The 435,000-nt window shown below is 36.5% G+C and overlaps 11 protein-coding genes and 1 long non-coding RNA gene across 21 annotated transcripts in view; 7 read left to right on the top strand and 5 right to left on the bottom strand.

The window, feature by feature from the left end:
• Positions 1-1,028: 1,028 nt before the first annotated feature.
• Positions 1,029-26,265, bottom strand: c1ql4a (complement component 1, q subcomponent-like 4). Its single transcript, XM_056449464.1, has 2 exons — positions 25,603-26,265; positions 1,029-1,390 (listed from the first exon to the last, which is right to left on the bottom strand). Exons 1-2 carry the CDS (start codon positions 26,143-26,145, stop codon positions 1,211-1,213), a joined length of 723 nt encoding a protein of 240 aa, XP_056305439.1. The 5' UTR covers positions 26,146-26,265; the 3' UTR covers positions 1,029-1,210.
• Positions 26,266-78,592: 52,327 nt separating this feature from the next.
• Positions 78,593-80,253, bottom strand: LOC130217633 (uncharacterized). Of its 2 annotated transcripts, XR_008835887.1 has the most exons (4): positions 80,085-80,253; positions 79,544-79,636; positions 79,343-79,437; positions 78,593-78,962 (listed from the first exon to the last, which is right to left on the bottom strand). It is a non-coding gene; the product is annotated as an uncharacterized LOC130217633 (long non-coding RNA). The 2 variants fall into 2 exon arrangements; XR_008835886.1 differs by having other exon boundaries at positions 79,544-80,227.
• Positions 80,254-83,388: 3,135 nt separating this feature from the next.
• tmem107l (transmembrane protein 107 like) lies at positions 83,389-88,676 on the bottom strand. Its single transcript, XM_056449615.1, has 6 exons — positions 88,521-88,676; positions 88,309-88,401; positions 88,149-88,216; positions 84,869-84,969; positions 83,797-83,893; positions 83,389-83,683 (listed from the first exon to the last, which is right to left on the bottom strand). The coding sequence occupies exons 2-6, from the start codon at positions 88,393-88,395 to the stop codon at positions 83,614-83,616; spliced, it is 423 nt and encodes a 140-aa protein (XP_056305590.1). The 5' UTR covers positions 88,396-88,401; positions 88,521-88,676; the 3' UTR covers positions 83,389-83,613.
• A 1,972-nt stretch (positions 88,677-90,648) lies between these two features.
• Positions 90,649-166,956, top strand: huwe1 (HECT, UBA and WWE domain containing E3 ubiquitin protein ligase 1). Of its 7 annotated transcripts, none has more exons than XM_056448907.1 (82): positions 90,649-90,692; positions 93,360-93,409; positions 94,166-94,235; positions 94,322-94,420; positions 94,500-94,706; positions 94,801-94,953; positions 95,323-95,385; positions 97,131-97,208; positions 97,363-97,410; positions 97,531-97,699; positions 97,821-97,921; positions 100,038-100,188; positions 100,264-100,391; positions 100,466-100,606; positions 100,709-100,814; positions 102,851-102,958; positions 103,055-103,156; positions 103,261-103,341; positions 103,894-104,000; positions 105,820-105,997; positions 106,097-106,188; positions 106,316-106,518; positions 106,903-106,960; positions 107,830-108,006; positions 108,144-108,389; positions 108,526-108,659; positions 108,866-108,966; positions 109,231-109,419; positions 109,524-109,740; positions 109,893-110,015; positions 110,800-111,037; positions 111,131-111,475; positions 111,717-111,839; positions 111,976-112,071; positions 112,224-112,493; positions 114,176-114,328; positions 114,424-114,551; positions 116,666-116,747; positions 116,847-117,023; positions 117,175-117,328; positions 117,562-117,959; positions 120,509-120,704; positions 120,796-120,963; positions 121,106-121,251; positions 123,260-123,326; positions 123,455-123,678; positions 123,764-123,975; positions 124,085-124,267; positions 125,549-125,721; positions 125,810-125,949; positions 126,044-126,119; positions 126,207-126,305; positions 128,252-128,379; positions 128,494-128,653; positions 128,764-128,992; positions 131,327-131,505; positions 131,579-131,668; positions 131,777-131,937; positions 134,290-134,335; positions 135,001-135,354; positions 135,619-135,829; positions 137,232-137,356; positions 138,149-138,372; positions 138,450-138,844; positions 141,765-142,419; positions 144,441-145,128; positions 148,136-148,227; positions 148,342-148,498; positions 150,314-150,446; positions 150,732-150,937; positions 151,095-151,345; positions 154,222-154,324; positions 156,147-156,296; positions 156,380-156,625; positions 156,738-156,855; positions 159,393-159,533; positions 159,654-159,941; positions 160,032-160,137; positions 160,999-161,116; positions 161,207-161,388; positions 162,868-163,058; positions 165,943-166,956. In XM_056448907.1, exons 2-82 carry the CDS (start codon positions 93,369-93,371, stop codon positions 166,043-166,045), a joined length of 13,749 nt encoding a protein of 4,582 aa, XP_056304882.1. In that variant the 5' UTR covers positions 90,649-90,692; positions 93,360-93,368; the 3' UTR covers positions 166,046-166,956. The 7 variants fall into 7 exon arrangements, with proteins under 7 accessions (XP_056304882.1, XP_056304883.1, XP_056304884.1 ...); XM_056448908.1 differs by having other exon boundaries at positions 121,103-121,251; positions 128,785-128,992; XM_056448909.1 differs by having other exon boundaries at positions 121,103-121,251; positions 135,001-135,315.
• Positions 166,957-180,455: 13,499 nt separating this feature from the next.
• l1cama (L1 cell adhesion molecule, paralog a) lies at positions 180,456-293,791 on the top strand. Of its 3 annotated transcripts, XM_056448648.1 has the most exons (29): positions 180,456-180,558; positions 255,530-255,790; positions 258,756-258,770; positions 262,230-262,332; positions 264,189-264,382; positions 266,681-266,803; positions 266,894-267,064; positions 268,693-268,807; positions 268,893-269,077; positions 269,292-269,423; positions 271,279-271,422; positions 274,137-274,248; positions 274,467-274,627; positions 275,553-275,712; positions 275,806-275,930; positions 276,152-276,253; positions 279,392-279,589; positions 279,792-279,862; positions 281,531-281,756; positions 282,135-282,250; positions 282,326-282,533; positions 282,610-282,732; positions 283,811-283,981; positions 286,023-286,136; positions 286,300-286,446; positions 287,221-287,352; positions 287,816-287,888; positions 287,993-288,004; positions 290,516-293,791. In XM_056448648.1, the coding sequence occupies exons 2-29, from the start codon at positions 255,664-255,666 to the stop codon at positions 290,769-290,771; spliced, it is 3,816 nt and encodes a 1,271-aa protein (XP_056304623.1). In that variant the 5' UTR covers positions 180,456-180,558; positions 255,530-255,663; the 3' UTR covers positions 290,772-293,791. The 3 variants fall into 3 exon arrangements, with proteins under 3 accessions (XP_056304623.1, XP_056304625.1, XP_056304624.1); XM_056448650.1 differs by lacking the exon at positions 258,756-258,770; XM_056448649.1 differs by lacking the exon at positions 287,993-288,004.
• A 136-nt stretch (positions 293,792-293,927) lies between these two features.
• Positions 293,928-300,886, bottom strand: ribc1 (RIB43A domain with coiled-coils 1). Its single transcript, XM_056449781.1, has 7 exons — positions 300,521-300,886; positions 300,172-300,395; positions 298,808-298,922; positions 298,557-298,675; positions 296,443-296,682; positions 296,185-296,351; positions 293,928-294,049 (listed from the first exon to the last, which is right to left on the bottom strand). Exons 1-7 carry the CDS (start codon positions 300,717-300,719, stop codon positions 293,968-293,970), a joined length of 1,146 nt encoding a protein of 381 aa, XP_056305756.1. The 5' UTR covers positions 300,720-300,886; the 3' UTR covers positions 293,928-293,967.
• Positions 300,887-301,660: 774 nt separating this feature from the next.
• Positions 301,661-323,640, top strand: smc1a (structural maintenance of chromosomes 1A). The gene is made up of 26 exons (XM_056449743.1): positions 301,661-301,894; positions 303,434-303,622; positions 303,774-303,886; positions 303,981-304,184; positions 304,257-304,495; positions 306,549-306,807; positions 306,886-307,026; positions 307,109-307,191; positions 309,163-309,262; positions 309,349-309,456; positions 311,041-311,226; positions 311,328-311,507; positions 311,590-311,736; positions 314,287-314,424; positions 314,515-314,631; positions 314,733-314,839; positions 314,911-315,052; positions 315,143-315,288; positions 316,417-316,570; positions 316,648-316,758; positions 316,845-317,001; positions 319,656-319,810; positions 319,912-320,063; positions 320,741-320,810; positions 320,911-321,021; positions 321,225-323,640. The coding sequence occupies exons 1-26, from the start codon at positions 301,786-301,788 to the stop codon at positions 321,303-321,305; spliced, it is 3,699 nt and encodes a 1,232-aa protein (XP_056305718.1). The 5' UTR covers positions 301,661-301,785; the 3' UTR covers positions 321,306-323,640.
• Positions 323,641-324,810: 1,170 nt separating this feature from the next.
• srm (spermidine synthase) lies at positions 324,811-333,932 on the top strand. The gene is made up of 8 exons (XM_056449229.1): positions 324,811-325,059; positions 329,050-329,170; positions 329,279-329,371; positions 330,705-330,858; positions 330,982-331,065; positions 331,172-331,317; positions 333,053-333,175; positions 333,262-333,932. The coding sequence occupies exons 1-8, from the start codon at positions 324,929-324,931 to the stop codon at positions 333,277-333,279; spliced, it is 870 nt and encodes a 289-aa protein (XP_056305204.1). The 5' UTR covers positions 324,811-324,928; the 3' UTR covers positions 333,280-333,932.
• A 6,541-nt stretch (positions 333,933-340,473) lies between these two features.
• On the top strand, positions 340,474-341,346 carry sst7 (somatostatin family member 7). The gene is made up of 2 exons (XM_056449741.1): positions 340,474-340,670; positions 340,797-341,346. Exons 1-2 carry the CDS (start codon positions 340,569-340,571, stop codon positions 341,028-341,030), a joined length of 336 nt encoding a protein of 111 aa, XP_056305716.1. The 5' UTR covers positions 340,474-340,568; the 3' UTR covers positions 341,031-341,346.
• Positions 341,347-371,513: 30,167 nt separating this feature from the next.
• Positions 371,514-395,933, top strand: masp2 (MBL associated serine protease 2). The gene is given in 12 exon segments (XM_056449918.1): positions 371,514-371,619; positions 371,701-371,917; positions 373,556-373,733; positions 375,746-375,877; positions 382,777-382,973; positions 387,446-387,593; positions 390,058-390,176; positions 390,255-390,333; positions 391,474-391,596; positions 391,692-391,766; positions 394,940-395,562; positions 395,564-395,933. Coding segments are annotated over 12 exon segments (2,061 nt in total). The 5' UTR covers positions 371,514-371,608; the 3' UTR covers positions 395,723-395,933.
• Positions 395,934-405,845: 9,912 nt separating this feature from the next.
• Positions 405,846-411,164, bottom strand: LOC130217121 (DNA fragmentation factor subunit alpha-like). The gene is made up of 6 exons (XM_056449155.1): positions 410,870-411,164; positions 410,448-410,606; positions 410,237-410,370; positions 408,722-408,911; positions 408,323-408,447; positions 405,846-406,352 (listed from the first exon to the last, which is right to left on the bottom strand). The coding sequence occupies exons 1-6, from the start codon at positions 410,961-410,963 to the stop codon at positions 406,143-406,145; spliced, it is 912 nt and encodes a 303-aa protein (XP_056305130.1). The 5' UTR covers positions 410,964-411,164; the 3' UTR covers positions 405,846-406,142.
• A 493-nt stretch (positions 411,165-411,657) lies between these two features.
• The window catches only part of pex14 (peroxisomal biogenesis factor 14), a 161,115-nt gene continuing 137,772 nt past the window's right edge, over positions 411,658-435,000 (top strand). The window contains exons 1-2 of the mRNA XM_056448788.1: positions 411,658-411,727; positions 415,566-415,610. Coding sequence (XP_056304763.1) covers positions 411,692-411,727; positions 415,566-415,610 — 81 coding nt within the window. The 5' untranslated portion in view covers positions 411,658-411,691. The remainder of the gene's footprint in view (positions 411,728-415,565; positions 415,611-435,000) is intronic.

The following is a 435,000-nucleotide window of genomic DNA, read 5'->3' as shown; positions in this document are numbered from 1 at the left end:
CACGTTTCTCACGGGGAAATGTTCCCGATGGAAAGTGAAAGTGCCAAGCTGCAGTTAAAGTCAACAAATTAAAAATGAAAGACCCAAAATTATATAAAACTCCGGAGGCAATGTGGATAGCGATGTGACACAATGGCATTAATTGATCTGTGCTATAACATGTAAAACGGGATCATGAAAGGAACTTTCAAAAAGCAACTCATGTAAACACCTTAATCATTTTATTGTCTTATTCAGATTAAGGCAAATAATTCAATTACTGATGTCCATGTAAACGTAGTCACTATTTAGATTAGGGCTGCACAATTTACAGTTTCAACATCGATATTGCAATGTGCACTTCGCAGGAATGTTTAGTTTATATGTTGGGATGATAGTTTACCAGGAGTTTACCACAGTTCAGAACACAGAGCGGAATGAAGAGCTTAATCATATTTACCATTTGCATGTGTGTTTAAGGCCTGTGACTGTGTAAGCATTCAGGCATGAGAGTTTAAAGTATTCAGGCACATGAAATTGTTTGTAACTCTAATGAAGATGTATTTGTTGAATGAAGACTATACAATGAAGACTATAAAGTGTTGTTTTACATTTGATTATTCAATTTCTATTCAATTTCATTCCTGTTTTCCCAATAATAATCCAGAATAACCTCCATAATCTTCCAGAATAATCAGTCTACATTAAACAATTCTTTCCAAATAGATGGTGAAGTTGTATTCATATCGCAATATAAAATTTCACAATGTCAAAATTTTCCAATATCGTGCAGCCCTAGTTTAGATGTCTATTAGATGTCTTCTTTTAAACACAAAATGGTTGCTGAGATCTGTCAAAAAAAAAATCTGATTTTGACCAATGTTCAGATTTTTTTTGCTAGAAATTTATGCAAATGAAAACAGACATTTGCATTTATATTTGCATATCTAAACAAGTTTATTTTAGAAAACTTCCTGATGCAATCAGTCTATTTGGAAAGTACTGTAAAGATAACTGTTCATTTTCCCACTCTGTTCAATCTGCAGTGTCTTGCCTCAATTTATGTCTGGGAGTAACAGCATGTCGGAAATCCAAAAGGAATTGGTTGCCATCGTGTCTGTAAAGCCCTTCTGCTCGGTATAAACCATGTCCGCTTCCTTCAAGCCTGTTGGGTGTGTGTGTAACTGTATGAACGTGTGTGTTTGTTCGTTCACAGTTCATCAGAGCAGCATCAGTCGGCGTAGATGAGGAAGCCGGAGAACGTGCTGTACTTGTTGGTGTTTCCTCCGTGGACTTTGCCTCCATCCAGCTGCACACAGACCTCGTCTCCCACGTCTAAATGCAGGATCACACTGTTGGAGGCGTAGTCGTAATTCTGGTCAGCATCCTGGGCGATAGCGCTGGCCCTCACCTGTCACACACACACAGGACAAATGAAGACACGCTTAGAGGAAGGACAAACAGAAGATTGCCACCATATTCCAGTAATCTGAAATGTAGGTAAAGAATGAAAACTATTGGTTATGATGTAGTGATAATCATTAGATCCAAGAGAAAATATATATTTTTTGATAGCATTTAGAGTGTGATTATGAAACAATGCAGGTTTTATTGAAATTGTTCAGTGTGTCATTGCAACTACAACTATATATATGTATACACATTAGATGTTGCCTACGCTATTGTTGTCTATTGGAAGGAATGTGTCAATAGGGCAGCCAATTTAGTATAGGGGTGCACTCCTTTGAAATGAATGTGAGACCAAGGTGGCCACTGGCCATCCAGAGCCAGAGAAATACCTATTATTATTTTTCAAAAATTATAATTTTTCATCACTTTTCTACATTGATGGATAAGTAATCATCCCTCCCTGTTAAATTTGATCTAATCCATGTCCTGAAACACACCCGCTCTCCTGCTTTCACTTCTAGTTCTAACGGAGGGAGCGAATCCCCTGTGAACGAACGACAACAATGTTCATTTAGCCAACAGTAATATGCTTTTCTAGCACCGCAGCATCTTGTTGTCATAATTCATTTACATTGTTAGCTGAGTTTATTCAACAAAACTAGCATAGGCCTAGTATTTATTGTGAGTTTGGTGCTGCTTTGCCTTATTGTCAGTGACTGTATTATGTAGAAAGAGACTGTATTATCATAAATACCTGTTTAGCACAAATGCACATATTGATCCGAATGCGATATCTATGTGTGTGTGTGTGTGTATATGTATGTATATGTATATGTATATATATATATTTATATATATATATATATATATATATATATATATATATATATATATATATATATATATATATATATATATATATATATATATATATATATATTTAATAGGTGGGCATAGATAATTATTCTTAATCTAGATTAATCTCTGAATTAATCTAGATTAAAATGGCTCATTTGAATTCTGCCTAAGGCATTCAGAATATGTGTGCTACCCAAATAATAAAGCTACGTTCACACTGCGAGGCTTAGTGTTTTTTTGCATGATTGTTCACACTGCTCTTATAAATGTGGCCAATGTCAAATTTTCAGTGTCAACAGATCTTGTTCCTAAACTGACCAGCATGCGCAAAAGTACAGATACGGACAGCATAAAATGTCTAATTATGCACACAATGTGTATCCTGTATGAAGTAAGCACGTTATCAGAACATGCTTATGATTATTACTCTTTTCACAGACAATCGTTGTGTATTTCACGAACTGTAAAGGGTTGTTCTGCTACTACTAATGTGTATTTCGGCATTTGAGACCTAAAATAAGTTTCTTGTGATTGAAAACACTGATCATTTGTGATTTATGACATCTGCGGTGTGTGGCGCTCTGACCAGCGCTGTAGTGAACTCATAAAGGGTTAATGAGCAGCATACTAAACTGTGAAGGCAGAGTTGGTTTATCGCCGTTTGCAGAGTTATTTAATTTCACTTTGTTATAAACAGCAGACATGTGCAGAAGGGAGGTTTGGGTGCTCGAGCACCTGCCTTTTTTCTCTCAGAGAGAAAGTTCTCCCTCCTTTGTACACGGTTCCCCTATCCGCAACACCCACAACACTCTTCAGCTTCGCGATCAACCCGTGCCTCAATCGTTAACCAGATTAGTTAACAAGCACCAGTTTTGCCTTCAAAATCTTTTTCAACATGAACAACCAACTTTCTGTGGTACAGTAATCGCCCTGTGTGCCATTCTACCATGCTGCTGAGAAGTAGATGATGTTTGCAGCACAGAATGATGACGCATGCCGCTCGAAGATTATGTAAAAGTCACATGAAATCCGACATAACCGTTCACACTGCGGTCACATTGCAAAACATCAAATCTGTGTCTGATTTAAGACTACATATGAAACTGGCACAGATCTGACCTGAAATGATCAGATTCCATGCGGTTTTGGCTGTTCACACTGTCATCACCTGAGTCGAAAAATGAAAATGAGGGGAAAAAAATCCGATTCGGGTCACATTTGCCCGCAGTGTGAACGTAGCCTTCAGAACGGGTTTCTCAAGACAGGTGGCGCATTAGACCAAGGGCTCATCTCCTGTTTCCAAAATGCATCACAAACTGCTTGAGAACCTGCTCTACTATGATAATTGGTGACGAAAATAAGTAATGTTCAATAAGCTGTACTTGTGTTTACTAACTGTTTATTCAGTTAAACATGAATTTTGAACTGTAGGCCTACATAAGATTGAAACAGTGATTTTTTTTTTTTTAATTTTTTTGATCACCCTAATCTGACTAAAGTCATAACTAAACTAAACAAAAATGGAATTAAGACGTGGATTATGCATATATTAGTGGCATTATTGAAGTAAACAAAGCAATCAAACTATTCCCATCATGTAGGACTTTTTTTTGTTGTTATTTAAACATAAATACAAAAGTTAGATGTGGAAATTGAAATGAGAAAAGATTGTAGTTTCCAAAATTAATATTTTTTTATGATGTGTATCAACATTATGCAATGAAATATGATGATCACCACCCTGAATTAATGCTTAAACATCATAGTTTGTGACGTTGCTTCTGGTTTGCTTATCAAGCCCGGAAGAATGAAATAGTTTAGAAAAATCTTCATAAAATTTATTAAAAATTCATTATTTTATAAATATAGATTTATAAAATATCCAAAAATGTTTTTGTTGTTTCATGTTCTTTAAGCACAGATTGCATTCAGCAGTATTTTATATTATTATCATGAAAGGTGATATTAATAAATTAATAAATTAAAAAGACATGAACAGATCCAGATATATATATATATATAACATAATAATATTATATAATAACATAATAATTATGAATATTATTTTCTCAATACACTGCAAAAAATGCTTTTCCTACTTGGATTTTTTGTGTTCTTTTGAGTCCAAATATCTAAACATTCTTATATCAAGAAGCATTTTTAGGCTATCAAAACTAATTGTCTTACTTTTCAGAAATAATATGCCAATATTAAGTGTCTGCCAAAATAATCTGCCAATGGGAAAAGCAAAATAATCTTGTTTTTCCCTTTGACATAAGATTATTTTGCTTACCCCATTGGCAGATTATTTTGCTAATTTTAAGGAAAAAATCACTTAATTTTGGCATATTATTTCTTAAAACAAGACAATATGTTTTGCTTGTCTAGAAAATTCTTGATTTAAGAATTTTTAGATATTTGGACAAGAAATGAGACAAAAAATCTAAGAAAATCATTTTTTTGTAGTGTAGCATAAATGTTAAAATAATTGTAATACAAATATGGTGAATAAATAAATAAATGTAGAACCCCTTTTATTAAAAGATATCCAGAAAAAAGATAAAGCTTAAAAGTATTACAATTTAAAATATATATATTATTCTTTAATTCTTCTTCTTTTTTAATATATATAATTACCCAACCTAAAATTGTTTCAGTTTATTATACCTATACAACTAAAAACATATAATGACAGATAAAGCTTTATATTCTAATAATAATAATAATAATTATAAATCACTTACATATTTTATAAATTGACAAAACATAATAAATTGTCATTTAACAATTTTCCTGTTAACAGAAATAAATATTATCCATAACATATATTATCCAAACTAATCCATTTTAATCATATTACTAAATGAACAACTGAAAGACATTAAGACTAAATGTTGCATAACAATAAAAACATGCTCAACATGCTCTCTTGACATAAAAGGCCCAGTCATTATTAAATGCGACTTCTTGTTTGACAAGAAGGACTGGTGGGGGTTAAAAAGATGAAGCTCCAGATAACCTGCTGACCTCCACCTCCATCAGAAAATACTTGCACCCTCTCGTATTTATCCAGGACCATCTCTACACCTATATGGATAATGCTAAATTTGTACCACATATCCCTTCTTCATATTGACCTGTTGCATTTGATCGCAAATGCACGTATCATGCAAAGCGCGATGAGACTGTTTACTGGAGACTTGCACTCATTTAAATTCAGCTTGAGAGATCAGCCGTATTGACTCTCAGCAGTGGATCTCAAACTTGTTTGTTAACATTTTAAATTAAGATTAGTCATGTGGTCGGACTGATGAACATTCCTGCATAGAGATGCAATTAAGAAGCAACAGGTCAAAAACAAATACTGTATTTAGGTACATATATCTATGTTAAGTATATCATTATTAGCCCCCCTTTAAATTTCTTTTCTTTTTTAACTATTTCCCAATGATGTTTAACAGAACAAGGAAATTTTCACAGTATTTCTGTGTGTTCTATTTCAAAACAACAAAATTAAAAATATAGATATTAAAAATTTTTGAATACAATTAATAATTGTTATTATTTGGTACTTTTGCTGGTATCAGTAGATAAGAATTTCATTGTGAGAAATCTGTCAGCAAAATAATAATAAAACAAACTCCATAAAATTAAGACTCTTAGTTTTGACAGATATTTTTGTCCTCTGTAGACCTATGTGTAAATAAAAAAGACAAACATGAGTTAAGCTATAACTCAAAAACACTCAAAATAACTTTTAGTTGTCATTATTTGGAAAAAGATATACAGTTGAAGTCAGAATGAACCCCCCTGAATTATTAGCCCCCCTGTTTGTTTTTCCCCCAATTTCTTTTTAACGGAGAGAAGATTTTTTTCAACACATTTCTAAACATAATAGTTTTAATAACTCATCTCTAATAGCTGATTTATTTTATCTTTGCCATGATGACAGTAAATAATATTTTACTAGATATTTTTCAAGACACTTCTATACAGCTTAAAGGGACATTTAAAGGCTTAACTACATTAATTAGGTTAACTGGGCAGGTTAGGGTAATTAGGCAAGTTATTGTATAATGATGGTTTGTTCTGTAGACAATTGAAAAAAATATAGCTTAAAGGTGCTAATAATTTTGATCTTAAAATGTTTTTTTTTTTTTAATTAAAAACTGCTTTTATTCTAGCCGAAATAAAAAAATAAGACTTTCTCCAGAAGAAAAAAATATTATCAGACATACTGTGAAAATGTCCTTGCTCTGTTAAACATCAGTTGCAAAATATATTAAAAAGAAAAAAAAATTCAAAGGGGGGCTAATAATTCTGACTTCAACTGTATATATATATATATATATATATATATATATATATATATATATATATATATATATATATATATATATATATATATATATGACTATGATCAGGGGGTTTTCCCGGTGGTCAGTATGCAAATTTTTTTTTAATTACGAAAATTATCATTTTACATCACTTTTCTATATCGATGGATAAGTGAGCACATGGGAATTGCCGACAAAGAGCAAGTGTTTGTGTGCATGGAAATGTATTATCCTCCCTCCCTGTTAAACTTAATCTCATCCATGTCCTGAAACACACACCCTCTCCTGCTTTCACTTCTAATGCTAATAGAGGGAGCGATTCATTAGTGAATGAATCTCTGTTATGCACAACTTGTGTTAACCATCGATGTCCCTGCGTCTCAGTGTGCACATCCACCTTTCTGATCTAAATGGTATATAACATTTGTAATATTCAATAATTTAGGGTGACGCAGACACTGTTATGTTATCAGGGATATCAGGTTATGTTGTCAGTCTATAGCGATCGGTGATTGGCTCCTATACTAGAAGGCGGGCTTTATTCACCATATAGTGATCAATGATTGGCTCCTGTACTAGTAGGCAGTGGGAGTGACATGTCTTATGTATTCTAGAGTCTTTGCCATTAAATCACTTAGCCGACAATAATAAATAAAGTTTCTAGCATCAGCGCCTTGTCATATTTCATTTACAGTGTTTGCTGATTTTATTCAACAAAACTTGCATAAGCCTAGAATTTAGTGCAAGTTGGTGCTACTTTGCTTTATGGTTAATGCAGTAAGTGACTGTATTATCATCAATAGCTTTACTTTTTTACAACAAAAGTTCGTAACATACAAAATCTAGAAACGAAATCTTACCTATGAAATGTTCTGTCTTTATGCATTGTTTTCTTTGTTTGCTCGTTACTACACTTGTACAGAGCGCAAGAGACCAGCATCTTCAGATTGGCTTTGGTCTTGACAAGTGCGGTTGAATGACTTTTGTCCTTGGAGCACTGTACAAATGTGACGGCGCTATTGGCGCATGCTCAGGGTCCATATGCGATATCTAGTGTATATATCTATGACAATATTATAGCAGACAATATACATTACATACCCCAAGCATCTGAACTTTTTTACCAGCCTAATTTCCAGAGCATCTTGAATAAAATACTGTAGCAAATATGCTTTTTTCACATCTCATTTTCAGAATAACAGTTTATTTATTATAACTGTAGACTGTAAGTATAAACTACAGTACTATAGTACTACTATAGTAACTACTGAACCCATCATAAAATATGTAATGATTTTATTAGTTCTAATGGAAGCTACATGGGTTTTGTTGGAAACTATAATGGTCTACTGGTCTCTTTTGGTCTATTTTTTTGTAGTCTGTTGGTGGTATGATGAAACCAATAAATCCTAATGGAATTTGTCCCAAACACACTAAAAACATTAAAATGTACTGGTATTAATGGTTAAAATGTTATGGTTTTAACAGTATTTGTAGTGCAAGCCAATAGACAGGCTTTATATTACTGTTCGAATCATCCATCAGGCCACATTGTGCACCTCCATGGAGCATTTGTTTGACAGCCCTGATTTAGACATTATCCCTGTGATATTCTGTCGTCATTTTTAGTATATTCTCCATTATTATAAATGCAAAATGCAGGCGCTCGTAGCAGACAGATGTCAGGTAACAGACAGTGATTGTCAGGCGTTTTGCTCGGCCGTGTTATAGCCACTCAATCTCTGTCAGGTTTCCTAAACATACGGAGCGAGTCTATCCAACAATAAAAACAACTAAGATATGCATAGTGTCAGTAAACATCCTCATACAACATGCCATCACTCACTCAAATGCCTCTTGTTTTATTAGGCATGTTATTCCCTTGAGAATCACCCACAACCACAGCCCGCATAAAACACAGACTGACCCCAGACAAAGATAAACTCCCTCCCATATCCATAATCTAATAACCCCACTCCATTACCATCACGATACTGTCAACATCCGCATCACGTCCTGACTGGAGACTGCAGCCATTTAGATGCGTTATTGAATAACAATCTGTATAATGATGTTAGGGAGGTTTACGACACAGTGCTGCAGGACAAATATATCAGTTTTAAATTGATTTTGGATAGCAGTGATAGATATTTGTCATTTGTAATTTGAGAAATATTCCTGTACATCGTCAGAATTTAAATAAGGGCATGCATGTCTGTATTTGCAACTAATAATTATGATTTTACCTAGTGATCAATTGATATATAGCATTTCAATCGAAATCTATTTTTTATTTTATGAGTTTAATAGTTTATATGTGCGTAAGTTAATTGTTTAACAATAAAAACAAATAATATTTAAAACAATTTACATTCATTAAAATAGTAGTAATGTTAATTAGGAAGGTTATGTTTTAAGGACAACTAAAATAATAGTAATTATTTATTATTTGTCAGAATTGTCACAGTACACTGTAGAAAATTCTATGACCAATAAATCATGACTCCTGACAACATACAATATAAAAATTGCTGGGTTCCACACAATCATTTCATCTTGTCTCAACACACATTGATTAAATAAACTGAATGGTTTTTACAATTTTATGTGGATTAAACATGAAACAATTAAGTTGGGTCTAAAAAAACCTCAAGAAAGTTGTTTCAGCTTATTTTAAATAAGTAGTTTGAACATGCAGCAAAAAATATTTTTGAGTGTATGTTCTAATGTAAGTTATATCTTATTTAACTAAATAAATCATGTTCCTAGATTAATTTAAGTTCTACAAGTTGTTTAAAGTCAATTTAATGTAATGTAAGTTGCAATAACTCTTAAGGTTAATTGAATTCAACTTAAAATTGTAAGGCAACCAGTAATGTTTATTCAGTTGTATATAACTGCAGACTATAAGTATAAACTACAGTACTATATTCACCTTATTCTCCGCGTACGAGCAGGCGCAGCCATTTGAATCATTTTGGCTCGAGACTTCCGGTCTCATTCACTTCCATTCATTTTTAGATGTTAACAAACAACTTGTTTTGCTGCTTGGTGTTGCAAACTGATATTTTCTTATTATTTTATTTTACTTAGTCTGTATTGTCATGCAAACACTTGTTTGTAGAGTAAGTAGTTTGACCGTTTTCTGCCGTTTATTATTCCTAGTCATTTCTCCCATAGGCAGCTGAATCGGACAATCTAAAACTCTGAATCTAAAACAATCGCAAAAACGAGCGCACTTCTGCATTGAAGAATAAGGTCAATAGTACTATAGTTACTACAGAACCCATAGAATATGTAATGCTTTAATAGTTATAATAGAAACTACATGGGTTTTGTTATAATTTAACTATGATATCATTTATTTAAGTATAGTGGGTCTAATTCTTTGTAGTTTATTGGTGGTGTGAGGACAGCAAAAAAATCCACTGGTGAAAAAAATGCACTGGTTTTAATGGTTAAAATGTGATGGCTTGTAATGGTTTTAAACGGTATTTGTAGTGTAAGCCATTGGAACTTATGTGATGGTTAATTGCTTTACTGCAGGCTTTATATTACTGTTCGAATCATCCATCAGGCCACATTGTACACTTCTGTGGAGCGTTTGTTAGCCTTGATTTAGACATTATCCGTGTAATATAATTTTTTTTAGTTATACAAGTTTTTTACCGTCAATTTAATGTAATTTAGGTTACAATGACTCAAAAGCACTCAACTTAAAAATGTTAGTCAACCAGTAATGTTTATTTAGTATAGTAGTATTAGTATACCTTTTTTAATTACAATATATTGAATATGAATATAAAAATTGAACTGGTATACTGATAAAGTAATGATATTCATGATGATGATGATGATGATGATGATAATAATAATAATAATAATAATGGTTATGATGGTAATAATACAAAAGCAATAAATAGATCAAAATTAATCAAGATCTTGGCCTGGGAAATAAGCTATTTTTAGTATTATAATTCTATTAAAAAACTCTAGTTCTAAGAGACTGAATAAATGCTGCCATTTACACTGTAAAAGATGCTGAGTTCCTTACAATTCCTCCATGTTGTCCCAGCACTAATTGATTAAGTTAATTTAATTGTTTTTTTATAAATTTAAGTGGATTGAACATAAAACAATTAAGTTGTCCCACCAAAAAATTAATGAATAGTGTTGATTCAGCTTACTTTAAACAAGTAGTTTGAACAAGCAGCAAAAAATCATTTCAAAAATCAACCTGAAGATTTTTGTTTAGTTTGGATGTGTTTGCCTCAGACAGTTGTGTTGGGTTACCAGTCCCTCGAGAACCCCCTTTTTCAACTATAACTCACACACTCGCAAAAACAAAAAAAAAACTGAGACAACAACACAATCTTTCACATCCAGATCTAGTGGCTACACACAGTTCTACAGCAGTCCACACAATAATCTATAGCCTATACAGACAGCATAAACCCTGTCATTAGCAGTGCATGTTACTAAATATGTTATTTAATTATAACATATAAACATAAACCACATTAATCATGTTCCTAGCTTAATTTTTCAAGTTATAAAAGCTGTTTAAAGTCAATTTAATGTAATTTAGGTTACAATAGCTTATAAGGTTAATTTAATTCAACTTAAAAATGTAAGGCAGCCAGTAATGTTTTTACAGTTTTTCTCAATCGCTTTGGCTTAACATTTTCTAAACTGTGAGTGCAAATGACAAAACAGTTTGCTGAAACTTTATTGCATGTCTGCAAAATGTAGTTACTCACCCATAACATTTCATTAGTGCTTTAAAGCCTAGTTATTATGTCAGTAATTTGGCCAAGGCCACCAAAACATAAAGTGTTTTTGTCATTGTGTGAGCTACACTGGTCAAAATGATTAGTTGTTTTTTCACCAAGATTAGATAAAAAAAATCTGATATGAAGTGAACGATGAGGTAATTGTTCAGAGATTTAAACTTATTGTTTTGAAAAATAAAAATTTAAATCTGAAATTGACCCAAAGCAATTAAGAAAAACTGTAAAGGATATAGTGCAATTATTTTTATTTCAGTTGCAATAAATTAAACATGAATATGAATATTAAATTGAACTGGTATAAGACAAATGATAGACATGATAAGAATAATATTAGTGGTTATGATGGAAATAATAAAAAGATCAAAGCTAATCAAGATGTTGGTCTGAGAAATAAGTTATTTTTAGTATTATAATTATATTTAATGATGACAATGATACATTTTATTAAAAAGATAAATAAATCTGAAATTCTAGTTTTAAGAGTGAATTGATGAATAATGATGAATAAATGTTGCCATTTACAGTATAAAACTGCTGGGTTCCTTCATGTTGTCCCAGCACTAATTGATTAAGTTAACTTAATTGTTTTTACAAATTTAAGTGGATTGAACATAAAACAATTAAGTTGTCCTCCCAAAAAACGAATGAATTGTGTTGATTCAGCTCATTTTAAATAAGTAATTTGAACAAACAGCAAAAATCTTTTTTCCAGTGTAGTCCATATTACAGATCTGCAGTTATATTTCTAAATGTGTAAATGTCTTTTGCCTCAGACAATTGTGTTGGGTTACCAGTCCCTCGAGAACCCCCTTTTCCAACTATAACTCACACACACACACCCAAAAACTGAAACAACTACACAATCTTTCACATCCAGATCTAGTGGCCACACAATTCTACACCCATCCACACAATAATCTATACTGAAAGCATAAACTCTGTCATCAGGAGTAAATGTTACTAAACAGCTATCAGTGCAACAATTATGTTTTCCTCACAGAAATATGTTACTGCAGTTTCAATGAAAATGATGTAAATAAAAAATGATGAAATGTAAATATCTGAGGTTATCGATAGCTACGACTCGCACTTCATTTCACATCTGACAGTGACGGCCTGCCCTCTTCTTCTTATCGACACCAAGCGTATGTCATTCTCCTCATTATTTTGGCTAAGTGAGCAAAGGGGCAACTTCTCCCTCCGGCAGACCCCAATGTTCAATACGACAACGTGAGCGGTCACTTTAATTAGCAGACATCCGGCGAAGACCGTTTAAGACCTTTCTACACTCCCATTGATTCTCGTCTTGTATTTTTTGGGATCGGTTTCACCGCATCGGAACACCCGGGGTTTAGACGTCTCCCGCAAAGTCTGCTTGTTAGATGCTTCCCGGCATTTATCAAATATAAGTGATATGAAAGCTTGTCTTGGAGGCAGAGGAAAAGAAGCATTTTAGGATTACCGCTGACTGCACTGGAGATGGATATTGACATGAGAGCCGACTACTTGTGAAACGCCACGCTGACTTGATCTCAGTGCCGGCAGCGAGCAGGGACCATCGGGCCTGTTGGGGGCTTGTTCTGCCAGGCCTTTTCATTACAGTGAGGGGAAGGATAAAGCGGGGGGCATTTTGTACATAAGCAGAAGCGAGCGCTGGGAGACAGTCAAGGGCTGAAGGAGAAAATCGGAGGGGGAGGTTAGGATAACAGACTGATCAAGCAAGGCTATTTTGTGAGAGCAGCGAGATGCAAGGGTATATGAAGTCTTGTTTTTATCAGTGGTGCTGTGCTCCGGTGGTAATAAAACTGACAGGATTCATTCTCGGTGATATACAGACCTCTTAGAGCGGAGACAATGGAAAACTAGCTCTTAAACTTACCTAAGGGACCGAACACACGGGAAGGGAGGGAAAAGACTAAAAAATGGAACATTTATTGAATCGCGCCATTTTTCCTCAAAGGGAGAATAAAATTTGTTTAGCTCCTTTTGAGAGTTGTGCTTAATTGGCATACTGTATGAGTGTGGCGTTGCATACTAATGGTCCAAGGATACACTTGATACAAGCTCAGTGACCAGACTGTAGGTTTCCTCACTGTATGAATACAGGCAGTCGGAGTTTAATGGTAAGAAAAATGACAGTAGAGTAGGGGCACGGATTGTGTGTATATAAAAAAATAAGTCTGTCAATGACTGCAACTGAAACTTAGGCAGCTCATGGGTTTCCTGTTCCCTACCTTATTAGACAATGACTTTGCAGGCACCATTTGTACATGAAGGCACCTCGTGGGACTGATTTTGGACAGAGTTCTGAGGCAGCATAATATTTGAATAATTTAAAACAAAATAAAGAATAGATGATTGCTAACATATAAATTTCTCAATAAATTGCATCACAAGTTGGTGAAAAATCACACATTTAGTAACAAACTGGACTATAATTGCAGCATAATAAAGAAAACGGTCCAATCCTGAGGGAAGTTCACACACACGTGAAGCTTTATAAACTAATTTCGAGAGGATCATGTGCTATGATTGACCACGGCTGGTCTCGCATCATCGATCACTAACCAACCAATCAGACGTATTCCAATGCATATAAATAGTCCACCTTCCTTACTGTTGTCATCCTCATTTTTTCGCCAAAACACCCTTCCAGCCTAGCTCCTTCCTAAATCCAATAGCAGGGGAGTTCTCAAAACCTACCAGAGCTCAGACTCCCCTCTCTCCCTCCAGTCTAAACGGGCTTGTAGATCCGGGCTCTCTCCTTGCAGCATGCCAAATACGCTTTTATTCATTCAAGCATTGGCTAAGTGTGAACTCTTGAAAGAGAAGTTCTGCACATGCAAAACAACATTGTGTTCATTTAACTTATCTGCATACCAAACCAAAAGACCTGTGCAAAACTTACTCATGTACCATTACACTCCTAACATTCACACATGACTTATCAAACAAGTATTAAAATAATAGGATATTTCAATGACAGCTGGGGTTCAAAAAAAAAACCTCTGGATTTCATTGATTATCACATGCCCACACATTTTAAAATATATTTCAAGAGTTCACACTTAGATATGCTTGGCATTTAAAGCAGGTTTGGCATGCTGTCTCGGGAGAGAACCCTGAGCTCGGAGATATTTGAGCCCAGGGCTCCCGCCCGGTCAATAATCATATCAGGAGATCTGAGATCAGGTAGGTCTCGAGACCTCCCCCTTAAAAAAAGGGAGGAAAAGGAGGGGATGAGGTGGAAGGGGGGATTCTTCCAAACGAAGATAGAGCAGTAGGAAGAAAATGATCCATTTATAGTAAACTAGGATCACTCTGATTGGATTATTATTTATTACAGATGAGTGGTCAGTCGTGCTCAATCATATCACGTGCTCCTCTCGAAATTAGTTTATGAAACTTCATATCTTCTGTCTGGTTTGTAATCACATGAGAGTAAATAAGTTTGGGTGTAATCTTAGAAAGTTTTATTAATCGAACTAAAATGAACTTTGGTGTCATTTGTGTAAAAAAATATAAAGAGCTGCACGATACTGGAATTTGGTACCAATTGGTACTGAATTTTTATGAATGTCCATTTCCTGTTAACATTTGAGCACTGTTGAACACTTTCTTAAACAGCACTGATTTGTCAATGTGTTCACATGCACAACAGAAATGACTGTGATTGGCTGTGAAGGTCATCAGTTCACCAAACTCTCCGCTGTTTACTGAGTGTAACCACAGGTACAGGGACACTGGAACGTTTTAAAGCAGCGATTCATCAGCGGATCACTCGTATGTCAGCTTACAGACAAACCAGCTGATCGACGTGACTTTAAAATGCTCCAGTGTCCCTGTATGTGTTGTTACAATCATCAAACAGTGGTGAGTTCGGTGAACTGATGACCTTCACAGCCAATCACAGTCATTTCGGTTGAGCATGTGAACACAATGACAAATCAACTGTGCTTAAGAACGTGCTCAACAGCGCTCAAATGTTAGCGGGATATGGCCGTTTATAAAACTTCAGTATCGATTGGTACCGAATTTCAGTATCGTGACAACACTGAGGGACTCAAGTCCAAATTGAACTCTAATGTGGTTTCACTAAAATATCATTGCAACATGGACCAAATATATCCAAGCAAACCAAAAACATGACATAATGTCACAATATGTGACCACAAAAGGCGAGAAAGCTCATGCATACCTGTTTTTCTTCATCAAAGTTTCAATTCTGCTCATTATAATTTAACCCATCAGCAAATCTTTGTTAGTGTTAATGACAGATTTCAGAATTCCTTCTGCTGTTTTGGCACCTTAACACATTCATTAGCACTTCACAACATCCTTTGATATTCTTCATCCCAAAATATACATTAAAATGCCAAATACATTTATTTGTATCGTTAGGTGCAGATTGAAAAATGACAGGGTGAACTGTAAGCAGGTCCAAATGTACCAATTAATAAATAAATTAGGAGAATCAAATCACAAGGGTGAACGCATCATAAATGATTTATCGTTTATTTTGGGAATAGTCTCCCTTAAGCTATTGACCGCCAATGAGATTTAATGAGTATGTCATATATGCATTCCACTTTACTAATTTTTTAATCAGATAATAATATCTCCCATAAAACTATTTGCCAATTACAGGCCGTGCTGCAATTAGAGATTACTACAATTAGAGACTACCAAAGACACTCATTATATTTCTACCGGACTATGTACATGTCACTGCACCGAGAGACATTTATTAGAGCAGGTACTGGTCATTAACAGACAGGCGATGGCATTTTTAACACTAGCGTGTGAAAGAGCTCGACCTTTTGGAGGTCTATTAAAAGAGCATGTGACAGGTGAAAAAGGGGGAAAAAAAGAAATGGTGGAACGATTAAGCAACAGAAAGGACGGAGTGTACATTAGTCTGCTTTGAACAGCTTCAGCTAAGATTTTGGGATCTGATGGGCCATAAATTTAAAGATTCACAGCACAAGGCGCATTAATGATGAGGAAGAAGACATGGAGCTGCTAAATCACAGATGATGTATGACCTTAGTGTCATATTTTAACTTGCATTAGCAAGGCAAACAACTCATTATTCAACAAGCACAATAAAAACGCCAGCAATAGCACTAGCAGCATCATATCCTTTTAACAAATCTCTTCGTATGTTTCTAGACCTACATGCAGTGATTCCATCAGACAGCAGAGGTTATCTGACTTATACAGCATAATAATTAGAAGTTATTATTAAATGATGTGCAATTTTTGACCCTGACGACTCTGAGCTTTTTTTTGAGGGTGGGATTTGACAGGTAAAAATCTCCTCTAAGAAATGTCTTAAGTTGTAGCAGGTGCTGTGATACAGTGGCTAAATGCACTGATGAAATTTCTGCCTGAATCTGATTCAGTGGGCAATATACCAAATTAATTACAAGAAAAATGAAGATGGCCTCATTAAATATTGAAGAGGGCACAATTATGATCACACCACTAATCTTTTCCATCTGTTACTGAACAAATGAATTATTACTGCATTCCTCAAAACTCCATCTAGGTTTACTGTAACATATCGGTGCCCTCAAAAGAGTGTAAATATAGGATTTGTATTCAAATAAACTTAAATGTACAAATCCTACATTAAAAGGCAGATCAAAATGCAGGTCTTTCTTTAATTATTGGCGTGTTTTAGTCCAAAATTTTATTTTTTTTCTAAAGTACTTGTTGTAGTTGTGATCTTTATGTAAACAGAATTTAAATATATACAGTCGCAGTCAGAATTAGCTCCCCTGAATTATTAGCCTCCCTGTTTATTTTTTCCCTGATTTCTGTTTAACGGAGAGAAGATTTTTTCAACACATTTCTAAATACAATAGTTTTAATAACTAATTTCTAACAACTGATTTATTTTATCGTTGCCATGATGACAATAAATAATATTTGACTAGATATATTTCAAGACACTTCTATACAGCTTAAAGTGACGTTTAAAGGCTTAACTAGGTTAATTAGGTTAACTAGGCAGGTTAGGGTAAATAGGCAAGTTATTGTATAATGATGGTTTGTTCTGTAGACTATCAAAATAAATATAGCTTAAAGGCGCTAATAATTTTGACCTTAAAATGGCTTTTAAAAAATGTAAAACTGCTTTTATTCTAGCCAAAATAAAACAAATCAGACTTTCTCCAGAATAAGAAAATATTATCAGACATACTTTGAAAATGTCCTTGCTCTGTTAAACACCATTTGGGAAATATTTAAAAAAGAAAAAAAATTCAAAAGAGGGGCTAATAATTCTGACTTGAACTCTATGTAAATATAAATGTTTTTTTATGTAAAATAGTATGTTGTAACTATTTTAATGTCCATTAAATATCAAATTTAAATTATAGATACACATTTAAATAGGTTTATGTATGTAAATGTAAATAAATAGATACATAAAAAAATAGACAGATTAAAAGCTGTCAGTTTCACTATATATTTACTGGATTTAATAAATGTGGGTGAGTGAAATGTATTTTTTTAATTCTATAAATTTCTGATAACATTTCTTCCAAAATTCCAATGTTTTTTGCAGAAAATGAATTTTAGTTCAAATATAACATAGAAAAAATAGAAAATTATTGCAAACCCCAAATATTGATTCCCAACATCATCTAAAGTTAAAACATTGGTGCTTTATGGTGTCTAAAAATACTTATTTTGTTTTAAAATAAATATAAAATATAATCATTAGCTACAATAAAATAAAAAAAATATATGTTTTCTCAAATGCATAACTATAAATAAAAAGAAAAAATATTTTTTTTCTATAGCTATTAGGGTTGCACAATATAACTTTTCAGCATCAATATTGTAATGTGCACATCCCCAATAGTCACAACGCAGGATCTGCCATGTTGAGTTGGGATTGTACAGTTTAGGATCATATATTATTATATTGGAATTATACAACCACATTTGTGGAGTTACTGTAGAGTTTAACCTAATTGGAGTAAAAGTTTATCATTTGTACATGTTTTAAGCGCTAAAACCATTCAGACACAATATTTAATAGAAAAAAAATTATTGAACTGTTTAAACAGTAAAGTCTTTGCGGTGTTATTTTATGTTTGGCTTTTTTTTTTTTTTTTTTTTTCAATTTCTATACATGAATACAATTTGACTACCTTGAAGACCATAAAACCCTGTTTATTTCACTCTTTACATTATTATATTATATTACCTCTTTTTACATTTTACTCTTTACAAATATTTACATTAGGGCTGCACAATATATTGTTTCAGCATCAATATCGCAATTGGATCATTCATAATAGTCATATCGCAGGATTTGCAATGTTGAGTTTGTATTATAATTTATCATTTGCATGTGTTTTTGATGCCTAGAATTGTATAATGACCTTAAAAGCAATCAGGCGTAAGAAATTGTACCATTAGTGACTTTAACAATGATTAATTTAATGGAATTTTATATTTATCATTCCGTTACTGTACTTGAATACTGTTAGACTTGGAAAACGATTAAACACTTTACTTTTTCTTGATTCTATTTATAGATTGTTATGCGTGAAAATACTCACAACACTTGCAATTACAGAAATGCACTGAAAATAGCACTGAACACAATGAAAATGTGTCAGGGGACCCCAAAAGGTTTATAGATTGTTTATTAAATTTCATGGCAATGCACACCCACTGCAGAATCATCCCAATCGATCTAACATTATAAATTCTTTATAAATAGAGATATTCATTTATCAGGTTTAATTGTATTCATATCGCAATATACAGTTGAAGTCAGAATCATTAGCCCCCCTGAATTATAAGCCGCCCTGTTTATTTTTTTTCCCCAATTTCTGTTTAGCGGAGAGCAGATTTCTTCAACACATTTCTAAACATAATAACATAATTTCTAATAACTGTTTTATTTTCTTCTTTGCCATGATGACAGTAAATAATATTTGACTAGATATTTTTCAAGACACTTCTTGTGACATTTAAAGGCTTAACTAGGTTAATTAGGTTAACTAGGCAGGTTACCTTAAAATAGGTGTTAAAAAAATAAAACTGCTTTTATTTTGAAATAAAAACAAATAAGATTTTCTCCAGAAGAAAAAATATTATCAGACATAATGTGAAAATTGTATTGCTCTGTTAAACACCATTTGCGAAATATAATTAAAAAAGAATAAAGAATTTAAAAGGGGGCTAATAATTCTGACTTCAACTGTATATCGCAAAATAAAAAAATGTCACAATGTTATATTTTTTTCAATATTGTGCAGCCCCATATTACATTTCATGCATGATCTGTTCCCCTACAAAATCATGCCAATCGATTGAAAATTAATACATTGTTTCCAAATGGGGCTGTTCAATTCTGGTGGAATTGTGGTTATATCGCAATATATATCACAGAAATGCTAAATATCGGATGTCAGATTTTTCTAATATCGTGCAGCCCTAATAGCTATATATAAAGTGACTTTCAAAAACTTTCAGAATCTTACAGTAATTGAAGAATAATCCATATACAGAATACTAAAATGTATAGTTCTACAGTAGGTCTTGCTGACTTGACTTCTCCATAAATTTCCACCTCCATCATTTCCATTTCAGACAAAACCAACGGATGCAAACTAACAGAGCATTCGACAGTGACAATCCCACTACACTCCTGGGACACTTTAGCCTCACATGTCTGAGGTCCGACAACAAGCCGACCATCACAACTTCACCAGCCGCTACCAAGAGACCAGCTTTCACTAGCTGTCAGAAGCAGCGCGCAGACAATGATCAGCCAGATGGTCACAGGTACGACAACATGCAAGCCACACTCTAGAGGATACCGCAGATACTTTTTTCCCTCTTAATTAGCACCCTAACATTCACAGAGAGTCATAATCAGCAAACAAATGCCAATGTCAGCATCCAGTGTTTTTACAAAAAAGACGGCTTGTTAACCCATCAATCCATGACACGTTTGGCGTTTCTCCATCTGTCCTTAGCTCTGTATTCATTTATGGGTCCATGTGTACAAGGCTCCCAGAAGTCTCGTGTCTCTGCCCACTGTCTGCAGCTTTCTATTAAGTCATCTGTCTTCCTTTCCTCCCCTGATCTTTCTGTCAAGCATCCTGGGTGATTCTACCAGACTCTTAACTGTCATGGCTGCCCTTGCGTCCTTCTCTCAGTCCATCTCACAATTCACTTGTGCACTTGAGCTTGTGGGACGCCCACTGGGGTGCCATATTGAACAAGGCCTCCAGAATGAAGATACAAGATGACGGTGTCAAGACTTATTTTCAAGATGGCGGATTAAAGCGGAGATATATTTTGCTTGCTTTTGTCATCTATCTGAGGATGTTCACACTTGTAGGTTGGTTCTTTTAGTACAAACTGAAGGTGAAAGGTAAGAAGGTGAACCATTTTTAGTATTCACTCAGCAGCAATCACACTTTCTGTAATATCTACAAACTATGCTGTTTGCTAAGTTAAACACTGATTGTTTGAGTACATTGTGGGACGGCATTTTTATCACTTGAGAACTTAAGAGCTTATAAAATGTGTTGAGTCATAACAACATCAGAATTCCTCTGCAGGATGTCAACATGACGTCAGATTGACGTTGTACCCCAATGTTGTGGGATGTTGCATTTTTGTTTGGAAATGAAAATCGAGTTGATGTCAGAACCCAACATAAGGTCAATGTCAATCGTCGGACAGATGTTGCATTTTGGTTACTTTCCAATGCAACTTATATATTACCTATCTATAAGTAGATATTACCAATATGACGTCTATCAGACGTTGGATTTTGGTTGCCAAACCTGATGAATAAATGTCAGTATTTGAGGTCAGTATGATGTTGGTTTAAGATGTTGGCTCGATGTTGGACATTGGCCACTTTCCAACACAACCTAAAACCAACAAAATACCAACGTCATTTCACGTCATAATTGGACATAAAAATAATATTGTCCTTAGATGCTGGCGACCTAAATCTAACCTAATATTAACGTCTTATGATGTTGTGTGTCTGCTGGGAACAAATGTGTTTCAGACATCTGCATTGAGTCTGCATTACACAATATTTGGCCAAACTGGTTAAAATATGATGGGTTAGTTTTTTTTCATTAAATGTATAGCCTAATTTTTACCCATATTTGGGTTGAAATAACTCAGCATTTTTATATTATAACTATGACCATAAAAACAGGTATGTTCAACATTTTTGTAAGGTTGCAGTTTGTGACATCTGCATATTTGTTTTTTGATTGGTTGATTTTGATGCATTTGGATTGTTGCATTCATATTTCAGTATATCATAACCCAACATGGATCAAATATGGACAAACTCAAAGTTGGGTTTATTTTTTTAAATAAATATAAATTAGATTTTATAACTCGTAATTCGTTCATTTCTGACTCAGCATTGGGTTAAAACAACCCAGCATTTTAGAGAGAAGGTTCGGATGGCAACTTGCTCCAGAGTTTGTTTTAATCAAACTAAACCTGTCAAGTGTGAACACACCCTTAGGGACTATGGACTTTTAGAAGTCAGTTCCCTTAAAACACTTTTCTTTGGGTACATAAAGTTTAATTAAAAGCAATATTAGCATTAAAATGATTTCTGACATTTTCAAGTTTTATTTAGGGTCATACTTTTCAACGTAATATTTTAAGATCTTTTTACATTAAAACACATTAAAAACACACACACACACACACATACAGTACACACACATGCTAAAGGGGGGAAAAGCACAAATTAAGAATAAATAAAGGAAAATGTTTATTCCTGTATTTCACAAAATCTAAAAAATTATGCTACTAAACAAAATGCCATTAAATTTAATAAATAAAATGATAGTATGTTCTTTGCTCAAATCTATTCACAAAAAGGACAATAAACAAATAGAGTAGTGTTTGTGATTCAAAATATGTATGCAAATTAAAATGTAAAGTATACAGAAACTACACTGTAAACAAAGTTAAAATGTAATAATTTTGATTGCAACTGTATATTTTTAGGTGTTTTTTTTTACATGCATTTTTTTATTTCTCTTTGCAATTTGGGCTTATTAGAACCTAATTAGAATAAAAACCCAAGCATCATCTTTTGATATGATGTACTTTTAGAGAAAAATTGTGTCCATATATGTGGACTTATGGTCCGAATTTACATAAAACTTTTTCCTGAAAATTTTTTAATGCATAATTAAACTTACTATCAGAGAGTAAAAACTAATTTTTCCCCATTTTGGACAGTTAAAAATAGTGTTTGGGACATTTCATATGCTGAAAAACAGTTGCAGGATGACACTATGTCTGTAACAAAATATAAAACATTCAAAGTATTTTAAATAGCCACTTAAGAGCTAAAATGTGCTGTCCACATTTGTGGACACTCAAGCCCTAGGAGGTTAAAATGAGTGATTCAATGCACCACTCATAGTGAGAGTCACTTGCAATGTTTATTGCCAGCTTGATAGCTGAATCTTTGTTTTTATAAATACGATTGGATGAAAGTTTGAACTGAAGTAACAATGAACCTTTTTAATAATTAATCATGCATCTCTATTTTATAACATTGGACAAAAAGAAGCTATAAAAATCTGTTATTAATAATCGGTAGCCTCTAAGTGCCATTGGATGAAGCAATGCCCTTTTACAGTGCTCAGCATATATAAGTACACCCCTCACAAATCTCTCATTTAAAATATTTTTTTAATAGGATGCGTTACAGTATTATATTTGTGCATATACAATAGATTAGTCAGTACTGAAGTCAAATCTGGAGCTAATCTAACAAAATAACTTACAATAATGGTTCAAAAATTAGTAGAATTTCTATATGAAAATTTATATGTTAGAGATATTTTTTTGCAAGATTTTGCAGGAATTTAAATGTATCATCTTTCCATTTCTAAAGATGCTCTGGAACTAAAATATTATTTTAATAAATATATCTGTTTAATAAATCTGTTTTGTTCAAATGCACCAATATATATTACCCATATTTACTGAGAAATGGATAAAAATATTCATTTTCAAAATGGGGTGTACTCATTTATGCTGAACACTTTACAGTATATTTAAGTCTTAAAACCTACATCCAGTCATAAATAAAGTTACACAATGTTGATTCTCCACTTCAAAGCCTTTGGGAAACTGCCCTATAATATTCAATAGGCTTAGCTGTTTGAACATCATTTTGTCAGCATTCAAAAATAACCTTTTACAAATTAACATAAACCTCCTAATCCCAACGGACCATTGTCTGCTTTCAGATGACACTTCTGAGAGTTCCAGTCTCTTAACATCTGTCAAAAAAAAATCTAGCATTCTTTTCACTTTTCCATGCTCTGTACTTTCTATTAGGCTGCAAAATCCTCATCCTATGAGCTCTTAAAATCTTATAGGCAATTGAGACTTGCTTTGCAAATGGACTGTTCACTGTGCGCTCAGGGAAGTATCAAACAATTCCATCTGCAGTTTATTTGGAGTAGTGAGCATTAACCCGCACACTTCTCCATTACATTTCAGACCCTACAGAAGAGTGAAGCAGGGCCACCTGATGTGTATGAAATGGACGTAATTGAGTGGACCGAAAAGATAATTAATGAGCAATCAACGGACATGCAATAGAAGGAGGGACACGTACAGCATGCAGGGGATTCAATCTAAGAGTTATGAATGATTTAGCAGAGGAAGCAGACTTGCATGACAATACAGATCTGTACAGGTCAGACCAATTTAATCTACTATCGCTCTAATCACATTTACAGGTGGTCTACTGTATTAAAGCAGAGTTTTTTTAACAGAATAACGATAGGCTTTCATTGCACAGTCAGATACAAATAAATATTTTATAGAGTGCTTGGGTGAAACTGTTTGTAAAAAAAAAAGTTACGATTTCCCCATCAAATAAAAAGGTGCAAGAATGCGTCTTGATCCACAAAGGTCATACAGTCACTTAAAACCACTACAGATAATTCCTTTTTTCCTGCTCATTTCCAGCCTTCAGAATTTAATTAACATCAAGGGAATGAATGACTGAGCATGGAAGCTGTCATTTTTTTTGTGCATTCATTATTTATCTGATGCACAAACTGGCACCAGACCACACCATGGCAGTATGACTGCTGAGTCGTGTGACACATGTTAGGTGATGAGTGAGATGTAAATGTGCTGTTTGTTTCAGTTATTAAATTGTCAAAACATATGGAGAGAATTTGATATTAATGTGGCCGTTTCTGATCCACCGTGCAAAACAACTGTGTCCAATTCGAGTTGATGTTATTTAATGTTGGTATTCAGTTGTATAAATTAAAAGTACAAAGCACATAACACAAGTATTCTGACTCATGTAGATGAATCCCAATGGGGTGAAGACAAACTAATTTAAGAAAGTACTTAATTTACTGCACACATAATGTCCAAATGAATGGGGCAAAATGTAGTTAAAGTGGCAATTCAACCAAAAATTAATTCTGTCGTCATTTACTTTTATGTTTTTACATGTGTAACAGAAATTTAGGAAATTATATCAGGTTTTTGGATTTACAATGAAAGTCAGTGAGGTTCATTGTTGCCTTGGACCCTATTTCCTTCCCCCACAAAAGAAATCCTAAAAATATCTCCTGTTTGTGCTGCAGAAGGAAGAAAGTTGTACATGTTTGGAATGGCATGAAGATGTTTAAATGCTTACAACATTTTTTTACTACTTTGGCCAATTAAGCCGAATATTTAAACTTTTAAAATTCATGGAAACTTTTAATTTCACAAAATTGTTTGTTAAAGAGAACAAAAAAATGCTCTTAAAACTGATAAAATGTCTTTGTGGAACCTAAAATGGTTCTTCTTTGGCATCACTATGAGAAACCTTTTTGGGACTTTTTTTAAGAGTGTGAACAGAAGACCCTACTCAGTGTTTGTACTGCAAAACTTCCCTTACGGTAAAATACATTTTACTGGACTGTCCTGCTTTTTATGATTCCAGAAGGCTTTTTATGAATTGAACTTTCTTAAGGACGTTTTTAACAGAGAGAATTTTAGAATTTGTATCATGTATTAACACCAAAAATCTTATTTATGTAAATATTTATGTGTTGTTTTTAATTGTATATTGACTTGGAAATGTTTTTGCCATAAAAATAACCTTGGTTGCTGACATGACATTAAATAAAAAATACATTACATTAAGAGTGTCAACAATGTCTTACCTGTCCGTTCTTCTTGAGGTCCGCCCACATACTGGTCCCATCTCCTCCTCTCATCAGGACATGGTATGTGAAGAAGTAGATACCAGGTAGAGGGCATGTGAATTTTCCAGTGCTGGGCTCATAGTAGTTGCCCACATTGGTCACCACATCATCAAACTTGAGCACATCAGTGCCTTCATGTTGCTTGCGCAGCCCTGCGTAAAAGGCAATTTTAGGACTGTAGAAGGACGGCACGTAACCACCAGGCCCAGGACCTGGGGGTCCTTGTGGACCTGGCTTCCCAGGCTCTCCTGGTGGTCCTCGTGGACCAGGTGGTCCTGGAATCCCCGGAGGTCCCCGATACCCAGATTTCCCTCTCCGGTTTGGAAAATCAGGAGGTGCGGGTGAAACAGCAGTTAGCTCCTGGCCCTGAGATGTGGTGTAGGGGTCACAAACCATCCGACAACTTCCTAGCATTTCATAATGGCTTCCAGAGGTGCCGGCTCCTCCTCCTTTTGTACTGTGCACCAGTAAAGGGATTGTGACCAGAAGGATCAGAACCATGGCCACACCCACAGCTGCTCCTATGACACGCTTGCGACGGCTGAGCCGGGAGGCAGCAAGCGTTAGAAAGTCCTCCTCTCCTTTGGGTGGAATGGTGCCCGCCAGTGTGAACAGAGTTTGAGAAAAACTCGCTAAAGTGTGAAAGCAAATATGTGTTTGGGTACAAAAGAATAGACACACCAGAGATATCTATAGAGGAATGAGGCCTTTGGGGAGAAGGATACGAGATGAATTTATGGATGAGACAAGGAAACCAAGAAGAGCGTTGAGCATACAGAAAGGAGAGGGTGCAATGGGACCTGTGGTAGGACAGAGTGAAGAGCGAAAAGAAGATCTACAAGAATGAAAAGGAACAGTGGCGGCTGCAACGGAAAGGTGTGGCACAGGAAAGAATAAAAGATGATAACAGGAACACAAGGTGCCTCTTGGCCACCTTTCTAAAATTTGGACACTTGGAACACAATGCAATACAGACTATTTAAAGTGTTGTCATTTCTTGAATAATAACTATACTGATCTCCTGATGTATCTCCTTGTTGTTTAACGTTAGATCTACAGTGAATTCTCCAATGCACAGAAGATGCATCAAGTTTCTGTTTTGCATAAATGACAACAACCCGTTTTTGTTTTTTCTACTTCAAATTCTCATCCACAAAACGTGCAATTGAATAACTCTGAAACCAGTTCATAAAGGGCTAAATATAAACAGAAATGTATGCTAAACAAATTTGAATATCCAGCTAAACATTGGACAGATATGTCAAAAAATAAATTGATGCACTAAAATGCTCCTTTCACAAATAAATTTGTCCAACACTTTGCACCGAAACCTGATGAGCTAAAATGTATCGATCCTTTGGATTATTATTATTATTCATTTATTATTTTAGGGACATATGAAAGACCCCTGTAGATGCTCTGATGGGACTGGGAAATTCCACAGAAACAGAACTGGGGGAGGAAAAACATGAAAAGACAATAAGGGAAATTTTATATCACGTCCACATTACAACTACATTTGTCACAAGCACATACACCGTGTGTATGCTGTTTTCTAAAGTTATATATGAAATTGAGCAAAATGAAAGTGTTTTTGCAATAGCCTACGTAAAGTGCATCTAAAACAGTCTGTTTTATTTTATATTATAATGACCCCTAAGTGCCATAGTTGCAGTTAACAGTTTTTTTATGCCTTAACAGATATATGTATACAAACACACACACACACAGACACGTAAATGGAATCCATAAAACAATTAATAAAACAATGCTTCAAATATTGTACAGTTGTTTAAAACAGCTAAATAACTGTGAAAGTGCACTAGAGACACTTACCCTCACTTCGGTGTCAATGGAGATATTTACGATAAAGAAAATTCTTCCTGTGTTGTCGGTCCTTACATTTGCTGAGTTCCGGAGCAAATTAGCGGTGAATGAGGTACATGTGCATCTTTAGCAGACGAAGACTCCAATATTTATTCCAACACAATGCCGTTATTTAGACGCTCTAACCAGACAAATAGGTAAGTTAACTTAAATAAGTTGCAACTATCTCTTCTGACGTTTATTCCAATTGACTGTTACTTGACTGAACGCGTGAGGGAAACTTCCGCTTTAATCGTTCGTTTTGTCGAGAGAAATAATGATACAGCAACAGCGCTGGACTTCTGACTCCGACACCTGTGAGATTTTCACACACACACTCACACTGTCCCCTCATTCCTCCATCCGGTCGACTCCTCCCTCCCTCCATCCCATCTCATCTCGTCTCATCCGCGCTCCCGCACTGGCTCCGTCTCAAACACCGCTGTGCTGCCTACCTAGAACACGCTGTAGACTGAGCTTTGAGACGCAGCCGCTGTTTTCCCCTTCCTTAATCATCATTTAATGAGGGAAAGTGGTGTAAATGTTAATCATTTATCATGTCAGCAGCCCAAGTGAAATAATGCTTATAAAAATAAGCAATTTTATTTACACACACACGCACACACAAAATTGCTGTGGACAGCACAGAAAAAAAATGACTCAGTAAAGCATCTCTATCTGTTTGGGTTAAAGGATGGAGCAGTGTGACTTTTCGAGGCCATTGTGTGTGTGTGTCTCAGTTTCTCTCTCTTTCAGAGCTCATTAGTGAAGGACACTGAGACCATTGTGCTCTCCCTCACTCTTTTTCTCCGTTTCTATCTTTATTCCTATCTATCTATCTATCTATCTATCTATCTATCTATCTATCTATCTATCTATCTATCTATCTATCTATCTATCTATCTATCTATCTATCTATCTATCTATCTATCTATCTATCTATCTATCTATCTATCTATCTATCTATCTGTCTGTCCATCCGTCCGTCTGTCCATCTATCTATCTTTCTGTCCATCCACCCATCTATCTATCTGTCCGTCCATCTGTCCATCTATCTATCTACATGTTTGCAGTTGATCTATTGACTAATAATTGGATACAAATCTATATCAACAATTTATTATTAGCATCTTCAACATATGAAATTACAATGGCCAACAGTACATTTCTAATACTGAAAAATCCCCCATATCTATAAATTGGTCTTATTTAGATCACATTCGTACAGAGCTCATCGCAGTCTGTTGAAGGCTAATGCTAGCAGTGTTTAAATATTAGGTCTGGTGGCCGATCCATTGAGAATTCAGAGTAACTCATGCCATCTTCCTTCCTGTCAGGCTTAATCACACATCTGCATTTTTAAAGTTTAATGGTGGAGGTGGTAGTGGGGGGAATACATATTGACAGCTCTCTTTTTTTCCAGCCACCCCTCTCCACACCTCTTTCTCCGATGTGACCAGTGTCAGGGGATAGAAGAACAAAAGAAGTGGACAGAGAAAAGGAATGAGCGGAGAGGAACGTGCAAAGCCCAAGTAAGGATTATGTGTGACTTATTACAGTGTTGAGTTAAACACTGTGTCATTTCCATTTTGTGTGTTAGTCAATGCCTTCTATTAGAAATACACACATGCAGACACACACACACATACAGAATGGGCTTAACCACAATGGGTGTATAATCATCGCCGCGAGACATAGGCAATATAGTGAGAATTGGATTTTTAGTGGCTGTTAAAATATTACTGAGATGATTAATATTGAAAAATGCACATGTCTCTGAGCTGTCTGTCTTTCATTGACTGTTCTTTTCTGGTCTCGACCCACCATTCTGTCTTTCTCATTCCTTTCTTTCTCTTCTCCCATCATGTTAGGGAGAGTTGGGTGAGTTGTTTGTGCTGGATTTTGATTTGTGAATATGTAACTCTGCTAACACCAAAGGATCTGACACAATTTACCCCATAGCAAGCATTTTGGTTAAAACAAATCTTCAAAGGGTTAGTTCAGCCCAAATATCTGGTTGTCATTTGCTTATCTATATGTGCTGTAAAAAATTACTTGCTAATTTAATAATTTTTAATTAATGATTGGTCTTTTTTTTTCCTAAACAGCATTATGTTTCAGTAGCAATGCCAAGGCCATGGGTTTGATTCTCATGGAATGCATGAATAATACAGTTATAACATGAATGCAATGCGATATGCTCTTTTACGATATGCAATATGGCTTTTTTCAAGTTTTTGTTGATAGGACAGTGGAGGAAGGTGGCTTTAGTAAACGAAAACTAAGACTAAATCTATTGGTCAAAAAATAATTAGTTTATTAACTGAAATAAAAAAAAATTCACAATGAAAGGAAGAATAAAACTAAATGAAATTAACAACAGTCACTGAAAAAGTAACTGAAATAATATAATAATTGGCAAAACAAAATAATTGTGTTCAACCACTAACCCAGCAGGCATAGGACGTCACCGTGACGTCATATTGATGTTGTACCCCAATGTCATGGGATGTTGCATTTTGTTTGTAAATTAAAATCAGGTTGACGTCAGTGTCCAACGTTAGACAGTCAATACATTTTGGTTATTTCCAACGCAACCTAAAAACAACAATATATCAACGTTTAATGATGTTACAACTTGACGTTGTGTGGACGTTACCAATATGATGTCTATTAGATGTTGGATTTTGGTTGCCATGCCTGACGAATAAATGTCAGTATTTGAGGTCAGTATGATGTTGGTTTAAGATGTTGGCTTGACGTTGGATTTTGGTTACTTTCCAACACAACCTAAAATCAACAAAATATCAAAGTCATTTTACATCGTTATTGGATGTCAAAATAACATTGTTCTTAGTTGCTGGCGACCTAAATCTAACATCTTATGACATTGTGTGTCTGCTGGGAAGCTACAGTATCCACACTGACTGCTTTACATTTTTAAGTTGAATCAAATTAACACATCAAGTTAAATCTTGTATAACTTAAAAGAAAGTTGAAACATAATTACCTTAATTTGATAAAGTAAGATAAACACTTATGTTGTTATGATTCAATGTCATTCTACTCCATTTAGAAATGAAGTCATCTTTGATCTCTAAGATAAAATTATTTTTCGTTTGATCTGAGAGATCTCTGTCCACTGATAATTTGTTCAAATATAGATTCCATATTAATTGAAGAGCTAAATACAATGGCTTTTGAAAATACACACTCTTTCCCCCTCCATTTGCACAAGACACCTTCTTATAATAACTGCATACATCTTAGAAAACATTGGACAATTCTGAGAGTGCACCACACAGGTGAGTGGGTGTGTCAAACCACCTGTAGGACACACTCTTTCTGCTTTTCTCTGCTAAATTGAAGTGCTTCTTTTATCCTAAATTGTAAGGCATCTGCTAAATGAATAATTGTAAATGTGGACGAATAGATTGATTTAAGGCTTTGATAATAGCTACAATGTTTGCAGCTTTCAAATTTAGGGCAACACTTTATTTAGATGGTCCATTTGAGTATTAGTAGACCGCCTGCTTAATATCTGTTGATACCGCTCCTTCAACAGACATTTAACTGGCTTTAAGTAACCTTGCAAGTACATGTCAACTTACACTAACCTTAACCCTAACCTCAACCTAACAGTCTACTTATAATCTAATGAGAATTAGTTGACATGTAGATGCTTTGTAAGAAACGGACCATCAAAATAAAGTGTGACCAAATTTAGTCATGGAAGTTCAAGTATGCTTGCTTGATGCATGAGAGCCAATGAGGTTCATTCTCAAGATTCTGATTGTGTCTTCTCAAAAGACTTGGATTGGTTCACTTGATACATTTTATTTTAGTTTTCTAAGGAACATATCACTTTGAGTAAGATCTATGTCAACAAGCTTTAGGTGGAATGCAGATATCTCTAAGATTTGATTGAAAATATCTTTCATTTGCAAAAGCCCTATTTGGTGAGACATTTTTCTAAACAATGTATGAGTTACAGTTCTTTTACCTGTAATTGCATGCATGGAAAGGCCTGTTATATTGCATTGCATATACAGCAGTGAAGTGAATCAAAACATTTAATCCAAGTAGTCCTAAAACTATTGAACAGTGACAATTCTTGTCCATACTTTATTTTAATAAGGATACACACACTCAAAATAATTTTATTTATTCATTTGTTCTAACTACTTATTTAAAATGGGCTGAAACAAACCTATTTTTAAGATTTGATTGGAACAACTTAATTTCTTATGTACAATCCACAAAAAAATTGTTAAAAGTGTTAAGTTAACTTAATCAATTTGTTTTGGGACAACATGAATGAATTGTGTGGAATCCTGCATTTTTTACAGTGCATGTAAGTAAAACATTATGTAATTTAGGCCAGAAATGAAAGTGTGTAATCTTACCTGATGCTAAAACTATATACATCCATTCATAATAGTTTATGCAGTCTAGGTATTTATTTTATATTTATTTAGAAATGTTGTTATCATTATTGGTTTTTTTTCTTCTTCTTCTTCTTCTTCTTTTTTTGCTGGGAGGAACACATAGACATCCATGATGAATGAATGAAAATGTGTGCCATAGTGAGAGCATCAAGAAGTAAGAAACAATATTGTCAGCATTCACATTCATGTTTCTCAGAGGATCACTTAGTTTGCCGAAATAACAGTAGGAAATTTGTCCTGTAATTAATACAGAGGTTGTGTGAGAAAAAGGCAGACTTTGCAGATTCAGGCAGGATTAAAACCCCCAACGATATCCGAAATACACAAATATCTCTAACGACCCCCTGAAATACTAGTCCCATCCTAATAGAGCTTAAAAACAAATGAATCTCTTATGGTTTTTAACATTCACACAGCTACTTCAGCTACTCTTTTTTTAAATCCTTATTTGTGTATTGTTGCATCTGACTCATTTAAGCCTTTAGGTGATGGCCTTTAGTCACCGATGATGACTCAAGCAAAGTGTCGATGGTTGTTTCAGTATAATGTGTCTGTAGATCTCTGTTCATTGACTGTTGCATGACACCCAGCTATCAGGATTTGTGTTGAATGACATTGGTGATCCGATCTCAGAACGGCTTTCTTAGAACAAACTGTTAGTCTTGTCTTAGCACAGTGTTGTGGAAATATTGTGTGCGTCAGATCAAACATGCTGGTATGGATTGAGCATGAGAATGAGACAGTGTGCTCCAGTGGATGTCGTACTTCAAGGTCTTTCTTGATTCTGCACAAGAAAGACGTCATGAGTTGACATTACCATTATGCAAAAATAAATGGTTTAAACTAAAATCTGACTTGTTGAAAGTGACTTAACTTCAAAATAATGACAAAGCATAGATGGTAATAAACCAAAGATTTTCTAGCAAATAGAAAATGTAATTGTGCAATAAAATATATTTATGAAATAATAGATCATATTTATAATAGGAAATATATTTCTAAAGGTCTCGATTTTTTAGGTGTCAATATAACTTCCAAAGCAACCATACATACAAAGCAAACAACACTAAGTAGTTCAGAAATTAAGTTATTATGTGTAATAAAATAAACTTATACAGGGAAAAAATATTGAACACATGAAGAATAGGAGGTGTAAAAGACATGGAAAGGCCAGACAGCAGCTGAAATCCTTGCCTCTTGGCAGTGTAAATTAACATTAGCTTCTTATGTCTCTACGCTTACTTTACCAGAATGATGAAGATGAAACCAGAACAAAACATTTCAGCAAGACAATAATCCCAAACACAGCAAAAAAAAACTCTCAATTGTTTCAGAAAAAGCAAATGAAGTTGCTAGAATAGTCCAGTCAATCACCTGACTATAATTCAATGGAAAATAAGAATGAAAGATTACAGTTCCAAGACGAGACCCACAGAACCGTCAAGATTTTTAGACTCTGTTGAAGTATGGGGGGGGGGGGAATCATACCTGAGCAATGCATGCGATTCAATCCTCTACAAGAGGACCAAAAAAGCTTTTTATACAAAGTATTAAATACATTTCAGTAGTTCAGTACTTTCTCCTTCGTCATTCCATTGTTACTATACATATACATAACAGATTTTTCCAATTTTTTTTGTTTGTTTTATTTGTAAGTTTGGATTGTTAGGCTTTTTACCAAAACCGGGTACAATTTCGTGTTAACTGCTCATTTAAAAAAAATAATTTACCAGGAAAAACTATAGAACTATATAAACTATATAATCAACTATATAAACTATAGAAAATATCGAAAATTAGATTGTGTATATGTTTTAAAGACAGAATTTAATTTCTGCTTCAAGTAACATTAACAAATAGTATTTGTATACATAAAGATGCAAAAGATGTAGCACGGTGCTACATAGATAAACAATCCTAAATATGTAAACAACACTCGACGTAAGAGTCCAGTAACATGCTGGAGCGGTAATCTATACAAACTATACATATACTATAAATACTTAAACTGTACACATAACCTAAGACAAACTATACATATGGAGAGAAGAGTGTTTCTGACCAATGCTTATTGAAATCCATAAAATAATGCAATAGTAAATCAATACAACCTAGTAGTTTAAATGATACCAGGAGAAAATTATAAATATTTAAACTGACAATTAAGTAATATTTTGGGATTGCACTCCCTAAACATAATCTAACATGTCATCATATGATACTTATTCTGAATATACATGAAGACTCTTTTTTTGTATGTAAACTATTGTTAGAAAATGATCAAATTTAAACGACATATTCTAATGCATGCAACATTTAAATCTGTATTACACTTTTATTGTTTTGATGCTTAAAAAACTATTTTCTTGTTTTAAATTGTATTAAATGGTAGCCAGAGAATTTTGGACAAGTTTAGAGTTTAAAATAAAGGTACAGGAGCTGTCACTGGGGCAGTGCCTTTTCAAAAAGTATACATTTGGAATCAAACAGTCCATATTGGTACCTCAAAGGTGCATTTTAGTACCCAAAATGTACCTTTGAGATACCATTATGGACATTTTAGGTGCAATTATGTACCATTGGAAAATGTACTGCCCAGTGACAGTTTCTGTACCTTTATTTCTGATAGTGTGCACAGTTAGGCAACAGGTAAAATATTTTGGCCATCAAACAGAAAAATCAACATTGAATGCAAGTACAGGCTATATACTACAGTCCTAGTACAAGGATTCTGATGGTTAGCCATTTAAAAGAAATCTGTCCACGATCTGCATTTTCACTAGGTCTCCAACACTAAATTAGTAGAAAATTACAAGAAAAAGGACACATGAACACAGACTCACTAATCATTAGCAGACACGAGATCCCACGAGACTTGCCGTGATACTTATTGAAACATGGATTCTGCGCATGGATCCGCTCGTGTCACTGAGTAGGAGAGAAGAATGATTTATACGCCATTATTTATGTTACATTTTGGATAATGAGATTACCACTGGGCAGTAAAAAGAAATTAGGACATGAATTAACACTCGGTTAAACAGGAAATATTGATGGAGTCTCCCAAACGGTCAAAGGAGCGCTGACCTGACCTCTGCCCCGGAGGAAAACAATGGATCTTGATCTGAAATATAACAGCCTATAGATCAGTGCCTTGGAGGGTTTTTGTGTTGGTGAAAGATTAATAAAACATGACCAAAGGCTGAAACAAAGGCCTATTGGACTCTCCGTCTGCTTCAGGAACAAGGTATAAGTGAGGAAATGGATTCATACAGTAGACTGAATGTGCTTCAGAGGGTGTAATTACCAGAGGCTGATTTATGTCATGAAGAGGCGCTTTGTGTATTCAGACGTCAGAAAAAAGATGACAAATAAATGTCAGGTAAATATCTGTGTTTCCTGAGTGAGGGAAAGAAAGAAGGTGTGAGACGTTAAAGGTCACAGACAGAGTCAGTATGTGTCCATATTTACAGTATTAAAAATGGATTCTTGTCTTTTAAAATGTTTATACAAGTGAAGTTTTACAAACTAATTTGGAGAAGAGCATGTGATATGATTAATCCCGGCTGGTCTCTCATCTGTAATCAGCAACAATCCAATCAGATTGATGCGAACCCACAATAAATAGAGCGATTTTGCTCTACCGCCTTATCTTCGTTTTGGAAGAATCCCCAAAACGATCTTTATATGTCTTTATATATGGCCTGTATAGATCGAGGGTCAGAAAGTTCTCAGAAGATAAGATAATCCTACATAATTTTTTATATGTACTTTTTTAAGGTTAATGAAGGTGTAGTACGGTGTAGTAGTGTGAAAATGCAGCGTGTTTTATTAGTTGTTTGTGTTGTGAGAAAATGCAGCGTGTTTTATTAATTGTTTGTGTTGTGTGAAAATGCAGCGTGTTTTATTCAACCCAGGCTCATTCTGAGAACGTAGTCTCGTGGACGTTTCTGGAGACCGCGAAATACGTAGCCGGGGGTACGTCCGGCTGCATTTCATTTTTTTAGGCAAACGCTGCGAGGCGGTGTGACGCCGTTCCTTTCGGCGCTTGCCGGCCGGCCGGCCGCTCGCCTCCGTGTGGAGGGCTTTCCCGCCGCAACCAGTTTGTCCAGTTAGCTCTTCGTGTACTTTGGCGGACTCGAGGCGCAGAAAGGGGCTGACCACGACGACGACCGGGTTCGAGTCCGGGGAAGAGCGGTTCCAGAAATCAGGTGAGAAAACAAAATCCAAAAAATGAAGCGAACCAGTTCGTCACAGGGTGAGAATGTGGTCAAAATCCGAAAACGTGGTAAAAATCAGACGAGGGCTTTTCTTTTTCTGGACGGCTTTTGTGAATAATCGTTGGTTAGGTTTAGGGACGCAGGGGGGTGGGTCAGCCGATTGGCCGGTCGCACGGTCAATCATTCTGTCATCCAGGTAGACAGGCGGAAAGTCGTTCGACAGCGGCCTCTAGCGGGTTTACGTGAGGACGGCGCAGGAGAAAGCGAGCACAGCGGCCTCTCGCGGATTCGCGAAAACAAAAACTGCAAAAATACGTACCTCCCGGGACGTATTTCGCGGTCTCCAGAAACGTCCTCGGGACTACGTTCTCAGAATGAGCCTGGGTTGGTTTTATTAATTGTTTGTGTTGTGTGAAAATGCAGCGTGTTTTATTAATTGTTTGTGTTGTGAGAAAATGCAGCATGTTTTATAAATTGTTTGTGTTGTGTGAAAATGCAGTGTGTTTTATTAATTGTTTGTGTTGTGAGAAAATGCAGCGCATTTTTTAAAAATGTGTTGGCATTGTGACGATTTGCAGCATGTGTGCTATTAAACTGATGAAGAGCTTTTCTCAATTTGCTGGCTTTTTTGAAATTGCACGCGTACAGCACGTTAAGCTCTCTCGGCCATCGTAGTATAGGCTATACGATGCATTGTTAATCGCAGAGCTCCTTTATTTATTAAAAATAAGAAAGAAAAAATCTTGCAAGTTATAAAAAAGATCAAGCCTCAGCCAGGTCAGAAAAAGTTAATGCAAAAGTACTCAAAAGTAAGGTAATGCATTACATACGATAAAAAGTAACTAAGTAATGCAACTAGTTACTTTTTAGGGAGTAACTTTAATGAATTATTGAAGAAAATGAACAAAAACATAACAGAAACATTCACTAAATGTTAAAACATCTTAGGATGAGATTCTTATACTTATGAGTTTATATTCTTTAAACATTCCGAAGATCTAATTGAAATGTAATACAATTTTGAGTTTAACGCCATTGTATTTCAATATAAATATTATTGCTTACGTTTTCTAAAGCTGTGTTTTAGTCATTTTTTATTTTAGTTTTAGATATTTTGAGTACATCAAGTTAAGCTAAATGAAAATGGGAAATCTAACTTTGGCAACTACACTGAAAAAAAATGATTCAAGGATGATTCCTTGGATTTACTCATTTTTTTTAAGTTAAGTGTTTGTAAACTACTTAATTGGGCTGAATTTAAACAAACAAATTAAGTTGAATATTACTTAATTTAATTTGTTTAAATTCAACACATAAATAATTTTTTCAGTGCAGTTAAAGTTTTTTTTATCAATTTTATTTCAGTTAACTTTTGTTTAAGCTAAAAAAATTGTAATTTATTACAAAACACTATAAAAAAATGTTTTTTATTTAAATCAGCACAGAATGACCTGTACATTTCTAGTTAACTTGACAGTCATTTCCTTAAATTTAAACCCAATAAATTCCAGAATTTAAAATACAGGTCAAACATCTGCAAAACAAATACAAACACACCAGACATATTTTACTGACTTTAGAGTGCAACTTAAAATCTAGTCATTGTGTTAGATATTTACTGAATGTTTACTATTTTCCTGAACTAAGATAAAAACACTGATTTAATAATATAAATAAAATGCATATGTTTTTGCAGTGCACGACAATATGTGTGTTTGGCAGAGAAGGTGAGATGTAACAAAGTAGGTGAGCCGGTGTATGTGTGTGTGTTTCTGTTGTGCTGTTTCATTAGACTCTGATCATGGTGCCTGATGCAGAGTGACAGTGTGTAGATTGAGTTGCACAGCCACTCTAATTCTCTCCATTAATAAGCATCGTTCCACACTGCCGTCCGGACCACATTTATTAATCACAATTTGTCATCTGTCTTGCGCTCCACCCCTTCTGTGTTTCTCTCTCTCTCTCTCTCTCTCTCTCTCTCTCTCTCTCTCTCTCTCTCTCTCTCTTTCTCTCTCTCTCTCTCTCTCTGTACACTTATCCCTTGCTTTCCCTCTATCAAACAGTGAGACATGGTCAAGCATGCTGAAAGTCTCTCGTTAAGTCCACATTCATCTTCTTAGAGGACTCAGGGACTAATCCAAAGCATTTCACACAAATGTTATTTATTTGCAAAAGTCATTATTGGAATCTGTATTCTAAAGGTGATGAGATTGATCTAAAAGCCATGAATATTCAAAAATCACTCGTTCGTTAAGCAAAAAGACCACCTTTTTCAGCACATGACCACTGATTTTTAAATTATAATAAGCACTTCTGGTTTGGTCACTTGCATTTAAAAGATCTTTAGCAAATCATTTTAAATAACAAGGTTATGTGTGATCTGACAAAAAAAATCTGATAAAATAATATAGACTGAAAATTGGGGGTTTTCCTCAGTGTGTCAGTGCAGTGTTTCCCAACCCTGTTCCTGGAGGCACACCAACTGTACATATTTTGAATGTCTCCCTTATCTGACCCATTAACTTCAGGTTTTGGAGTCTCTTCCAATCTTCTGATGAGTTGATTCAGGTGTGTTTGATTAGGGAGAGGTTGAAAATGTGTACTGTTGGTGTGCCTTCAGGAACAGGGTTGGGAAACACTGTATCAGTGTACTGATTTTTTTGGAAAGGAACTTTGCTAGGTCATTATTAATTAATGAGTTTTTTTAAATCGTTGTGTAAAATCAAATGTACAATGTTTTTTTTTTTCCAGTGCACATAGTTTTTCTAGTTGAATAAATAATTCATGCAAATTAATCCACTGTGAAAATAAATAAATATTTAAATAAAGGTTGTTTGGTAATCTTCAATCAAATCTGACCATTTGCTTCTGCGTTTGGAGTAGTGGTCATTTTCTCTTGACGTTGGTTTGATGGTTTCAGCCACAATATTATTAACTACATTCCTTTAACGTTTTACCTTTAAACTTTACCTTTTTAGTTTGCAACGAGGGAATGATGCACAAAATGAAACCCTGCCTCCACTCAATGTTCTGTTTCAGTTGGAAGTACATCATGAAATAAAATTCTCTGCAACTTCTGGTTAATACACACTTTCACTGAAGCAGTTTGTGGAATATTTTCATTTGATTATCCTGAATACCCTGAAAAGACAACGCATAAAAAGGCAAGCATTTTCTATGTTATCTTCTGCTAATTGTGTTTTTGAAAGACATTTGTCATTGTCACTGCCAGGGTCTTAAAATGTCTTAAATATAAAAATCTAAATTTTAGGCTTTAAAAAGTCTTAGATTTACTAAAGTATTGTGTTGTAGACCTTAAATCTGTTTTGAACAGGTCTTAATTTTCCTTGGTTCATATATTGCTACCCAATGGGGCCAAAACCCATACAATCACCAACAATCCATCTTAATAAAACTTTAAACGTTTTTATTTAAAAAAGAAGTTTTAACTATTTACCATAATGGTTTAATTATTTTCTTTACAATAACATTAGTTTAAAAGCATTCTATGTATTTACTGCTGAGGACACCGGCCTGCACAGATTGTTGTGCATAGATTTAGTTTATTATAGTTTTATAACTTTTAAAACATTTCTTTTTTTATTTTAAAGAAAGTTTTATGTTGGATACAAATAGAGCTTGCTTGGTTTTACACAATACTTCAAATATTTTGCTAAGAAATATCTAAAATGATTATTTTTTTATTCTTACATTTTTATTGTATTACTATAGCTTTTTGATTGGGCAAATAAAAGTATTTTCCCTATGGGCCATTTGAAAAATTCCTTAGCATTTAGCCCTGTATGAGTCTAAAATTTAATTCATAATGGTCTTAAAAATGTCTTAAAATGTTTTAAAAAGTCTTAAAACTTGGTGAAACCTGCAGAAACCCTGGTTTCTTATAGGCTGCGCTGTTAATAATACGAAATTATGAAATAACATTACGCAGTGTTTTAACATAACATTATCACAAGCAAATTTTCTGTGCACGGCTGCGTTTTGTACCTTCAGTTTTTTTGTTTTTTTTTTTGCATTTTGCTTCAGGACAGCAATGTTCAACATGTCCGTAATAAGGTATATGTAGAAGGACTACTTTTTAGTAACCCAGTTCAAGCTCTTCCGGTATGGCTTTACAAAATCATCATGATTAAGATCTTTTTTTCTTTAAAATCAATGATCTTCACTGCCTGATTTTTTTACGTTATAAAGTGGGTCTCAGAATGTACAAGAAGCACTGCATTCATTTTCATTTTTGTGTGTCATACTTTAAAATCGGAAAATTAATATTACCACAGTATTTTCAATGGAGTTTCGGCACTCGTCTGCTGCTTCTGATGGCGCTTGTGTTTAAATATCTTTTCATCTTGTTTTACGCTTGAACAATTAAATAAATGCATAAGTTTATTTTAATTACATTACAACATCAATGCTGTAAAAAGAGCCATATGACATTGACAATAGTCACTTTAACCTTTATCGGAAGTTTATCAGTAGGAGATAAAACACTAGCTGTGCATATACTCCTTACTGGCAAAATGACACTTGTTTTGAGCTTATAGGGTTATTCATGGTCTGCTGGAAGCAATTTGTTAATTTGTTCAAGTTGCCTTTTAATACTCAGTGGATGAACTCTGTAGTGAATAATGACAACATTGTACCCGTTTTTTGTTTAAAAAATGCTTCACTGATTGTTAACAGTTTAATGTAAGTTACTCTCATAATTCTCACAAAGCATCATGGGGCATAGGAAATAGGTGGATAGCAAGTGCAGCATCCTTCAAGTCCAGAATACAGGAGCTGAAACACAAATAACAGCATCTTAGTTACATTTCACCCTGTACAAACTGCCTATCGGTTTTATTGGCTCAGAGGATTAACTAATTGGACTTGGTCTCATTACCCTGACACTCTGGATTCGAAGACTTGTCTCAAAGGTAATCAATCCATACACAGGCAAATATCTGTCAGGCTGCATAAACCCCAGCCTAAAAGAGGAGGAAAATATCAGCTCAACACTAAAACTTGTAATAAAACAGCTGCAAATTATTGGAGCATTTAAGGGGGTTGTAGATCCCAAATCAAAGCTGTAACCCTAACACAAATGATGTTAAACAAACTGCTGAGGGATGCTGTGCTGTTAAAAGATTGATGGTACTTATTATATAACAAATGTTTCAAAAGATTTTATATAGTAATTATAATCATTTTTAAAAATTACATTTTCACCTTTTGCCAAACTGACCTTTACAAACCGAATTTGTGATTAAGGAGGTAACTATAGCAACAGTATATCACTTGAGGATTTTTCATAAGGGTCAGTATTACATTGGTAAAATAGTTCTAGAAGTCATTATCCATGGGTAAGTTAAAAAATCGTGTAAGTTAAAATCATCATGAGATCATTAATAATAATAATAAAAAAGAGTTATTTATTTTATCACATAAAGCTTAAAAAAAATCATGCTTTGCTATGCTGATTTTTATATTTAAAAATACCATTATTACATACAAACTAATTACTGTACTTAGAATGTACAATTACTTATAATGTACTTGTCTTAAATATTGTTCATAAATCCACAGGTCAGAGTAAGCTGCATTTACACTGCAGATCTTGATGGTCAATTCCGATTTTGTGACTATATCAAATTTTGTTGATGGCCAGCTTACATCATCTTTTAAAGGTGACTTAGGACTGCTGAAGTCTGTTCCAAAATGAAAGCGTCAGAGTTGACGTCATTCTCTACAGTTTTTAACCATGCGCGACTCCTACTACCTGCTTACATTGCAGACATGAGGGCACGGATCCGATTTATATCGATACATTTCTACATATGAACAAGACCTGAATCTGATTTGAGTAAATCGAAATCCATGTGATTTTTTTTCCTGCTTACACGTGGGCCATATCCGATCTGTGCCACATGGGAGAAAAAATCGAAATTGATTCACTTGAACCATGCATATTCATTCATTCATTCATTCATTCATTCATTCATTCATTCGTTCAGATATTTTGCATAACAACAAAAACTATTTACAAAAGGAAACATTAAACTTGGTCAGACATTTAAATTAAACATGTGGTCATTACTTTAAAAACATTTCATGTTTTGATCATTATTGTACTTGACTTTCTGTATTAGGTAAAAATAAAATAAAAAGTTAAAATAAAAAAAGTGAAATAAAGATAAAAGAGCCCATTTGACTAAAATTTAAAGAATTAGAAGTAATAATAATTATTATTAATAATTTATTCTTATATAGCGCCTTTAAAACTTAATTCTCAAAGCACTTTACACAAAAAAGACACAGATATAAAACAGTTTAGAATAACAGTAAAATTTAATCATTCAGGCTAAAACCTTAAAAATTGATAAAACATTCAAATATCTAGAAACATAAACCAAAATGCACACCTCATGAATAGGTGAGTGTAAAGTAGTGAGTTTTCAAGTATTATTTAAACAATTTAAAAGATTCAGCATGTCTAATGTCATGGGTTTAATTTCTATGTGTTTAAATTTAAAGGGATTTAGTGAGTCACGTAATTAAATTGTTTATTAAGTAATTAAAACACTTTCAGACAAAGTAATTAGAAAAATTATTTGAATACAATTTGAATAATGTAATTACTAATACTTTAATTGAAGTAATGTTACCCAACACTGACAAGAACTGTGTAATGAGTAGGGTTGCAACAGAGGTGAGGATCCAAATGCAGTTGATTAAGAGAATCGTCAGGCAGGAAAAGGTTAAAACAGGGACAGACAGGAGCATGCAGATAATCCTAAAGCATAGTCAGAGTACTGGCGAATGTTCGGGACAGGTGGCAAAACATCATAAGCAGTACAACAAAGCAAAGATAATAACACCACAAGGCAAGACAAGAAAAACACGGTGGAGTGCTCACTTACAGTTTATAAGACTCAGCCAAGAGTGTGTGAATGAGCTGTAGGGAATGATGGGATTTGTAGTTTGCTTTCCAGTGATCTGCAAGACCTAGATCGTTGGTGATTATGACAAACTGACTTTATTATGGCATTTGTAGTACTTTGTGAAAGTGGGTGGGGCTAAAGATCTTTGCTTCAATCACAAACATTTTCTGTAGTGCATTGTGTGTAATGTAGTTACTGTCTGCATGAATTAAATATAAAAAGAATAAGTTAAATCAATGCAAACAGCACATTAATGCAAATTAATGTTTGTTCAACATAAGCATATTCAATCGATTAATAAACAGAACGGTCTCTAAAGGTTCATCGCTTTTTGTTAAAAAATCAATTCTGCTTTGAATAAATTGAGAGTTCTTACGTCCCGACCCGATTGTTCCACTCCATTTACATCAATGGAAATCCTAACAGATCGCTTTTGCTAACAGTAGACTTTCTTGATGACCTGCAAATTTATGTATGCAGATGGAGATGTTTTACCAGAATGATCATTATTAAAATCTGCTATTTGCATGTTTAATACAGCTGTTCAGCAAAAGCCTTCAGATCCATATGAAAGATGCCTTTTAAAATCTCCCGAGGCCGCTCTCATTGGCAGGCCTTGTGCGGTGTGTTCGGCGGATTGGGGGTTCTGTCATTACAGTACCTTGCCCTCCATCTCCCCGCAGAGGCCTTGCACTGTTTTTCTTAAGCAGCGCCAGTGTTCGAAGGGGAAAACCAAGCCGATTTTCATGTGCAAATGTCAGTCAGTCAGCTCCCAGCAATCACAGCCTCGACTCCTCCCGAGGCCCGCGCGAGACGACGGCTGAATAATTTAGCAGCTCGGTGTCACTGCGCTCAGGGGTCACAACCTTCTAAAGTGATGACAGAAAGAGCTCCCCAAGTCCCTCCCATTCACTTCCATTACCACTTATTTACCACCCCTGAATCCTGGCAGACAAAGACCAAAGCCTCGTGAGGGATGGAAATCAGCCGCACAGCCCAAACAGTGTCATAACACATGAAAAAAATAAATACACAACAACATTTTCACAAAGAATCCCTCTGGAGGCTGCGTTTCTCTCTCACACACACACACATACGTAATAGCCGGACGGAGACCCAGACTCACCTCTTCATAGAACAAAGGGGGATTTTTTTCAGCTGAACTTTGGCTTAATTGTGGTAAAGTGCAGATAACATTTTTTTATTATTTAGTCAGGGTGAGGAGGATTCTGTGGATACGGGTTTGAGGGAGAAGGGAGGGAGATGGCGGATAGAGGGAAGGATTGATTTCTCCAGTGCCGCAGACACATTCTACCTTTCTATCAGTCACATTGAGACATTGTGTCATTCTGCGTGAGGACTCATCTTTCTTCTCAGCTCCAGATGTGACAGGAACATGACAAGGGTGCGTGGTCTGTGGGTGAAACAACCGCACACACACACACACACACACACGCACACACTGGCAAACCTTCTTTACAATAATATTGCATTTTTTGCTAGTAGGAGAAGTTATTTTGGCGCTGTCCATTAAACATTTTGAAACTAAATGAAATGATATGCAGAATAATACATATACCAATATTTGTAAATACAATTCAATTCAAGTATCAAGTAAATACAATTCAAATGCCATTTAATCACTGTTATTTTACATTTCACTATCATTTCTAAGCAGTTGTAATTATTATTAATATTTGTAATTTTTGAATTACACTAAAATATTAAAAACCACAGCAGATGCATAAATATAGCATAATATTCAAATATATAACTGGGCAATACGGTGGCTCACAGCAAGAAGGTTGCTGGTTCGAGCCTCAGCTGGGTCAGTTGGTATTTCTTTGTGGAGTTTGCATGTTCTCCCCATATTGGCGTGGGTTTCCTCTGGGTGCTCCGGTTTCTCCCACAGTCCAAAGACATGCACTATAGATGAATTAAATAAACTAAATAGGCATCCGCTGCGCAAAACATATGCTGGCATAATTGGCGGTTCATTCCACTGTGCTAACCCCTGATAAATAAGGGACTAAGCCGAAGGAAAACATATGAATGAATGTATTTTTGCATTATTCTGGCAACCACAGCTATTTTTTTTTTTGTTTGTTTAATTAAATTAAAAGTTTGTACTCATTGTAAACTAAATTTCTAAACTGAATAATTTCCAATTAGTTCTATAAATGATTTCACTAAAATTGTGTGGGTCCGGGTGCTCCGGTTCCCCCAACAGTCCAAAGACATGTGTTGTAGATGAATTGAATAAACTTAAATTGACCATAGTGTATGTGTGTGAATAATTGTGGGGCGACCCCTGATAAATAAAGGGACTAAGCCGAATGAAAATGAATTAATGAATATATATATATATATATATATATATATATATATATATATATATATATATATATATATATATATATATATATATATATATATATATATATATATATATATATATATATATATATAACTGATAACAAAAGCTTTTAAAGGGCACCTATTTTACTACCTTTTTAAGATTTAAGATAATTCTTTTGTTTCTTCAGAATGTGTCTGTAAAGTTTCAGCTCAAAACACCCATCAGATTATTTATTTTTCAGAATATTACATTTTCTGCTCTGAACACTATTAAGCTGTTTTTGTTGCCTGCGCCTTTAATGCTGGTTCTCCCCGCCCACCGTTCCCACGTGCCTGTCAGAGTGTACCTCAATCTCCACCTCAGCTGCCTCAGATAAATCTCACGTAACGTTTGTGAGAAATACTACAGTAAAAACTTAACCAATGAGTATTTGATGTATTTGTTGTGGAGTTAATTTAAGCCATTCTGCGATGAGTCACACACAAAGTCGTTACAAATTTCACCCAAACACACAGACACACACACAGCGGGGACACACACACATACAGCGCACACGTTTAACTTTGCACTGTATTTGTGCAGCAAATGTGACAGGATACACGTTAATATCCACTGCTGTATGGATATCCTTTATGTTAATGTACAAAATAAACCTGATACAATGTCCACAAACTGGGATTGAAGCGTCTTCTATTATAATTGTACTGACATGCGGCTGTGGTGATAAAGTAAAGCTAAAATAAATCACTGTAATTCATTACAAACATGCACTGCAAACATAATTCATTACAAACATGCACTGCAAACGTGTCAAACTTGTAAAACTTATTCTTGATCAGATTTGATGATGATTGATGATCACAGAGAGCTGAACAGATCTTTTAATCCCAGTTGCTTTGTGCACGTCCTGTCTTGTCGATATGATTATACGCATTACCACGGAGACATGTTAATTACGCGGCTGTCAATCAATTTGGTGGGCGGGGAAACCGCACTCCTACGTCATGTTTCGGTCAGCCTCAAAATGGTAGGGTTTTGGATCCTATTTTAGCGTTTGGAAATTTTTAAAAAAGCAACTTGTTGTCTTTAAATCCCCCCGATAAGACTGTGGACACACTATACCTGCATACAGTTCTGTTCAAACAGCTTACAAAAGATGATTTTCATCATATGTGCCCTTTAAGAAACATCAGTTAAACAAAATACAGCAGGGAAATAAGTGGCATGCAGGAAGTCATGGTAATGTCAGTTTACATTTGGTTTTTACTGTAATTTATAAGATGACTTTTGGCGACATGTAACGCAACTGCACTTCAAGCATTTCAAGTTCAAATCCCAGCTCACAGAATTTTCCCGATTCCCGAGAATTTTTACCTACCGTTTTATTTTACCTACCAACAGTCTTGGTTATTCAGAACGAATGGGTATTTACAAACCAAAACTCTGAGTATTTCATACAGACTGGGCCTGGGAGCATTAAAAAGCATGTTAAACTAAATTAACCTATTCTAGCACTCCCAATAGCGGCGCATTGGTGCAGTGGGTAGCACTGTCACCGCACAGCAAAAAGGTCGATGGTTTGAGTCTTGGCTGGGTCAGTTGGCATTTCTGTGTGGATTTTGCATGTTCTCCTCGTGTTCGTATGGGTTTCCTCCAGGTGCTCTGGTTTCCCCCACAAGTCCAAAGACATGCGCTATATATATATAAGCTAAATTGTCCGTAGTGTATGTGTGTGAATGAGTGTGTATGGATGTTTTCCAGTGTTTTCCAGTGGTGGGTTGCAGGTTTCCAACATTTTTCACATTATCTTCTTGTGTTTAACAGATTTGAAACAAGTAAAGGGTTAGTAAATGATGACAGAATTTTCATTTTTGTGTGAACTGTCCCTTTAAGTGTTTAAGAGAAGCAATTTTTAAAGCTAATATGAAACTATAGATTCAGCTTACAAATGTGATCTATAAATGCAATCAATCTACTCAAATATTTATATGAATGCTAATTCTTTACCTCCACCCTCAGCCACAATGCAATTATTTATTTGCCTCTATGTTTTTATACACATTAGATTCATTTTTCCCCACCGCAGTTAATTTGTACATTCAGACAAATGTTTCTAAACAGTGCAGTGTGGTTTGTTAGCTGTGTGCTGGGATGTTCCCATGGAGATATCAATACCACGCGCCCTCATTAGCACTCTTCCTGTAAATGCATGAGCATCGTGTTTTAGGCTGAAAAAATCCTTGCCTCGGTTTCACACCGATAGCCTCAATTTTCCAGCTTCTCTGTCATTCTGTGATTTTTACAAGTGCTTGTACAGTGTCTCTTTCTCTTGAAAATAGTACACCAATAAACAAGAACACAAATGAAAGGACACCAAACACAACTCAAGATATTTTGACAATCTAATCACTTTCCCTTGCTGATTTGATGTCAGTTCAGTGTTCAGCCTCTAAAATGTTTGTTAGATTGACATATATAGTGTATGGCTCTACTATATAGATTAATTTACATTCCGTTTATGTTTAAGACAAAAAGAAAAAGAGAGACATAAATGGAGAACAAAATGGACTAAGCCCTGAGTTTATGAATGAACTGCGTTTTGACTTCTATGCTGATATCTGAGCTAGATAAAGAGAACAAGGCACAGCAAGGTGAAGGGGACATGAGTGATCTTTTTAAATTACCGAGAGCGATTATTTGGTGACTTATGGTTGCTTGCTGTCAAGGATTTCAGGATAAATTGAGGCAAACAAGAATTACACTTTCTCCCATACCCTTCATCCATCTACCCCCACCCCCCCCCCCCCTCCCTTCTCTCCCTCTCCCTTTGCTCTTGCCTAGTTGCGTGATTCACTAGCTTGCGATTCACTTTTAATTCATAACCTCTTTCAATTCACACAGCCATAAATATATGTAGTTTTGTCTGTTGATTTGTTTGAGTTTGCTTGTCTTGGGGAGCTCTTATTTTCAGAAATATTCATTTAGAAATCAGGCTATTAGTACATTAAAATAAGGTTTATTTATTGTTGGATCAATTTTTTTTATCATTGTGTGTTCTTTAGAATAGAAATGTTCCCAATTTATAAACAACTACAATCTGTTACTTCCCCTCTTCACAAAATGTTTTAAGGAAAAGTGGGAGAAAGAATTAGGAGTGGTTTGGAGGATATTAATAAACACTAAATTAGTTCTAGACATTTATTCTGTTTAAAATAATTCATATGTTACATTATTCAAAGAAAAAATTAAATAGAATCTTCCATAATATCTTCCAAAGACGCAGATCTTTCTCAGTTTTATTTTGTGTTCTAAGATATAGAATTATTGGAATGGAATTTTTTGAAGTGCTTTCCGAGGTGTTGTGCATTTACAATCAGATCCAATGCTTTTAATTCTGGGTCAAATGCACAACATAAATTGCTGTCATATTGTTTAACTTCTGCCAAGACACTTCTCCTACTGTTTTGGAAAAAAATAGAATCCCCAACATGTAAACTGTGGCTTGGAGAATTACCTCTATTACATTTGGAGCGAATTAGATCCTATTTGAAAAGAAAACTTGAAAAATTTGACAAAATTTGGAATCCTTTTATCTGTTGCCTTGAAAAAGACCCTGTGGAATAATGCATCATTTCTGTAATGTTTTATTATGCTTTGTCATCATACTCTGTTGTTCAAACAGGTCTTTGTAATAAGTTGGCTTGTTATGTGGGTGAGTTTTATTTAATTTATTATCATGATTTTCAACCATGTGAACAGAATCCTTTTCTTTCTGAATCTGAGTCTTCAATAAAATTTATTTGACAAAAAAGAATAGAAATGCTCTTTAAAATGTTTTTGTAGAATATGATATGATAAATATTTAGTTTTTTAATGTAAAATAGTAAGCACAGCAGAAACATTTGTTGAATTATATAATTGATTAGTGAACTTTTTTCTCTTTAACGAGATTTACGCAGGTTGCGCCCATTTAATTAACATTCTTTGTTGCATAATTTTTTCTAATTCAGTAATCTGGCATTGGGATTGTGCTTGGTTTTGTGTAAATGGTGTGTGAATTATTCATCCTGTTCCGTCAGTATGAGAATGGTTGAAAGATGGGATGGCTAGGCCTCAGGCCATGAATAATTGATCATATCTGATTAAAGTTTGCCATTGATTAGTCCTTACCTCAGAGTTGATAAAAAGACACACCTGTGTTTGCTTTGCTTTAGCTGTCTCTGTTCTGCCTTTCCATCACCTCTGGAAATAACACTAAGCTTCTTTTATTTTAAGCAGTTTTCATTGTGTCAGTTTTAATGTTGACAACCATTTTTTATTTATTTAGCAAATTACAGATAATGTTAAAGAATTCGGCAAAGATTTACTCCTTTTCCTATACAAAATAAAAAGCATGACATTTGCAATCAATTCAAAATGACTGTTGTATTACTTCATAATAGGCTTTTTTCTCCTTGCAATTCATGCAATTCTTATACATGTGAACTTTTCACAACCAACAAATGTAAACTAACTATCTCTTGTTTTGCGTTGGAAAATTAAATGAATTAAATACATTTATCATCAAAACGGACCAGATTAAATGAGGAACTTACTGTTTCCTTCATTAATTCATTTTCCTTCAGCTTAGTCCCTTTATTCATCGCCACAAGTGAATAAACTGCCAAATTATTAAGCATATGTTTTACATAGCAGATACTCTTCCAGCTGCAATTCGGTACTGGGAAACACTCATACACTCTCACATTCACACACATACACTATGGCCAATTTAATTGATTTAATTCACCTATAGCGTATATCTTTGGACTGTGGGGGAAACCGGAGAACCCGGAAGAAACCTACACGAACACGGGAGAACATGCAAACTCCACGCAGAAATGCCAACTGGCCCAGCTGGGACTCGAACCAACGACCTTCTTGTGGGAAGATTGTTTAAAACTGACTTTTTGTGCTATGGTAAAAAATAAAATGAGATAATTTCGTTTTTATCATTAAATAAAACAAGCTTGAAGTGTGACTCACTGATTAAACTACATAAAATAGAATGAATTTAAGTATGATTTATTCACTGATTCAAATTACTTGATACAGTATCAGCCACTCTTTTTAGTCTTTTTTTGTGTTATGGCAAAAGCTAAAATGGGTTAATTACAGTTTTATTGATATATAGACCAAACTTTAATGACTCACTGATTCAACTACATTAAATAGAATAAGCTTAAAGTATGAGCTATGACTCACTGATTCAATTTATTTGTTGTGGAGTTGCAACGATGAGTCACACACAATGTAGTTACAAAATGCACACGCACACACACACAGACACACACACACACAGGACACACAAAGAGTATGCGTTTAACTTTGCACTGTTTTTGAACACAAATGTGACAGGATACACGTTAATATACACTTCTGTATGGATATTCATTATGTTAATGTACAAAATAAGCATGATTTAACGACCACAAACCGGGATTGAAGCGTCTTCTTTTATAATTGTACTGACATGCGGCTGTGGTGATAGTAAAGGCGGTAAAATCGCTGTGATTGATTACAGACATGCACTGTTTTAAAAACGTTTTACACTTGTAAAACTCATTCTTGATCACATTTGATGATGACTGATGATCACAGAGAACTGAACAGATCTTTTTTAATCCCAGTTGCTTTGCGCACGTCCTGTGTTGTCGATATGATTATATGCATTACTACGGAAACATGTTAATACACTGCTGTCAATCAAATTGGTGGGCGGGGAAACCACATTACTACGTCACGTTGCGGTGGGCCTCAAAATGGGAGGGATTTAGATCCTGTTTTTACGTCAGGAAAAAAAAAAAACTTGTTGTCTTTGTATCACCCCAATATGACTGTGGACACACAATACCTACGCACAGTTCTGTCCAAACAGCTTACAAAAGATGATTTTCATCATAGGTGCCCTTTAAAGTAATGGCTAAAACAAATTTATAAATATTTTGTAAAAATCTTATTTATTTCCCCATATAACACTAAAAGAAAATTAGCACTTTACAATAAGATTGTAATTGATTTTATTACAGTATTTATTCATCTTTGTTAATGTTAGTTAATGGAAATAAAGTTGTTCATGTTAACACAGTGTATTAACTAATGTTACAAGAATGAATTTGGATATTAATAATGCATTAGTAAATGCTGATCTATGATTGCTGTACTAGTTTTTTTTCATTATTAGTTCACGTTAGTAAATACATTAACTAAAATTAAATAATGAAACCTTATTGCAAAATGTGACCAAGAATTCTGTATATAATTGTCAGTGAGTTGAATCAGCAAGTATTTTAATATTAATAAAGATAAAAATGCAATTAGTATTTTTCTCATAACACAAAAAGAACAAAATTTAAGGTCTTTGTTTTAGTGAGTTAAATATAAAGAATCAGTGATTGGTAACTGCTTCAAGGGTAATTAATGTGTCTTTGAATAAGGGAATCATATGATTTCCTTGTACTTTAAGCGTATTCTGTTTAATGATAAAAATAAATTAACTAATCATATTTTCCATAACACACAAAGAAAGCTTTAAACAATCTTTCCCTCTAGTGAGTTCCTAAAAAAGAATCATTGTTACTGTATCAATAAGATGAATCAGTGAGTGAATCATACTTTTAGCTTATTCTATTTAATGTAGATGAATCAGTGAGTGAATCATACTTTAAGCTTATTCTATTTAATGTAGATGAATCAGTGAGTGAATCATAATTTAAGCTTATTCTTTTTAATGTAGATGAATCAGTGAGTGAATTGTACTTTAAGCTTATTCTATTTAATTAAATAATAATCATTGAGAAAATTCTTACTGTAGTATTTCTCACAAACGTTATGTGAGATCTGCTTCCTTCATGTCTGTCACTGTGCTGTTTATCTGACACAGCCGAGTCGGAGATTGAGGCACACTCTGACAGGCACGTGGGAGCAGTGGGTGGGGAGAACTAGCATTAAAATCACAGGCAACAAAACAGCTACATTGTGATCAGAGCAAAAAATGTAATATTCTGAAAGATATAATAAATAATCTGATGGGTGTTTTGAGCTGAAACTTTACAGACACATTCTGGAGACACAAAAGACTTATCTTAAAGGGCACCTACTCCTTTTTTAAGATTTAATATTAATGTTATGGTTTCTACTGAGTGTGCCAGTCTAGGTTCAGTTCAATACAAAATTCAGATTTTTTATTATAATATGTTAAAAAGTGTCATTTTCGGGGCATCTATACAGGTTGTTGTTTGGGGGGGGTGTTGCTTCACATGAAAATTAGCTTAGAAAAGGAGGCGGAGCCAAGAGCTCCCTCGATTTGTGTATGGCAACAGACAGGCAGACAGAGAGAAGCAACATGAGTGAGAGGATCAGCATTCAGCCGTACATGTACGACTCGGACACAGACCAAGCAGAGACTACCAAGTTGAGAAATCAATATTCCTAATGTGCCAGAATGTGTCAGAGTGGTAGTTACAAAATCATTTGTGTCTTTGTATAGTTTTACAGCCGCTATGTAACGATGCATGCGTCATCCGTATAGGGATGTAATGATTAACCGGTTTCACTATTAACAGCGCTTTAATTTGTCATGGTTAATTAATCATAAAGGCTTCTCAAGACCGTGTTTCTGCACGGAACAGACAGCCACACCTAGTTGAGATGACAGGGAGCTTCTGTGACAGCGTAAAATGTAAGCGGCTGAAGTTTAAGGAAGACGCAATGAAAAGTTTGCAAAGGTTTGCAAACCCACCTAAAGTTACAAACAATGGCGCTGATGAGAGCGATTATGTGGTGAATGTTGATCCGTCAGCCAAGATCAGTCGAGTGTTTTCGGAGAGAGTGCTCAAAGACTCTGTGAATCAGCTGTTTTAATGGCCCGAATCTCGATACGTTGCATTCACTGCGTGTTCAGCGCAAATGGCCGATAAATGTAAATCTCTGTTGCTCATTCGCAGACGATGAAGACGATGAAGGCTCTTGTGTTGAGCCCAATGAGCCTTACATCCAAAAATAGAGCAAGGGTGTTCCTTTGGTGACATCGCTTTGACTCACATGCTGAAAATGGCGGACGTGAAAACAACAAACTGAGGATATGGTATTGCATGCCTGTCAATCAATATTGGTGGGCGGGGGCACCGCACTCATTTTGTCAACCGTTTTTATGTTGTTAATTTAAAAAAAAAGGACTGGGTGTGTTTATATCACCCTAATATGACGGTCTATACGCTATACCTACACACATGTCTGACCAAACAGCTTGAAAAGTAGGGTTTTCACCATAGGTGCCCTTTAAATCTTGAAATAGGGGTAAAATAGGTGCCCTTTAAATGGTAAACTGCCCCTTTAAGGGCTTCACACACTCCCCACCTTGAGTTCATGCGACTATGTCAGAATGCATGAGAGAAAACTCAATTAAAGTTGACCACAGTAAGGTTCCCAACTAAGGACTCTACATGATTTCCATCATTACGAATGCTTGTTATAGAGATGTAAAAGCACAGGTACATCTTCCCCGCCGCTGCTGAGCTCCAGCTGGTTCTCCTACTGTCACTAACCTGTCAGCTCACCCTAAAATAGTGTCCTGGATGCAAATAGGAGCCTAATGTTAAGTGACACGCTGATGGATATCCACGTTAATTCGGAGCCACAGAATGACTGTCACTTACACCAGAACATTTAGCCACCTCCTGTTCCATCCAGTGTTTCCCTGTCTCTCATGCGACTCTGCTGTGAGATCACCCCTATCCGCTTGTAACCTTCAAAGCCCAACTAAGGATGGCACTTTGATCTGTCTTCCAGAGCTTAGGAATGAAATGCATGACAGAGGAGCGAGAGAACGAGGGAGGGAGTGAGAGTGACAGGTAATGACAGTGGCTACACGCGCTGACCTTTAGAGCGATCACAGAAGCATGACGGCGAGGCTCAAGGTGACAGGGAGAAGAGGGAATTTGGGGGTGGCCGAGAGTTTGGGGATGAGCTGTGGGACCGTATGGCTGGAATCGATGCGTTGCGAGTTGTTAAAGTGGAGTGGCTTTTGGTGCGGTGTGGAATATACAAACGTTTGCTGATGGAAATACTTGTGAGCTGCATTTTTGTGACTGCTCTAGATGTGTATTGACAACTCGAAGAACTATGTACATCAACAGCACTGACAGTAAGACATAAGCAGTGGTGGAAAGAGTACCTAAAAATGTAGTGCAAGTAGAGTAAAAGTATCTTTTGTAAATATTACTCAAAGTATGAGAAAAAAAGTAGACCTTTCAAAAGTACTCAAGAGTAGTGAGTATTACGTTGTTAAAAAGCTGGTGAATTTACATGTATTTTGTGGATGTGTGTAAACGTAACATTCTGTAGTGCATTTAGTTATTGCCCAGCAGGTGACCAAAATTCAATGTCTAGCCAGCGTCTAAGGACAACTTTATTTTGATGTCCAATAACAATGTCAGATGATTTTGATATTTGGTTGATTTTAGGTTGTTTAGAAAGTGACCAAAATCCAATGTCGAGCCAACATCTTAAACCAACGTCAAATTGACGTGTTGACGTCAAATACTGACATTTATTTGTGGAGTATGGCAATCAAATTCCAACATCTGATAGACGTCGTTGTGGTAATGTCCACACAGTATCAAGCTGTAACATCATTAGACATTGATATTTGGTTGAATTTAGGTTGGACGTTGACGCAACCCGATGTCCCCACGACATTTTAGTACAACATTAATCTAACGTCATGTTGACATCTTGTGCCTGCTGGGTGTTTAAGGCCATTTCAGTCAACACACAGTAAACATCCATCATCTTCTTATCAGTGATATGCATTTAAACAGTCTCTGGGTCAATGTGTGTAAAGATTTTGGACATCTATTTGGACACTTTTTTTATGCTTCCAAAGAGTTTGCTGCATGTATAAATCGCACATGTTTTGAGGTAGTTCATTATGATGCAATTTACCTTCTATTGGCGATTTGATTGGACAGGAATCACAGGACTGATTTTTCTAATCCACAAAGACAAAAAAAATAATGAAGTAGTGACTGCAGGTTGAAGGAAAGTAGTGGAGTAAAAATACCAATACTGCACTAAAGGTACTCAAGGGCAAGTAAAAGTACACATTTTTAAAACTACTTAGTAAATTACATTTTCTGAGAAAAACTACTCAATTACAGTAATTTGAATATTTGTAGTTTGTTACTTTACACCACTGGGCATAAATATACCTCTTTATCAACACTAGCAAACAAATGCAGGGTTCACACAAGGAGATTGAACATAAAACAATTAAGTTGTCCCAAAAAATAAGTAGTAAGTAGTACAAGAAAGTAGTTTCAACAAGCAGCAAAAAAATGTTTGAGTATGACAAATAAAAAAAAAAATTCACTGGATTTACAAATTAGTTTTAAAGGTAAGTGGTTGTTTAACTTAATTTGTTTGTTTAAACTCAGCTTATATAAATTGTTTGCAACCTCTTACCTTAAAAAATAGTAAATCCAATGAATCTTTTTTCCATGTACAAAAATAAAAACATCATAGAATTGATTATGCTTAGGTTAGGAATTGAATTGGTTATCAAATGGAACAGAAATTGTTACAATCTACTGGTAATATTTGGCCTTATATTGGTAATTGCTGTGAAAATGTTACTTAAGATGAAGATTCCTTAAAACACTTCTTATGATGGGGACAAAAACAGGGCCAGTCGACATTTCTGTGGGAGTTTGCATATTCTCCCCACTCTTGCATGTTCAACTCACTCTTTCTGTGATACTTTTTCTTTTAAATTGTCGTATTTTCGTGTTTTTCCATTTTTGTGTTATGAGAAAATAGGATTAGATCATTATATTTTTTCTTATTAAATAGAATAAACTTAAAGTATTCCAATTAAACTTATGAGTAATTCCAATTACTGATTAAACTCACTGTCTCAATACAGTTTGAGTGATTCTTTATAAAATAAACTCACCAGAAGTAGGGTTCTTTAAAACTCTTTTTGTTCAATTTAATTCAATTCAGGTTTATTTGTATAGCGCTTTATACAATAATTATTGTTTCAAAGCAGCTCTACAACAGGTGCACATTATTGCATTACAGTCAAATTAAGTCTGTGTGAGTCCTAATGCTCCAGTAAACATGAAGGGGACACCATACTGTCAGTGAGCACCATCTTTTGGATGAGACGTTAAACCAAGGTCCCGACTCTCTGTGGTCATTAAAATCGCCATCCACCGAATTGGCTCTATCACTGTCTCTTCACTCCACCTATAGCTAGTGTGTGGAGAGCGCACTGGCACCGTTGTCCTGTGGCTGCCATCACATCATCCAGGTGGATGCTGCACACTGGTGGTGGTGTGGAGAGACCACCCTCATGATTGTGAAGCACTTTGTGTGTATGGCCTTACACAATAAACGTGTTATATAAATACACACATTACATTACATTACATTACATTACAATGAGACCAGAAAATAAACCAAAAACATTGTCAAAACAGTCTACGTGATTCAGTGGTTTAACTATAATCATACAAAGCACCAAGAACACTTTTGTGTAGCAAAAAATAAAGTACTATCTTGGCCTGCCAGGTCAGGGCGCACGTTTACTATGAGCAAAACCTATTGCCAATAGTCAGCAGCACAACAGCCAAGTATTTTATTGTCTGCAGTAAATGCCCACCCTGATCTGATGCAGAAGACATAAGTGAACAAAGTTGGTTGCAACATAGGCTCATTCTGAAAATGTAGCCCTATATACATTACTGGACATCACAAATTATGTAGCCAGAGCTATGGCTGCATTTCATCGCTATGCTGACCAGCTGACCAAATACCTCCGTGTGGATGGCTTTTCTGCTGTTACCAGTTTGTCTGGTAGCTTGACCTGTACTTTGGTGAACTTGAGGTGCAGAGCAGAGTTGACCACTAAAACAAAAGTTAAAAAATAAAATAAACAAGTAAATAACAGTGTGAGAATGTGGTAAAATTTTAACACTGAGGTTGGGTTTGGAAGGGGGTGGGCAGGTCAACCGGTGCTTTTTAAAGCACTATTGGTTGGGTTTAGGGAAGGGGGAGGGTGGGAGGATTTGTGTTGGGACAACATAAAAGAATTGTGTGGAACCCAGCATTTTTTCGGTGCAAAGACAGCAAAACTGCCACATTTTTATAACAAACAGCACCATATTGTACTTTGGTGTGGACTTCGATAGTTCTTGTTATAGTTATCTTATGGTATGAACTGCCCTTAAAACATAAAAAATTCATAAATAAATATAATTTGTTCACCAATGAAAATTATGCTGAAAATATATGAACTGCTGATCATGGTTGGACCAAAGAGTGTAATAATCAGTGACAAGGCTCAAATTCACAGACATAAAGCACAACAGAGCTTGTCCAGCTGAAGTCCCCAGTGAGGTTTTAAGTCGCTTGGCCTCCTGTCACTTCTGACAGCCTCGAGCAAACACTCCCCTCCCTTTCCCCTCTCCCCAGCAAAAAGCCCACCGCCCCGCTGCTCTCCCGTTTGGCCCAGGCCTCAACAGCAGCCCAGTTGTCTGACCGAGCCTATAGAGGCTTCAGAGGAAGACGGCTGGAATACTAAGAGAGCGAGCATAGATTTTCTGCTGAAATGAGAGGGGGGTGAGGATGAGGGGGAGATTGAGCTCGGCTCCCCACATCAAACTCTTCTCTTCTTTTTACTCTCCTTCTTCCTCTGCCTGCACTCTAGAGGGACCCTCTGTTTGTCAGCCAACCAGTCGAGCGTCTCCCCCTAAACCCCCCTTTTTCTCCCTCTCTCTCTCTTTCTCTCTTCTTTAATCTGCCTTCACTCTTGTTACGGTTAACGGAGGAAACAGCCTGTTGATAAAAGCGGTAACAGAAAGGGAGTGAGAGACTCTGCTTTGTGAGACGTGATGGAAGCTAAAGGCTCCTTAACGGAGTGAGCGGCTCCACTGCTTTGCGGTGCAAAAGAGAAAGAGAAATGGGCACAACTAATTGCACCAAAGAGATGTTCCTAATAAGACAGACAAAGGGTGTGTAGAATTCCAATGAGAAGGCTGATGGAGAGTGTGTGAGTAAGGGGAGGAGGGTGTAACCTGTGACTTGGCCTGTTAAATAAATGCAAAGTAGTAGAATTTTGCTCTGAAGAAAAAAAGAGCATTTAATTTTTTTGTTAATTATTCAATGTCTTTTATAACTTGATGATATATTTCTGGGCAGCGCTGTGGCGCAATGGGTAGCACTGTTGCCTCACAGCAAGAAGGTCGCTGGTTGGAGCCTCGGCTGGGTCAGTTGGCATTTCTGTGTGGAGTTTGCATGTTCTCCCCGTGTTCGCGTGGGTTTCCTCCAGGTGCTCCGGTTTTCCTCACAGTACAAAAACATGGTATAGTTGAATTATCCGTAGTGTATGTATGTGAATGAGAGTGTATGGGTGTTTCTCAGTGTTGGGTTGCAGCTGGATGGCATCTGCTCCTTAAAACATATGCTGGATAAGTTGGCGGTTCATTTCGCTGTGGTGACCCCTGATTAATAAAGGGACTAAGCAGAAAAGAATGAATGAATGAGTGAATGATATATTTCTAATGCTAAAATCAAATTCTTTGTGCACTCATTGTTCATGAATTATAGCTTAAGATATTATGTTGTACAAATGTAAGATAAAAATCGGACATACAGAATAGATAGGACATTATACTAATAATAAATATAGTATAGGACATCACATAGCACATATTACAAAACATATTGAAATTTTAGGGGCCCTCAACTCAAGCGTGTAATTTTCTGGCATCATGTCAATCACCAACTGTATGAAGCTGAGATGACTGACATGTAGGGTTGGTAGCACGATATTGAAAAAAATGGCAATATTTAGTTTTTATGGGATATATACAAAAGCCTTGATCTCAGTTGAAAGAACAACAATTAATAACTTGACTTCAGGATAGCACTCCTTTTGATGTTTCAGCCTTCACATCAAAATTCCTGAAAGCAAAGCAGGTCAGGGTGCTCCAGGACTGGCCAGCCCAGTCACCAGTCATGAATATTATTAAGCTTGTCTATTATAAAGCTTGACTTTATTAATAAGTCATTGCAGAGATGTATAGATGCAGTTGTCCAGGCTCATGGGAGTCATACACAATATTAATTCTTTTCCCACTGCACCATGACTTTATATTCTATACTGTATATTTATTTCAGACCTACTGTCCTAATTAAATAATTAAAAATCAAGACATGATCATATTTTCTTTTGGTAAAATAAGTGTTATCTAGAGGCCTTTGCCTTTTTATATAAGCCACTTCTGATACCAAATGATGAACTCGAAGTCAGGTTATTATTTGTTGTTCCTGTAACTTGGATAGGCGACAAGACTTTTTTGAGGTAGTGTATTTTTATATGAATACTGTTTCCCCGATTGACTGGATTAGCTCTATTTGGAAATAATTCCTTATTTTAGTTTAATATGGGTACATTTTTAGGGTAGTAAATGCAAATGAAATATAACAAATTACAAGAAAAAATAAATACAAAAGAACAAAAGTACTGTACAAATGAATTGGTATAAATGAAATGGTTTTCCAGAGAGTTAAACGGTACAGAAATAAAATAAACAAATGTTTATTTTATATAAACAATTAATCTTTGTTAAAGCTATAAACATTAACACTTCTTGTGCACAAACTCTCTTAAAATGCTCACACAGTCACAGGTCTGAAAATACACATGTAAATGATAATATTTCACTCTTTTAGGGTTAAACTTATCACAAATCACAAATGTTCTGAACTGTGCTTCAGTAAACTATCATTCAACATTGCAGATATTGAGTTGTGTCTATTGCAGAAGTACACATTGCGATATTGATGCTGAAATGACATGAAGCCCTACTTACATGGGTCTGTGTGCGTGGCAGTTTTTTCACCCATAACTAATAAATGAAATAAACAATGTAATAGGATCATGGGTTATTTTGAATACAATTACATTTATTATGAAAGTAAATGGTCAGTTTTGATGTGTTAAATTGTTAACATTATTTTCCTGTTCAAACTCAAAGTATTTATACATTAAGAATCAGCACAGAGGAATTGTCCATTTTCACATGTTGATTTATCTCTGTTTATCTCTTCTTTGTTTCAGGCTCTTTCTGTGGTTTCCTGCACCTGTAGCTCTCTATGTTTCCTCCCTCTCGTGCACTGAAGTGAGCATAAACGTGAATACCAATGCATGAGTACATACACATGCGTAGTGAATTATGGATCCGCACGGCTGTAAGACTCTGAGGTAATGCTTCAATGCCACTCCTCATTTATCTCTAATCAATGTAATACATGCTCAGAATCAACAGAAAACCAAACCTTCTGTTTTGTTTTAAGCATTCAGAAGTTTAACGATTGATCTCCCTTTGTCTTAAATGTAAATGTTTAGTCCTGAGTTTTCATCATCCGAAACTAAAACCAAACTGAAATCAGACAATAAACGATTTGTTTTCAAAGCTTTCAAAAATATATATAACCAGGCATCTTATTAGGATGCAATGCTTGATAATGCAAATACCTAATCAGCCAATCCAAATGTAGCAGCAAGCAATTACATTTACTGCTTTAGCAGATGATTATATCCAAAGTGACTTACACGTGAGGATAAGGAAGCACTTCAAATCATCAGAGTTGTAGTATATAAATGCTATGACAATATATAATTTTTTAGCTTTTAAGAAGGTGTCTGGTGCCTATGGAGAGGAAAAGAGTGTCACCTATAAGTGGTTTGTCAAGCACACCTACATGTGTGAAGCAAACTATGATGATGTTTCCCAGAAACATAGAGTATAAGAAAGCATACGGAGAGGAGAGAGTATGCCACCTACGGGTTGTTTGTCAATTAGGAATATAGACATAAACTGGATGAAGTTCATATAATGCTTCAGAATGGGGAACAAATGTGATTTAAATTTCAAAATTTCATGGTTGTTGGTTTCAGATGGGCTAGTCAAAGTATTTCCGAAATTATTGATGTACTGGCATTTTCACATACAACCATCTTAAAGTTTTACAGAGAATGGACAGAAACTGTCTAGCAAAATGTCCAGTGAGCAGCAATTCTTTGAAAATTGACCAGCCTGATCTAGAATGACAGAAAGACAAAATTATCTCAAACAAACTCTCATTATAAGATTGAAATATTTCAAGGTCTGCAGAAGAAAATCTCTGACCGCTTGAAGCAGATGAGCTACTGTAGCAGAAGGAGAGCTTGCTGTTGCCACTGCTGTCAGTGAAGAACAGCAAACTGAGGCTACAGTTCACAGGACTTCACCAACATTGGACAAAAAAAATTGGATAACGATTGCCTAATCTGAATACTCTGTGTTTCTACATTTAGATGGTAGGGTTGGAATGTGGCATGAACAACATAAAATCATGGATAAAACCAAGCTTTCTAAAGTCTTGTTGAAAATCAGGAGATTAAACATTAGTTACATTACTTCGGTCTTTTTATGACACTAGTCATGTTTCCACCCACCTGTTTCTATGCTCATTTTTAAATATCGCAGAAAAAGCATTAAAAATGTAAATTTACATTTTAATAATGTGCATAAAAAATATAGGCACACAACTCTTTATCTGATGAGAAAAGATGTGCATGGACCACAATGGAAACACATTTACTGAATAAATTCCAGCATGCACATCAAAAAAACATCTAAAAAATGAGTGCGATAGACAGCATTAATGGACAAACTAGCAGACCAAACACATTGTAAAACATCTAAAATGTTGTTGGCGCCAATAGCTCAGTGGTTAAGTGTGCCGACATATAGCACCAAGGTGCTCACGGCAAACCGAGTTTGATTCCCAGCTCAAGGTCCTTTGCCGATCCTTCCTCTCTCTCTGCTCCCAATGATTTCCTGTCAATGATCAGGAAAGCTCTAACCCTGATCAAACACTCCTGAACCAATTAATTAGGACCTGAACAGCACTTGATAATTAGAGGGAGGTGGGTTTGATATGGGTTGCAACTGAAATCTGCAGGAAGTTTGAAGATTGGTCACCCCTGATCTACACTGTTCTGTCCAAAGGTTAAAACCCCCTAAAAAATAAGGATTAAAAATGAAAAAATCTAAAATGTTTTTTCTTTTTGTCACTCTAAAATCCCTTATCCACATTTTGTCATCAAAGTTTTCTGGTAATATTACCTCCCAGAACTGTCTGGAGCATCTATAAAAGCCACCGCACATTCAATGCATTTCATCTTCGTCTTCTGAGGTGCAAGTAATTAATTACAGTATTTAAGTAAAAAGGCCCACAGTGGCTTCTCCTACCGCAGCAAATTTCATTTCTCTTTTTGATATTAGCCGCCAGTTCATCAGGAATTAGCGATTTTGTTTTCTTTGATTCATTGGATTGAAATATTGGCTGCATTCGAAAATCGCATACTTCATTACTATATAGTACACTTAAAATAATTGAGTTGTATGTCCGAAATCATAGAATTCGAACAACACTACATGGGAAGTACCTGGATGATTTACTACACAGGTATCAAAGCCAGTTCCTAGAAGGCCACAGCCCTGCACAGTTTAGTTCCAACACATTTACCTGTAGGTTTCAAACAAGCCTGAAGGACTCAATCAATTTAATCAGGTGTATTTATTAGGGTTGGAACAAAACTGTGCAAAGCTCCGGCCCTCCAGGAACTGGCATTGATACCTGTGACTTATTACTTCAGGCAAGATTCTGAAGCGCTCATCTGATGGACGCTACACTAACCCATGAGTAAGCCCGAACGGAATCTGCGCGTGCAGATTTTTAGCCCATTAAGTCCATGTATTTACTTGTGTAAATGTGTATAAATTTGTATTTATTCAGTTTTTAAATTCATTTTCACTAATATTATTGTGGTATAATAATAGTAATATTAAAATGTTCACATGATTTATTTACAATACAGTTTGTAAAGTCATATTTTCAGTGCTATAGTAGATCTATATTATATGAGAGACTTGCTTTTTTTTTTTTACCAAATAAGTGGATCTCATTGGATTTGCATTGTAAACATTAAATTAATGTTAAAAAGGTATTATTTTTATTTCATATATTAAGTTTTTAGTTATGATACTCCCGAAATCATTCCACATGGATCCACAGATTTCTTTTACAAAATTCTCCGCAAAAATAGCAAAAAATGTCTGCAGATTCTGTCTGATCCTACCCATGAGGCACCATGAGGGAATTCATGAATTGGATTGAAGCGACACAACTGACGTGGGTAGGTCACGTGATCATGACAAAATGGCAGATGTACGTCCGAGTTTCATTCATACTGCTCACATTTATCCACTTTTATTTTTTTTAAATATATTTATTATCTGTTTTTTGTCCTGTCTCTGTTATCCTGTTGCACTGTAGAAGCTCTGTCACGAAAACAAATTCCTTTCATGTGTGAACATACCTGGCAATAAAGCGCTTTCTGATTCTGATTCTGATTTATACTGTATAGAACATATTCTGTATAGAACATATGTTCTGTATAGAACATATTCTAACAGCTGAGTAGTGCATTTAAATGCAAATGCAGTACCTACTGAGTAGTAAGCAATGTCAGACGCAGCCCTAGCTATATTCACAAATGTTTTATGCAATGTCCCAGTTTTGCGCATAAGTCTAATTTTAGTCTTTAGATGGAAACATAGCTACTGTCACTTTATTGCTGTTTCTTTCAACTCCAATTGTATATCTCTTCACAAACAGACTTTTATCAAGTTAGAAAATTTGACAGTTTGTGAACATCATTAAGAAGGCAACAAGGGATCGCTCATTCTTAAGGAGAAACCTCAGTAAGAGCAATCGAAGGCTGATATTAGACATGAATATCAAAATTGTGCAATTGGAATTCTGTCATGGTTTGACAATCCACAGAACTGGCTTACTTGACCCTGGCCCTCGAGGGCAGGAGTGCCTTAAGATTTTTTCCTCCGGCAAATCTGCGCACCACTGAGATCAATCGATAATAATTTGGATACAACTCATCTAGCTGAATCTCGTTTACGCGCAGTATTGACGTCCGGAAGCTGTGACATGGCGTTGTGGGAGTTGGAACGCAAGAGACGGCAACGAATGATCACGAAAGAGCTAAAACCTTCACTCTTTTCTGACTTTTCATAGCACATACGCTTGGATTTTTCTCACACACACTTTGCGTTTCAAAGATTTATATATTCAAATCTGCTCCTGTGGTCCCTCTCTCCCCATCAGCCTCAGAGTTTCTCTGACAGGTTCGGCTGAAATCCCATGCACATCCTGCCAACCTCCACCTTGCTTCCTCTCGCCTTCCTTCTCCAGCCCAGCAGCCCTCACGTCGATCTCTCTCTCTCTCTTTCTCTCTCTCTCTCTCGCTCTCTCTCTCCCTCTCTCTCTCCCTCTCTCAGAAGCTGTGGTCTGTGTCCAGCCGCCCACTGCTCGCTCCACGCGCGTGTGTGTGTGGGGGGGGATTAGAGGGGCGAGTGGGCCTCTATCGATTTCTGGAGCTGTTATATGACAAGTCAGGTCTCAGCTCTGCCTGTTTACAGCACATTCGCAGCAAGCCTTCCCACTTTGAGCAATATCAGACAAATTGTTTGTTGTGAGGGTGCGTACATGCTAGAGTGTTTGCTCTTGCTCCAAGGCATCCGAGTGTGTTTTCTCATTTAAAATCCGTCCGCTGTGCTTTAAGAATATGCTCCGGATTGGTTATTTTACCTCTAATTGTGCCCGGTAAAGGCCTTCTGTAGGGGTACCCGTGAGAAAACGCTTGAGTTTGTATCGTGGTTGCTTGCCCATGCATGATGCGGGGGGAGATTGTGCGCACGCAATTCTGCCGACAGATTGGACTGGGTGTCTAAACACGTTCTAAGGGTTATTTTAGTGAACGCAGTGCATCTGGAGGAAGGCGTCCACCAACTGTAGCAGGTGGATTGGTGACTGTGGGGCGGTGGGGGTCCAACGTGATTCATTCTCAAGCAAGCCACGCTTGCGACCTGCTTCCATACAACCCCCCCAAAATGCAAACACACACTCCATTGTTTGAAATGCCATGGCACTGAGACGTCACCCGGGCCCGTTTGGCAAAGATTGGAAGTGACAATGTAGCTTCCCCCTCTGCCTTGATCAATCAGCCAGTCACCAGATCAGATCTAATTCGAACTGAACAGTGTTGGCTAGAGTGAGTTGTTTGCACCCTTCGTTGAGGGACTTTGTTGTGAAAAAAAAAGAAGTAGGCAAGACGTTCCAGGTAAAAATAAATTAAAAAAACTGATTTTCCTATACCTTCCAAAAGGATTGATTGTATTAGTATTGATGGTGTATTATGAATTATGTAATTGGGAAACACTTTATTTTGATGGTTCATTTGAGTATTAGTAGACTGACTGCTTAATATCTGCTGATACTTCTCCTTCAACAGACATTTAACTGACTATAAGAAACTTTGCAAGTACATGTCAACTTACACTAACCCTAACCCCAACCCTAACCCCAACCTAACAGTCTACATATTATCTAATGAGAATTAGTTGGCATGTAGATGCAATGTAAGGTAAATTTAACAAACGGACCATCAAAATAAAGTGTGACCTACTGTATAATTGAGTTAGGATTGAAACATGTATTCAAGTGTTGATGTTTCCTCTCATTGCATATACAAAGTTATTATGCTTTTTAAATGTCTATTCTAGTACATATTTGTACAGTGGCCTACTCTTGTGTTTGACGTGTTTTTAAAAAGATATTAGATTTCCAGATGTAGCTATTGAAAACAGACACCTGAATACTGGATAACACCAGATTTAAAAAATGTGTTTCTTTTTGTTGACACATCAGAGTCAAAGATTTTTACTCTGGGAATTTTGGATATCTTTCTTTTTATAACTTTATAAATATGAAATTATTATCAGCAATCAGGAATATATATATATATTTTTTTTTGTTTAGGAATAAGATGTATGAAATTATTTAAAGGCTATATTAACAAACTCAAAATATAGATGGATAAACCTCTTAAGTTTGGTGCATGTATGAAATGAATTTGTCCACATGAGAAAGTAAATGAGTTACTGACCTTTAACCTCTGTGCACTGTTCAAATCGACTACGATTTTTTATGCTAGGGATGAAAACATTCACTGAATTAAATTGCTGTAAAAATGCATCATATATATATATATATATATATATAATTTTTTTTCCCATCATAAATCTGTTAATCAACCTCAGTCCTGATCAAAACTACTAAATGTTTTTAAAAATTACATTTTAACTCTTTAATTGCGAAGTTCACAAATGATGTCTCTGGTTTGGTGCAAAAAACACACACCAAATGACGTATTTTCAATATAAAAAGTAATTGTGGACTGGATTTGTTTTTACCTTTTATCACAGTCTTAGACATGTGAATGATTAGTAACAACACTGGTTTTAATGCATTTTTAGATGTAAATTTTTTTCTCCCTAATTTACTGTTGGTATGTTGGCTGTTTTTGCCACATTGACTTCCATTATAACAACATTTGATGGTGCATAAATACACAGTCTTGATTATATGTTGTCATGGTTTTGTAATAAAATGTTTTTTGTTTGTTTTGGTTACAATGGAAGTCAGTGAGGCAAAAATATCCAAAAACAGTAAATTAGGGAGAAAAAATAAATAAAATGAATCAAAAACAATGCATCAAAGACAATGTTATTTCAAATGTCCAAGACTGTGATAAAAGGTTAAAAAATTCTACAATTACTTTTTATATTGAAAATTTGTCATTTTGTGTGTTTCTTGTCACCAAATCAGTGACATCATTTATGAATTTGGCAATTAAAGAGATAAAACCCTGCAATTTTCTAAGCAATTCAGTAGTTTTGGTTAGGACTGAGGTTGATGAACAGATTTATGCTAAATAAATAAATAATAATAATAATATAATATTAATAATAATATATATATATATATATATATATATATATATATATATATATATATATATATATATATATATATATATATATATATATATATATATACTGATGCATTTTATAGCAGTTTAATTCAGTGGATGTTTTCATCCCTGACATAACAAAAGGGTAGTAAATTTGCCCAAAGTGTATTGTTGATTTTTTTTATTTTTATCAAAGCATTTTCTCAAAAATATGTGTCAAAATAAGATTTATCACCAAAAATCATTCTGCTAGCTGAAACACAGAAAAAGTTATGGCCAAATTAAGACACAAAATCATCCCGGAGTGGATGAAAACATCCCCAACAGCACATAAAGGTTAAATATATAATTAAAAACTACAGACAAAAATGAATAAACTACACAAAAGTTACTTTGTATTGAGGAAAATCAAGGTTTCAGTCAACACAGGGTTGATTAAACATGAACAAACTGGTTTCGTCTTTTTTGCGCACAATTTTGGTGTACACTATCTCTTTAATTTTCTTGGTTTGTTTTATAGTCCATCTTTTCCATTATTCATGGTGCCTCAGTAAACTTGTAATTAAAAAGCGGTGACAGATTAAAGGGAACCTTCGCATGAAGACCTTTTGGCATATATTCCTCCGCTCGTAGCTAATTTGTGTCTGAAAATTAGCTGGACCACAGGACACAAAGATCAGCCTTTTATTTCTTCTATAAAATCTCCTCAGCCCCTCAGGCAGTGTATTCAGATCTCCACACACATCACTGTTCTTGCGGCTCCTCCCTGGGGCTCACATGTGAAGTGCATTTGATTGCCAGGTGCTCTTATTCTCTTTATCAAAGATACCGTGATTTTAGAATTGCAATCTTACTTTTGATATAGAGTTATAGAGTAAATAGAATTAAGTCATTTACAAGAGATGCAAGTCTACAGTAGATACATACAGTTGAAGTCAAAATATTTATTCTTCCTATGAATCTTTTTCTTTTTAAATTATTTTCCAAATGATGTTTAACAGAGCAAGGAAATTTTCACAGGATTTCCTATATTATTTTTTTGTTCTGGAGAAAGTTTAAATAAAGTCTAAAATAAAAGCAGTTTTAAATTTTTTAAAAAACCATTTTGAGGTCAAAATGATTAGCCCCTTTAAGCTATATTGTTTTTTGTTTACAGAACAAACCATCATCATACTATGATTTGCCTAATTACCCTAACTTGCCTAATTAACCTTATTAACCTAGTTAAGCCATTAAATTGCACTTTAAACTCAATACTAGTATCTTGAAAATATCTAGTACAATATTTTGTACTGTCATCATGGCTAAGATAAAAGAAATCGGTTGTTAGAAATTAGTTATTTTTTAAACTATTATGTTTAGAAATGTGCTGAAAAAATATTTTTTCCGTCAAACAGAAATTGGGAATAAATATACAGGGAGAATAATAATTCAGGAGGTCTAATAATTCTGACTTCAACTGTACATGTGTTTATTATAATTTAAAAAAAGCTAAAGGAAGAACAAAAAAAGGAGAATTTGAGTTCAGTGGTGAAGTGGTTTGTCTTCAGCTGCTTCTTGAAAATGTGATCGATGGTTCCTGCAGTTTTGGGTGGAGGTTGGCATCTCTTTTCACCAGACAGGAACAGAGAAGTGAAACATTTTGGAAAGTGACTTTTTGCCTTGTTGTGCAAAAACAAGCCTTTGCTTGATTCCGTGGCCTGAGCTGGTGGGAGGGAGCACACATTTGTAGTAGCAAGTTGAGGTAGGAAAGAGATGTCCCAGCCGTAGTCCTCAAAGCCAGTGTGAAACAACAACCTGCAATTTCTTAAAATTCCTAAGTTAAACTTCTTAAGACCCTGGTGTACTTCAAATCAAATCTGGGCAAAAGTAAGTTCATTTTGAGTTCATTTTGGCAGTTCTAAACAGCTCACCAAAGTCAACTTTTGGAGGAGTTTGTTTTGGCTCCTAAACACCTTTAAGCTACACTGTGAAACAATCTGTACAATTTATGGCGAAAAAACTAATTTTTCATTCGTTTATAGTATTATTATACATATTTATGAAGTAAATGTGCTGGTAACCAGGTTACGGATTTTTACTGTAGCATTTTCACAGTTTTTTACCCTTAAAATTGCGGTCATCTTTTATAGTGTACCATTGGTCCATTATGGTGACTCTATCGGTGGGTGTGTTGTAGAACTCCACCTTCTTAGACGTATTATTGATTTATATCGAATATCCATAGAGGTCAGACGACAACACCAAATTAGCAACAGAATATCCACACCTTTATGATAGCTTGTGGAGAGATTCTGGCATTAAACAGGATGAATCACACCACATCTATACATTTCAGAGAATCTGGACTTAAGGCTTACTCTGCAGTGACCAAACTTTTTTATCAGCAGAAAGAACTAAGCATTAGGAGTAGGACTAACCTGTGCTACAGGAGCATGTTTTATGTGGACAGATAACTGGACCAAAGTTCACTTATGTGATGAAAGAAATGTAATTTATTTGGGTCTAATGGGAATCATTATGTATGTCAGTCAATGGTGGAGGAGGAAGTGTCATGTCATGATTTTTTTTGGGGGGGGGGGGGGGGGGGGGGGGGGTTATACAGTTAAATGCTACAAATGTTTATCAGAAGTTCCCTTTGCAATCAGCCAGCAGTTTTCGTGCAGAACAATGTGCCTTCTGTCACATTCTGTCACAGTTCCCTGAAGCTGAAAACACTGAAAAAAAATTAAATGACAGCCCAGAATCCTGATCTAAACCTGATAGAAAAGAGAGACTCGTGAGACAAATGATGTCTTGTGTGAGACAAATGATGTCCTGTGTGAGACTATTGATGTCCTGTGAGAGACTAATGATGTCCTCTTAGAGACTAGTGATGTGATGTGAGACTAATTATGTCCTGTGAGAGACTAATGATGACCTGTAAGAGACTAGTTATGTCCTAAGAGACAAGTGATGCCCTGTGAGAGACTAATTATGTCCTAAGAAACTAGTGATGTCCTGTAAGAGACTAGTTATGTCCTAAGAGACTAGTGATGTCCTGTAAGAGAATAATTATGTTCTAAGAGACTAGTGATGTCCTGTGAGAGACTAATGATGTCCTGTGAGAGACTAGTGATGTCCTGCGAGAGAATAATTATGTCCTAAGAGACTAGTGATGTCCTGTAAGAGAATAATTATGTTCTAAGAGACTAGTGATGTCCTGTGAGAGACTAATGATGTCCTGTGAGAGACTAGTGATGTCCTGTAAGAGAATAATTATGTCCTAAGAAACTAGTGATGTCCTGTGAGAGAATAATTATGTCCTAAGAAACTAGTGATGTCCTGTAAGAGACTAATTATGTCCCAAGACACTAGTGATGTCGTGTAAGAGAATAATTATGTCCTAAGAGACTAGTGATGTCCTGTAAGAGACTAGTGATGTGATGTGAGACTAGGAATGTCCTGTGAGAGATTATTGTGATGTGAGACTACTGATGTCCTCTGAGAGACTAATGATGTCCTCTGAGAGACTAGTGATGTCCTGTAAGTGACTAGTGATGTCCTGTAAGTGACTAGTGATGTCCTCTGAGAGACTAATGATGTCCTGTAAGTGACTAGTGATGTCCTCTGAGAGACTAATGATGTCCTGTAAGTGACTAGTGATGTCCTCTGAGAGACTAATGATGTCCTGTAAGTGACTAGTGATGTCCTCTGAGAGACTAATGATGTCCTGTAAGTGACTAGTGATGTCCTCTGAGAGACTAATGATTTCCTAATGATGTCATCACAAGAGCCTGTATAATTATTCCTTATTTTTTTACTTCAACCTTCAGAAATTTTAGTTGTAATCTTTCTTCGTGATACAATCATTGCTTTTCCCTAGTTTTGATGACTGTCTTTTGCACAGAAGAAAGGTTTTTGTTAAAGTGACTTGGTTATATAAAACACCATTCTGCTGTCATGAGAGAGCCACCGATAAAATTCAGCAAATTGTTTTTAACATTGAAGATTATATTCATTCATCATTTATTTTCTGCCGCTTTTCCGGGTTGCGGGGGAAGCAGTCTTAGGAGAGAACCCCAGACTTCCCTCTCCGCAGACACTTCCTCCAGCTCTTCCGGGGGGATCCCGAGGCATTTCCAGGCCAGCCGAGAGACATAGTCCCTCCAGCATGTCCTGGGTCTTTCCCGAGGCCTCCTCCCGGTGGGACATACCTGGAACACCTCCCTGGAGGCATCCGAAACAGATGCCCGAGCCACCTCAGATGACTTCTCTCGATGTGAAGGAGCAGCGGCTCTACTCCGAGCTCCTCCCAGGTGTCAGAGCTCCTCACCCTATCCATAAGAGTGCGCCCTGCTACCCTTCGAAGGAAACTCATTTTGGCCGCTTGTATCCGAGATCTTGCCCTTTCGGTCATGACCCAAAGCTCATGACCATAGGTGAGAGTAGGAACGTAGATTGACCGGTAAATCAAGAGCTTTGCCTTTCGGCTCAGCTCCTTCTTTACCACAACGGACCGGTACATCGACCGCATTACTGCTGCCACTGCACCAATCCGCCTGTCAATCTCACGTTCTATCCTTCCCTCACTCGTGAACAAAACCCCGAGATACTTAAACTCCTCCACCTGGGGTAAGCACTCTCCTCCAACCTGGAGATGGCAAACCACCTTTTTCCAGTGGAGCACCATGGCCTCGGACTTGGAGGTGCTGATTCTCATCCCAGCCACGTCACACTCGGCAGCGCATGAGTGCATGCTGAAGGTCCATGTTCGATAAAGCCAACAGAACAACATCGTCTGTGAATAACAGAGATGAAATCTTGTGGTCCCCGAACCGCACCCCCTCCAGCCCAAGGCTGCGCCTTGAAATTCTGTCCATAAAAATTGTGAATAGAATTGGTAACAAGGGGCAGCCCTGCTGGAGTCCAACATGCACTGGAAACAAATTTGACTTATTGCAGGCAATGCGAACCAGACTCCTACTCTGTTCATACAGGGACGAGACGGCCCGCAACAGATCGCCTCTGACCCCATACTCCCCGAGCACCCTCCACAGAATGCCACAAGGGACTCGATCGAATGTCGTCTCCAAGTCCACAAAACACATGTGAACTGGTTGAGCATACTCCCATGAATCCTCCAGCACCCTGGTGAGGGTATAGAGCTGGTCCAGTGTACCACGGCCCGGACGAAAACCGCATTGTTCCTCCAGAATCCTAGGTGTCACTTAATTGTTTTTTGTTCAATCCACTTATATTTGTCAACACAATTAAGTTGAATGAATCGAGTTGTGTTGGGACAACATAAAGGAATTGCCTGGATCTCTGCATTTTTTAAAGTGCACATTTTAAAATATTTGTATTTTTTATATAAAGTTCACAGAGTTATTTTTCTGACCAAACTTCCCATGTTCAACTTGTCTCGTCTCATCTCAGTCAGGAGAGGATCAGTGAAGCCTGGCTTTATGCAGCCTCAGTTCTGCGGCTACAACATCACTGGAGCTTCTGGAATGGCTTCTGTCCTTTGCTTTAAGATCCCCCAGCACAGGATTGGAATAGCTAATGCATTTGGGTGGAGTGGAAAAAAAACAAGCTCTCTCTGCCTCTTAGTGTCCATCATGTGTCATGGCTGCTCCTGGGTTTTGTGTTCTGTCTGGCTGAATCTCCTGCTCCAGCGATTGCTGTTGCCTCTCTGTCCCTCAGAGGCAGATGCTCCATAGCCTCCTCTCTCTCAGTCCAGTCCAGTTTAGACCTACTTTTCTCATGACACCTTACACACCTCTGTTTTGTTGTCTCTCCTCACTTTTTAATGCAGGGCTCAGGTGTGCTTGAATGACATCTGTCCAGATCAGAGGTGTCCTGAGGCGTTTGGACAAAAGCCAGACACCTGACCCGGCGAGCCCTTATTCTTTGTTTAGTTTGTTTTGAACTCAATTCTGTTGGTATAGAGAAATCTTTAGTATTTTAAACCCCAAATATTATCACAATATGTAATCAAAAATGTCATGTAAATATTTTATTATTACAATAAATGTAAATAAAACAATTCTAAATTTATATATCACAAATACAGCTTCTTTTTTTTTTACATATAAATTAGCTGACATATTCTCCAAGCCACTGGACAAACTGGTAACAGCCGGAAAGCCGTCCATAAGGAGGTAAGCTGTCAGCTGGTAAGCACGAAAAGGAACGGCATCATACTGCCCTGTATCGTTCATTTTAAAGATGGAATGCAGCCAGATGTACTTCTGGCTACATAATTCGTGATCTCCAGAAATGTATATAAGGCTACGTTTTCAGAATGAGCATGTGTTACAGCCAGCAATTACCTTTTTTGTATTTTTTAACCCAGTATTCTACAAATACTGATAGTAAATAATTAGCAGGAAATCTTAAATAGTTTGACAACATAGCTTATTGTCGTGAACTGTATGCTGAAAGTTAAATAGGTTTTCATTTATTATGTGGCTACATTTGCATAACAATGATCAAAACTTTTCTATGCTTTTTTTGCTTAAAGACAACATATTCTGTTGTTTTAGATTATGGGAAATATAACTTCACATGCTATATTATGTACACTCACACTTTATTTGGTACACCTTACTAGTACCCGGTTGGACCCGCTTTTGCCTTCAAATCTGCCTTAATCCTTCGTGGCATAGATTCAACAAAGTACTTGAAATATTCCTCAGAGTTTTGGTCCATATTGACATGATAGCATCACGCAGTAGCTGCAGATTTGCAGCAGTGGCTGCACAGCCATGATGCGAATCTCCTGTTCCACCACATCCCAAATGTGCTCTATTGGATTAAGCTCTGGTGACTGTGGAAGCCATTTGAGTACAGTGAACTCATTGTCATGTTCAAGAAACCAGCCTGAGATGATCCACACTTTATGACATGGCGCGTTATTCTGCTGGAAGTAGCCATCAGATGATGGGTACACTATGGTCATAAAGGGATGGACATGGTCAGCAACATTACTCAGGTACACTGTGGCATTGGCATGATGCTCAGTTGGTACACAGAACTGCCGCTCACTGGATATTTTCTCTTTTTCGGACCATTCTATGTAAACCCTAGAGATGGTTGTGTGTGGAAATCCCAGTAGATCAGCAGTTTCTGAAATACTCAGACCAGCCAGTCTTGCACCAACAACCATGCCACGTTTAAAGTCACTTAAATCACCTTTCTTTCCCATTCTGATGATCGGTTTGAACTGCAGCATATCGTCTTGACCATTGAATTGCTGCCATGTGATTGGCTGATTAGAAATTTGTGTTAACGAGCAGTAGGACAGATGTATTTAACAAAGTGGCCGGTCAGTGTTTGTCACATTTTAAAGAAATATACAGTTCTGAAGTCTGACATTGTTGTGGTTGTGTTGTAGAAACATATGCCTATTTATTTACGTAATACACTGGTATTCAAAACTTTTAGCATTTTTCCAGGCCCCAAAATGCTGTTATCATATAAATATTCAATCAAAATACATCTTTAGTTAAGAACAGTGACATGTATTTATGAAAACTGACATTTAAAAACTTGTTTGCCTACTTGCAACCAACTCTATCCACTCTTGAAAAAAAAGCATGCAGCCTTAAATTCAGTTTAATCTAGTTGACTCCAGTCTCCATAATTCAACATGCGGTTAGCTTGCAGGCTCGCCCTAAATGTTATGCCATTGCTGACATTAAAATGGACACATTTGATATCTCCAGCTTGTTTGATTACCATGGGAACCAGCAAATTCAGACCGGCCCCAAAACAACCAGAGGCTGATGAAGACAAATGTGCAAAGCCACGTTGGCAGAATTGCTTTCTCGGTGAGTGTGATCGGCCACGCTCGAGAAGGCGGAACCAGGAGTTGTGATTTATCGTTTCGTGTTGTCCCAAGACCACCACTGTCTGCTGCCTCTCCGTGCCTTAATTACCCCGACCGTGTTTATTAGAATAGTCACACTACCTATAATACATCATGGCTGCTGTGGGAAGCGAGATGGCACTTTTCTGTGTGAGCTTCTTACTTGAGCACAATAAATATTTCGACAACATTATATAACAAATATTAAAAGACCTCTTGCTATTTAACACATTAAGTGCACAAAGTTAGCAAGGTCATGACTTAATACAGGGAACACAAATATAGATGGAAAATTTATATTCATTCATTAAGCTGAAATGTTATGTTATTTAAATGTTATAAAATGATATGATGTTATATTTTATGTTTGTAGATGATTAAGTTGATATTTTTAGAAATATGTTCTTCATCGATCAAAACAATAATAAAAACATCTTTAAAGTATAAAACTAGTGATTAAATATAAAAGTAGCCTAAATAGCATAAATATTTTGTTTTGCACAATTTAACATTAGCAATAGTATGTTGCTAACTGTACAATCCACACATGAACACTAATGACTGTCCACTGATCTACTCAACTGACACAAATTATCTGCTTAATGTCACCATAATGATGAGAGGTGAACTTTATTAGCATGCAAGTATTAAAATCTATACTGCAGGGTTTTTTTAAGAAATGTTTTGTCACATTATGCAGTCAATATATGTCTACCATAAAGCTTATTAACATTTGGAAAGCAGGGTTCACAAAAACATCTATTTTCTCGCTAAATAAATGCTAATTGGCATCGCTAAGAAGCGAAGAAGTTGCATTAGCATACGTGCTAGCGCCCTCTACTGTTCATGTTTGGCTAGTGATATTAAAAAACAGTACTTTGGTGTGGTAAGGTGAATACACAAGAAAGTTAAACTACTAAACACTACAGTAGGCTACAATTCTGCTAACTTTTAGCATTTAGTATTATATGAGAAACCAGTCAGTCTGTCTATTTTCCCACCCAACGATGCTCTACGTGAATTATGGGAGTAGCTAACTTTCATTAAACAGTGAACAATTAGTCAGATGTCTTAAAATATTGGGTACAGTGAGTATAATATACCACTATAATATATATTATATTACAATTAATTATATTAGAATTGATAAATTGCTTTCCAGCAGACCATACTTGTAGCCCCAAAACTCAAACAAGCCTTTCTGCAGCAATATAATATTGACTGAGACAAAGATTAAAACACCTCACTCTCAGTTTTCATTACGGATATGGACTATTTGTAGCAGAACCTTATTATTTTAAATGATTTGTTTCAGTTCTTTTGAATGGAAGTTCCCCAAACTGGAAGTGCAACCCATCTACAGTTGTCACATGCGGAGAAAAGTGGAAGCTATCCCTAAAAATCTCATAAAATCCACAACAAAACTTCAGTTAATAATCGTCACCGTGTTTATTTGATGCTGTCATAAGACACTTCTACTTTTTTATAATACTGGAGAGTGAAGTATGGTGTGGACACTACCTAATAGCCCTGTAGAAGATGGCAGAAGGTCCCGGCACAATCGCCGGAAGTGGCGTTTTTTGTCAAGATGCACCTCCATTTAATTTTAATTATCTAGCCAGAGGTCAGTGATGTTGTTGGTGTCTAGTTGACACTAATTGGCCTAAGGTGAAGAGAGCTTTCAGTGTGCGACAGACAGCAGAGGGGTCAGCAATGAGGTGGGTCGCGGCAAACGGAGACAAGGACGAAAATAACGATGGGGAGCAAAGCGTGCCGATAATATGTGTGGAGACAGTTGCATGAGCTGCCGAGGAAATAGGGCTGTGTACACAGAGAGAGTGGAGCTCATTAAAGACAGGCCGATGCAGCGTCTTGGCTGAAGTTGCCTTATTGATTGCTATGGTTTATTTAAGTTAGGACGAGAGGTTGGATTATTTAGAGGATATGAGGGAAGTTTCTTGGAAATGGAGCTATTGATTTTGTCCAAGAAAATCAGGGTACATGAATAGGTGCCACCAGAGATGAAATGGAGAGCTGGGGTTTCACTTACAGACAGAGAGATGGTTTTCAGCACTGGCTTTAATTGCATTCCTTCTGTTCAGGAAAATAGGCCAAAAATAACTATTTCAACCATATTTTTATATAGATCAATTTACACAAAAAATTATATTACAAAAAGTGTAAATGTCTTTGTTAGTTTAAGCTGACTGGAAAAATTCATTTGATTTAAAAAAAAATAGACAAGATTTTTTAGTGTACATTAACCTATATTAGTTTTTGATCGTTGATCTTTTAGTTTTTTTTATTAATATTATTTTTATGTATTCTCTATTCACATAAAAAAAATATGTTGCTGCTTGTTCAAACTACCTCTTTAAAATATGCTGAAACAACACAAACATTGGGGATTTTTTGGAACAACTTAATTATTAATTATGTTCAATCCACTTAAATCTGTCAAGTTAGCTTAATAGATTTGTGGTGGGACAACATAAATTAATTGTATGAAACCCTGCTTTTTTATAGCGCATCCATCAATTTATTTATCTACTATCTATCTATCTATTAGGGGTGGAAAAATATGTTTTGTGCAATAAATATTGCGATACGTCTCACAAAAGGTCCTGAATACCTTTAACCACTTTCTGCGGAGAATAACAGTAATCAGGTACAGAAATGCAAGAATCACAATGCTTTTCTTACTTTCGTTTCTAGTTGAAATATCAAAAAATTCTTAGATCAAGTAAAAATATTGTTTTGTTTTCAAATTCAGCAGAAATAAGTGGAAATTAAGGTTTTCAATAAAACAAGCAAAAATATCTGACAAGGACTAGAAACACACTGTAAAAAATCTTATGTGCTATTTACAAAAAAAAATTGTGGTAACACTATTGCACGTATTATTTTTAAGTAAATTTCAAGACTTGATTTTTTTTAGCAAAAACCACTTGAATGAATCATGTGAAAATTACTAAATGTTTTGAGTGATAAATGAAGATTTTAATATTATTAGCGGAATGTGCTTTTATAATTTAAGCAAATCCACCACCATTTACTCATATTTATTTTTTTTAACAAAAACCACTTGAAAGAATCATGTGAAAATTACTAGTTTTTTTTAAGTGATAGATGATGATTTTAATATTATTAGTGGAATGTGCTTTTATAATATATGCAAATAAATCACCATTTACTCAAATTTATTACTGAAAATTACTCATTCATAAAATGTAAAATATATAATGTATAATGAAAAACATACACAATACATTTAGGCCAAATATCATTTTATTACATGTTACACTGATAACAAAATGGTACAATATGTTAAACAAATCTATATAAAATTTACAGCAATGCTAATCTCTGATAAAAATTCCTTTATCCATGTCATGGAAAAAACTGACCTGTCAACTTTCCTTTGTAGGAATAGTCACATTTTAGACAATATTTGACAGAATTTGTGTATTGCAAACTTAATATTCGTTTCTTTGTAAGTGATTTTAATTTGTGGAATATTTGTATAAATCCAGTTCAGCGATTCTAGATTTTCCAGGCTAGCCATAACTCACTTATCCTCCAAGACAATGCAGAAGTCCTCATGGTTGGTCATCCCTCTGACAGACAGCAATTCTCTGTGCATTCCCACACTGTAAAATAAACATTACGTTTATTATATTGAAATTATGCAGTTGTACATTTCAAATGTTTAAGGTTTACTAAAACACATTAAGGAAATATATTAATGAAATAAACCATTTCTTTTTATATCTGTGAACAGTAATTCTTTATAATGTTTGAGTAGATGTTGCTGACTGACACAAATACACAAGTATTTTGACTTATAATGGACAGGGTGTTTAAATGTATACTAGTGTACAGACATTTACAAAAACAAACCATGTTTATACAAGGAATAGTGCATTCAACAGTGTAATGCTTGAGCTATATATTTTTTTGTAAGCATGCAAAAATATAAAATGCAGTTTTCCGAAGATCATAAATATCTGAAACAGTTTGAGACACTTACATTGCACTCCTGGATGAGCTCTTCCTCTTATTCATACAGATAAACCAGCAACAGAGGACGACATCTCTCGTTTCATCCCTGATTTAATGTGAGGTCTGATGCAAAAAAGTGTAGAAATTAGTAATAATAATAATAATAATAATAATAATAATAATAATAATAATAATAATAATAATACACAATTAACATTCTTAAAAATACCTGATGTATGGCACCCATTCTCTTTATCAAAATCTGCCTCAATAAACTGCTCCTCTTTAGTGGGAAAACACTGCAAAAGTTTTCTTCATTAAACTGAAAAATGAAGCAAACAAATATTAGTATTTATGTACAGTATTATATATAAACAGTTCATTACATTACATCAGCAATGCTGTAAAAGGAACCTTATGAAATGGAAAAGCACTAGCTGTACATAAACCCCATTGAATAGCTAGCTAACTTAGCTTAGCTTAGATTTACCACTTAACAAGCTCACTGTTGTTCATCTGCTTAACTGTTGCCTGATCATTGCTGTTAAATATTACAATGCAAATAATTTGTTCAACTTCATTATATAATTCAGAATGAACATTGAAGCAAATCAATTTCAAATAGGAATGGGTGGTTAAAACTACCCGTGTATCCCTATATACATCATATGGCAAAAACTAAGCTCCTGAACAAGCTTGAACAGCATGTGTCTTTCCTGAAAGAGCTTAGGTTATTTAAGACAATAAAATGATAAACTGTTAATGCTTACCTCTTAACATGCTCGCTGTTGATCTGCTCCTTCAAAATGTCGTCTGATCACTGCCGTTGTTGAGATTCAAATGCAAACATCTCAATCAAATCCACATAATTGAGAGAATTTTCTTAAAATAAACGTGAAGCCATCTTTCCTCAATTTTATTAGCTTAACTGGTTTCTCAAATTAAGCTTAGTAATTGCACTAGTTTGCTTAAAAAAATAAGTAAAATTTAAATCTTAGTTATATTAGCGAAATCTCCTTAATATTTTATAATAAATCCAGAATATCAATTTTTTAAAGAAAATATGCTCATTATTTTTAATGACCTCATTAATTTTTTTAATGAAAATTACAAGCCTCAAGATTCATTTTTTACAGTGCAAGACAAAAATACTAAGTAAAGAAAAACATTTTTTTTTCAATAAATCTTTGACAACTCCAAACACAAGTTTTAAACTCTTTAGAAATGCTCAGTCACAGGCCTTAAAACAGGCCTTAGAGTGATAAATTTCACTCTATTATGGTTAAACTTTGCTGTGAACCACATGTGTTTTGTGGGTCCTGGTAAACTATAATCCAGACTCAACATTGCATATCTTGTGAAGTGACTTGCAGATTTGCACACTGTAATATCGATGCTGTAACAATATATTGTGCAGCTATCCATCTATCTATCTATCTATCTATCTATCTATCTATCTATCTATCTATCTATCTATCTATCTATCTATCTATCTATCTATCTATCTATCTATCTATCTATCTATCTATCTATCTATCTATCTATCTATCTATCTATCTATCTATCTATCTATCTATCTATCTATCTATCTATCTATCTATCTATCTATCTTTCTGTCTGTCTGTCTGTCTGTCTGTCTGTCTGTCTGTCTATGAACATTAAGCTAAAACAAAGGTTTCCCCATTTTCTTTGGTAGTGTGCTTATGTTGTGTTATTGTAGTACAGTGTCACTGTTCATTTGTTTGTTTTCACCCATCTTAATGAAAGAGTGTGTGTGGTCTAGCTGAAGTCAGCTATGCTCAGTTCAGCTTGTACCTTGCAGGCTCACACACTCATCACTCCTGTGAAGGACTAACTTCTCTTGGCAGTTCTACAGCATATCAACAAACACCTTGATGTTTGGCTAAGAACATAACATAAATATGAATGTATCGCTGTGAGCCGATGGAATACATCATGCAGGGAATGGGGTTCACTTGAACTTTTCTCTTCTTACTGATGTTTTTTTTGGCTCACAGGTTTTAACTTTTCAAAAGGATTATTTTAGACTTGAATGGCTATGGCTAATATAGGATCCAGGCAATTATGCTTAAATGATAGAAATAAAAATGAAAATGATAAATTAAAAGATAAAAAAATTATATCTTTTAAAAGTTGCAGTGTGTCATTGACCTACAGCTCCTGTAATGCATTAAAAAAGGTCATTTTTTGGTTTTGGGGGTTTCCAACAACAGGATGATATGCAGGTCAAAAACACTTTCATTGTCTTATAATATGCATTTACTTTTACCTAATTATCCCAAAAACTCCCATATGATTTGTTCAGCGATTTATTTGTTCCCAAACCCCTCCTTTGCCTGAGGCTAATCTGTGCTACTTTTTTCAATGACCCAGTCTGTTGCGATTGGTCACGTTCAGCGCAAGACCGAGAGAAACGCGGCCGCATTTTTAATGTGGTTTTAGACGCGTTATGTGAATATAAAGAGTTAACTAGATACAGTAATTAAATTAAATTAAATACATATTTTGCAAGTTAGAAAAAACACACTAATCACACTTACTTACACTTGTGAGCTGGAGGAAGAAACTGATCCATGAACTGTACTGATAAAGTTCCTGTCAAGCTCTGACAAAGTCCCATACATCAATAGTTTTTTCTGATCTTTACTTTAACAAACGGCCAACGAATGCCTCGTTGCAGGGTAGATTATTGCAATAATCACCAGAACATTCACTCATCTTGAGTCATGATCAGTCACACACACCCACAGCACTTGAAGGGAAAGGCGCGCTCACGTTTTACCGGAACCAGCACTTCATATTTGGTACTGTTTCGTGTCAACGTCGATACAGGCAAAACATCCGGACAAACTACGAATTATCTCTGACTCTAATTTTTTATTTTTAAAAAATCGATCTCTTTTTAAACAAGGTGCACTTTTAATTTTAAACAGCAGCTGGATGAAGGTCATTTTCAAAAATCCATAATAGGAGCTCTTTAAGCAGATGGTTGGCAAATCTTCTGGAAGTTACAAATCTTTCACTTCCAGATGACAGAATGGCAACAATTTAAACATGATATTAGTTGTTTACTCACAAACAATTCCAAATGTTTTTCCCTACAGTAAAATAAATACAATAAAATAAATACAATAAAATTTATTGTAGATTGAAGGTTCACTTAAAAATGAGGATGAGTCATTAATGATAAAATATGTTTTTTAAGGAGCTAATAAACGTATGTCCAGAAATTCACATTTTTTTCTGGTTCATTAGGTATGGGTTTGAGTTACGTTAATATTTATTTTATTAACAAGTAACGTTTAATGTTCATTCCATAAAATGTCTTATTGTTATTTAGAGCTTTTTCTTTTTTTGACAATTGGTCAGAATAACAAATATTTTAATGTTATTCCATCCAAATACTGATTTTCTAACTCTTAATTTCTTTCTTAAACTCTTGAAGTTACAACATCGGTATTGGGTTGTCCAAACTTTAATGTAAATGTCTGAAAAATTGCTTCTTGTTTTGATATTTTAAATCAAAAAGCTTAGTAGTTTACAGAATTGAAATATAACTGCTTATAGTTTATATACTGAAAGCATCATTTATATTGTCTTGCATATAATTTTCGTTGCCTTGTACTTGTACATGTGTGATGACAATAAATTGAATCTAATCGAATCTAATGTACGGGTTTTATGAGGACATAATAAATTGAAAAATGTGAAGCAAATAAAGGTATCGATTTTCTCTTCACTTTTATGAAAATAGAAAATGTTTTAATTCATCTCAAGGAATTCAACATATTTTCAACATTACTGTATTATTTTATTCATTAGTATTATTATTATTGTATTTAGAAAAGCACAATAGCTTTGCCTTTAAAGGGATAGTTCACCCAAAAATAAAAATTCTGCCATCATTTACACATCGAGTTTATTGTTCTGTTGAATACAGAAGAAGATATATCGAAGTATGCTGGTAACCTGTAACCACGATTTCCTATTATGTATGTCAATGATTACAGGTTTCCAAAATTCTTCAAAATATCTTCTTTTGTGTTCAAAAAAATAAAACTGGTTTATAACAAGACAAGGGTGAGTAAATGATGGCAGAATGTTCATTTTTGGGTGAAATATCCCTTTAAGCCCTCACCCATAACAATTCAGCAACTCTCCAGAGAAGCATTGTGGAAAAACAGGAGTTTATTGTGCCAGTGAGTGAATGTTATTCTGGTACATCGGTCATGGAAAGAAAACATCCAACTCTCCCAAAGCAAGAGGGCAGATATACACTCACAAAGGCTTTCTCTTACATCCAAACACCACGACAACAATGACCATTTCATATATTGCTGGAATCACACTGAAATAGAGAAAGAAAACATGTTTCAAATATGCCAAAATAAAAGTGAGTTCATTAATAAGAGCATTCACATTTAAAGTTTTGCTTTGACTGTTAATCATTAACCGACTGACCTGCAGAAGGCAAAGATCCACCAGTAAATGCTGCAGGTCCATTGCTCAAACATGAAGAAAAGCAAAGCCACAGAGCCACTGCTGTGACATCCAATAGCTGAAAAGTGACGGTTAAATAAAATTCTCTGCTAATATCATGATGGCCATATTGTTGACAAACCAGACTTTTGCTACCATTCTTCCACTGGGAGTGTCTATAATGTCTGTCTAATTGTATTGATTTTTACTGCGTTTAGTTTTGGAAAGTAATAGTAAACATATCTTTTGTTGTGTTTTATAATACGAGGCTATGTTGAATGCTTGATTCTGATTGGCTGGTGAACATTCAAAGTTATGGCAATATTTATTTTTCAAGGAAACCATATGGCTAAAGTTATGGAGTCAATCTAGGGCCATATATACTTGCAAAATAAAAGAAAGTTTTGCAAGCAAAAAATAAAGTATTAAGCAAAAAAATATGCAAAGAAAATAAAAATAAATTTTGCCAACAAAATTAAAATACTGCAAAGAGGAAATTAAGTTTTAAAAAATACAAAATACAAAAAAAAAAATAATTCGTAAAGGCAGTGTTATAAAAATGTTCTGCAAATACATAGTTTTTTTTTTTAATTACAAATATATATTTTTTGCACTGCTTGATTTTTATTTGCAGTTCTTTTTTTGTTTGCAAATTTCATTTTTATTTCTCAAAACTTAATTTTCCCCTTTGCAGTTCTTTATTTTTGTCAGCAAAATAAATGTTTATTTCTCAATTTGCATTTATTTTTTATTTTTTTGCTCAATACTTTATTTTTGTTTGCAAAACTTTTTTTTGCAAGCATATATGGCCCTAGATTGACTTTATATACCAGGCAGGTCTTGACCACATTACAGCTGCATATCACTGTGTACACCCCATGATTTCAGGTAATTCCCTGTCAAAAATCTGAACAAAACAGAAGGCTTTGGATGAGATGTGTAAGAAACTAGTACTACACACACACACACACACACAGGAAAATAGAAAACAATTTATATGCATTACCACCTATATAAATAACATATAGTGATGATGTGCTACTGGTAAGGATACACAGAAGAGCTTGATTGTTGTTGAACATAGAGATTCCACAGAGAAACCCAACCAGCTCGATGGCTAACAGGCCCAGAGTCACGGATAATGCCACCACAAGCCTGCACTCCAAAAACAGTAGTTAGGACAGATTCATGAACAGGACTTACTTTATCTGACTCCATACGGCCTTCTCATCTACATATAAATATTGTAGAATTTAACTTCAGTCAAACAATAATACTGTGTGCTGTTTATGGGTTAAAAAAGAAAAGTCATCAAAAAATTTTAAGTATTTTGTTTCATAAATTAAAATGTGTCCTGTTTTTTAATTTATATTCGAGGAGCAAAAAATAATATGAAAAAATTATATTATAAGCAAAAAATAATAACAAACGATATTGTACTTTACAGAAAACACACACTATAATGTCTATAATTGAGGCAACAATAGTTTATACCCTAAAATCTTTTATTTTATTTGCTGACATAATGACTTTAAGTATCACAACAAAAGACAGTAATTAATTGTCTATTTAAATCTTTATGCTTTGACACTACTTCCAATTACTAGGTTTTACCCATTTGTCAGCCAAAACTTTTTGTATCATTTAAAATATACTTTGAACTCCAGGTTTAGACTAATTCAGTTTAATTTCTTACACTTGCTTTATTACACTCCATCTAGTTTACACAAATTTAGTAACAGTATTTCTCCCCTCTGCTTTAGATGTGGTATAGAAGGGTTTTTTTTGCATTCTACGTGGCTGTACCCTAAAGTGAAAGTGTTATGGATGCAAGTATGCAATATCATATCACAGATTCATGGAATTGATTTTCCATTGGATCCAGAGATATGTTTATTGGGCAATTATACAAATTCCTACCTCCAGCATAATCATGCTATTAAGTTTACTGAAATGTTTTTGACAATAGCTAAAAAATGAAATGGAAAACAAACATTAATGTACCAATTGAACTATGGATCTCAGAAGTTTGCAACTGTATACCATTGGAGAAAATCAAATATTCTTTGAGAGGAAAGGGTGAATTATATAAAAACATTTGGAATCCATTTTTGAATTGAACTGAAAACTGTGCCACGTGATTTGATTTGGGGGCAACACGGTGGTGCAGTGGGTAGCATGATTGCCTCACAGCAAGAAGGTCGCTGGTTCGAGCCCCAGCTGTGTCAGTTGGCTATTCTACGTGGAGTTTGCATGTTGTCACCGTGTTCGTGTGGGTTTCCTCCAGGTGCTCTGGTTTCCCCCACAGTTCAAAGACATGCGCTATAGGTGAATTGAATAAACTAAATTGCCCGTAGTGTATAAGTGTGAATGCAAGAGTGTATGAGTGTTTCCCAGTGTTGGGTAACTGCTGAAAGGGCATCTGCTGTGTAAAACATATGCTGGATAAGTTGGCGGTTCATTCCACTGTGGCAACCCCTTACTAATAAAGGGACTAAGCCGAAAAGAAAATGAATGAATGGTTTGATTTGACAAAATAGTTTTCCCCTATTGGGTTATACTGTATCTCCTCCCTTTTTTAACTTATTATTATTATTTTATTTCATGTACTGTGAGTGTGTTTTACTTTAGTTTGTTTGTTGCTTAGTTTCTATGTTCTGTATTGTTCATTTATGAAAAAGCAAAAAAAAAAAAATAATATATATATATATATATATATATATATACACTGATATTTTGTATGATCATTTGTTTTTCAAATTCAGAATAAATATTTTGTTGAATTTTTACATAAATCTATCTGTTACACTTGTTATACATATTTTTGTCCACAAAATGTTTTGCTTTTTTAAATAACATATTTTATTATATTTCTATGTATATACAATTCCATTATGGAAATATGATTTGATGCAAACACCAAAATGGGATGTCTTATCTTTGGCCCATTTTAAAAGTTTGTTTTAGGAATTATTTTAATCCATTAATGCATGTATGCAGAACACATGCATTAATTAACAGTAAAGATTTTTATATCGCTACTAAAAATGTTTGATCTCAAATGAATACTGCTATTTTGAACTTCTATACATCAAATAATTCCTGAAAAATATATGATAGTTTCCACAACACAATTTTGTTTTCAAAACTGACAGTATTGAAAAGTGTTACTTGTGAAGCATATTAGAATGATTTCTGAAAGAACAATCCTTCAGTGTAACATAATCTTTCAGAAATCATTCTAATCCAATCCGATTGATCTGATGACTTCTACTGCATCATATGAACGTATGTTGGCAAGACTTATATCACCCATACTTTCAATCAGAAATGGGGTAGCTTTTTACAGTATTTGGAGAGCGTGTAAAGGAAAAAGTGAAGAGTTGTCATTTTGGCTCACTGTTTTATTATTTTTTATTTAATAGTTATGTTATAATTTTGGTTTTGTTATTATTTTCATTATGATTTGTTTACATTATTTTCCTGAATGTTGATTTTGTATTGTGAATTTTTATGTTGTGTGGGATATACAAGTTCTAAATAAAAAAAGTTCAGTGACTAATATAAAGATTATGTGACACTGAAGACTAGAGTAAAAGATGCTGAAATGATATGCAGTCTGTCCAAATTTTTTGGTTGTGTGTATTGTGTACATTATATTTATCTATTTGTAAATCCACGATTGTAATACATCGATCTGTAAATATTACCCGTAGCTTTCCATAAGCACACTTGTCCCTTGTACAGTGCTCAGCAAATATAAGTACACCCCTCACAGTTCTATCTTTTAAATTAATATTTCAATAGGGAGCTATACAATATTATATTTGTGCATATATATTATATAAGTTAGTATTGAAGCCGAATCTGGAGCTTATCTACCAAAATAACTTACGATAACAGTCAAAAACTAGTACACCCAAATTTATATGTTATAGAAAAATATTAAATACAAATTTAAAAAAGAGGAAAAATCAAGAGAAGCAAAAAAATTTAAAAAATTTGTTTTGTAGGAAATGTTTAATGTTTAATAAATCTGTTTTGTTTAAATGCACTAAAATACACTGCCTATATTCACTGAGAAATGGATAAAATATTCATTTTCAAAATGGGCTGGACTCAATCAAGCTGAGTGAGCACTGTACCACTATACCACACTTGATGCTATCATAATCCTGGTTATACCCAGACTGCATTTTGTTGCCTTGTATAAGTCTAATGACAATAAAGTTAAATCTAACAAATACTATACTGTCTCACTACATGACTGAAACAATTATATTGTCATTTGGCCATGTAAAACAATGCAGAACAGAGAAAGTGTGTTTCCTCACCGTGTGTCCTCTGCTGCGTACTCTTCATTAGTGTAGTCGATTGGTAGACAGGCTCGGACACTGTACTCCTATAGGTCATTTCCACATTTAAGCACACAGCTGGCTGCAGTGGTGTTGTGTGTTATAAAAAATAATAATTACACACAAGAGAAGTTCTTACCCGAGACCAGAATATAATTATCACTATTACAAGGTGCGCGATGAGAGTGAGGAAACGGGCAGGCACCAGACTGCTGACCGCCGACATTGAACACTAGACACAGAAGAAAGACATAAGAGATTTAACAGTGCAAGTGGACATATGACTAAAAGTTTAACGTGTTCATCGTCACAAAACATGTGGTGTCTCAAAAATGGTGTATATTTACGTACCCGCTTTCTTAGGTGTTGAAACCTGATATTTCAATTGGTGAGCAAATATATAGATATGTTTCTATTACTGTATAAGTTATAAGGTTGCTATGCGTATAAGTTTTATAAAGCTTGTAGACTGTTATCGCTCGATGTAAGCTTCGGGTTGCTAGACAACACTCTTCTTCTATTTGGCGAATGGGTTATGGTCAAAACAGACCAACAAGTAGCTCAATGCTGTCACCTGCTGGAAGGAGTGGCTTTCTGACTGGTCCTCAAGTTGGTTTTTACAGTGTCTCAAAATGTCCATCCATTTATTTTCCTTTGGTTTAGCCTCTTTATTCATCAGGGGTCGCCACATCGGAATGAACCGCCAACTTATCCAGCATATGTTTTACACAACGGGTGCCCTTCTAACTGCAACCCTCAACACCATACACTCTTGCATTCACACTCGTACATTACGGCCAATTTAGTTAATTCAATTCACCTATAGCACATGTCTTTGAACTGTGGGGAAAATCCATGTGAATATGCAAACTCCACACAGAAATGCTAACTGACCCAGTCGGGACTCGAATCAGTGATCTTCTTGCTGTGAGGCGACACTGCTTGTCTCAAAATGTAATGCATTCAAATAAATTAGGTTGCATTTTATTTTACAGTGTCCTTGTTACAGTGTAACTATACCATAAAGTACTGAGTAGCAATTAACTACGTACTATTCAGGCCTACTATGATCAGGGGTTATTGCATGTGATTATGCATAATTTATTGGAATTATAGTGCATAGAACATTTGTAACAAGGGCACCTTAAAATAAAGTGTCACTATAAGTAAAAGGATACTTCACCCAAATATGAAAATGTGCTCGCTGTTTACTCACCCTAAAGTAGTTATGAGTTTCTTTGTTCTGCTAAAAACAAAATAAGGTAAGAAAGCTGGAAACCTAACCATTTGTTTTTCCTACTATGGGTGTCAATGGTTAAAGGTTTTCAGCATTCACGAACGAACAAATAAATGAATGAATGAATGAATCATTAGTTTTTACTGTAACCTACAGCCAGGCATAGTTGGTCTAGTAAATAATAAATAAATACTAACTCATTGGTTTGCTATCAAGGGAATACATTGTTCTGAAATTTAGTAAAATATTAACCTTAGACTTATGAAATTGAGAATAGACAGTTTTAGGAAGACTTTTAACTTATGGTGACAAGATTTGCCATTTTTATATTCAGGTTGTGACATATTTTTAATAAATCTGAAACCAGGAAAACAAAGCTGGCACACCATAGATACAAAAGCATGAAGAAAGAAGTTTTTAACATGTTCTTACCTAAAGCATTGGTGCGCAAATGTTTTCTTACGAAGGGCCAAAAACCCTAGGCTAGTGGGCCGAAGGTAAATACAGTTGCCATCGGTCATTTCCTAGTTTATTTAATACTATTAAACATTATCTTATATTAAATAGTACAGCATACTTTTAAACATTTTATAATGAACTTTTTAGTAAAAACAAAAACAATCTTATTTATAACAAAATGGAGTTACACTAGTTTTTGCTGGGATTTGCTCACCGATGTCTTCTGCGTAGTCCTCTCTCCATCAAGTGACAGTACTTACATTTTTAAAAAATCTGATTCAATTCCAACATTTAATTGAAACATTTTCTTTCCATTTTCCTTTTTTGTAGCTCAGCAATAAAACAAACAATTAATGAAAAGGTCAAGTTAGAAATAATGTTAATGTTGTTAATGATGTTAATGAAGTAATGTTTTGAACTAGTGGCTCTTGATCAGACTTGTTTTTTTTTTTTAATTGGGCAGTCTCATGGATATTTTTAATGTAATACGTTTATTATTATACTTATACTATTAAGTATTCAGTGCAAACATCTCAAATGTAATCCCTTGTATAATGCTTGTTGCTCCTGTTTTCCTTTTTTGACACTGTTTTGGGATCACAACTGGAGCTGTGAATTATTTATTATACATAAATACACATTATTACACCAAATACGAGTCATATTTTGTAGGATTATGCTTTTTCTAAGAGGATATCACTGTAGGGTTGGCCTGTGTGTCCACAGCAGGTTACTATTGGAGCAGAAGAAGCCAACTGAAATATCGCGAGACTTACATCCCCACTCGCTGCTGTAAGATGGAGAAGTTATGTTGAGGCGCAACCGAGGTAAGAGCTTAAATTAGTCTTTGTCTGTTAGATGGAGACGTTTGTTGCTCATTCTACGTGATCTTTAACAGTATAAGATGGGATTGCTTGCGAATTGTACGTGTATGATGTTATTAAAATGTGTGTTTTGGATGCAAAGACCGGACACTTTGCTAATATAAACCGCCATTTTTAATTTGCGGTCGGACTGACGAGCATTGTGGTGTGTTGAATGCATGCGCGATGTGCGCGCGCATAGAAAGACAAATTATTTACATTCCGTGAGCTGAATATTTCAAATGAAATAGAATTTATTGTGCAAATATCGGGGAATTGGAGGGTAACACTGAATCACGGCTGAAAAAAGGACGTGTATGTGATATCGCGAGTTTATGTGATGAATGAGATGCATAATTTGTGATTTTGCAGAATTTATGTAAAGTTTTGTGTATTTACAGTCCTCACGAGCGCAGAATTGGGCGTTAAACATTGTGTGTTGTGTATAGATGCTCATGTTCTACATGGGTATGCTGAGTCGTCAAGTTCAGCTACAGTCTTGACACCTAAATTCCTCTTATCTGGTCTTTAGGGGGTTGCATTTTCCATCTTCATTTTTAAGCCATGTGGCCCACTTGTAATATCACAGAATAATTCACTGTTATATTAACAAATACACCCCCAGAAAAATCTATCTAGGATGATTTACTGTAGAGATCACTGCTGTTAGATAATATCTGACTCGATTTCTATGAAAAGTATCTATTTGTGAACTTTTGACTCAATCTGCGTTGTTTTACATTTAATGCTGATGATAGGAATTGAGGAACCAAATTATGCCAAAACTACAGTATTTAAAGTTTGGCTAACTGTTTCAGTGATTTAGGGGAAAAAAAGAAAATCTTATTATAGTCAGACTGTAAGTATAATTTCTTTTCAACGTGGTTATGTTAAGTATTATTAGGAAAAATATTATTTGACAAATCTATATTTAAATTTGCATGTTCAATATATATTAATGCAATCCATTAACTAAACTAATATTCAGACTTACTAACTGCAAACATTTTAGACTGACATTTAGTCCATCATAACTCAAATGTATTATATATCTAAACCTCCAAATGTTATTGCATACAAACGTATTTTGTAGACTTTTAGCATGATGTGTGTCACGCTAACAGTTACGTTCTCCCTAAATGCAGCTACGCACAAGTGCAGCAGTAAAAAGTGAGAAATCGAGCCGTCCACTGGAAGTCAGTGTTATAGTAGGCCCGAGAAGGGAATGATTCAGCGAGATATTCTGCGTTTCTCAGCTAACCAACCAAACCAACGCATGCACGAGCATCTCATCAGCAGCCACTGAGCGCGCTTCGTCAGTCACAGTTCACCGAGACGGAGCGTTTGTTGAAAATGGGTGATAATATACGCTACGGTACGATTGTGAACGCGGTGACAGACGCTGTTTTTGTGAGCTTGAGATCTGAGGGGAGTGAGCGGGTTTGCCGGAGCAGGCCAGGCTGAGCCGGGCACTAGATTATCGTTAGACTACAGCATGTGTTCAGTCCGCAGGAAAAATAAGGACCGGTATAGCTTCGCTTCTAGCGTGTTCTGCTACAGCCTATGCTTTAATTAACGATTTACAGTATTTGTTGGAAAAGAAAGACACTTTGGTAAAGATTTTAGCAATGAGTTGGGCGATTGCGGGTTTGTGTTGACATGTTGTGGGGAATTATGTGTTTTGTAGCTCATCGTCAAAGATCGCGCGAGCCGCTAACGGTCAAATTGTACCGTTTTCTTTACTGTAATTCATTTACAGTGTACACAAAATATGACGATAGTTGTTTTATTTGAGGAGTTATTGACGTGATCATGTTACCCGCAAAAGTTAGCTTGCTGACTGCTAGCTTGCTAGCAAGGAAAAACTAGCTAGCATGTTAGCTGCCGTTTTACTCAAATTGATCTCCGTTTGCCGGCCTGTTTACGTTGAAATTAGTTAACAAAATAATTTGTCGAGTTATTAGGTTAGTCCCAACAGAGCTGTGATGCTTAGATTTGCACTTGCAGTCTGTTTGTTTACGGTGTTGTACTTTCGTTTACGAGAACATCTCAGGTTAGCCATGTCATTGTAATTTTTGGTATTCGGTTAACTAGCTGGTTAGTTGTGCTCTCGACTACGGAACAGTTTTGTTCTCTGGCAATAACTAATTTAGCCTTTTTGTTTATTTGCTTGATCACACAGGCCAATGCTTTGCTTTGACTAGGTTCAAGGTCCCAGATGTTTTGTTTCTCTCAGCAGTAGTAAATAATGTTACGGTTTCATAAATGCGACATTAACAGACTTTTGTTTTCGAAAGTGTTTATTAAATTGTTGTTTTCTGTTAAGACGTGTTTGTAAAATGCTAGTCTGTGCCCAGAATCTGTGCCCCATATCTGAACTAATCTGGGTTGCTTTTTCCATTGGCTTGCTCTGACATTGGTTTCCCTTTCTGTCATCCTTGATGTAATGTGTTTTGTACAGAAATGAAAGTATAGAAGTTACTTTGTTCGTTTTTGCTTTGATATATGTAGAGCTTTGTGAAATTAAGCTTTGTTTGGGAGCTTGTTTATTGTGAGATTGGCAGAAGGTTCACAAACGTTGTGCTCATTTTTTTGTGATTTTTCACTTGTTTTCTTTTTGTTTAACTTTAGGTTTTGCACATGAAAAATGCCGTTAAGTTGGAATTGCCAAATCATTTACCGTGAGTTCTTTTTTTCCGTTTTCATAGTGTGCAAGCTCATGTAATTAATATGTAATTGTTCCTGTATGACTCAAATGCATCTCATAGGTTTTTCACACTGCTATTAACCTTGGGTTAATGCCATTCTAAATCCCACTTCAAGAAGCAGTTTGAATGCATCTTCTACATTAACTGCACATTGCATTGCTTCACTTACACATTGTGAATCATTTTGTTGTTAGAAAGTTGTGGCTAGGATCATAGCAGTCATCAGCCAATCACGTGCCTTGTATTTGTGCACATTAGTCATCGCAAAGCATGTGTGTTATGTGTTGTTAAACAGTAGTTGGTGAGCAAAGATTGATCCTCACTTTGTTTTTTGGAACCAAAAAGTCTTCAGTGTCTTCAAATGTGATAGTTCAGATGGGAATATATAATATGAGGATTCACAATGTTCTGGGCTTTATGTAAACAGGTCATGTCCTGCTTTTATCCAGTCAATGCATTAACACCACAAACAAGAACATTGTTTAATCAAATAAAAAAAAATAACTCAAGGCTTTTAAATGTACAGTCAGATTCATGAAGACCCAGGATTAATCGTACACTGGGTATAGTATGAAAGTGTGAAACTTGAAACAAGATATTCCAAGTTTTGTTTAAATGATTAAGCCATATAATTGTTCCCACCTGTGGCAGTGTTATGCATAAATAAAAATTACATTAATTTGACTGAACTTAACTATTCTCCCACATGATTCGATTCATTTTTTGCAGGAACCGTGTGTTGAAATTAGTGACCATGAAGGTTGACCGAAGCAAATTGAAGAAAACCCCCACTGAAGCGGTCAGTAAGCAGGATGTCTCCGCATCTTTGTGTATTTGCAGTTGTGTATTTCCTCACTGTTGACATGTTTTGCGCTCTTCCTCCAGCCTGCCGACTGCAGGACACTCATAGAGAAGCTGAAAGGATGCAGCGACGAACAGCTGTTGCTGGAACTGCAGCAAATCAAGACCTGGAACATTGGCAAGGTATGCGCTAGCACCTGCACCATCATAGTGTTCAATATGCAGGTTCAGATCTTCATTGATGAACCGTTTCTTTTCACAGTGCGAGTTGTATCATTGGGTGGACCTGCTGGACCGCTTTGATGGCATCCTCTGTGATGCCGGCCAGACAGTGGAGAGCATGTCGTGGTTGTTGGTGTGCGACCGGCCAGAGAATGGGCAGCTAAAAGCCTTATTGCTGGCGGTCCTCAATTTCACCGCATTATTAATCGAATACAGTTTTTCAAGACACCTGTACAGCTCTATAGAGGTACTGCAACGCCAGACCAACAAAACCTGCTTGTGTTAGTGTTAAATTCGTCATCACAGGTTGATTTGTCTTATTTTTTCCTTTGTGTTTTTAGCACTTGACCACCCTTCTAGCATCATGTGACATGCAGGTGGTTCTGTCAGTGCTGAATCTCCTGTATGTGTTCAGCAAACGTTCCAACTACATCACCAGACTGGGCTCAGATAAAAGAAGCCCACTGCTTGCCCGCCTGCAACATCTGGCTGAGGTATGAACGCTCTTATTTTAGGCATGTAGTCATATGTTTTCTTCTCTCAGTTTTGATCACTGAAGTCAAGATGATTGAAATTCCAAGCAGCTGCAAATCAAAGGCCTTTGAAGTGTATTCAGCTAATTCAGTGGTTTATAAAAGTCTAGAAGTTTCATTCCGTAAACTGCTACTTTGTAGTATGAACTTTTGAATCTTTCTTGAAATGACTTCATTGGTTTTGAATGGGTTATAACTAAAACAGCATGTTGACCTGCTTCTGTACAGAGAGGTGCTTTCATGGTTTGTTTACTGACATTTCAAGGCTGATGCTTGTTATCTTAACACCTATCTTACACCTTTTCCTGATCTCTTTATTTCCTGTTGTAGAGCTGGGGAGGGAAAGAGAATGGTTTTGGTCTTGCAGAGTGTTGCAGAGATCTGCAGATGTCGGTATGTCGTACTCTTCTATTATGTATTAGTTTATGTTGTGAAAAGGGGAAAACATGCTTTTCTTGCAGTGTTTTGTCATATGTGTGCAATTGTATTGTCGTTGCAAATGTTGTGAACCATGTACCTATATATTAACTGAAAAGTTAAATTTTTTTTTTTTTTAATAATTTTTTTTAGTCTTTGTTTAAGTGTCAAAGTTTGCTTAGTACCTGAGCACACTGCTTAGAGTGGCATTTAGATTAATGTGTAAAAATGGGTTGCACAATACATCGGTTCAGCATGAACATCACAATATGTGTCCGCAGTAGTCACTTCGCAGAATATTTAATATACTGTTGGGATTATAGTTGATCAACAATTGAGAATTGTGAAGTCATTGGAAAGTATATCCATAACAGAGTGAAACTTTATAATTTGCATGTGTTTTAAAGGCATTTCAAGAGAATGTTAAGCATTTGGAGATGATAACGTACAACATAGCAATTATAATTATTCTTGTATCTTATTGTTAATTTTTTTTTCTATATTATTCACACCCCTATCAGTCTAAATCAATGATTCCCCCCCAATAGAGCTATTTAAAGCCATCTGCTGAAATTGTTTTCATATCGCAATATATATTGAAGAAAAACAAAATATCGCAATGTCAGATTTTTCCAATATCGTACAGCCCTAGGTTAAAAATTTTCCAATCAGTAAATAAACATGTAACCACTCCAGCACTGAAAAAAAACTGCTAAATGTAGAATATATCAAGGTGGATGTTAGCACTACAAATTCAGGTCAGCTCTCCAGTCAAGTCATGTCATGTTAAATTATATAGATATTTAATGTAAGTAGCTTTACTGGTTTAAACATGGAGAAAACCTCAAGGTTGTTATCGATTAGAATTGCATTCAGTTTTTACTAGCTGTTTATTTCTCACTTGTGGGCCTCTGACCTTGATTGACTTCAGGAGGAAATGAAAGAGAAAAAATCAGAGAAGGTGGAACCTCAGATCCACAGCTACCTATTATTTATGGAGTTAGTTATACAGAAAATAAAATAATTTGTTAACCCCCTCACTTGTTCCACACCTGGATGAGTTTCTTTCTTCTGCTGAATACCAAAGAAATACTCGTTGGTAATAAGTCTCTTCCATCTATCTTTATTTTGAAGGAAAAAAACTCATACACATTTGGAACAACTTGAGGGGGAGTATTTTTCACTTTTGACTGAACTATCTTTTTAATCAGCATGGACCTTTTGATGAGCTGTTTTAAACTCTCGAATCAAATTTTTGTTTTGGCCTGCTTTTGTTTATTATGGCACCACTTTATGTGTGACCCAGGCTTAGGGGGAGACAGTTTTGAGCCAGTTGATGAAACAACCAACCATATTTGCCACATTTTTCTTTTTCCATAAATAAACTTGTAGGAATTGTTTTTGTATATAAAAAAAAAAATGTGAAAATTTAAATGAAGCTTTCATTACTTTGAGACTGATGTCAATTGGTTAAGTATAATACAGAATTTTGGTTTACAAGTCAGTAAATAACAACCTACTGCACTATATTCCACCTTTTTTAAGGGGCATTTAAGAATGTATTGCTGTTTTTTGAGAAATAAAAAAAAGAGTTTGACTTATAAAACTTTGGTGGGTGGCAATTGAACAAAAATGAAAGTACTGTAATTTTCTTTTTTAAACTTCGTCTTCTTTTTGCAATTGTTTCTTTTTTCTGAGTTGCCTGTTTTTGTGTTGTGCAGAAATATCCACCGAGTGCCACCACATTGCACTTTGAGTTCTATGCAGAACCCAGCTCTGAGGTCAAAGTGGAAAAGAAGGTATGCATGGAGTCATGCTTCTCTTTATATTGCCATTCTCTTTCTACAATGTTTTTGTTTCTTTTTTTGTTAAGCTGAACAATTCCTTTTTTTGTCCTGTCTTGTTGTTGTGTAGACCCCTTTTGACCATTTTTTGTGACTTTTATATCAACAGTCAAGCAGTAATACGCTACACTACATTCATATCGAACAACTTGATAAGGTCAGTTCCCGTGGTTTACATTTGCTGTCCTTGTGGAACAGTTAATGGAAGTGCATAGACCTTTAACAGCTATTGATTGCACTTGAATCTAATTTCTGCTCCTCCCCGGTGCACCCTCAGATTTCTGAAAGCCCCTCTGAGATCATGGAGTCTCTGACGGCTATGTACAACATACCTAAAGACAAACAAATATTGCTTTTTACACACATTCGCCTGGCTCACGGCTTCTCCAACCACAAGAGGAGACTGCAGGCTGTGCAAGCCAGGCTGCATGCCATCTCCATACTCGGTGAGTGACCCCAATGGTACTGACCAAAATAAGTATCAGTATTTATTTTCATGAAATGGCACAAGGTTCTCGCTTTCTGTCTGGTGAAGTTGATGTAATGTGTGGTTATTTTTTTGTGCAGTGTACTCCAACGCCCTCCAGGAGTCAGCCAATAGCATACTCTATAATGGGCTTATAGAGGAGCTAGTGGATGTACTTCAGATCACAGACAAACAGCTGGTGGTGGGTAACGGTTATTAACTTTCTAGCACTAAAACTGGATATATACCTACTTGTTGCGCTTTTTAATCCAAGATCATGCTAGATTTTTTTTAATAGGCAAAATATGACAATTTTAGTAATATGGGATTGCACTGCATAAAAATGTAATGATATGCAGTGTACTCCTTCACTGCAACATTGCAATCCTGCAGGTTCAAAGTTCTTTTAGTTCAGATAATAAATTGTTTTGACATTAATGTACAGTAGTCAACATTTGACTCCTCATTAGGGATGCTCATTTCGGTTAATTTTGCCAACCGACAACCGCTGTTGGTTAACTGAATATTAACTGTTAACTGGCCAGATTAATATTAAATTATTATTTAATTGAAAAATAATGGCTGTCTATTTTGTGTCTAACACATTAAATATTGCATTCTAATATACTGATTTATTTTAACATGCGAACATATTAACAACAGAACATAACAGAGCATCTTCACACATGCAGTGTTTCCAACAGCATAGAAGTAAAAATAAACTAAATAAAAAGAATAAAATAAATAGTCTTGCCCTAGATTTTTTTTACTTAAATGACAAATTTAGATATTTTTAAGAACCAGCATAGGCTGTTTTTTTCCCAATCATATGTTTTTCTTCTTCCGTCAAATAAAAATAGCAGGCTACCTTAAATCAATCGCTCCATGGAAAAAATAAATGTAATTAATGCTCCACTGTTATTCTTAAATCATAAACCTCTGTCAACATTTTAATAGAAGTCATTATTTTAAAGAATATGTCTTGAGCGTCTGGTATTATCATAGAGCTTGTGTGCTTTTATTTCCTCTCTCACTCGTGGTTCATGTGCGCGCACTGCATGTGATGAAAGACAATGACAAGGCTCATATGTTGACTTTTTGTTAAGTATAGGCCACTGTAGCATATAACAATTTTGTTGTTTACATATGATATTGCATTAATTTGCATATATGTTTTATAAGCTATAAAATGAAAGCCTTAATTTGGTGCGGAGTTATCATTATGCAAAAATCAAGAAAATCTTTGGTTTTGTTTAATTTGTAGATTAGTCTATGTAAGCAATTTTAATATTAATTGTAACATGAATTTTCCAAATGGAAAAAAGGTTGGTTTGTTGGTTGTACACTAAATCTTCACAACTATAGCCTATTTGTTGTGTCTATGAGCGGTGCTGGAGCGTGCTCAGATTGAGAGAAAATCCCGACGCTCCGACTTTTGGTGGGCTTGTTTCCAAAGCAGAGCACTTTTCAGAAAGTTTTGTTTTGTGGCTTCTTTCTCCAATTGTGGAAATAAACAGAAGGGTTTATGACACGGATCAGAGGCAGTCGGCATCAGTGCTGGCTTGGCATCTACTTGTCTGTGTAGGCTTGTGTGGTTGCACGTGTTACCATCCCGTGAGTTAACAAATATGTTGCACATTTATGCAGCATATTTTGAAAATAATAAACTAATAAATTTAATCATTTAACTGATACTGTTAATCGGTTTAAAACGCACCCTTTCGGTTAACGGTGAATCCATGATTATGAGCATCCCTACTCCTGATCAAAACCTTTCATCAAGTTGTCCTAAAATAAAACTTATTTTGTCCTTGGAGAGTCTTGAAAAATGTTTTTGATCTGCTTCAAATGTTGACTACTATAGTTTTGTCAGATGTATTCAAATTCAAATGTGCAGGAGATCTGTGTTTAGAGTCAACTTTGAATAAGTGCCATTTTGGGAAAATTGCAAGAAAACATTTTGAAGTGAGCACAATTATGGCCACCAAATTAATGTATTGTTCTATAGAAAAGTGCTCAAAGCTGCCCACTTTTAAGTGCCATTACAAAGTTTAATTTGTGATACAGATGACATAAAATGGATCAAACGTATGCTCTTAGGAACCATTTTTTGTCTCCGATCATTCCACACTAGAGAGTAAACGTATTTTTGTGATAAGGTCATAGAGACGTTCTTAATGAAAAAATGAAAAAAACTTGAGTTTGTGGACCCCGCATTCACAATTGAAGACAAAATTTTTTTTTAAGTGACTGTGAGAGTAAATGCCTAAAAAAACTGAAAAGATTTTATTGATGAACCCTCAAAATGATTGTTGCAGGACATTAAGGCTGCTTCCTTGCGGACGTTGACATCAATAGTTCACCTGGAACGCACCCCCAAACTCTCCAACATCATCGACTGCACAGGAACAGCCTCCTATCATGGATTTCTGCCTGTGCTTGTTCGCAACTGCATACAGGCAATGATCGGTAAGAAGATGTAAACTTTCAGCTCCGATTTCTCAACTTCAGATTCTGTATTTTTGACATTTGTTCCTGTTTTAGACCCACTGATGGAGCCGTACCCCCACCAGTTTGCCACAGCCCTCTTCTCCTTCCTCTACCACTTGGCTAGCTATGACGCAGGTGGAGAGGCCTTGGTGTCTTGTGGTATGATGGAGGCATTGCTAAAGGTTGGTGATTTGCTTATTTGTTCAGCGTTAAATGAGAAAGTTTTATGTGTTGTCAACCCATGCCACTTCCTCAGGTGATCAAGTTCTTAGGGGACGAGCAGGACCAGATCACCTTCGTGACGCGGGCAGTGAGAGTTGTGGATCTCATCACCAATCTGGACATGGCCGCTTTTCAGTCTCACGGCGGCCTCTCAATCTTTATCTGCAGACTGGAGGTATTGAAACTCGTTCAGCCCCTTGTTCCTGCGTAGACCATTCAGCTTTTTGCCCTCTGCCCTTTTGTTGACGGAATGTGACCCCATTGTTTTTCTGTGCAGCATGAGGTTGACCTCTCCAGGAAAGAGTGCCCTTTTGTAATCAAACCAAAGATCCAGAGGCCCAGCACAGCCACTGAGACAGAGGACATGGACACAGATATGGACAGTTAGTACCATCTATGTTGCGTTTACTACAAGTGGCACCTTGCTTAGTTTATCCCTATTCAATCTGTGTTTTGTATGCACAGACTGTGTAATCTTCACACTGGGTTTTGTTAATGGTAACATAAGGATTATATTTTGTGCTTGCATAAAGTCACCTTATGGAAGAGGTTCAGTTCATTCCTAAATGCCATTCCAGATAAAAAAGCTCTTTCCATACAAATAAATTAAGTGTTGAAAAATCTAGGCTGTTTCTCAATACCAAGTATGCAAAGTTCACACTTGTATCCTTAGAAGTTTAGACTTGCCAACTTCAGACTTGGAAGAATGAACTCCTGGGGACGCGAGGACATAAGTCGGGTACTTCTTCAAATGGAACGGCAGCAGACTTTATATCGTCACTTACTTAACCAGAGATTCATCGGTTTCACTGTACATTAACAATACAATGATTTATTTACATAAAGCATGGCCTGATGATTAATTATATTAAGATTATTATTATTAATAAAATTAAAATTATTATAAATTTTTGATAGAAGAAAATATAAATGTAAATAACATTAATGTGGAGTGAAATGGGTTGTTATACACAGACTCGTGTCTTTGAATACCAGATTTAATAAACTACAATTGACATTTATGCAAGTATAAAGTATAAGATGTAAACGATAGGAAATAAACATAACGTTAAGCAATTTGGTAAACAAAGACAAACTGTACAATGTGACATAAAGAGCAAATGAAGCACTCAGTCAAGTTTACATTATTTTGTAAATTGATTTCCACTTTAATGCATGGTGCTGCCCTAGGTCTAAAAGCTATAGTAAAACTTGCCACTTCTAAATGGTTATATTAACTGAGTTTGTTTAATATATTTTCATTAAAGTACATCCAAGATAGACTGGCTGATGTAAAGCTGCTCTCACTGGGGATATGAAGACAGAGGCTGGGAGCTCAAGAGTCCTCATAAATTAAAGCATGTCGTCAAATACGTCCTATCTTTGTAAATATACTGCAAATTTGAGTTTAAAAGAACTACATTCTCGCTTGAAAATTTTTTAACTTTATTTTGTGACACGACAGAGGAGTATTTTAAAGTCATGCAGGTTTTCTCCTCCACCATTTGCTTTCGCTGGTTAGGCTGCGTTGAATTCTGGGATACCTGTGCTTTGCAAGTTCGCACAAGTCACTTCTCGACGCGTCCTCGACAAAAGGGGTGGAGCAAGTACACATCTGGGAGTTTTATCTGTACTTGGCAAGATGTGAACTTGTAACCGTTCTTTGGCGTTGGTTAATGATGTTTCACAAGGACACTAGATTGCATATTGAGAAACAGCCCTAAAGAATTGATATTGTATTCGTATATTCAGTCGATACATGAACAAAATTTGTAGCATTCATTCTATCCAATAAATCACAGCAAGCATTAGAATTGAGAATACACTCTCATCAGCTGTTTAAGAGCATAATTTATTCATATTACACATGTAAGCTAAAACTCACGATGTATAGTCTCTGGGCTTGTGCCATACTGGGCACCAATGTTTTAATTAATGATTCGTATAAGATAAATCTCTCTCTGACCATCTGGGGTTTTGTCATGGAGATTAAAGTTTTGGATTATGATTATTTTTTTCTGAATTATAGCACATTTGTCATCTCATAGAGTGTTTGGACATGAAAACTCTGCATGATGTCAGTCTTAACAAGCATTTAAATGTCATTTCGTTGCTCTCTAATTTGGTGATTGCTATAGATGTTTAGGCTGCAGTGAACCAGTCATCTCATTGTTGCTAGTATTTTTTGCTTAAAAGAAATGAAAATGAACAAGGAATAACATGACATACAACGAATTTAAATATGTATATATATAATGTCAGAGGCTTCAAAAAAGGATGGCAATGAACAGTAAAATTAGTCTGTATGACGTATTCCACTTCTAAATCCATAAGACTGAAGTAAGGAATGATGCTTTGTTACTTTTCTATTTTAATGTCTTTTTTTTAATGAAATATTAAAACATGATTGTCAATGTAGTGTCTGAGGTTGCCATGGAGAGCAGTCCTGGACCATCCACTTCTTCTGGCTCCAGAGCAGAGACAGATTCGCGAGCACAGAGCAATGCATCCAGCACCCCAAGAGCAGGTACAAATGCTCCAAGTACTCTAACTCACAAGTCAGTGGGTGTGCAGAAAAACTGGACGAATTGTTAACACAGATTTTTTTTTCTTTTCCTAACAGGAGTGCAGTGCATCCCTCAAAGGGCCGCTCTGTTGAAATCTATGTTAAACTTCTTGAAAAAAGCCATTCAGGACCCTGCATTCTCTGATGGCATTCGCCACGGTATGAAACTCGTCATATTTAATGATCATATAATTTTTATGTGGTGCTAATAGTGGTTTTATTTGCTTGAAGTGATATTTATTGCCTTTGCGCTCTCTTTATAGTAATGGATGGGTCCCTTCCTACCTCTCTGAAACACATTATCAGTAATGCAGAGTATTATGGACCATCACTGTTTCTCTTGGGTAAGCACATGGAGGCCAGTACTTCTGCTGCTGTTGAAATATTAGCCAAGTTCCTCATGTGGATATGGCTTCAAGGTCACCTCTACATAAGAGTAGTCACTAAAGCAATAAAATGGTTAAAAGGGCACACTCAGCCCTGTGAATAATGTGGAATTAATTAGCTTGAATCTTCCCTTTGTTTTCCTGTGTTATATACTTTTTTTTTTCAGGGTTTCCACACATCTTGAAAGTATTTGAATTTGAGATTTATGGATTCAAGATCTGAATAGTACTTAACTAACATAGGTCGTTTAAAGTGTTTGAATTATATTTAAAATAAAAATTGTTCATGGTGCTGTTTCAACAATTGTACTGTGCTTTAAAAAATGAGAGATTCTTAATTTTAAAAATCTTGAATTTAAATCATTTGATACATATTTCAGAAACAGCATATAATTATAAAAATGCTTAAATGAATGGTGCTTTAAAAAGTCATTGAATCTGGTGTTTAGGAAATATTGGGAAATCAAAATTGGGTTGTTTTCCTCACTTTTTTCATTTGTTTTGTTTCAGCGACGGAGGTGGTGACCGTGTTTGTGTTCCAGGAGCCCTCTTTACTATCATCTCTGCAGGACAATGGTCTAACTGATGTCATGCTACATGCACTGCTCATCAAAGACGTAAGTCAGCTGTTCACATTTTCTTTTATCCCTCGCTTTTATTTGTCTGTGTTCTAAATGCCTACATTTCTGTATATCTGAAACACTGTTTGTTGTTTGTATACTCCATATCCTTTTCTTAGTAAATCCACCATTTTGCTCTCTGAAAGTACTGTATTTTCTGAAACTAAACCCACCAAACAATTTTGTTTAATAGACATCTAAATCTAGTTGGCTTGGCTAAAACCAGCCTAAATTTGGGCTGTCAGTGAAAATCTAATAGCTCTCTAGGAATAGACTACATTGGTTATCAAATGCAGATTAGACGGACTGTACATGCGTAGTAGAGTTGGGCAATGTCGACCAATTTGACATCGTATGATGTCTAATGTAAAACATCACAATGGCATCGTTGTTGTAGGTGGCGGTGAATGCGTTACTTATGAATAATTAATTGATTCATAACCAATTAATTATTTGTAGCTTACCGTTTCAACTACTTGTCCCGCATGGTCTTCGTATTTCCCATAACCAAATCATAAATAGATAGAGATAAGTTACACACAAATTACCACCTGTCAATCACATTTTCCACTGTACTCTGGCATGAATAGGCAGAGTGATCTATGTCGTTATAATGGCGTCGACAAACTTGGTTGGTAAAAAAGGTGCACGATCAACAGGAACCAACCAACAGTATCTAACGTCTTTTGCTAAAATTACTAAGAACAACCGTGAAAGCGAAAGATTGAAGCAGTGTACTGACACTGTGACGAGTTACCTGAGAGATTCTAAACCCTGGTTATACTTCTGCGTCAAGTGATTGGCGTGACCTACGGCGCAAGCCTTGCACGTAGCCGTGCATTTATACTTCTGCGTGCTGTTTCTGTTGCTCTGCAATACACTTCCGAAACGCACGTGATGTGTGTTTTAAGCGGTATAGTGTGGACAGAGATCTTTTCCGAAATTCTAGATGAAATGCCAGTGTGAATGTGGATCGTTTTTGTTCTAAAATGCCATTTTAAAACAAAGATGTATTAGTGTAAGCGGGGCATAAGTGTGTGTTTTTCGTGAGCGGGTTGCTGCTGCGATGGGGGTGGGGCGGAGGATCATAATGCCGGCTAAGCATTGTGTTGTCTATCGGCCATCGGCGATGGACGATGGTATCGTCTATTGACCCAACCCTAATGTGTAGTCATTCATTCTTTTGTTTATGATGACGAGTCTAGTTTTGGGCTTTTCTTAGATGATTTTTTTTAACCAAACAGTCTATGTTTAGACATTTATTTGACATCTTTTAAAAAACAAAAATTCAAATCGACAATTAATGTCAAACACGCAATAAAATTCAATTAACAAGCGAATATTTGGATTATTTCAAATCAAATTGCAGAAAGATACTAATGCATTGCATAGTTATACAAAAACCAATGAGACTTTTGTGTTTGTTTTTTTTTTCCTCAATGCAAGTTTGACCTATGAAGACTTTTGCTTGGCAGAAAGTATGGTTAGCTCTCTTTGTGTGAGTCTTTTGATTCATTAGCTGATGTAGGTAAATATCAACGTACAAAACACTATAGTGAATAGAGACCATTTACAAAACATTGTCTAGCAAATCAGTTTTGGGTATCAAGCAGCTAAAAAAACAACAACTTTTTAGCTAAAACAACAACTTTTTAGCTAAAATAACTTTGACTAACGCACAAAGCCTCATACATTCAAGCAAACTTTTGTTACATTTAAAACAAGGTGGGTAAGGTTTCATCATTGATGTCTTTTTCAATTTGACACATTTCAGCAGCTCATCACACAATCTTAAGAACCGTTTTTGTTTCTACAGGTCCCTGCCACCAGAGAGGTTCTGGGTTCTCTGCCAAATGTCTTCAGTGCCCTGTGCCTGAATGCACGTGGTCTGCACTCATTTGTGCAGTGCCAGCCCTTTGAGCGTCTGTTCAAGGTGCTGCTCTCACCAGACTACCTGCCTGCCATGCGGCGCAGACGTAGCTCTGACCCTCTAGGTGAGTGACCTCTATAGGTTAATCCATTTCTTTACACAGTCACAGTCTTATGTTTGGAGATGATGGAAATCTGTTTCTAACAGTCAGGATGTTTTTCAGGTGACACTGCTTCTAACTTGGGCAGCGCCGTAGACGAGCTTATGCGGCACCAGCCCACACTTAAAACGGATGCAACAACAGCCATCATCAAGGTAAAGTGGCTAGTGCTAGAATATTTTGACACATGAAGTGCCCTTTTAATGGCGTGTCATTTGCATCTTTAAACTTTAAAAGTCATTCTGATTGCTTGAATTTGGTTACTGTCCTGAACTTCAACAGTTGCTAGAGGAGATCTGCAACCTGGGCCGATCACCGGAGTACATCTGCCAGAAACCCTCCATACAAAAAGCAGACGGGACCGTTACAGTGCCTCCAGCTCGATCAAACCATGCTGCAGAGGAGGCATCCAGTGAGGATGAGGAGGAGGAAGAGGCTTTACATACCTTCAGCCAACAGCAGGGGGAGCCAGAGAGCAACAGGCAGTTAGTGGATCAAATTAATAAATAAACTAAAATATTACATGATGATGATATTATTAATAAAATCATATTTTTTAAACTCAACTTATCTAAATAGATCTGTCATGACTACTGGTCGTGTGATATGGCTTATTTGATGGCCAGTGTGTCAAAATAAAAGTCCATATTTGGCTTAATGCAAAAATGCGTTAGCTGATGCTGATAATTGGAAAATGACATAGGCTTTTATGATAGCCATATCTTCCTTTGGGATTTATAGACTGACCACTAGTCAAGGCAGGCAAGAAGGATACTACTTGCTTTCAGTAGTGTGGAAGCAATCTGTGTTTTTCAGATGTTAATAATAGATGTTAATGAATATCTTTAACAAATGAATTATTTTTGCAGAGTGGTGGGAACAGAAGAACGAATCCCCATTCCTCTCATGGACTACATTCTGAATGTGGTATGTGTTGACACGTGTTCGTTGGAGATATCTAGTGGCCTCGGGATGAGTATCCCCAGGTGGAAATAGACAATAAAGAAAACAATTAGCATAGGCACTGTTCATAATGTATTTGAACAAGATATTAAATATCAATGCAAAAATTAAGTGTTAATAAATAGAAAATAGCAGTTATATACACAAACATAGAAACAAACATATAAAGTATGCAAGTATTTTCTAACAAAATGCCTGGTGCGTTAAGACAGGATGAGTGTGACCTTCAGGTGGTTTGTCAAGCCCACTCACCTGCATGGGGCACACTCATGCATCATACCGTTATGTTATGCATCATGTGTATGCTTTACTAAAAAGAATCTAGTTTTGAACTGAAAGAGTATGTCTGAGCCTCGGACATTATCAGGAAGGGTGTTCCAGAGTTTAGGAGCCAAAAATGAGAAGGCTCGATCTCCTTTAGTAGATTTCGAGACAGAAGGTTGGTTAAATGAACAGGAGCTAGATTATTTAACGCTTAATATGTAAGAAGCAATATTTTATCATCAATACGGAATTTAACAGGCAGTCAGTGTAAGGGTGATAAAATTGGGGTGATATGATCATATTTTCTAGACCTGGTAGGAACTCTGGCAGCTGCATTTTGCACTAACTGAAGTTTATTAATAGAGGATGCTGGGCAACCAGCGAACCGAGCATTATAGTAATCCACCCTAGAAGTCACAAAAGCATGAACTAGCATTTATGCATCTGAGATAGATTAAACATGCTTTGTACCTTAGCAATATTTCTTAATGTCAGTATTATTAATGTCATTAAGGATTTTTTTAAATCTATCTCATCTTATTCTAAAATATGTACATGATTTCTTTTAGATGAAATTTGTGGAGTCCATTCTTAGTAACAACACAACAGATGACCACTGTCAGGAGTTTGTCAACCAGAAAGGACTCCTACCACTGGTGTCCATCCTTGGGCTGCCTAACCTGCCTATTGACTTTCCAACCTCTGCTGCCTGCCAAGCTGTGGCAGGAGTCTGCAAATCTATACTGGTAAGACTTGCACCCAAACTGCAAGATAAACTGTGAATTTTTTTTCCTCCTTCTCCTTTCCCACTGAATGTCCTCGTGTGTCAGTTAATTTTCTGTATTTAGTGTTTTGATTATTTTGTTTGTTCATTGTGTCCTAGACTTTATCCCATGAGCCAAAAGTCCTCCAGGAGGGTCTGTGTCAGTTGGACAGCATACTTTCTGCTCTGGAGCCACTTCACCGGCCCATTGAGGTTCCTGGAGGCTCTGTTCTGCTCCGAGAGCTGGCTAACGCAGGCCATGTCACAGACGCCACACTGTCTGCACGCGCCACCCCACTGCTGCACGCCCTCACTGCGGCACATGCGTACATCCTCATGTTCGTTCATACCTGCAGAGTCGGACAGGTATGCATATAGGCAGCCATTTAGAGCTCTTTTATTCAATAATTTATTTGATTAAACTTCTGAAAGGCAGCAGAAAGTTTTTGGAGTGTAAAGGCAGATGGTGGAGCTAACAGTACCTCTTGTTCCTCTATTTCAGAGCGAGATTCGTGCTATCTCAGTGAATCAATGGGGATCTCAACTGGGTCTTAGTGTTCTGAACAAACTGAGTCAGCTGTACTGCTCTCTGGTGTGGGAGAGCACTGTGTTGCTGTCCCTCTGTACACCAAACAGGTAAGGACTGCTCATCTCACAGCTGAGCCCCAAGCATACAGTGGGCTAATCACAGGCGGTCAACCTGGGCACATTACTGTTTTTCAAATGATAGTAACATGCATTATATGGATTATGATAGAGTATGGAAATTTGACTATAGTTGTGTTACTTTTTTTTTTTTTTTTTTTTTTTTAAATAAGTAATTTGTCTTGTCTTTTTTGCAGTTTGCCTCCTGGCTGTGAGTTTGGTCAGGCTGACATGCAGAAACTTGTGCCTAAAGAGGATAAACCGTCCGGTAGCACTGTAGCTGCAGGGCGGAGAACTGGTAAAATACTGCGATTACTCTATTGTACCAGTTCATGCTTCATCTAAGTTCATGATTAAGCTCATTAATTTTTCTGCCTCTTATTTAATATGATTTTTTTTATATATACACTTTGTTTGGGGATTGTTTTAGCTGCCAATTTCTCTCATATATTTCCTCTATCCTTTCTTTTTGCACCTCGTTTCCTTTTAGTTGCATTTGAAGTCCTTTTTTTGCTGGTTTGGATTTGCTTTTTCTTTTCTAAAGCCCTTCTCTTTCCACCAGCTGAGACCGAGTCCCTGTCTGCGGGGGTGGATCCCTCTGCTCAGGGTTTGCTGGAAGGAATGGGACTGGATGGAGACTCTCTAGCTTCAATGGAGACGGACGAGCCCACAGCCACTGACCCCAAGACCAAGTCCAAACTGACCCCTGCCATGGCAACACGCATCAAACAGATAAAGCCTCTGCTCTCAGGTCATCACCAGTGGAGCTTTAATGAGTTATTTACTGCCTACTCCTAAGTAAAATGAAAAGCGGTGAATAAAATTGCATCTTGTTACATTTTTGTATATCCCCAGCCTCGTCTCGATTGGGCAGGGCTCTGGCTGAGCTGTTTGGACTGCTGGTAAAGCTTTGTGTGGGCTCACCTGTCCGTCAGCGGCGCTCTCACCATACCACCAGCACAGGCACTGCCCCGACACCGGCAGCACGTGCCACCGCTTCTTCTCTTACTAAACTCCTTACCAAGGGTTTGAGTTGGCAGCCTCCTCCCTACACACCAACACCACGCTTCAGGTAAATACACCTGTCATTTTGTTCACCCTTTAATTCAGAATATACCATTTGTATCTTAAGATTGTGTGATAAGGGGAACTGCTTTTTTCGTCCTACTTCCTTTTGTGAAGGTGACCGTAACTAATATCAATGTGCTTCTCTGTTCTAATCAGGCTGACTTTCTTTATCTGCTCTGTGGGTTTCACTTCACCCATGCTGTTCGATGAGAGGAAGTATCCATACCATCTGATGCTGCAGAAGTTCTTCTGTTCTGGTGGTCATGATGCATTGTTTGAGTGAGTAGAGAAGTGTTGTTTTCTTTTTTTATTTTCTTTTTTAGATTTTCTTTTTTGCCTTATTTAAATGACCTACACTTTATTCTTGTAATTATTATAATGTTTAGCAATATTATATTTTTTGTTTTATAAAGTTTTTTTTTTTACCTTATATTGGGATAGGATAGTGTAGAACAGACAGGCAAGCATTGGGAGCAGAGAGAGGGGAAGTATGGGTATAGGACCTCGAGTTGGGAATCGAACTCAGGTCACCCTGAGCACTATAGTGCTATATGTCGGTGCACTTAACCACTAGGCTATTGGCGCCGACAATATTATCTATTTTTGGTTCTGTTTCCTGTAATTTATTTTTCATTTGCTGTATATTTTATTCACTTGATGTTAATAAATTACACACTTTATACATATCTAAAATGCTTTGGCAATGCTGTACAAAATATCATGCCAATAAAGCAACTTTAGAGAAGGAGAGAGCAGCATTTACCTGTCAGTGGGTGCACATGGCTCATTAATAGCAAAAAACTAAGTAGTAGTGGATTTCTTTTATTTCAACAGCCTTTTTAAAATAACTTGAACCCATTGAAAGGAAAGCTGTATAACAGTGACATAATAAATAAAAATATAGTTAAAAATCTAATTTGTTGTCGCATGTAGTCGACAGTTTATGTGCTGTGGGTAAAAGGTGTGTTTCTATCCAGCTACCTCTGCAAGTAAATTTCAAACCTGTGGGAAGCACTGTATTATATTTATCATAATAAGAAAAATAATTGTTGATGTTCATCAGGACATTTAACTGGGCCTTGTCCATGGGAGGTAAAGTGCCAGTGTCTGAAGGCTTGGAACACTCAGAGCTGCCTGATGGAACTGGAGAGTTCCTAGATGCCTGGTTGATGCTAGTAGAGAAAATGGTGAACCCCAGCACTGTTCTGGACTCTCCACACTCTCTACCTGCTAAAGTGCCTGGAGCAACATTCACTGCCCCGCAGTTCAGCGCCTTGCGCTTTCTCATTGTCACCCAGAAGGTACGAATGCCATTCATGCCAATATAAATATTAGAAGTAGGATTGAGTTGTTTTGTGAAGAATTTCTAATTTCTTTATCTCTGTCCATTGTAGGCTGCATTCAGCTGTATACGTAACCTGTGGAACCGCAAACCCTTGAAAGTATATGGTGGACGCATGGCTGAGTCCATGCTGGCCATTCTGTGCCACATCCTCAGAGGAGAACCGATCATCCAGGAGCGACTCTCAAAGGAGAGAGAGGGCACTGCAAGGCCTGAGGAGGAAAGCAGCACTGCAAGCACTGCGCCACCCAGCGGCCCTTCAGGAACAGCTGGAGTAGTTGGAGAAGCAGTGGCTGCAGGTGCCAATGGAAACACTGCTGGAGGCTCTACAGAGGAAGCCAGCAACTCTACTACAGCACGCAGAGAGCCACAGGTCAACCAAGCTCAGCTCACACAGGTATGTCACTTCCTGTTATTAGATCTTCCTGCTGTTTTTAGTGATCAAAAATATCCAGTATTTTGATTATTAATTTATTTTTCATTGTTTAAATAAATTTTAAAAATCAGTTTTTTTATTTTTGCATTTTAATCATTTGTTTTCTTGCCATAAAAGTTCCCTATTAATAAAATATTTGTTAGCTACTATAATAGCTGAAAAAAAAAGATCTAATCAGTCAAATCCCTACCTCTTTTTACAGCTAATGGACATGGGCTTCTCCAGAGAGCATGCAATGGAGGCTCTGCTGAACACCAGCACTATGGAACAGGCCACCGAGTACCTGCTCACACACCCTCCACCACTGCTCAGCGCAGCTGTCAGAGTAAGACCCTAACCAACACACAGACAAAACCTTCTGTCTTTCTCCCATACACTCATACTCACAAACACACACATACAGACAGGATGCACACATAAGGCATAAGCTAGTGTAGTCACTCTGAGCTTTGTTTCTGTAGGAGTTCACCATGTCTGAAGAAGACCAGATGATGCGGGCCATTGCCATGTCTCTAGGTCAAGAAGTTAGCATGGAGCAGCGCTCAGACTCACCTGAGGTGGGCACTCACACACACACACATTATTTAAATAGGAATAATTGAGCAGCACAGCATAGGTCATCTCACATGTCTGCTTCTCATCTTCTTCAAAAAACTTTCTCTGCCTTTAAACAGACACTCCAATCTAACCCTTTCCTTTTTGTCTGCAGGAAGCAGCTCGCAGGCGTGAGGAGGAGGAAAGGAGAGCGAGGGAGCGGGTAGAAGAGGAAGAAGCTCGTTGTCTGGAGCGCTTTCTGGAAGCAGAGCCTCTGGACACCACTGAACTTCATGCCTTCACAGACTCCATGCTGCCTGGCTGCTTTCACCTGCTCGACGAGCTGCCAGACACAGTCTACCGCCTCTGTGATCTGCTGATGACTGCTATTAAAAGAAACGGCCCTGAATACAGAGACCTCATCCTCAGACAGGTGGTCAATCAGGTCAGTACATCTGTATCTGCACCAATACATCATACTTATTTCAATAGGATTTTTTTTGGTTGCTAAACATTGCTCATACACAACCAGTGAAGTTACTGGAACTCACAAGTAGTTGTAGAAAAGTAATCACCAAGGAATTACAAAGTTCTTTCTAACCTATTTGCTAAAAATGAGTTTTGGGGTCACATTTTTCTTGACATTCTGATTTAATTTTCATTTTAAATTGTGCACATTTTAGGACTTTAATAAATAAAAAAAAACTTGATGCCCGTATTATCTTTTGCTTTATAAAATGCAAAAATCTCACAGCTCAATATCTTAACCACTTAGAGGGCAATATTCATGTAAAAATGAAAAACTGTTGCTGCAAAATTATGTCTGAAGTGTTTTTTTTTTCAAATAAACGAAAGATTTTATTTGAAATGTACCCATTTGTGTAAAAAATTCCCTGTCACTTGGTCACCAGTAGCTTTGTTCCCCATTTGTTTTATTTACAGTACAAATAATTTGCCATAATTGTTATATAGTTATGACCTTACAGATGCATAAAAAGACACAATTAACAAGCAGAAGCTAGAGATCTGGTTACATTATTAAACCCCAAATTTCATTTCATTCGTCTTCAGACGAGTAGACCATCATTATTGTTGAGCCCTTAACGATGCTTTTTGGATGGGCAGTATTTAGGCCTCATTTACACTAATAAGCTTTTAGTTTTAGAACAAAAACAATCCACGTCCACACTGGCGTTTCATCTAGCGTTTCTGAAAAGATCTCCATCCACACTACACCGCTGAAACGCACATCACATGACCATACACGCACTCTGGCATGTGCTGAAAGCGGCTTCAGTGTATTCTCGCGTCTGAGCTGCAGACAGTCAGCGGGAGATCTGAGCACACCTGCCCGGCTGAGAGCAGCCGAACGTTGGCCAGTCTATCTTGAATCTGTAGTTATTAAGCGTGTAGTTGTAGTTGTTAAATGTGATCTATAATTCATCTTGTGTAGACCTATATCAAATGGGTCTTTTGAATCTATTAGCCTACTTGTTCTCAGGCAGTTATTAGGCTCCGCTTTGTTATAAGTTTGCATACAGTGGTCATATAAATATGTACACGATTCCTTAACATTATTGGTGTCTGTTATGTTGACGTTGTTAATATAAAAATTAAGAGACAGTGCTTTATCGTGTTTTTTATTGTTGTGATGCCAAGGTGAATGAAGTTATAGAAGTACACTGCCGTTACATTTTGAAGATTTACACGACGTGTCCTTGTGAGTTCATTATAAACTTGCTTTATGAACTTGCAAAGTCTGAACTTACAAAGAAAAGATGCAAGTCTTTGTGCAGGCTACTTGATATTGAGAAAAAACCCCATTCAGGTAGCCCTAATGTCTGCAGCCACACATCCATTTTCAGATGTCTCTGTTTCCCCCCATCCACACAAACATGGAGCAGCAGTGTTTTAAAATGAAAACGGCCTCTTCAGCGTTTCCAGAACGCTCCATTTTCAGGGCTTGAAAACTCTGGGGTAGTGTGAACAGAAGGGGTAACCGTAACAAAACTTCTGCGTTTTAAAACTAAAACTATGCTTGTATACTGAGTTTTGGGCATCCCTATCCTCATCTATATGCTTGTATGTATGTGTTTATTTATTTATTTATTTATTTATTCCACAAAGGTGTGGGAGGCTGCTGACGTGTTGATAAAGGCTGCAGTGCCGCTAACCACCAGCGACACCAAGACAGTCTCCGAGTGGACCAGACAGATGGCGACCCTCCCTCAGGCCTCCAACCTGGCCACCCGCATCCTGCTGCTCACGCTGCTCTTTGAGGTAATTGGTCTGCTGCACACATCATCACTGTTTATTTATACACCATGCACTGAGGGATCTGGAGCCAGTCTGATGTGTCATGCTCTGTGCTGTAGGAGCTGAAACTCTCATGCGCTCGGGTGGTGGAGAGCAGTGGTGTCTTGACTGTGCTGATTAAGCTGTTGGAGGTGGTGCAGCCCTGTCTGCAAGCTGCCAAAGAGCAGAAGGACATCCAAACGCCCAAGTGAGTCGCTGTCCTTCGCTTGTCTGCATGACTGATCAGTTGGCGCTCAGACGTCAGCATTCCTAGAAAGCTCTGCTGACCCAAGCATGTTAGAAACTGAGCAGCTGAGTTTGTTTATAAGGGAATAATGTTATGCTTGAGGCTATATTCATTACTTTGTAGCTGTTTTGGGTAAATTGATATGTAAACTTGGCAATGAAGTTGGCATGAAATACAGGAATCTAGTGTTTGTACGGGTGCTGGAAACCCTTTAAAATGCTTTATTTTTAATCTAGTGTTTTCAAGGTTTGGATTAGGTGCTTGAGAATTTAGTTTTAGGATAGTCTGTTACTAAATCTTAGGGCTGTGCAATTAATCAATTTCAGTTTCAATTTTGACTTCTAATGATTATGAAAAAACATTCATCAAGATAAATCGATTATTGCATCATATACCGCCTGCTTTCCAGTTGTACACGTTTGTTGCTCTGCATATTTGTTGCTCCGTTTCATGTGAAAATGACTAAAAGCATGTACTGTAATGTAACTTTTTACTGCACGGGATGCGCATCGGTCATTGATGTTCATTCGAATCATTCATGTTTTTAAAAGCGCAAAAGAGATCGCATGCTGTTGTGTGAGTGCGCTCAGCCTCAGAGATGAGCAGAGCACACACATCTAAAGTCATCTTAATCTGAGCGCTTTAATGGTCATGTACATGCAAATTTGTGTCGGCACACAGTGTTTAGAGATTATTCATATTAACCCGCATTTGTGTTATAAACAAATGAGTTGAGAATCAAAAGACATTTGAAAGTGACTTTAACTGTTTATCGTTTTGAATAATCCTGAATACAATTATGACCAAAATAATCGTGATTATGATTTTTTCCATTATCGAGCAGCCCTACTAATAGGTAATAATTATTAACTAGTTCAATAAAATTAAATACAACAAAAAAGAAACTAGCATGATATGAAAACTCTGGAGTCTGAGCATTTGCCTGTAGTTTGATCTGCTTGACTTTTTTTAACTGTGCTTTTTGCTTAAGCATTGACCGAATACAAAATGCATAAAGATTACCATTTTATGAGTAAACAATGCATGAAATGAAAAAAAATATATGAATTTAAGATGCAAGGCTACTCGTACATGCATATATTTAATGTACAATAAATTACATTTAAGAGAGTAAACTGCAGTCATTTTTAGTGTTGAGCTTGGGGCAACAAATAGCCAGTGCCTGACAGAGTTTGCAGAACTTTTGATATTTTTTCGCAGAATTGAAAAAAAAATAAAATAAAATCAGAATGTTATGCAGAATGTTTTTGAGAGTCAGATATGAAAACCTAACACAAAATAAATCAAAAGCATAACTTTAATTTAAGGTTTAAAATCAAAATCCAGTTAGAACCACTTGTTTAGTAAACAAAGCTACAGTTGGTCTGTCATATAATATATCCCCTGAAAGACAAAGTATAACTTCACAGATTGGATTGTGAGTTATCGTAATATTTGTGTAATTCAATATTACTGCTGAAATGTATTTAAAAACTGCATACATGTGTGTGTGTGTATGTGTGTGTATATATATATATATATATATATATATATACATAATAAACAGAATGATGGGCTCGGAAATCTGCAGATTATGTGTAGGCTTACAAATAGCAACTGATAAAATGTGACGAAGTATGTATATGTATGTAAGTGTATTTGTATGCACTTGTTAAGTACTATAAAATTGTAAAAGTTTAAAAATTCACATAAGTGCTTAAATTTGACTTTGGAAAAGGTGTAAGAACCTTGAAAAAAGATGCAAGAGCACTTAAAGTGACATCAAAGTGCATTCTTTGAAATTTGCGTTGCATTGCGTTTGACATGTGCATTGAAATCTTCTGGAACTAAACAAAATTTGTCCATTGGCAGTTGATTAGATTGGTGTCATTTGCCATTTCTATGATTGTGTGTGTCATTCTTCCGTTGTATCAAAAAATGTCAATAGATGTGGTTGCAAGTTTTAATTAAAGTTTATGAGGGCAGTGTAATGGAAAAAAAACAAAAACATCTGCGACATGCTTGATTTTGATCATTGAGATTTCATGATGACTTTAACCTGTTTTTATATATAGATGGATCACCCCTGTGCTCCTACTTATTGACTTCTATGAGAAAATGGCCGTTTCATCCAAACGAAGAGCTCAAATGAACAAGGTAGGTGCTTAATGATAAGGGTGCAGCCAGTTATAATCAAACTTTGAATGATATCATGACAACAAGTGTTTTATTTGTTCCTTTTCTATGTCATAATAGTACCTCCAGCCCAATGGGAATAACTGGCGCTGGTTTGATGACCGTTCAGGCCGCTGGTGCAGCTACAGTGCAAGTAACAACAGCACTATTGACTCTGCATGGAGGGCAGGAGAGACCAGCGTCCGCTTTACAGCTGGCCGCAGGAGATACACTGTCCAGTTCAACACCATGGTGCAGGTAATGGATAAAACCTGAACTAAACATGTTTCTTGGATCATCTGGCAGCTGAAATATGATTAATTGAAGATGAAATATTGTTTATCTGAATTCATGTCTGTGGATATAGAATGAGCAGTTCGTCTTCTTTGTATCCGGCTATATTTTTCAGGTAAATGAGGAGACTGGCAACAGACGACCAGTTATGTTGACGGTGCAGCGGGTGCCACGCATTCCCAAGGCCACAAAATCTGGAAGTGTTACTGACACAGAGAGAGAGGAGAGTGAACAGAGAGCAAAGACTGAGGAGACACAGACTGACACAGGTAGGCATTTTGCTGTGCCTTGTGAACTGATATTTACTGAGCAAATGTATAATCCATTGTAGTGATCTGAGACCCTATTATAAAATAAATCATCCACTTATTCCTGACTCAAAAGTCCCCTTCTGATGTCTGCAAATGTGACTCATCAAAGAAAACAAAAAGTAAATTGTTAGTGATGCAGTGATGTAATCTCATGTATTTAATTTAAAGTGTTTTCTTTATGGCTATTTCAGATTCCAGCTCTGTGGCTGTAGAGATGGCGCCCCCTAAAGAAGAGTCTGAGCTGAAGGATTCAACCCCAGCAGCCCCGTCAGTTCTCCAGGACCCCTCTGGTTCCAGTGGTATCGTTGTGCAGGGGCTGACAGAGGACATGATCACCATTTTAATCCGTGCCTGTGTCAGCATGATCAGTGTTCCCGTGGACCCGGACACTTTGCACGCCACCTTGCGGCTCTGTCTGCGTCTCACACGCACACACCATTACGCCATGATGTTTGCAGAGCTCAAGAGCACCCGCATGATTCTGAATCTCACCCAGGGCTCAGGCTTCAATGGCTTCACCCCATTGGTCACCCTGCTCTTCCGCCACATCATAGAGGACCCGGCCACGCTGCGGCACACTATGGAGAAGGTGCATATTCACCTGAATGACACACTTTTTTTATATCAGATCTAAAATGTTTTATTCATATTGACCTTCGACCTGCTCATTCAGACTTTAAAAATTTATTATTTTTGAATGTGAATTTTTATCGAAAGTAGATCTTAAACCTTTAGTTTTTTTTATATAATTTGTGGTAACACTTTACTTGAAGAGGCTGTTCATAAGACTGTCATGAAACCTTTCTTAAATTCTGAATTTAATTTTCATGAAATCCTGTTATGACCCACATATGAATTATATTTTATGCATGCTTATGGCAAATATATTTGAAACGTCATTAGCTTAGTTATGTCATTTTAAATTGTTGTTTTGTTTGACATGTCAGCTTGACTAATACAGCACACCTGTCATTATAATGTTAAGTTGTCATGACATAAACAACATAGCTTGTCATAAAACCGTCATAAACATGATAGTCATGAGACCAGTATAACCAGTCATTAATTTTATAACCGCATCAATAATATTTGTCTTGACCTCTACTACAGTGGTACAAATTTAGTTTATCATTAAAATGTCATTAAATATTAATGATGCTGTTAGAAAAAATATTAAATGACAGTATATACAATTTTACTCAAAGTTTAATGACATTCATTTTAATCCACTTAAAAGTCATTATGGCCTCATGACCATGTTTATGACAGATTTATGACAAGTTATATTGTCTTGGTAATGTCTGGTTGTCTAAGACACTGACATGTTGTGATGTATTTATTTATATCAAGTTGTCATGACAGACATTTCAAACAGCATCATCTTGCCTTTAAAATGACAGCTATGAGCGAATGACGGTTGTCATAAGTATGCGTAAAATCTCCATATTCATGAAATGTGTCATGTCATAGTTATAAAGGTGGCATGACTAGGACTGGGTGATTTTGCCTAAAATCAAAATCTTGATTAAGTGAACAGTTATTTTTTTTTATTTTGTTGCCCTCATAGTTGACTATTAAGTTCTGAAAAGTAAATATGCTCACGTATTACAAGTGAGAGATTTTAAATGAAGGGTGCATTATTTTATAATAATTGAAGAAAACGCGCACGCACACTATCTACTATCTATAATTATTTATTGAACGCTGAACAACTGAAATTAAAAAACACATTGCCTAAAACTAACAGTTACTTCTTCTTTTAAAAAGTGAAAATAAGTAACATAATACATTTTTTCATATTAAATAATATAATACAATACAATAATACAAGTTTTTCATATTAAAAGTAGAAAATAAGCAGTATTTTCTCTAAATAAAATAACTCTTGTATATCGTGTATATAATATTTTAGACAGTGCATTTCTAACATATTTTGTACACATTTTAATGCAAATAATAAATGTATTGTTGTAAATGAAAATAATTGAAAAACAAACTGACCTGGAAAAATTAGATTGATTATAGGTTCTAAATGTTGATTTCAATTACTTTTTGATTCATCGCCCAGTCCTAGACATGACAGTCTTATGAACACCCTCTTCAAGTAAAATGTTACCTTTATTGTTTTTATATTTTATTGGTAATCATCTATGCATTATAAAAAATTCGTTATTTATAGGGAAGCCCCGGTATGGATTTTTTTTAGCCAATGTCGATGACCGATGAAGATTTAAAGGCTGATAACCAATATATTAGCTGATAAATATAAATATTTCAAAATGTTGTATTTTTATACAGTAAACAACTGATTTTATTTTGAAAACTTCATAAAAGTTTGATCTGATCTTAAGCGAATAGCCTACTCGAAGCAAAAAAGCAAAGATTTTAAAATTGCAGGGTGTTTATATAGACCTATATTCATGAATTTACATAAATCAGCATGCCAAAAATAAATTTCCTTTTCTTCGCATAGCAAAATAACATGCAACTTGACTGTTGCATTAAAATTATTGTTTAAATAGCAAAATGGGATTTATTTAATAAACAAGTAAAATAAATATATTTTAAATAAAATAAAAATGAAAGAACTAAGAAATGAGACCAGCACAAATGTTCTTGAATAAAAGGTGTTACAATAATGTACATGTGTACAAATTTGTAATGTTCGAAAAATCGCTTTGAGTGATGTTTTGACAGTTCAGAGCCACCGTATAAGCGAAAAGCTAAATACAGTTAGTATTAATTTAGAAAATGCGGCATAAATTCATTCCCTTTGGTTTTTTACATTCTTTTGAACACCTATTCAAAGGACTTTAAAGGAGTAATCAATGTGAGAAACTCTGTTATAGTGCACTGGACAAATCTGAACAAGTTCAATCCACGCATGCGGGAGGCAGGCAGTTCTGCACAATTACGTTATCTTTCGCCTAAAGATATTGGCCTAATTTTAATACCAGACCGATAACGATAACATTAAAAATAGCATTTATCGGCCGATATCGATATGGCTGCCGATATATCATGTGTCTCTAGTTATTTATAAACTGTTTGTAAATTCTATCTTTTTTTGCCTTGAAATAGCTATTGAAGCTGATATGGCGATAAACTCTCTCTAACCTGCTCATTCTCTTTTCTCAGGTGGTACGTTCTGCTGTCACCAGTGGTGCAGGAAGCACTACTTCAGGTGTGGTGTCAGGTAGTCTGGGCTCCAGGGAAATTAACTACATCCTGCGAGTCCTTGGCCCAGCGGCCTGTCGCAATCCAGAGTGCTTTACGGAAACTGCCAAGAGTTGCATCCGAATCGCTCTCCCGGCTCCAAGAGGTGCTGGCACTGGTATGTTGGAAAATCTCCCAGAAATCATCTCTTCAGATCTTACTATCAAATATATTATTATTCTTAATCACAATCTCTTTTTATTGATTAGCCTCAGATGACGAGTTCGAGAACTTCAGAATTAAGGGTCCAAATGCTGTGCAGCTTGTAAAGACCACCCCCCTAAAGCTCTCCCCATTGCCCTCCATACCAGAGACTATAAAAGAGGTCATCTATGACATGCTGAATGCCCTGGCAGCATATCACGCACCAGAAGAGGGTAAGAAATATGATTAGACAGAAAAACATGTGCATGCTTGTTTAGTTTGTTGTCTAGATGTTTCAAGCTGTCATGTCTCATCAGTGTTCTTTTCACTTAATGCATGCTCGGGGGTCTGTTTGGGTTTGTTTTTGTACAGCAGAGAGAGGAGAGGAGCGGGCAAACACTGTACCAGGAAATCAGGACCTGTGTCAGATCCTGCAGGATGTCGGTGATGATGTCTACCAGCAGTATAGACTCACCAGACAAGGCAGTGATTTTGACTCGCAGTCTGCCTTCCCCATCAATGTAAGAGTGTATACGCTTTTATATGTTGTTTTTCTTTGTGTGTGAGGTCTGTCAGACTTTGTTACATCAGTTGTAATAGAATGACATAATTGGTATCACTTTTGCTGCAGTTTATTCTATCCAAATATCAGTGATACTTAATGCATCGGACTGTATGGCTTATTTATAAGAAATATCTTAAAATGTATTAAATCTCAAAAGCTAAATTTTAGGCCTTAAAGTCTTAAATCTTATGAAACATTATGTTGTAGGACTTAAATCTTTTTTTACAGATCTTAAGTTTCCTTTGTTCATGTATAGCTGCCCAATCTGGCCATTAAAGGTTCGAGACACCCTGGACTTTTAAAAAAAAATGTGACAGATTTGTGTGTGTTGAGCATCAGTTAAGACTACAATAGCACCTGTCAGCTTTATTTGTGGGGAAAACTGGATAATTTTGAGCTTTTGTCAGCTAATTTCAGCTTCAGGGTTTAATATAATTTTTGGGGTGGGATCAAAATCGGTGACATAGCGTGAATCTACTAGTAGGGTGATGGCGCGACAGTTTCTTATTATTATTTGTAGCAGAATTTTCTTATCCTATGAGAAGACCCTGCTTTTTAATTATTCATGAGAGCATGTGCTTTCTGAAGGCAAGACAGACCTGCCAAGCTGGGAGACCCAATGACTGGGTGAGAGCCTGTCCGCGCACAGCACGGGTCGTATGTGTTTGTTTCCATGATCCAAAGGGTTTGTCAGGGCCGATACAGCAAAGCAGTTGGTTAGCAGCAAGCATTTTTGTCGAGAGAGTCGTCAGAGAATTAAGTTCGTTACCATTCAGACACATCGCCTATACCAAAGCTTCCGTGTTCACCTATGTTTAAAATTTTCAGATTACCTGCAGGGCTAATGGTTGGAATCGATAGGGCAAGAGACCTGCTGCAGTACTATCCACTGTTTCTGCATTCAGACTTGGGCATTGAGGAGAGAAGTCCTCCTCATTTATAGAGTTTATGTAAAACACGATTATCTTTATAATGATATAACAAGTTGTGGTTGTGTGTATATGAATCTACGAATAACATGTAGCAGGGCATTAAATTACTTACTGTTTATTTCTTTGCATTTTAACTTTGTAAAACTATTTAATCATGGGTCTCATGGTTTGTCTCATTTTGTGAGCCAACTGACAACAGTTGTTCGCTCCCCTCTTTTTCCCCTCCTCTGCTTTCAGCGCTCCCCACCCATTGCGATGCATTTAAAAAAAAAAAAAAAAAAACGGAGGTTGACTTGAATCAAACAAGGGGGGTTTCATGGCCCTTTAATGCATATAGTCACCAACAATCCCAATCTCAATAAAACTTTTGACTTTTTATTAAAAAATTCCGTTTAATTGCTTTACTTACAGTAACATTTGCTTAAAAGTTCTCCATTTATTTACAGCAGAAGATACTGACCTGACCTAGATTTTTTTATTATTATTTTTATAGTATTTTTTAAATTTATTAAATTCTAATCAATTTTTGATAGGGCAAGTGAACATCTTTTCCAACTGGGATATTTGAAAAAATATATACGCTAAATAAATATCCTTAGCGTTTAGCCCTGTATTAGTCTAAAATTTCATTTATAATTGTCTTAATGTCTTAAATTTGGCTTGATGAAACCTGCAGAAACCCTGAATGTGTTCGTTCTTGTCCAAGCAAGCTATCAGATGCTCCCTTCTTGGCCAGAAGAAAAATTAAAAACGTTGACAATTTCAGCAACTAAAAATGGCAGTTGTTGTCCCACATATTGGCCTTGGCAGTATGTATCAGCTGACCAACATTCCTAGCAACTCATCAGGCCTGCTCTAATGCTGATTTTTGCATGGGCAAGGACTACCCGCATTTAATTCACACAATGTACAAACCTAGTTCCGATTTTGCTACGTTATGAAAAGCGCAAGCGTCCCAAGTGCATTTGTACTATAATGGGCTCAGAAATGTGGGATTTGCATTAATAGTGGGTGTTAATTATACTCTTTCAGACTCAGGTGTTTGCTGCAGATGGTGCTGTAGCTGAATCTTCCCAGTCTGGAACTCCACAGGGAGAAGGTGTGAAGTAATATACACACACACATAGTTCAACCATTCTTTCTACAGTATACACATTTTTCTCACTTTGCTGGATCCTTGACTTGCCCTTGTAATTTATTTAAAATTTTTTGTTGCTGTTTCTGTAGCCTCTACACCCGAGGAAATGCGTGAGGAGAAAAAGGAGCAGGAAGGAGACAAGGGAGCTTCTTCCGAGGAGAGCCGAGCTGCTAAGGCTAAAGCTAGCAAACCTCTGATGCCCACCTCTACCATCTTGAGGCTGTTGGCCGAGCTTGTTCGCTCTTATGTTGGCATTGCCACTCTTATCACCTCTTACAACTACACAGCTGGCCAGTCAGAGCTCATTAAGGAAGTGAGTCATATCAAAGTGTTTGTCCAATTGTAGAGGTTTTTTTTTTTCTCCCTCATCTTTACAAAGAATGTGATTTTGTGTACAGGATTGCAGTGTGTTGGCATTTGTTTTGGACCACTTGCTCCCACATACCCAGAACTCTGAAGATAAGGACACTCCTGCCCTTGCACGCCTTTTCTTGGCCAGCCTTGCTGCAGCTGGCACGGGCACTGATGCCCAGGCTGCCCTGGTCAATGAGGTCAAAGCTGCTCTGAGTCGCGCGTTGGGCATGGCAGAGGGCACAGAGAAACACGCCCGGTCAGAACTGCTTAGTCACTATATGGAGTTGACTTTTAACAAATATTTGTGTTTTTTTTCCCCAATTGAATACAATTTCATTAAACTTTGACCCTTCCCTTTTTGGCAGTTTGCAAGCAGTGATGTGCATCATCAGCACCATTATGGAGTCCTGTCCTTCCACCTCCAGCTTCTACAGCACAGCCACAGCTAAGACCCAGCACAACGGCATGAACAATATCATCCGGCTCTTCTTGAAGAAAGGCCTTGTCAACGACCTGGCCCGTGTGCCTCACAGCCTTGATCTTTCCAGGTAATGCTTAATGATATTAATTATAAATATTCATGTATTAAAATTAAATAGTAAGGTGGCATGGTGGCTCAGTGGTTAGCACTATCAGCAAGAAGGTTGCTGGTTCAATTTCCGGCTGGGCCAGTTGGCATTATTGTGTGACGTTTGCATGTTCTCCCCGTGTTCACGTGGGTTTCCTCTAGGTGCTCTGGTTTCCTACAGTCAAGAGGCATGTCGTATAAGTGGATTGAATGAAGAAAATTGGCCGTAGCGTATGAGTGAATGTGTATGGGTGTTTCCCAGTACTGGGTTGCAGCTGGAAGGGCATTCACCAAGTAAAACATATAACCGGATAAATAAGGGACTAATGGCTCGTTTCCACTGACTGGTACGGTTCGGGTCGGTACGGGTAACCTTTATCAGGCTTGCGTTTCCACTACCAAGGGTACCCTTGTGGTATGACAGAACGTCAACATTATTCTTGCTTGAGGAAATGTCTACAATAAAGCTGTACGGGTCGCTCGCATATCATATGAGAAACACTTCTCACAAAATAGATGCTTTATACACATAAATACTTGTGTAGAAATGTTTATTACTAACTTTTCTATGAACATGAGTTGATTATAACTGCAGATCAATGACAGTGCGAATCAGCCTACTGTAACATCTGTAAATATATTAAATAAATAAATGAACATATATAAACACATACAGCCCCTTACAGTCTCCGATATGTTACCAACTACAGAAGAACTACACACAGCAGACATTTCGTCCGTATTTAGGTTCAAAAACAACACAAAATATAGCCTACAGTCAGTGGAAACCTCTCATCTGTGTCTGTAATTTTTAGCAGCACATGTAGCCTCTTTAGACAGTAATTCCATCATTGCTCATCACCACTACCAAGCCGAATAATCAGAGCTTGCACTACGCGTCGTTAGTTACATTTTGTGAGAGGTGCGCGTCAGTGTCGGCGTCAGCCACGGCAAGGGCTATGCAACTGCACGCAGGCTGCGCCGGAGCAAATGTGTGCGCTTGACGCAGAAGTATAAATCAGCCTTAAGCCAACTTACAACTTGGTGCGCCATCTGCTGCTAAAAACTAAGCTCAGAATCTTTTCAAGAGGGAATAGTGATGCATTTTGAAAATCTCAGTGATTGCTGAATCCATTTCTTGACCGATTGTATGCCACAGTTTTTTTTTTTTTTACATTTTTTGTGTATTTTTTTTTTCTATCCCAACCTTGATTGATTTGACAAACAAAGAATCCTCATTGCCATTCTTGTTTTTTTGCAGTCCCAATATGGCGAACACAGTAAATGCTGCATTGAAGCCTCTGGAAACATTGTCGCGAATTGTGAACCAGCCCAGCAGCCTGTTTGGTGGTAAAGGTGGATCCAGCAAGAACAAGACAGAACATGACACTGTTGGCACAGTCAGAGACAGTAACAGCAACACTCAGGATCAAGGTAACATCATTGATCATCTCATAACAGAATATGCATACAGCGACCTTGTTGAGTTGTGCGCGTATGTAATATCTGATCTCGCCTACAGGAGAAGTGGGTGAGGCAGAGCCAGTTGAGAATCGTGACCGTGGTCAAGCCACAGATTCTGACCTGATGGATGGAGAAGCCGAGGGAGACACTGTGGTCATTGCTGGACAGCCTGAGGTGCTGAGCACTCAGGCAATGCAGGTTCGAAACAACAGCAGTTTGTTCAACTTTCAGTTCATAAATATGAAAAGCCTCCTCCAGATGAACAATGTTTGTTATTCATATATGCTTGTAGGTGGAGAACGAGTTGGTGGATTTGATCGATGAACTTTTAGAGAGAGATGCCCAAACTGTTAATAGTACCATCATCGGTAAATGATTTATTTGATTTCTGGCCAAATGTGGAAGTGATAACAGAGATGGAAGTGTGTTTTTGATCTAGTTTTACTGTTAATTAGTGGGTCGTTCTGGAGAGGATGAGTCTCAAGAGGATGTGCTGATGGATGAAGCTCCTTCCAATATGAGTCAGGCCTCCACTCTCCAAGCCAACAGAGAGGGTAGGAAGCGAATCTCGTATGCATCCATTCAAAGAGCTTATGATGACAAAGATTCGTAAATTAATTAGCCTACTCTTTAGGCCCCCACTATGAATTGCAGTGACAGAAATATATATTTTTTTCATCTGGCTGTAAAGGAGTGCAAAACCCTACCTTCAGACATAAATCCTTTAAAACTTGTAGAATTGTCAAAAGTAGATAAATTTTTTTTTGTCTCGTTTGTTTTATATAAATGTGTTATTTGTAATTTCTCTGTAAATTGTATCTATTTTTGAAGCTGATATGGCGGTAATCTCTCACTCTCTCTCTCTCTCTCTCTCTCTCTCTCTCTCTCTCTCTCTCTCTCTCTCTCTCTCTCTCTCTCTCTCTCTCTCTCTCTCTCTCTCTCTCTCTCTCTCTCTCTCTCTCTCTCTCTCTCTCTCTCTCTCTCTCTCTCTCTCTCTCTCTCTCTCTCTCTCTCTCTCTCTCTCTCTCTCTCTCTCTCTCTCAGCTTTATTATATATTTTAAAAAATTTTATGTGGATATTTGTGCCAATAATCGCCAGTTTCCACTGAGTGGTACGGATTGGTTTCATGGCCATTTCCACTGTCAAAAGGTAACAAAAAGCGAAGGGTACCTAGCCCAACAAAAGGCGGAGCAAGACGCACAGCTGAAAGAATCAGGAGAATTAAATCAAAGGAAGTGCCATTTTTAAATACACAGCCGAGACATTACAATGTAATAATAAATGCAAATAATAACGAACCAATGTCAATCCAAGCTTAAACTAACATTGTCATCATCTTTATGAACAGCCACAAAGCGCAAGAAGAGCAGACTGTACCCTGTGCCCCATTTACAAGTCCGTCTAAAGCGTGAGCGGTTTCACTTTCTCGAGAGAGCTTGTGTGCGCATCTATATTTGAAATAACAAACTTTTCGAGTTGATTAAAATAACATGCGTGTGTTTATTAAAGTGCTTCTGAGATCTGAACCTTTTAGAAACAGACAAACGTGTTCATGTTCATAGAAAGGCTAGTGATGAACATTTCTACACAAGTATTTATGTGTATAAAGCACCTGTTTTGTGAGAAGTGCTTTTCATATTAGTGTTTCCTCTAGGATTTTTTCCAGCTGTGGCGGCAGACTCTGTTGGGCCTTTTACCCAGTTCTACTTACTACCTGTGTGTTTATTTCATTGAAAAATGTCGTGAGCGCAGTATTACAAGTCGAGATCACATTCATGTAATTCGTGCATGCGAATCTCTGTGCTCGAGCGCCAATTTCCTCTGTTCGTGCACAAAACTTCTTGCGTGCCCTCAAGTACAAGCTGTTCAAGTGCAGATTACGTTGTGTTTGCTGGCCTCACGCACCTGTCAGTCAGTCAGCACGTCACCTTAAAGGGTTAAATAAACACACAGCAGTACTACGATTACAGAAAAATTTGCGATGTGAAAATTCACTTACCTTTTAATGCGTTTTGGTGCGATTTATAACCCGCTATTTAAAAAAAAAAACGGCTGAATGTTTTGAATGATAAGCTGTAGTGTAGCCGTGGCGGGATGAATTTTGGTGTGGCGCCCCGCAATGGAAGAATAAATGTAGCGGAAATCATGCATATGATATATGAACGACCCCTACAGCTTTACTTTGACATTTCTTTGAGCAAGAATGACGTTGACTGCAACTTTGTCGTACACTTCTCCCACCATTGGTACCCTTTTGGCAGTGGAAATGCAATCCTGATAAAGGTGACCAGTACCCTACCACTCAGTGGAAACGAACCATAAATAGATTTTTGCCCCAATACTGTTTATGTGAGCTGAACTGCTAAAAGCAGATTTTACATTGTTGTTAGAAGTTGTTAAAATAACTTTAAAATTGGTTAATTTTCTGCATACTTCTCAGGTTTGTATGGGGAAGATCCTGTAGTAATGTTTTAGATTTTCTGTCTTTTTCTGATTTAGACTCAATGAACATCCTCGAGCCAGAAGATGAGGAGCACACGCAGGAGGAAGACTCCAGTGGTAGCAACGAGGATGAGGACAGTCAGGATGAAGAGGAAGAGGAGGAGGAAGAAGAGGAGGAAGATCAGGTAATATTCTTTTAAAGAATAAACTATAAACTACAGTAAAGAGAGAGAAAGTGACCACAACCACACACTTGTTTCACATGTTCTCTTCTCATCTGCCATGCTCATTGTACTCAGGATGACGAAGAGGGAGATGAAGATGATGACGATGAAGGTTCTGAGATGGAACTGGATGAAGATTTTCCAGATATCAATGCTGCCCCTCATATTCGTTTTGAGCGATTTGACCGAGATGATGACCTCATCATTGAGTTTGATAACATGTTCTCCACTTCAGGTAAATGAGCTTATAAACCTCTTTCAGCTACCTAAAATGAGTTCTCCTTTTTAATTTATTTTTTTGACAATGTGTCACTTTGAATTTTTTTCTGTCTTTGTACACTTCAGCTGACATCCCTCCCTCACCAGGAAATATCCCCAGCTCCCACCCTCTGATGGTGCGTCACGCTGACCACGGATCTCTGACTCTTGGGGGATCGGGCACCAGTAGCAGATTGGCTCAAGGAATGGGACGTAGTCAACGTTCTCTCCGCCAGCTCACGGCCAACACAGGCCACACGATCCACGTACATTATCCTGGTAACCGTCAGCCCAACCCTCCACTCATTCTGCAGAGGTGAGTCCATCACTGAACATGTACATGTTTCAGATATGAAATGATACACGTCAAATTTTAAGACATTAAAGGTGCAGTAGGTGATTGTCTTTAGAAACTTTTTTTGTTGTGCTGGTTGAAAGTCTCTTCACATTCCAATAGTAATGATTAAAGTAAATGATCTAAATGTGTTTATATGTATATTCTGGGTAAGGCATAAGACAAAAAAAATGTTCATCCAATTAAATATTTTCGGGCAGATAATTCCCATAATTCTGATAAATAGCCCAAACTGTCTGTCAGCAAATGGGCAACTGGGCACCCTTTCACAGTCACGTGGACACGAGTGATAGCGATTAAAAACAAATGCTAAATCAATATTGGAGTTACTTTTGCACGCTGGAGGAAGGATGACACCATGGCTAAAGTAATTTAGACAGTTTTAAAACTATTTTAGTCACGCAAAGCTTATGTAGATTTTGTCATTACAAATGGGTTATTTGCACAGAAGTGTTGTTCAGCCACTGAAATCTTCCGACAAATGATTGGTGTGACTATTTTCAGTTTCATAAGGTATCTTTTACAGCATCAATAATGTAGATTTTTGTTTAGTGTAACTACAAAACAAGTAAATAGCGCTATTCTGCCTAGCCTGCTTTACTGAGGTGAAGTTGGTTTTCTATTCACAATGGTTAATTTTTGAACAATAAGACTTTGAACAATAGATGTAAGACTTAAGGATATCTGTAATCTAGTGTGCTAAAACAGTGACACAATTTGCATTCAGAAAATATAAACATGCAAAGCTTTCAGTTTGTCACTTACCCATAATTGGATGGACAATATTTTTGACTTTACCAATTTCTCATCAATTCTTCTGACCAATCAAATGCTCCCTAGTATCTGACATGTTCTGCCCCTCCAAGATTCTTCTCGTTTGCTTTTCATTGCTTTCAGTGATTTCAAAACTAAACACTATTTGTTTTTATACACTTATACAGGGTTTCTGCTGGGTCTTAAAAAGTATTAAGTTGATAAATCAATTGAGAAAATGAAGGCCCTTAAAAGGTATTAAAAAGTCTTAATCGCGTTTTTACGAGGTCTAAAGTTTTGTTCAAGAGTAAGACATTGTCAAATGAGTTTGACTCCAAAAAAGCATAAATATATTTATTTTCCTTTTAATATTAACAACGGTGTGCTCGATTCACACGATTCGTTCAGGCTGGGGCATGTCTGGCCAAGCTCCTCCACATGTATGTGTGACGCTCTCCATATGTAGCAAAACCATGGAGCCAAACAGACGGCAAAGTGGGAAAATGTAAGTTCGCATACTCCTGATTGGAGAAAGACTAGTTTAAACGGTGGCTGAAGCCTGTTGCTGAAACAACCGCGAGGTCTACTGTACGTATTTTAAAAAGAAAATTAGTATATCGTCGATGGGCATTAACGCTGTAAAGTCCCACATGCAAGGTGCTAGCCACAAGGCTACTGTTGGCCATAGAGAACTTCTGCAGCCATCCATCGCCAGTTATTATGCACCACAAGCCACATTATTACCCAACACAACAGCTGAACTTGTCAAAACCGCTACGACAGCAACCTCGGCCCTAACCTCTGCCGATATCAGGGTGGCTATGGGCGACACATCAACAATGCGCTCGGAGGTTATCTGGGAACTTTACTCTGCGGCGAATCACCACTCACTGAACTCGAATAAAAGAATTTCAGATATTTTCAAGTCAATGTTTCCGGATTCCGACATGGCTAAGACATTCACCTGTGGCAAGGACAAAACTGGTTACATCATATGATTTGGACTAGCACCCTACTTTAAGCAGACAAAGCTGGCTCGTTTGTGTTAATGTTAATGAGTCTCTCAATCAGTCAACAAAGATGAAGCAGCCTGACGTACATGTTCATTTTTGTGATAGTAAAAGTAAATGTGTCAGATAGTAAAAAAAAAAATCTTGCCTTTGGCTTAATTTATTCTTTCCATCTTTGTTTCTTCCGAGCTTATCTGCATTTTGTTGCATGGTTGCGCTCCATTTATTTATTTTAACTGTTTATTAACAACTGTTTATTAAGTTAAAGTTTTGATACTGATTAGAACTTGGCGATGAGGTCTTAAAATATTCTGAGAAGATCTTTAGAAAGTCTTAAAAAGGTATTGAAATTACCTTTAGAACTCCTGCATATGCCCTGTGATAATATACGTATTTTTTAAAATAATAATAAGGTGAGGGGCTACTATATGTCCCACCCGGTCTTCATGTTTCAGTTGATAATAGGTCGAACAAAGAACAAATAATGCACATTTCAAAGCACTTCATATGACCTTTTTTGTTTGTGTTTCAGATTATTGGGCCCCAGCGCTGCAGCTGATATCTTGCAGCTGTCCAGCTCTCTTCCTCTGCAGTCTCGAGGTCGTGCCCGTTTAATGGTGGGTAATGAGGATGTGCACATTATTGCCCGTTCAGATGATGAGCTGCTGGATGACTTCTTCCATGAGCAGAGCAGCACCGGAGGACAAGCTGGTGAGTCTCCCACACACACACTTCTTTATGTTAGCAGTTATAGATGCACCTGCTAAACACTTCTGTTCTGCAGGCACCCTTTCAAGTATCCCAACTGCCTTAACCAGATGGACAGATGAGTGTAAAGTGCTGGATGCTGAGAGCATGCATGACTGTGTGGCAGGTGAGATCATCTCAGAACGAATATATGATAGCATCTGTTGTTTAGCATGCACTGCAGGAGGAGCTCTGATTACATGTCTAATTGGAAGTGTTGTGGCTGGTCTCTCAGTGGTGAAGGTGCCCATACTGCAGCACCTGGAGAGTTTACGTGATGAGGAGCTGGAGGAACGCAGGGAGAAGAGGAGGAGGCAGTTGGCAGAGGAAGAGGAGACTGCAAAGCAGAATGAGAGTTCTGCAGCAGGAGAGGAGACCAGGGAACAGAGTCTGCAGGTAAAGGAGGGAAAATGTGAACTAATATTGAAGGAAAATGTGTTAAGGTTGAAAATACGTTTAGTTTTTGTGTGGTTTTAATAGTGGTTAGTGTATGCTGAATTCAGACTGCAGGATTTTCAAAGTATTCGTGTCACAGATGTTTTCACACTGCATGGCTATCTGGGGTGGTGTTCTGTCAGTGCTGTGTTTACACTGCAAGATGGATCGGTGACGGGGTTTCACACTGCATGACTTTAAAATAGGAAGAATCGCCAACAACTTTGTCTCAGTCTGCAAACTGACATGGAAACGACATGAGGTCACATAGTTTATCTTTTGTTATTAACTACATAATGAGAAAGAAGCCTTTAGTGGGGTAGAAAATGTACTTATTTTGCTCACCTGGTTTTGAAGGGAATTAGCAACATCACAACCGGGTCAAAAAAAGTTGAGAAATTGCTAAGATGACATGTCAAACAGACACGGGTGCTCCTGCCAAATTTTCACAATTTTTTTTCCTCCATTTTTTGGGTTCAAATAACATGAAAATGAGTGAGATTTATTTTTTTTAATCAATTAATTTATTTTTAATTTATTTATTTTTCTCCCCCAACTTCCCGCTGGCTTGCAGATACCCACACTAGTGGATACTGCTCTCTCATTGGCTGTAGGTGATCGCCGACTATATCAGAACACATTTCACACGGCATGATTTGAATCGCCGACAGGTTCAGACATTTAGCATGCCAAATATGTCATAGGTGTCTGCGACTCATCAGCGATTCTCTTAAGGCACGTACACACCGGGGCGCTTTTTGTTTGCGTTTATCGTCAGCGTTTTCCGCATTCAAACCCAAGCGATTTTTCACTGGCATCGAGCAGAAGAGTATGCAAAATCACTCCTTGACATTAGATGGCGCTACACAACTTTAAGCTTCTGACACCTACTTGTAACACAGAAGACGCAACCACGCTTGTTGTTATGGATGGTGCAAGCAGCAGCTCCAGCACAAGCGATGAAGAAATGATTATTGTTCATCAGAGCAATAAGTAGCTCCACGTTCATATCGCATCTGGGCATCTTCTTCAGTGTGCGCTCGCATTGATAGTTTTGCGCTTGAGCGCCTCCAAGTGCTGTTTACTATAACTTCAGCAACTCTGTGCACGTGAACAAAAGTGGCAATCTGATTGGTGGAGAAGGTTTTGAAGCGGCGTGTCAAAACAAAGAATGAGCATGAGGCTTTTTTTTTTTAAATGACGCTTTTGCGCCTGGCGTTTTGCGTGTTTGTGTGCACGATCACATTGGCGCCCTTTATTTAGTCACGAGGCGTTAAACGTCGACGGAAAACGCGAGCAAAAAACGTCTCTGGGAGCACGGGCCTTTAGATTGCGTCTTTGATAGTTTTTTTCCACTAGGGATATCCTGATCACGTGTTTTTGCCCTCAAGTTCGAGTCATTTGATTTTGAGTATCTACCGAAATCCGATCTGATACTTCTCTAATACATAAAAAAAACAGACCTACACTACAGTCAGTGTTATTTTACATTCATTTGTAAACCTGGTGCGTTTAAAAATACGTTTCACTTCTTGTCCTTGCTTTATCCATCAAAATAATAATCATTTTAATCAATTATAGCCTCTTTTTTTTAAATTAATTAATTTATTTTTTAAATGTAGACTACTGAGAATGTTAATGAAAGTCTATGAGTGGGCCTGGTCCTCTCTTGTCTAGCACTGGCGCCTCTCCTCCTTTTAGCTTCCAGGGCTCCTATGTGAACTCGAGGCAGGTGATGCGTCCAGGTGTCTTTGATTATCGTCACCCGCCTCATACGCCCTCATGACTTCCGACCCTGCCTCACTTGCCGCAATATATATACATACATATTCGAATCCTGAGCAGGAGGTAATGTCCAATTCCGATCGAGTCTAAAACCACGTGATCGGGCCCGATTTCTAATCACGTGGTCTGATCTGGACATACCTAGTTCACACTGTGTGATTGTTGCTCACATGAACCGATTTTTTTTATTTATTTTTATTTTATTTTTTCCTGTGATTTCAGGGATTTGTTGACGATTTCTCAATCTGTCAGTGAGTCAAATTTGGGGCTAAAATCATGCAGTCTGAACTCAGTATTAGTGTGGTTTTGCTTAGAGTGGCTTGGGTCTGAGTCCTAGCTAGGGGATCTTACCCAATCATGTCTCTCTCACTCTCGTTACCATCGTAATATTGTTTGCTCATACCTCAGGCATTTATTTGAAATCAGTCAGTATTTATTTGTGGCAGGACCATGTGTATCAGCAGAAAACAGATCAACACCTCCATTTAAATTTGACCGTGTGCATTAATTGTTTGTATTTCCCCACAGGGCTCTGGGATTGGTGTGGTCAATGGAGCTGCAGAGAATGCTGCAGGTGAGAGCGCAGTGCATGTTTGTTAGAAATGTTTTCAGTGTTTAATGATGATGATGTTGAAATCCCTTTTTTTTGTGTCAAAAAATATCAAACGTGAATCTTATTTGCATATTTCACGAAGATCCAGAGTTCTGGACAGAGCACTGCTGTGGACTGTGGGATGAGGTAGTAGTTTGTATAGTTTTAGGATCACACCAGATCTGGGAGATAACTATACAGTCTACTGTCTTTCCCACGGTTACCGCTTCGACAACTGGATGGTCTTCAAAACCTGCCTTTTTCACTGCGGCAACTGCTGCTTGGCAACAATCAATTGCTTAATCAATCAATTGTTTCTAGGCAACTGCTCAATTATTTATAGGTTTACATCTACATGGCTTGCTTTTATCCCATTACTGTCAATATGATGTTTGTTTATTCGCTTGCAGCTCTAATATCTTGTTGTCTGGAGTTGGCTGTGTTGTGGTGAGGTAGTAAGTTGTGTTGTTGTTGGGGATCAGTATAGTATGGCCCTCGAAGGAGATAACTATACAATTTACTGCCTTCCTCACTGCAGACCCTCAATCGCACGTCCTGCCTTTTATTTACATTTAGCTACAGTCATTTTACCATGTTCATTGAAGCTAGTTCAACACTTATACAATTTAATTCTGTTATGTTGTCAGAAGGAGAACAGGCCCAGGGTGGGGTGTCCTCCTGTCTGGACCCTCCTCGCACATCTGAGGGTTTCCTCACAGCACCCCCATCAGGAGAAGTCACCCCGACCACCCCTGCCCCCCACGAACAAGCCCTCGTGTCTCTGGAAACAGCCATCAGTCAGCAGGTGCACCAGCCAATCACAGAGCTGCTGCTGGCCGACTCCAATCCTGACTCTCACGGAGCCTTGGCAGGGGCGGGGCTTCCTCAGCTCTCAGCACCTGATAGGCCAAATTGTGAGGCAGAAGCATCTCAGATGGAGATGTCACCTGCACCCACTATTGGTGAGAGAGGAGGAGGAGCATTGGATGCAGTCAGGGAAGGTAGATTAACTTTGAATCCTGTAAAATTAGATTTCACACACTGCGGTTCAGTGGAGAGACATTCACCTCATTGTGAATTCTGCTCCTTATTCCACAAAAAAACGCATTTGGAAGAGGCTGAATTTATCAAAATTATTGTATAATCCTACTGCATTCTACATGCAACTACTGCATGTACTTCCCGTTTTTTTGCATTTGCTAGTGTTGAATTTTCAGCCAACTTTAAATACGAGTTGAGTTTTTATGCTTCTGTCTCTGTATTAGCTTCACTCAGTCCAGATATAGCTGAAAGTTCCGAGCCTGTGCCAGTGGGCGTGTCTCAACTCGAGGGTTCACCAATGGATACGAGCAGTCCCGCTTCAGGAACGCAAGAAGAGCCGGCTGCCAGCTCAGTTCCATCCAATCACATGTCTCAGGAACTGTCAGGAAGTGGTGACAGCGGCCTCACAGACAGGCAGACAGATGCAGAAACTGGGTGAGGAGTTGAAATGCAGTACTTAATAGTAGAGGTGTCACAATGCCATAAACATATCTTATGGTACTACACTAGCTGAAATATCACAGTACCAAGCAGTATTACGATTCCAAGTAGTATTACGATTCCTTACAGCATTTAATGGGAGTTATTGAGAATTAACTGGTAGGGATGTAACGATTCACCTGACTCTCAATTCGATACAATTCACGATACTAATCTCACGATTCACAAATAATCCCAATTTTTTTAACAAAATTATTTGAATCAAATTTAAGGTGAAGAGCTCTTTCATTTTTTTCTCAAATGCTGCACATTTTTTGCTAAATATATATTTTCTGCAATAACTAAATTGCTATTTTAAATACAAATTTCCCCCCAAATAAGAATTCTACAAACTAAAGACTCATTAATATAAACAAACTAAAACTGTGACTATTCTGGGATTTTACATTTTTAAAAAGAAATACCAGCATATCTGTTTTCTGGCATAGGCTGAGTTATTTGCACATTTGCAATGTCCCCTGCTGAAGAAAGCACTTTCACTGGGGATTGAGATGGCTGGTGTGGAGAGGTAAACCTTTCCTAAACTAGAGAACAGTGTGTACAGAGGTGGTCAATAGACCCCTCTGCTCCAGGGGACAGGTAAAGCGAGATTGTGCCTATAAACACAGCACCTCCTCTGTTGGGAACATGTATCGTGATTTATTCAACATTTTAAGCGGTTGGAATCATCACATATTTAAAACCGATTTTTTTTTTTTTTTTTTTTTTTTTTTGTTTTTTTTTTTTTTTACCAGCTCACAGTTAATCGTTAAATCCATATTAACTGGTAGTGGTTACAAATAAAATTAAAATGAAAAAAAAAAAATCTAATTTCATCTTAGCAAGTACTTCCATACTCTATTCAGTATTTGTAGTCTAGAATAGAATGGCTAGTATAATGCTGGTGCAATATTTGGCAGAGCACATAAGATGTGCTAAATTTCCTGCCTTGAAGCAAACATTGATTTAAAATTTACTTTAAAATATTTGCAAATGTACACAACAGTTTGCTAGGTTAAGGATTATCGAGCTGAAAAAACGCTTAAGTCTATTAATTGGTCCGTCAGGCCTGAGTCAGTTATTGGCCTGTAAAGATAGTCAAGTAGTTCAATATTACCTGGACTGTGTCTAGTTGGGAGCTTACTACCATAATTTGCAGTTAAAGGTAAGTGTACAATTTTTTTATTTCTTTTGTTACTTGAATTAATACAAATAATAGTGAAAGTATCTTTATAAATGTTCATGTCAGTGGGTGTTACACTAGTACACTTTGCATTAGCCACTAAAGTTTATTTTCTCAAAAGAATGATATTTTACAATGAATATTATAATATGTTTTTGTCTTTTTTTTTTTCAGATCAACTTCTGTTTCATCTCCTGGCGAGACCATGCCTCGGAGTGACAGTGCCGATAGCCAGTCGCAGGCCATCCAGGAGGAGCCCCTCCCTTCCACTAGCAATGAAGAGGAGGACCCTCTGGCAGGTTGGTATTTCAGCTTAGGACTTACTCACGCTATGCGATCCAAACTGCCCAGGCGCGTTACACGGTTCGTTTGACAAGTGTGAGCGCTCTGAATCCGGCCCAGGCATGGTTCAGTTGGCCACCCTTGACCCGTTTGGAAGAGGTGTGCCAGAGCACGGTTCAGTTGGGCTTTGGTGGAGTATGCTTCTCGTGTGAGTGCAAAGCACGCCTGAGTCTGAAACTGAAGACGTGATGTCACTTTTAAGGGACTGTTTCAAATGGATTTATTAATCATTCTTACTTTTCTATGAACACGAACTATCGTAGTTTATTAAAGACGCAAATGTACATAGTGTGAGAACGCCATTAGGGTTATGCCAGAATTTGAGCCATGCCTCAATTTTAGATAAAGGTCAGGACACTAACCCATTGGCAACTAAAAACAAACCAAGCAAATGACTCAAGTTGAGAGGGGACACGTAGAAGCTGGCTGTCATTTCATTACTTTTCTTAAATTTTTCCAAACTATATGCATTATTAGATTATCAGGGCAAGTTGGACAAGTGAATCCCACTATTGTTTTACAGTTTGTATGTGTGCAGCATTAGTTCTGAATCCCCTTTGTCGAATAGCAATACAGATACTGCCACCTGTGGGTATGGAAAAATAAATCCTCTCACAAACGTGTTTCAGTCGGCTGTAAATCATTTGCTGTCTTCACATGCAGATTTTTGGTCCAGATGGGACCAGTTTCTTTTGGCATTGGCTTGGTGTGTTCTGGTCTTTACACCTGTTTGGATCACTTTCTTGCAGGCATCAGTCTACCCGAAGGTGTGGACCCGTCTTTCTTGGCAGCACTGCCTGAAGACATTCGTCGGGAGGTGCTTCAGAACCAACTGGGAATCAGACCTCCTTCTCGACCTCCTGTTGCCTCCACCCTGACAACCACTGCTAGCGCTGTGCTAGGAGGAGGGCCAGGGGTGACCGAAGTCAGCCCTGAATTCTTAGCGGCTCTTCCACCTGCAATTCAGGAAGAGGTAAGAGTGCACAATTCTATACTTGTCTGAACAGAAAAAATCTTCCGGATATGTGATGTGTGATGATTTGTTATCAGGTCCTGGCCCAGCAGCGGGCAGAGCAGCAGCGTCGGGAGTTATCCCAGCAACCCACACAGGGCGATCAACCTCTGGACCCAGTCACATTCATCCAGACCCTGCCCTCTGAGCTGCGGCGCTCCGTTCTGGAGGACATGGAGGACAGCGTGCTGGCAGTCATGCCCCCAGATATTGCAGCAGAGGCTGCAGCACTGCGAAGGGAACAAGAGGCCAGACAGAGACAACTGATGCACGAGCGCTTGTTCGGTCATAGCTCTTCTTCAGCCCTGTCTGCTATCTTACGCTCTCCTGCCTTCACCAGCCGCCTCGGGGGCAACCGTGGGGTACAATACACCCGGCTGGCTGTGCAAAGAGGAGGGACGTTTCAAATGGGAGGAAGTGCTAATCATAGCAGGTGAGCAGAGTTGGGTGTAAAGCATTCCACAGTAACTGATTACTGTATTCTAATGACATTTAAGGAATGCGGTAATGTAATGAATTACATTTTAAATTTGTGTAATTTGATTACAGTTACTAAAGTCAGTGTAATTGCCAGGCTTTCCGTGGGGTCTTAAAAAGTCTAAAATTTAAAATCGAAATTTTCTAGGTCTTAAATATTTTTGCACAGCTCTTATTTTTCCGATGTCCATGAAACGCTACAGCTAATGCTCATTTAAATTCTTTTTTGCTGTTGTTGCTTGCTTTTCGTGGTGTTGTAGTTATTCATTTTACTAGTTCAAATGAAATTTGCGTTATTACAACTACAAATGAGACCAATCAGCTTTCTGTTATTGAACTCGGTGCGCACAGAGAATGTGACATCATCGCTGTGTTTGCGGAGGTTGACTTTGGGTGTGCGCGACATGATTTCAGCTGGCGGAACTCACAAAATTTTTTGAGACTCGGGTGAACAGTTCGCGCGGCGCCGCGTTTGATTTGAGTTGAATATTAAACACTTTGAAGAGATTTTGTCTGAAACAGGTATGACTGTACAGACATCTTTATGATCCATCCATGTGTGATCATAGGGAGAACCAGATGACCAATAACTCTTGGCTAGAAGTTGCAACAGCCATGGACAAGGAGGAACGTTTTTGTAAAGTTTGGAAAAACCTGAGGGATAAGTTTAAAACAAAAAATGAGGCTTCATGGGTTTTACACTGATGTATATATTACAATTTTGAATTTAAAACAATTTACAAGTGGCAAACTAAAATTAAGTAACAAATTATGTCTTTGATAACTGGAAAGGAATATATGAACCTGTAGGTTTACAATATACTGATGCCCTCTTTTTCTTGGCTTCATTGGTGATAATGAACAGGATTGATGGACCATTATTGCCTTTTTAGCTTATAAGTAGAGGACAGAAACTAGCCAGACAGTAATGTGTGAATTGTTGAGTGGGCAAAATAAAAAAAAAAACAGCAGTATTTTTAATAAGTGTACTTTATTTATTTATTTTTTTTTTTGCTTTTATTCTTGCCATAATAAAAAATATAATTGTAGAGCAACCCATATTCTCTTGTCATTGATATTTAACTTTAATAGGTAGAACTGTCAGAGATAAGAACAAAAGCAAGTGATGCATCAAAGTTTGATTTAAAAAATCTTGAATGGTTATAAAAATATTTATTATCATTATAATAAATTATAAAAATAATTAAAAAACTAGTTTAAAATTAGTTAAAAAATCTTCAATAATATTAATATGTCGACTTAGTTCCATAAACTTTCTACTTCTCTGTTTATCCTTCTGATTTTACGGTCTGTTTCTTTTGACAGCCCCCTGTCATTTAAAAGAATATCTCAATGGTGAACGCGTCAAGTATAAAAGCCTCATCCGTTTCGTGAGGTGTGCGATGCGGTGGCAGGCGAAAGTGTAAATCAGCCTCAAGATTTGTTTGTTTTTTTCTGTAGTTCGATGGTGCATCTAACCTCTCTTTAGTAGTGTTCAATTTGAATACATTTATTTTACTACTAATTTTGTGATTTAGCATTTTCTCGTTTTTTGCTGTGTTTTTGCTATTGTGATATAGGTCTTTAAATTAATACTTAATGCTCTTAAAAAGTCTTAAGTTTGACATTATGATATCTGCAGAAACCCTGAATTGCATTATCTACATTGCAAATATAGTTTTTGGAAGAAAAAAATGCTTCTTTTAAATCATGTTTTCTGCTGCAACGTCAGTTATGAGCATGCGCTTTAAATTGCTGGAGAACGTGAGCTGATTGGTTGCTGTTCAGAGTGCTTGCTGCTTCAAGTGGAAATACAGACATTACTTTGATTTCATTGCTGTGCAATGCGGTCTAAACAACATTCGACTGCTATTAACTCGACCAAAAGCTTGTTCAAGCACTAGAACAGAAAGCATTCTATGACAATACTCGTCACCAAGGAGAACGCCGGTGCCCAAAAGCACGGCGCTTCAACATTTGTGCAGGATAGAGTGCAGATATCCTCTGAATGTGAAGAGAAGTGTAGCTGCTTATGGGGCCGTTCACATATCGCATCTTTTGCTCACATTTCTCAGGCACATCAGTTGAAATCCACGAGTCACGTGACAAAAACTGACCGATCAGCTTTGGAGCATACACATTTCGGTAGACTAATTACCTCGGGCAAACACAGAACACCCAAACACTGCAGAGCTTTTTCATACTATAGATGTCAGTGGTTACAGGTATCCAGTTTTCTTCTTTTATGTTAAAAAAAAGACAAACAGATTTTGAATAAGTGAATGATGAGAAAATTTTACATTTTGGGTGAACTCTTAAAGTCTTTTAAATATGTCAAGCGGATGTGTTCAACCCATTGTAATGTTTTTCAGTGAATATTAAATTAGAGCTGCAGTTTATTTTGTATATTCTATATGTTTTAAAAATAACTTCAAAGTTATTAGTAATCTGATTACTTTTTACATGAAGTAATTAGTAATGTAATCAGATTACAATTTAGTAATCAGTCATTTCTAATCTATTACTTTTTAAAAGTAATTTACCCAGCACTGCAGGTGAGTGTGAGCTTTGATAGGGAATGATGCTAAATTGTGTTTATTAGAATACATGTGCGCTAGATTTAAAGATTTTATGGCTTCAAACTGGATTTAATACAGATCACAAACTAAAAACCCTTCCCCTCATAATGATTATTCATTTAGTAATAAATTCAGTATATTATATAATATGTTAATTAGTCTTCTTAGACTTTCCTTCCTCTGACTGGCATCCTAGGATTTAATAAATTCAGGAAGTAGAAGGAGCTTAAATATACACTCTTACAGCTGTCATATCGTATTCAAAACAATTCTTCTTCTGTTTATTTGTAATTCTAGACCCTCTAGTTCAAACGTTGACTCTCTCCTGCGCCTGCGGGGGCGCCTCTTGTTGGACCACGAGGCCTTGTCCTGCCTTCTTGTGCTCCTGTTTGTAGACGAGCCCAAGCTCAATACCAGCCGCCTCCACCGAGTGCTGCGTAACTTGTGCTATCACTCTCAGACGCGAGGCTGGGTCATCCGCAGCCTCCTGTCCATCCTGCAGCGCAGCAGTGAGAGCGAGCTGTGCCTGGAGACTGCACGCCTGGAGGAGTCCCGTGGCAAACGCTCACTAGGCCAGGGCTCATCCAGTGGAGGAAAGGGTTGTTCTTCATCCTCCCAGTCGGCTATAGCCTCTTCGTCATCGTCCTCCTCTCTGGAGCTGTTGAACAGGGTGGAGTCACGGAGTTCCAATCAGCTCTCCTGGCTGTCTGTATCAATGGACGCAGCTCTGGGATGCAGAACCAACATCTTTCAGATCCAGCGGGCATCAGGCAGGAAACACGCAGAGAGGCATTCAGCAGGAGGAAGTGTGAGCGCAGGAGGGCTCGCAGGTGGAGTGTCAGGAACAGGAATGACGTGTACAGGGGGAGGTGGGTCAACTGTTCACATCCATCCACAGGCTGCACCGGTGGTCTGTCGACATGTACTGGACACCCTCATCCAATTGGCCAAGGTAAGCTAGAGCACCTTTTATATAAAGGGTGTATTTGCTGTGTAGTGAAATCATCTGTAAGTGCTTTTAATTAAAGGGCTTTTTGCTAGCATTATTTTGCCAAGTAGCACATGCACCTATTTTAGAGAGCTTGTTATGAAAAATAATAATAGCAAAAAGGATAAACTGACAGATTATTGTGCCTGTACTAGTACAATTTATATATTGGTTATGTTAATGTCAAGAGTAGTGATGGACAAACACCTTGAAAAGTAAACACCTTGTATGTTTATTTAAATGCCAGATACAGTTCATAACTAGGCCTGTCACGATCATCTATTTTTTTGTTGTATGATATATTGCACCAAAATATATTGTGATAAACAATATTATTGTTGTTTTAAGACCATTTTATGCCACTCATAATATAATGCCAGAATGAAAATATAATATAATCACTCTTACAGTAGAACACATAATATTAACGCATATCCTTAATAAATATTAATAAATGTTAGCAAAAAAGTCCAAGGTAAAAAGTAACAGGATGTGATATCTGCTACCAGATCTATTTTCAGTTGACAGACACCCACATGAAAATATACTCAAGTAATTTATATTAAGTGCTATAGTGTTTCTTTTTACCATCTAGACACTGACACATCCAATACAGATAGAGATGTTCAATCAGCTGATGCTAATCAGTGATGTTCAAATGTCGCTAGAATTTATGGTTTCCACTAAATTCATTCTTCCATGGCAGAGCCCCACACCAAAATTCATTCCCGCCATGGCTACATTATGCTTCTCATTCAAAGCCTTCAGTTGTTGCTGCTTTTTTATAGCGGGTTATAATTGCACCAAAACGTATAAAAATTTAAGTGAATTATAACAGCAAACTTTTCTGTAACCGTAATAGGGCTGTGCGTTATTCGTTTAACCCTTTAAGGTTACATGCTGACTAACTGACTGATTGACAGGGCTGTGCAATGTTTGAGGCCAGCAAACACGACATAGCCTTTATAGTTTTGTGCACGAACAGAGGAAATCGGCACGCAAGCAAAGTGATTCGCATGCTCGTATTACATTAAGGCGATCTCGACTTGTAATACTGAGCTTACAACATTTGCCTTTTAAATAACGTTGGAAGATCTGTGTAAAAGGCCTGCCGCCACAGCTGGAAAAAATCCTGGAGGAAACACTGCAATTGGTTTATGTATGGGCGATATATATTTTTATGTATGGGTGATTATATATACATATTTTATGTATGTATATATTGCATCACCAAAAATGATTGAAATCATACCCATGTGCGATAAGTCGATATATTGATTTTTGTGACAGGTCTATTCATGACCACACTCAAAAAATGGTATTTGCTCCTTGTTTAAACTACTCATTTAAAAATAAATGAGTAGTTCAACTCATTTAAAAATAAAACTGTTAACATTAATTAATCGATTTGTGTTGGGACAACATGAAGGAATTATGTGGAACCCTGCATTTTTTACACAGCATTTAAAAGAAAGAAGATACCAGTAAGGAAGTAGTAGCAAGGAAGAATATGCATTTTGTTTATAACTTCCACTTAAACAAGCTAGTACACAAAGACCCTTTCTGCATGCTTGTTCAAAATAGCTGTGAGTAAAACATGTACTCATAAAGGCATCTACAACGTTACCAAATAACAGCTGTAAGAACTATTTAATTAGGCAGCTGATCATTATGATGTGTATTTGCACGAGCTCTGCAATTCCCCATCATTACATAAAGGCATTTCAATTATATTAGTTTATGAAATGTTTTAGAAAATAGATTTTATAGTCTGTATGTAAAACTATAATATGCATGGTACGCTTGCATAACAGTAGAATGGCTCTTCTACCCTTATCTTTTTGATCATTGGATAAGCATGTGTCCAAGAAGGGAAGGAAAGCATGCATAAATGTCACATCCTTCTAATCATCTAAATCAGTTTTATTACAAGCTTTCAGTAACAGAAAAGCAATTAATTCCACTCTCTGTGTTACTTTCTGTAGGTATTTCCAAGTCACTTCACTCAACAACGCTGTAAAGATCCCCTATCCTCCTCCTCCTCCTCTGAGTTGGACACTCGTCTTTGTGCCAGCTCAACACCGACTATGAGTGGAAGCTGTCGGTCAGGTGGCACCAGCCAGAGTAACTCCTCTGCTACCCCAAGTAGTCTCACTTCTATCCACAATTCCCTGAGCGCATGCTCTGGTACACCACAGTCCCTAGGCATCTCCACCGACTTCTGGGATCTCCTGGTCAAGCTGGACAACATGAATGTGAGCCGTAAGGGCAAGGCCTCCATGAAGACTGTGCCTCTAGGGGGTGCCGGCGAGACAGAGGGTGCGCTGTTCAGCCTTGAGGCGTCTCCACTGGGCCAGCTGATGAACATGCTGTCCCACCCCGTGATCCGCCGCAGTTCCCTCCTCACGGAGAAACTGCTACGTCTGCTGTCTCTGATCTCCATCGCCCTGCCTGACAACAAGGCCACGGAGGTTCCAGCCAGCCACCCAGTGCCTCAGACCCCAACTGCCACACCGTCTGTACCTGCTGCTCAAACCACAGCGGGGTCAGGGACCATCTCAGCAGTGGCAGCTACGGGCACTACGCAGGGTACAGTGGGTACAACGCCATCTCAGCCAGCCGCTACGATATCTGTGGTTGCAGGCAGCACCACCGCCTCTGGCATTATTGCTGGTGAGTCTCTTATGGAGCATTTGAAAACATGAAAAAATGTCAAAGTATACTCAAATGTACTCATTCATATGTGATCATATTTCGCACTTTATTTAGAACGTCAAATGTTTGATTTAAAAATGTAGAAATATAAAATAAATATGAATAAATTATATCTAAATTATTGCTATATAATGCATAATGTAAACATTGAACTTTAAAGATTGCCAACAGTTGTATTGCACTTACATAAATTATGAAAAGGTATTACTGTAAACAATGTATTTTGTGACAACACACAATTAGCAATGGTGCATAATGAAACGATTGACCTTAATTTATTCATACAATATATATTGTCATTGCACAGCTCTAGTGTCCATAATTGCAGTCATAAAATCAGAGCCGAAAAGTTCTAGTCCACGTGCGAAATATTTCACATTGCTTCCCACACTTAGACTTTACTTGGGCAGGCTACCCAGGTATATTAACGCCTGGCCAAGAATCTCTAGTGACTCTTTTTTTATATATATATATATATATATATATATATATATATATATATATATATATATATATATATATATATATATATATATATATATATATATATATATATATATATATATATATATGTGTGTGTATGTATTATTATCACCCTTTTACACTTTTTTGTTTTTGTTTTTTGTATTTTTTTTTGTATCCGCCCTATATAATAAAACATCCGCAATTGATTAAGTAGTGGAACATCTTCTCTCGTTTACCTGTTTCATACTGCTCGTTCTGTGTGTGTGAGAACTGTCAAAACTCCTGTGCTCTACAGATCTATTTTCATCCGGTCGGGGTTTCTAAATCTGCTAAAACGTCCGGGATTTGGCTTTTGCTTTCTGAAGTTGTGGTTAATTGTAGTCATGAGAGAAATGTGAAATAGTTAATTCTTTAAGCTAAATGACTCTGAAAAACTTTTCTAAATACTCAGAGAGGATGAAATGACATCTAAATTGGCTGCAAAATATTTGTACACAATTAGAAATGGTTAATCAACTCATTTGCCTTTTTTAAATCTACACCTTTTATTGTTGTAATTATATTTTTTGGAGGTATTGTCTGTTTTTTTTTCCTTTTTTTCTGTCATTTATTTCTCGTTTGCTGTGTATTTTGTTAATTTGATGTCAATATTTTACATATTTTATACATGTATAAAATGCTTTGGCAATACTGTACAAAATGTCATGCCAATAAAGCAACCTGAACTTGATAGTGAGATAGAGAGAAGCAGATTTTACCTGTCAGTGTGTGCACATGTCTCTGGAATAGCATAAAAGAGAAAAAGTGGATTCCTTTTTTATTTCAATAGTCTTTTTTTAACTTTTACCCATTGAAAAGAAACAGTTTATAGCAGTATTAACTGTATTTTATTGTACAATATGTTTGGCATGTTTGCCTTTATTTGACAAGACAGTATCTTGACAGGAAGTGAAATGGGAGGGAGAGGGAGGGGGGTAGGATTAAGAAAGGTCCACGAGCCAGAATTCGAACTCTGGATGCCCGGAGCGCTTCCGCACCAAATGTCAGCGCGCTAACCACTGGTCTAGGGATGCACCGATCCCGATACTTGGATCGGTTATTGGTTCGATACAGCATATTTTTGCTGTATCGGGTATCGGCCAGCTGGTACCGATCCAAATCCGATCTTGCGCGTGCACTATATTTTGTGTTTATAAGCCAACTAAGCCATGAAGGTAGCCTATTATAAGCCAATAGAAAGTTTTCATGTAGGCCTACTACATCCCAACTGTTCTGAAGCCATTCTATAGTTTATTGTGAAGCACAGATGAATATTCACGTGGTTAAATTTATGTTCAGTTCAGCGCTTCCCGCCGCTGCGCCTGTCAATCATTCTCCATTCATTCACAATTTAAACTACGTATAATTTCAACAGACCAGTTTGTCTTTTGCCGTTGAAGCATATAAGCGGCCATTGTTTTGAATTCTCCATCTCACTCACGGTGAGATTTGGCGAGGGATTATTAAGTAAAACTGGCCTCAGACAGTTTAGTTCCGTCAAACCTGCAAGAAAATATTAGGCTTTGCTAAAAGGCTCGTTATTTTACCAACAATTAGTGTCAATAGTGGTAGCCCATTGCAGATTAAAAAAAAATCTTAATAATAAAAAAGGAAACCTAAGCTGGACCACAACAGATCATATCAATGTCATAACCAATGCTCAAATGTAGTTCAGTTTACAGCAAGTATCATGTTTTTAGTTGGGTTGTGTGGTCTGCCATGTATAGTAGGCCTATAGGTCTGTTATTTTTACTAAAGATGTATTATTTGAGTTTAGCACCAGAACTATAGAAACAGTATTACACTTAGAAAAAAAAAACCAAACAGCACAGTATCGGGATTGGATCTGTATCGATCAATACTCAGAATTTTAGTAGCGAGATCAGATCGGTTCCAAATAAATGGTATCGGTGCATCCCTACACTGGGCTATTGCGCCAACATGAGTTTCTTAATAAATAAAATATTTTTAATAATCAATTTATTTTTTGTTGGTTGCATATTGTAACTATTTATGTGATGTGGGTAAAATGTGTGTTTCAATCTGGCTACCACCGCAAGTATATTTCAAACTTCTGTATATCCACAAATGATCAGCTCCAGCTTTGTTTGGAAAAGACAGCATTGTCTCTAACATGGTATTTACTCAAAAAGTTGTCTTAATTTTTGAAGACAAAGAAATAATAATAAATTACTAATAAATAATACAATGAAATCAATGATACAAATACTTTTCCCCTCGTCTGTCGTCTTGGGACTTATTGTGACTTTTTTGCAATTAAAACTACATTTTGCTCTAAAAGAGACGAATAGCATTGACCTGAAAAGAAATCCAGCCTGAAACGTTTACAAATTTAATACACATTTTTGAATTCAGGTTATATTGTATAATTCTGCAACTGACCAATCAACTGGGCCTCTGATGGTGCAGTATTCAAATGTTTCTCCAATTATTTTAACAGGAAAACTGAAGCCAGCAGTAAGCATCACGGACATTGAATCTAAACTGGCCTCTACTGGACTTACGGAGAAGCAGCTGCAGCTCTCTGTGGAGGTATTTAATGATGGCGCACACACATATGTTGCCTTACGACTGCTTCTCCTCACCCTAGGCTCTTTGACCCCTCTCAGCAGTCTGATTAGTTTACCCCCTGTGGTTTGTGTCCAGGTGCTGACATCCCACTCGTGTTCGGAGGAAGGTCTGGAGGACGCGGCTAACATCCTGCTGCAGCTGTCCAGAGGGGACGCACCGACCCGAGACACTGTGCTTAGACTTCTGCTCAGCGGAGCACGTCACCTTGGATACACTCTCTGCAAACAAATCGGTGAGTATTCAATTTTTAGACTGTCTTTTTTAGTGCTATTCTTTTACTATCTCTGTATGGATATTCATTAAAAGGATCTGCAAAATAGTTTTTTTTCTGTTAGAAATAAAATAAGATATTTAAACTAGTGTTTGGAAACCGGTAGTCTTTAGCCCCTTTCAAACAGTGATATCGGTAAATATTCGGAAAGTTTCCAGAATGACTTTACTAGTAAATAAAAAAAAATGTACACAGGCAATGACCTTCCGTAATTTTTCTGGAAAAGACCATTCACACATCCATTTCAAAATACCAGTAAATTCTGACATTATTAACCAGAAAGGGCCTCTAAATGGCTGTGCTTGTATTTGTAAACATAGAAGGGGTCTGGCTTTTGTTGATGGTTTTATGTCTCAGAGACATCCAAAGGCAGAAGCGCTAACTGTTTACACATTTGACTACATTACAAATTCTGTACATGGATAAGTATTGCGAATAACTTCAATGAAAACATATGGAGGAACAATTTCGCATGTCGAGATGTACATATGTGTGTGTACTGGCATTCAGCGAAGCACTCTTTCATGTGCACACACGTCAAGCAACTGAAGCAAAGCTTGAAGATAAACAAACAACGGTTTATCATAAACATTTTATAGATAATTTTTCCATAGTTCCACATCAAGAAGGAACATAGAAACGTTATTTGGCTGACATCTAGCAGCTAAGTGTGTCTTGAAAAATATTCAAAGGCTTTTATTTTCATAAAGAGCGGACGTGAATGTGTCTGAATGTTCTGATTGGGCTGGAGTGGGCATCTTACGTCAGCACGTTCTATACGTGAACGTTCTCTTTCCAGCAATTTTCCTTTTGCGTTCACACAGAGCAGCATTCTGGCAAATTTACGGTAATGTTACAACTTCTCTTTCCAGAAAACTATTTTCAAAATTACCAGCAATTTTCCATAAAGGTCTGTATGTGTGAAAGGGACTTTTGACTTAAATGGTAAAGAATTGCTAAAATACCTAAAATTACTATCAATGGCTACCGATTTCCAACATTTTTTTATGACTTTGTGTTTAGCAGAAGAGGGAAACATATTTGAAACAAAGTGGAGTTTAGATAAACAATGACAGATTATTTATTTTTAGGTGAACTGTCTTTTTTTTTTTTTTTAGAAAGGTTTGGATCCTAAATATCAAATTCTCATTGATGTATTACTGTACAGGATTCCCACTGATCATGGACATTCTGTAAAATCATGGAATTTTAACATTGAAAGTCAGGGAACTTTTTTTGTTTTTCTTTCCAAGTTGTGGGATATCATGGATAATTGTTTTATGTTTTACTTTATTTTTATTACAGTGTATTTTTTTCTATACCATGCTTTTTTGCCTATGTAATGGTTTGTATTTTTTTCTGCCATTTTATTGCTTTCCTGCTTGTCAACTGATAATGAAATATATTAAACTAATGTGGTAAATAATTAGTTTGCAATTTCAAGCAACATAAGTTGTTTGGTTTTGCTAAAAATAAATGTAACTTAATGAGCCCAGAAGTATTGAAACATTTGAGTTGCGAATGACCTTGTTGCTCTTGTTAAAGTTATTGTAGATAGGTCATGGAAATTCAGCCTTTTAGTACATGTGAATCAGGGAACAGTTAGGAAATTTGACTTTTGACTGTATCTGATCACACAAATGTAAATGATTGTGTCAAGAGCACCATCATTGTGTCCTTATCACTTATTCCAATGTTGTGAATTACTTGATTTGGAGCTTATCATGCGTAAACTAAAAAGCTTAATCGCTCTGTTTTGGATCTGGTCTCTTTCAGGCACTTTACTAGCGGAGTTGAGGGAGTATAATCTAGAGCAGCAGAGAAGAGCACGGGCTGATGCTCAGTCTCCTGAAGCTTCTCATGATGACCCATCCATCACCACACGCCTCAAGGGCAAGATGACCAGCAGGTGAGGAGAATCTTTCTACCTATACTACAATATAAAAGCTTGATTTAAGGGTTTTTAAAATGTATCTTATGTTCAAGCAGGATTATTGTAGATAGAACCATAACACGAAAACCCTTTCGGTACATGGAATAATAAATTAACAAAAATTTTTCCTCTGTCAATCCCCTGCTTTCATTTTTTGGGGTAGTTACTGTTCACAGAATCAAATACTGTTAGCTTCTGCTAATTTGATTAAAAACTGCAAATAAAGGGTTATTATAATAGCGGTACTTGATTGGTTTGCAGGTTTGACGGGTCAGAGAGTGTGGTGATTGTTGCTGCTCAGAAGCGCACGTTAGGTGGCCGGGAGCTTCAGTTGCCCTGCATGAGCTCGCTCACTTCCAAGACCTCGACGCAGAAGTTTTTCTTGCGGGTACTGCAGGTCATCATCCAGCTTAGAGAAGACACGCGGCGCGCTAACAAGAAAGCCAAGCAGACAGGAGGACGACTGAGTAAGTCACTTTCTTTTTTACACAAGAGACATCCTCTAATCCTTTAAGAACATTTCCACGCTTCACATTGAAGCTTTCAATTGAGTCTCGTCTTTTTGAGCAATACAGAGAGTTTCTGTTATGTTTATAGGTCAGTCACTCTCCATTTATTCTCCAGGTTCAACCAGTCTGGGCTCGGCCAGCAGTATTCAGGCTGCAGTCCGTCAGCTGGAGGCTGAAGCGGACGCCATCATTCAGATGGTGAGAGAGGGGCAGAGGGCACGCCGTCTACAGCAGGCCCCCCCACCCTCTTCATCTGCATCCTCTTCCGCTGCTGCTGCATCCGCTGCTGTGGCTGTGGCTGGATCGTCTGCCCCCAGTACCTCTGCAACCAACAACCCCCCCGCTGGCACGGCCAGCGCAGCCACGGTTAGCATGGGCCGCACTGACAGCAGGCAGACTGCTACTGACTGTACTCACCCTCACACACATCCATGTTGTTTATTATACCCTGTGTATGTCTTAATGATGATATCTCACAGCCAGGGTCATCACTGACTTGTTTTTTTTGTGTGCTTTGAAACTTCCAAAAATATGACCCGTTTCTTACTGATTTGGTTTCCATTTAAACTGTCATTTTTAAGAAATACAAGACTGTCCTAGAAAAAGGGACATCTAGGCCCAATCCCAGTTCTACCCCCCTTAGCTCTTCCCCTTACCCCTGGTTTTGCGCGTTCACGTGAAGGGGTAGGGGTGTCTCAATTCTCTTTAGCTTAAATGCGTAGAGTAAGGGAAAGGGCTTAGATAGCCCTTGAAACAGAAATTTTCCAGGACCACACTAGAAACCAAGGGGTATGAAAATTTCCCAGAATACACCAGCTACAACAACAAGATGGCTACATGGCAGTCAGGAGATGCACAAATTTAAGTATTTTTTTTGGTATTATTAAGAATTTTTACAATGAACAGTCATGTTTTAATATATTCATAACAGCGTTCGTAGTCATACATTTAAAAAAAATATATATTATTTTAAAAATGCTCAATTTCGCTATCTATAATCATAATGAAAAATCCTGTATAGTAGTCCAACAACATACTTCGGTGATTACCAAAAAATATTGGAACTGGAATAACTACAGCAGTCGCCGTCTTCAGTCTGGGTGTTGTAATGGTGTCCTATTTCTTAGGGGTAAATTTGTCCCTCCCCTTCACACTTCGTTTCAAGGGCCAAGGGGTTGGAGTAAAAATAAAATAGAAATGGCATTGAGCTCTGGTCCACCGTATGCATGCATTTCATTCAACACAAATCAAATCAAATATTTGGCATACTTTGTGCTTGTTTTACTTGGCTAATGTGTAGAATACATAAACATAAATTGTTAGATCCATCAGCTTATTTTTATATCACCATTAAAATCCTTCCTAATACATCAAAATTATTTCTTACGTCGCCAAGCACCGGTTACACATCTAATATCATGATTAGGGATGCAAATTTTCAAATTTTCTAATCTATGCTTGAACTGCACGTTCATCTGTAAAACTAAGTCTGCTCAAAAAACATACCAACAGGACATTTCAATGTAGTAAATTTGTTCCTTCTACTGTCATGGCAGCGCTGGTAAAATGACACCCCTGGACTTTGGTTTACTGTCAGTAAAATGTGTGTATTTTATTAGTTTGTATTTTTAAAATCACTATGACATAAGTTGAATTCAATTTTATGTCTAACAAAATGACATTGTTTTTATAAAATGAGAAACAATTATTACAAAGCATTTTTAGCGTGTTTTCACACCTGCCTTATTTAGTTTGGTTGAATCGCACTAGAGTTCATTTTCCCTCTTGGTGCGGTTTGTTTGGGCAGGTGTGAATGTAGCAATCGCTCTCGAGTGTGCATTAAAAGCAGACCAAAAAAGTGTACTCTTTGAAGAGGTGGTCTCGGTATGCTTTCAAACGAACTCTGGAGCGGTTCTTTTGTGGTGAGAACATGATTTGAACTAAAACAGATCCAACCGTGAACAGTTTTGGACTAAACCAGCTGCCGTAGTCCGATGCGCTGTCCCATCTTATGGCGTGTGGTGAAAAATATTTGTTGACAGCGTTTACCTTAAACAGAGAGTGGGAAAAGCATTACCTGATGGATCATTGGTAATATTTCCAGAAGAGGACCAAGTCGCAGTTTAGCTAAATTAATTCACCGCTACCTCCTGAAGTGACTTGCAATGAGCCTTTGCCATTTGCAATGCATTAAAACATTGTTTCCCAGCCGCAGCCTCGCTTCATTCTCGAAATGTATAGTTTGTCTAAAGTGATGTTAACTATATAGTACACTATGACCAGGGACACAATCAGCCAGTCGTCCCTCCATACTAAAAGCGTCATTCTGTGTCTGCCGGTTTGTTTACTCGACGGAGTTCCATTGGCATTTTCCAGCACGTTCATTCTGACCAATAGAAAAACAGCTTAGGATATACGTTCAATAACATCTGGCCAATGAGTGATGTGGATTGTCACATGACTGCATTTTGGTTCTTTTCAACTGGTTGGACCAAAGCAATCAGTGTGGTGTGAAAAGGACCCAAAAATGGCAGAAAAATGCTACAATGTATCAATTGTTGCCCTTGGTCTGGACCAAATGAACCGAAACACAGATGTGAAAGCCCCCCTTAGTTTCCGTTTTCGGCAAAATACTTTCAGACGTTTTCGTTTTGGAATATTTTAGTGCATCCCTAATCCAAATATACAGAGACATTTTACTTGCAGTTCAAATGAAAAGTTTAAATCCTACTTGAATTCTTTTTAACAGCCACCTGGATATCATTTTCAAAGAGATTAAGCACCGAGCCCACAGTTGTTTTCCAGTGACAAACCTAGTCATTCTGCCATTAGAGACCTGGCAGTGACTCTTTTCTAAAGCGCAGCTCTGTGTTCCACCTCTCTTCTCACTGCATTGTGCTGCTTTAAACACACACAGCTTGTATAGTCCAGTGTTCGAGATATGTGATTGTTGCATCCAGCTTTGTGATCCTCTCTCGTCTTTGGCTTTCTGTTTGTGTGTGATTTGATTTTTGGCCTGCTGTCAATGCTTCTGTGCTTTAAGCTCCATCTCAGCCCTCTCTTTCCTGCCAGTTTCTGTATGTTTTGATGCATGATACTCTGTCTCTAGCACTGCTTCTTGTTGTAGACGGTGATTACTGTCATTTCATGTTTTCTCCTACATTGTTCACTCTATTTGTCTCTTCTTCTGTCGGGGGGAATTGTACTGAATCTCATCCTGTTCCTTGGTTCCCCTGGTTCAGTCGGAGGTGCACTCTGTTGCCGAGCCGCCAGCAGCTCAGAGAGACGATTCACCCATGGATGTGGATCAGCCCTCTCCTCTGGAACAGGACCAGCCAACATTAGGTGAGTGTTTGGGAATATGGGACAAATTAACAATAGAAACGTCACTGGCTTGGATTAGCCCATATGAATCATTCAACTTCATATTGTTACGTGCATTATTCATATGTGAACTGCTGTAATCTATAGTTTCTGTGTGGTACTTTAAGCAGTCTGCAAGCTTTTATTTGAAGTCAAAGTATTTTGTGAACATTTTAAAAAGAAATATTGTGTTATGCACAAAAAAAGCTAAAGAATGTATTAAATTAAATGAACAGTTAGATGAAAAGTATGCATAATTACATTTTAGACTAATTACACACATTTCAATGCTGTCCTTGTGATTGTTTGATTGGGATTTTCTCCAAAATTGTTTTGAAGGCCAAATTAGCATATTAGAATGATTTCTTAAGAATCATGTTACATGGAAAAGTAATGGCTGCTTTGCCATAACAGAAGTAAATGACCATAGAAAATAACTATTTTAAATTGTATTCTTGTTTAATAATATTGGTATCTTCACTTGATTTTGATTACATTTCTGCAGCTATGGTAATGTTTTATTTTTTGTTTGTTAGGTTTTTTTGTCGAATACATTCATTTATTAATATAATAATATATTTCAAATGTGCTACTTTCTTTGTCTTCATTGTCTTTTTTGTCTCCATCAACATTTTTTTTTTCTTTGTCTTTTTTGTTCTTTTTAGTCTGCTTTTTTGTCGTCTTTTGTCTTCGTCTTTTTCGTCATCTTTTTCTTTGTTCTTTTTTGTCTGCTTTTTCATTTTCTTTGTCTACTTTATCATCGTCCCTTTTTTTGTCTACTTTATCATCGTCCCTTTTTTTGTCTACTTTATTGTTGTCATCTTTTTTTCTGTCTTTTTTGTCTATCGTTGTACTTGTCTTTCATCTTTCTTTGTTGTCTGTCTTCCTCTTTTTTGTCTGCTTTTTGGTCTTTTTTCTACTTTATTGTCGTCATCTTTTATCATCTTTGTCTTTTTTTCCCTTTCGTCGTCGTTTTTTTCTTCATCTTTTTTGTCTACTTTATTGTCATCTTTCATCATCTTTTTAGACTTCATCTTTGTCTTTCCTCGTCGTCGTCTATGTCATCTTTTTTGTTCTTTTTCGTCTGCTTTTTTGTCTTATTTTATTGGTCTTTATCATCATCATCATCTTTATCTTCGTCTTTGTCATTTTCTTTTTCGTCTTCATCTTTGTTCTTTTTCGTTTGCTTTTTCATCTTTTTTGTCTACTTTATCGTCCTCGTCTTTTTCGTTGTCCTTTTTTTGGTCTTCATCTGTCTTCGTCTATTTGGTGTTTTTTTATTGTCTACTTCATCATCTTTTTTTGTCTTGTCTTTTTCGTCTTTCTTTGTCTTTTTGGTGTTTTTTGTCTACTTTTCTTCATCTTGTCTTCGTCTTTTTTTGTCTTTTTGGTGTTTTTTGTCTACTTCATCTTGTCTTTTTCGTCTTTTTGGTGTTTTGTCTACTTCATCATCTTTTTTGTTTTTCGTCTCTGTCTTCGTCCTTTTCTTCATGTTTTTCTTCATCTTCTGCATCTTCTTTTTCCTTTTTTGGGTACTTTTTCGTCTTTTGTCTACTTTTTTCATTGTCTTCTTTTGGGTCTTCATCTTCGTCATGTTTCGTCTTTGTTTTTGTCTTTTCCTCTTTGTGTTCTTTTTTTGTCTACTTTTGTCTTGTTTGTCCTTGTCTTTTTACTTGGTCGTCTTTTTCGTTTTACATGCCTTTTAACAATTATTCATGGTTTATATGCTTTGTGCTACGTTAATGCACCCTGAAGAAAATCTGTCTAAAATAACTTGTTTATATATGGTTTTGTGCATGAGCAGGTGAGGAGAGCAGCAGTCAGCAGGAGCAGGAGGAGCGTTTGCCTGACCTGCCGCTGTTGAGTGAGCAGCTGCTGTTGGATGAGCTGTGGGACATGCTAGGAGAATGTCTGAAAGAGCTTGAAGAGTCTCATGACCAACACGCAGTTCTAGGTATTTCTTTTATTATTTATGAGGGATGTTTTGGAATCAAAGGAGCTACTTCATATTTTACAAATCTCTCTGTATTCCTGTAGTGCTGCAGCCTGCAGTGGAGGCCTTTTTCTTGGTGCATGCAACGGAGCGGGAAAGCAAACCTCCAGTTCGGGACACTCGGGAGAGCCAGCTGTCACACATCAAGGATGAGCCTCCACCCCTGTCACCCGCCCCTCTCACTCCCGCGACCCCCTCCTCTCTGGACCCCTTCTTTTCCAGAGAGCCTTCCTCTATGCACATCTCTTCCAACCTGCCTCCAGATACACAGAAGTTCCTCCGTTTCGCAGGTGAGTCAATCAAACACAAGCTGTTGCCGGTCCCTCATGGAGGTTCAGACAGTAGGTGATGAATGCTGATGTAGGCTGTCCTCCATATGAACTCCCTTTCCGACTTTAACAGAGACCCACCGCACAGTGCTGAATCAGATCCTGCGTCAATCTACCACTCACCTGGCAGACGGGCCTTTCGCTGTTTTGGTTGACTACATCCGCATCTTGGACTTTGACGTTAAGCGCAAGTATGATTTTTTTTCTTTTTCTTTTTGCTGTTTTCTCACAATGACGTAGCTTTGGCTGCATTTACACTGCAGATCTTGATGGTCAATTCTGATTTTGTAAATGTATTAAATTTTTTTGATGACCGGCTTACATCATCTTTTAAAAGTGGCTCGAATCTGATTGTCTGCATTGACACTGCACACGACAGACACAATGACCAGGAAAAAAAGAGCAGGCGCTGACTGACATCTGATAATAAAAAGGCGCCCTTCTCTCCGTTCCTGTATTTAATCTGTTCGCAGGGTTTTATTTTTTTGAATTCTTTTTGACAAGCTGTTTTACTTTAGTTTATGACAGAAAAGTTAATTTGGCCATCTTCTTTTAATTTGGGCCTTTTTAAACCAGTAGGCATCTTTAATCGTAATGTCCATGGCGTGATTTATGCACGTGATGTATGCAATAGTTTTGTTTACATTGGTTATGTGGCGGATATTGTTCTCTCTCTCTCTCTCTCTCTCTCTCTCTCTCTCTCTCTCTCTCGTTAACATGCTTAAATATCTGTGCTACCTGACAATATAAAAGGTTTTTTTAGTCCTTGTGTATGAGATTTAAGGTTTGGGACAATGCTAAAGTCTGTTCTGAAACAAAAGCGTCAGATCTACCTGATTGCACTGCAGACACGAGGGCACGGATTTGATTCACATCAGATACATTTTCAGATATGAACAAGGCCTGAATCTGATTTGAGCTAATCGGAATCCATGTGATATATATTTTTTTTACGTTTTTTTTTTTTTCTGCTTACACGTACATGGGCAATGTCTGTGCCACGTGGTAGAAAAAAAATTGTGTCACTTGAATCATGCAGTGTAAATGCAGCTTTTGTTTGGGATGCCAATTAAGAACATTTTACTTTATAATATTTTTAACTTTAGTTATATTTCACCCCAAAAACAAGCAGAATATATAAAAATTATGCTAAAGGATAAAATAAATACAATTGCAAAATAAAAAACCTAATATTATTAATAATATTACTCCTAAATATTAAGAAACAAATTTAAAGATTCTCCATTGGTGCCATAAACATTATATAAACATATATTTGTGAAGAAATACAAAAATACTATTGATATTTTTTGTATTACCTTGATTTTTACTTTAATACTAATGATAAATAAATATATTGAACATATTTATTTTTATATATTTCATTTGGTACTGAGAGTTTGTGGAAAATGTGCCTAAACAACGTCTAAACAATTGACTTTATGAAAATAAAAGAAAATGTATAATAATTCAAAGATATTTTCATGATTTGTATTTATTTTACAGAGCTCGAAATTGCGACCGTTTCAGTCACATTTCCCTGAAATTTTGTGTTTATTATTTTGTCTATGCAACCTCAAAATATATTTGGTAGCATTTGTGCGAGTGTATAAATTGTTGCCGTGTGGTCAGTTTTCACTGCAAAATGTTCACACAGCATGCGCATATTTAGGAGACATTCACACAGAATGCATTTTTGCACAAAAAAACGCCAAACACAGCGCTCAGGAATGGTTTAAAACAGTCGTCATGTCAACTTGCTGCAGTGAACAAATCACGCAATGCTTGCCCCGCCTTCAAGTTCCTCTTATTGGCCCACTGCTCTAGAAAAGAACGTGAATAGATTGGTTAATGACAGGGAGCTACAACCATGAAAATGTAAAGGTCTGGATACGAGAGAATGAAAAAAACACTGACAGATTTTGTTTTAGAAACCACCTAAAATTGCAAATAATGGCACATCTTATTAGTGATCATGTGGTGAATGTTAATACACTTTTCGATGAGTGGATCAAAGACTTCCAGTGGGTTAAAGTCCGCTATGAAAAAATTATTAAAGCATTCACTGTAGAGTCGTTGCGACCGAGTTTTCAGGTAACAGCACTTGCCACATCTACACATTTTAACCACTAAATTTATTTAATCTTTCATTTAATCATCAAAGTTCTGTCAGTCGTGCAACTGGCACTGCGTTCACAATCGCAAAAGAGATGGCATTCACTGAGATGAAACTAATATTGCCGTACCTAAAAAGACTGTTACTGCTATTAAGATGACATATGCAAATAATAAGTAATATGTCAATATCATTTGTGCAATATCAGACACCACCTGCGAGAACAGCAAAGTTATTACCGTTAGCTCGGTTCATCTCATTCTCGTCAAGCAGCATGTGCAGGGCCGGTGGGCTCATGCAGATTTTTTTTGTTTGTTTGTTTTGATTAGTGTTGATTTCAAATGCTATAAATCTGTTAATATAAAACTTGTAGAGACTGTGCTCGGACTGTGTGACAATTTTGGCTGGTGCGACAAAATTTTTGAAGTTAGGAGAACAGCGGTGCTACCAAGCAAAAAGGTTCATTTCGAGCCCTGCTTTGTTTTTTGGGAGGGGTAAAAGTTACAAACGTTTTTAAATGATCATTATTACCATTTCATTTAGAGATTTTGTATTTCCTTTTCTCTCTCCTGGCCTTTTAAATGTTTCCTCTAATAAGTGTGTCTCTCTCAGGTATTTCCGTCAGGAGCTGGAGCGTCTGGATGAAGGCTTGAGAAAAGAGGATATGGCCGTCCATGTGAGGAGAGATCACGTCTTTGAAGATTCCTACAGAGAGCTGCACCGCAAGAGCCCAGAAGACATGAAGAACAGACTGTAAATCTCATGCTTTCTCGCTTTGACATTTTCACATAAACATGGCATTATTTCACAGATAACGGCAACAGCAGGGCAGTCATTTGTTCCCTTTTTCAATCTGATGCTCTTTCTCTATAGGTATATAGTATTTGAAGGAGAGGAGGGTCAGGATGCAGGCGGGCTGTTAAGAGAGTGGTATATGATCATCTCCAGAGAAATGTTCAACCCCATGTATGCCCTGTTCCGCACCTCTCCTGGCGATCGGGTCACCTATACCATCAACCCCTCATCCCACTGCAACCCCAACCATCTCAGCTACTTCAAGTTTGTTGGACGTGTGGTGGCCAAAGCAGTCTATGACAACAGGCTATTAGAGTGTTACTTTACACGCAGCTTCTACAAGCACATCCTGGGCAAGAGCGTCAGGTACCAGCAGGGATCATTGCCATTCGCCTCATTTAGATTTTATATATGTGTTATATATATAAAGAATGAGTAATTTTTTGTGTGTAACAGGTATACAGACATGGAAAGCGAAGACTATCCCTTTTTCCAAGGTCTGGTTTATTTGTTGGAGAATGATGTGTCGACTCTGGGCTATGAGCTGACATTCAGCACAGAGGTATAGAATGCATTTTCATACCATTTGCACCTCCTTATTGTGTTGTTGTGTATTGCTGTATTGTGAAGTAGCCCATTGTAATTTACAATATTTAGCCAATCCTCATTTGAGATTATACCACTTTCCTTATCCCATTTTTCTTTAATGTACAGAGATTAATCCCCTCGTAGATCTATCAATGATTTATAGAATTTAGGTATAGTTTTTAACATTGGTTCAACCATATAAGCTGAGGAGAATAATTTAACTAGAGCACTGTTATTTGTATCATCATCAGGGTCTTTTTTTATGTTTTGATGGCAATGTTGCCGGAACTGAAGATATCTAGAGAAGTCTTTGGAGTCTAAAGCATATGACATTTTTGCACAAATAATTTATTGGTTGCACAATAATGTTAGTTTTTTTTTTTACATTCCTAAACATGACAAAACAAACTGTAATTGCTTGGTTTACATGTTTATCCAGACCTTTTGCCATCAATGCTATTCCCATCTTTGCTCCAGTAAACACTTGATTAAATAAAACTCGATAAAAGGAAAAATAAGAAGTTTATCTGTATTTATTGACGGTACACCATTGACTAACTTTTTTTAAAAATTCAGTATGAAGCTTAATAGTTTTATCTATGTATTTTTTAAAAATCTGCTGGCTTCATAAATTATTTGTTAAATAATATTGAAAAATTATCGATACCATACAATATGAAACCTATCATGGTAATCTTTTTTTGCTGTATCAGCCAGCTCTAAATTTCACAAAAATACGAATGACTTTTTAAATATAATTTACAATACGAGTTTCCTTGTAACGTTTTCATATAAAGAGATGTGTGATGATCTCTTCTTCATGTTATATTCACAGGTCCAAGAGTTTGGCGTTTGTGAAGTGAGAGATCTGAAGGCCAACGGTGCCAACATCCTTGTCACAGAAGAGAATAAGAAGGAATATGTGCATCTGGTCTGCCAGATGAAGATGACAGGTGAGTGCACACTCCAATAAACGTCACTGCTCCTAAAGAGGATGGAGCTTTGAGAATCTGTCAGGAAGCTGAAACATCTCTGTTTCTCAGGTGCAATCCGTAAACAGCTGGCTGCATTCCTCGAGGGCTTTTATGAGATCATCCCCAAGAGACTGATCTCCATCTTCACTGAGCAAGAGCTGGAGCTGCTCATCTCCGGCCTGCCCACCATCGACATCGATGACCTCAAGGCCAATACTGAATACCATAAATATCAGTCCAGTTCTATTCAGGTGTGTACACACAATAGGATGACATGGGGGAAAATGGGATGACATGAAATAAAATATTTAATTGTTTATTTTTTATTACTGTTGTCTTCATTTTAGCACATAAGTCTGAAGGTTTCATGATCTTTGCTTCAATATTAGTGAAAGTAATTTCACGTTATCAGTTTTTCTGCTACCAGACAGGCAAGGAAAAGGATAGGGTTGATAGCTTTTACAAATGAACAACTGAAATTAAAACACACATTACCTAAAGCGCAGCTCTCCGTGTCACCCACCCTAGTCACCGCTACCAAACCGACCAGTCACAAAGCTTGTGCTACGTGTCGTGACGTGTAGTTAAATTTTTTTTGGAGAGGTACGTGGATATGCGAAGGCTGTGCCGGACCGTATGTGTGCGCTTGGCAGAAGTATAATATCAGAATAATATAAGTGTAAATCATAATGTAATGTGTAAATTAGCCTTGACAGAGGGAGGTCACGTGACTCCACATATGGTAGGGAAAGTAATTGAAAAAATTAAGCTGGAAAAAGTAGACCGATCATAAATTCTCAATTTCGATTACTTTTCGATTAATCTCCCAACCCTACTCTGAAGTTAGCATCGCTCTTTTTCTAGTTGTTTATTTATTATTGCATAACATGGGTCTGACATATGTAGGATTCTTATACATTATTGAGAAATTCACAAATGAACCCTAATGAAATGAAAACCTAAATTCCTGATCGGAAGTAAAAACAAAACAAAAACTAAATTTAATGTATAAACTGCACCACAAATGTCAGTGTTACCATTTTTTTGTGAATTAAGATGTAGATCAGTTTTTGCTATTTAGTCATAATGACACTCTTATGGTAATTTTTTTTGTTTAAAGGTAAAATGTATTACAATGATTTTTCTTTTTATTTCGGCTGTTTTGCTGTTTTAATTTTCAATGCTTGCTATTCTGAAGGTTAACTGATATAGTTATATCACGCAGTCACTCCATAAACAAAGCTAAACAGATTGCCTAACATATGCTCAACTTTGTGGGAGTTCCTCTTCTCAGTATGCTCCAAAATAAACAATATAAGAGTATAAAGCTAACAGCGATATTGTGTTTGTGAGCATCCTCTACACAATGAATACTGTATATTTTGCTTTTAGGCAGTAGCTTACTATACCATATTACTGAATGAAGCTTTATAAAGGCGGTATTAATCCCACAGGACTGCCTCTGTCTTTTTCACATTTAGTAGAATTGTGTGTATCAAAGGTTTGTGTTGTGTGAATTTTTTATAAAATTTCACCATTTACTCCGTCTATGTATTATGTTATGCCTGTTTTTACGAATGGTGGTGATCATGTTTCCTCTGACGCAGATCAATATTCAGATCAGTAATTAAATGTAATGTTGTGGTTTCGGTGACCCTAATATCTTAATACCAAAACATCTGGCTATTCTCTAGATGGCTTTAATTTTCTGTCGTTCCTTCTCTGCGCAGATCCAGTGGTTCTGGCGTGCTTTACGATCCTTCGACCAGGCTGACAGGGCCAAATTTCTGCAGTTTGTTACGGGCACTTCCAAGGTGCCACTGCAGGGCTTTGCTGCACTGGAGGGAATGAACGGTATTCAGAAGTTCCAGATCCACCGAGATGACCGCTCCACTGACCGCCTGCCCTCTGCGCACACTTGGTAAATGCTCATATATTAATGAAATGCCTTTTAAAACAAACAATTCAAGTGTTTACATGTAATGCATTTAGAAGTTTCATAATGCATGATGTGTAGTGTGCAACAGTCAGATTCCGGAGGTTAAAACCCCATTCACTTTCTCCACAGGAAATCTTTAAAGGTCCCATGAAATGAAAATAAAGTTTTAGTTTTAGATGTTAGTATCAGTATTGTTAGTTTTTAAGATTTCCATAAGCTAGTGTGCTCCAGAACAGTGACAATTTACATTTGGAAGATAAAAACGAGTAAAGCTTGTAGTTTTTCACTTTCGCCTAAATGGATCAACGGATTTATTTCACCACACATTTCAGTTTCTCATCAAATCATAACCAATCAAATGCTCTCTTGTATCTGACATGCCCCGCCTTCTTCAAGATGCTTCTCTTTTGCTTTTCATTTGATGCACTTGAGCTCAACCACTCTCACTGGCAAGGCGGTGATGAAACAAAATGCTTTTGGCTTCAAAGCACTTCATGGGACCTTTGAAGACCTGGTTAAATAATTATATGTGCCTTTACTGAATGCATATATGCCTTTACTGAATGCATATATGCCTTTACTTTGCTAGTAGAACTTGTTAAAAAAATAATAATAAAAATTCCTCCAATCAGAGTCACACTGATCAAAGCAGGTCTAAAAGAGGTTTAGCTTCACCCACCCATAAAGCGCCATATAGGCAAAATTATACTATATACATATAGTATAATTTTGTTCTAATTTAAGTTCTTTTTTTTTTTTTTTTTTTTTTTTTTTTTTTTTTTTAACAGAGTAAAGAAATTTTTCACTATATTTATCTTTAAGTATTTGTTTGTTTGGCTGAAAAAAAATACTACTTGTTGTAAAAACTGTGCAGTTGAATAATATTAGCCACCTAATAATATTCAAACAAACCACTGTTTTCCAATTACTTGCCTAATTAGCCGAACTTGCCTAATTATGCTAGTTAAGCATTTAAATTGCAATTTTAAGCTGAATACTATTATTTTGCAAAATAACAAATAGGGCTGCACGTTAATGGAAAAAAACTAATATTGCAATATTTTCATTCACTGCGATAAATATTGCGATATAAATGCTATTTCAGCAGATGACTTGAATAGCTTGTAAAGAATTCATCATTTTAGATTAATTGGGATAATTCTGTAGGGGAGTGTATCTGCATAAAATATGAATTTAAAAAAATATATACGCAAAGTTAAATACAACAGAGAAAAATGCAAATAAACAATGATTTTTGATTTTCTGGCAAGTTAAACAGTATTTAAAAGCAGAAATTAAATAATAATAATAATAATAATAATAACACTATATAAATAATTTACTCAATTAAAACAATACAATGTACAATTAATCTTTAAGCTACAAACGTTTCTTTTAATGTGCCCAAAATGGCTTAAGGTTAAACTATGAAATTACTCAACTGTTGTTAACTGTAGTGTCTGCTCAACTATAATCCAGACTACATTGCAGATCACTGCGATGTGATTATTGCGGATTCGCACATTGCAATATCGATGCTGAAACGATATATTGTGCAGCCCTAATAACAAGTATTTTTGTGCTGTCGTCATGGCAAAGACAAAATTAAGATTATAATTTCGCAAGATAGTTAATTATTTTGTCTTCATCTGTATGGTTAAAACAAAAAAGTACACAACCCCTAAAGTCTTTTATAAATGTTATATTGTGATTTGTTCTCTTCTTTCAAATCTTTTTTAAAGGGCACCTATTTTACTGCTTTTTCAAGGTTTAAGATAAGTCATTTGTGTCTCCAGAATGTGTCTTTAAAGTTTCAGCTCAAAATACCTATCAGATTATTTATTATACCTTTCTTTATATTGGATATTTGAGCTTTTAGGGCATTGTAGCTATTTTTGTTGCCTGTGCCTGTAATGCAAATGAGCTATTTCTCCCCGCCCACTATTCCTACGTTCATGTCAGAGCCATCTGCTTGTTAAGTGTGACTTTCCGGGTCCAAGCGCACTGTCAAACTGTATGGGGAGACTCATCAAATGGTAATAATAAACGTTTACAAAGCGATGCATTACTTTAGAAAATCATGATTGCTATATATATGATGGCCAGAAAGCGATTCATTTTATATACATCTTTTGTCTATAATGCAGCAAGTTCAGAAACTGTTGTGTACACAATGATTTTATATAAAATTCACTTTAATGTGTGATACTAAAAAGGAGTCATAAACATTTTCTCTGTTCAAATGAGTAGCGGCTTGGACTCAGAAACAGTATTCCAAACGTCACCAATACGTCACGACTTAACAAGCGGATAGTGTTCACTCACTATTGCTCTGATGGGTGTACCATTAACCGTCTCCTGCTGCATCTCACGCATAAGCAGCACGGTGACAGACAAGAATGAAGCAGATATCTCTGACTACAGTAAGAACTTTCTACGTTACTATGGAGACATGTTGATACATGGCTGTCAATCAATTTGGTGAGGGTGGAAACTGCATTCCTACATCACTTAGTGGTCTGCCTCAAAATGGGAGGGTTTTGGATCCTATTTTTAACATCAGAAAATTTGAAAAAAAGAGACTTCTTGTGTTTCTATCACTCCAGTATGATCGTGAATACACTATACCTACACACAGTTCTGTCTAAGCAACTTATAAAAGTTCATTTTCATCATAGGTGCCCTTTAATGAAAAAAAACAAATATCAATGGAAAAATTATTGCTGGAGCTAGTGCTGCTAAATAAAAAGTTTGCAGCCACCAATGCCCTTCACTAAAAACTGGTTGTAATTGTATAGGAACCATGATTTTATGGCAAAAAAAATATTTCTGTGCACATTTGACCTCTGTCTGTCTCTGATTGCAGCTTTAACCAGTTGGACCTCCCGGCGTACGAGAGCTACGAGAAGTTAAGACACATGCTGCTGCTGGCCATTCAGGAATGTTCTGAAGGCTTCGGACTGGCCTAAAGACTTTCCTAAACCCACACACAGATGTAGACTTACACGTCGTTAACTTATGACACACATGCATATTCACACTATCATACATACGGCCAAGACCTACGTCTAATCCACATAAAACAAAGAAAAGGACGGAGTGACAGATGCGTTGACATTGCCTACTACACACAGAGCCTCTCATTGACACACCGAACTGTATTTGGTATATGTGTGTGTCTCACTTCCCTATTAAAATTACAGAGCCCGAGAGAGGATACACAGAGGATATCTGCGGACTAATATAAAAGACATTTTCTCCATTTAGTTTGGTTTCTCTGTACAAAAGGTTTGGGAGTTTATTATGTTTAATCTTTTTTGTTCTTCTCTGGCTGTTTAAAAACAAACAAACGAAAAAAAATGAAGCAGAGGGCAGTTTTGTGTGTGTAAAGAGGAGGGGAAAAAGTTGATTGTCCTCTGTTGCTAATGTGTGACCTCACTAGCTTTGCAAATGGGAACTTTAATTTAGGGGAGGGGGAGAACATGAAATACGGATTTGGTGAAATCGCAGACGTGCAGGGATTTTCAGAACGGGGACATTTTTAGGCAACTTTTGTGGTATTTTTGGAGAGGAACACACGGATTTGCGAAGTGAAGGACTGAGACGTTGAACCGCGGGTGTTCAGACGCGTGCGGTTATTACCCAACTGCTGATGCAGCCTCTCAGCAGCTAATCAGAACGTAAATTGCTACATAAATAAATGCATAAAATGAGCCCACTGTGTCCTCTAGAGTTGTTTCAATGTATGCCTTACACATTTGCACTAACAGGAGCAAATATCATTTATATGTTAAGAAAAATATACTGATGGAGGTCCATGGAAACTAACTTGACACATGCTGTGGGGTCCAAGTATTAAAAGCTCTATTCTTCATCCTGAGTTATGTATGAGGAATTCTGTCCAGTTATTGACCGCCTGCATGAATCTCACGTTTATTGCTTTCTAGGATTTATTTATCGCCATTCATTTTTTAGATGGGCTTTTTTAGCCTTTGTTCTTGCCCTCTTTTTTTTTTGCATGCGAGCTGGTGTGAAGTGTAATGAGTGTCTGAGACCATCTGGAGCTTCCAGTAATGTTCATGCTGGGCGTCAGTGCTGCTGGGATACAGTTCATCACGCCTGCTTTGTCCTCCTCACCCGACAGCAGGAGTCCACTTGACTAGACTGAACATCTCTCTGCATAAAGAGCTGGACCAAAGGTGAGAGGGGATGGTGGAGCTGTTATCATTGTCTGCCTTTTGAGATGTTTATTTCATTTGAACGACCCGGATGTCACTGTTATGCAGTCTTGGAAGATAACTTATTTTTTCTCTCCACATATAGGTCTGATTTGTAGCCCAGACAGCAAAGGAAATGATGCACATGCTAAACTGCTTTATTTGCTTTTTAATTTTATCTAATCGTTTTGCCAGATAAACACGTCTAATACGGCGTAATACTTTGAAAGTGGATCAAAGGATTTCATCAAAGTTGTCCTAAAACCAGAACATGTTTTGAGCTTCTTCAAATATTGACTACTGTAATTGGCTAATTAGGTGCGACTTTATAATTATTTTCCTTTCAGGCTGGCCAGCAGGGGGAGTGCAGGTGATCTTAACTCTTAATGAAACTCTACAACATGGGACTCAAACTCATAGGCTGTTTCTCAATTCTAAGAACGATGAGAACGGTCTAGCCAAGTTACCTCTTTAGAATGAACTCGGGAGACTGAGAACAGAGAGCGCGTCCTGTGAGAAATGAGATGTTGTGTTCTACCCGGGTTTTCCCTGATGGTCACATAACCTTCACGCGTTTTTAATGGAAAATTATTTAAACATTACAGCATTCATACATCAATTAGTTTTTTCCCCTTTTCACAATATATACTATGCATAAAGACCTTATAAATATAGTTTGCACAATACAAAAAGCTAATTTTAATACGAATTGCAGCAAATAAAGACCCTTAATGTGTTTACGCCTTTATAAAGATTTCCATGGTGATGTTTACTCTCACCGTCTCACTCTGAACTTTAATGATAAATCTATATAAAATGCTGTGCTTTCCACCTCCTTTATTCAACCGCAATAACTTCTGGGACTTCTCGAGCGAGTTTTGTGCTCAAGTCTGCTTTGATTCATCCTCGATATTAAGAACACATCAAGTAACTTTCACACGTCCTCCGTTCTTGCGGGCTTGAGTTTTGGAACTGAACTTTGGCGGTTGATGACGTTACATGAGAACTCAAGATCACTGAAGAATGCATATTGAGAAACAGCCGTATAAAGGAGTGTAGCTCTGCATGTTTTGCTCCAAACCTAATCGGACACAGCTGATCCATCTAATCAAGGTGTTCAAGACTACTAAAAGAGAATATTAAGCAGGTACGGGTTGGAGCTAAAATCTGCAGAGCTTTGGCCCTTCAGGAATTGAGTTTGAGACCACTGCTTTGCAACAAGGTTCATGTAATAAACAATGTATCGGTAAAATGCACCCATTACCCTCCTAGTGCTTGCTAAATCTATATGCGCTTTTCGCATTCAGGGTAATTTGAAGCCAAAGGACGATGTAAAAAAGTATTACATATTTTCCAACTTAAAATCAGAATGAGTGCATAATATTATCATTTATATTATTTATATTTAGTTTTGAACGTATTTGAACCATTTCTACCATGTCATTTTTGCATTTACCTTAATTAGTCATTTAAAAAAACAATTATAAGTTTCAAATTACTCACAAACCGCACAAAGTTGTTGGTAAGTTATTTTATTTCAACAAACAATTTAAACTTGCCTATTTTAATTTTTGTTAGTTTATAACAATTGAGTTTAACAACACGAAACAACTTTTAGGGGAAAAAAAGTATTTGTCAACATGTATATATCAAAAGACATGCATAAATATGTTTATCGACAAAAAACGGTCTCAAATTTGTTAAGAAACTTGTCAATAGACTAAATAATGTTGCTAGTTTTTTTTGACGCTAATAAAACGTTCCTTTGCCTCAGTCGAAAGTTATTTGAACACAAAATGAGTAAATGTTTTTAAAAACGGTTACATCTTTTAAGTGTAATAAATCTGAAAAACAATTTCTTTTAACAATAAAATTATTTTTAATGTCTTAAAAAATGCTTTAAAAATACTTCAGTTTTTGTCAAATAATGAATGAAACCTTTGTTGCAAGGTATTACCCAACAATTTAATTATTTTATAATCATTCAAAACTTTCTATCAGGACAAAAATAATAACTATAATATACTTAAATATTATATTAATATTATACTTATTAATTAAATTAATAATATACAGTTTCATGGTGTTTGATTAAACTCCTTTTTCTGCATGTACTGTAAGTGCATTGACTTCCCTCATCAATAAAGCAGCCAATAGTTTTAATCAATAACTCTGATGAAGTGAAGAAAGCATTCTGTGCAGGTATTCTAAACAAAGATGCACAGTTTTAGCAATGTTTTTTAGTTTTAAAGAGTATCATAAATACTGATTGAGATTCTTGAGAAATGTCTAGTGAAACATAAGGGTCAGTTCATTAATGAAGTATGTTTTTTGAGAGGAAGCCAGAGCACTTTTAGTTTAGTGCAGAGTGTGCGTAAATCAGCTCCAATATTGACTCTCCTGGAGAAATGATATGGAGGAAAATAAATGGACTGCTTCATTTTTCAGGCTGGCTGAAAAGGCAATTAACTTCACGCTCTTAAATGAGAACGTATATTCTAACCTTGAGTAGTGCTGGTGATAATTTCCTGTCCTCTCTGTCCCATTTAATGCTATTATATTAAGCTGTGAAAAGCTTCATTGTAAGATCTAGCAAATCATATTGTTTGCAGAGGATGTTGCAATTAGGTTTAGGCTATTATGCTTATGTAATGACATTATCAGTGACTGTGTTTATGGGAAACAATTAGGAGATTTAAATAAATGTGCTTATACCTTTGAGCATGTTTCTCAATGATAAAAGGAGCCCTTTGAAATTAAATGTTGATGTGGTTAAAGGGATAGTTCACCCAAAAATAAGTTGTCACGATTTACTCACCAGTTACTTGTTCCAAACCAGTTTTGAGTTGTTTCTATTTCTGTTAAACACAAAACAAGATTTATTGAAGAATGTTGTAGACCTGTAACCACTGACATCAATAGTTTTTTTTTCCTACTATGGATGCCATTGATTACAGGTTTCCAAGCTTTCTCAATATACAGGGATCCCAAAGACTGTGGAATTTCTAGAAGGTCTATTCTAAATATTGAAGTCAGGGTATTTTATATATTTTAAGTCATGAAATATCAGGGAATTAATCATTTTACATTTGACTTTCCACTTTTACTTTTTTCTATACCATGTTTTTTTCCCTTCACATATTTTACTTTTATTATGGTTAGACTCAGTGTCAAGCAATCCCTCCTGGATTTTGCAGGTAAAATGTATAATTATTGTAGCCTAAAAGCACTTTTTTTGTTGCAATTCAACTTTATTTGTGGCATTTATTAGATTAATTTGCTTTCAAAATATCCATATTTTATTTTTTATTTAATTTACATATTACTTTTTAAGTCTTGTTCAAATAGACTTTGGCTGAATGTGCATAGCAATGTCACTTGACACATCTAAATCCGGTCACACATACCTAAGAAGCGCAACGCTGTGCTGTCTATACTGTAACAAAATTCTGGCTTCCACACAATTCCTTCGTGTTGTCCCAACACAAATCAATTAAAGTTTACTTAAGTTTTTGATTAATTTAAGTAGATTGAACAAAGAACAATTACACTACCTGACAAAAGTTGTCGTCGATCCCAGTTGTAAGAGCAACAAATACTAAATTGATTTCTAGTTGATCCTTTGGAAAAGTGGCAGAAGGTAGATTTTTCAAATGGATCATCTGTTGAACTGCATCCCAATCATCACAAATACCTATTGGAACCAGCATAAACCCAATATTCTCATAGAAATCAGCCAAGTTTGGTGAAGAAATAAAATTATGGTTTGGGGTTACATTCAGTATGGGGGCATGCAAGAAATCTGCAGAGTGGATGGCAACATCAACAGCCTGAGGTATCAAGACATTTGTGCTGTCCATTACATTACAAACCACAGGAGAGGGCAAATTCTTCAGCAGAATAGCACTCCTCATACTTCAGTCTCCACATCAAAGTTCCTGAAAGAAAAGAAGGTCATAGTGCTCAAGAACTGGCCAGCCCAGTCACCAGTCATGAATATTATTGAGCATGTCTGGGGTAAGATGGAGAAGGCATTGAAGATGAATCCAAAAAATCTTGATGCCCCTTGGGAGTCCTGCAAGAACGCTTTCTTTGCCATTCCAGTTGACTTTATTAAGTTATATGAATCATTGCAGAGATGTATGAATGCAGTCCTCCAAGCTCATGGAAGTCAGACACAATATTCATTCTTTTTCCACTGCACCATGACTTTATATTCTATACTGTACATTATTTATGTTAAGTGACAACTAGAACTTATTATTTGTTGTTCCTAAAACTTGGATAGGCGGCAAGACTTTTGTCAGGTAGCGTAAGTTGCCTTCCCCTCAAAAAAAAAAACTCCAGAATTGTGTTGATTCATCTCATTTTAAAGAAGTTTGAATAAGCAGCAATTTCTTATATTTTTTACAGTGTACAAACAACAGATGAGCACTTCTACACACATATAATGTTATTTGATATAAACCAATGCAGGTGGCACAGAAGAAATTTGAACAGTGTCCTGGCAGGCCAAAATCTAAGGGAATTCTAAGGCAATTAAGAACATTGCGAACTCCTTTTGAATTATTTGTTTTAGCGTAAATTTAACTATCTCAGAATCACAATTCTGTATGGACTGCTTAGTATGTTATAAGTCATAGACATTCAGCTTTTTACTCAGTGAAAGTCAAGGAATATGACATTTGGCTTAGAGTGTGAACCCTGAATATGTAATCTTTTGTGTTCACCTAAAGAATGAAATTCAAACAGGTTTTGAACAAGAGGAGAATGAATAAATGATGACGGATTTTACATTTTTGGGTCAACTATCCCTTGAAATTACCTCTCACATTTTTTGTAATCTGTCACATTTCAAGTGGACGTTACAATCTATCCCATTGGAGAAGCGCGCTAGCGCCCTTTCAAATATTTTGCCACCTTTTGTTCTTCTGCTTGACTTGCTTTTCATCAGTCTGGAAATGGATTGGGAGTCTGTGCTCAAGTCAGAGGCTGAGAAAAGCTCTTTCCAGAAGCGCAGACAGCACTGCAGCTCGCATGACCTCATAGTCAAATTATCTTATGAACAGACTCTGCATTCTAGCAGTGCCATTATAAATCATCAAGCTCTGGCTTCCTCCTTGCTGTCTTCATCTCTGCTCTCCGCTTCCCTTTATCTTCATCTCTCTCACTCATTTCCAGAGCCTGTTTCTTGTGTCGGTGCATGATAACCCGAGAGAGAGAGACTGCTTAACGTCATAGCTTGTCCCACTTTAAATCCTTAGAAGTCAAGTGAAACGAATGTGGTAAAACACCAAATACTGAATTAATGAAGCGGTCTGTTCATTTTAGCAGATCTGAAACATCCCGCAGATGGTAGCGGTGACATTTTTGTGCCAGAGAGGTCGTGTGTAAATGCATGTTCCAACATGGGACCACTCTTGGGGTCGCTGGTGTAGCTGGGTTATTTTGCGGCTGCTAATTGATTAATTGAATTCATTTAGTGGATGTGAGGTCATTCGGATGGTTTGACCTGATGTTAATCACCAAGTAATTGAAGGGTAATGATGGAGGCAGAGCTCAGCTTGTGGCTTCTTTCCAAGTCATAAATTATTGACAGACCAAAATTCCAAATTAGTTAAATGTTATATTACCATTAGCTGAAAGTTAGCGGTTGACTGCAGTGGGATGAAGAGTTTTGGTTTCGTTTGTTTTTATGTACATATACACACACAGGGTGTTGGCCTTGAAAGGTCTTAGATTTGCTGAAATATTGTGTTGTAGGTTTTAAATCGTTTTAATCAGGGGTCTGTTCTTCATTCGTAGATTTACTCAATTAGCTGAATTTGGTTATTGACAATTTGACATGATCCTGGATCGATTTGTTCTTCAAAACTCATAGCAACAAGTCTAGTAGCTCAAACCTGTTTGGGAGCAGGCTTATTTCATATAAACAAGATTAGATCAGGTCTTTTCAAGCAAAGGTAATACTAAAAGAATGTACCAAATGTGACATTTTCTTATAGTAGTAATTATATACACTTAGAAAAATTGTAAAAAAAACAAAACGTATAGTTTAAATTAAAAAATATATAAATAAAACGAATGCAATCTGCACTCCGAAAAAAAAAAGTACAAAAACTGTCACAGGAGGGTTCTCCCCAGGGGGTTCAAAGAGAAATTTGGTTAATATGGACTTTTTAGATACAAACGTGTACTATTTAAGGTACCAAACAGCTTTAGTACAATTTGTGTACAATAGACATGCACAATATTCGACTGTTTTTTTTTTTTAAGGAATAATAATTTATGCATTCAACATATGCTTTGACAGCTAATATGACAGGGATTTGATGCCTTGCTAAAGTTGAAGACATTTACTGATATTAAAATGCTTTTTTGATGCAAAATTATTTTAAACAGCCAGTTATCCCTTACACAAACTAAGAAACTTAAATATGCCTAGGCTACTGTAATAAAGAAAATCTACTCTAAATGTAAAATTAAATAAAAAACTAAATACTCTTGACACATGAGAGTGTAAAGCCCGCAGCCCACAACAAAGGAGGAAAGTTATTGCGTGTCATATTTAACAAATATAATTCAGATGATGTCATTACGCTGTTGTGCCATCAGCCAGTCGTTGCATTGCTGATCATAATTTCGAGGATGGATAGATCAGTCCTTCACAACACACAACAATCTCTGATCATTTCGTCAAGACATTTTAATCTGATTAACTTGTTTGAAGAACCAAAGTAGCCCAAGACCAAAAAATCCAGGATCTCCCAAATCATCATAGATTATTTAAGCGAGCTATGAAGAACACACCTCAGGTATTAATTTTTCTTTGTCCATGTAAAGCTACACAATCAGGCCAACACACGATCACCAACAATACATCTCAATCTATTTACCAACAGTTTTGGGGAAAGTTACTTTTGAATATTGAGTTACTCCTCCCAAAAAGTAAGTAATTGCTTATTTAGTTACTTTTTATAGAAAGTAATGCGTTATTATTTGAGATACCTTTGCGTAACTTTTCCTTACCTGACCGAGGTTTGATCTCTTTCAGAACTGGCAGGTGTTTTTTCACCTTTTTATCGAGAAGATCTGCAATCCACTTCTTTTCTTCGATGAGTTTAAAATACCAAGAACCCTTTGAAAAAATGTAAGTCTCCGGCCTGCTGTTATTGTTTCTGACTACTAATAACAGGCGATCCGCGAATGAGTCGTTTGTTTTAACCGGATCGTATAAGTGAACCGGTCGAGCCAGTTCATATAAATTGAACGGAGTTGTGAAACGGTGTGCGTCTTCAGCAAGTACTACCATACCGGATACCCCTGACTCGAAATAAACCTATATCAGTTAGTAGAACAGTTAATCCGTTAGTAGATTCAGTTACTACATTTAGTTAGTAGAACGCCACACTGACTCATTAGCTGTGAAAAAAGACCCGATGATAAGGGCGAGCTGACTGTTCTCTCGCAGCACGCTCTCATTGAGAGTGTGATTCAACCTGACTAAGGTAATTTTTATTCCGCAATATATTTTGTAAAAGCCAATTAAGCAAGGTAAATAATTCGCGTTACATTTTTTAAAAGTAGCTAAAATAATATCACTTATTTTTAAAAGTAATGCGTTATATTACTCCTTACTTTGGAAAAGTAATATTACATAACGCGCGTTACTTATAGCATTACCCCCGATATGGTGTAATTGTCATCGTTACAATAACATTTGCTTAAAATGTCCCCATGTATTTTTGACTGACTTATTTGCTTTATTATAGTCTTTAAAACTTATAACATTATATATATATATAGTATATATAGTATATATAACTATATATATATATAGTAAAAATGCATGTATAGAAGTAGATTTTGCACATTTTGACACATTATTTAAAATATGTGGTTAAGAAATCACTAAATTATTTGTTTTTTGAGGCACACTGGCCCAACCATGCTGTTAAAATCCTCAGTGTTTAGACCGGTTAGTCTGAATGGTCCTTAAAGGTCTTAAATTTGACTTGGTGATATATATATATATTCAAATTTATATTATTATATCTGCGTTATATAAAGATTATGCTACTGTATGTTATGTTGGTCACACTTTACAATGATGTTTAGTTAGTAATGTATTGACTAACGTGAACTAAGAATGAACAATAGTTGCACAGCATTTAGTAATTATAGTTCAATATTGCATTAGATCCAAAAATGACTAATTACTGTATTAATATATAGTTAGTTGTTAATGTTAGTAAATACATTAACTTATGCAACCTTATTGTAAAGGGTTACCGATGTTTTTGGATGTATCACCGTTTCTGTGTATTCATGTTGTGTGTTTTATGCAGTTGCTGCAGGTTTGTTTGCTCCCCATGCACGATATGAATCTCCCGTTCCAGCACATACCAAATCATCTGGAGGCAATAAGAGTAAGAAACCAGTATGAGGAGATATGAGCTTTTTGACATGGTGAGTTATCCTACTTGAAGTAACAATCACAAGATGGTCATAAAGGGATGGACATGGTCAGCAACAACACTCAGGAAGGTTGTGGTATTTAAATAATGCTCAATTACAGTTACACAACCACCAACATCCATTGCTTCAAGGTGAGATGCTATCGTGTTGCTTACATCAAATTCTGGTCTGAATGTTGCATGAAGACTCAAAAGACCAGGTTATCCAGTTACATTTTGTTGGTTGTCCTATTGCGGTAAACCTTTGTGAATATAAGCCTAGTTCTGCTGTTTTTATCTGACAGTGTTGCTGCTGCAGCTCATCTGCTTCGAGGTTGGAAGTGTTGTGCATTCAGAGATGCTTTTCTTTCAGTCCTTGGTTGTAACAAAGGATTCTTTGATTTGCTGTGTTCTTTCTTGTGTTTGTTCTTTCCTTCAATCTGCAGTCACTACTTTAATTTTTCTTGTCTGTGGGGGTTAGAAAAATTAGTCCTGTGATTCCTGTCCAATCAGATTGCACACAGAAGGTAAATTGCATCAAAACGGACTACCTCAAGACATGGACGATTTTTGATTGCAGCAAACTGTTTGGAAGCATCAAAAGTCTCCAAGTAGATGTCCAAACTCTTTATTCAGCAAACGTTTTATGCAGCGTATGCCCTTCCAGCCGCAACCCATTACTGGGAAACACCCATACACACTCATTCACACACATACACTATGGACAATTTAGCTTACCTAGTTCACCTATACTGCATGTCTTTGGACTATGAGGGGAAACCGGAGCACCCGGAGGAAACTCAGGTGACCACGGGGAGAACATGCAAACTCCACACAGAAATGCCAACTGACCCAGCCAAGGCTCAAACCAGCGACCTTCTTGCTGTAAGGTGACAGTGCTTCCCGCTGCGCCACTGTGCCGCTCCAAATAAAACTATATAATTATAAAAATGTATATGAACTAAAATAAATATCACCACCACTTCAGTATACGCTATTTTTATTTTTATGGCTTGGTTGCTTGTTCATATTTCAGAATTCATATTTAAATCATCAGATTTTTGTCTAGAAAACCCCTATATATATATATATATATATATATATATATATATACAGTTGAAGTCAGAATTATTAGCCCCCCTGTTTATTTTTTCCCAATTTCTGTGTAACGGAAAGAAGATTTTCTCAACACATTTCTAAACATAATAGTTTTAATAACTCATTTCTAATAACTGATTTATTTTATCTTTGCCATGATGACAGTAAATAATATTTTACTAGATATTTTTCAGGACACTTCTATACAGCTTAAAGTGACATTTAAAGGCGTAACTAGGTTAATTAGGTTAACTAGGCAGGTTAAGGTAATTAGGCAAGTTGGTTAGTCTACAGAACAAACCATTTGTTCCTATCGAGAAAAAAATAGTTAATAATAATGATATAGCTAAAAAGGGGCTAATAATTTTGACCTTTAAATGGTTATTAAAAACTGCTTTTATTCCATGCCGAAATAAAACAAATAAGACTTTCTCCAGAAGAAAAAATATTATCAGACATACTGTGAACATTTCCTTGCTCTGTTAAACATAATTTGGGAAATATTTAAAAAAGAAATTCAAAGGGGGGCCAATAATTCTGACTTCAGCTGTATGTAGATGAATAAAGTGCAAAATAAACAAACCCCTGAATAACAACTAAACGGTAAGGGCAACACAACAAAAAAAGGATCACATTTTCATTTCCAATTCATTTTTAGCCACTTTCACCGCATCTGTAGAGTGCTGCAATTTTCGGAAAAAACCCAGCTGTGTGATTCAAACATTCCCATAAAATAATGCTTTGATCACTACGCTGTCATTTGGTTTTTGGAGGTTGACAGCCTATTTTGTAGCCCTTGCAAATTAAACTTATTCAAAGCGGCTGTTTTGCATGAGCTTTTGTTATTGCATTTTGATGGCAATAATGCAAACTGGCAACTCCCTGTGCGAGGATTTCGAGATGAACCTTCAAGCTTCATTTGTCCTGCCTGCTTCAGGATGTGCTCATGGACCTGTCACAAATCAAGGTCCTTTAACAGAAGGCTGGGCATTAGTTTCCGGTTAAAGGGCAGCGGCTGGTGTTTTTTCGGCATGTGTGTATCATAAGACACCTAAAGCAATGGCTCTTCCTGTAAGTGTGGCACTGCACACAAAGCCAGATAATGTCACGTAACAAAGAGATCGACTCTTTGTAGATTTCTTCTTCTAAGCACTGACCTTTACTATATACGTGCAGCGGCACAGCAACAGTGTTCTTGCATGCTGAGGAGGGCGATTGTGTTGATAAAGAGATGGGAGATGCTTATTTTAAGCGAGTCGCCTTTTCGCAGAAGTTAAATTGTGCGTGATTCATTTGTCATTCAACCGTGTGCTAGTTTGAGTAAAGACTCCTTTAGTCACAGTATATCAGCTTCAAGAGTGGCTGAACAGATTTGCTTTTGCTTTCTCAGTAGTGGCTTAATTCACAAATAAGATGGAGTTCTGCAAATGAAAGGTTTACGCAGTTTATTTCACTCTTCTCAGATCTTTAACTTTTTGTTTATGCTAAACATCAGATTTTTATCTCTTGTGAAAATTTACAAAACTCATTATAGTTGACTTAAAATGAAAAAAAAGGAAAGAATTTGTTGTTTGTTTTACATTAACTTTTTATACTGTGCTCTACATAAATGCGTACACCTCTCACAAATATCCCTTTTACATTCCTATTTTCTATAGGATGCTTTGATAAATATATACATACATTAGATTTGTCAAAGCCCAAACCTATTTAATCAAAAAACATAAGATCATGGTCCAAAAATTAGTACATACAAATTAGTATGTTGGGGGAATGTATATAATATCTCTCTATCTGTCTGTCTGTCTGTCTACAGTTGAAGTCAGAATTATTAGTCCCCCTTAGATTTTTTCTTTCTTTTTTAAAATATTTTCCAAATGATGTTTAACAGAGCAAGGAAATTTTCACAGTATGTGTGATAATATTTTTTTTCTGGAGAAAGTCTTATTTGTTTTATTTTGGCTAGAATAATTTTTTAAAAACCATTTTAAGGACAAAATTATTAGCCCCTTTAAGCTATATTTTTTTGATAGTCTACAAAACAAACCATCCATATACAATAACTTGCCTAATTACCATATCCTGCCTAGCTAACCTAATTAATCTAGTTAAGCCTTTAAATATCACTTTAAGCTGTATAGAAGTGTCTTGAAAAATATCTAGTCAAATATTATTTACTGTCATCATGGCAAAGATCAAATAAATCAATTATTAGAAATGAGTTATTAAAACTATTATGTTTAGAAATGTGTTAAAGTCTTCTCTCCGTTAAACAGAAATTGGGGAAAAATAAACAGGGGGGCTAATAATTCAGGGGGACAAATAATTCTGACTTCAACTGTATATAGTGCTTAGCATAAAATCAACACAAATATCTCTTTTAAATTCATATTTGCTACAGGATGTTTTACTATAATACAAATTTGTGTTTTTATACATTAGTCAGTACCAAAGACCAACCATGGTCCAAAGATCATGGTCCAAAATTTAGTACACTCAAATTAATATGTTGGGGGAATTATTAAATACTAATTTTTAAAAAGAAAAAAGAAAGATAACATTAAATATATTACATTTTGTTACATTTTGTTGTTGTTGCACTAGCCTGTCTAATCGTTCATTCCTAAATGTTTGGTGACCAAACCTAAATTTTAATGGATCGATCTGTTTAATAAAACTAATAAATATTAATTTTCAAAAGGGGGTGTACTAATTGTATCGTGAACTGTATTATTTTCTCACTTTGTCAAGAAAAGCATTTTCATTTTACTTAAAACAAAAAAAAAATTATCTATATAGATGGGAATAAATTCAAACTTAAAAAAAAACTGTACAGATGCATAAAGTAATTAAAAAAAAGATAACAACAGAAAAAAGTTATTAGAATGTTACTAATTAAAACAATCATTCAAGCTATAAATAAAAACTAGAATAATATATTGATATTAAACATTGTAAAAATAAATAAATACATTTATTTAACATTAAACATATTTATGACTTCAAAATTAATATTAATATTATGCGTGTAGATATAGAGATTTTGTTCTTCGACCATATGCATTGAGCGTTATGCATAACCCCACATTCCTGGGTGCTCTCTTTTTTTTCAGTATTTCATCTGTCACTCTCGAGAAGAAAGAGGAGAAGAAAAATACAGAAAGCTCTTCTAGTGCCGCCATACAAATACTGCATAACAATGCACTAATTAGCATAACATATATTTCACCTCCTTATTACTCACGCCCACCAATCCAACAGCAAAAAGCCTGTTAATGGATTCTGCAGAAGAGCTCTCTGCTATTTAACATCAGTCATGAGTCTGAATCTCTCCTTCTGCTCCGACAGATCCTGCCAATCACCACTCAAATTACTGACACGTTTCGCCTGGCACCATGCAGTGGAAGTGGGAATAAAGACAATAAAGCAACGGTCAGAGCAGAGAATGAAGGGAGCGGAGAGGAGAGGAGAGAGTGAAGGAAAAGAGGCAGGGAGATGGAAGAAAAAAGGGTGATGTCACTGGCTTCTGATCACAGCCAATCAGAGGCGAGCAGTGGAAGCGAGGGAGCAGGAGAGGGTGTGTTTTCTTCACACTGCAGCATCAGCAGTGAAGAGAGGCCACAATCAATCTGACACTGAGCTGGAGACACACAACCTTCAGGGACACCGAAAACGCCACACACAACCTGAAGCTCTTTCTGAACTGCAGAGGTAAGAAGAGAAGCTTTTCAATAGTGTTTAACGTCTGACGAATGTCAAACAGAATTGGCGTGATTTTTGCAGATTTTTTTTTCTTCTTCTTGCGGTTAGATGATCACACCTTGGAGATTTAAGGTGCAGTGATGCTGGTGTGTGTGTGGTCTTGAATACTAGGTTGTTCTGGTGTTAATAACTGCATTGAGTTTATCTTTAATGTTTGTTTTTAGCTATAGTGTTACATTTGGCTTTTTTAAATAATTATAAAAAATAATAATAATATTTTCCTATTAACTTTAGTACGTTAATTAAAAATATGAATGCGTTTTTGAATATTTATGCTCATTTATGTCTTCAATTTATTTTTGTGGAGTTGCCCCGTCTCGTAAACAGAAACAGTCCTCTGGTGGATTCGCGCTCATCCCATGCGAGATCAGCAACAGGCTCTTGTGTTTTCATCTTTAATGCACGACTGCGTATTAGTGTTGCATATGCTGAACCGGTCTTCATATTGACCCATTCATAATGCAAACATTTACTTTATTAGCATGAATACCTGGAAGTTGTTTCATTAGGTGCTTCTGCTGGATATTATTATTTTAAGGTGTTACTATCACTGTGACGTGTTAATAATTGATGTGTTGATCTATATGATTGTTGCTCCCTCCCCCATGCTTTAGTCAGGCTGTGTAATTGTGTTAATCACCCGTGAGAGGAGTATTGTGATGTTAAGAGTACTGGTGGTCCGCAGTGGTGTCTGTTGGGGTGTTCGTTACAAAACAAATAATGATGGTTTGATTGGGCAGATGCCAGTGGCAAGTATATGAGAGCGTGAGGAGGACTGGGTGTGGCCTGCATTTATTTAGTGTGTTAAATGCAGACACACTCACCTGGCAGCAGGCCAGCATGTTTGATTCAGGGTGGGTCTCGCTCAGGTTGCTGATTATTAGCTCTGTTTGCAAAGTTTATGGCATGAAGCTGTTGTCATTCGATTGCATTGAATTGTTATTGATTCTTGCTAAAATGACTGTACACTGGTGCAGTGATTATGTTCGTGTTTTTGTTGTGTTATATTTCTATGATTATTGTGCTTCAAGTATTTTCAACAATTTTATCATTGAATTATGCACAGCTATGAAAAAAAAAAAAAAAGAAACCACGTGAAAATTCCCAGCTGGATGGGTGTTCTGGCGTTATTAAAATATTGGCATTTACAGCTTTTTCCCCCAGAAAATTACAGTTGATAAGTCACAATTTTTTTTATTTGTCAAAACTGATAATCACCAAATATTGATTTCTTAACTCCTCATCAATTGTTAGTTTATTATTATGAATTATTTTATTATTATTTTTTATCCATCTATTTATATCATACATACATACATACACATACATACATACATACATACATACATACATACATACATACATACATACATACATACGTATATACATACATACGTATATATATATATATATATATATATATATATATATATATATATATATATATATATATATATACATGCATACATACATACATACATACGTATATATATGTACATACATACGTATATATACACATACATACATACATATATATACATGTGTATGTGTGTGTGTATATATATATATATATATATATATATATATATATATATATATATATATATATATATATATATATATATATATATATATATATATATATATATATATATACCTGCATAAAATGTCACAATATTGTTGGGAAATTGTTCAATGGAAGCACATTGATACTTTAAAGCACACAATATTATACTTTTTATGGTTCTTCAAACAAATATCATACCAATACCATGAAATTACATGATACATGCACAGTTTTTGAGTAAGGGTAAATGTTCATGTTACAGTGATTATTAATACCATGGTAATATTAACAGGTGCTTTAAGGTTTTAAATAACGTGAAAATATAACTTTGTACACTTGTACCTTGTACACTTTTTTTTATTATCTCTTATAAAAGAAGCACTGTATAACAATGTTTAACAATGATTTCTATATTTGTAAAACATGATGTTTATTTGTCTGTTTTGAAAAAAAAAATGTTTGCATTGAACTTGTTTTTCGAGGTTAAATGTCTTTTTTAAAAATTGTTAGCGGAAAAAAATTCAAGATACTTCAAAAAATGTCCTAAAATTATGATGAATTTGTTGTAGAATTAAATATTTGAATTTGCCCCTACAAAAAATACTATATCGATACCATATTAATTTCATTTCATTTCATTTGACAACATTTGCTAGTTTCTTTTAACTGTATAGAACGATTCCCATGTCCAAAACCTTCAAAATAAAAGTACTTCAAAGAACACCATTTCGTTGTGTAGATTTGCTAATAGCTGGTTATCCACAGTTCATCTCCGTGCGACAGAATTTACACCAGCGTCCTGTCGCTCACACACAATGACTTGTGTATCTTTTCAGGATAAATCGTTGAGAATTGATTATCGACAGAGTGTCTGTAGACTGTGCTAAGGTGCTCAGGCCGTGAGAGTGTTTGGTGATATCCCGTCTCCACTCCACATCTATCACATCTATAGCTGATCCCGCTTTTACTCTGCCATACAAACACAGGGAAAATATGATGTGCCTCTGCGAAATCTTCTCTCCTCAGAGGCGGAGGCTTTAATTGGGCTGTGCGCACAGATGGATGGACGGGCTGGAGAGATTTAGGAGGGATGAAAGAAAGCAAAGAGGGGTGGGGTCACGTTTGACAGGCCAAGCCATCGCACGGGCCTATAATATATGTGCACTTATGCTGTCGAAGGAGATCAACAGAGACAGAGAGAGAAAATGAGTACAAGGTCAATAGTGAAGGAACAGGATTGAGGAGGAGTCTGTTAAAAGAAGGAATAAGAAAAAAAGCTATCAGTCATGTTGGATGGCCTCTGTTTTGACCTTCTGGACAGACTACAAGTCTACTGGTAATAATGACGCTATTGTCACACGTAGAGCTGCTTATAGCTGGACTGAGCTCATTTCATAATTGAACTTTACACAGTTATTCAGCAGAACTGAATCAACACCGAGCTGACTTGGGCTGAATAGTCTCACTATTGTCTTTGGAATAATAGAGCTGAATCTCGTATTTGGGTAACTTTGCTTTATTTATATGCTTTGAAACAGTTTGTGTTGTGTAAAGGGCTATGTAAATAAGACACGACGTGTCATATCTCCAACTTTACAAAGAGGTGGTTCAATGTGATGTTGGAATAAAAGGATGTTCTGTCCATTTCTTTCGACTAACGTTTTTTTTTTGACACTGTCATCTTTGGCTGGCTTGGAGTTTATAATAGACTTTTTCAATCCTTTTATTGCTTTTGTAGTATTGATACTATCCAGTAGCACAGAAATTGAACTGGATGCTGACCTTTCGGTTTTATCTAGAGCAGCTTTATAGTTGTTTGGAATTTTCATGATTGACTTTTTCATTATTCATCTGACTGAATAACATGAATAAATTACTTTTGTAATTGACCTTTTTTTTCCAATACTGATTGGATTCATTTGAATTGAAAAAAGACGCCTTTGTCTTCTGTTTCACATTTAAATCAACGTTTCGTAATTGATGAATTTTTAAAAATGGTTCAAACTTAAGCTGCATAACAACAATGACTACGTTTACATGGGAATCAGTAAACAAATTATTTGCCTTAATCTGAATAAGACAATAATATGATTAAGGTGTTTACATGAGTTACTTTTTGAATGTTCCTTTCATGATCCCGTTTTAAATGTTTAGCACGTAATTCGATTGTCATTGCATCACCATGCTATCCACATTTCCTTTGGAGTTTCAAGTAATTTTGGGTGTTTCATTTTTAATTTGTCGACTTTAACTGCGGTTTGGCACTTTCACTTTCATTCAGGAACATTTCATGCATGCCTCCCGTGACAAACGAGATACTGGATGCGAGTATGAACTGCTGGAAGAGTGTAGTTTTAATGGAATATGATCCCACACACTTTATGAAAAAAAAAAAACTCCACATTTCGTGATGCAGGTCCTTTACTGACTCGGTAGGTGCAGAGAATTGTGTCAAACAGTCGTGTGTGTATCAGCCCTCCCTGATATAGACTATCCTGTCGCAAAATGCGGGGAAAATCCTACACGACCGTAATAGTTTAATTGCTGTGTTCACATATCTGTATTGCACTTCAATAATGCGAATAAAATCAGCATACTCCACATGTTTTAATTTGATTTCGGTTTAGTTTGATTAGGACCTTAATCGGATTAAATTAATCAAAAATCGCTGTCTGCATGTTCGATTTTAATAATGAGTTTTGTCTTAATCATATTAAAATCGGATTATTGCTGTCCATGTAAACATATTTAATGTTGTCTTGTGAAGCTGATTCGACTTTGTTTTATACTGAATAGGTTTTACAGCATGAATATATTTACTCAAGCTAAATACTGTCACTGGTGTCTTCTGAAGAGCGGCTTTAGCTGAATTGCAAAATTATTCAGTTTTTTAACAGAAATTCAACTTTCGTCTTCATTATAGATTGAACTCATTTGACACGATGACATTAGTTAATGACACTGTTATCTGAATCGAATGTTTTACCAATTTTCCAGTTGTCTTCTGAAGTGCAAATTGATGAATTTCAATGTACCCACTGATTTCAATGTACCTAAGCTGAATAATGTTTTTCAATATCAGTTAAACTCATAGAAGTTAACCCCCAATTTCAACATTTATGAAGTTAACACAGTTCTTGAACTGAATCTGAGTCAACATTGATTTGACTTATTCAGTAAAAATTACTACAGCGTCTTCTTTAGAGGTGAATTTCATAATTGATTCATTTGTTCATTTTCATTCGGCTTAGTCTCTGACCCATCAAAGGTCGCCACAGCAGAATGAACCATCAACTATTCCACCATATGTTTTACGCAGTGGATGCCCTTCCAGCCGCAACCCAGTATTGGGAAACACTCAGTGTTTAATTTGTGAATTACGAGGTCATTCAATCCTTGTAATGGATTTGGCATGTGACCAAAGGACAGAGAGATGTCGGGTGGTTGAGAGAGTCGCGGACAAAAGTGAAGAGGGTTGGGGCGCGTGTGCGTGTCAGGAGGAGGATTGGTAAAATGAGGATCAGAATCAGCTTGTTCCGGCACAAATTAAGCCCTGGAAACACCCAAACACATTCATTTACACACACCCTCTCATACACTACGGCCAATTTTGTTCCCAATTCACCTATAGTGCATGTCTTTGGACTGTGGGGGGAAACTGGAGCACCCGGAGGAAACCCATGCCAACACGGGGAGAACATGCAAGCTCTACACAGAAATGCCAACTGGCCCTGCCAGGACTCTCAGTTTTCTCCTTACTGTGAGGCGACAGTGCTAACCACTGAGCCACCATGCCACCTCTTTCATAATTGATGAATTTTGCAATATTGATCATTCATCCAAAATGAAAATGATGTTTTTGATTACTCTCCCTCATGTCGTTCCAAACACCTGAGACCTTTGTTCGTCTTTGGAAAAGTTACGAGAATCCTTGTATGCACATAAAACAAAAATGACGACTTTATTTAACAGTTTCTTCTTCTCAGTGTCAGTATAGGGCATGCATTCATGTAATCTGTGTCATGACAAATACCCCAGATACTCGCACATAAATTTCTGTTTAAAGGGCGTGATATGTCAGCAGGCACGAACACATGCAATATACTAACATTGAGGAGAAAAAAAACAGTTAAATAAAGTTATTGTTTTGTTTTATGCACACAGAAGTATTATCGTAACTTGACAATATTGAATCCACTGAAGACGTATGGTCTGCTTTGATTATTTTTATTAATTCTTTGTATTTTTCTGGACTTTGAACAAGCTGAAAGCTTTGTCGTTTACTTAAAATATCTCAATTTATTTTTCGAAGACAATCAAAGGTCTCAGGGGTGTGGAACGACATGAGAGTGAGTAATTAATACTAATTTTCATTTTTGGGATGAACTAACACTTCTAGCTGTAAAACAACACTATTGTCTTAACTATATGGATGTAGTTGAATATTCTCAAGAGATACAATGTTTTGTCGTATTGCTATGTTCAGTGAAAATAAAGGTATTTTAAATAGTAGAGCTTCTTTATAGCCCATTAAAATTTGTTTCATTATTTTGCCATATTAAACTGAGTTAGAGCGAGGATTCATCCCCAAAATATAAAAATACCCACTATTTACTTAAGTGATTTTAAACCTTTATGAGCTTCTTCTATTTGTTAAAGACAATATTTTGAAGAAAACCTGTAACAATTGTCTTGGGTAGTATTTGTTTTTCCTGCTATGACAGGTTATGAAATGGTTGAAAGTTTTTAGCATTTCTCAAAATATCTTCTTTAGTGTTCAGCAGAAGAAAGAAAATCATAAAGCAACAAGTAAAGGGCGAGTAAATGAAGACAGAATTTAAAATTTTGGTTAAACTATGCCTTAAATATAAATAATAATTAATAATAACTATTGTTTTCGGTCGAGCTGCTTGATATCTAAACTGAACTAATTCCATAGTTGAAGTATACACACAGTTAATAAACTTAAATCAGCATTGATCAATCAGTCTCATCTTCTCTAGAATTGCTTTACAACAGACTTGGGCTCTCTCATTTGATCAAGTTTGCATCACTGATTCTTATTTCCCCGTTTCTTCTCATGAAGCTGTTTTAAATCAATCTGTGCTATAAAAAGCTGACTTGATGCTCTCTGTTTTGACATCCGAAACGCCATCAAGGCAGCGTGCAAGAAATGCTGTAGAAAGGCAACTCTCAGAAGCAGAGCATCTGTTGTGGATGAGCTCTGGGGAGAAACAGCAGAGTCTCCACAGCCACCTGTTATCGCCTCGGGCCCTCGGTGTCGCTGGCACATCCTGCACCCGCACAGAATCCCCCCTCTAACACCTGTTTTAAGTACCCGTGCAGTGGCAAAAGCTTTATAACCTACTGCTGCAGCTCCGCTGACGGGGTCAGCCTGCATAGAGACAGACAGACACGCATTAGTTAAACCCATTTGGCGAAGCTGCGGTTGGAATGGAGGGGGATGACAGTAGCAGGACAGAGACGGTCAGACGAGCCTGGAGGACGACAAAGAGGGGGGCAGGATGCATTAGGCTGATTTAAAGAGCACACAATGACTTAACCGGCCTGTTAGAGCAGAATGGGTACTAATAGGTAAAAAGGTGTCTGTAATTTATTACAGTTACTACATGAGATGTGAGGAGGAGGAGGAGGAGGAGAATGATAAAGGGAGGACGGTGGAGGATTAAAGGCATAGTTCAACCAAAAATTAAAATTCTTCAGTGTTTACTCACCTGTTACTTGTTTCAAACCTTTATTAATTTAAATAAATAAACAAAAATAAACAACCTGTAAAGCCACACTATTACACTATTTACACTATTAGCAACTCGCTGCGGCAAAGCGACAACATTTTAACGGAGAGTAAGCAACTTCCGGCAATTTACGTCTACGTCTACAGCGATCGTTGGCGACCAGTTGGGGGTGTCAAGTGATGTGACAAAGTTGAGAATCCTTCAACTTCATGCAAATGAAGAGCGACGTTCTTGAGCAACAGCCAATAGGAGCACAAGTAGAGTTCATGTGATCCTCTCTCAGCTTGGTCAGAGGCCAATTGTATTCATGCTGTATATACCTACACAGACCTGCGTTTACAGCAGGTTGTCACCCAAAGCATCAGGCAGCTACAAAGTCGCTGCTAGTGTGAATGAGGCATAACCCATGAGTGTCAAACTCTTGCAGCCCTACACAGTTTAGTTCCAACCCTGCTTTAACACACTTGCCTGTGGGTTTCAAACAAGCCTGAAGGACTCGATTTGTATGATCAGGTGTGTTAATTAGAGTTGGAACTAACTGAGTTTGACATCCCTGATGGACCCTTTGACTTCTATAGTATTTGTTTGTCCTACTGTGGAAGACACTGGTTTCAAAATTTCCAACACAATCTCACGGCAATTCTTAACTTTTTAATTTAGTGGCTAATTCGTATGAATTCATACGATCTGATTTGCAAAATTTAGTACGATTTGCTAATCCCCCAATTATGGTTGGGTTTAGGGGTGGGGTTGTGTGCCACACCTCCTATTTAAAATCATACATTTTTGTACAACTGAACTCGTACGAATTCGAACGAATTAGCCACTAAACTGACAAAACGTAAAATAGTTAAGTTTCCTCGTGAGATCAGGCTGGAATTTCAGCTTTCCTCGAAATATCTTTTATGTTTAACAGAAGAAACAAACTCATAAAGGCCTGGATCCTTTGAGTTTCCAATCCTTTTAAAATTTATTTAAAATGTTTGTTTTTATATTATAGCTTCAATCTGTAGTTATTTTAATTTGTAGTCATAATTTGGTGTTAATAAGGCACATAATTGGTATTTATATTAGAAAATTTCTAATTATTATCATCAAAATACTTGAAATGTTTGAATGTAATCATTTTTGTATACAGTAGTGTTTAAAGTAAATTAAATGGCCTTTTGGAAGTAACTTAACGCTTCAAATAAAGATCGTATCAATTATGCCAGTAGATGGCAACAAGTGACGGTTTAAATGTTTTGGTCTTTTGAGTCGTTATTTCAAGACATTTGTTAATTAAAGTAATGTTCATTTACCTTCATGAGTGAGTAAATACATTTTAAGAGCCCCTACTATACATGAAATTGGGTCATATTTCGGTTGTAAGGGTCTCCAACTAAGAATATGCATGCAAGGTCAAAAAACACTTTCATTCAGACACCTTTTTCTTTGTGCACTGTGCTTGTGGGCGGGACTACAGGTTTCAATTTTCCCGGGTTTTGCTCGCACAGCAACTGGGTGGGGCTTAAGTTTTGTATCCACGTCACGCCGAAACGGCTAAAGACTCGTTATCAAGCTGATTCATTTAAAGAACTTGGAGTCGACTCTTTTATAAATGAATCAATAGTTTTAAACACTGTCCACTTTCAGATTTAAGCCTTAGCTGGTCATTTTACTTCACTTAGAGCTGTGTTACACACTACATGGAAGGTCATTCTCAAAAACTCATAATATAGGGGCTCTTTAATACAACCCAATATTTCACATTTTAACTCACTCTATTCACAGCATTATTTCTGCAAAGTGCTGGATTTTTATGAATGAATTTTTCATGCTTTTTTTTTATAATCGCTTTACCAGCATTTAGGTTTTTTTCCATGGCATTGCTTTGTGTTTTAGGGTTAACTGAATTGTTCATAAAAGTTAATGGATTATTTCCTACCAGAAAATTACCAGTGGTATTTTCCAATTCACCATCATTTATTTACTTTATTATTTAAATTACCTTTTACATAAATTTTTATAAAAAAAATTTTGGTGCTAGCGATATATGAATTCCAGTAGGCTACCTTTAAATGTTGTAAAGATGACGATTTTTCCTCAGGATGCACTAAGTACATGAGATCAGGAGAACATGAGAAACTAAGAGGTTGAATTTCATTTGTAACCCTATATAAAAAGTAATTTTTCATGTAAAAGCATTAGTTAAGGAAGAAAGGGATGTCAAGCTTTGAACAATGCTCTTTATTGTTCTTTTTGACACTCAAATGATTTTCTTCTTCCCTCTTCTTCAAGGCCGTATCTTTAGTCATGCAGTGCCAGGCAAAATACTTCTCCAGACTGCAATCAAAGTAATGGGTTCTTGAGAATGAATTGCAATTTTTTTTAAACCGCACATACACAAAGCTTCGCAAAATGAAGCCAATCATGCAATTGAGGCCGTAATGCAGCCGTCTCAAACAGCCAGCCTTAAATATGCTGATGAAATTAACTTATGCTGACAGAGGTCACTTTAAATCAGTCAGTTCTTTGGATTTAATCACCAAAAAGCTTGACAATAAATTAAAAATGAATCCACAATAGCGACCCAAAATTGAAAAATGCCTTTCCAGCAAAGCTTTTCTTTTGTTTATAAGACTAACCGCTTGATTTTGACAGCAGAAGTTGCTCTAAACACTGTTAACAAGCCGTGTTATTTGAATGCGTAGGATGTGATGCGACTGTCAACATAAAGCCACAAAGTGAAAAATTGTAAAGAGAAAATGCAGCTGTGCTCAAACAAGTGTGGCGTACTCCTACAATCAGTGAAATGAAGCCATCTCTTTGTCTGACCAACATTGGCCTCATTCCTCCTAATATATCTTTCTGATAAAAGACACATTATTGAGCATGAGTGACTGAACTCGGCGTGAATCTCTGCTTTGTCAGAGTTCTCTCTGTTGTCTTGTCGAGTGCTGTGAGGAGACTGTAGTCTATTGACGCAGAGTTCATAGCAGTCATGAGTTTCCCGTAATAGCAATTTCACTATTCTTCAAAATCATTTGAATTTTGACTAAACAGTGCATCAACCTTCACATGATGCCTGCAGCGAATCATTTTTGCATAATTAAAGTATGCATCATTTTAGTTAAACTCTGCTGTTTGGAAGATTGTTGTTTTGAGGTGACCTGGACTGGAACGGGTGTCCATATTGTGGCCGTGGGCTGACAGTCTGCTAGATTAATGACTGTGAGGATCTTCAAAATCTGTTGCTGCCGTCTAATCATAAGTTTTCTTTTTTGGAGATCTTGTTTAGATATTGAAAATGGAGTGAGAAAAAAAGAGTGCTTTTGGTTTTTAAATCTCTTGAGATTATATAAAGATGTCTGGGTTTTAGTCTCCATCTGTGATGGTATCTGAGAGGCAAAATTCTGTTTTTCAAATCTTCTCACTTGGACAAGATGTGGGTCTAGATAGGTATACAGTAGTCAACATTTGAAGTGGATCAAAAAAGTTTGTCAGAATTGTCCTGGGACAAGAAAGGTTGTTTAATAGTTTTAGAACATTCTCAGAAACATATATTATCCACTGGGCAGCATAGTGGCTCAATGGTTAGCACTGTCGCCTGGCAGCAAGAAGGTCACTGGTTCCAGTCCCGGCTGGGCCTGTTGGCATTTCTGTGTGGGGTTTGCATGTTCTCGCTGTACTCTAGTTTCCCCCCGTATTGTGTGTGTGTGTGTGTGTGTGTGTGTGTGTGTGTGTGTGTGTGTGTGTGTGTTTTTGAATGAGTGTATATAGGTGTTTCCCAGTACCAGATTCTGTGTTGATCTGAATATGAGTCTAGTCTGAATCTGGGTCTTAATAGATTCTATGTTGATCTGGATCAGAGTCTAGATTGGTCTACTCTTGATCTGCGTCTAGATGGGTGTAATCTGGATCTGGGTCCCAGTAGGCCCTGTTTTGATCAGAATCTGAGTCTAGATGCTTGTACTGGATTGCTGATCTGTGTCTAGTTGCGTCTTGTCTGAATCTTGTTTCAGTCTGCAAAAAGGTCTAGAATGGATCTAGTTATCACTATGTTATGTTTTGTTCTGGGTGTAGGGTTGTGTTGCACGATTACTGTAACTGAATATGAATTTTATCAGCATTTTGTCAGTAAAACATGTTCCAGTAAACATCCAGCACGTGCTTTCAGATGGATCAACATTTACTAAACGGATTCATAGTACAATGATAAGCTACTCAAAGCTCAAAATCAAAGTTATTGGATGACAATGACATCAAGGTAATCATTCTGAGGATTGACAGATATGCATGTGATCTGATGGTTCCATAGTCTTGTGATTATTATTCACACCAAATGACAATGAAAGCAGTTAAACACTATGGGGATGTCCTGGGTTATTTCGTGATGTGTTTGGAGCTTCCTCATGAGAGTGCCCTCTGGCTTCCAGATAAGATGTTCTACAGATCACGTCACTTTTGATGTTTTGGACAAGGGTGCCTTTGCTCAATAGTTTTTGTGTTTTCATTTCAGCTCTAGGTTCCTGTTTGATTTGGATTTGATTCTGGATGGCTCTAGTATAGATCTGGATTTCTAGAAGTCTGGGTTTAGATAGCTCTACTAATTATTTTACAAAGTGACATCGCCATTGACTGGTCTAGCATGCATACAGCCATTTGTAGTAATTTTTGTGGATTTGTGTTAACGGGGATCGTTTGTACTTCATAAATGCTAACTTTTCCATCTGTCAGAACACCATTGTCACGTAAACCTGCCATTAATCTAGTTTTGAGTCTAGTTTCGTATTGCTCTGGCTTTTTTTCACTCCAGCTCAGATTTCCAGTGCTTTTTCAGTCCTCCAGTGGCGTAACTGTGAGAGTGTTTGTAGGTTTGTGTGACAAGCCTGAGGCTTTTAGTGTTTGTTCTAGCGGAGTCAAAAGCGTTATGTCAGGCATGATATATTCATTACTGCAGGATCAGTGCTCTGGTGAGTGTGATCCCCATGCACTCCGCTAATTTAATCTCACCTACTGTGTCGTCTTATTTCACACTGCACCCGCCAACCACCCAGAAGCACATTAAGACCTGAGGATGGTGGGGCAAGTCAGGACCACGGAAAAACATAACACATTCCTCCTCCAGAGCCAGCTCTAGCTCAGATGGTTGATAATCAAGAGATGCGAATCGCACGTTATATCTGTCCTTTATCTGACAAGGCATTTGAATGAATCAGACATTTAATTGTAGTCTTGATTCTGTAGTTGTGATGTTCTGCTGAAGTGTGAGCTTTGATTAAACTGCCCACTTTTGCTGACAGACAAATAAGCAGCAGTCCCGTAATATAGATGCTGCCACACAATGTGATTTTTACCAAAGACAGACGTGTTCCTGGATCAATATCTTTTGTTCGCCATAAAACAATGTTCCTTTCATTCAGTTGTAACCTGTTGTATAATTAGAGAGTAATGATTGGTTAATTAAGTCACTCTTGTCAGGGTTTTGTTGAAACACTTAACACATGCGCCATTAAAAACGCTGTCACAAAAGGATGATCTTATGAGGCTATGCAAAGGTGTCACGTTTACGAGTTTTTAAGTCTTGACTTTGACTTTCAAGTCAATTTGATACCAAGTAATTTCCTATTGGTTCTGACAAACAGTGGCCATTGTGAATGTGCTACGTTAACATTTGCTTTGGCAAATCTATTACCAACAGTGATGGAAGGAGTACTGAAAAATCATACTTAAGTAAAAGTACAATTACTTGCCCAAAGATGTAGTTTAAGTAGCGTAAAAGTATCTGTTGTAAATGCTACTCAAAGTATGAGTAAAAAGTAGGGAGTATTATCAAAGTCCCTTTAAGGCAAGTTATTTCACTTGGCGGCCATCTTTTAAATGCCTCTCGGGCAGTATACTCAAGCATTCTGCCTGAATGGGGAAAAATCTAATTCTCCAAAACTGCTTGCCAAGCTTACCATAGAATTTCATTTTATGAATCACCAATAAAATTAAACAACAACCGTGTCTTTAGTTTCATTTCCAAACATACAAATCACACAAAATCTGCAGAAACTCATGCTTGGTCCAAGGCCCGCCCCCGGAGTATCAGCAGTCTATAGGTTTCGATGATTGGCTCCTGTACTAGAAGGCGGGCTTTATTCGCCATATAACCATAGATGATTGGCTCCTATTCTATTAGGAGGGGCTTTATTCATCATATTGACCTTCAGACTTTTCCCCATTCAAAAAGATATGAGTGACATGTCTTGTGTATTCTATAGTCTTTGGTATTATGCTGTGAAAGGCTAATGCTTTTATGTGCAGTTTGTGCTGGTGTGTAAACGTAACATTCTGTAGTATAATTAGCTATTGTTTAAGACTTTTGGGTGATTTTCAGACTGTCTAAACAGTCTCTGGGTCATTGTGTGTAAAGATTTTGGCCATCTCCTTGGACACTTTTAATGCTTTCAAACAGTTTGCTGCATTTATATAAAGCCCTTATCTTGAGGTTGTTCAGTATGATGCGATTTACAATACTTTCTATGTGCAATTAGATTGGACAGGAATCACAGGACTGATTTTTATTTTTTTTTACTCAGCCAATCACCATAGACAAGAAAAAAAATAAAGTAGTGACGGCAGGTTGAAGGAAAGTAGTGGAGTAAAAGTACGGATACAGCACTAAAAATGTTCTTAAGGGAAAGTAAAAGTACACATTTTTTAAACTACTTAGTAAATTACAATTCCTGAGAAAAACTACTCAGTTACAGAAATTTGAGTATTTGCAATGTGTACTTTACACCACTGGTTATCAATCATATGAATTCCTATAAAAGTTGGTGAATGTGGTAAATGTGATCACACTTAAATGGTGAATATTCATTTATTTATTTTCCTTCGGCCTAGTCCCTTATTTATCAGGGATCGCCACTGTGGAATGATTGGCCAACTATTCAAGCATATGTTTTACTCAGCGAATGCCCTTCCAGCTACAACCCCTTTACTGGGAAACACCCATACACTTTCACATTCACATGCTATGGCCGGTTTTGTTTACCCAATTCACCTATACCGCATGTCTTTGGACTATGGGGGAAACCGAAGCACCCGGAGGAAACCCACGTGAACACTGCGTGAACATGCAAACTCCACACAGAAACACCAACTGAATCAGCAGGGACTGGAACCAGTGACCTTCTGGCTGTGAGGTGACAGTGCTAACCACTGAGCCACCATGCTGCCAAAATGTATTTGAGCTTTGAACTGAAAGTAGTAGCAGTAATTGATTTGATACAATACAGAAAGCAAAAGCTGTCAACCATTTGCTTTCAGAATTTATGTATGTAATGCTATTAACTATGTTCTACAAGTATGCACGTATTTAGTGTAAATGAAATCTGCACATAATACTTTATATTCTTTTGCTGTTTTCTGGTCTTTTTTAATACTTTTTTGAGAGAATTGTTTATTGCATGGGCACCTCCAGATCTGGCCAATTCCTATATATTGGAGAACTTTAGCTCTAGAAAGTAAAACTCCATTTAAAATGACACCATTCATTTGAATAGACTTTTCTCCATTGCTTTTGGTTCAATTGTGTTATTATCAATGCTTCATTGGGTCATAGTTATTTCTCTCATTATAGCCATTGTGTACACAGTCTTTTTGTTCATATTGATTAAGTTTGTAATGTTATAATTGACCTATGAGGATTGTTGATTTGGTTCATGACTTATAATGCATTTCAAATCCCTATGGGGGGAAAATACTTTCAGAAACAGCACTGCTGAAAGAGCGAGTCGCCACTAATGCACTCTATCGAAATGATTGAATTTGTAGACATGTGGACATTTTTGAATCTAAGTGAGTTGTTTGTTAGATGCGCACTTCAGAGTTACAGTGGATGCAGCACTTGAGTATTTTCAGCTACTGTTTAATGAATCTTGGATATTTGGACTTTGACAGTGCTGTCTGCATACTACAGTATTAAAAAAAATAGACAATGGATGCATTTCAAAAGCTAAATGACGTCATTAAGGTCAATTAAATGATTTAACTCTTAGTATTAAGTATTGTTTTGTTCAGCAAATCTCTTTTAATATCAGTCAGAGTATTGATTCAGATGATAATTGGAAATCTCATATCAAGCACAAAGATTAATACATAGAAATGCTCTTTAATTTATTATTTCTCCTATATTCTGCGCATAGCAGTGAGTACTGTGGTTTAATTACTGGAAACATTATCACAGCTTTGCTTGTTCTGCAGCTGAGCAGTATGTGTGTGTGTGTGACGATCCATGTGTCATTTTCTTTTTTTCTCTCAGGTATTTCAGCTTTCACTTTCCCATCCTTGCATGTCTTTTCAGGCAGGTTGCGTTTTCCCTGACAGGAGATAACTGGAGCTGAATGTAAAACCAGCAATGGCTGTGTTTATGATGTTGATGTGCTCCTGCAGTGCGCCACTGCAACATCGTCTGAGCTATATCTTGACGCACACTTTAGGGGGAAAAAAAAGAGGAGCTGATAAACAACAACAAACTTGAGAGATGATATTCCGCATGCACACATTTGGAGTGAGCAAGCAAGATGAAAGGGCATGAAAAAGTGGAGAGGAAAAGTAGAAGAGAGAAAGAGAGAGAGAGTTATGTATAACCGAAGTGCTAACAGTGGCAAATTGAGGCTAAGCTGAAAAATGAGAGAGCTAAGGCAACAAAGAAAATGAGAGATGAAGAAAAAAAGATACAGGGTTATAAACAATGCTAACAAGCTTAATGAGGTAATTATGCATTTGGACAATGGGATGACCTGAGGGGTGAGGGGCTGGGTGGGGCTCCGGGACAAGTGCGGGTCGGAGTTGTGCATCAAGAATGAGAGAGAGCGTCAAGAGGGGACAGAAAATGATCTTTGAAGAGAGCCAGGGGAACAGAGCTGGGAGGAGGTTCACAGGGAATGAGAGAATAGGTGGAGAGATGGTGGGGGTGAATGTTTGCGTTTGGCAAGGACAGATAGAAAGCTAGATTTTTTATTAGATTTCTTTTTTAATTTATTTAAGAGCGATGTTTGCTTTCACAAAAGATACCTTGAAAATCCTTGTTGGCTGGGTGTCCCTATGTAGAACTATATGACTTTTTAGAGATATTCTGGGTGGTTGCTAGTGTATTGATAATGCATTCTTAGTTTTCAAGGTTGCTGCAATGCAAAAAAAATTTATCTTTCTTCGATTGCTAAGATTTTGGTCTTGTTTATAGTCCAAGTATCTCAAAGTTCTTAAATAAAGCAAGAAGCAGTTTCTAGACAAGCAAAAAATTGTCTTGTTTTAAGAAATAAGAAGCCAAATGAAGTGAGGACAAACAAAATAATCTAAACCTAATAAACGAATCCTGTTTTTCCTTTTGACACAATTGTTTTGCTTATCCCAATGGCAGATTATTTAGCTTGTTTGAAGGAAAAACTCACTTTATTTTGAGATATTATTTCTTAAAACAAGACAATACTTTAGCTTGTCTTGAAAATGCTTCTTAATTTACTAATTTTTTTTAGATATTTGGACTAGAAACAAGGAGGAAGATCTAAGGAAGAAAAGCATTTCTTGTAGTGTGGGTTATTAAATGGTTTATACCCACATAGCAATATTTCTCTGGCCCACACGATCAGCTGTTGCTCGGCCCACTTGCTGGAGTGAATTACGGTACGGCTTTCAGACAAGGGCCAAACATGGACCATATCTGGGCCAAGTCTCAGCCAAGTCAATAACCCATAACTGGGCAAGATACTGTATGTTGTTGTGTCACGACTGCAATGAAGTTGATAAACCTATGAAGCATTGCACTTTAAGCACACTATGGGCATGCTTTTTTCCTGAAGTAACCTGATTGGTGGAATTTCTTTCTTTATTTTTCTTTTAAAAATTATTTAATTGTATTTTTAATGTGGGTCACAGACATAAGAAATATATCCACATAAATCCTGTACCTTTTAATGAACCAACTATACTTGAAAACAAAAGTTTTTTGCGTTTGTAATCTGTATGAGTGAACGCGAGGTACATTCCATCCTGTCAAACGCACATCACATGACAGCAGAAACTACTCAAACGCAGACAAACTTGTAAACAAAGATTTGCTGTTATTTCTGGAGAATATTCGCCATCAAGACCAAGTTGTGGATTACTTCAGAAAACATTATGTACACATGTAATGTAATTGCAAGCTTGGCTAACGGTTTTGGAGAATTTTATGTTTATGCCCGAGCATACTGCACGAGAGGTGTTTCAAAGATGGCCGCTGAGTGAAATGTCTTGTCTTAAAGTGACTTTGGCTTAGCTTGGTGTAGATCATTGAATGGAATTAGACCATTAGCATCTCACTCAAAAATGACCAAAGACTTTCAATAATTCTCCAATTTAAAGCTTGACTTCAGTAGCTAAATTGTGTGCTAAGATCGAAGTAAAAGCAGCTGTTTTCTATGTCGTTATGTCTAGGAACTATACTCTCATTCCAGCATAATATTCAAGGAACTTTGCTGCTGTACCACGGCTGCAGCAGGTGCATTGATATTACGCAACACCTTAAAATACTCCCCAGCTAGTAGAGGTGTGAACCTACACTGTATCTCACGGTTCGGTTCGGTTACGATTATCATGCCATCGATTCGGTTCAATTCGATATCTCAGTGCATCACGGTGCATTGACGCTTTCCATACACAGTTTTATCTTTTCTTCACCGCACAAAAATTCTTGTATTATAATGTACAAATATATTTATATTTAGCTACTATTTGTAATACTATTTTGTCGTTTAATGTCGACAGTCAGACATATAAACTGAACCTTCAAACAACACAAGCATTTATAGCAAATAAACAAATATAAATATCCCGCTCGCTTTCTGAGCCTTGACTAGCGAGTTCTTTCTTACACCCCTTTGATTGGTCACGCGCTCAACAGAAAGGGCTGCAATTGGCACTTACGCGCTGCGCTCTTTACAGATGAGTGACACTGATAACTTGCAGCGGCGATCACAACTGATCCATGATGGACGCGGAGGAGAAAACTCTGCAGACACGAGCTTGTGTCTGTATCCAGAAGTATCGTTGTAACAGCCGAGAGGAGGAAAAGGCACGCCAGCAGGTCAAATAGGCCACAGTGAAAGAGAGAGAGAGACATGGAGTTCACTTTCATTCTCTCAATCACAGTGAAATAGGGGTTTCTGCTGTAAGTGTCAGTGAAAGACTGTCCAGCAAACACTCACACAGTGAATTGGGCACAGTTTCTGCGTTTTTAAGTAGTTAGAGCATTTTAGATACTCGCGTTTGCCTCCCTCACCATAGTAAGCTACCGCAATATATCGCATATGAGCTAAATGACGTCAGTACATAATAACCGGTTATGATCATTACTGAACCGATACAGAATTGTCCGCATCTGCATCGCGGTGCACCGAAGACACAATTAATTTTGACACCCCTACCAGCTAGCTAACTAGGTTACAGTGCTGTGCTATATCAAGGTGCCTACTGAAACCATGGTAAAGCAACAAAATTCCTTAATTATTATGCCAGAAATTGAATAAGCAACATTTAATTTTATGTTGGTCATAGTATGTTACTACAAAAGACTAGAGCCAAGCTTTAAATAGGAAAATTGTAAAAATGCTTTTTTTTACATTATTTTTGAGCGAGATGCTCAGCCACACTTCTAAGGTACTGCAGTGAGAATGTTTGAGACAGCCCTGCAGTTGCTACGGGGTTGCTTGGTATGCTGCTACATGGTTTCTCTTTCTGAGCTGTTCTAGTTAGTTATAAGGTAGTTTATATGGCGTTGCAATATGGATGGTGGATGCAAGGCATTTGTAGGCTGCTGTGTGGATGCTAGAGTGTTTAAAATTCCTGCTGTTCCACTGATATGCAGTTGCTAAGGAGTGGTGAGTGGTTTTAAGGGCGTTGATGTGGAGTTGGTAAGCAGTTTTAGGTTGCCATCTGGTTGCTAGAATGCTTTTGAATGGTTCTGTTTAGACAACTCTAGTGGTTAGTAGGTGGCTATTATTAAAATGCAAAAAAAATAAATAAATAAATAAAAATTCTGTACATGTTTAGTCTTTCTACAATCAAAAAAATTGTTAATAGGCTTTTCACAGATGGAGGGCAGGAAGTGACTCTTCTACATAAGAATCACTATCAGAACATCAAAATGTTTCTGTTTTATGATGTTTATAATTGTTTAAACTGGCCAAAATAAGAAATGCTGACCGTCTTTTATAGACTTCCAAGAGTTTAAGTTTAAGAAACTGGCTGAAAAACAGAAGAAAGGGTGGCATGTAATAAACATACATTCAGTACATCCATGTACAGACTTTTTTGAACGCGATAATTCATTTGACAGGTCCAATAAAGATTATATACAGGCCTAGCTATGTGTATAAATATGTTAAGATGTTCTATAAAAATCAGAAACAAACACCACCACACTTATTCAAAATCCAGGAGAATAAAATAACCTACCCTGCCATGTAAGTGCTGTAATGAAATCTCTGTCTTGTTTTGCAATAATCCAAGTCTTTACTGGCGTTTTAGTGGAATAAACACCCGTAACGTTAACGTCAATATGCACAGCAGCGGTGAACGTGTGTTGATTGTGCAACTCTTGTGACAAAACTAGACAGTTATTATTGTGGAGCACTTTTCAACCCTTACAAAAAGAAATAAATAATAATGTAAGCTATGCATCCACGCTTTGTATCCTTTCATCTGTTTTTTTGTGATGTCTGATAGATATCCGTGTGGGGAAAACTATAGTAATTTATAAAAAACATGTTTTTGACCCACATAGTAAAGTGTATAATGTGTACAACTCTTTGTTAGTGAATGCTACAGAATACTGTAGAATAGTAAATTGATAAACTGTAATAAATACAGTAACGTTAGAGTAAACTGTGGTGCGTTGTTATAGCATATAGAACTGAAACCTATTGAATAATGTTTATTACTACAGTTGTGTTGTACCACAGCAACAATATAATTACTACGACAGTTTAATTTAAGCAATTAGCTGTAGTAGACTTCCATAGTATTTATTTTTTTCATGTAATGTAATAGCTTATACAGTATCTACCACCTCGATGACAGACAAATATATTTTAGTTCAGTAAAAAACGCAGCATGCTTCATGATATAAGGATCATGCCCAACATATGTGGTTATTTTCTATTTATATCTCCTTTAAAATATGCTATAAATCACGAAAATACAGACTTTCCTCTGTCTCCCATTCAGTTTTTTACTTCCTGCCCTCCATCTGAATTTCGAACGCCACCAGAATCACGGGATTGAACACAACCTACAGTATAGTTAACTTGTTCAATTTGTGTTGACAACCATTTGGAACTCAGAATTTTTTAGAGTATATTTCAAATATCTAAACATTCTTAAATGTCTCAAGATGCATTTATTTAAGCAAGACAGCAATCGCAGTGCTGTTTTCTGAAAATTGAGTTTATATTGAAAACAACGTATCTGCCAATGAGGTAAAAAAATGTAATAAATATAAATGCAAGGTAAATTTTAAGCTTAAATGTATTGCCAACAAGACAAAAAATACTATGCAAAAAAAAAGCATGTGCTTAAAGGATGTGCTTTAGCATCCTCGTTTAGTGTAAGTGGTATTTTTTTCACCCATCAAATTTTTTTTTCCACAATTTTTCCCAAACGTTTTATCATCCATCACAAAATAATAGCTCACCTCTTCTCAATAAGCCACGCAATTTGAAGGATCATTCATATCTCTTCCACAAAAAGCAAGGAACATGTTATGTGGCAATCTGAATAACTTTAGGTGTAATGGGTTGTTCAAATCTCTAACCACAAGTATGAAAAATAATAACAGTGATGTTTCCCTTACCAAACGTCTCTAAAAGTGTGTACAGAGGAGAGTGTGTGCATATAGTGTATATATATATATAGAGAGAGCGAGAGCGAGATGATGCCCGTAGCCATTAAAATGTCACAGCTGACAGTGATAAACTATGACAAAGTGCATACAGACACACTCACACATATGAACTCAAATGCCTGTGACGCACACACAGACACTCACAGGATGCCACCAGCACAATCGCCCCCTGCAGAAGATTACCGCCCTGCATATCTCATCAGCCTCCAACACTAATTAGCAAATGTCCTTTTGCTGGTACAAAAGAAAGAAATATTTAAATCATGCAGGTTCATTTCCTTCCTCTTAAAGGGGAAATATTATTAAAATGTAAGGGTTTAATTGCTATAATCAGGTCTCTGGTGCATTAACCAGCCCAAGAGAAAAGGACAACCTAGTCACTTTTTGTTGCATGTTAAAAGTAAACCGTTCAGATTTTGCTCCTCTTATGATGTAGGAAAGGGGATACATTATATATTACTATTTCTTAAAGGGCATCTATGATGAAAATCATCTTTTGTAAGCTGTTTGGACAGAACTGTGTGTAGATATAGTGTCCACAGTCATATTGGAGTGATATAAAGACAATAAGTCTCTTTTGAAAAATTTCCTAATGTTAAAATAGGATCCAAGTCCATCCCATTGTGAGGACTACCGCAACGTGACGTAGGTGTGTGGTTTCCCTGCCCAACGATTTGACTGACAGCCGCGTATGAACAGTTGCACAATTTAAAATTTCTAAAATGTTGAATAATTGAGATTCATGTTCGAATCACCTCTGATATTCTTTCCAGCAGATTGTTACTATTAACACACCTCACACCGAAGAAAAACCTGATAAGATAACTTTCAGAACCACCAATACAATCAGGGCATTACAGGATTGTTGGAAGGGTGGAAATCGGATTGTAATCAGCCTGATTATCTTGTGCTGTGTTCCCAGCCTCACTTGTCTTGTTGTTTCTGGAGTATTAGTGTAAAGGCTGAAACGCAGCTCAAGTCGAGTAAATGCTGCATTTTTCTAATATCTTTGGTTTTTCCTTCCAATCACATCTGTAATCTGGGGCCAGTCTGTCCTTTTCTCCTCTGTTTTTGTGTGTCTGTTTTGTGATCTGAGGGGTATTTTCAAACTTCACAGACGCATTTTGGGGACACCAGAGATTTATTTGAGATTTTATGAAAAAGGGGGTGTAATATGCCCCCTTTAGGGCTAATGGAGTATTCAATCCACTGTGTCTGTTGTCGCAAGCATTCAGTCTTCCAGTATTTGGTCTTACACTCTGTCGGTTTTCTTTCCCCTGCTGTGAAGCCACTGTCAGGCCACCTGTCTGGTTTATTTTTATAAGGATTAGACATGCGTTTCGTAGGCCCTCTTGTGTAAAAGGAGCTACAATGAAGTGTAAATTTGTGTGACATGTAAGCTGCCATTGCTCTCATACGCTCTGTTAAGAGCTGTGGAATGATTCCCGCTATCTGTGTCGCTCTAGCCAGAGAGAGGATTGCTCTGTAATATACACCATCATGCTAGTAACTCAATCTGCGCTAATGTGGCCGATAATGTCTTTGGTAATAACGTGGGTATGGAAGGCTGGTAAACTCATTTTGAAGAATGAAGGTTGACACGGGGTCGGATATGCTGAGCAGTCCTGAGTCGTCCACCTTGGACAGAATGGATTAGGAAGAGCATCATGGAATCTTAATTGCATTTGGGAGAAGATGGTGCTGGGGTTTTCTTGCTCTGTCTTTTCTCTAGCAGTTCTATTCTATTACCCGTGTGAGTGTGTGTGTGACAGACAGATACCCTAATGAGCAGCCATGGCCTATTATTTTTTGGTGTCATCTATACTAGCAATTCTCAAAATAGTTTTCTAATTGGAAGAGGACAGCATTTATTTTAGTTTGCATTTATATTATTTATTTTTATTTAAGAGTTTTTAGAGGCATATTCATAATAACATATTGCATTCATATTTAGTTCTGTTTAAAAAAAAAAAAAAGATTTACTCCATAAAATCTGAAGAAAAATACTCCATGTTATGTTACGTTATATCATATTGCTGTGTAAAATATTTTTTGTTTTGCTCTAGAAATGAACTATGCATATACCTGAATATAAGATATATAAGAATATAAGCATAAAATAATATTTTTTAATTTATTTTAATCAAATAAATAATAAATCACAAGTTAATTGGAAGTATTTGACATTTTGGACCATCCCATCCCATATTATATCATATATCATATCATATCATATACACCATTTCTTGAATCTGGTTCTTGAATCTGATTAACTAATGGTTGTGTGATATTCTGCAAATAACAGCACTCGCCCAGCGTCTTCACCCTTCACCCTTCACCCTTGTGTATTACTCCACCCACAATACAGCAACAAGCAGAGGACACTCTACAGTTTGACGAATATTGCTGCTGTTGGACAACATCATGTACTTTCGAGGCTTTTTTTAGTCGAGAATGTAGTTGTTAAGATTGCAACTATGCAGTTTATTTATAAGGATAGTGGCTATTTTAAAATATTTATAATTTCTGAGAGACACCCCGTCAGCAGCCATTAGCCTGTCATTGTGTGGAGTAGAGATCTACGCGGGGCTAAATATTGAATCCCGCTCCTGCCCGCACCCGCCAGGTTTTAGCCCGAACCTGACGGCTCCTGCTTATGTTCAGCATTCGTTGTCCCGCTGCCCGACCCGCTCCGTTTTCTACCAGCCGCTCGTTCCCGCTAATGAGTGGGGGTAGAACAAAACCGAAAACCACCCAGCTATACAGAGTCCAGACAGCCTATAACACGCTGTCTGTATAAACACACACACAGCACCAAGGAAGTGACACACACAGACAGCAACATCACGCTCTCTCTCATTCACACAAATACACACACACACACATAGCACAAAGCTCTCTCTCTCATTCGCGCACACACACACAGACAGCACACACAAACAAACAAGCTAATCGCAGCATCACGCAGTCTCATTCACACACATACATATGCGTGCTCGCTCGCTCGGGAGTCGGGAGCAATATTGTTAGACTGCCCGCTCCAGTCCAAAAATGCACCAGTTGCCGACCGCTCCCGCGCTTTATTCAGAAATTTAATTCCGTGCCGAAAGAAATTTGGTCGGGTCCCGCGGCTCTATGTAATGCTACTGTGAAGCAAAGACAGTTGATGTTGTTGATCCACAAGATTGCGACAGAGGCCACATAATAAGCCCTTAGAAGAGAAAAATAGCATCATTTCAAACTAGTTGATCAAATCATTATTAAACTGTGAAATTTTAAGTCGTTCTCTCTCTTTTGTATGTTGTAGTGCTGTATTTATACCATATAACTGTAGTGTGTTTAGTGTGAGATGGGACTCATATATCAGAAATGTGTGTATTTTGTGTTGGCCACTCTTTGTATAACCCTGAGTTACTTTTTGGTTGGCCACCTGTTTGTCTCTATTGAATCTTGAATTTTCATTACTGCAGACTAGTTACTGCAAAAAGAAAGAAGAAATGCCCTCATGTGTTTAGCGTTTTTCCTTATAGCAAACACAACAGTAATCTGGTAATGTTTGCACAGCTTTGGCTTTTTTAGGGATAATTATCGTGATCTCCCGATTGCAACAGAGAAATACTGGGAAATCTCTGTAGACTGATGGAATTTCATGCCATTCAGCCATATAATCTTAAAATATGAGCAAAATCACCTGTTTTGTCATCATTTTAGACATTGCGCTAGAGAATCCTTCAAATACTAGCTATGAAGTTATGTTGGGGAAGCAGCAACGGTTTCTGCTGTTCTAATGTCAGCTGCAGATGTGAATGAATGGCTGAAGAAAGTAGTTCCTCATGCAAAAGGGGTTTTGGACTCTTGTGTTTGATATTCTTTTTTATATACATGGTTATGCCGTCGAACAGTTGTATAAATGCAATATCACACTCAAAGCAATGCGATATCGCTGTATGTCATCACTGGTGAGACACTAAAGCACTCGGCCTGCGGCCTTGTGCCAACGCACGCCTCCCACCAGTGCCGATATACAGTACAGCCATATCGCACTGCTACGAGTATGATATTGCTCATATGTTATATTACATTACATTACATAACTTGCAATTAATCAAAAAAAAAAAAAAAAGTGCTCAGGGGGTTACTCAAATAATTGGTCGGTGCTCTTTGGGTAAGGGATTCATCAAAACAACAACAGAAATCAGTCCAAGGCACTCGAAAAATGTGGAAAATTTAAAAAGCCTTTATTCACATGGCTAAATCTTAAAAAAGTAAATCTTAATGAAGGCTTTTTAAATTTTCCACATTTTTTGAGTGCCTTGGACTGATTTCTGTTGTTGAACTTGCAATTAATCTGGCATGTTTATGTGGCTGATGCCCTTCCAGCTTCAACCCAGCACTGAGAGTAAACTAGCTTTTGAACCCGCACTACCGCAGTGCTGGGAAACCCCATATACTCTCTTTTTACACACACACACACACACACACGCGCACACACACACACACACACACACACACACACACACACACACACACACACACACACACACACACTCATACACTTTGGTCAATTTAATTGATCTAATTCACCTATACTGCATGCCTTTAGACTAAGGGGTAAATGCCACACTTATACGCACTATTATATTATATTATATTATATTATATTATATTATATTATATTATATTATATTATATTATATTATATTATATTATATTATATTATATTATATTATATTATTGACAGCACTAGTAATTCTCTAGCAAAATTAATTAAATTCTAAAATCAATGATTATTGACTTGATCCTTTTGTTCATGACTCTGAAATAGACGCTAGTGTATTAGCCTGGCATCAGCTCTGTGTAGTCAAACACCCTTTCTGTGGCTGTTCAGCGATTCTGCAACTGCTGGTGAAGGCCAGTGCGGATCCCCATGTGCTCTCTCTCTCTCTTTCTCTCCATTTCCCCTTGTGTGCTATGCTGAGACTCAGCCAGGAATCAGGGCCAACTACTGCTGTCATCTCTTATCAGCGTGGAGAGAGGGATAGAGAGAGAGAGAGAGTCCCGGTTACAGCTGAGTCCCCTTCTGCAGTACACAGACAGACACACAAAAACAGAGGAGAAAAGGACAGACTGGCCCCAGATTACAGATGTGATTGGAAGGAAAAAACAAAGATATTAGAAAAATGCAGCATTTACTCTACTTGAGCTGCGTTTCAGTGTGTATCAGCGTATGTCTTTCTGTCTGTCTGTCTGTGCATGCTTGTGCCTGTCTCTCTATCTGTCTATTTGTGTGTGTAGTCGCTCATTGGAGCAGCATTAGGCACCATTACAAATTTGCACAAATCTTTAACAATATTTGTAAAAAATCTATTGCAAAATGCGATCTACTGCGAAATGTAATGTCATTCCAAATCATGGTGCATTATGCTGGATAATTATGGATGCTCTATCTGGATGTTTAATGAAGGTTTATTAATTTTAGCATGACTTTGCAAAATGTTAGCTAATTGCTTATCTTGATGAAAGAGCACATATACTTCATCCTGGCCAACATTTTCGCTAATGTTAGTTTGTGTAGTACATGCTTCAAATTGATGTATTTATTTAAATTAAATCTAATCTAATAATAAAATATATTTATGTTTTCTTTGTTTTGTGGGATATTTAGCGTATTCTGACTTGATTAGCTATTTTCGGCCTACTTTAGGTAAAATTGTACAAACTACGCATCTAATTTGACTTTACTTTTAGGCTTTATGTAGAAACAAACACCAATTTTATGAGAAATCAGTCTTGTGAACTCTTACGGTGCTCTAAATCTGCTGCTTTCAGACTGTTGAATGACTTTTTTTCTCGCATAGAATGGTGTGATTATGCATTCACATTGGTATGAACTGTTATAGGGGTGGTCAAATGGATATCTGTTATTTTAATTATTAACTTTATTATTTGAAATACAGATCAGAGTAAACTGTTCACAGATTCAAATGGACCCCCTCATACATCTTGGTTTGACGTCCTTTAGGGGGGATCAAACCTTAATTAGGGGATCAATCCCCCCCAAACCACCCTGTAATTCGCACCCTGGTTATTAGCGTAGGTGTAAGGTTTAGATTTGGTTAGAGATGTAGAATAAGATCATGGACACTGTGCTTTATCAGCCATTATCTTGGTAATATTCATTTCCTTCAGCTTAATCCTTTATATATCAGGGGTCACCACAGCAGAATGAACTGCTAACTATTCCAGCATATGTTGTACGCAGCGGATGCCCTTCCAGCCGCAACCCAGTACTGGGAAATACTTGTACACTCACGCACACACACACACACACACACACACGCACACACACACACACACACACACACACACACACACACACACACACACACACATACTACTGTCAGTTTAGTTCATTCAATTCACCTACAGCGCATGTCTTTTGGACTGTCTGTTTAAGTGCCCGCAATGCAGTGTTCCCAGTTCTTGCTACTAATAACAAACAAAAGTGATCTCCTGAAAATCCACCAAAATAAGAAAGGACACAGAATCCCTAAGCACAACCATCCTCTACTCATTTCAATAATACACTGTTACAATGCTTAACATGGATACATTTATTTTAATCTGATGTAGTTTCAGTGTAACTACTCATTTAAGTACTGAGTAATATAAGGGATTTACAAAGAATAAATAGTCCTCACTTTAGATTAGGTCACAAAACTGGATGAAGTTGTGTTAATAAAGCTTTAATTAACATACAAAATAACTATGCCAGTAATATATGCCTGTATAATAAGATGTTTAAATGTTAATTAGAATACTTTATTAATCATTTACATACTCATTCTTAATGACCTTAAAAACCACCTACTATGCTTAAATAGCTGGTTTGTAAATAACGCAATACTTAATTTAGTAATAAAAAATGAATCATTAACAACAAACGATTATTAGGCACATATCTGTGCTTATAGGTCAAGAATAAAGCACTACAGTAGCTGCAGTTATAACTGGTTTACTAACGTCTATTAGTGTAGAGTTAATGCTTAACAAATAATAAATTAACAGTTTGTTAATGCTTAATAAATGATTCATGCTGTGTAGTTATTGTAAAGTGCTACCAATTAATTACACTACCTTACAAAAGTCTTTGTCGCCAACCCCAGTTGTAAGGACAACAAATAATAACTTGACTTCTAGTTGATCAATTGGAGAAGTGGCAGAAGGTAGATTTTTCTGATGAATCATTCAATGAACTCCATCCCAATCATCACAAATACTGCAGAAGAACTATTGGATCCCACATGGACCTAAGATTCTCACAAAAAAACAGTCAAGTTTGGTGACGAAAAAATCATGGTTTGGGGTTACATTTAGTATGGGCTGTGCGAGAGATCTACAAAGTAAGGTGTCAAGACATTTGTGCTGCCCATTACATCACAAACCACAGGATAGAGCAAATTCTTCAGCAGGATAGCGCTCCTTCTCATACTTTAGCCTCTGAATCAAAGTTTCTGAAAGCAAAGAAGGTCAAAGTGCTCCAGGATTGGCCAGCCCAGTCACCAGACATGAACATTATTGAGCATGCCTGTGGTAAGATGAAGAAATTGAAGATGAATTCAAAGAATCTTGATGAAATCTGGGAGTCCTGCAATAACACTTTCTTTGCCATTTATTAAGTTATTTGAGTCGATTTGAGAGATGTATGGATGCAGTCCTCCAAGCTCATGGGAGTCATACACAACCTGAATTACTTTTCCACTGCACCATGACTTTATATTCTATACTGTACATTATTTCTGTTTAGTGACAAGACTTTTGTCTTAGCAAAGTCAGATCTTAATGCCCCAATTAAATAATTAAAAATCAAGGCATGATCATATTTTATTTGGTAAAATAAGCATAATCTAGAGGCCTTTGCCTTTTATAAAAGCCACTTCTGATACCAATAAGTGTAACTATGTCACCTTAATTTAAAGTGTTACCCTTAAAATAACTAGATCTGGCAATGTGGTGGAGCAGAGTCGGTGACATGACTTTATTCATCAGCATTTTAAATCATTTTCCATTCACAGAACTTTGAATTGTATTTTTCAGGATGAAAAATGTCAGAGTTCTGACTCGTTGTGACCTTCTAGCTGGCCACAAACCTGATAGTGACGTACTGCTTTTTATAGAATAAGTGCAGATGCAGTGCTGTGCTGTGTCACATTACTAGAGCCCAGTCGGAGAGTAATATCATGACCACATTTGTTGCATTTGATCCTAAACATAGTGGAGCGTCGCGTGGCACACCCCGACTTCAACAACTCTGAGGAAAAGCTGGTTGTGGGAGATAACATGAGGCCTTTGAAGGGCCCGAATCAGTGTGTGCTGAAGGGATACGACCACTGAGTCTGAAATCAACTTCCACACTACTTTCTGTTGGCCATAATTAGATTTGGCGCCAGGGAAAAGTGCTGTCCTATGGATGCATATTTGCCTGGAAGAGGCAGTAAAAAAAAGGCTGGCATCCATTTCTATTGCTTATGGGCACCTGTAGAGAAAACAGCAGATTATATTATGCTCTATGTTATGTAATATTATACCGGCCTGTCACGATAAATACTCTTTGTTGTGTGATATATTGCCACAGAAATTGTTGGGATAAGCGATATTATTGTCATTTGGAGGTCATTTTATGTTACTTTCTAGTAACTAAGGCTTTTCATTCTTAAGGTTATTTAGATTCTCTAATTTGATTTAAAAAATGATCGAAATATCCTATTATACTGTATATCCTATTAAATGTACTATTAAGTAAATGTCCACATATTCACTTTGACATGGGTGAGATAAAATGTAATTGTCCTTTAACGTTATTTGTGAATTTGTAAATATATACTGCAACACCAAAAATTATTGAGGTCATGTACAAATATTGCATGAATGAATATGAAAATGAATATATTGATTATTGTGACTAATATTAATTATATTATGTTATGCTTTATGATATGTCTTATTATATTATATTATATTCCACTCTGTTATTTCATGTTGTCGCATCATATATTATATATTTTTTGCTATTGTCTTTTTTTAATTTATTTAAAAATGGCATAACAAAGCAGTGATGACAGTACAGATATTTAAAAAGAAAGACATACAAACAATAAACTTCAGTATACACTCTCAGAAATAAATGTACAGGAGCTGTCATCGGGGCAGTACCTTTTCAAAAGATACAAATTTGTACCTGAAGGGTCCATAATGAATCAGAATCAGAATCAGAATCAGAATCAGAATCAGAATCGGTTTTATTGCCAAGTGTGCTTCACACACACAAGGAATTTGTTTTGGCTACAGAAGCTTCCAGTGTACATAAAGTGACAAGTGACAACACAAAATAATCTGAAAAAATAAAATAATAATAATAAAAAATGATGAACATTAAACAGATGCGGTTAGTGAAGAAACCTGGATGTTGAGTTGTGTGTACAGATTGTTATAATATACAGGTTATAAGGTGCTGTGTACAAGTGCGAATGTAGAAAGTATTGCATTGTATATTGATATAAGGTGCTGTGTACAAGTGCGTATGAGAAAGTATTGCACATATTTATTGCACAGTAGGGGAATATTTAACTGTTCATAAGGTAGACAGCCTGAGGAAAGAAACTTTTCCTGTGTCTGGCTGTTTTTGTGCTCGGTGCTCTGAAGCGCCGACCAGACGGTAACAGTTCGAACAGGTAGTGTGCTGGGTGTGAGGCGTCCAGAGTGATTTTGCGAGCCCTTTTACTCACTCTGGAAGAGTACAGTTCTTGAAGTGTAGGAAGGGTAGTGCCAGTGATTCGTTCAGCAGTCCGGACTATTCGCTGTAGTCTACGGAGGTCAGTTTTGGCAGCTGAGGCCGAACCAGACGGTGATTGAAGTGCAGAGGATGGATTGGATGACAGCTGAGTAGAACTGTACGAGCAGCTCCTGTGGCAGGTTGAACTTCCTCAGCTGACGAAGGAAGTACAGTCTCTGCTGGGCTTTCTTCACAATATAGTCTATATGAGTGTCCCACTTCAGATCCTGAGAGATGGTGGTGCCCAGGAACCTGAATGACTCTACTGCAGCCACAGTGCTGTTCATGATGGTGAGTGGGGGGAGTGCAGGGGGGTTTCTCCTGAAGTCCACTATCATCTCCACTGTTTTGAGCGTGTTCAGCTCCAGGTTGTTGTATCTGCACCATAACGCCAGCCGCTCCACCTCCTGTCTGTATGCAGACTCGTCACCGTTCTGGATGAGGCCGATAACAGTAGTGTCGTCTGCAAACTTAATGAGTTTGATGGAGGGGTCTTTTGCAGTGCAGTCGTTGGTGTACAGGGAGAAGAGCAGTGGAGAAAGAACACATCCCTGGGGGGCACCAGTGCTGATGGTGCGGCTGTCGGATGTGATTTTGCCCATTCTGACTAGCTGCTGTCTATCTGTCAGAAAGCTGGTGATCCATTGACAGACAGAGCTAGGAACAGAGAGCTGGGCCAGTTTGTACTCAAGCAGTGATGGGACGATGGTGTTAAGGCAGAACTGAAGTCCACAAACAGAATCCTTGCGTAGTTCCCTGGTTTGTCCAGATGTTGTAGGGTATAATGCAGTCCCATGTTGACTGCATCATCCACAGATCGGTTTGCTCTATAGGCGAACTGCAGGGGGTCCAGCAGGGGTCCAGTGATGTCCTTCAGATATGGCTAGCACCAGTCTTTCGAATGACTTCATGGCCACAGATGTTAAGGCCACAGGTCTGTAGTCATTGAGTCCTGTGATCTTTGGCTTCTTCGGGATTGGGATGATGGTGGAGCGCTTAAAGCAGGATGGAACTTTGCGCTGTTCCAGTGATCTATTGAAGATATGGGAGAAAATGGGAGCCAGCTGGTCAGCGCAGGTTCTCAGACAGGCTGGTGAGACACCATCTGGCCCTGGTGCTTTCCTTCTCTTCTGTTTACTGAAGATCTGACGCACATTTTCCTCACTGATCTGAAGAGCAGGGGGGGAGAGGAAGATGGCTGGAGGTGTTGATGGCTCTGTAGGGCGATGGTCCGGGCTGTGTTGATGTGGTGTTGATGGCTGTGTAGGGAGATGGTCCGGGCTGTGTTGATGTGGTATTGATGGCCGTGTAGGGCGATGGTCCGGGCTGTGTTGATGTGGTGTTGATGGCTGTGTAGGGAGATGGTCCGGGCGGGTGTGAGGTGTCTGGTCATAGGTGTCAAACCTACAGTAGAACATATTCAGCTCGTTTGCAATATGTTTATTGCTGTCGATACTGGGGGACGGTGTCTTGTAATTAGTGAAATCTTTTAAGCCTCTCCACACTGATGCAGGGTCGTTAGCTGAAAACTGGTTTTGCAGCTTTTTGGCATAGCTTTTCTTAGCCACACCAATCTCCTTTGTCAATGTGTTCCTGGCCCGATTGTACAGGATCCTGTCACCACTCCTGTAAGCTTCCTCTTTGGCCTGACGAAGCTGTCTGAGTTTTGGTGTGAACCATGGTTTATCATTGTTAAATGACAAGTAGGTCCTGGTAGGGATGCATAACTCCTCACAGAAACTGATGTATGATGTTACAGTCTCTGTGAGCTCGTCCAGATCTGTGGCTGCAGCTTCAAAAACATCCCAGTCAGTGCATTCAAAACAGGCTTGTAAGACCTGCTCTGTGTCGTTGGTCCATCTCTTGACAGTCCTTAATACTGGCTTAGTAGTTTTAAGTTTTTGCCTGTAAGTTGGTATAAGATGAACCAGGCAGTGATCGGAGAGTCCTAGAGCTGCTCTGGCGACGGAGCGATATGCATCCTTTATTGTGGTGTAGCAATGGTCCAAAATTTTATTGCCTCTGGTGGGGCATGTAATGTGCTGTTTGAATTTAGGCAGCTCATGTGTGAGTTTTGCCTGATTAAAGTCCCCAAGTATGATAAAAGCAGAGTCCGGGTGTTGTTGTTCTGTCTCTGTGATCAGATCAGCCAGCTGTTGCAGCGCAGTACTCACGTGTGCTTGCGGTGGAATGTAAACACAGACGAGAATGAACGAGGAAAACTCTCTTGGTGAATAAAACGGCTTACAGTTAATGAAAAGCACTTCCACATCAGGACAGCACATCTTCTTTAACACAGTTACATCCGTACACCACCTTCTGTTGATGTAAAAGCATGTCCCACCACCGCGCGTTTTGCCCGTTGACTCCGTATCGCGATCTGCTCTGTACAGCTGAAAGTCCGGTAGGTTTAATGCGCTGTCCGGAATGGCTTCGTTTAGCCAGGTTTCCGTGAAACACAGGACAGCAGAGTTGTTAAAGTTCTTGTTTTTGCATGTGAGCAGAAGTAGTTCGTCCATTTTGTTAGGAAGAGAGCGGAGATTCGCCAGGTGAATGCTGGGCAGCGCCGTTCTGAAGCCGCGCTGTCTTAGCCTGAAGAGCGCGCCGGCTCGCTTCCCACGCTTGCGCGTCTTGTAGCGTTTCCACAATGCGGCTGCTCCGCCGACTACAATGTTCCGCAAAACGCCACAAAAATCAAAATCCAGTTCTTGATTAGTTGGTGTGCACTGCCGAATGTTCAGCAGCTCGTCCCTGGTGTAACTGATCGTGTTTGACAAACATAAAACAGGACAGACTAACAAAAACAGTGCAAACACTGGAGAGCCCCCCGCCGAAGCGGCCATCCGCGGCGCCATCTTGATGAGGTCTCATCAAGACTTAATGATACCTCAAAGGTAATTTTTAGGTACATTTGGGGACTAAAAGGCACCTTTGAGGTACAACTGTGGACTCGTTGGGTACAAATATGTATCTTTTGAACAGGTACTGCCCCAGTGACAGCTACCTTTATTTCTGAGAGTGTAGAGTATTTAAAAGAAACACAACATAGAGTTACCCAACAGCAGGAAGTAATTTCACAGAGTGATACATCTTCTATTTAGAAGAATTCTTTGAAAGCTTGGGCTATTTTATTTCAGTAATCACAGTATGTATTTTATCCCCATTAAGCCCTGCAGTGCTGCATTCTAAACAGAATATTATGAAAAGAATCCTTTAAGATCCATGTCAGGAGTGAACAATTGCTGTAAAATGTTTTAGCAGCAGCGAACCCAGATATTAACAATCTTTTCTCAACTTTTCTCAATCCTAGCACATATCACATATCTTATATAATATAAATAGCTCTAGTAATGTACTATTATTATATTACAATAATACATAAATATAGAAATGTATTGGCTTATCAGCTTTCATAAGAGAACAAAGGAAAAATGCTTGCAATAGTTCATTTGTGTTTATTTTCAACTACACACCTTCAAATACACAGCAATATCACCCTGCAGCCCAAGACAGGTTACTCACTGAAGCTAAGCAGGGCTGAGACTGGTCAGTACCTGGATGGGAGACTACATGGGAAAACTAGGTTGCTGTTGGAAATGGTGTTGGTGAGGCCAGCAGGAGGCACTCAACCTGCGCTCTGTGTGAGTCTTAATGCTCCTATATAGTGAAGGGGACAGTATACTGTCAGTGAGCGCTGTGTTTCGGATGAGACGATAAACCGAGGTCTGGGATCTCTGTGGTCATTAAAAATTCCATGGCGCTTCTCGTAAAGAGTAGGAGTGTAACCCTGGTGTCCTGGCCAAATTCCCTCCGTCAGCCCTACCCACCATGGCCTCCCAATCATCTCCATCCACCGAATTGGCTTTATCACTGTTTCTCTCCACTCCACCTATAGCTAGTGTGTGGTGAGCAAACAGACCCCCCCCCCCCCCCTCATGATTGTGAAGTGCTTTGGGTGTATGGCCTCCATAAATGCACTATATAAATACACATTACATTACTTTACACTTTAAAAATATTTTGGGAGTTGTAAGTAAAACAAATAATGTTTTACAGCAAAGTACTATTTTAATATTCAACTTCAAAACTTCAAGATGCATTTTAAATGTTCCTTAGCATTATTTTATTTTCTAGTAAATATCCATGCGTGTGAGTGCGTGCACACGTGTGTCTGTAAAAAAATTCTTGCCATATATTTACATGTGATTGAGTTGAACCCACCTGTATAAATAGGTAAGTGTATATTAATTTCAGTGACAAAACTAAACAGGTGGAGGGAATGGTTGTTTATTGGGAGATTATGAATATGTGAGTCTCTTGAGTGTTATTAATGGCTCAACAAGTATGATCTGTTTCTGGGTTGACGTGTATATGCGTGAAAGTGAAGTGTGGTAAAAGAAATTGACGTAAATTGGCAGAAGAGAGATTAACTGGAGATATTGAGGCTGGCGGCTAGTAACAAGAACAAATCTTTTCTTTCATCTGATTAAAAGCAATAGATGTGTGGGTGCCTGACATTTAAGAAAAGTTTTGTCTTCTGTCCATTTTTCATATTAAAATATAACCAGCTCTGATCTGTTTACATTCGTTTTCCAGAAAGATGTTTGCGATCTGGGCTTTCTTATTCCCTCTGCAATAACCCATTACATCCACAATATCCTTTTCTTGCTGGAATAAAGGAGGTTGGAGAATTGGGATTGAACCTAAGAGACGTTGGTAAGAGGATTGAATGCATTATAATGTTCAGAAAAAATATATGGTTGGAATTTAAAAGCGTTAATTCCTGCTGAAGTGAAAGAAATGTTGGATTTGATATTTTTTCCCACCAAATTATATTTTTCTGAAGGTTAAAAGTGAAGTTCTGTATAAAGTACTTTTTATTTTGTTTCCCACGATTTGTAAGTATAGACTTTATGATAAACCTTAAACCTCTCAGTGAATTTCTTTAAAGTTTTTAATAAGTATTGAACACGTCATGTTTTTCCTGAAATAATATTTCTAAAGGAGCTGTTGACATGGAATTGAACCAGATTTTGGTAAAAACTCAAACAATCCAAACATAAAAAAAAAAGCTGAAAAATGAGTTGTGTTTGATAACAGTGTAATGACACAAGGAGAAAGTACCGAACTAGAGAAATGTATTTAATACTTTATATAAAAGGCTTTGTTAGTGATGGCAACTTAAAGACGCCTCTCATATGGAGAATGAAGTCTCATGAATTGCTCAGGTGTGACTTCAACAGGTGTAAAAACCTTGATGGTTCTGTGGGTCTCTTCTATCAAATCTGATCTTTACTGCATATTTTCTATTGGATTTAAGTCAGGTGATTGGCAGGGCCATTCTACAGCTTGATTTAAGCATTTGAGAGTTTCCTTGGCAGTGTTTAGGATCATTGTCTTGCTGATATGTCCACCCTGGTTTCATCTTAGTATGTAGATGTTGGACTGAAGCAGCCAATAGTAATTTACAATGATGAATGCAGGGCAAAGGATTGCTAAAGAACTACTGAGAGATTTCATCTGCTGTCTGGGCTTTCACTGCCTTTCCATACCTCCCTTTCTTCATGTGTTCAATACTTTTTCCCTGTGTCATTTCATTTAATTACACATAACTTCATTTGTAAACTAATTAGATTTGTTTTCCTTGCATGAATAGATTTCTTTGGTTATTATCGACATCCAGGGGAAACTTCAGGTCAACAGCACCTTTACAAATATGTTTTCTGAGAAAAATGGTGATGTGTTAAATACTTATTTTGCCCACTGTGAATCTTTAAAAACAGTACAGGAAAAAATGTGTCAACTAATACACCTTAAATTATTCAACAAGCTGATAGAAGAGCCGATGATTAGTATGGATATCAGACGAAATGCAACATATACTGGGTTTGGTATGAGATAAAACTTGAAAATCCAACCGAAATCAGAAGTTGAAAGATTTTGGATCCCAGACAAAAAGGGATATCTTCTGACAGGATATAACAGATGTGTGTTAGTCTTTGGCTGAGTTTGCATCTTTATAGTGTATCAGATGACAATACAGCCTTTTAATGCTTTAATGTCTAAAAAATTGTACAAGTTTTTCCATTTAGCTGTTGCATGACTCAAGATCTGAGAATGTTATTACCGCATATCATATATCATTCTCTTTAACCATCTTTCAGAAGTGCTAACCCCTGTATTATGCATGACCTGCAGAATTTATAGTGCTGATTAAAATAAGAAAGAAAAAAGACTTATTTATTTATTTATTTATTTTCTGAGTGACAAGAAAAAAAGATGGCCTGGAACATAATGACATATTTTTGATCTTCATCTTTCGCTCTGAATAGATATAAATGAGCACTGATTAAAATTCCAGAAGACTCAGCATACGCATGAAAAGCAAAGACAAATGAGCACTTTCCATAAATACTGTGCCCTTTTCGGTCTTGTTCATTTTTTCTATGCATCAGAGGCAAAAATCCTTGATTTTATTTTTTATTTTTTTTTATTAAGAGTAATATTAGATGTTAGATTCGATAATCTGACATCAAATAAAGCCAACACAAGAAAAAGATCATCAAATGTGTATTTGCTGTTGAACTTTGATGAAATTCCTTGCAGTAAACAAGTATTTTAATTATTGATTCAGTTTAACTACCAAACATGTAATATTTAAGATGTGACCCATATTTTATCCTCCTAAATGTCCTCCCTTTTGAAAAATAAATATATAAATAAATAATATAAATCCCTAGAATTAAGAAGTCATTTACACATGTCTCTTAAGTACATTTTATTAAACATAAATATATATTTGTTTGTTTGTTTATTTAATCATCAAGCCAGCTGTATTGTGACATTGGTCGATATTTATATTAGGTGGCCTTAAAATGTTCTACATGTTGGTGTATTATATTTAATTCTGCGCATGCAATTATATTTATTTGCAGTTAATGTCAACCTTTATTGTAATGCAAGCCTTAAACTTAACATTTAACCACTAATCTTACTAATTTATTCACTTAGTCCTAAATTTAAGATTACCTTAAATTTCTTAGTGGTAAATGTGGAGATTTGTTTTCCCAAAAACACAGTAACTACACAGTAAATACACAGTCCTGTTAGATATTTAGATATTATGGTAACATGGTTAATAGAATTAGGATAATTCTAATTCACATAGGTCCACAAAAAACAAAACTAATGTGAATTCTGTAATATGGATCCTGTAATATGGTTGCCAGAGCAGCAATATGTCACTTGATAATAAAACAATTAGTGTTATTTGTTCTTTCTTTGTTGTTTTGGTTGTCCAGTACTCAAGCATACCAGTTGAAAAGAAATTAGAACAACCAGAAACTGGGCTTATGTGAGAGGATTAATACACCTGCAAACCTACAGTATTTCAAATAAGTATAATCATTATAGGGTGACGCGGTGGCGCAATGAGTAGCACGTTTGCCTCACAGCAAGAAGGTCACTGGTTCGAGCCTCGGCTGGGTCAGTTGGCGTTTCTGTGTGGAGTTTGCATGTTCTCCCTGTGTTTGTGTGAGTTTCCTCTGGGTGCTCCGGTTTCCCCCACAAGTCCAAAGACATGTGGTATAGGTGAATTAGATAAGCTAAAATTGTCCGTAGTGTATGTGTATGAATGAGTGTGTATGGGTGTTTCCCAGTGGTGGGTTGCGGCTGGAAGGGCATCCGCTGCATAAAACATTTGCTGGAATAGTTTGCGGTTCATTCCGCTGTGGCGACCCCTGATAAATAAGGGACTAAGCCTAAGGAAAATAAATAATTCAATTATATTGCTCATAAACCATTGCTCATGAACCATTTTGTGTTCGAATACACTATCAAATATAAATTACTGCAGTAAAACTGTGCCTTAAACAAGGGATGAGTTCAGGATTTTATCCTTGAGAGGGCACTGTCCTTGCTTTTGCTTAAAAATTAAAAAAAATCCTTATTTTCAATCATAAACTTTTTTTTAAATACATAAAACCATTGTTATTTAGAAGGGACATTAGCTTCTTGACAATATGAACATTATTATATACAGGGTGATTCAAAAAGAATACCACAACTTTGAAAATCTGTATTTAATCAAAGAAACATGATGGAACCTTTGGTGATTGATCAATGTGAAGAGTACTTTACAACGTTTTTTTCAGTAGAAAACAAGTTCATAAATGTTCAATATGACCCCCTCCAGAAACTCGAGTGACATCAACCCAAAGGTTGTGGTGTTCTTTTTGAATCACACTGTATATAATACAATTAATAATACAATTTTAATTAAGACTTTTCTCTAACTGGTACAATTGGACCTGTGAAAAACCTACTTGTAGTTGTTTACATTTACATTTATTTATTTAGCAGATATTACTATCCAGCTACTTACAAGCGAGGATAAAAGAAGCACTTGAGAGCAGCATGTATAGATGCCATGATAATTCTGAGATAGTTTAGCAATTATTATTATTATTATTATAATAATAATTCAAGATTGTTGCTATATCTCCTCATGCCATTCAGACTTATAGTTTTTGAATGAAAAAAGTTAAAAATTACATTTTAATAATCCGGGCATATAAAAAATTATACAAGCCACAAATTTAACCAAAAGCTGTGCTCTGCATTAGATTTTGTTGCTATATCTTTACAGGTTAATCAGACTTATAGTTTTCCAAGAAATAATATTTAAGCATTATTTTTATCAAAATATGGCAAGCCATAAACTCCATGACTTAAACTTAAAATTTTGCATGTATCACTTCCACACTTATTAAAAGCATTGTGTTTTCAATAAAATATGGCAAGCCATTTTTATATAATGTCCAAGTCCAGTTTTGACTGTCATAGAGACATCAAGGTTGATTTATATCATTTATATTGGCAAGAAGCTTTGGTGTATTATCATTAAGCTCTCAATTGTCCACCTAGCAAGACAACCTAGCAAGTCTAACCACATAGCAAGTCTAACCTAGCAGCTATTTAAAAACAGCAATATCTCTACATCAGAACATCGTGGGACCTGGCTATTGGCTCGTTTGACTCATGCTAGCAAGTATGGGACTTCTTGTGTACAATGTATGGTAACAATGATAAGCCAGGTGCTAATAACGATTAGCTACATGCTATTAATGATTATCTAAGTGCAATAACATATGCTAGAAATGCCTACTAAGTATTAGCATTTGATCAAACTTGTACATGTGGGTTGCCATTTAGCAACTGCTTAGCAACCACCTAGCAATGCCATAAACATTTTAGCAACTGCCTAGTAACCACTTAGCAACTGCTGTGCTTTCTGCCAACTGCCGTTCCCAGTCCTAGCGCAGCCACGTTGGCAACAAACTTTAGGTTCTAGTTATTATTATTATTATTATTATTATTATTATTATTATTATTATTATTATTATTATTATTATTGAGTCCTTGTAATGGTGTGTTTGTAGGAAAGTGTCTGATGCAAAGAGTGTCTCCTACAGGTGGTTTGTCAAGCCCACTCATCTTAACTGGACGTAATTTACTACATAGCTCATTTGTTATGGCAAATTTCCTTTGAAATTGTACACATTGAATGTGTGAATGCAGACTAAACTAGTCAAAGAAATCACAAAAAAAATCTTGTATTACCTTCTTTGACAGCATTACATCATCTTGTACTGACTTGCAGCAGCACAGTCATATTTTATTTATTTATTTATTTATTTATTACATATCAGACTATTTAAATGCATTTGGTAATTAAATAGTTGATAGTTACGTGAGCTGAAATGACAGTCAGTGGGACTAGATCTTCCTTAATAGGATCTAGAACTGCCCCTACCTTCAGCTGTTCAGGTATGCTAACTTCTGCATAAAAAACAGCTTGACTGACTTGTCAGCCTAGACTGCAACGTCACATCAGCCATCCGTGCACAGGAGAAAACATAAGGGAGATGCTGAAGTTGTGCCAGAAAGGAAGAAGCGACAGATGAGGAGAGAGATGGAGAGATAGAGATGGAGAGAGAGAGATGATGGGGGGGATGGAGGAATGGGGGAGGGGTGGTGTATGCCTGCATGCCGCCAGAGTCAGAGGGTTGTCATGGTGATCAGTGAGAAAAAAAAAACAGGCTGGTATTGACACCTTGCTGGCGTCACTCTATTGGACAGCAATGCAATCCTTTCTCCAGTTGAGCATGGAGGAGTAAATCACTGTGTTTTTTTTTACTCCAGACCGTCCGGTTTCGGGTTCAGCTTCCTCTGCAAATGCGGCGCAGACTTTGCCAGCACTCGCAGTATGGAGAACGTCAGACAGTATGCATTTCACAGTACACTCTCTCAGCCAGCGTGACCCCGTTTTCTCACTCTTCAGACAAAAGGCATTTGAATGACAGTCAAATCACGCCAAACCGATTTCACTTGTTCATGAGCCTCTAATGGCTTCTGTGCATGCCTGTGATCACTTCTCAAACACAAGCACTTGGTTTAAACTTCTGCATTTCAGATGAGATACTTGTACTGTGCAGGCTCAAGGAAGATGAATATCTCAACTCAATTTTATTTTATTTGCATAGCACGTATCCACTCGACCTGCAGAACCCTCATCCGCAGCCTGCAGGCAACGTCTCGCTTATTTCTTTTCGCAGATCCCAAGAGGTGCTCTTTTCGATTATATCAGGAGCACTTAGAGGCAAGTGCTGCTTTCGCAACTTTTAACAAAGTTAATGGGGCCGGTGGTGGAGATGGGTTCCTCGGGTCTGGTTAATAGAGACTTTATGGTCTGAAAGGCACATCAAAATGAACATCTGATAGTGTGGACCACATCCTTCCGATAAAAACAAAAAAAAAAAGATTTGGTTACATTTTATTTTTTGATGGTCTACTTTAGATATTGCAACTACATGTCAGTTAACTTTCCACAGAGTATTAGTAGACTTATAGGTTAAGGGTTGTAGAAAAGTTTAGCATATTTGCAAAGTGTTTGTGTGGGGGTACAGTAAGGTGTATGATGCAAATTAAACAGTTTTTAAAGGGCACCTATGATGAAAATCCTCTTTTGGAAGCTGTTTGGACAGAACTGTGTGTTGCTATAGTGTGTCCACAGTCATATTGGGGTGATATAAGTCTCTCTTTTTTTTACATTTCCTGACATTAAAAAGGGTCCAAATCCCTCCCATTTTGAAGCCCACCGTAACGTAGTGTGCCCCCCCCCCCAACGATTTGATTGACAGCCGCATATTAACATGTCTCTGTAGTAACGCGTATGATAATATCAAAAAGAACTGTTCAGCTCTCTGATCATCAATCATCATCAAATGTGATCAAGAATGAGTTTTACAAGTTTAAAATGTTTGTTAAACAGTGCATATTTGTAATTAATCTCGATTCAATCTCGATTTGTGGACGTTAATCAAATTTATTTTGTGCATTAAAATAATGAACATCCAAACAGCAGTAGATATTAACGGATATTATATCTTGTCACATTTGCCTGTCGTGTGTGTGTGTTTGTGTTTGTGTGTGTGTGTGCGTGCGTGCAAGTGCAAGACCCTTGTCGACATTGTTTGTGACTCATTGTTGCAACTCCACAACAAATACATCAAATAATCATTGGGAAAGTTCTTACTGTAGTATTTCTCACAAACGTTACGTGAGATCTGCTTCCTTCATGTCTGTCACTGTGCTGTTTATCTGACACAGCCCGAGGCGTAGATTGAGGCACTCTCTGAAAGGCACGCAGGAACGGTGGTCGGGGAGAACCAGCATTTAAGGCACAGCCAACAAAAACAGCTACATTGTGTTCAGAGCAGGAAATCCAACATTCTGAAAGGTATAATAAATAATCTGATGGGTGTTTTGAGCTGACACTTTACAGACACATTCTGGAGTTATCTTATATCTTGAAAAAGGGGTAAAATATGTGCCCTTTAAAACGTTTTTTTCCTACACCCGTAAAGAAAGAGCCAACAACACACCAATGAAGACAGCAAATGATGCCCATGCTTTTAAGTGCATATGTGAGGAGATTAACAGATGAATGCAACCTGTTTTAAATGAGTACAAAACATCATCTTTACTTTGAAAGGCTGTGTTTGACCATACTAAACAGTTTAGTGAATTGGAGGCTACTAATATTTACCCAGCAAGCATTTCTGTCTTTAAAACACATCTAATAGACATCCGAATGTAGATGTCTTGGCTGAGGAGGGCTAAATTTGGCCTGTCAGTGAAAAAATATAGATGTCTAATAATAGTCCAAAAATAGACTACTCATGACGGAAATGAATGACATGTGAAGTCTGCTTAATCTGTCTTTTTGATGACTAGTCTATTTACTGGATATTTCTTACATTTCTTAGAGATCTATGTTTGGATGTCTTTTAAACACAAAATTGAATGTATATAATGAAACGCATTGGGTAGTTATTACATTTGGATTCATCTGAATTATGTCATCAGAATATATATATATATTATAAATCCTCATATACTGTAACTTGGAAGACATCAGCCATGTAATTTCGTTTTCATGTTTGTTCATGTAAAAGTGAAATTCCTGAACTTCTTTACTGGGCCTTAAGTTAATTCAAGTTAGTCTAATAGATCAATTATTTAACAACTATCATTTTATTTGAACAAACTATTTGCTTGTTCAGAGTTCTCTGATGGCCTCAAAACACTTAGGTAAACAACATATTTAAACTTATTTAGTGTTTTTCATCTGACTAAATTTAATTAATTTAATTGTATATTTTTCATGATTTGAAATATCAACTCACAAGCTGCATGTTTACCTGACCATGTACGATTGGCCTCTGATGTATGTTAATATCAGATAGAAACAGAACTATAGTCAACAGAATGTCCATTCAGAACTCTTAAACGTGAAGGCAAGAATCTTCCTTGTTTCGCATTCATTGTGCACGTCCAAACCACTCAAGCAAAGCATGTCCACTGTGCCTGAATGCAAATCCTGTGGAATACTAAAGCAGGACTGACCTTGACCTGTCAATACTTCTCATTTCCATATGAGATGAGAGCACTAGCACAGATTAGGCGTAGCCTCCAGTTCACCTACCAATTATCCCATTCTCCGTGCAAGAAAGAAGTAAAGAGATCAGGCTTTTTAGGAAATGAGACAACAAGTCATGAGGCCGTCATGAATAATCCAAAGCAGAGATAGCTTTAAAGGTTGCTGAATAGACTAATGGACTTAACTGCTTTGCTGAGTGTTTTCCTGTACACAGGTTGAGCGGAAAGTACTTTGTAACTGCATTTGATTATTTGGCAGACAGGTTTACTAAATACTTCTCATAATATGCTGACCGTGAGTAAGCTATTTGTAGGTTTAGTCCCTCGGAAATGTATAAACAATGGCTTTGCAGCATTTTGCAGCAAAAAAAAACATTTGTTGTTTGTTTCAGTCGGCAAAGATGCTAAATCTTCGGCAAAGATGCTAACGTGGGGGCGGTGTTGGGAAAGATATTCCAAATATATTCCACAAGATAATTCAATTCAATTCAATTAATCTTTATTTCTAAAGCACTTTTACAATGTAGATTGTGGCAAAGCAGCTTAACATAGAAGTTCTAATTGAAAATCAGAGTTGAAGTTCAAATTAGTTCAGTTCAGTGTGTTTTATTTTCACTGCTGAAAGTCCAAACACTGAAGAGCAAATCCATCGATGCGCAGCTGCACAAGTCCCAAACCAAGCATGTCAGTGGCAAGGTACAAAACTTCACCAATTGACAAAAGTAAAGGGAAAAAACCTCATACAAACCATACAAAAGACATGCTTTATAAAGTAGTTAGTAATGCTTTTTGTTCGATTACTCGGGTTTAGTAACCTTAAAGTACAAATGAAATCATAACTAACCATATGATTTTGTTAGCTCCATTGCTAGTTTTGTGGTGAACAATTCATCTGTGCATGTCTTTAGGAAAAAAAAATAGTTTGTCCCTGTAATATTTATTCATTCATTTTCTTTTCGGCTTAGTCCCTTTAATAATCTGGGGTCACCACAGCGGAATGAACCGCCAACTTATCCAGCACATGTTTTACGCAGCAGAAGCCCTTCCAGCTGCAACCCATGTCTGGAAAACATCCATACACACTCACACTCATACACTACGGACAATTTAGCCTACCCAATTCACCTGTACCGCATGTCTTTGGACTGTGAGGGAACCCGGGGCACCCAGAGGAAACCCACGCGAACGCAGGGAGAACATGCAAACTTCACACAGAAACACCAATTGACCAAGCCGAGGCTTGAACCAGCGACCTTCTTGCTGTGAGGCGACAGCACTACCTACTGTGCCACTGCGTCACCTGTCCATGTAATATTTAATTGAAATGTGAAAATGCACTTCCTCAAGTTCTCAATTTACGTGATTTTGGGGTATTGGCCGTGGTTAACATACTTAACCTCGCCCCTCCAACTGTCAGATTTGACAACAAACAGAAATGGTGGGAAGGAGGTGTCTGTTGTATTAACTTATCTAAAACTCATTTCCCGATCTTTCTGAGTGAAATCCCTACCTTACTACATCTATTTAGCTTGCAGCAGAAAAAAACAAGTGACATCCACTGTTTTCCCATTTAATATTCCGTTTCTCTAGGAACTGCTTCACAATACGAAAAAAAGGTTGCAGCTTCCGGTTCATGTGGATGTTAAAATAACTGAGCTATGAACTGGTGTGTTTTCCAAGTTTTTCAATAGATTTGTTATTGAATGAGTTAAACTTTAAGTGATTCACAAAAAATTCTTTCTATGGAGCAGCAAATGGCATAAAAGAATCGCTAAGCCAAAATTGACTGGGAACAAAAGACTTGGCACAAAAGAATGATTGAGGTAAAAGTGGCAGCACAGTTCGCTGCTTTTGAATACAATTTTCCCAATGAAATTCTTAAACATGATAACCATACAAGATGGGAAAATAGGTTACTGCATTAAATTTTCCTAAGATTAATGCCTCATTTGCTTTTTCAAATAGATGTTGAATCCTTTAATGCTTAAAATTTCATAGATCTTTTTCAGATTCATAAGTAAAATACTCTTCTTATTTTCATGAGGGACAGAATGTTGACTCGAGACAGTTATTTTTTTAATCAGGCAATCAGTTAAAAACCCCATGATAATAATGAAAATGACATTGAATAAAGAAATGGCACTAAAATTTAAAGTAATGACTCTTGTAATCTAAATTTCTTTTCGGATCTAACTGTAATTTGGTTACCACATATTTAAAGTATAATCATAATGAAATACATTTAGCTAATTTTGTATTTTAAATACGTAACATACTTGCCACTATTAGGTACACCTGTCCGTCTGCTCAAATTCTGATCAGCCAATCACATGGCAGCAACTCAATGCATTGAGGCATGTAGACAAGGTCAAGATGATCTGCTGCAGTTTAAACTGAGCATCAGAATGGGGAAGAAAGGTGATTTAAGTGACTTTGAATGTGGCATGGTTGTTGATGCCAGATGAGCTGGTCTGAGTATTTCAGAAACTGCTGATCTACTTGGATTTCCATGCACAAACATCTCTAGGGTTTACAATGGTCCAAAAAAGAGGAAATATCCAGTGAACACTGCGACGTTCGGATGGTAGAGTCAGAGTTTGGAATCAACAACAAGAAAGTATATATTCATCCTGCCTTGTATCAATGGTTCAGGCTGGTGGTGGTGGTGTACTGGTGTGGGGGATATTTTCTTGGCACACTTTGAGCCCATTAGTACCAACTGAGCATCGTGTCAACGCCACAGCCTACCCGAGTATTGTTGCTGACCACGTCTATCCCTTTATTACCACAGTGTACCCATCTTCTGATGGCTACTTCCAGCACTTTAACACACCATGTCATAAAGCTTGAATCATCTCAGACTGGTTTCTTGAACATGACAATAAGGTCACTCTACTCACATGGCCTCCACACTCACCAGAGCTCAATCCAATAGAGCACCTTTGGGGTGTGGTGGAACGGGAGATTCGTAGCTGACAAATTTGAAGCAACTGCGTGATGTTATCATCTACCCATGAACCAAAATCTCTGAGGAATATTTCCAGTAGCTTGTTGAATCTATGCCACGAAGGATTAAAGCAGTTCTGAAGGCAAAGGGGGGTCCAACCCAGTACTATTAAGGTGTACCTAATAAAGTGGCCGGTGCATTTTCATTGCTCCTCAGCCCTGCATAGGGGTCAACCTATGGAATGAGTTTGAGCTGTGGCTGTTCATTTATCTCATTCAGAGTCTTCTGGAAACCATTTTAAACATTTAAAAACAAAATCAAATACGTTTTTAAAAATAAAAGGTCTGAAAAAATCATGTTATTTATTGGGCAATTGTCATTTTCTGCAAACAAATGCTCCAACTGATAATATTTTTGTAAAATTTACATATGTTAACTCATAATTTTTTTTGCATGTGGTTTTGTATGGGATTCACAACTGATGATCTTGTTGTTGCTTGCGTCCTGTTGCTCTACTCTGCTACAGGGGCTTGTAGTGGGAGAGATCTGTCAGGGTAAAGCGTGTTTTACGGTGTAATGTCAGATCTGATGGTGTGGACGGCTTGTCCATCAGTCTGGATTTGATGAGGGTGTGTGGGGCGTGTGCGTCTCCCCTCGGGACGGGCTGACATGCCCTGCGTGTCACACAACCCCTCGACAGCTGCGCTCCCCCAGTGCTCTCCACTTATCACGGGGCCCAGGGGACCTGTAACACCTCTATGCACACTCATGCACACTTACTGACAGCCTGAACCCCGTCTCCGTCACACAGGGGCCCTCAGATGTGAGCGGCTCCAGCACACTGCATGCTAATGATAGGCTTCCATGCCTCTGTGTGGTCCAGGCCTGATTAAAGCTTAATTGCTCTGCCGTGCTTTGAGGTGCGCTGGCTTTAATTATGCTCTGTGTTGTGTTGCTGTGACATGCTGTTTTGGCTTGGTCAAATGTTATTGTTGTATGCATAATTATGCTGTTTTATTGGACTTAACAAGGTTGCACACTCTATTATTTGGTATTAAACTTGCTGTCATTGCTATAATATGTCTGTGCTTATAGATTTGTTTGATTAGTCTGGTTTTGTTGTGTGTGATATTTGGGGTTTGGGTACATTTTTCAATGCTTTATTTTATTCCATCTCTTCGTTCAATCTGTCATTTATTTTATCCATCTTTATTATTATATTTTCATTCTATTGTTCTTTCTATTTATTATTTCTTGTTCATTCTATCAACTTTTGTTCTTCATATCATTCTTTCTATCTGTTGTTCTTTTATTCATCTACATTTATATCTATTGTTCTTTCTTTTTATCTATCCTTTATTGTTCATTCTATCATTCTTTCATTTATTGTTCATTCTATCATTCATTCATTCTATTATTCTTTCTGTCTCATTTATTGTTCTTTCTATCATTTATTGTTCATTCTACCATTCTATCATTTATTGTTTATTCTATCATTCTTTCTATCATTTAGAATTCTATTGTTCTTTCTATCACTCTGTCATTTATTGTTCATTCTATCGTTCTTTATATTTATCATTTATTGTTCATTCTATCTATCATTCTTTCTATCGTTCTTTCAATCTATTATTTATTGTTCATTTTATCTATCATTCTTTCTAGCATTTATTGTTTATTCCATCATTCTTTCTATTTATAATTTATTGTTCATTCTCATTCTTTCTCTCTCATTTATTGCTCTTTCAATCTATTTTTCTTTCTATTATATATTTTTCTTTATATCATTCTTTCTTTCTATTTTTCTATCATTTATTGTTCATTCTATCATTTTTTTCTATCTATCGTTCTTTCTATTATTTATTGTTCTTTCTATTTGTCATTCTTTCCATCGTTCTTTCTCTCTATCATTTATTGCTCTTTGTATCTATTATTGTTATATTATTCAGCCCACATACAGCAACAAGCAGAGGACACTACAGTTTGACGAATATTGCTGCTGTTGGACAACATAATGTACTTTTGAGGCTTTGTTTAGTCGAGAATGGAGTTGTTTAGATTGCAACTATGCAGTTTATTTATAAGGATAGTGCGCATTTTAAAAATATTTATAATGTTTGAGAGACAGCATGTCGGCGGCTGTTTTTTAAAAAAAAAACTTCTTAATAAAATGTCATTTATTGTTCATTCTATCATTCTTTCTATCTATCATTTATTGTTCAATTTATCTATCGTTCTTTCTATCTATCATTCTTATCTCTTTCTATCTATCATTCTTTCTATCTATAATTTATTGTTCATGCTATTATTCTGGGCCTTACGGTGGCAGAGTGGGTAGCACAATCACCTGACAGCAAGAAGGTCACCGGTTCGAGCCATGGCTGGATCAGCTGGCATTTCTATGTGGAATTTGCATGTTCTCTCTGCGTTTGCGTGGGTTTTCTCCAGGTGCTCCAGTTTCCCCCACAAGTCCAAAGACATGCGGTATAGGTGAATTGGGTAAGCTAAATTGTCCGTAGTGTATGTGTGAGAATAAGTGTGTATATATGTTTCCCAGTGATGGTCTGGAAGGGCATCCACTGCGTAAAACATTTGATGGAAAAGTTGGCGGTTCATTACGCTGTGGCGACCCTATCTATCTATCTATCTATCTATCTATCTATCTATCTATCTATCTATCTATCTATCTATCTATCTATCTATCTATCTATCTATCTATCTATCTACCTACCTACCATTCTTTCGATCATTTATTATTAATTCTATCAGTTGTTCATTTTTAAATCTATCATTTATTGTTCATTCTATCCTTCTCTATCATTCTATCTCTTGTTTTCTATAATTCTACCTATAGTTTTTTATCATTCTAGCTATCATTCTTTCTATCATTCTACCCATTGTTCTTTCTATCATTCTTTCAGTTTGTTCTGTCTATCCTTTATTGTTCATCCTATTTATTGTTCTTTCTAACTATCATTTATTCTTCATTATATAGTTTTTTCTATCATTTATTGTTCATTCTATAATTCTTTCATCATTTATTATTCATTCTTTCTATCATTCTCGCTATCATTCTACCTATCTTTCTATCATTCTTTCTATAAATCTACCTATCATTTTTTCTATTATTCTACCTATAGCTCTTTCTATCTTTCTCTCGTTCTTCTGTCTGTCTGTCTCTATTTATCTATCAAATGATCATTAAAATTCTGTTTCTTAATTGTTTTATCTTTCATTTATTTTATATATTTACCATTTAATCTATCATTCATTCTATCTAATCATTTGTTCCATGTGCCATTCTTTGTATATATGTATATATATATATATATATGTATATATACATGTATATATATGTATATGTATATATATATATATATATATATATATATATATATATATATATATATATATGTATGTACATATAATTAAAAATATATATTTTTTTCATTGCACAGTCAGAGTCAGAGCACTGTTAATATTCCTCATACAAAGAATGCTGTTACGGTGTGTCAGTTTAGAACGGGATCTGTCTGGCCTGTCCATCTGCAGCTCCTCTAAATGCCCTCACCTGTCTCATCGGGTCCCTCTTAACCCTTCTGATAGACCTGAGAACAGCAGTTCAAACAGCTTCAAGACCCTGGTCAGGTGAAAAAGCACCGGGTTTTATTTCAAAAGAGAGAAATCAAAGTGAAGGTCAAAGTCGTATAGCTGAGTTTAGACAATGGAGCGCTAGATTCTCCGAGGCAGAGACTAGCCGTGCCTGACAAAAGTGGACCGAAGGGGGAGGGAGAAAGAAGGTCAGTGGTAATGGGTTTTCCGCTTAATTTCATAACGCTATGATTGCTACATTTACCGGAGCTAATATTGACTCACTGTTGCCTTTTATGAGTTTAGACCCCCCCAAATACATCTGTCCCATACTAGCATGTCACTTAGAGAGCTCTTTAAACAACATTTGTCATATTAATTACCTCTTTAGTGAAGAATATCTTCATGTCTATTGAGATTAGTTGTCGTCGTTGTTGTCTTGGCTTGTCGGAATTGGGTGAAATTTGTAATTGGGTGACCAGCCAAGTGTGCATGTCATGCATCATCCCAAAGCACCAGAGGTGTTTCTTTAATGAACGCTCATGTTCCACAAGCTTAGTATGTCACCGCTGATGACACTAACAAAGTGAACGTGGCCCATTTACAGTCGAGATGGAGAGCTGAGGAGCTGTGCCGGTGAATCTGCAGGCATTGGTTCCAAACCAGTGAAGCAACTTAATATGTTGACATCAATTTGCTATTTACAAGTAGCTTGAAAAGTTAGCTTGGTTTTTATTTATTTAATCCACGATTTGTTCCAAGGCTGTTCAATTATCTCAGATTTGCATAGTGAAATTGAGCGGACTGTCTGAAAATTTAAATAGTATTATTTTTTTAACCCTTATGTGCTGTTGGGGATGTTTTCACCCACTCTGGTGTGATTCTGAGACTTGATTTAACCACAACTTTCTCTGTTTCAGCAAAAGGAATGATTTTTTTGGTGACAAATCTTGTTTTTACGCATATTTTGGGAAAATGCTTTGAAATTTTTCAAAAACTCAACAACACAATCACAATACTACCTTATCGTTATGTTAGGGGCTGTTTTTGCCCCATTGACTTCCATTATAACAACATTTTTTGATTGAAAACCATGACACCATATAATCATACATGCTTTATTGGTCATGGTTTTTCCTGTTGGGAAATGTATTATTTTTTATTTTTATCTTTCATTTATTTTATATATTTATCATTTAATCTATCATTTATTCTATCTAATCATTTGTTCCAATGTTTTATTTTTTTAATTTATACTGTTGATCATCAGTTAGAGAGAGAGAGAGAGAGAGAGAGAGAGAGAGAGAGAGAGAGAGAGAGAGAGAGAGAGAATTTATCTTTATGTTTGAGAAAAAAAAAAACTAAGCAGCTCATAAAAGCCAGAAACTTTTTGCCCAGGCCTATCTAAAAGGGTTAATGGTGCCAACTGATGATCAACAGTAAAAATGACAAATTTGACCTCTTCCCAACAGAGAAAACAAAATCAAGAATGCATGATTATTTGGTATCAAGGCTTTGCAATCAAAAAATGTAATTGTAATTGAAGTCAAGTGGACAAAAGCAGCCACTAACATAACAAAATTCTAGCCAATTTAAACTACAGAAAGGTTAAGAATTTCAATGTACTGTTTTTATATTTTTGAATAGTAATATTTTTATATAAGTTTTTATAAGCAATGTACAACTAAATATGTACAACTGTTGTACAAATAAATATATACAACAGTTCTGTCTGGTTCTAGCCATGCGATATTCTGCCAGTAACAGCACTTGTACCGCCTCGTCACCCTTCACCCTTGTGTATTACTCCACCTACATACAGCAACAAGCAGAGTACACTCTACGGTTTGACAAATATTGCTGCTGTTGGACAACATAATGTACTTTTGAGGCTTTTAAAGTCAAGAATGTAGTTGTTTAGATTGCAACTATGCAGTTTATTTATAAGGATAGTGCTTATTTTAAAATATTTATAATTTCTGAGAGACACCGCATCTTTGAGAAAAGATGGTTGACGATGTTCATCCACAAGATGGCGACAGAGACGGCATAATAAGGCCTAAGAGAAAAACAGCGTAATTTCAAACTACAATTGATCAAGTCATTATTAAACAGGTAAATGACTTTCTAATGCCTGTTCACACCAGACATGGAAGAAGCATCAAGCACAAGTGATTTACATGTTTAGTCCATGCAGAGTGCACGAATGAGGCGGCGTGAATGAAGCGACATGAGTTGAGCGAATCGCTCGAGTTGGAAAATTTGAACTTCTGCCTCATTCACACTAGCAGCGACTTTGTAGCTGCCTGTTGCTCTGGGTGGCGACCTGCTGCAAACTCAGGTCTGTGTAGGTATATACAGCGCGAAGACAACCGGCCTCTGAGTGAGCTGAGAGATGATCACATGAGCTCTAATGGTGCTCCCATTGGCTGTCGCATGCGTATACTGAGGTCACCGGAAGTCGCTCGCTCTCAGTTGAAATGAACGGTTGCTTGTCGATTTGCTGCTGTAAGTCGCTTGTAGTGTGATTGAGGCTTTCAGTGGACATTCGTGCCACATTAATCAATCATGAACTTGCTCTTGTAGGGGAGTGATTATGACGTAGCGCCTGTTGTTGGTGTCCTGAGGGAAAATCCTCCTGCGTATCTGCATCTATGCTCAGTGAATTTAACATGCAAAAGAAGCGGATTTGACACGCAAATGAAGCAAGTATACTCAATGTTCACGCGTCTATTTACGCATGAATATCACGATTTATCTGCGCGTACCGCATCTGGTGTGACCACAGCATAAGTCAATCTCTCTTTTGTATGTTGTAGTGCTGTATTTATACCATATTAATATTGAGATCTCCTGATTGCAACAGAGAAATACTGGGAAATCTCTGTAGACTGATGGCATTGCATGCTGTTCAGCATTACAGTTTTGAAATGTGAACAATATCACCTGTTTTGTCATCACTTTAGACATTGCGCAAGAAAATCATTCAATTACTAGCTCTAAAGTGACGTTGGTGAATGACCAATGGTTTCTGCTGTTTCTGTGAGACTCTGCGTGTTTGATTTTCTTTTTTTTATACACGATTATGCCGTCGAACTGTTGTATAAACGTAATATCATACTCATAGCAGTACAATGTGGCTGTATATCCTCACTGGTGAGACGCTACGATACGATGGGACGCTACGATGCTGAATATGTGTAATAAATGCATAATAAATAATATAATAAAGAATAATTAAATGAATAATTTAAATGGAATATTTATCACATGCACACACATAAATAGATGATTCCATATTAAATTTAGCCTATAAATGAATTGTAGGAAAATGGAGATTATACCAAAAAAAACCACTCTATGAATGTAATAAATAATAACAAACCGCTAACTTGACCTTCATATACAAATTCACAGCCGAATCAAGTGTCTCTGCAGATCTGCCATGTGGAGCTACATATGTTGCTGTCAGCTAGATAAAACCGAAGCTCTCCAGCTAGTTAATTTTCCCTAAATGTTGTCATCATTTTTAAGACAGCATGTTCCCGCATTCCTCTTGCTCTCTTTGTATAACGATCAGATTAATTTTTAATATCATTATTCAATCAGAGTCTCCTTTGATCTTGAGGCGTCTCTGTCCCTCCCTCTGTCTCTCCCTTCCCCCCTCCAGCTCCGCTCCAAACGTCTTCAGCTCTCTTTTCTTAATGAACACACTTCTTCAGTTCAATTATTCACCACGTCTTTTATTCCCTCTGTTTTTATTGTGTCTTAAGGGAAAAAACATCAATAAATAAATAATCCTGTCGGCTACTGTCTAATGTAACAACAAAAAAAGACAACAGGAGTGATTTTTTTTTGTTATCCTGAATGCTTTATCTTGTTGACATTGAGTTTGCTTAGAATATAATATCTTACAAACTGGAAAACATCAGATTTGTGTGTGTTCTGTGTCGTGACATGAATAACACCAATATTTCTGTCTGAATTTTAATGTTACGCTAGGTTACCCTGCATTACTTTTAAGTTATACTTTCGAGTTACTTTTACTATAACAACCACAGAACTTTGTGTGTAAAATAGGCCAAATTATATTTAGATACGAGTAAATATGGCCACTTTTGTCATATCACACATTAAAGTTATTTTTTTAACATGGTATACACAACAGTCTCTGGATTTGCTGCATCACAGACACCATGATTTTAATATTAAAAAAAAGATCACTTTCTTGCCATCTCATATTAGGCATAGAGATATATATTGCGATCGTGATTTTCGAAAGCGTTACATTGCTTTGTAAACGTTAATTATTACCATTTGTTGAGTCTCCCCATACACTTAACAAGCAGATTGGAATGTGAAGCTGGAAAAGATGGTAGAAAGCATGGGATATTTATCTGTACTGTATATTAACCATAACATTAGCTTACCTTGTCATTGCTGGTATTGACTGGGATTTTGATGATAAATTTTCTAAAAGGTGGTTTGTTCTAACCACTCAGATTGTGCTATATTACATTGAAAAAGTATACTAGCACATCTTGATGATGAAATATGCTACCTATAACATTGTGCTACCGTACTATTCATGTGGTGTGATCTCTTTATAGTGTGGTATAATGCCTTAATAGTGGCACAGTATCTGTGCCTGCAGAAGTCTGCAGAATTTTTTAATCCTCTCATTCAATCTAGTTACTGAATTATGTAAACGTGTGTAAATATGTATTTATTCAGTTTTCATTTTAATTTCAGTAATATTATTTTGATAATATGAAAATTTCTGATTATTTATGTGTAATTTGTAAAGTGATATTTTGCCTTTTAGTGAATGTATTAAGAGAGACCGCTTAATACCATACCAAACAAATGGTTCTAATTGGATTTTCATTGTAAACCTAAATAAATATATCAGGCCCGTAGCCAGCCTGGCGAAAGAGGTTTTTTTTAACCAAAATGTGGACTCTTTACAGTTAATCTCCTTATTTTTCTATTTATTATTCCGTCATTCATTCTTTTTCGGCTTAGTCCCTTTATTAATCAGGGGTCACTACATTGGAATGAACCACCAACTTACCCAGCACATGTTTTACTTAGTGGAAGCCCTTCCAGCTGCAACCCAACACTGGGAATTTTCTATTTAATTATGAGATTTAAATACTGCATAATAGTGACATTTTAAGTACTATTTTTAGCTAGGTTAGCTGGACGGATGGTCATCATAACCACACTTTTTGATGTACTTAAACATTTCCTGAAGATTTAGAATAAATAAATAAATATGAAGAAAAATACTTATTATTAAAATACAAATTATTATAACATATATTATAAAAAATGTTTTAATTAAAAAAAAGTAGCCTATTGTCATTTATTAGTCAAATTGTCTTAGTCAGAATTTGGCTATTTGAATAATAAAAATGAAAACATAAAATAAAATAATAATATTAACATTAATAATGATAATAATAATAATTATTATTTTTATAATAAAAGAGCTTCATGATTTTTCCAGCCTCTCTTGTGAAAAAGTATATTTGAAAATTCATGGATGACAACAATAGCCAAATTACTATTCAAATTAATTTTAATATTGGCCGCGTTTGGTGCTTCACACTTTTTTATCTGTCATTTTTTTGTTTCAAGAATGAAGTCCAAGTAAAAAAATAAAAAAAACAGTAGTGAAAGAAAGAAGACTTCTCTTCCATCAGATTGTATGTTTTCTTGCACAGCTGGATGTTGGACTCCAAAATAATTGTTTGCATGATTAGTTGAACTGATTAGTTGAAGTCACACACGATATGACGGTCAACAGAGGATTCGGCTTGGTCCTAAAGCCTTTTTCAATGGGTTATTTTCACAATGTATGATGGCGCAACAGTCAGAATAGGGCAAATGAGCTCATGTATGGGACAAATTCTGCACCATTGTCAGTGAGGGATGGGTCTTTCGAACCACACAACTCCCCCCTCGCTGCCCCCCCCCCCCCCCCTCGATACAGGCCTGCATATAGCTTCCATACTCTCAAATTCATTTTTATTTAATTTTTTTAATCGCATTAATCGTCACCACACTGACAAGAAACTAAGTCTTCGCTCTTTTTCAGGCTAAAATTCATGGTTGTATTGTGCATTAGTAATTGTAAAAGGAAAACATTTCCAAAATATTTGCAAAGCATCTTAATTCTGAAAAAAGTAGCATATTACTGTAATGCCAATGCTTTTGTAATGCATTACTCCCAACACTGGTTGCAGGTGTGATTATATGTATGCTACAAGCCTCCACAATAGTGTCCCTGTGTATGTATGCACTCGCGTGTGCATCTGTGTGTGTACGTGTGTGAATAACTGAATTTGTATGTCCATGAGTGGAGGAGATGCTGTGGAGACCCCGTTGCCATGGTAATGTGGATGGAGAGAGTGGGCGGCGGCCCCTCTGACAACCTTTATTTTCCACAGCTTCCAGAGAAACAGAGAGATGACGTCAACTAACCGGAAAAAAAAGGAAAAAAGGCAGTTTTACACTCTGCAAGCATTGCATCAGTACAGGTCTGAGATACAGGTCAGTTGTCAGGTGGTTAGAGCGGCTCTCCGCTGCTGTCTGCGCACATCAGAGGCCTTTATGAAGATGAGAGCCACATCCACGCAAGGGGGACCCTTGGGAAACTGCATAAGATGTCAAGTCAATAAAGCAGAGAAATATCGCCTCAAGTCAGCGGTGTGGTGATCTTTAGAGCTTTCCAAAGCCAGCCATAGAGGAGTGTGCGCTTGTGTCCCTGTGTAGGGGCTCATCTGAAGTTAAATGTATCAGGGGATGTAGAGCCGGAGACCCCGTACACGCTCCTATAAAAGGAAAGGAAATACTGGCCTTTATCTTCTGTAGCTTTTAGATGTCGTTGTTGTTGTTTTCAATGCTCCGTACTCCCATGGTTTCTACAGATGTTTGCAGTAGCGCTTCCCTGTCCATCCGTCACTCCATATTGTGCATCAAAATAGTTCATGTATTACAAACGAATAGAAAATTACCTGTGCAAACTAACCAGATCTTTAGACATTCTGCTGAATAAGAATGCAGATGAAAACTTTGCCGAATGAAATGTGCAAGCTTTAGGGGTGTTGAAGAGCTTCTTAATTTGTTTTGATCATTCTAGATCTGATGCAGTTTGCCATCTTTGACACAAATAGTATTTGCTTAGCTTTTTATTCTAGCTGTATTAAGTTAAAATGCAGATTTTTGTATTGCAGTAGATTTTATAAGCAGAGGCTATGTCCTTTCGCATGGTGTATTGTATCTTCCAACATTGATACAGTACAACATAATATTTTAGGAGCCTAGCTGGTCCTAGCAAGCACGTTTTTTAATAAATTCTGTCAGGAATTGAAAGAAACTGGACTGTTGAATGAAATGGATCAATGCATTATTCGTACACAATCAGATCACACTGGCTGTGTCCCAATTGGCACACTATACACTTATGCACCATGTACTTATACACTTACACACTCAACAGCATAGTATATGTATGTAGTGTCGTCCCAAATGATACACTAATGTTTTTTTTTTTTACTAATCGGAAATTCAAGCCGTTTCCCTGCTGACGTTTGACAGCTGCCAAATTAGTGAAATAAATGACCAAACTACCAGATAATACCTGCCATGATTATAACCGCATTCACCATCGGGAGGCGCTATAATCACTCTCGTAGGAGAATTTTCCTTTCAAAATCCAAATTAAATAAAGTAATCCAACATGAGCATCTGATAGCTCTGCTCCTTCAGCTACGCGAGCAAAGCAGCGGCTGTTGAGTGACCATCATAACACACTACATTTTACCGGTTGAATAAGTGCATCATCTAGATAGTTAAAGTGCACTTATTATTTTCACTTTTCAGTGTAAACCCACTACTTACACTATTTTTCTACAAAATGGCGTAAAAATAGTGCATACGTATGTGATTTGGGATGCACCTACAGGCTTTACCTGTTGATTGATTGATTGATTGATTGATTGATTGATTGATTGATTGATTGATTGATTGACTGACTGACTAATTGATTGATCATTTCATAAAACAAAAATATATTTAGCATGTTGCTGCTTTGAGCTCCCCCTTACAAAAGTTATCCCGAATGAACCATAATTGTGCTACACTAACCATAGTTTAATTGCAGTATTTGTAGTAAAACTGAAGTGTCCATCATTCCATACTTCATTTTAATGGTTGAATAACTGCATCATCCGCGTAATTAAAGTGCACTTATTATTTTTGGAGTTTTCAGTGTGAACTCACTATTTATACTACAAAATGGCGTTGAATAGTGCATAAGTATGTGATTTGGGAAGCACCTACAGGCTTTCCCTGTTAATTGGTTGGTTGGTTGGTTGGTTGGTTGGTTGGTTGGTTGGTTGATTGATTGATTGATCGATTGAACATTTGATAATTCCAAAAATATATTTAGCACTTTGCTGCTTTGAGCTCCCCCTTACAAAATTGAAACATAAATTTTTAAACTGTGGTAATCCTGAATTACCCATGCTTTTGATACACTAATAATTGTTTAATCATGGTATTTGAATCACTCGGTCACTTTTCTTTGGCTTGTTTCTATCTTTATCAGGGGTTGCCACAGCAGAATGAACCACCACAGATGATAATCAATGTACAAAAAACAACCTTGGTCAGATTTTTTTCTCTTGTCATAGAATTATGGATTATTTCCACGAAAGACAGTAACTGTAAAGTTTTATTGTGCATTTGATGTAAAAGATGACTTAACTATAGCATGCACTCATAATAAGGGGAATGTGATTGTCTGGTGATGGATGCGAATATAGGCCTAGTTTATATTTAATTATAATTAGTATTTTCTGTGTTAATGGGTCATCCAGGTGGATGCTGCACACTGGTGGTGGATGAGGAGATTCCCCCAATGTGTAAAGCCCTTTGAGTGTCTAGAAAAGCGCTATATAAATCAGGAAATATTAAATGCACAAATTTATTTTGTTTACTAACAGAAGTGACGTTCCACATGTTGGGTCTAGTTCACCTCAAGAGTTGAGTCTCTGTATTGGCTGTTGATGAGTGTAATTTCATTGGATATTCAGTTTAGAAAGGATTAAACCTATAGGGATGAAAGTGAACAAAGAATAGGCACAGAAAGAAATCTACCCTAGGGATATGCCAGCTTTCCTAAACATTTTCAGTTCACAGATATTTTCTAACATGAGCCACTAGGAATGAAGAAAACTATTGAATATCCCAAATTTTAAGCAAGACCTGTTTTGTTTATGCTTTCAATCTAATATCCTAGTTTCTGATTTTTACTTGTATGAGGAGGGAAGACCACTGACATAAACAGTTATGCAAATTCAGAGCACATGTGCTTGTTTACAATTACCTGTAGTCCATTTTGGACTTTTTGGCCCATGATGCAGCCAACACATGAAGCTTGCTGAGTGTCAATTATTCATGAAGCAGACTAGACTGATTACATTATTTGTTGGTTTTGTGTGCAGCCCGAGAGAACTTAATTGAAAGATTTTTTTGCTATTATATAGCCATTCATGCTGTTTTTACTCCATCACATTCAATACAAACTGAATTGCTTTCGCTCTGTTGATAAAGAATCAGCAGCGGTGCCTTAGATTCACAAATGGTGCATACATTTAGAAGACATTCTTAATAGAATATTGACTTTTTGTTAGCAAGCAATGATTGCTGTCTTCGTCTGATCATAGTGAGATCAATAGAATCTATAGTTTTGCATTCTATACATTTGGCTCAGATTTTTCTGCTCTGCTTGAATTAAGAATGCAAACATTAAGAGATAGACTGATAGATAGATAGATAGATAGATAGATAGATAGATAGATAGATAGATAGATAGATAGATAGATAGATAGATAGATAGATAGATAGATAGATAGATAGATAGATAGATAGATAGATAGATAGATAGATAGATAGATAGATAGATAGATAGATAGATAGCAGGACAGACAGACAGACATACATATAGATAGATATGTAGATGGAGGACAATGATCCAACGCACACCAGCAAGTCCACTTCTGAATAGCTGAAGAAAAATAAAATGAAGACTTGAAAAAATGAAGATGGAGTGGCCAAGTTAAAGCCCTGAACTGGATCCAATTGAGATTCTTGGATTGATTGATTGACTGACAAACCAAAAATATATTTTACACATTGCTGCTTTGAGCTGCCTCTTACAAAAATAGCTATGCTTTTTAATCCATAATAAACCACATTATGGGTCAATAATGTGACCCATAGAATCAATAGAATCTAAGAGATCAATAGAATGAGATCAATAGAATCTATACCTGTAGTTTTGCATTTCATATACTTTGATCATATTTTTTCTGCTCTGCTTGATTTATGAATGCAAACCTTGAGTTACCTGCAACAGGTTTATACAAGAAAAAAAAACACTCTAGTCCTCAGGAAGACCCAGACGCAGTCATGGCTGAGCGCACAATCCGGTCCTGCACCAAATATATGGTGAACAAACTGATATGAATTATGAATTTAGGTGAATTCAGGGCAAATTGTATCGGTAGGGAAGGCCAGCCTATAAATAATTTACCCTGCAGGGGGTCTCTGCAAATTACAGACCCCCCTATAAGTCTTCTTGTTTTCAGCCACTCCTCTTTTTTCCCATTACCTTCAGTCACCTTTCTCCTCCTCCTCTTTTCTTCCTGTCCCTCTTTCTGCGCCTTCAGATCTGTGTTTCGGCTGCTGTCCGTCGCTCGGCTTTCCAGACAGACAGACCCTCGGGGAGATCTTGAGGGTGGAGGGCGAGCATGTATTCATTTATTTCCTCCCTCCATCTCACTCGCTTCTCCAGTCTTCGACACGCATCTTCACAGTTGGAGGCGGTAAATATTTAAAGAGGAGGCATGACAGAGCCCAGCCCTTATAAACACATACTGTACAGATGACTTTCACTGGATAAACATTGTTAGTGCAGCTGTGGATCTGCAAAACGGCAGAACGCAGGGGATTGTTTGAAGAAATTGCCTGTGCGAGGACTAATATTTGCAGTTTTTTGCTCTGATTTTAAATGAGTGTGCTAGAATACAAAGTATCACTGGTTGCTCGAGGGTGCATGGAAAATAATTATGCAAGCAGATGATGATGATGATGATATAAGAATAGACCTCAGAACTGTGAAAGTCTGGGGTTTTTTTTTGTGGTTGCCTGCATGGCATGGAAATGAATTATTGATAAGACCATTGACATGACCACCGTGACCTCTCCAGAAAACGTGTGGTTATTTATGTTAAAGAGACAATAGCTCAATACATGTGGAGGGGTGTGTGTTAAAGTGTTCAATTTCAAGATTTATTTTTATTTTTGTTTGTTATAAAAAACAGCATAATTTAAAACTAATGAAATCTTGTAAATGTCAATTTTAATCAATTTAATCAATTTGTTCTGCATTTGTTGCGAATTTATTCATTTAAATGCCCTATTTTTTCACTTATTTTGAATGTTATCACTTGGTGAAATGGGCATTATCAGTGATTATCAGCTGATAAAAATGGTTCAGTAGAGGCATTCTGCGCCTACTGTAGAAGGGTAGATGGTAATAAAATACAATTAATAGGAAATTGAATAAATAATATAAATAATTATCATGGTTAATCAGCTATACTAACTGTGCGTTCACACCGAAGGTATTGAGAGCGTCAAAGGTCGCTCTGGCAGCCCTGGTGACAATGCTGTCAGCCTTCAGCTCTGGTGGCGAGAGCGTCAAAATTTGCTACATTGATTTTGTATTTAAAGGGGCCGTTGCAGCATATCATTTGAGTTACATTCCCACATAAAACATGCTTTCTAGCTTGATAATGTTGCGTACTTTTTATCAAATTCATGTAACAATGGAAGATCAAGTTTCATGCAGTGTGGCTTTGCTCCACTTAATTATCCAATGCGTCCATATGTCTGAAATATCCTGAAGCAGCAATACTGATTTGTATTGTAGCATGAGATTCCCGCTTTTTTAAAGAAAAAAAAATATAACATTAATGCACATCAGTAATTCGTAACTTTTTTTAATGTATGTTCTTGTAAGAAAACATTGCAAAAAATTGGAAATCTGGCGACCGCAACAGTTGTGGTCGGAACCAAAGTTCACAGTGAATGTGTTCTCTGGACTCTCAAGCGGTGGACTTCTACATTCTGATTGCTTGCTGCCAAACCGCATCATAGCTCACTTTGCTTTTTACTTTAACACTCTTGCCGCTTTCGGTGTGAACGTACAGTAACAGAGAAGACTCCAGATCGAGATCTGTTTTTACATTACTGTGATGGTTGGGTTTAGGGTTGGGGTAGATCTTAAAAAAAATACAATTAATGGGAAATATATTAAATATTAAATAAATAAATAATAAATAAAGAATTCTCGTTAACTTCCGGCCGCAGCCGTAAGTGATCTATAGCTGATTAACCATGTGGATGAATGATAACAGCCTACCAGTAGGCGCAGCTGATAACCACTGATGACGCCTATTCAATCGAGTGATAACTTTCGAAGCGGTTGATTTTATTTTATTTATTTATTTTTTATATTTGCATATTTCACAAATTTAAGCTTGCGTTAGCGGTCCAAGTATGCTGGCATTACTAAAACATTTTTAAAACGGTTGAATTAGATTTAATCTGAACTGTCAATAACTGCAAAACATTCATTTTAATGAGTACAAAGTCTTCCAGTCGAATTAATTATTTTCTATTCATTCTTTCAAGTCTAGTAGCACAATTATGTTCATAAACTTGATAGTAGCACTACATAAAGGCATTTATTAAATCATCTAGTAACCTTAGGATGAAAAATGGCAGGATTTACACTTACAAACCCCTCTGTAATCCAAGTGTCATGACTGGAATAAGGACACAAAAAAAAAGTTTAGCTTTCAGCTTACAGCTCCTGAAGTACTGCGCTCAGCAAGTTGGTGCTGTGATGACTATATAACACCTCATATAGTCTTTAGAAGAGGTCATTTTATGAGGTAATATAAGTTTCAGCTGTCCCTAGAATGTGAAGTTTCAGCTTAAAATACCTAATGGATGATATATTATACATGCTGTGTATGCACCTTTTTAGGGCTGAAGCAGAAATATGCAGTTTGCATGCGTCTCTTTTAATGCAAATGAGCTGCTGTTACACACCCCTTTTATTTATAAGAGGGCATGGACTGTATAAAAGAGAGCAAGAGAGTATCTCTGAAAGCAATATCTTCCTTTGTACATGTTTTTGGCATGAAATATCATGGGATTGCTTCAGAATCATGGAATATCATGCAAGTGTTTCATAATTCACTCTGGCTTAAAACACTGTTTAAAGGGCCATAACCCCCCCCCCCCCTGTCTCAGCAGTGTGTTTTCACACCTCTAGTTTAAAAAAAGTCAGGAAGGTGGGTGAGTCCAGCTTTGTTTAGGTGGGAGTGTCGAGTGGTAAAAGAAGAAAGGGTTTGCATGAGCGGCAACCCAAACACAGACACAGGAGCCGCATCTTTTTTTAAAAGGACATTGAACAAAGAACATTGATCACACACTTACAGGACAATCGTCTGTACCGTCGTCAGAACCTCGTCTTTCTTTCTTTTTTTAAGGAGACGAGTGGCAAATCCAGAATTTACTATTTCCAGAGTCGAAAAACGATATTTTTGTCGCATGTTAGCAGACAACTGTAATCCACAAATGTGGGTTCACACACGAGCTGTGCTGTCATCGCAGGGAAATGGAAACAAAATCTTCGCTGCGGCACATTTATAAACGCAACACTTATAACTCATGTCTCTTAACAATTCTTCTTCTACTTGTTTGAATTATGGTTGGCAACACAACATGGCGTCTCTCTGAACACTGTAACAGGTAAAAGGAGTCTTTGAAGCTATATCATGCATAATAATGAAGTTGCATCTCGTTCACAATAGAGCGTGCTGATTGGTTCGAACCAAGTCTTTTTCATGAATTAATAACCAGATGTGTTGAAAACTCAATGACGTCACTTTGTACCGGCTGGTACAGACAGACAATCTCCACGCTGGAAATTATACAATGATCTCATCGCCGTGAATTTGCTTTAAAATTTATGGATGAACAAATTTGCTGTAAACAACGCAAAAATAACCAACTTAGCTAAATATAAGTGTCCTAAAAGTGCTTTTAGCGATGTGGGACATGTCTGTCAACATTTCAAAAAATATGTTTTGATGTTTCATGACCCTTTTCACATAAACTCACTCATTAATATTCTCAAGAAATACTCAACTCAACCAAAATACACACAAGGTCATCTCAAAAGTATTCACAACTATGTTTGCATTTAGTGAATGAAACGTCTTATGTTAATTTAGGATATTGTGTCATGTACATTCCTGACAGAAATTTTATAATTACAATCAAGAAATCTCAAAGAGTTCCTAACTCTTACTGATCTAGAGAGTGTCACTATCAGATTAAACTTTGTCCCTTATGTCATTGTAGATTTTTTTCATTCTTGAATAGCGATGTTACATACTATACAAAGCGCAAGGTGTGCAAAAATCACTATATGACCCATTTAAACACACCACATTGTGACTACAGATGTTCTTAAATATCTGCTGTCATCCCAAAGCACTCAAAAAAATTCATTTACTCATAACACCAGCTTTCTGTGATGATATGATTCACATTTCCACTGAAATCAGCCAGCGTGTGCTGTGAGTGAAGCGGCATGCTCCATTTCGCAAAGATAATTGGTTGTTTTTCAGATGCTTCAGGGTTGACATTACGGAGTTTGTTTATTTGGAATGATGCATCAATTCTCAGCGGCGTTGAAAGCATGCTATGTTTATTATTGTTGGTTTGTTTATTTATTTAATTTTTAAAACATGCACATCTGTTTTACGGAGAGTACCTTCAGTTCTCCTCTGCCGCAGGGCATTGTCAATGTTTAGTCTGTGACCTTCGGTAATGAGGCAGGTGACAGGATTAGATAGTATCACCAACAACTGCACAGCGGTGCTAAGAGACCCGGACTATTGTCAATCTCTCTCCCATCAGCAATAGAGGCCATGTAAGCCGTGATAGACAAGCTTCTTATCAGCACGCTGGGGTTCGAGTAGAGCTCATTTCATGGATATGTGACACTCCGGTTCAGTTCCACACCCTCAAACCCCTCCTTTCTTTCTCTATTCTTTGCAAGCCAGTCATGCTTGACTTGGTCAGCTAGTTAGCGGCTGCAGCTTGATCATACGCTATATGTGATTGGCGGCTGACTGCCTTCGGAGCCGCTTTGTGACAATGCTAATCGGACCACGCTCAGCACCTCTTAGTGCCAATGAAATCTTCAGGCCGACTCGATTCATCCTCATTTGATGGCATTTGCTAAAGGCCATCGGCTGGCACCTAATTGGCTGCTTGCACATTCCCTCCCCCCTCTGATCAGCTCATACTAATATCTCTGAGTAGAGGGGACGAAAGGAGAGGAAAGGTGACGGATTGATTGGGCAGCTGTGTGATTTAATGGAGGAAGGGATTACTGTCTTGGCTGTCATCTTCCATCACTGCTCCCACTCCTCCTCCTCCTTCTCTAATTCTTGCTTTCATGATGAGATTCGTAGGCACAGTGTGCCGATGTGAGGTGACTGTGCTTAATGAGCCACGTAATCCAGGATTGAAGTGCTACACCAACATTATGTGTATGAGCTTTCATATGTGACCTGTAAGTAACATTATGGGGGCTCGAATGCTGACTCAAATGTTCCAGTTGAAAAGGAAAGAAAAAAATCTGTTGAATGTCAGATCTCCTGTTGAAAAAAAAATAGTATGGTGTGTTTGGGATGCTGGTATAGTGATGGCAGCAGTATTTTCCTGGCTGGTCAAATAGTGTTGTGGTGTGTGGAACAGGTCTTGCTCCTGTCTCTGTGTGAATCTGAGAAAAGTCTGGCTGCAGATCAGGCGCACATGCAAGCTGAGCTGCAAGAAATGCTTTTAATGCGTACACCTAACCCCGCCCATAACCCTGCCACTCACAGTGACATCACTAGCTCTATTCAGTGCATATATCTGTGTCTCAGCTTAAAGCCAGATAATATTGGAAAAACTTCTCAAGAAAACAACTTAAGAGATTTCACTAAATTGTCGGTGCATTGCCTGATTTGTTAACATAATTACTCTGATTATGTTAATAACTTGTTTATGATTTCAGTTATTTTGTTATTAAATTATTTTTAGATATGTTATTTTTATGTAAAATGGCATACTGGCAATTAATGATTATTTTGTCAAAATATCAACAAAATCTCAAAGAAAGGAGTTTGAGACCCCTGGTGTGTGTGTGTGTGTGTGTGTGTATATATATATATATATATATATATATATATATATATATATATATATATATATATATATATATATGTATATATATATATGTATATATATATGTATATGTATATGTGTGTGTGTGTGTGTGTGTGTGTGTGTTTCTATATAGCAAAATTCTGTTTGTACTTGATCATAATTCTTTTTTGCATGTTAAATACATAAAAGAGCTGGCAGGAAAAAGGCCAGAGAGAGTTGTGACCTACAAAGATGTATTCCCAGTGCTTTTATAGGACTATGATCATCGCTGCGGTGTTCGTCCACCATCTGAACCAGAAACAAACCAGTATGAAACAGCTTGGAAATTCATGCTAGTCTGAGCTGGTCTTTTCAGCAGGTTGTCTTTGTATGTGAGAGAGTAAAAAATCTGTGCTTTTAGTCTTCCTTCAACCTTTTCTTCTGCACCAAGGTCACTCAGCTCCAGGGTTTGGCACCATTCGGGTACAGCGGTGCCCAGCTAAAGATATGCATAACTGCCAGCTGCTGTCAAACATGCTGTACCCCAAGCCAATGAAAATATCCACCTTACGCTCCTTATTTTGTTTCATCCCCATTGTCTGTCTGAAGTTTTATCGTGAATCCTCGAGGGAGCTTCCTTTTTTTACAGTAGCGTGATCAAGGCAAGTGAATGAAAAAGAGGGTTGTTTGATCCAGTGATAGTGCTGATAAATGGAGGCACACATGCAGGTCTTTGTGTCATTTGGCAGATGGAGACCTGCTCCTGCAGAGGATCTCATGAGCCTGCGGCGTGAGCGATAGATGCTCTAATATTCGCTTATCTTTTCTGCTCCTCAAAAAGATCCAGGCATTATTTTAAATGAATCTTTTTTTGCTTACACTGGCCTCTGCTCACCATTGTTTAATAATGAATGTGGCCATTAAGATCTTCTCAGATCTTGTTGAAGAAATACAGTGAGTAAATTGCTTTATGAGATGGCATGGCAGTGATTGTGATAAGGATGTTTCGCCATGCGATTGCTTTTATCGTCACTTCATCAGTGTATAGGTTGTCTTGTATCTATATCAGTGAAAATGTATTATACTGAGTTTTGTGTTGAGTGTTTAAGATGTAAGTGCACTGCACACATTAAATATTAATTACCAGCCTTGATGTTATGATAACTAAAGTTGCAGTTAAAAAAGAGAAAAAAAATGTGATCTTAGAAAAAAAAGTGTGTGTGTCACGGATTGGCCAGGCTCTTCCACCAGCATCACGCAACGATCACCGTCACCTGAGTATTAACCACGCACAGCTGCACCCAATCACTTCCATTCACTATATAAGCACACACCTCACTTCAGTCAGTGTCCGGTCTCGTTCCCACGAAGCGGACTCATAGCGAGTACCTCCTGGTAGTCACTATCACATTGATCTAATCTCTTGAACTTACCTGCTCTCTGTTTTGTTCCAGTCTGTCCAGTGTTCCCGGTGTCCTGTCTGTATTGAGTGTGTCTTCAGTCTGTCTTCCCCGCAAGCCCTCTGGTGTGTGCATTCGGTCTCCCTCAGTGTCTGTCATCCATCCTGCTCCGAAGAAGGAATATCTGCTCAACCTTACAACAGTCATATCCCCTTTGTTATCCTTATCTGCTCCTCTGCTGTAATAAACATCTTTCATTATATACTCACCTAACTTGTCCGTCTGCTTCCATAACAGAAGACCGGACCATCACCAATACAGCATGAGCACTCCCGATCCCATTCAGGAGTTGGTGGACTCCCTGAAGAGAGTTTTAATGCCAGCTACTCCACTTCCCGAAGCACCACCAGCACCGAGCACTTCTTCACCGTCCACCCACTCATCCAGTCCCATGGCTCGACCAGCGCCCTACTCTGGCGGGGCGGAGGAGTGCAATGGCTTTCTATTACAATGTTCTCTGATATTCACAATGCAACCAGATTTATACCCCACTGATCGGTCCAAAATTGCATTCATCATCTCCCTTCTCTCTGGGTCGGCTCTCCGGTGGGCTGAGACCATCTGGCAGCAAGCTGGGCCGGTAACCAATTCCATTCATAACTTTACCACATATTTCAAGGAGGTCTTTGGTCGCGCAGATGGAGAAGTAGCAGCCGGAGAACAATTGTATCATCTGAAGCAGGGAGCCATGTCCACCCAGGACTATGCGCTCCGGTTTCGTACTCTGGCTGCTGCTAGTGGATGGAATGAGCGATCTCTCCTAACCACTTACCGGCTCGGATTGGAGCCCAACCTGAGGTTACAGCTGGCAGCCCTCGACGATACCATGGGGTTGGAAAAATTCATCCAACACTCACTTCGATGTTCTGATCGTCTGAAGGTCTACCAGCATGATCTCCCATCAAACTCACAAGCACTCCTTCGTCCGCCAGAGCCAGTCGTCCCTCCAGAACCAGAACCTATGATCGTCGAATCTGGTAGACTTACGATTACTGAGCGACAGAGGAGGCTGACCCGGGGTCTGTGTATGTACTGTGGTGCCGAAGGACATGTCAGGCTGGACTGTCCCATTCGTCCAGTACGTTCATTGGTGAGTGTGTTCAGTTCTCCCGTTGAAAAAATGCACCCTCTCACCACCAATGTTCAGTTAACTGCCCATTCTGTCTCTATTTCAGTCACGGCCCTCATCGACTCCGGGTCAGCCGGAAATTTCATCTCGCACGCCCTCTGTCGCCGCCTCCAGCTCCACACCGAAGCCTCGACGCACGTCTACCAGATTCAACCTATAACCACCGATATCCATTCCCAGGCACGTATCCATCGTAAATGTGAACCCGTCACCCTCAGAGTAGGATTACTTCATAAGGAAGAAATTCAATTTCTGGTTCTGGAGGGAGCATCAATGGACATCATCCTAGGGCGCCCGTGGCTGGTGAAGCACGATCCCATCCTCTCTTGGGGCACCGGAGAAATCAAAAAATGGGGTAAAGAATGCGTCTCCAGCTGTTTTCCCGACCTACCCTTGCAGATCCAGAAACCCATAAATGTCTACGTCACGTCTGTCGAAAGTCCAGTTGAGAAACGATCCTTCCAGATCCCGAAGATCTACTCCTCATACGAGGACGTATTTTGCCCCAAGAGAGCTTCCCAGCTACCTCCACATCGGCCATGGGACTGCGCCATTGACCTGCTTCCTGATGCTCCTATGCCCAGAGGTAGGATCTACCCGTTGTCCCTTCCAGAAACTAAGGCCATGGAGGAGTACATTCAGGAGGCTCTGAGTCAGGGGTATATTCGCCAGTCCACGTCACCCGCGGCCTCAAGCTTCTTCTTCGTGGCCAAGAAGGACGGAGGGCTGCGGCCATGTATTGATTATCGAGTCCTGAACCAAGGAACCATCAAATTCAGATACCCACTTCCTCTCGTCCCTGCGGCCCTGGAACAACTCCGATCCGCCAGGATATTCACTAAGTTGGACCTCCGCAGCGCCTACAATCTGGTACGAATACGCGAGGGGGACGAATGGAAGACGGCGTTTGTGACCCCTACTGGACACTACGAATATCTGGTCATGCCCTATGGTCTGGTCAACGCCCCCTCCGTATTCCAGAACTTCATACACGAAGTCCTCCGGGAGTTCCTCCATATCTCCGTCATTGTCTATATTGATGATATCCTGATTTACTCCCGGAGTGAGGCCGAACATCGCCACCACGTTGCGGAGGTCCTACAAACCCTACGGAACCATAAACTGTACCTCAAGGCTGAGAAGTGCTCATTTCACTTACCATCTGTCCAGTTCCTCGGATACATCATTGACCAAAAAGGGGTTCGCATGGACGAGGGGAAGGTCACTTCCGTCATCTCCTGGCCTGAACCAAAAACCATCAAAGAACTCCAACGATTCCTAGGGTTTGCCAATTTCTATCGCCGTTTCATCAACAACTACAGTCTTATCACCGCTCCACTTACCAACCTCCTAAAGAATCAACCCAAAACACTATCCTGGTCACCCGAAGCGGCCGCAGCCTTCCAAAGACTCAAGAAGTCCTTCACGCAGGCTCCACTCCTGACTCACCCCAATCCCGACTTGCCTTTCGTGGTCGAGGTGGATGCATCGACCACCGGAGTAGGAGCCATCTTGTCCCAGCTCCATGGTAATCCCTCACTACTCCATCCATGCGCCTACTTCTCCCGTAAGCTCAGCCCGGCGGAAAAGAACTATGACATCGGGAACCGTGAACTTCTAGCCATCAAGCTCGCCCTGGAGGAGTGGCGACACTGGTTGGAGGGAGCTAAACACCCATTCCAGGTGATTACCGACCATAAAAACTTACAGTACCTTAAAGAAGCGAAAAGACTCTGTCCTCGTCAAGCCTGGTGGTCCTTATTCTTCTCCAGATTTCAGTTCTCCATATCATATCGACCAGGATCCAAGAACATCCGGGCGGATGCACTCTCCAGAATCCATGACCAACAGGAAACAAGTGAGACCCCGGCCAACATTCTCCCAGATCAGATCACTGTCTGTCCCATCACCTGGTCTGCTCCAACAGTTGTCGCCACCCCAGAGTCCAGAACTCCGCCGGGCTGTCCCCCCAATAGACGATTCATCCCTGAAAATCAACGGGTAGATCTCATTCACTCCAGTCATACCTCTCTGGGCACAGGGCATCCCGGGGCCAACAACACCCTCTCGCTGCTATCCCAACGCTTCTGGTGGCCGAACATGGCGAGGGATGTGAGGAGATACATCCAAGGCTGTAGAGAATGTGCCATGTCAAAGAGTCCTCGTCATCTACCTGCAGGAAAACTCCATCCCTTGCCCATCCCAAACCGCCCCTGGTCACACCTAGGAGTTGACTTCATGACAGACCTCCCATCGTCTGAAGGTAATACTTGCATTTTAGTCATTGTAGATCGATTCTCCAAATTCTGTCGTCTGATTGCTCTGAAGGGTCTACCCACAGCCCTAGAAACTGCTGAAAACCTATTTAACCATGTCTTTCGATGTTTTGGGCTACCTGAAGACATAGTCTCGGACCGAGGACCCCAATTCATCTCCAGACTATGGAAAGCCTTTTTTAGACTCCTAGGTGTGACCGTCAGCCTCTCGTCTGGCTATCACCCACAGACCAACGGCCAGACTGAGAGGAAAATTCAAGAAGTGGGGCGGTTCCTCAGGACCTTCTGTCACGGTCATCAGAACTCCTGGAGCCAGTTTCTGGGCTGGGCGGAATACGCCCAGAATTCCCTGCGGCAACCTACCACCGGACTTACGCCATTCCAGTGTATTCTGGGCTTCCAACCTCCACTCTTTCCCTGGGATGGCGAACCTTCTGACGTCCCCGCAGTGGATTACTGGTTCCGGGAGAGCGAGAGGGTCTGGGACGATGCTCATCACCATCTCCAGAGGGCAGTTCGCCGAGCCAAGGAGGTGTCAGACAAGAAGAGGATTCCTGGACCTGCCTATGCTCCGGGGCAGAAAGTTTGGCTCTCCACCAGAGACATCCGCTTGCGACTGCCCTCCCGAAAACTTAGTCCCAGATTTGTTGGTCCCTTCACCATCCTGGAACAGGTCAACCCAGTCACCTATAAGTTACAGCTACCACCACAATACAGAATTCACCCCACATTCCACGTGTCACTCCTCAAACCCTTTCACGACCCTCTGATTCCCTCCACAGAGCCTGGCCATGAAGAGGAACCCCCTCTCCCACTGATTTCAGAAGAAGGGTCCATATACAAGGTCAAGGACATTCTACGGTCCCGACGTCGTGGTGGTCATCTGGAATACCTCGTAGACTGGGAAGGATACGGTCCAGAAGAGAGGTCATGGGTCCCCAGATCCGATATATTAGATCCCGCACTCATGGAGGAGTTCCACTCCAATCACCCCGAGTTCCCAGCACCTCGTGGACGAGGTAGACCACCACGGCGTCGACGGTCTAGGCCCTCAGGAGCGGGCCCTGGGGAGGGGGGTAATGTCACGGATTGGCCAGGCTCTTCCACCAGCATCACGCAACGATCACCGTCACCTGAGTATTAACCACGCACAGCTGCACCCAATCACTTCCATTCACTATATAAGCACACACCTCACTTCAGTCAGTGTCCGGTCTCGTTCCCACGAAGCGGACTCATAGCGAGTACCTCCTGGTAGTCACTATCACATTGATCTAATCTCTTGAACTTACCTGCTCTCTGTTTTGTTCCAGTCTGTCCAGTGTTCCCGGTGTCCTGTCTGTATTGAGTGTGTCTTCAGTCTGTCTTCCCCGCAAGCCCTCTGGTGTGTGCATTCGGTCTCCCTCAGTGTCTGTCATCCATCCTGCTCCGAAGAAGGAATATCTGCTCAACCTTACAACAGTCATATCCCCTTTGTTATCCTTATCTGCTCCTCTGCTGTAATAAACATCTTTCATTATATACTCACCTAACTTGTCCGTCTGCTTCCATAACAGTGTGTGTGTGTGTATATATATATATATATGTATGTGTGTATATATATATATATATATATATATATATATGTATGTGTGTATATATATATATATATGTGTGTATATATATATATATATATATATATATATATATATATATATATATATATATATACATACCTAATTATTTACCCCCTAATTAATGCTCGATCCCCCCTGAAGGACATCAAAATAAGATGTATGGGGGGGTCAGCCCTTTAATAAATAAGAAATAGCTTTCTCTGATCTCTGATTTAGATGTTAAATATTAATAAATAAAAAATGGGTAATATAAATGTACATTTGACCCCCCCCCCCCCCCCCATAAGAGTTCATACCATTGTGAGTGCATAATGCGCCAATCAATGCTATAGGAAAAATATGATTGAACAGTCTGAAACTGGCAGTTCTAGAGCAAGTATTCACAAAACACGTTTCTTGTAAAGTATGTGTATACATCTGCTTGTAGCCTAAAAAAAAAATTAGACACATAATTTGTATAGTTTGTATGACAGTAACCTTTAAAATAGTCACTAAAAATCCATCAAAACACTAAAAACATATACATTTTATTAATAAATGAGATGTCATTTAAATACATTCTCAAATTTGATTCCCTCAAGCATGTAATACCAAACTACTACCGAAAAAGTTGACCCCCTGATCATCAATGTGTAATACACACCCTATAAATATTAAATGAATTTGGATATTGGTTTTAGTATTTAATACTGTGTAATAATAATAATAATAATAATCGTATTATAAAAATCCCTATACATTTTATTACATATAATAATAGTTAGAATATTATTATTATTAGTAGGAAATTGTTAAATATAAATTGATGATCAGAATTAACTTGGGATTAAATAAAATGATAAGGTATAGGAATTATACATCATTGAGAATATTGTAATATTTTCATTAATAAATGTTCATATTACAAATACATCATAAATATATGTTAAATACTGCTAATATTGTGTAATAGTAAAGAGAATATAAGCAGCAATTCTAATGTAAGTATTATACATAACATATTGATAAAATTTAATAAAAACTGCTGATAATGTTGTTATTATTAGCAGGAATAGTATTAGTATTCATGTTATATTAATCAATATTAAAGTAATATACAGTTATCAATAAGAAATATAACATATAAAGATAACAATGAATATTGTAAAATATTAAATCTACTACTAATTATAAATATCATATTTCACGACATGGATTTGATGATAATCAATAATCATCATCATCATTGCTAACACCATCCCTATACCATGAGACCAGAACAATATTTCTTTCTGTATTTTATTTGTGCTGGACAGAGAAGGTGAAAACACATTATGCACCTCTGTTACTCACTGTGCACTGAACTCCACCCATCTCTGTCTTTTGTTTATAATGTTTCTGGCTCTCTGTCCTGGGCCATGAGGAGGTCTAAATGCTTCTCTCACTTTCTCTCTCTCTCTCTCTCTCTCTCTCTCTCTCTCTCTCTCTCTCCTCATGCAGTGATCTCTTGCATCAGGAGGGTGTGGACGTGAGAGAAACACACAGGAGGAAGACACATTGAACAGTGCTCTTCTCTGAGTGGAATAATCCACGGCTTTCCTGCACCGCTGTGTTTGTGTCTGTCAGCAGGTGCAATGCCTGCCACGTCACAAAAACAGCAGGTGAGCAGCAGGGGGCGATGCGCGGCTCTCCTGCTCCCTCTCCTTCTGCTAGCCGTGGCTCCAATACCCGGGAACACCACCATCAACATCCCGTCCAGATGTGAGTACACTGCATTACATATGTACATTAAGAGTCTGTTTGCATTGATTTGTACAGTACATGTTTGCTGTGGTTTGTTATTATGGCGCACGAGAGTTAAAAAGTGCCAAATGTGCAGTTTTAAGTGAGTTTAATTACTCAATTGATTGCTCCATTGATCTGCAATGGCTAGTACAGGCCTGTTTGGAAAGGACACTGGCGTTGACTGAAACCCACCTGAGCAGGAACTGTAACAACAGCAGCCGCTACAAGCTTCCTAAAGCTAAAAACAGCACTGCTATTATTGTACAGCTGCAGTTTAAGATTGCAGCCGGTGTAACAGAGCATTTCTCTTTTCCACTCATTTAAACACACACACACACACACACACACACACACACTCAAACAGAAGAGGAAAACGCCTAGATGATGAAAACCACAAAACTGAAATGCAGCAGAATGAGATGTCAGCGCAGAGTTACACCTCCTACATTAAAGGTCACGGCTTCTTTTGACTTTCAATTAGTGACCTTTAAATGAGAAAGGTGGACATGGATGTTATCATTGAGATCGATAACTGACCCACATTAAAATGGGGATAGCAAACACAATCCAGTCCATATGCTCTGAACTAAAGCTCCGTCCCTCTCTCTGTATTTCTGTGCTTGTGTTGCAGTTTTAGAAGATCGCTGCATTTGTTTTCTTATTAAGTTGTTGGGACTGCGGTACCGAGCAATCCTGGAGAGAAAGGCTGAAGTCAAAATAGCTAAATAGGGAGTTTATTTTAGCTCTGCTTTGCCAGCAGCTTGTTATCTCTCACTGGCCAGCTGATCTACAGTCCAGGTGTCTGAGCTGGCATCATGTGTTGTCTTTGTTTCGTTTCCAAACAGTGTAATCATACTATCACAAACATTGGTTTTGTTTTTTAAAAAAAGGGGGAGTTAGGGTTAAGGCTAATGGGGATGTGGGGTTTTGTTCTGGTTCTGGTGAGAATCATAATAATCTTGGTAACACTTTACTTGAAGGAGGTGTTTATAAGACTGACAATGACACTTTTATAATTATGACATGACACATGTCATTCACTCAGTTATGTTATTTTTAATCCTAAGATGACATTGCTTGAGATGTCTTCATGGCAACTTGGCATAAATAAATACATCAGCCCAAGACTGGTTACTCACTAAAGCTAAGCACGGCTGAGCCTGGTCAGTACCTGGATGGGAGACCAGATGGAAAAACTAGGTTACTGTTGGAAGTGGTGTTAGTGAGGCCAGCAGGGGGCACTCAACCTGCGCTCTGTGTGAGTCCTAATGCCCCGGTATAGTGAAGGGGACAGTATACTGTCAGTGAGTGCCATCTTTCGGATGAGACAATAAACCGAGGTCCTGACTCTCTGTGGTTATTAAAAATCCCATGGCACTTCTCATAAAGTGACAAAATTGATCCTGGCAAAATTCATTCAATCAGCCCTTATGAACATGGCCTCCCAATCATCCCTATCTACCGAATTGGCTCTATCACTGTTTCTCCACTCCACCTATAACTGGTGTGTGGTGAGCGCACTAGTGCCGTTGTCTTGTGGCTGCCGTCGCATGATCCAGGTGGATGCTGCACACTGATGGTGGTGTGGAGAGACCCCCCTCATGATTGTGAAGCGTTTTGGGTGTATGGCCATACAAAATAAATGCGCTATATAAATACACATTACTTACTACCTACTTTCTACTTACTACCTGTCAGTGTCTTTGTCATGACAAATTGACATAACCAAGACTACACAACTTGTCATAAATCTGTCATAAACATGATTGCGATGAGGCCATTGCATTTGTGTCATGAATATTTCTCTGATCTGCTTTTTCAGGGAATTAACTGAATTTGTCATTAAAATATCTTTAAATGAAAAAGATTCAATTAAAATTGTTAAATTATTTCACATTTATTAAGTATGATTATGGTTATAGAAATATTTCCAATCTTAGAGAAATGTAAACGTGCTATACAATTTTTGGAAATACAATTTTTGGACAGAAAATCTTTTTTAAAACTTATTTAATGAGCACCTATGATGAAAATCAACTTTTGTAAGCTGTTTGGACAGACAGAACTGCGTGTAGGTATAGTGTGCCCACTGGAGTGATATAAACACTGTCATTAAAATAGGACCCAAATCCCAGTGATTTTGAGGCCCACCGCAAAGTGACATAGGAGTTCGGTTTTCTCCTCTGACCGAATTGGTTGACAGTTGCCATGCCTCCATAACAACGTGCCTAAACACGCATATATGTGTGTGTATGTACTGCAAAAGGAATTTATGTGTGACTCATCGTTTCAGAAAGGCTTGAATAGACTCCACAGTAAATTCATCATATAAACTTACTTATTTGATGAGAAGCAGACACACACGTCGGAGTGGTGGGCTGGGAGAAGCAGCTCATTTAGATTTAATGGCACAGGCTACAAATACAGCTGCACTATACTCAGACACCAAAATTGGGAGATTCTACAGTTTATAATAAATAATCTGATGGGTATTTTGAGCTGAAACTTTACATACACATTCTGGAGACACCAAAGTCTTATCTTACATCTTGTAAAAGAGGTAAAATAGGTGCACTTTAAATAAGTTAATAAAAATAATAGAAACCAATAGTACCAACCTTAGTGATGAGCCTGCCAAAATTTAAAAAATGTTTTTGTAAAAATATTAAAACCTTATAAATGCTTGTGAGGAAAATCCTCATTAGAAAACACTTTAGATAAGTAATATCTTAATTAAAATCTAAGAATGTCAAAAAGTGTCTGTAGGGGTTTGGATTCATTGTAGGGTGTTGTAATTAGCTTGTAATTTAAGAATAATAATTGTATATGTACAGTCTGTGTATGTGTGTGCATGATTCTAAGTGTTCCTGCGCATGTTTTTCAGTGTGAATTAATTTAAACTAAAGTATTTCTTATTTCCCCCTGCTGACTCGATGAACAGACAAAATAAGAGACTGTGAGTATTTCTGACATGTATATTGTGGTTTTGCATGTACTGACTCTATTGCACTAACATTTCCCAGACTTAATCTAATAACGGAAGACAGCCTGCAGCAACAGCCCAAGCCGATCAACTGAGAAATTTGTTTGTTATATTCAGAAGTGTGGGAATAATTTAGAAAAATTGGAGGGTGCATTAAGGCATGAGTCTTTTAAAAATTAATGATCTTCTGTTAATGGGTGACTGGTGGCCATACCTCCAGTCATACTGGTTAATGGTCCATAAGATGGTCTATCATCAGGGATTGCTGGAATTTTTTTACAGTATTTTTTTAATCCATGGTTTATTATGTCCTCATTACGCTCAACTAGACCCTGAACCACTATTGCTGTTAGATAGATAGATTGAACAAGATACAAATGAATGAACAAACTGAATGAATGAACGATCAACCGATTGATCAATTGAAGGAATTTCAGGCAAATCTAATGAATGAATGAACGAACGATTGAACGAATGTCAGGCAAACATAATGAATGAATGAATGAATGAATGAATGTCAGGCAAAAATAATGAATGAACGAACAGATGAATGAATGAATGAAATAATTACAGGTAGATATATAGAATGCAATTGATAAAATAGAATGAATTAATTAATTAATTAATGAGTGAATGAATGAATTAATTAATGTCAAGCAATGAACATAATGAATGAATGAATTACATGCAAAGAATGGATTAATGACGAAATGAAATAATCTCTGACAGAAAATTTATAGAATGAAATGATGAATTAATAAATAAACAACAGAAAGAAAGAAAGAAAGAAAGAAAGAAAGAAAGAATAAAATCAATGGAAAAGAATGACTGATAGAATTATGGATGGATGGATGGATGGATGGATGGATGGATGGATGGATGGATGGATGGATGGATGGATGGATGGATGGATGGATGGATGGATGGATGACCAGGAATACAGACTTACTTGGATGGTTAATGAACAGACAAATAAAGAAAGACAGACAGTATTATAAATGATAGACATAAGGAATGAATGAATGAATGTCAGGCAAACAATGAATGAATGAATTAATCAGTTAATCAATAAATGAATGAATGATCGATCAAACGAATGTTAGGCAAACATAATAAATGAACAACCAGATGAATGACTAACAATGGATGAATGACAAATATGACTGAATGAATGAATGTCAGGCAAAAATGAATGAATGAATGAATGAATGAATGAATGAATGAATGAATGAATGAATGAATGAATGAATGAATGAATGAATGAACGAACGAATGTCAGGTAAAAATAATGTATGAATGAACAGATGAATGACAAACAATGAATAAATGTCAAGCAAACATGAATGAATGAATGTATGTCAGGCAAACAAATAAAATAATCACAGGCTCATATATAGAAAGCAATTAATGGAATACAATGACAGAATGAATGAATGTCAAGCAAGAAGAATGAATGAATAAATAAATGATAGACAAACAATGAATGAATGAATGACAAACCTAATGAATGAATGAATTGTATAAAAACAATGGATTAATGAAGGAATGAAACAATCACAGACAGAAAATTTAGTGTGACAGGATGAATTTGTGAACGAACAATAGACAATTAACGAAAGAAAGAAAGAAAGACAGACAGTATGATAAATGAAAAATAAAGACAGACATAATGAATGAATGAATGAATATTTTATTTAATTAACAAAAAGCCTAGACAGATGTGCCCTGGTGTCTCTGCACTGAAGCAAAGTGTAGGTTCTTTGAAAACCACAAACATTTGCTTCTAAATCTAATGAATGGTGTGGAAAGTCTGAGCACTCTCTCACCATTCCAGGACATCAGCGTTGTTATCTGTCTAGAATAAGCACTTGTTTATTGCCTCAGTGGCTCTGTCCGTAGATTACATCACTAATCGTTTACGCTCTCGCTGTCTTCCTCTTTTATTCATTCCTCTAGTCTCTATTTCTCTCTGCCCTCTAATGCTTTCCTAGGCCCTTCATCCGTAAAACAACCCACACTTAGAGAACATCTTGGGCTCACCTAATCTCCATGTATTACCTACTCACTCTTTACTGCACTCTTCATTTGACTCGAGAGTTTCTAATGGATGATATTCTTTTACCTGTTGGAACAAATCAGGTGTTTAAGTTGTGGAAATTCAATGGCTCTTGCTTCAAATCCTTGATGAGGTTTAGAAGGAAACTCAACTCTGTGGTGGTCTGTGGTTGTTGAGTTGTTTTGATTTTACAAATTTTAAATACAATTTGCTTTTTGTTGCCATGCATTAAATGTATTACATTTTTCTGTTACCCCTTAAAAAACTGGTTCGGTTTTTCAAAGATTGACAATTCAAGATCCACTTTTAGTGGTCCATTTAATTACAAATAATGAATTTACGTCTCGATACCCTGAAGAAATGAAAGCACTTATTGTATTGAATATTATTATTTTTATATAATGTTGTCCATTAAAGTCCTATTTTTAAATGTGCAAATGAGGAATTATTTAATGAAGTGTGAATTTTTTATATACATTTCTAGCACAAAAATTGAATACGTGATGAATTTAAAATTAAATAGTTTTTTAGCACATCAAAGTGAAAAGTTTTAACTGAAAATATATAATAATAATAATAATAATAATAATAGCAAATAATAATAATAATAATAATAGCAAATAATAATAATAATAATAATAATAATAATAATAATAATAGCAAATAATAATAATAATAATAATAATAGCAAATAATAATAATAATAATAATAATAATAATAATAATAATAATAATAATAATAATAATAATAATAATAATAATAATAATAGCAAATAATAATAATAGCAAATAATAATAATAGCAAATAATAATAATAATAATAATAATTGGTAGAATAAAGTATTTTATGTAATTATATATTAACTAATCTCTCTTTAATAACCTTTAGAATTTAGATTTGAATAAAAAATGTAACATTTTGTGTTTATTTTAACAAATGTTTGACTAATCTGCAAAAATAAGTATAGTAATTAAAATCTACTGACACAAATGAATGAGATATGACTAAAAAAGGATTTAAATGTGATTTTTAAAAATATTTTCTTTGGACACATTTTGAAATGGCTAAAAGCCCCAAATCATTTTTAAATTATTTCAAATTAACAGGTGCATGAAATAGGTCCTTACAGGGGGCTCGTTAATGCTTATTGGAGAACCGAGACCTTCCAGTCCTCCCTCAGTTCAAAACAATGTTGTGATTACAGCAGGTCAGCAGAGAGGCTGCTTAACTACTGTGACTAATATGTCTTCCACATCTGAAGCTGACTTATTATGTGAGAAGAGATGTCTCCTATTTTTAGGGTGTTGCTTTGCTAACTTCACAGCTCACAGGAACGCTCTGTGTAATTGATTGTTTGGTGTGTGATTGTGTGCAGTGAAAAGCCCCCCGGTGATTACGGCCCAGCCAAAATCTGTCACCACCTTTTCGGCTGATGACATCACGCTCACCTGTGATGCCACTGGGAATCCCCCTCCCACGTTAGTATTCATAACAGCACAGTTACACCAGTTATTTGTATTTTGAACTGCATTCTTGTATGATCCACTGTTACTGTACACTATAATAGGAACCAGTATCTAGATACACTAAACATAATGCATTATATTACATCATAATACATCTAGTGTTGTGTTTTCTAGTGATGACTGTTAGCTGCAAGGTTTGTATGCTATGAAAGAGTATACAGTTGAAGTCAGAATTATTTGCCCCCCTTTGAATTTTTTTTCTTTTTAAAATATTTCCTAAATGATGTTTAACAGAGTAAGGAAATTTTCACAGTATTTTTTCTTCTGGAGAAAGTCTTATTTGTTTTATTTCAGCTAGAATAAAAGTGGTTCCTAATTTTTTAAAAACCATTTTAAGGTCAAAATTATTAGCCCCTTTAAGTTATATATTTTTTTGATAGTCTACAGAACAAACAATTGTTATACAATATCTTGCCTGATTACCCTAACCTGCCTAGTTAACCTAATTAAGCCTTTAAATGTCACTTTAAGCTGTATAGAAGTGTCTTGAAAAATATCTAGTCAAATATTATTTACTGTCATCATGGCAAAGATAAAATAAAATTTTGTTATTAAAACTATTATGTTTAGAAATGTGTTTTTGCTGCTTGTTCAAACTACTTATGTAAAATGACCTGAAACAACACAATTCTTCAAATTTTTGGAACAACTTAATTGTTTCAAGTTCAATCGAATTAAATGTGTTACATTAACTTAATTTTTGTTGGGACAACATGAATGAATAGTGTGGAACCCTGCATTTTATACAGTGTACATGGTGGCTAATGATTCAGGTGTTCTGTTAATATATATATATATATATATATATATATATATATATATATATATATATATATATATATATATATATATATATATATATATATATAAATATATATATTTAGTGATGTTTAATGAAGCCAGAAAATTTTCAGTTTTTCCTATCATTTTATTTTCTTCTGGAGAAAGTCTCATTAGTTTTAATTTGGCTGCAATAAAAGTTTTTTTTTTTTTCTTTGCTACTTTTTTGACAATTCAAAAAGGTCAGTACTATTAGCGCCCTTAAGAATCTTTTCCTCTTGATTGGCTACAGAACGAACGCTGTTGTCCAATGATGGCTAATAAACCTAACTTGCCATGTTAACCTAATTAACCAAGTTAAGTTTTAGGTACTGTCATCATGGCAAACACAAAAGCCATTGGCTATTAGAATATGTGGCTATTTAAAATATGTGTAGAAAAAAATTCTCTCTGTTAAAGAGAAATTGGGAAATAATAAAAAAAAAAGAATCACAACTTTACCTGCTAATAATTTTGACTTCAGCTAAATATATTTAATGGAGGCCAGCTAGCGAAGTGCTATGCAGTTAAACCTTACTCCTCTGACCTCTAAAGGTGCTCTAGCGACAGTCACTAGGGGCCATGGTCTTTAGCTTGTTTGTTAGAGCAACCGACTCCCATACAAAGAATCACCGGTTCGATCCCAGCTCAGAACAGGATGGCTGCAGGTTACATGTGGGGGCTCGTCCCGGATGGGAGTGTCGTTTGAGGGTGGGGGTGTAACAGAGGCCAGTTAGCGAAGTGCTATGCAGGTAAACATCACTCCTCTCACCTTTAAAGGTGCTCTAGCGACAGATATTAGGGGCCGTGGTCTTTAGCCTCCTTGTTAGAGCAACCAGCTCCCATATAAAGAATCACCGGTTCGATCCCAGCTCAGAACGGGATGGGTGCAGTAGGACCGGTGGGTTACATATAGATAATTTTATTAAAGATGTTATTGTTCTCTATCATGTTAAAACGACTCTGCTTTATTTCTACGTTGTTACCAGGTTCCGCTGGGTGAAAGATGGTGTGGAGTTTGACCCCTCTAAAGACCCCGACCTCTCTGTATCCCGAGATTCTGGCACTTTTTCACTGACAGCCAAAGATGGGCCCATTCACCAGTACCAGGGCAGATACAACTGCTATGCCTCTAACGAGCTCGGCACGGCGGTGTCTAATGAGGCTCGCATCGTCACAGAGAGTAAGTCACTTATTACCGCAGCACACTCACGATTGGCTGTTTGATATCTGTGACTTTACCACATGTGGAGAGTTTTCTGTAGAGAGAATCTGGTGCACAGCAGATAACAACCCCAAATCAGGCCCCCCGTCCCCTGTTGAGTCACACGCGCAAAAATGTCATTTAGACGAAAATTACAGCTCATTGTGTGTGCCAGTCACGCTTGGCAGTTCGAGGAATTCCTCAACTAATAAAAATCCCAGATCGCTTGCCAATTAGCAATCAAACACACCAGCAAAAATCAACAACACAACAGTCGCTTGCCTCACTATCTAGTGATCTACCTGTCTACCTTACTGTGTCTCGACCTCTCTGGCAGTTTCCCTGACAACGGTTACCTCAGAAACCGGGTGTGAGTGGTGTAAGTGTGCCAGCGGGGACGGGCACTCCTGGGTTTAATGCATGCTGGAAGTCAGAGTACTCCGTGGGAGCTGGGCTAACAATAGCACACATAATATGAGCTACACACACACAGCTGGTGTTGGCCATATTAATATGTATGCCACCACACACCTATTGCGTATCAATTCAAGCCAAGACATGGTGGACTAGATAAGGTTTTTAATCATGGTTCATTTGTTTTGTCAGCTGTGCAGAGTATAATTACATGCTAGAAATTAACACGCCGGATTCCCAGGATGAAATGTATGAAAAGCCTTGGTGGTGGTGGATGAGGAGATTCCCCCAATGTGTAAAGCTCTTTGAGTGTCCAGAAAAGTGCTAAATTAATGTAAGGAATTATTATTATTATTTTTATTTAGTAGGAATTTTGGCCCTCTCATCTTTGCAGAACTGTTTTACCACCTTTGAAAAAAATACCCTTTTAAGGTCATGCCACAGCATCTTAATTGGATTCAGTTCAGGGCTATGACTAGGCCACTCCAAAGTCTTCATTTTACTTTTTCGTCAGCCATTCAGAAGTGGACTTGCTGGTGTGCTTTGAATCATTGTCCTGCTATCTGTCTGTCTGTCAGTCAGTCAGTCAGTCTGTCTGTCTGTCTGTCTGTCAGTCAGCCAGCAAGCCAGGCTGTCAGTCAGTCAAGCTATCTGTGAATTTGAAATGATAAAGTATTGTGGAAAGTTAAAATAGTTTCAAATAGTTAGTTTCAAATGCTCTTATCCACATTGAAAAAAACTATTTAAATCAATGAAGTTGCCCTAGATTAGTCGAGTAAATTATTTTATATATATAACCATGATTTTTAATCAGCAAGCATGAATTAAAAGAAAAAAAGTGTTATTTAGACATTTATAATGTTACAAACAAATTGTTAAATACACATTGTTCCTTTCATTCATTTTCAGCTTTATTAATTTTAATCCCTTTATTAATCTGGGGTCGCCACAGCGGAATGAACCTCCAACTTATCCATCATATGTTTTACGCAGCAGATGCCCTTCCAGCCGCAACCCATCACTGGGAAACATCCATACACTCTCATTCACAAACATACACTAAGGACAATTTAGCCTACCCAATTCATCTATAGTCTTTGGACTTGTGGGTGAAACCGGAGCATAAGGAGGAAACCCCCACGAGAGATCACGGAGAGAACATGCAAACTCCACACAAAAACACCAACTGACCAAGCTAGGACTCGAACCAGCAACCTTCTTGCTGTTAGGCGACAGCACTCCCCACTACACTACACGACCATTGTTTCTTTTATAGTTCCGTTGCAACATAAAAAAATGAGACGCGACCATCACGGGCAAAATAACATTTATTTTAACATAACAATGACATAAATAAATTAAAGTAAACGAAAAGAAGAGTCAGGGCCAAAAAGGGATCAACACAGCTTACTTGAGCTCCATGCCAAGGTGATCACTCAGAATTCCAGCGTGCTTACGAGTACACCAACCACTCTTTATATCCATGTCCCAACGAGTGGCACCTGTGTACCAATCACATCATGTCCAACCTGTAACTGAAACACACACAATCACCGCTGATAGGCTGGGACACCACACACACAAACACACATCCAATAGACTGAAATGCCAAAGCACTCAAAGCCCATAGGCCGGGACGTCACACACACGCACACATGCACACAAACAAACACAGACATAGCCAACACCACACGCACATAGGCTGGGATGTCACATATATCCAAATAATATTTACACTATTATAATACAAAAAATTATAGTTTATACTGTATTTTTGAGAGACTCGAAAACATTTCAAAAAAACTTACTGACTCCAAATTATTAAATAAATGTGATGTAGGTTGAATTGCTTCTCTCTTTCAGACACTCCCACTCTACAGAAGGAGAAGATCATCACAAAAAAGGTGGAGGAAGGAGAGAGTGTGGTGCTTCCCTGTAATCCTCCTAACGGCACTGTAGCTCCGGTCATCCACTGGATGGACAAGAGTTAGTCTGTTTTTACTTTCTCCTGCTTTATTATGGTAAACATGAACTGCATCTCAGCATTATCTATATTTCTGCATCTCTCTGTTTCAGAGCTGCGGCACATTCAGCAAAATGAGCGTGTGATTCAGGGTCGCGATGGGAACCTGTACTTCTCTCATGTGACTGTGACAGACAGTAGAGATGACTACACCTGCAACATTCAGTTCCCCAGCGCACGCGTCATCAAGCTCAAAGAGCCAATCAAACTCACTGTTACTTCCTGTAAGTATCTATCCATTTATCCATCTATCTGTCTATCTATCTATCTGTCTATCTATCTATCTATCTATCTATCTATCTATCTATCTATCTATCTATCTATCTATCTATCTATCTATCTGTCTGTCTGTCTGTCTGTCCGTCTGTCCGTCTGTCCGTCTGTCCGTCTGTCCGTCTGTCCGTCTGTCCGTCTGTCCGTCTGTCCGTCTGTCCGTCCGTCCGTCCGTCCATCTATCTGTCCGTCCGTCCATCTGTCCGTCCGTCCATCTGTCCGTCCGTCCGTCCTTCCGTCCGTCCGTCCGTCCGTCCGTCCGTCCGTCCGTCCGTCCGTCCGTCCGTCTGTCTGTCTGTCCGTCCATCCATCTGTCCGTCTGTCTGTCCGTCCGTCCGTCCATCTGTCCGTCCGTCCTTCCATCCATCCATCCATCCATCCATCCATCCATCCATCCATCCATCCATCCATCCATCTATCCGTAGTTCTATCTATCTATCTATCTATCTATCTATCTATCTATCTATCTATCTATCTATCTATCTATCTATCTATCTATCTATCTATCTATCTATCTATCTATCTATCTATCTATCTATATCTATCTATATGTTTCTATCTATATGTTTGTCACACTTAATGTTTCATGTAATCAAACATATTTAAATATTAGTCAAAGATAACAGATACAAAACAAAAACACATCATGCAGTTTTGAATTGAATGCTTTTTTATTCTTAAGAGAAAACAAAATACATCACTACATAGCCCTGTATGTAAAAGTGTTTGCTTCCTAAGGCTAATAACTGGTTGGCTCACCCCAAAAAAACTTTCAATGAGTCTTTCAAAGTGCTGTGGAGGAATTTTGGCCCTCTCAGCTTTGCAGAATTGTTTTACCCTCTTTGAAAAACTGCCTTTTTAAGGTCGTGTCACAGCATCTCAATTGGATTCAGGTCAAGACTATGACTAGGCCACACCAAAGTTCATCAACCCTTCAGAAGTGGACTTGCTGGTCTGCCTTGGATCATTTTCCTGCTGCAGAACCCAAGTTCACTTCAGCTTGAGGTCACTAACAAGTGGCTGGACATTCTCCTTCAAAATATTTTGGCACACTGGTTTTAGAACATTCATTTATCACATCAAGTCTTCCACGTCTGAGGCAGCAAAACAGCCCCAGACCATCACATTAGCACATTTTACTGTTGGTATGGTGTTCTTTTATTGAAATGTGGTGTTGCTTTTACTTCACACATTATGGGACACACAAATTCCACAAAGTTTAACTTTTGTCTCGTCAGTCCACTTTTTCCCAAAAGTCATGGGAATCCTCAAGATGTGTCTTCATGAGAATAATATTTACATTTGTTTGATGATCTGAAACATTAGAGTGTGAGAAACAGTAGGGAGACAAAACACTTTTTCACACCACTGTATATATCGTGTTCTCATCGGCTACTGTTCTTCCATTCTATCCATCTATCCGGCTTTATGTTTAATGTCATCAGAGATCATTACTGAGAATAAGACTAGTTTATTATAACTGATTATTGCTGTCTTGCTCAGCATTATTCCCCTTGGACATCCACTTACTGGAGCAGTTCCCTCAGTTCCCTCAGTAACTCAGTTTTTGTATCTGCAGCAAACTCAGTGGTGCGGAACAGAAGACCACAGATGATGCGTCCCACTGGCTCCAGCAGCTCCTACCTGGTGCTCAGCGGACAAAACCTGGAGCTGGAGTGCATCGTTCAGGGCCTGTAGGTCAAACTAACCCCAGACCCAAAGTTGTGCTTATTTTAAAAGTCTCTTATTTGTTTACATACTATTCTTTTTATTTATTAGCCCCTCTCCCAGTATCCAGTGGATCAGGAAAGATGGAGTCCTGTCTGAGTCACGCACCACCAAAGATAGCAATGACAGAGTTCTGCGCTTTCAAAATATCTCAGAGACTGATGGTGGCGAGTACCAATGTACGGCAACCAATCCACAGGGCATGAGCACTCACACCTACAGAGTCACAGTGGAAGGTACGGTATTCTTCACACTGTCGGGTCACTTCATCTGCACATTTACATTTAGATGCAGGGTGTGAACTCAAAATTAAACTTCAGTCAAGCCGTTACAGAGTTACGGCGTTTGCTTTGCAGTGTATGATTCCTTATTGCTTGATAGAAACATATTGGTTACTTTGCTTGGCAGAGACTTTCTGTGATTGGTTGTTTGTGTTTTGTGGTGATCCAGCTGCTCCGTATTGGATTAAAGAACCAAAGAGCCAACTGTATGCCCCAGGAGAGACCGTCAAACTGGAATGTAAGGCTGACGGCATTCCCAAACCTGAGGTCACCTGGAGCATCAATGGCATCCTACTTTCTGGTAACTAACACTTTGTCAATACAATCCATGCTGTAGGGTGTTCTCACACATAGGGTGTTCGCACACGCAACAAGGTTGCTGGTTCGAGCCTCGGCTTGGTCAGTTGGCATTTTTGTGTGGAGTTTGCATGTTCTCCCTGTGTTCGTGTGGGTTTCTTCCGGGTGCTCCCCCACAAGTCCAAAGACATGTGCTATAGGTGAATTGGGTAAGCTAAATTGTCTGTAGTGTATGTGTGTGAATGAGAGTGTATGAGTGTTTCCCAGTGATGGATTGCAGCTGCAAGGGCATCTGCTGTGTAAAACGTGCTGGATAAGTTGGCGGTTCATTCTGCTGTGGCGACCACTGATTAATAAAGGGATTAAGCCAAAAAGAAAATGAATGAATGAATACGTGTGAACACTGCTGTTCAAAGCTACTGTATGTGCACATCAAACAACTGGATACAGTCCCCTTCCAAACTCTGGTCAAATTGACTGATATATGTACACTAGGCTTGGGCGGTTATATGGTAATATGGTAATATGGTATACCGTGGAATCTAAAAATAGCAACGTGTCAGTTTCAATACCGTTATACCGTCATAAAAAACAATGCACTTATAAAGGAGACAAGTATTAAATATTATTTATTTAATGCCTAAAAATGCGTATGCGTGATTGTCATCACGGGACCATGTGGAGGAGAGAGAGAGAGGTGAGGTAAGATGGCGAGTCGCGCACCAAGTGACCTGGTCTCGAAAAAGAACACAACCTCTGCAGTTTGGCAGTATTTCGGGTTTCGATCAAACGAGAAGGGAGACGTGGTAAATACGAACTAGAGGTCTGCATTCCCGTTGCTGTACCACGGGACCCGTGGGACCCGACCAGATTTCTTGCGGTGCGGGAATAAATTTCCGAATAAAGCGCTGGAGCGGTCAATAACTCTGGTGTAATTTGAACGGGAGCGGGCGCGTGGTCTAACAATATCACTCCCGATATTATATATACCATATACGGTATTCAGTATCTGAATGGTTTAGGCACAAGTCAACAGTTTGGTGACGCTGTCTGAGCCTTACATCATAATTTTTTTATTATGCACGGTAATACCGGATACCGAGGTAAAATAGGGAGGAGGTTTGACGGTATCAAAATTTGGATACCGCCCAAGCCTAATTTACACATCATGGATAAAAGACAACTAAACAAATCCAATACAGGATAAGATGTCACAACATGTGAGCATAAAAAAGACCGAAGTCTTAAGCATGCCTAGTTTCCCCATCATAGTCATGGTGTTGCCATTAGTTTAATACAAACTTCTGCTAGCAGCAGATATTAGATTTGTGTTTGTACTCCTTAACATAATTTATAAGCTCCATCATATCTGCACATGTACAACAAGCATGTTTAGCCTAGGATAAAGCACAGAAAATTATTGTTTATATTTATATATTGTGTATGTTTTTTATTTTCTGTGAATGTAAACATGTTTGGGAAGAAATTGCATGTGATCTAATAAATATATTAGATCTGTGAATTTGGCGACAGCACATTATTAATCCATCTCAAACAGGCCTCATGCCCTCAGGTGGGAAATATTTTAATTATTGTGATGTGAAACTTCAGGGACCATTAAGGACTTGTGCTTTTTATTCTCAAACAGCAACATTACACTTTAAAGGATGGCTAAAGTGTAGAAAGCATGATATGATCTATTAAAACAAACCATAGACATATATAAAAAGGTTTGTGAATTAGTTGTAATATATATTTTGCTTACAGATGTTGAATAATCTTTCTCTGTTCACTTGAGATATGAGACATTGATTTACAGTCTTGTATCGACATACTGAGGTGTCATTTTGCTGTCATAGATATTGATCCAGACCCCCGACGCAGCGTGAAACATGGCGTTCTCACTCTGAAGAATGTGGAACTCAGCGACACTGCGGTTTTTCAGTGTAAAGCAGCCAGTAAACATGGATCTGTCCTCATCAATGCCTATGTCTATGTTATAGGTAAGGATGTTTAAAAAAGCAAATAAATTGATATATTTTTGTTGTGGTGCTTTCTAAAGCATCATCCAGTGATTAGATTATCAAAGACTTAAACAGTAGCATTCAGTGCCCTCCATTAATATTGTCAGCCTTGGTACAGTTGTGCAAAGGCTGTGAAAAAAATGCTTAAAATATTAACAAAAAGGCTTTATGTGCCAAAGATCTCTCTACCTTGTGAGGACATCAAGGTGCATATTTACTATGGGTAGTACAATGTATTGCCATTAGAGTCAGCAGCATGACAAACAAGTAAGTAAAAGTCCGTAGTAAATGTATACCCTGATCAGATGCGGAAGACAAGCAAACATTTTGATGTCCTGTACGGCACACAAAAGTGTTCTTGGCGCTTTGTATGAGCCACTGAAATCCCATGGGATGTTTTAAAAATATTTTAGGTTCTTATTCTGAAGTGTGAAAATCTAATGGTTGCTGTCTATAGAGGACTAGAGAGCTCTCTGATTTCATCTGAAATATCTTGAACAAAGGCCTAAGGGGATTTGAATGACATGAGGGTGTGAAATTAAAAAAATATATTTAATTTGTGGGTAAACTAACTCTTTAAATACACCTGGGTGACAAGAAAAAGGAAACTGTTTAACCAGTGTTGGGCAGCTACTAGCTTAACTACATTTCTCAGTAGCGTGGCGGTAGCGTTGCTACTTTCTAAATCAAATAGCTTTTCAGTAGCAAAGCTATTATTTTAAGCAAGTAGCGCAGCAGCATCCACACAAGCTACATTTGCCAATCGTGAATCAATAAGTGACGTGACCATACCTCTAGAAGTTAAGACGCAATAATGATAATTCTGATGCTGTGCTCTAAAAATACTTTACTAATTTATAGTAAGTACTATAATGTTTTTGAACTACACAATAGTGAAGTACTCAAATTAATGTACTGTGGAATATATATATATATATATATATATATATATATATATATATATATATATATATATATATATATATATATATATATATATATATATATATATATATATATATATATATATATATATTTATATATATATATATATATATATATATATATATATATATATATTTATATATATATATATATATATATATATATTTATATATATATATATATATATATATATATATATATATATATATATATATATATATATATATATATATATATATATATACATACATACATACATACATACATACATACATATACAGTTGAAGTCAGAGTTATTAGCCCCCTTTGAATTTTTTCTTCTTTTTGAAAAATTTCCCAAATGATGTTTAACAGAGCAAGGAAATTTTCACAGTATCTCTGATAATATTTTTTCTTATTTGTTTTATAAGTCTTATTTGTTTCATTTCAGCTAGAATAAAAGCAGTACTTAGTTTTTTATGAACCATTTTAAGGTCAAAATTATTAGCCCCTTTAAGCTATATATATTTTTTTCGATAGTCAGACAGAACAAAATATCATTATACAATAGCTTGCCTAATTACCATAACCTGCCTAGTTAAGCCTTTAAATGTCACTTTAAGCTGTATAGAAGTGTATTGAAAAATATCTAGTCTAATAATATTTGCTGTCATCATGGCAGAGATAAAATAATTCAGTTATTGGAAATGAGTTATTAAAACTATTATGTTTAGAAATGTGTTGAAAAATCTCTTTTCTCCGTTAAACAGAAATTAGGGAAAAAAATAAACAGGGGGGCTAATAATTCTGACTTCAACTATATATATGTGTGTGCGTGTGCGTGTGTGTTTATATGTATGTATGTATGTAAGTTTACTGTGGTGGAAAACTGTTAATGATTACTGGTATCAGTAATTACTATTAGTTCATGATAGTTAATAATGACACTACATTATGTAGTGTTATTCATTAATGAAGAGTTGTATACAATATAATATATCAATATATACAATATAATGATTATTCCTAAATATTTCCTGACCTATAAATTACTATAGTATTTTAAATATGAAACACCTAATTTTATTGGATTTTTTTGTTGTTTTTGCTGTTATATGCTATAATTTGTTTCTGTTTAGTCCAGCGTGTTATTTGCAGTAAATAATTGAACTGAACAATTTTGCTTCAAATGTTTCATTGAATGAAACTTTCAAAAAATGCTTAGATGTAGCTAAGCTACTTTTGCCAAGTAGCTTTTAGCTTAGCTTGCTACATTTTCCAGAGGGTAGCTTTTAGTGTAGTTAAGCTACATGTTAAGTTGAGTAACTAATAGCTTAGCTCACTAAATTTTTCATGTAGCTTGCCCAACACTGTTTAACCATGATCTACTATTTCACAGACATGCAGAATGTGGTAACACAGAAGCCATCTTTTCATTGTCAGGACAATACTTAAGAAATGTCTATAAAATGTCTTGTCTCAAAACACTATCAGAAGGACTGTTCAACTGTCTAAAGTCACCAAGACCACCATAGATAGTTTCAAAGGTTTTCAACAACAACAACAAAAAGCTCAAGCAACAATATATATTTTTTCTCAGCATTCTTTTCTCAGCATTCTTTTCTCATCTTCACCAATGGTGCCTATATTAGTGAAGGACACTGTACCTGCAACCACCTAGAACATAACTGCATTGCAGCACAATGTTTAAAAATGTATGTGGAGAATCCTAAAAGTCAATATCAGTGTTTTTTATTCTGCTTCTCTAGAGCTGCCTCCTCAGATTCTGACAGAAGACGGCCTCATGTACTCCGTGGCAGAGGGACAGACCACTGAATTGGCTTGCGAGACCTTTGGATCTCCTCTGCCCAATGTCACATGGTGAGACAGACTGGATCCTGTAGGGAGTCTTTTCCCCACATGCCAGAACTGCTCCAGCCAGCTGTCCTGATTATTGCTGGGGGGAAGCTGCTTTGTGGGAAGTCCATTAGGGCACATGGGCAAAATCACACTCTATAGTCAGCATTTCTAAATATTGTTGTTGTTGAAATGCTGCGTCCATGTGAAGAGAGTAAAATGATTATTTTGTGTGTTGACAGGGAGGGAGAGTCCTGGGGCGCTCTTGTAGCCAATCAGAGGATGATTCAGTTATCTGACGGTTCTCTACAGATCAGTAACGCCTCGCTCAATGACAGTGGCCAGTACACCTGCACTGTCAACAACAGCAAAATCACCATCACTGCCGAGCTCGACGTGCTCAGTGCGTATTTTATATTTCAATTATTTATTTATAATAATTCCATGCAACCAACAAACTCTCTCTGTCAAGAAAATAAAACAACTGTCTAACCAGGTGGTTAGAATGCCTGTTAATCGATCATTTAATATGTCTTAGATGCAGTCATAGTTAGTAATTCAGAGATTTAAATACTTCTTAGTTTTATTTTGTCCATTTACATTTTAACTTTTTGTCTGTATTTATTTTTATTTGTCTAATTAAAAACAAACCTATCCATATATATCTATCTACATGTATAGATAGATAGATAGATAGATAGATAGATAGATAGATAGATAGATAGATAGATAGATAGATAGATAGATAGATAGATAGATAGATAGATAGATAGATAGATAGATAGATAGATAGATAGATAGATAGATAGATAGATAGATAGATAGATAGATAGATAGACAAATGGTATATATACTGTACACTCACCAGCCACTTTATTAGGTACACCTTCCTTGTATCGGGTTGGACCCTCTTTTGCCTTCAGAACTTGCTCTAAGGCATGCTCTAAGGCATTTCTCGATTGTAACGAGTGGTTTTGTGAGTTACTGTTGCCTTTCTATCAGCTGGAACCAGCCTGGCCATTCTCCTCTGAACTCTGGCATCAACAAGGCTTTTGTGCACACAGAACTGCCGCTCACTGGATATTTTCTCTTTTTCAGACCATTCTCTGTAAACCCTAGAGATGGTTGTGCTTGAAAATGCCAGTAGATCAACAGTTTCACTTAAGTCACTTAAATCACCTTTCTTCCCCGTTTCATGTGATTGGCTGATTAGAAATTTGCGTTAACGAGCAGTTGGACAGGTGTACCTAATAAAGTGGCCGGTGAGTGTATATACACATTTACGCAATATGTAGATATGTTTTATAAATACAAATGTTGCCTCCTAGATAAGACAGTGATTGTAAAGCCTCCTCCGGCTCTGCGAATCCAGCGGGGGAAACCAGCGACCCTCACCTGCGAGTACCAGGTGGACTCCAGACAGGACCTCCCTCAAGTCCAGTGGAGGAAGAACATGCAGAAGCTCACAGAGTCCTCGGATTCAGACAAGTGGGCTTCTTCCCGCACACACAACTAGGCTTAATATGAGCTGTATAATGTGATCTCATGAACATTATTAACCAGAAAATAAATGTCTCTTAGGTACATGATAGATGAATCCACCCTCATAATACCTGAGGTGGAAGAAGATGATAAAGGGATTTATACATGTGAAGTCATTACCACACTGGATATGGCTAAAGCTAGCGGCTCCATCACAATCGTCGGTAGGTAACTGATACAATCTGCCTGTTTTCTATAATATAGCATGTCTGTATGGATCTATATAGTGTAGCTCTGTCTGTGTTGCTTTGTGGTATTATAATGTGACCTACAGAAAGGACAAAAGGACATGTGTTGCTGTAGGGAGATTGAAGAAATAACCTTTAAAATCACACATGACTTGTTTTTACTAGCCTCTCACCCCCTTGTCCTCTTTTTCAACCAGATCGACCAGATCCTCCGAGCCAAATACAGATGACCGAACTTAAAGAACGCAGAGTCACTCTCAGCTGGACACCAGGAGAGGAACACAACAGCCCTGTACTAGGTGCAGTATATGTCCTTTTAGTGTTTATGCAACAGTTGAAGTGTTTGCATTCGATATTTGATGCATGTTCATTATTTGAACTGCCTATTGATTTTTTTCTCTCTAAATGTCACATGTTGTATTTGTGATGGTTCACTGTAAAAAAAATGCTGGGTTCCACACAATCCCTTCATGTCGTCCCAACGCAAATCGATAGAGTTAACTCAATGGTTTTTACCATTTTAAGTAGATTGAACATAAAACAATTAAGAAAAAATCTCAAGAATTGTGTTGTTTCTGTTTATTTTAAATAAGATGTTTGAACAAGCAACACATATTTTTTAAATGCTGAGCAAAGTGTGAATTTATAGGTTGCCAAAATAAAAGAAAGAAAGAAATTGGACACATTTGTTAATAGCCCCTTTCACACAGTCATATCGCTAAATATCCGGAAAATTACTGGAACCACTTTACTGGTAAACTCAAAAAAGCGATGTTCACACAAGTAAGGACGTTCCGGAATTTTTCTGGAAAAGACCTTTCAAACATCCATTCCAAAATACCGGTAAATTCTGCCATCATTAACCAGAAATGACCTCTAAACAGCTGCAGTTGTATTTGTAAACATAGAAGGGGTCAGGCTTTTGTGGATGATTTCACTTTTATTTAAAGCTTTAGCATTCATGCAGCTGCTTTGTCCCAGAGACATCCAAAGGCGGCAGAAGCGCTAACCGCAGCTAAATGTTTACACACTTTTGAATTACAAATTCTGTGGATGAGTAAGTATTGTGAACAGCTTCGATAAAAACATATGGAGGAACACGTCGTATGTCGAGATGTACATAATATGTGTGTGTGTGCTGGTGCTCACCGGTCCTTCACTTGCACACGCATCAAGCGACTGAAGCAGAGCTTTAAGGTAAACAAACAGCGGTTTATCAGAAGCATTTTATCGATAATTTTTCCACAGTTCCACATGAAAAAGTAACATAGAAACATTTGCTGACTGACATCTAGCAGCTAAATGTGTCTTGAAAAATAATCAAAGGCTTTTATTTTCATAAGAAGCGGATGTGAATGCGTCTGAATGTTCTGAAGTAGGAGTAGAATATTCTGGCTGGAGTAGACGTCTCACATCAGTGAACGCACTATTTCTGGCAATTTTCCTTCTGCGTTCACACAGAGCAGCATTCCGGCAAATTATCAGTAATGTTACAACTTCTCTTACTGGAAAATTGCCGAAACTAATTTACCAGTATTTTCAAAAAGGGCCTGTTCACACATACAGACCTTTCCGGATAATTGCCTGTAACTTTCCGCAAAGGTCTGTATGTGTGAAAGGGGCCAATGTGTCTCTTAAACGTACAGTATGTAATTTTCTCCGCTAGAGGGCGCATATTCTCAACAAACAAAGGTGTGAAATAATGGGAGTTGTCATCTTCTTTACAACCTACTGCAGGAATCATGCTCATGGATGAGCTTAAGTTTTCAAAACATATTTTCATGTTAGTATAAGCAGAGTAAGGCTGAAAGCTGTTGAAGCGAAACGAGACCGCTGAGGCAGTTGCGCAAAAGCAGCAGAGCTTTTATTATGCCACAGTCCACCGCTTATGCCGAGTTCAGACTGCATGATTTTAGCCCTGATTTTGACTTGCCGACAGGTTTTGAGAAATCGCAGACAAATGACTGAAATCACAGGCAAATCGGTGCTCGTTCACGTGAGTGACAATCAACACAGTATGAGCTATCAAGGACGCATTCTGAGAGAATCGCTGATGTGTCGCCGACGCCCATGAGATATTTGGCATGATAAATATCTGGACCTGTCAGCAATTCAAATCATGCCGTGTGAATGAGTTCTGATTGAAAATATCATCAGCCAATGACCCACAAGTATGGGTGTCTGCAGGCCAACGGGAGGCTGGGGGAGAAGTTAAAACCACTCATTATCAGTTTATTTGGACCCAAGAAACTGAGAAAAAAACTAGTGGAAATTTGGCAGGATCTCCCGTGTCTGCTTGATGTGTCATCTGAGCAATAACACAATCGGGAAGAAAAGTTTGAGGAGAAATTGCTAATTCTGTTCAACAGCCAGGTGAGCTAAATAAGCACATTGTCTAGCCCACTAAAGCCTTCTTTCTCCATTATGTAGTTAATAATGAAATATATATTTCGTGACCTTGCGTTGTTTTCATGTCACTTCTCGTGTGTGTTTGGTTGTGAGAGTTCAGACAAAGTTGTCGGCGATTCTTCCTATTTTAAAGTCATGCAGTGTGAAACCACCTGTCGCCAATCCATCCTACAGTGTAAACACAGCACCGACTGAACACTACCCCAGATAGTCAGGCAGTGTGAAAACATCCGTGACACGAATACTTTGAAAATCATGCAGTATGAACTCGACATTACAGTTCTTCCAGTCATGATCACGTGGGAAAAAGCACTGATGTTTCACATACTAAAGGTCCTGTTATAATGCCAGTCTATATTAAACAATATATTAAACTGTCTTTGGAGTTTCCCTGTTTTCTATAACACTAAACCAGAAATCGAGAGTGTGTAACATCACCACACAAAATAAGGTCCATGCCACTAGTCCAAATTGCTTATTTCTCTGAATTTGAACATTCTTTGAAACATTGGTATAATGCAAGTACAAAAATCATCAAAGTATAGAACACTGTTATATTATTATTATTATTATTATTTATACTTTATTGAATAAATCTTACATATTGTGCCTTTATTCAGACACTTTAAAATGTTGGAAATGTCTTGTTTCATTCCAAGATGCTCATACATAGCTGTAAAAAGTGATAAATAGAAAGTTATCTCTTATTTTTAAACATGTTGTTCTTATTAAAGTCATTATTAGCTTTCTATCAGTTGATGGACCACAGTTAAATAAATATGTGATTTAATGGCATTCATGCAATCTTGCATCAACCCAAATTTGGCTAGCAAACCTAACTGTTGGGTTAAAAATGTAATTAAATGAATTTATTGTGTTTGTTCATATTAATTTGTATTTGGGTTGAAATAACCCAGCACTTTTAGAGTATACATTTAGTGCCCAAATACATTTTGTTGTCCAGACTATATAAAATGAGTGACGTTTCCTCCTGTTTTGTGTGTGTTGCTTCATGTTTATGTGTCTAGAGTATTTGATTGAGTTTGAGGAGACGGGATCTGACAGAAAGGAATGGGAAGAGCTCAGCCGCGTGTCCGGCAGCAGCCAGCGAGCTACTCTTCCCCTAAAGCCCTTCATTTCTTACCGTTTCCGAGTCATTGCCATCAATGAAATCGGCAAGAGTGACCCCAGCATGGATACAGAGGCCTATTCCACACCAGCTGCTCGTAAGTAACTAAGTAACACTGAAAGAAAAAAAGAAAGGGCATGTACTGCTACGTTGTGATGCATTTGTTTTGTCTCTTCAATCGCTGTATGACACTTTGGATTTGTGTTTGTATCTTCTCTCAGTGTGTGGCTGACATGAAGTGACAGTTTTATTGCCATGTTAGAACATCTTTGAACTAAATTATGATTTGTCCTCTACAGCTCCAGACAGCAACCCTGAAGGAGTGCGCAGTGATTCCGACGAGCCAGGCACCCTTGTCATCACGTGGAAGGTGTGTGCGCTATTCAGCATTTAGAGAAACCAGAAGTGATTCTGTCATCATGTATTCGCCCTCATGTTTTTCTAAGCTTGCATGTTTTTGTTTCCATTGAACATATAAATTTATGTTAACAGGAGCAGAACTTGGGTTTGTCAGACTTTAAAATTAACTAAAAAGTTAAATAAACTTTGCACATAAAGTGCATGTGAAGGTTATCTCATGTAATATGTTAGAAAAGTCTGATTCATTCACTAGACACTTAATCCATAAATGAACCCCCACCCACTATTATATATACTACCTGACAAAAGTCTTGTCGTTGATCCCAGAGCAACAAATAATAACTCGACTTCTAGTTGATCATTTGGAAAAGTGGCAGAAGGTAGATTTTTCCGATCAATCATCTGTTGAACTGCGTCCCAATCATCACAGATACTGCAGAAGACCCACCGGAACCCACACAGACCCAAGATTCTCAAAGAATTCAGTCAAGTCTGGTGAAGGAAAAATCATGGTTTGGGGTTACATTCACTACAGGGAGAGATCTGCAGTGTGGATGGCAAAATTAAAAACTTGAGGTATCAAGACATTCGTGCTGCCCATTACGTTACAAACTACAGGAGAGGGCAAATTCTTCATTGGATTGGCCAGCCCCATCACCAGACATGAACATTATTGAGCATGTCTGGGGTAAGATGGAGGAGGCATTGAAGATGAATCCAAAGAATCTTGATGAACTTTAAGAGTCCTGCGAAAACGCTTTCTTTGTCATTCCAGATGGCTTTATTAGTAAATTATTTGAGTCATTGCAGAGATGTATGGATGCAGTCCTCCAAGTTCATGGGAGTCATACACAATATTCATTCTTTTTCCACTGCACCCTGACTTTATATTTTATACTGTACATTATTTCTGTTAAGTGACAAGACATTTGTCTAATCAGAGTCAGACCTTACTGTTCTAATTAAATAATTAAAAATCAAGGCATGATCATATTTTATTTTGGTAAAATAAGAACCTTTTCCTTTCATATAAGTTCCTTCTAATACCAAATGATCAATTAGGAGTCAAGTTATTATTTGAAGTTTCTAAAACTTAGATGAACTTAGATCAGTGTTTCCCAACCCTGTTCCTGAAGGCACACCAACAGTACATATTTTCAACCTCTCCTTAATCAAACACACCTGAATCAACTCATCAGAAGATTAGAAGAGACTCCAAAACCTGAAGTTAATGGGTCAGAAAAGGGAGACATCCAAAATATGTACTGTTGGTGTGCCTCCAGGAACAGGGTTGGGAAACACTGACTTAGATGACAAGACTTTTGTCAGGGAGTGTAAATACATTGAAAAATCTAATTCATTCCAGTGAATCATTTCATGTTAAACAATTGCTTTGGAAAGTCTGATTTATTCTAGTTAATCTCTTTATCCTAAATCATCTCAATTGATTGTTGTAACTGTCGAAAGTCTGATTTATTATAATGAATTAGTTCATACTGAGTGCTCATCTGATGTTCTTGTATGTAGTTTTGAAAAATATGATTCATTGAATGAATCAGTTTGTTCAGGTAGTTGTAGATAAACAAAAAACAGTAATATGTAAGTAACTGTATTTTTTTGCATCACGTTTTAACATAAATATCCATCTTAGCGCATGACTGATTCTGTGCTCTTGCAGGAGATGGACAGGCGTAGCTTCAACGGCCCAGATTTCCACTATAAAGTAATGTGGAGGAAAGTTTTGGGCAGCGGTCCATCCTGGCACACCAAAGACATCACCTCTCCACCCTTCGTTGTCACAGATGTGGGCAACTTCTCAGCATTTGACATTAAAGTGCAAGCGGTTAATGAGATGGGAGAAGGTCCAGAGCCCAAATCTGTTATTGGATACTCTGGAGAGGACTGTAAGTTTGTTATGGTTGCTGCTTTTGACCTTTTTTTGATGATATAATGTCAATTTCAGTTACCCCAATTAAGCTGTGATTTTAGTTTTATCTTAATTCTAATGCTGGGCTCACACCAAACGCAGAATTAAGTATTTGCATGGGTAAATTGCATAAAAAGTCAATGCAAATGCACAGATAGAGGCAAATGATCACTGTGTGGTGTAATAGAAGCATAATGTGCTACGCACTTGCTGTGAATGTGCAGAATTCAATAATGTCTGTTGCGCAAAATTAAAAAATTGAACTCAAACAAAAACATACTGCAAGTAAACCAGAGTGAGTGACATGGTGCTTTGCGTCTTGTGAAAATTATGGATGTACTTTTTCTCCTGTCAGACCCTCTTGAGGCCCCACTGGATGTGGGATTGGTTCTGATCAACAGCACTGCTATTAAAGTGACATGGGCGGCCGTGAACAGAGAAACCGTGAGGGGTCGTCTGCAGGGGTACAAGGTAACATACTGTGCTGTAATAACCTTTTTAAAAATGTAAAACCTCTTTAACACATTTTATGTCATCATCCTGTAGATTTATCTGACATACTCGGGCCCAAAAGGCCAACACCTCAGACGGGAGCCAAAAACCACCTCTGTTGTGACGACAGACAGTAATGAGGAGAAGAAGTTTTTGGGAGATCTGCAACCGTACTCCCATTACAAACTGGCTGTAAGTGTTTTCAACTATAAAGGAGAAGGACCCCAGTCTGAATCCATCTCTTTCTCCACTCCAGAAGGAGGTAAGCACGCAAGACAAAAAGTAGAAATAAATGAAGAAAGGGCAAAGATTCAAATACTGTCATTTGTGTTTTTTAGTACCTGGTCCTCCATCATCTTTGATGCTGGATAGCCCATCGGAAACAGAAATGACAGTGCACTGGACTCCACCCAACCAGCCAAACGGAAACCTGATTGGATACATATTACAGTATCAACAATGTGCGTTCATTCATTTTTCTCAGGAGTATTAGGAGCAGCGAACGTTACGTTTCAGAATTTACATCAGGATAGTAAAATACTGCAAATAGTGCAGAGGTGTTCTGACTGAGTTTTTGATTACATTTGTGATTAGAAATAGCCCATAGATTTACACTAAAGGAGGACATTTTAGACACTTTTTTGGACCAGGCCAGGTAATCTACTTTGCAACTTATGGAGCTAATAATATGCCAAAACAATCTGAATTTGAACTGTGTTAATTTAAGTTATTGAATTATTAATTCAAAATTTTTATATGCAGTTTTTTGAAGTTAAATTTCAACTTGAATATTGATCATCTGAAATTTAAGACAACTGAATTTTTCAAGGCTGATTTTTTTATAGACGTATTTTCAAAATTTTCATAACTGATGGGTATTTTCATAACTCATCAGAGGTTACAGTATAGGTCTGAAGCATGTTTATATTTATCACACAAACTACTGAAAATAGCTGACCCACGATAGTCAGTTTGCAGAAGAATTGTGTCATCCTGAGCCTCACATACATCAGTAAACTCACGCAGCTCTGTGATTGGCCAAAATGTTTGACTTTTCGGTGATCGTCTACTCTTCCCCGTTCATCACCCCTGACCTACTTTCTTCTGAATTTCATGATCTGAATTTCTGGTTTTGAATTTTAGGATATTGAATTTGATGTTCTGAATTTCTTCATGTTGAAAATTTGAAACTGTATTTTCAGAGACTAGATATCTGCAGTCTATGAATTCAGAACACAAAAAATCTGAAGTTTGAAAATACGTCTATAAAATAATTCAACCTTGAAAAATTCAGGGGCAACGCGGTGGCACAGTAGGTAGTGCTGTCGCCTCACAGCAAGAAGGTCGCTGGTTCGAGCCTCAGCTGGGTCAGTTGGCGCTTCTTTGTGGAGCTACACTGTTCCAATTTACTATGACCTTTTATGTGAAGCTGCTTTGACACAATCTACATTGTAAAAGTGCTAAACAAATAAAGGTGAATTGAATTGAAAAGTAAAATTTTTTACTCATCTGTGGTATCTTTTTTTCATTTTTCTGCAGTTGATAATGATGTCAGCCCTATACAGGTGGTCAAGATTAGTGACCCCACTGCTTCCCACTACAAATTAAAACTGGACCCTCACAGCCGTTATCGCTTCTATCTGCGAGGATACACGGCTACTGGAGAAGGACTGCCCATCATCAAGGATGGAGCCACCACACTGGATGCAGGTCCAGCATTTTAATCATCACTTAGTTTGTTTTAATTGGAACTGTACAAAGATGTTGAGTTTTACATAATGATGAAATACTTTCACACAATTTAAACATGTAATAACGTTTAATGTCTGTATTTGTTCTATGGACTTTTTATTTATGTCTCGCTTTTCCTGTTCTCCTTTATTCTCCTGGTTATAGCGTGTTGTCATGGTTACCCATTATGTTCACCTGCCACTTGTTTTAGTCTCACTATGTTTATTTAAGCACTGTGTTTGGTTGAGTATCTAGTCTCCTTTATTGTATTTACAAAGCTTTACAAAGCTCCTTCATACTGGTTTGCCTTTTTGTAGTAAGGTGAGGTTAAATTGGTTCAAAATAACTGGTTCAGTTGGTGCCGACAGCTTAACGGGCAGTGTGCCGTAATACACTACCTGGCGAAAGTCTTGTCGCCTATCCAAATTTTTGGAACAACTAATAATAACTTCTAGTTGATCATTTGGTAACAGAAGTGGCTTATATGAAAGGGAAAATATGCTTATTTTACCAAAATAAATTATGATCATGCTTTAATTTTTAATTATTTAATTAGGACAGTAAGGTCTGACTTAAAAAAGCATTAATATTGTGTATGACTCCCATGAGCCTGGAGGACTGCATCCATACATCTCTGCAATGACTCAAAAAACTTATTAATAAAGTCATCTGGAATGGTAAAGAAAGCGTTCTTGCAGGACTCCCAGAGTTCATCAAGACTCTTTGGATTCATCTTCAAAGCCTCCTCCTTAATTTTAGCCCAGACATGTTGAATATTGTTCATGTTTGGTGACTGGGCTGGCCAATCCTAGAGTACCTTGACCCTCTTTGCTTTCAGAAACTTTGATATGGAAGCTGAAGTATGAGAAGGAGTGGTATCCTGCTGAAGAATTTGCCCTCACCTGTGGTTTGTAATGTAATGTACTGCAAAAAAAATGCTTTTCTTGCTTAGATTTTCTTGCTTAGTCTTCTTTCTAGTCTAAAAATCTAAAAATTCTTATATCAAGAAACATTTTCTAGTCATGCAAAATAATCTGCCAATTTTTTTTGCCAACCCCATTGGCAGATTATTTTGCTTGTCTTAAGGAAAACCTCACTTCATTTTGGCATATTTTTTAAAACAAGACAATATGTTTTGACTGTCTAAAAAAGGCTCTTGATTTAAGAATTTGGACTAGTAACAAGACAAAAAAAAAATCTAAGCAAGAAAATCTTTTTTGCAGTGTGGGCAGCACAAATGTCTAGATACCTCAGGCTGTTGATGTTGCCATGTACGCTCCAGATCTCTTGCACACCCACCATACTGAATGTAACCCCAAACCATGATTTTTCCTTCACCAAACTTGACTGATTTCTTTGAGAATCTTGGGTCCATGCAGGTTGCAATAGGTTTTCTGTAGTATTTGTGATTATTGGAAAGCAGCTCAACTGATGATTCATTTGAAAAATCTACCTTCTGCCACTTTTCCAAAGGATCAACTAGAAGTCAAGTTATTATTTGTTGCTCTTACAACTTGGATCAACGGCAAGACTTTTGTAAGGTAGTGTATAGTCCCACAATGCTCCCGAGTTCCAAACTTGTCCCTTTCCCAATTCTACAGACCTGTCAGTAATGACAGGCAAAAATTACAGAAATAAGGCTTAAAAAAATCTGGTTCACAACAAAGAGTCACCAAGGGTTTGTGTCATGCTAAAGTTAAACATACAAACACACGTGTCTTTATTATGACCAAATGTCATAGATCAAAAGGTGCAAAACAGTCCAAAATTAAATAACAAATGACTCAAACGCCAAAGCAGGACATGAGCTGATTGGCGTTAGGAAATGACCTCACGTGACACAACACAGACACGCAACAACAACAACGCACGAGGAGTAAAGCAAAACATAATCACGTGACAACAACATAAATATTACAGAAAGAGCGCACGCACCCACAACTGTGACAGTTTGAAGCTTGATGAAGTTGTGTTTTGAACAATGTGAAAAGTCTGACTTGTGTTGTTTCTATGTGAACAGTTCCGCCCTCCGACATTAGCATATCAACTGGAGAGACATCCGTCAACCTGACCTGGGTGTCAAAAGAAAGACAGAGGAACGTGGAATTCTTTATTCATTACCTGAGAAAGGATGGTACGTGACACACAGACAGAATGTGATTAAGAATGACTGAACACAAGCTTGTTCATGAATAACAAAACAGAAAAACAGCAGCTGTATTGGCTGTTCTGTTAATAAGTGCTGGTGTTTTTTCAGAGAGGGAGAATTTGTTTTGATTTTCATTGTATCTGTCCAGGCCCAGAAAAATGGGAGAGATCTGAAAAGGTGAACAGCACTCAGTCTTTCTACACACTGCATGGGCTCCGGCCCGGATCCCAGTACCGGCTGAAGATCGACTTTAACAACACTAAATGGGAGCAAGATATCCAGACTGCAGGAGCAAGTAATTACAAAACAGCCCTCTTGATTCATTTTATAATCAATTACACTGTCCTGTTTATGTACAGATTATGAAAGAAGATGCCTGCTTAAAGATTAGCTCTTAATGGAGTGCACATTATGCGTTTTATGTAACTTTAATAGTCTGTGAAATAAAAAAAAATGTAATGTTTTCCATTTTATAATATTCATTATATCTTTAGAGCTCTGAAAAGATATCAAAAGTAGTGTGTATTACAGAATATGACAAGATTTGAAGCCTTAAGAGATGTGGTCACTCCATAAGTAGTCTCTTTTTTCAAAAGAAAGTCATGTAAAGTCATGGTATTACCATTCAGAATTTGTGATCAGTACTTTTTTTTTTTAAATAATTGAATTTTAATGTTTCTTAAAGAAATCTCTTCTACTCTATACTCACCAAGGCTGTATTTAATACCATTTTAATATATTTTATTTATTTAATATATATTATATATTTTCAATCTTTAGTGACATGATCCCTCAAAAATGACTGTAATATGCTGATTTCAGGATCGGGTTACTTTATTTGGTGCTTCAGTAATATTATTATCTTATATGCTGCTTTTTGAAACAATTTAGTAAATTACAATTTCAAAATCATAGCATTTTTCAGGAATTTAAGAAAAGCATGAATAAAAAGTCTTGAGTTGTGTTTGGAACAACATCAGAAAGTGTACATCACGACAGGGTTTTCATTTTTGTGTGAATTGTTCCTAAAACATCAAAAAATAATCTATCACTTCTCCCTGTTCCTAAGGAGTCATGGAGGTGAGAGGTGGGTTTGTGACTGAGAGCTGGTTTATTGGACTCATCAGTGCCCTCGTGCTGTTGCTGCTGGTACTGCTCATCCTGTGTTTCATAAAACGAAGCAAAGGTGGAAAATACTCAGGTAATATGCACCCACTACAACACAGCATTATAATCTATTACCAACCCTTAATAGTGCATTTAATTAGTGACGAAGCCTAAAGTACACTTTGGTTGATATGCGCATTGTATGTACAACATCACTAGCACACTATGGATATAGTTTGGTTTTTCAACTCTGGTAAAAAAAGAACCTGAGGAAACACAAACAACAACAATCTGTTAATGATGACAAAAACAAAAAAATTACAAATATAAGGCATATAAGAGAATTGTATAATAAATATTAGCACCTTTGTTTTATACAAGTCCAAAGATATTATTATCACACATAACATAAATGGTAAAAGTGCAGACACTGTATAAGGAAAAATCTGTGCATTTGACGGTGTTGAAATATGCTAAACTTAAGTATACTCTAAGCTTTAGTCATCTGACTGTACTAACAAATGTGGACATATCCCTTTATTTTGTTCTTCTTACAGTTAAAGAAAAGGAAGAAGGCCAGATAGATTCGGAAGCTCGGCCAATGAATAATGAGGCTTTTGGAGAGTACAGGTGTGGTGAAGTTTGTTAGACAGATTATTCTACAAATCTCTTGTTCCTCGCTGTTTCTTACGCTCTTCCATTCTCTCCTAAATGCTCTTCCTAATGATTTGCAGATCGCTAGAGAGGTACGCTTCGCTGTTGTGTCGTGTTCTTTTGCATGCATGGCTTTATCAATACTTTCCCTTGCATGCATGGAGTGTGTCATTTTTTGGTCTTGCCATTGGTCATTTTCTTTTCTAGAGTTTTTGTCTTGTTTCTTGTCCAAATATCTAAATATTCGAAATTAAAGAAGCATTTTTAGACAAGTAAAAAATAAATAATGAGTAGGTCCACATTAAATCTGTGTGTGCAGTAATCACAGATACAGTGCATCCGGAAAGTATTTATAGCGATTAACTCTTTCCAAATTTTTTTATGTTACAGCCTTATTCCAAAATGGATTAAATTCATTTATTTCCTCCAAATTCTACACACAATACCCCATAATGACAATGTGAAAAAAGATTTATTGAAATTGTTGCAAATTTATTAAAAATAAAAAACCTGAAATATCACATGTAAATAAGTATTCGCAGCCTTTGCCGTGAAGCTCTAAATTGAGCTGAGGTACATTGTTTTCACTGATCATTCTTAAGATGTTTCAGCAGCTTAATTGGAGATCACCTGTGGTAAATTCAGTTGATTGGACATGATTTGAAAAGGCATACACCTGTCTATATAAGGTCCCAGGGTTGATGGTGCATGTCAAAGCACAAACCAAGCATGAAGACAAAGCATTTGTCTGTAGACCTCCGAGACAGGATTGTCTTGAGGCACAAGGACGGGGAAGGTTACAGAAAAATTTCTGCTGCTCTGAAAGTTCCAATGAGCACAGTGGCCTCCATCATCCGTAAGTGGAAGATGTTTGGACCCACCAGGACCCCTCCTAGAGCTGGCCGGTCATCTAAGCTGAGTGATCGGGGGAGAAGAGCCTTAGTCAGGGAGGTGATCAATAACCCGATGGTCACTCTGTCTGAGCTCCAGCGTTCTTCTGTGGAGAGAGGAGAACCTTACAGAAGGACAAGCATTTGTGCCGCAATCCACCAATCAGGCTTGTATGGTTGAGTTGCCAGATGGAAGCCACTCCCCGCCTGGAATTTGCCAAAAGGCATCTGAAGGACTCTCAGACCATAAGAAACAAAATTCTCTGGTCTGATGAGACTAAAATTAAACTCTTTGGAGTGAATGCCAGACGTTACATTTGGAGAAAACCAGGCACCTCTCATCACCAGGCTAATACCATCACTACAGTGAAGGATGGTGGTGGCAGCATCATGCCGTGGGGATGTTTTTTAGCAGCAGGAACTGGAAGACTAGTCAGGATAGAGGGAAAGTTGAATGTAACAAAGTAGAGACATCCTGAATGAAAACCTGCTTTAGAGTTCTCTTGACCTCAGACTAGGGCGACGGTTCATCTTCCAGCAGGACAATGACCCAAAGCACACCACCAAAATATCAATGGAGTGGCTTCACAACAACTCGGTGTATGTCCTTGAGTGGCCCAGCCAGAGACCAGACCTAAATCCTATTGAGCATCTCTGGAGAGATCTAAAAATGGCTGTACACCGTCGCTTCCCATCCAACCTGATAGAGCTTGAGAGGTACTGCAAAGAGGAATGGGCAAAAAATCCCAGGGGTGCCAAGCTTGTGACATCATATTCAAAAAGACTTGAGGCTGTAATTGCTGCCAAAGGTGCATCAACAAAGTATTGAGCAAAGGCTGTGAATACTGATGTACATGTGATTTAAAAAAAATAAATAAATTGTTTTTAATAAATTTGCAACAATTTCAATAAATCTTTTTTCACATTGTCATTATGGGGTATTGTGTGTAGAATTTTGAGGAAATAAATTAATTTAATCCATTTTGGCATAAGGCTATAACATAAAAAATGTGGAAAAAGTGGAGGACTATGAATACTTTTTGGATGCACTGTATCCGCCGATTTTTGAGCCCAGCGTTCAATCTATTTATTTACCTATGTAAATCAGTGTAAATAATTTTCATGTTACTTTCAGTAATATTTTTGAATAATGTGCAAATGTCTTTTAGTGGATGCATTATATGCGATAACTGCTATGAGAATAGCTTTGTTCATCAAACAAGTGGTTCTAATAGGATCTGTTTTATTTTTGTGTCGTTATTATTATTTTTTTTTTAATTGTGTTTACACTCAGTCATTCCATAAAAATCTGCAGATTTTTTGCTTAAATTGAAGGCTTAATAATGAGTCAAAATGAAGTGAGTTTTACCTTAAAAATGAGCCAAATAATCTGGCAGTGGGGTCAGAAAATTTCGAAACAGAAAACAAGATTATTTTACGCACCCCACTGCCAGGTTATTTGGCTCATTTGTAAGGGAAAACTCACTTCATTTTGACTCGCTATTAGGCCCAGACAGAACCTGCAGAATCCACTGGCTTATTATTTAATGTATTTTAAGGAAAACCACTTGATTTTGACATTATTTCTGAAAACAATTAATTTTTAGATATTTGCACTAGTAACACGACAAAAAATGTAAGAAATATTGTTTTGCAGTGTATTATGTACTGTATATTTATAAATATGTTTATCCCCTTTCTCTTTTTGCACAGTGACAATGAGGAGAAGCGTACAGCCAGTCAGCCGTCTCTGTGCGAGGACAGTAAGCTATGTACCGACGATGGTCTAGACGACTACGCCAACAGCAACAGCGTGCAGACCGAGGTCATCATGGACGAGTCGCTGGCCAGTCAAAGCAGCGGAGTCCGAGATGTTCCTGACGCCGAGACCCAGGAAAGTTCCCCTCTAAATCCTGCCACAGCCATCTCTCACCATGGCCTGCCCAACTCTGCCGCCCTCCTTGACTAGCCGGGGCGAGCCTGAGACCAAACGTGGATTCACACATGTGCCCACCTATTGCAACCGCTCATGACTGACCAAATATTCAAAAACCCACAATAACGAGACCTGCACACACAACAGATGCCAAGAAACCAGATGCACTGCTGGAACTTACTTCAAACGTAATTGGACCAACACAACACTTTTAAGCATTCGACCGACGTATAACAAATAGACTGCCATGCTCGTTGTTTACAAATATTATCTCTCATTTTACAATATAAAATAGGCCTTTTACAGTTATACAAATGTAAAAAGAACATCTCCAGAAGAGACTTCTTTGATAATCCAATGACACCGAGCTCCTGTTGCAGACGCCAAATCAAACATGGAATCGGTTTAACCTGTAAGTCAATAAGAAGCGTGGAAGGGAGGGCCTTCAAATCCCGACTCTGTGCGTTGTACGAGCATATAGACAGCATGAGCTGGTTATACTGGTTGCAAAATTTAATCAACTGTATTTTGTGCGTCTCTTCCATTTATTTTTATTCTTTGAAGACTTGCCTGAATCATTTTTATAATTAATTTTTTACTTATTAATTTATTTTTTTACACAAGATTCACTTTTGTGTTGTGTTATAAAGGTGCTGTAAGCAATGTTAGTCATCGGGGAACGTCTCAAACTTAGCCACACTCATTTCCAAAACCCTGACTCACAGTACAAACGACTCACTGTATTTTTGCAATGTCGTAATTGCTGTCATTTTGAGATGTCAGTACATGGCATTTAAATGGAGCTGTTTTTGTCCTCGAATTCAGAATTATGCTTTTATGGCAACACTAACAACATTTAAATATAGTGCCTAAATGAATCTGTGGTGGTCCAGTGGTGTAGCAGCCCAGAAAATTGTAATTACCAGTTGTGCGAGCTGTGAACCCGTTTTACTACTGTAGTTGAATCTGGTAATTATGGTAATTCTGATGACATGAATGGACCTAAATATTACAGTGATTAGCATGTTTAGCACTGGTACATGCTTTAACTACACTGTTCATAATTCAATATGACCAAACAACTCGACTTATTAAAAAAATATATATTTAATTAGTGCCAATTCATTTGTGTGGACTTGTAATTTTGATCAAACCTAAATAATAATCTTCAAATCCACATTTTTCACAATCAACTTCAGATCTCATCTTTTTTTTTGCCATTCTATTAAATTTGCTTAAGGCACCTTTAAGCCGTCTGTACGTTGATCTGTTGTAATATTGTCGTGATTCGATTAAAATACATATCGACGTCCCCTCAGTTACGATTACAGAGTTCCATAGTGTAAATACATGAGATGCAATGACTCTACGACATAAGATCGTTTATAGCAAGCTGTACATATGAGCATCTATCAATTAGCCAAATACAGTATTATAATCTTTCATCATCTCTATTGGTTCCTGTGCCTGCCTACGACAACATACTCACCACCATCCCTCATGTTTCTTTCTCCCTTTGTATGTGTCTGTGTTTTTTTTTTCTGCATTGTGTTAAACTGTATTTATCGGTTCTCTCTTGCAGTCCTGTTGGTTGTAAAGCCATAAGAATACACACGTAAGGTGCGTAGTTGTGAGGTCGTATTGAGTTAGATAGGGTTGTAAGAGAGTAAGTCACACTCACGGTTTAGTTCGGTTAACGTAAAATGCAATCATGTATTGGCTTGTGTCTTATTACAGAGAATGTATGCTTTGTTTGGATGGGAATTGTTCCATACCAGTATACCAAATAGCATTTGTTCCTTTTTGTTTTTTGGGTCATTCGATTTAACGTTTGATAAACAAATATAGCAGATTATAGCACTGAGAGAATCTATGGCACATTTGGTATTTCTCAAGACAGGGGCACAGGGGGGGAAAAAACTCAGATGAATGTAAATATAGCCCAAAAGATTGTTTGTTATGACGTTGGAAACAATGTGTCGTTGATTATGTTTAAAGTTTTCAAATTTGTTTTGAGTTTTGTAACATTTTTTAACTTTACAGTAACTTGTTAGTTGTGATTTGAGTGTGGTAGATGAGTAGTGAATAGTTTAAAAAAAATGAAGAAATAAAAAAAGTCCTTTGATAAATAAATGTTGCAGATTTTGAGAAAAAAGCTGATTGGATTTAAAAAAAAAAGCGTATTAAAGCAACCGGCAAAACATGATTGCGCTTATAGTTTCCCAAGTGCTGAAGAACGGCAGTATTGTGTGTATCTGATTTGAATCTATTGCTGCATAGAGGAGGGACGCAGTCATCTTATTTTCACACTGCACACACACACACCTCCAGGGAGCAATAGAAATGCGCTGACTCAGATCTTTAAGAACACTGTCTTGCGGTGGGCTTTTGCAGAGATTCCCAGCAGCACTGTGGGCTCGCTGTAAGGACCAGACTGTCTGATCTGTGTTAGCTTCCCTCACACAAGCTGTACAGACACACTCAGGACAAAAGTCTCTTAGAGATCTATTTTCTTAAAGGAGGGGAAAGTGATGCAAATGATATTCAACTCAATATTCAACAAAACTGCTGCTAGACGACTTGTGTATTTTGTCAGTGTCTCGACTGTGTATTGAACTCGGAAGTGAATCGACTCTCGGATATCCACTATACTGCCCTCTACTATCGCAACTAAAAGTGGGTGGGAGGGCACAGTTTAAAGCTCGACTAGCGAACGAACGTTGCCGTTTCTGTTGTTACTTGTCAAATGTACGCATTCAAGCTCATAATGCATCTTAAACTGTAGGCTTAATGCATAAATAAGCTTGACATATTAGTCTCTTATTCCTCTTGTATGTTCTGTTTGTTACTGCATATGATGTGAAAATAAACGAAGGACCAGATGAATGAGGCTGTGGAATTGTATTGGTCACGTTCCCCTGTGGTGTTTGTGAACTGGAGGGATGGTAAAGGGGGGGAGGCGATGTTAACTACAGTAGATATGAACTGGATTTGGCTATTGTATCTGCATCATCAATCAGCAGTGTAAGTAAATGCTTCTTAAATAAAATGAATGGAATCATTGTTTGTTTACGTGCAAATCCATCACAATATAACATATGCAATTAACCCTGGAATTATACTTGTAGAAGATGAATTTATGTCAGACACTAAAATCTGTGTTTTAAAATTCAGTACCACTTTATTTGTTGTGCAGGAGGATGAGTTGAGGATGGAATGTGATGGTGGTTTATCGAGAGCTTGTGCTGAACTGGGTGAAGTATTGAACAGAAGGACGGTTTGTATACAGTTGCTTGTCCAAGAACTGTTGGCTGAAAAAAAAAACATAATTGTATATTTTTAGACTTCCAAGAAAGAGTCTGCTAATAGCTACTCTCAATACTATAACTAATAGCTTTACAATTAAAAGAAAATCACCCAGAAGTGTACAGTATTAGAGAAATTAACATGAACGTAAACATTACATTTTGCAATGCACTTAAAAAACTCACCATGTCTGCACTGATTTAAAAAATTACATTAAAAAAATTCATATTGAGAGAAATTCTTACAAATCAATACAATTTTAATTAAATAATTTTATTTTTAAATCAGCAGTCATTACTCTAGTCATCGTTGTCCATTTTAATTTTAGAGTTCAAAACAAAAAAAAAGAATTTATTTATTTATTTATTTTTTTTATTACCAAAGTTCAAAATGCTTGTGCTGCCTAATATTATTGCTTTCTGATTTTTTTTCAGGAGTCCTTAATCCACATCCGTAGAACAGCATTTATTAGAAAATAAAAAACAAAAAACTAATAATAATAGTCTTTTTTTTTCTATTGTTTTTTTAATGCTGCATCTCAATGCTTTTTACATGGAAAAATAAAACAGTGTGCAAATATGAATGTTACTCTGTAAACAAGAACATGAAACATTCAAAAATATATATAATATAATATAATATAATATAATATAATATAATATAATATAATATAATATAATATAATATAATATAATATAATATAATATAATATAATATAATATAATATAATAATATTTATCAAATATTCAAGTAAAAGCTGGCCTAAAATGAAAAATCTTTTGTTGACGTGAAAGTATTTACGATCCAACTGAATTAATGTTTATCCTTAACAAACTTAAGTTCACAAAATGTACTACAAAGTTTAAAGACTGGTGTACACTACCTGACAAAAGTCTTGTCTTCGATACCAGGTGTAAGAGCAACAAATAATAACTTGACTTCTAGTTGATCATTTGGAAAAGTGGCTGAAGGTAGATTTTTCAGATGAATCATCTGTTGAACCATCCTACTCATCAAAAATACTGCAGAAGACCTATTGGAACCCGCATGGACCCAAGATTCTCACAGAAATCAGTCAAGTTTGGTGAAGAAAAATCATGGTTTTGGGTTACATTCAGTATCTGGGCATGCAAGAGATCTGGATGGCAATGGATGGCAACATCAACAGCCTGAGGTATCAAGACATTTGTGCTGCCCTATACATTACAAACCACAGGAGAGAGCAAATTCTTCAACAGGATAGCACTCCTTCTTATACTTCAGCCTCCACATCAAAGTTCCTGAAAGCAAAAAAGGTCAAGGTGCTCCGGGATTTGCCTGCCCAGTGACCAGACATAAACATTATTGAGCATGTCTAGGGTAAGATGAAGGAGGCCTTGAAGATGAATGCAAAGAGTCTTGATGAACTCTGGGAGTCCTGCAAGAACGCTTTCTTTGCCATTCCAGATGACTTTATTAGTAAATTATTTGAGTCATTGCAGAGATGTATGCATGCATTCCTCCAAGCTCATGGGAGTCATACACAATATTAACTCTTTTTCCACTGCACCATCACTTTATATTCTATACTGTACACTATTTCTGTTAAGTGACAAGACTTTTGTCTAAGCAGAATCAGACCTTACTGTTCTAATTAAATAATTAAAAATCAAGGCATGATCATATTTTATTTTGCCAAAATAAGCGTAATCTAGAGGCCTTTACTTTTCATATAAGCCATTCTGATTCCAAAAGATCAACTAGTAGTCAAGTTATTATTTGTTGTTCCTAAAACTTGAATAGGCGACAAGACTTTTGTCAGGTAGAGTATATCTCAGTCAAACCGAAGATTAAAAACACAGCACAAGACTTTAAATTGAGATGATAGAATAGTATTACCATTGCATTAATTAATTGGAATGTTTACATAACCAACCACAGTAGTCAAAAAATAATTTGACCATTAGAAAACCTAGTCTAACTGACGTCAGACAAAAAGAAAAGAAGCTACAGTAAGTATTCCATTTAAGTTAGAATTTACAATTAAATAATAATGTTACACTTGTGATTTGTACAGACCTGGAACACGTACATTTTTATTGATTAACTACTCTTGAGTATGTTTATTCTCCAACTGTCTGTGTTTTAAATAGTGACTCACTGTGCCTGCTGCTCTCGTGCCAGCTGTTGATTGTATTTATCAAGCTGAATTCTTGTCTCTCTCCTCAGCTCCATGTCTTTTCTCTCATCTCTCTCCTGCTGTCTGCTCTGCTCTGTCAGATGGTAATCCCAGGCCAGATCTCTCTGCCTCTCCCTCTCTCTCAATCTCTGGTGAAATGACAAGAGAATAAAAGAGTATTACTTCTATGAGGTCTATAAACACAAGCTCAAATGGCACATGTCAGTGCTGGATCATAACCTCTTTCTCAAAGCGCTGCTCTTCTCTCTTTCTGTGGATATCACTGATCTGCTGTGGGCTCATGCCCTTCCAGTGGTCGGTCAGGACTCGTGGAGCATCCGCTGATGATTCTTTTGTTCTCGATGCAGCCTCTGGTCGCTCAGTCAGGAGGTCAGAGGTCACCATGTAGTGTAGCTCTGCCAGCTCCTCTCCCTCTCTCCTCATTCTGTCTTGTTGCTCTCTCTCCATCCGCTCCTCTGCCTGCAAGGGAAGGTCAGATGCTACCTTGACCTTTCATTTTGAAGATATATGGGGTCTTTGTGGGTTTACCAAATGAAAATTCTGTCATCGTTACTCACTCAATTCATTTCTAACAAATGGTTGTATGTGTTGACCTCAGTAACACCTAAGCAGACCCCAGATTTTTCTACATAATTTTACACTCACCATATGCTTCTGTAGTATGGTAGTAAAGCAGTATGAACATTATTCAGTGTGTCTTTTCAATGCACCGAAGAACAAAAGTTGTGGTGGGTTTAAATGTCATGAGGGTATGACATTGAAAAACATTATGATATTATAAAATTAATCACCGAATTTAATTTTTGAGTGAAATATAAGCATTTAAATTTCATTATTTTTGGTCCATTATATATATATATATATATATATATATATATATATATATATATATATATATATATATATATATATATATATATATATATATATATATATATATAAAACAAGTGTCTCATGGCTAAACATTAAAGTCTTAAAAAAAGTTAAAGAGATGTTATGAAATGGTTAATTTGTATGTTGTTGATTTGAGTTATGTGGAACATTTATGTGTATAAATTAACAGTTTTACAATGAAAAAAATGGTTTCAGCTCTAACCCAGCCTCATTCTGATTACGTACCCCTATGTACATTTCTGGAGAGTGGCAAGTTTTTGTTTTCGCAAATCCGCCAGAGGCCGCTGTGTATGCTTTTTGAGTTCTCACATTTCACTTGTCCCATTCGCGCCTGCCCTTCTCACGGAAATCTACCAAAGGTCACTGTCGACTGACAGATTGACCAACAGACTGAGACCACCACCCCTTCCCTAAACCCAACCGATAGTGTTTTAAAAAGCACAGATTGACCAGCGCCCACCCACTTAACTAAACCCAACCAAAAAGCCCTCGCAGCAGCCTGATTTTTACCACCTTTTTTTCTTTTTTTACAACATTCTCACCCTGTTATTTACTTGTTTGTTTCACTTTTTGGCTTTTGTTTTTGTCTTACCTGCTTTCTGGAACTGTTCTTTGCCGAACTCGAACCCTGTTGTCATGGCCAAGTCTGCTCTGCATCTCAAATCCTCCAACGTTTGCGACAAGCCACTGGTCAAACTCGTAACAGCGGGAAAGCCGTCAAGGCATCACCCCGTAACGTTCATTTTAAAGCTGAAATGCAGCCTCTGGCTACATGATTAGCAATCTCCAGAAATGTATATAGGGCTACGTTTTCAGAATGAGCCTATGTTATTCAGCTTCGATCCTCTGTGGAAACCTCAACCAAAGCACCTCAAGAGATAATCAGTTAAGACTGAAATGGCTTCAACTTAATTAATAAGACAGATAAAGATGTTGTTAATTTGGAAATCCATTAGGTTTAAAACAGTACATGCTTTAAAATAAAATGCAGTCCATCTCTATCTCATTCTCGAATAGTTTTTACACAATTTTCTACAGAACAAATGATCTAATGACTTGCCTTTTAAATTGCAAATATTGAAATGTTATATACTGTCATTATAGCAAAGATTGTTATTATTATAATTTTTTTTTTAGAAATCAGTTATAAAAACTATTGTTTGAAAAATTTGAGAACAGCACTTGGGAAATATTTGAAAAAGAATTTAAAGCAGGAGGGCTAATAATGTTATCGTCAACTGTGTGTGTGTGTGTGTGTGTGTGTGTAGATATGTACAGTAAATGTGTGTATGTTCCACAATATTTCAGGACAAAAACACTATTTGGAAGAATTTTCAATGTAATTTATCAATAATTTTGAATGAAATTCATCAATTGTAATTCTTTACTGTTTATTAATCTAGTGAAGACAAAAGATCAGTTTAAGGATGAGATAATACCTGAACTTGGTTATAATGACTGAGTGCAACACGAGCCTCTCTTTTGCAATCTTCCTCCAGGGCATTCAGCTGCACTGCCCTCAGGTCTTTTTCCACCAGGACTCTGCTGGTTAGCAGCTCTGCATACACAAACACAGACATACAGTAATATGCATGCTAGAATCTCAGTATAACTGTGCTATGGTGCATGCTATAGCGTATTTCCTTTTTTTAATTACAGCGCTAAATGGGGTATAAATTTATAGATTTACCTCTGTTTTTCTCTTCCCTTACTCGTTTCTCTCTCTCCTCCTTTTGAGCTCTCAGGTTTTTCTCGTTCAACTCCATCTGAGATCTCTTCTTTTCATCCTCTTTAATTCCTTCTCCCTGAGTGAGAATATGAAAATAAATACAAATAAAATAATCATTTATAGGCTGATAAATGCTTATTTTTTTATCTTATTGTTCTTGGCCTAATAAACAAACAATATACATCAATAAATTATGGATTATTTCCTTTGATTAATCTATGGTGGTTTTGATTGGTACCTTCTACATGATACAGGCCCACTTTATATTGTTACCTTTACTTGGTACTTACATTAAAAAATGAGTACAATGTACTTATTGTGTTCATATTGTATTTCACAACACTATTAAATGGGAAAACAGGTAAGATGGGTTATAAGAGATTGGTCAACAGTGTAATAACATATGTAAATACATGCAGATAACATTTTAAATAGAAGTACAATATAAAAATATGTATTCATGTGCATTGTACCAAATGATTCGTTTAAATATAAGTACATAGTAAATAAGGCCACTTAATAAAAAAGTAGCGGGTGGCATGGTGGCTCAGTGGTTGGCACTGTTGCCTCACAGACAAAAGGTTGCTGGTTCGAGTCCCGGTTGGGCTAGTTGGCATTTCTGTGTGGAATTTGTATGTTTTCCCCGTGTTTGCGTGGGTTTCCTCCAAGTGCTCCGGTTTTCCCCGCAATCCAAAGACATGCGAGGTGAAATGGATGAGTGCATGTGTGAATGCGAGAGTGTATGGGTTTTTCCCAGTACTAGGATGCGGCTGAAAGGGCATCCACTACATAAAACATATTCCGGCAGGTGATTGGCGGTTCATAATTGACTGTTCATTCCCCTGTGGCGATGAAGGAAAATGAATGAATGAATAATATAAAGTATGACCGTTTATGCTAAGGAAAAAGCAGTATGTTGGCAATGTAAGAGTTTTTCACTGTGAAAAAACTTTTGTAAATTATTTTGGGAAATGAAAGCTCTAGATGTTTCCTTATGGTTTTCTTACTTTCTGTAGTTGCATTATTGCTCTATACATAGTTTATTGGTCTCAGTCAAATTTTCCAAATCAGTTAATCCCTATGATTTTTTTTTTGTGTAACGTCATGCAGTGACAAGCTGTATTTACCACAGAGCTATTTATTCAAACATTTATAATATAATTATTATGCATTTTTTCGAGTTTTTAATTCAGAGATAAGAAAAGCAGGTGATTAAAAAAGTCACTGAATAGTTATTTCACTTATCCATTAAAATATTAAACTAAAATGGCGATTGACCTATCAACACTCACTCAGAGTACATGCCTGGTTATGCTTATGCTTACCAAAAACACTTGCATGCTGGCGGGTCCCAGCGCAGAGTCCGAGACAGGAACACTGGTTGTTGGCGCCCCCTTTCGATCATAATTGATGTCTGCATCAAGGCTGTCTTCAGCACGTTGATGTATCGCTCGAAATTGTACCAAGTCCCGAGCCAACTCTCCTCTCAACTCATCCTCCTCCTTTTTCCGTTGCATTGCCATTTCATCCAGAGACAAACGCAGGAGATCTGAGTAACAAAAGTAATAGTCTATGCATTTCAAAGACTGATATGATAGCTAAGATAGGCTGTTTTAATTGTTTTGCCGTAGTATAAAAAGACACAGCCCTCTAAAGTTTATGTATGTGTCTTACCATAAGAAACGTCTCTCTGCTTCTCCATTTCTTGTCGTTCTTGTTTGTCCTCCTGCTGCTTGTGGAGCGAGTGCAGGTCCACGCCAATAACCCGGGTTCTGGTGTTGAATATTCGGCTTTTGCGCTCAGCCTCTGCGGCCCGACGTCGCTCCACAGCCTGACGCACAGACTCGTCTACCGGTAAATCAACCTTGTACATTTTCCGACGGTGTAAAAGCGAAGTTTTATATCAGCAAACCTCCCTGCAGATCGTGTGTCAGTTGGTTACTTCAGTTTTGAAGACTGAATTAGTCCATAAATAACTTGTTTATTCTTCCTAATTTGGCTTTTAAGTTAGTATAACTAATTAAAAATTGCCAATAGGTAAATATTGGTTAAAACTTTGAATGTCAATCGATTTTTGACGAGCGGCAGCTCTTTCCGTTGTGTTGAAACCGTAGTTTGGCGTTCTCATGGTAACCTGGCGCTCCTGTTCACGGTCATGCGCGTTGAGTTACTTTATTATTTACGCTTATGTATTTATTTATTCAATGTAGTTTAATAGTATATTCAAAACTACACCGATTAATATTATTATTTCAAATAAATAAAACATAAAGCAACAACGTTGTAAACAATTGATTGTGTGCGTGCGTGCGTGCGTGCGCGTGCGTGCGTGTGTGTTCTGCAGTGAGTTTCAGTACCAAGAACAGCTCCATTTTAACTGGTTATTACCTTTACATTGGTTTTTATTGTTTTAGTCTTTGTAATATTCAATGCAATATGCAATGCATAATACTGTCTTTTAGTATTACATTGCTTATTTCTGGTAAAGATGCAGAAAAGGCATTCAAAATAGTTTTTTGTATTATCATAGTTATTTAATATTTAGCATTCAACCAGTATAATTTGACGTGTATTAGCTGATTTGAGCAAGATAAATAAAAAGAGACTGGATTGGCTGAGAAAAGCAAAATACTCGATTTTTCTCTGTTTTTTAGCAAAATGGCCTGAGCGCGCCATATCTGTAGGACTTTTATTTTGCCTTAATTTAGCTCTAGACAGAGGGGGCGTGTTCGCGACCCGTCTGGACATTTACTTCAGTGCGTTATAAAGTAATCTTACAAGATTATTATGGTTTTGGAGGTTTATCTTCCTCTGAAACACGGTATAAAGCATCTAATGACCGTTTTGCATCCAATTAAACGACATCTGTAGAAGCTCACCGACACAGACTGCAGCAGCGCATCTACAGTAACACGCCTCTCTCAGAACAATCAGACAGTATGGGATATTTAAAACTAATCGAGATCGAAAATTTCAAATCCTATAAAGGACGCCAAATAATAGGACCGTTTCACAAGTTTACTGCAATAATTGGACCAAATGGATCAGGTAAGTGTTTTCTCATGTTCTGATGCAGCACAGTGACTGCATCGCAGCTGCTCAGCTGTAGTGTACAGAGCTGTATTAACGCTATAGCTACATTTTAGCCATATAAATTAATTACTTTTCCTTTTTATCAACGTCTATGACGTTTATGCCCTAGTGGTTGGTTTTTGATGCAACATATTTCTGCCATTCTGTTATATACAGTAGGTCCCATCAAAACGTCTCAGAAATGTAAAGATTAATTAAAAACTAGTGTGCATTCGAAATGTATTTCGCTATTCATTTAATTAATTTAACATCCCTTGTGAAAATTAACCATTGCATTGCTAATATATGTATATATATATATATATATATATATATATATATATATATATATATATATATATATATATATATATATATATATATATGAAAATTCCCCAAATGTATAGAGAAAATAAAGATAAAAAAAATAAAAATTTTGGTTCTTTTGAAAATGTATGCAATAAATCTGTCTTGAAAATATTTCACATAAATATTATGCAGCACAACTGTTTTTATTATTGATTATATTAAAAAGGACAAATTTGGCTGATTTCAAAAGGGATTTGAAAAGCAAAACAGTTATTTTAAATTAGCAATAATTATATATATATATATATATATATATATATATATATATATATATATATATATATATATATATATATATATATATATATATATAGTATTGTTAAAATATATGTATAATAATTATATTGGTGTAATAAATAAATATTACTATATACACAATTTAAAAAACATGTTAACCACAAAGCAAACATATTTTTGCTACACTAACCACTAGGGATGCTCCAATCAGGAATTTTGCAGCCGATACCAAGTACCTTTTCTTGTCATGGTTACCGGCCAATATCGAGTACTGATTCTGCTGCTTCAAGCTTTATAATGCATATAGCACAATTTTACTCTATGAGACCTAAATGGAGAGCTCTCCTTACCCAAGAGAATAAATGAAGGATGTTGCATATAATCCCTTTAACATGTCTCTTATAATCATTTAGTGTGGGCAGTCTTCAAGTCTTGATTATCAGCCAATACCAATCTCTGGCCAATCGATCCGAGCATCCCTACTAACCACTGTTTATTTGTATAAAGTCTGTGATTATACATATGTTACGATCGTATAACAAATAGTTACTATAATTTTACATTAGCAAAGCCATGGTTAAATGATCATAGATATAGTTTGTCAGTATTAGGTCATAAAAACAATAGTTCTTTTTATTTATGTATGTTCAGTGCCTTAAGTAGTGTCAACAAATATTGTATAAATAAATAATAAAACGTATTGTTCGTTACTAGTTCATGCTAACCAATGTATTGTAAAAAAAATTCTTCAAATAAAAGTTGTTCTTTATTTAAGTACTGGTGTCTCTCAATTAATTACGAAGTGTTTTGTACTTATTCACTTTGACAAAAGTCTGAGTAAATATAAAATATATATTATGTGGAAAAACGTATGCCTCCAACACTAATTTTAAAACCACTGTTTTCAAGGGAAGTCCAACCTGATGGACGCCATCAGTTTTGTATTAGCAGAGAAGACCAGTAACTTACGTGTTAAAACCCTGAAGGATCTCATCCATGGAGCACCAGTGGGAAAACCAGCAGCAAACCGTGCCTTCGTGAGCATGGTGTACTGCGAGGACAATGGGGATGAATGCACTTTCACACGGGCCATCATTGGTAAATGTCAGATTTAAAATGATTAAATTACTTTCTTTTAGTAAGTTACCCCCTAAAAACTACAATAATAAATCTTATATTGTTTTACTGAGCTGTTTGTTAGTTCTATGAATCATATTTACTTTGTGACACTCACTATTTGTATTTTCAGGTTCTTCGTCAGAGTACCGAATCAACAGTAAAGTGGTCGGGCTCTCAGATTACAGTGAGGAACTGGAGAAACTGGGTATACTTATTAAGGCCAGAAACTTTCTTGTGTTCCAGGTATATATGCACAAGACAGCCTGTGTTTACAACGTCATTGAAAACATATGTTAAAGCAGTGTAATAGATTTTGTCTGCCTTTTTTGTTGTGTAGGGTGCAGTGGAGTCTATAGCCATGAAGAATCCTAAAGAGAGGACGGCTTTGTTTGAGGAAATTTCCCGTTCTGGTGAATTGGCCCAGGAATATGACCGCAGAAAGAAAGAGATGGTGAAAGCAGAAGAGGACACACAGTTCAGCTATCACCGTAAGAAGAACATTGCAGCAGAGCGCAAAGAAGCCAAGCAGGAAAAAGAGGAGGTCAGCAACTTTCTGGCAGTTATTATTACACTATCCATGCGTTATTGTTTAAATGTTTTGCTCTTTGTTCAGGCCGAGAGGTACCAGAGACTGAAGGATGAGGTTGTCAGGGCTCATGTTCAGCTACAGCTCTTTAAACTCTACCATAATGAGGAGGAGATCGAGAAACTGAACCGAGAGTTGTCTCAACGCAACCGTGAGATTGATAAAGACAGAAAGAAGATGGATCATGTGGAGGAAGAGCTCAAGGACAAGAAGAAAGAGCTTGGAAGAATGATGAGAGATCAGCAAAATGTGGAGAAGGAGATAAAGTGGGTGATTCTCTATACTTGGAAATAACACATATACACACAAATATTCATTCATTCATGTTCCTTCGGCTTAGTGCTTTTATTTATCATGGGTCGCCACAGCGGAATGAACCGCCAACTTATCAAGCATATGTTTTAAGCGCTGTATGCCCTTCCAGCTGCAACCCAGTACTGGGAAACACCCATACACTCTTGCATTCACAAACATACACTTTTGTCAATTTAGCTTATTCAATTCACATATGGCGCATGTCTTTGGACGGTGGGGGAAACCAGAGCACCCGGAGGAAACCCAAGCGAACAGGGGAAGAACATGCAAATTCCACACAGAAATGCCAACTGACAGAGACGGGGCTCGAACCAGCGACCTTTTTGCTGTGAGGCAACAGTGCTAACCATTGAGCCACTGTGCTTCCCCCACACAAATATTAATTTTCTAAACTAAACATTGAACTAAAACATTGATATTGTGTAAAACGAACATGCCATCTTATTTTTATTTTGACCAATTGGGTTTAAAATTTATAGTTATGTGTGTAAAACTTGTTATTTGTTTTGTAGCAAACTACTAATGACGTTTCTTAAAAAATGTAAATAAAAATGTTTTTATTTAGAGCATAAAATCACAATTGGTCAATTCTATTAGATAATACACAATCACCAACTTTGACAGACATCTTAGACGCTCATTCAGTTTACTTTTAGATCAATATAATTTAGATTACATTTTACCTAAATCTCCAACATAGGCTCATTCTGAAAATGTACCCCTATATACATTTCTGGAGATAGCAAATTATGTATCCTGAAGTACGTATGGCTGCATTTCATCTTTAAAACGAATGCTACGGGGCAGTATGACGCCATTCCTTTTCGCGTTTACGAGCTGACTGCTTACCTTCGTGTGGACGGCTTTCCCGCTGTTGCCAGTTTGTCCAGTGACTCGCAGCATATGTCAGAGGATTTGAGACGCAGAGTGGAGTTGACCGTGGCAATGGGGTTCAATTCCGCTGAAGAATGGTTTCAGAAAGCAGGTAAGACAATAACAAAGGCCGCCGCGAGGCCTTCTCTTTTTCTGGATTGCTTTTAAAAACCCTTTCGGTTCGGTTTCAGTCAGTCAGTTGAAAGCGACCTCTGGTGGATTTATGTGAGAAGAGCAGGTGCGGATGGTACTCGCGAGAGAAATTTAAAATCACAGGAAGCATACACAGCAGCCTCTGGTGGATCCGCGAAAAACAAAAACTGCAAAAAACATAGCTCCTGGCACGTATTTTGCTTTCTCCAGAAATGTAAATAGGGGTACGTAATCAGAATGAGCCTGGGTTGTAAATCTCACCTAAACCAAATCTTGCTAATTTAGCTTGTATCCTACCATCAAGCTTACCTAAATCCATTCATTAATTTTCTTTTCAGCTTAGTCCCTTTATTAGTCCCTTTATAAATGAACCGCCAACTTATCCAGCATGTTTTTACGCAGCGGATGCCCTTCCAGCCACAACTCATCTCTGGGAAACACCCATACACACTCATTCACACTCATACACTATGGGCAATTTAGCCTACCCAATTCACCTGTACCACCTGTACCTCTTTGGACTGTGGGGGAAACCGGAGCACCCGGAGGAAACCCACGGGAATGCAGGGAGAACATGCAAACTCCACACAGAAACGCCAACTGACCCAGCCGAGGCTCAAACCAGCGACCTTCTTGCTGTGAAGCGATAGCACTACCTACTGCGACACTCCGTTGCCCTACCTAAATCCAGCATAGCAAAATTATCAGCAAATAAAAACTAATTACAATCACAAACAGGTTGCAAATCATGTATGTTCAATTATAACAAAAAGGGGCCTAGGACATTTCCCTGAGGAACTCCATTTGTAGATTAGATTAGATTAGATTCAACTTTTGGTAACAATTGTTACCAAAGAATCCTGTCAAATTCAGCTCTGAATTCTTCCAGTTAAAAAAAGAGTTACATTAAGGTTACATTGTTACATTAAACGTGATTGTTACAGTTTGCTAAAGAAATGCTTATTTAACCTCCTCCAGAGAGAAAGATGCTGAGCTGAACCAAAAACGGCCACAGTATATCAAGGCCAAGGAGAACACGGCCCATAAAATTAAGAAGCTGGAGGTGGCTCGAAAGTCTTTGCAGAACGCCCAGAAGATGTACAAGAAGCGTAAGGCGGACATTGAGGAACTAGACCGTGAGCAGGGGGCTGTGGAGATGTCAAGGCAGGAATTTGAAGAGCGGATGGAAGAAGAGGCACAGAGTCAAGGTCAAGATCTGACGCTGGAGGAGAACCAGGTCAGTCAATGTCAACTGCTTGATACACTATAAAATGAGGAATACAGACTTAATTTTACACTTATACTGTTATCTCAGGTGAAACAGTATCACAGGCTGAAGGAGGAGGCTAGTAAGCGAGCAGCTACTTTGGCACAGGAGCTGGAGAAATTTAACAGAGACCAAAAGGCTGACCAGGATAGACTAGATCTGGAGGAGAGGAAGAAAATTGAGACTGAGGTACAGTGAGAAATAAATAATAATTTTGTTTTGTGCCTTTGCTTGGCTGATTTATTATGTTATGTTTTTGATTGAATCACAGGCCAAAATAAAGCAGAAGATCCGAGAGATTGAAGAAAACCAGAAGCGTATTGAAAAGCTGGAGGACTATATTGCGACCAGCAGGTATTTTACAGAAAATTAAAAAATGTCTCCAAAAAAATCTGCAAGGTTTTCTTGATGTAAGAATAGTTTGTTTATGGCCATCTGTATATTTATACAATAGAATAGAAAAGAAACAACATATAATATAGCCTAATACAATATATATATATATATATATTATTATTATTATTTTTATTCAGCGAGTTTACATTAAAAAGTAAAAATGAAGACAAAAAGCAATAATAACTTTTTATTAATCAAAGAATCCTGAAAAATAAATCCACAAAAATATTTAGTAGTATACAAAAATATGTAACTGTTTTCATTATTGATAATGCTAAAAGTGTTTCAAATGACAAAAAACGGATCAAATTGGCTGATTTCTGGAGGTTAATTTTATATAATAAATATATGAAAATGCAAAAATGTTTTATTTTAAATGTTATTTTGGCAGTTCATCCAATGTGGCGACCCTTGAATAAAGGACTAAGGCGAAGAAAAATGAATGAATGTTATTTTAAATTGTAATAATATTTCTGTATTTTATTTTCATAAATATATATATATATATATATATATATATATATATAAACACACACACACACTGAAACACAAAATATGAAAAAAAGATTATATTTAAAAGAACATTATAATACTATATATATAGTTAAACATTAATAATTATATTGATGTAATAAATAAATATTACTATACTTCAGGGTTCAAAGCTAAGGATTATTTCTAGTGGTTCAGATTTTTACTTGCCCTGCCAAAATTTTTACTGGCCCCACCAAAAAAAAGAAGTAAATAGCTATTTCTTAGCCACATATTTTAAATAATGTTTCAAAAGCCAAACATAACTGTAATACATACACTTTTTATGCAGCATAACTTTTCTTTATGAAAATACAACTGACAATTTAAAAAAACTACATTTGTGACCTAAATTTGATAATATATATATATATATATATATATATATATATGTATATATATATATATCATAAGCGAAAATGAGCACTTTAATTTTGACACCCACAAACATTGTCACCAAATATAAATCAGAGAGGTAAGGCTTTCTCATTCATAGCCTCATTTCAGTTATCAAGTTCTGTAAAAATCTATTTATTGAACTAATCAATCTATTAAAATAATGTTGGCTAGAATTATGCATTATAGGCTTAAATTATAGAGAGAAATAACAGATGAAGCGAGAGTGCAGTCAGATCATGAAGCAGATCAATGTTGATCTTTCTTTCGAGGTGTCAATGCAGAAATGAACAAAACAATTGGCGATACAAAATACAAAATATTTTAAGATTAAAATATGGAAAAAATATCAGATGGCAGTTTCTGTCAATGTTCCTAAAGGATAAACAGCACTCTGTAATATTTCAGCATGCTTTCACTTTCGTATTCGACATGAAACGCACATTTACCAGTAGGAATGATGACATCCCGCCCTACTCATCATTCTCTCTTTATATAGTCGTATATATGGCTAATAATACACAACCATAATACACTGTGTTATAGCCTGGTTTCAGTAGTTTGTTGGATCATTTTGTTTTCTCACTACAATCGATCCGCTCCAGAGTTCGTTTCAATTGAGCCGAGAGACTACCTCATTCAGGCCATCTCGATTGCGGGATTCACATATGCCAAGTGAACTGTGCTAACTGGGCAAACGAGACAGTGCAGCACTGGCTACTACTGACAAGGCAGCACTGGCTCAATCGGGCCAGTAATCATCCGGTCTACTGTCCCAAGCGTTTCGCATGCTGGCCCCGGGCCATCGGGCAGTCCTTATTGTCAAGGCCTGATACTTATTTTATTAATATGTGTATTTATTTCATGTATCGTACCTAAGGGTAAAGCACGGCTGCTTGTGACTTGCTGATTTACATTTCTTTTGTTTCTCCATTCAGTTTCATGGCATGAAAACTTTCATTTATACCAATTATTTCATTATTTTACCGTTTCTTTCTCCAGACAGTCTCTGGATGAACAGAGGCGTATGGAAGAGGAATTGACTGAGGAAGTGGAGCTGGCCAAAAGAAGGATTGATGAGATAAACATGGAGTTAAACCAAGTAATAAAACACACATTAACTCATGTTCTTAGGTACATGACTTCACCAAGATTGTATTTTCATGGCTGGGATGATTCTGTTTACAGGTGATGGAGCAACTTGGAGATGCTCGCATTGACAGGCAGGAAAACAGCCGTCAGCAGCGCAAAGCTGAAATTATGGAGAGCATTAAACGGCTCTACCCTGGCTCAGTGGTGAGTGTTTTCAATTTAAATATTCACGTTAAGCTAGTAAATCTCCCACAGAGAGCTTTCACTGTTTGTTTTTTTTATCTGCAAGCAAATCCAATTTAAAGTGCTCATACTATGCTAGAATATGTGTACATGAATGTAAGGGGAAAAAAACGAAATATATAGAAAACACTTAAATTATCCATAGTATGCAATCTATGAATCATCATAGTATCTCGGAATATTTTCACACAGTAATTGAAATGGATGGTTCATTGATTCGTTATATCAAAATCCCTCTTTCTTGAAAGCATACACTGCTCTGATTAGTCAAATAGCCTAGTTTGTTGTGATTGCTCAACTACCTATAGCACATGTTGAGCATAAACCACCTATTACCATATCTGAATTTCAGCTCATTTCATGCAAGACTAGTATTATGCAATTTTGTTACAAACCTATGTAGGCTGTTGTTACAAACCTATGTTTGTTACAAACCTATTACTTACAACTGATTTCAGGCAGTTCTGACAGAAAATGTTCTCTCTTTTGAGACAGAATAACTGCATTTATCATGCCCCTTGATCTTTAAAACTTTGCAGACATTTTAGCTTCACATAAAGCTACATTACACCCTACATTATAAGTCTGCTTTGTCTGCAAAATAGGGGCACTTTAGGTCTTCATAATTATGTCTTGGTCTAAACAGTAAGAATATTGGCCAGAATAATAGTTGTTCTAATAAATTTTGCACCAAACTTGACAGACATCTTAGACATTATTCAGTTTACATTTAGACCCAAATAATGAATGTAAGACTTTATTTACATTTTGGATATGCTCATAAAAAATCGGTTAATGGAAACGCCAAGATGCGCATACATTTAGAAAATGCTCATTAAAAACATATGCATATTTTTATTCGATAAGAAAAGGTGTGCAAAACTATGATGGAAACACTTTTACTGAACAAATTCCAGTATGCGCATTAAAAAAGTCATGTGATTTTGCTATCTGAAATGTTGTTTTGGTCATTCTAAACTGTTTCAGTATTAGTGTTATTATATTATTAATGACCTTCAGAATCAAGAACGTTTGTGCTCTGCATCTCATGCCTTCAAACACCACCGGGCGTTCACTGTGTGTCAGGATTGCCTTCTGAGATGCAAGTCATTTATTAAATGAAGAAAGGATTCACACAGCTTCTCCAACCGCAGCAAATTCCATTTTTACTGTTGATATTTGGCGCCAGTTAATCAGGAAGTGACGATTTCGTTCGCTTTGACTGGTTGGATTGAAACGCAGCTTTATTCGCACGTCTTTTATGCGATAATCCAGTTTTACACATAAAGTTAATTCGCATTTTTGGGTGGAAACATAGCTAGTGTCTTATAGAGCTTCTCAAATAATTTCACCTGTATTCTACCAACATCCTTATCTGACACCAGCAAAGCAGAATCATCAGCTTATAAAAAAACAAGTTTCAATCATAAACAACTTGCATGTCATTTAACTGATAACAAAAAGGGGCCCAGGACAGTTCCTTGCAGAACTCCATTAGTAAGAGGAGTTACTAAAGAATTCGTAATTATATCTTTGTCTGAACAGTATGGCAGACTGATCGACTTATGCCAGCCAACCCAGAAGAAATACCAGATTGCTGTGACCAAAGTTTTGGGAAAAAACATGGATGCCATCATTGTGGACTCTGAGAAAACTGGCAGAGATTGCATCCAGTACATTAAAGAGCAAAGAGGAGAACCTGAGACTTTTCTACCCCTTGACTATTTGGAGGTACAGACAGATTACATGAACAATTCATGGGTTTTCCATCCAGACGACTGTACAGCTTTGAGCAGCCAGTAGAATTTATTTCACTGCTTCTCTTTCTCCAGGTGAAACCCACAGATGAGAAACTGAGAGAGCTTCGGGGGGCTAAGCTGGTGATTGACGTGATCCGCTACGAGCCCCCACACATAAAGAAAGCCCTTCAGTATGCCTGTGGAAATGCTTTAGTGTGTGAAAATGTGGAGGACGCTCGCAGAATTGCCTTTGGAGGACCATATCGACATAAGGTTTAAATTTGTAGTAAATATTGTATGTAAAGCTCATATTAGATTTCACATTCATTTTCAATTCTGTCTTTCCGCTTTACAGACTGTGGCCTTGGATGGCACTCTCTTCCAAAAGTCAGGTGTGATCTCTGGAGGAGCTAGTGACCTGAAAGCCAAGGCTCGGCGCTGGGATGAGAAAGCTGTGGACAAACTTAAGGAAAAGAAAGAGAAACTGACAGAGGAATTGAAGGTGGCATACAAAAGAGAAACAAGCTAAATTCACACACATTTTCATTTAAAGTTTAACTTGGCTATATAATTATTTCCCAAATGATGTTTAACAGAGCAAGGAAATTTTCACAGTATGTCTGATAATATTTTTTCTTCTGGAGAAAGTCTTATTTGTTTTATTTCAGCAGATTTTCATTTTTTAAACACCATTTTAAGCACAAAATTATTAGCCCCTTTAAGCTATATTTTTTTGATAGTTAGACAGAACAAACCATCGTTATACAATAACTTGCCTAATTACTCTAGCCTGCCTAGTTAACCTAATTAACCTAGTTAAGCCTTTAAATGTCACTTTAAGCTGTATAGAAGTGTCTTGAAAATATCTAGTCAAATATTATTTACTGTCATCATGGCAGAGATAAAATAAATCAGTTATTAGAAATAAGTTATTAAAACTATTATGTTTAGAAATGTGTTGAAAAAAATCTTCTCTCCGTTAAACGGGCGGGGGGTGGGGGGGTGGGGGGGGGGGGTTGTAATAATTCAATAGGGCTAATATCTCTGACTTCAACTGTAAATAAATATATATGAGTAATATTACACTCGTAGCAGTACGATATGGCTGTATATCAGCACTGGTGGGAGGCGTGCATTGAAAAATAGTAAAATCCTCAGTTTAAAAATCCTTAGTGTCCCACCAATGCTGATATACAGCCACATCGCACTGCTACGAGTGTGATATTGCGTTTATACAACAGTTCGATGGCACAATCGTGTATATAAAAAAGAAAATCAAACATGGAGAGTCTTAAAACCCTTTTGTAAGAGAATCCATCGTTGGATTTGCTCTTCAGTGTTTGGACTCTCAGTAGTGATTATTAAACCACACTGAACTGAGCTAAACTGAACTGAACTTAAACACTAAAAACTGAACTACACTGTTCCAATTTACTATGACCTTTTATGTGAAGCTGCTTTGACACAATCTACATTGAAAGCGCTATACAAATAAAGGTGAATTGAATTGAATTGAACTGAACTATTTTCTTCCGCCATTCATTCATATCTGCTGCTGACAACAGAACAGCAGAAGCCGTTACTAATTCACCAACGTCACTTTAGAGCTAGTGTTTGAAGGATTCTCTAGCTTAATTTCTAAAGTGATGACAAAACAGGTGATTTTGCTGAGATTTTAAGATTAAAATGCTGACTGTATACAGAGATATCCCCTTACACTCTATTACAGTCTACAGCATTTCTCTGTTGCAATCGGGATATAACAAAAAAGCAGCGCAATCACTACCAGATTGTTGTTGTTTGTGATAAGGAAAAATGCTAAACACATGCGGGCATTTCTTCTTTCTTTCTGCCAACACAACACACATTCCTGATATGTGAGTCCCATCTCACACTCAATACACTACATTTATATGGTATAAAAACAGCACAACAACATACAAAAGAGAGAGATCGACTTAGAATATCACTTACCAGTTTAATAATGATTTGATCAGCTGTAGCTGTTTTTCTTTTCTAAAGGCTTATTATGTTGTCCTGTCGCCATCTTGTGGATAGACAACATCAACCGTCTTTTGTCAGCCCAGTAAGGTCAAGCTAATGGCCGCCGATGCGCTGTCTCTCAATCTAAAAAACTACATTCTCGACCAAAAAAGCCTCAAAAGTATATTATGTTGTCCAAAAGCTGCGATATTTGTCAAACTAGAGTGTCCTATGCTTGTTGCTGTATGTGGGTGGAGTAATACACAAAGGTGAATGGTGAAGAGGCTGTACGAGTGCTGTTACAGGCAGAATTTAGCACGGCAATCAGCCAATAAGATTCAAGATTCAGACAGAACTGTTGTTTAATATATATATATATATATATATATATATATATATATATATATATATATATATATATTTGTTAGAAGGGCAGAGCATTTTAAAAAGTAGGCAAAGCAGAAAAGAAGAATAGAATGCTAGTGATAGGAGATCTCTGGTATCTGAGCCTGCTTAAATGCTGTGGGGACGATACTAGTGTGAAGGGATGTGTTGATGATATAAAGGAGTGCAGGTACTGTACAACTGAAGGTGAAATAACTTGAAGGTGGTGAACTGGAATATGATAGAGCAGAGTAGTCAGGTCATTGGAAAAAAAGGATTTTGAAGACTTGATTATTATGGTAAGTATGGAGCACTATAGCAACAAATAATTTTATAACTGAATAAAAAAATAATGTTTAATTATTTTTTGAATATTATGTTATATATTCTGATTTCCATTTACCATGTTTTTTTAATCAGCCATGACTATTGAATATTCATTCATTTTCTTTTTGGCTTAGTCCCTTTATTAATCAGTGGTCTCCACAGCGGAATGAACCAGTTATCATAATATAGTAGTAACTATTATTATATAGTAGTAAGCAGTATTTCTTTTAAATAATATTTTATGTCATTTGTATAATTTGCTAGATTTTTATTTTATAATTTTGTGGAAATAAAATCACTTGACAGTCTTTTTTTAAAATTAAGCTGGCTTTTACATCTCTCATGTTTATCTCTTCAGGAACAAATGAAAGCAAAGAGGAAGGAGGCAGAGCTCAGACAAGTCCAGTCTCAGGCTCACGGACTGCAGATGAGACTCAAATACTCTCAGAGTGATCTGGAACAGACAAAAACCCGCCACCTCTCTCTAAACATGCAGGTGCACAATACAAGAAATGCCTCTCTCAAAAAATACAGAAAGTCATCTGTGTTACAGTGCATATTTCAAGATGCATGTATGTCTTTGTAGGAGAAATCAAAGTTGGAGAGTGAGCTGGCAAATTTTGGTCCACGAATCAATGACATCAAGCGAATCATCCAATCACGAGAGAGGGACATAACACAGCTAAGAGATCGTATGAACCTGGTAACACTTTTAAAATGCCAAGTCATAAATAAGTCAGATGTTTGCTATACACCCAGATCTTTGATTGTCTAATCATTATTACTTGCCATGTTCATTCATAGGTGGAGGATGAGGTCTTTTTTGAATTCTGCAAAGAGATTGGTGTGCGAAATATTAGAGAGTTTGAAGAAGAAAAAGTGAAGCGCCAAAACGAGATTGCCAAAAAACGGTACATTTATTAACAACAGTATACAATTTACTAATAACTAAGATCTAACTTGTATTATATTTCACTTCTAGGTTAGAGTTTGAGACCCAAAAGACCCGCCTGGCCATTCAACTGGATTATGAAAAGAACCAGTTGAAGGAGGACCAGGAGAAAGTCATGATGTGGGAGCAGACTGTGAAGAAGGATGAGAACGAGATTGAAAGACTTAAAAAGGTGAAGGAGAGCAGAAGAAAGCACATAGTAGTGAAATCTTTTAGCATGAAAAAGAATAAACATTAGCTCATGTTGTTCCTCACCCCTCAGGAGGAACACAGGCACATGAAGATCATTGATGAGACTATGGCGCAGCTACAGGACCTGAAGAACCAGCACCTCACTAAGAAAGGAGAAGTTAATGACAAGAACCGAGAGATGGAGGAAATCCGCAAGAAACTGGGCTCGGCCAACAAGTGAGACACATTCCTATTTATTTTTTTCTGGAATAGAGTGTGAGATTAAATTCATTAAACGAATGGTCGCTTATTGATTTAAAAATTGAAACAATGATTTATAATTTATGCTTAATATTTCAGTTTTTTTTAAATGACTAAAATAATAATATAGTCGTTTAGAGGTTTTATTTATTTTTACGGTTTGGAAAAGTCAAGGTTTTAAAACCAAGATTTTCTGTAATACCATTCCTAAGGTATGTGGAAGATTTTTTCTTTACTTTTTTTGTTTGTTTTTTAGGATAACAGTATCTTCAGCAGAAGAGATATTCAAAGATGCCAGTTTAATTTGTAAAGAAATCTGTGTTTTTGAAACTAATGAAGACAACAGAAGTCAATTAATCATTTTAATTATTTAGCCTGACATGTTTACTGTCCCAAAATATTATAAATGTTTCAAAAAAGAAAATATATTGTATTCAAAGGGGAAAAACGTTTTTGTTTTTTTTATCCAGACATTTAATAATAATATATTTTAGAGCAGTGATCACAATACCGTGATACAGTGAAACGGTGATATTTTTATACAAGGTTATCATACCGTCAGAATCTTATACCGACCCATGCCCACTGACAAATAAAGGACTAAGGCGAAGGAAAATGAATGAATAATAAGGATGTTCTATATTTTTAAGTATTTTTTATTTATTTATTTTTTACATCTGAAATGTTCTGTAATTATTAATATCTCTGAACTTGACGTTAATAATTGAAATAATTTCAGATGTAAAAAATAAATAAATAAAACATATTTGCAAAAACTACTACGCACTATTGGATTCATCACAGATGTATTTGTCCTGTAATGTATAATCTGAAGTTTAGAATAAATAATGTTTATAATAGGTGACACTATAATTTTAGTAAATTTTGTATTCTATTTTACATTCCTTTTCTGTTCTGAATACTTGAAATGATTTGTCATAGATTGACAGGAACTAAAATGCAAGTTATTTGTAATTGTTTTAATGCTACTGGTAGCATGTTACATTATTTCTGAATCAAATTATACAGTTTATTTTATAGTAAAGTGCAACATATTTTTCAGAAAATATGTTAACGTTATATTCCATGTGTATGTTATATTAGAGAGCTGACCCAGCTGCAGAAGGAAGTAACCGCCATTGAGACCAAACTGGAACAGAAACGCAGTGACCGACACAACTTACTGCAAGCATGCAAGATGCAGGACATCAAACTGCCCCTCAAATCAGGGACAATGGATGACATCAGCCAGGGAGAGGTAAAGATACACATACACATTTTTTTCTGAATATAAAATCCTATCCGCTCATGATATACACTGATGTGTCTACATAGGGAGGCTCACAAGCTGAAGATGCGATCAGCAGCCCAAAGGCATCAAGTTCGGTTCATGCCAAAGAGGCCCTTATTGAGATTGACTACAGCAACCTGAATGAGGACCTCAAGGTCATTTAAATAATACAGTATGCAGTGTTATTAAGTTGCAGCTTAACAAACAATATGGAATGAAGTGATTTAAAACTCTGCTATAGGATGCTCTGTCAGAAGACGAGATCAAAGGAGAGATGAACACCCTCCAGCAGAGGCTGAACGAGCAGCAGAGTATCCTGCAGAGAATCAGCGCTCCCAACATGAAGGCCATGGAGAAACTGGAGAGCGTCAGAGACAAGTTCCAGGAGACCAGTGATGGTGAGCCCAAAAAAACAATGTTGAGCTGTGACCTGTCACGAGACAAGACGAGACACGAGATTGGGTTCATGAGATGAGACGAGATTTTTAACCTATTTTTAAGAAATCTTTTATTCAACAGAAAAAAATAAAAATAAATCACAAATAACAAAACTATGTAGGTGCTTTTTTAAAAATCTACTTGTAATGAATGTTATTTTACTTCTATTTTAATGAATTCTACGCAGTAAAGGAGATGCAAACACTGCAAAACATTTTGCTAAAATGTGAACAGGAAATATCTTTTATATATCATTTTAAATATTAGCAAAATATTTGCTAATATATGAATGCAAAATATGTGACGCAGTGGTGAGCGCTTTCGCCTCACAGCAAGAAGGTCACTGGTTCGAGCCTCAGCTGGGTCAGTTGGCATTTCTGTATGGAGTTTGCATGTTCTCCCTGCATTTGCGTGGGTTTCCTCCGGGTGGTCCAGTTTTCCCCACAAGTCCAAAGACATGCGGTACAGGTGAATTGGGTAAGCTAAATTGGCTGCAGTGTATGTGTGTGTATGATTGTTTCCCAGTAATGGGTTGCAGGCGACCCCAGATTAACAAAGGGACTAAGACGAAAAGAAAATGAACGAATGAATGAAAATAGATTTTTATTCAACTGAAATTTTTTTTTTAAAAATCACAAAATGCAAAATAATTTAGGTGTTTTTTTATTGTAATGAATGGTAATTTATTTCTATTTAAATTAATTATATGCTGTAAAGGACATAAATAAAAACAAATTTTAAAAAAATCATGTAATTTTTGGTATTTCATTTTTAATTTTTCAGCAGTTTCTCTTTCATTCAGCAACATTTCATTCATGCGACAATGGATGCGACAATGAAGTAAGGACTGATAGGAGAGAGTTGTTTAATGTAATTCAATACGTTCGCTGAATGAAAAGAGAACTTATGTTTTTCCTGGACAGCTTAAACGTGTGTTCTGTGATGATGATGTGACGAGTCTCGTGTGTGTGTGTGTGTGTGTGTGTGTGCGTGTGCGTGTGCGTGCGTGTGTGAGCGCAAACGCTTAAAGATGTGTGCATCTGTGGTACTTTACTGACTGTGTAGGTGCAGAGAAAAGTGTCAAACTATGTAAATATCTATGGTGCTATTCCATCGCATGGTTATGGATCATGGTTAATGTGTGCGGCTGTAGTTGTGGCCAAAACGACGAACAAAATAAAACTACAAAAGAAAAGAAACTTAATTACCTATAAATATTCAAAGATATTTATAAAATACAGGAAGCTTGTGTCACTTCCTGAATACAAACAAAGTTGAACTAATTGTCAAAAAAAATAAACAGGCCACCTCTTGACAACTCATTTGATTTTTAAAGGTCTTTTCAACCTCCCAAACATATACATATTGACAGTCTCAGTGTAAAAAATAAGGCAAAACGTTTGGACATCAGCCAGAGAGGAGAAACCCAGGAGCTCTCAATCCCACAACAGTCACACCAGAATTAAGCACCCGAGTGCTACCGGCCGTTCCTTTTTATAGCCATGCCTTGATCAACATTCAATAGCAAATTGGACTGCATCATCGGGGAGCCTATTGGATGACAGTCAGTGCAGGAAGGAGAGACAGAAAAACAAAAAAGGTGCAACAATATAACAACACATTGGTCATAAAAATACCCTCAAATTGACCCTTCGCTAAGCCACACCAAAAAAAACCACCACCCACCAATTTTGGCTTAGCAACCGTAGCTCTGTCAAGCTTTCGAGCGAAGGGAAACAAGTCAAAGCATTGTGCATATGGATTGTGCAAATCTTACACCTGGTATCCTAAAAGTTTGGACAGGGAATTTTTCCCCTTTTCAAAACCTAAAACCCAAGGGGAGAAATGCCAGCGTGGCTCAAGCTCTGTGAGGGGCGCTAAAGGAGCAGAGTTAAGTTGGTTTTGTTTTGATATTCCTGACACATTCAGTGATAGAACCGATGGCAATAACTCACACACCTCTTACCCTACACAGATCTAAACTGTGTTTCCTACAAAAATACAAAGCAGGTTATGTTTCACAGCTGTCTTTTTCTTTTTTTTTACTCGATATTATGAGCACTGCTTCATTTAAGCCTTCATCATAGTAGTCATACTAATAGCAATCATATGTCCATCTGTTTCAAGCTACGAATATTTAAAGTACATATCAACAAAACAAAACCGAGATGTGATCACAGTCTGAGCACTTGCGATCAATATACTTCACCCACAGCTGTTTTTCAGGAATTTATAAAGAGCACACAAACATACACATTGTAATAGACGTGCCAGGCACGAAAGCTTGACAGGCGTAACAACAGTAACTAAGGAGGGTGGGGCTTAGCGAAGGGTCAATTGCAAATAATCAGACATTATATCTTAATGCCTTTATCTTAATATCTTAATGCTTACATAATGCACAACATACTGTAGCTATCCATTACAGAAATTCTTTATGAGTTTAGTTTACATCTTAAAGTTTGTTTAATTTTGTCAAATTTAAATGATTTTAAACTATTTTGAAGATTTGACTTAAGTGGGTCTCTAATTTTCATGTTTATCCTTTTAATCTACCATATTTGGCTTTTAATATATTAATAAATCATTCATATGATGTTGATTTGTCTTACAGAGTTTGAAGCTGCCCGGAAAAGAGCAAAGAAAGCCAAACAAGCATTTGAGCAGATCAAAAAAGAGAGGTTTGACCGTTTCAATGCCTGTTTTGAGTCTGTTGCCACAAACATTGATGAGATCTACAAATCACTGTCACGTAACAGCAGTGCACAGGTTAATAAAACATTCGGATCTCGCTTTTCAGGGTTTTTTTTTATTAAACCAAATCCTAATTCTATTTTCTTAATGTAATGGATAATGTTTTATCCTATCAGGCATTCCTTGGACCAGAGAACCCAGAAGAACCTTATTTAGATGGAATCAACTACAACTGTGTGGCCCCAGGAAAGAGGTTCAGGCCCATGGATAACCTTTCAGGAGGAGAGAAGACTGTGGCAGCTTTAGCTCTTCTTTTTGCCATTCACAGGTATAACAAAGAAATGTAAAAAAATATTTATATCTCACTTTAAAGATATGTTTTACTTCTAGAGTCACCTAGCAGATTAAAAAAAATTAAGCATATTTTGAAATAACTTTTACCTGCTGTAGTGTCCAAAACCCAAACTCCTATTAGTGGTTGACCTGGAAAGTTAATAACGGATTTGAGTGGACCTTACTTAAAGGGTTTGTCCACCAAAAAGGAAAGTTTTGTTATTAATTACTCACCCTTGTGTCGTTCCAATCCCCTGAGACTTACGTTCATCTCCCGAACACAAATTAAGATATTTTAGTTGAAACCCAAGAGCTTCCTCACCCTCCATAGACAGCAATGGTCCCGAGACATTCAGAGTCCTGAAAAGGAACCAAAAACTTTGTCAAAACATTCCATATTGTTTTGATTTAAGAGTGTCATTGTATTATTTATACCATTTATTCATGCATAAAGCGTAAGTAAAGGGCCTTTACCATTTTGAAAGTGCCTTAAAGGGTTATCGTTTACTCTATTGGAGGAGATAAACCCATCAATGGCATACTTACAGTAGTCAGTGAACAATAAACAGAGTTAAGAGAACTTTTTTTGACATTACAATTTTATACACTTTATATACAGATGTAGATTGGTATGATTTACCCTCTCAAAAAATAATCTTGGTTCTCTCATAGCTATAAGCCTGCACCTTTCTTTGTCCTGGATGAGATTGATGCTGCTTTGGATAATACCAACATTGGCAAGGTGTGTACTTGTTAAGCTAATGGAAACCTTCTGTAAATGCAAACGAGTTTTTGCAACTGAACTGAATGGCATAAAATGTATTTAACTTCTTACTTTGCAGGTGGCCAACTACATAAAGGACCAGTCCGTCCAGAATTTCCAGGCCATTGTTATCTCTCTCAAAGAGGAGTTCTACACAAAAGCTGACTCTCTCATTGGAGTTTACCCTGAGGTTTGTATTTTACCAACGAATATGTATAAATCTAAACATAACAGAAGCAGTTAACACATACAGGAGAAATACCATGAACTACTTATTGTGCATCCTGCCATAGAGATTGCATCTAGAATGACTAACTTGTTGAGAATTTTTAAATTGAAGTGTTGTTGATTTAAAAAAAACTAATTAATTTATCCTTTTAATTTATTTTACAGCAAGGAGATTGTGTCATCAGTAAGGTGCTGACCTTTGATCTTTCTCAGTATCCAGACGCCAATCCTAATCCTAATGATTAGGTTGTGTTGATCTAAATTTATTTGTAGACAGCTGAGTGAATGATTAGTACCTTTTCAAAACATGACTATAATCATTGATGTTGACTTTTATTTAAATGCAGAATGTAGCTATATAATGTCTCCAGTTGTATTCCATATAGTGTGCATGATTGTGTAAGTATTAAAACAACACTCCTCTCATTAAAAAAAACTCCACTAGAAATAATCAGTTGAGTAAGCTCTCAGCTTAGCATAGATCATTGACCAGTAGCATCTCGCTCAAAAATAAACAAACAAGTTTTGATAATTTTCCTATTTATTTTTTGAAAATAGGCTTATTTTACAACTCCCTTATGGGTGAACAGTTGAGTTTTACCATTTTTTTAACTGATATCCACGTCTGGCGAAGCACTTAGCTTAGCGTAGATCATTGACCAGTAGCATCCCGCTCAAAAATGAGTTTTTACTATTTAAATCCTGACTCTTCTAGAGTTACATTGTGTACTAAGACTAAGAAGTTGCTATTTTCTAGGCCAATATGGCTAGGAACTATACACTTATTTCGCTGTGTAATATCATTGCAAAGTTCCTTGATCATTACACTGAAATGAGAGTAAAGTTCTTAGCCATACTGCATAGAAAATTGCATCTTTTCATTTTACGTCACAATGTTTAATGGTTTATGCTAAGCCAAATCACCCTGAAGCCCAAGACTGGTTACTCACTGCAGCTAAGCAGGGCTGAGCTTGGTTAGTACCTGGAAAGGAGACCACATGGAAAAACTAGGTTGCTGTTGGAAGTTGTGTTAGTGAGGCCAGCAGGGGGTGGTCAGCCTAATGCCCCAGTTAAGTAAAGGGGACGCAATACTGTCAGTAAGCACCATCTTTTGGATCAGACATTAAACCGAGGTCCTGACTCTCTGTGGTTATTAAAAATTCCATGGCACTTCTCGTAAAGAGCAAGGGTGTAACCCTGGTGCCCTCGCCAAATACCCTCCATCGGCCTCTACCCATTATGACCTCTCAATCATTCCCATCTGCCGAATTGGCTCTATCACTGTCTCTCCACTCCCCCAATAGCTGGTGTGTGGTGAGCGCACTGGCGCCGTTGTCCTGTGGCTGCCATCCAACTGGATGCTACACACTGGTGGTAGTGTGGAGAGACCCCCCTTTAATGATTGTGAGGTGCTTTGGGTGTATGGCCATACACAATAAATGCGCTATATAAAAACACATTACTAACTTGCTTGCTTACAAGCTAAAAGTGCTCCTGCCAGACCCGGAGATCGTCTGAATGAATTCAACAATGGTAAAAAAATAAACTCCTTAATTCTAGGGGAGTTTAATAAAAAAGTTGAGTGTTCCTTCAATATTATTGTTGTGTTTTAATAGTTGTTGTTCTGTGAATATTAGATGTGTTTAAACAGCTTTTCTTGTTCTGTGTAGATCTGTGGTGTTACTAATATTGACTGCACTATGTAGCAACAGAATGTCTTAGCTGCCTTTTGTCAAGTGTGCCTTGTGGATGATCCATTCATTCAGTATAATGTGGAATAAGCAGTATTTCTTCCTATTTCTGTCCTCATGGGTCAGTACTGTGTGTTATGTCTAAACTGTAATCAAACTCAAAATAAGCGCTTGTGTCAGGTTCATAGCCCTTTCCATCAACATGGTACAGTATTCTTCACTAGTCAGAGATGACACAGTAGATTAGTGGCTAGAACTTTCACCTCACAGCAAGAAGATCGCTGGTTCGAGTCCCGGCTGGGTTAGTTGGCATTTCTGTGTGGAGTTTGCATGTTCTCCCCGTGTTGGTGTGGGTTTTCCCTGGGTGCTCTGGTTTCCCCCACCGTCCAAAGACATGCGATATAGGTGAATTGAATAAACTAAATTGTCCGTAGTGTGTGTTTGTGAATGAGTGTGTATGGGTGTTTCCCAGTACTGGGTTGCAGCTGGAAGGGCATCCGCTGTGTAAAACATATGCTGGATAAATGAGTGGTTCATTCCACTGTGGCGACCCCTGATGAATAAAGGGACTAAGCCGTAGGAAAATGATTTAATTAATTTATTTATTTACCCAAAATAAATGTTATGTACTTTATGTACATTATGTACTTTCACTACAACGGGGATAAAAATCATGCTTTGGTAATTTAGGCAATAAAATATTTAAAGTCAAGATTATGAGATTTGACTAGAATTATGACTTTACCTCATAATTATGACTTTCTATGTTTTTATGTATGTTTTAAGTATGACCTAGTATCTTAAAATTATGACCTAGTATATCATAATGTGGACGTTTTATGTCTGTTTCAAATTTCATGTCAATGTAGACTTTTTAATCACAATTATGACTGTCATGTTACATATTTATCTTTAGTTATTAGATTTGGTATGTAAAAATTCTTACCTTTTATATAATTATAAAAATAACTTTTTATAACATAATTGTGGCTTGTAATTATGACTTTGTATGTATTTCATAATGTTGATGTTTATGTTCATATCTCAAAACTGAGTAAACCTCAACATTATGATGTACTAAGTCATAATTATGTTATACACTGTAAAACCCAGAAAGTTAAGGTAACTAAAAACCATTTGAGAAAACCAATTGCAACAAACCATTTAAGTTCAAAAACTAATCCTAATGAGTACTGTGAACTTAATTAATTTGAGTAAACAAAGCAATTTAAGCACAGTTAAACCCAGTAAATGAAGAGAACTCAAACCAACTGAATACTGTAAATCCCAATAAGTTAAGGCAACTCAAACCGTTTGAGGAAATCGATTGCTACAAACATTTGAGCTAAAACAACGAATCTGTATGAGTACTGTGAACTTACTCCATTTAAGTTGAAGTAATGAGGTATTTAATTAACTCATTACCTTCAACACTGAGTTCAACTCTTTTCAAATGAGTAGAATTAAATTTCAGTAAATTTTGAGTTAACGACACTCATTTCAGTTGATAAAGTTGATCATAATATGTCTTGATCAAAATTTACGTTAGAATTTTGACTTAGGATCTAATAATATAATCTTTGTATGTCATGAATGTGTATATGTTATTACTTTGTAATCTCATAGTTATGACTTGGTGCATCATAATTTCATCATTTTATTCTTATGGTTTTACGTCATTATTAAGATTTACCAAAGCAGATGTTTAAATTTGTCATTATTGGAAAAATGCATTTGGTAAATGGCTAGAAAAGTTTCAATTCAGGCCTATTTAGTACCCTATTTTAGGAAAGTGCCAAATGTTACCCTAAATGTTACATGGATGGAACAATAAAACATACCCTGAAATACTATTAAAACTTGTAATTAATTATGGAGTTTTGACAACCCACATCACACACAGCTTTCCAACTCACTATTACACAGTTAACATTAGACACATTTTTCACGTGGGCTCACCCTCACCGGCATAAAACCAACCGTGCTCTCCTAAACACGCCCTCACTGATGACGTCCGCCAGCTCCTATTTGCCGTCCCTTATTTCTTACGTTCGGTTGCCCCACAAAGAACGCCCAACGTGTCAGTCGGCGCTCAAGATCTCCAGTAACTCTCCTTGCAGCAAAGTAGTTTGACCAGACAATTTAAACCAACCGCCGCACAGATTTAAACCCCCGGCAATGGACAACATCAAAGACGGCTGGTTCACCGAGACGTGCACGTTATGGCCCGGCCAAGCCATGAGTCTTCAAGTAGAGGAAGTGTTGTACCATAAAAAGTCGAAGTTCCAGGATGTGATGGTTTTTAAAAGGTGAGTCCTCCCGGTGCAGAATTGCTTCAATTAGCATATTTGCTAACTCCCCCGTATTTCTGTCAGAGCTTAAATCAAGTTATCGGTTACAGCTAATTCACGTAGCGGTGTGATTTGCTCACTTTCCTCTGAGGTCTTCATTCAAACAGCTCGCAGGTTTTGGGTGTCTTGTTGTGTGTGTTTTCGGCTAGCCTGCTAACTGCATAGCCTGCTGTAGATCTGGCGTGGCACTGACTATTCAAACTGAGATCCTCTTTTCAAGTTGTAATAAACATAACGTTAAGTATTGCATTGCCGTATCATAACGTTTTAAAATATACGTTAATGCATTATTAAAGTGTGTGTGTAATAATCATGTGGTACATCACCATTATTGAAAAGAACAGCATGTCATTGGCCTTTATATTCAACTTAAACACTTATTTCTGCTCTATTGGAGATCTACACACTGACTTGTGACTAATGTCATTCGCACTGTTTGTACTGTAAGTCATTCATACTAAAATGCAGATTTGTAATCAATGTCTTGAAATGGTGAAATGAATATATTGGCACGTGAGGGGTGTTTCCCAGTAGGACACTGAAATATGATAGTCCTCTTGCGAGAAACCACGTCCTAAAATGCATATAGAGACTAATTTTATACCTCCTCTGAAAAAAGGAATCATAAGCAGGTCAAAAAATATTATTTGGAAAATGTAGTTTCTTTTAAACAAGATAATTATTTTACTCATTGTAGCACTTACTACATTTATTCATTTATTTGATTATTTTAATAAATTTAATTTTAATCTAATGTGTATTTGTATTTTTGGTCAAATCAGAGTATCTGCGGGCTTCTAAAGTCTAAATGTCTTAAATTTCAAAAACAAAATTTTAGGCCTTAAAAAGTGTTAAATTCACTGAAATATTGTGTTGTAGGTCTTAAATAATTTTAATTAGGTCTTAATTTTCCTCTGTCCAAGTAAAGCTACCAAATTGGCCTGACATCCATCCAATCACCAGCAATCCATCTTAATAAAATCAGGGAAAGAAAACTAAAAACAATTACACAGTTCCTCATGATAATAACAGAGCAATTTATCCCTTTGTTATCTTCCATTCATACAAAAACTATTTACAGAAGGGGGGAGTAGACATAATATTTATAAATAGGCATGAAACATAAGGTTTTATAACAGAAGTGGATTAAGTTGATTAGAAGTTATACTCAATCAATTTGGACCAAAAGCCAACAAATATATATATTGATTATTTATTTAATTGCCTCCTCAACAAATACACTTTTAACAATGTTAAACTTGCATTTATTTCCCAGTGATGGGTTGCAGCTGTAACGGCATCCGCTGCATAAAACATGCTGGATAATTGGCGGTTTGTTCTGCTGTGGTGACCCCGGATTAATAAAGGGACTAAGCCGAAAATAAAATAAATTAATGAATAAATTTGCATTAAAAAAGTATTATGTTGAAAATAGTCTATACAACTAGAGTTTTCTTGTTTTGACAAATTAAAGTATGTTGCTAAGAAATAATTAAATTTTTTTTTGTGGCAAGCAAAAAAAAAAATTCCATTCGCCCAATCAGGCCATTAGAAATAAGCATTAATATTTAGCCCTGTATAAGTCTAAAATTTAATTCAAAATGGTCTTAATGTCTTAAATTTGACTTGACGAAACCTGCAGAAACCCTGTCAAATAAATACTCCTTGGTAATCTTTTGAAGGCATGAAAACCAATCAAATGGTTTGCAATCATACTGCAACAAAATTACAAAACAATTCAACTTTAGTACAGAGCAAAACTAATGTCAAAGTATTTAGAAGTTTTAATCACGATTTAGTTTCACAATAGCTTATTCTGAAAAAAATAAGCATATTTAAAAGAGTATATTTTGATATTTGCAAATTAAAATATATTAAACCAGATTAATCAGGTTTAGGCATGTGCCGGTATCACATTTTCATGCTGCGATTAATTGATTGAGCTTTTATCACGGTATACGGTATTATCACGATATTGTAATTTTACTAGAGAAACAGGTAAAAAAACACAAAAAACTTCAGTTTCGTCAACTTAGTAACTTTAATAACTTTTTAATTAACTAAAAGTACTTCAAACATTTAAATTCAAATAAATATAAATAAAACAATACACAATATAAAAGTAAACTTGAGCAATTATATCAAAGTGAATGTGCAAAGGGAAACCGTCTTCGATCAGCAATCGTGGAATGAACTGCCAACTATTCCAGCATGTTTTATGCAGCAGATGCCTTTCCAGCCACAACCCAATACTGGAAATCACCCATACACACTCATTCACACACACTCATACACTACAGCCAATTTAGCTTATTCAATACACTATTCACTCAGCCTATATTCAATATTAAACATAACAAAAACTGCCTGCTAATGCATGGGTAAATCTTCAAAGGGAACAGTGTTACATTTTAACCTTTCACCTCATCCTGCTTGCTGTTTCACTATCTAAACAATGAAAATATAAGTCAAATTTGTTTCATTTTGATATTTGATTTACACTGTCTCTTTTGCAGAATATCAGTTTTAATAACCAATAATGGCCATTATAACAGTATAACGTACATTAAATTTAAATGATAAAGGTAAGCAATCAGTCAATGTGCAGAATCAGTGTATGTGGTTACATAAATTAATATATTAGCTTATCTTTGCACTCAGCCAAAACAGTTAACTGAGAACAAGTGATTCAAAACAGACATAAGAATTGTTAGATAGAGACAACAAGATGAATTCAATATCAAGTTTAACAACTATAGTGAGATGAGACCATCCAGCAGATGAACTGTCTGACATGCACTGAACTCTCACCTGGGGTTTATGCTTACCCGCTGAACTAGTGGCTGCAGCTCTGGGCAGAGAGTGTGTGGTCACGTGATTTGCGTTTTTAGCCGTGTACTAGAATGAACAGAGAACTTTTCAGAATCGCTAAATGAAACGCCGGTGTATTTCCCGCGATTTCTCTGCGCCTCCCTTGCGTTTCTTCTCTCTGACTCTCGACTATTTTGACAAATACACACAGACGACGCACGCTCACACGGAGTCCAAAATAGGAGTTTGTGATTGGGCCAGCCCAATGTCAATACCGAAAAGAGCCAATGGGCTGCACAGTGTCACATGGGCCGGCCCGGTCTGTCTGTCCGGGAAAAAAAGCGTCTACTTTCAGAGAGTCACAGATCACAGCAGCGTCAACCAATAAGGCAGAAAAAAATAATAGGCTGCTAAGCCTTTTATGGGCCGATCAAATCATAAGTCGATGATCAGCCCGGCCCTAAAAGTACGTCGGCCCACCGGGAAAATGCCCGGTCTGCCAGATGGCAAATCCGCCCTTGCGTGTGAGGATTATAGCGGCGGCGGCGCGCACACAGGGCTTCTACATGTGGGGATTGTTTACATCAGAGTGCGCATCAGTTCTGCGCAGCATATACGCAGTGTTTCTTCAAGCGGTTGATGGAAAATAAGCTAATGCGCGTTCCAAGAATATAAATTCGGATCTATTATTTTTCACGGTATTTTGAAGTGCCCGCGATAACAATATCGTGCATATTCATTACCGTGATTTATCGCATTACCGAATACCGGCACAAGCCTAATCAGGTTATTCCACAATGTCATATTTTATTGTGATTAAAAAAAAATTATCTATTTGAATCTAATTTAGTTATATTCATATTTAATTATTTTATAGTAGGTATTCCATTATTGAAATACAGTTTCTTTTATACTAATATGCATCTAAAATGTTGGTTTAAATAATTTTTAGTTGATTTTTTTTGTTAATTCCTTAAAATCTTTCATTCCAAACCATTCCATAGACCCCTTAGCACTTTCTTGTGGCTCCAATAGATGACAGCTCTGTCCTCTTGTCATCTCACATGACACATTCTTGTTTCCACCTGTTTGCTGAACTATCATGAACTATCCCATCATTACTTCTCTTTTCTACAGTAAGACGTATGGAAATGTGCTGATTTTGGACGGGGTCATCCAATGCACAGAACGAGATGAGTTTTCTTATCAAGAAATGATCGCCAATCTACCTCTCTGTTGCCACCCTTGCCCAAAAAAGGTTCGCACGTCATAGGAATTTGATATGGAGATACTTTTTGGATGTTTAGTTTCCATATGGTAGAATGTTTTCCTTTGGCTTAATTTTTTCCCGCATTTCTCCCATCAGGTTCTCATCATTGGTGGAGGAGACGGTGGTGTCCTAAGAGAAGTGGTCAAGCATCCGCTGGTGGAGTCTGTAGTTCAGTGTGAGATTGATGAGGTTTGTTAAATGTGAAACCTCACTGCCGAAGTGAAGTCATTTTGTAGTGTAGTGTTACAAAGCATATCCATTCCAAAAACTGCAAGAATTTTGAAACCATCCTGAATGTGGTGTAACTGTTGTAATAATGAGCAGCGAATGATCAAATTGTCCTTCAGAAATAAGTGTAATGCCTTTTTAAAAAGGAAAAAAAGAATATTCCTAAAAATATAAAGTATATTTACTATAAGAATAATTTCATGACGTATTAAATCATTCATTTTAATGAAACTTATTTTAAAAAAAGGTCACTTAATATTTTTTGTTAAGAAATATACTTTACATGTGTAAGAGGCTAAATTATCATATGCATTTGTTTATATGACAAAACATGTCTTTTTGACTCAAGAAGGTCCATACTGACTCCAAAGGCAGATACTGATTAGATCAGGGCCTGTTATGTGGACTTTGGGGGTTTTATGATGTGGTCACATGTTGATTGGTCAGTTTGAATGTCTCAGTATTTGGGCTTTAGTCACATGGTCAAGAAAGAGACAAAATAGCTGGAAAACTTTGCTCTGCCTCTTTTCCTGGTCTGCGCTCTCCTGCTCTGCTCCTCTCCTCCTCTGGAGTATATCTTCTCTGCCTCTTTGAGGCCTACTTGCTCTCTGTCTCTCCTTTTACTTCTGGTAACTTTATTTTAATTAAAGCTGGGTACAATTTATATAATATGTTTTATCATTTCATATTTTATCATTTTATACAGTTATTTTGTAACAAATTCAGTTGTAACCATAGAGAATTATTGTCATTAAATCATTTCATTATCAAGTATTTGTGAATTACTTTTGATTTAGCATTAACGTATAATTGCTCCATATTGCATACAATACAATCACGTAATATCAACGCTCTCCCACATTTATAGCTATTAATACTGCCCTTATTTCCATTTTTGGTATAAGATTGCAGAAGAATGGTTTGACTAGAATGTTCAGTTTTTTTACCATCATGCTGATAACTTTTTAGTCATTCGGCAAAACTACAGTTCGAAACGCTGTGGGTTAAAACCTTTCTCTCACAGAAGTTATTAAAGCCCAAACTGCTTGAATTTAGATGTAAAGTTCCTTTAAAACTGTATCTGTTTGTTTCATCTGTGATTAATCTTGTATATTTGCACTGCTTAATGGTAGCACCGTTTTGTGTAAATACATCTGACCCTGAGACACTGAAGGAATCAGAAACATATTTTAGAAATGATTGGTGCAGCATATCTGATTGTTTTGACATTTGCCATCATACTTCATACATCATACATGCTGCTTAATTTCACGTATCTTATTTTCCCCCACAGGATGTAATAAATGTCTCCAAGAAGTACCTTCCTGGAATGGCAAAAGGCTTCTTCAGCCCCAAGCTAACTCTGCATGTGGGTGATGGCTTTGAATTCATGAAGAAAAATCAGGATGCGTTTGACATCATCATCACAGACTCCTCAGACCCTGTCGGTATGCAGCCCTTTGTGTGGTGTTGAAGTTTCTTCTTTGCATTGGTAAATAATGATTTACAGTTTGCCTCCCAGACAAAACACGGTGTTCATTTCAGGCTGATCTCATTTCACCCTGTCATAGGACCGGCTGAAAGCTTGTTCAAAGAGTCTTACTATCAGCTCATGAAAACAGCACTTTGTGAAGGAGGAATTCTCTGCTGCCAAGGTTGGTTTAATTGTAGATCTAAAAATAAAGAAAACAATATTTAAAGTAAATGAAAATGAATGACATGCATATGTTAAGTTTGTAAATGTGATTATGAATTTTACAGGAGAGTGTCAGTGGCTGCATTTAGAGCTAATCAAGGAAATGCGGACCTTCTGTAAAACCCTCTTTCCTGTAGTGGACTATGCATACTGCACCATTCCCACGTATCCAAGTGGACAAATCGGCTTCATGCTTTGCAGTAAAAATTCGGTAAGGCTTTTGATTAAGTGCTACTAAAGATTTGAATTTTAAAAAATGCTTTTCAACAAATACTCCTTTTAAACATAGAATCATAAATAAATAACATATATCTTAGTTCCTCAAAATATATTAAGCAGCAGAGCTGTTTAGACACTAATTTATAATGTTTCCTGATCACCAAAGTAGCAAATTCAGATTTTGCCATCACAGAAATGTTCCATTTTTAAAATGTATTCAAATAGACACTTTGTTTAAAATATTTTACAAAATAGTTGTTTAGCATAAGAGTTATTTCAAAATCTTTCTAAAATAAAAAAGTTTTTTGGTGTGTTTGCGCAACAGGAACTTGGAATTGGGGAACTAATTTAGCTTCTAGTTCAGAGCAGGATCTAATCCAGCACAATAGGAACTAGAGTGATGTAACGTATGCTGATTGGGCAAATGGCATGGCATGAGCCAGAACATTTATCTGTCGTCTTTAATTAGTCCTGTTGTTTATTTGCGGTTTCAATCGCATGACTTGTACATCAGCATTCCATTTCTATTATATTTAGGGGTGTGACGAGGCAAATATCCCACAAGATGGGACAAGACACGAGACAGGTTCTCGAGAATGAGATGAGATTTTTAGACTTTAAAGAAATCTTCAATAATAAAATAGAAATTAAATTTTTTTTTTTTTAATTCAACTAAAAAATGTTTTTGCAATTTGAAGTCTTGTACTTTACGAAATAAGGTATATTTTAATATAACTTATAATATAATTTGCAATGCTAAACATGTAAACACTGCTAAATGTTTTTTCCACAAGTAAAAAAGTAATTGCACAAAAATTATAAATAAATACACTTACACAATTATCCTTTTTTTAGCAATCAATAACCGCAATAATTAAATCCAATAAAAGTAGTGCTCTCTTGAAACTGGTGGGCATGTACATTTTAAAATATCTATTTATTTTTGCTTTTATTGGGATGTGAGTGTCTGTAGAGCGGAAGCAAAGCTAGAGAGAGGGAAAATTAAAAAAGGTCTGCGAGCTAGAACTGAAGCACAATTATGATATTATACACCTTTTTTACCTAGCAACCTACATTGGCATCCAAACACAAATAGACAGATTATGAGTGATAATTACCTGTTCATGCAGTAAGCCGTAATTTGAATAGACAGATTATAATTCATAATGTTCAACTATTGTGTTCTGCTGCCATTTCAAATAAGATGCTCAAAAAAATTTTTGTTTAATCTTATTGGTCATTTTGACCCCATCCTCTGCCCTTAAGTCAAGCGGTTCTAACTTGTAGACCAGCAAGGCTTTGGTGCTACTTAATCATATTTCCTGGTGCCATCAGAGCTGGTGGTTTGGGTGTTGACAGAAAAAGAACAGATTTGGAACAAATCTCTGCCTTCATACCATTACTTGAACTGAGTTTGCGTGAAAGGGGGCACAGACCATGGCAGGCCAGTCAGTCAAATACAGGAGATGCCATCACAGTTCTTATCATTACAAAACACAAAATCCATCGCTGAGTCCTCTTTCTTAATAGTGTTTGATTTTGTTGATTGCAGTGCTTGATGTCACTGGGAGCCAATTTAGATTTCTTAGTGATGGTGTGAATGCAACCAGGAAAATGGTCCAATGGAAATTAGATCTTGGGGACCTGGGCCTGGTGACTAGTTCCTATAACTAATCACTGTAAATGCCCTAATAATGTTTATTAACCGTATCTTTTGTTTATTGCAGAAAACAAATTTCCGTGAGCCACTGCGAGAACTAACAAGAGATGAGATTGAAAGCATGAGCCTGAAATATTACAATCCTGAAATCCACCGTGCTTCATTCATCCTCCCAGAATTTGCTCGAAAGGTGAGACTCGGGCTGTTTGTTTTATATTCACTTTGATCCATACTTTGAATTTGTAAGAACAGTTAATTGACCTGCTGTTTACACAGGTACTAAGTGAAGCATAAATGGCTTGATGGGTGCCATCTTGTCAACACGCTGCCTTCTGTGAAAGCAGAACAAAACCCTCATTACAGCCTCGGTAGCTGCCACAGCACACCCCTCTCCGGCTATTGATTGGTCTACGGACTGCTACAAGTGCATATGCCTTCTGTGGGGAAATTCTCTGGTTCTCTGTTCCATCAGTGCTTCTGCCAAGTCTTACAAGTTTTTTGGTTTTGTCCTCCCACATTACAAATTTCAGAACTTTACAAACTGACAATCATGCATGTTGTTTGACATACCATGGTCTTACTTTCTCATTCGTGTTGAGTAACAAAGTGCAACGTTTCACTACAACGTCTTGTTTCATAAATTAATGAATAACCATGCAGGTATTTTAAAGGGATACTTTTGCCCAAATATGAAAATTTGTGGTAATATACTCACTCTATAGCAGTCCAAGATGTAGGTGTTTTATTTTTTTATTTATTTATTTTTTTCAGTAGAACATTAATGGTACACTTTCAGAATGGCTGGTTTTCACTGATTTCACTTGCAGTTGATGGTCACCATTAATTCTGTAGTATCCTTCATAACATGTTTTTTGTTCCACGGAAGACAGGTTTGGAACCAGAGAAGGGTGAGTAAATGGTGACCGAATTTTATTTCTATAACTTAATTAAACTCATATATATATATATATATATATATATATATATATATATATATATATATATATATATATATATATATATATATATATATATATATATATATATATATATATATATATATATATATATATATAGTTTTTTTTTTTTTTTTTTTTCAACAAAAATTTTGGTCCTTGTTGATTCATCGAATTCAAGTCAACAGATCATGTCACTTTGAGAGTAAAAAATATATAAAGGCAAACCATGATTAATGCACATGCAACCTGGAAGTACATTGAGCCTATGCAAATGGTCTTTTAGTCACAAATCTTCACAGAAATCATATAATGTTTGTGCAGACGCAAATTCATACATTATTATTATTATTATTATTATTATTATATTTACAATGGAGGGTGTCGGTGTTGAATTGTTCATCAAATTGGTACTTGTGCTTGTCCTGGATGCAGCAACTAATTTAGAAAAGTTGTGAACAGGCTCCAGTGTCTGGAAGCTTGCACTTTAAAATGTCATGAAATTACTTTGCTGCATGAGGCTTTGAATAAAATCTATTAATCTTGTGAGCAATTTGTTTCTTTTTCTTAAATCAGTCGTTTTTCTACCTCAATGTACCATTGTACTTGGTTATTATTTTGTTTTGCCTGTATGTTCTTTCAAAGTGCCAGTAGCCATTGACTTACTTTATTAATTTTATGAATCACCAAGGACTATATTGAGGTTAAAACCTAAAAATATTCTAAATCTTGGTCGCTTAGAGTGTGGCGCGTACATCAACAGAAAATGTTAATTTTTAGTTAAAATACCCCTTTAGAAAATCTGCATGTCTTCTCTTTGAACACTTTCAGACACTTTTAGGTCAGTAACAATTGCAGGTTAACAACAATAAATTATTGCCATTCAAAAGGAAATCCTATAGTACTGTTCAAAATCAAAACTGATACTAAAACATTTACAAAAGTTGCTTACTGCACTTAACAAATCTGTAGAATGTTTTTTGCGGTTAATATTTTCTGCCATATAAATGCTTCCTAGCCAGTGAAGGTGACATATGGGTTCTCTGTGGGTTATTTGTGTTGTCTGGTTCTCCATAAATAATTCTGATTACAAGATGTGAACTGTATAGAGCAAATAGGTGTTTGGTTAAGATGAAGATTGATGTGCTATATAGTGCATTTCAAACGTATGCTTCTATGGGATCTGTGTGATGGAATGACTTTGAGATGTCTTTTAACATTAGAAATACTGGAAGTCTCAAACATTGAGGCATTGTCTTAATATTGAACATTATTAATTATTGCGACAAATTTCAGAACAAAACAATTAATAGTGCATTTTGTGGGATAGCTGAAGATGATCATACCCTTTTAAGGCTATAGTTACATAGAATAAACTATTTTGTAGTGTCAGGTTTTACTGTGGAAGGGTTTGTCTGTCCTTTTACCGTTTCATGATGATGTACATTTCTTTTTTCGAATTTCATAAATTGTTTTTGAAATAATAAAACGTATAACCTTATTCTATATGTTTATTTTCTACATTTGTTTGTCAAGTAAGAATGCTTATAAGTGACGGTAAAGTGCCGCGATAACCACTAGATGGCGTTACTGTTGCAAAATTCGGCACAGAAGCATTAATCGATTACAAGGACGCTACGATGTTTTTGAGGTAAATATTTTTTTTCCCCAATTCTGTCTGTTAACATTTAACTAAAATGTTGAACCTTATGTTATCAAATAGCGCAATAGTCTGAATCCTCAATTTACCCCCATACTTTAGTAAAGTACTTTGATTAATCTGTTGTGGTAATTCTATTTGCTTTAATACAACAACTAGCCTACTAGCTTGGCTAATATTAGCAACTTACTTTATTGAGTAATTTATTATACAGCAGTACACAACAGTATACTGTACTACAGGCCTAATATTTAGCCTATAATACACAGGGTTCAGAAACACTATTATTTACAATAAATTACTACAGTATTTTAGTATCTAGTTCCAATTAATAAGTTTTGAAGTTTTACCTCTTGCTGATGTATGGCTTTGAGTAAACATAAAAATGCATCGTCAGACTTAAAAAAAAAATATATTCAAAATTTTCATTATAATGAAATACAACACTGTTAGACATAACTAAAACCTAAAATTGTATTTCTGTTGGTTATCACCAAGACTTTATTATTATGCATTAATATTTAAATGTTCATAATGGCCTAAGAAACAGTGGTGTTTTAGTATTATTCAAGCACTAGTTTATATATTCAGACATTGGTTATATACACTCACTGGTCACTTTATTAGGTACACCTATCCAACTGCTTGTTAATGCAAATTTCCAATTAGCCAATCACATGACAGCTACTCAATGCATCTAGGCATGTATACATGGTCAAGACGATCTGCTGCAGTTCAAAATGAGCATCAGAATGAGGAAGAAAGGTGATTTAAGTGACTTTGACACGGCATGGTTGTTGGTGCCAGACAGGCTGGTCTGAGTATTTCAGAAACTGTTGATCTGGTATTTTCATGCACAACCATCTCTAGAGTTTTCAGAGAAAGAGAAAATATACAGTGAGTGGCAGTTCTGTGGGCGTAAATGCCTTTTTGATGTCAGAAGAGAATGGCCAGACTGGTTCGAGCTGATAGAAAGGCAACAGTAACAAATAACCACTCGTTACCGAGGTATGCAGAAGAGCATCTCTGAATGAACAACACGTCGAACCTTGAGGCGGTTGGGCTACAGCAGCAGAAGACCACAACAGGTGCCTCTCCTGTCAGCTAAGAACAGCAAACCAAGGCTACAATTTGCACAATAGAAGATTGAAAAAACGTTCCCTGGTCTGATGAGTCTCGATTTCTGCTGCGACATTCAGATGGGAGGGTCAGAATTTGGCTTCACCAACATAAAAGAATAGATCCACCCTGCCTTGTATCATCATCTCAGACTGGTTTCTTGAACACGACAATGACTTCACTGTATTCAAATGGCCTCCACAGTCACCAGAACTCAAACCAATAGAGTATCTTTGGGATGTGGTGGAACGGGAGATTTGCATTATGGATGTGCAGCCGACAAATCTGCAGCAACTGTGTGATGCTATCATGTCAATATGGATCAGAATCTCTGAAGAATGTTATTAGTACCTTATTGAATCTATGCCACGAAGGATTATGGCAATTCTGAAAGCTAAAGGCGCTCCAACCCGGTACTAGTAATGTTTACCTAATGAAGTGGCGGGTGAGTGTATAATAGTAATATATTATATGCAAATGTTTTTTTTTGATTAACGCAAAGTAAAATTTTTATGATTTTAGAGATTGCATTAATTAATGAATTTATCATCATTTAATCACAACCTTCATTTTTTTCTCACTTAAGGATTTTGTTTCACTCCCTTCTAACTAACAACCTTGATATGAAGTCATCAAAACTCCTGCTGAGACAACAGGAGAACGTGGATTTACATTTTGCTCTGACGCCAGATATGTTTGAAGTTGGTTGGGAAGTGAACGTTAGATGTGTTTGGTAGCGGTCAATTGGCATGAATTCTTCAAACGCGTTTTATCACGATTCGGCTGGGGGCAGCTCATCTCAACACTGTGTTAATCTCTACAGAGCCCCGGGCCCCGAAGTCTGTCCGTATCTGTCTGCTGTGAAAAATGTGCTCAAGCGCGGGTATTAGGGCTCCTAGCTACATGAACTCAGTTGGGATGTGTGTCTGCATATCCAAAGAGGTGTGTGGGTGCCAGGAAAGCTGACCAGAATGAGAACAGGACAGGAGCCCATGACCAAAGCATGTTTCATGTGCGCAACTGAACCGGTAGGCTACCCTTTCTCATTCTTGCATAGTTTAATATATTGAGAGCACACATTGATTTCTTATGCTCTATGGGATTGTGGGTATAGTATGCAATGAGAAGTATTTAAAAAGTCACCATGAGTGTAAAATTGACAGCTCTTATGGTTTTTTTATTTAATTATTTTTAGGAATTATTTTCTTTAAATGATTTCTCTGTGCCCATTTTTAAATTATACTTGTGATTGTGTTCAGCTTCAAAGATTTAAATTTATTGTACCTTTTGTTGAAACCATCAGTATTGATATTTTATTATATTTGGTTTTTTTTTGTACCCAAGAGACTATACAGAAAATTCCACCAATCAGAGAGATGCGATGAGTGAGGCTTTTTAAAAGAGATATTTTATCTCCACCAACCTCAATCAAACACACAAGACAGGCCTAAGTAACTGAAGTGATCCAAACAATCTCATATCGACTGTAAAAAATGCTGGGTTCCACATTTTCTTCATGTTTTCCCAACACAAATCGATTAAGTCAATTTAATAGTTTTTACAAATTTAAGTGAATTGAACATAAGGTGTCTGTTGGAATAATATTCAAAATCAAAACAAGTTAAGAATAATCAACACCATTTGCAGCATAGTGTTAATTATTACCAAAAAATGTTTGTTAGAGTGAATAAAAATATATAGTATCAAAATAAACAAATATGTGAAAATTGTGATTTAATAAAAATGCTTATTAATTCCCCTGTTAAAACAAACAATTTGACCTTTATGTGTTATGTTGTCACGGGAACAAAGTTGGATATAAAAATGGATATCTTCATACAGAAATGATCAGTAGACATTTTAAACACAACATCGTTTAACATAACTTAAAATACTGTCATTAACTTAGCCTTCAGTTGTCACAAGCCTGTTGAGTTGAAAGATATTTCGAAAAATGTTGGAAATTGGTGGGTGACATGGTGGCACAGTGAGTAGCACAATTGCCTCACAGCAAGAAGGTTGCTGGTTTGAGCTTCGGCTGAGTCAGTTGGCATTTCTGTGTGGACTTTGCATGTTCTTCCTGTGTTGGCGTGGGTTTCCTCCGGGTGCTCCAGTTTCCGAGTGATGGATTGCAGCTGGAAGGGCATCCGCTGCGTAAAACAGATGCTGGAAAAGTTGGCGGTTCATTCCGCTGTGGCGACCCCTGATTAATAAAGTAACTAAGCTGAAGTAACCATTGAAGTAACCATTGACTTCCATTGTAGATGTTTTTTTTTTTACAATGTAAGTCAATGGTTATTGCTTACTCTTTAAAATTTTATACTAAATAGTATGAAAATAGTATTTTAATCACTATAGATTGTCCCCATTCATGTTTGTAATAAATGTCTTATTGTGGCAGATTTTTGCTTTTTTAAAGAAATAGATTTTAATTCTAATCAATTATCTAACATTTTTTTTTGATGTTGAAGTTAAGTTAACCCAGGCTCATTCTGATTACGTACCACTATATACATTTCTGGAGAGCACCAAACCTCCCAGGAGGAACCTTTTCCTGCAGTTTTGTTTTTGCGAAACCGACAGAGGAAAGCAAATTTGTCTCGTGAGTGCCATTAGCGCCTGCTCTTCTTGCATATATCCACCAGAGGCTACTCTAGACTGACTGACTGACCGACCGACCAAACCCCCCCTATTTAATTACCGGGGTACTATGAATTTTATGTATTTACTATATGGTTAGGGTTAGAATGCAGGTTGTTTAGGGTTAGTTGCATGTAATTATGCATACTTTGTTTTAATTGCTATAGTAAGAAAACTTGGAATGTGAGTAACTAAAAAAAACTTAAAATAAAGTGTCTCTATGATTTTTGTTGAACTTTGGAATATTTCTTTAAAACAAAACACTTTTTTCGAGTTGTTATTAGTCTTTAATAGCATTCTCAGTCTAATAAAGAAAAAACTACCTTAGAGACCATTTTACATTAATGTTTTCCAAATATATTTACAGCTATACTGACTCAACCCTAATGACCTTTACGTTCTGCACTAATGTTTGCCTCGCTTCATATTCTTACACAATAAAATCCACGGCTACATTTCCATAAAAACCATAATTCTTATTCAGCCCCTTTTTTGTTTGCCCATCAAAAACGTTTTGCTTCTTCATGAAGACAGTTTTCTCAGCTGTTCCAGGTGCCAGACGGTTCGATGGCAATCTGAAGGAGAAGGAGGAGTTGTGCTCAATTACACTTTGCAATGAAAGCAAACCACCACCGTTCACAACAAAACTGCTTAGTTTGATTTCCTTGTATTGATATCACAATACCGCTAAGTAAGAACGTCACGTAATTACAGCACCATACTTCCTAAAGCGTAATTCACATCTCATTGCGCTCTACATAGATGTAAATTATAATTAGCATAAACAATGAAGGCCCCAGAACTTTTCAGAATCACATTTTTCCGCAGGCTCCGTCATCATCTGTGTTTTTTTTCTTCTACTTTTCCACGCATCCGTTTTAACTCAAATCAGGACCATTTTTAGAGCTCTGACGTGAGCATGGTGGCGCAGTTCTCCCCACCGGCACAACGTCTGGTTTGTTGTGGGGTTAAACTACTCAATGCTTTTGTTAGTTCCTAAGCCACCCACTCCCCCACCCTCTCGCCTCCATCCTCCAACCGCTGCGTCAGTAGGGGACTGGAACGAGAGGTATATAAGGACCCTGCCACCTGAAGCTCTCAAAGACCCAGCTTTACTCTCCACCAGGAGCTACAAGGACTTCAAAGTTCAAGCTTTCGCTTCTCTCACTGACCTTTCGCCGCACTTTAACTTCAACCATTTTATCAGTATGCAGCTTTTGGCCAGTCTAGTGTCTCTCCTGCTGGTGCTGTATAGTGTCAGAGCAGCAGCTGTGCTTCCATTGGAGGAGAGGAACCCGGCACAAAGTAGGGTGAGTGACTTTTATCTTCAATTTTGGGCTGACATTTGTATTGTAAATGTAGAATATCCAAGTCTTTTGTGAGTAACTACAAAGTCTTGCGTTCTGATTCAAATCAAGTTTAATTTTTCACCACAGGAGTTGAGTAAAGAGCGTAAGGAGCTGATCCTGAAGCTGATCTCTGGGCTGCTGGATGGAGTAGACAACAGCGTTCTGGCTGGAGAGATAGCGCCTGTCCCCTTGGATGTGGAGGAGCCCCTGGAGTCCCGTCTGGAAGAACGGGCTGTCTACAACCGATTATCACAGCTACCGCAGCGCGACCGCAAAGCCCCCTGCAAAAACTTCTTCTGGAAGACCTTCACATCGTGTTAACGGCGCAAGTCCTGCAACGATCCTCGCTGATACCTTGACATGAACTGTGTAGACCTCCACTGTAAATAATACCATCTCCAGTGTCTGATGAAAGGTCTCTGTGGACTTACTCTGACACAGTCTGTTTGTTAAAGACATTGATGATATTTATTTATCTATTTATTTATTGATCGATTAAGCTATTTATGGACCTTTGTTGTTTTTCGGCATTAAAAAAAGAATAAAGCATGGTTAAGATAGTTGCTTTTTTTGATAAAAGATGTCTCATTTACTGTGGTCAACGTTGAGAAAAGCTTCAAATTATGTTATGCTGACTTCTGAATAAATATATAATTGATTACCGAGTCAGATGTGATGCATATTCAAGGTCTCGCAATAGAAAAATCAAGCATAGGATGGTCTACATTACACTTTCACAAGTGCGCTTGTTTAACACGTAATGTATTCGATTAACTGACTGACACTTTGTGTGGTGGTAATTTTCCTTGTCAGTAAATTATATGTAATTGCAGAGGATGAGAGGTTGTGCTCGAGGTCATTATTCTAGACTAAACCCTAGTCTAATAATTATTTGCTTGTAAATTCAAGTCATTGCCACATTTTTTCCCTTCTTCCAGTTTGCCTTTTGGCTTAACAAATGCAACTGAGCCAAACAAAAGGGGAAATTGTTCTTACAAAACAAACACAATCATTTTGAGACAGTATTCTAAAAGATCATATATTTTTATCCAGCTTAAAGCACTTGTGATTAGCTGTGTTGTCAAAGAAACTAGCTTTAACATTGCTAAACATGCAAAAACTGACTGAATATACAAATGTAATCACGTGCCGTATGCCATCAGCATTTTAATTATTTGTCCTTCAAAAGGAAGCATACATGGGTATTCAAAATGTGTCTGCTGCATATATGTTGAGTTACTTGCGTCAGTGTGACATGACTGTTAAATATAAAGCTATATGACGCCATTAATAACATAACAGAGAAAATGAGAAATCGATTAGTGATGCCTACCTTCAAGATTTTCTGTCACCTCTTCATTTTTCTTAAAAAATACATTTTAAAAAATTGTCACATTCTGTAAATCATTAGGGTTTAAGACAAGTGATTATACTGTATATAAATTAATCTCTCTATAGAAAGAGGATTATCCATTATATAAATATATGGAAACCTGAACTCATAAATATAAAAACGGTCATAGAAAAAAGCTTATTGCAATGTGTAATTTCTAATAATTTGTAGAAATAACCTAGTAATAAAGAACGAATTCAGAATTTCAAGGTTTAACCGTAATAAGAAATGAGTTTTTCTCACAATTTTGACTTTTTAACTTGCAAGAACTGCAAGATACAGTCATGCCTTCTCACAATTCTGACAAAATGGTTAGATTTGAGTTAAAATGTTACTATTACCTTTAAATTTATTAGCTAAAATGTTACAATTACCTTAAAATTTACTGTATGAGCTAAATGTTACTATTACCTTTAAATATATATATATATATATATATATATATATATATATATATTATTTATTTTATTTTTTTTTCTCTTTCAGAAACAAGCACCCAATTTGACATAACATTTTACATTATATTGCTGCTATAATAAAAAATAGGTCAAAATGTAGAGTTTATTATTCAAACTCCTAATTCTTTAGCTCAAAATTCAAAATGTGAACAGCTACATGACTGTTCATGTAAAGTTAATAATCACAGCGTTGTGTACCAGCAAAACCTGTTGCTCCATTGCCAAAGGCCAACCTGGGCAATTCATGTAATGACTGAATGAAATGCATTTGATATGTGTGTATGTTTGTGTAAATGCATGTGCATGTCTCTATATTTGACACATTTACCGCTGCTCTGCACACTGCTAAACACATCGCTCTCTAAATTGAAAAATAAAATGATATCTGCAGTAGATGCAGAAGCGCTGACCTCAATATTCTGTAATGAGTTCAGATGTTGAATTTAAATGATACAGACAGTCTCCTAAAAACTATTCACAAAGATGCTGAGACTAAATTTGACTAAGGGACAGAGAGAACTTTTAGGCTAAGTGGAAGGGTGGGGTTGACCTCGCTCCTAATGATGATGTCAGCATGATCACTAACTAACAATGCATACAGTGATTGGCTGATGAGGAGAGGAAGGGACTTGGTCAGAGATTTTTTGATGAACTTTGTAGAGTGCAATATTTTGTTGGCACATTCAAATAAACTTTTCAAAAGAAAAATGTAGCCATGTTCAAATAAAGGTTTTAAAATGAGTGATTGCATACTAAAAATATTAATGTTCATGTAATAGACATTAAATAAAGATTTTCTCCCAATCTTACACGTTTATATGTTTCTTGGAAAATAATTTAACAAATATCTTTAAACATTTTGAAAAAATATATATAAAATAGCCAAACTTTTAAAAAGTTGAACGTAAGTTTAATATAAGCTATTGAACTTAATAAAAGCACATTCAAATGTATTTAATGTTTTCTTTTGGCAGATCAGATTGCTAGCAGCAGCCATTTTAAAATAATCTTAAAGCAAAAGTTTAGGAATCCTAAATTTAGGACTGAATCTGCAAGTTAGGAGCTTTTAGCCTTATGATGTTTTGTGAACACAGGTCTTTGAGTGATTTTGACTTTATGCTCTATGTGCAGACTTGTGTGTTCACAGAACAATATAATATTGTACTCCATTTTAATGGTTAAAATAATTTAATCAAATAGTTTTCTCCTAGCATTAAGATGTGTTTCAGTCAATCCGATCAGAAGTGGACAATGCTAATTATATTTGTTACGATAACAAGGCAAAGACAAGAGGCAGATCCACATTTAGTAGAAGCATTTATTGATTATTTAAGCACAGAGACAAGGCAGGGAACAGGAACAAACACCTCAAGACAAAAAATAAATCACATTCAATGACTGACACACTGACTGAAACAGATGGCCTTTAAACACAATGACATAACAAGATAACAAGGTAACGGGGGGCTAACACAATGACTGTGGCAACTAACTAGGGTAACTATGGTGATTAATAAGGGTGTGGCACAGAGACCTTGGGTGCTTCTCAGTTCCCTTGTTCAACAGTCATGGCACTGACTAGGGAGTCAGCTATTGTAACTGTGCCAAACTTGGTTTTATTCGAAAGTGCTCCCTCTGAAGGGTCTCTTTAAAGGTATTAGAGTATAGGGATGAGCTTTTCCAAATCGTGTGACACCAAGCACGCGTTCCCTGTCAAGGGATGATGGCCTGAAGTGTCCGTCAATTTTCTTTATTTCAAAGGGACCTTCAAAATGGCCAGTTTTGAGCACTTTGATTTGGAACGACTTTTTAATGGCGGCCATGATTTTTTTTTTTTTTCACTCAGATGTGCCCTTTGGAGGGCGATACATCTAAATAATGTTAATCTAAATAAATTTTTATGGTTGAAATGTTGCTGGTACATTAAACAATCAATTTATTTAGCTATAATGTAATTTAAAAAACTTTGTAAAATAAATATATTTTAAAAATATTGCTTTTTGATGATGTACAATGATGACGTTCTCATGCACACTCAGTGTCCCAATGTGTAGTTAATCAAGCTCCTTGCTGCCCTTACCAGTGCCTGAATTTGTTTACTCAACCCACAACCTGATTTACAACCTCTGGATTTTAATAGGTCAATAGGGCCTAATAATTAGAAATAGTGAAACACATGCAATTTATAATTTTACAGTTGATGATGTTGTTGCATTTATGTTGTTTTAAATGGTTGCCAAGAGAGATCAAACACAGCTGCAAGTTAAAAAAACACTAAGAAGCTAATTTGACAGATACAGTTGAAGTCAGAATTATTAGCCCCCCTGTTTATTTTTTGTCCCCCAATTTCTGTTTAACGGAAAGAAGATTTTTTTTTCAACGCATTTCTAAACATAATAGTTTTAATAACTCATCTTTAATAATTGATTTATTTGGTCTTTGCCATGATGACAGTAAATAATATTTGACTAGATATTTTTCAAGACACTTCTATACAGCTTAAAGTGACATTTAAAGGCTTAACTAGGTTAATTAGGTTAACTAGGCAGGTTAGGGTAATTAGGCAAGTTATTGTATAAAGATGGTTTGTTCGGTCGACTATCGAGAAAAAATATATAGGGGCTAATAATTTTGACCTTAAATGGTTTTTAAAAAAATGTAAAATTTTATTCTAGTTGAAATAAAACAAATAAGACTTTCTCCAGAGGAAAAAATATTATCAGACATACTGTGAAAATTTCCTTGCTATGTTAAACATCATTTGTGAAATATTTGAAAAAGGAAAAAAAATTCAAAGGGAAGCTAATAATTCTGACTTCAACTGTACATGCCGCCACATCGCAAATGTGGCGGGAGACGCTAATAAGCATTAAAATTTCTGTTTAGAGTGAGTGGGGTTTTTGAAGATCTGAGAGGGGACGAATAAGAGATGTTATTTTACAAATTATTGTCTGTGCTATTTTCAGTGTGTTTCTGTGTTTGCATTTGTTTGAGAATTTGTGTAGGTATATTTTATTTTACTTTATTTAGTTGTTTTACATTAATTTACATTTGTTTATTTATAGCTTCTGTTAAATCCAGTCTGATCTCACGAGAAAACGTAAGTATTTTACGTTTTGTCAGTTTAGTTGCTAATTCGTACGAATTCGTACGAGTTCAGTTGTACGAAATTGTAAGATTTTAAAAAGGAGGCTTGGCACCTAACCCCACCCCTAAACACAACCGTCATTGGGGGATGAGCAAATCGTACTAAATTGTACGAATTAGATCGTACGAATTCGTACGAATTAGCCACTAAGTCAAAAAGTTACGAATTGCCGTGAGATTGTGTTTGTTAAATCTACAACATGGAGAAGGTTAAACCTTTTACTGTTAACTTTACTATTACTTTACTATTATTATATTTAAATTAATGAATTATTAACTTTTATTATTATTATTTCGGTCACAATTTTATGTTAAAGGAAATTCTGATTAGTTTGTTGTGAAGACCCATGAATTTGTTTATGTACAAATTGTAACATAAAAAAATAAAAAATTATGTTTTTTCCCCTTCAGATTAAATGATGAGGCTGGTAAAATGACTCTCAGAGCAGCTCTGGAGATGAAGTTCATGTCCTGATATTTAGTGAGAGGAAAGACAAAGAAAACACCATGAGTATTAGATGGGCTTGAAAACGTATGTAATAAACAAACCCACTCCATTCATACACTTAGTTTAAATATTATCATAATTTGGTTTGGTGGACAGTGCTGCTTTTATTTATGAATATAAAATCTACTAAATAATATTTAATAAACCAATAAAATTCTATTTCATGACTATATTTTTTAATTCTCTTCATGTTTTCTGCACTTCGGCAATCATAGGTCTCTAAGCTTTCAGCAGAAATCAAATGGATTTAAGATATAAGTGTGCTGATAATTCTTAATATATTGTTTTGCACTCCAACAGATCATTTGTGAATTGGATCGGATAAAGAAATATGGTAGAATAATTTAATCACCAGTGGTGTAGCACTAAGATCATTAATGTTATTCAGCAGCGGTGTATGGTAATGCAATATCTTATTAAAGTGAGTCTCGGCCATGGCATTCATATATCAGTTCGGTTTGCTCGAAAAGTCAGATGGGGCCAAATTTAATTAGATAAAGGAACAATAAACATGCTGGTTTTTCCCAGTGCAATGTGGGACTGTACTTAATCAGTGAAATGAAGTCAACATTGCACGTGAGGAATTCAATGTTACATTCTCTTGCTATGTCAATTTGGTTGTTGTTGTTGACAAATGACACATTCTCTGTTACAATTTTATCCATCCTTTTTGTTCTTTCAGCCTTTTTTCAGCAAAGTGACAGAGGAACTGACTCAAACAGATGACTCTGTTTTATTTGCTTACAGATTTGTGTGAAGCAAAAGAAAAGCGGTCCATTATGCAAGTGCCCTGAGCTACAATGAGAGCATTGTGAAGGGACATCAAAGCTGCTGCTGGTAAGCAAGGCATTTTGATTGCTTTGCCTTTGATCTGAAGGCATGCTCCCACCTGAACGTCAATTTCGAATGCATAATGAGTTGTATATTTATCTTTGGGAAATTCACAACTCCCTCACTTAAGTGTTTCTAGTAAAGCTGAAAATAAACAATTAGAACGAATAAAGTAATATGACATTTCAATGCAAATTCAAAGTAAGTGTTTTCATTTTGTAAATACAAAGCCACATATTAGACAACTGAACACTTTTTTGGTTGTCTTTTAAAATGTTCTCAGTGACTTAATAATTAACATTATAGATAATTCTGCTCTCAAACTCCAAAAGATAATTTCAGCTGAAGTCATGAGTCAATATAATTCATGAATGTGTCTTTTTACACTGTAAATTAAGAGACAGTTAAGAGAAAAAACCTTTAGGTCACAATTCAGAGTATTAACAAATCATTAACTAACACTACTAGCAAATGACTAATTAGCTGTTTATTAATAGTAAGGCAGAAGTTGGGTTTAAGTTTTTGGTAGGATTAGGGATGCAGAATAAGATCATACTTTATAACTACTAATGACGATGTTGTAGGCTCAATAATAGGCAGATAATAAGCCAGTAATAAATAGCAAGACCTGTGGCCTAAATGAAAGTGTTACCTTAAAAACAAAGCATACCTTAATTGTTAAACAATTAACAATTAAATGTAAAACAATTATTTAAAAAAATATTGAATTATTTTTAGAGTGTATGCATGTTACCGTCTATGGATGTTATGGATTTATTTATTTATTTTTGAAAACAACAAATGGTCCCACTTTGTATTTATTTATTCATTCGTTTTCCTTCAGCTTAGTCCCTTTATTCACCAGGAGTCACCACAGCGGAATGAACCACCAATGTATCCATGTTTTACACAGCGTATACCCCTCTAGCTGCAACCCAGTACTGGGAAACATCCATACACACTCATTTACATACACGCTACGGCCAATTAAATTTTTTCAATTCACCTGTACCACATGTCTTTTGGACTTTGGGGGAAACTGGAACAACCAGAGGCAAGTCACCTGAATATGGGGAGAACATGCAAACACCACACTGAATGGCCAACTGAAGCAGCCGGGACTCAAACCAGCGTCCCTCGTTATATTGTGCCCTTAATTACTATGTACTTACATTTTAAATAATCATTTGGCAAAATGGCTTTATTATCCACATGCATGCTTTTACATTGTACTTACAGTGTACAGATATATTTAAAAAATGTATATCTGCATGTAGTTACATCTGTAATTAATTTTATCACATCAATTACACTGTTGACCAATCTATTACACTTTATCCCATACCCCCAAACCTGTCCCTAAACCTTACTCATATCCCACATCAATATTGTGCTATACAATATAGCACAGTAAATAATTGTACTTTTTTTGATGCAAGTACCTAGTTGTTAAGGCCACTTAATATAAAGTGGGACCCAACAAACTTATTATGAAAATAACTTTTTTTTTCCATTAAATGTAACAGAAGCTAATCTATAATCCAGACAGGATACATTTGGTGAGTTTACGGTAAGACTTTTTTTTGATGGTCCCTATTGCACATTTTGTTGTGTAAAGGTTGCATTGCAACTACATGCCAATTAATTCTCATTTGAGTATTAGTAGACTGTCTGCTTAATATCTGCTAATACTGCTCCTTCAACAGACATTTAACTGACTATAAGAAACTTTGCAAGTACATGTCAACTTACACTAACTCTAACCCCAACCTAACAGTCAACTTATAATCTATTGAGCTATTATAGTTATTATAGAGTTATCATATAGTTGAGTCTATATGAGTCTATTAATTGACATGTAGATGCAATGTAACTTAAATTCAACAAAATGCGGTAAAGGACTGATGAAGCTTACATGTAAACTGATAAAGCTTACATGTCATATATTAAGTATGTCTTTTATTTAGAAACTGAAGCTGTTTTATTATTATTCTTTTTTACAACAAAAAAAGAAGATACACGAGCTGTGTTGTGTTGTGTTGTTCAGGTCATTAAAATGGTACCTATACTTGTTCTTATCATTGCCACTGGAACTTACCTAAAAAGTAAGATTGTAGTCTCATGTGTGAACTAGTAGACTTTTTACATGTTTTTGGAATGTCTGACATATATAATTATACAACACAAAACTCACTATCCAGACTAGTAAATGTGCTCAGGACAGTTTGCTGGGGCTGTGGATTAAGTGAAGTTTCACAAACTAATTTTGAGAGGAGCACATGATATGATCAACTACAGCTGGTCCTTATCGCTAATCACTAGCTAGCCTATCGGATCATTCCAAAATTGCTATAAATGTCCTGCCTAAACTTCATTCCCCATCTTCGCTTTGGAAAACCCCCTTCTATCATTTCCCTCTCCCTCCTCCTCAATTCTAGGATTGGGCAACATAATGGCTCAGTGGCTGGTGCTGCTGCCTCACAGCAGGAGGGCCAATGGTTCAAGTTCTAATTGAGCCAGTCAGCACTCCCTGTGCAAAGTTTGCATGTTCTCCCCGTGTTTGCGTAGGTTTTCCCCAGGAACTCCGGTTTCCTCAGTCTAAAAACATGTGGCAAAAGCGAATTGTAATATCAGTCACAAGCACTTAACGCATACATACTGAATCGATTCTTATAAAACCACCTTATTAACCAAAGGATAATAACTGGGGGGCTCTCAAGTAATACCTGATCTCATATCCCTCCTAATGCTCACTGACCAGGTGGGAACCTTGGGCACATCTATCTCTGAGCTATTACAGTCTCCTGCTATTATAGTCGAGCACTATCTAAGTGTGAACTCTTGAAAGGTAATGATGCTGAAAATAACATTTGTTGCACAGACTACACATTTTACTTCATATATGTTTTGTTTTGTTTTTTTTAAATCTTAAAATGCAGGTAGGATTTCATTTTTTGGATCACAGAGAGTCTAAAAGTGTTCAACTGAAGGAATAAAGAGGGTAAGTCAACAGTAAATGCTCGAATATTGCTGTAAGAGAACGCATTTTGCTTGTACAAGGTATAATTTGATAACCGAAAGATGACAGAACACTGATTAACAAATAAAAAGCTGTTTATGCAGTGTTTTAACACAATTATTTAAAGCAACTTACTTCCCTTGGCAGTTGAACCCATAACCTTAGCACTGACAGCTCAAAGAACTTCCAACTGAGCTACAGGCATATAACCCAAATGAAGTCACCATCCACACTTAAAGTCATCATAATGCATTCTTAATTAAGACATTATTATATTTTACAGTTAAATTGTGACTATAAAAGAGCAAATGTCATACATTTACTCTGCCTCAGGTAACGTGAAAGCCGAAAAAAAATCATATGTCATTTTTTAAAGCCTTCCCCTCCAAGCGAATGTGTAAACTAGCCATAAAACACATTTATTATGAGTTCATGCTCTGAATAACATCATCTACGTGGAAGGAAACTACTGTATGTGAATGATAAGCGGATTTTAAACTGATGGAAGTTTGCTCTGTTTATCCAGCAAAGCTAATATGATTTGAGTAAACCAGAATAAGGCCCCAATCAAAACGTCTGGTTTCTTTTCTCTTAATAGACTTTCTTTTTCTCCTCCGGCTAGCTGTGAGTAATGTTTCAGTGCCACGTAAATGCCATTACACTCCATGTTAGATCTTTGTCACATGGTCGAGGGCATCTGAGAGCACTCTCACTTCATTAGCTCTGCGTTGTCTGTCTGTATGTTTGCTTTTACCTGTTGCCACCAGCAATGTTTTCTATTCATCAATCATTTTTGATTCGGTGCTGCGGTGACATTTGAAGGAAGGATACTGAACATAGCATGGGTGAGCAACTAGACATTTGAGAACACAGAGAGAACACAGAGTAGCTTGAATGCCATTTGTGGTGAGGGAAATATTGCCACCGGTGATCAAAAATCTATATTTGGGGTTTTTGATTTATTCAAGTCATTGTTCAGAGTTATTTGCCCTTCATGCTGATGCCCTCAGGTCTAGGTCACATTTGCTCATGTTCGACATCAGTTTGTTGTTTCAGCACACACTCTTTGCTGAAATGAGTGGGAAGTTGGTGACACGTTGAAATGACATTAGAAGTGAAAGTAATTCAACAGTAGTTGTTAGTTGTGCAGTTATACTGTAAAAATAACCCAATTATTAGTTGCTAGATATGAGTACCTCAGTATTGCATTTTTGACAATGAGGTCTAGACTTTGATATTTTGTCAAGGTATTAAAAAATTTTTTATGAAATAATATCAGAATATTAAAGGGATAGTTCACTTAAAAATGATTATTCTCTCATGGATAACTCAGCCTTTACATGTTCCAAACCTGTTTGAGTATCTATCTTCTTTTCAGAATCAGAAAGAGCTTTATTCCCAGGCAGTTCACACATACAAGAATTTTTTTTCGTAACAGAGATTCTACAGTGCAACAGAATTACAGAGACAGGACAAAACAGATAATAAATATATTTTAAAAACAGAAATAAGTAGTGAGTGCAAATATACAAGTTGTGTATGTACAGGTATATTACTATATACAATATACAAACTATTACTATATACAAACTTATAGTGCTTTTACAATTGTGTCAAAAGCAGCTTAACATTGAAGTTCTTGTAAATTGAAACTGTGTCAGTCCAGTTTTTAGAGTTGAAGTTCACTTAATTTCAGTTCAGTGTGGTTTAATTTTCACAGCTGAAAGTCCAAACACTGAAGATCAAATCCATCGATGGATAGCTCCACAAGTCAAGCAAGCCAGTGGCGACAGTGGCGAGGATCAAACTTTACCAATTGACGAAAGTGAAGGAAAAAACATTGAGAGAAACCAGGCTCATTTATGCACGACCCTTTCTCCTCTGGCCAAACTACTTGTGCCGAGCTACAGTCTAGGTGCTTTAGGCTGGAGAATGCTGGACGTCCATAGTGAAGAAGCTGAAGCCTTCTATTTCATCACAAAAAAAATTCATGAAGTCATCACTACTAACTTGCGGTGGGACATTTTGTTCTAAAGATGACCGATTATTTGTTAATTTAGCAATGGCGTTAAATAAAAATCTAGGATTGTTATGATTAACTAATTTAAGTTTTTAAATTAGTAAAAACTAAATTAGTGTAAACTAAGTTTTTTTTGTTTTGTTTTTTCGTTGCCATTACAGATACCATTATTGGTATTTTGGTGCATCCCTAATTTTGAACATATCTCTTATGAAGTTCTTTGTTAGGTGTATTAAATAGCTGCTCATCAACCAAAAAATCTGCAGAGCTTGAGAATTAAGAACCACCTATCTAATGTAATCTGCAAGCTCTGTACGATTGACTTTTATGGTATCAAAAGCATGCCATCTATTTCGTACACAGCCTGCATTATTCCATCAGACTGAAAGGTCTGTAGGAAGTGAGAATTAAACCGTAGTTGCCGTCTCATAAACGAGCCACAGAATCAAACCCTTGTCAGTTTCTCAAAAAGCATGTTGAGTTGGAGAGGGACAGAATAGGCTGCGTTGAAGACTAGATGTGAAGTTTTATATTTTTGTTCAACAGCCACTAATGACGCCTGATGTGTTTGTGTGCTCTGACTGCATTGCTAGTCAGCACTGGCTAAAAGCATATCATTATCCCTCTCAGCGCACCCTACACCGCAGCGAGAGCTGAGAAAATTAGATGTCACAGACATGAAGAAGGGATGCAGGATGCCCGTAACCATAGAGACCCTGCCCATCACAGAGAGACCAGTTCAGGAGGAGTGACAGAGTCCTCGTAAGGGGCTTATAAGGGGACAGAGGACACAATCTTGCCTCTTACCAAGCCATTAAAACACACTGCTGTGACTATAAGAAAGTCATCTTAAGTCTGGTATTTTTTAGATGAAGCAGTTTTTTGTTGTTTGAACAGTTCATCCCCAAAATTCAAATGAGCTGTTATTTTACTCCCCCTCAGGGCATCCAAGATGAAGATGAATTTTCTCTTCATTACAACATTTCTATCTTCAAAGAAGATTTTTAGCTGAAACCATGGTTCTTGTAGATTAATTAAATTAAAGTCAACATCTACTAGCACTTTGAGATTTTAATTAAAAAAAAAGTGAATATTTAGGTTAAAAAATGAACCAATTGGTTTTACTACTACTGAGGTGATTTATAACGATCAGGACATCATCTGGCACTTTCCTATGAAGGGTCATTTCAGCTATATTTAATAGCTACTGTCCTGCTTTGAATGGGCCTTTTGGTTATTGGGGTCACCCTGACCTTGTTTACATCTGGTGTTAACATACTTCACATCTATTTTTATTAAACATCTTTAGCTTTGAAAACAGACTTACTAAAATATTTACATTCTATTGTCAGGATGCCACTTCGGTTTTGTTAATTCTTGTTTTGGTGGAGTCCAGACACTAGTCCTGTCATGTCTTGTATGTTGTGATCACCTTGAGTTTTCTTGTGTCGAGCACTCATATTTCTAATCATTGTCGGTCTTTGTCATTGTATGAGCGCCGTCTTGGCTGCGCAAGGTCTGGGTGTGCTCCGAATGCACGCTCAAATCTTAGTGTTTATGATAAATAAAACTCATTTCTTGCATTCTGAACTCCTCACCTCCTCCCTACACCCGAATCGTGCAGCCTTGTTAAATTTCGGTTAATTTTAAATAATTTTTTAAATAATGAAAGCAGTTTGACTTAATTTAAAGCAACTCTTACTTGATTAATTAGGATGGCACAGTGGCTTGGAGGTTAGCACTGTTGTCTCACAGCAAGAAGGTCCAGGAGGGACTTGGACGAAGATGACAGGAGGGACCAGGGAGGAAAAGACAAAGACAGGAGGAGCCCAGGAGATGAGAGGAGGGACTTGAAGCAAGAGCCAGTGGGTTGAATCGATGAGGCAAAGGCAGAGCAGTAGAGTCCCGAGTAGAGTAGAGTCCCGAGACAGAGTCCTGTCAGGATGGACAGTCCAAGGAGCATGGTGAAGCCAGCGGCTGGTGGTTATGAAGAAGGACATGGCTGAGGGGCTGACTGGTAAAACTGGGGTATAGTTGTGTATCAGCAGTTCTGGAGGCCCATGTATTTATGTGTACTGTACAGTGATGTATAGGGCATACATCACTGTACAGTACACATAAATACATGGGCCTCCAGAACTGCTGATACACAACTATACCCCAGTTTTACCAGTCAGCCCCTCAGCCATGTCGTCCGTGAAAATGGACATAAATCCCTACCAGGGCGGTAGGGATTTATGTCCATTTTCACGGACGACAGTAAAGAGGGATGGGACATCGCGGAAGAAAGTGAAAGTGAACAGCGGACGGGGGAGGAGGGTGGTTGAGGAGGGGGATCGGAAAAATGAGGTGCCGGATCAGATTTTAGAGGTTTCGGATCCGGCGTGTTCCAGCTCAATTTAAGCCCTGACCCCGCCCATTTGTTTGTGCACAGAACCGGGAAAACGGTATTGATTAATTAGTACTGAATAAATGTTGTTTTAATCACTTGGAGTTATGGTTCAGAAAAGAGCAATATGGTGGTGTAACCTCTCTGCTTTATCAATGCGTTCCTGCACACATAAACTCAATGCCCTGAATGCTGCTTCTTTAACCACTGTCTTGTTAAGTCGTAGTGGGCATTTAGCTTTCTAAGTTGTGCTGCACTCAGTAGACCAATCACAACAGAGTGGGTCATCAGACTAATCATCGCAGATTTGCGTCACATAAAGGAGGGGTTTGGGGAAAATGAATCACTGAGCAAATCATTTGGGAGCTGTTGGTATAATTAGGTAAAAATAAATGGATATGATAAGACAATGAAAGTTTTTTTTTTTGACCTTGCATGCATATCAGCCTGTTGTTAAGGACCCTTAAACCAAACTATGACCTTTTATAATCCATAATAGCGGCACTTTAATTGGTGTTTTGAGGATGAATGATGGTCTTTGGAATGACACACATGTGAGTAAATATTATTATCATTTCCATTTTCGGGTGGACTGACATTGAGACTTGTGTTTAGGAAAGATTTGAGTTTGTATTAAAATTGTTGGATTGGATTTGAGATTTCTTAGCAATATTTTCATTAAGTTCATAAATTGTGTGCAGCATAAGGACCTTTGTTGTATTTTAATCATCAGCAATAAATAGAAAAAGCTCCATTCGAATGGACTTTCTTTGTGAAATTATTAGCCAAGTAAACTGAATCACAGAACTCCATAATTAGCCCATCATCACAGTGTTTACCGCTCAGTGGTGCGACGTGCTCTACATCAGCGTGCTTTTGTCTTTGAGAGGACCTCTGATATCCAAAATTTCGATAATTATTTTGATGATAATTTAGAAACAACAGCCTGTTTGATGAGCCACAAATCTGTTGACATGTTATTACAAAGCATGCTGTTTGCTGCTCCCGAATTAGCATAATTACTCTTTCACTAAGTGTGTTTATCAGGGGAATGGATCCAGATTCACGCTGGCCTCAGCATTAAGGGAAATGAAAGTAAAGCAGCATTTGCTAAAAGCTCTCCTTTGACATTGCGCTTGTGCAAGTCAGTATCACAGATAGTCGGCTAACAAGCAGAGTGGTTGTTGTAGCAGCAGCTCATTAGCCGTGCAGTGACTCTGTCATATCCGTCGCTCGTGCTCAGTGCTGTAATTACCCAGAATGGACTGTGGAAAGAGGAAAGGCCACTAAACGCAATATTGACCGTCTTGTTTAAGAGCAGAATTGACCTGGGAGACATGTGCTTTAAATATCTCAATCACAGACGGGACCACTTGTGGAGCAGGGAAACAAATGGTGCATCTTTAGGGAGCCTGGAAAAGATTCGCTGCTGCAGCAGGAATGACAATGCCAAGTCATTTGCTGTAATGAAGTCATCACACTCAAAATGCAGACAGAATTACTGAACCCTTGTGATACGGCATGATTAGACTGGGATTTCTTGTTTGTTTGTGACGTCTGACAAGGCTATTGCATGTCTAAATACCAGCTGAGCATCTAAAACAACAACAGTGATTTAGAGAAAGCATGCAAAAATGACATTATTCACATCCATCTGACCAAATCAAGGTTGTCATGGATTATAATTAACTAGACAATGTAAATTTCAGCTAAAATATTTATTTTTATTAACAAATATAACCCTGGATAGCGAAACCTTTCTTATGTTGCATGGGTATTTTTTAAACATTATTCAAAATATATTTTATGTGGGTCAAAATTTGAGGTTTTCCATTAGACTATTAAGTAAAGATCATGGTCTACGAAGACATTATCTATATTTGTTACATTATCATTGTTACATTGTTGACTTTATATCATTCGTTCATTCATTTTCCTTGGGCTTGGTCTCTTTATTAATCAGGGGTCGCCACAGTGGAATGAACCGCCAACTTATCCAGCATGTTTTACACAGCCGATGCCCTTCAAGCTGCAACCCAGTACTGTGAAACATTCATACACACTCATTCACACTCATAAAGTACGGCCAATTTAGTTCATTCAATTCACCTATACCGCTTGTCTTTGGACTTGTGGGGGAAACTGGACAACCCAGAGGAAACCCATGCAAACACTGGGAGAACATACAAACTCAACACAGAATTGCTCAGCCGGGACTTGAACCAGCGACCTTCTTGCTGTGAGGCGACAGTGCTAACCACTGAGTAACCGTGTTGCCCTAACTTCATATGAAAACGCAATATTTTTTTTAGTAATGCACATTGCTAAGCACTTCATTAGATAGTTTAAAGGCTATATTCTCATAATCTGATCCTTTTTTTTTACCCAAACCTTGTCATATCATGAATATTGTTTCAGCTCAATTTAAATAAGTTTGAACAAACAGAAATGATTTATAGTTTGTTCATAAGCTGGAATTAGAAAACATATTTGAATGGAGACAAAATACACACTTTAAATCAATGGTGGGGATGAGTTCAAATAAATGAGGGAACATTTCAGTGTAAGAAGATTTAGATTTTAAGATTTAACAACACCATAGTATCAAGAATTTTTTATCAGCAGAGAGGAAATTCATTCTGTGTATGAAATACAATGATTCCAAGTTATGAAGCTTGTTTTGTATTAAAAAACATTATTTAGAAAGAAAGTAGCTTGAAAAGCGTAGTGTTGTGATGAGGTGTCTTGGTATTATTATGAAGGTTTCATCTTTTATTCACAAATGAATGTCTGTTTCTGGCTCTCTTATTAGATTTCTGCATGTTTGAGCAACCAAATCAGAGGTGTAAACCAGAAATGCCATGGATAAACACAGGGAAATAAATGCAGGCTGTTTAAAAACTTGACTGAAAATACCATGTGTCAAAGCTTAAATGTAGTAGTTATAGACTGTGAATCTTACCAATTGGCTACTTAGCTCACACTAAAACTTACTAAAAGTCCAATCCAAACATTACCATATCAAATACATCACTTGTAAACAACTAAACACTGTGATTTAGTTTTCGTCTTCATTGACACGTCCTCACAGTCCAGCATTAAAGATAGGCTTGTGTATTTTTTGGCCTCAATGCGTCTTCTTATCAGTCACAGCTAATCAAGTTATGGACTGCAGCATATCCATACAAAAAAATGTCACTGTGTTTTGATTATGAGAGGTCTTAAGGTCGTGATAAAGAAAGATTAAGAGAAATACTTGGAGGCCGAATGAAAAACAGTACGAGTCTCCAGCTGCAGCTGTATGGCCTTTTAAACAGTACAGCTAATGATAGGGAAATTACTTGTGATAAATCGAGACTGAATCCCTCCGCACCGAGGTTTGCCCTGATGTCGGATTGCCATTACTCTTTCAATTTAGCCCTTGATGCATCTTTCACAGATTTAAGTCCCCATATGGCCATTTCCATCCTTTTGTGGGCCAGTGGCCGTTTGCCAAATCAGTGGCTCTGACACGCAGCTCTGCACCAGTGACGGAGACTGAGGTGGCAATGAGCAGAAATGGTACCCAGGTGCAGCAATCACAGCTTTAGGGTGGAATTCAACTCGACATCAGTTTAACCACAGACTATTGACTAATATCTTCTCTGATTACAAACAACCGTATGTCCAGTTATCATCAGACATGGAAATAGACTCCAAAATGCATTAAGCATGCTCAACAATGTGCCTTTTAAGTAGATCCCTTTAGTTAAATGTATAGGCCTATAGTTGCTTCAGATCTGAGTTAATCTATTTGTCTGAGTTGTGTGTCAAAACCATTGTCTTGTCAGGCAGTATTAAAGAGATGGGAACTAAAGTGAATGAGAAAGAAATTACATTTGCAATTGAATTGCATTCACTCAGTGTTCTGCTGCCAAATGGTGAAATCATTTTAGAGTTCAACAAAACAAATGCAAAAAATATTATATAAATTCAATATTCCTTTTAAAAAGACAAAAGGTTTCTACATATTTTTGAGTTGGCCATGTAGTATATACTGTATATATGGAGTATACATTGAGTATACAATCATATGACCATCAAAATATGGTTCTCTGGGGCTTATGATTGGATCTTTATTGCGTTGCTAGTAAGTTTCTTAGTTGTTGTTTATTTTAACCCGAACTAATGTAGTATAAAGCTTATTTTTCAAATAACCATGTGAGAAGGTCATATTCTAGGAGGACAATGCTAATATTCACTGGGTTCAAACTCCTTTGACTCCACTGAAAGTAACTGAGATATGCTGAAGCATGTCATATCAATTAAATTTTATTGTACTTATATTATTTATATTTAATTTAGTGGAATATATTCAATATATCAGGTAGGTAGCAGCAGAATAGTGAGAGAATGCTGCTGTGGTTCTAGTCCAAAATTGGTTCAATTCAGCAGTAGGAATGTCACTGTTGAAAGGCGATCCACTGAAAAGCAGCTCAAGTGACCACAACCAAGTAATCCTAACGCCTGATTCACACGGGCCTTCAGTGTCAATGCTTAATGGAGGGTGTGTCTGAAGTTAGAGTTGAGAGATCATTATAGCAGTGTCAGCCAATAAAATAAGTCTACAATTGGCTACTGTCTGAGCTGGGGGATTTGCATAAAGTGATCTGATTGGTTGGCACTTCTCTGGGTGCTTGAAAAGTTGAGAAATTTCCAATTTCTGCAGCTAGCAACACTGCTGAAGCGGCACCGACAGATCCACAATTCAGTTTGTCAGTTCCTATTCAACGTGAATGGAAAGCATTGACGCTGACACCCTATGTGAATGGGCCGTAAGGAGACAGTGACATAAAAAGACAAAACTCTCCCAATTGACGGAAATGGAGAACAAACCAGGTTCTGTCGGGGACCTGTTTTCCTCTTTCCACACGAATGAAGTGGCAGAGCTGCACTCTAGACAGAGGTGGATAATACGGGCCAGATCCAAGATTATGTGAACCCCAGGATAAATGCAAAATATACAGGCTCTAACATGAGTGTAGATACCATTGTTCTAACTGTACCATTTTGAAAAGTGTTCATGGCTAAGGTTTTCCTGGTTAATGCAGCCTAACAGTCCCTTAGGGGATACAATAGCAAATTTTACAGTGTGGTTCTCTTCAGGGTCTAATAGTTGGTATGCTCTCATTGGATTCCATTATTGGGCCAATGGGTGGTACTTACAAAACCCATAGCTAATAAAATCATTCATGCTCAGTTTATAAGACACAAGCATCATTAAACAGAAAAATAATCTTAAATTAAATCAAACGTACAGACTTTAGCAGAGAGCCCCATCTTACTTTATTAGTATACTCTTACCAACAGAATGTGCTGTTTACATATTTTGGGAACACATGAATGGCTTACATATATAGTTGTCTCTACATAAATTCGTGAGAAGTACTTTTGTTACTTCCTTCTTTTTTTTGACTTAAGCCAAGTTGCATTTCACCCTGGCGTCCAAACTTTTGATGAGCAATGAGAAAAATAATTGCAGTGTCAGAAATTACGGCACATTTTGAGGCCACTGGTCAGTCTGCCGATTACCCCTTCTTTCTGGTTTCTGACACCTGACCCAAGAGGCAGCAGACACACCAATGAATTCTTGGAGAAAAATAAGAAATCCTTTTTATATCACAGACAAAACGTGAGGCTGCAAAGACTATTTCTTTTTGTTTGCTTGTCAGTTTTTGACACAGTTAAACCATGGGGGAAAATGATGAGCGGTGAAACGGTTTGTCTTGATTGTAGTAATTTATTTTTCAAGCTGAGCAAATGGAAAGGTGGGTGATACCGCTGATTACCTTGTCGTACGTGTTTCTATGCCTTTACAGAGATCATTGAGAAGTGTAAATGCCAAAGCAGACAACAATTATAATTTCAGGCATTGTTCTTCACATTCACCTGAGTTACATGCATGCATGACACCTGATCTACTCCCCCACATGATTTAGCCTGTTCTTGAAACAATCACCCAGCCGTGTGTTTATAAGGTTTCTTATGATCTATTATACACTGAAGTCCTACAGAATGTTTTGCCTCAAGGCAAGCATTAACGCGTGATGTTTCAGCTGTTTTTTTTTTCTCTTAGCCTGAAGTCTCAGTCACAAGTGTGATTTTCTCTCCTTCAGTTTTTTTCACCAGTATTGATCTTGGATATGTATTCTCAGTGGCCACTTTATTAGGCCCACCTTGCTAGTACCAACTTTTGCCTTATTTGTGGCATAGATTCAACAATTTTCTGGAAACATATTTACATGATGGCATCATGTAGTTGCTGATGAAATCTCCATTTCCATCACATTATGCTCGGTTAGATTGATATCTGGTAAAGTGAACTAAATTGACAACACAAGCTTTGACTCCCCACTCCAAAGTAAAGTTACAAGTAAAGAAGAAAATAAGAAAAGAAACATGAAGCGCTGTGGCTGGCTGAGAAAGACCACTAAAATCAACCCCCTTCAACATTATAAACTCGTCTCCCCAGCTCAATTAATAAGATTAGAGGAAAAAAACAAAACAAAAACGTAAATCAATATTAATATTTAAAAGAGGACTAGGGCATATGTAAGATGCAGATAATAACCACAAGATCAGATTTCCGGGCCAAGAATGGTTTTCAATCGTGTTGCGCCGTTCCAGGTGCAGTGGAGAAACAACCGTAACCATACCAAACTGCGGCTATTGATACAAAGCAGATTGGATCAATGCTTTGATGTTGTGTAGGCCAAATTCTTACCCTAGTATTTGAATGCTGCAGCAGAAATTGAGACTCATTAGAGGAGGAAACCTTTTTCACTTTTCTAATATCCAGGACTGGTGACCTCATGCCAATCATATAGCCTTAGTTTTCTGTTCTTAGCTGACAGGAGTAGCACCATTGTGCTCTTCTTCTGCTGCTGCTGCAGCTCATTGGCTTCAAGTTTTGATGTGTTTTATGTTCAGAGATGCACTTCTGCAAAGCACAGTTGTAACAAGTGATTATTTTAGTTAATGTTACCTTTTCATCAGCTTGAACCAGTCTTGTCCATTTTCTCTGGCATTCAAGGCATTTTCATCCACAGAATGTACACTCAACTGATATTACGCTATCTCTTTTTCATTCTCAGTAAACCCTAGAGCAGTGTTTCTCAACCATGTTCCTGGAGGACCATCAGCTCTGCACATTTTCCTTGTCTCCTTAACTGAGCACACGTGATTCAGGTCATCAGCTCATTAGCATAGACTAAAGGTGTGTCCCAAATTGCACACACCAGCAGTACCATTCAATGTCTGTCTGAAGCAAAAAGAAAACAATGTAAAGATGTGATGCTGTGGTGGCGCTTCTCAAGGCTGTTTGTCACTGTTGTGTTTAAGGGTACTGCAATGCATGGGTTTGGGAGTATTTGCAAACAATATACAGTCACTTAGCCTTTTTGAACTTCTTTTTGCCCTCAAACGAAGAATAAAAACAACTTTGTTTGAAGTAGGGCCTTCAAAGTCATTCAAATGGCTTGTTCCGTACTCTAATGTTCTGTTTGAACATCATCCCAATGACATCTTTATACTGTACGTAAATGCATTGAGTTGACACCATGTGATTGGTTGATTATGTATTTGTGCTAACCACCGGTTCAACAGGGTTCCTGATATAATGGCCCGGAAATGTAATTTGTTTTCATAGTCCTTCATTCCTTTCTCTATTTAAAGTGACAGTACATTAGTCTTGTTAGGATGAACTTCATTATATGTGACTCTGCACCATAAAGTATTTTCTTGCAGCGTATATTTTTTGGCAATGGCCAAAAATACATCGTATGGGTCAAAATGATTTTTCTTTAATGCCAAACATCATTAGATTTAAATAAAGATTATGTTCCATGAAGATATTTAGTACATTTTCTACTGTAAATGTATCAAAATATAATCTATGATAATCTATCTTCTTAGCAATGTAAGCTAAGTGTACGCATTGCTAAGAACATAATTTTAACAATTTTAAAGACAATTTATTTTCAATATTTACATTTTTTGCAGCCTCAGATTCCTGATGTTCAAATAGTTTTATCTTGACCAAACCATACGTGGAAAGCTAATTGTTCATCTTAATTAAGGAATAATTTAAATGCGTTTTATACATCATGAATCTATATATAAATTTTAAATTGACCCTTATTTTGGTTCATATTGGCATGATAGCAACACGTATTTGCTGCAGATTTGTCAACTGCCAATCTCCCATTCCACGATATCTCAAAGGTGCTTTATTGGGTTAAGATCTGGTGACTGTGGAGGCCATTTAAGTACAGTAAACTCATTGCCATGTTCAAGAAACCAGTCTGAAATTGTTGGCATTATATGACATGGCGTTATCCTGCTAGAAGCAGCCATCAGAAGATGGGTACATTAAGGTCATATAGGGACGTCTGGCAACAAGAACCAAGCCACATTCAAAGTCACCTAAATCACCTTCCTCATTCTGATGCTCGGTTTGAACTGCAGTAGATGGTCTTAACCATGTCTTCATGCCTAAATGCATTGAGTTGCTGCCATGATATTGGCTGATTAGAAATTTGTTTTGTTAACGAGCAGATGAACATAATAAATAATAAAGTGTCCGGTTAGTGTATATGCTATAACAAGCATTACAGGGCTGCTCAAAAGGTTCTGAATATGCTTTCGTTGGAGTCTGTGCAAATCTGCTAGTCGTTGCTTGGATGCATGTCCTTGTTTGCTTTTATGCTGAACCTAGGATTCTTTTGCTTGACATCACGGTTTGTTTTTTTAGGTCAAGTGGCATGCATGATTGAGGAAGGAAAATGACAGTGTAACCACCACCAGCTGATTTACGCCTCCACATGATTCAGACTGCTCCTGAAACAACGTTTATGGGATTTCTTATGAGGAACTGTACACAGAAGTCCCACTGGAGGTATAGGTGCAAAAGAGCAGCATTAGTTTCTGACATTTCAGCTGCTTTTTCTTTTATAGCCTAAAGTTACAATCACAAGTGTGATTTTTCTCTCTTGCACTTTCTTCTTCTGTATTGATCTCGGATATGTGGTTGTGTTCTAGGTTTCTTCTAGGTTTTCAAATACATACTTTTTTGTTACTTAGATGCATGCTCTTGTTTGTTTTCAGGCTGATGCTGGGATGCTTTTTCAATGTTTTCAATACAGTGCTACACAAAAAATATATAATAATTATATAAAACAAAGCTAATGGGATGGAATATGTGTACTGCGGGCTGAAAGAATGATGAATTGTTTTAATTATAGTCCATCAAGCTGTCCTCAAGGTTCTAGTACATACTCTGCAGCAGAAGATGCAAGTACTTGAACAGTGACTCACCTTTTCAAAATGAACTTCATCTGTTCTTATGAAAGGGAATAAAGAGCTCTAAACAATGTTCGAATTAGACATGGGCTAATAGTCGCTGATGCACTGACAAGTGTCTGGTCTCTGACGTAGAGTCGCTTAGGAGTAAATGAATATGTAGTGATTGTCTTTGTTCACTGTGGTTAAAAACTCAATTTGCACCGTCTAAACATTTATCTTGTTATTATGAGCAATAATAGCGTTCTTAGAAAATGTGTAGATAGTAAAAGCACTCATCTTTGCCTGGCTGATAGTATGCTGTGTGTCATGTGTTTTCATTCGTATCACTGGAATATGTATGGTTTGCTTGGAAAGTGTACTATAGGAAAGAGGAGCAACATGACTTGGGCTAGATTAAAATAAAAATACAGATACTCTACTTAATAGCTGAGTCTCATTTCAGAGGCTGCATCCTCTAAAGGATGCACTCGAAGGGCATTGCGTCATTGCGGCGCGACGAAGGCTGTCTCATTTCAAAAAAATTTGAAGGCTCCTTCAAATGCAACCTCCAAATGCGTCCTTCGTTTCCCAGGTAATGAAGAACACAGGCAGTGGATCATTTGCGGCCTTGAACATCCCAAAATTCATTGCTTGCTGATAATGGCAGGACATTTTAAAAGAAAACTCCAGATTAAATGTATAAATGAGATTTATTTTACTTGGACATCTAAACTCATGTTAAAAAACAAAAAGAGTATGACATGTCTTACTAAAGAGTGATTTTATAGGCAGTTTACATTATTATGTGTACATGTATGGATCAAAGGAAAATATACAGTTTTATACAAGTTTGGGCACCGCTAAAAATATTCAGAATTGCAAGCCATAGCCTTCTGGCCTTTCAAATCACTGATTTCCTTTGGGTGTATTTTATACCCTAGGGAAAAGCAACATTTCAGTTCTGACATAACATTTATTTACTCAACAGATGCAATACAATTTCAGTCGTCACAAAGACAGACAGGTGCAAAACTTTATTAGAGAATAATAACATCAATCTTTTGTACAGCCACCTTTTGCTGAAATAACAGCCTGTAGACACTTTTTACAGTCGAGGATAAATCCCTGAATTCTTACTGAAGGTATTTTGGGAAATTCTTCCTTGCAAATTTATCCAGTTCAGTAAGGTTTGATGGGTGCCGAGCCCTTTTCAAATCAATCCATAGATTTTAATGATTTTCAAGTCTGGGGACTGGCATGGATATTCTAAAAAATTGTATCATGTCTGAGCAATTCCTTGGTAGATCTGGGACTGTGCCTTGGGTCATTGTCCTGCTGAGACATCCAAACCTGCCATAACTTCAGCCTTTTGACTGATTACTGAACATTATTCTTCAGAATCTGCAGATATAAAGTGGAATCCATGTGACCTTCAACTCTGACAAGGTTTCCAGTACCTGTGCTTGCCACACATCTGCACAGCATGATGGACCCTCCACCATATTTTACAGTAGGGAGCAGGTTCTTCTCCTGGAATGCTGTGTTCTTTTTCCACCACGCAGATCGCCTATGGTTGTGGCATCTGTCCACAGTATATTTATCCAGAATGATTCAGGCTTGTCCAGATGAGCCTTTGCATACTTCAAATGACTTATTTTGTTGGCAGAATGCAGAAAAGGCTTCTTCTGCACCACCTTCCATTGCGCTGCACTGTGACACGATCTACAATCACATTATCAGTACCAAGTTGTTCCTTGAGCTCTTTGGAGGTAGTCTGCGGTTTGTCTGTGACCATTCTAACCATTCTTCACCTTTGCCTTTCAGATATTTTTCTTGGCCTACCACATCTTTCCTTCACAAGAGCGGTTCCTGCTAATGTGTCAGTGGGTCCTTAAATGTAGTACAATGTCTTAATTTAAGCTTTTGTGTATTATACAGAGGGTGTCACGGTGGCGCAGTGGGTTGCACGATCGCCTCACAGCAAGAAGGTCGCTGGTTCCAGCCCAACTAGGTCAGTTGACTAGGCCACAATTCTTTATGGAGTTTGCATGTTCTCCCCATGTTCGCATGGGTTTCCTGCGGGTGCTCCGGTTTGCCACACAGTCCAAAGACATGCTATCAGTGAATTGAATAAGCTAAATTGGCCATAGTTTATGAGTGTGTATGGGTGTTTCCCAGTGTTGGGTAGTGGCTGGAAGGGCATCCTCTGTGTAAAACATATGCTGAATAAGTTGATGGTTCATTTCGCTGTGACTGTTGTGTTCATTGTGTGTTCATCTGGACTACTCTGTAGACTGAGTTTTGAGTGTCCATAAAGTTCATACACAACAGCGGAAACCCCTGATTAACAAAGGGACGAAGCTAAAAGATAATGAATGAATGTATTATACAGATTTTAAAGGCCTTAACATCTACGTGAACCACCGACTTTATTTCAGTATGATGATGCATTTCCAATAAAAGCAAAATATTGAGTAGGGGTAATTTTTTGTCATCTCCTCATGTCATCTTTCACTCACAGCAAACTAACGGTTGAAGGGGCTTGGCTAAGCGCATTTTGGACAAACTGTAATGCTATTCTCTGTAAACAGAGAAAGACTGACTATCCAGGTCAGAAGGGGGAATAGTTAGATTTTGAGTAAAGATTACCAAAATAAACTAACAATGTGCATTAACAAAATAAACATTTTATTTTTACACGGACTTGAAATATACTTACTAAGACACAATGCACTTTTTATTTGTTTCTAATTGTTTGCTGTCCATCCTTTTGTTGCCAACATTTCTTTTGAATATTTTCATTAGTTGTCATGGTTACTCATTGATTGACTTCTCACATCTGTTCTGATTTACTTCATTAGGCTTGGCTTGCGTGCATACAGTGGCTGACATTTCAAAGGGACCATTAAAGCCGTGGCACTAAGGGATTAAGAACGTGGTTTTAGGTGTAACAACAGATTGCAACTGGGGGATGGGATGTAAACAGACAGAAATATAGAGCTGTACATACCCTGCTACTTGCAAATGAAGATAAAATAATAAAATAAAGAATTATAATTCCTGCATTAATCATTGTTAAAATGCTTTATTATCATTGTAAACTTTTTAAGTGCATTGAGGATTTATTTTGGAAAGCACAATTAAAGAAATAAAAGACAACTAAAATTAAAGTACAAACATGCATATTTACCTAAATAAATAAATAAATTAATTAAAATAAATAAATAAATAAACAAAGCAGTGTTTTAGCCTAAATATAGAGAGATATAAAGTGTTTGTTGGTTTAAAGTGATAGTACTAAGACAGTCAATAAATAAGCTTTTTCATTTACGTTTTCATTTACAGTTTTTATTTAGATTTTCTTTGTTGATTACATTTTACTTTCTCATTTATGTCTTAATTATTGTACATAAATAATAAATGAATAATTAAATATGTCTAAATAATAATTTTTTTAATAGACATTACTGAAACACAGAGAAACGGTCTGGCACATGGCTTTAAGATAATGCCCTCAGTTCTGTTAAGATTCTATGTTTGGGATAGTTTACGTTTGCTCCTAGCATATATATATATATATATATATATATATATATATATTTATTTATTTATTTATTTATTTATTTATTTATTTATTTATTTATTTATTTATTTATTGCATCACTTCTTTTTGCAGATTACTCTCTTTTGTTGTTTATTAAAGTTTATGCTGCATTATTAGTCAAATGGGTTTGCTTCGTCTTCATTAATCGTCCCAGCACATGACATGTACAAGTATGTATAAAGTGTATAAATATTTTTTCTTTTAGTGAAAGAGGAATGTGTGCTTTGTTAAATTTGTATATGTTTACAGAATTTTAATTCTTGCATCAAATCATTCACCTTTGCAGCTTCTTTGTCCTAATTATATTTGATTTCAAATTCAAAACCTGCCCATTTAAACAAAAAAACAAAAAAATGTGAAGAAATTAATCTAAAAAAGTCATGAATTATTTATTCCATAAATCATGCAGGTATCCAGATGCATTCAGAGGTTTCCAGTCAAGGAGCTCAAAGGAGTCTCATAACAAACCAATGTGAATGGTTGTTTCCTCCTTAAGAATCACTTCAGCTGCGTCCCCGCGACCTGTGACCTCTGTAGCAGACGTGATGACAGAGGTCAGTGCATTACACCTCACAGCCACAATCAGCACGGGAATGTGCAGCTGGAAATTACCATTGTCACTTATGAGCATAATTATTGTAATCTCCTCATACATCAGCCATTACCAGCATAGTGTATTTGAAATTAGGGCTCTATTATAAGCTTGCTTATGGAACATTCGTCGCTTTATTCGATCTGTCTGTCTCTTTTTTTTTTGCTTACCCGCTTTCTCTCTCTCTCTCTCTCTCTCTCTCTCTCTCTCTCTCTCTCTCTCTCTCTCTCTCTCTCGCTCTCTCTTTCTCTCTCTCTTTTTCTCATTTGTACTGAATTTTTTTTTAAATCATTAAATAACCATCTCATTCTGTGCCAGAAGGTTTAAATGAAAGGAACTGTGGCATTACAAAGGCATTTAAAATTAATTCTGCTCTCAGGGTAATTGGCACATGCGGCGGTGGCAGGCTTTCAGTGTCACCTGTTGTTTTTTCATCGTAAACATCTGCCTGTGGCGCATCGCATGGTATGGGTCTGCAAATGTCGTAGGGCTGTAAATACTTTTTTCATATAAGTGTGACTGCTCTGCTTTTGCTTTTCATGCATTGGCGGTGATAGGTATTTTAGTCATTATCACAACACAGCCAAAAATGAGGACCAATTTTTGTGTCGGAAAATACATTTTTTTATAATAATTTAGCCTTTATCTACTGTTCATAATTGTGTATAACAGATTTGAAACAACTTTGTTGGGGTCTCCTAAAAAATTAAATAAAAGAACAAAAACTCCCCAGAAAATGTACAACTGTAATTAAAGCTGCAGTCTGGAACTTTAACTTTTTGGATAAAATAAATCCTAAATGAGTTTTTGAGCAAGCACATTTAGTTTTTCTCAGTCACTTTGGTCCATTTCTCAGATCAGAATTGAAATTCTCAAAACTACCTGTTCAATCTTCAGATCGTAGTGTCACTTGTGCACATCAGAAAAGCAGTTTGTCATTCCCTTGAACAAGTTGCAAATGCTTTTATACATCTATGCAAATGATTATGTGCAATTCACTGATGTTTCCTACATTATCAGCTGCTTATGTCATGTTGATCAAAATGTATTTTTTTGGTTTCTGTTGAATAGTCTCACCCTCCACAACATTTAATCATTTGTTCAAAACAGCTGAACAAGTTGTCATAATATTTTGTCATAATACATTTTTCTATACATTTCCATTAGACTTTTTTCTAAATCTGTCTACAATTTGTACATTTCTCCCAGGTAAATCTAATGAAGGTGTCTCTCAAAGGAGATTATTATGTTCACGTTTGTACTTTTGTTTAGTTTTTTTTCTTTGTGCCATGCAGTGCTGTCTTTTCTTTCTGTATCACAATAAAATGATCTGCCAACAAATTACAGTGCAAAGAGCAATATAAACAGTTGAAGCAGAATTACTAGCCTCCCTGAATTATTTGCCCCCTGTTTATTTTTTATTTTTTTCCCCCAACTAACAGAGAGTAGATTTTTTTTCAACACATTTCTAAACATAATAGTTTTAATAACTCATTTCTAATAACTGATTAATTTTATCTTTGCCATGATGACAGTAAATAATATTTGACTAGATATTTTTCAAGACACTTCTATACAGCCTAAAGTGACATTTAAAGGCTTAACTAGATTAATTAGGTTAACTGGGCAGGTTAGGGTAATTAGGCAAGTTATTGTTCAATGATGGTTTATTCTGTAGACTATCGAAAAAAATATAGCTTATAAGGGCTAATAATTTTGACCTTAAATTGGCTTTTAAAAAATAAAAACTGCTTTTATTCTAGCCAAAATAAAACAAATAAGACTTTCTCCAGAGGAAAAAATATTATCAGACATACTGTGAAAATTTCATTGCTCTGTTAAACATCATTTGGGAAATAATTAAAAAAGAAAAAAGAATCAAAAGGGGGCTAATAATTCTGAAGTCAACTATACAGTGTATGTATGTATATATATATATATATATATATATATATATATATATATATATATATATATATATATATATATATATATATATATATATATATATATAGTGGACGCCTTCCTTTGAAATACCAGATGGCCCAGCGAGGACCCAACGCCATTGGTATTCTTGCTGTGAAGCAACAGTGCTAGTCACTGGGCCACCGTGCCGCCCATTGTGGTTAAAGGTGGAAGAAGGGGAGGAGGGGGGGTTTAGTTGTAGAAAGGAAATGAGGATTTATATAGTGACTTGAGATCATTTAATTGGAGGATCATGCTCAGCAAATTTGGGCCAGCTGGGTCAATCACGTGCTCCTCTCGAAATTAGTTAAAAATTGCCTAGTGTGCTATTACAAAACTCCACAGACTATACTGTATATGTTTGTACATTGACACGGACGGACGGATGGATGGACAGACAGACAGATGGTGTGCTTGAAATAATGGTTTATTATTTGAGCAGTATAGTTGATTTTAATGGCAAATATGGGCAGGCTGTCAAAAACAAAAGAATTTAGACTGTAGTGTTGCCACAGGAAAATCACTATTTCTTACATCAAACTTGATTTTTAGGACACATTATGGCACATTGCTGATGCTGTTTAAACTAACAATTTCATTTTAAAAAGAAACCATAACATTTAAATATGACTAAAACTAGATGTTTATTTGCTTCATCACAGGCTCATGATCCACACATTGAGATTACTATAGCTTGAGCAATTGTTTATTTAATATAAATCGTATATTTTTAAAGTATGAATTAGAGTCATAATACTTTGGTGTTGTGAATCTATGGGGTGGGGGTATAGGTGTTAGGGGAATTCAATTGAATAACTACACCCCTGCCTTGCATGTATTGTAATACCTTTTATCCCCTCGGACGGTCAGAACAAAGTTGAAGATGTTTCTTGTTTAGATGGTATTATCCAGTGAAAATTCTTATTTGGGTCAAATTGTCAAGATGCCTAATCTGTGACTCCTAAAGTATTCACAGTTATGGAGTGATTGACAGACACTCAACAAAACATTAGATTCATCTGTACTGAGGAGCTGTGTTGATGCTCAACCCATGTAAATAATATACCCCCCCCCCCCCCCCCCAAAAAAAAAAGAGACCGTACTCAAAGTCAGATGAAGACTTTAAACACAGTTACTATTTAATTAAATTAGGCTATGTAGAAAGTATTAGTTTGTTATATGATTTTTGACTTGATCTCATTTTGCAAACAGTAGTTGTATTTGCATGTAAACACAGGAAAAAGGAATCAATGTTTACCAATGGGTCAAAAGGACACATTCCAATCAGTAGAGTTTTAGAAGTGGAAAAATATGTTTATAATTGTCAACGTAAACTCAAAATTGATCGAGATGTGTTAACTCACTTGTTCTGAATATGAATACTTGTATTGGCAAAGAAAATTCATGTTGCTTAAGCAGAATAAAGTAGTCATCAAGCACAACAACAGAGGTTAAATTCACTGAATTATTTTCAGCTCAGTAGCAGATATTGACTTTTGACAGAATGGATGATAATGAAACACAAAAGTACCGTTGCGGTTCAGTGGAGTGTTTACACAGAGCCATTTATTCAGCTGGTTCATTAACCTGGTGGACGTTTGAGTTTTATGAGACAATTTTGTGACATGACTTGAAGTTTGTGATCTTCTGGAATGATGAACAGGTATGAAAAGTGTTGTGACAGGATTGTGAAGGCTTCAGTGTGTTATCAGTGATACAGCTTTTTGTTTTGCTGCTGTTTTAGTGTATCTTTGGCTTTCATCGCCCTGCTTCCATTAGCGGTTGGGTTAGAGCTGACAGGACTATTTGGGAGCTTCACATCCCCAAACTTCCCAAACGTCTATCCTAATAACCAGCGCGTGGTGTGGAATATCACGGCACCAGAAGGACACAGATTACGTCTCTACTTCACTTATTTTAGCCTGGAGCCTTCTCATCGCTGCGAATATGATTACGTTCAGGTTAGATCCATGTCTTCATCTCAGACTTAAAATGGGCTCTATATATATATATATATATATATATATATATATATATATATATATATATATATATATATATATATATATATATATAACAATGGTTTGTTCTTCAGCCTATTGAAAAAATATATAGCTTAAAGGGGCTAATAATTTTGACCTTAAAATGGTTCATAAAAAATTTAAAACTGCAAATAAGACTTTCTCCAGAAGCAAAAATTTTATCAGACATACTATACATACATACACACACACACACACACACACACACACACACACACACACACACACACACACACACCGACACACACACACACACACATCAAAGTGCTTGAGTTACAGGTATGTTATTGCTAATATTTTGATGAAATCATATTTGATTCTGCAATTAATAAAGTTAAACTCCAATTGTACTTTTTTTAGGTTGTTAGTTTTATTGAATGTAATGATATTAATTGATTTATTTTTTAATATTAGTATATTTAGACAATATTTTATATTTATTCTATTTTATTTTATTTTTTTACAATAAATTATTTATGGTGGTTAACTGTAATATACGTTATTGCAGATATAATTATTTAGTCATTACTGATGCAGTTAAACCCTCTTTGTACTCAAGCTAATAATCTTATGAAATGATATAATAAAATGATTCGTATTGATTTATTGTAAATTTAGATTTAATTTAAAGTTCAATTGTAACTTCCATTATACTCACATAATTGATTTGAATATTAAATTTATAAATTTGTAAATGTTTATTACATTAATTTAAATAATATGAATATAATTTTTTTTTGAATGTATATTTATGTAATATTTTATATTTTTATAATTTAGTATTACATTTTTTATATTTAATTTTATTTTAAAAATTATTAAAAATGAAAATTATTTATGATTTTTCTTTGTATAAAAATTCAAAATCAAACAAAAAGTGCTCAGAGGTTAGCTTAATTAATGTGTCAGTGCTCTTTGGGTAAAGGATTCATCAGAATAAACAGCAAAAGTAAGTCCAAGGCACTTGAAAAATGTGGAAAAAATATTAAAACGCCTTTATTGACATGGCTATTCCGTAAAACTGCGCCTACGCGTTTCTGCAAACACTTGTCTTCATCAGCATAACCAATTAGGTAACCAAGAGGAGTTTTAAGGAATAGCCATGTCAATAAAAGCGCTTTAATATTTTTTCCACATTTTTCAAGTGCCTTGGACTTACTTTTGCTGATTTCTGATTATTATTATTTTTTAAATCAACATTTTAATAATGTAAAACACCTAAAGTAGTCTATATACATCTAATTAAATCTTCATTTTAACTCCTTATCATTAAACACTAAAATATATATAATTTACGAAAAATACATAATTATTGCATAGTAAAAAAAGTGTCAAAACATACAATCAAAGCACGTGCAGTCTACACCCACACATCTTGCTAGTAAACCGTGACCTGCCATTGGCCCAATGACATCAGCATACTGATGCTGAACATTTAATTAAACCCCTCTATCATAAAATGAAATGCATAGTTCCTAATGATACTCTTGTGCATGCTAACTACGCTTGCTGTGTTATAATAGGATATAATAATTACTACTTGCTCAAACTTTCCAGGTGTTCTCAGAAAGAAATGAGACTGTTCGCTTCTGTGGTGATGCTGAGAAAAATTACGGTGATGCGCCCAAAAACACTGTCATCTATTCTGCCACCAGCAGCATGTCGGTGCTCTTCAGATCAGATTACTCCAATGAGGACCGATTCACAGGCTTCCAGGCGTTTTTCTCCGCTGAAGGTGATGGAAACAATGGATTCATAGCATGACTGACCCTGTCTTTCTATCTCACTAAATTATCCTCTCTCTTGTAGTGCCACCTTTTGATGTAAAATGGTTAAATTGACAGTTAGCAGAAAAAAAATGTGCAATCATACATGGGGAAAAAAGTTAGACCACTTGGTAATTCCGCACTTTTCAGGATTTACAATATTTTTTACATATATGTGATTAAAACATCTTTTTTTTTGCAAACTGCTAGTGATATTTGTTTTTAAAATGTTGTCATTTAGAGCCTAAAATGACAATAAAAAAAAAAAAAAATTTTTAGACAACATAATGTTAGTGTTTTCATTTCAGATGAATCCAAAAGCACTATTTGGTACAATATTCCAGATATTTTTGTCACTACAAATGAAATCTTTTTTTTTTTTGTCAATTGTTTGAAATTTAGACATCATCGGAAAGCTGGATTAATAGTCTTTCCATTTATCTATGGTTTGTTAATTTAGGAATCTGGAATCTGTGTGTTAAAAAACAAAAGACTTTTGAAAATCGTCTGTAAAGTTGTCCAAATTAAGTTCTTCGTGAACCTCGTCAAAAATGGTTTTACCCATACTGAAAATTGGTCGGGGATCGCGGTGACGCAGTGGGTAGCACGATCGCCTCACAGCAAGAAGATTGCTGATTCGAGCCTCGGCTGGGTTAGTTGGCATTTCTGGGTGGAGTTGTTCTCCCCGTGATTGTGTGGATTTCCTAAGAAATCTAAATTGTCCATAGTGTATGTGTGTGAATGGGTGTGTGTGTGGATGTTTTCCAGTGATGGATTGCAGCTGGAAGGGTATCTGCTGTGTAAAACATATGCTGGATAAGTTGCCGGTTCATTCTGCTGTGGCAACCCCAGATTAATTAAGGGACTAAGCTATAAAGAAAATAAATGAATAAATGAATGAATGAAAATTGGTCCTATCCAAGCACACACACACTGGATATCGAAGATGGAGAGAGAGTGTGATTTCATTTTTCGAAAATTTAATCTGCAACCTTTCGATTACAAGTCCAAATCCCTAACCATTAGACAAAAACTGCCCCTAAATGTATATCAGTAATCATTAATATTACATTTTGACATATTTACAGTTGGGTGACATGGTGGCTCGGTGGTTAGCACTGTCGCCTCACAGCAAGAAAGTCGCTTGTTTGAGTCCTGGCTGGGCCAGTTGGCATTTCTGTGTGCAGTTTGTATGTTCTCACCGTGTTGGCCCGGGTTTCCTCCAGGTGCTCTGGTTTCCCCCACAGTCCAAAGACATAGGTGAACTGAAAAAACTAAATTGGCTGGAGTAAATGAGTGTGAGTGAGTTTGTATGGGTGTTTCCCAGTACTGGGTTGCGGCTGGAAGGGCATCCGCTGCATAAAACATATGCCAGAGTAATTGGCAGTTCATTCCACTGTGACGACCCCTGATAAATAAGGGACTAATTAATGAATATTTACAGTTTTTGACAATATATCTTCATGAAACATGACTTATGTTTAACAGTTTTGTTTTAAGCTTAATATTGTAATGATTTCTGGCATACAAGAAAAATCAACAATTTTGACCCATACAATGTATATTCGGTTATTGCCAAAAATATATCAACTTACATGTGAGCAATGTAAGAGTGGTTTTGTGGTCCAAGATAACATATTACAACTTTATTCAAACCCAACCTAAAAAATCCAGCACATCCAGAGAAACTGGGAATTTTTTACTGGAATGTTCTATTAATGTTTTCCATAAGGGGTGGACAAAAAGTAACTATGCAATAAAAATTGGTTAAAACAAATCTTTTTTTTCATTTTCCTAATGTAAAATGATGTGAGAAATATGAAATCCTATATTTACTATCTGTTTTCATCATAATTCCAGTGATACTACAAGTTATTGGCTGTATATTTATATACACACAAATAAATGGTGTGATTTCAGTGGATGTCCAAATCCATATAAGTGAGAAGTGTTGCTAACGGCGTCTTTTTCCTCTTTCCAGACATTGATGAGTGCCTGAGCAGTGTTGATGGGGAGCCTGTGTGTGACCATAATTGTCACAATTATGTGGGGGGTTTTTACTGCACGTGCAGATTGGGATACCAACTCCATGCTGATAAAAGACATTGCCCTGGTAAGGCTGATACTGGAACAGCTCAAACCGCAGGCCTGTAGTATTGCTGCTTATTGATTATGAATTGTATGAGACATTGTATAAAATGTTGTGTACATTCATTTTCATAAAAACTAGTTATAACAAATGCACTATGAATACCATGTAAAGGGTTAAAAGAACTGTCATCTGTTCAGGTAAGGCATTATTTGTGTGATTAAACCATAAATCAATATTTTAAAAAATGTAACAATTTATTTTGATCAATATTTTTGTCAAATATCTCATTTAAATATTTCAGCCAATTCAAATGTTATCACTCGATTGAATGGGCATTAGTAGTGGTTATCAGCTGATAGATATGGGCCAGTAGGGGCCTTCTGTGCCTACTGTTTGGCTCAGAGGGCTGTTATCATCCATCCACATGGTTAATCAGCTATAACGAGAATTATTTATATTGTTTATTAAATTTCCCATTATTGTATTTTATTAACGTCGACCCCTAAACCTAACCATCACAGTAATGTAAAAGCAGATCTGAATCTGGAGTCTTCTCTATAGGTATAAAGGATTAACCTCGAGAAATGTTTATATTGTTTATTAAATTTCCCATTATTGTATTTTATTAACATCGACCCCTAAACCCAATCATCACAGTAATGTAAAAACAGATCTGGATCTGGAGTCTTCTCTATAGGTATAAAGGATTAACCTCGAGAAATGTTTGTATTGTTTATTAAATTTCCCATTATTGTATTTTATTAACATCGACCCCTAAACCCAACCATAACAGTAATGTAAAAACAGATCTGGATCTGGAGTCTTCTCTATAGGTATAAAGGATTAACCTCGAGAAATGTTTATATTGTTTATTAAATTTCCCATTATTGTATTTTATTAACATCGACCCCTAAACCCAACCATAACAGTAATGTAAAAACAGATCTGGAGTCTTCTCTATAGGTATAAAGGATTAACCTCGAGAAATGTTTATATTATTTATTAAATTTCCCATTAATTGTATCTTATTAATGTCTACCCCAACCCTAAACCCAACCATCACGGTAATGTAAAAACAGATCTAGATCTGAAGTCTTCTCTATTAGTATAGCTGATTAACGATGAGAATTATTTATATTATTTATTAAATTCCCCATTAATTGTATCTTATTAACATCTACCCCTACCCCAACCCTAAACCCAACTGTCACAGTAATGTAAAAACAGATCTGTAGTCTTCTCTATTAGTATATCTGATTAACTATGTGGATGGTTGATAACCGCCTTCTGAGCCTACCAGTAGCAATAACATTCGAAGTGGATGAATATTTTAATATTGTGCTTCAGGATATACGTAATTAATGAAATATCTCTTTGACCCTTGGTGGGGTAATTTTAATTGGACAAAACGTTGAACTCGAAATTTAGGTTTTTACAGAAACAATTGTAAGTTTTTAAAGAAATAGTGGTGTCCAATCCTGCTTCTTGAGTGCAACTGTCCTGCATATTTTAGCTTTTTTTTCTAATTAAACATCTAAACAGCGAATCAAGGTCTACTAGAAACATCTAAGCAAGTGTGAGGCAAATTGAAGCTAAACTCAGACTTGAAAAAAATACTATAGTAATTATAGCAAACACTATAGCATTTTTAAGCACTATAGTGCATTAATTAATCTGTTGTCATAATTATGCAGTTGCTAATACCCCTTTAACTGCCCCACCCAGAAAAAAAAGTTTTGGATTGCATTTCCTAACTCTCAGTGCCAAATAGTTCAGTTTATGGTACAATACCATACACTTTGAAAATCTGAAAAATATGAAGTGTAAGACCATTTTATTTTTAAAAAAATCTAAATAAAACATCTCTGAATAGTAAATCATCTTTACTTTTTAAAGTATGCCATAAAATATTTCAGATTCTCATTTAACAGATTTTCTTGTTGTTTTTTTACAGTAAAACCAAAATCAAGTGTAGTAGTGCAACAGGATTATGTTTGTTTGATTTATTTATTTTATTTAATTTTTTTGTAAACCAACAATGCTGTGTGTGTAAAACAGTCATTCTTTAAAAGTTTAAATATTGTCAACCATTTGGCAGAGTTAAAGGGATACAACAGCTATAAGGACATAATAAAATTACGCAATACTGTAGTTTTCTACAACTATATGGAATATACAATACAAAACATTTGTCTGTAAAAACTAAAGTATATTACAGTATTTGATCAGTTCATTATAGTTATTATACATTATACTACAACAGTACGCTATAGCATTCATGAACAAAGTGTTGTGAATATAATAGTGAAGTTGAATCTTGAATCTGTTATCTGGGATAACGGTTGAAATCAGAATTATTAGCCCCCCTTTGATTTTTTTTTTCTTTTTTAAATATTTCCCAAATGATGTTTAACAGAGCAAGGAAATTTTCACAGTATGTCTGATAATATTTTTTCTTCTGGAGAAAGTCTTATTTGTTTTATTTCAGCTAGAATAAAAGCAGTTTTAAATTGTTTTCAATCCATTTTAAGGTCGGAATTATTAGCCTCTTTAAGCTAATTTTTTTTGATAGTCTACAGAACAAATCATTGTTATACAATAGCTTGCCTAATTACCCTAAACTGCCTAGTTAACCTAATTAACCTAGTTAAGCCTTTAAATGTCACTTTAAGCTGTATAGAAGTGTCTTGAAAAATATCTAGTCTAATATTATTTACTGTCATCATGGCAGAGATAAAATAAATCAATTATTAGAAATGAGTTATTAAAACTATTATGTTTATGTTTCTCCGTTAAACAGAAATTGGGCAAAAACATAAACAGGGGGGCTAATAATTCTGACTTCAACTGTGTATATATAGTATAATACACAAAATAGTGTGTCAAAAACACTATATTGTTTACTATAAATTAGTATTTGTTCATGTGAGCTCTGCAGGAAAGATTTGCACACCCCTGATTTAGAACAGACAATAGGCTAATATTTTGGTTAGCAAAATGCAATTGTATTAATAGACCCATGTATATTTTTAAGTTGATTATTAGCATTATCACTGACTATCCAGTAATAAACACAAATATAAAATACAGGTTGTCTCTTTGTAACCCAAGATCTGCATTTTTTCAGAAGAAGAAGCTGCATATATAGCTGTGAGTCTTTAAAAAAAATCCCAGTATGCTGTCATAAAGCTGACATCACAGACCTACTGAATCAGCGGTCACAGCAGCCACAGTTCACCACACACTATCTATCAGGCCTGTCAACAGCTCTTGATTGAGCTAGCATAGCCTATAATCGAGAAGGAAATAAGAGTCACCAAATAGTAGAGGGGGATTGTTATATCATTGATAGAGTAGCTGCGACTTACTGGCTTGCTTTTTCCGATATAAGTGAAGGTTGTGTAGGGTCGAATTGCCATATTTACATTTTCGACTTCCCATCTGGTTGTGAAAACTTTTGGGAGAAGTCGATTAGCAAAAAACTTGTCTCATTGAAAGTGCTAATGTTAGCTGGACAGCGCTAACTGGCTTTAGCCTCAAGCATGTTTCAGCGACAGATGGATAATACAGTGGGCAGTGTCTGGCTAGTGTGCCTGTGTAAATCAGTTGATCTCTGTCAGTCCAAACGAGTTCAGGTTAATTACCGTTGGTTCCTGAGGGAGCAGCATTATAGGGATCATTTGAAAATTGATACCTGTTTTGAGCTGTACTACTGTGCTAATGGTGGGTAATTAATCACAATTACCGTCCTAGACATGCCTCTTAATTGTTTTTCTTTGCTAATGGGCAAGATAAAGACATCACATCATATCGCGCAGAAGGGAAGACAGAAACAATGACTTGTGTCTGAAATCATTCAATCACGTGAATCATTAGACCTTTGCCCTCCTGAGCTGAGATTCCACAGTTAGAGCAATTATTTGTAGCATCTGCACTTGGTGGGATTCATTTATTAAATTATAAGTTTGGCCAAAAATAACAATTCTGTCAGCATCTGCTCAGCCTTTATATGTTCCAATACATTTATGACGTTCTGACTTCAGTGCAACACAAAAATAACATTTCTAAATGTGATTTTGAAGACATTTAAAGAGGTAGTTGACTTTAAAATGGAATATTTTCTTTTGATTTACTAACCACCAGGGTATCCAAGATTAGTTGGAGATTAGATTTATTTTCTGTTTATAATATTACTGTAATTGTAATATATAGCTGAAAATGAACTTTGGTAATTCATAAAATGCAAATCAAGAACTAAAGACACTTTACAAACCTTTTTTAAGTTCTACAGTATGCCAAAATATGATTTCGTAAAAGATATATATATATATATATTCTTGAATCAGAGTAGAATGTGTGTCATGATTTTCAGTGGGTATTCTTTAATTTTGCGTTTGCACTCCCAAATTTTCTACCGATTGGGCTTGCAATATCCAAATGATTTTATATTGGAGGAACAATATCAATTCTAAACGTCCTTGTTGGGCTTACCTAGCACAGTTCTCAGCTCAACTTTTTCCTCTCAATTACCTTTATCTGCAAAGGTCAGTTCAATATTAGTAGTATCCCAATCAGTTAAGATATAGACTCAATTTAGGAAACACACTGGTTTACATTGGTCTCCTATAGTTTTTCCAATATTTCAAAATCCATCCATTTTTTGCACCATTCGATATGGAGGCGGCTTTCAGAATATGGTTTGATAATGGCATTAAAACCATTGACGACCTCCACGAGAGTGGTATTCTCTCATCCTTTAATAACCTTTCTAAAAGATTTGACCTACCTAATTCACATTTATTTAGTTTTTTTAAAGTCAGGCACTTTGTGCAAAAACTACTTCCTCATTTTTCAAATCATCTCCACTGGATGACTTGTTAAAGCTTGAAACACACTCAAAACATTGCATTTCTGTCATTTCTGTTATAATCTGATTCACAATATTAGTCAGGCTCCGCAAGTCAGGCCAAAGCTGCTTGGGAAGAGAACTCAAAACCTAAGTTATCCGATAAACACTGGGAGCATGTTTTTAAGCTCACACACACCTCTTCCATATGTGCAAGACATGGGCTTGTACAATGTAAGATTTGACATAGGGTTTACTACACTAATGCTAGACTTGCTAAAATATATCCCTCTGTCAGTGATGCATGTAATAGGTGCAAGCAATCACAAGTGGATCTCATCCACATGCTGTGGGAAAACCGCAAAACAATGGCCATTAAATTACAGACATTTACCGTAAAATAACAGACAGTAAATTTCATAAATTTACCGGAAATTTAAACATTGTAATTTACTGTCTGTTATTTTACGATAAATGTCTGTAATTTAATGCCCATTATGTTACTTAAAAAAAAAAAGTTAAATAATGATTTTTTTACAGTGTGGGTTCAACATAGATCCAGACACAAATCCACTTCTGGCCATTTTTGGGCTGGCAGTAGATGCTAACCTTTCAGTAATGGCCCAAAAGGCTTTAGCTTTTACTACTTTACTAGCAGGACGTCTCATCCTGTTAAAGTGGAAACACGTCTCTCCACCCTAATTTGATTGCGGGATAAACGAAGTGTTTGCTTGCATTAAGTTGGAAAAAATTAGACTATCACTATCAATTATAGGTTCTTTAAAGACCTTTGACTAGCTGTGGCGTCCCTTTTTTACATTATCTGCCGGCCAACTCTCTTGATTCTTAAACTGAGCAATAATATAGGAATACATATTTATTATTCATTTTTATTTTTTTTTAATTTATTTGTCATCATTTATTAATTTTTTTTAACTTATTAATTTTATTTTGTTTTTTCAATAGGAAGTTGTAGGCTGTTGAGGGAGGGAAGTGTTTACTTGGGGTAGTGTTAACAACAACATGGAAGAATAATTAAAAAATGAATGTTGTAATTGATATTCCATGTAGAAAACCTAATAAAAGTATTTAGAAATAAAAATTGATGCTTTCAAAATTCCTATAGGATACAAAATAACATCATATATGAAGCTTTTGTGTTCATTGGAAGAAAGCCAAATGAATTTCCAAATAAATGATGAAATAAATGATGTTGATGAATATTTTTATTCTGTATTTATGTATTCCTTTTTATCTCTGTTATTACAAATAAACTGAAGCAAGCACTGCAAAATATGTATGTCTTGTTTTTCTCTTTAAAATATAAATTAGTGCTGGGCATATATTTGAGAAAATGTTTATTTATGTTTAGATATAAAATATATATGTATATGATACAAATCATATGTGATGCGAAATATCTATACTAAATATCTATAACGAAACTGTTTTACATAATTTTGTTATTACTTATGTGTGTGTGTATCATAACAAATTCACACACACATATATTATGTCATAACAAACTTTTATTTTGGATGCAGTTAATGTTGATCAATCTTTGCCCAGCACTAAAACAATTGAATTTGGTTGATTCTTCACTGCTGACAGAACAATTACTATTACTATTATTATTGTAATTGTTTTTAATCATAAAAAGAGACTTAATATCAATGTTATATTTGATGAGAGTTGCTAATATTTTACAACAAAAGCAATAATCTGTGGCTGCCAGCAATTTTACAAGAAGGCATTCATTAAACTTTTTAACACCCCTAATTCAAGCTAATTAATAATACAGTTACAACCTGAAAAAGCAGTACTGCATCTGATAACCATTTTATCTCCAAAGAAAGCACCTAAATGTCATGCATGTAAGGTGTGTAACTCTTCATAAAGTAATGATAAGAAGCCCTTTCTCTGGTCATTTTATAGTTGGTAAGATTTTTTTCAGTTCTTAACGACTCAAATCAATGTAGCAATTTCCTGCTTTCCTCAGTGTTAAATGTGGCATGAATGTTAGTGTGTGTTGAATGTATGTGTGTACGCTTTTGACTTTTTTCCCCCTCTGTAGGTGAGTGTAGTGGGCAGGTGTTTAAGCAGAGGTCAGGAGAACTGAGCAGTCCAGAGTACCCTGGTGTTTACCCCAAGATGAGTCGCTGTGATTACACTATCAGTCTGATGGAAGGCTTCCAAGTGACCCTGGACTTCCAGGATCTGTTTGATGTGGAGACTCATCCTGAAATCCACTGCCCTTATGACATCCTCAAGGTTGGTTATTTCACAATCAGCAGCAGTGACAGCTCTCCAGCTAGAATGGCACCTGAAACAAAAGCTGTTATAGCCTGTGTGTGGACACATGTGAGTCACTTTAATGGAGTCTTTTGGGAACTTTGTACATCAACATCATAAGATAAAGATTGAGAAGTTTGACAAGCCTTATGACAACAATTTAAAGATATAATTCACATGCTAACTTAAATTTAATTTCTATTCAAGTGATCCTATCCAAACAAACCATACGTCAAGAAAAAGTTTATTTATTCAGCTATATTATTTGTTTGTTCAAATTTTATTTTAAATTGTATTTTTATTTGAAAGTCTTTTTCTAATTTTGCTTCATTAACACATGCCTGAACTTTGGAAATATATGAATTTGTTGTGAAATGTATGTTTGCATGTCCTCTTGATTATGATCGGTCTGATTTGTTAAAGGTCAGAGCATATACCTGATTCATATCTGTCAATCACTAAACACCCGAGGCTATATATATATATATATATACTCTTCTATATAATCTATATTATATATGCTTGTTCTGTAGACTCTCAAAAAAATATATAGCTTAAAGGGACTAATAATTTTGACCTTAAAATGGATTTAAAAAAAATAAAAACTGCTTTTATTCTAGTCGAAATAAAACAAATAGGACTTTCTCCAAAAGAAAAAAATATTATCAGACATACTGTGAAAATTTCCTTACTCAGTTAAACATCATTTGGGAAATATATAAAAAAATTAAAAATAAAAAATCAAAGGGGGGCTAATAATTCTGACTTCAACTCTATAAACAGGAATATGCCAAAAAATGTGAATATCGAGGTAAAGTCCATTCACTTCAATAATTTGTTTCAAAAAGTGAAACTTTTGTGTTTTATTAGTTCACAACACACAATGTGAAATATTTAAGCCTTCATTTCTTTCGATTTTAAAGATTATGGATTAAAGATGACAACTCAAATCTAGCATTAAACAAAATTAGAATATCATGACAAAATTCAACAGTGTAGGCTCCTGGTGTCTCAATCTAGTCTGCTAATTAATTCAAAGCCTTATTGTTTCAGTCTGGCTTAGTAGGCTTCAGAATCATGGGGAAGACTTGTCACTTGACGGTTGTACAGAAGACCATCATTGGAACACTCCATAAGGAGGAAAAGTCTCAAAAGGCAATTGCAAAAGAAGCTGGATGCTTACAGAGTGCAGTATCGAACTATTTTAATAGAGTGTTAGGAGGAAGGGAAAATGTTGCTGGAAAAGGTGCACAAGTATGACCGCAGCCTTGAGAGGATTGTCAAGCAAGGGTGACTGAGGCTGGTGTCAGAGCATCAAGAACCATCACATACAGACGTGTGTATGACATGGGCTACAGCTGTAGAATTCCAACCCACTCCTGAACCAAAAACAAGGTTAGAAGGGTCTGTGTTTGGCTAAAGATATAAGTACTGGTCTATTACCCAGTGGTCCCGGGTGCTCGTTTTAGAAGAAAGCAAATTTTGTATTTCATTTGGAAATCAAGATCCCAGAGTCTGGAGGAAGAGCGGAGAGACACAAAAGTCAAGCTGCTTAAAGTCCAGTGTGAAGTTTCCACAGTCAGTGATGGATTGGAGAGCCATGTTATATGCTGGTGTGGGTCCATTGTCTTTTATCAAGTTCACAGGCAATGCAGCTCTATAACAGGACATTTCAGAGCACTTCCTGCTGCCACAAGCTTTTTGGAGAGGATGATTTTATTTTCCAGCAGGACTTGGGAACTGCACACACCTGAAAAAACCTGATTTAAACCTCATTGAAAATCCATGGGCTATTGTCAAGAGAAGGATGAAGGAACAGAGACCCTGAAATGCAGACGAGCTGAAGGCCAATATCAAAGCAACTTGGGCTACCACAACAGCTCAACTGTGTCAAAGGCCGATCGCTTCCATGCCATGCTGCCTTGATACTGTAATTTGTGCAAAAGGAGGCCCTTTTATTAATTTATATATTATACTGCAAAAAATACAAGTCAGGAAAAAAATAGAACAGAAAGTATAGATATAACATAAAATCAAGGAGCATTTTCTAGACAAGAAAAATTCAGTTGAGTTTCTTCATTAAACAAACTAAATAATCTAAACTAAATATCTTTATTGGCAGATAATTTATTTTATTTTATTTAAATTTTTTTGGCTTGTTTTAAGATGAAACTTACTTGATTTTGGCTAGGATTTAAGACAACTGAATAATTTTTTTTATTTTAGATATTTAGATTAGAAAAAGACAATCTAAGAAAGAAAACTATTTAGACTTAGAAAGTTTTACTACATTGAAAAAGCCTTTTTTTTTTTGCAGTTGTGGCTGGAATGGCATCCGCTGCATAAAACATATGCTAGCATAGTTGGTGGTAGGCATGGGCCTGTAAAAGATTCTAACGGTATAATAAACTTAGATAAAAACATCATGGTTTTCATTCACGGTATTGTGATTACTGCTCTAAAATATCATCTTTTTTCAAATTTCTGGGTAAAAATCAAGAACTGTGTTTGCTTTGAATACAATGGCTGCGTCCAAAATCACATACTTACATATTGTGTAGTACACAAAAAGCAGTATGCGAGCCTAGTAGTATGTCGGAATTCATAGAATTTGAAAAACAGTATGTGAGAAGTACTCTGATGAGCTACTATTTCTGTTGAGATTCTGAAGTGTGCATCCGATGGACGCTACGCTTGCCTATGATGCACCAAGAGACAATTCATGAATGTCTGTCAAGCTAGTATGTCACGTGATGATGACAAAATGGCCTCTTTAGTACTTCCGAGCTCTATTCATGCTACTCACATTTATACATTATAGAACATACTTTTTTATCGGTCAAGTAGCTGATTCAAATTCATATGCAGTACCTGAGTTGTAGGCTATTTCGGACGCAGCCAATATATTTTATTTTGAGAAACATATCAATTTTTTGGAACAGTAAACATGTCAGGCTAAACAATTCAAATGAATCATTGACTTAATTAGTGATCTTAATTAGTTTCAAAAACACAGATTCCTTTACCATTTAAAACCGCATCTTAGCTTTTCTGCTGGAGATGCTGTTGTCTTAAAAAAAAAACGTAAAAAAAAATCTTGCATATATCGTAGGAACGGTATAACAGAATAATTTGCCAGTTTTAAAACCTTGAGTTTCCAAACCGCGGTATTGCTTGAAAATGGTTATCGTCCCATGCCTAGTTAGCAGTTCATTCCGCTGTGGCGACCCCTGATAAATAAGGGACTAAGCCTAAGGAAAATGAATGATTGAATGAATAAACAACATACTTATTTTGACCTATATTTGTTTAAATACAGAATAAGCCATGAAGACCATATTAAACTCAATTATATTTTAAATAAATAAAAACGTATTGCTGACGGATGAATAAAACCTAGTGATTTGAAGCATATAGTCTAACTATAAAGATTAATAATAACATATTTCAACCAAACAATTAGTTTTCTGGGGCCACGCTGTGGCGCAGTGGGTAGCGCTCTCGCCTCACAGCAAGAAAGTCGCTGGTTCAACCCTCAGTATTGTGTGTGAATGAGAATGTATGGGTGTTTCCCAGTGATGGGTTGCAGCTGGAGGGGCATCCACTGTGTAAAACAAATGCTGGATAAGTTGGTGGTTCATTCCGCTGTGGCGACAACAGATTAATTAAGGGACTAAGCTGAAAAGAAAATGAATGAATTAGTATTCTGGGGCTGCACTGTGATGCTTAAATATAGTAATTTAAGAGTCATCAAATTATTTTTTTTCTTCACCTTCAGAAAAAAATGAAGCCAAAATCCAACAGGACACATTGTAATGCACAAAACAACATTTTGTTGCTTGAAAAGCACTTTTCATCTTTGCCTCTTATAGAATCCCTAAGAATAATTAAATACCTTGAATACTACACTACATTCCAAAGACTCACTTTGATCCTCAAGGAAGATTGTTTACAGCAAGTACTGTTTGAAGAGACACATAACATGCCTTCAAGTGTCCTCTGCGAATGTTAAGAAAGATTGATTTCAGAGTGGTTTACACAGAGATGATTGGCTCTCTATGAAAATAAGCATCATAAGTGTTTAAGAGTGTTTACCTTTCAGCTCTGATTTTTTACACTCTGCAAGCTCGTTTGATTTTAACGACTGAATCCGATGGCCTTTTTATGGCGTTAAACAGCTCGTTATGGCTAAGCAAATTTGTAGTCTTTCAGTTAAGCCTTTTTTCTCGCCTTTACTGCCTCTAAAAACAAATATGGTCTCCTCGGCACTGGTGTTAAGCGTCAAACTACTCCACTAATCACTGACCTGAAGGCTGCTGAATACATAATGTATGCTCTCTCATGCCCTCCACAACCACATATTACTTCTCCTCACCCTCCCACCTCCCAAGAGGCTTGTTTATCTGTTGCCGTTTGTATGCGCTGACAATTCAAACTGTTTTGTGTTTAAGATTGCTGCAGGTGGGAGGGAGTATGGCCCGTTTTGTGGCAAGACCCCACCAAGAAAAATAGAGACAGGAACTCACAAAGTGCACGTGACCTTTCGCTCTGACCGCTCTGGGAAAAACAAAGGCTGGAAGATCAAGTACACCAGCACAGGTACTTTTAAGTGGCAATATGTATGCTGAATAGTTCATTTTGAGATAATGAGCAACTAATGGTGTATATATAATCTTACAGTTCTATGTGTGCTCATAAAATAAATTGGACAGGAAAAAAGTGGACATGAATCATTGATCTCATTATTTCAAATTTTATTTATTGAATTATTTTGTCATCTTACCTGCATAGAGTGATTGAAGTAAGAAAGAAATGCCTGTATTCTTTTGTCCATATACCTGAATCTTACAATATCATATGTAAAATATTTATGTTGGTTATTTATATCTTTTATATGTGAATTATATATTAAATATACATTAAATATGGCCACAGCCATATCACCCTGCAGCCCAAGACAGGTTACTCACTGAAGCTAAGCAGGGCTGAGCCTTGTCAGTACTTAGATGGGAGAACAGGTGGGAAAACTAGGTTACTGTTGGAAGTGGTGTTAATGAGGCCAGCAGGGGGCGCTCAACCTGCGATCTATGTGAGTCCTAATGCCCCAGTAAAATAAAGAGGACACTGTACTGTCAGTGAGCGTTGTCTTTCGGATGAGATGTTAAACCGAGGTCTTGACTCTCTGTGGTCATTAAAAGAGTGCCAAATTTTCTCCATTGGCCCTCACCGATCATGACCACCCAATCATCCACCGAATTGGCTTTATCACTGTCTCTCCACTCCACCAATAGCTGGTGTGTGGTGAGCAAACTGCCGCCGTTGTTCTGAGGCTTCCGTCGCATCATCCAAGTGGATGCTGCACATTGGTGGTGGTGTGGAGAGACCCCCCCCTCATGATTGTGAAGCACTTTGCGTGTATGGCCATACACAATAAATTCGTTATACATATTACATTACATATATCAAATTTCTGTAAACTGCTAATGACTTTCCAAGTTTAAAATAAATATTGTTATGACTTTTTTATGAAATGTTTCCTTTTAATAAAAAAGTGCTGTTTTCAGACACAATACTAATGTTTTAACTTCAGAACAGTTTTTTTGTCGTAATAACCCTGAATTTCAATTGCAGCAGATAAAAACATTTGTCATTCTAGTTGTCTTTTTTCAGAAAAAAGGTTAAAATGTGGCTACCTTTAAAAAATAAAACAAATATCAACATTTTGCTAAACCAGTTGTGAATACAGACACATGCAGGCATGCACACGTGAAACTTAAGTATTTTACATAATGTCAGAAAAATGTCTGATTCGTCCAAATTTTTTAAATGATTTCCTTTGTACAAAAACATACGGTTTCAAAAGGGGGTGGGTCCCCAAACCCCACCCCTAAATCAACTGTCATTGGCATATAAGAAAAACACAATAAAATATATGAATAATTCATACAAAATGGCCGCTAAATAAAAAAGCTCCGAATTGCTGTGAGATTGCAAATATCTATAAATACCAATCTACAAATATTGCAAATATCACAGCTTTTCTCCCTTCTTATTTTCAGGTGTTAGCTGTGTTGCCCACTTGATTCCTTTAATAGCATTTTTACACCTCATTTAGCACAGTAAAAGCACACATTAAACCTTGAATACAATACAGGGCTTCTACAGTACTCTACATATTATTTCTGTCCTATTAGTCCTGCCATATAATTTTTAGGTGTCTGCATCAGGGAGCCAAATACTACAAATAATTGATTTATTTAAGATTGATCATTATTAATGTTGATGAGAGTCGTTTGTTGATCATGGACAGTGATGCTGTTTGCCACTGCTACACTGTAATAATGAATGCAGATAATCCAATTTCCAATTCAACTGTAGATTTTATTTGAACTGTTTGTGCAAACTTGTTGTCAGTTTTGTCCAAAAATATAGTAATTATGAATGTTGTGCAAGCTACCAAAAAAAAAAGAACAAATGTTGTGATATAATACAGTGATGGCCAAAACTGTTATAACACCTGGCAGATTTGAAAAACAATTACATTTTTGACCTTCAAAACATGATTTCATTTATTAATGTTAATAAATGCATGAAACATGCAGATAGTTCTGAGCACAAAATACTTTGTCAGAAGATGTTTTAATCCACATTTAACTTTAATATTTGGTATATCCATCTATCTATAGTCTTAAATCTATTTCCTGATAACTTCAACGCTAATGTCCTTCATGTCTTCTGCAATTTAAGGCTTTCATTTGAATTCTGTGAAGGAACACGATGACAGTGAAACGGCTTTTTTGTTATGAAAATGACCTAAATCTCTTTATGATGGCTCTATTATATGGTTCATAGAGCTTAACGATGACTTTCTAGATATTTTATTCAGTTTATGAAACCTCTTAAATTTGCCAGGTGTTCTAATAATGTTGGCCACCACTGTAGCTCTCTGGAGAGATGTTTTGGACACGATGCATTATGATTAAGATGAGCATTTAAAAGTTAACATCCAGTTTTCTAAAATGTGTGTTTTATTCTCAGTGTCCACTATTTTTCTCTTTCATAGCTCAGCCATGTCCGAACCCCGTGGCTCCTCGACAGGGTCATATCGAGCCTCAGCAGTCTCAGTACATCATGACGGATACATTCAATGTCACATGTGATCTGGGCTATGAATTAATTCTGGTAAACATTTTTTATGAGATTGAAGAAAAGGGCTTGCTATGCCATTTATAAACTTAAAAGTGAGTTTTGCGTCTTCAGGGGGAAGAAGCTTTGCCCTTTTATCAAGCTACATGCCTGAGGGGGGGATTTTGGAATGGACCAATGCCCAACTGCGTCAGTAAGTTGCCTATAACTCCCAGATAAGCATGAAGTGTGAATAATCGTCAATGGAGGTTTACTATAACAAAGAGGAGGTGCTTTTTTTAAAACCTGAGATGAAGTGAGTCAAAGTCTACTGTGAACTCTGGGATCATTTTGAGTTGTAATAGTGATTTACTTTTTTATAATTAGAATTTAATTACTATGTACTAACTTTTACATTTAAAATTGGATACAGTAACACTTACTGCAAAAATACATACAGAATTACTTATTGTGTATATACATGTTTGTACTTATGCTAAAAAACGTCTGTGTTAACACTCCATTAACACACACTGTAAAAAATGCTGGGTTCCACACAATTGATTTGTGTTAGGGCAACAAGAAGGAATTAAATTAACTTATTAGTACTTACAAATTTAAGTGGATTGAACACAAAACAATTAAGTTGTCCCTGAAAAAACCTCATGAAGTAGTTTGAACAAACAGCAAACAGTTTTTTGAGTGCACTCACAATGTACCAATACCTCTAAATAGGACTGTAATCCTACCCATATTCAAGTTACAAGTAAAATTGTTTCTTTTTTTACAGAAACTACTTTTTTTTTTTTTTAAGAGTGAAATGTTAGTTATTTTACAGATATTTTCTTTTCTTTTTTTAAGTTCCAAAATTAAATTTACAAACAATTGCTAGTATTTTGGTATTACATATATTTAATTTTTATTTTACGTTTCTTTTTTTTTTTCCCAAAAAATTTTGTTTAGAGATTTTCGTTTACAGATTCCTGCAAATATACAGGGTTGTGGGGGGATTCAAGGGGTTGAACCACATTAAGTCATAGTGTTTTTATTACCATTAAAGATAGTTCATAGTAAATAGTTGATAGTTCAACAGTTAATTGAAGTTATTAATGTCAATAAATAGTATTATTACAGTTTTTGCTTGTAATTTTGTAAAATGGTCATTTTCTGTAATTTAACGGAATATCTCTGGAAGCCTTTCAGGTTGCATTCATGAATTTGAACAGGTTACATTCAAGGCATAATCAACATATTATTATTTCATTTTTATGGATATGCCTAGGACTTTTTAATCATTATTACTCACTACTGTGTCTATAAACTGTCAATGATCAGATGTCCCTCTTCTTTGCAGTTGTTGATTGTGGAGAGCCTCCAGAAGTGTTTAATGCAACTGTGAAATATACCACAACCATATATAAATCTGTGATCAAGTATACCTGCAATGAGTTCTACGCAATGGACGATGATACAAGTGGTAAAGGGCGATTGGATATCAAAACACTGTATTGATTGTCACTGGGGGTTTAAAGCAATGTGAAAGAGGCTTAATCTTATTCTCTCTGATATTAGGAGTCTATACCTGTGCACATGACGGCTACTGGAGAGATGCCCTCGGTGGAAAAATACAACAGATATGTTCACCCAGTGAGTAGTGCATATCATTTATCAGACATTTTATATTTGAATACTAAATTACTTTATATTTTACACACTGCTGTGAAAGTTTTGGACACATTTGACTGAATTTATTTTTTGGGATCTTAAAAAACACTGAACAAAAAGAGGTTATTCGTTAGGTTTATATACAAATATAAATTAGAATTTCTTCACAAAAGTAGAATTTGTAAATGTGCCATATAGAGCACGGATTCAGTATGTTAAACTGTTCGTTGATATCTACACAATAGGTATCTGGCTTAGGTAAGTAAAAGATTCTTAAGAAATGGTCCAATATGCTCATTTATAACCACAAGAATTAATCCAGAATGAAAGCTCAGTTTTGACCATATTTGGAACAGTTGTGAATATTAATGAGCTCTGCTTTGATGCTTCGCAGCTCATGTCAGTACCTGCTTAATATGTCTCTCTCTAACACACATGGACTGGACTTTATTCAAAACACATCTAATTATATACATCTTGTAGATATCTCTCGTTCAGCCTCAGAACTGTTTACTCCAACTCACCCTACCCCCCCTCCCATCCTTTATTTCTGTACTATTTATCATCATACATTTACATATTACTGTATTGTATGTCTCTTGTTCTACCTCAGAACTTGTTTACTCACCTCCCACTACCCCCTCTCATCTCATATTTTGCACTACTGTTTATCGTCTAGTTATTTTTACTGTAACTTGTTGTTTAGTGTGATTTGTATTGCAAGGATATATTTACATGTTTGCACTGAGTAGTGAGATGCACTTAATCTCATTGCACATGTATATAATGTTCATTGTATATGTGTCCAGTGACAATAAAAGGCATTCTGTTCTATTCGAATCACTTCATTTGTTAAAAAAGTATTTTAATAAATTGAGTTAATCCTTATTAACAAGCTTTTCTACTGAAGTGATAGAGGGGTTTATTTAGGCTAGGAAGGGTGAGTGAGCTATCTTTATGTCACCCTAGTAACCTAGTTTGAATTAACATTAACCTCTACATAAATAGATGAGTTTTATAAAGTTTATTTTATTATTCTAGAAACATGAGCGTAATAGCTGTGATTTGACACAATGCATAAATGAGCATTACACACCTAAATTCAGCATGTTTACATGTGTCAAAAACATACACAACAAACTTCAAAATATACATGTAAACTAACAAAAGATAAACTTTAACAAACAAATCTTTAATCTGTATATCCTGCATTTTGCATTCAGACAAGCTACGAACACTCAGTGGTCATGCATGGCTGCTTGCTTGACAAACCCGCTCCTTTTTAGTCTCCCTGGCCCTCCCGTTTCCAAAATAAGAGTCCCACACACAGGCACGTAGCCAACATTGTGAACGAGGGGGGGGGGGGGGGTTCTTTTTCCTCTAAAAGTGGTCCTTTTCTTGCATTTTCCCCCACATTTTGTATTTGATTAAGAAGTCTAGCATTTTGTTGACATTTTATGAAATATTTTGTGCTGGATTATCTTGTCTTCTGGAATCATGTGCATGCTTTTTGCTGTAACAAAAATAATGACTGTTTTGTCAAGTTACTGACATCATGTGCACATTTTGTCAGTCCAAACACACACTATATGTTATTAATTATTCATGTATTTATTTATTTATTTCATTTTATTGCAACTTCCCCTAGAGGTAGACATATGGCGAAATTCAATAATGCAATATGTTGTGATAATCAATATGCACAATATTGATGATAATTATTTTAACTTTTAGAGTGCTTTTTAAATATATAGATTGTATTAGTGGTTGTTCATCACAGCACGGCATGCTTGAATATTTAATAGGTGATTTATATTCAAACAGACATATAAATCACATTCAAACATTTTCATATAATATGGCATGTGAAATTCTTACTTAGGCTTTTTGTTCGTTAACACGTGCTATGCTTATAGTAAATATGTATGTATGTATTTATTTATTTAATTTGCACTTTACATGGCTGTAAAAGCGCGCCTTTTCTAAACAGGCACAGGTCAGACTTTTTCCAGGTCATAATTTATTTTATTTTATTTAATTTAGTCAAAAAACTAATAATTACACTCGTCCAGTTTCATCTGGAAGGCGTCCCAGACAACCTTCTGATGTTATCTGAGCAATCACATTTATATCGGATCAGAATAAAATGGATGAAGTGACCAGTGTAAAGCCTGAAAAACACAGACCTGACGGGCTTCATCGGACAGTTATTTTCAAAAAACTTAATGGCAAAAATAGGGAATGCGAGGTCACGGGACAAATCAATAATGCCCAATTTACAGGACGTCCCAGCTAATGTGGCCATTTAGTCTAGAACCTCATGGTAGCGACAAATTCTCATCTGTTAGTAAGTAACGTTAGCCTTAGTTTGGCAGTCTTTTTGAACATATATTCAATATTTTGCGACAATGATGCTGCTGCCTGCTTTCTCTTCCATCTGTCTTTCTCGTTTTGACCCATAACGTTACTCAGTATGGATGAGGATGTCGCATCAAAGATTCAAACATTACTGCTAAGTGGGTTATGTCACATGACTCACATCACATTGTCGCTTTGAGGCTCCAACATGGGATTGGAATTACTGGCCATAGTTATTTAAAATGACACTATTGTAAAATATATATATTTTTAAATTACATAAAATAATTAAAAGGACAAATTCTGGACCTTTTGGCCATGGGGGGTGGGTCGCTAAAGCCACCTGACATTAAAATATATATATATAATAAATATAAAAATACATAAAAAAATATATATAATTTTAAGATATTAAAATTTTTAAATAAAATAAGAAAGATAAATGTTACATTGTAGTTAGTTCAGATTGCATTGATGACAGGGTAATTAACCTCTAAATGTACAAATCTAAATATGTTGTTATACTTTACCATTTCTTCAGAAAAATATCTGTCTTCATTTGTAGACATGGTCATTTTTCCCATTACATCTTACATTCTAAATTTAAACCCTAAATTCAACTGGAGGTCATTAAGTAAAAATGATGAGGAAACCTGTTCATGTTCTTTATACTAAAATGTAAAAAAACAATATATAATATAAAAATAAACAGGTGTGTCCAAACATTAATAAGTTTTAAATGATTAAATTTAAGTATGCTCGTTGTGTTGACGCTAATCTGGTGCCTTCTCTGACAGTTTGTGGGCAGCCTGAGCTAAAGCTGTCCAAAGTGATCGGTGGGGAGAACGCAGAGAAGAACGAGATTCCCTGGCAGGTCATGATACGAATGGGCACCAAGTTCATAGGTGGTGCTTCTCTGCTGTCGGACGGCTGGGTTCTCACTGCTGCTCATGTCCTGAAAACCTTCGAGGACTCTACCGATCTGCAGGTGAAGATGGGCACAGTCAAGCATCACGACAACGAGGCGGTAGTTGGCATTCCACAGAAAATCTTCATTCACCCTCAGTACCATCACGATAATGTCAACTTCAACCATGACATAGCGCTGATTAAACTGGAGTATAAGGTACCTGTCAGTAAAGCTGTCATGCCTGTGTGTTTGCCCGGGAGGGAAGAGCGGTTTGTTTTGAAGGCTAATGATGTGGGGAAGGTGTCTGGATGGGGGGTGTCGAATATAAACACACCCGCGTTATTTTCTGGGAATCTGAAATATGTACATTTACCTGTCTCTGACTTCAATGACTGTAAAGCCAAATATGACTCTACAGTGACTAGTAAAGGGAAACTAGTGGTGACGGAGAATATGATTTGTGCTGGGTTTTCTCAGGGAGGGAAAGATTCCTGCCAGGGGGACAGTGGAGGGCCCCTTTGCGTTTTTTGACAATCAGAGTAAAAGCTGGTTTATAGGCGGTATTGTGTCATGGGGGCATGGCTGCGCTCAGGCTGGATATTATGGGGTTTATACCAAAGTGAGCAACTACCTTTCATGGATTGAAGAAGTCATGTCAAAAAACAGTTGAAATAAAAAAATTGGATGGTTGTTTGGTATTAAAATTATTTTATTAATTAATTAATGTCCACAAAAAGCATGTAATATTGCAAGTGTTGTTTAGACAGCACGTTTGTTGGCACTTGCTGTTTTTAAATGCGCTAGCTAAGTTAGAGGTATATAGGTCAAAGACAAAAAGGGGTTTTCAACAATGAAAACAATAAAAATAATTAATAAATGTTTATGCTTGTGGTTTATTTTGCTGCTTATATTTGAATGTGTTCTGTTAATTTTTTTTGCAAAAGAAAAAATGATGACGATCATACATTTTTTAAAACAATATACAGAAGAAACCCACTAAAAGGTCATTGAGTTTAACAATAGTTCAAGATAAGAATCATGTTTACTACTTAATTGTCATTTTGAATGTTTAAACTTTGCACTATTGTTTAGTCCACTGTAGTTAGCCATTTCACCCATAGCAACAAGATTTGAATCATTAAAAAAAAAAAATTTAGTATGATAATTTAAGATTATTTAAGAAGTAAATATTTAAGATAAATAGATAAGATAAATAAGTTTATAATGCCAGACTATTTATGCAGAAAAATAATAGAACATTCTTTCATCCATATTTTGACATTTTATTGTCACAAAAGTCACAAAATGCATAATAATTTAAATAAAATTTATATAAAACAAAAACTACTAAAACTAAATACTGGTAACGCACTTTACTACAAAATGTAATTTAAAGTGTATTTATCAAGTAACATAAAACAATTCCAATTATAGAATTATAGCACTATATAGTCATTACAATACAATAGAGGTCAATACAGGATTTTACATTTCCAATGGAAAAATTTCATTGATTTACTTTCATACAATTTAGTTTAACCAAATTTGTTCCTTTTTTATTTAATGCAATGGCAGTTGCATTAAAAAAATAAAAGACCCTGTGTGATATTGTGAATTATACTATGAGCTGTTGAATACTTGATTCTGATTGGTTGAGGAAGGTGTGCAATTACTGCAAACCCACAGCTAAAATAGTTCTAGGCAGGTACTGATTGCAACATACAGTAATTCCATATATCCATCAAATTATTTCAGTTATTTTAAAGGTCTTTGTAGCCTACACAAAAAGAGCCAAAATTCACACTGACCATTCATTCATTCACTTTTCTTTGGCTTAGTTTCTTTATCTATCAGTGGTCACCTCAGCAGAATGAACTGCCATCTTATTCAGCACATGCTTCACGCAGCGGATGCTGCAGCCACAACCCAGTACTAGGAAACACCCATACACTCTCATTCACAAACATTTATACACTACAGCCAATTTAGCTCATTCAATTCACCACTACCTTATATCTTTGGACTGTGGGGGAAACCGGATCACTCGGAGCAAACCCATGCCAACACAGAGAGAACATGCAAACTCCACACAGAAATGCCAACTGACCCAGCCAGAGCTTGAACCAAACCATTAATCTTGTTGCTGTAAGGCGACGGTTCTAACCACTGAGCCACCGTGCCGCTCCTCACACTGACCAGTCAAAACAATATATTAAACAATAAGAAATTAAAGGCGAAATTCGCATTTTCCTGGTCCATGTTAGCCTTTATTCATTGGAAACACGTATTGAAAAACAAATGAAGGACGGCTGTTTTATTTTCGTTTTAAATTTCACCAGATATTGGCAGAAAAATATTTTGTTTTGTTATTCGAAATAAAAAAAAAAAAAAACATTTGAAAAATTTTCTCATCCATTTTTCACAACGAAATAATTTTTTTCATTTTCAATATCATCATTTTCTTTTTTTTATCTATGTAAAGGCAAGGCAAGTTTATTTATATAGCACATTTCATACACAATGGTAATTCAAAGTGCTTTACATAAACAGGAATAAGAGACAATTGTAAGAAAATAAAAACAAAGAATAAAAATGATTAAAAACAGATGAAAATGTGTTAAAACAGGTTTTAAATGAAAGCAAACGGAAAGAAAGACATAATAGTGAGATCTGTTGGATGTAGGACAGTGCTCATTCAGTAAAGGCACAGCTAAACAGCATACCTTGCTTTTCCTACTCTCACTCTTATACACTCAGTACAGACACAAACATACAAAAAAAGGATTATTAACACTACCCTGACAATAAAATACTTTCGTAACTTAAAAAAAAAATTCATAGCAGGATAGTATCATCACTGTTCACGAAGCGTGTGTGGAATAGTCGACTCTTGTCAATTGAATCTTTAGAAAATAATGCCCAACCAAGAAACAAAGTGCATTATTTTGTTTGTTGTCTCTTGTTCCTAATCATTTGTAGTGAAAAAAAGTTAGATTTGAACAAAGCCTTTGGTGTTATGCAGAGGTGTTTGTTTAAAAGTCAAGTAAGCTCAGGCATCATGATTTACAGTCATTAAGTTCTTATGCATTATGCATCTCATCTCAGAGTTACTCTTGTTACTCTTCTATCAGCAGGGACCGTATGGTCTCTCCAGCCCGGTGTAATTACCTCTCCAGTGCTATTTTGGCCCCGCAGAGCTCTAATCATTCTCAAGCCTACTTAAACCTGAGTCCTATGACAAGAACTCAAAGCACGAATAGATAAACAACTGAAAGTTTACTCCAAATGCTGCATGCATTCAACTTGACATCTAACATTCATCATTTAAATACAATAATGACTAAACAAAACCACAAATTGTAGTTCATATTGGTATTGCTTGATTAAATTAACTAACTCTTAACCCTATGAATTATACTGTATTCTATAGATATTAATCATTTTTCAGATAGCATCACTTGTAGTTTAGAAGTTTGTATTACTACATTTTTATATTTTTTGTGTGGCATGTGACAAAATCATCCTCATATTCTAGATAATACATAGATTAGAATATCAGATGGTGGTAAAAATGAGCGAGTCGTTTATTCATTCATTTAACAGATTTATTAAAAGGTAATGAAACAAGTGTCTATTTATAGATTAGTTTTAAAATTAGTTTTATTTGCAATTAGCTTGAAAACTGATTCATTTAGGAACAATAAATTGTTATTAGCTTTGACTTTATTGAAGGGTAAACAGGGAAAGTGCACAGTTAGTGTTCCTATTATTAGTTCTTTTCTTGATGTCTGTAGTAGCTGCAGTAGTAAAGATGTCGTGTTGTGCTGTAGGATGCCAAATTCGAAAGTCCAAAAATAGAAAACTGAACTTTTACTATACACCACACTGCGTTAGTGCTAACTGCAGACGTCTTTGGCTAAAAGGGAGCTGAATGAAGTGACGACCTAATTAGAAATGCTGGACTCTGCAGTTCTCATGTTATATCAGTTAAGTTCACGCTATGCTGAATCATACACATTACTCGTTTTTGATTGCAGCAATGATTTCAGCAAAAACAGTTACATATGGTTACTTAAACTGCGGACACTTAATGCTAAGAAATCCCAATAGGTGGATTCAGAGGTTTTTATTAAATTATGTTAAACAAAGAAAATGTACCTTGTTAAAAACCAAATAATTGTCTAAAGTGACATTTAAAAAAAAGTATATATATTTTATTTACTAGCTAATAACATAATCATTACATATAAAATGAAACTTATGAACCTAATCAGAGGAGCCTGATAGAAAATGGTCATTTACAAAAAAAGAGGTCTGATGGATATAGCATCTGAACTCTTCATTTATATATATATATATATATATATATATATATATATATATATATATATATATATATATATATATATATATATAAATATAGTTGAGGACAAGATGATTAGCCCTCATAGGATTTTTCCCAAATATTTCCCAAATTATGTTTAACAGAGCAAGGATTCTCAGTATTTTCTATCATATTTTTTCTTCTAAAACCATTTTAAGGTCAATACTATTACTAGTCTCCTTAAACAATATCCACTGTTAGACAATGACTTGCCTAATTACCCCAACTTGGCTAATTCATTTAGTTAAGCTTCTAAATAGCACTTTAAGCTGAATACTAGTATCTACATAATATCTAGTAAAATATTATGTACGGTCATCATGGCAAAATGAAAGAAAATCAGTTATTATATGGTTATATATGGCCACAGCCATATCACCCTGCAGCACAAGACCGGTTACTCACTGAAGCTAAGCAGGGCTGAGCCTGGTCAGTACCTGGATGGGAGACTACATGGGAAAACTAGGTTACTGTTGGAAGTGGTGTTAGTGAGGCCAGCAGAGGGGCGCTCAACCTGCGGTGTTTGTGGGACCCCCTCCACCCCCCTCTCATGATTGTGAAGCTTTGGGTGTATGGCTATACATGATAAATGCACTATATAAATACACATTACATTACAGTAGAAATTAGTTATTAAAACTATCATGTTTAGAAATATGTTAAACAGAAATTGGGGCAGCACGATGGTGCAGTGGGTAGCACAATCGCCTCATAAAACTGCTGCAAAAACATATGCTGGATAAGTTGGCGGTTCATTCCGCTGTGGTGACCCCAGATTAATAAAGGGACTAAGCCGAAAAGAAAATGAATGAATGAATGATAAACAGAAATTGGGAGAAAATATAAAAGGAATGCAAGTTTAACAGGAGGGCTAATTCGGACTAACTGTATGTCATTCATTCATTTTCTTTTCGGCTTAGTGCCTTTATTAATCCGGGGTCGCTACAGCGGAATGAACCGCCAATTTTATCCAGCACGTTTTTATGCAGCGGATGCCCTTCCGGCCACAACCCATCTCTGGGAGACATCCACACACACTCATTCACACACACTCACTCATACACTATGGAAAATTTAGCCTACCCAATTCACCTGTACTGCATGTCTTTGCACTGTGGGGGAAACCGGAGCACCCGCAGGAAACCTACGCGAACGCAGGGAGAACATGCAAACTCCACACAGAAACGCCAACTGACCCAGCCGAGGCTTGAACCAGCGACCTTCTTGCTGTGAGGTGACAGCAATACCTACTGCGCCACTGCGTCGCCCTTACTGTATGTATATATGTATATGTATTTTTTTTTAAATAATTCACTGGAATATAATGGTTTACAGATATAATCCTCAACAGTCATTGTATGTCTAGTTGCTCAAAACTTGAGATATCATATCATTAAAAAAATAAAAACATGTACATGTTTACTTTACAAAATGATTCAAAATGTTTATTTAAATGTCTTAGAAACTATCCAACTAACTATTGTATACACGGTAGGCTTTAAATTGTTAAATATTTGACTATAAATCATGCTGCATTCTCACTTCCCTACTTTCGACTTTTCAGTGATATTGTTAAACCTGCACTCGTCTCCGTGTGTCAGCAGGAGTCAGTGAATGATCAATGCGCTGTGGTTGCGCCCTGCACGACACAGCCAATCCATCATGCAACAGCAGAGCCCGGCTGAAGCTGTGGTCACGCTTGTCTGCGAGAGAGTACATAATTCACAGTTGATTTGCTTCCTTCTGGTGGTCAGAGCTCAGTGATGTGAGGTCAGTGTCACGCATTGATCCACCACACTGACATTATCCCAACATCCAGACACAGCCAATAAAACGCTTCCTTATAAGGAGCATCTAAACATGCTGCTTATTTCGTAACACATTAAACGCACGTTATAAGACGACATACTGTTATAATGAGGCTGCTACACAGAAAAAAATAAAGCTTGTAAAATACGATCAGACTAAAAGCATGAGGGAAAATTGGGTAAAATTGCATGTTACCAAGACAAGAAGCTATTTACTGTAGTGATGTAAACACTAAAAACTATATGATCAATTAGTCATAACAACATATGTTTTAGTTAATTGTAACATAAGTTAATCATGTTCTAACTTAACTTTATAAGTTATGCAAGCTGTTTTAAGTCAGATTAACATAATTTAAGTTCAATGGACTCTTAAGTTTAATTTGATTCAGCTTTAAAATTTAAGACAACCAGGATTTTTTTTACAGTGAAGTAATGGATTACATAGTTTCAATTTATTACACTATAAAAAATCTTCTCGCCTTTATTTATCTGAGTTGAATAAAATCTTTCGAGTCATCTCAACTTCAAAAATATTTTGTTAAACTTGGTATAGCTAGAAAAAAATAGTTGAAACCCGAGTAACCTATGAAATTGAGTTGAAGTAGCAAAACCCTTTGTTGTCATAACTTTTTCCATTTAATTTTGTGTTAAAGTGTATAAATCACTAGTTTTTTCTCAAAAGTTGTACTTTACTAAGTCGTTTTTTTTGTTAAAGGTACTTTTACTTTCGTACATTTTAGTGCTGTATCTGTATTTTTACTCCACTTTTTTTTCTGCCATCTGCAGTCACTACTTTATTTTTGTCTTTGGTGATTGGCTAAGTAGAACAATCAATCCCTATTCTCATCCAATCAAATTGCGCATAGAAATATGGCATCAGAATAACCGACCTCAAGACATGGACGCTTTAAAAATGCAACAAATATTAAGTGTTCAAGAAGACACAAAATAATCACGCATAACAAACAAGAGACTGTTTACACTGTATGTTATTGATGATGATGATGATGAAGAATGCCTAGTTTATGATGACTGCAATGGCGAATGCCCTTTAGCAACAACTAAATGCACTACAGAATGTTACGTTTTCAAATACATGCACACATTGAATGTATTCTATTCAGCCTGATCTTAGGAGGAAACAACTATTTTACATTTTGTCAGTTCAGTGGCTACTTCGTACAAATTCATTCATACAGAAATATACGATTTTTAAAAGGAGGCGTGGCACCAAACCCCAACCCTAAACCCAACCATCCAAATTCAATGCTATCTCATGGCAATTCGTAACTGATTGTTTTAGTGGCTATATGCATATGGACTTTTAATTTTCAGCCAGGCAGCCAAGGGCTTCCAGTGAGCTGTCTTTCCATTGCAAAATTGTCACTTTTAAGATCTGATTTCTTTAAAAATCAATTATCTTCACTGCCTGTTAGATATACAACATAAAGTGGGTCTGCATTAAATTCCATTTCCCCCCGCCATGTCTTTAAAATATGACAGTTTATTTTACCCCAGGGTTTTAATGGAGTTTCTGGCTAGTCTGTTGGTACAGTACGAATGGCGCTAGTACTGACAACTTATTTCATCTCATTTTACACTTGAACAACTAAATGAATGCTTAAGTGTATTTAACTGAATGTATTCTAATTAGTGCTGTTAAAACTAGCGCATTAACCATGCGATTAATTTGAAATATTTAACGCGCAAAAAATATATAAAGCAATTAACTCAGTTGCACTTTTTTTTTATTTCCTGTTGTGGCCGATGTGTGTTAAACACGCAAAGAAATATGGATAAGAACAAGGAAGGACTTATAGAAGTCCTTTAATATAATTTGATACCGCATGTCAAATGGAAAGAAAAAACTTCCACACTTCGTAACTCGGGTAATCAACTCCTTTGAGGTAATCAAAAAACGCTGTTTACTTGACAGACTCTTAATCAGCTTACAGTCGGAGTGTTGGTGTCCATGTAAATGTACTCCATGAAAGTGCCAGATGATGTCGCAAGCTGTCACTTGCAGTCCATGATGTCGCAAGCAGTCCATGCGCCCTCAAATGTTTCATTAAGTTTGACGTGTTTCCCCCTTACATGCAACTTTTGTAAAGCGTCTGCTTCATGTTGCTGTGTCAGCTTCCTTGCTCGTACAAAATAGCTATACTTTAGAACACTTAAAGCAAATTTGATGAACGCTATGGTACGTGTTGATGAATCTGAAGGAAGTCGCTCGGGTGCGCTGTACTGCACGTTGTGTGTGTGTGTGTTTCCTAGCAACAAGAACAAATGGACGATGTCCGTATCCCTCAAAGTTGTTTAGAATTTAATGTTTAGAGATGGTGTGACCAAAGTCCCTGTAAGAATTCCATAGTCTTTGGTGTGACACAACGCGTACCTTTGATGCTTCTTACGTCCTTGTCACAGCACCAGTGGCATCAAAATTCATATGCTGATTCGGTGATTCTGCTTGTTCTCGCTTTCAGGTCACATCATTCAAAAGAAAACAGTCACAGTCCCGATAAAGTCAACAGGCTGGACTGTCTTAGCAACTGGCTCAATGTAAAGGAGGACTAAACAAAATTGTTTCTACTTTATAATTAATGTTCTCAGCTCTCAGCAATACAACTTTTCAATGAGTTCGATTGTTTGTATTCAACACTTTATTATAATTTTCCAATTTCCATATTTGCAATTTTGGAATTTTTAGCGGTCCACTTAGAATCCAACATGGAAATCATGTTTGTTTTTTATTGGCATTGATTGTTTTGAAATTCAATTGGCACTTACATGCCTGTGTTTTTATTTCTGTAATAAATATGACTTTCAAGCCAACTGTTTGAGGATCTTGATGGTTTATTTCTTCATGTGTGTTGTTTACATAAAGAAATCTGTCTTACAAGTTAAGCAAAAATTCTGATAAACAATCATATTTTGAATTTTAATAGTTTCTTTGTCTTAATTTTACATTTGATTAGCCAAAAAAGTTTCAGTCATTTATTTGCGATTAATTGCAAAAAAGTGTAATTAATTAGTTAATTTTTTTATCGATTGACAGCACTAATTCTAATTACATTATGACATAGATGCTGTAAAAACAACCTTGTGAAATAGAAAATAGTCACATTAAGCTTTCACCGGAAGTGTATTGTTGCCTTTAAAACTCTAGCTGTGCATAGAGCCTATTCCATAACATTCATACAGTTTGGTACGGTTTGCTCATCCCCAATGACGGTTGGGTTTAGGGGTGGTATTTGGTACTTCGCCTCCTTTTTAAAACCATACATTTTTGTACGACTAAACTCTAAACTAAACCGAATTAACCACTAAACTGACTACATAAAATAGTTACGTTTTCTCATAAGATCAGGCTGGATTTTGCCTCGCATGTAAACGCATCAACCATAAGCTACATTTTTAATTAGCAGGGTATAAGTTGGAAAAATTTTCACAGCTTAAAACTAATTACTGTTGAGTACTTTTAAATGGCCTACTTTTTACTCAAAATTTGAGTTGTATTCTACACATGCACTACTTTTGGCAAGTAATGAAACTTTTACCCGAGTATGATATTTCAGTACTCTGCCAATTACTAAAGCAGCTCACTTTCCTGCTGCATTGGTAATAGCAGTCTAATGAATTCCTCATGAGGATTTCTACATAATGCTGAAGTGATATTAAAATCGCTAGTATATATAGTCTAACAATGGTCAAAAATTCTAATCTAAAGTACAACATCAGAGCCACATAACGACTCTAAGACAGGCTGACTCGGTTTCATGACCCGCCCAACAACAATCAAAGCACTCACATGCTCATTACAACGTACGGTAGAAGTACATCCACACAGAAAAAAAAAGTCATTTTAACAAGACGTTCATTCACGGTGAACAGGAACAGCAGGTCTCTTCATTAGTTTATCACCAATTTATCTGCATGATCATTCTCAGTCTTCTCTGAAAACATTGAATACTTTTTTCTCATTCATTTCCATAATATGGTAATGGAATCTATATTAAGTTCAGTGCGTCAGAATCTTTTTGTTATTCTAAAAATGTTTGATTTTATTTGAACAGCACCACAGGGAAAAAAACTGAGCCCTACAGGGTTTAATTGGTAACATTTCCAATTTGACACATTTAGTGAACCTTGTAATACTACGGTAATACAGTCCTTCCCTCAGCAATATTATAAAGATGCATTCGATACTTTTAAAAGGTATTAAAATGCCATATCTGATGGGTTTTTAAATTTTTTTACTGGTGTTGAAATTAGGGTTGGATGTGTTACAGGCAATAACGAACCATTTATTAATTGTTTTGAAAAGTTTTCTTTAAAAATGTTTACTTGCTTTATTTTTCTCTTTCACCAATTATCTCCAACAATTTTACAAAGTATAGACCTTTTTCCCTCAAATGAGGATTTCATACATCAAAATCAGTCTCTGTTCTTTTTGGTCAAAAATGTCAGAAACCCCAAAATTTCAATTCTATCTTCATTTACTGACTCTTCACCTATCTAAGTTTCTTTCCTCTGTTGATTGCAAAAGATGATATTTTGAAAAATGTTGGTACTTGGTACCCATTGATTTCTGTAGTAAATTTCCCCCTACTATGGAAGTGCCAGCAACCAACATTCTTCAAAATATCTTCTTTTTGTGTTCAACAGAAGAAAGAAACTCATAAATGTTTAAAACCACACGAGGGAGAGTAAATGATGAGGTCATTTTCATTTTTGGGTGATCAATCCCTTTAAATACAATCAAATCCATCCCAATAATTGCCTTTTGTCATTCTGTATTATAATATTTTCCAAAAATCACTATCCAAAAAAAAATAAAACCTCATTCTAAACTTAAGACTGGACAGTATAGAATGAAATGCTTAACATGTTTGCTGTCAGTGTTTTTTGCAGCGTTTGGCTCTTGTTTCTCTCTCAACGTGTGCTTGTGGAACGGACTGGTTATGAGTGCTGAGGGATTGCAGGGCTTGAACTCGCTGTAGGCGTTTACTGAGCTCATTGTCACATGCCTGGACCAGCGCTGATGTCCTTTCACTGTCCCAGACCAGCACCTCCATCATTACCTTCGCTCCCTGCCTCACCACCATCTGCATCAACAAAAACAGGCTCAAACATACAGGTTTTCCTTTTTTCCATTCCATCATGTTTTTTTCTATGACTATCATCCAATTTTGCATTATTTACAAAGACAGTTTTTCGGGGTTCATACACATTTTTACTACTAAAATTCCAGGACTTTTCCCAAAACTTTCTGGTAGATATTCATGACCTAATGTTTCATTTAATGTCTATGTACAAGTGGTAAATAAGAAAAAATAAAAGTAAATTTTTACTGTATATCAAAAAGTGTGATGATCTACATAGTTTATTTTTATTTTGATATCTATAAAATAGTTCTTAGAAAGAATCTCGCTGTCTCTGTGAAAATTTTGGAATTAAGAAGAGTACAAATTAGCCTTTAGCACCCACAGTATCGTCCCTCTGTAGTTAGAGATTGTTTCTGAACATGACACTCAAAATGTAGCTTGAATTAAGTTAAAAGTGAGCGAAAAAATTGGACAAGCTGAAACTGCGAGTTACTTTTTTTTTTAAACCCACACAGAGAATGTCACGAGAAAGGACAGACAGCGCAATTAAATTTACCCAATCTTATATCTCAAATATATGCAAGTACACAGATATTTCTTAAACAAATTACCAAAACATTTTGGGTTTATTTATTTTTCCAAAACTTCCAAAAAATGTTCCAAAACGCCTTGTCAAAATTCCTTGACTTTTTCAGGTTTTCCAGGACTGTATGAACCCTGGTATTAATATGAACATATCTAAAAATCAAGACATGCACATTTAAAGCAAAACGTTATCAATATGACATAAAGACATATGTGACCCTGATGTGACAAAATCAGTCTTATGTTGCACAGGTATATTTTTGATGATGGGCAAAAAATACATTATAGTTTTTTACATGAAGACATTTAGTAAATTTACTGTTGTAAATAGTAAATATTATGCATCACTAAACACTTAATTTGTATTGAAGCACTTAATTAAATCACTTGAAAGGTGATTTTCCCAATTATTTTTTAACCATCAGAATTTTCAAATATTTGTATTTCAGCCAAATAATGTTATATACTAACAAACCCTAAATCAATGGAAAGATTATTTATACATATCTTTCACATTTGCACATATGACTGATTTAGTTGTCCAGGGACACATTAAAAAACATTATTATATAAAAAACAAACTTATACAGGGTTTCTGCAGGTTTCACAAAGTCAAATTTAAGACTTTTAAGACCTTTTTAGGACCATTATGAATGCAATTTTAGACTTATACAGGACTTTTTTTTACATTATATTATAATTCATTATATCATTCATTGTTTTAAATGAATTGTCAAAACAATTAAACCTAGTTGTATACATACATTTTTCAATAAACGAAAGTGAAGGGGGGTATCCAATAAATTAATTTACTGTCATTCATTAAATAATAACTTTATTGTTATTTTATTATATATTGTATTAAACTAAATAAACCCTGATTATTTAGTCTAGCAAATTATTATACAGATTATACTCCTGTGGTTTGTGTTCATAGTGTACCACTGAAGAGTGAGTGCCCCCTACTGATATACAACCGAAAGTACAAAAGAAAAGTGTATTTTTAAATATTCAAAGTCAACATGACATCACACATGACCCTAAAGTAAGCAATATCTACTGTTCATCATCCAATTGATTCTGTAACATCAAGTTCAAGGGGCAGTTCACTAAAAAAGGTTCAATTCTGTCATCATTTACTCCTTCAGCTGCTAAAAACTTCATTAGTATCTTCTGTTGAACACAAAAGATATTTTGATGAATGCTTGGCTGGCATCCATTGATTACCATAGTGAATCAGCATTCTTCAAAATATCTTCTTTTGTGTTTAACAGAAGAAAGAAACTCATAAAGGGAGAGTAAATAATGCGGTCACTTTCATTTTTGGGTGAACTAACCCTTTAAATAAATCCTAAAAAGACAAGAAACTTTATCAGACATCATACCTGCAGCTCTTGGTTGGACAGTCTGGTCTCTGGGTATCTTTTGTCCCTCAGAACCATTAGTGTGGTGGAGCTGAACCCTGCTGCGGCCTCCACCTGCACCCCATCTGTCTCATCTAGGTTAGCACCTGCAGCAATGACAGTAGATAAATGTTCTAAAAGCGATGGAAAGATTGGTCCTGTCACAACAACAGATAAGCTGTTGATCATCCAAGCTGCTACTTTTCTTCATTCCACCAAGGCCATAAAAAAGGAGCTTTTATAAACTGGTGCAACATTTAGAAATAGCTCAGTGGCGCCATTTAGTGGAAGCAAAGGCAAAGCTGTATTGGGCTTATTTGGGCATTTTACTAAGGGATTGTTGGAATTGATTACTAATGTTTGATGTAAACATAGCCTTACTTTCTTCCTGTGGGTCCAAGGTGCCTTCTCGCTCCATGGCTTTCAAATAGAGCCTCAATAAGTCTTTGGACTGCCTCTCTTCTTCTCTACGGTCTAGTGTTCTTTGCAGTGTGTCCTGTAGGACGTGGGTTTTCTGCTGTGAGAAGTCCAACGCTGAAGCCAGATCAGAGCATGGCACATCTATCAAACTCTATAAAAATATTTTCATTTAGTTATTCTCTGTATGCCACTTAAGGAACATTGGCTAATTATATTATCTTGTATTAGGGTCAAATGTTTTGGCTTTTTGTTCACCAAGGCTAGATTAATACGAGAAATACAGTAAAATTTTACATAAGTAAATTAACATGTTAGTTCAAAGTAGCTGTTTTTTATTTTTTAATATTTTTAAATAAATGTATTCCTGTCATGAAGATATGCATTTTCACAATTTCACACGATCTTTCAGAAACCATCCTTACATGCCAAAGTGGTACTCAATAATGTTTATTATTATTATGAATATTGAAAACAACTGTGGTTAGGTTGTTATTACACATGAAAGTTTAGGATAAGATCTTTTTTCATTATAAAATAAATGTATTTAACAGGGCAACATTACATTGATTGGACTAAAGAATCCTAATATAAAGTATCATGGTTTTCACTAAGTAAATATATAAACAGTGCAGATCAATACGCACATAAATGAGTACACCCACTTTTGAAAATTATTCATTATTTATCCAAATCCATATACATTTTTAAAAAAAATTAAACGAGTTTGCTTACAATAACAAAAATTATTATTATTATTATTAAATGTATTTATTTTATATTTTTTACATTTTAAATGGCAATATCACCGTTTTTCTTAAGAAATAAAAGATAATACATTTAAATTCATTCATTCATTCATTTTCTTTTCGGCTTAGTTGCTTTATTAATCAGGGGTCGCCACAGTGGAATGAACCGCCAACTTATCCAGCACACGTTTTACGCAGTGGATGCCCTTCCAGCCGCAACCCAACACAATGGGAAACACCCACACACTCCTGCACACACTCACATACACTACAGCCAATCTAGCATATCCAATTCACCTGTAACGCATGTCTTTGGACTGTGGGGGAAACCAGAGCACCCGGAGGAAACCATTTAAATTCAAAGGTTCAATAATTACAAACTACAAAATTTTATACATCATCTTTGACAGCTTAAAACAGCTCTTTTAAAATTTTAAATATTACATTTTATGAATTTAATCAGTAGTGAACATAAAATACAAAACCATAAGATATCGAAGTGATTTCAAACTGTTGACCCCCAGTGTACATGTACAGTAAATCAGTGTTTCTCAACCACATTCCTGGAGGACCATCAACACTGCATGTTTTGGATGTCTGTCACACCCATTACAGCTCTTTCAGTCTGTGCTAATGAGCTGATGATCTGAAACAGGTGTGCTCCAGGAACGTAGTTGAGAAACACTGCAGTAAATGATAATGTTCAGGTATGTCAGGAGTATTAGTAGACCTGTAGATCTGCCTCAGACATGAGGATAATACTGGCCAGGTCCTGCCTCAGCTGCTCTGCCAAACCATGCCAAGAGTCAAACCCTCCATCTACTTCCATAGAGTCTCTACAAGACTGGGCTGTCCCACCAGCAACTAGACAACAGAGACCAGTTTAGATTAGTAGTTATTTACTTAAATATTATTGACAGTAATCTCACAAAAAATCTTACTTTGATGAGAATGCACCCATATTTCGTTGGCATCTAACAACATGAATTTGGTATTTGCTGGCAGACACAGAAAGTAAGCCTCATCTTCAATAACTGTCCCATCTTCTTCCAGCACCACTGAGACTGATGCACTGGGACAAAAGTCTAGAGCCTCAGCACCTGTGGTAGACAGAGATGAAGAGAATGGCTCACATGACCAGCAGAGCAAAGGACATCAAGCTTTGGTAATATCAACTTCTTTGGGAAAATTGTTTTACAGTAAAAAGCATTCTTTATATAATATAATTTAGCTTAATTAAACAGTACTGTTTTTTATGTGTATGCTTAATTCAACTAAACTTTCATCGAGCGGACCACTTATTAAATTCAGGCTTAAAACCACATATTAGCATATTTTTATAAATTCATATTTTCAGACCAACCTTTAATTCTGAGTTGATAAAGAGAGGTCACGGCCAGTCCGTAATACTTCAGTCGGCTGACGTTACACACTTTACATGGTTTTAATTCTGTCATGATGATGGTCAAAGTTCAGAGTTCATAATTTACTTTCTTTAGAGCATCACCTTATGTTTTCGATTGTTAGTTTTGTGTTTGAAGCCTCATAACTAACGTTACACTGAATATTCACAACATCTTTGTAACACTGTTCTAGAAGAATTGAAAATAAACATAGTCGATATCTGCTTCCGTGTTGTGAAATGCGCTACTGATCGAGTCTGTCACAGCTTGTTGGCTTCGTGACGCGAGTGAATAGTTCTTTTGAGTCGATTCCATTTGACGAACCGTATGGATTGAACTGATTAATGAATGCACGGCAACGAATCTAGTACGTCCAGGTCCATCATATTTTCTTTTTCTTGCAGGCGCACAGTATTCAAAATAGCTACTCAGTTGTGTATGCGATTTTGAGGACATCCCATGCAGTGTCCAACATTAATAATAATAATAATAATAATAATAATAATAATAATAATAATAATAATAATAATAATAACAATAATAAATGAATAAATACATCATTTCGAACATTTAAAGTGCACTTTGCTTTTTGAATACTTCATTGTCACACTAAACTCCGCAGAAAAGCCACGCACCTTTGAAAATGTTTTTTGGAAAAGAACTGTTCAAAAGAACCGACCACCAAAGACGACTCGAACTTCGCCTCACTAGTTCAGACGACAGTAATCGAGCTCCGGTGACGCGATAGCGTCGTTAGCTTCCTGGCTAACAGCGCCGACGACATGGCATCACAGGACCAACCTGACCAGCAAAATCAGGTAGTTGATAGCAATTCTCCAGCAGATAATATGCATTTTGATTGTTCGGCCGTGGACGTGCATAGTGAATGCACTCTTTGCCACGCCTTAATTGTTGTAAAGTCAATAATACGGCTGTCCCATGTTGTTTTGGAAAAGTTTTAGCAGGCTTGCTAGCGTTCTCCTTAGTGAACATATACAGTTAGACAGATGTGTGTGACAGGTGCGGGTCACAGAGAACACGGCATTCAGGAGATTTCTCCATGTGAAATGATATAATGTTAACGTTAAGCAGAACATACAACAAATATCATCTGTTATCTGTTATGTTCATTCAAGGGTCATTGACCCTGAAAACATGACAGGACACAACCATTCCTCCATGTGCTGCCCATCTCTCAGTAAAGAACTGTTGACAGCTTTCATGGTAGCGTTATTTATCCAAATTATTAGCAACGATGTAGAAGTGTATAAGCAAACAAACTAACAGCATATTATATATGACCCGTTTGCATGCTGTTTAACCCTGTATATTAAGATGCAATGAAGTAAAAATAAAAATCAGTACAATGTATACATTTAATTTTAATTTAATTTTAAGTGGATAGCATACAGTATATATTCTGATTCTCAAAGTATTTTCTCATTCATTTGAAAGGGATTTTTTTTTTAAATGTGTAAAGGGTTATAATTTTAAGCCTTAAACCAAACCAGCCAGGCTCTATTTCTGGAACTTGGCCGTTGTGTTTTTTTGTTTTGCTCTTTCTTTTATTAACTTTAATGACTTGTTTTATTTAATGACTGTATTTTTAAATTGAAGCACAAATGCTAACAGTTTGGAATAATTAATAATAGCATTATAAATATGTTTACATGTTTAGTTTTTTAAGACCACATTAAAGAAAAAACTATAAAAAATGGCTATATCTGAAGGCTAGATAACAACGGCTACTGATAACCCTGTGGAATGTGTTGGTGTTTGTCCTCTGTGAAGATGACACTTAATGATTCTTAAAATACTCTTTGAAACCCCACGAGGCTTTAAATGCAACCTTTTTGTAGTCAACACCTTGGATGAGACATTCAGTGTATAAATATTTGTTCTGTTATGAATAAAAGCATCTATAATCAGGGTGTGTAAGCTTTGCAGCTTTCTGTGTACTACATAGCAGATGGTGCATTTGGTTAGACGTTATTGGTTACCCACAGTATCGTCCCTCTGTAGTTAGAGATTGTTTCTGAACATGACACTCAAAATGTTGCTTGAATCAAGTTAAAAGTGAGCGAAAAAAGAGGCGAAGCTGAAACTGCGAGTTGCTTTTTTTTTACACCACACAGAGAACGTCATGAGAAGTGACAGACAACGCAATTAAATTTACCCAATCTTATCATCTCAAATATATGCAAGTACACAGATATTTCTTAAACAAATTACCAAACACATGGTGCATTTGGTTAGACGTTATTTTGTCTGATATTAGGGCTTCTAAGAGTCATAATTCCCCTAATTCCCCACCAGAATATTCCATTATCATTTGTGGTTGGTGTCAGGCAAAATTTAAACTTTTTTTTTTAAAAATACATTTTATACATCCCCCCCCAAAAAACTATAAGCTATATTATATTATATTATATTATATTATATTATATTATATTCCCGTTGATGGGTTGCAGCTAGAAGGACATCCGCTGCCTAAAACATATGCTGGATAAACTGGCGGTTCATTCCGCTGTGGCGAGACAACCTCAGATTAATAAAAGGACTAAGCCGAAAAGAAAATGAATGATTATTATATTATATTATATTATATTATATTATATTATATTATATTATATTATATTATATTATGTTATGTTATGTTATGTTATGTTATGTTATGTTATGTTATGTTATGTTATATTATATTATATTACATTATAAACAAAGTATAATATGAGGAATTCTCTTATCAATAGACTACAAACAACTTTATCATAAGTCACTAAATTTGATCTGTAAAGAACACAACGTCCAGCAGGGCAGGAAAATTATATGTCAAGCTCAAGGCAAAGATGCCAACAAATATAACAAAAAACGCCTCATGAACCCATTTCAAGAAAAGGAAGCAAAAATTGAGCTGCACAACAATTACAGCCATCGCAACTGAAATCTAAAGTAAATTAGAAAAGGATAAATTCGCTACATTACATTTAGATCTGTGCACTTTATCTATGGGCAAAAAGTTAATAGAAACAGTCAATAGTATCGACTTACAATCCTGATAATAAGCATTCCTAGTAGAAATGTTTCTTAAGCAGTGAATATCAGCGTTTTGGACTGATTTCTGAAGGATCATGTGACTTTCCTTTTTGCAGTAAATAGTAAGACATTCTAAAATACAAAAAAAGTCATTTTAAGTTGTGATAATAAATAAATGCAGAAGAAACTTCTATCAAAAACATACAAAAAAAAAAAATTGAAAGGGAGAGTAAAACTGCTTAAAGCTGAATACTTACCCTGAGGTGGCTTTAAAAAGGCTAATTTGTTTACAGTAAGTCAATTTTACTTAAAAGAGTCATCTTAATGGCTAATTAGTAAATTAAATGTCCTAATTTGAGCCTTGCAGGCTTACTTAGTGCTCTAAAGTGGATCTAATGATCAGAACCAAAACCGTGGTGCCAAAGACTGACTCATTTGAAGAGCGATGATAAAGGCAGGAGTGTTAATGGTTTCTAATGGCACTCATTAATGTAGCAAACCATTGTAATGCATACATGGTAAGGGAAAACTTTTTCTTTTAGGCTAATAGGACAAGACGTCTTTTGGTTATGAAGACATATAATAATGACAATTAAGTTATTATAAAATGATTAATTTCTCAACAGTGATAGATGCTACATGGTGCATTACTGTTCAGAAGTTTGAAGTTGGCTTTTAAGAAAAATGCTTCTTATACTTCACAAAGCTCTGATTTAATTCAGTTCAGCTTTATTTCTATAGCGCTTTTTTAGTTCCAGTAAATTGTAACTGCTTCAGTCCAGTTTTTTCACAGTTGAAGTTTAGTGTAATGTAAATGTCACTGCTGAACGCCCAAACACTGAAGAGCAAATCCAACAATGCACAGCTCCACAAGTCCCAAACCAAGCAGGACTAGTGGCGAGGAACAAGCTACACCAATTGACTAAAGTTTGTTCCACGCCACTGGCTTATAGATCATCGATGGAGTTGCTCTTCTTAAGAAAAATAACATTTCTATTATTCAAAAAGAAAAATTATAGTTAACCTATTTGCTTTTATTGTTTATGATTTGCTTTTGTATTTGGACTATTTCCCATGGCAGATTCTTTGAAAAACCTGCCTCTGATTATATTTCTGTGAGCACTTTGCACATTGAACTTGATAACTTTAAATAAACATGTCAAAAAAATGTTTAATTTAGTTAAATATTATTATTATTATTATTATTATAAAATTATTATTATGATGATTATTATTGTTATATGTTTTGTTCAAAATACAAGAATTAATATAAATAGATCATATTTGTATCATTATGGATGTGTTTACTAACATTCACTTTTGATAATTTCAGTATTTCCCTGCTGAATTGGTTTTATTATTATGTTTAAATGTTAAAAATCACACTGACATGCGCTGAATTGAAGTGTACATTTCTGGTAGGAGATTATTTTTGACTTATATTATTGTATGTTTGAAAGCTCTATGAAATTGATAAAATTTGAAAGCTGATTACACTTACAGAACATCATTTGAAGATGAAAATGCTCTTGTCTGGTTAGAGCACTGTGCTTTTCTGTAAATGGCTCACACGCATCCCTAGATGGCAGTGTAACACAAGGTTGTTTTTCTTTCTTTCAGAATGCTGCTCCAGCCAGAGAAGATGCAGCTCCGAGAGAAGCGCTGGTAAGTTATTATGAGTCAGACTAACCAGCATGCACTCTTCTTCACTGGGATTTTACAGGGGTACAGTCAGTTTGAAACACTGGTTTGCATTACTATTACTGTATGTGACATGTACAATGCAATTGTTTTGTTCTGCTATTTTGTTTTGGATTGAATAGTATTCACTTGGTGAGATTTTTTTATAATAATATGTAGCAGTCAGATATCTTCTGAAATTTAATTGAATGAGCTGCATTAGTTATTTAGGCTACATTATATAAAATTAGTTTTCCAAAAAAGAATAATAAATAACTGTCAGCTTTGGTTATCAGAATAATTCTGTAAAAATTATTTTGTATTTAATTTTTTAAACATATTAACCTAACATCATTTAAAAGTACTTTATAACTGTAATTTACAAAACAGAAAATGAACTCTTTTAAACTCGTAAATTTAACAGTGGAAATTGCTACTAACATATTTTTGGTACCCAAAATGTACACTTGCAGCTCATGAAAAAATGATTCAAATATGAATCCTTGGATTTACAATAATTTTTTTTACATTAAGTTGTTGTAAACAATTTATTTGGGCTGAATTTAAACAAACTAATTAAGTTGAACATTACAAAATTTATTTAGTTTTTTTTAAATTCAACACATAAATTGTTTGCAACAAATTTTCAGAAATCATTTTTTTCAGTGTAATTAAAGATGGATAAAAAGATATATGGAATAGCATTATACTGTAAAATATCAGCATGAAATTTGTGGCATCTTACAGTTTTCATACTTGTTTAAGAAACTGCATTTTTGCTGAATTTCACAGTTACAATTGTAATTATCTTAAAGTGTATTTCTCTTATGTCTAGTATCATGTTGTTGTTGTCATGTTAGAAATATTAAGCCAGTTAAGGCTGTATCTTAAGAATTTAGCAAAGATGCAATTATTTGATCAAAAATGTCAGTAAAGACATTTATTTGAAGAATTATGCTTCAAATTTCATTCATTCTTCATTCATTCATTCATTTTCCCTTGGCTTAGTCCCTTTATTAATCAAGGGTCCACAGCGGTATGAACTGCCAACTTATCAAGCATATGTTTTACTCAGTGGATGCCCTTCTTGCTGTGAGGCCCACTGCACCACCGTGACACCCTACAGTCAATTTCATTCATTCATTTTCTTTTCGGCTTAGTCCCTTATTAATCTGGGCTCTCCACAGTGGAAGGACACTCATACACTCTCATTCACACATGTTACATACGGACAATTTTAGCTTACCCAATTCACCTATACCGAATGTTTTTGGACTTGTGGGGGAAACCGGAGTACCTGGAGGAAACCCACGCAAACACGGAGAGAACATGCAAACTCCACACAGAAATGCCAACTGACCCAGCCGAGGCTCGGACGAGTGACCTTCGTGATGTGAGGTGAGTGCCACCTGCTGAGCCACCATGCCGCTGCTTCAAGGAGTAAAAACTTTGATAATACAAGAAATGGGGGCTGCGCAGTGGGTAGCACGTTCGCCTCAGACCAAGAAGGTCGCTGGTTCGAGCCTCGGGGTTCATGTGGGTTTCCACCACAAGTCTAAAGACATGCGCTATAGGTGAATTGGGTATGCTAAATTGTCAGTTGTGTATTTGTGTGAATGAGTGTGTATGGATGTTTTCCCAGTAATGGGTTGCAGCTGGAATGGGCATCCGCTGCGTAAAACATTGCTGGATAAGTTGGCTGTTCATTCCGCTGTGGCAACCTCAGAATAATAAAGGGACTAAGCCGAAAAGAAAATGAATGAATGAAGTGTCTCTCGAGAACTAAAATAGCATGTTAGATGGCAAGATTATGAATGATAATGAATGCATAACATCCGAGGACGAAATGCAACTGTAAAATATATTCACACAAAAAAAAACGGCTATTTGAGATTCTAATAATATTTTACATTATGACAGTTTTTGTCATTGTCAATTCTCAGGTGTGATCGGCCTGAAACTTTTGACGTCATTTAGTTTGTGATTTGCAAGCAGGCAGTTTTTGTGAGCAAACTAGCTGTAAAAGTGAGTAATCCTCCCCCATCCCCAGTCTGCCGTGTTCTCCTTTAGCAGCGGAACTGCTCTCTTTCTTTTATTGCGCTTAAACTAGGAAGTTCTTGGATATCTATGGCACATTACTATCATTGGACAATAGGCTGTGTATTGTGCAGTTTTGTGTGATGTGATTTTCCGCTATGAATTCTATCTAGCCATGCTCAAAGCACTGTCCTTAACAGCGGGGAAAAATGACGATTATTAAGGCTTCTTGGCTTTCTAACTGCTTGACAAGTCCCCCTTTTTTCTCCGCTTTTCTCTTTTTGATGAGCTGCTCTTTCCCAGTTAAGTGGATTATTACAGCTCTGGATAATTTCATGTCACAAGGCACTTATTTGGATGGGGTGAATAATTGAAATCTGTGTCTGAAAGGATTTGATGTGGATGAGCGGAAGGGGAATAGTGGCAGGGCTGGAGGGAGGCTCTGGGCGCGAGTGCCGGGGTGTCAGGCTGGGGACACCAGTCACGTTAACAGGTTCTGACTCACCTCGCCGGATGGGCGGCCCTCGCTCCTCGGTGGCAGGCGACTCTGGCTGGAGTCTGAGGCAGAGCAGGTTTGGACCTGTGCTGTCACTCAAAACCCAGCACACAGTCGCTGAGTTCAGGCTTGAGTTCTCTCTCCAGGCTTGTTCTTCTTCCTGGCCTGTCCTTCTACTCCTTCTCCCACACTGCAGGACTTGAGTCTTTCTTTAATTAATCGCCCCCTCACTTTTGCTTTTTATTTCTCTTGTGTTTTTCTTTTCAGTTTCACTTTCAGCTTCTTTGCATTCAGTTTTTCTTTCATTTTCATTTGCCTTTTTTTCTTTCTTTTGATTTTGCGTTATTATTTCTTTGCCTCTCACTTTTCCTTTCATTTTATTGCTCTTTCATCTCTTTTTTCTTGTTCCCTAAATTCCTGTTCATTTTATTTAATTTTCAATTCTCTTTTTTCCTTTTCCGACTTTGCTTTTTATTTTATTTACTTTTTGCTTTATTATTCCTTTGCATCTCACTTTTCTTTTTTTTCAATGCTCCTTCATTAACCTTTTTTGTTTCTTTGAATACCTTTTCGTTTTATTTTTCATTTCTCTTTTTTCCATTTCCCTCTTTACATTTTATTTAGTTTTCTTTTCATTATTTTTTGCATTATTATTCCTTTGCATCTCATTTTCCTTTCATTTTCATTGCTCTTTCCTTGTCTGTTTTCTGTTATTTTTATTTTCTTTTTAATTCTTTTTTCTTTTGCTTTTTTCTCTTTATTTTCATTCATTGATTCTTTTCCAGTTTTATTTAAAGGCACCTATGATGAAAATCATTTTTTAAGCTGTTTGGACAGAGCTGTGTGTAAGTGTAGTGTCTACAGTTATATTGGAGTGATAAAAGACAATAAGTCTCTTTTTTTTATTTCCTGATGTTAAAAAAGGATCCAAATCTCTCCCATTTTGAGGCCTACTGCAACGTGAGGAGTGCGGTTTCCTGCCCAGCAATTTGATTGACAGCTGTGTATTAACATGTCTCTGTAGTAACACTTATGATCATATTCACAAGACAGGACGTGCAAAAAGCAACTAGGATTAAAAGATCTGTTCACCTCGCTGTGATCATAATCATCATCAAATGTGATCAAGAGTGAGTTTTACAAGTTTAAAACATTTTTAAAACAGTCATGTTTAATGAAGCGATTTTACCATCTTATCACCACAGCCGCATGTCAGTACATTATAAAGAAGTGCTTCTGTTCCGGTTTGGGGACGTTAAATCAGGTTTATTTTGTATATTAACATAACAGATAACTAAAGCAGTGGATATTAACTGGTGTCCTGTCCTATTTGCCGTGCAAAAACAGTGCAAAGTTAAACAGGTACTGTGTATGTGTATCTGTGTGCGTGCGTGAACTTTGTAACAACATTGTGTGTGATTCAATGAAAGGCTTGAATTAACTCCACAACAAATACATCAAATCATTGGGAAGTTCTTACTGTAGATTTCTCACAAACGTTGCCTGAGATCTGCTTTCTTCATGTCTGTCACTGTGCTGTTTATCTGACACAGCCGAGGCGGAGATTGAGGCACACTCTGACAGGCACGTGAGAACAGTGGGCGGGGAAAACTAGCATTAAAGACATTGGGAAGAAAACAGCTACAGTGTATTCAGAGCAGAAAATTCCAACATTCTGAAAGGTAAATAAATAATCTGATGGGTGTTTGAGCTGAAACTTTACACACGTTCTGGAGAAACAAAAGACTTATCTTAAACCTTGAAAAAGGGGTCAAATAGATGCCTGTTAAATTCCTTTGTGTTCTTTTCCATTTTTTCCATTTCCACTTCTGATTCATTTTCCTTTCATTGCCCTTTCCTTGTGTTTTTCTTGTAATATTCTTTTTTCTTTTCTTTCTGTTTATTTAGATTTGGAACTATTTTCTTTCATTTTACTTGCCTTTTTTCTCCCCTAGTTGCTCTTTTTTCCATTTGCTCTTAGTGATTTCTTTGTTTTTATCTTCTATCAATAAAAATAAGTGTTCTTTTAATTTAGATTTTCCCTTTCATTTTTTGACTCTTTTTGTTCATGTGTTTCTTTTCTATCCTCCTTTTATGATCTCCTTCACACCAAATTCTGTGTATTTCCAACACCTTAAAATCGTTCATGTACAAAACATCTATTACATAGATGCCCAAATAGGGCCATGGGCCAAAGTGACCCATGGTAAACTTTGATTTGGCCCTCTATCCTATCTGAGAAGTGAGGAAAATTATAGGTATTGTTTATAGGCTGGACGATATGGCAAAAATGCAATCTCGATAATTATTTTCATATTGAACGATAACGATATATTTTGATATAAGTTGTTAATGCTTCCAAATTAATAGAGTATCCCAACAATGACTTCAGCCTCAAAAATGGAGGGTCATTAAATGGCATAACATTTTCAGCCGATTAATTTGTTGGTGGCTGAAATTTTGGTTGCATCTCTAATATCACAGCACATTTCTGCTGTGTGATTTGGCTCTTAGATCAATATAGAGTAAAAAAGTCCAGAGCTTATCCTTGTTATTGACAAAGTTGATCATGTTCGATATCATATCGTTTATCTGCCCATCCCTAGTTTAGAGATTTTCATTTCAAACCTAAAGTAACCTTTGTCTGTTTACTTTATTGTTAAAAGCTAACTGAAATTAAATGTTTCTATTAAATGGTGTAAATTAACAGCATTAATGTACACACTGTCAGATAGAGGACAAATCAAGGCAAAGGAAGATTCTGCTTGACTAGTGAACTCCACTGTGTTAAATGTGATGTTTATGGTTTTATTGCAATTGGTTATCATATTATGGCCCAGTTTCACAAACAGCGCTTAGATTAAGCCAGGACTAGGCCTTAGTTAAATTAGGCTATTTAAGACACATTTAAAAATGGCCTTAGAAAAATATATTACTTGTGTGCACCTGAAGGCAAAAAAAATTACACTATGTATTTTAAGACTCTCACCGCAAGTTATTTTGAGTTGAGACAGCTCAAACATGCAATTTATCTTGACTAGCCTTAACCTTGTGTGAAACTGGAGGTAAATGATATACTGCATTAAATACAATTTAAAGTGATGTTTTCCAATAAATTAGGAAATTAGCCATGGCAACTTTAATGAAATATAGTACGTATATTATGTTTACTTTCGACTCTCAATGATTTGGGTTTTGGACCTTTAAAGAAAAAGTTTGGGCACCCCTGATCTATTGCATTTATTACTGTAATCACTGAATGCTGCAAATTTCAAAATGAACAACACTATCTGAATGTAATGTGCAGGGAAGACAAAGATTTACCCATAATAATGACTGGTGGAGTTAAAAATCACCTCAGGTTGTCAGAAAAGCAAAGCTGGTTTGAATCCATGTTTGTCAGCTCTGGTGTTTGCCTTTTAGTCTTCTGTGGTGGGCTTTCTGCCTCAAAGGTGTGTGAAAGGTTAAATATCTCTCCCTCCAGTGGTGTTTTGCGGTATCCTCCTGCGATCTACCGGCAGCGACTAAAACGCTCAGTGTGTTGGCATGGTAACTGCCGGCTCCATGGGACGCTCTCCCAGCCTCGCTCTGCCCGCTGGGGCTCCACCGCATGCCCCAAATATCACTGGCCTCCTGTGGAAAGAGTGAGGGATGCAGGAGCAGAGGGAGGAGGTGAAAAAGGGAGGAGGGAGAGAGGGAAAAAAAAGGAAAGTTGTCACAAGAACATCCCGGTCTCGCCGCAACTTCAAAAGCTCCCCTTCCCCAGGATATTAAGCAACTGTGATGAAAAATTTAGCAAGCGTTAAATAAGGCGCTTTGAAGTGATCTGTTTTGGCTCGGCAGTCTCTGAATTTCCGGAGCCCCTCTGCTATCACCACCATGCTAAAAAAAAAAGACAACATCCCCAAAGCCTAGGAATTGGGGTCTGCCTGATGAGATGCTATTGTTGACATTATAGCCAGCGGCACTGGCCATTGCATTGACTTGGTGTCTCAATTATGCTACTATTTTTTCTTTCTTTCGTGCACCTTGCTTTGCCTCTTGCCCTCTGGGCGCTGGAGACATCTGTTGCTCAAATGTTGGTTTTGAAAATGAGCACAACCTCGCAGGAATTTGTACAAAATCACTCCAAAGGAGCAGAAAGTATTGGACTATTCAATTATGGTCGATGTTTTGATCCTTGGACCGCTTTAGGCATTTTGGGACAGCATTTCACTTTTGTTTCAATTCTGCGGTTCTTGATTATGAAACTTGAAAGTTAATTATTGAGGGAATGAGGGGTGGTTAGCCAGTAATAACCCAAAAGACTTACTCTGTGCTCACTTTCAAACTGTGCTGCAATTTAATTTGCCTGGGGATCCATCCTCGGACTTTTCTCTTTTTTCCCCCCCTTTGCTCATTACTTTAATTGTAATTGTAATCCTTTATTGGAGCTGTCTGCAGTAAAGGAGAGTTATGGTTGGCATGGGGGCACGGGCCACAGAGATATTTCATGATTGTTGGGGATGATGGTCACTAGGTGGCGATGAGCGGGCCAATGAGGGGTCTTTCATTCCTGAGAGATTGCCTTCAGGATCTGGCTGGCTTGATTGAAGCAGCATACCTTGGCAGGGCATATTTTAGAAATGTTTCTATGACCAATATGATCCTTTTTTTTTCTTGGCTGGAAAAATCAATTCACTTCACACCGACCCCGTAAGTTTGTATACAATGTGTAGCTAAGACGGCTCCTTTATTTTCACTGGCTTTGGGGATTTTTTCTTATGTGCATTGATATTATTGTAATTTAAAATATATTTAATAAACACTACTAGGGCTGCACAATATTGGAAAAATCTGTTTTTCTGTGATATAAATTATGAATGAATATAATTGACCAGATGATTTGAATACTCTATTTGTAAAGATTTCATTCATTTAGATCACTGGTGCCAAACTCAGTCCTGGAGGGCCGGTGTCCTACATATTTTAGTTCCAACCCCAAATAAATACACCTGAACCAACTAATCAAGCTCTTTCTCTGTATGCTAGAAACTTCCAGGCAGGTGTGTCAAAGGAAGTTGTAGCTAAACTATGCAGGACATCGGCCCTCCAGCACAGGGCACCCCTAGGTTAGATAGATCGGGACGATTTAGTCACTTTCTATACAGTGCTATTGCATAAATCATAATAATTTTTATAAATACGACAGAGCAAAGATAAAAGGGAAATAAAGTAGTATTCGAGTAGAGAAATGGATTAATCAAACATAAAATAACATGGTCATCATTGTATGAATTATTAAAAAATATATATCTTTTAATAAATCTAATCCTGCGATGTGGCTATTGCAGATACAGACATTGCAATATTGATGCTCAAACGATATATTGTGCAGCACTATACAGGGTTGAACAATATATCGTTTGAGCTTCGATATCGCAATGTGTGTATCTGCAATAGTCACATCGCAGAAAATATATTATTAAAGTTTAAAACATAAATATATTATTATTTTTTAGTTATTTATATGACCACCATCTTATATTACATTTAATTGTTCAATTTCTGTAGTTGAATACTGTTAGAATCAACCTTAAAACACTGTTTGTTTATTTATTTATTTACATTTGTAATTTATTATAATTTATGCCGATACACAGCATAGAAAAATACTTGATCTTCCCAGTCGTATTTATGGAAAGATTTCATTCATTTAGATATTCAAATCATTCAGTGAAATTATTTTAATATCGCAATAAAATATTGCAATTCAGATTTTTCCAATATTGTGCAGTTCTACTTTACACTACCATTAAAAGTTCAGTAGTATTTAACTAAAGAAAAAAAAAAATTGCACATTGCATTGATCAAAGAAAAGGCTTACAAAATACCACACACATGCAGGTTTGTTTACTGGTGGGGGTTCTCCATAGACGTAATGGCGTTTCTGTACAGCCCCTACTCCTTAACCCAACCCTCACAGAAAACATTCTGTATTTTTATATTATAAAAATATATTAACATTTTTAATAAATTAATCTATTTGTAAATCTTATGGAGTGTAAAAAAAAACATTACATTAATTTTATAGACCTTATACTTTGGAATGGTTGTGTATAAATTACTTTTAGAACAAAATGTTATAAAGTAGGCATGGGCCAGTATAAGATTCTGACGGTATGATAGCCTTAAAAATATCACGATTTCACGGTATTGAGATCACTGAGTTCTTTTTAAATGACATTTATGATATTTTGGAACAGCAAACATGTCATGCTAAATTCAAATAAATCATTTACCTCTGCTGTCTTCATTAGTTTCAAAAACACAGATTTCTTTACAATTTAAAACGGCATCTTTGAATATCTTTTCTGCTGGAGATACTGTTGCCCTAAAAAAACAAACAAACAAACAAACAAACAAACAAAATAGTATCTTACTTAAAAAATGTAATATACTACAGGAACAGTATAGCAGAAAAGTTTGGCGGTTATAAAACCTTGACTTTTCTAAACCGCGGTATACCTTGAAAAAAAGGTTATCGTCCCATGCCTATTATAAAGAAAGCAAAAATCTTTCTAGGTCATCATTTAACAGATCAGTTGTTTTTAATTTGCTGATATACCAGCAGAGCACCAACTAGCATCATTGGTAGTAGTGTCCTACGCATATATGTGCATTTTGGAGATGAATAAACACATTAGGTTGAGGAATTATCGACCTCAGCCCGCATGTGTTTGTGTGAGATGCGGAAGCTTAATTTGTGTTGTTGCAATTGGCACTGCCGTGTCCTGAGCTGTTTGAGCTTGTGGTTAATGATACAGGAAAGGCCTGCGGTTTTATTGTTGCTGTGTTGCACTTTTCCACCCCCACCAACCTCGTCCCAGCCGCCTTAGAGGGGCTCTCTGTGAATTTTCACTGTCACGTCCAAGGGCGAGCGGCACAGGGTCAGCTAATTGCTTTTATAATTATGATTTCACGTCAGATTTATCGTGCATGCTTGAAGTCTGCAGATCAGGGGCTTTGGAAAATGTGTTTACAGCTCTTGGCTCGACTCATTCTCCTGTTTCAGTCGCTCTTTTTGACTCAATTTACCAGATTAGAGGTGAATAGATGAGACCTGGCCTGCTCTTCAAGCCCCGGTGTGTATCATTTCAGAACTCCATCTGTAAAAGTCCCCCTACTGAATACGTTTGTTTACTGCTGTGAAATGCTCATTAAATGACTGAGGGATGACACAAACCAGAAATCCCAGTTTTGCGCTTGAACCGTGAAATGGCGTCTCTTGAATCCTCATTTGTTTTTCGGCTTGCCTCTATGACACTAGTCTGGGTGACTGTGTTATGCAGGCTCTTTTATAGTACTTTCCATAACTGTAAATGCTTTGAGTTTTTTTTTTTTTTTTTTTTGATGTTGGTCATATATACATTTTTTTTCTGGTTCTCTTTGAAAAAGGCTGAGCAGATAAAGACGAGTGGCGCCCAGATTTCTTTACGTTGTGGTTTTGGTCTCATGTGTGCTGTTGGACCAGATTTTTGGAGCCCCCAGAGGCCAGATTCAGCAGATTTATGGCCGGACATCTTCCCACATGAAAAGCCTTTTTTTTTATTTTCTTTTCTTTATTTTTATTTCTTTTTTGGTTGTTGTTGTTTTTTATGGTTTACAGTTTGCTGAGGCTCTTTGTTGAGATATCAAATGTCTCTTTTTTTGATGGATCTGTTAAATTTATTGATGGAACTATTTTGATATTTATCTTTAGACATTATGTAAGTTCATTATTAAACATAATATGTAATAGTCTGATCTCAAATACAGTGCTCAGCATAATTGAGTACACCCCATTTTGAAAAGTAATTTGAAAATATTTTTCACCATTTCTCAGTGAATATAGGCAATGTATTTTGGTGCATTTAAACAAAACAGATTTATTAAACAGGTATATTTATTAAATAATAGTTTAGTTACTAAACATATTTAGAAATTGAAAGATAAAACAGTTTAATTCATGCAAAAAAATTACAACCTACAAAATTTCATCTAAATTTTTCACTATTTTTTTGCTTTTCATTTTAAAAATATTTTTATATACCATATAAATTTGGGTGTTCTAGTTTTTGAATTTGGCTTTAGTACTGACTAATCTAATGTATATGCAAAAATATAATATTGTACAGCTTCCTATTAAAAATATGAATTTAAAAGATGGATTTGTGAGGGGTATACTTATATTTGCTGAGCACTGTATATTCTCAAATGTTATTACATTGCATCTTTCTGACACTTTCTAATGATTTCTGTGATTGTACTTTAACAGAGGGTATCATAGTGCTTCTTTCATATGGATCCATGATAAAAAGGCATCAATAAAATAAATGTTTAATACATGTTAACCCCCCCCAGCTGTGTGTGTGTGTGTATGTGTGTATTATATATATATATATATATATATATATATATATATATATATATATATATATATATAATATATAATAATATATATATATATTATATATATATATATATGATATGTATAGTATATGTATATATATGTATGTGTATATATATATGTGTTTATATATATGTTATGTATATATATGTTTTCACCTTATTCTCCGCGTACGAGCGGGCGCAGTTTTGAATCATTTTGGCTTGAAACTTCCGGTCTCATTCACTTCCATTCATTTTTAAATGTTTAAAAACAGCTCGTTTTGCTGCTTGGTGTTGCAAACTGATATTTTTTATTATATTATTTTACTTTGTCTGTATTGTAATGCAAACACTGTTTGTAGAGTAAATAGTTGACCGTTTTTTGCCGTTTATTATTCCTAGTCATTTCTCCCATAGGCAACTGAATCAGAAGTTCTAAAACAATCGCAAAAATGCGCGCACTTCCGCATTGAAGAATAAGGTCAATATATATGTATATGTATATATATATATATATACCTCCACAACCACATATACTTCTCCTCACCCTCCCACCTCCCAAGAGGCTTGTTTATCTGTTGCCGTTTGTATGCGCTGACAATTCAAACTGTTTTGTGTTTAAGATTGCTGCAGGTGGGAGGGAGTATGGCCCGTTTTGTGGCAAGACCCCACCAAGAAAAATAGAGACAGGAACTCACAAAGTGCACGTGACCTTTCGCTCTGACCGCTCTGGGAAAAACAAAGGCTGGAAGATCAAGTACACCAGCACAGGTACTTTTAAGTGGCAATATGTATGCTGAATAGTTCATTTTGAGATAATGAGCAACTAATGGTGTATATATAATCTTACAGTTCTATGTGTGCTCATAAAATAAATTGGACAGGAAAAAAGTGGACATGAATCATTGATCTCATTATTTCAAATTTTATTTATTGAATTATTTTGTCATCTTACCTGCATAGAGTGATTGAAGTAAGAAAGAAATGCCTGTATTCTTTTGTCCATATACCTGAATCTTACAATATCATATGTAAAATATTTATGTTGGTTATTTAATTTATATGTGAATTATATTAAATATACATTAAATATGGCCACAGCCATATCACCCTGCAGCCCAAGACAGGTTACTCACTGAAGCTAAGCAGGGCTGAGCCTTGTCAGTACTTAGATGGGAGAACAGGTGGGAAAACTAGGTTACTGTTGGAAGTGGTGTTAATGAGGCCAGCAGGGGGCGCTCAACCTGCGATCTATGTGAGTCCTAATGCCCCAGTAAAATAAAGAGGACACTGTATGTCAGTGAGCGTTGTCTTTCGGATGAGATGTTAAACCGAGGTCTTGACTCTCTGTGGTCATTAAAAGAGTGCCAAATTTTCTCCATTGGCCCTCACCGATCATGACCACCCAATCATCCACCGAATTGGCTTTATCACTGTCTCTCCACTCCACCAATAGCTGGTGTGTGGTGAGCAAACTGCCGCCGTTGTTCTGAGGCTTCCGTCGCATCATCCAAGTGGATGCTGCACATTGGTGGTGGTGTGGAGAGACCCCCCTCATGATTGTGAAGCACATTTATCGTGTATGGCCATACACAATAAATTCGTTATACATATTACATTACATATATCAAATTTCTGTAAACTGCTAATGACTTTCCAAGTTTAAAATAAATATTGTTATGACTTTTTTATGAAATGTTTCCTTTTAATAAAAAGTGCTGTTTTCAGACACAATACTAATGTTTTAACTTCAGAACAGTTTTTTGTCGTAATAACCCTGAATTTCAATTGCAGCAGATAAAAACATTTGTCATTCTAGTTGTCTTTTTTCAGAAAAAAGGTTAAAATGTGGCTACCTTTAAAAAATAAAACAAATATCAACATTTTGCTAAACCAGTTGTGAATACAGACACATGCAGGCATGCACACGTGAAACTTAAGTATTTTACATAATGTCAGAAAAATGTCTGATTCGTCTCCAAATTTTTTAAATGATTTCCTTTGTACAAAAACATACGGTTTCAAAAGGGGGGGTCCCCAAACCCCACCCCTAAATCAACTGTCATTGGCATATAAGAAAAACACAATAAAATATATGAATAATTCATACAAAATGGCCGCTAAATAAAAAAGCTCCGAATTGCTGTGAGATTGCAAATATCTATAAATACCAATCTACAAATATTGCAAATATCACAGCTTTTCTCCCTTCTTATTTTCAGGTGTTAGCTGTGTTGCCCACTTGATTCCTTTAATAGCATTTTTACACCTCATTTAGCACAGTAAAAGCACACATTAAACCTTGAATACAATACAGGGCTTCTACAGTACTCTACATATTATTTCTGTCCTATTAGTCCTGCCATAATTTTTAGGTGTCTGCATCAGGGAGCCAAATACTACAAATAATTGATTTATTTAAGATTGATCATTATTAATGTTGATGAGAGTCGTTGTTGATCATGGACAGTGATGCTGTTTGCCACTGCTACACTGTAATAATGAATGCAGATAATCCAATTTCCAATTCAACTGTAGATTTTATTTGAACTGTTTGTGCAAACTTGTTGTCAGTTTTGTCCAAAAATATAGTAATTATGAATGTTGTGCAAGCTACCAAAAAAAAAAGAACAAATGTTGTGATATAATACAGTGATGGCCAAAACTGTTATAACACCTGGCAGATTTGAAAAACAATTACATTTTTGACCTTCAAAACATGATTTCATTTTAATGTTAATAAATGCATGAAACATGCAGATAGTTCTGAGCACAAAATACTTTGTCAAGATGTTTTAATCCACATTTAACTTTAATATTTGGTATATCCATCTATCTATAGTCTTAAATCTATTTCCTGATAACTTCAACGCTAATGTCCTTCATGTCTTCTGCAATTTAAGGCTTTCATTTGAATTCTGTGAAGGAACACGATGACAGTGAAACGGCTTTTTTGTTATGAAAATGACCTAAATCTCTTTATGATGGCTCTATTATATGGTTCATAGAGCTTAACGATGACTTTCTAGATATTTTATTCAGTTTATGAAACCTCTTAAATTTGCCAGGTGTTCTAATAATGTTGGCCACCACTGTAGCTCTCTGGAGAGATGTTTGGACACGATGCATTATGATTAAGATGAGCATTTAAAAGTTAACATCCAGTTTTCTAAAATGTGTGTTTTATTCTCAGTGTCCACTATTTTTCTCTTTCATAGCTCAGCCATGTCCGAACCCCGTGGCTCCTCGACAGGGTCATATCGAGCCTCAGCAGTCTCAGTACATCATGACGGATACATTCAATGTCACATGTGATCTGGGCTATGAATTAATTCTGGTAAACATTTTTTATGAGATTGAAGAAAAGGGCTTGCTATGCCATTTATAAACTTAAAAGTGAGTTTTGCGTCTTCAGGGGGAAGAAGCTTTGCCCTTTTATCAAGCTACATGCCTGAGGGGGGGATTTTGGAATGGACCAATGCCCAACTGCGTCAGTAAGTTGCCTATAAATCCCAGATAAGCATGAAGTGTGAATAATCGTCAATGGAGGTTTACTATAACAAAGAGGAGGTGCTTTTTTAAAACCTGAGATGAAGTGAGTCAAAGTCTACTGTGAACTCTGGGATCATTTTGAGTTGTAATAGTGATTTACTTTTTATAATTAGATTTTAATTACTATGTACTAACTTTTACATTTAAAATTGGATACAGTAACACTTACTGCAAAAATACATACAGAATTACTTATTGTGTATATACATGTTTGTACTTATGCTAAAAAACGTCTGTGTTAACACTCCATTAACACACACTGTAAAAAATGCTGGGTTCCACACAATTGATTTGTGTTAGGGCAACAAGAAGGAATTAAATTAACTTATTAGTACTTACAAATTTAAGTGGATTGAACACAAAACAATTAAGTTGTCCCTGAAAAAACCTCATGAAGTAGTTTGAACAAACAGCAAACAGTTTTTTGAGTGCACTCACAATGTACCAATACCTCTAAATATGACTGTAATCCTACCCATATTCAAGTTACAAGTAAAATTGTTTCTTTTTTTACAGAAACTACTTTTTTTTTTTTTAAGAGTGAAATGTTAGTTATTTTACAGATATTTTCTTTTCTTTTTTTAAGTTCCAAAATTAAATTTACAAACAATTGCTAGTATTTTGGTATTACATATATTTAATTTTTATTTTACGTTTCTTTTTTTTTTTCCCAAAAAATTTTGTTTAGAGATTTCGTTTACAGATTCCTGCAAATATACAGGGTTGTGGGGGGATTCAAGGGGTTGAACCACATTAAGTCATAGTGTTTTTATTACCATTAAAGATAGTTCATAGTAAATAGTTGATAGTTCAACAGTTAATTGAAGTTATTAATGTCAATAAATAGTATTATTACAGTTTTTGCTTGTAATTTTGTAAAATGGTCATTTTCTGTAATTTAACGGAATATCTCTGGAAGCCTTTCAGGTTGCATTCATGAATTTGAACAGGTTACATTCAAGGCATAATCAACATATTATTATTTCATTTTTATGGATATGCCTAGGACTTTTTAATCATTATTACTCACTACTGTGTCTATAAACTGTCAATGATCAGATGTCCCTCTTCTTTGCAGTTGTTGATTGTGGAGAGCCTCCAGAAGTGTTTAATGCAACTGTGAAATATACCACAACCATATAAAATCTGTGATCAAGTATACCTGCAATGAGTTCTACGCAATGGACGATGATACAAGTGGTAAAGGGCGATTGGATATCAAAACACTGTATTGATTGTCACTGGGGGTTTAAAGCAATGTGAAAGAGGCTTAATCTTATTCTCTCTGATATTAGGAGTCTATACCTGTGCACATGACGGCTACTGGAGAGATGCCCTCGGTGGAAAAATACAACAGATATGTTCACCCAGTGAGTAGTGCATATCATTTATCAGACATTTTATATTTGAATACTAAATTACTTTATATTTTACACACTGCTGTGAAAGTTTTGGACACATTTGACTGAATTTATTTTTTGGGATCTTAAAAAACACTGAACAAAAAGAGGTTATTCGTTAGGTTTATATACAAATATAAATTAGAATTTCTTCACAAAAGTAGAATTTGTAAATGTGCCATATAGAGCACGGATTCAGTATGTTAAACTGTTCGTTGATATCTACACAATAGGTATCTGGCTTAGGTAAGTAAAAGATTCTTAAGAAATGGTCCAATATGCTCATTTATAACCACAAGAATTAATCCAGAATGAAAGCTAGTTTTGACCATATTTGGAACAGTTGTGAATATTAATGAGCTCTGCTTTGATGCTTCGCAGCTCATGTCAGTACCTGCTTAATATGTCTCTCTCTAACACACATGGACTGGACTTTATTCAAAACACATCTAATTATATACATCTTGTAGATATCTCTCGTTCAGCCTCAGAACTGTTTACTCCAACTCACCCTACCCCCCCTCCCATCCTTTATTTCTGTACTATTTATCATCATACATTTACATATTACTGTATTGTATGTCTCTTGTTCTACCTCAGAACTTGTTTACTCACCTCCCACTACCCCCTCTCATCTCATATTTTGCACTACTGTTTATCGTCTAGTTATTTTTACTGTAACTTGTTGTTTAGTGTGATTTGTATTGCAAGGATATATTTACATGTTTGCACTGAGTAGTGAGATGCACTTAATCTCATTGCACATGTATATAATGTTCATTGTATATGTGTCCAGTGACAATAAAAGGCATTCTGTTCTATTCGAATCACTTCATTTGTTAAAAAAGTATTTTAATAAATTGAGTTAATCCTTATTAACAAGCTTTTCTACTGAAGTGATAGAGGGGTTTATTTAGGCTAGGAAGGGTGAGTGAGCTATCTTTATGTCACCCTAGTAACCTAGTTTGAATTAACATTAACCTCTACATAAATAGATGAGTTTTATAAAGTTTATTTTATTATTCTAGAAACATGAGCGTAATAGCTGTGATTTGACACAATGCATAAATGAGCATTACACACCTAAATTCAGCATGTTTACATGTGTCAAAAACATACACAACAAACTTCAAAATATACATGTAAACTAACAAAAGATAAACTTTAACAAACAAATCTTTAATCTGTATATCCTGCATTTTGCAAGACAAGCTACGAACACTCAGTGGTCATGCATGGCTGCTTGCTTGACAAACCCGCTCCTTTTTAGTCTCCCTGGCCCTCCCGTTTCCAAAAGAAGAGTCCCACACACAGGCACGTAGCCAACATTGTGAACGGGGGGGGGGGGGGGTTCTTTTTCCTCTAAAAGTGGTCCTTTTCTTGCATTTTCCCCCACATTTTGTATTTGATTAAGAAGTCTAGCATTTTGTTGACATTTTATGAAATATTTTGTGCTGGATTATCTTGTCTTCTGGAATCATGTGCATGCTTTTTGCTGTAACAAAAATAATGACTGTTTTGTCAAGTTACTGACATCATGTGCACATTTTGTCAGTCCAAACACACACTATATGTTATTAATTATTCATGTATTTATTTATTTATTTCATTTTATTGCAACTTCCCCTAGAGGTAGACATATGGCGAAATTCAATAATGCAATATGTTGTGATAATCAATATGCACAATATTGATGATAATTATTTTAACTTTTAGAGTGCTTTTTAAATATATAGATTGTATTAGTGGTTGTTCATCACAGCACGGCATGCTTGAATATTTAATAGGTGATTTATATTCAAACAGACATATAAATCACATTCAAACATTTTCATATAATATGGCATGTGAAATTCTTACTTAGGCTTTTTGTTCGTTAACACGTGCTATGCTTATAGTAAATATTATGTATGTATTTATTTATTTAATTTGCACTTTACATGGCTGTAAAAGCGCGCCTTTTCTAAACAGGCACAGGTCAGACTTTTCCAGGTCATAATTTATTTTATTTTATTTAATTTAGTCAAAAAACTAATAATTACACTCGTCCAGTTTCATCTGGAAGGCGTCCCAGACCACCTTCTGATGTTATCTGAGCAATCACATTTATATCGGATCAGAATAAAATGGATGAAGTGACCAGTGTAAAGCCTGAAAAACACAGACCTGACGGGCTTCATCGGACAGTTATTTTCAAAAAACTTAATGGCAAAAATAGGGAATGGGAGGTCATGGGACAAGTCAATAATGCCCAATATACAGGACGTCCCAGCTAATGTGGCCATTTAGTCTAGAACCTCATGGTAGCGACAAATTCTCATCTGTTAGTAAGTAACGTTAGCCTTAGTTTGGCAGTCTTTTTGAACATATATTCAATATTTTGCGACAATGATGCTGCTGCCTGCTTTCTCTTCCATCTGTCTTTCTCGTTTTGACCCATAACGTTACTCAGTATGGATGAGGATGTCGCATCAAAGATTCAAACATTACTGCTAAGTGGGTTATGTCACATGACTCACATCATATTGTCGCTTTGAGGCTCCAACATGGGATTGGAATTACTGGCCATAGTTATTTAAAATGACACTATTGTAAAATATATATATTTTTAAATTACATAAAATAATTAAAAGGACAAATTCTGGACCTTTTGGCCATGGGGGGTGGGTCGCTAAAGCCACCTGACATTAAAATATATATATAATAAATATAAAAATACATAAAAAAATATATATAATTTTAAGATATTAAAATTTTTAAATAAAATAAGAAAGATAAATGTTACATTGTAGTTAGTTCAGATTGCATTGATGACAGGGTAATTAACCTCTAAATGTACAAATCTAAATATGTTGTTATACTTTACCATTTCTTCAGAAAAATATCTGTCTTCATTTGTAGACATGGTCATTTTTCCCATTACATCTTACATTCTAAATTTAAACCCTAAATTCAACTGGAGGTCATTAAGTAAAAATGATGAGGAAACCTGTTCATGTTCTTTATACTAAAATGTAAAAAAACAATATAATATAAAAATAAACAGGTGTGTCCAAACATTAATAAGTTTTAAATGATTAAATTTAAGTATGCTCGTTGTGTTGACGCTAATCTGGTGCCTTCTCTGACAGTTTGTGGGCAGCCTGAGCTAAAGCTGTCCAAAGTGATCGGTGGGGAGAACGCAGAGAAGAACGAGATTCCCTGGCAGGTCATGATACGAATGGGCACCAAGTTCATAGGTGGTGCTTCTCTGCTGTCAGACGGCTGGGTTCTCACTGCTGCTCATGTCCTGAAAACCTTCGAGGACTCTACCGATCTGCAGGTGAAGATGGGCACAGTCAAACATCACGACAACGAGGGCGGTAGTTGGCATTCCACAGAAAATCTTCATTCACCCTCAGTACCATCACGATAATGTCAACTTCAACCATGACATAGCGCTGATTAAACTGGAGTATAAGGTACCTGTCAGTAAAGCTGT

This window comes from Danio aesculapii, chromosome 23 (genome assembly GCF_903798145.1).
Source record: "Danio aesculapii chromosome 23, fDanAes4.1, whole genome shotgun sequence".
Lineage (NCBI taxonomy): Eukaryota > Metazoa > Chordata > Actinopteri > Cypriniformes > Danionidae > Danio > Danio aesculapii.
Note: the sequence above shows the minus strand (reverse complement) of the source record. Positions and strands in the feature narration are given on the sequence as shown.

Bases quoted from the DNA above. Each gene is read 5' to 3' on its own strand.
- c1ql4a (XM_056449464.1), bottom strand. From the start codon at position 26,145: ATGGTTCTGATCCTTCTGGTCACAATCCCTTTACTGGTGCACAGTACA. The intron at 1,391-25,602 runs GTAAGACATTGT...TGTGTGTGACAG, and splicing joins ACCTCAAGAAGAACGGACAG to GTGAGGGCCAGCGCTATCGC.
- tmem107l (XM_056449615.1), bottom strand. From the start codon at position 88,395: ATGTCGGCGGTCAGCAGTCTGGTGCCTGCCCGTTTCCTCACTCTCATC. The intron at 84,970-88,148 runs GTGAGGAAACAC...TTTGGAGTGCAG, and splicing joins TACGCAGCAGAGGACACACG to GCTTGTGGTGGCATTATCCG. The intron at 83,894-84,868 runs GTATCCTTACCA...GTCACTTTTCAG, and splicing joins CAACAATCAAGCTCTTCTGT to CTATTGGATGTCACAGCAGT.
- huwe1 (XM_056448905.1), top strand. From the start codon at position 93,369: ATGAAAAATGCCGTTAAGTTGGAATTGCCAAATCATTTACC. The intron at 123,976-124,084 runs GTCAGAACTGCT...CCTTTTTGGCAG, and splicing joins GGCACAGAGAAACACGCCCG to TTTGCAAGCAGTGATGTGCA. The intron at 160,138-160,998 runs GTATAGAATGCA...TTATATTCACAG, and splicing joins AGCTGACATTCAGCACAGAG to GTCCAAGAGTTTGGCGTTTG.
- l1cama (XM_056448648.1), top strand. From the start codon at position 255,664: ATGCCTGCCACGTCACAAAAACAGCAGGTGAGCAGCAGGGGGCGATGC. The intron at 269,078-269,291 runs GTACGGTATTCT...GTGGTGATCCAG, and splicing joins CTACAGAGTCACAGTGGAAG to CTGCTCCGTATTGGATTAAA. The intron at 271,423-274,136 runs GTAAGGATGTTT...CTGCTTCTCTAG, and splicing joins TGCCTATGTCTATGTTATAG to AGCTGCCTCCTCAGATTCTG.
- ribc1 (XM_056449781.1), bottom strand. From the start codon at position 300,719: ATGTACAAGGTTGATTTACCGGTAGACGAGTCTGTGCGTCAGGCTGTG. The intron at 298,923-300,171 runs GTAAGCATAAGC...ATTCTCACTCAG, and splicing joins CCAGCATGCAAGTGTTTTTG to GGAGAAGGAATTAAAGAGGA. The intron at 296,683-298,556 runs GTATTATCTCAT...CTTCCCTTGCAG, and splicing joins GTCATTATAACCAAGTTCAG to GCAGAGGAGCGGATGGAGAG.
- smc1a (XM_056449743.1), top strand. From the start codon at position 301,786: ATGGGATATTTAAAACTAATCGAGATCGAAAATTTCAAATCCTATAAA. The intron at 311,508-311,589 runs GTTTAAATTTGT...TCCGCTTTACAG, and splicing joins GAGGACCATATCGACATAAG to ACTGTGGCCTTGGATGGCAC. The intron at 317,002-319,655 runs GTGAGCCCAAAA...TTTGTCTTACAG, and splicing joins GTTCCAGGAGACCAGTGATG to AGTTTGAAGCTGCCCGGAAA.
- srm (XM_056449229.1), top strand. From the start codon at position 324,929: ATGGACAACATCAAAGACGGCTGGTTCACCGAGACGTGCACGTTATGG. The intron at 329,171-329,278 runs GTTCGCACGTCA...TTCTCCCATCAG, and splicing joins GCCACCCTTGCCCAAAAAAG to GTTCTCATCATTGGTGGAGG. The intron at 329,372-330,704 runs GTTTGTTAAATG...TTTCCCCCACAG, and splicing joins TTCAGTGTGAGATTGATGAG to GATGTAATAAATGTCTCCAA.
- sst7 (XM_056449741.1), top strand. From the start codon at position 340,569: ATGCAGCTTTTGGCCAGTCTAGTGTCTCTCCTGCTGGTGCTGTATAGT. The intron at 340,671-340,796 runs GTGAGTGACTTT...TTTTCACCACAG, and splicing joins GGAACCCGGCACAAAGTAGG to GAGTTGAGTAAAGAGCGTAA.
- LOC130217121 (XM_056449155.1), bottom strand. From the start codon at position 410,963: ATGACAGAATTAAAACCATGTAAAGTGTGTAACGTCAGCCGACTGAAG. The intron at 410,371-410,447 runs GTAAGATTTTTT...TCTGTTGTCTAG, and splicing joins ATGGGTGCATTCTCATCAAA to TTGCTGGTGGGACAGCCCAG. The intron at 408,912-410,236 runs GTCTACTAATAC...ATATTTTTATAG, and splicing joins TGTCTGAGGCAGATCTACAG to AGTTTGATAGATGTGCCATG.